Source organism: Ranitomeya imitator, chromosome 3, assembly GCF_032444005.1.
Source record: "Ranitomeya imitator isolate aRanImi1 chromosome 3, aRanImi1.pri, whole genome shotgun sequence".
Lineage (NCBI taxonomy): Eukaryota > Metazoa > Chordata > Amphibia > Anura > Dendrobatidae > Ranitomeya > Ranitomeya imitator.
In genome coordinates, this window is record NC_091284.1 from 550,059,214 (window position 1) to 550,586,515 (window position 527,302).

At 44.6% G+C, this 527,302-nt stretch overlaps 1 protein-coding gene across 6 annotated transcripts; it reads right to left on the minus strand.

Moving 5' to 3' along the window:
• Window positions 1–10,398: 10,398 nt before the first annotated feature.
• ATP11A (ATPase phospholipid transporting 11A) lies at window positions 10,399–301,233 on the minus strand. 6 transcript variants are annotated; one of them, XR_011319339.1, is made up of 31 exons: window positions 300,856–301,233; window positions 149,508–149,630; window positions 109,156–109,245; window positions 102,609–102,689; window positions 100,596–100,703; window positions 96,034–96,162; window positions 93,077–93,180; window positions 88,574–88,624; window positions 88,350–88,414; window positions 87,404–87,485; window positions 84,687–84,837; window positions 80,214–80,411; window positions 75,858–76,031; window positions 74,460–74,623; window positions 71,991–72,062; window positions 70,817–70,890; window positions 64,071–64,174; window positions 62,660–62,841; window positions 59,988–60,239; window positions 50,094–50,268; window positions 48,501–48,603; window positions 47,469–47,614; window positions 47,321–47,380; window positions 47,085–47,212; window positions 45,461–45,596; window positions 37,132–37,197; window positions 31,120–31,223; window positions 20,251–20,416; window positions 18,703–18,791; window positions 12,270–13,008; window positions 10,399–10,693 (listed from the first exon to the last, which is right to left on the minus strand). XR_011319339.1 is itself a non-coding variant. In XM_069757899.1 (30 exons), the coding sequence occupies exons 1-30, from the start codon at window positions 300,892–300,894 to the stop codon at window positions 10,597–10,599; spliced, it is 3,531 nt and encodes a 1,176-aa protein (XP_069614000.1). In that variant the 5' UTR covers window positions 300,895–301,233; the 3' UTR covers window positions 10,461–10,596. The 6 variants fall into 6 exon arrangements, 5 of the variants coding, with proteins under 5 accessions (XP_069614000.1, XP_069614002.1, XP_069614001.1 ...); XM_069757899.1 differs by lacking the exon at window positions 18,703–18,791 and having other exon boundaries at window positions 10,461–10,693; window positions 12,902–13,008; XM_069757901.1 differs by lacking the exons at window positions 10,399–10,693; window positions 18,703–18,791 and adding an exon at window positions 13,948–14,038 and having other exon boundaries at window positions 11,749–13,008.
• Window positions 301,234–527,302: the final 226,069 nt, after the last annotated feature.

Genomic DNA, 527,302 nt, shown 5'->3' on the forward strand with positions numbered 1-527,302 from the left:
AAAACAGTGCTCCTTCCCTTCCGAGCTCTCCCGTGTGCCCAAACAGGGGTTTACCCCAACATATGGGGCATCAGCGTACTCAGGACAAATAGGACAACAACTTTTGGGGTCCATTTTCTCTTGTTACCCTTGGTAAAATAAAACAAATTGGAGCTGAAGTAAATTTTTTGTGAAAAAAAGTTAAATGTTCATTTTTATTTAAACATTCCAAAAATTCCTGTGAAGCACCAGAAGGGTTAATAAACTTCTTGAATATGGTTTTGAGCACCTTGAGGGGTGCAGTTTTTAGAATGGTGTCACACTTGTGTATTTTCTATCATATAGACCCCTCAAAATGACTTCAAATGTGATGTGCTCCCTAAAAAAAAATGGTGTTGTAAAAATGAGAAATTGCTGGTCAACTTTTAACCCTTCTAACTCCCTAACAAAAAAAAATGTTGGTTCCAAAATTGTGCTGATGTAAAGTAGACATGTGGGAAATGTTACTTATTAAGTATTTTGTGTGATATATCTCTGTGATTTAATTGCATAAAAATTCAAAGTTGGAAAATTGCGAAATTTTCAAATTTTTTGCCAAATTTCCATTTTTTTTCACAAATAAACGCAGGTAATATCAAAGAAATTTTACCACTACCACTAGTACAATATGTCACGAGAAAACAGTGTCAGAATCACCGGGATCCATTGAAGCGTTCCAGAGTTATAACCTCATAAACAGTGGTCAGAATTGTAAAAATTGGCCCAGTCATTAACGTGCAAACCACCCTTGGGGGTAAAGGGGTTAATATAGATTGTTTTTTTATCTGTGACAAAAAAAAATACAATGTGCTCTACCGCAGGCAACACAAATCCAGTAATGACATTTAATTCAGCAGGACCAATACAACAGGAGAGATTTAATGCAGCGGCAGGAATGTACACTATAAAAAGATCGCACTACTTGTCATAGAAAATGAATTATTTACTCTATTAAATAAATGTACTTGTCAATATTATATATTGGTCACATAAAACATGAATTTTACATAAGAAAGAAAATGTATATAATAGTAAGAGGAAATTTACAGGACATCTAATCATTATAAACATGTTCATAATGGTAATTTAAAAGGTAGTTTTTTCTGGGATATTAAATGTGGCAAAAAACATTGGAGAGGAGGAAACCATGTACAGAAAATGTCTAGAACAGAAAATCATTGGAACTTTGAACCGAATACCCTAAAGCCAACAGGTTTAACTAGTGAAATAGAACGATTTGCTTTTGTAAATTAGCGTAATATGTTAATTGGACTAATCACTCCCATATTGACAAATGATTGGTCCGGAAATGTCCTCACCTGTGGATAAAAGACATTGTAATCTGTATGAGTTGTAATTCTCTGGGGAATGAAGACTTTACCTCCGTAACACATAAGATACTTTTCTCTTTTTTTGGGCATTTTGAATAACCAGTAAGGGACTGGCATCACTCGCGGCAAAGCACAAGTTTTTTCATTTTGTGTCTTAAGGAGCGCCTCCAGCTGGGACGTTACAGAGTACGGATATTCGCGTCCACACTGAAGACAGTAGACCCGATAAGACTATCTTCAGACATTGTGGGACATCTTATGCTGCCATCACACTAGCAGTATTTGGTCAGTATTTTACATCAGTATTTGTAAGCCAAAACCAGGAGTGGGTGATAAATACAGAAGTGGTGCATATGTTTCTATTATACTTTTCCTCTATTTGTTCCACTCCTGGTTTTGGCTTACAAATACTGATGTAAAATACTGACTAAACACTGCTAGTGTGATGGCAGCCATACTGAGGATAATACGGGAACGTATCTTCTGATCAGGTACCCAGAACTTCAGACAGGACTAGAGTGTATATATTGGAGGAATTATGGTGAAACCTATTTGATAAAGGAGCCTACTATTTTGGATTATTCACTATCCCTGCTTTATCCTCCCATGAGCGGTCTCACACGGTCTATATTTATTCACAAATATTTATTTTCATGCTATCCATAGTTTTTTTTTTTCCTGTTTTTAAAATAGGTGTGGATTTTAAGCTATAAGGTGAATTAGCCTAGTGCAAAATTATCGCGATATCACATAATTTGATTTACAATAAAAAAAATGTAAAAATCAAAATGCATTATGTTTTATAATTCACTCAAAAGTTTAGTAGAAAAAAAAAATCATTCAGCAAAGTTTTTAGTTGAAAAAATGCCCACAAAAACACCATGTAATAATGTATGTTTAGCTGTCACTTTCCACATTGAAAACAACTGATGGCCTCAAGTCTCCCTCTAAAATCCCTGCCTATCAGCTGATCATTAGCTTAGCTCCTTCACTACCTGGGGATTTTCTGTTTTTCATCTTTGTTTTTTCGTCCCCTTCTTTCAGGAGCCATAATGTTTTTATTTTTCTGGACATATGTGGGATTGTTTTTTTGCGGAACAAGTTGTCCTTTTGAATGACAACATTCATTTTATCATATAGTGTGCTGGAGAAGGGGAAACAAATTCCAAGTATGTTGAAGCTGCACATAAAAAACAATTGCGGAAATTGCATTTTAAGTATTTGATTTACCATGTTCACTATATCGTAACACTGACATGATAAAATGATTTCCCAGGTCAGTTCGCTCCACCCGCGGCTGTTAGAGGCAATTGATGGCTGATTAAATCAGCCATGAAGTGTGAGGAAAGATGTGGGCTCGGCCTGAGATTCCCCATCAAAGGCAGGGAAACTACTTTTAGTGTACAAGTACTTCAAAGCTAGTGGAGGGGTTAAAGAAATTGTCCTAGACTTTAACATGGATGGACTATCCTCAGGTCATCAATGTCTGATTAGTGTGGGCGCGACACATGGCACCCCACCGATCAGTTGCTTACGGTATCGGCAGTGGCCAGAACTCCTCAGTTATGGAGCTGAAAAGCTTAGTCAATGGAAAAGTGGCTGTGACCGAGTACTGCACATCGACCTTTATTGTTTTGATTAGGGGGCATATATCCACTATACCGTTTATGGAACTGCGCTGAGCCGTTCAGGCCATAGTCTACACGGGAACAGGTGATCGGCGGGAGGTTGGGGGTGCTGGGTGTTACTCCCTATGAATCGGACATTTATGACTTATCCTTAATATAGGCCATCAATGTTAAAGTCCTGGACAACATCTTTAATTTTATAAAGAAGTTATCATATTGATACAAAACTCCACTGAGACAACGTCTGTGATTTTATTATTCATAAAAATATTGCACAATTCACCGCATCTATAAAACATACCAACGTAATGGCCTTTTGGACAGACAATATTGTTTTGGTAATTTCTATCCAGTGCCATCATATTTTGCATTAGGATTAACCACTCACTAACTACTTACATACATAACTATTGGTAATGAAATTGATTTCTTTACATATATCTTAATTGCTATTGTTAGAAAAAGTCACTTCAGGTCATTTTCTGTTCTTTGTCAAAAACATTGTGTGCTATTATTTGTAGACAGAATGTCAATTGGCCTCAAGATGGCTTACAAATTGTACAATAAAAGTAATGGTAATCTATCTATGCCAATATTACCAGTGTGCAGCTCAGAAATGCCAGGCACTAAGGGTACGTGCCCACGATCAGGAATAGCATTGATTTGGACACAGCTCTTCTGTGCTGCGTCCAAAACGCTGCGTTCTACAATACAAGCACAGTGGATGGGATTTACAGAAATCCCATGCCCACTGTGCTTATACAGTATTAACCGCTGCGTAAACTCACCCACAGCACATTGTAACAACCCTGCATCATTGCATGGCTTTCCATCTCCCATCAGGCAGATACACCATCTTACTTACCCCTCCAGGCCATGCTGTGAGTTCTGCTCTCTGCCTGCTCCATGTTGTGAACCTCATGTCTCCTGCCTGCTCTTTGCATCCTTCCTGGCTGTGTGCTTAGGGCGGAGGCACTTCCTGGTTCTTATAGAGACAATGTGCACCTTCCTAAGGTGTCCCCAGCCAATTGCCAAGAGGCCTTAGGTACCTAAGGCATCCCCACCCTTAGGGGGATGCCTGAGCCATCAGTCTCTGTCAGTTCCTTGCTGCTGAGTTACCTGGTCCTGTCTTGCTGTATCTCTCATTACTGCCTCCCAGGAGGCTGCATACCCTGGTCCGTACCTGTATCCTGTGTCTCTCGTTTCTGCCTCCCAAGGGGCTGCATACCCTGGTCTGAATCTTTGTTCCTGTACCTTATCCCATACTTGACCCTGTCTGAACTAGGTCCTATTTCTGTGTCCGTTTGTATCTCTGTCTGTAGCATTCCCTATCCCGCTGTGTTTCCTTGTGTTCACTCCTTCTGCTCTTTTGCTCCACATCCTGCAGTTCTGCGCTTTTGCTATGCAACTTGTGGCTCTGCTCTTTGCATCCTATGGCTCTACTCTGCTGCACACCTTGCGGTTCTGCTCTGCTGCGCGCCTTGCAGTTCTGCTCTGCATCCTGCGGTTCTGCTCTGCTCCGCATTCTGCGGTTCTGCTCTACTCCCACTCCCTGCAGTTCCTGTCCCTTTAGTCTGTACTAGGTCCTCCCGGTTCCTGTTCCTCCAGTCTGAACTGGTTCCAACCTGCTCCTTTTTCCCACTCGTACCTGCCTATGTTCCTGTCCTACCTGAACCAGTTCTAGTCCCGCTAGCTGCGCTCGCCTGCCTGCCAGGAGTGCCAGCCATGCCCATCTGCCTGCCAGCTGTGCCCGCCTACCTGCCAAGAGTGCCAGCCATGCTCGCCTGCCAAGATTGTCAGCCAGAGGTGTATCTAGGGTTTCTGACACCTGGGGCAAAAGTTCAGTTTGGCGCCCCCCCCCCCCCCCCAGGACATATGTGATTTGCACATTCAGTCATGTACCGACGAGCTCCTCTCCCAAATGCTCTCAATATTCAGTGAAAAAGTGAGAGAAGCAGAAGAGATGCTCGTTGTCACATGACAATAAGTATGAAAATCGCATATGAGTGAAATGTCTATGTGATGACTACTGGTACCTGCAGAGCTGAATCCTGACATCGCAGCTTCTGAATTCTCACAACTAATGCACTGCACACTCTTAGGATTCTCCCTTGCTGGTGGACAGTCATGTCATCACAAGCATGTGATTTGTATACCTCTGACCACATTCCAACCAGACGTGCCCGGCCTCACTCAGTTCATTTTCATTGAGTGAGGCCACACATGTCTAGTCAGAACGTGACCGCACGTATGTAAAATCGCCGGCACGAGAGAATCCCAACAGAGTGCAGTGCACAGACTGCAGACTCATTACAAACCTGGACATCCCCTTTAATGCTCCTAAATAAAAAAAAAAAGCATGAGAATTAGTTAGTATTACAAATAACATTTACATCCAGGTACCTGATTGATGACGTCGTCTCTGGAGCCGTTCTTCTTTTCTTCATCTTGTCCAGACCCCATGATGAGTTTTCTCATCCACATCCGTCTCTGCAGACTTCCATCTTCTCCGCTCTTTTGCAGAAAATCTCCACATGATGCCCTTAAAGATAGAAGTGTCATTATAATGCTCCTGAATAAAAAATTGCTCCTCACTATATTGTCTGCACAAAATATGACCCCCACACTATCCCTCTTATGGTACATGCTCTTTACACTGACCTCTCCTTTCCATACCGGCCCCCTCTTCACACTGTCCTCTCAAGCTGTGTCCCCCCTATAGGGCCCAGTATTTATACTGTACTCTCTCATCACACTCCCCCTTCCTGGTATACTGTCCCCTCCTGGCTGTGCCCTTACACTGTCCCTCCATGCTACGCCCCCACTACCCAGTTTCTATTCTGTGCCCACTCACTTTTCTTCCCCCATACTGTCTCCTCACACTATTCCCCTCCCTCCTCATACTGTCTCCTCTCACATCCCTCCTGTTCACCATACTGTCTTCTCATATATTTACCCCCTCACTTTCTATACTGCCTGCTCACCTGACTCCCCATACTGTGTCTGCACACATCCCATCACCCTCATACATGTTTCCTCATATATACCCCCCATCTCCCCCTTTGCTCTTCGTTTTGTGTCCTCAAATCTCCCCCACACATTAAATTCCACATCTCCACTCCAAATCTCCCCACACACATTAAATCCCCCATCCCCACTCCAATTCTCCCCACACAATAAATCCCCCCATTCCCCAAACAGGCCCTAATCACCCCCATCTCCTCATCCCCCACAGCCCCTCATCAACCCCATCTCCCCCTCATCACCCCCACACAGCCCCTCATCATCCCCCCATTCCCCACACAGCCCCTCATCACTCCCCCATTCCCCAAACAGGCCCCCATCATCCCCCCATACAGCCCCCCCCATTCCCCACAGCCCCTCATCATCCCCCCCATTCCCCACAAAGGCCCTCATCACCCCACTTCTACACAGAGCCCCTCATCATCCCCATTCCCCACACAGGCCCTCATCCCCCCATAGCCCCCCATCACCCCATACAGCCCCTCATCACCCCTTCTCCTACACAGCCCCTCATCATCCCCCCTCCTCCCCACACATCCCCCCACAGCCCCTCATCATCCCCCATTCCCCACACAGCCCCTCATCATCCCCCCCATAGCCTATCATCCACTACACAGCCCCTCTTCATCATCCCCCCATTCCCCACACAGCCTCTTATCATCCACTACACAGCCCCTCATCATTCCCCCATTCCCCACACAGCCTCTTATCATCCACTACACAGTCCCTCATCATCCCGCCATTCCCCACACAGCACCTCTTTATCCCTCCATTCCCCACACAGCCTCTCATCCACTACACAGCCCCTCATCATCACCCCCCCATTCCCCACACACCTCGGTCCTCTCCTCACACGGCTCCATGCTGCAGACCCTCAGTCCTCTAGCAGCCTCAGCAGCTTCCTGCTATGGTGTCTTCGCTGGACTGAAGGAGGCCCCGCCCCTTCCGGTGACATCATTACCTCCTGAAATCACCTCCAATCTAGTAACTGCAGTCAGATCTTCAGTTGTATTCGTGTCTGTAAGATACGAGTACAATTGAATACTGGGAGCCGGCTGTCAGCTTGACAGTAGGCACAGAGAACAGCTGACTCCCAGTCCAGGGGGGTGGCAGAATGCAGCTGCCAGGGGAGACACTGTGGACCACCGCATTAGGCGGCCCAACTGCGCCCCCCTGCCAGCTGCGCCCGGGGCACAGGCCCCGGCTGCCCCCTAGGTACGCCACTGTTGTCAGCCGTGCCCGCCAGAGTACCAGTCGTGCCTGTCTGTACGTATCCACACCTATTGTGTGTTCATTCCCTCGGTGGGATCAGCTGCCAGAGCCAGACACTGCCCTGGAGTGTTACCTGGCAGCTACCTGTGGTACAAGTCTGACCTCACCTCAGAGGCTCCAGTGAACACCAAGGAAGTTGCTTAGTCATGCCCCTTCCAGGGTAGTCTGGTTTGTGGCACACTGGGGCCACAATCCCTTGCTCACACCACCCAGTCAGGGCGCGAGCGTTACATGTTTACAAGCCGCAGCATGTTAACTAGCATCTCTGCAACAGACATAACCACAATAGAATGTATTAAATGCGGTAAATCACCATTGTTCAATGAACACATGCGGATTCACCTGTGTGATTGAAAGCAGCGTTTTAGACTAAACAAAAATACTGTACACTGCGTCCAAAGCGCTGCTATTTCCTGATCGTGGGCACGTTTTTACAAACCTGCAAAGAATGATGGACAGACTGACATGTGCCATAAGCCTACCTACCTGTACGTTTACAGTAGTGCAGAAGTTTCTCAGGCTGATCTATGCTCGTATTCAGAGTTGTAAACCAGAATTATTTTCCATTAAATGACATATTATTGACATATTAGTAATATTTTGTTGTATTTTATAGCATTGGGCAAGAAATAGCAGCTTTTTATTACACACTGACTTGGTTATATGTATGATCATTTCCAATATTTTATATAGTTTCCAAATTTGTCAGCAATTCATGGATGTCCCTTTCTCTCATATGAAGCTCCAAATCCCCTGCTCTATCTGCACGGTGTATTCAAATGTCGCCAAATTGTTACTGCGACTACAAATCAGTTTCATTCATTTGAATGGGTGTTGTTTGGGGAGCGATGGATATTTCTGCAACACGTCTGGCGTCTTTGAATTCACACCCTTAATGACTTAGCTCTTATAGCCCCCAGGAGCAACAATACAGACCCAACAGATTTCATTAAGTTTTGTTGAAGAAATGACCATGTAAATACTTTTTATTCAGATGCTGTAAAAAGTGATTTTCAGCAGCACAGAAATTATACAATTTTCATTTGTTGATCTTTGTAGCTGGATTTATATTGGGGTCACATTCAGAAGGCTGTAATCCACTTCTTTATGGGAGAAGAATACATAATGGGAACCTGTCACGTAATTTGTCTGGTTGCCAGTGCGCAAGCGCGGGATTTACTCAGAGATTGCTGTGACATCAGGGCAGTACAGAACATCAATCATAGTGTGAGGTCGTGAATATTATGAAGAGGACTGTGACTGGAAAGATCAGCACCTCGCATGTGACTTAAAGATGAAAAGTGTTTTATTGACATGAATACTTGGACATTTTGCTTGAAAACACCATGTTAGGGCCCTTTCACACATCCTGATATTTCCGGTACTGGAAAAATAGTTCTGGAGATATCCGTGTGCGCGTGTTTCATACGTGTGGCAACCATGTGCGCTGGGTGCTGAAGACAGTTCACATTATTGTCCCCTGCTCTGCCTGCGATCAGGGGACAATTTGATGAGTTGTATACAAGTGTAAAAATTAAGAATAAAAAAAAAAAAATCACATGATACTCCCCTTAACACCTAATCCCATGAAACCATTGTCCCCTGGGAACAAACAAAAATAAAAAAATAACAATATCCCTCATCTGTCTGAAGTTGAAAGAATCCATAGTGTCGCACACTGTAATCCATCTGTGCGACATTTGCTCATCAGCGTGAGCCATGGCCTGATGTGACTGCTCATGCTGAAGAGCTGGGGAGAATGACTCGCTGCAGCCAGACCGGGCCTCACGTGAGAAACAGTCTCAAGGTGCAGTGCAGAGCTCAGTGAGTTCACCACAGTTCACCGTGAGACATTTCCTGACGGTGCTAGCAGTGATCTCACTGAGAACTAGCTGGAAATGCAGCCTCAGTGACCTCCAGTAACCTCGACAAGGTCACCGACACTGCGCTCGTAGCAGCTCATTTTCCAGTGGTTTTCAGCCTTGATGGTCGAATCGTCCAGGCGGAGAACTATTTAGCAAGGATATGGACTACAGCATGGGACAGAAAATCGGACAGGTGAGGGATATTTGTTTTTATTTTTTACAGGAGACGATGTCTTCAATGGAATTAGCATTAGGTGAGTATCACTGTGTTTGCTATTTTTAAATAAAAATTAAAAGTGTGTTTTTTTTATTTCAAATAAAGGACTTTATACTGGCTATGTGTTTATTCACAATATAACATACAATTAGCATTAGTAATGGATACGCATCTAATAGACGCCTCTTCATTACTAATCCGTGGGCCTGATGTCACCGGACAATACAAAGGTGACATCAGCCCAACAAATATCAACTCCACTTCTCACCGCCACAGGGCAAGTGGGAAGAGCAGAACAAAGCACCTAATAGATGGGGCAGCTGCGGGCTGCTATTTTAAGGCAGGAGGGTCTGATATCCATGGCCCCTTACCAGCCAGAGAATACCAGCCCCCATCTGTCTGCTTTAGCTTGGCTGGTTGTCAAAAATGGAGGAGACCCCGTGCCTTTTTTTAATTATTTGTTTTTTACCAGGCAGATCAGGGGACAATGATGTGAGCTGTCTTCAGTACACGGTCCGTGGAAACACACTGACATGCGCACTTGAATGGGTCTTCATGTATAAGTGTCTCCAGAACGTGTGGAAACTGTCACCACAGGTGCCGAAGACACTGATGTGTGACAGAGACCTTAGTGATAAGCATTGCGGCACCTGGGAAAAAATGAACTTTGCTTCTCCTGGGAGCTGCCAGCTTTCAGTCATGCAGGTATACCCAAAGCTGCTACAGTCATCACTCACAGAACTGAAAGCAGCAGCTGAAAGCATGCACCAGGACAGAGTCAGCTGTCAGGCAGTGTTGGGGCATACTTGCAGCCACTGCCTCTTAGTCCTGTGAGCCGTGACTGTATTTAACCCAGGCATACCTGCATGACTGAAAGCCGGTAGCTCACTGGAGAAATAAAGTTAGTTTTGAGTACTGTGGCCAGGCACGTTCCCTTTAAACAGGAAAGCTGATGGGTTCTTGTTAAAGAGGTTTTAAAGATTCAAAATACATGGCTTCTTTTTTCCAAAAATTGCACCAAACTGATCCACCGATTTTTTTTTAACATTTTTTTATTGCATTTCAATTCGGACCGATTCACTGCAAAAGAGTCCAGATATACAGACAATAGCAGACATAACTCATGGACAGGATTGGTGCCGTCTCTGAAAGAAAGCAGCTAGATTTCTCCAAATCTTGGACAACACTCCTTATGCCAAGAACAGGACTGAATCCCAAACTCTTCCATAGACAAATGTTTTTTACTTGGGAGTCTGATCAGGTATCGGGTAACCTGCTCCTATATCCAATGCTCTTTTCAGCAGAGAGTCTGTGAGGAAGGCTTCACAGGCGGAAAACCTGTAGGAAGAGAACCCATTATACGTCTATATAGGTGAGTGCCACAAAATCTTGTCCCCAACACATTTATTAAAATAATAACAACCCCTTTATGAAAGGAAACAATTGCTAAAAATTTGCTATGTTATATATACAGTAATTTAGCCCACAAGATTATATCTAGGGGGACACAGCTGCAGGCGTGGGTGCTGGTCTACACATATATTTAATGATATGTCTGCAGATTTTTGCTAAGTAATCTGAGGACAGCATGATGTAGAGGTTAAATCACTGAATTCAGTGGTGTGTCACTTTTTAGGTCATGTGCTGTTGTTTCCACACAATGAAAGTTTTATCACTAGGACATTATCACTGCCTGGACAGTCCAGGAGACTGCTAGACCAACCACGCCCCCTCCTCTGATAAGCAGCTCACTGTCAATAGACAATGTACACAGAAAGCTGTGGTGTAATCAGGGATAGCTTTATGAGCTCTGCTACATCTAAGAACACTGTGTCACGACTGGTACATCACTGGAATGATACATCACTGGAATCTGGGTCTTTTTGCCTACATCATGCTGCTCTGGGAAGAGGTATCAAAAACCATCTGACGGATTCCCTTTAAAAGGAACCTGTCACATCAGAAAACGTTATTTACCTGTAAGTATGGGGTTAATCTGTAGGTAAATTGCCTGGCCACCTGAAAGTGTAGCTACTGGGCGCTGCCGGCTTTCAGTCATGGGGGTGTGCATGGAAAAGCTACAGTTAATGCTCACAGCACCACTCTCTAAACTGTGAGTGATGACTGGAGTTGCTCCGTGCACACCCCCCATGACTGAAAGCTGGCAGCTCTCGAGAGGAAAGAAGTTCATTTTCTTCAAGTAGCTGCACGGGAGTGCAGTGGCCAGGAAAATTGTAAGGCTATTTATCAGCAGATAAACCCCATATCTACAGTTTTCCAAGACAGATTCCCCTTAATGCATACTTATGCACTACACATCCATAGACACATACAATACCACGTTGTTACATATAGTGTAAATACATGAACTACTCACGCCAAGAAACTGACAGTCACAGAGAACATTTTGTTTTATTGTGCATTATTTTGCAGGTATTGTAACCTCTCCACAAATTTGGTCTTTTATTGTAACATTTAAGCGTAGCTGGCGTTATAGCAACATGTGACAGATTAACTAAACACGGTATTATAATGTAAGAGAGGGTATGCCCAAAAAACTATAGCTGCAGCCGACCTGAAATTGTCATTTAATCCTGGGCACACCATCTCTGACAAATTCAGCTCTACTACATCCAATGACATATCTCTTCAACGCAGATATTTTTACAGATGGAAAATGTATATTGCACTATTTCATTTTTTTACCTTTCTAAAAATTATTTGCATTTTTTATAGCTTAAATTCAATGATATGGTTTTTTTTTTTTTGCAATGTCGCAAAGTAACAGTACTTCCAAATATGCACGACTAATAAGAAACAGTGTATGTCACAGGACACAGCACACATCTAGGAGGTCCTGGGGAACGCTACTGGGGGGACACGGGTATTACATGAACAGGTTTTGGCAACTTACAATGACATGAGCATTAGACAGAGTTTCTGGACAAGAAATGAGCACAAGAGAAACACCAGCATGTTCTTTTGGTACCAGCAGAGGAGAGAAATAGAGAGGAGGGTCTTCAGTACATGACATATTGTGCTCCATCAAACATCAACTCGTTGACTAGAACATAGTAGAAATCATCCACACACACAGTTCAGTAGTATAAAACAATGAAAGCAGCCAGGACTAATAAACCAGGATTATCTCCGGACAGGGACTTGTACAGTGTTGTATCAGTCACACAGTACCAGACTGTGAAAATTGTTCATTGCTGCAGTGTTTAAAAAAATAACCACCGGCACCATAGGCTACGAGAGGAGGCATTATTCCTATGGTCAGGGGGCGTAGGCGTCCGCGAGGCTACGGTTCTACTAGACAATCATTTTGCTGCTTCTCCCAAATTATAAGATAAAAAAATAAAGAGTTTCTAAAGGCTTGCAGTGGTGATGTGTCACACGGATGTTTCCAAGCCTGACCTGCTGAGGTATGAGCCCGTGCTGGAGCTAAAGCGGGTGTTGGAGTAGCCAAAGAGGGATGGGAGTCTGAAATAATCATGGTTTTGCCAGTGAGTGAGCATCACTTTTTTAGAATTATAATTAGACCTGCTGGCAGCTGTGCTGTCAAATTCGTTGCTTTGGTAGTTTGGGCTCTGCATGGAGGCTAGAGGTGTGAACTCAGAAAGGTGGTCCTGAGACAGGCTGGAAGCATTCTGTAGAGAAATAGAAAAACATTCAACTCAGGAATCATACAGCACAATGGAAGAAACAAAGACTAATGGAACAATTAATGGGCATCAGTTTTGGAGGCACTAGATTTTTTTTGTCCAGAGATCTTCGCCCTTTCATATACATTCACTTTGAGCAAAATAGGAAGCAAATGCTACAGTTGCTGTTGACTTTCTGGTAATCACCTAGGACAGATCAGATCATTAAACCATTAATATAGAATGTTCATTAACCCATGATTATTGAAATAATTTGATCACAATTTATTAAGCTATAGTCTATAGATAGAAGAGGGAATCTCTTATTAATATTCTGACTAAGGGAACCCAACTGATCCCGAGAATGTGGTTATTAAGAGTACGACACTTGCTGTCTCCAGCAGTCCCATAGCAATAGAATGTAGTAGAAGGTCACATGTTCAACCTAGACTGGACTGTTCGTGGGAAAAATGGAGGTGCCTATATAATTTATAAATACTTAAATGTCGCATTGGACTTACATGCTGGAATTAATTCTACTATATAGGTATTAAGGCATAATAGAAGATTTCACAATCACAGTCCATACACAGCAAGGCAACATTTTGCAGAACTAGAAGTCATTATTATGAACATTGGATATGTCAACAGTCATTAATAGTTTCCAGTTCTTCAGTTTCCAAAAATTGAAATACTAATAGTAAAGTATTTGTTTTAGAATAACTCAATGGTTTACAGGAGAAAGGAATAGGGGGCAAGAGACCTATTAGTATGTGGTCACTGGTTAGAGTGCAACACTAAAGGTTTATTCTGAAATAGCAGAAAATGCTGGAGAATATAGATGTCACGCACAGCAAAACGTTTGGAGGAGAAATGTCCAGAGTTTTACCACACCAGAAGGAAAATACAAAATGCACTATGGTCACATTTACGTATTATTGTTACCTATTCAGAGCACTTGTTGAACTTATCTGTCAACAGCACTGGAATCGTCCAGAAGTCTCCTTTCAATGTCCACATTTTGTTTCAATATCTTCTGTAAGGATGAGGAAAAACACTAATATCTGAACATGCATGAGTGTAAGATGTGGATTTGTATGGCTCATCATAGCTGTATGTACAAAACTATTGAGAACTTGCACCAAGCTAATGATAACACCTGAAATTACCTTTTGCATTGCTCGTCTCCTGAACTCCACCTGATGGTGTTTAAATCTAGCTAATCTGGCACGTACCAAAATGCCAAATTACCAAGATTTACTCAACAAGTCAACACTCAAGTTTCTTGTTGGTTCTGTGGTGGTAAGAGTCCACATTTGCTAAATAGAAACGGTCTTCAGATTCATGCTGCCCGCAGTTTGGACAGCATGAATATAATAACCAGTTCCATTTATGTTCTATGGTGTTTCAGCATGGATAAATGTTGTGAATTCTATTGTTAAGCTCCCTCCTGTGGTCATGAATGGTACTTCGGCTGGTTCTGTCCATGGGCTCCCTCTGGTGGTTGTGAGTGGGGCTGCGGCTTCTGAGGTTCCTTCCACAGGTGACGAGGTTAATTCGTTAGCTGGCTGCTCTATTTAACTCCACCTAGATCATTGCTCCATGCCACCTGTCAATGTTCCAGTATTGGTCTAGTTCTCTCCTGGATCATTCTTGTGACCTGTCTTCCCAGCAGAAGCTAAGTTCCTGCTTGTTTTTCTCTGGTTTGCTATTTTTCTGTCCAGCTTGCTATTTTGATTTTTGTCTTGCTTGCTGGAAGCTCTGGGACGCAGAGGGAGCGCCTCCGCACCGTGAGTCGGTGCGGAGGGTCTTTTTGCGCCCTCTGCGTGGTCTTTTTGTAGTTTTTTGTGCTGACCGCAAAGTTACCTTTCCTATCCTCTGTCTGTTCAGTAAGTCGGGCCTTACTTTGCTAAATCTATTTCATCTCTGTGTTTGTAATTTTCATCTTTACTCACAATCATATGTGGGGGGCTGCCTTTTCCTTTGGGGAATTTCTCTGAGGCAAGGTAGGCTTTATTTTTCTATCTCTAGGGCTAGCTAGTTTCTTAGGCTGTGTCGAGTTGCATAGGGAGCGTTAGGAGCAATCCACGGCTATTTCTAGTGTGTGTGATAGGATTAGGGATTGCGGTCAGCAGAGTTCCCACGTCTCAGAGCTCGTTCTATATTATTAGTAACTACCTGGTCCATTATTGTCCTTACCACCAGGTCGTAACAGTACAGGTGGACCCCACATATAATGACTGAGTAAAGATGAAAATTACAAACACAGAGATTAAATAGATTTAGCAAAGTGAGGCCCGACTTACTGAACAGACAGAGGATAGGAAAGGTTACTTTGCGGTCAGCACAAAAAACTACAAAAAGACCATGCAGAGGGCGCAAAAAGACCCTCCGCACCGACTCACGGTGCGGAGGCGCTCCCTCTGCGTCCCAGAGCTTCCAGCAAATAAGACAAAAATCAAAATAGCAAGCTGGACAGAAAAATAGCAAACCAGAGAAAAACAAGCAGGAACTTAGCTTCTGCTGGGAAGACAGGTCACAAGAACGATCCAGGAGAGAACTAGACCAATACTGGAACATTGACAGGTGGCCTGGAGCAATGATCTAGGTGGAGTTAAATAGAGCAGCCAGCTAACGAATTAACCTCGTCACCTGTGGAAGGAACCTCAGAAGCCTCAGCCCCACTCACAACCACCAGAGGGAGCCCATGGACAGAACCAGCCGAAGTACCATTCATGACCACAGGAGGGAGCTTAACAACAGAATTCATAACAGATAAAGCACAGTTGAAGATAATGCACGTTAATATCAGTATTATGAAAGATGTTGGGTGGGCTGCCACATGTCTAACTGGGCAAATCTGCATCTCATGTAGATTCTGTTGTAATTATATGTACCTGGTAAATAGGACTTCTGTCTATCCAAGCCTGGAGCACATTTGGAGATGAGGTTGCTCCTGTGTCTTGCTAAATGTAGTACATATGTTTCCATATTTTACATGGTTCCTTAGGTCTTGTGTACAATAGAACACGAATACAGTGATGTCAACACACAAATCAGTTTCCATGAAAACTGGAATGTAAGCTGCAAATTCTACACAACCAAGATGTCCGCTTAATATCGGCGAGCTGCAGCATTGAGTTAGTTTATTTTTCAAGCAAGCATGAAGAGCAATCATTTCAGAACATTTCTTTTTTCCAGGAAAGAATTGAAGTCTTAAATAATAGAAGCAGACACAAGTAAAAGTAATCTCAAAGGCATATAAATCCTCCAAAGATTTTGCTGTTGTTTTCAGCCAAGCCTTCTATTCCCAATGGCGATGATCACAATCTGATGTATTACACTGGCAGGTAGCCATTAAACACTTATAGACGCACACCCAACTAATGTTCAAACATCAACATGTGCTGCAAATAATGACCAACTTGGCTCTTTCCAAATACATTTATTCTAAAAACTATAGGACTTTTGCAATAATGAACTGAATGCTTATTATCAGCCTTTAAAGACATTTCTGAAATAACTACAGAATAAACCATCAATGTTCAACACTTGGGAGACAAGTCTATCTCTATAAAGGGATCTGCCTTGCATCACATAGCCTTAGCCAGTGTTTCCCAAACTCCAGTCCTCACAGCCACCAACAGATCGGGTTCTTCGGATTCTCTTAGTATTGAACTGGTGAGAGAACCTGTTGGAATTATTAAGGCATAATAAATTGTATCACATGTGCAATACTAAGGAAATCGTTGAAACATGACGTGTTGGGGTCGTGAGGACTGGTTTTTGGGAAACATCAGTAAACTTATAGCTTACAATCCGGCCACTGCTGTATGCATATGAATAGTATCTGTAAATAAGGTTATATAGTCACACTTCTGGTAGATTTTCTATTTTTCTCATTTGTTTGAGTACCAGAAAATGGAAATAAAAGTTACATGACCCATTGATTTGAATATCTTTTTTTTTTCGTAAATGCTGTTTGTCGCCATTCCATCAGCTATCAGATTTTTGGGTGGATAAAAATTGTAGTCTGTACAACTTTTCTTCTGTCTAAAAAAATGGATAACGCAGGAAATGAACACTTGGCATCTTTTACTTTACATGGATGGTCATCTGTTATGCTTTCTGTTTAACACATGCATTTTTTTTAGCAATGCTAAAAATGTCTACAAATAGATAACAAATGAAAACTAATGTTTCCATCTCTGCATCAGATGTGTAAAACGGACCCGTTTATACTGTAAATGTTGCTTTACATCCGGTGTCCTTTTGTATTTGCTTTTGTCCTTTCTATTTTTATGTACAACTGGATCAGTTACAAACGGATACCGAAAATAAGTGTGAATCTGTGCCACACAGTATGAATATAAGGGGAGAGCAATAAATGTGGAGGATATTGAACAAAAAAACATTTTTGAGGATTACCAATACCCAACGATTTGTATAGAAATTGACTGTTGTACAACTCGTACAACAGGATGAGATTGGTTCCACTTTCTGCAATGTATGAAAAGTAACTTTCCTGTGTCCTCACAGCTATCAGAACTTTGCTTCTAAGGGCTCATGCAAACTATCGTATTTTCGGTCCGAGTGCATGCCAACAAATCATCAGATCGCACTCGGCCAATGTTAGTCTATGCTGTTGTGCACATGTCCAGTTTTTTTCCTTGGACCAAGTCTGTCCGAGGAAAAAAATTGCAGCGTGAATTGAATCTGCAAATCGGATCGCACTCAGCCATTCAATGGGAACATTAAAAAAATTGGACTGCATTAGAAAGAAATCCGAGTGCGATCCAATGTTCACGGACTGACAGAATGGAGTCTTGTTTTTTTCCTATCTTCTCCACATCCCTCAAAATTGGATCACACTCTGATCAGAGTGTAATCAGCATAATCGGCTCGATTTTCTCTGATGAGAGAAAACATGGTCGTTTAGTTGTTATTATGTAGTCTGACAAGAGCTGGAATGCGTGACTGCATAATAATGACTACATTTCTCATTCTTAGTCCTTAATTGTTGGAATTTTGAATATAATTTAAAGGGATTGTCCACTACATGAGCAACCCCTTCTTAATCCCTAGGTTTCTTCCCAGTAAAATAATAACATTTATACTCCAATCCAGTGCCGGCGCCATTCCAAAGATGTCAGAACAGGCTCACAATGTCATGGGATCCCTCCGGCCAATTAGTGCTTATTCTACTCTCCCCACCTTCAGGCAATTCACATACATCCGGAGGAAGTAAGAGCTGCTGCTGTCTCATTTTCACTGGATGTATGTGATTTGTTCAAAAGCGGGAGAGTGAAGTGGCCACTGATTGACCACAGGGATCACATGACATTGTCATGCGAGCCCCAGGAGAGCTAGTGCCGACACCGCTGGAATGGCGCCAGCACCAGAGGTGAGAACAAGAGTTATTTTACTGGTAGGAAACAGGAATTCAGAAAGTTGTCAGAGTCATGGACAATCCCTTTGAAAGAAAAAAACCTAAGAAGTGCAGTATAAAATCTCGCTCTATGTCTTCTATTAATACTGTGGCATGATATACCACATTTATAATATAATAAGTAAATATTACAGGACACTTCTGGGCTATACAGGTAAATGGATTCCTATTTCAAACATGGGTACCTTTAGAAACAAAAACAGAAAAAAATAAAGTCTGGAAACCAAGAAAAAGTCAGAAAAAAATATCACCTTTAGGTCCATTAGAAAGTTATATTGGTCGCGGTCTGAGAGAGCATAAAGATGGTGGACTGCTCAACAGAAAGGCACGGTTGTTTAGTCTGTGAGTTCCCCAGAAGGTGGCAGCAGGTGCCCACGTGCAATGTGTAAGCAAGGGTGCAGTTATTAATGCAAAGCAGGTAGGAGACAGGATAGGAATGAAGCAGAAGGAGAAAGAAACACAAGGGAGGTTTCATTAAACACTAAAGCAATGCTAGTGCAAATTAGTCTAATATGAGACAAAAGCTCAATAACATGTGTGATGGGGATGTTCTCATTCATCTTAGGCTGCGTTCACATGACTGAATTTTGTGAAGAATTTTGTCTGAGTGCTGACATCACACTAGGACCAATTCTAACCATGTGGACCATTCTTTTTTGCATTCACCGATTGTCCACGTGAAAAAAATTGCAACATGGACTACTCTTCTGTAATTCGGATAAAATTCACATTTTCAAGTCTATGGGTATGCAAAAAAAAAAAAATCAGATCCCATTTAGATCAACTGTTTGTGATCCGTTTTTTAAGACTATATCGCAATTGTTATCACGTCGTTGATACATTGCAATTGTAAACTGTATTGTACAGGGCCCTGCCCTATTCTGCCCTTATTCACACTGATGTTGTTTGACGCATGGTATATTACAGTACAAATTAGGACCATCCTGATGGGTACACCTTGTTGTGGTGGGATGGCTTTTAAGCTTTTTGGATCAAAATAGCGTTAACTAAGTACAGCTTTGTTATTTGCATGTCCTATTACTATTCACTTACGGTATTTACTATAGGGCATATGGTTATTTAGGTTTTTTTTTCTAGGCTTTTGTCTGTAAATGGCCACAGTGTGAACGTGCTGTTAAACTTTGCACATATACCAGTTTATAGTCGGGCTCATTTATTTGGATTTACTGCTGATGTATAAGAATGAATGGCATACGGATAACAATACAGATGAAAAACAGCCCTTTTTTTCTGGATGAAAACCAGATACTTTTCATATATTCTTGTGAACATAGCTTTAAAATGTAATTTAGTTCTTTACATTTAAGCAAAGACACCCATAGTCCACTGGACCGTGTTTTTAGGGGAATCCTAGTGACTTGTTAGATATTGGTTAAGACAAATAATATGCTGTGTGAATGTACTAGATATTGAGCTTTTCTTTCAATATACAGACATTGGTCACAAATCACATAATCTTTATACTTAGATGCTAGAAGCAAATATCAGTATCGCAGAATCACCTTACTAGAGTGAAACATCTCATACATAACTGGATAACGTGACTGTAAGCTTACATACCGCAAGTGCGGGCCAAGATACAGTGAGCGAAGGTCACAGAGCAAGTGGTGGTGTGTCTGTATAATATCAGTGATGTGCTAACAGGATGTCCTACACTTGATGCCGGTAATATAAGCCTGACACGTTACTAATTACTGCACGGAGTGTCATGTGAATAGTAATGTCTGAAGCAAATATTTAACAATTAGACTATTATTACATTGGGGAGGGTAAATTACCTGGATCCTTTCTGTTGCTGTAGGCCACAACTGTCTGCATATGACCTTCTTGAGAACATCAGGCAGGAGACTGACGGTAATTAGGAGTAAAATGCCCAGCCATGCAGGACCACTGGCCAACATTTGCATGAACACATAATACATCCTCTGATAATTGAGAAAAGGCCTAAAATAGGAAGAAAACACATTAACAAATCACTAGTTTTTCTTAACAATAATTTTATGACAAAATTAATTTTTGTTTAGACTTAGAGCCCAATTCATCAAAGCTTTAACGCCAGTTTTCTGGCATAAAAAAGCACTGAAAATTCACATAATTTTGGCGTTGCTGGAGGATGTACTGAAATATGTAAATTTTGGTGTTCTCACGCCAGTTTTGCCCAGTTTCCACAAAGCAGGCGGAGCTGGAGCAGGAAAAGAGCATAGCGACCGCTTCTTGTCAAATTCATGATAATAGGCAGCGATCACTACGCCACAAATCTTACTCAAGCGTAGAATGGAGTAGGATTTGTAGCGAGTCTCACGAAGAGGTGTACGCCACTTGTCCAGGGCTCCCGATTCATGAAGAGGACTATGCTCTTAGAGCGTCTATCAGTAACCCATCTCATCAAAATGACTCATTTAAAGAGTTTTTCTTAAAATCGCAAGGGATCCTTTATCCAAAAGATGTGTTTAATAACATTTGCAGCTTATATTACAAAATCTGTTGACAGATTTCTTAAAAAGAACCTGCTGCCTAAAGGATATAAGTTACCATGTTTCATGTACTCTCAAAAAATATATTTTCTTTATTGGAGATGCTTTGGGTTGTTAAACTGTTGTGGTTGAGGCTGGTCAGAAAGGGCTGGGCTCAGACGGTCTCCATGGGGAGTTTTTTAAGGTTACATGAAGAGTTATTGCTTCCATACATGCTTACAGTTTTTCAGGAAGCCCTTGCTATAAGACACTTACCAAGATCTATGAAAGAGGCTATCTTACTGTGGTTATTAAAGCCAAGGAAAGACCAGGAGAGATGATGACTAAGATCTTGGCTAATAGATTGGCAAAAGTAATAAATGAGGTTATTCGTGAGGACCAAACTGGTTTCATGTCCAATAAATTTACAGCAATTAATCTCCATCAATAGTTTTAACATTTACAGCAGAGTTCTGCCGATACTGGGCAGTGCTCTCACTAGACGCTGCCAAAGCTTTTGATAGTGTTGAGTGGAGCTACCTGTGGGAAGTTCTGGAGGGGATGAGGTTTGAGTCTAATTTTATATCATATACAGGGTGGAGCGCGGTAATTTGCTGATTTGGGAATGAAATAAAAAAATTATGATCATTAGAAAAATTTATTTTATATTTTAATTATACTGAACAGTAATGGAATTTTTAAATTACATGGTTTTAAATAGTGTATCTGGCAAATGTCGACCTTCGCTATCCACACACTGCTGCATACGTTTTCTGAAGTTTTCATGAACTCTAACAAGCATGTCCACTGGTATTCTGCCAATTTCAGCTTCAATATTGTTCCTTAGGTCTTCCAAGGTGTTGGGACGGTTGATATACACCTTAGACTTCAGGTAACCCCAAAGGAAAAAATCGCATGGGGCTAAATCTGGTGAGCGTGCTGGCCAGTTCACATCTCCCCTCAAAGAGATAAGCCGTCCAGGAAACATTTGCCTCAAACAATTCATGGTAACCCTCGCTGTGTGTGCAGTGGCACCATCCTGTTGGAACCATGTATCCTCTAGTTCCATTGCCTCAAGAGCCGGCTGAAAATAATCCTGTATCATAGACAAGTACCGTTCGGAGTTCACAGTTATGGCACGACCATTATCCTGAAAAAAGTAAGGACCAATGATGCCTACTCGTGATATGGCGCACCACACAGTGACGCGGTCCGAATGCAGAGGTCTCAGAGATTGCAGTACTGCTGCTCTAACTCTCTCGATGTTTTGTGGTGTTGTAATCCTTCTCTCAGGTCCCCTTCGTACACATGACACATTCCCTGCTGTTCTGAATGCATTCACCCAATTTACAATTGATTGCCGTCCAGGAACACGTCCGCGTGGAGGAACAGCGAATTGTAAACGAAAAGCACGCTGCACTGCAATGATCGAGTGGGCATTTGAAAAATACGCTTCAACACAAAATGACCTCTCCTCACGTGTCCACTGCATGATGGCAACTGAAAGGCAGAGGAATACAAATCTCCCATCAGCCACTGTAAGCCACACCCACTCTCCCCTCTCTTCGACCGACAGTGCCGCCACAGCATGCAGTGCAAAAAAGCAAATTACCGCGCTCCACCCTGTATTAAATTATGATACCAATCTCCGTCTGCCAGATTGCAAATGAATGGGTACCTCTCTGAGCCATTTAAACTGGGTAAGGGTACCCGGCAGGGTTGCCCCCTGTCACACCTCCTATTTGTTCTTGCAGTTGAGCCTTAGGAGTGCAATAATAGACTTTCTAAAGAAATAGTGGGTTTCCAGTGTGGGTTGATTGAGGAGCAAATATCTCTTTACGCCAGGGATGCACAACTCCATTCCTCAAGGGCTACCAACAGTGCATGTTTTCAAGATTTCCTTAGTATTGCACAGTATGTTGGAATCATCACCTGTGCAGGTGATTAAATTATCACTTGCGCAATACTAAGGACTGGAGTTGTGCACTCATGCTTTACGCAGACAACAAGCTATTTTATTTGGGAGATGTTGACCCAGGTGATGTCATTAATTACTGAATTCGGTATTTGGTCTGGTTTGGTAATTAACTGGGGAAAATCGGTTCAAGTGCTATTTGACCCAATCCCTTCTTCTCTTTTACTAAATCAAACACAAATACAGGTAATGCAACAATTTCAACATTTGGAAATTATAATTATTGCTAGAAATCAAGATTATAACACTAAACTAGAACCCTTAATTGGGAAATGGTTGGACGGGAAATCTAGTTAACCCCTTCACGACCTTGGAGGTATCGGTATGTCCAAGGTCATGTCCCTACCTTTGATGTGAAATCCGGCGCTGAGCCACATCTGTCCCTGCACATTACAGCTGATCTGATCAGCTGTTATGTGCCTCTAACAGCCGTGGGTGGATCCGAGATATATATTACACAATATTCCTGTGTGGCTTCCGCCGATTATTTTCCACAGTCTACACAGCTTATTTAGAGATTTGATTTGGTGTAAATGACAAACCAGAATTAAATTGGAATTTTTAAAAAGGGACAAGGGTATAGGGGGATTGGCGATTCCCAATCCATGGGTATACTTTCTGGCTTCTCAGCTACAACATCTTCATGGTTGAGAACAGTCAGATGGTATGGGGATAAATTGACTTAAAGTTTTACAAAATACAAAGTGACCCCTCTAATGTGTATATTAGAGGCAGGGAAAACCTATACAAAAAAAGAGGAAGAAACAATGCCCACTCTTGCTTTAACCCCTTCATGACCTTGGGATTTTTCGTTTTTCCGTGTTCGTTTTTCGCTCCCCTCCTTCCCAGAGCCATAACTTTTTTATTTTTCCGTCAATTTGGCCATGTGAGGGATTATTTTTTGCGGGACGAGTTGTACTTTTGAACGACATCATTGGTTTTAGCATGTCGTGTACTAGAAAACAGGAAAAAAATTCCAAGTGCGGTGAAATTGCAAAAAAGTGCAATCCCACACTTGTTTTTTGTTTGGCTTTTTTGCTAGGTTCACTAAATGCTAAAACTGACCTGACATTATGATTCTCCAGGTCATTACGAGTTCATAGACACCAAACATCACTACGTTATTTTTTACCTAAGTGGTGAAAAAAAATTCCAAACTTTGCTAAAAAAAACAAAAACAAAAAAAAAAGCGCCATATTCCGATACTTGTAGCGTCTCCATTTTTCATGATCTGGGGTCGGTTGAGGGCTTATTTTTTGCGTGCCGAGATGACGTTTTTAATGATAGCATTTCGGTGCAGATATGTTCTTTTGATCGCCCGTTATTGCATTTTAATGCAATGTCGCGGCGACCAAAAAAACGTAATTCTGGCGTTTTGAATTTTTTTCCCGGTGCGCTGTTTAGCGATCAGGTTAATGCTTTTTTTTAGTTGATAGATCGGGCTATTCTGAGCGCGGCGATACCAAATATGCGTAGATATTTTTTTTATTGATTTATTTTGATTGGGGCGAAAGGGGGTGATTTAAACTTTTATATTTTTTTTATTTTTTTAACATTTTTTTCAACTTTTTTTTTTTACTTTTGCCATGCTTCAATAGCCTCCATGGGAGGCTAGAAGCAGGCACAACTCGATCGCCTCTGCTACATAGCAGCGATCTGCTGATCGCTGCCATGTAGCAGAAATGGAGGTGTGCTGTGAGCGCCGTCCACAGGGTGGCGCTCACAGCCACCGGCGATCAGTAACCATAGAGGTCTCAAGGACCTCTATGGTTACAATGGAGATGCATCGCCGACCCCCGATCATGTGACGGGGGTCGGCGATGACATCATTTCCGGCCGCCCGGCCGGAAGCGGTAGTTAAATGCCGCTGTCTACGTTTGACAGCGGCATTTAACTAGTTAATAGGTGCGGGCAGATCGCGATTCTGCCCGCGCCTATTACGGGCACATGTCAGCTGTTCAAAACAGCTGACATGTCCCGGCTTTGGTGCGGGCTCACCGCGGAGCCCTGCATCAAAGCAGGGGAGCTGACCTCAGACGTACTATCCCATCCGAGGTCAGAAAGAGGTTAATATATAAGGTTTGGGACAAGGGGAAAGAACTACTAGGTATTAAAAACTGTGGCATAATCCACTCCAACGGGAACTGAATAAACTTACTGAGTTTTCTTATTGGGAGAATAAGGGCATATATTTAATAAGACATATATTCCATCAGGAGGTATTTCAGAGTTTTGAACCCTGCATTTGGAATTTCACAGCTTTGCCATAATAACTTATCTTGAAGATAGGTAATAATCTTATTATAGATATAATTACATCTGCTAACGTTACAAGAGGATTAGTATCCATCACATAAAATCATTCACTGCTATCCTATCTATCTACTTTTCTGCACAAAATGAGAATTAGGCCCAATGCACTGCGTCCGAGGTGCGGTAAGGATTAAGCCCATTTAATCCACATGTTATGGGAATGCACAAGTATTGGAAAAAGATGGTATTTGTGATAGAACGGGTCTATCATATAAACGTCTATTAGATCCAAGAGTGTATATTTTGGGTATACTAAAAGAGGAAATGGACCCAGAGTCCCCGGTAAAGTTAGGTATGCTTCGTATTTTATTCCCAGCTCATGATGTACAATAACAAATTGTATTGTAGTACCGTGTTTGCCAGAAAAATCATGTGAATATTTTTCTGCCCAATGATGACAGAAGTATTCTAGGAGTGATACCTTTATTGGCTAACCAGAAAATAATATGTTTGCAAGCTTTCAGAGCACAGTGGCTCCTTCTTCAGACAAGATTACCTAAAGAAGGAGCCACTGTGCTCTGAAAGCTTGCAAACATATTATTTTCTGGTTAGCCAATAAAGGTATCACTCCTAGAATACTTCTGTCAGAAAAATATTCACATCGATTCCCAGCTCACAAATTACTTGCCTAATGCTGGGTAAATTCCAGCCCCCCCTACTCCTGCAGAATAAATAAAATAAATAATATAATAAGACTTGACAAAGTAATGCATCAAAAAAGAAATTCACTGCACAAATTCCACAAAAAAAAAAAAGAAAATGGTTGGATACTCCAAGGTTGTCTTTTAGTCTGAAAGAACGGATAAGGCTACTTTCACACTTCCGTCGGTACGGGGCTGTCGCCATGCGTCGGCCCGACGGACGTTGTGAAGTAAATGAACAACGGGGGCAGCGGATGCAGTTTTTCAACGCATCCACTGCCCCATTGTAATGTCCGGGGAGGAAGGGACAGAGTTCCGGCTGCGCATGCGCGGTCGGAAATGGCGGACACGTCGCACAAAAAAAGTTACATGGAACGCTTTTTTTTGTGCAGACGGTCCGCCAAAACACGACGCATCTGTCGCACAACGGATGCGATGTGTGGCCATAAGTCGCAATGCGTCGCTAATGCAAGTCTATGGAGAAAAAACGCATCCTGCGGGCAACTTTGCAGGATGCATTTTTTCTCCAAAACGATGCATTGCGACGGACGTCACACGACGCAAGTGTGAAAGTAGCCTAATACAGATGTTTTATGATGTATCCAAACGAAGTTGCATTTGGCTTTTGAACAGAAACACATACTAATAGGAGGTCTAGGGGGGATTGTCAATTTTGCTTTTCATAAAAATAGTTATTACTGTTATTTAGTATTTCAGGTTTGACAATAGGCTTGCCTATCAGTGTATACATAAGAAATATGCAACTTTCAAATTGTGTTATATGGATAGGGCCTTAAGTAGTATTGTATTTCTTTTGAGTGTTCGCCTTTTGTTACATTTTGGAACATGATAACTGTAATGCAGTGCTTTTCTCAATAAAAAAAATCTGATGTAAAAAAAATACAAGTCAGAATGGCTGAATAACCTTTTCTTTTTTTTTTTTAAAGGCTTTATTTTTCATATTTTAAAGATAATGAAATTATGAAAATATTAATTAAGAACAACTAAAGAGTGATATACTGTACATACACTTAGTACATACAACCTCAAACAACACGGTCCTGATGCCCATCCTCCCTCTCAAGAAATGTCATTAATTAACACCTTCTGCAGACACATGGTAGAACTAAATATATAAGCTCTGCTTGTACTCCTATCCGGCAGTGTCTGCTATTGCTAGGCCCCTTCCCCATACCTTATCAAACGTATAAGCACGTCTCCTGTTTGTATAGAGGACTTTATATAATGGAATATATTTACTGACTAATTGCAGCTATGACTGACAGAATCTGGGCTCATTTTTGTTAAAGGTTTGTAGAGGAGCAAGAGAATCTTTGAGGAGAATGTGGTTAGGAAGAACCTGTCAGGAACCCCATGCCCTCCAACAGGCTTCAGCGATGCACTGCACATGACCAGAAGTTCAAAAGATGGCTTCCGGTCATACATACTGCGCCTTTGAAGCTGGGAAGCATTCATTCGGCTCCAGAGAAGCACTGATGCTAAGGCTGGGTTCACATTTGCGTCTGTGTGCGCAGCATACGATCCGCATGTGTCATGCGTACATATCTTTAACATTGTACGCAGGGACATGTTTTTGCATGTGTTCGCTTGCGGATGCGAATGAATGCGTCATTTTCAGGTGTGCGGCGGGGTCCGGAAAACGCATCATGTTGCATTTTTTGAGGTGTCAAATATTGCGCAATCATGCGCATGCGGACGATTGCGTCAAAAACGCATTACTGTCTATGGCACGCATTGGTACGCAATGACATGAATGCGTACTTTAGACTGCGCATGTCCAGAAAATGATGTCACCACCCCTCCATGCGCATAAAAAACGCAAACGCATGACAAAACGCATTTAAACGCATGCACAAGCAGCGTTTTTGTTTGCGTCATGCGCAAGATGATGCACAGGCATAAGCATGTTTTTGCATGCGTTTTGGCATGCATTTGCGCATCAGATGATACGATGCACACAAACGCTAATGTGAACTTAGCCTAAATGAGTGGCGCGCATGCACTAGATGTGAATGAGTTGGAGATAAGGCTGGCTTGTGCAAATTATATTATCACACCTACAGGGGCCTGATAACATGGAAAGAGGGCTAAATAGTCTGGGGCCTCCATCGACTAGTCAAAGCCCTCAATAGGCATAGGAAACGGGGACATCATAAATGCTTTTTTAAGGCATTTATTTAACTGAACTACATTATATAGGGTAGGACAGACCTCTGTCTGAGATGAATTGGTGAATCCTGCATTGAGCAAGAAGTTGAACCAGATGACCCAGGAGGTCCCTTCCAACTCTACTTCTCTACTATTCTATGATATAAAAATAATTTCCACAATTGGACGTCTAAAAAAAATGTTCCTGTGCTGAGATAATCGGCTATGATCCCGTGCTGTCCTGTCTATATACTCTCTTGCTTCCTCCCCTGCCCAGGAGCTGTGGTATGACCAGACCATGTCCCTGTACGGTCACACACAGCCATTACACAGTACAAACAGGGGCACAATTATAAGATTCTCTCAGCACAGGAGCATTTTTATCTAAACACATCCAATTGTGGAACTAATTATTATTCAAAGTTCTATTGATTAAAGTGTTGATTAAAATTAAGTTTGTTCATGGGAAAACCCCTTTAATACTTATACAGCTCTGGCAAAAATTAAGAGACCACAGCAAGATTTTCAGTTTGACTAAGTTTTCTTATTATAGGTATATTTTTGAGTAAAACAAATTCTTTTATTCTATAAACTACTGACATGTCTCCGAAGTTCCAAGCAATACATTTTGTATTTATTTTCTGATAATGAGAAATGGTCAAAATAGCAAAAAAATGCATTCCTTGCAGACCTCAAATAATGCAAAAAAATACAAGTTCATAATCATTTAGAAACAATACTAATGTTTTAACTGAGGAAGAGTTCAGAAATCAATATTTTGTGGAATAACTATGATTTTTAATCACAGCTTTCATGCGTCTTGGCATGCTTTCTACCAGTGCATGCTTTCTACCAGTCTTTCACGCTGCTTTTGGGTTACCTTATGCCACTCCTGGTACAAAAATGTAAGCAGTTCTTCTATGTTTGATGGCTTGTGACTGTCCATCTTCCTCTGGATTACATTCCAGAGGTTTTCAATGGGGTTCAGGTCTGGAGATTGGGCTGGTCATGACAGGGATTTGATGTGGTGGTCCTTCATCCACACATTGATTGACCTAGCTGTGTGGCATGGCGCATTGTCCTGCTGGAAAATCCAGTCCTCAGAGTTGGGGAACATTGCCTGAGCAGAAGGAATCAACTGTTTTTCCAGGATAACCTTGTATGCGACTTGATTCATACGTCCTTCACAAAGATTAACCTGCCCAGTTCCAGCCTTGCTGAAGCATCCCCACATCATCACCGATCCTCCACTAAATTTCACAGTGGGTGCAAGACATTGTGGCTTGTACGTCTCTCCAGGTCTTTGTCTAACTATTAGGTGACCAGGTATTGGGCAAAGCTGAAAATTAGACTCATCAGAGAAGATTACCTTACTCCAGTCCTCTATGGTCCAATCCTTATGGTCTTTGGCAAACTTCAGCCTGGCTCTCCTTTGCTTCTCATTGATGATAGGCTTTTTTCCAGCTTTACATGTCTTGAGCCCTGCCTCTAGGAGCCTGTTTATGAACTGTTCTTGCTGTGCACTTCTCCCCAGCTGCCATTTGCCATTACTTTTGTAGGTCACTTGATGTCAACCTGCGGTTGCTGAGTGACATTCGAATAAGATGACGGTCATCCCGGTCAGTGGAGAGTCGCTTTCACCCTCTGCCGGTCTGTAGCTTTGTTGTCCCCAATGTCTGCTGCTTGACCTTGTTGTAATGGACTAACGTCTTAGAAATTTTAAGGATGGAGGCTACATGATGCTCACAGTGTTCCTCTGCTAGTAAAGCCAGAATTGAGCCCTTCTTTTCCTCACTCAAGACTTTTCTTTTCAACTCCTTTGGCATGGTTAAAAGTTATTTTTTCATTCCTATTACATTTGGGATATTACTAGCACTTGTTTTGCCATCCAGCTTGTGCTATTGCAAGAGGATTGTGAACACCACAGCAGTGTTTTTTTTACACTTTCCTAGCACATTAAGTAGAATGAGGTGTACTCTGGTTGGAATTCAACTGATACTGGAATGGAAGGGCTGTCAGACATGTAGAGATGGTTATTTTTATACAACTGTGCAGTGGTCTCTTAATTTTTGCCAGAGCTGTATATAGGCTGTGTTACTGTTAGACAACAGCAGGTGGCAGTGTTGCACAAGAATCCAAGCAATCTAGAGCAGAGAAGATTGCCTCTGAGAACATCCACAATTCACAGAGCTCAGCAACCAAGGGCAGGGGCAGGGTAGGGAGCACAAAAACACTCATCAGTAAGAACCCCTCCAAATCTGCTGCAGGTTATACCTGAAGAGAAGATCAACTGATTCCTCAGATCCAGTGAGAGATTACAGTCAGGCTGGAGGGCCAGAGAGGTCAGGAGAGCAGAGAGATACTTCATTTTTGTTAATAGGCAATACATTAAGCCATAATTTACACCAATTTCTGGCATAAAATATAGTAACTATGCCCTGCACACGTATTAAAAAAAAGTGACAGTTGCACAAAAAGTTCAACTTTTTTGGGCCTCAATATTGACTGAGATAAATTTGTATGCGAAATTCCCAAGCCGTTTTCAGACACGGAGAATACATGCACCACCTGTAACACAAAGCTGGTGTGAAGCAATAGCATGCCAGCTAAAGTACCTTGAGTGTTGAGTGACTAACTGTACAGTAACTTTAGTGCCATGGTTAACGTGCAACTGTAAAAAAAACTACAAATCTGAAGTCGGAATAGTCTATTATGAAAATGTACACTGTGGAGCCGAAATTTCTTTACGGGTGTCTAAGCCCAAACTGACATAGTAAACTAACTGGGAATGTAGCCCCTAACGAACTGCGCAAGTGACACTGTCGCGGTGCCTTACGGGATTCGGGGACAGCGGCCAGTAGTCCCAACTGGCGATTACATAAATAGATACCGATTTAGACTGCATAATACTATTTGAAGTTAAAGGCGGACTGATGGATATGTGCCTTGAACTAATATTCTGTATTAGTTCAAGGCACATATGACTGGTGAACAATATTACATATTAGAATGTTCCATATGTAGATAAAAAAAACAAAACATGCTTTGGTGTATTTTATTTTTTTAGAAAGGATAGTACAGAAGATATGGACTTACCAGACGATTCCTCCCCAAAGCAAAGAAAAAACAATATAGAAAACAAGTGACCCCCAAATGACAAAGTGGTTTATCCACGTCCAATATTGTGTATCCAGTGCCAGCTGAAAGAAGCAAGAAACTAAAGTTATCTGGATGCTAGGTAAAATAGATTTAATGCATTTATATTCAGTACTGTCCAAAAGTTTTAGGCAGGTGTGGAAAAAATGCTGCAAAGTAGGAAAGGTTTTAAAAATACAAGTGTTAAAAGATTGTTTTTTTTTATCAACTAACAAAATTCAAAGTGAATCAAAGTATGAGAAGTGACAATTTTGGTGTGACCACCCTTTGCTTTCAAAACAGCATTAATTCATCTTGGAGAACTTATAGATCTTCTGTGGATGTAGGGTTGCACAAATCTTTGTTACTTTATGTAATCCAAGACAAATTGGATGATGTTGAGATCAAGTCTCTGTAGGGACCGTATCATCAATTCCATGACTTCTTTTTCTTTATGCTGAAGATAGATCTTAAGGAAGACCATAAATGCAGTGGTCAGCCAAGGAAACTTAGTGCATGAGATGAAAGACAAGTCATACTTACTTCCTGTTGATATCAGAAGATGTTCAACAGTGCCATCAGCTCAGAACTGCCAGTAACTAGTAAGACCCAGCTACACCCATCTACTGGGTACAATAATACAATAATGAGTTTCTGCACACAACAAAGAAGCCTGGTGGAGGTTCCTTGCAAGTTTGGGGCTGTATTTCAGCAAATGGAGTTGGATATCTGGACAGGATTAATAGTGTCCTGAGAAAAACAGGCATATACTTATCCATCATGCAAAACAACCATCATCGAGGTGTCCCATTGTGTAACGGGGCTACCGCAACTAAAAGGCTTCAGAGAACCGCAGCGCTCTGCGCCTCGTTCACACACAGTGAACAGAAGCTCTTCTCCTGAATTCTGACCTGGCTGTCTTGTGCCAGCAGTGCAGGAGTTAACCTTATTGCTGAGTTGCTGAGAGCTGGGTCTCTCAGCTGAATTTGATTTTGTAATATATAAATATATATATATATATATATATATATATATATATATTTAATTATATAAAATGCTCTATATAGACCTAGCTTTGACTACAACTGTTGTCAATGATCAGTTCAGCTGCCTGGCTAGGAGTGTGAAGGAGCGTGGTCTTAGGAGCTTGGAGGTTTATCTACTTAGATTGTTGTCTGCTTATTTGGTTGCATGTTAAACCTGTTTTCTCTCCTTTGTTGTTGCTACCCTTTTTCCTACACAGTATTTCATCTGTGGTTGTGTGAGCTTTTGGGGTGTTTGCTATTTAAGTTACCTTGTCTGTATTCCCTGGCTATTTGTTGTTTTGTTATTTTTGTACAGTCCTCCTTCCTGGGGGGAGAGGGGGCCACTGATCGGGTTTACACAGGAGACAGGGATTTGCTGGCGGCTCAGGCCTCCAAACCATTCTAGGTACCCCTGAGATAAGGGCAAGTCAGGGCCCCTTTATAGAGTCAGGGACAGGTGCGGGTCCCAGTACGCCGTCCTGCCCCTTTTATCGCCGTTTACGGCGTGACAGATTGCCTCCAATTCTATTCTGCAGCACATACAGCCAATTTCATTAAGAACCATCTTCATCTTAAAGAAGGATGGATTAGTCGTGGAAGTGAGGACATGGCCCGACAGAGTCATGATCTCATCATAGAGTCTGTCTGGGATTACAAGAAAAGACAAAAGGATTTCACATGCTTACATCCACATTTCAGAGAATTTACTGTGCGAAGTTCTCAGAGATTTTTGGAACAACCTTCCTGCTGAATTCCTTCAAAACCTGTGCACGTTTACCTAGAAGAACTGATGCTGTTGTGAAGATAAAGGGAAGTCCCACCAAATTTTGATTTGATTTAGATTTCTCTTTTGTCCATTTACTTAAAATTTTGTTATATATCAAAACATACGACTTCATGAATATTACTAAAATCCATTGGAAAAATATTCTTCATACAATCTAAGCCCTGTCTAATTTGTTCTTTTTGCATCGTAAAACGTTTTGTGGCTTTCTAAACATTTCAAGGCTTTACTGTATGTCCTTTTTGGTAATGCTCAGCTTAGAGGAATTGTCTATGTAATATAGATAATAATATATCCGCGCTAGGAGCAATACCCTTTCATTAAACAATGGACCAATGAATAGCCTGTCAAGTCTTAATTACCTATCAGCCCCACTTTTATCTATGGTTGTACCTTTCAAGCACCATATAGACCTTCAGTCTTTTTTCATTCAATTTTACCCACTGGGTGTTTTTTAATGTAAATTGCCGTCCCAATATGGATACTATAATATAAAGAATATTTCAATATTATAAGGGCGCACTTGCTAAACAAATCCTACCAAGAGGATATATGAAATCTATATAAAAGAAAAACGCAAGGAACTGTATATGGAACAATAAAGTTACACCGAAGAAACTAACCTGAACAACGTTACCTCCTGTGATCCGGTTACTTTCTCTCTATTGCGTTGCTTAATGAAGTCCTCCTCCTATGGTCGGACCTTCAAGTGAGTTCGGGAGCTTCGGCGGGCGGTGAACGCTGCTCCGGCCGGAAGCAGCGCTCTAACACGGCCGCTATTTGTGTTTAGGCAGCGTGAAATAGCTGCGCGCTGTGAAAGTTAGCCGCTAGGTATCCCGACAGTGCAGGACCTAGCGTGACGTCACAGTCACGTGAGCACACACGTGACCGGCTACGGATAGCACAATAGACCAAAAGCCTTTTGGTCTATTACCCAGTGGGTAAAATTGAATGAAAAAAGACTGAAGGTCTATATGGTGCTTGAAAGGTACAACCATAGATAAAAGTGGGGCTGATAGGTAATTAAGACTTGACAGGCTATTCATTGGTCCATTGTTTAATGAAAGGGTATTGCTCCTAGCGCGGATATATTATTATCTATATTACCTTTAGTACACGACGCAGTAAAGTGGTACTGTGACAATATCTGCTGCAAGGAAATAGTGTAGCAAGCGCCACCAATTTTCTTTATACTGAATTGTCTATGTAGACTAACAGCGTAATCGATAATATGGAGAGTACAACAAATGTCTAACGTAAACAATTCTTCACCCTATAAAGATTGCGGTACCATTATTAATGCCATTAAAAAGGAAACTATCAGACCCTTTCCCAGACAAAATAACAAATACACGTGGTGGCACACACAGATAAATCAGGTACTGTGTGCCATGTAGGAAACCAGGACTAAGAGAAGATCATGGTGGTGGGGAGACCAATGTTGGATGAGTTATCTATCTGATTTCTTTTCTTTTAAAAATGGCTAGTGTGCTGTAAAATAATAAAAAGCTCATGGCTACCCAATTCCCTGACGCTCCTTGGTACTGGTGCAAAATACCCGCCAGTCACGTTGTCTTTTCAAATGTGGACAGTGTATCCATCATTGCTGCACTTAATGAGCGGCCATGATGGTGACATGTTACTTATCACTGTAGCCACTGATAGCCAGCAGCAGTGACTATTTATTCTCAGCTGTGGCAATTAAGTGGCTGTAGGGGTGACTGAGTGGCTGAGGTTGTCATGTGCCATCCACGCTGGAAAGCAAGAAGAAACGACTGGAGTGGGACTCGCTACATTAGTAGGTGCTTTTTATTATTGTTAAAGGGAATCTGTCACCAGGTTTTTTCTACCCCCATCTGAGAGCTGCATGATGTTTGGACAGAGATCCTGATTTCAGCAATGTACGGTATCAGTTATTGTTCTGCTAGCTGCGGTTTTAATAAAATCACTTTTGTAACTGCTGCAGATCTAGCAGTTCTCGGAATGCTGAGAGCTGGCATATTTCTGTGCACCCTGTGTATGGGCAGAATGCTGCCAGTCAGTGGGGGGATTACCTGGCAGCAAGTTTAATAGTCCTCTAGTGGTAATCTCAGAGTCTCTGTCTCTATATGATGCTGCCCTCAGATTAGGTGGCAATTACTTGGTGATGGATTCCCTTTAAAGAACAGTCAAGCCCTTTGTAATATAAAAATGGGGTGAACAACCCTTTAATTTAAGATGACCTGCAATTAGAGCCATTGATGTCTAGACTGGAATGTGACCAGACTGTCCATCAGCTTGTTCCTACTGAAAAACACTCCACAATGGAAAGCTGCTTTTTCAATTGGAGGGTGCTGATAGATAAGTCAGGTCGCATGTCCTGTGGCCACCAGCCATTTTGAGAATGGGAGATCTGTTCAGTCTGTGTGGAAGATTAGGCTAAATTCCCATGATGAGCTTTTAGTGAGTTTTTGATGTTGCCGATTTTTTGCACCCATTAAGTAAAATAGGTTACTTGCATTTTTTAAAAATATGCAGCGTGAAAAACTCACCAAAACTCATATCGGGAACGTAGCCTAATAATGCACTGTGGTTAAAACACAAGGACAACAATACCCTCCCCTGCTTGCACAATCATGCAAACTTTCTCCTCTCCAATCCATCTTAAATGCGGCAGCCAGGGTCATATTTCTGTCCAGCCGCTTCACTGATGCCTCCATCTTGTGCCAGTCATTACACTGGCTACCCATTCGCTGCAGGGTCCAGTATAAACTCATCTCTCTCACCCACAAAGCTCTCCACAGTTCTGCACCGCCTTATATCTCCTCTCTCATCTCAGTCTATCGCCCTACACGTGCCCTCCGTTCTACAAATGACCTAAGACTAACATCCCCCATTATCCGAACCTCGCACCTCCGTCTTCAAGACTTCTCTCGTGCTGCGCCAGCTCTCTGGAATGCACTTCCCCAGACGATCAGACTGATACCTAGCCCCGACCTATTCAAGCGCGCTTTAAAAACCCATCTCTTCAAACAAGCCTACCAAATCAACTACTCTGTAAACTAACTTTGTCTTGTTCCCTCCTTCCAAATATTATCTGCATGTGAATCTGCACCCTACTATTCATCTGTCTCCACACCCTCCATGCACATGATAACTGCACTTGATGCTTGACTATTGCACTTAAACACACGGGCTGATGACCGGATCATGCAGCTTTATATGAAAATCCCTATTTATTATAATTGCCAGACCTGAAATAACAAGCACTTTTCACCTATTGTGTCCCCCCATTTCCTTGTAGATTGTAAGCTTGCGAGCAGGGACCTCACCCCTAATGTCACTGTTTAAATTGTCTTAACTTGTACTGAATTTGTCTGTACATGCCCCCGCTTAATTGTAAAGTGCTGCGGAATTTGTTGGCGCTATATAAATAAAAAATTATTATTATTATTATTATTATTGTAAATCCTTAAAGGGGTTATCCGGGACCTTTGTATCTTTCTTACGGGGTTAAGAGAATACAGGCAGGTAGTTAAGTACCTACCTGTTCTGCCCAGTGCCATGTTCTGTGGCTTAGGTTGAGGTAATGTTGACAGAGCAGCTTCTCCTTTTCCGTTCTGTTGATGGAGTGTCTCTGCCAAAGTCATGCTGATTAACAGCCGACTCCCCAGTGCCTAACTGCAGGGAGCTGTCAATCAGCATGACGTCTGTAGTGATGCCCTGTCAGCAAAGTAGACTGGAAGAAGAAGAGCTGACCTGTTGGTGTGAGGTCAAATGAAGCAGCAGAATCGCGGTGACCGTTCTAAGCCGCCTCCGGCCAGAAGAGGCAGTTAGTTAACAATTACCTGCCGGGACATTCTTAGCCCCATAAGAAAAAATATGAAAAATCCTGGATAACCCTTTTAAGTATTTAACCCTCATTTTTTATTGCATAATTATGTTTTCTGTGTGCCACAGTTTGTGAGGAAGGCTGCACTAATAAGTGCAAGAGGAGAACCTGTAATAAATATATTAGTGAACGCAACAAAATCATGTCAAATCAAAATGAAAAATAACAATGTCCACCATAATCAAGACACCAAAATGTGAACTAGAGTTAATGCAAAATAAGCCTCAATAAGACCATTTGTATTATATTACATTTGACTGGTATTCAGTAAAAGAACCAATGTGATATATTACCTTAAGTGTTACTGTAAATACCAAGACAGTAAAGACCAGTGTTCCAAAGGTCCAGTTTCCCAGCATCTAGTTAATGAAACCCAAAAGAAATGTTACTAAATGTCACTCTCTTCCAAGAAGACCATGACCCCTATTCAGAAAAGTCATAAAAAGTATCTAGAAGACATCAAAAATATGTTGGAAGTCAACAGTTTATTGAGTAAAGTCAGATTGTAAGCTTGCGAGCAGGGCCCTCACTCCTTTTGTTGATCTGTTGATTTATGTGATTATTGTTATTCTCTAATTATTATTATTATTATTTATTATTATAGCGCCATTTATTCCATGGCGCTTTACATGTGAGGAGGGGTATACATAATAAAAACAAGTACAATAATCTTGAAAAATACAATTCACAACTGGTACTGGAGTGTCTTTTATTGTCTGTATAAGACAAATTGTAAAGCGCTGCAGAATATGTTAGCGCTATAGAAATAACATTATTATTATTATTAAGACTGACAAAATTTAGCTTTATAAATACGTCCTTATGACTTTTGCTGATAACAGCAACAATTATACAGATTAAACCAAAGATGACAATTTATATCAAGATATCAGACGTTTGTAATAGAGGAGCATTAAACATAAAACACGAGAGAATTATAAAGTGAACAGATCTAACTGTACCACAGCCATAGAAAAAACATGGCGCAAGGAAACTGTTGGCCGCTGGGTTCCTAACTGACTATGGAATCAATGGTAGCACAAGAATATGTTCATGGGGTGTTTCATGGATTGGGTTTCCATGTCTCAGCGGCAGCAGACAAGCCTTAGCCAACTGTGCAGAATGATAAGATACTTGTGTAAACATAGGAGAAACTGAAAGAACATATAAATCAATTAATACATACTGCTCTACGGTCAGTCCTTCAAACACATATGGATTTTCTTGGCAGACTAAAGTATTGGAGATGGCTCAGTGGTTAAAACTATCTTTTTACAGTGGTGGGTTGCCGAGGTCAAATCTCACCAAGGACAAGATCTGCAAAGATTTTGTATGTTCTCCCCATGTTTGCTTGGGTTTCCTCTGCGTACTCTGGTTTTCCCCAACACTTAAAGTGAACCTGTCAGCAGTTTTGGCCGGTATAAGATAGGGCCACTGCCTTTCAGGGCTTACCTACAGCATTCTATAATGCTGTAGATAAGCCCCCTGTCTGATCTGAAAGATAAGAAAAATAGGCTTTATTATACTCACCCGGGGAGGCGGTTTGGTGCGGTCCAGTCCGATGGGTGTTGCAGGTCCGGGTCTGGTGCCTCCCATCTTTTTGCGATGTCGCCCTCCTGTTGCTTCATTGCTCCCCAGCATCGCACTTCTGCGCAGGTGTACTTATCTGCCCTGGTGGGGGCAGAGCAAAGTACTGCAGTGCGCAGGCGCTGGGCCTCTCTGACCTTTCCCGGCACCTGCGCAATTAAGTATGCCTGCGCAGGTGCGCGATGCCGGGGAGCAATGAAGCAACTGGAGGGCGGCATCACAAGAAGATGGGAGGCGCCGGACCCAGATCTGCGACACCCACCAGCCGGGATCGCACCGGACCGCCCCCCGGGTGAGTATAATAAAACTTATTTTTCTTATCTTTCAGATCGGACCAGGGGCTTATCTACAGCATTATAGAATGCTGTAGATAAGCCCTGAAAGGCAGTAGCCATATCTTATATCAGTCAAAACTGCTGACAGGTTCCCTTTAAAGACATATTGATAGGGGACCTAGATTGTAAGCCCCAATAGTGACAGTTCCCGATAATGTCTGTAAGGCGCTGTGTAATTAATGACGCTATATAAGTGAGTAAAACTGATAAAATATAAATAGAAAATTTGCAGAAGGCTTCCGCCCATTTTGTCAGTTTGGTCGTCAGGACTTATGCTAAGCTCTTAAGGTTCAGTATAGGAAATGTTATTGCTACAAAATATAATATTATATATAAATTAAAAATAACATTCTAGTGAGTTTTTCGAGGAACAGTCTGCCATTCTATTTGTAGAAGAGTATAGATGATATCCCTAAATATCTTGTCTCAATCCCATTGACAAAGTTTGGAAAGCCAACAAAAAGCCAGCCTGTACTACTAAAATCTCTAAGGGCCCATTTAGGAAAGCCATTAAAAAATACTTTGGCTATATAAATCTCGATCCTCATCGCAGTTTAGCCAAAAAGAATTCTATGTGCACAGTGTGATCGTTAACACAATCGTGTGCGTCTGGAAGACCATCGTTATCGGCAGACATCTACTGCTTACAAGTTCTTACATTGCTGATAACATTGATTTTTTTGCTGGCATGAAGATCCAACAATCGTTTTGCCCTTTTGTCGGGCGATTGCCAGCATATCTATACAAGCCAATAATCAGCAAACTAGTGTTGTAAAGAACCCAAACATCAGCTTGTTTAAGTGAGCCTTAACTTAAAGGGAACCTGTCACCCCCAAAATCGATGGTGAGGTAAGCTCACCGACATCAGGGGCTTATCTACAGCATTCTGTAATGCTGTAGATAAGCCCCCGAAGTAACCTGAAAGAGGAGAAAAAGAGGTTAGATTATACCCACCCAGGGGTGGTCCCGCTGCGGCGCCGGGCCTCTCTGACCTTTCCGGCGCCTGCGCACTGCTGTACTTTGCTCTGCCCTCAACAGGGCAGACAAAGTACGCCTGCACTGGAGCCGCGGTGTGAAGACCAGAAGAGAACGTCATGGAATGAAGATGGGAGGCGCTGTTCCGGACCTGAGACACTCATCGGAACAGGACCGCCCCTGGGTGAGTATAATATAACCTCTTTTTCTCCTCTTTCAGGTAACATCGGCGGCTTATCTACAGCATTACAGAATGCTGTAGATAAGCCCCTGATGACAGTGAGCTTACCTCACCATCGATTTTGGGGGTGACAGGTTCCCTTTAAAATGTGAGGGCTTGTAGGGTAGTAGTAGGGTACCTAATATGCTGCCCAACAATCATACCTGGATGAGTTCTTTACATGTCACGTACTTTGGTTACATAGACTACCACCTCACACATACCGGACTCACTATCAAAGAACTCCAATGACGATCAGTCTGTTGTAAGACTGAGATGGCTCACAGGGAAAAAAAATAATTTGCAGTCACGTGCATTCATTCATGTAAGGGAATGTTTTTTTTTATTAATTGCTTATGGTAATCACTGATATCAGTCACTAGTAGAAGATGAATGTGTGGGCACGTGAATTCTGGCAAGAAATGGATCTCGCGTGTCAAAGGTCTTCAGCACAATGTACTATTATGTGACAAAATGAAATGTTCAAGAAAATTTCCACTGTAAAAGGTGTTTTTTCGTCAATGAGAGCATACGGACATCATTGTCCTCTGCTCACGACGTCTCTAGCTAGAATAGAGACCTAAAGACCGTCCTGTCCTAGTACACTCATGAGAATCTGCTTGGCTGTTCATAGCTTCCACTAACAAAATCTGTCCATAGCTTTTGCTGATTTTTAGGGGTGGAAAGAGCAGCTGCATTCTCAAACAGTTTTTCTAACTAATCTCTTTAAAATTATATTAAAATTAAAGCACATTTCATAGGACAAATATGCTATTATATTATACTGCAAAATGAGAGCATGGTTCAAGTACCGAAGTCCAAGTTCATGCACAGGAAAGCTAGAAAATTAAGATTTTGTATTTGTCTTCAAATATAATATACTTTATTTCCCTGATGTTCTAGTGCATCATTTATGTCTATAGGAGATTCAATTACTGTCTGGATGCACATACAGTGTAGGTGCCAACAGCTAACACTAGTTCTCACATCCAGCCAAATTACTACTTAGCAAGTGTAAGAAAACAATATACACAACAAAGTATCACCCACGTGACATCATCACTACACATAATCATAACACACAGCAAACCAAATCAATAGTTCTCTGACTAAGGCATTATAGTACATCAATACCTTCACTGCAGCACCATACAGGATATACGCATTAAAAAACAGGAATATTAACTAGATCAACATTCCAGGAAGAGACATTCCGTCATTTACTACAAATATAATGTAGTCGGACTATTAAGAATGTATATCACTCAAGGTGTGATCACAAACAAATGACTTGACCTCACCATGGTACAATGTAAAATCACATTTATTGAAAAAATTATTAAAAACAACATATGTAGAAAACAAACAAGGGTACTGGAACCACAAAAACGAGGGACTTTTCTACCATAGGTTACCCGCAAATATACTGTGAACTATCACATGCATAAAAATAGTATCTCACAGCGATGACATGCTTGAAAGTGCTCTGAGGTACACATGTCCACCTGGCTATAGTGATATATGGATCTAGATAGCTAAACGCTTATATTCTAGGTGTCCCAGATGAATTATGCTCCCCCAAGTAAAAGGCATAGACACGCAATGAATAGAGAAGTATACCTGATAGTTGACCACATAAGGGGCAGAGGGACGCCGAGGTTCACCCCCCCTTATGTGGTCAACTATCAGGTATACTTCTCTATTCATTGCGTGTCTATGCCTTTTACTTGGGGGAGCATAATTCATCTGGGACACCTAGAATATAAGCGTTTAGCTATCTAGATCCATATATCACTATAGCCAGGTGGACATGTGTACCTCAGAGCACTTTCAGGCATGTCATCGCTGTGAGATACTATTTTTATGCATGTGATAGGTCACAGTATATTTGCGGGTAACCTATGGTAGAAAAGTCCCTCGTTTTTGTGGTTCCAGTACCCTTGTTTGTTTTCTACATATGTTGTTTTTAATAATTTTTTCAATAAATGTGATTTTACATTGTACCATGGTGAGGTCAAGTCATTTGTTTGTGATCACACCTTGAGTGATATAGCGTAATATGTATGGTACAGGGTCCCCTGTTTTGAGGGACATTTAGTAATACTATTGAGCAAATCCTGTGAATATATATTAAGAATGTATGTATGTATGTATGTAGTGTTCCCGTTTTACACTTGACACAATGGCTATTGAGGACTAAAAGTGCTTTCACATTGCGTTTAGTACACACTCTGTGGCTCTGTCAAGGCATACATCCGAACACCTGCCCCTGCAAAACGCGATTCGGATGTATGCGCCAACGGGGCAATAGATTATAATGGTACCGGCAGAGTGCAGTCTACTACGTCTGGGTGTCCTCCTCCCATAGCCGTAGATGCTCGAAAATGATGCTCCATTATAATCTATAGCCCCATCATCCCATTTTGTGGGGGTACACAGATATAAACCTTGATGGGGCCACCAAGCATGTACTAAACGCAATGTGAAAGCTAGAGAATCAATGGTCATGATCCAAATATACGGTCTAGGTATTTAGCATACAAATTCCCTAAGACTGTTCTGATGTGACATACAGTGCCTTATACTCTTCAAACACGGCATACACATACACACCCATGTAGCACTACATTCCTAGTAACATGTACACAGCTACAAGCACCAAATAAAATAATCGAAGAAAGGCACAGCACATCAAAATGGCAGGTTCTTACCAAGTACGTGTTGGTTGTCAAGATCTGATGAAAGCAACAGTGGCAAAAGCAAAAGAAACAGAAACATAAAAATGCACAGCACAACAGAAACAACAAAATAAACCAGAACATGTAAAAACTGGAAGTCTACATATCAATGCAAAATAGGATCAATGACTCGTGGTCTGTGAGTAAGGCATCATGCACTACATAGTCAGCCCATTAGTAAGTCATCCTGGGATCCTTTCCCTTATTGTTTCATACAGAGCAGCGATGACCACATCTGTCCTTTATTTATTGGTGGTGTAATGTCTACGACAGAGCCAGTTTGTGGGTATTTCAACTTTGAAGCAAAGTCCCTTTATGGTCTGATTAAAATCAAACTTTTAGTTTCAGTTCCCACAATGAGTTTTAGTTAAATTTTAGATGCCGCATATCTTCACTGTGCACAAAATGCAGCATTTTACAGTTCCAGTTCATGGAATTTATAAAAATTTCAGGTCCACTGAGCTTTTATTTTAAAAGCATAAATTTACCTGCGGTACGTTTTTGAAATCCACAAATCGTCAATTTCTCTTGCAGGTACGCTGAGTTTTATTTGCAGATTTTCCCATAGAATTGCATTAGATGCATAAAGTCCATAGGCAGAAAGCACATGCGTTTTTCAAGCATTTTCGCTGCAGAAATGCACTAAAATTGCATGTAATCCCGCACATGACTGTATCAATAAAGCAACATCATGTAGCTAATACGCCAGAAATGCTGAGAAAATCTGCAATAACAAAAACTCACCAAATACTCATTGTGTGCCTTATTTTGCACCTTACTGGGCTCATTATTTTTCTAACTGTTCTAGCTGATCTATAGAGGTATTGTCACTAGATGTGACATATATACTTACTGCTGGCTCAGTGTATCATTCTTCACCTATTGGAGTTTGGGAGTTGGGATTTCGGGTTGGTTGCATGCCGTTAGATTCTACCTCTTAGGGTATGTTTCCATGTTCAGGAAACGCTGCGTGTTTGACGCTGCATAGAGACGCAGCGTCAAACACGCAGCGTCCAGATGTTACAGCATAGTGGAGGGGATTTAATGAAAGTGAGTTTGCCGCTCCGTCCAAACCGCCAGCCATCCTGAACGTGGACACGTACCCTTAGCCTTTTCATACTAGAGCAGTGTCCTCTAATTAGTAGCCAGGGAGTCACATGTGGCTGTATGTCCTAAGGCTACAGGACATGAGCACTGGGGTGAAAGTCATTGCACTGGCAGCCAACAACATGGTAAAAGACTTAAGGCCCTGTCACACTTAGCGACGCTACAGCGATCCCGACAACGATACGACCTGTCAGGGATCGTTGCTGCATCGCTATGTGGTCGCTGGTGAGATGTCAAACTGTGAGATCTCCCCAACGACGCAGCAGCGATGCGGCGACCTGTAGCGACCTGTACAACGATGTCACATGGCAGCTATTTCATGACGATTAACAGACCTCAATGAGGGAAGTCCTGTCATGAGGTCGTTGGTAAGGTGTCAAACACAGCGATGTGTGCTACCCAGCGGGACCTCAAGGATCAAAAAAATGTCGGTGTGTCAGTGATACCCAGGCGTGGCGGAAGGGCCAAACGATAGACCACAGGATTAACCTGTTCGAGGACTTTGAAGGGGCCTAAGTAGCGAGGAGCAAATTTAGTGGACTCAACTCGCAGCCTGATGTTACGGGCGGAGAGCCACACCAAGTTGCCAGGAGCGAAGGTCAGGCAAGATTGGAGGCTGGGTCCAGTGCAGCAACTTATAACTGCAGGCTTGTGACATCACTAAAGGGGCTTGAGTTGCCCTCCCCTCTCCTCAGATGTACAGTTTGTACCAACAATACTTGTAATTCTCATATCTTAGCTTGAGAACATGTCAGAATCACAGCACACCCATCATTCCTCTTATTTTAAAATTGGCTTTCTAATGATACCAAATTTGTCCTATGTGTTCCACATGGTTCCGGAGAAATCAGCACTTTGTACTCGTTGTGTTTAGCTGCTCGCGCTTACAGTGTTTGACAGATCTACCAATGGAAGTTAGCAATATATACTCATTTTTCTAGCCCAAATTGGTGGCCCAATATCTTATTATAATAGAACAAAGAACCTCATGTCTTTTGAGAGAGACTAGACTAGTTTTATCTGGTACTGGAGGGAGATTTGTGCGGCTACAGGCGCAATAAAAATTCTTGTAGTGGGGGCCATGAGGGATTTGGTATCCACACACACACACACATCTCATCAAGCAGAAACACAGAGAGAAGGAAGGGGGGGGTCAGAGCCCACAGTACGTGGGCTAACAGGGAAAACTAAAAATCATATTATACATTATCATCACAGTGGCTACTTTGAAGAACCTAGAATATATGACAATTTCAGTTGTTTCACACTTTTTTGTTAAGTATATAATTCCACATGTTTTAATTCATAGTTCTGATGCCTTCAGTGTGAATGTACAATTTTCATAATCATGAAAATACAGAAAAATCTTTAAATGAGAAGGTGTGTCCATACTTTTGGTCTGTACTGTATATTTTCTTAATTAGTATAAAGTTCTTTAAAACGGGTATAATATTGTGTACTAAAGAATAATAAGAAAATAATTTCCAATTAAAAAAATAAAATGATTGCTAAAGACACAAATGTAGCACAAACATAACACCCAAGACTCGTTGTGGTATAAAATATGCCAGGAAATGTTCCACAACTTTTCGCTGTGTTTGATAATTTGTGTTTTTTTTTCCTAATATGAATTCACCTCCATGATTTTCGCGGGCCTTACCTGTCCATTGCTAGTCACAGTGGCATTGTCAAACAAGAAATACGCCCCAAAGAAAAATACAACAGCATCAAACAATCCCAGGAAGGTCCAATAAATAAACAGACGCCAACGCAGTAGTGCATTCTTTGCAATGTCCCTGTTTCAGAATGAAAAAAAAAAATAGCTTGTTAAAGGCTGGCCAAAGCATTTTTTCTGCTTGATGCAGACACTTGCTGATCTTGTTGACTTCATTAGGAAATTACTTTCTCATTGTGAATTAATCACCCTGTCAACATACAATATACCGTGTGAAGACAGGAACGGCAATGTGACATAATGACATATGAAGCCACTGATTCCGCTGATGCAGCATCTTACATGTATCAAAAGACCTTTAACCCCCAACTCATTTTCTATTTTGACACTGCATCCTGGCAGCGGTCACCTTTTTATTTGTTCGCTGGTAGAGTATTATCTGGTTTTTATATTAGTTATTTTCCTGTGATTATTGATTTGTATAGATGCCATTTTGAAAAAAAAAAACATACTGTACATTACCTTTTAATTTAGATAAACCTATGCAGTGAAAAGATGAAAAAAGCAATTCTCCCATTGTTTTATTTACTTACTTTATGCTGTTCACCCTTAAAAAAGTTTTTTTTGCAGCCATGGAGATGGCAAACATGTATATGTTATTTTTGTTATTTTGACACCCTCAGGCCCCAAACGGTATAAAAAAAAAACCATTGATGGAATCAAAAATGAGAGACTACTGAACTGTAAAAACAGGAAGCTGCCTTAATTTGGTAAAGCTGTGGCTGTCAATTTCTGTAATAAAAATCTTAGCTACAGGCTGAAGCCCGTCCTTATTAAAAGTGTTGTCCAGTTTTTAAATGTCAGTAAAAAGGTTCTCTTTTCCGACTACCCATCTCTTGGCGAGCTGGAGAGTAGCTAAAGAGAGTAGATCTGGAGGACTTGTTCTGGCCTGGACTTCATACCCAATCCACTACTGTGATCAGACATAACGCAATGCTCAGTTTCCCCTGCGGAAACGGACCACTTACTGACAGGTTTTCCTGCAGTCTACAGTTGTGTTCTGTGGACCAAACATGGGAGCATGTTGTGCTTTCCTTATTGTCAAGGGACCCTTCTAGCAAGTAAGAATTGTACAAATCGTAAAAGTCCCTTAGCCATAGCAGAAGCTGGATATTAATCAGCCCCTAAAAGCAGCTGAGATCTTTATAGGTATGGTGAGGGGGCACGTTTACCCAAACATGCTATTCAGTCATGGACATTACAGTGTATAATAAACAATAAACAAAAAAATATGAAGACATCAACAGCATCAAGGTTTTTGAAAACTTGAAAAGTGTGGATTTATTAAAACCACATAGATTGGGACATTACAGCTCATGAATGAGCCTTTCTTAAGCCTTTGCTAAGCGTAACATTGCACACTATTTGGTGGCAAAAAATCCACAGGTTTTACATTATCACAGACCTTGGTGGTGATGTCTTTTGCATTTTTTTGGGTTATTTACAAGCAGTTTTTTCACCCTTATGGCAATGTGCCCAGGGCATTCTGGTTGATGAAGGGGAGTATGGTCTCCATTATAAGATTGCACTGACGTGATAAAATCTATACCTGTATAGTGTTGGGTCTCTTTTCAGCATTTCCATACTGACATGTTGCTCAATTAGACTATACAATAGGATAGGCAGTGAAGTGAAGCTGATATTGTACAGTGTCAGATACGCGGTGTCATATAAAGGCTGTAAGAAAAAAAGAAGTGCAGGATTATGAAGACTTTGTTGGACACGGAGGGAAGAATAATGTAAAATAACAAAACTATCTGCAGGAAATAACATTGTATCACAGACCTGTTGTGAAAATCCACAGAAGAACTGGTATAAAAACTGAGGGAAAATAAAGCAGACATTCTGAAAGACAAGCACAGAGGGTTATGGTGTGAGGAACCTGCTCCAAGCTGTGCTGCACACTTTATAGTCTGCGATGGATTGTCCTCACCTTATAAAAAAAGTATTGGACAAGCTCAGCTATTCTAACATAATAAAAATGCCCATGAACAAGCAGCATCTTTTTTAAATGCTTGAATTTAGGGATTGCATAGTCACTGTTTCTGGCGGCCTGTCGTCCTTCCTTCCCGATGACACCTGAAATGTAGAAAGGTAAAGTCAGGAAATCAAAAGCCTTCTTTTATCATTCCTTCTAGATCTTCATCCATGTCGTGACATTTTTGATTTAGTAATGAGCAAATCAAAATAAACCACTTATGCACATCGGGGCACTAACCTTTAAAGGTGGCTATACACCATATATATTTACAAACTTATCTGTTGGTTCCTCATGGGAGGAGGAACATGAGCTGCTGACACATGCCTCTGGTTGTGGTTTATCTCCTGTACGAAGACATGATTGGGCATTTTAAAATGCCCGATTTTTTTTTGCCCTGATATATGCCACTGAGGGAGAGTAGGACCACCACCATACACATTAGATGGTTGGCTGTTCCCGCTGAAATTGTGAGTCTTGGCCAAAATGAATCTAATGTGCAAGGCCAAAGAATAAAATTGATATAAATACTTCCAAACACAATAATGGCTAGTCTGTAGAATGGTGGAAGAATGGATTTCGCCAAAAGTTTAATCTTTATTTAATTTTTACAACATCGGTATGATGAGCAAAAGTAATGGACCCTACTGAAAATAGCGGAGTTGAAATGGATCTACAGATCCTTCTAGATTTTTTTTAACTGAGCAAAATAGTAAAAAAATAAATAGTGTAAAACATTACCGGACACTTGCATGATAACTTTTTAGATTATTAAAAAAAAAAATAATTCTTACAGTATGTAAGGGCAGAAAAAGTTAATATAATTTCTTTTAGGTGCATTTCTCACAGCTTGACATGAGGTTTTCACAATTCTTGAAGAAAACACAAACCAATGAATAGAATGAATATCCTCCTAGTCAAGAAATGAAGCCATAGACCTAAGACCCAATGAAGCCATAGACCCAATAGATAACGCCATAACTATACCAATTCCAACATGTGCTTCGAGGATCATGCTGACATCATTGGCACCATCTCCTATTGCAAGAGTAATCGGGCGTTCTCTTGATGCCTTTATTAATTTGACAATCTGCAACAGAGAAAACATCCTCATAAAGAACAGATTGATTTACCGTAGATTATGTTTAATAAAGGTAACATGGTAAAGGGTAACAAATAATCTGACTACAGTTAGACAGCTTGCTTTTACATACACGTTTTGTTTTGGTAGCATTGACCAGAATGATCTGCACTGCGCATGTGAAGATGATGATCCTACATCGCTAGGATATGCCATCATTATATGACGCCCCCTGACCCTGAAAAGGCTGGAGCTTCAGCGCTACCTTACCCACATAGTTTTTTCCAGAACAGTCATCTTCATACTTCCGCTGTGCATGTAACTGTAGAGCCGCCTTATTTAAATGAATGTGGTTGGCTGCAGTTCCCTGTACCGCAAAAAGGACTGAAGCAGGGCTGCAGTCCTTTCATCCTAAGGATCAGTGGAGATCCCTGAGGTCGGACCTTCATTGAGCATAAAATCATATAATACAAGTGATAAGCTACACGGGGGGTGAAATGAAGCTCGTGGGCCCCAAAGAAATCTGCAACAAGGTCCCCAACTCTCACGAGTCTTTTATAATATTTATATTCTCACATAGGCCATGAGAACATTTTGGCCCCCTAGACTTTAAGGCCTGGGTGTGACTGCATCCGGATCTCCCAGGGCTCGCATGACACTTATGCCACAGAGTACTACAGCCAATTAATCATAGCCAATAGGTTGCATTGCTCACATTTTCTTCAGATGAACCTTGAAAGTCCAAAGAAGTGTAAGCAAAGCAGCCCATTACTGGCCACTGATAGACTGCAATGCTTATGTGAGCATCAGGAGACCAGGCTCCAACATCGCTGGCATACTGCTGTTGAGGGAGGTGAGTATGGTATCTGTCATTTTTATTTTACACTGAGGAATAAAGAAATTAAAAAGGAGTTATACGAGTAACCATATAATCACTATCTCTTGACAAGCCTGGTGATTTATCCATGCTTGAAGTCGACATGGGGGCATTACAGCAAGTTCTGAGGGCTGGCTCCTTCCAGGACCTGATTTTATTTAAATCACCATTGTTGTACATTGAAGGCCAATTTCACTATTATGGATCAATGATATTTATAATGCTTGCCAACAGCTTTATACATATTCCATCATCAGGAAATAAATGTGAAAGAAACAGATAAAATATAAAAAAAAAAAAAAAAAAAAAAAAGATTACAGACTATATACTGTACATGTGTAATCAATTACTGGTTTTACTAATAAAATGTAATATGCTCATACATCTACATGTACAGATATATCAGCAATCAATTGATAGGCTTATTAAAATTAAATTTTATTAATCTGTAGTAATATTACTGCAGCTTTTATGTGATAATTATGCAAAAGATTAAATAGAGTAAACATGTAAATGGTATTTTGTACTTGCAGATTATAGTGATCTGATCAAGGCTTTGCACAATAACATGCTGGCTTCATATATATTTAAATATGTACATGGCATTGAGACCAATATATACCTGTGCTTTCTGTAGTGGGGCCATCCGGCAGCACAATACTGCACTACAGTTCCTGCAGATCTCAAGGAAAACCTCTCTGTAATTTGTAGAGCTCCCATCTTCTCTGGGTTTCATTATTAATGACAGCGTGGCACCATCAATAATTAATCCGTAATCTTGGAAATCTGTTGAAAACCTACACCGTTTAGGAGAAAAACAAGTGGTATAAATTGGATGTAGCCGTCATCTATTACAGTCATTTGCCTAATGAAATTTAGACAGTGACAATGAAAATGGTTTAGTTGGGTAATTCTACAAAAGCAGAACAAGCAGAGAGGTACCCTTACACATAATGACACTAAAGGTACCTTCACACTAAACGATATCGCTAGCGATCCGTGACGTTGCAGCGTCCTGGCTAGCGATATCGTTTAGTTTGACATGCAGCAGCGATCAGAATCCTGCTGTGATGTCGTTGGTCGGGGCTAGAAGGCCAGCACTTTATTTGGTCGCTGGCTCTCCCGCTGACATCGCTGAATCGGCGTGTGTGACGCCGATTCAGCGATGTCTTCGCTGGTAACCAGGGTAAACATCGGGTTACTAAGCGCAGGGCCACACTTAGTAACCCGATGTTTACCCTGGTTACCATCCTAAAAGTAAAAAAACCAAACGCTTCATACTTACCTTCCGCTGTCTGTCCTCCGGCGCTGTGCTTTCCTGCACTCACTGTGAGCGCAGCGGCCGGAAAGCAGAGCGGTGACGTCACCGCTCTGCTTTCCGGCCGCTGTGCTCACAGCCAGTACAGAGAAGCACAGCGCCGGGGACAGACAGCGGAAGGTAAGTATGAAGCGTTTGGTTTTTTTACTTTTAGGATGGTAACCAGGGTAAACATCGGGTTACTAAGCGCGGCCCTGCGCTTAGTAACCTGATGTTTACCCTGGTTACCGGCATCGTTGGTCGCTGGAGAGCTGTCTGTGTGACAGCTCTCCAGCGACCAAACAGCGATGCTGCAGCGATCCGGATCGTTGTCTGGATCGCTGCAGCGTCGTTTAGTGTGAAGGTACCTTTACTGTTTCTCTAGTAGCAAATAGCGGTACAATAACTTACTATGAAAAGTGATACAATCATGAATCTAAGTTTAGCGAAGGTAAAAATCAGAAGCTGTGATAAGGTATCCTGACAGATCTCATTCCCTTCGCAACGAGGCCAGTTTTCGTTTTTACATTTTCATTTTTTCCTCCCCTTCTTCCATGACAAGTTTTTTTTATTTTTCTTTCCACATAGACATATGAGGGCTTGTTTTTTGCTGGACGAGTTGTACTTTTGAATAACCACATTTATTTTACTGCATAGTGTACTGGAAAAAAATTTGAAGTGTGGTGAACTTGCAAAAAAACTTTGCAGTTCTGACATTGCATGATTATGGTGATACCAGACTTGTTCAGTTTTTTTAATTATTTTAAGGTTGGAGTCACAAGAGCGTTTGTTCTCTCCAGCGAGAGAGTCGGGCTGATTATGCTAAACAAACTCTTTCAGAGTTTGAGCTGAGTGTTATCCGATTCTCTAGGTTTTCTTTGAACTGGACATTCATCTAGTTCTCCATGGCTACATGTCCACTAGCCGGGTCTCAGTCCTTTTCAACCCTTATCCATATGCCCGTCACTTGGCAGATGGTAAGATTTTAACCCTAGGTCACATACAACTGATCTGACAGGCGCTTCTCTTTTACTTTCATTTCTCCTTCCTCACCAGATTGTGAGGAAACCCCCTCCCTCCAGGTAGTCTCCTGTCTCTTGAAGGTCTGTGAAACCTGATATCACAGTTGGATTTCAGAGCTTCAGGGGAGAGGATATAGCTGCACAGATCTCTCAGGCTCATTGTATGTGAATACGTCACATTCAGTAAGGTTGGTATTTTATGTTTTTATTCATCACAATAGTTTATTTAGCTTGTTTTATGAATGTATAGCACAAAATGTGAGGATATTTCATAGAAATAAGGGAGATTTTATAAAAGAAAGTGTGCTGCTCAGGCATATACAGTAGTTCCCTAACATATTCCTTCTCTTGCTTCAGATTATCTGCTGAAATGGAGAGGAAAATGTACAATTTATCCAAACAACTTGATGTTGAGGAAGTAACAAACATGCTGTTAGATGATAGAGACCTCACACTGAATGAGGATTTAGGAGAGGAAAGTGAGATTGATTCTCATGATGAGGTGGAAGAATGTGTCCTGGATTCTGAAACAGAGCAAGATGGTGACAGTGGTGAGGATGAAGAAGTTGGATCATATTATATTGGAAAAGATAAAAATACTAAATGGAACAAGAAGCCATTCCAGAAAAAAAGTAGGGAACCTTTAAACATTATTACTCACCTTCCTGCAGTAATAGGAACTGCACGTAATGCAAAAACTGCAGTTGAATGCTGGAACAGTATATTTACAGATGACATTCTGGACTCTATTGTCACATATACCAACCAATATATAGACATTATAAAGGACAAGTACATCTGCAACAGAACCATCAAGCCCACAGATGAAATAGAACTGCGTGCTTTTTTTGGATTACTGTACCTTGCAGGAGCTTATAGGGCAAATAGACAAAGTTTGGAGGAACTTTGGGGTAAAGATGGGGATGGAGTTGAAAAATTTAGCCTTGTTATGTCCATAAACAGATTCAAGATTCTAATTCGTTGCCTTCGGTTTGACGACAGAACTACCCGAACCGAACGCAAAACACATGACCGACTTGCTCCAATTCGTGATATATTTCAAAGATTTGTTGTAAACTGTAAACAAAGTTATTACCCTGGAGAGAATCTCACTATTGACGAAATGCTCCCTGGTTTTCGTGGTAGATGTGCCTTTCGTCAATATATTCCATCAAAGCCAAACAAATATGGAATAAAAATTTATGCCCTTGTTGATGCCAGTAAGACCTACACTTACAACCTGGAAGTTTATGCAGGAAAACAACCAGAAGGTCCTTACTGTGTGAGCAACAAACCCATTGATGTTGTAAAAAGACTGGCTGAACCCTTATTTGGATCGGGTCGCAATATTACAGCTGACAATTGGTTTACAAGTTGTGATCTGATTGATTATCTGAAAATTCAGAAGCTGTCATATGTGGGAACTGTAAGAAAAAACAAAAGGGAATTGCCGCCACAGTTTGTAAGTGTGAAAGAGAGACAACAGTACAGCAGTATGTTTGCATTCCATAATGGAAAGGCTTTAGTTTCCTATGTACCACATGCCAAAAAAATCGTACTTCTTCTATCAACACTTCATGATGATGCTGCCATCGATCCTGGGACTGGGGCAGAAAAAAACCCGGAGATAATTACATTTTACAATGCCACCAAAGGGGGTGTGGATACAGCAGATCAGATGTGCTCCACTTTCAACGTCAGCAGAAACATCAAACGCTGGCCAATGGTCATATTTTTTGCTATGTTGAATTTGGGTGGTATAAATTCACAAGTAATTTATCTTGAAAACAAGCTTGAACCACTCCGTAGACGATTGTATCTGAAAAAATTGGCCCATGAACTAGTACTTGGAGAGCTACGCAGGAGAAGCGTGAAAACAATCGGTATCCCCTCTCGCCTTCAAGTTCAGCTCAAAAGGTTCCGCCCAGAAGATGATGGTGAAAAGTCACCATCTGCACCACCTCACAAAAGAAGGAGATGCACCACCTGCCAAACGGAAAGCGGAACCAGAAGGCTTTCAAATTATGAATGTCTCAAATGTCATAAAGCAATTTGCCTGACACATGCAAAAATGGTGTGTAATTCTTGCTATTTGCTCTGCAAGTGTGACTTTTCTGGGGAAACCTCAGCATCTACTTCTGATTGAATATGTTTTTAATAGTACTTAAGGTACCTTAAAATGAAGTTTGTGTTCAAAAATTTTCTTTGTACATTTTTTTGAGAGTCGAACTGGGGACTATTTGGCGGGAGTTTTGAAAAGTTTGTATTTCATAGTTATTAGTTTTATGTTAAGTAAATGTTTTTTTTTGCAACTGATTATGTGTAGTCTCTTTTATCACATCCCTATGAAGGTCACTGATCACTTTTAGAGCACTGAAATTGCAAACATTAGATATTATAGGTATTTTTCCAGCAGGCGCCTGACAGGCACATTGTATGTGAACTCGTTAGTCCGAATATTGTATGTGACGGAGGGTTAATATTAGAGGTTACAACTCGAATAGGGACACTGGGACGTGGTGGGATGGTTTTTACATTTTTTTTAAAATCAAAATTACCGTATATACTCGAGTATAAGCCGACCCGAGTATAAGCCGACCCCCCTAATTTTGCCACAAAAAACTGGGAAAACTTATTGACTCGAGTAGAAGCCTAGGGTGGAAAATGCAGCAGCTACCGGTTAATGTCAAAAATAAAAACAGATACCAATAAAAGTAAAATTAATTGAGACATCAGTAGGTTAAGGGTTTTTGAATATCCATATTGAATCAGGAGCCCCATATAATGCTCCATACAGTTCATTATTGCCCCATAGATGCTCCACATAAAGCTGTGCCCCATATACAATGCTCTGCACCGTTCATTATTGCCCCATAGCTGTGCCACATAGTGCTCTGCACCGTTCATTATTGCCCCATAGCTGTGCCATATAGTGCTCTGCACCGTTCATTATTGCCCCATAGCTGTGCCATATAGTGCTCTGCACCGTTCATTATTGCCCCATAGCTGTGCCATATAGTGCTCTGCACCGTTCATTATTGCCCCATAGCTGTGCCATATAGTGCTCTGCACCGTTCATTATTGCCCCATAGCTGTGCTGCCATATAGTGCTCTGCACCGTTCATTATTGCCCCATAGCTGTGCCATATAGTGCTCTGCACCGTTCATTATTGCCCCATAGCTGTGCTGCCATATAGTGCTCTGCACCATTCATTATTGCCCCATAGCTGTGCCATATAGTGCTCTGCACCGTTCATTATTGCCCCATAGCTGTGCTGCCATATAGTGCTCTGCACCGTTCATTATTGCCCCATAGCTGTGCTGCCATATAGTGCTCTGCACCATTCATTATTGCCCCATTGATGTACCATAGAAAGCTCTGCACCGTTCATTATTGCCCCATAGCTGTGCCATATAGTGCTCTGCACCGTTCATTATTGCCCCATAGCTGTGCTGCCATATAGTGCTCTGCACCGTTCATTATTGCCCCATAGCTGTGCTGCCATATAGTGCTCTGCACCGTTCATTATTGCCCCATTGATGTACCATAGAAAGCTGTGCCATTGCTGCTGCTGCTGCAATAAAAAAAAAAAATGCCATACTCACCTCTCTTGCTTGCAGCTCCCAGCGTCCGGTCCCGGCGTCTCTCCGCACTGACTGACCAGGCAGAGGGCGGCGCGCACACTATATGCGTCATCGTGCCCTCTGACCTGCACAGTCAGAGCGCAGAGACGCCGGTGAGATGGAGCGGCGCCGGGAAGATGGAGCGACACCCGGCGTGTGGAACGGGGATAGGTAAATATGACATACTTACCTGCTCCCGGCGTCCCGCTCCTTCTCCCGGACAGCTGTCTTTGGTGCCGCAGCCTCTTCCTCTATCAGCGGTCACCGTTACCGCTGATTAGAGAAATGAATATGCGGCTCCACCCCTATGGGAGTGGAGTCCATATTCATTTTTCTAATGAGCGGCCCCACGTGACCGCTGAAGAGGGGAAGAGCTGCAGCACCCGAAGACCGTGGGGCGGCAGGGGGAGCACCAGGATCGCCGGGACTAGGTAAGTATGCCTCAGCGCCCTCTCCCCCTCACCCGCCGACCCTGCCACCCACCGTGACTCGAGTATAAGCCAAGAGGGGCACTTTCAGCCCAAAAATTTGGGCTGAAAATCTCGGCTTATACTCAAGTATATACGGTATGTTAACAAAGCACCCTATATTATCCATGCATTATTGCTGTTTATTTACTGTTTGATTATTTTTACACCTATAAACCGCACCTAAATCATTATTACGCCAGGCAAGTAGTCGTAAATACACCAAAGAAAAAGCACTATGCGAAAAAGTAATAAAATATATAAATTTTATTATAACACCAATAAAATCAGTCAAGTAAATACCATACATAACCAAGGGGAACCAAAAAATACAGAAAAACCACAAGGTATGGCTGGAAAAAGTGGTAACAGTCAATATGGAGTAACCTTCACAATATCAGCATCATCATAATGACAGCAAAGTAATCACATCTTCAAAGGACTTATATATAAAACATTAATAATACACCTGATACCACAGCCGTCAATGACAATGAACCCAAAGCCAGTGCATATATATGATAAAATAATAGTTTATATAAAGATAAGGCGCAAAGTACCAGCTAGGAATAAATATAAGTATCAACAAATAGTAACGTTTTTAAGGGTTCAGGATCATTGTAAGCCGAAGCATCAGAGGATATAATAACAGCATTAGAAAAAAGCAAGTAAAGGGAACATATTTACCCAGTATAAACCACCAGCCAGGGACCCACGACATCCGACGCACGTTTCGCTCAGGAAAGCTTCGTCCAGGGGTGGTGGGTAACTGGAAAGGAGGCCCTTTTATGGTTGTCATTGGCCAATGACAGAGAGGCACATTGACTCTCTGATACTATACCCCCCAAAAAAGACCTTTATGAGATATGCAAACCACAGATGCATTGTCCAAAACATCTAATATATACATAAACAGATAAATGATAAATTAAACATCTTAATAAAACACTAATGTCGCTAATCAGGCAATCACTTCCGGGGTATCTCCATTTGTTTCCTGCTCCTGTAAGTCCGTGTACTGCTGTAGTCATAGTGATGGAGCTCCAGTCACGTGAGCGGGAAAGACCCGCCTCCGAACACATTGCCATGGAGATGAGTCACTCCACGTCACGGAAAGGGGGAAGGACGTCCTTATCCATCATATAGATCCAGAATGTTAGCACAAGCTCCAGACTGAGTAGCACACGGGATACAGGCGACACACATCCTCCATGGAATCCCAGAAACATGCAAGTTCGAGTCCAACATATATATGCACTGGCTTTGGGTTCATTGTCATTGACGGCTGTGGTATCAGGTGTATTATTAATGTTTTATATATGAGTCCTTTGAACATGTGATTACTTTGCTGTCATTATGATGATGCGGATATTGTGAAGGTTACTCAATATTGACTGTTACCACTTTTTCCAGCCATACCTTGTGGTTTTTCTGTATTTTTTGGTTCCCCTTGGTTATGTATGGTATTTACTTGATTGATTTTATTGGTGTTATAATAAAATTTATATATTTTATTACTTTTTTGCTTAGTGCTTTTTCTTTGCTGTTTGATTATTATGTTTCTATCTTGGGTCTTGTCTGTTAGTGGCCAGTGTGAACATGTGCTTACACGCTGCATGCACACTCACTTATATTCCTCCTAATCCAGCTAAAGCCATCTAGTCACTTATACCCCCACAAGAAACGACGTAGAAAATATAAACTTGCTGTTGATTTGTTCATTCTGCCTCCCAAAGATAGCAGTAAGGCTCGGCTCACATCTATCATGTGCTGTACACTGAGCTTTTACACTGGGGTTTCAGCGCAAGTCTATGAAATACGTGATTCAGATTAAACCCCCGATGGAAGATTCCCTATAATAGTGTAATTTTTTTTCTTCACCCCCCCAAATGGTATAAGGTTCTGTGACACACCTATTATGTCAATCTGATCATTGCACCCTTAGATGAATTCTTTGAGGAGTGTAGTTTGCAAATTGGGGTCACTCTTGGAGGGTTCTGCAGTTCTTGTATCTCAGGGGCTCTGCCAATGGGACAGGGTCCCTGCAAACCATAGCAGCAAAACCTGCACTAAACATGGTGGCTCCTTCCCTTCTGAGCTTTGTACTGTGTCTTAAAAGTAGTACTGTGCTACATATGGGGTATTGGCATACACAGGAGAAATTGAGCAATAAGTTGTACCATTCGTGTTCTCCTGTTTACCCTTGTGAAGAAAAATTTGGGGCTAAAGGAACATTTTCATGGGAAAAATGTCCTTTTAATGTTCACAGCTTAATGTTATAAAATTCTGTGAAGCACCTACGGATGTAGTTTCCAAATTGGGGTCATTTGTCAAGGATTTCCACTGTTTACGCACATCAGGGGCTCTTCAAATGCAACATGGCGCCAACAGACCACTCCATCAAATTCTACCCTTAAAAAGTCGCTCCTTCTTTTCTGAACTTAGCAGTGTGCCCAAACAGTAGTTTCCTATCACACATGGGGTATCGGCATACTCAGGAGAAAATAGACCCCAAAGTTTGCTGGGCAATTTCTGATGCTACTCTTGTGAAAAATTAAAAATTTGGGGTTAAAGCAATATTTGTTGTGGGAAAAATGTCATTGTCAAATTCTGTGAAACACCTGTGGGTTCAAGGTGCTCACCACATCTCTAGATAAATTCCACGAGGTGTGTAGTTTCCAAAATGAAGTCACTTGTGGAGGATTTTCATTGCTTAGGAACATCAGGGGCTCTACAAACGCAACATGGTTCGATATCTATTCATGCCAATTTTCCACTCCCAAAAGTCAAATGGTGCTCTTTCATTCTGAGCCCTGCTCTGTACCCAAGCAGTAGTTTTCCAACACATATGAGGTATTGCTGTACTCAGGAGAAATTGCACAACAAATTTTGATGTCCATTTTCTCCTTTTACTCTTGTGAAAATGAAAAATGTAGGGCTAAAGCAACATTTTTATGGGAAAATTTATATTTTCATTTTTTCCTTCCACATGCTTCAATTCCTGAGAAGCAATTGTGTTAATTTTGGCTATTTTCTGTCACATAGGCCCCTTAAAGTCACTTTATACAGATGTGGTCTCTAAAATAATGGTTTTGTAAATTTTGTTGGAAAAATGAGAAATTGCTGAAAAACTTTTAACACTTCAATATCCTAAAAAAAATAAATATTATGTTTCAAAAATGATGATTATGTAAAGTAGACATGTGGCAAATGTTATTTATTAACTATTTTGTGTGATGTAACTCTCTGGTTTAAGGGCATAAAACCTACAAGTTTGAAAATTGCAACATTTTCGCGAAATTTTTGACATTTTTACAAATAAATGCAAAAAATATTGACCTCAAATTTCCACTACCATAAGGTACAATGTGTCACAAAAAACAAACTCATAATCCCTGGGATACACTGAAGTGTTCCAGAGTTATTACCTCATAAATTGACACTGGTCAGAATTGGAAATTTTGGCCCGGTCAAGAAGATGAAAATAGACTTCGGAGCGAAGGGGTTACAGGGAATATGTCATTTGGAACAACTTTACTAAGCCATCTAGATTGTCATGTGGGTCAAAGGAATAAATGATACCTTGATAACTGCAATCCAATGTCTTATTCCCGAGAAATAAATATTTTTCTTAATATGTGAATAAGCTGTTAAGGTCTCTGGGCCGGACATAGATCTCCCTGCAGAGTTTATGCTAAATGAAATGGGGGTTTTAGAAGTGTGATACATGTAGATCAGGAGAGCAGACTGTCAGTCATTATATGTCTCACACTGGAAACACCCCGTTCGTATACGAAAAGCTCTGGAGGCAGATTCTGGAGTTTATATTTCAGTTGCATTGTACAGATTATTGGAGACATTAATGATGTAACAAGTCTTGAAGTAATTCTTCTAGGTATGATTTTTTTACATGACAAAAACCCGGTATTTTACCAGGGGTGTGTACAATTTTTACATCTACTGTATTACTTTAAAAACATTGATTTGCAGCTTCAAAACATCTATAAGGGCACAGCTACCCAATAAATATTGCATTTAGAAATAAGTTATTCATCTTCGCTGGCATAGATGTATGCTTCTTCACTTGTACTTTATGCCCCACTTACCCTGAGAAATTGTCCCTGGTTAAGCTTTCGCTGAACCTCAGGACAGTCTTGCTTAACTCAAAGAGCACATCATGTAAACTTTGCTCCTCTATTTTCTTTGTTGTCAGTTCCAGGAGCTGTGTGTTTCTTCTGAACAGTTTGCAGGCATAACAAGTAGCAGCGGCAGTCTCCATTTTGTCCCCGGTGAGAACCCAAACTTTAATGCCAGCTTTCTGTAAAGCTTCAATTGTATCAGCCGCTTTTTCCTGGAGCCTGTAGACAAATGGTATATAAAAAAACCTTAGAATCGAATTCTAGTTGACACAGTTATGTCCTTGTAATGCAGTCTATGCCTGACTATTTCTGTCATTATTACTTTCACTTACGGTATATGTAATATATAACAGACTCCTCTATCACACAAGATGACACAGCTGATATAATAGCCCTTTAAAATGTTCTATTAATTTCAGGTACAAAATATAAGTATTTTTCAACAAAAATCACCAGTAAACATTTCGGCCTCAATTTATCAAGTCCAGCGTTTTTCGCTCTGATCTTGATGAGGGGGCAGAATGAATTGCGAGGAACCTGATTCAAGAATAAGTGAATGCCTCTTAATGAATCAAATGAGGTGCAAAGTGGCTTGCACCCCTGTGAGCATCTCGCCAAAAATCTGACTCTAGTTATGGATTGAAACAAAAACTGTGGGGTAAGGTACACCACTGTTCATCATGAATTTGACAAGAGGGTAGCCACACCCCTGCCCTGTCCTACCTCTGCCCACTTTGTGGAGCTGGGTGAAAATGGTTTGAAAACATCAACAGTCACTAAGTTTTTGCAACTTTTTAAAACGTTTTAAAGGGACTCTGTCACCCCCTCCAGCCGTTATAAACTAAAAGAGCCACCTTGTGCAGCAGTAATGCTGCATTCTAACAAGGTGGCTCTTTAAGTTTTTGGTGCAGTTATTGCCAAAATAAAGCGTTTTATCATTTCGCCAAAATACCTTTCTTTAGACAGGGAGGCAGGTCTTAACCCCCCTGCTGGAAACGCCACACTGCCGTCACTCAAATCTTCTGGGGCGCCGGGTGCCGCCCCCTCTGCGCTGTTTTCCCATGAAATCCGGTGCTTGCGCTGTTTAGTACTGGCTGGTGCAATGAGCTCTGGCCATCTGACCTCACATGCAGTCTTGCAGACTCCGCCTGTGCGGCCAGTATTAAACAGCGCAGGCGCCGGATTTCATGGGAAAACAGCGCAGAGGGGGCAGCGCCCGGCGCCCCAGAAGATTTGAGTGACGGCAGTGTGGCGTTTCCAGCAGGGGGGGTTAAGACCCGCCTCCCTGTCTAAAGAAAGGTATTTTGGCGAAATTATAAAATGCTTTATTTTGGCAATAACTGCACCAAAAACTAAAAGAGCCACCTTGTTAGAATGCAGCATTACTGCTGCACAAGGTGGCTCTTTTAATTTATAACGGCTGGAGGGGGTGACAGAGTCCCTTTAAGATAGTTTTCTAAAGCTTTGATGAATAAGGGCCATTATGTCATTTGTCTTTTTCTGGCAATCTGTTGAAAATTTGATTCAGCTGGTAAGTTATCTGATCTTCATGTTCTCCCCATGTTTGCATGGTTTCCTCTCACACACTGAAGACATAATGATAGGGAATTTAGATTGTGAGCTCCAATGGGGAAAGTGATGATAATATCTGTAAAGGATTATATAAGCGAATAAATAAAAAAAATATATATATAGCACCCAGATGGGCTATCAACAGCTGTCCACATGGGTCAATTGCCTAGTAACATAGCGATAATCTTTATATTCTCTTTGCTTCCAGAAAAATTGCCATTTAGGAGTTAAACCCAGATAGAAGCTGCAATGGCGCCCGTATTTGTGGTCACCGGGATTTCACAGAAACAGACATAGCTAAAAGTGTCTGAAATGTGAGGAAAACAAAAAAGATGTATGGGATAATCTAGAATTAGAAACGATCCATAGAAAAGACAGTATTTGCCCTATCTGGTTGACAGTAAAATGAACGGCAGCAATAAAAGCCGCACCACAATTACATCTTATTGAATGGCAGTCAGGGGACGGAGAGTAGTGATATATCAGGACTGCTGCACAAAGGAGAACACATGCTGCTTAGCCTGGCTCGGACACTTACAGCAGAAAACAGAGTCCTTTTGTCATTCGTATGGTTGCTATGTATCTGAATCCTACCGTCCTAAATGTATTCAGAACAGTAGTTGACTGTGATTTTTAATTAAACTATATATGGTATATAAAAATAAATTATATTTTGTGTGGAACACTGTGTGCCATGAACCTTAAAGGGTTGATCCAGTACCTTTCGTATGGTCATCTGATTCCATAAATAGGACAGGCGCACAATACTTGCTGTCTGCGCACAAGACCATGAGGTATCTCTCAGTTACTCATGCAACAGTGAGAGATGATGGATGAACTGCTGTCATACGCATACCCATGTGAAGAAGATCATTTAAAGACTTAAATATGTTGATTTTTTTTTCCAACATATATTTTGGCTGACTACATTATGTGTATGCGGGTCAGCTATCTTTCCACCAGTGCTAGAAGATAGTGAAACGAGGGTAGGATATGTTGGCATAAACAATGGCCTAATGAACTTCTAATTGGCCCATATTTGTATAGAACATTAATGTCTCATGAACCTGTCTTCTACTGCTGTGGCCCCCAGTAAGATGAGGTTCTGTTCGACTTGTTCGTAGGCCTCCGCTAGTTTCTTCTCCCGATCTTGCAGGGCTAGCTGTGCACTCCTGAGCAACTTCTCAACAGCTTCATAATCTTCTTGTGAAAACCTTTTATATGCGACACATAGTGTCCTCAGACCTTCCTATGGAGATGGAAAGGACAAGAAAAACATTGGTCTACCGCTAGGAAAACAGTATGTGGGCTTACTTTAGTAAGCGTCTAAGATTGTAAGCATGATTTCCTGCTACAGTCTGACCTGCGGCCAGATATAATGGTTCAGACATATAGAACTTATAATCCACCCTCAACAGTCTTCCTTCTCAGAGCTTCATTGTACCATTGTCTCAGATGTCAAAAATGTCTTGAGAAAAAAGCCTGTGTTATCCACAAGAAGCCATTGACTTTCACATAGTAATCCATACTAGGAAAGTAACACATGGATTCATGGAAGTTGCCAAGCATGTGTTCACATCCAACGCATCCATTGGGACCCATTAACACTATCTGTAACAAAAAAGTATTCTTTTGGCACAAGATCGGGAGGATTATTGTTAGCGCTATTCATGCCTTTACAAGCGGCATGAGTCATTGGTATTCCTAATAGTCTCCGATGCTTCCCTTGCCAACAGCTAGTGTAAATGTTGTGACTATGCCCAATTATAATAGGATCATCTTACATGTAGCAGCTATAAAACTACCAGGCACATCCCGACAAGAACTGCTTTACAATCTATCTGTATCAAATTGTACTCCTATCACTTTCTCATGCTCTCGTCTTTCAGTCATATGTTTTCTCCATTTACATCCCGTGTTGAAACACAAAATTCATCATGTACAAACATTAATACAAATCTTCAAATATATTTTCACATAAGCAAACAATATGTATATATACAGTACTGTGCAAAAGTTTAGGCAGGTGTGCAAAAATACAACAAAGTAAGAATGATTTCAAAAGTAGAAGTGCTTAAAAGTTTTTTTTTATCACCTAACATTAACATTTGGACCTCCCTAAAAATTTGGCACTGTTTTGCTTTTACAGGTTCTTTGTGTCCCTGTACAATCAATTTTAATATGGTCTGGAGACAAATCAGCAGAGAAGTGCCCAGCAAGGGATATAGTTATTTGTCAGGACATCATAGTGGGCTGGATTCTCACTGAAATCGATCTGCAGTGGGCAAAAAACAGAGGCAAAAATGTTAATAAAACCCCAAATTATTTTTTAGCCCTAATGAGATGCATTTAAGTAAGAAAAACCCCTTTAATTGATAGATGAAAGATAAATAATATTTACTGTGTCTGTGCTATTCAATGCATTTCTGGACATAAATGACAAGCCACAAATAGACTTGGGCATAAAACATAATTTACCACCGCATTGCGTTCAACTCTGGCTCGGACTTGATCGACTTTGCCTTCTCTGACTCTGGGAAATATGGAAGAATCTGCTCCTTTGCAAAATAAGTAAACGTCACCTGTAAGCAGAGAAGGAAAATGAGTAATTCCCTAGCTGAAACCACACTATGTGAGTAATGCTTAGTGGCATGTATAAAATGTATATAAAAAAAGCATTCTGCTTTCACACCTCAATGCCTATCCCTTGAGAGTTCAGGACGATTTGCTCCAAGGTCAGGACTCATTATGTGAGTGTAACGACACACCCATCCTTTATACAAAGAATGACACAATGTCGACAAGCCAATTTTTTTTTCAGATTCAGGAAAAACAAATCATAAACAGCAATGTATCAGTGAAAATCAACAAAAAAGCCAGTTATGTAAGTGTAGTAGAATATGTATTATATATGTATAAAATATTTAAAGAGGCAGTACAGTAAAATAAGAAATTAACCAACATTCCCTCTTGTAAACCACAATGCCTAAAGAGGTATAACATGTTATCTAAGCATCACCCGAGTTGAGTGATTGCCAATTAGATGCTTAAGGTACCGTCACATTTAACGACGCTGCAGCGATATAGACAACGATGCCGATCGCTGCAGCGTCGCTGTTTAGTCATTGTGTGGTCGCTGGAGAGCTGTCACACAGGCAGCTGTCCAGCGACCAACGATGCCGAAGTCCCCGGGTAACCAGGGTAAACATCGGGTTACTAAGCGCAGGGCCACTTCGTGACGTCACCGCTGTGCTCTGCTTTATGGCCGGCTGGCGCTGACACAGTGCAGGGAAGCGGATGCCGGGGGACAGACACCGGAATGTAAGTATGTACTGTTTGTTTTTTTTAACTTTTACAATGGTAACCAGGGTAAACATCGGGTTACTAAGCGCGGACCTGCGCTTAGTAACCCGATGTTTACCCTGGTTACCAGTGAAGACATCGCTGGACCGGCGTCACACACGCTGATTCAGCAATGTCAGCGGGTGATCAGCGACCAAAAAAAAGGTCCTGATCATTCCCAGCGACCAATGATCTCCCAGCAGGGGCCTGATCGTTGGTCGCTGTCACGCATAACGATTTCGTTAACGATATTGTTGCTACGTCACAAAAAGCAACGATATCGTTAACGAAATCGTTATGTGTGAATGTACCTTTAGACCCTCTCCTAGTGTTTCATCACTCATCCCCTGCAGACTGTGAGCCTTCGCGGGCAGGGTCCTCCCTCCTTATGTACCCGTGTGCCTTGTTATCTGCTCATGTTTAATGTATTTGTCTATATTTGCCTCGTATTCACATGTAAAGCGCCATGGAATAAATGGCGCTATAAAAATGTATAATAATAATAATAATAATAATAAGGGCAGCACGGTGGCGCAGTGGTTAGCACTGCAGCCTTGCAGCGCTGCTGTCCTGGGTTCTAATCCACCCAGGACAACATCTGCAAAGAGTTTGTATGTTCTCTCCGTGTTTGCGTGGGTTTCCTCCGGGCACTCCGGTTTCCTCCCACATTCCAAAGACATACTGATAGGGATTCTAGATTGTGAGCCCCATCGGGGACAGTGATGATAATGTGTGCAAAACTGTAAAGCGCTGCGGAATATGTTAGCGCTATATAAAAATAAAGATTATTATTTATTTAATAATAGACGGCATATGATCACCGCAGATCACTGGATCCATCACTCATGAGCTGACATGCCATGTGATCAGCTGGCTGGAAGTCTATTGAGACTCCCAAAATTCAAAGGGACAGCTTTAAGTCAATATTGCCTTTTGTAAAAGACAAAAAATATATATATTATACAAGCCATATAAAGCATGAACGCTGTTTCAGGCCCCTTTCACACATCAGTGTCTTCAAATCAATGGGTCTGCGAACATGTCAGTGTGTTTACACGGACCATGTGTCTATGGATAAAACACGCTGACATGTCTGTTTTTTTTTACCAGCAGCACATACCACAAAACATCCACCACATGTGCACACTGATGATACATGGATCATAATCATGTGTCATCAGTGTGACACGTACCGGTGCCCGGGAAAAAGCAGTACAGTTTGCACTGTTCCCAGGCGCTGGGTGGTGAATCCTACTACCATCATTGCTGCCTGGTCTCCTTGCGATCAGCATGACCAGGTGAGTCTGATGACCACTGTAGTCTGCAGCCACCGTCTTTGTCTAGCACGTATGAAATAAATAATTCAACCAAAAATATATTGTGTGGTTCGCTTTCATTTTCCTAACTAGCTGAGGGAAAGCTGACGGCTTGGGGCTGATGCTAATATTCTGGAAAGGGACCAATTAATAATAGGATTATTAACGATTTGCCAAAGGCAATTAATCCCTAACTAAAGACTATAATAAAATTTAACTTTTAATCAAACTACCGTATTAAAGAACAACTTAAAATTTAGTTAAAATAATTTTTATTTCAATTAAAGAACTTTATACTGTCTATATCTTTATTAAATTTGACTACGGGGATAGTAATGGGGGGTGTCCTATAGACGCCCGTCCATTACTAACCCCTGGGCTTCATGTCAGCAAACATAAAACAGCTGACATCAACCCCACAACTATTACCCCATGTGGCACCACACCCGGGAAAGTGAGTAGAGCAGAGGCCTAGCACCAAAATTGGAGCTCTAATGGGTGCGCCATTTCTGGGGAAGCTAAGGGCTGATGTTCTTAGTCAAGGAGGGAGCCAATATCCATGGCCCCTTCCTAGGTTATTAATATAAGCCTGCAGCTGTTTAGACTCGGTAAATATAGGGGGGACCCCACATTATTTTTTGGGAGGCAGTCTCCCTATAATAATCAGCAAAAGCTACGCAGACAGCTGTGAGTTGATATTAATAACCTGGGAACCTTTAGGGCTATTGGCCTCTTCCCAGAATATTAACATCAGCCCCCAGCCGTTGACTTTCCCTCAGTGGCTAAGAAAATGAAGGGGGACCCCACACCATTTTTTTTTATTTAATACACACAACACAGAGGGTACTGACTCCATCAGTGTCACTTGGTCTAGATCAGAGGTCCCCAACGTTTTGGATCTTGAGAGCCACATTCAGCTCTGAGAGAGGGTCTTGAGGTACATCCAGCCTTGAGGGAGGGTCACGAGCCACATGCAGCTCTCGCCCCTCACAATAGTGACAACCAAAGCCCCCATTACAGGGGTACCAAAGCTTTTCCACAAAAAGCAATCACCCCAAAGCAGTGTACAAAGATCCAGGGGTTCCAACAATACCCCCCGTTCGGTATTCTCCTATAAAGCACTTCCAAGACACTATCACATCCAGCTTCAAACACCTCCTCTGACAGGTGGTATCATCTTTTCTCCAGCGTACCATACTTAAATAATCTCAAAACCCCTAAGACCAGTATATGTGCTTCCAGATCTGCTCTTCTGTGTGGGGCTGCTCACAAATTTCACCATTTTCAGATGTGCTCTTCATACTTGTTTGATAGAACTGGAGCTAATTCACCAAGCTGACAGACAGCCTCGAGCCACAATTAATGGGACTGCGAGCCACATGTGGCTCCCGAGCTACAGGTTGGGGACCGCTGGTCTAGATGATCACAGGGAGACCAAGCAACAATGATGACATTAGGATTCAGCACACGGCGCCTGGGAACAGCACTAAATGTACTGCTTTTTCCCAGGCGCCGGTACATGTCACACTGAAGTGGCACACGGATGCAACACTGATGTTGGACATGGACACGGATAGTTCTGGTACCATTTTTTTCCTGTACCAGAAATATAAGCACGTGTTAAAGAGGCCTGATAATATACAGTGGGGCAAAAAAGTATTTAGTCAGTCAGCAATAGTGCAAGTTCCACCACTTAAAAAGATGAGAGGCGTCTGTAATTTACATCATAGGTAGACCTCAACTATGGGAGACAAACTGAGAAAAAAAAATCCAGAAAATCACATTGTCTGTTTTTTTATCATTTTTTTTGCATATTATGGTGGAAAATAAGTATTTGGTCAGAAACAAACAATCAAGATTTCTGGCTCTCACAGACCTGTAACTTCTTCTTTAAGAGTCTCCTCTTTCCTCCACTCATTACCTGTAGTAATGGCACCTGTTTAATCTTGTTATCAGTATAAAAAGACACCTGTGCACACCCTCAAACAGTCTGACTCCAAACTCCACTATGGTGAAGACCAAAGAGCTGTCAAAGGACACCAGAAACAAAATTGTAGCCCTGCACAAGGCTGGGAAGACTGAATCTGCAATAGCCAACCAGCTTGGAGTGAAGAAATCAACAGTGGGAGCAATAATTAGAAAATGGAAGACATACAAGACCACTGATAATCTCCCTCGATCTGGGGCTCCACGCAAAATCCCACCCCGTGGGGTCAGAATGATCACAAGAACGGTGAGCAAAAATCCCAGAACCACGCGGGGGGACCTAGTGAATGAACTGCAGAGAGCTGGGACCAATGTAACAAGGCCTACCATAAGTAACACACTACGCCACCATGGACTCAGATCCTGCAGTGCCAGACGTGTCCCACTGCTTAAGCCAGTACATGTCCAGGCCCGTCTGAAGTTTGCTAGAGAGCATTTGGATGATCCAGAGGAGTTTTGGGAGAATGTCCTATGGTCTGATGAAACCAAACTGGAACTGTTTGGTAGAAACACAACTTGTCGTGTTTGGAGGAAAAAGAATACTGAGTTGCATCCATCAAACACCATACCTACTGTGAAGCATAGTGGTGGAAACATCATGCTTTGGGGCTGTTTCTCTGCAAAGGGGCCAGGACGACTGATCCGGGTACATGAAAGAATGAATGGGGCCATTTATCGTGAGATTTTGAGTGCAAACCTCCTTCCATCAGCAAGGGCATTGAAGATGAAACGTGGCTGGGTCTTTCAACATGACAATGATCCAAAGCACACCGCCAGGGCAACGAAGGAGTGGCTTCGTAAGAAGCATTTCAAGGTCCTGGAGTGGCCTAGCCAGTCTCCAGATCTCAACCCTATAGAAAACCTTTGGAGGGAGTTGAAAGTCCGTGTTGCCAAGCGAAAAGCCAAAAACATCACTGCTCTAGGGGAGATCTGCATGGAGGAATGGGCCAACATACCAACAACAGTGTGTGGCAACCTTGTGAAGACTTACAGAAAACATTTGACCTCTGTCATTGCCAACAAAGGATATTTTACAAAGTATTGAGATGAAATTTTGTTTCTGACCAAATACTTATTTTCCACCATAATATGCAAATAAATTGTTAAAAAAACAGACAATGTGATTTTCTGGATTTTTTTTTCTCAGTTTGTCTCCCATAGTTGAGGTCTACCTATGATGTAAATTACAGACGCCTCTCATCTTTTTAAGTGGTGGAACTTGCACTATTGCTGACTGACTAAATACTTTTTTGCCCCACTGTATATGTATTAGATATACTGAACATGTGTATTGTATACATAGAATAATGTTCACTCTATTATAGGGAACAATGTGACATTGTGACTTTCAGTGTTATATTTTGGGAATACACTAGCAATGACCTGTGGAAAAGAAAGTTTTGCACATGCAAAAGATTTTCAGAGCTGATAATGACAGACTCTTGCAAATTATGTCATCACTAGAAATAGGCCCAATGCTATTGCATCGGGAGTGCGGTGAAATGAACATCCCCCTGGCGCTCAGCCAATGAGCGGCGGGGGATTCAAATCCCGCGTGGCACCGCTCATTGGCTCAGCCGGCGGGGGATTTGAATCCCGCGCCACTCATTATCTGAGCACCAGGCGCCGCGCGGCTTGGCAGGGTATCTGAATCCCGGCAGTCATATCGGAATACCCATAACTAGGGTGTCCCAATATGGCAGTCGGCGTAGTTTCGATGCGAGCAGCCCGGGGATGAGTGGCTGGCGCAGCTCATCTCCCGGCTGCGTCGCCGCTGATCTCCCGACGGAATAGCTGTTTTTTGTCACTGCTTCTGGCAGCGGTGGATTGTGAGATAGCGACACAATCGCTGGAAGCTGTGACAGAGCCGATTGGCAATTATATATTAGATGCCCACTGGGGCGTGATAAAATGTTGAGTGGGACAACTAGTCTGGGGAAAGAAACGCCCCATCGACTAGTCAAAAAGTTAATTTGCATGTTAAAAATGAAAAAAAAAGTTATTTTTACAGTTAACGATCTGTTAATATGTGAAATACTATAGAGGGCTTGTTAGGTTGGATGTTTATAAAGGAATAGAGACATGCTGGTGGTTTTGAAGGGCATTAGGGATATGTCAGGCTCTCTTTTAAGATGAGAGTGGACCCACATACACATAGTAAGTCAGCTGACTCCTGCTACCACGTCTTCATTGTTATAATGGAAAAAAAAAAACTATATATAGCTATGACTGTGCATATTAAAGTCTAAACTCTCGATAATCTGCATTTTAGACTAGAAGATTGGATCTATCTTAGGGATAGAGATATGGTTAACCACAACTACCAATTTACACGAATAAGAAGACCTAATGGATATGCCGGCCAGTATAGTCCATTAGTTGTTATGCTGCAGTAGGAAGAAATGACTAATTTATCCTATGGGCCTCCATTCTACAATGATGTCTCCCGACACACCATTCATCCTAAAGGGACAGGCGTTCTCAGTGATGGACGCCTCTGTACATTGTTAGAAATAGAGCAATAGGGTTAAGCATGTAAACAATGCCTGAAGTGGTAACTATGAAAGATTGTAATTCTACCTGAAACTGATTTCACTATGACACTCATGCGTCTCCTTACAGAATCAAATGTCAAAACCTGTAGTAATTCAAACCTGTGGAAAAAAAAGAAAGCAAAAAAAAAGCTATTTAAAATTCTTACCATCTACAAGCAACATATAGTATTTCCTGAGAAATATTTCTTTATATGAAGCAAATCTACAAACATGGAAATCTGAGTGTTTTATCCCTGCATAATGCAGTGAAGTAGCCGGAGTAAGACAAGAATTTGGTGCTCCCCCTAAGCAAGTCTTGAGTTCCTTCTACTGATCCTGTATCTTATCACTTAAGCATATACGGTACATTATATTTCAAGAAAATACTGCTATAGTTTGTCTTTGACAAGTTTTTTCATTTTTTATGATTTTTTTTTTTCAAATTAAGTTGCACATTGTTAGAATACACAGTAAAAATTATCTTTGTATCTTGTTAACCAGTAGATATAACATTTTGAAAAGGTTTTAAAATTTTAATGTTTATTTTTACATAAACTATTTTTTTCTGTAACTATTTTATTGCATGTGCCCTAACCCTAATCCTAGGCCTAGGGCAAGGGCTAGGCCTGACCTCTTTTTTGAAAAGGTAAGAGGCCACATCTATGCCTCTGATATGATGATCTGTGGAATAAAAATATGAAGACTACTGTACCTTTAACTCTTAAGTGTGTGGTAAGGATTCCTTGACAGGTCAAGGGTCAAATGTCCATTTTGGAAATATATTATTCGTCTCCATTTCAGATCATTCTGCAGATTAATTCACTCCTATAACTTTTTAATGCTTTCTATTATAAAGTATTTATGTATTTCCATCCGCACCAAAAGCCTGGCTAGCACAGATCAGTGAACATCCGGCATGAGAAAGTATTAATATCTCTATAGTAAATGCCTCAGCAGATTAACCTAGATTCATGATTTCTATTTCTGAATGACTTTCTGGCACTTGCTGTATTATTCATGGATCTTGCTGGACATGAACTATAAAGTCCACATGGATCAGTGCTAAAGAGCTAGGGAACTGTAAAATTGGATGTCCAGCTGCAGCCATTTTATATTTATCTTCACTAGATTCCATTATTTCTTACATGACTAAAGGTAATAATTTACTTGCAATGTCACAACATAAGTGACCAGAGTATCTGCTGACTCAAGTACCATACCTTTCAATGTCATTTTCTCTATTACAGATCTCCATGTAATTGTCCTTTAGTCTCAGAAATGTATAGCCAAGTCTAAAAGAAGAAAGATAGGTCACATGATTACCAGCCTCTTACTTCAGAATGTTATGATTTCAGTCCAGTAGACTTGATAAGAACCAAAAATATGCAAAACAGCCAGGTTGTAATGAAATAATCTTCAACCTCAGGGTAATGCTCTTCCATGGTCTTGATATACCCCATAAGGTTCAATGTTGTTTTATCATGTCCATGGATGAGGTGTCACGGTTCCACCCTTCAGTGTGTCTGGAATGCAGTTACTGATGGCTTAACCATCCAATCTGGTACAGGAGCATGCTGAAGCTGTCAGTACTTTGATTGACAGCTCAGTCGTTTAGTCTGGTGCAGGGGCATGCTGAGTTGTCAGTTTGTTGACTGACAGCTCGGCTGTTCAATCGGAGACTGGAAGGTGCTGGCTGCCTCCAGGTGTTCATTATCCCAGGTGATTGCAAGGCTACTTAACTGGTCTGTTACCTCTGCCAGACATACATTCAGCTACGGTGTTGTTTGTGTCTCTGTGCCTTGTGTTCTTTTGTTGTGTTGGTAGATCTTTCGTTGCCTGACCTTGGACCTCGTTCTGAACATCAGTCTGTTTAACCCATTCTGCTCTGATCCGCTATCTTCCTGGTATTCTGACCTCGGAACGTTACCTGACTACGCTTTTCTTTCCTCTTCCTTCTGTTTATGATGTACCTTCCTAGCTTTCGATCTTGGACCTCTTGACCACCTGGCTCATGGCTAGTACCTGAGTAGTGACTCTAGCGTCACATAGGGTCTATGTGCATATGTGTGATGGCACTGCAACATTGTCATTAACATCAGCATATAAGTTGGAAAATTACTATAACACATGTCTTGTCCACTTTGAATAGTGAATAATACCAGTACTCATGTTGTACATCGAAGCAGAGCAAAAGTGGAAAAGCCGATATGTAAATTTTACCATAGTACGAGTGAACCATGAACATTGTTGGTCAACGTCCAAGATAATAGGTTAAATGCAAATGTATACAGTATGTACAATCTATTTTAATCATCAAATAGATTTTATATAGTAGAAAACAAATGAACAGGGTTTTAGATGTGAAAATGCATTCATTTAAGGTGACTCTTTATGCCCCCGTTTAAAGGCTCATTTGCATCAGTATATGTGCAGAAGTTACTTGATAATTATCTTTTTCTCTCTAGTGGTTTGGTATTATTTTATAGTCATTCTGGCCTTAATCTAATAAAAATCAGCACTACATGCACCATCTTCCAGGGATGCCTGTATTAGAACTCTGATTTTATACAGCAGCCAATCTAAGGAGGCAGAGCAGCAGGGAGAAGGAGAAGGAAGCAGCCTGGACCAATGATGAGACAGGAGGCATGTCTTAGACTGTCTCAGATTTCCGTAGGCACGATAGCTAGACTGCAGTCACAGAACACAACTCTGCTGCTAACAGGAAACCAAGATGTAGCAAAAGATGAATGATAAGAGAAAAATAAATATGAGGTAAGTTGGTAATAGACCTAAAGTTTTTGAGTGCACTTAAACATTTCGTATGGTAAAAAAAAACCTATAAAGTACTTATAGATTAATAGTATTGGTCGTAAGCACAGATGTGGCCTAGTTTACCTGAGTGCAGAACAAAATGTGTCATTCAACATCTAACTTGATATCAGTCAGTGGTTTTTGGAATGTTAAGTTGTCTTAATTAGAGAAAAGAGGGAGACACAAAAGTGCAAATAGAGTCTTATCAAACGTTACACAGAGTTGCCCACCAAGAGAACTACTCACCTGATGAGATTGAAGGAAGGACATATATTAATGGCGGCTGCTGCAGATCCACAGGTCAGTGCAAGACCTGATTGAAACATACACTTAGGTAGGAAAACAGGATCATCCCCACGCTGCCGCAAGAAGAATTCCAAAAATTGTAGAGGTTTCAACGTGGTTTATTATACGCGTTTCAGGGTTCAGGTGACCCCTTCATCGGGACATACCACAAATATTGTACGAGAGTCATAAGGATACAGGGTTTAGGTACACCTCAGCATTTGGAAGCGACCAAATGCTGACGTGCACCTAAACCCTGTATCCCGCGGCAACACGGGGATGATCCTGTTTTCCTACGTAAGTGTAAGTTGTCTTAAATGAGTCAACCTTGGATCACAAGTAGCCAACATGGTGACTTATTTGTCACGTTAAACCTGGCTACATCTGAGTATATTTCTCCACAGTAACAGTATTACATTTGCAGAAGTGTTATTTTAGACTATAATGTATCATTTAAATATATTAAAGAGGTTACAGGACTTCATCCCCTAGGAGAGAATTACTTACTAAACTACACATGTACAGTTCCTAGTAAAGTTTGCTTTTAGGAACACTTGAAAGAAGATTAGTTTTCAGGAAAAAACAATTCTTACCTTTGAATACCTTCAACAAGCGCTACTTCATCAGGAGAGGATGAAATGTAGACACTAGATTTGCCAGATTGACTGGATTTTCTTTCTCCGTCAGCATGGTCCTCATCCTTGACTTGCACAGTGTGACACAGGCAGAGCGCACGAAAGAAGAGCTCTTCTCTCTCCTGGGATGTAAAGAATGAGATCACCATTTTATGACTGCTCTCTTGTAGTCTCGGTGTCATCATGATGCCACCAGAGCTAAGCACCATTTCCCTATGTTGTCAGGTATTTGGTGAGAATTCTGTGCTTAAGATAAAGTTACATCTATGCTTTTCATATCTGTAACGTATGGAATAGATCTTCGTGCCTTATTTATTATTCAGTTTGATGTAATTGTTACTATCTGACATATGAGAACAATCTGGTTTGTACAAATATCCCTTGTGCAACGTACAACACAATTACACATGAGCATCTAAACAGGTATAATAACATATGCATACCTAACAACTGCATCAGGATTCTGTGTCAATAAGCCTGGGTTCACAACTGTTTTTGTTTTTTTGTTTTTTGAATACAGTAAAATATGTTGCTGCTTTGTAATAATATAACCAAAAGTACAGAATAAAAAACATGGCTCTAGGAAAAATATTGAAGTAAGCAGACAACCATCAATTTACACTTCTAGCACTCAACTACATGACTGTATTACGATGTTACGTTGTACAAAGCCATAGTTGGGTACCTACAGAGGTGCATTGGGGCAAATTGCAAATCCAACTTGATATGGAGACATGAAGAGCACAGATCTGCACCCATATGATTACATAGACTCTTAAATTGGCCATACACATTAGATGGCTGAACGATGCCAACAACTATCTAGGCTGACGCTCCCATACACAGGAGCGCTTGTTTGGCCGAGTGCTCCCGTGTTATCTATGAGAAATCTGCTGGCTGACAAGTCAGACTGTGGTTTATCTCCAGGAGAACAATCTGATTGCCTGTCCAAAATCGGACTGTTGGCCATACCCTTCGATATTGATGGGTTCACTTAAGATTAGTCTAATATGCAGTATATGTGCACCTTTAGTGTCTCACCAGATTTATGGAGAGGTACGTGGAGGCTTATCCCAGAGATTATGGCTGAACTCAGAGGCAACATACTGGGGAACCAGTAATACCCATGGAACTCTTACAAGTGTGCATTAAATTTGGAACCCATAAAAAGCAAAGACAAGATCTACACCGCCCGAACAATTAGCTTGACTGATAATTCTCCACTGCAGGACAATATCTTTATTACTGCGGTTTTGCAGCAAAATGGTCTTGAAAACATAGGAGTCACTAACATATTATACTTTATAGACAAACAGACGAATGTAGATGTATAATAAGTACAAAACGTGGCATTACTTTTCCTCCGGATCCTGGTGATGAATCAATCATGTCGATGCCCATGCAGTCAGGAAGGATCTGGCCATTGCAGATGACATGTGGTATGTACACGTGGCCTTCAATGCAGCATTCAATAAACTCCATGTTGTTCTCGGTCAGCGTTCCAGTCTTGTCTGTAAATATATATTCAACCTATACTTCCGCACATGCAGAAAAATAAAGATTAGCAAGTTAATCCTGAAAAATGATCAATTGGCAATCGATTAAACATCAAGTCCAGTTAAATGACAGCGTAGAAGCTACCATTATTGCATGTAATAAGTATCCCTGACACATATTGTCATACAAATAAATGTAAGATATAATTGCTCTCTTAAAATCGGTTCAGACACAATTGTTCAGAAACAAATTGCCGCCTGCGACTGTATTGTCTGTATATATAGAGACCTACTATTAAGAACAGCTAAAAAGATTAGCACGAGTGAGTTTATTAGAAGGATTCTACAAAGAAGGAGCTAATTACACCCACACAGTCTCTTCCTCAATAGCAACATCCCTGTGTATGTACAAACAGGGGAAACACAGTCAGACGTAAATACCAGCTGCTTCCAACCATGTGCCGATGGAAAGCAGATGGAAACTCACTAGTAGCAAAATAGTCAGTGTCTGACTCACCTGCAGGAAAGAACTATAGGGCACTATAGCCATGCCGTATTGATTTTAATAAGGCTCTACTGCAAGTGCAGCGTATGGATTTACAGAAAGTGGTGCAGTAGGACTGGTACATGACATATTCCCTCCACAAACCTTACAAACGACCAGGAGACATTCATTATGTGCGGAGGAAAGATGATGCCAAAGAGGAAAGGATTCTTTACAGTTAGAGCAGTCGGACTGGAATGTCCTACCACAAGGGGTTGTACTGGCTGATACCAAAACAGCATTTAGAAAAAATAAAGATTATTAAAAAATGATGTTCTCCTCACAGCAAATGGCATTATGGTTTATATATTGTAGAGAAAGTGAATGTATAACTGGTGTAGAAACGTTGAACTTGATGGACTTGTGTCTTTTTTCAACATATAACTATGAGAGATGTCACTATTACACAGCAAAATCAATTAACATGAAATTTCTCATTAAAGGAAAACGGTCACCAGATAATGAGATGTGTCACTTAACGGGCTGCTTGCTGTAGTTTCGAAAAAAAAAATCACTGATTTATCAGCCATAAAAATCACTAGAGGACACTTTCTGCCTATGCGCCGTGCACACAGAAAGCTATCAGTGGTATGGATGGGGTTAAGCAGAGTTCAGCATATAGAAAAACAGAGATTTTATTAAAACTGCAGCAAGCATCCTAGCAAGTGACACATTTCTGGAATAAGGTTCTGTGCCCCTACATTATGCTGATAGAAAAAAACTAGGAAGAAAAAAGACAGCGCAATACGGTTTTATCCAAGGGAGATAAAGCGGTTTAAATACGATTTTACTAACCTGATTTAGTTGTGTATACACAACATTTCAATTATTTACACATCCAGCTGCTGCAGGTCCAAGGGGTCTCCAGACCGGGAAAACACAGATAAGGAGGGTATGTGGATGGTCTGCACTGCTGGTGTCCCATATAATAAATCCAAATTAAGACAGAAACTACATGCGGTTATTCTTTATTGAGTATACGCACTTCGAAGTACTATAGACTTCTTCACCAGGACAAGAAAAGCAGAGAGCTCACACCACAATGCTGTAACATTCACAGTGACAAAAGTTCAAATCTTGGAGCCAACTGGGCACATGATGGATACCTGATGTGTCAAAATTCATCAGGGGGAAAAAAGTTTACAGTTTGGTAGTATAGACTTATACTTTCGTTTGTATTTATTTCTAGCTGAAGAAGATACAAAGAAGAAAAAAAATGTTTATATGTATTTAAAAGGTAAAAATATGTATTTATAAGTAGATAAAATGGATTTGAATTTAGGACATGAAAATGTTCTAATCTTTTGCTTTTCTTGTCCTGATGACGAAGTCTGTAGTACTTCAAAACGCACAGACTAAATAAAGAATAACTGCGTGTACTTTCTGTCTGTATTTGGATTTATTATATGGGATACCAGCTGCACAGATTATCCACAAACCCTCCTTATCTGTATATTATGCTTTCGCTTTCCTCTCCCCTCCTTCCCAGAGCCATAACTTGTTTTATTTTTCTGTCAATTTGGCCATGTGAGGGCTTATTTTTTGTGGGACGAGTTGTACTTTTGAACGACACCATTGGTTTTAGCATGTCGTGTACTAGAAAACAGGTAAAAATTCCAAGTGCGGAGAAATTGCAAAACAAAGTGCAATCCCACAGTTGTTTTTGTTTGGCTTTTTTTGCTAGGTTCACTAAATGCTAAAACTAACCTGCCATTATGATTCTCCAGGTCATTATGAGTTCATAGACCCCAAATATGTCTAGGTTATTTTTATCTAAACGGTTAAAAAAATTCCAAACTTTGACAAAAAAGAAAAAAATGCGCAATTTTCCGATACCCGTAGCGTCTCTATTTTTCTTAATCTGGGGTTGGGTGATGCGTTTTTAGTGATACCATTTTGGTGCAGATACGTTCTTTTGATCGCCGGTTATTGCATTTTAATGCAATGTCGCCTTGACCAAGAAAACGTAATTCTGGCATTTTTTAATTTTTTTCTCGCTGTGCCGTTTAGCGATCAAGTTAATTTTTTTTATTGATCGGGCGATTCTGAAAGCGGCGATAGCAAGTATGTGCATGTTTGATTTTTTTTATTGTTTTATTTTCAATGGGGCGAAAGGGGGGCGATTTGAACTTTTACATTTTTTTCATGTTTTTTAAAACATTTTTTTTTTTAAACTTTTGCCATACTTCAATAGCCTCTGAGAGAGGCTAGAAGCTGGCATAGCCCGATCGGCTCTGCTACATAGAGGCGATGCTCAGATTGATCCTATGAAGCTGAATTGCAGCACTGCTGTGAGCGCCAACCACAGGGTGGCGCTCACAGCAATCTGGCATCAACAACCATAGAGGTCTTCAGGAGACCTCTGGTTGTCATGCTGACGCATCGCTCACCGCTGGAGCCCACCTCAAAGCGGGGGATACTGCCAGCTGACGTACTATTCTGTCCGATGGCAGAAAGGGGTTAAACCTCAACCATGTAAATATCTTTCCACACTATGTTTATGTCCAGACACATGAAAAAAAGTATACTCTACCGTACGCTAAAAAGTATGTACTAGTACGGCTTTAAAGTGCATACATTTGCCATTGTCAGTCACTGAAATAAATGTATCATAGTGTATTTGCTTGATTCGCCACCAGACGCAATGCAGTGGTTGGAGAATACCTCCTACATACAGAGTCTAATGAAACATGCCAGTTCTTTTAGGTCACGTGTGCAGATAGTAACTGAAACTCGTCTGTATGAAATCAGAGTCTTAAAGGAAACCTGCCATCAGTATTTTGCTAAGTAAAGTACAAACATGGCCATGTTTGCTCTGTGAAACTGATTAAAATGACATCTGCAGTGACGAAATCCGTTTGGTGGATATTGTGTAATCAGGGTTTGAAGTTTTCTTATAATATCAGCTTTGCGTATCGGGGCAGGACTGTGGGTAGGGTCTTCTGCTCTGCCACCGTGCCTCCACTGGCCTTTTAGTCCTTATCGTCCTCCTGGTTGAAATTTTGTGCCGGTGGTGACCTAGCAGCGGGCGGCGCTTTGGCACACTGAATTCCTGGCAGGTTTCAGGAAAATGGTACCGGTGGTGGCGCATGTGCTGATTTAAACCTTGGCTCAATGAGAAGCCAAGATCTCAATCTGCGTATGCACGACCACTGGCGCCATTTTATCAAAGACCACCGGGAGCGCAATCTGGGAATTTGCAGCCACCGGCAACATTTTCATGAAGACTGCCAAGAGATCAATGTGCACAAGGTCCACTCGCGGATAAGCTGTTGCCGGCACGAAGTGTAAACCAAAAGGAAGATAAAGACAACAGGAGCAGTGGAGGGGCCAATACAGAGCCGAAGACCCTACCCACAGTAGCGCCCCGATGCACAAAGCTTTCATTATAAGAATACTTCAATTCCTGATTACACAAAATCTACAAAGCGGATTTCTTCACCAAAGGTATCATTTTAATCAGTAACACAGTGCCAAAATGGCCAAGTGTGTACTCTACTTAGCAATATCCTGCTGACAGGTTCCCCTTAAGCACATAACAGCAGAGGGCTCATGGACCGCTATGGCAGACCTGCCACTTTACAGTAAAGAACACTGAGTAACATTCCACAGAGCTATCACTTATTCCATGTCAATAAATGTATTTTGCCACTGGCGATCCAGTTACTTCACCTGCCCAAGTTCTTCATTCAGATCTGACGTGTTCACAAGTGGTCCTTCTCCTGTAGTCTCATCAAACATCTCCTCATCCCAGGTGAGGAAATAAGAACCAAAAAACTTCTGCATTTCCACAGTGACATACATAGAGACAGGGATGATGTAGTTGAAAAGGACCATGAAAGCCAGAAAATCTGTGAGACCTCTAATAAACTGAAACGGCACAAAACAAACATTTCTTACAAGTCAACAAGTGGATATTAGGGGAAAAAACAAGCATTGGGGAGAAGCCATAAAAAATCTTCTTTAAATTATACATAGGCTTTAAACTATAAGGTGAAAGGGGAATGGGAACGTTGGAAGAAGAGTTCTGCAGTCAACAATGTAATGATGAGAAGCTACCTTTTGGCATACAGTCTTTCATATATGTATGTTACTTCAATGGAGAGGGAGGAATGAACTTCTGATGTTACATTTTTCTTATAGGGCAGTAAACATCTAAAATCAGCTGTCTAAGGTGAATGTTCCCCAGAACAGATACACTGTGTTACGCCAAGTGTAGGTCTGACAAAGTTGTGTATGTCACAGGTTCTCTGCTGATTTTTACAGTGTTTCTTTAAAACAGTACATTAGCTATATGTCTGGTATATTTGGGCAAACTCATTGGTACAAATTGCTCTGCTTCTCATTAATCTCCTACGTTGTGATTTAGAAACAATGGCAGAAAAGTGCATCAATTAATATTCAAAATGAGTCAGATATGGAACTAAAGGAACAAATAACACAAAATATCAAATACACAGTATTGAAAGGAAAGCTGCTCAGGAGGAGAGCTAGAAGGCTCGCCAAGCACAGAGCGGAGGTAAGCGAGCATACACAGCCTGGCAGAGGAAAAGTAGGGCAGTCAGGGATAATTGTGCAGAGTGGCAGCCAGAAGACAAATAGAGTGCTGAAGAAAGCAGGGAGCGAGAGATGAAGGTTTCATCTGTTAACCATAGATACAATAAAATATAGGACTTATTATAAAACTAGGATTTGCATAATATTTATCTGTGGCATGAAAATATCCTTGCATCTTTGAGCTGATATACGTTCAGCTTAACCATTATAAGCACTGACCAACAAATACCGCAATGTAACCACAGACAAACATTTGCTCACTATATAGAAGTATACCTTAATTTAGGAATATTCAAAACATTATCAATACAAAGATTGCAAAAAAGAAGAATGCCTATGACGTGCAATATGCTTTGCTCTGTTCTTTTCTCCTCTAAGTGGTAATTGTCACAAGCTTCGAACCAAATATAATTGATGGCACTCTTCACAAATATTCCACTCGCACATCACCTTCACAAATATTCCACTTGCACATCACCTTCTCATCAGCAAGTATGTTACCTCAGTCAGACTTTCAACTCCGTTCTGTCCTTCAAACCTCAAGTTGCAGAACTTACCATTTCATGAGGCCTCCAGTCCCCAAACATTACTTTAATCATCCCTTTGATAACCGAGTCAACAAAAATGCTATTGAATGCCCTAATCATCTCCCGCCTTGACAATTGCAACATACTTCTCTATTTGCCTCTCATCTTGAACGCCTTCAATCTATCCTCCACTCTGCAGACCACTTCATGTGCTTCTCACCTCTTCCCTCTGCCAATCTCTTCACTGAGTTTCTATTACCCACAGAATTCAGTCTAAAGCATTAACAGTGATATATAAGGCTGCCCCAAAATCTGTCCCCTACATAGAACTCTGGCCTAATGTCTGGCTTCCTCTCTACCCGTCACCTCAGGTCCCTACAATATATCTTTCTTTGCTCTCATATTATCTGTCATCACACAATTGATTTTATTCAATGTGTAAACTTGTAACACGGGTGGGTGTGGACTGGCTTACCTGGAGAGGGGTAACTAAGTGACTACAGGGTATTCACTAGAACCTCTGATGGTAAGGATAGGCTTTGCACCCAATAGGCACCAGGGCAGTCCCTGGGCCTGCAGCAGCTGACCGGATGGTCAGAGGCAAAGGTACGAGGTACAAGAGAGTGAGGCAGAGATGTAGTCAGTCAGTCAGTCCGAGGTCAGTGCAGGTCAGGAGTAGAGAGGTCAAACAGGATGGGTAAAGAAGCCGGATTGTTAATGGGAAACAGAATGTGGTGCTATGCATGAACAGGTGCCAGCAGATTAGGAACCAGCATTTGGGTGAGTAATAAGGGGGGAATAGTCTGATAAATCACCAGCTAGCAGGTGATAAGCTGAGGAAGCAAAGCTCTGCGGTACAAGGTGGATACAAATTCCTGTAAAAGCTTAGACACCCTGCCTATTAGTCACACAATTATTACTGCACACGGCAACACAGGGCGATAGTCAGGTACTGAATGGAGTAGACAAAAACACACGGAGTGTAGTGCATCGCATAAAAGTTCCTTTAATAATTTTGTTGCCACCTCAGAAAGGCCTGAGCCATTTTCAACCAGCTGACCTTTCTCCTCCCCCACACCTCCTCCTACAATCTGCTCCCCATACCGCCTTCTTACTGGTTCTTTCCTCATACCTCATTCTACTAGTCTCCTCTCCATACTTCCTCCTACTGTCTCCTCCCCATACATCCTTCTACTATATGTACTCATATGTCCGTCTACTACAGGCTCCTCTACATACCTTCTCCTATTGGGGGATACATCCTCATACTTTTCCAGCTCTCATAACTCGCTCTACTACAGTCTCCTTTACATACCTCACCATCCTACTGTCTACTCCCGTATACCTCCTCCTACTGTTTCCTCCATAAAACCTCCTCCTCCTAATGTATCCTGCCTCATACCTTATAGATTGTAAGCTGAATGCAGTGACCTCTCTCCCTCTGTACCAGTCTGTGACTGTTCCTTTGTGTTTATTGTATTTGATTTATACCTCATGTATATAACCCTTCTTAATATCTACAGCACCCTGAAATTAAAGGTGCCTTAAAAAAATAACAACAATAATGATAATAATAATAGTATTCAATAGTCTAATTGTCTCTTTCTTTTATACTTATTTTATACAGATTATTGCTCTCAGATAAAGTGTATTTTCTAAAATTCAGAGCAGCAATTTTTGATAGTTTGGCAAAATTGTGTGTAGATATCCTTTAAGGTGACACACAGTCACTTCAGCTCATTTGGCTCTATAGAATGTTACAATAAGGGACTGTACCATAGAAGTATTCTTCCCTAGAAGCAGATCTCCATTAATATTTTGAAGTCAATAACAATATAATAATGTCACAGGTATGTCAGAAGCTGTAGACAGTTGCACTGCATCTAGCTGCAGAAGGTCTCTGCGTTTGGCTTTGCAGACACCTTCTTAACCCTTCTGACTCTCTGACCCAATGGCAACCTTTCTCCAGCTCTAATGCACACACCTGGACCTGGGTGTTTATAGACTCCCAGCCTGCTGCTGGGAATTGCCGGTGATACTTCCATTTCTCCCAGTTAGAGCTATAGCAGTCTACTCAAGATAAGTGTTCCCCTTGGTTGTGTATCCCAGCTGTCTTTAGTTGTAGTGCAGGGCTTAGGTTCCTGCTCGGAGATAGGTGCAGAACCTATTTAGGGACGTTTAGGGCAGACAGGGTGACTTTAGATCTGCCTAGAGGTCTCCACTCCCACCTTCCCTATTGTTGGGCTCCCTTCCCCTCATCCCTTCGTGTTGCACTTAGTCTTTCCTACACTGTGCATGACAAACAGAAAGTTCCTACTAGTGAGGACTGCAAGCAGTAAGAAATCCAATTGCTATAATATATTGTGAAATTAATTAGCACATAGTACTAAATCTAAACTTTAAATTTTTGGTTCTGAGTTTTTCATTTTTATGTCATGTACACTTTATTTTTATAGAAATCAATGTACATGACACCGTTTAGTAAGGCTTCCAGCCACCAGATCAATGGGCACTTAACTGCAGAAAATGCAGCTGATCAGTTGTTATAGATATCGGCAAATCATGAGTACCAGCATAATACTTCGAGCCCCAAAATGTATCCCGAAATAATGCAGATCAATAACACTTAGATGTGGCACTTATAGTTACAGTAAATACTGTGCTATATGTCATCTAAAACCATAGCACACAAGTCAAAGGAACGATCAATCCTCCTACAATGTAATAGAAGATCTACAAGATTGAGCTGTTCTTATAGGCTAATAAGCATAAAATATTAATTACACAGTTTCAATCTCTTTTTTACCATAAAGTGCATGAGGAACCTCACATATCATTGAGTGCATTCTGCTGAATAGGAGAAACCTATAATGGACATGCAGAATGTCCATACTACTGTATGTAGTCTAGAAAGCCACCTGTGTCCCTGCTGCAAAATGCAACGGAGAAGATTTTTCTGCTTACCCCTATCATTGCAGGAAGAAAGTAGTTGTAGGAAGCAGTCAGTCTAAGATTTCTACTTTGATTAAATCTAAAACGTGGAAAAGGAATCAATCATTACCAGATTCCTCTGTCTTTCAGAGTCAGTTTTTTGGTTGTACCAGGGCTCATCCCGGGAAGCCTCGCTCTGCCACACATACTTTAACACAGTGTTTATTAAGGCTTTGCTGATCAGAATACACAGGTACACAATGAGGAAAGCATTCATTGACCTAGAAGGAATATGGAGTCTTGTTATTTGTGGCATTACATTGACATTTACACAGAGATAGATATCAGTCATTTACTATGGTCAGCAATGTAACATTCATGTTTTAAGTGTACAGCAGCCGATATATCTAAACATTAATATTACAGCAACAAATATCTTCATCATAATCAGAATTTCTATGAGAAGAAACGATTACAAAAATTTAATTTCATGGCTGTCAGCAGTCCTGTTTGTTTTCTCTAAGAGTATGAGCACACAACATCTTCTTTAGGCAGGTCGGCCCCGAAACCCACCTGAATGAGTGCTTAGAAAGGACGCAAAAGAATGAACATGTGCATTTCTATGTAAAAATGATTTGCTGTTCACATCTTCAGGCTTTTTAACGTCTTTTAACTACTTCAGGTTTCAAAAGATGCCAAGCGGCTAAAAGAAGCGACATGACCATTCTGCTCAGAAAATACTCTATATTTTACAATTCAAAGTAAAGGGAAGGCTCAATAGACGCTCGGAAGACACCTGGGAGTATTTTTGAGCATTTTTAGCGGATTTTTGCTTCAGAAACCATTAGCAGTTTCTTCATTGTTGAATGGAGGAAACAAAAATGACAAATGTTCAATAATAAAAACAACCCCAAAAACGATGGAAAAATTGAAAAAACACAGCAGCCGGTCAAAACAATGAAGCAAGTTCTCAGTAAGTGACCAAAAAGATGCAAAAAAAAAAAAGCTCCAGCAAAGGAAACGATGATGTGTCCTAAAAGGATCTTCTTGGAAAACTCGTCAGGTTCGCCAGAGTTTAAAAGACGCCATATGCGCATACTCTTAATGAGCCAGAACAGAAAGCTGCTCTGTCAGACTCGAGCCGTGCCAGACAAGACAATTAGTTGTTTGTTGGGAATTAGACCAAAGGTGGACAGTCGATTGCCGGAGACTGATTTCATACTAAACACGTGTGTCGCCTTATGCATGGGATAGTAAGCAGAACAATCTACTATTATTGGTGGTCCAGTAACTGGGACCAATCCCATAAGCAAGAGTTCCAAAGTCACCTGTATGAATTAAAGGGACACTGTCACCTGAATTTGGAGGGAACAATCTTCAGCCATGGAGGCAGGGTTTTGGGGTTTTTGATTCACCCTTTCCTTACCCGCTGGCTGCATGCTGGCTGCAAAATTGGATTGAAGTTCATTCTCTGTCCTCCATAGTACACGCCTGCGCTGTGCAAGATTGCCTTGCGCAGGCGTGTACTACGGAGGACAGAGAATGAACTTCAATCCAATTTTGCAGCCAGCATGCAGCCAGCGGGTAAGGAAAGGGTGAATCAAAAACCCCAAAACCCCGCCTCCATGGCTGAAGATTGTTCCCTCCAAATTCAGGTGACAGTGTCCCTTTAAGTGAATATCGTCAGGAATGTATTTAGAGGAAAATCGCCTTTAATAAAAATAAAAAAGCTAAGAGGGGTTCTCCTACATCATCATGGCTGCAATAATCATGTGCAGTGGTCATGTGTCAAACACATGTAAACAATGTCTGGCAGCACCACTGAAGACTCAGAGCTTATTGCATTGGCAGCTGTTTTTAAAACCTTTTGATATACTGGATAACCCCTTAAGGCTATGTGCACACATTGCAGAATCTAAGCTGAATTTTCCTCATCAGAACCGGACTCCCTTCCCAGGAAATCAGCTCGCGTTTTTCTAGCGTTTTTTTTTTTCGCGTCTTTCATGCGTCCCAATACAATTCTATAGCGGCGATTTTGCTGCGATTCCGCAAAATGAATGAACATGCTGCGTTTTTTTTCTGTGATGCATTTCCACTGTGGAAAAAAACGCAGCATGAGCACAACAATTGCGGGATGCCATTAAAAATAATGGGATGCGTTTTGTCAGCGTTTTTTTAAGCGTTTCCGCAGCGGAAAAACGTGGCAGAAATGCTTAAAAAAAACACAACGTGGGCAGATAACCTTAATGTAACATTAATTTAAAGGGGCATTCCCATCTCCAAGATCATATCCCAAAATGTAGTTGATGTAATAATAATATTAGAAAATACCTCTAAGTAGAAGTGTACTATAGTTTTCTGATCCGCCACATCTCTTTTCTCATGTGCAGGCATTGCAGGACCTTCGGTATCTATGGTTTTGACCATTAGCAGCTAGCTAACTAACCGTTACTATATCAGTGGTCGTAACCATGGACGCCTAGGGTCCTGCAATGCCTGCACATGAGGAAAGGGACATAGCGAATCAGAAAAACTGTACTACATTTCCAATTAGAGGTACAGTATTTGCTAATATAATAATTATTACACCTACTACATATTGGGATAGGATCTTGGGGATGGGAGTACCCCTTTAAGTTATAGGTTCCCAAATGTGCTAGCTGTGAATACTGGCTTATGTTTAATAAGTTACTAATGAAATGTCTTTTACTTAATGGAATAACGAGAGAAGTAATTCAAGAAAAGGCACAACAACTGAAAACTGTGTGGGTGAGATTGGGAGGTTGTCCTCCTGCAATACATTGTCACTCCTGGCTGCCCTGTATGTAATGAATAAGAACATTTTACTTTTCAACTGCAGATCGTTTCTGCGATTTTGATTGGTAATTCAATGCCATCTTGGTTTCCATCCCTGTATATATAGCAACACCTAGAATTAGAAAAAAAAAGGGAAAAATGAGATTGATACTTGAGAGTAGTAAAGACTAAGATCTACTCATTAACACAGCAGAGAATCGGCATCCGATAACTAAGTATTCATTGTTGTTTATCCGCCTACACTAAGCACTGATCAGTTTATTGCACATGTATCATTAGGTCCTCGTCCACATTTAATCATATGTCAGTCACGCAGCAGATTGGTTTTATTGGCCTCTTGCCAAAATGCAAAGAACAGCAACAACTTCCTATGCAACTGTAAATCACAGCACTCTATCAATAGTCATTTGCTTTAGATTATATAACGAATGTCCAGCATTAATATTATTTCATTTTTGCCTCAAACTTTGGACATTTTGCAGATATAAATCCTCAAAATCCCATGCAGACACAAGAAATAAAAACTAACATTCTATCCAGCAGGGGGAGCTCAAGAGCTTATTGCATACTGCTTATACATAGGGCTCAATGATAACAATGTATGCAGTAAGCTACTAACGTATTTACTGATAGTCGCTTTTGTACTTTTTGCAAGTGTTTTTCCGTTTTAATGCTGTAAATGAGTTTGTATTATAGGGACGTCTTGTCTGCAATCAATGAGTGGAAGGAGGGAGTTGTGTATCTGAGGTGTATGGGGTGCAGATTGAGTCAGTTACACTAGAATAACTTCTTGCAGTTTTACTCACGTCTAGTGCTAAGGAAGCATGACTGTGGACATACATTTTAAGTCACCAAGAGAAGAATCCATTTATTTCTCATTAATGTCCCTTATCATCATCACTACCGGTTTAATGGACCAGGCACACAAGTAAAAGGAATTCCTCGGTCAAGGAATACATTTTAGGTTTTTGCTTACCAAATATTCGTTCTGTGTTCTTTAGTGTAGCACCACGGAGTAACAGATTTTCGGACCCCAGAGGTCTAATAAAAGACAAATATAAAGCAATTTTAATATACAAATGAATGTACAGTATGGATGATAGAAAAATAATTTGGAAGTAATATTTAAAGAGTAATGAAGAAAAAGTTATCTATATAGAAGGTGAAGAAACTGGCATGATGGCAAACATATGAACTAACCTTGCATTGGGGTCCTCTGTTTTGCTATAAATATTGATCCGACCAACAAACCTAAACAATGTATACACCAAGAAAAACAAGTCAGCAAAGCAATGTAACTAAGAATTCTACATATTAGCTAATACTAATAATCGTCTAATGCAGCACTGCCAATGTCTGCAATTTTGTGACACAAAGAACTATCCCAGATTTTCCTATCGGACTTGTGCTGGTACTGTTAGGGATTAGTGATGAAGTTCCGTTGTTAGCCGAATGTCTTCGGCGTGCTTGAATTAAATGTTTGAGTCCCCGTGGCGGCATGTCTCACAACAGCCATGAGACATGCAGCCACGGGGCTCGAACATATTATTCGAGCATGCCCAAGACACTCAGCTAACACCTGAGCATGATCGGATGGCAAAGGGCACAGCTTTGGGGAGAAATGTAGCTGCTGATGTATATATATTTTTACCAGTGCCATAACTTGAACTTTGTAGGCCCCAATACAAAATCTCTAATAGAGCCCCTTAACTATCACAGGTCTTTAAATGGTTGTCCACTACTTGGCCAACCCTGTCTCAATCAGCATGCTTGCTCCAGTAAAACACCACTTATTCTCAGGTCTAGTGTCGGCGTCATGTGCAGACATACCGCATGTGCAGCCTGTGCGGCTGCACTGGGGCCCTGAGGTGAAGTGGGGCACCTGCAGGGTGGCCAATAGTGATGAGCAAGTGTACTCGTTGCTCGGGTTTCCCCGAGCATACTCGGGTGACCTCTGAATTTTTGTTAGTGTTCGGAGATTAAGTTTTCATCACAGCAGCTGAATGATTAACAGCTAATAGACAGTTTCATTACATGTGGGGATTCCTGTTGTGAATTCTGTTGTCAAGCTCCCTCCTGTGGTCATGAATGGTACTTCGGCTGGTTCTGTCCATGGGCTTCCTCTGGTGGTTGTGAGTGGAGCTGCGGCTTCTGAGTTTCCTTCCACAGGTGACGAGGTTAATTCGTTAGCTGGCTGCTCTATTTAACTCCACTTAGATCATTGCTCCATGCCACCTGTCAATGTTCCAGTATTGGTCTTGTTCTCTCCTGGATCGTTCTTGTGACCTGTCTTCCCAGCAGAAGCTAAGTTCCTGCTTGTTTTTCTCTGGTTTGCTATTTTTCTGTCCAGCTTGCTATTTTGATTTTTTGTCTTGCTTGCTGGAAGCTCTGGGACGCAGATGGAGCGCCTCCGCACCGTGAGTCGGTGCGGAGGGTCTTTTTGCGCCCTCTGCGTGGTCTTTTTGTAGTTTTTTGTGCTGACCGCAAAGTTACCTTTCCTATCCTCTGTCTGTTCAGTAAGTCGGGCCTCACTTTGCTTAATCTATTTAATCTCTGTGTTTGTAATTTTCATCTTTACTCACAGTCATTATATGTGGGGGGCTGCCTTTTCCTTTGGGGAATTTCTCTGAGGCAAGGTAGGCTTTATTTTTCTATCTCTAGGGCTAGCTAGTTTCTTAGGCTGTGTCGAGTTGCATAGGGAGCGTTAGGAGCAATCCACGGCTATTTCTAGTGTGTGTGATAGGATTAGGGATTGCAGTCAGCAAAGTTCCCACGTCTCAGAGCTCGTCCTATATTATTAGTAACTATCAGGTCATTCCGTGTGCTCTTAACCACCAGGTCCATTATTGTCCTTACCACCAGGTCATAACAGATTCCCTAGCAACCAGGCAACCCCCACATGTACTCAGCCTGGCTAATAGCTGTAAATCATTCAGCTGAGGCGATGAAAACTTAATCTCCGAACACTGACAAATACTTGGATGTCACCTGAGCATGCTCGGGAAAACCCGAGCAACTAGTACACTACTAGTACACACTAGTGACTAATAATGAAGGCAATCTGGACTGTTTATCTGGCCCTAAGGCTCCATGGGGCCCCTGGCCAGATTGCCCTCATGTGCAAAGGGCAGGGAGTGATCACTGCAGCTCCACTGCCTACAAGAGAAAATAGCAGTGGAATGCAGCTGCAGGGATCTGTCCTGCTTCCTGCCCGCGCTTCCTGTCTCTGACACAGCCCGGCTGGATGGCGTCATCATTTAGCGCAGCAGTGCCAGAGAGAGGAAGCTACTGGCGACTGTGAGGCTTCAGCTGCGGGAGAGCGTGCGGAGAGGTGAGAGGTGCTGTGTGTGTTTTGTTGTATGTGTGTGTGTTGTGTGTAGAGATGAGTGGCGGTGTGTGCGCAATGTGCAGAGAGTTGAATGGTGCTGTGTCTGTCCTTGTGTGTGTAGGTGGAGAGAGGGCAATGATGGGATGATGGAGAGGTCATTAATGGGGATGATGGGGGAGGAGGACTTGGTGGAATGGGCAATGATGGTGGTGGGGGAGAAAGCAATGATGGAGTTGGTGGAAAGGGCAATAATGGGGGTGGAGGAGGGAGGAAATGATGGAGGTGGTGGAATGGGCAAGGATGGTGATGGTGGAAAGGGCAATGATGGGCATGGTTGGGGAGGATGAAATGATGGAGGTGGTGAAAAGGGCAATGATGGGGATGGTGGGGGAGGAGTAAATGATGGAGGTGGTGGAAAGGGCAATGATGGGAGTGGTGGGGAAGAAGGCAATGATGGAGGTGGTGGAAAGGGCAATGATGGAGGTGGGGAAGAAGGCAATGATGTTGGTAGTGGAAAAGATAATGATGGGAGTGGTGGGGAAGAAGGCAATGATAGAGGTGGTGGAGGAGAAGGCAATGATGGAGGTGGTGGAAAGGGCAATGATGGAGTGGTGGCGGAAAGAGCAACGATGGAGGTGGTGGAAAGAACAATGATGGGGTGGTGGGGGAGAATGCAATGATGGTGGTGGTGGAAAGGGCAACAATGGGGGTGGTGGGGGAGGAGGAAATGATGGAGGTGGTGCAATGGGCAATGATGGGGTGGGGGAGAGGACAATAATGAGATGCGGGGAGAGGAGGACAATGAGGGGTGTGGGGGATTGGGGTGGGAGGAAAGAGGACTTATAATGGACTTAGGAACAGGGGGAGGTTGAGGAAGATATTATTATTGCTTATTATGTCTAACACAGTCCCTTAGTATATAGTATACTCACTTATTATGAATAACACAGCCCCTTTGTATATAGTGTACTCACTTATTATGTCTAACACAGTCCCTTAGTATATAGTGTATGTACTTATTGTGTATAACAGTCCCTTAGTATATAGTGTACTCACTTATTATGTATAACACAGTCCCTTAGTATAGAGTGTACATACTTATGTATAGCACAGTCCCTTTGTATATAGTGTACTCACTTATTATATATAACACCATCCTTAGATACATAAGTTTCCTCTTTTATTATGTATAACTTCGTCCCTTATTACGGACCATCCTCTCTAGTAATATATGGTGCCATCCCTTATTATATAGCTTCCTCTGCTATTATGTACAGAGCTGTCTCTTGCATAGTGTATTCTTGTTAATTTTGTTATTCACAGCGCCCTCTTTTATTACATAGTCCCCTCTCTTTTTAGATATAAAATGACTGCTGATGGAGAAGCCGGTCACCAGACCATCAGCCATCATTGCTTTATACAGCTAACAAGACAGGACAGTATGTAATAAAAAAACAGGGCTCTATATAATCCAATATGCAAGGGACGGTACTGTACATAACAAGAGAGCGCACTGAATATTAAGGAACGGCAATATACATAATAAAGGGGACTATGTAATATATATGTGTGTGTGGCTATATAGCTTTGTCACCATAAAATGAGGGGTGCCCAGACACATTTCTTGCACAGGGGCCCCAAGCTGTCAGTGTCCCCCCCCCCCCTGGTTGGTGTCATTCTAGTGGTGTCAGCACTCGCTCTCCCGGAGCTTTTGTGAGATTATTATGTCACGTGATCCCAGCAGACAGTCAGTGTTGGCTTCACTCTCCCCTCATTCAGATGAATCAGACATCTAGAGGAAGTCTGAGCTGTGACTGGCCACTTAGTTCCTCTTGATGTCTAGAAAGTTCTAAGGTGGGGAGAGTGAAGCCAACACTGACTGGCTGCAGGGATCTCGTGATATAATAATCTCACACGAGTGCCGGGAGAGGGAGTGCCGACATCGCTGTAATGGCACCAGCACCGTGTTGTTATTTTACTGGTGCAAGCTTGCTGGTTGAAATGGGGTTGTACAAGTAAGTAGTGGACAACCCGTTTAATAGAACTAGATTTTTCATAAAAGCCAATTGGACCTTTTGTCTCCCTAGACTCGAATACCCTGGTGCAATTGCAACCCCTGCACCCATTAAAGTTACGCCCGTGAGCTTTACCATTTTCCTACTTCTGGGAGCCGGAAAGTACTGTATGAGTATATTAATCACAAGAGCTATTTTATTGTGACCCCAATGATACCTTGCAAAAGATTCTATATCAAGCCACACATTATTCGCTTTTCTTTTTCTTCCTCCTGCCCCAAATATTGTTTTCAGTTATTGCTCACATTTTTGGTCTACAATACCAGTCATTTAGTGTTGGTCGTTGGCACTCATCCTTACTTGTAAAGATCTGGCTGAGGTTGTTCACATTCTATGGTAGCGTGCAACGTGTCCATTTCTTGTTCATTGTGAAATGCTTTTGTGTCTTGAACAGAAAAATAGGTCTAGTTTGGGGAACACAAATATATACAGTATATGTGTATGCAAAAAAGTGCGTCTCCGACCGTTAGCAACAGTTACATCACATACAATACCGAAGAAGAAATCAGAATAACACTTCATCTCTCAGATAATGCACAGCTTGTTACCCTCTGGGACTGGATCTGGTGTAATGAGCTACATGTCAGCATAGTTTATACCGCATGACAGTTGTCTATTGCTGCACCTGTTTTCAGGATTAATGTGAGACCAGCACAGCACAAGTATTTACAATGGAAAATTTCTAGACTAAAGTTGTCTGGGAAGCACTCCGTCTTTTCTTGCCCCAAATACATCTTAAAGGGAACCTGTCACCCCGTTTTTTGAGATTGAGATATAAATACTGTTAAATAGGGCCTGCGCTGTGCGTTACTATAGTGTATGTAGTGTACCCTGATTCCCCATGTATGCCGAGAAATACATTACCAAAGTCGGCGTTTTCGCCTGTCAATCAGGCTGGTCTGGTCAGGTGGGCGTGTTCACAGCGTTCTTTTCTTCCCCAGGTTTCCGTTGGTGGCGTAGTGGTGTGCGCATGTCCAAGGTCCGGATTCCCTGTGCCCACGTGAAGACACAGCGCGCGATCTGCGCTGTCATTCCTTTCATCGGTGCGGGCGGCCATCTTCCTGGGGCCGCGCGTGCGCAGATGTAGTGCTCTGCTGCACGGGGCTTCAGGAAAATGGCCGCGGGATGCCGCGCGTGCGCAGAAGAGATCGCGGCGGCCATTTTCCCAAAGCCGAGTTTGCAACCGCGATCTCTTCTGCGCACGCGCGGCATCCCGCGGCCATTTTCCTGAAGCCCCGTGCAGCAGAGCACTACATCTGCGCACGCGCGGCCCCAGGAAGATGGCCGCCCGCACCGATGAAAGGAATGACAGCGCAGATCGCGCGCTGTGTCTTCACGTGGGCACAGGGAATCCGGACCTTGGACATGCGCACACCACTACGCCACCAACGGAAACCTGGGGAAGAAAAGAACGCTGTGAACACGCCCACCTGACCAGACCAGCCTGATTGACAGGCGAAAACGCCGACTTTGGTAATGTATTTCTCGGCATACATGGGGAATCAGGGTACACTACATACACCATAGTAACGCACAGCACAGGCCCTATTTAACAGTATTTATATCTCAATCTCAAAAAACGGGGTGACAGGTTCCCTTTAAGAAATGAAGTTGTCCATAGGTGATAATCATTGTGGTAAGTAACAGCATGACTAATAATTATGGAATTGTTTTCTTCTCTGTAAATATATTTCAAAATTTTACGATATTTGTTATTGTAATTTTTAATTTTATGGAAACTGTGTGACAACCAATGTGGACTATATGTCACCCAAATATCCTGAACTGAATCGCTGGCTAACCACAGACACATCGTTAATAGTGATGAGTGAATGTGCTCGGATAAGGTGTCATCAGAGCATGCTCAGGTGCTATCCGAGTGACATTGGCGTGCTTGAATAATATGTTCGATTCCCAGCGGCTACATGTCTCCTGTTAGGCAATCCTTGCATGTGTTGTGGCTGTCGAACAGCCGGGAGACATGCAGCCACGGGGACTTGAACATATTATTTGAGAATGCTTGGATGAAACCGTATCCCAGCACGTTCGTTCATCACTAATAGTTAAGATATGTATATCTATTTGTATCGAAAAGCAAATGGGAACGTCATATAATTTAAAGTGGTTGTCCAAAACTAAACAATTGATGACCTGTTCGCAGGATAGGTCTTTAATATGAGATCGGTCTGTCACCCTACACTCCCATCAATCAGCTTAAGTCCACTCTACAGTTGCCTGTACATTGTATAGATGCCACTGCCTGGTAAAGCACCTAATCTTCTGATCAGATGAAAAGGAGATCAGGCGGCCCAGTAGCAGATACTAAACAATGTACAGGGCTGCCATGTTCTGCCTCCTCCCTCCTCGCACCATGCTTATATCAGACAACCAGCAGAGCAGTTATCAGCTGACCATGGGGCTCCTACAGATAGCTTATCACTTGCTCAGCCCTGGGCAACCACTTTAAAGGGAACCTGACAGTGTATGCTTTCGATCTATGGGCAACCTGTACCAGACCATGGCTGCATGACTTCAGCCATATATGTTTAATGCTGAAATTCTGTGGTACTGGAGAACAGTTTAAAAGCCACCAAACTGCACAGAAAACTAGTCAGACAGGTGGCTTCTCCCGGCCTGCTGCCAGTGACTGACTGTTCTGTCTCTGCGTTGGCTTGTAGGTCAAGACCTGTCATTCCAGGGCAGTGAACAGGGAGAAGCCACCAGAGACCCGAATTTCCGACTAGTCTCCCATGCCGCTCAGTCCTCGGCAGCTATTAAACTATGTTTTCCTTTGAAACGCTGAAGCATTCCAAAGTTGCACATATACAGCTGAAATTATTCAGCCATCATCTGATACATGCTGCCCGTGGATCAGGCAGCGTGTATCAGCTGTCAGTTTCCCTTTAAGGTGACAATCATACTGGTCGCATAGGACCAATAAATAGCAGCAATGTCAAAAACCAATGTAAAACGTATTTAAGGTGTCAACAAAAAGGACATCCTGTATTTTGAATATTGTGAGGAGTAAGTTTTTAGTGAACGTCAACATTATTTATCGCTTTATCTACAGTACGGGATAATACTGCACAACAGCATAATACACTATATGTATAGAAACCATAGTAAGCATGAAGTGAGACATCACTTTCTCAACTACGTGCAATTCAGTCACAAACACACCATTCCGAACATTTTAGCCCAATAGTGTAGTACTGCCGATATCATCTCCTGGTACCGTAAGAGACATCTGTGCTTACTTTGTGACTGGATTCTCCATCCAAACTCGCTGTTGTAACAAAACATGTGCCATCCTCCCTACTCGTAGAAAGCAATATCATGTCACATGGAAAAACTTCGTCTTCTTTAACCAGAACAATGTCTCCAACCTAGAGATAAAAAAAAAGTGCAACACTGATCTATGGAAGTGTGTGCAATTTATATATTTTTTTTATCTTGACGGGCTAAAAACAAAGCAGACTATGCCATTGATACCTGAATTTATCACAAGTATGCAAAATAATATACTAATGGAATATATTTTCCCTATATAAAATGCACAGAGTACAGGCATCAATTCTACAATTAATGCAATGAGATATTTAACCACTGCACCCATTGTTGTTATATTACAGAGTTTTTTTCATTTTTTTCTCCTTTTTGAGCAAGGAGGTATATATTTGCTAAGAAAAACAAAACTATTTGAAGGATGTACATTATGTGAAAGTGGCAAGTTGGTCGTCCCTTATGACTTCATGGGTATGTCTGGGTAAGCCTCCATTGAGTTGGCGTGTAATGGCGGGCAATGGTCACGGTAGTGTCACCGGCTGACGGGCCATCCGCAGCAGAATAAAAAGGGGAATGTTGTGGAAGGGATGCAGGCTCAACTGGTCTCAATAAGCAAAGCCCAGACCTCAGGAGTAACAGAAAAAAACAACTCGCTTTTAGTCTACGTTCAGACTAGCGTTGCGCGCCGCTGCGTCGGCGACGCAACGCACGACGCACACAAAAACGCGGCAAAACGCACGCAAAAACGCTGCGTTTTGCGACGCGTGCGTCGTTTTTTGCCGAAAATCGGACGCAAGAAAAATGCAACTTGTTGCGTTTTCTTGGTCCGACGCTAGCGGCAAAAAAGACGCAAGTGTTGCAAAACGCAACACACAAAAACGCATGCGTCCCCCATGTTAAACATAGGGGCGCATGACGCGTGCGTCGCCGCTGCGTCGCCCGACGCTAAGGCGACGCACACTAGCAGAACGCTAGTGTGAACGTAGCCTTACTGGAACAGCTGATGATGATTACAGCTCTCCACAGTTATTCAGTACGCTGGGCCGACAACCCCTCATGGTCGGATGAACTGTAGGGGATGTAACAGGGTAATGCTGGTTCCCCTTAACCTCTGGATATATTACACTGATGTTCTTCATGTTTTGCATACTTTTCATACACGGTGGTACTGATACAAATAAAGCGTATTACCACTGTGTATATGAGTACTGCTACACCTAAGTATATGTACATGTTTTGCATATTTACTGTTTAATAGGGAAAAGAAGTACCCTGGGGACAGTCATTTGGTATAGTGTTAAGGGAGCAGTACCCCAAGTTGGCCACTAGATGTGGGCATTATAGATATAGGTATTCAGTATATTTTAGCATAGCAAATAGTTAACTGTAGGAGGGGCATGGTGGGATAAGTCAGAGAGGTCTTCCCGGTTTAGTTCAGTTGAGGCCGGGGCACCTGTGTGTAACACAGGGCTGGTTAGCCCAGGGCAACACCGTGCCCCGCAACGTTTGTCAGAAGAGTGGGCTCAGCAGTTAGGCTAGGTTCAGATTGCGTTAGAGCAATCCGTTTAGCGCTAAGCGCTAGCGGGTTGCGCTAACGCAATGTGATTTTCGGGGTCGCGTTGAACGTCCCCGCTAGCGCAGATCCCTGATCTGCGAGAGCGGGGAACGGACCTCGGGCGCGCCGCGGACGCTGCAAGCAGCGTCTGCGGCGCGCTACAAAACACCGGCACATCGCTAGCGCGTGCCGAAAATGGCACGCGCCAGCGATGCGCGTTCCCATTGCCTTGAATGGGCACGCTAACGGACGCGTTGCACGGCGTTAATTTCGCCGTGCAACGCTGTCCGTTAAACGCGATCCCATAACGCAATGGGAACCCAGCCTTAGTATCCAGGGGGCCAAAGGACAGAACAAAGCACAGCAACATCAGAGATAGCTGTGCAGTATAAGTGGGACTGCAGTGCTACGGAAAGAAGGATAAGCAGAAAGGGAGCAAGGTATCCAAGATGTGGCAGATTTTTGCATAGGCCACTATTCTAAGGACTGGGGCGAAATGGCAGAGAATACCCCCATGAGAAGCAGGAATTCTGGGTATTGAGGACACTGAGGGGACAGGCTTAGCGGCAGAGAAAAGAGGCAAGGGAAAGAGTTGCCAATTGTAAGGAATGATTGTGTCCTGGATAATGCTGTGATAAGTAAAGAAGTTGAAGTTAATGTGAAGCTGGATTGTGACTCCTTAATTGCGGGGCCGTCTGTAGAACATACACTCTCGTACCAGGAGATCCCAGATGACGCAGAGAAGCAGCACCGAGGTACTCAGAGAAGAAAACATGATCTTGTGCTGGGAGGAGGGGGTGATACAAGGGTTGGTATCGGCCATGACTATGGCCCTGGCCCCTGCTCCCTACAGAACCCAACTCTTCTCCGGCAATGTGTAGTAGCTCTCCTCACTCCCTCACTTAATGTTACCAACAATCTGTACAAATCATTTGAGGAATAAAACTGAAATCATTTTGAGAGAAACAATAACAAAAGTAAAATATTGTGGTTGCATACATGTGAGCACTGTCTAATAAATGGGGATGTGGTTGTGTTCAGAATTAGCCAATCACAACAGTGCACAGTAGTCAGTGCACAGCTGTCATAATTTTCAGTGATTGTGATCTACCCCATATAAAGTTTAGCTATTCCAGTAGGAATTTCCTGACATTTTTCTATTTCCATTTTACAGCTGAGGCCATGGTCCATAAACAGCAAAGGTATCTCATTGTTGAAGGTCATCAGTCAGGAAAAGGGTACAAAAAAATGTCAAAGTCATTAGATATACCATGGAACAATGTGAAAACGGGCAACAAGTTGCTTAAATTTGGCACAAGTAAAATAGACTAAATAGAGCGGGAGGCCCCTCAAATATTGATGAAAATACAAGGAGAAAATTGGTCTTGGAGGCTGCCAAGAGGTCTACAGCAACATAAAAGGAGCTGCAGAATTTCTGGAAAGCCTGGTTGTGCACTGTATGCTACAACAATCTCCTATATTTGTCATATGTATGACCTGTGGGCTTGGTGGCAAGACAGGAGCTTTTACATATAAAGGAAAATATCCAAGCTTAGCTATGTTTTGACAAAACCTACATCAAGTCTGCAAAAGCATGTGGGAGAGCTTGTTATGGTCTGATGAGACTAAGTTTAAACGTTTTGCCAACACTGCGCAACGCCAAAAGAACACCTTTTAGCATAGTGGAGGAAGTATTATTCTTTATGGCTGCTTTTCGGGTGGTTTTAGTCAAGGTGGAATGAAATATGAACAGCTCAAAATATCAGTAAATTTTGCAAAATAAAACGTTAGGCCTCTGCTAAAAAAGCAGAAGATGAAGAATTTCACCTTTCCGCAAAACTTTGGTCATGGCCCATCCAGAGGCCTGACCTGAATTCAACTGAAAATTTCTGGATTGACTTGAAGAGGGCGCTGTACACAGGAGATGCCCTCACAATCTAACAGATTTGGATCACTACTGCAAGGAAGAGTGGGCAAATATTGCCAATTGTAGATGTGCCATGTTGATTAACCCCTACCCAAAAAAAACTGAACGCTGTCATAAATTCAAGAGGACTTTAACAAAGTATTAGTTTTAGAGTGTGCATATGTATGCAACCAAATTATAATAGTTCTTTATTTTTCTTTTTTCACTTGAAAAGATTTCAGTTTATGTTTTTTTTTTATTTAATTGTTCAAATTATAGGACATTGAGGGTATGTGCACTTGTTGATGGAACCTCTGCTCTCCGCACCTGTTTTTGAAAATCCGCAGGCAAACCGCACTGCGGATTACCTGCAGATTTACTGCGGAATTACCGCGGATGTATCGCATTTTTTGTGCGGATTCCACCTGTGGTTTTACACCTGCGGATTCCTATTGTGGAGCAGGTGTAAACCACAGCTGAATCCGCACAAAGAATTGACATGCTGCAGAATAAACAACGCAGTGTTTCCGCGCTGTTTTTTCCGCAGCATGTGCACTGCGGATTCTGTTTTCCATAGGTTTACATTGTACTGTACAACGCATGGAAAGCTGCTGCGAATCTGCAGTGGCCAATCCGCTGCGGATCCGCAGCATGTGCACATACCCTAAAAGGTGGAAAAAGTTCTGAGATGATTCTTCTTGGTATGATTTTATTACATTACAAAACCTGGCATTTTAACAGGGATGGGTAGTTATAAAAAATATTACCATTTTTAATTTCATGTAATCATTACATTTATAAGCAAACTTTGTAAGAATATTTATGATAGTCCAGCTGTGATTCTGATATAAACGGAAGTCCAAATTGACATATACATAGTAGTACAAACATACATAGAATGATAAATCCACATTCTTCTTGTTTTTCATCACATCATACTTTAATTTAACAATACTGGATTGTTATAAAAGAGCTGGTCTACAGCATGTTCATGCGTTCCTACATGTTTTTGTATAGGGGCAATCTATATCATCACTATTGCATAGAAAGGAGACTAAGAAATTGACTCTTACCCTAAGTTTTCGACTTTGCTTTCGGACCAATTTGCCATGCTGGATAACATGGACAGAATACTGGTTCATGGCATTATCAGCTTTGTGCCTAAGCCAGTCTTCATAGCCCTGTACGGGTAATAACGATAAGAAGGTTAAGAGGATGTGAACTTTATATTGAAAAATATTGGTTGTTAAGGCCACCATACACAATAAAGTAAGTTGTTGGTTGAATGACCGCTTAAAGAATGAAGAGAATGCGGACAGCAGCCATACACATACACCATTTGGTCAATAATGGCCATCTACTGTATGTTCTGCTACACCAAGAGACAAATGATCGTTTTGGGAATATTCTTACAATAAAAGATTGTTCATGGTCGATTCTTTGAATTAACACTTTAATGCCCCATGAAGTATACATATGTCATGGTGTGGGTGGGAAGTGTGGAGCAGGCTCAGGAGCTACACCCACTGCAAATGGTGGCTAAAATAAATAGCGGGCATGTGTGTAACAGCCGAGGCTAGAACTGGGGTCTTGACAGTGGCAATCTTGACTAGCGGCCTTTAAATGGCTGCCATTTCTAGCGTGCTTTGGGTTCCATCGCCCAAACCCGACGAGGTCACAAGGAGCGGGATGGGTTGCAAAGGCAGTCGGGACCTGCTAAACGCTCACATCACTGACAAGTTGGTACTTTTGTGAAGATTATCATGAGCTTCATAGGAGACTGGGATTTTCACTACATTGTGGAATAGTATAGTATTGCTGTATATAGTGTAAGCAATCAGACGATGGCAGGTTCAAATCTCCTAAGGAGACTAAAAAATATGAGGAAAAAAAAGATTTTCGAAATAAATATAAAACAAATTACAAATATTTGAAACACCGCTCTTTTTCCCCATAAAAAAATAAAGAAATGTAAAAAATAAATGTATCGAGCATTACTGCATCCGTAAAAGTCCAGGCTATCAAATTTTTTACATTATTAAACTGTACAGTAAATACTATAAGGAAAAAAATCAAAACACCACAATTACGTTTTTTTGACACCACACAACAAAACACAATAAGAAGCAATCAATATGTCATATCTATCCACAATGGTATCATCAGCTCTTCAATAGCAAGACAAGCCATCACACAGCTCCATCGGTGAAAAAATAAAAACATTTTCAGTCTCGGGAAATGACAGAAATTATTATTATTATTTATTTATTTTTTTTTTTTTTTTACAAACGTCTTAATTTTTTTCACTACTTAAATAGAAAAAAATCTATGCAAGTTTAGTATCACCGTAATCGTAATGAGTGGGAAACGTTTCCAGGTAATTTTTACCAAACGATGTATAGTGTAACCAAAAAACTCAAAAACCTACGTCAGGAAATTGATTTTTTTTCTTCATTTCATCACACTTGGAATTTACCATTCTTTTCAGTACATAGTATATAAAAATAAAGAGCATAATTCAAAATGACAACTCGTTACACAAAAAAAAACCTCATATTGGCCATGTCAACAGGAAAAAAAAAAAAGGTATGCCTCTTGGAAGAAGGGGATGTAAAAACAAAAGATCAAAAAATAAAAATTGCCTTGGCATTAAAGAGATTCAATCACCAGGTTTTTGCTACCCCTTCCAAGATCAGCATTCTGTAAGGGCAAAAACCCCGATTCCCCTAATGTATCACATACTGCAGTTTTGATAACATTCCAATTTTATCTGCTGCAGATCTACCAGTTCTCTGAATGCGGAGCTCTGTATAACCCCGCCCACACCACGGATTGGCAGCTTTCTGTGTACACTGTGCATAGGCAGAAAGCTGCCAATCAGTGATGGGGGCATGGTTATACAGAGCTCATGAATATGGAGGACGAAATAACAAATCAAGCACAGCTGTTAGTTCAAACAATGATCGGTCAATTATTCATTTTTGATTACTTACTCAATGATTCATTACTTTAGTTTAAATTATTTATTTTCAACAACTAAAATCTAATGTCTATGGGTGCCATTAGGTATTAAAAGAATTAGTTACCTGTTTAATTGCAGTCACAGTGATGACAAAGAATAGTGGCAAGCCACTGGTTATCGGACTGGTCGGAGTATCGATGATAAGCTGAAAAACACCACAAAATATAAAATATTGACTCCACCTATTAATTTGTACAGCCTGTGAAATAAAGGCATTATCAAACACCAGAAATCAAAGAAAATTTATTGTGGTCAAAATAAGCCATTTACACGCCAGTAGATACCCCATGACATTACAGTACTGCCTTCTTCATGTACCTCGCCATGACTACCTGAAAAGGGTTGTTCTACCCGGGACAGTTATGGCACTTCTGTGACCTGCATCTATTATGAGAGCGGGTCTAAATGCATTCAGTTTACAATAAAAAAAATGGGCGCAGCTCTCTCCATCCATTTTTATGGGAACATAGAAAAAAATTGGAATAACAATGAGTTACAAGAAGGATGAATCAGCCTTCATCTCCTCCATCTTTACATGTCAGCTGTCTATTCTGTTGTTCCAAGGAACAAAGCGGAGGGGGTCTCTCAGGAATTCCGGACCACATTAATAGAAACATAGTATTTGACGCTGAGGGAAAAATCTATTCTGGCTGGTTTCCTGTCTACTCCTTAATATAGTCTACTGTTGGGAGAGGTAACATAGTAACATACATAGTAACATAGTTAGTAAGGCCGAAAAAAGACATTTGTCCATCCAGTTCAGCCTATATTCCATCATAATAAATCCCCAGATCTACGTCCTTCTACAGAACCTAATAATTGTATGATACAATATTGTTCTGCTCCAGGAAAACATCCAGGCCTCTCTTGAACCCCTCGACTGAGTTCGCCATCACCACCTCCTCAGGCAAGCAATTCCAGATTCTCACTGCCCTAACAGTAAAGAATCCTCTTCTATGTTGGTGGAAAAACCTTCTCTCCTCCAGACGCAAAGAATGCCCCCTTGTGCCCGTCACCTTCCTTGGTATAAACAGATCCTCAGCGAGATATTTGTATTGTCCCCTTATATACTTATACATGGTTATTAGATTAGGTCTTTTTTGATATTATTGTAAAAGACATTTTCTATTTCAAAGACACTTGAAGATCATGTCTTGAACTAATGTCCGCGCTGGTGAAATAATAATAATCTTCATTTTTACATAGCGCTAACATATTCCGCAGCGCTTTACAGTTTGCACACATTATCTCTGAAGAAATCCCTCAGAGCCCCCTTGCTAAGTATGACTTGATAATTTATACTACTATATCAGACATATACACTATAGCCCAGTTATTTCTATGGTATAATAGTTTCTTCCTGCAAAAGTAAAAATATGCATTCTGTAATGTTAGAAGAAGATAAGTGAATGTTACTTGTCAGGTTGTTAGGTGTCATGTATACAGTACATAAAAAATATCATATTGTGCATGTTCAAACCTTTTATACATCAGAGAATCTGTCAAAATAAAGAATTTCATGGCCACCACCCTATGTTCATTTACGTAATGTTTACAGGTTTACTGTACATGTAAAGCAGAGGTGGGCATGATGCACATGTGATTGTACCCCCTACTGTACATGGGAGAAGATATTCCTAATGCCCAGTGACTAAACAGAACAGATGTTACTCTAATTACCTTGGTACAAGAAGGTAGTCAACAAGGTACTTTCAGTTCTCATCAGACTTATGTTATCTAGTACATTTTAGCCTTTGGGGTAAAACAGCCAGAGCTAGCCATCAAGAAACTGAAGCTCTAAAGGCAGAGCCCATGTTCATGATTTAATCCTAAAATTTCAAATCAAATTTCATGCACATATGAAAACTGTGTCACATTTACCTGTAAGGGGTTGTCATTGTTGCAGTAGCAGAGTGGACAACATTGGAAAAGGAGCAGCAGAGCAGCATGGATTTGTGAGTTGTTTTATAAACTTACTTTCAGCATTTTAATATAGATTATATATAGATTACACATATATATATATATATATATATATATATATATATATATATATATATATATATATATATATATATATATATATATATATATATATATATATATATATATATATATATACACAGGGTGGAGCGCGGTAATTTGCTGATTTGGGAATGAAATAAAAAAATTATGATCATTAGAAAAATTTATTTTATATTTTAATTATACTGAACAGTAATGGAATTTTTAAATTACATGGTTTTAAATAGTGTATCTGGCAAATGTCGACCTTCGCTATCCACACACTGCTGCATACGTTTTCTGAAGTTTTCATGAACTCTAACAAGCATGTCCACTGGTATTCTGCCAATTTCAGCTTCAATATTGTTCCTTAGGTCTTCCAAGGTGTTGGGACGGTCGTGTCAAATAGTCCCATGCTGACAAATGTTGGACCACGCACATTTTATACGGGTGAAAATTCAGTTCATCATGAAGAATCCGGTGGAGAGAACGTCTTGAAATGCCAAGAGCAAATGATTGCTTCCGAGCAGAGCGTTTCGGAGATTGCAGTACTGCTGCTCTAACTCTCTCGATGTTTTGTGGTGTTGTAATCCTTCTCTCAGGTCCCCTTCGTACACATGACACATTCCCTGCTGTTCTGAATGCATTCACCCAATTTACAATTGATTGCCGTCCAGGAACACGTCCACGTGGAGGAACAGCGAATTGTAAACGAAAAGCACGCTGCACTGCAATGATCGAGTGGGCATTTGAAAAATACGCTTCAACACAAAATGACCTCTCCTCACGTGTCCACTGCATGATGGCAACTGAAAGGCAGAGGAATACAAATCTCCCATCAGCCACTGTAAGCCACACCCACTCTCCCCTCTCTTCGACCGACAGTGCCGCCACAGCATGCAGTGCAAAAAAGCAAATTACCGCGCTCCACCCTGTATATATATATATATATATATATATATATATATATGTATATATATATATATATATATATATATATATATATATATATATATATACATATACACACACATACACACACACATATATATACTATATATATGTACTATATACATACATAGTGTAAGGGGGCTGCGTGGCATATAGTGGATGGGAGATATGTATCACAGAGGTGCATGTCCTTTGTGATATAAACCTGGACTACTTCTCTAGTACACATAGTACTAAGAGGGGTTAATCGGCCATGATAGGTTGATTGGGAGGAGCTGAAGAGTTGGGAGAGAGGGCTGCTCACCACATCTCCACCCCAGTGTGGGGTTCAAATTGTAAATTGGGACCTCTTTATCTGACAGATGGTTCTGTGTGTGGAGGTGTGTAGAGCTCCTGGATTGTGGCTTTGCTAAAGGACTAAGCAGAGCCCATGATCATGATTTAATCCTAACATTCATATCCCAATCTTATGCACATATGAAAACTGTGTCACATTTACCTGTAAGGGGTTATCATTGTTGCAGTAGAAGAAAGGATAACATTGGTAAAGGAGCTGCATGGATTTGTGATTTTTTTTTATAAACTTACTTTCAGAATTTTAATATAGAATATATAACTGAAAGGTGGCTGCCGGACACACAGTGGATGGCAGATATGTATCACAGAGGAGCATGTCCTCTGTGATATAAATCTAGAGTAACGCTTTAGTACACATAGTACTAAGAGGGGTTAATCGGCCATGACAGGTTGATTGGAAGCAGTTGAAGAATTGGGAGAGACGGCTGGGCACCATATCTCCAGCCACTAGCCTCACAATCCTCTAATTGTTTAATTGTTGAACCCTTGCTGTATTTAGAAGCCGCCGCCAAGTGAAAGCTGTAGCTAGGTCACGGGGTATCTTAAAAGGTCATGCAATCTATAGCTCTTCATAAATATCCATAGCATACTATCAGTCTCCCCTTTACTAGATGGTGCACTATGTTGCTTCCCAAAAATGAAAATCTTTCATGGAAAGCAGGTCTAAAAATATAAAATCTGTAGTCCACCATTTTTAGTGACAACTTTCAGTTCTCCCAAAAATATTACAGGCAAATTAGATTTTATCATCAAATTTCCATATGAAACATAAATGTAGACATTGATGAAATGGGAACTTATTGTAATATGAAAACTAAGTGTCCAGAATGATAAGAGACATCTACTATATAATTGTCTAAGGGTCACTTCCGTCTGTCTGTCACGGTTATTCATTCGCTGATTGGTCTCGCCAGCTGCCTGTCATGGCTGCCGCGACCAATCAGCGACGGGCAGAGTCCGGAAGAAAAAGGCCGCTCCTTACTCCCCGCAGTCAGTGGCCGGCGCCCGCTCCATACTCCCTGCTCCCCGCAGTGTCCCCGGCACTCCGCTCCATACCCCCCGCAGTGTCCCCGGCGCTCCGCTCCATACTCCCCGCAGTGTCCCCGGCACTCCGCTCCATACTCCACGCAGTGTCCCCGGCACTCCGCTCCATACTCCACGCAACTCCGCTCCATACTCCCCGCAGTGTCCCCGGCGCTCCGCTCCATACTCCCCGCAGTGTCCCCGGCGCTCCACTCCATACTCCCCGCAGTCAGTGTTCCCGGCGCCAGCTCCATACTCCCCTCCGGTCACCGCTAACACAGGGTTAATGCCGGCGGTAACAGACCGCGTTATGCCGTGGCTAACACACTCCGTTACCGCCGCTATTAACCCTGTGTGTCCCCAACCTTTTACTATTGATGCTGCCTATGCGGCATCAATAGTAAAAAAAAGTAATGTTAAAAATAATTTAAAAAAACCAAAAAACCTGCTATACTCACCCTCCGTTGTCCGCTGAGCCGCTCGCGCCTGCCGCCATCTTCCTTTCCCAGCGATGCATTGCAAAATTACCCAGAAGACCTAGTTTTCTCGCGAGACCGCTAAGTCATCTGGGTAATTTCGCAATGCATCCTGGGAATGCAAGATGGTGGCAGCCGCGCGCCCATCGGCACAGCGCCGTTGGATCCCAGGAGGCGGAGAGACGGGACGCTGAGGAGCAGCGACGAAAATGGTGAGTATGTTACAACTACAAGGGGCCCTCGGATCGTTAGGTGAGTATGTTTATTTTTTATTTTTTAACCTGTGACATACGTGGCTGGGCAATATACTACATCACTGGGCAGTATACTACGTGACTGGGCAATATACCTCATGACTGGCCAATATACTACATGGCTCTGTGCTGTATACTATGTCGCTGTGCAATATACTACGTGGCTCTGTGCTGTGTACTACGTCACTGGGCAATATACTACGTCACTGGGCAATATACTACGTCACCGGGCAATATACTACGTGGCTCCGTGCTGTATACTACGTCACTGTGCTGTATACTATGTCACTGGGCAATATACTACGTAACTGGGCAATATACTATGTGGCTGGGCAATATACTACGTGGCTGGGCAATATACTACGTGGCTGGGCAATATACTACGTGGCCGGGCAATATACTACGTGGCCGGGCAATATACTACGTGGCTGGGCAATATACTACGTGGCTGGGCAATATACTACGTGGCCGGGCAATATACTACGTGGCCGGGCAATATACTACGTGGCTGGGCAATATACTACGTGGCTGGGCAATATACTACGTGGCTGGGCTATGTACTACTTAGCTCTGTGCTGTATACTACGTGGCTGGGCAATATACTACATGGCTGGGCAATATACTACGTGTCTGGGCAATATACTACGTGGCTCGGCAATATACTACGTGGACATGCATATTCTAGAATACCCGATGCGTTAGAATCGGGCAACCATCTAGTACTTTCAATAATTGCCATGCAATTTATAGTATTGATTTTCCTCTATATACCTTTCACAGATACTTTTGAACTTCACTAACTAACATGGATTTTTCCTCTTGTAAATTAAAAAGGTCACTGTAATGATAGGAAAGAAATTTAGAATTCCATTTGTAGGTTGTGAAATTGAAAAGCCAGAAATCACTTCATGCAAGTTACTCCCAAGTGAACTGGGTGATATTCAGCCGTATAAAAATGCACAGATCTATAGTCACAATAAAGTTTATAAAATCTACAAGTTAAAAGAGTATAGTGAAGGCAAATAATTCATTGATTGCCCTCTTCTGAGGTGTGATGGTGCATTATTCACTTTTTAGACAGAGTTAAACTATTCTAGTCTGAACTAGAATTGAAAAAAGTTACACTGACTCCAGGCAAGGTAAGTATAATTTATTAACTGAACGGTTGGTTATTTGCAGTCATAAGGTTATAATAAAATCATAGGATAAGGTATAACAGGTGTACAGGTAAAGGTGATATTTTCCAAAAGCCTACAGGCTATAAGAGTGCAAAAAGGGTCCAACAGGCTTATTTTGCTAGTCAAATACAGAGCATCAAAGATGCTTAGAAGCGGCTTATGAGATTTAGAAAATGTAAATGTTGGCTAACTAGAATATGACAAAATTCTGGAGTATTGAAGATAATGAAATATTTTAATTTCAGTAAAATATATAATGCCCTGTGTGTGGATATGCTAGGCATTTGAAAAGTATACACTACAAAAAGATAACACAAATAAATAAAACTTAGAACAATAAATTAAGTGTTAGAATTTCAAAAACGTACCTGTACAAGGAAAATAATTAAAAAATAAAAATTTGCTATTCTTCTAAACTGTTCAAATAGATTCTTCGGTATAAAATTCCAAAATGTGTACTGAAAGAAAATAACAAAATAACACATTTGAGTTAATTAGTAATAAATTACAATTAAACATTTATTCACAGAATTCAAAATCAGTGCTCAATGGTTCAACCATGTAATTATTAGAATGTGAATGTTTGGTTTTCACCAAAATTTGTTGCTTCAGTGTTTTTAGATATTTTAATCAGATGTTTCTACGGTTACTGTAGTAGTATAAGTTTTTACACTTTTATTGACAAATACATCAAGTTTATGCAAAGATTCAATATTTAGCATTGACCCTTATTGTTCAAGACTTCTGCAATCCGTCTTACCATGCTGGATTTCAGCTTCTGGGTCAAATCCTGATTTATGACAACCCATTTTCGCCTAACCAGTGCTTGGAGTTTATAAAAAGTTCTGAGTCTTTGTTTGTCCACCTGCTTTTTAAGGATGGAAGTCACTTAGTTACCGTATTACTTTTGCTTTGTGACATGGTGCTCCATCATGTTGGAAAAAGAATTGTTCATCACCAAATTGCTTTTGATTATTGGGAGAAGTTGCTCATGGAGGATGTTTTGATACCATTCTTTATTCTTGGCAGTGTTCTGGCACAATTGTGAGTTGAGTCCACTCCTTTGGATGAAAAGCAACCTCACACTTGAATGGTCTCATGATACTTTACTGTTGGCATGACAGAGAACTCATGGTAGTGCTCAGCTTTTCTTCTCTGGACAACCATTCTTCCAAAATAAAGAAATTCGACACTCACATGTGTATGGCCACGGGGTTTAGAGTAAAGGAGAAGAGATGTGCTGAGAGAAATGAGACCACCGTCGCTAGTAGGGACAGCGCTAAGGACTGTGGCCATAAATATATGAGCGTTAGAGTTCTTTATTACGGTATTTTGTTCTGATAGCTTGGGATCATATCCGAGCACCTTTACCTTCAACAGAGTGCCGTATTCGACTGCCTTTGATCGATCATTCTTCCAGCTCTCTGCAGTCCAATCCTTGTGTTTTCAACAGACTGACATTATGCACAAGAAGTACAGGGGCCGGACAGTAGAGGACTGGGGTAAAGTTATTTGGGAGCAGTTTGGGATAACTAGAAGATTGTCCAGGGAAGAGAAAGTGAAACGCTACCATGAGTCCTGTGTCATACAAATAGTAAATCATCCTGGGACCTTTCATGTGTGGGGTTGCATTTTATGCAAAGGAGTGGGACATCTCACAATTTTGTGTAAGAACATTGTTCTGGATAAAGAATGGTATTGAAACATCCTCCAAGAGTAACTTCTCCCAACATTCCAGGAACAATTTGGTCATGAACAATGCTTTTACAGCATGATGGAGCACCATGTCCCTAGGTAAAAGTGATAACTAAGTGGCTCAATGAACAAATCATTGAAATTTTGGGTCCCTGGCCAGGAAAGACCCCAGGTATCAATCATATTAAAAACCTGTAATCAATCCCCAAAAAGCAGGAGGACACACAAAAGTACAGAAATTATGATAAGTTCAATGCACTGATTAGGCAAGAATAGATTGTCGCAAACTCAGATTTAACCCAGAAACGTAGGGTGAATTACTGAAGTCTTGAAAAATAAGGGTCAACATTGTAAATATTGAGTCTTTGCATAAACTTGATGTATTTGTCAATACACGTTTAAAAATGTATGAAATACGGTACTTATAATTGTACTTCAGTAATCAGAGACATCTGACTAAAATATATAAAAACATTTAAGCAGCAAACTTTGTGAAAACCAAAATTTGTGTCAATTTTAAAACTTTTGCCCATGAATATACCGTATGTGGACCCTTGGGTGACAGAGACTGAGCATGGCCTACTCCACAGTTGGTAAAAATATCAACATAATGTTTAAGTATAAGTCTTGAGCATTTTTCTGAGGTTTCTGTGAACAGCCTATTAAAAAGTATGTCTCCACAATAAAAATATGACTGCAATAAACATTTACACATAGCCATCTAATTATGTCATATAGTCTGGGTTAACATCGCTTCCCAATATTGCATTCTATAGCAGACACCATGCAATGCCACAACTTCTGAATCCACGCAAGTCACAAAATCAGGGGGCTAAATTTTCATGCAGTTGACATTTCAAGGTCGGGGCAGCATGGTGGCTCAGTGGTTAGCATTGCAGCACTGGGGTCCTGGGTTCAAATCCCTCCAAGGACAAAATCTACAAGGAGTTGTATGTTCTTCCCATGTTTGCGAGGGTTTCCTCCCACACTCCAAAGACTCAGTAATAAGGTAATTAAATTGTGAGACCCAATGGGGACAGTGGTGATAATGTCTGAAAAGCACTGCAGAATATGATAGCACTATAAAATCAAAGCATAATAAATAAATAAGGCTATTTTATTATAGCCATGGTTAGACAAAAAAACAAAAAACAAACTTACAAGTCTCTTTTAGAACTTGCAAACAGTCTTAGCTAATTAGATTTCATAGAGAGACTTCATAGAGAAGGCCAAAGTGGTGCCCAAACCAAAGACCGAGACAAAATGAACATATAATCTGCTGTAAGTAAATGAATAAGTAAAAGAAAAAGTGCACTTAAATAACAAAAGTTATTTGAATGCACTTTTCCATTTTCTTATTTACTTACTGCAGGTATATGTTCATTTTGTCTCTGTCTTAGGTTTTGTCTGTTTAATGGCCAGTGTGAATATGCTCCTATTTGCATGTATACCAACTCAGCTTACACTCCAGTTCTTTTTTTATTCAGTGTGGTGCCCAGTTAGAGCACATCAGGCACAAGTTTAACTACTAAAAAAAAAAGAAATAAAAAAATACATACCGTATATACTCGAGTATAAGCCGAGATTTTCAGCCCAAATTTTTGGGCTGAAAGTGCCCCTCTCGGCTTATACTCGAGTCAAGTTGGGTGGCAGGGTCGGCGGGTGAGGGGCTGAGGTATACTTACCTAGTCCCAGCGATCCTGGCGCTGTCCCTGCTGTCCCACGGTCTTCTGTGCTGCAGCTTCTTCCCCTCTTCAGCGGTCACGTGGGACCGCTCATTGGAGAAATGAATAAGCGGCTCCACCTCCCATAGGGGTGGAGCCGCCTATTCATTTCTCTAATCAGCGGTAACGGTGACCGCTGATAGAGGAAGAAGCTGCGGCACCGAAGACAGCTGTCCGGGAGAAGGAGCCGGACGCCAGGACCAGGTAAGTATGTAATATTCACCTGTCCGCGTTCCAGCCGCCGGGCGCCGCTCCATCTTCCCGGCGCCGCTCCATCTTCCCAGCGTCTCTGCTCTGACTGTGCAGGTCAGAGGGCGCGATGACGCATATAGTGTGCGCGGCGCCCTCTGCCTGATTAGTCAGAGCAGAGAGACGCTGGGACCGGACGCCGGAACGAGACGCCGGGAGCTGCAATCAAGAGAGGTGAGTATGTGTGTTTTTTTTTTATTGCAGCAGCAGCGGCACAGATTTATGTGGAGCATCTATGGGGCTATATGAACGGTGCAGAGCACTGTATGGGGCAATATGAACGGTGCAGAGCACTGTATGGGGCAATATGAACGGTGCAGAGCACTGTATGGGGCAATATGAACGGTGCAGAGCACTGTATGGGGCAATATGAACGGTGCAGAGCACTGTATGGGGCAATATGAACGGTGCAGAGCACTGTATGGGGCAATATGAACGGTGCAGAGCACTATATGGCACAGCTATGGGGCAATAATGAACGGTGCAGAGCACTATATTTCACCGGTAAATGCTGCATTTCCACCCTAGGCTTATACTCGAGTCAATAAGTTTTCCCATTTTTTTGTGGCAAAATTAGGGGGGTCGGCTTATACTCGAGTATATAAGGTATCCTTAAATATTTGCAACTTTCTTTCTTTTACCGAGTTTAACATAAGAAAAAAAGAAAGAAAGGAGTTACAAAAATGGGTATATAGGCAATACAAATATCATTTATTAGTAAGGTCCATATTATGAACACAAACTATTATAATGGAGAGATCTCTGGATTTGGAGCAAAAGAGGCTACACATGCCTGTACCTTATGCAAGTATTTAAAGAAGCACAACCACCCAAACTTTTATCCTCGTAATATATTACAGTGATCATATTATACAGCACTTACAATTGATAATTTTGCCTTTCTACCCAGCTAATTCTTCTCTTTTCCAATAGGTCTATGATATCACGTTATTAACCCCTTTCTGCCATTAGACGTACTATTCCGTCCATGTGGGGTGGTGTTATGTAGGCAATCCAGTGACACAGTGTGTCAGCAATCAGAGCACATACAGTGATCTGACAATAACCCAAAAACAATAGAACGAGCTCTGAGACGTGGAATCTCTGTAGACCGCAATACCTGAACCTATCCTAAACACAACTAAAGGCAGCTGTGGATTGCGCCTGACAATACCTATGCAACTCGGCACAGCCTGAGGAGCTGACTAGCCTGAGGATAGAAAAACAAGCCTGACTTGCCTCAGAGAAATACCCCAAAGGAAAAGGCAGCCCCCCACATATAATGACTGTTAGCAAGATGAAAAGACAAACGTAGGGATGAAATAGATTCAGCAAAGTGAGGCCCGATATTCTAGATAGAGCGAGGATAGCAAAGAGAACTTTGCAGTCTACAAAAAACCCTAAAGCAAAAAACCACGCAAAGGGGCAAAAAGACCCACCGTGCCGAACTAACGGCACGGCGGTACACCCTTTGCGTCTCAGAGCTTCCAGCAAAACGAATAGACAAGCTGGACAGAAAAAGTAGCAACAAAAGCAAAGAAGCACTTATCTAAGCAGAGCAGCAGGCCACAGGAAAGATCCAGAAGCTCAGATCCAACACTGGAACATTGACAAGGAGCAAGGAAGACAGAATCAGGCGGAGTTAAATAACAAAGCAGCCAACGAGCTCACCAGAACACCTGAGGGAGGAAGCTCAGAAGCTGCAGTACCACTTGTGACCACAGGAGTGAATTCAGCCACAGAATTCACAACAGTACCCCCCCCCCTTGAGGAGGGGTCACCGAACCCTCACCAGAGCCCCCAGGCCGACCAGGATGAGCCACATGAAAGGCACGAACAAGATCTGGAGCATGGACATCAGAGGCAAAAACCCAGGAATTATCTTCCTGAGCATAACCCTTCCATTTAACCAGATACTGGAGTTTCCGTCTAGAAACACGAGAATCCAAAATTTTCTCGACAATATACTCCAATTCCCCCTCCACCAAAACCGGGGCAGGAGGCTCAACAGATGGAACCATAGGTGCCACGTATCTCCGCAACAACGACCTATGGAATACATTATGTATGGAAAAGGAGTCTGGGAGGGTCAGACGAAAAGACACAGGATTGAGAATCTCAGAAATCCTATACGGACCAATAAAACGAGGTTTAAATTTAGGAGAGGAAACCTTCATAGGAATATGACGAGAAGATAACCAAACCAGATCCCCAACACGAAGTCAGGGACCCACACGGCGTCTGCGATTAGCGAAAAGTTGAGCCTTCTCCTGGGACAAGGTCAAATTGTCCACTACCTGAGTCCAGATCTGCTGCAACCTGTCCACCACATTATCCACACCAGGACAGTCCGAAGACTCAACCTGTCCTGAAGAGAAACGAGGATGGAACCCAGAATTGCAGAAAAATGGAGAGACCAAGGTAGCCGAGCTGGCCCGATTATTAAGGGCGAACTCAGCCAACGGCAAAAAGGACACCCAATCATCCTGGTCTGCAGAAACAAAACATCTCAGATATGTTTCCAAGGTCTGATTGGTTCGTTCGGTCTGGCCATTAGTCTGAGGATGGAAAGCCGAGGAAAAAGATAGGTCAATGCCCATCCTACCACAAAAGGCTCGCCAAAACCTTGAAACAAACTGGGAACCTCTGTCAGAAACAATATTCTCAGGAATGCCATGCAAACGAACCACATGCTGGAAGAACAAAGGCACCAAATCAGAGGAGGAAGGCAATTTAACCAAGGGCACCAGATGGACCATTTTAGAAAAGCGATCACAGACCACCCAAATGACTGACATCTCTTGAGAAACGGGAAGGTCAGAAATGAAATCCATCGAAATATGTGTCCAAGGCCTCTTTGGGACCGGCAAGGGCAAAAGCAACCCACTGGCATGTGAACAGCAGGGCTTAGCCCTAGCACAAATCCCACAGGACTGCACAAAAGTACGTACATCCCGTGACAGAGATGGCCACCAGAAGGATCTAGCCACTAACTCTCTGGTACCAAAGATTCCAGGATGACCAGCCAACACCGAACAATGAAGTTCAGAGATAACTTTACTAGTCCATCTATCAGGGACGAACAGTTTCTCCGCCGAACAACGATCAGGTTTATTCGCCTGAAATTTTTGTAACACTCGCCGCAAATCAGGGGAGATGGCAGACACAATGACTCCTTCCTTGAGGATACTCGCCGGCTCAGATGAACCCGGAGAGTCGGGCACAAAACTCCTAGACAGAGCATCCGCCTTCACATTTTTTGAGCCCGGAAGGTACGAAATCACAAAATCGAAGCGGGCAAAAAATAACGACCAACGGGCCTGTCTAGGATTCAAGCGCTTGGCAGACTCGAGATAAGTAAGGTTCTTATGATCAGTCAATACCACCACGCGATGCTTAGCTCCTTCAAGCCAATGACGCCATTCCTCGAATGCCCACTTCATGGCCAGCAACTCGCGGTTGCCCATATCATAATTACGCTCAGCAGCCGAAAAATTCCTGGAAAAGAAAGCACATGGTTTCAACACTGAGCAACCAGAACCTCTCTGTGACAAAACCGCCCCTGCTCCAATCTCAGAAGCATCAACCTCGACCTGGAACGGAAGAGAAACATCTGGTTGACACAACACAGGGGCAGAACAAAAACGATGCTTCAACTCCTGAAAAGCTTCCACAGCAGCAGAAGACCAATTAACCAAATCAGCACCCTTCTTGGTCAAATCGGTCAATGGTTTGGCAATGCTAGAAAAATTACAGATGAAGCGACGATAAAAATTAGCAAAGCCCAGGAATTTTTGCAGACTTTTCAGAGATGTCGGCTGAGTCCAATCCTGGTTGGCTTGGACCTTAACCGGATCCATCTCGATAGTAGAAGGGGAAAAGATGAACCCCAAAAATGAAACTTTCTGCACACCGAAGAGACACTATGATCCCTTCACAAACAAGGAATTAGCACGCAGGACCTGGAAAACCATTCTGACCTGCTTCACATGAGAGACCCAATCATCTGAGAAGATCAAAATGTCATCCAAGTAAACAATCAGGAATTTATCCAGATACTCACGGAAGATGTCATGCATAAAAGACTGAAACACAGATGGAGCATTGGCAAGTCCGAACGGCATCACTAGATACTCAAAATGACCCTCGGGCGTATTAAATGCAGTTTTCCATTCATCTCCTTGCCTGATTCTCACCAGATTATACGCACCACGAAGATCTATCTTAGTGAACCAACTAGCCCCCTTAATCCGAGCAAACAAGTCGGATAACAATGGCAAGGGATACTGAAATTTAACAGTGATCTTATTAAGAAGGCGGTAATCAATACACGGTCTCAGCGAACCATCCTTCTTGGCTACAAAAAAGAACCCTGCTCCCAGTGGTGATGACGATGGGCGAATATGTCCCTTCTCCAGGGATTCCTTCACATAACTGCGCATAGCGGCGTGTTCAGGCACGGATAAATTAAATAATCGACCTTTAGGGAATTTACTACCAGGAATCAAATTGATAGCACAATCACAATCCCTATGCGGAGGTAGGGCATCGGACTTGGACTCTTCAAATACATCCTGATAATCAGACAAGAACTCTGGGACCTCAGAAGGAGTGGATGACGAAATAGACAAAAATGGAACATCACCATGTACCCCCTGACAACCCCAGCTGGATACCGACAGAGTTCCAATCCAATACTGGATTATGGGTTTGCAGCCATGGCAACCCCAACACGACCACATCATGCAGATTATGTAGCACCAGAAAGCGAATAACTTCCTGATGTGCAGGAGCCATGCACATGGTCAGCTGGGTCCAGTACTGAGGTTTATTCTTGGCCAAAGGTGTAGCATCAATTCCTCTCAACGGAATAGGACACCGCAAAGGCTCCAAGAAAAACCCACAACGTTTAGCATAATCCAAATCCATCAGATTCAGGGCAGCGCCTGAATCCACAAACGCCATGACAGAATACGATGACAAAGAGCATATCAAGGTAATGGACAGAAGGAATTTGGATTGTACAGTACCAATGACGGCAGACCTATCGAACCGCTTAGTGCGCTTAGGACAATCAGAAATAGCATGAGTGGAATCACCACAGTAGAAACACAGACCATTCAGACGTCTGTGTTCTTGCCGTTCAACTCTGGTCATAGTCCTATCGCACTGCATAGGCTCAGGTTTAATCTTAGACAATACCGCCAAATGGTGCACAGATTTACGCTCGCGCAAGCGTCGACCGATCTGAATGGCCAAAGACATAGACTCATTCAAACCAGCAGGCATAGGAAAACCCACCATGACATCCTTAAGAGCCTCAGAGAGACCCTTTCTGAACAAAGCTGCCAGCGCAGATTCATTCCACAGAGTGAGTACTGACCACTTCCTAAATTTCTGACAATATACTTCTATATCATCCTGACCCTGGCACAAAGCCAGCAAATTTTTCTCAGCCTGATCCACTGAATTAGGCTCATCGTAAAGTAATCCGAGCGCCAGGAAAAACGCATTGACATTACTCAATGCAGGGTCTCCTGGCGCAAGAGAAAATGCCCAGTCCTGAGGGTCGCCGCGCAAAAAAGAAATAATAATCAAAACCTGTTGAATAGGATTACCAGAAGAATGAGGTTTCAAGGCCAGAAATAGCTTACAATTATTTTTGAAATTAAGAAACTTAGTTCTATCACCAAAAAACAAATCAGGAATAGGAATTCTTGGTTCTAACATAGATTTCTATCAATAGTATCTTGAATCCTTTGTACATTTGTAACGAGATTATCCATTGAAGAGCACAGACCCTGAATATCCATGTCCACACCTGTGTCCTGAAACACCCAAATGTCTAGGGGAAAAAAAAGACTGAACACAGAGCTGAGAAAAAAAAATGATGTCAGAACTTCTTTTTTCCCTCCATTGAGAATCATTAGGTTTGGCTCCTTGTACTGTTATGTAGGCAATCCAGTGACACAGTGTGCCAGCAATCAGAGCACATACAGTGATCTGACAATAACCCAAAAACAATAGAACGAGCTCTGAGACGTGGAATCTCTGTAGACCGCAATACCTGAACCTATCCTAAACACAACTAAAGGCAGCTGTGGATTGCGCCTGACAATACCTATGCAACTCGGCACAGCCTGAGGAGCTGACTAGCCTGAAGATAGAAAAACAAGCCTGACTTGCCTCAGAGAAATACCCCAAAGGAAAAGGCAGCCCCCCACATATAATGACTGTTAGCAAGATGAAAAGACAAACGTAGGGATGAAATAGATTCAGCAAAGTGAGGCCCGATATTCTAGATAGAGCGAGGATAGCAAAGAGAACTTTGCAGTCTACAAAAAACCCTAAAGCAAAAAACCACGCAAAGGGGCAAAAAGACCCACCGTGCCGAACTAACGGCACGGCGGTACACCCTTTGCGTCTCAGAGCTTCCAGCAAAACGAATAGACAAGCTGGACAGAAAAAGTAGCAACAAAAGCAAAGAAGCACTTATCTAAGCAGAGCAGCAGGCCACAGGAAAGATCCAGAAGCTCAGATCCAACACTGGAACATTGACAAGGAGCAAGGAAGACAGAATCAGGCGGAGTTAAATAACAAAGCAGCCAACGAGCTCACCAGAACACCTGAGGGAGGAAGCTCAGAAGCTGCAGTACCACTTGTGACCACAGGAGTGAATTCAGCCACAGAATTCACAACAGGGTGGGCTTTACTTCCCAAGGACGGAATAGTACGTCATAGCCGATCGGCCGCGCTCACGGGGGGAGCGCGGCCGATCGCCAGCTGCTTATCGCAGCTGACATCCGGCACTATGTGCCAGGAGCGGTAATGGACCGCCCCCGACACATTAACCCCCGGCACACCGCGATCAAACATGATCCATTTTCCCATTAGGGCTAGGGCTAGGGTTAGGGTTAGGGCTAGGGCTAGGGTTAGGGTTAGGGTTAGGGCTAGGGTTAGGGCTAGGGTTAGGGCTAGGGCTATGGTTAGGGCTAGGGTTAAGGCTACAGTTAGGGTTAAGGCTACAGTTAGGGTTAAGGCTACAGTTAGGGTTAAGGCTACAGTTAGGGTTAGGGTTTGGATTACATTTGCGGTTGGGAATAGGGTTGGGATTAGGGTTAGGGGTGTGTCAGGGTTAGAGGTGTGGTTAGGGTTACCGTTGGAATTAGAGTTAGGGGTGTATTTGGATTAGGGTTTCAGTTATAATTGGGGGGTTTCCACTGTTTAGACACATCAGGGGCTCTCCAAACGCAACATGGCGTCCGATCTCAATTCCAGCCAATTCTGCGTTGAAAAAGTAAAACAGTGCTCCTTCCCTTCCGAGCTCTCCCGTGTGCCCAAACAGGAGTTTACCCCAATATATGGGGTATCAGCGTACTCAGGACAAATAGGACAACAACTTTTAGGGTCCAAGTTTTCCTGTTACCCTTGGAAAAATACAAAACTGGGGGCTAAAAGATAAGTTTTGTGGGAAAAAAAAGATTTTTTTAATTTTCACGGCTCTGCGTTATAAACTGTAGTGAAATACGTGTGGGCTCAAAGTTCTCACAACACATCTAGATAAGTTCATGGGGGGGTCTAGTTTCCAATATGGGGTCACTTGTTGGGGGTTTCTACTGTTTAGGTACATCAGGGGCTCTGCAAACGCAATGTGACGCCTGCAGACTATTCCATCTAAGTCTGCATTCCAAATGGCGCTCCTTCCCTTCCGAGCCCTCCCATGCGCCCAAACGGTGGTTCCCCTCCACATATGGGGCATCAGCGCACTCAGGACAAATTGGACAACAAATTTTGGGGTCCAATTTCTCCTGTTACCCTCGAGAAAATACAAAACTGGGGGCTAAAAAATAATTTTGGGGGGAATTTTTCTTTTTATTTTCATGGCTCTGCGTTAGAAACTGTAGTGAAACACTTGGGGACTCAAAGTTCTCAACACATCTAGATAAGTTCCTTGGGGTGTCTAGTTTCCAATATGGGGTCACTTGTGGGGGGTTTCTATTGTTTAGGTACATTAGGGGCCCTGCAAACGCAATGTGACGCCTGCAGACCATTCCATCTAAGTCTGTATTTCAAATGGCGCTCCTTCCCTTCCGAGCCTTCCCATGCGCCCAAACGGTGGTTCCCCCCCACATATGGGGTATCAGCGCACTCAGGACAAATTGCACAACAAATTTTGGGGTCCAATTTCTCCTGTTCCCCTCGGGGAAAATACAAAACTGGGGGCTAAAAAATAATATTTGTGGGAAAAAAAATTTGTTTTATTTTTACGGCTCTGCATTATAAACTTCTGTGAAGCTCTTGGTGGGTCAAAGTGCTCACAACACATCTAGATAAGTTCCTTAGGGGGTCTACTTTCCAAAATGGTGTCACTTGTGGGGGGTTTCAATGTTTAGGCACATCAGTGGCTCTCCAAACGCAACATGGCGTCTCATCTCAATTCCTGTGAATTTTGCATTGAAAAGTCAAATGGCGCTCCTTCCCTTCCGAGCTCTCCCATGCGCCCAAACAGTGGTTTACCCCCACATATGGGGTATCAGCGTACTGAGGACAAATTGTACAACTTTTTGGTTCCAATTTCTTCTCTTACCATTGGGAAAATAAAAAATTGGGGGCGAAAAGATCATTTTTTTTACAAAAAATATTTTTTATTTTTACGGTTCTGCATTATAAACTTCTGTGAAGCACTTGGTGGGTCAAAGTGCTCACCACACCTCTAGATAAGTTCCTTAGGGGGTCTACTTTCCAAAATGGTGTCACTTGTGGGGGGTTTCAATGTTTAGGCACATCAGTGGCTCTCCAAACGCAACATGGCGTCCCATCTCAATTCCAGTCAATTTTGCATTAAAAAGTCAAATGGCGCTCCTTCGCTTCCAAGCTCTGTCATGCGCCCAAACAGTGGTTTACCTCCACTTATGTGGTATCAGCGTACTCAGGACAAATTGTACAACAAGGTTTGGGGTCCATTTTCTCCTGTAACTCTTGGCAAAATAAAACAAATTGGAGCTGAAGTAAATTTTTTGTGAAAAAAAGTAAAATGTTAATTTTTATTTAAACATTCCAAAAATTCCTGTGAAACACCTGAAGGGTTAATAAACTTCTTGAATGTGGTTTTGAGAACCTTGAGGGGTGCAGTTTTTAGAATGGTGTCACACTTGGGTATTTTCTATCATATAGACCCCTCAAAATGACTTCAAATGAGATGTGGCCCCTAAAATAAAATGGTGTTGTAAAAATGAGAAATTGCTGGTCAACTTTTAACCCTTATAACTCCCTAACAAAAAAAAATTTTGGTTCCAAAATTGTGCTGATGTAAAGTAGACATGTGGGAAATGTTACTTATTAAGTATTTTGTGTGACATATCTCTGATTTAATTGCATAAAAATTCAAAGTTGGAAAATTGCGAAATTTTCAAAATTTTCGCCATATTTCCGTTTTTTTCACAAATAATCGCAAGTAATATCAAAGAAATTTTACCACTATCATGAAGTACAATATGTCACGAGAAAACAATGTCAGAATCACCGGGATCCGTTGAAGCGTTCCAGAGTTATAACCTCATAAAGGGACAGTGGTCAGAATTGTAAAAATTGGCCCGGTCCATAACGTGCAAACCACCCTTGGGGGTAAAGGGGTTAAAAACTGACTAGCCGAATCCTTCGAATCTCTATGTAGAAACAGGAGGTCAACATTTACTGCAAAGTCTCTGGCAGCGTGGAGGAGCATAGCCGCTGGGTCAGAAGTTGAAGAGGGGGATGACTCATGCAGGGAAAAGAGACTTCCTGTTTCTACATAGATTAGGAAAAAGAGAATTAACTGGGTAGAAAGGCAAAATGAGCAATTGTAAGTACACAGTGCTATAAAATATGATGACTGTAATATATTTACAAGATTAAAACTTTGATGGGACTGCTTCTTTCATATAATCAAGTATAGAGCAGTCCAAAATTAGCTCTAGATATCAATATGCCCATCAAATAATTACTCTGATATTTCCAAATTCTTCCAAGTAGAGTGTAAGAACTAAGGATAAAGGAAAAACAAAATATGAAGGGAGAAAGTGGGGTATGCGTGAAAAGGGAAGGCACAGAACAAAGGAGTGTCAACATGATATGACTTCTGTTTAAAAAAATGAAGTGTCTATAGCAAATTAGGTTTTTATGCTGCAAAATAGAAATATTGAGTCAATCAGGAGAAGCGGTGATAAAATGTGAGTGAAGTCCATGAAAACCATGCAAGAAAGACATTCTTGGAATTGTTTATACTCTCAGCCACCAGGGTTTTCTTAGGTATCATGTCATTAATTTCAGTCACCCATTCTCTAGTAGAAGGAACTTACAGTGCCTTGCGAAAGTATTCGGCCTCCTGGAACTTCTCAATCGCAGCAAAAGGTGGCGCAACAAAGTATTCTACTTTTCAGCTTCTGAATTTCCACAATAATTTAAACTAACCAATAAATTTCATTCAATTTCACAATTGTGTTCCACTTGTTGCTGATTCTTCACCAAAAATTTACATTTGATATCTTTATGTTTGAAGCATGATATGTGGGAAAAGGTTGATAAGTTAGAGAGGGCCGAATACTTTCGCAAGGCACTGTACCTTGATTTCAAATAAGGTGAGATTACTCACGAGCATGTCCTAAAATATTTCTAAAAATCCCCCTTGTTATTAATAGAACTGTGCTAGAAATCTATGTTTAGCGTTAGGACTGGCAAAATGTAAAGACCCTTGACGTGGGTTGCCAGCTTACGTATTGATGCCCCAATATAAACGAATACCTTACATACATTGATAAGTGTTTTTTTTTTTTTGCACTTTATCTTGCAGGGTGCAGTCGGACCAAGATGGCTCTGTAAACTGTTGGCCTTTGTTCATATAGCATGCATTTTGCAGCACTGGGCGGCCCGCCTGTACGTGCGTTAGCAATAGGCGGTAAACCAGATGCTCTGCATTGCCTGTGTGAACAATGCCACATACAGAATATTATCTTTTTGTGCACTAATACCAAACAGTAAAACACTGGATTGAAAGTGGTTGTTTCATCGGTATTTTTTGCACCTGTGTGTTTATCATCATTAATTGGGTCCACTGCACCCTGCTAGTGCATTTGGTTGGAGGCTTCAGCAGGTAAACATCTCTGCTTTTTTCTCTGTGACTTTTTTTAAATCATGGATAAAAAAGCAATTTGAGGAGTGGGCTGCTCCTATATGAGAATTACCGTATGTTCTTTTTATATAGACACATCTTTTATCTACTACCTTATGACTTCTCCCTTTTTCAGAAAGAACATATTGAAGATATATTTATGATTTCTTACTAGTTTAATCTCTTGAAAACTGATTTGTTTATTTTCAGATAACTTCCCAGTTCAATAAAGGACACTGTCCTGGAAGCAGATGACACAATCGCACACAATAGAAATGGAAGTACATAGCAACATTGAGTGCTACTACAATGTACCCTACAGTTTTGGAGAGTAAACACTTCCATATCTGAATTCTTTACTAAGTATTTACTTGTACAGGGTCCAGCAAAGACTACAGAAGGGACACTTTTATTGTTTCTACATATCTTAAGTGGTGCAATCTAGGTGAATGTACTTAAAGTCACACGCCATACTTACTCAGATTTACTGCACGCTCTCATATTACAGAGCTTTGGCATGTCACTCAGTTATGAATCTAGAATATTACTTACATCATGAAGGATTAGGGCCTAGGAGCAGTGTCTGAACGTCAGCAGAGCAGGCGGCCTGTGAAACAAACTATACCGCCTGTGTATCTCAATTTTAACTGCATCTAATCCAGTTATTAGTTTTGGGCCTAGGAACAGTGTTTGCACGTCAGCAGAGTAGCCCGCCTGTGAAACAAACTACACCGCCTGTGTATCTCAATTTTAACTGCATCTAATCCAGTTATTAGTTTTGGGCCTAGGAACAGTGTCTGCACGTCAGCAGAGTAGCCCGCCTGTGAAACAAACTATACCGCCTGTGTATCTCAATTTTCACTGCATCTAATCCAGTTAATAGTTTTGGGCCTAGTACCACTGTTTGGCCACTCAGTTCTGCTCGGTTTTCATCTTTCGGTTGTTGTGCCAACAACTACAGATACAGAGCTGCCAATTAGTTAAGCACTAAAATGAGTGGCAAAAGGCCTGCTGCTGGTGGAAAGGGGAATAGGCGTGTTGGAAAAAGAAAAAAAGGTTGTGTCCGTGGGGTAGGTGGTAATGCAACAGTAACATCTACAGAAGAAAAACCATCTTCCAGCCAAAGTAAGATGTCTACTTCTTTTTGTGGACAATCTGATATGATCCCTTCCTTACGACCATCGCTACATGCATCGCCAAAGATTCCAGATGAGGCACAAAAACAGCAGGTGCTTGAACGGATATCAAGTGCTCGTTCAAGTGGGCTCTCCTCCATGTCAACTTCAACATCACAACTACTCCAGTCCTCAGAGTTGTCACCCCAATCGCACTTGCTTCCTCACAGCTCCCAAGTCTCCAGCTGCCCGTCTGAGCATGGGGTAACACACATGGTTAAGTCTGTAGAGCTGTTTATGCATACTATAGCCTGGGAATCAGAGGTCTGCTCCAGAGCTTCTGTGAATCCAGACGAGGAAATGATCTGCACTGATGCCCAGAATCCTTGTGAGTCGGATCCAGGCCCAGATGAAGAAGGTTCTGAGCATAATGTAGACCCTCGTTCCCAAACTGTAACTCCTGTTGGTGGAGACAATGAGGAAGATGATGATGAGACTGAGATACCTGATTGGAACGGAAACTTGACTTTTCGGTCGGGGCAGGAAGAGGTTGGATCTGAGGATGACGTGTGTGAGAACACACAGGATGATGATGACGAGGTTGTAGACCCCACTTACTGTCAACCTCTAGTCCGCCAGTCTATGAGGTCAGCAGAGGAGGTGGAGGAGGATGCTAGTGACGAGTCTGACGACGAGGTAACGGTGCGCCTTCCTTGACAGAGACGGAGTACTGGAAGAACGTCAACAACTGCATCCTCAACCCCAACTGTGCCTCAGACCAGAAGTTGTGGTGGCTCTTCAGGTCGCACGGGCACTAAGCCTTGCGTAGCCTGGCCATTTTTTGACATCGCAAAGGATGACCCAACTCATGTTGTCTGTAAGATTTGTCAACAAAATCTCAGTAGAGGCCAAAAAAATCACAAGCTTGAGTACTTCATGCATGAACCGTCACATGGATATGAGGCATAAGTTGCAGTGGGAAGCTCACTGTGCTACAATGCGGCCTAGTGGGCTGGGTCAACCACTGTCTGCCCCATCAAGTGCATCTGCATCCTCTTCATCCTCTGTGACTGTGGGGACAGCAGCCGCACATGGTTTTGGATGCAGACCTTCCACCTCTTTACCCGCAATAGCCAGTGTGATTGACAGGTCGTCAGGACATTTGCTAGTGGAAACACCTGCATCGACACCACATCGACACCACATTTTGATCAAGGCAACAAAACATCTCCGCCTGCACCTTCCTCACAGACCAGCAGTTTGCCGAGGACACCCTACTCAACTCCATCTAAGCACGGCAGCCAGCCCTCAGACCCTCAGATGTGGACAAGTAAAAGACCATTTCCTCCTAGCCATGACAAAGCTAAGAGGTTGAATTTCTCCATCTGCAAGCTGTTGGCTACAGAAATGCTGCCTTTCCGCCTGGTGGACACAGAGGATTTTCGAGACCTTATGTCAGTCGCAGTGCCCCAGTACCAGATGCCCAATTGCCACTACTTCTCAAAGAAAGCTGTGCCTGCGCTACACCGGCATGTCGCACACAACATCATCGCTTCCTTGAGAAATTCTGTGTGTGACAGGGTGCATTTCACCACAAACACTTGGACGAGTAGACATGGACAGGGTCATGTCGGTGACTGGGCCCTGGGTAACTACGGCGACATCAGGAGAAGGGGCTGCTGTCCGAGTCTTGCCGTCCCCACGAGTTGCTCGTCGATCCTCTGTATCTAGAAGTTCCTCCACTGCTTCTGCCTCCTCAACCCCCTCTCGGTCCTCCACCTGCACCCAAAGCCTGTCTGGTAATGCCACCCGCGTTGTAACTGCGCAGAAGGAATCCTGCACACCTCCTCACTATACTGTCACCAGGGCTCAATGGCATCAGGCAGTGTTTACATTGAAATGTCTGGGAAATGTGAGTCACACAGCTGAGGAGTTGTGGTCAGCTTTGGAGACCGAGTTCCATCAATGGTTGGTCTCCACTCAGCCTGCAGCCAGGGAAGGCTGTGTGCGACAATGATGAAAACCTGGGTGCAGCCCTTCGCCGGGGCAATGTCACACACGTATTGTATGGCTCACGTTTTGAACCTGGTTGTCCAGCAATTTTTATCCCACTATCCTGGACTAGATGGGCTTCTGCAGAGGGCACGGTCGCTGTGTGATCACTTCCGCCATTCGCATTGGGTTGTCTGCAGAGTTGTTTACTCATACTATGGCCTGGGATTCAGAGATCTGCTCCAAAGCTTCAGTGTCTGCTAGTCAGCAGAGTAGCCCAGTCACCCACCGCCTGTTTACCTAAGTACTATTTTTCAATGGCATCTAGCCCAGGAAATCCTTTTGGGCCTAGTAGCAATTTCTGCTACTCAGCAGAGTACCCCACCCATGAAGCAAGCTACACCGCCTTCTTTCTTTCTTAATCTAACCCCTCGGCTCTGGGGTGTCCACTCTCCCTCCAGCGCTCTCCTTCTCACAGGTGGACTACCGCGTGTTTTCACACTTTGGCGAATCTTTTGGGCCCAGGCATAAGAAGTCGTTGAGGTAATGGATAATATGTGCCGCCTTACAAACGTCCATGACAACACATTCGAGGAAGCAACTAAACGCCTCAAATAGTGAGCAGGATATGGAGCACCCCATGGGCAAACAGCGATCTATGTAGTATGCTCCTTCACAGAAGCAGCCCAATGGGAGGACACTATTCGGAGGCACAGCTAGTAACCGGAACGTTCCCTCAATTTCTGTTTTGGCCATCAGGGTGCCCCTTACCAACTTCTTGACCCGCCTGATTGCCTCGTCAAAGGAGGTAAAGTACATAGTACTGTACTTGGTTCCGCGTCGATGTTGTCGTTTACTGACCTTCCCCCTTGGATATGACAAATTGTGGATTAGTCTGAATGTATTGGGTTCATTTTTTGGCACAACTCTCAACGGGGGTACCACTACGTCTTCTAAGGAAAGTGTTCTGAATGGACCCGCCGCCATTCTACCTAAAGATATTTATTTTTTATTTTTTTTGTCAAGAGGTCTGGGTGTTGGTAGAGTGAGTTTAGATTTTTACTCCAGCCTTTCTTGATATTAGAAGGGTATGACATGCCTATATCTGTGTCTCCTCCTCCATTTACTCCTCCACCTCTTATCTTTTCGCATGACTATATGTAGTTGTGACTTTTCCATGTGTTTGTTGCGTCTTCTGAGCAGTTTGTCAGCTTTTGGACACCTTTTAACCCCTTTACCCCCAAGGGTGGTTTGCACGTCAATGACCAGGCCAATTTTTACAATTCTGACCACTGTCCCTTTATGAGGTTATAACTCCGAAACGCTTCAACGGATCCTGGTGATTCTGACATTGTTTTCTCGTGACATATTGTACTTCATGATAGTGGTAAAACTTCTTTGATAGTACCTGCGTTTATTTGTGAAAAAAACGGAAATTTGGCGAAAATTTTGAAAATTTCGCAATTTTTAAACTTTGAATTTTTATGCAATTAAATCACAGAGATATGTCACACAAAATACTTAATAAGTAACATTTCCCACATGTCTCCTTTACATCAGCATAATTTTGGAACCAATTTTTTTTTTTGTTAGGGAGTTATAAGGGTTAAAAGTTGACCAGCAATTTCTCATTTTTACAACACCATTTTTTTTTAGGGACCACGTCTCATTTGAAGTCATTTTGAGGGGTCTATATTATAGAAAATGCCCAAGTGTGACACCATTCTAAAAACTGCACCCCTCAAGGTGCTCAAAACCACATTCAAGAAGTTTATTAACCCTTCAGGTGTTTAATAGGAATTTTTGGAATGTTTAAATAAAAATGAACATTTAACTTTTTTTACACAAAAAATTTACTTCAGCTCCAATTTGTTTTATTTTACCAAGGGCAACAGGAGAAATTCGACCCAAAAAGTTGTTGTCCAATTTGTCCTGAGTACGCTGATACCCCATATGTGGGGGGGAACCACAGTTTGGGCGCATGGGAGGGCTCGGAAGGGAAGGAGCGCCATTTGGAATGCAGACTTAGATGGAATGGTCTGCAGGCGTCACATTGCGTTTGCAGAGCCCCTAATGTACCTAAACAGTAGAAACCCCCCACAAGTGACACCATTTTGGAAAGTAGACCCCCTAAGGAACTCATCTTGATGTGTTGTGAGAGCTTTGAACCCCCATGTATTTCACTACAGTTTATAACGCAGAGCCATGCAAATAAAAAATATTTTTTTTTCCACAAAAATTATATTTTAGCCCCCAGTTTTGTATTTTTCCAAGGTTAGCAGGAGAAATTGGACCCTAAATGTTGTTGTCCAATTTGTCCTGAGTACGCTGATACCCGATATGTGGGGGGGAACCACCGTTTGGGCGCATGGGAGGGTTCGGAAGGGAAGGAGCATCATTTGGAATGCAGACTTAGATGGATTGGTCTGCAGGCGTCACATTGCGTTTGCAGAGCCCCTAATGTACCTAAACAGTAGAAACCCCCCACAAGTGACCCCATATTGGAAACTAGACCCCTCAATGAACTTATCTAGATGTGTTGTGAGAACTTTGAACCCCCAAGTGTTTCACTACAGTTTATAACGCAGAGCCGTGAAAATAAAAAATCTTTTTGTTTTCCCACAAAAATTATTTTTTAGCCCCCAGTTTTGTATTTTCCCAAGGGTAACAGGAGAAATTGGTCCACAAAAGTTGTTGTCCAATTTGTCCTGAGTACGCTGATACCCCATATGTTGGGGTAAACCCCTGTTTGGGCACACAGGAGAGCTCGGAAGGGAAGGAGCACTGTTTTACTATTTCAACGCAGAATTGGCTGGAATTGAGATCGGACGCCATGTCGTGTTTGGAGAGCCCCTGATGTGCCTAAACAGTGGAAACCCCCCAATTATAACTGAAACCCTAATCTAAACACACCCCTAACCCTAATTCCAACGGTAACCCTAACCACACCTCTAACCCTGACACATCCCTAACCCTAATCCCAACCCTATTCCCAACTGTAAATGTAATCTAAACCCTAACCCTAACTTTAGCCCCAACCCTAACTGTAGCCCCAACCCTAACCCTAACCATAGCCCTAACCCTAGCCCTAGCCCTAACCCTAGCCCTAACCCTAGCCCTAACCCTAACCCTAGCCCTAACCCTAGCCCTAACCCTAACCCTAGCCCTAACCCTAGCCCTAGCCCTAGCCCTAACCCTAGCCCTAACCCTAGCCCTAATGGGAAAATGGAAATAAATACATTTTTTTTTATTTTTCCCTAACTAAGGGGGTGATGAAGGGGGGTTTGATTTACTTTTATAGCGAGTTTTTTAGCGGATTTTTATGATTGGCAGCCGTCACACACTGAAAGACCCTTTTTATTGCAAAAAATATTTTTTGCAATACCACATTTTGAGAGCTATAATTTTTCCATATTTTGGTCCACAGAGTCATGTGAGGTCTTGTTTTTTGCGGGACGAGTTGACGTTTTTATTGAAAACATTTTTGGACACGTGACATTTTTTGATCGCTTTTTATTCCGATTTTTGTGAGGAAGAATGACCAAAAGCCAGCTATTCATGAATTTCTATTGGGGGAGGCGTTTATACCGTTCCGCGTTTGGTAAAATTGATAAATCAGTTTTATTCTTCGGGTCAGTACGATTACAGCGATACCTCATTTATATCATTTTTTTATGGTTTGGCGCTTTTATACGATAAAAACTATTTTACAGAAAAAATAATTATTTTTGCATCGCTTTATTCTCAGGACTATAACTTTTTTATTTTTTTGCTGATGATGCTGTATGGCGGCTCTTTTTTTGCGGGACAATATGACGCTTTCAGCGGTACCATGGTTATTTATATCTGTCCTTTTGATCGCGTGTTATTCCACTTTTTGTTCGGCGGTATGATAATAAAGCGTTGTTTTTTGCCTCGTTTTTTTTTTTTTTTCTTACGGTGTTTACTGAAGGGGTTAACTAGTGGGACAGTTTTATAGGTCAGGTCGTTACGGACGCGGCGATACTAAATATGTGTACTTTTATTGGTTTTTTTTTTTTATTTAGATGAAGAAATGTATTTATGGGAATAATATTTTTTTTTTTTTTTTCATTATTTTGGAATATTTTTTTTAATTTTTTTTACACATTTGGAAAAATTTTTTTTTTACTTTTTTACTTTGTCCCAGGGGGGGACATCACAGATCAGTGATCTGACAGTTTGCACAGCACTCTGTCAGATCACTGATCTGATATGCAGCGCTGCAGGCTTCACAGTGCCTGCTCTGAGCAGGCTCTGTTAAGCCACCTCCCTCCCTGCAGGACCCGGATCCGCGGCCATCTTGGATCCAGGGCTGGAGGGAGCAGGGAGGGAGGCGAGACCCTCGCAGCAACGCGATCACATCGCGTTGCTCCGGGGGTCTCAGGGAAGCCCGCAGGGAGCCCCCTCCCTGCGCGGTGCTTCCCTGCACCGCCGGCACATCGCGATCATCTTTGATCGCGGTGTGCCAGGGGTTAATGTGCCGGGGGCGGTCCGTGACCGCTCCTGGCACATAGTGCCGGATGTCAGCTGCGATAAGCAGCTGACACCCGGCCGCGATCGGCCGCGCTCCCCCCGTGAGCGCGGCCGATCGGCTATGACGTACTATCCCGTCCAGGGTCAGATAAGCCCAGGGCACCTCGACGGGATAGTACGTCTAAGGTCACAGAGGGGTTAAGGTGTTTTCTATGTGTTTTCCATGTGTTTGTATGTGTTTGTGTTTGCCTGCCATTGGTTTCAATGAGGTTCGACGGTGTTCGTCGAACATTTCGTCGAACACGTCCCTGTTCGATGAACCGAACCCAAACACTAGCGAGGTGGCTCAACACTAATCTCGAGTAATGAGTATATTCGCTCATCACTAGTGCGGACGCCTGGGTCTCGTTCCTCACTATGCTACTGAGTAGTATTAATCTGTTAAGTATATGAGAACACAAACAAGACAGACAGGACAAAACAGAAGCACAGTCACACAGAACTTTCACAGTTAAAAACAGTAAGCAACAAAAGTGTAAAGCCCAAGGCAACAAAGACAACAAGGAAAGGCTTCACCAAACACTGCTCAATATTTGTAAAACCTCCTTGTGACACCCAGGCGGTTGTGCTGTTAACTAATAATAGCAATTGCAGCCGTTGCAATGTCCCTAAGAGTTTGCTTATTTTAATGCCAATATCTTATAACGATAAGATATTGGGCCTCATAAAATAAAACTGTCAAAAATAAAAAAAAAATGGTCTTTGAGGCTCATGACACCAATCACGGCAATGCTTTCATTTGTCAAGAGAACTATAAGAAATTAAAGCTCTAGTGCAATTGGTTGTTGTGCGCAACAAGTAGTTTTTCTTTTAGACAGTTGTGATAAGTCTGCCACGTGGTGTTTTACTTTTTTAGCTACACAACATTGTAAATTGACATGCTATTCAGGATCTGTTAATGGATAACTGCTATAAAAACTTTCTCCATGCAGTTTGTCTCCTCAAAAATGTTAACATTGACATTTTTCAGGAAGACAAAGAACAGTTACAAGTAAAAAAAAGGTAAATTACTGTATATACAACAAGTAAATGTTCCTAAAGAACCATAAACACCTCATTGCTTTAGATATGTTAAAATTAGATAAAACCTTATCATTTAGCCGTGAATCACGCCCAACATTGTTTATTTGGCACACATTGTCGTTGATGGTGCACCACGGCAAGTTCTTTACAACATAATGATTCGTTTATAAGCACAGTACTTACACACGTGACATAATATTACACATGCTTGTTATACATATACAATACGTTGGATATGCAGTTACCATTCCAGAAGGTACAAGAACAGAGTACAGAAAATAATGTTTTAGCGGAAAGCTTAGAAGTGGTGTGTACTTAATTTTAATGAAGGTCAATCTGTAAGACAAGTTGCAATATATAGAAGTGTTTCTAACCATTGTGGGTAAGTCCATCAATTGATTTCAGAGACCTGGCACTCATGAAGAGTGCAAAGTCAGGAAGGCCAAAGATTCTCAGAACTCAAAAAGTGCAATATGTTCTGTGAAACTATGAACCCAAAATCAACTAAATTCCAAATATTTAAAGGGAATCTGTCAGTAGGATCAACCCTCCTAAGCTGTATATATGGGTATGTAGGTCATAGGAAGCTGAATAAAATGATACCTTGATATCGGAGATGCAAAGTCTTATTTCAGAGGAATCCACATTTTTGTTATACGTAAATGAGCTGTTCAGGAAAATAGGCATGACACAGATCTGTTTTCATAGCTTATTCTAAATTAAAAGGGTTGTTACTAGTGATGAGCGAATGTACTCGTTGCTCGGATTTTCCCGAGCACGCTTGGGTGGTCTCCGGGTATTTGTAACTGCTCAGAGATTTAGTTTTCATCCCCGCTGCTGAATGATCTACTAGCCAGCCTGAGTACATGTGGGGGTTGGCTGGTTGCTAGGGAATCCCAACATGTATTCAAGCTGTCTATCAGCCGTAAATCATGCAGCTGAAGCAAGGAAAACTAAATCTGAGTAGTTACAAATACTCGGGAGACCACCCGAGCGTGCTCGGTAACCCCCCAGCAACGAGTATACTCGCTCATCACTAGTTGTTACCAGTGTGAGACATGTAGATCAGGAGAGGAGACTGTTAGGGTACCGTCACACAGTGGCATTTTGATCGCTACGACGGCACGATTTGTGACGTTCCAGCGATATATCCGTGACGTTCCAGCGATCTCGCTGTGTCTGACAAGCTCTTGCGATCAGGGACCCCGCTGAGAATCGTACTTCGTAGCAGATCGTTTGAAACTTTCTTTCGTCGTCTAGTGTCCCGCTGTGGCGGCATAATCGCATGGTGTAACAAAGGTGTGCACGATATTGTATACGATGTGCGCATAGTAACCAATGGCTTCTACATCGCACATACGTCATGAAATTATCGCTCCAGCGTCGTACATTGCAAAGTGTGACAGCAGTCTACGACGCTGGAGCGATATTGTTACGATGCTGGAGCGTCACGGATCGTGCCGTCGTAGCGATCAAAATGCCACTGTGTGACGGTACCCTTAGTCATTACATGTCTCACACTGGTAATGCCCCTTTCATTTAAAATATGCTCTGGAGGCAGATTATCAGATAAATCAGTGTTTGGGATAGAGATCTTAACAGCTCATTTGCATATTTAGGAATTTCTGGATTTCTCTGGAATAAGACATTGGATTACAGTTAATCATGGTATTATTTATGTAACTTCCTATGACCTGCATGCCCATCTAGATGGCTTAGGAGGGTTGATCCTACGGAAAAAAAACTCACTTTAAGATATTTCAAGATAGTGAAGGGGGGCTAAGGGCCAGTACTGTGGGTTGATTCTGACTTCTCTTCACCATGAAACCCCACTTGTAAACAGATATTTTTCCCATGTGTGCTGTGCTGCTGTGCTCACTCTGCACTTACTTTTGGGCTGGAAGCCTCTGCTACATCTCTGTTTTTGTCATGGGGATTAGTAACACACACACCATGAGTTCTCGGGACGGCTTCAATAGGATTGGTTTTACTGTACATTTCAGATACATCCAGCTGCAGCATACTGTATGGGGCAGAGCCCCCTCCAGTTGATGTTCCCATAAAACAGTACACCTCAAGGTCTTGCCTTCCGGCCTATCCAACCTGTTACCACTTCAACAGCTCCTAATGGGACTAGGGAACAGGGACTCCCCATCAAGCAACCCGGCTTTGCTGAGACCCGCTACGGTTTCCTCTTTCTCTTCCCAACTGGTTTCTTTCTCTTAGGAGACAATAAGACATGGACTACAATGCCAGGATTCTATGCTACACTCTCGGTGCACCTGCCTGCTGTTTAGAAGCTTGGTACTGTTAGGGCCCATCACAGCTTGTACTTGAAACTTTCACCAACACTGTTTGAGACTCCCTGTACAGGCAGTGCCTCCCCTTTATTGTTAGCTATAACCCCTCCAAGTGTGGGCTATTCCCAAACAATTTAACTGTATCTTACCCAGTGTGAACAAACTATATCCCTAGAATACTCCAATGGTTCTCCCATTGGACAGCCCTCCCAATCCCTGAGGACGGCATTGAGGTTACATCTCCAGGAAACCGAACACAAACCGGCCAGAAGGATAAAATACATTTTTATATATAAATAACATATGCAAAATGACAAAGCACTTTCATCAAATTTAACCCACTGGCCACACACCCTCTTACAATACATTTGTAATCATTAACATGATCATCTAAAGTCCTCCCATACACATTGGATTAAAACTGTATGAACCTTTGATCAGTTGACCATACACTTGTATGGATAAATTGAGCTGCCAGCTTAATGTGGGGACAAAACACCAACTGGACATCTGTAGGTGGAGAGCCAATAATGGTCCAATAATTTCCAAAATTGTCAGATATTTTAATAGCAGGCGAAAATATATCACACATGGTGTCAGCATGACGTATACAGTATGCAGAGACTTTGATGTGTGTTGACAATATATTTCAAATGGTTTACTTTCTACCAGTTTGATTCCTAATTTACAACTAGCTAGATAGTACTTAATTATTCTGCACTAAAATTACATAAATATATCTAAAAGCTAAATAAAAGTTTCTAGTGATATAGGGAAATGAGTGGCTGGAAAGGTGTGTTTGATCTTCTATAAATGAAGCTACACAGATGCCAAGCTCTGGGACATATTCAAAGACTGTTAGACAATCAGAGCTTCATGTATTTTGCTTTCATATTCCTTTCATTGTTTTCTCTGCTGTTGTAATATTCAAAATGTTACAGAGTCTGAGATAGTACATGATTGTATTAGCATGATCTAGAAGAGTGCATGGACTGCAGCCTGCCATCAGCTGCACGATGCTGCTCATAATGACATTTACACAAGGCATTGGATGTCTAATACAAGGCGCCATGTCCAAAACATTCTCTGCCTCCATGTTTAAAGGGAACCTGTCACCAGAAAAAAATGATATTAACCTACAGATACTGGGTTAATCTGCAGGTTAACGGTGTTATTATGCTCCTCGAACGCCTGGTCCACTCCCGTCTTACCCGCTATCTCTCAGATAACTCTCTTCTAGACCCTCTTCAATCTGGCTTCCGCTCTTTACACTCTACTGAAACTGCCCTCACTAAAGTCTCTAATGACCTACTAACAGCTAAATCTAATGGTCACTACTCCATGCTTATTCTCTTGGATCTCTCTGCAGCATTCGATACTGTGGATCATCAGCTCCTCCTCACTATGCTCCGCTCCATCGGCCTCAAGGACACCGTTCTCTCCTGGTTCTCCTCCTATCACTCTGACCGATCCTTCACTGTATGTTTTGCTGGTTCCTCCTCCTCTCACCTTCCCCTTACTGTTGGGGTTCCTCAAGGATCAGTCCTAGGCCCCCTTCTCTTCTCGTTGTATACTGCCCCTATTGGACAAACAATCAGTAGATTTGGTTTCCAGTACCATCTCTATGCTGATGACACCCAATTATACACTTCTGCTCCTGATATCTCGCCTGCCTTATTAGAAAACACCAGTGATTGTCTTACCGCTGTCTCTAACATCATGTCCTCCCTCTATCTGAAACTAAACCTGTCAAAAACTGAACTCCTCGTGTTCTCTCCTTCTACTAACCTACCTTTGCCTGACATTGCCATCTCCGTGTGCGGTTCCACCATTACTCCAAAGCAACATGCCCGCTGCCTTGGGGTCATCCTTGATTCTGACCTTTCATTCACCCCCCACATCCGATCACTGGCTCGCTCTTCTTACCTGCATCTCAAAAACATTTCTAGATTTCGCCCTTTTCTTACTTTCAACTCTGCAAAAACTCTTACTGTTTCACTTATTCATTCTCGTCTGGACTACTGTAACTCTCTACTAATCGGCCTCCCTCTTACCAAACTCTCCCCGCTCCAATCTGTCCTGAATGCTGCTGCCAGGATCATATTCCTCACCAACCGTTACACCGATGCCTCTACCTTGTGCCAGTCATTACACTGGTTACCCATCCACTCCAGAATCCAGTACAAAACTACTACCCTCATCCACAAAGCACTCCATGGCTCAGCACCACCCTATATCTCCTCTCTGGTCTCGGTCTACCACCCTACCCGTGCCCTCCGCTCCGCTAATGACCTCAGGTTAGCATCCTCAATAATCAGAACCTCCCACTCCCGTCTCCAAGACTTTACACGTGCTGCGCCGATTCTTTGGAATGCACTACCTAGGTTAATGCGATTAATCCCCAATCCCCACAGTTTTAAGGGTGCCCTAAAAACTCATTTGTTCAGACTGGCCTACCGCCTCAATGCATTAATGTAAGGATCCCTGTGTGGCCTATTTAAAAAAAAAAAAAAATGTTCTCATTCACTTTATGCAGTTAATAGCCCTCTGTGTCTGTACTGCTACATACTTAGGCAGTTAACTGGTTCATGCAGCTTTACATGAACACCCGAGCCTTACACTATGGCTGTTCCGAATAACTATAGCATTTGTTACCATCCACCTCTCGTGTCTCCCCTTTTCCTCATAGTTTGTAAGCTTGCGAGCAGGGCCCTCATTCCTCCTGGTATCTGTTTTGAACTGTATTCCTGTTATGCTGTAATGTCTATTGTCTGTGCAAGTCCCCTCTATAATTTGTAAAGCGCTGCGGAATATGTTGGCGCTATATAAATAAAAATTATTATTATTATTATTATGCTGGCCAGCGGCTGCACGTAGCCTAACGGTGCGAGTTGAAAACAAACTTTATTCTCCCCAGCAGCATTCCTGTTTCAGTCAGGGGTGCGGCACTGGTTCAGTCACCACTGTGAGAATACAAAGCAGCGGCTGTAACCGCGCCCCTAGTTCTGACTGACTGAGCCCCAATGAAGAGTGCCAGTCTGCACTGGGGGTGTGGTTACAGCAGCCACCTCTCTGTATGCTTAAGAGTGGTGACAGAACCCATGCCGGCGCCACCCATGCGACTGAAACCGCGTCTCCATCAGTTACTAACAGCCGAGTCCCCAGCATCGGGGCCAGGGCACCGTTTCAGTTGCTGCTCTGTATACTCCTAGCAGTGAGTGAACCAGCGCCACCCCCTTGACTTAAATGGGAATGCTGCTGGGGAGAATAAAGATTGTTTTCTCCCTGCAGCGCTATGCTATGTGCGGGCGCCAGCCAGCATTATAATACTATTAAGCCACTTATCATAGGTGAGCCTAGTTTTGGATTTGTTTACAACAATAGCATCCATCTAGTGTAGTAACTAACCCCTTAGCGACCGCCGATACGCCTTTTAACGGCGGCCGCTAAGGGTACTTAAACCACAGCGCCGTTAATTAACGGCGCTGTGGAAAAAGTCCATAGCGCCCCCCAGAGGCCGATTTCCTCCGGGGTCTCGGCTGCCGAGGGTAGCCGAGACCCCAGAGAACATGATTCGGGGGTTTTTTAACCCACCCCGCATTTGCGATCGCCGGTAATTAACCGCTTACCGGCGATCGCAAAAAAAAAAAGCGATCTCTTTTTAATTTCTCTGTCCTCCGATGTGATCGCACATCGGAGGACAGAGAAAAGGGGTCCCAGGTGGCCCCCCAATACTCACCTAGCTCCCCCGATGCTCCTCGTGTCTCCCGGTGGGCGCCGCCATCTTCAAAATGGCGGGCGCATGCGCAGTGCGCCCGCCGGCCGGCACCGGGAGAATCTTTGGGGTCTCGGCTGCCGGGGGTAGCCGAGACCCCAAAGAGCACGATCGGGGTCGGTATTACCGACCCCTGTTTTGCGATCGCCGGTAATTAACTGTTTACCGGCGACCGCAAAAAAAAAAAAAAAGTAAAGTGTAATTCTCTGTCCTCTGATGTGATCGCACATCAGAGGACAGAGAAATAGGGGGATTCGGGGACCCTAGCATACTCACCTAGGTCCCTGGATCCTCTTGCTGCTCCTCCTGGCCGCCGGCAGCAGAACATGGCGGACGCATGCCCAGTGCGCCCGCCATCTGTCTCCATCTGCCGGCCGGCAGGAGAACAGCAGTTGGGGCTAAAATTAGGGGTAGGGTTAGGGTTAGGGTTAGGGGTAGGGTTAGGGGTAGGGTTAGGGGTAGGGTTAGGTTAGGGTTAGGGGTAGGGTTAGGTTAGGGTTAGGGTTAGGGGTAGGGTTAGGGGTAGGGTTAGGGTTAGGGGTAGGGGCTAAATTTAGGGTTAAGGTTGGGGCTAAATTTAGGGTTAGGGTTGGGGCTAAACTTAGGGTTAGGCTTCTTTCACACTTACGTCGGTACGGGGCCGTCGCAATGCGTCGGCCTGACATACCGACGCACGTTGTGAAAATTGTGCACAACGTGGGCAGCAGCTGTAGTTTTTCAAGACATCCGCTGCCCAATCTATGTCCTGGGGAGGAGGGGGCGGAGTTACGGCCACGCATGCGCGGTCAGAAATGGCGGATGCGACGTACAAAAAAACGTTTCATTGAACTTTTTTTGTGCCGACGCTCCGCCAAAACACAACTGATCCAGTGCACGACGGACGCGACGTGTGGCCATCCGTCACGATCCGTCGGCAATACAAGTCTATGGGCAAAAAACGCATCCTGCGGGCACATTTGCAGGATCCGTTTCTTGTCCAAAACGGCGGATTGCGACGGAATGCCAAACGACGCAAGTGTGAAAGTAGCCCTAGGGCTAGGGTTAGGGTTGGGGCTAAAGTTAGGGTTAGAGCTGGGATTAGGGTTAGGGTTTGGATTAGGGTTCGTATTAGGGTTAGGGTTGGCATTAGGGTTACGCTTGGGATTAGGGTTAGGTTTGGGATTAGGGTTAAGGTTAGGGTTGTGATTAGGGGTGTATTGGGATTAGGGTTAGGTTTGAGGTTAGGGTTGAGATTAGGATTAGGGGTGTGTTGGATTTAGGGTTTTGATTAGGGTTATGGTTAGGGTTGACATTAGGGTTGTTTTGGGGTAAGGGTTGTGATTATGGTTAGGGTTAGTGATTAGGATTATGGATGAGGTTGGGATTAGGGTTAGGGGTGTGTTGGGGTTAGGGTTGGAGCTAGAATTGGGGGGTTTCCACTGTTTAGGTACATCAGGGGGTCTCCAAACACGACAGCCAATTTTGCGCTCAAAAAGTCAAATGGTGCTCCCTCCCTTCTGAGCTCTGCCGTGCGCCCAAACAGTGGGTTACCCCCACATATGGGGCATCAGCGTACTCGGGATAAATTGGACAACAACTTCTGGGGTCCAATTTCTCTTGTTACCCTTGTGAAAATAAAAACTTGGGGGCTACAAAATCTTTTTTGTGAAAAAAAAAATATTTTTTATTTTCACGACTCTGCATTCTAAACTTCTGTGAAGCACTTGGGCATTCAAAGTTCTCAACACACATCTAGATAAGTTCCTTGGGGGGTCTAGTTTCCAAAATGGGGTCACTTGTGGGGGGTTACTACAGTTTAGGTACATCAGGGGCTCTGCAATCGCAACATAATGCCCACAGACCATTCTATCAAAGTCTGCATTCCAAAAAGGCGCTCCTTCCCTTCCGAGCTCTGCCGTGCGCCCAAACAGTGGTTTACCCCCACATATTGGGTATCGACGTACTCAGGAGAAATTGCACAACAACTTTTGTGGTCTAATTTCTCCTGTTACACTTGTGAAAATAAAAATTTGTGGGCAAAAAGATAATTTTTGTAGAAAAAATGCAATTTTTTTTTTTCACGGCTCTACGTTATAAACTTCTGTGAAGCACATGGGGGTTCAAAGTGCTCGCCACACATCTAGATAAGTTCCTTAAGGGGTCTAGTTTCCAAAATGGTGTCACTTGTGGGGGGTTTCCACTGTTTAGGCACATCAGGGGCTCTCCAAACGCGACATGGCATCCAATCTCAATTCCAGCCAATTCTACATTGAAAAAGTAAAACGGCACTCCTTCTCTTCCAAGCTCTGCGGTGCGCCCTAACAGTTGTTTACCCCCACATATTGGGCATCAGCGTACTCAGGAGAAATTGCACAACAACTTTTGTGGTCTAATTTCTCCTGTTACCCTTGTGAAAATAAGAATTTGTGGGCAAAAAGATCATTTTTGTGTAAACAAAAGCGATTTTTTATTTTCACGGCTCTACGTTATAAACTTCTGTGAAGCACTTGGGGGTTCAAAGTGCTCACCACACATCTAGATAAGTTCCTTAAGGGGTCTAGTTTCCAAAATGGTGTCACTTGTGGGGAGTTTCCACTGTTTAGGCACATCAGGGGCTCTCTAAATGTGACATGGTGTCCGATCTCAATTCCAGCCAATTCTGCATTGAAAAAGTCAAACGGCGCTCCTTCACTTCTAAGTTCTGCGGTGCGCCCTAACAGTGGTTTACCCCCACATATGGGGTATTGGCGTATTCAGGAGAAATTGCATAACAAAATTTATGGTTACATTTCTGTTTTTACACTTGTGAAAATAAAAAAAATGGTTCTGAATTAAGATGTTTGCAAAAAAAAAGTTAAATGTTCATTTTTTCCTTCCACATTGTTTCAGTTCCTGTGAAGCACGTAAAGGGTTAATAAACTTCTTGAATGTGGTTTTGAGAACCTTGAGGGGTGTAGTTTTTAGAATGGTGTCACACTTCATTATTTTCTATCATATAGACCCCTCAAAATGACTTCAAATGTGATGTGGTCCCTAAAAAAAAATGGTGTTGTAAAAATGAGAAATTGCTGGTCAACTTTTAACCCTTATAACTCCCTAACAAAAAAAAATTTTGTTTCCAAAATTGTGCTGATGTAAAGTAGACATGTGGGAAATGTTATTTATTAACTATTTTTTATGACATATCTCTCTGATTTAAGGGCATAAAAATACAAAGTTTGAAAATTGCAAAATTTTAAAAATTTTCGCCATATTTCCGTTTTTTTCATAAATAATCGCAAGTAATATCGAAGAAATGTTACCACTAACATGAAGTACAATATGTCATGAAAAAACAATCTCAGAATCAGCGGGATCCGTTGAAGCGTTCCAGAGTTATAACCTCATAAAGTGACAGTGGTCAGAATTGCAAAAATTGGCCTGGTCATTAAGTACCAAATTGGCTCTGTCACTAAGGGGCTAAGGCAGGATACCCATCACGTTTTATCTTCGGTTCAGCAGCTGGAAGGTGTCCAATCTTCTGCAAAAACAGAATTTGGGATTATGCGCTGACAGGGCTATTGACAGTAATGATGTAGACAGAGTCACAGCGTGCTCTTTCATACCTAATTTTCGGCCATATATGCCTGGTTTGATGTGGATAGCAAGATGTAGTCTACTGCTTCTTGGACCCTTCTCCAATATGCTTATACAGCCGAAAATTATGTACGACAGAGCACACTGACTCCTTCTGTAGCATTACAGTTAATGGCCCCGTGCCTTAAAGAGGTTGTCCACTACTGATCGGTTGGGGTCCAACACCCGGCACCCTCACTGATCAGCTGCTATCGGTATTGGAGAAAGTGGCCATTGGCCGGAGGTACGCGCTTGCAGATCCAGCTGTCTTCTGACTTTGGGCGGCGCAGGGTACTAAACATCTACCTCCAATTGATCTGAATAGGAGACGGATGTGCAGTACCCTGCCTGCTAGCAGACGGCCAGCTCCGTGAGTACTTCCAATCAGACATTGATGGCCTATCCTAAGGATGGGTCATCAAAGCTAAAGTAGTGGACAACCTCTTTAAACTAAAAGTCATACTCACCTTATCAATCTGCATTTTGGAGCAGCTAAGAATCTGTAAACTTCATTTTTATTTACTAACATTCAAAATTTGTTTTCAGATTTTTCCTATGGTTCGACAACAACTTTTCCAGGTTTGCAGCATATGCTCCTAGCGCTATATAAACAATTCAGAAGCGTAGAAAACAGCCAGGAAAGGCGTTACTGCATTTTGTATGAAATCTACTGGACAAATAAATCGCTCTGATCTGAGAATATATAGTATTTATGAAATGATCGATAGTCCCATCTTAATAGCAATAGTCTTAGTACATAAAGATCCGTCCCAGGGTCATAAAGTCTCAGTCAATATTGATTTTTCTGTCGAGTAAGCAGAAGACTAGCATTCTTGCAGATCTCCTTGGGCTTCTATCAGAAAATACTAGAATAAAAGAAAAAGAAGAATTTTCTTTTTCTTGTGATTTTTACTCTAGTCTATTGTTGATTGTTGTTGTTGATTTTTCACTGTTCTGTGATAGCATGTGGCATGACTAGACAGAAATGAACACTTAAAGGGGTTGTCCCCTACGGACAAAACACCATATCAACATGTATAACCCACAGGAGACAGAGTATAAAGTCCAAGTATATAAAAAAAATATAACAACTTTTATTACAGAAATATAAACAATAACTCTCATTTTAAAAGAAAGGAGATGGAAAAGTGGCGCACAGCGCTGTTCTCCGTTGCACTACCACATACAGGTTATAATGGGCGAGATGCTTTTTTTGGTTACCTATGCCTGCCATGGTCTGATTCCATTTTACAAACATCTTTGGGTTTGTCTCTTTTCTCACTATATGTCATGGTGTAACTTTGCGATTATGTAGATATTCCCTTTTTTCTGTACAAATCAAGTTTGCTCTCCTAACCCCCGGCAGTTGATTAATGTTTACAGCCATTTTTATATGCCATTCTATCATAAAGAGTGTATGTTATTTACACGTCTTTTATTCCATGCCTAATACGTTTACTTGTGGACTTGTGTAATGGAATTTTTTGACACTGTGTGCCACTTTTCCATCACCTTTCTTTTAAAGGGAATCTATCACCAGTTTTTTGGGCTATCAGGTAAAAATACCATTCAATTCAGTGCCCCCCATGCATTACACAAGTACTTCTGATACTCCCTGACTCCCCATGTGTGATCCATAAATACCTTTTTTATTCCTCCCACCCTGTATGTTAATATGGTCGGTCCGGTCCGATGGGTGGGGCTTAGTGTCCGTCTCTCCTCCCCTCCTTGCTTGCTTCTACGCATGCCTTGCAGTGAATTTCAGCAATTGCGTAGTTTTCACGCGTGCGCATTCCAAAGGCATCTCACGTGTGCACAGTATGCTTTGCCCAACAGTGGGCAAAGCAGAAAAGCTGTATTGCGCATGCGCCGGCATACGTGATTGCTTTCTATGGCCCTGAACACAGAAATGGCAGCGAAATACTTCCGACACATAGAAAGCAATCGTGTATGCGCAATACAGCTTTTCTGCTTTGCCCTTTGGAATGCGCATGCACAAAAACTACGCAGGGCAGATGCCAGCTGTAATACATAGCCAGCATTTACTACAACAGTGGTGATCAGTGCTGGCAACGATCACTTTTGTTTATTTCAATACCTCTGTCAATCTTTAATATCGAAGCATCAGTTACACAATTGCAGGTTAAAATCCACTAGGGAAGCTAAAAATTATTTTAAAAAAATTAGAAAACAAATATTAAGAAAATTATATTATCAAAATATAAAATTATTTAAAACATTCGTTTAATGTCAAGAACAAAAAATAAAAAGCAAAACGCCTGATTTGCGTTTTTCAGTCACCGCAGTACCCCAAGCAATGCAATAAAAAGTGGTCAATATACATGTGCCCCAAAATAGTATCAATAAAATAATCATCTTGGAATGCAAAAAATAAGCTTACACACAGCTCCATCGACAAAAAATAAATAATTAAAGGTACGGGTTTAGAAAATGGAGACACAGACAAATACATTTTTTTTTTATTTCTACAAATTACAGAAATTTTTTTTCACTACTAAAATATTAAAAAGTTTGATATTGCAATAATCATATTGACCTATTACTTGGTCATTTTTACTGTACAATGAACGCCATAAAAATGAAACCGAAAAATTATTTTTTTTTTCTTCACAATTTCTCTCGACTTGCATTTTTTTGCCATTTTTCAGAACATGATATGCTAAAATGAATGGTGTCATTCAGAGCTACAACTTGGCCTGGTAAAAAGTTAGAAATCATATGGCTATATCGACAGATATAAAAAAAGTAAGACTCTTTGAAGGAGGAAAAAAATTGAAAGTGGAAAAATTAAAAATCGGACATTTTTGAAGGGGTTAGACAATATGTCATTTTCTGATGACATTCCCTTGAAGGACTTAGATTTACTTGTTATGATACAATTGATATTATTCATGAATATTTTCTAGTTTCAAAAATGCTAAATGAAACATTTTTCATGAAGTGAGCTATTTTTTAGTCAAGTGAACAGAAGTGTCAGGTCAAAAGAAAAAGCAGAAGAAACCTCATACAGAAATTTCTCAAACTTCAATCTACTTCCTAAAATGACATCATGACATCTGAAGGCCGTGTTCATTTTCAATTATTTTTGCCAGCGCTAGTATTATTTCATTAACTAATCATGACCGCTAATGCTAGATAATGCTAATATACACGATGCAATGTGAACCATATGGCCATAATGCTTACAGACAAGGAGCGTGTGCCAGATCAGAATGTTAGCGGATGCCTGGATGAAAGTTCTCGGTAATAAATTCATTATTGTGCAAATTATTTTTTTTTGTTCAAACCAAATGTAATTATCTAATCCAATAAACATTTCTATGCAACAAAGATGAAATAAAATAAATCGGCTAAAGACGGTGATTTTCTGATTACGGTACCTATGCACGGTTAGCGGGCTTAATAGTAGAGTAGCAATCAGCTGAGATAGCAGCTGTGCCTGTTTTCATTAGTTTCAATAAGAACGTATCTCATTAACAAAACACTGGACGACTTATTCTACTTAATCAATAATTGCTGTAATTATAAAGCTTACAAATAACATCAGGACCAAACATAAAGAGATGAGCAGAAAATAACACTTTGGATACCGTGGTTGCTTTAATTTCTGTTACCAACCTCAAACCACAAGTTCTCTTTCTGTAAACTATCCCAACAGGAACATCGCTCACAAACACAATTGTAGAAAGTCAGAAGCTGTAGATGAAGCCAATAAGCCTCTTTCATCAAGGCAACGTTACCTGAGTTCTTGTGTAAATTGCTTGAAAAAGTTGCAATTTTTTTAGAGCATCTTGGAGTTGCGCACAAATGTTGTGATTATTGCTGTTGTCACGCCAGTTTCTCCAAAATTTGTTGGAACTGGGGCAGATTGAGGACCTGACATCACATCCCCTCTAATTCATGGTGAGCGGTGGTGTTCTCACAATGAATCTAGAGCGACAGTCTCCAACATGCGCCCTCATCAAGACTAAGGAGAAAGTCACCAGTGTTGAGGAGTTGGGGCCGTTATCTTTACCTATTTCTACTGGTGCATTTTTTTTTAAAGATGAGAGTATGGACTACAATTACTGAAGCGGTCTCCTGATCCAAACTCAACTGCCTCGGAACATGAGTGCCGGACTGTGACATCTGAAACCGATCTAATGCGAATTGTAAAGTTTACTACATTATCATGATGGCACATATTCTATTGCATCATACTTTCTTTTATTGTCAAATCACTTGTTTGTTAATTCCTAACTACAATGAAATGTGACAGCAGGAGACCTGGAAGCTGAGTTATCTTGGGATGGTTGGCAGACGTCTCATACTGTGAACCTGTTTTAGCCTGTGATACGGCACACACAACATTGTAATTAGTGGTTCTCTTCCCAAGTCTATGCAGTGGCGTAGGAAGGGGGGGGGCACATTGAGGCAATGCTGGAGACCCTGGGGCAGACTTCTGGACACACTGGGCAATGCTGGACACTGGGGCAGATTGCTGGACACACTGGGGGTAATATGCTGGACACACTGGGGCAATGCTGGACACTGGGGGTAATATGCTGGACACACTGGGGCAGACTGCTGGACACACTGGGGAAAGGCTGGACACTGGGGCAGATTGCTGGACACACTGGGGGCAGTGCTGGACATACTGGGGCAGATTGCAGGACACACTGGGGGTAATATGCTGGACACACTGGGGCAGATTGCTGGACAACATGGGGGTAATATGCTGGACACACTGGGGCAGATTGCTGGACAACATGGGGGTAATATGCTGGACACACTGGGGGCATGATTGGAGACACGGGGCATGATTGGAGACACGGGGCAGGATTGGATCATGGGGCAGGACGGATACGATGGAGGCTGGTGGGGCAGGATGGGGAGATCATATGGGGTAGAATGGATACTCATGAGGGCAGGATGCGAGAACATATGGCTGAAGCCAGGAATGAGATAAACGGGGCCAGGGTGGGGAATAGTGTTACCATAGGGGCTAATTAAGGGATATTATTACTGCAGTGATGTATTTATTTTATTTTTTGAGTATACTGTTTTAAATGGGGGGGCGGTCCTGTTACTGTGCAGAGTGACACTATATCACCTTTTTTTCTTCATGTGATGTAATGTAGAAGTTGTGAAAAATTAAGTAATGTGTTCTGCAAGCGGAGCTCGAGATAACTGTGTTATTTCCTGCAGAAACGAGTCCTGGCTGGAAGGAATGATGGCGGTCTGTGCTGGATGAAAGATGAAGGACTTCACCTAGAGACGTCACTGTCTATGTTCACATTTTGAACCCGATCATTTGCAAATATTTAGCACAAAAGAATCGTATGTTCTGCCAAAATGTAACAAAATGTGCACCAAAATCTCAGGCATTGATAAAATCACTGGAGGGACTGGAGTGCATTTACTACAAATGTTGACACTTTTTGAAAAGTCCTAAATGACAAACCAGGCAAAACTATCCGGGAACCTTAAACTACATTCACCTTAGGCCGGTTTCACACGTCAGTGGCTCCGGTACGTGAGGTGACAGTTTCCTCATGTACCAGAGACACTGACTCACGTAGACACATTAAAATCAATGTGTCTCTGCACATGTCAGCGTGTTTCCACGGACCATGTGTCCGTTTGGAAAACACGGAGACATGTCAGTGTTCGTGGGAGCGCACGTATTACACGGACCCATTAAAGTGAATGGGTCCGTGTAAAACACGTACCGCACACGGATGTTGTCCGTGTGCAGTGCAGGAGACAGCGCTACTGTAAGCGCTGTCCCCCCCGCGTGTGGTGCTGAAGCCCCATTCATTTCTTCTCTCCAGCAGCGTTTGCTGGAAAGAAGGAATGAATAATCTTTTTTATTTATTTTTGTTTTTCAAAATAAAGTTGCTGGTAATCTGCCCCCTCCCACCCCCTGTGCGCCCCCTCCCCCCCGGCATTAAAATACTTACCCAGCTCCCTCGGTGCTTACATCCTCTCAGCGTCGCTGCTTATCCTGTATGAGCAGTCACGTGGTGCCGCCCATTACAGTGATGAATATGCGGCTCCACCTCCCATAGGGGTGGAGCCGCATATTCATTACTGTAATAATAAAAATATTAAAAATAAATGAAAAAAAAAAAAAAAAAGATTCATTCCTTTTTTCCAGCGAACGCTGCTGGGAAGAAGGGATGAATACCGGCTTCAGCACCGCATGCAGGGGACAGCGCTTAACTCTAGCGCTGTCTCCTGCACGGTCCGTGTGGTCCTCAGTCGGCACACAGCTGCCGCAGGTGTGCCATACTGATGTTCAACGTAAGCACACAGACACGGATAATTCCGGTACCGATTTTTCCGGTACCGGAATTATCTGGACGTGTGAGACTAGCCTTATTGTTATCCTTCCTTTCAGTGTCTCAGAGAGATGTGCATTTGCTATTTGCTATTTCTGTAAAAATAAAAGTCTGTTGCTTGGAATGATTGTGTTGTGTTGTGTTGGTGCATTCCTAACAGACTGAAACAAAAAAACAACTCCCCCCGTAAAACAAAAACAAATCACAATTATATATATTTCCCTCTTGAACATATTTCACCATTCTTAAATCTATTTCAAAAATTTCCATAGCAAAGGTATCTTTATAAAATAACTTAATAAATGTTACTAATTAGGCCGGGGTCACACTTGCGAGTGCAATGCGAGACACTCGAGCGAGTCTCTCCCTTCGGTACCCGACACTGCCGCCGGCACTCGGGACCGGAGCGTTCAGCTGCATAGAAATACATGCAGCTGCACACTCCAGTCCCAAGTGCCGGTGGCAGTGCTGGGTATTGAGGCGAGAGCCTCGTGCGAGTTTCTCGCAATGCACTTGCAAGTGTTGCCTCGGCCTTACTCCGAACCCCTGATGATCCAGTGCCGATGCCCACTGGACTGATCTCTGAGGCCACTGAATGGCTGCAGGGTCAGGTGACTGATGGATGGGAAGTCACAACGTCCGGTGGGATGATGTCTTGTAAATCAGCCTTACAACCAATCAATGACCCCAGTGGTCAAGTCTATAAATAACAGGATATTATCACTCCTGATTGGACCACTGCGCGAAATCTGTGACGCTGGTGTGGAGGGAGACTGCTGTAGTATCAGTTATTTCTTAATTTATTGCTTTAAAAATATTTTTTTAAGGAAGTCCACGAAAAACCCTTTTAAACTTAAGATCCTTTTATTTTGTACGTTCATTTCTGACAAACTAGAGACACAGTATATATGGAAGCAAATGCAAATGCTGTGAAGTCTTGTCGAAAATATTTCTTTGTATTTACATAAAATAATCCAAACATGCCAGAATCTGGGGATTAGTGTAGTCTGCCATCACCACTTGTCACATTCGAATTTTCCTCAAAGCGTAAAATACAGATGAAAATGACATGAGGAATTTGAGTAGCACAAGTGAGTCAGCGGCTGAGCCACACCGGGCTCCGAGCATAAACAGTAAGCAGCTGCCGCGATGCAAGGCTCGGGCCAGGTAACTACACAGGTGACTTGTCTAGAGGATAAACAAGCTTACCTTGGAGGAGACGATCCTGTTATCTGGATACCTCTGAGGAATGTAAGCATCAGTGCCCGGAGGAGGCTCCTTGTGACCAACATAAATAGTGCGATTGTCTACCCAATTTTCTTCCCCAGTGCACTAGAAAACAACAAGGGTTATAGCATAGTATTATTATTATTAATAAGATGCTGCATATTATTCTATAAGAAATACACAAGACACACTGTGAGAAAAGCTAGTTAGAGAATATCATAAAAAAGGGAGTAGAGGCTTCTGCGGTTTCTAACACTTAGGTCATATGCACACGTTGCTTTTTTTTTTTTTTTTCTGCGCAATTTTGTCACAAAACCTGATGGATTTCCTAGTCCCAGCAAAGTGAATGAGAATCCTTAAGTCTTGTGCACACATTGCATATTTTTGACTCGCAGATATCAATCTGCAGCATGTCAAGTCTTTCAGCGTTTTTGCTGCAGATTTCATCCAAACTAATTAGCAAGGAAAAATCTGCACCAAAACTGCAAGTAAAAAAAATCATGACAATAGCATATGTATTTTACGCTGCATTTTTCCTGCCAGGAGATGCAGAAATTTCTGCACCAAATAGGATTGCTAAATGTATACATATTCAGCACTTACTGCCTAATTTTGCCAATTTTCGTGTTGGTAGTGTTGAGAGACTTTACACAGCAATATTCAACTCATCTTTTCTAACCATTCAGACCAGCCACCACTGAGTGGCTCCACATCCCGGTAATAATTGTTCTTTACAGGGTATATAAGGTCACGTAGCCGTGATTAGCAAAAAAGGCGGCAATATTGGCAGTACCCATCAATTCCATTTATCTATATAAATGTCCCTTAAGCATTTAGCAATTGATTCATTTTGTGTGCTCGGCTGGTATACAGGTCAGTGGCCTGATCCCGAGAGCTTTTTCTTCAGGCTTAATACCAACTGTGATTTCTGTACGTCTACTGTATGGAGGGCTGCCATCAGAGCATTACTGCCCTTACTGGTGTAAGGGGCCCAGGAGCAGAAGCAAAGATGAGGGGCCCAGACTGGGTGAGACACGCTGCCCCCTTTTTTGCTTCTGCTCACCGAGCAGTTTTAAAAAAAACTCTATTGTGAACGGAGGTGGAATTCAGATGCTTCTGCAGAACCAGTTGCAGAACCGGGTGATCCACAGGTGCACATGCACGCATAGGCGACATGGTATTTTAGAAATCTCATCCACTATTCTGTAACAGCTGGCCGCTGCAGTTTTGACTGCATAAGTACGCAACGACGAAACCGTAGCAATTCCTGAACGTGGGCACATACCTTTAGAGGCCAGCAGCTCACGTCACCAGCATGTAGGGTCACTGTCATGGGCCAATGCCTCAAATGGCTGAGGAAGAGTCCGCCGCTGGGTCGTGGCCAGGTAAGGAGAATTTTTTTTTCACTAAAATCCGCAATATGGAGAGACATATGGGGGGGCTGGGTGAGAGGACATACATGTGGGCAGGATGGAGATATATGGGGGACATGATGGGACATATGTGGGGGAAGGATGGAGACATGTGGGGGACAGGATGAGGGGACATATATGGGGGCAGGATGAGACATGGGGGGCAGGATGAGGGGACATATATGGGGACAGGATGAAGACATATGGGGGACAGGATGGGAGGACATATGGGAGCAGGATGGAGACACATGGGGGCCAGGATGGGGGTCATTATTACAGGAAGGTGCTAGGTTATGGGACATTATTACTGTTGGGGCTAATTAAGGGATATAATTACTGCAATGGTATATTTTATTTTTGAGAATACTATTTTCAATGGGGCGGTCCTGGTATTGTTCAGGGCGACACTGTCGCTTTTTTCTTCATCTGGCATAGTGTAGAAGTTGGGGAAACATTGGGGAATGCGTTTTGGAAGTGGTGCTCTGGATAACTGTGTTATTTTCTGCAGAGACGAGTCCTGGCTGGAAGAAGTGATGGCGGTCTGTGCTGGATGAAGATGAAAAGCGAAGACGAATATCTTCAACTAAAGATGACACTGGTTAGTCAATGTGTAAACTCTACACTTGCGCTATACATTGACACTATATACAGAGCTCCTGTGTATAATGTCACTGGTGATCACTGTATTACCTGTACACTGACACTACATACAGAGCTACTGTGTATAATGTCACCAGTGATCACTGTATTACCTGTACACTATACACAGAGCTCCTGTGTATAATGTCACTGAACACTGTATTACCTGTACACTGACACTATATACAGAGCTCCTGTGTATAATGTCTCTGGTGATCAATGTATTATCTGTACAATATGTAGAGAAGACCTGTGTATAATGTAATATTAGTGTTTTTTTTATTTATGATCAGTATTGTAGTATTCAGTCGCTATGTGGTCTGGCCATAGTGTGGTGGTATTTGTCCCTTGTATGTGGTATTATTCGGTCACTTGTGATGGTAATATGTGGTCTGGTCATGGTGTGGCAGTATTTGTCCCTTGTATGTGGTATTATTCGGTCACTTGCGATGGTAATATGTGGTCTGGTCGTGGTGTGGTGGTATTTGTCATTTGTCCCTTTTATGTGGTATTATTTGATCACTATGTGATGGTAATATGTGATTCAGCCATGGTGCTAAAAAATGTATGTGATACATTCCCTTAAAGAAAAATAAATAAAAATATATTTAAAAAGAGTATTGAATATTTCAAGAAATGTTTCATAGGTTATAGTAGAGTAGGGCCAGGCCATAAGAGTCTACCTTGTCATGGTGGCGGCTTAAAAAAATCTTTTGGCCAAAACAAAAGCTGCTGGCTATGCATATGATCTGATGTTAGTGGTGCAGAAGTGAAGTTTTTCCAAGAGTGGGTAGTGGGACTGTGGAAGGTTCGAGGTGTGGAGGCAGAGCTGGGGTGGAGCCTGGGCGGAGTCTCAAGGGGACCCAAAAATTTTGAATTTATGGGGCCCTGAAATTCCTGGTGACAGCCCTGACTGTATGTGTAGAAATGCTAATCAGAAGAAAAGCAGTGGCATAAGGCTATGTTCACATGTTGCATTTTTCCAGCTTTTTTTAATGCAAATTTTGACCTATGTTTCACAGTACCAGTAAAGTCAATGAGATTTCAGAAATCTCATGCACATGGCTTGTTTTTTTTCCCCGTTTTGTCTTTTTTCCCAATTTTGTCGTAAGAGCTTGGTTTTTGCTAAATGCAGCATGTTACTTCTTTCAGTGTTTTTCACCCATTGAACGCATTGTGTGAACATAGCCTAAAGCTTTATTCTCAAAGTGCAGTATACTGTAACACATTCTCGCAAATTCTGTACAACATTCATATCAGACACAAATGGAAAACCTTGTCACGGCCTCCTGAGGAAGCCCACGCGAAACGCGAGTCGGGGCTGTTTGCACCTGACCCCGTGTGGAGACTATGGGTAAGAACCCTTAATTGTGAGGATGTGGCAGAGTGTACTGTTCAATGGTGAATGCCCCACAGTTGTATACTGGATTTTCCAGCATACATGTTACTATTTGTTAGTCTATGACTGAGTAGCTAGTATATACCTATATGCCTATGGTTTATTAAACACTCCTCTATGGGGGCATTGAATGAACGACTAGATTAAGATAAGCACTAGTACTTTACTTATAATGCTGCTAACGTCATGGGTCCACCCATCTACTATAAACATAATATGTAAAAGGGTAAATAGGTTATATTATCACCAGTGTTCCACATCATCCAGCTTTTCTCATTGATTGTTGCGAGACCGCTACGTCATCACAGGTAATTGCCGCGATGCATTACTGGGACCGGGAGCATCACGAGCATCGCGAAGAGCGGGAAGGCTGCGGGGACGCCGGAAGGTGAGAATAACACAATTTTTTATTTTTGTTTATTATTTTTTTTACATTATATCTTTATCCCGGATCCGGCAGTTTTTACACTAATTGCGCCGGATCCAGCAATCCGTTCTGCCACCGGATTATGCGTGAAAGGAGCCTAACTTCACCTTTGTCAGATGGCTGAGAGAAATAAAAGCAAATGTATCATAATCAAAGTAGTAAACCTGCACCGCTGTTTTCTAAGGAAAATGTTGAAAGAAAAAAAAAAAGAGCATTAAAAAAAATCATATAATAAAGTACAAATAACAAGAATATACAGTAGATTGGTGCGGTTTATCCTTTTCTACATCCTTATATAAGAGATATCATACCCATCCAGGGTATAAAATGAATTCTATGAATAATTTAAATGTACCTTTGTAAAAATGCATTATGTTAATGTACAGTCTACAATGGAAAGACGGACAAAAAGGGCAAAGTTACCTGCTCTGTTAACAAGCGGTGTAAGCAGTGCACGCCGTTTCCCATTACCGTATAACATCTTGTCAGTGTACCATAACAATTGGAAGGAAATCAGACAATGCTCGAATTACCGCGCTCCGACTATCAGAACAGACATGCTGGGTGACCTGACCGTCCTGCACTCGTAAACAAGAAATTAATGTTTGCAATAAAATGCTTGCTGGCAGCGAGGCAGAGAGAAAAAGTGCGTATCAGTTATCACCATAACACTCTCCCACATGAGGGCTGATAGGGGAGCTCTACACTACGGCTATTCTATCATTCTATTTTAAAACAAAGAAATATATTTAAAAGCCATTACAATAATTCCCAAAAGTCACAAATCCCATTTATTAGAGAAATGTTATCTGATGAGCGGCTGTCTGACACTGACGAGGCTTCACTTACTGGAATGGCTGGGGATATAATATATTATCATAAACCATCTCCTTATGAAACTAGTGTTTTGCTGAAAAAAATGGAAAGTGCGGTTATAATGCAATCTGTCTGGGGCATAAAACGATTGATTGTGCCTTTAAGTCAAAGCCATTGATTGCTGTCTGTTGTCTGTAAACTGGTTAGGGCTGAATTCAGACGTCCATGTTTAACGGTCCATATGTGACTAATTCCCAGACCGATCGCGGGTGTCCTGACCTGAACTACCATCCTCGCAGGGACATATGCGGCCATTAGTTTGGGTTAGGAGACCTGTGGTCAGTCTGGGCATTGTGATCCAAGAAACGTGAACACCTGAATTCAGCTTAAGGACATGTCCACACACTGCGTTTTTTCAACGCGGAATTCTACTGTAGTGGCAAAGTAAAGGAGATTTCTGAAATCTCATGCACATGTCGCTTATATTATCCTTGCAGATGTGAAGCAGTCTCATATCTGCAGAATGCAGTGGGTTTTTTAGTGTTTTTAACCCTTTTAAACAAATGGGAAAAAAGCATAAACAATGTTCATATTCTAAGCAGCGTTTTTCCTGCCAGCACTCCATTATTTGCAGAGATTGTTCCTGCTGCAAATACTGAACATGAAGTATATACTCCTAATTGGATGTCACTTATTGGCTATTTGTGACATTAAATAATTTCAGATATAGAAGTAAAATGTAATATTACATATAGGGAACTTTACTAACCATAGGTCTGAATTACTACTTAATGTATTTATATGGAAATAGTCACACATCGATGACACATACAGTCCACATACAATTATACAAAGCTTCCCATGAAATTCCATTGGTGGGATCTGGGGTCTGAGATCTTCACATTCTGTCTGATGACATTATTTCATAGGTTTGTAAACACATTCTGTATAACTCGTGTAGTTTTCTTCTATGCTTAGGAGTCCAGTGGGTGGTCCTAGTTAGCGATCGATAGGTATTGCTGTATAGAAACTCATACAGTAAGAACCGCTCACTATGAGGGTATGTACACATGTTTCGGATTCACAGCAGTTTTCCCTGAGTTTACAGTACCATGTAAACCTATGGAAAACAAAATCCGCAGTGCACATGCTGCGGAAAAAAATGTGCGGAAATGTAGCGTTGTTTATTCAGCAGCATGTCAATTCTTTGTGCGGATTCCGCAGCGGTTTACACCTGCTCAATTATAGGAATCCGCAGGTGTAAAACCGCAGGTGGAATCCGCAAAAAAAAAGTGGTAAATCCGTGGTAATTCTGCAGGAAATCCGCAGTACAGATTACCTGTGAATTTACCAAAATCAGTCCGGAAAAATCCGCAGAGCAATCCGCAGCGTGTGCACATACCCTTACAACTGACCAGAGGACTCCTGAGCATAGAAAGAGCAAGGATTTTCAAGAACAGAACATTTAAGCAGAATTACACAGCTACAGGTGCATCTCTCAAAATTAGAATATAATCAAAAAGATAATTTATTTCAGTTCTTCAATACAAAAATTGAAACTCATATTATATAGAGTCATTACAAACAGAGTGATCTATTTCAAGTGTTTATTTCTGTTAATGTTGATGATTATGGCTTACAGCAAATGAAAACCCAAAAGTCATTATCTCAGTCAATTACAATTGTCACGGAGTGACTGACCCAGTGTGACGCGACCAAAAGGTTAGTCGGTCACCAAACAACACAACAACAAGGGGAACACCAGGGACACAATAACAATGGTGGGCCCTGACAATAAGGAACTGGGAAATGGACACCTCCTGCACTCACCTGAGGCTGTACCCTAACGTCCCTATATGGGTTCTTTCACCCTGTTGCCGAGTAGGATACCTAGTCCCTCACTTGCCCTGCTCTTATCACTAAGTAGGGAACTGGCAGGTGAGAGCACTGGTCCCACCCCTGCACTATTCCGACAAAAGGTAAGGACAGACAGACACCAAAAGGGACAGGGTAAACAAAACATGCAACACTTAGCTCCTTCTGCTACAAAGTACCGAAGAGCAGAGAAAAGGCACCAGGAAAGCAAACTCAGCAAAAGCACAACTGCACCCAGCGAGCTCCTTTCTCCAACTTGGTCAGTTGTAAAATGATCTCTAACATCGACAGTCAACTGATGCGTCAGGTGACCTCTTGAAGGATGGTGGGAGTGGTCACCACCCACATCAGCTGACCCAGCAGCAATGCAATTACACCAGCTGGCCACCGGGGAAAAACTGCATTAACCCCTGATAGCCTGAAAGGAAAAAAGTTTTAATCTGAGAGACCAGATCTGCCACAGATCCAAAAATGGATTGTGACAAGAATACTTTATAACACCAGCTTGAAAAATTATTTTAAAATCCAAAATGTTGGCCTACTGAAATGTGTGTTCAGTAAATGCACTCAATACTTATCGGGGCTCCTTTTGCATCAGTTACTGCATCAATGCAGCATAGAATGGGGGCGATCAACCTGTAGCACTGCTGAGATCTTATACAACCTCAGGTTGCTTTGATAGCAGCATTCAGCTCGTCTTCATTGTTGGGTCTGGTGTCTCTCATCTTCCTCTTGACAATACCTCATAGATTCTCTATTGGGTTAAGGTCAGTCGAGTTTGGTTGCCAATCAAGCACAGTGATACTGTGGTTTTTAAACCAGGTATTGGTATTTTTGGCAGTGTGGACAGGTGCCAGGTCCTGCCGGAGAAAGAAATTTCCATTTCCAAAAAGCCTGTCGGCACAGGGAAGCATGAAGTGCTCTAAAATTTCCTAGTAGACGACTGCGCTAACTTTGGTCTTGATAAAACACAATGGACCTACACCAGCAGATGACATGGCTCCCCAAATCATCGCTGATTGTGGAAACTTCACACTAGACCTTGGAAATCAAGGTCCCAGAGTCTGGAGTAAAGGTACCGTCACACTAAACGATATCGCTAACGATCCGTGACGTTGCAGCGTCCTGGCTAGCGATATCGTTCAGTTTGACACACAGCAGCGATCAGAATCCTGCTGTGAGATCGCTGGTCGCTGCAGAAAGTCCAGCACTTTATTTCGTCGCTGGACTTCCTGCTGACATCGCTGAATCGGCGTGTGTGACACCGATTCAGCGATGTCTTCGCTGGTAACCAGGGTAAACATCGGGTTACTAAGCGCAGGGCCGCGCTTAGTAACCCGATGTTTACCTTGGTTACCAGCGTAAAAGTAAAAAAAAAAAAAAAAAAAACTACATACTTACCTTCCGCTGTCTGTCCCTCTGCGCTCTGCTTCTCTGCCCTGTGTAAGCACAGCGGCCGGAAAGCAGAGCGGTGACGTCACCGCTCTGCTTTCCGGCCGCTGTGCTCACAGTCAGAGCAGGAAAGCACAGCGCCGGGGACAGACAGCAGAAGGTAAGTATGTAGTGTTTTTTTTACTTTTACGCTGGTAACCAGGGTAAACATCGGGTTACTAAGCACGGCCCTGCGCTTAGTAACCCGATGTTTACCCTGGTTACCGGGGACCTCTGGATTGTTGGTCGCTGGAAAGCTGTCTGTGTGACAGCTCTCCAGCGACCAAACAGCGACACTGCAGCGATCCGGATCGTTGTCGGTATCGCTGCAGCTTCGCTAAAGGTACCGTCACACTAGACGATATCGCTAGCGATCCGTGACGTTGCAGCGTCCTGGCTAGCGATATCGTCCAGTGTGACAGGCAGCAGCGATCAGGCCCCTGCTGTGCTGTCGCTGGTCGGGGAAGAAAGTCTAGAACTTTGTTTCGTCGCTGGACTCCCCGCAGACATCGCTGAATCGGCGTGTGTGACACCGATTCAGCGATGTCTTCGCTGGTAACCAGGGTAAACATCGGGTTACTAAGCGCAGGGCTGCGCTTAGTAACCCGATGTTTACCCTGGTTACCATCGTAAAAGTAAAAAAAAAAACACTACATACTTACCTACCGCTGTCTGTCCTCGGTGCTCTGCTTCTCTGGTCTGGCTGTGAGCGCCGGGCAGCCGGAAAGCAGAGCGGTGACGTCACCGCTCTGCTTTCCGGCCGCTGTGCTCACAGCCAGTACAGGAGGAGTGCAGAGCACAGCGCCGGGGACAGACAGCGGTAGGTAAGCATGTAGTGTTTGTTTTTTTTTACTTTTACGCTGGTAACCAGGGTAAACATCGGGTTACTAAGCGCGGCCCTGCGCTTAGTAACCCGATGTTTACCCTGGTTACCCGGGGACTTCGGGATCATTGGTCGCTGGAGAGCTGTCTGTGTGACAGCTCTCCAGCGACCAAACAGCGACGCTGCAGCGATCAGGATCGTTGTCGGTATCGCTGCAGCGTCGCTTAATGTGAAGGGGCCTTTAGTTTTTGCTTGCCCTTTTCTGTCCATAGATTGTGGACTTATCCATTCTTTGCTTTCTATGTTTGTCCAGCTTATCAGTGTGAATTAATTCTGTCTTGCTGGAAGCTCTGGGAGGCAGATTTGCCCTCCACACCTTTAGTCAGGTGTGGAGATTTTTTGTAAACTCTGCGTGGAATTTTGTAGTGTTTTATACTGACCGCACAGTATTCCATCCTGTCCTATCTATTTAGTTAGACTGGCCTCCTGTGCTCATCCTGGTTTCACTCTGTGTATGTCTTTTCCCTCTCCACTCACAGTCATTATTTGTGGGGGGCTAATCTATCCTTGGGGGATTTTCTAAGAGGCAAGATAGCTTTCCTGCTTCTATCTTTAGGGGTAGTTAGCTCTTAGGCTGTGACGAGATGCCTAGGGAGAGTTAGGAGCATTCCACGGCTACTTCTAGTGTTGTGTTGAGCTTAGGGACTGCGGTCAGTAGTTACCACTTCCTTCAGAGCTCGTTCCATGTTGCTCCTAGACCACCGTATCATAACAGTGATCTAACCAACTAAGCAAATGTATCTGATATGTCTGAATTAGAGATGAGCAAAAAGATTAGTGGGACCCTGGTCAGTCATCCACTTTGGTACTCCACAAGGGCTGGACCAAGTTTGGCACTTGAATGGCGGGACCAGAGGAGCATCTAGCAATTACCAAGCCCCCGTGGTGTCACAACCAGGGTAGTGCAAATCCTTTTGCTCATCTCTAGTCTCAATGTTTTCTCTAACCACGGGTGTGATTGTTGGACCGCTGTTCACTGCAGCCACACACTTCCTATAAATTGATGTGAATCTTACACAGAATGTTAGCCCGCTCGTCTCTGCCCTGAGACACAGCAGGTTTTCATACATGAACTGCTCATTTCAGTTCCACTACACTTCAGCTTATAGACAGATGCCATTCGCCTTAAGACTCATTAGGCAGCCAACACTGACAGAACGGATCTGAGACGTCTCAGGACAGTTGGGCTGTCTGTACCTTTCTGGAATTAGCAGACAAATCTCATATGAATAGCCAGCGAGCTTAACAGTGCTTTCCTACATGCAAATAAATCCAGTCTCTTTCTTAGGGTACGCTCACATTGGCATATGTTCTCCCCTGCGAGAGAATCGGGCTGACTATGCTAATGACACTTGGCTCAAACGCTGTCAGAGCTTGAACTGAGTGTGATCTGATTCTCTCGCATCACAGGTGTGGAGAGGATGAAGAATGAAATTTCTCAATCTTCTCCATTGTCTGTGTGCACGTACATCGGAGGACTGCACTTTGATGACATCCGAGTGCAGTCTGATATTTTGCACACACCCATAGACTTGAATGGGTGTGTATGATCTGAATATCGGAGCTGCTCACAGAATGCTGCAATTGTTTACTCATACCGAATTGGCATGCGACAAAAATAGCAGATCAGCATTGCCCCATAGTATAACACTGGGACGAGTGCTATCCGAAAACAACATAAGGCTATGTGCACACGTAGGAAATGTCATGCAGAATTTTCTACACAAAATCCGCATCTCCTGGCAGAATCCGCAGCTGCGGATTTGCCGCGGTTTTTATGCAAATTTCGTGCGGTTTTTATGCGGAATTGATGCAGATTTTGTGCGGATTTTCTGCAGTTTTTGCCACTGTGGATTTTTAACATGGAAGGGTGCAGAAATGCTGCAGATCCGCACAAAAGAAGTGACATGCACTTATTTTAAATCCGCAGCAATTCTGCACTGATTTTTCCGCAACCATCAGCACAACTTTTTTTTTTACCTATTGATTAACATTGTACTGTACATCACAGTGTGGATCTGCAGCGTTTCTGCGTGGAAAAATCCGCTGCACATCCGCAGCAAATCCGCATCGTGTGCACACAGCCTAAGAGAGCACCCAACTGTGTTATACGCCAGTGTGAGTGAGCCCTTATCGTGGAATCATGGACAATGAAATAAACTTGGTTAGAAAGTGCTAGATATTGCGATTGGAGTTGATTCTGTTCATTTGGAAAAGTTTTGGGAGGTCATTCACTACCAGAAAAATGTACCTGTCATTTTATCAGAACTGGTATTTTATATGGCAGGGAAAAAAAAAAAAATAAAGAGTACATAGCACCAATTTTAATACAGAGAATCTGTCACCAGTTTGTTTCTACCTGAGAGCAACATGATGTACGGGCAGATACCCTGATTACAGTCATATGTCACTTATTGGAGTGCTTGCTGTACTTTTGATAAAATCACTGCTTTATCACTAGGAGATTGTCACTAGAGGACTAGTAAACCTGCACCATGTAGTTCTCCACATTCATGAGCTCTGTATAATCATGTCAGCATCATAGATTGGCAGCTTTCTGCCTATGCACAGTGTACACAGAAAGCTGCCAATCGGTTCTGAGAACTGGTAGATCTACAGCAGATAAAAGCAGGATGCAGCGCGATGTTGAGAAGTAAAGTCCATGTCACAAGTCCTTATATGACGGTCAGTTTGTTATATTTTCTTCCACTTTCCGAAATAAGAAAACCGCAATACCTGAGATTAGAGGGGTTTTATTTTTGCCATCATAGCCTCCTGACTGCTCGATTTCTCCAAGTACCAGATGGACGGGCCACTTAGCCCAATTTTTTACTTTTCCATATTCGACAGATGACAGGTGCTGGATGTGCAGTTGGCTCTATCAGCAGTGCCAGCACTAGCTCTGATTATTGCTATTTCACTACTTAGAGTATCAGTCATTGACAATGGCATAAAAGTGATTCAATTCCCAGATTAGAGCTAAACATGCTTCATGTGTGGAAGGGAGCATGGGATACAAACACAGCGGGCCAACCACTGCCTGCGATGCATAATATCTGGTATTGGCACGTCTGAGAAAGTCTGATCTTTAAAAAATATATATATTACTTACCCCATACGTTAAATGTTTTTTTTAAAAATGTAAATTAAATGTTGAAATTTTTTTTTTTTTTAAACTTTTGTAAATATTCTGTGGTAGCGATAACAAATTCAGGCCACCATGCAAAAAACAAGACTTCGTACAGGTCTATTTTCTGAAAAATAAATGTCGTACGGACTTGGAGAGTTATATCAGGTCAGTTTTACCTCAATGAACAACGTAAAAACTAAACCCAAGAAATAATGGTGGAGTTATTTTTTTTTTTCATTGTTTCACCACATGTGGAATTATTTTTCAGTACTTTCTAGAGCAACGTGAATGATGTCAATCAAAACTACAAATGGTCCTGCAAAACGCAAGCCCTCATATGGCTACGGCAACAAAATAAATGCTTAACTATTGGAAAACGGGAAATAAAAACGTGCAAAAAATGAAAAGTTGGCCTTGTTTAGCTTAGAAAAAGCCTCAGGGATCTCATTTATATGTATAAATATATGTGAGTCCAGTGCAAAACATTGGCACATAACTTATTCCTTCCAAGGACTGTACTGAGGACTAGGGGGCACTCATTAGGCCGGGATCACACATGCGAGAAACACGTCCGTGTGTCGCATGTAAAATCCAAGCTCTGGCGCCGGCACTCCAGAGCGGAGCGTGCGGCTGAATAGCAATACATGGAGCCGCACGCTCCGCTCCCAAGTACCAGCGCCAGTGTTTGGTTTTCACATGCGAGACACGGACGTGTTTCTCGCATGTGTGATCCCGGCCTTACGGGTGGAAGAAAGGCGATTCTGGCAGCTAAATAGGAAAGGATTCTTTACAGTTAGAGCAGTCAGACTGTGGAATGCCCTTCCACAGGAGGTAATAATGGCACATACTATTACAGCTTTTAAAGAAGGGCTGGACGATTTCCTTGATACACATAACATTGCGGGCTATAGTCAAATTAGTGACGAAATGTACAGTTTGTGGGGAAAGGTTGAACTTGATGGACCTAGGTCTTTTTTCAACCTATGTAATCATGTAACTACCATATTTTTCGGACTATAATATGCACTTTTTTCCCCAAAAAATGTTTTGGGGAACATGGGGGTGAGTCTTATAGTTGTAATATACCTACAAGTAGTGTGGCAGCAGTAGGAGTTGGGCGATTCTGCGGCGGTCCAGTGCTGCAGGGCGATGATCACACTCCCTTCCCAGGTTGGTGCGGCAGTATTCGGTGGTGCTCTCTGGTGCAGTGGCTCTGCCGACATTTCATGAAAGCCCAGAGCCCCCGCACTTCCATTGCTGCAATGTGTGGCCTCCAGGAAAATGGCTGCCGGAAGCAGCCCTTGCGCAGATTGAGATCTCGGCAATGAGATCACGTCTCAAGATTTCGGGAGACAAGATCTCGGTGACAAGATTTTAATCTGCGCATGCGCTGCCCCCAACCGCCATTTTCACGGAGGCCACCACATCACTGGATTTTCACAAAATGTCAGCAGAGCCCGCACACCATCGACGACCCTGCCGAACCAGCCAGGGATGGGATTTCTCGGAAGCCACCAAATCACAGCAATGGTTGTGCAGGAGTTCTGCGCTTTCAGAAACCTGCCGCACCAGTCTGTTATGACTCCCATCCCATCGCCGGACCACCGAACACACCCGTGACCAGTGAAGCAATGACAGCAGCAGTCCAAGAAGCAGTGACAGCAGCAGTCCAAGAAGCAGTGACAACAGCAGTGCAAGAAGCAGTGCCATAAGCAGTGCCAGGGGTAGTGAGAGCAGCAGCTACCGCTAGAGTCACAGCAGGACAGTACCGCAGGTCGCTCCGAAACTGTGGCAGCTTGCTACCTGGGCTGATGCAGACATGTGAATAGCATCATAGATTATAATGCGTAAGTGTTGCATCTGTGAAAAAGAAACAGAACATGTATGTGCAACACATGATGCCTAATCCAGCTAATCTAAGTGTAAAATTCACCTTCTGTTCAATTACAGTACCCTGCTTGACAGATTTTACTTTCTGCCATCTACATCAGTATACCTGAAGTATGGTTTTACTGTCACGAGTGTGTCACGCCAACCTGGGAGATCTGGGGGTAGAAGATCACTGTGTATTGAACCGCAGATACTCCATTTAGGCTGGGGTCACACTTGCGTGTGTAATGCGAGAAACTCGCGCATCAATACCCGACACTGCCGCTATTGTATTTCTATATTGTATTTCTATGCAACTGAACGTTCCGTTCCCGAGTGCCAGCGGCAGTGCCGGGTATTGATGCGAGTTTCTTGCATTGCACACGCAACTGTGACCCCGGCCTTAGCCTGTATATTTGGATTCCATATTAAATGAATTTGGTTTTCTTTGGTGCTGAAGAGGTTATCGACCCTTTCTATGCTGGTCAGAAACATGCAGCTCCATATCTGCAGCTTCTGTTCTGGAGTTAACTCTTCTAATAATACCTGACCAGACCCTCTTTGTCCTGCCAGTAAGAGCTCTGCTTCCTTGCTCTTTGGAGGTGCTGTGCTGTGTGCTAAATCTAAGTAGTTGATGTTTGGAGTTGAAGTTGTGGTGTTCTGTAGGTTGCTGTAGTACAGGTGTGTGTTTATCTCCTGGACCCTTTTCCCATTTAGTTTATTCCTCCCTGTCCCTATCCTCCTCCCTACTGTTTTTTAGTGAATTGTATCAGAGATTTGCTGCTATCCCCGTTTTGTCTTTATGTCTGGTTTACCTTTCATTTCTGTTCTGTGTCTCATAGGGTGTGGGAGGGGACAGGTTAGGGCTTTTACAGGAGCACAGTAAGGTCAGAGACTCAGGCCTTTCTACCTTTAAGAGTACCCCAGGGACTGGGATAGTTAGGATCCCAGCTCCAGGGACAGTTTAAGGCCCCTTTTCCTTACTGAAGACTGCCACAGGGTGACATTTACATCATTGGCTACTTTTATCAGAGCTCAACTCATGTGCACATCTCCATAACAGCACTGCAAACTTGTGCTGTTGCTTGCTATATAGAAGTCAGCAATGTCAAATGGCAAACACTGCTCTACTGATGCATATGACAGAAGATAATCATCTGTAATATGCATCAACAGTGCAGCATTTTTCAATTTAACCTATTAATCTCTAAGTCAACAAACTCAGCTCAACTAATTTCAGCCCCTGAACACAAAGCCTCATACAAAAGTATCTTTCTTATCTCAGCCCATCTGTATACAGACCATCCTGCAGTAGATCACTCCTTTCTGTCCACTCTATATAGAGCGCATCCTTTAGTATATATCTCCTTCCTGTCCAAGTGCATATTCCCATCCACCAAAATATTATACCTTTTAGTTACCTGTATGCAAACACACTGCTGCATCCTGATATGAGCTCTGCAGTGTAATGAAGGAGGCTGTGCCCCTTTCTGTTGACATCATCCTTCATAGAAAAATGTTCCATTCTGGATACAGCAGAGCGAGAGAATGCACAGTGGAGGATGGACCAGGGCCCCTGTAACTACAGAATGCTTCCAATGGCAACTGAAGGATAAATAGAGCTTGGAAGGGCATCCTTAGGGGCGGTGATATGTTCAAACATGGCACATTTAAAAATGAGTAATACTGGCATAAATGAATAAATATAACATTCAATATAAATGAGTACACCCCCTTTGAAAATTAAGATTTTAATCAATATCTCACTTAACAAAAGAACAATGTTTTTTTTTTTTATACCATTACATGAAAGTGAGGTTAATAATAGCTTTCATTACTAAATCTTCAATTTTACTCAAATTAGTTGAGAACTTGATTAAAATCTTACTTCAAAATAGGGTGTACATTTTTATGCTGAGCATTGTACATGTATACGTTATTGTAAGACCACATTGTAATTTTGGAAATACTTATTTTCATAAACCACAGGAAAGCACGGGTAATTGCACTAACAACTAAAGCAAATGTATGTATCTGATGTTTGCCAATATAAATTATCTGAAAACCAAAGGTTTACTTTGATAATTTATAACAAATATGGTAAGTATTCTATCATATTTGCCTCTCTGATACTAAAATATAATGTCATTCATGTCTGCCAGCTGATCTATGCATAATCTTTAAAAATAAAAAGTTTGTGTAGCCAAATTCAAGGAAAGTCATCATCGCAGTATAGGAGGAAATCAATATTATGTGTTTTAAAAGATTAAATCACAAATGGCTGTCATTTCTTATGCTGATCTGGCAGGGGACGGGTTTGTAACTATTGTCTATTCCATTTTAAATGACAGAAGATAATATACAGAACAAATGCTGCATGCGACATTTATTCCACAGATTGTAAGCTTGCGAGTACAGACCTAACCCCTCTTGGTATCTGTTGTTTTATGCGATTATTGTTATGCTGTAATGTCTATTGTATGTACAAGTCCCCTCTAAAATGTAAAGTGCTGCGAAATATGTTGTCGCTATAGAAATAAAATTATTATTTCTGCATCCATTTATGGTCTTGGAATCTCTGGTCTCCCGAATTTCATGTGCCTCTATACATGTATTTAGGTTTCTGATGTATGAATTAATAAATAAAACAACTCCCTCTATGAATAGATGAGACACTGGCAGTTAACCTACTACAAGACTTAAGATACTTTATTAGCTTCTTGAGAAAAGGCTTATATATCTTAGGCCAGGTTTACACAAGACCGGCGTGCTGACCATTCTCTGCTTTCGGGGTCTTCAGATTGCAGTCAGTTACACAAATCGCACAATGACTGGAAACAAATAGATTAGGCAAGCAATGTTCTATACTCAATGTAATAAAACCAATTTGATTTTAATGTTATTCCTCTTATCTTCAAAGATTCTACACACAATTTATGTATTTGAGGTTTACTGATGTGTATTCGATTAAAGACACTACAAAATGAATTAAGGGGTACAGTCAAAAGTACCTTCCAAATGCTAGCACATTACATAAGTCCACATTTAAAGGGGTTGCCAGGACTTTGATATTGATAGTCTCGTCCTATGAGAGGTCATCAATGGTCCAGAACTGAGATGTTCTGTACACCATTGGCATTCGTCTGCCCCCGGAGATAACATGTTGATTGGTGGGGGTGAGGGTGCTGGACTATCTCTGCTCTGATATTGTTGATGTATTCTAATAATGTATTAATCAATATCAAACCTCTTTAAGATCAGCAAGTCCCCTCTCACCTTTTTTAGAGCTCTGGAATGATGACAAAATGAGTTGATGGAAATGGTTACCAATCTTGAGCAGGGACCAGGAATGTTTGGTGGCCTTTTCTTCATCTTACAACATACAGGAAAACAAGGTTTGAGTTCTGCTTTGTTACTTCATGTTTAAAAAGGAAAAGAAAACAGACATTTCTCTGTGATATTTTTATGGACACATGATCTGCAAAAATACACAGACATGTGAACAGCGCCATAGGCCTAAATCGGTACATGTGTCCAAGAAAATCACGAATCGAACATGTATGTTACTCGCAGACATCTGAATGAGGCATTATACTGTTAAAAATCGGTTGTGATGCTCATGCCTTGTGATTCACTTTGTAATTACTTGTGTTGTCTTGTCCAACATGATAATAGGTAGAATTTGGCCCCAAGCGCTATGATATGAGGGGAGTGTTCAGTAAGTTTCTCAACCAGTGTGAGGGAGTGAGGATCACCCACCTGCAATAAACAGACTGCCATAAAGCAATTTTGGTGTAATGTTGGATGGGAGTTACTATCACAGAACTGGAAGAATGGACGGGAGTTACCACCGTGAACTGGAAGAATGGATGTCAGTTACCACCAGTGAACTGGAAGAATGAACGAAAGTTACCACCACTGAACTGGAAGAATGGATGGAAGTTACCCCCCCCCCCCCGTGAACTGGAAGAATGGATGGGAGTTACCCTCCGTGAACTGGAAGAATGGATGGGAGTTACCACCAGTGAACTGTAAGAATGGACGGGAGTTACCACCAGTGAACTGTAAGGATGGACGGGAGTTACCACCAGTGAACTGTAAGGATGGACGGGAGTTACCACCAGTGAACTGTAAGGATGGACGGGAGTTACCACCAGTGAACTGGAACATTGGACGGGAGTTACCACCACTGACCTGGAAGAATGGACGGGAGTTACCACCAGTGAACTGGAACATTGGACGGGAGTTACCACCACTGACCTGGAAGAATGGATGGGAGTTACCACCAGTGAACTGGAACATTGGACGGGAGTTACCACCACTGACCTGGAAGAATGGATGGGAGTTACCACCAGTGAACTGTAAGAATGGACGCGAGTTACCACCAGTGAACTGTAAGAATGGATGGGAGTTACCACCACTGACCTGGAAGAATGGATGGGAGTTACCACCACTGAACTGGAAGAATGGACGGGAGTTACCACCAGTGAACTGGAACAATTGACGGGAGTTACCACCACTGACCTGGAAGAATGGCTGGGAGTTACCACCACTGAACTGGAAGAATGGATGGGAGTTACCACCAGTGAACTGGAAGAATGGATGGGAGTTACCACCACTGAACTGGAAGAATGGATGGGAGTTACCACCACTGAACTGGAAGAATGGATGGGAGTTACCACCAGTGAACTAGAACAATGGACGGGAGTTACCACCACTGAACTGGAAGAATGGATGGGAGTTATCCCCCCAGTGAACCTTATGGACTGATGGATAAGAAAGAATATATTGAGTACTATTTTTGATGGGAATGACGGGAACTGGTTACAGCTACTAATCCTTCTTTTCCAGGTTCCCAGGCTTTAGTGCTCCATGTCTGTGATAAATCTTACGAGTAAAGAGAAGGACAGGACTTTTATGTAAAAAACTTCCGATTGTTACTACTAAATGTATTAAAACATTTCTTAACTGGGTCTGGTTGTTATTTGGTTAATAATAGAAAACTACTGCAGTGCCAAAGTATTTAAATAGTATTCTTATTGGAAAACCTACATCTACAAATGAAAATTCATACGCATCAAAGTGTCAGATTGCTTTATAATTAAAAGTATTGTATATATCTACAGTGATTTCTAGCCTTACATTGATTTACCATTACACTGCGATACCGCATGGGAATTTTTCACTGTCAATAGTGTTAGTGATCTTCTAGACATTTAAAGGCATTTTCCCAATAATTTTTCCTTCAACCAACAAAATAAAAACCAGGTAAAAAAAAAAAAATCAGTTTTGACTCTTAGGGTGCATTCAGACCGCTGTATAAATTGGAGCGAGATTGGACAGCAATGCTCGTACTGGCCGGTAGCTCTCGTTGCCCGAGTGTGGCGGATTCATATATTTCTATGCAGCTGTCACACTTGGGTCAGGAAAGCCGCCAGCCAGTCCGAGCATTGCTGTCCAATGTCTTAAATCTAATGAAGGCGCCACCAAGGTCTACGTAAGTGAAGCTGCTTCAAGAAAAAGACAGTTGTCTTTTTCCTGAAGAGGCTTTGCTGGTGGTTTTGCCATAGTTCTTGGGTTATCTTTACCATTGGTGTATTTTCCCTGTACTTTCTACTATAATCTGCAGCCTGCAAAATGAACATGGTACTTTTAAGGACCGCTGCCAAGCACTTTCTCATATGGGCATTTCACAAACAGCAGATTTGTCTGCATAAAGGTTACTTGCATATTTTACTGCACATTTGCAAACATGGAAAAAATACATAAAATAACAAATGCTGTGTGTGAAAATCTCTCATCACATTTGTGCAGCACGTAAAAGGGATTTTTGAAAAGCTGTACATTGTAATAAACTGTGTTGCAGAACTAGTACTCATGTGTGAACATAACCTTCCTCCTCCTCTGTGACATGACACCAGGGATTGGAGAAGTGAGAATAACAGCAGATACACAGACATTTGCGGGTTCTATGTGGAGTTGGGCTGCGCGCCTACACACGGAGAAATATTTGGTGCTTTTATCTGCGGAGGAAGTATCCAACAGATTAGAATTAGTCTCTGTGTATTATGTTACTTTGTGTAGACTTCACCTTCAGGATTGTCACTATAAGCTGCACTCAATTGTGTTTTGTTTGTTTTTAAATTCACTTTCCTATTGTTTTTATTTTTGTACAGGTGGATTTTCACCAAATTCATCAAAATGGGCACACATTACATAAAAACCTAAAACATGCCAGCAAATGATGTACAAAAAGGTGTAAAAAAAAAAGACGCTTTAGGAAAACCAACCTGTGCAGCTGCACAGGAGCCCAAGAGGCAAAGAGGTCCCATTCTACCTCCAAAACAGGTGGAATTGTGCATTATGATGAGCTATTTCCTAATAATTGTATTCCTCCATTATACAGATTATAATAAACGCTAATATTCATCTATATATATAATTGCCTAAGGGGTACGTCTGTCTGTCTGCAACTTCCGTAACGGAAATCCCGCGTCGCTGATTGGTCTCGCCAGCTGCCTGTCATGGCTGCCCCGACCAATCAGCGACGGGCACAGTCCGATTAGTCCCTCCCTACTCCCCTGCAGTCACTGCTCACACAGGGTTAATGCCAGCGGTAACGAGCCGTGGGTACCTCACTCTGTTAATAATCAACCTTGTGTGTCCCCAACTTTTTACTATTGATGCTGCCTATGCAGCATCAATAGTAAAAAGATGTAATGTTAAAAATAATTTAAAAAAAACAATAACAAAAAAAACTAAAAACCTGCTATGCTCACCTTCCGTAGTCCGACGAAGAGCTCGCGGCTGCCGCCAGCTTCTGTTCTCAGAGATGCATTGCGGAATTACCCAGAAGACTTAGCGCTCGCATCGCCAGAGCTTCGCTGGATCCTGGCAGCTGCGTATATAACTATTTTTTATTTTAATTATCTTTTTTTAACACGGATATGTGCACACACTGCTATAAACTAAGTGGGCAGTGTTATATAGCGCGTGGGCTGCGTTATATACAGTGTGGCTGCTATATATTACGTGGCCAGTGTTATATACCGCGTGGGCTGCGTTATATACCGCGTGGGCTGCGTTATATACCGCGTGGGCTGCGTTATATACCGCGTGGGCTGCGTTATATACCGCGTGGGCTGCGTTATATACCGCGTGGGCTGCGTTATATACCGCGTGGGCTGCGTTATATACCGCGTGGGCTGCGTTATATACCGCGTTGCTGCTATATACTACGTGGCCAGTGTTATATACTACGTGGGCAGTGTTCTATACCGCGTGGGCTGCGTTATATACCGTGTGGCTGCTATATACTACGTGGCCAGTGTTAGATACTACGTGGCCAGTGTTATATACTATGTGGGCTGCGTTATATACCGCATGGGCTGCGTTATATACCGCGTGGGCTGCTATATACTACATGGCCAGTGTTAGATACTATGTGGGCTGTGTTATGTACTGCGTGGCCTGTGCTATATATTACGTGGCCAGTGTTATATACTACATCGCCTGTGTTATATACTGCGTGGCTGCTATATACTACATGGGCTGTGTTATATACTGCGTGGCCACTGTTATATATTGCGTGGCCTGTATTAACGCATCGGGTATTCTACAATATGTATGTATATAGCAGCCACATTGTATATAGCACAGGCCACGTAGTATTTGTCTGCAATATACTACATGGCTCCTATATACTACCTGGCCTGTGCTATATACTATGTGGCTGCTATATACATACATACATACATATTCTAGAATACCCGATGTGTTAGAATCGGGCCACCATCTAGTTGTATATAAAAACTGTAATACTTGTATTGGTAAAACATTCTCCAAATTTGAAAATTGCTTTTTAAGTGGAGAGTAGACCCTGTTATCTTCATAATGGACAATTCTGGACTCTGCTTGCATTAATGTATATATTTCTTGGGGACAGTACATCCTGTATTAGGCAACGTACAATATGTCATTGTCTAGAATGGCTCATGGTTAATAACTGCATATTCAGATTTGGGTCTGGTCAGTGATTAGTGCTTGCTCATATCCTGATATTTGTTTTTGTTCTCAATTTATTTTAGTCTTTCGGCTCTTGCATTAGTAATCCTGTTAAATTTTAAATGACAACGAAAGTTGATAGTTCCATTATGTATTCCTGTCTTTGTCTTTTATTGACTTACTTCATCAAAAAAAAAGAAGAAAATAAAAATGTTAGATATATTCACTCAGAAGTCTCACATTTATCTTTATTAAGTTAAAAATCCCAAAGATCAAAACACAACATAATCCTGGAAATGGATGATCTGCTTGATAAATGTAAAATTATTGTAGGAAAAACCAATATCCAGCAATTGTATATGCCCCACTCAGTGGTCCGGGAATCTTATATGGGTTTTTTTCACTACCCTCACTGTGAAGTCTAGCTGTATATTTGCATGCTGCTGTATGTGACATGTAATTAACAAGGTGAGATTTTCATTTCTTGATTGACTGCATGGTTGCGATTCATGCAAATGGAGGGCTCATATATATTGGTCAATCTATGTACCTTCTTTTTTTACTGTATTCATAGCAATTTTGTAGTTGAATATCTCATATATAGAATATATTGCGTTTTTTTCTTCCCATTTTCTATGGCAGTAATGCAGTTTCAATGTTCTAGAGCATGGCCATTTAAGGCAGGCCCTCGATGACCTTTTATCAGGCCCCCGAGCAGATTCCCAGGGTCCACATTCTTGGGCAGGGAGCTGTATTTTGATTACAACCAGCTCATTAATTCTTCTTGCTCTGTTAGCACACACACAATGTTCACTACCGAACATTGAAGGGCATGCAATGAAAGATTACATCCTGAAACCAGTGCCAGAGTCAGGATGTACTTTGGGGGCGGAGTTTGTACGGCCCCGAAGGATTGTATAAATATACAAAGGGCCCTTGGCAGAAAAAAGATTCCCCACCCCTGTTCTAGAGTAATCATTCTTAGTAATTCATGGAGCAACCTTATAGTTTTTCGACTCATGCAAATGGCCATACCATGGGTAAGTGCATATGAGACATTTATATAGTGCCAGGACAGTATTCAGTATTTTCAGGAGATCAGGAAGTCCTTTCCAAAAGACTTTCTAATCTTCCAGGACAAATGTGATCTCTCTTATTCTATTTAGTCAAATCAATATCCAGTTAGGGACAGAAATATTTGGACAGTGACACAAGTTTTGTCATTTTAGCCATTTACCAAAACATATTGAATATACAGTTATTTAGTTGATATGGGCTTAGGTTGTATGCACACGTTTCACCTTTTTTTGCTATAAAAACGCAATAAAACCATGAAAAAAGCATACATTAAGCATCCTATTATTAGAATGCAATCCGCAATTTTTGTGCACATGTTGCGTTTTTTCCCGCAGCGGAATCGCATTTTGGAAAAAACCGCAGCATGTTCATTCTTTGTGCGGAATCGCGGGGATTCCGCACACATAACAATGAATTGATCCGCTTACTTTCCGCATGTGACTATGCCCACCATGCGGGAAGTAAGCAGATCATGTGCGCATGGTACCCAGGGTGGAGGAGAGGAGACTCTCCTCCAGGTCCTGGGAACCATATAATTGTTAAAAAAAAAAAAAAAGAATTAAAATAATAAATTGTGATTTTCTCACCTTCCGGTGTCCCTCGCAGCGTTCCTGCTCCTTGCGATGGTTCCGTTCCCAGTGATGCTTTGCGGCAATGACCTGTGATGATGTAGCGGGAGACCGCTACGTCATCTGGGGTAATTGCCGCAAGGCATTATTGGAAACGGAAGCATCGCGAGGAGCGGGAACGCTGCGAGGGATGCCGGAAGGTGAGAATATCACGATTTTTTTTTTTTTTTATTATGTTTAACATTAGATCTTTTTACTATTGATTCTGCATAGGCAGCATCAAAGGTTAACTCCTTCACCCCCGTAGCTTTTTACGTTTTTTCATTTTCGTTTTTCGCTCCCCTCCTTCCCAGAGCCATAAGTTTTTTTATTTTTCCGTCAATATGGCCATGTGAGGGCTTATTTTTTGCAGGACGAGATGTACTTTTGAACGATACCATTGATTTTACCATGCCATGTAACAGAAAATGGTAAAAAAATTCCAAGTGTGATGAAATTGCAAAAAAAGTGCAATCTCACACTTGTTTTTTGTTTGGCTTTTTTGCTAGGTTCACCAAATGCTAAAACTAACCTGCCATTATGATTCTCCAGGTCATTACGAGTTCATAGACACCTAACATATCTAGGTTATTTTTTATCTAAGTGGTGAAAAAAAAAATTCCAAAGTTTGCTAAAAAAAAAAAAAAAAATGCGCGATTTTCCGATACCCGTAGCGTCTCCAATTTTTGTGATCTGGGGTCAGGTGAGGGCTTATTTTTTGCGCGGCGAGCTTGCGTTTTTAATTATACTATTTTGGTGTAGATACGTTCTTTTGATCGCCCGTTATTGCATTTTAATGCAATGTCGCGGCGACCAAAAAAACGTAATTTTGGCGTTTTGATTTTTTTTCTTGCTACGCCATTTAGCGGTCAGGTTAATCCTTTGTTTTTATTGATAGATCGGGTGATTCTGAACGCGGCGATACGAAATATGTGTATGTTTGATTTTTTTTTAATTGTTTTATTTTGATTGGGGCGAAAGGGGGGTGATTTAAACTTTTATATATTTTTTATTTTTTTATATTTTTAAACACTTTTTTTTTAAATTTTAGCATGCGTCAATAGCCTCCATAGGAGGCTAGAAGCATGCACTACACGATCGCCTCTGCTACATAGAGGTGAAGTACAGATCACCTCTATGTAGCAGAAATGCAGGTGTACTTTGAACGCCGACAACAGGGTGGCGCTCAAAGCAATCGGCCATCAACAACCATAGAGGTCTCAAGGAGACCTCTGGTTGTTATGGCAATGCACTGCTGACCCCCGATCATGTGATGGGGTCAGCGGTGCGAGCACTTCCGGCCACGTGGTCAGGAGCGCTAGTTAAATGCCGCTGTCAGCGCTTGACGGCGGCATTTAACTAGTTAATGGGCGCGGGCAGATCGCGATTGCGCTCGCGCTCATTGCGCGCACAAGTCAGCTGTACAAAACAGCTGACATGTCGTGGCTTTGAGGTGGGCTCACCACCGGAGCCCACCTAAAGCAGGGGATCTGCCAGCTGACGTACTATTCCGTCAGCTGGCATAAAGGGGTTAAAAGTTGGTAACATTTGTCAAACACCATGCTTGACAAGTGAGACCAACCTGTCAGTTTTCCTAGCATTCTGCAAGCTAATTATGCTTGTAAAATGCAAGTGTTTAGCGGGAAAACGCATGCCAATTCCGCATGCATTTTACCCGCGGCACAGTTGCGCATAGAAATTTCCGTGGCAATTCCGTATGTGTGCACATAGCATTAAAGAGCAGACTCTCGGCTTTAATTTGAGGGTATTGACATCCTAGTTGGGGTAAGGATTTAGGAATTCCAGCTCTTTAATATGTAGCTGCCTCTTTTAAAAGTATTTGGACAATTATCTAAAAAGTTTTGTATTCCCTCGTTAATCATCATCAATTAAGCAAGTAAAAAGTCTGGAGCTGATTACAGGTGTGGCATTTGCATTTGGAAGCTTTTGCTGTGTAACCACAACATGCACACAAAAGAGCTCTCAATGGAAAAGAAACAGATGATTATTTGGCTGAAAAAAAGAAGAAACCCATCAGTGAGATAGCAGAAATTTTAGGAATGGAAAAATCAACAGATTGTTGCATTCTGGGGAAAAAAGAGCGCACTAGTGATTTTGTGAAGTCAAACACACAGAAGACAACAGTGGTGGATGATTGCATAATCCTTTCAATGGTGAAGAAAAACCCCTTCACAACATCCACCCAAGTGAACAATACTCTCCAGGAAGCAGGTGCTTCAGCATCTAGTCTACCAAAAAGAAGACTTCATGAGAGAAAATAAAGAGGGTTCACCATGAGGAGCAAACCATTAATCAGTCTTAAAAATAAAGAGAACATATCACTGTGGTATTGCCAAGTTCATCACAGACTGGACGTTCTTCATCTGATTTATCCAAGTATTTTTGGACATTCATCAAGGCAATGTCCTCTTTGACAGGTATTGGCACTGAACGTGTGAACAAGCTCAAGAGACTGGGTGATTGGGCTAAGCTATTACATGCACGCGAAGCATATTGGATTCTTAAATTAAATGCCCATACTCCCTTGGGATTATTTATTTGTATTAGTTTTTTCCAATTCTTAAGTATGTACAGTATTATGTCTATTAGGTATATTCAAGGTGATTTAAATGTATTTAGTAATATTAAGGGTTAACCATGTGGATTGCAATTAACCCCTTTCTGACATGGGACGTACTATCCCGTCGAGGTGGGGTGGGCCCCCATGACCACGGACGGGATAGTACGTCCAGCGCGATCGGCGGCGCTCACGGGGGGAGCGCCGCCGATCGCGGCCGGGTGTCAGCTGTTTATCGCAGCTGACATCCGGCACTATGTGCCAGGAGCGGTCACGGACCGCCCCCGGCACATTAACCCCTGGCACACCGCGATCAAAGATGATCGCGATGTGCTGGCGGTATAGGGAAGCTTCCCGCAGGGAGGGGGCTCCCTGCGGGCTTCCCTGAGCCCCCCGCAGCAACGCGATGTGATCGCGTTGCTGCGAGGGTCTCACCTTCCTCCCTGCTTCCTCCAGCCCCGGATCCAAGATGGCCGCGGATCCGGGTCCTGCAGGGAGGGAGGTGGCTTCACAGAGCCTGCTCAGAGCAGGCACTGTGAAGGCTGCAGCGCTGCATGTCAGATCAGTGATCTGACAGAGTGCTGTGCACACTGTCAGATCACCGATCTGTGATGTCCCCACCTGGGACAATGTAAAAAAGTAAAAAAAAATTTTTCAAAATGTGTAAAAAAAAAAAAAAAAAAAATTCCTAAATAATGAAAAAAAAAAAAAATATTATTCCCCTAAATACATTTCTTTATCTAAATAAAAAAAAAAAAAACAATAAAAGTACACATATTTAGTATCGCCGCGTCCGTAACGGCCCGACCTATAAAACTGGCCCACTAGTTAACCCCTTCAGTAAACACCGTAAGAAGAAAAAAAAAAACACGAGGCAAAAAACAACGCTTTATTATCATACCGCCGAACAAAAAGTGGAATAACACGCGATCAAAAAGACAGATATAAATAACCATGATACCGCTGAAAGTGTCATCTTGTCCCGCAAAAAACGAGCCGCCATACAGCATCATCAGCAAAAAAAAAAAAAAGTTATAGTCCTGAGAATAAAGCGATGCAAAAATAATAATTTTTTCTCTAAAATAGTTTTTATCGTATAAAAGCGCCAAAACATAAAAAAAATGATATAAATGAGGTATCGCTGTAATCGTACTGACCCGAAGAATAAAACTGCTTTATCAATTTTACCAAACGCGGAACGGTATAAACGCCTCCCCCAAAAGAAATTCATGAATAGCTGGTTTTTGGTCATTCTGCCTCGCAAAAATTGGAATAAAAAGCGATCAAAAAATGTAACGTGCCCGAAAATGTTACGAATAAAAACGTCAACTCGTCCCGCAAAAAACAAGACCTCACATGACTCTGTGGACTCAAATATAGAAAAATTATAGCTCTCAAAATGAGGTAACGCAAAAAATATTTTTTGCAATAAAAAGCGTCTTTCAGTGTGTGACGGCTGCCAATCATAAAAACCCGCTAAAAAACCCGCTATAAAAGTAAATCAAACCCCCCTTCATCACCCCCTTAGTTAGGGAAAAATTAAAAAAATGTATTTATTTCCATTTTTCCATTAGGGCTAGGGCTAGGGCTAGGGCTAGGGTTAGGGCTAGGGCTAGGGTTAGGGCTAGGGTTAGGGCTAGGAATAGGGCTAGGGTTAGGGCTAGGGTTAGGGCTAGGGTTAAGGCTACAGTTAGGGTTGGGGCTAAAGTTAGGGTTAGGGCTATGGTTAGGGCTAGGGTTAGGGCTACAGTTTGGGTTGGGGCTAAAGTTAGGGTTGGGGCTAGGGTTAAGGCTACAGTTAGGGTAGGGGCTAAAGTTACGGTTAGGGTTTAGATTACATTTACAGTTGGGAATAGGGTTGGGATTAGAGTTAGGTGTGTGTCAGGGTTAGAGGTGTGGTTAGGGTTACTGTTGGGATTAGGGTTAGGGGTGTGTTTGGATTAGGGTTTCAGTTATAATTGGGGGGTTTCCACTGTTTAGGCACATCAGGGGCTCTCCAAACGCGACATGGCGTCCGATCTCAATTCCAGCCAATTCTGCGTTGAAAAAGTAAAACAGTGCTCCTTCCCTTCCGAGCTCTCCCGTGTGCCCAAACAGGGGTTTACCCCAACATATGGGGTACCAGCGTACTCAGGACAAATAGGACAACAACTTTTGGGGTCCAATTTCTCCTGTTACCCTTGGTAAAATACAAAACTGGGGGCTAAAAAATAATTTTTGTGGGAAAAAAAAAGATTTTTTATTTTCACGGCTCTGCGTTATAAACTGTAGTGAAACACTTGGGGGTTCAAAGTTCTCACAACACATCTAGATAAGTTCCATGGGGGTCTAGTTTCCAATATGGGGTCACTTGTGGGGGATTTCTACTGTTTAGGTACATTAGGGGTTCTGCAAACGCAATGTGACGCCTGCAGACCATTCCATCTAAGTCTGCATTCCAAATGGCACTCCTTCCCTTCCGAGCCCTCCCATGCGCCCAAACGGTGGTTCCCCCCAACATATGGGGTATCAGCGTACTCAGGACAAATTGGACAACAACTTTTGGGGTCAAATTTCTCCTCTTACCCTCGGGAAAATACAAAACTGGGGGCTAAAAAATAATTTTGGGGGGAAAGATTTTTTTTTTCAATTTTCACAGCTCTGCGTTACAAACTGTAGTGAAACACTTGGGGGTTCAAAGCTCTCACAACACATCTAGATGAGTTCCTTAGGGGGTCTAGTTTCCAAAATGGTGTCACTTGTGGGGGGTTTCTACTGTTTCGGTACATTATGGGCTCTGCAAATGCAATGTGACACCTGCAGACCATTCCATCTAAGCCTGCTTTCCAAATGGAGCTCCTTCCCTTCCGAGCCCTCCCATGCGCCCAAACAGTGGTTTCCCCCCACATATGGGGTATCAGCGCACTCAGAACAAATTGGACAACAAATTTTGGGGTCCACTTTCTCCTGTTACCCTCGGGAAAATACAAAACTGGGGGCTAAAAAAATAATTTTTGTGGGAAAAAATGTTTGTTTTATTTTTACGGCTCTGCATTATAAACTTCTGTGAAGCACTTGGTGGGTCAAAGTGCTCACCACACATCTAGATAAGTTCCTTAGGGGGTCTACTTTCCAAAATGGTGTCACTTGTGGGGGGTTTCAATGTTTAGGCACATCAGTGGCTCTCCAAACGCAACATGGCGTCCCATCTCAATTCCTGTCAATTTTGCATTGAAAAGTCAAACGGTGCTCCTTCCCTTCCGAGCTCTCCCATCCGCCCAAACAGTGGTTTACCCCCACATATGGGGTATCAGCGTACTCAGGACAAATTGTATAACAACTTTTGGGGTCCAATTTCTTCTCTTACCCTTGGGAAAATAAAAAATTGGGGGCGGAAAGTTAATTTTTGTGAAAAAATATGATTTTTTATTTTTACGGTTCTACATTATAAACTTCTGTGAAGCACTTGGTGGGTCAAAGTGCTCACCACACATCTAGATAAGTTCCTTAAGGGGTCTACTTTCCAAAATGGTGTCACTTGTGGGGGTTTCAATGTTTAGGCACATCAGGGGCTCTCCAAACGAAACATGGCGTCCCATCTCAATTCCAGTCAATTTTGCATTGAAAAGTCAAATGGCGCTCCTTCGCTTCCGAGCTCTGCCATGCGCCCAGACAGTGGTTTACCCCCACATGTGGGGTATTGTCGTGCTCAGGACAAATTGTACAACAATGTTTGGGGTCTATTTTCTCCTGTTACCCTTGGTAAAATTAAACAAATTGGAGCTGAATTAAATTTTTTGTGAAAAAAGTTAAATGTTCATTTTTATTTAAAAATTCAAAAAATTCCTGTGAAGTACCAGAAGGGTTAATAAACTTCTTGAATATGGTTTTGAGCACCTTTAGGGGTGTAGTTTTTAGAATGGTGTCACACTTGGGTATTTTCTATCATATAGACCCCTCAAAATGACTTCAAATGAGATGTGGTCCCTAAAATAAAATGGTGTTGTAGAAATGAGAAATTGCTGGTCAACTTTTAACCCTTATAACTCCCTAACAAAAAAAAATTTTGGTTCCAAAATTGTGCTGATGTAAAGTAGACATGTGGGAAATGTTACTTATTAAGTATTTTGTGTGACATATCTCTGTGATTTAATTGCATAAAAATTCAAAGTTGGAAAATTGCGAAATTTTCAAAATTTTCGCCATATTTCCGTTTTTTTCACAAATAAACGCAGGTAATATCAAAGAAATTTTACCATTGTCATGAAGTACTATATGTCACGAGAAAACAATGTCAGAATCATTGGGATCCGTTGAAGCGTTCCAGAGTTATAACCTCACAAAGGGACAGTGGTCAGAATTGTAAAAATTGGCCCGGTCATTAACGTGCAAACCACCCTTGGGGGTAAAGGGGTTAACAGGTTTAGCCTAATTAATTAGTCAGGTGAACTTTGCCTTCCGGATCTATATATAACATGTTGATACTGTTTGAAATTATATGGATTTAATGTCTATGACTAAGAACTACAAACAGTCCTAAAAGCACAAAACTGTATATATTTGTTCCATGCATTGGATATTTTATTGATTTCACGAAGACATTTAACTATTCAAAATTGTATTTTTACTTATTGGTTTCATAGAATCACAGAATGTTAGAGTTGGAAGGGACCTCCAGGGTCATTGTGTCCAACCCCCTCCTTAATGCAGGATTCACTAAATCATTTCAGACAGATGTCGTCTAGCCTCTGTTCGAAGACTTCCATTGAAGGAGAACTCACCACCTCTCGTGGCAGCCACTCAGTGATCACCCTCAATAAGGGTTCTGGATTACGTTGTTTCTTCCATTTTGCATTGCTGCTTGAGGATACCAGCCTGTGCATCGCTTATATGTGCAATCTTGGACAATCAGTGTATTAGTGGTGAGCTGAATACTTTTTTTTTCCTTTTGTTAGCTATTAATAGAGTATTACAAACAGACATAGCACGAGCCACTTCATTTACCGGATCCCAGGGGTTGCCCGGGCCTTCAACCTTTAACCGCTGTACAGGGATCTAAACTTACACAAGGGTCCCTGGGCTTGGGCCACAGAGTCAGCGGCTGACCAAGATAGCAAGCTGAATTTAAGAAGGTTCACCAACTAGGCTTAATGCCAAAAGGTCAGGTAAGAGACAAAATCAGAAAGCAAGCAGATCAGATTGTGAATATACCAGCTGAAGTCATAAAATTTGAGAAATCAGGAAGACAACACAATAGCAAGGACTAGAGCTGCAAACCAGGTAAGCAGGAATTATTGACTGACAGTGGAACTCAAAGACCCAGGGGTTTAAATAGCAGACAGCCCCACTAAGGACTATATTTTTTTTCTAAATCATAACCAAACAATTAACCCTACAGCTCCTTAATCTAGCAACACAAAAAGTCCCAGGAATAAAACAGGACTGTATCAGTTATGACAACCGCAACAAAGGTCCTGCACCGCCTTGCAGTTGAAGCACAAACACAGAGGTCAGGAAACTATTCAGATGTTACAAATTTCTTTTTTCCTCCTCTGCAGACCTCCATGTATGCTCTTCAACCTATCTTTATTCAGCATAGCTTGTGTTTGTCTGCCCTTCCTTGAACTTGGATGTGTCCCTTACAATTTACAATCTGACCTGACAGGTAAAGTCTCCTCCATGAAGCTTTGTTTAAAGGGAACCTGTCACCTGAATTTGGCGGGACTGGTTTTGGGTCATATGGGCGGAGTTTTCGGGTGTTTGATTCACCCTTTCCTTACCTGCTGGCTGCATGCTGGCCGAAATATTGGATTGAAGTTCATTCTCTGTCCTCCGTAGTACACGCCTGCGCAAAGTAATCTTACCTTGTGCAGGCGTGTACTATGGAAGACAGAGAATGAACTTCAATCCAATATTTCGGCCAGCATGCAGCCAGCAGGTAAGGAAAGGGTGAATCAAACACCCGAAAACTCCGCCCATATGACCCAAAACCAGTCCCGCCAAATTCAGGTGACAGGTTCCCTTTAAGGCTAGGGGCACACACCTTTTTTCTCTCACCTGATAAAATGGGGCCGTTTATGCTAATCACACTCTAATCAGACTATGATCAGAGTTTGATCACAGGGTGATCAGAATAGGATTCCATTTTCTCTGAGGTAGAGAAAAAATAACCCACCACTTTCTCCATTCAGTCTGTGAAGATCGAACTGCACTTGGAATCAGAGCGTGGTTCAATGTTTTCCACGCATCCTTAGATTTAAATGGTCGAGTGCGATCCGATTACACTGGTATACAGTGATTTTGGTACCAGCGATGCCTGAACGATTTTATATTAAGTTTATGGTACAGATTAAGAATATAACTTTGGTTTTGTCAAATTGGCTCAAGTTTCTGAGATATTTAATAATTAATTACAGTAGAATTCTGGCTTCAAAGGGTGGTTTGTATATCATTGTAAGATTACAAATTAAAACACAAAATAATTATATGGGATATATAATTACCCAAGACACTGTTAAAAGTCAAAAGACAGACCAAAAGCTATTGCATTCGTTATCACACACAAGTCGCATTGGGGAATGCATTATTTTCAAGGATAAATTACAGGTGCTTCTCACTAAATTAGAATATCATCAAAAAGTTAATTTATTTCAGGTCTTCAAATCAAAACGTTAAACTCGTTATATAAAGTCATTATAAACAGAGTGATCTATTTCAAGTGTTTATTTCTGTTAATGTTGATGATTATGTCTTACAGCCAATGAAACCCAAAAGTCATTATCTCAGTAAATTAGAATACTTTATAACACCAGCTTGAAGAATTATTTCAAAATCCAAAATGTTGGCTTACAGAAATGTATATTCAGTAAATGCACTCAATACTTGGTCGGGGCTCCTTTTGCAACAATTACTGCATCAATGCAGCGTGGCATGGAGGCAATCAGCCTGTGGCACTGCTGAGGTGTTATGGAAGACCAGGTTGCAATGATAGCAGCCTTCAGCTCGTGTGCATTGTTGGGTCTGGCGTCAAACCCGCAGCGACCAGTTGTGACAGCATAGCGGATGCGATTTCAAGAAATCCCATGTCCAATATGCATCCAAAGACGTCTGTGGATCACCTGCGCAGACATGTGGCGCGTCTTTCCAGACCACGGCTTCTCTTCCTCAGTCTGGAGTTCTAGAGCAAGATCTCGTCTCATGTGGTAAGGATGATTCAGTAAAAGGTAAGGAATCAGCCTAGAACTACACGGGAGGGCCTGATCAATGACCTGAAGAGAGATGGGGGCCACAGTAGATTCAAATATTACCAATAGTAATACTAATATATATAAGCATTCATATGTGCTCATTTCAAAATAAGGGCATTGCCATCAAACACTACCATTGGGCCAGCTTTTTAGATTTTGTCTAATCTTTATGTGCAGACTTTTATCCATGGTTTCAAAAAGCTGTCATTTCTGTAATTTCTTCTCATTTCTTCTCCTAACAGTCCTAGTTTTTGAGTGCTACCTGATTCTGCTGAGCAGTTACAACTGGATACTGTACACTAATCCATAATATATGAAGGTGTGAATTATAAAATCACTTAAATAAACAGATCAGCTTACACATAGGAAGTGTGATTGTTACATGATGTCATGAAAGATTCCCTGCTCAGTAAACATGACGCATATTAGGCTGTTATCATTTACTCTATATATTTTTTCTAGTTTTAGAAATAATTGGTGCAATCTGGCAAAAATAATTAACACATATATTGAAGAAAAAACAAGTGGATAGAAGAAATGTGAAAGCTGTGAGATAGCACTCACTGAGTGTGTTGGGGGACACTCGCTTGGCAACGGTTCACTTAAACAGTCTATCCGGTTTATTTTATGCAGCATAAACCATGTCATGCACAGTTCATTATATACATTTTATACGGCTTCAACTCACAGTTACTAAACACGCCGGACTTCTCACTTTGTCCAGTTACCATGGGTGACCGTACGCCGAACAGTTCATCAATGTCCATGGAACACAACAAACCTCAACAGTCTGTTCCACAGGCAGATACTTCTCTGCCGTTATGATAGCCCCTTCCCAGGTGTTACCTTTCTGGAGCTTCTGCTCCACACACTGACCTCCTGTCAGTCCTCTCTCCTCCAGGGAAACTGTTGAACTGGGATCACGGTCCCGGACAACGACTTGCTCACCAGGCCACCTGACAGTCCAGATCCACAGACGAGCTGTAGCTCCCCAATGCAGTGCCGTTGCAGACTCTGCATACATTCAGCCTGTGCGCTCTTCAGGATGTCTGTCCCCACCTGGGACCGTCCAACACTAAGGCCACTGTGTGCTGTTCATGACGTCCGTCCCCACTTGGGACCATCCAACACAAAGGCCTTTCTGTGCACTATTCAGGGTTCCAATCCTATTCCAAGGATCTCCCAACACACAAGTCTTCAGATTCAAGGCCTCAGTGCGCTATTCAAGGACCCGGCCTGTTATGAATAGGTGATTCAGAACCACAATGGACCTAGTGGTTAAGAGCACACAAAGTGACCTGATAGTTACTAACATAGGACGAGCTCTGAGATGTGGGAACTCTGCTGACCGCAATCCCTAATCCTATCATACCACACTAGAGGTAGCCGTGGATTGCGCCTAACGCTCCCTATGCAACTCGGCACAGCCTGAGAAACTAACTAGCCCTGAAGATAGAAAAATAAGCCTACCTTGCCTCAGAGAAATTCCCCAAAGGAAAAGGCAGCCCCCCACATATAATGACTGTGAGTAAGATGAAAATACAAACGCAGAGATGAAATAGATTTAGCAAAGTGAGGCCCGACTTACTGAATAGACCGATGATAGAAAAGATAGCTTTGCGGTCAGCACAAAAACCTACAAACAACCACGCAGAGGGGCAAAAAGACCCTCCGCACCGACTAACGGTACGGCGGTGCTCCCTCTGCGTCTCAGAGCTTCCAGCAAGCAAGAAAAACCAATATAGCAAGCTGGACAGAAAATATAGCAAACAAAAGTAACACAAGCAGAACTTAGCTTATGCAGGGCAGACAGGCCACAAGAACGATCCAGGAGAGAGCCAGACCAATACTGGAACATTGACTGGAGGCCAGGAACAAAGAACTAGGTGGAGTTAAATAGAGCAGCACCTAACGACTTAACCTCGTCACCTGAGGAAGGAAACTCAGAAGCCGCAGCCCCACTCACATCCACCAGCGGAAGCTCATAGACAGAACCAGCCGAAGTACCACTCATGACCACAGGAGGGAGCTTGACCACAGAATTCACAACAGTACCCCCCCCTTGAGGAGGGGTCACCGAACCCTCACCAGAACCCCCAGGCCGACCAGGATGGGCCAAATGAAAGGCACGAACCAGATCGGCAGCATGAACATCAGAGGCAAAGACCCAGGATTTATCTTCCTGACCATAACCCTTCCACTTAACCAGGTACTGAAGTTTCCGTCTCGAAATACGAGAATCCAAAATCTTCTCCACTATATACTCCTACTCCCCCTCAACCAAAACTGGGGCAGGAGGATCAACGGATGGAACCACAGGTGCCACGTATCTCCGCAACAATGACCTATGGAATACGTTATGGATGGAAAAAGAAGCTGGAAGGGTCAAACGAAAAGACACAGGATTAAGAACCTCAGAAATCCTATACGGACCAATGAAACGAGGCTTAAACTTAGGAGAGGAAACTTTCATAGGAATATAACGAGATGACAACCAAACCAAATCCCCAACACGAAGTCGGGGACCCACACAGACAAGACAATGTCAAATTGTCCACCACATGAGTCCAAATCTGCTGCAACCTATCCACCACAGTATCCACACCAGGACAGTCAGAAGACTCAACCTGCCCTGAAGAGAAACGAGGATGGAACCCAGAACTGCAGAAAAACGGCGAAACCAAAGTAGCCGAGCTGGCCCGATTATTAAGGGCGAACTCAGCCACAGGCAAAAAAGACACCCAATCATCCTGATCGGCAGAAACAAAACATCTCAGATATGTTTCCAAGGTCTGATTGGTTCGTTCAGTCTGGCCATTTGTCTGAGGATGGAAAGCCGAGGAAAAAGACAAATCAATGCCCATCCTAGCACAAAAGGCTCGCCAAAACCTCGAAACAAACTGGGAACCTCTGTCAGAAACGATGTTCTCTGGAATGCCATGTAAACGAACCACATGCTGGAAGAACAATGGTACCAAATCAGAGGAGGAAGGCAATTTAGACAAGGGTACCAAATGGACCATCTTCGAGAAGCGATCACAAACAACCCAAATGACCGACATTTTTTGAGAGACGGGGAGATCCGAAATAAAATCCATAGAGATATGTGTCCAGGGCCTCTTCGGGACTGGCAAGGGCAAAAGCAACCCACTGGCACGAGAACAGCAGGGCTTAGCCCGAGCACAAATCCCACAGGACTGCACAAATGAACGCACATCCCGCGACAGAGACGGCCACCAAAAGGATCTAGCCACCAAATCTCTGGTACCAAAGATTCCAGGATGACCAGCCAACACCGAACCATGAACCTCAGAGATAACTCTACTCGTCCATTTATCAGGGACAAACAGCTTCTCCGCTGGGCAACGGTCAGGTCTATTAGCCTGAAATTTTTGCAGCACCCGCCGCAAATCAGGGGAGATGGCAGACACAATTACTCCCTCCTTGAGAACACCCGCCGGCTCAGACAACACCCGGAGAGTCGGGCACAAAACTCCTAGACAGGGCATCCGCCTTCACATTTTTAGAGCCCGGAAGGTACGAAACCACAAAGTCAAAACGGGAGAAAAACAGCGACCAACGAGCCTGTCTAGGATTCAACCGTTTGGCAGACTCGAGATAAGTCAAGTTCTTATGATCAGTCAAGACCACCACGCGATGCTTAGCTCCTTCAAGCCAATGACGCCACTCCTCGAATGCCCACTTCATGGCCAGCAACTCTCGATTGCCAACATCATAATTACGCTCAGCAGGCGAAAACTTCCTGGAAAAGAAGGCGCATGGTTTCATCACCGAGCCATCAGAACTTCTTTGCGACAAAACAGCCCCTGCTCCAATCTCAGAAGCATCAACCTCGACCTGGAATGGGAGCGAAACATCTGGTTGACACAACACAGGGGCAGAAGAAAAACGACGCTTCAACTCTTGAAAAGCTTCCACAGCAGCAGAAGACCAATTGACCACATCAGCACCCTTCTTGGTTAAATCAGTCAATGGTTTAGCAATACTAGAAAAATTATTGATGAAGCGACAATAAAAATTAGCAAAGCCCAGGAACTTTTGCAGACTCTTCAGAGATGTCGGCTGAGTCCAATCATAAATGGCCTGAACTTTAACAGGGTCCATCTCGATAGTAGAAGGGGAAAAAATGAAACCCAAAAATGAAACCTTCTGAACACCAAAGAGACACTTTGACCCCTTCACAAAGAAAGAATTCGCACGCAGGACCTGGAACACCATTCTGACCTGCCTCACGTGAAACTCCCAATCATCCGAGAAGACCAAAATATCATCCAAGTATACAATCAGGAATTTATCCAGGTACTCTCGGAAGATGTCATGCATAAAGGACTGAAACACTGATGGAGCATTAGAAAGCCCGAATGGCATAACCAGGTACTCAAAATGGCCCTCGGGCGTATTAAATGCTGTTTTCCATTCATCGCCCTGTTTAATGCGCACAAGATTATACGCACCACGAAGATCTATCTTGGTGAACCAACTAGCCCCCTTAATCCGAGCAAACAAATCAGACAGCAGCGGCAAGGGGTACTGAAATTTGACCGTGATTTTATTTAGAAGGCGGTAATCCATACAAGGTCTCAGCGAACCATCCTTCTTGGCCACAAAAAAGAACCCTGCTCCCAATGGTGACGACGACGAGCGAATATGACCCTTCTCCAAGGATTCCTTTACGTAACTCCGCATAGCGGCGTGCTCAGGCACAGACAAATTAAACAGTCGACCTTTAGGAAACTTACTACCAGGAATCAAATCGATAGCGCAATCACAATCCCTATGCGGAGGTAGGGCACTGGACTTGGGCTCATGAAATACATCCCGGTAATCCGACAAGAACTCTGGGACCTCAGAAGGGGTGGATGATGAAATAGACAGAAATGGAACATCACCATGTACCCCCTGACAACCCCAGCTGGACACAGACATTGATTTCCAATCCAATACTGGGTTATGGACTTGTAGCCATGGCAACCCCAACACGACCACATCATGCAGATTATGCAACACCAAAAAGCGAATATCCTCCTGATGAGCAGGAGCCATGCACATGGTCAGCTGGGTCCAGTACTGAGGCTTATTCTTGGCCAAAGGTGTAGCATCAATTCCTCTCAATGGAATAGGATACTGCAAGGGCTCCAAGAAAAACCCACAGCGCCTAGCAAACTCCAAGTCCATCAAATTCAGGGCAGCGCCTGAATCCACAAATGCCATGACAGAATAGGATGACAAAGAGCAGATCAAAGTAACGTACAAAAGAAATTTCGACTGTACCGTACTAATGGTGGCAGACCTAGCGAACCGCTTAGTGCGCTTAGGACAATCGGAGATAGCATGAGTGGAATCACCACAGTAAAAACACAGCCCATTCCGTCGTCTGTGTTCTTGCCGTTCAGCTCTGGTCAAAGTCCTATTGCATTGCATAGGCTCAGGTTTATGCTCAGATAATACCGCCAAATGGTGCACAGTTTTACGCTCACGTAAGCGTCGATCGATCTGAATGGCCAAAGACATAGACCCATTCAGACCAGCAGGCATAGGAAATCCAACCATGACATCCTTAAGGGCTTCAGAGAGACCCTTTCTGAAAATTGCTGCCAGAGCACATTCATTCCATTGAGTGAGCACAGACCACTTCCTAAATTTCTGACAATATATCTCTACCTCATCCTGACCCTGACACAGAGCCAGCAAGATTTTCTCTGCCTGATCCACTGAATTAGGTTCATCATAAAGCAACCCGAGCGCCAGAAAAAACGCATCAATATCACATAATGCAGGATCTCCTGGCGCAAGGGAAAATGCCCAGTCTTGAGGGTCGCCACATAATAAAGAAATAATGATCTTTACATGTTGAACTGGGTCACCAGAGGAGAGGGGTTTCAAAGCCAGAAATAGTTTACAATTATTTTTGAAATTCAGAAACTTAGCTCTATCTCCAGAAAATAACTCAGGAATAGGAATTTTAGGTTCTAACATAGGATTCTGAACCACTAAATCTTGAATGTTCTGAACACTTATAGCGAGATTATCCATCAAAGAGGACAGACCTTGAATGTCCATGTCTACACCTGTGTTCTGAACCACCCTGATGTAAAACGGAAAAGAAAGACAAAACACAGTGCAAAGAAAAAAAAATGGTCTCAGAACTTCTCTTTTCCCTCTATTGAGAAGCATTAGTACTTTGGGCCTCCAGTACTGTTATGAATAGGTGATTCAGAACCACAATGGACCTAGTGGTTAAGAGCACACAAAGTGACCTGATAGTTACTAACATAGGACGAGCTCTGAGACGTGGGAACTCTGCTGACCGCAATCCCTAATCCTATCATACCACACTAGAGGTAGCCATGGATTGCGCCTAACGCTCTCTATGCAACTCGGCACAGCCTGAGAAACTAACTAGCCCTGAAGATAGAAAAATAAGCCTACCTTGCCTCAGAGAAATTCCCCAAAGGAAAAGGCAGCCCCCCACATATAATGACTGTGAGTTAAGATGAAAATACAAACACAGAGATGAAATAGATTTAGCAAAGTGAGGCCCGACTTACTGAATAGACCGAGGATAGGAAAGATAGCTTTGCGGTCAGCACAAAAACCTACAAACAACCACGCAGAGGGGCAAAAAGACCCTCCGCACCGACTAACGGTACGGAGGTGCTCCCTCTGCGTCTCAGAGCTTCCAGCAAGCAAGAAAAACCAATATAGCAAGCTGGACAGAAAATATAGCAAACAAAAGTAACACAAGCAGAACTTAGCTTATGCAGGGCAGACAGGCCACAAGAACGATCCAGGAGAGAGCCAGACCAATATTGGAACATTGACTGGAGGCCGGGAACAAAGAACTAGGTGGAGTTAAATAGAGCAGCACCTAACGACTTAACCTCGTCACCTGAGGAAGGAAACTCAGAAGCCGCAGCCCCACTCACATCCACCAGCGGAAGCTCATAGACAGAACCAGCCGAAGTACCACTCATGACCACAGGAGGGAGCTTGACCACAGAATTCACAACACCGGCCCACACAAGGGACCTTTCAACACACAAGCCGTCCAGGATCTACACACTCTCCATTACAGAGACCATGTGACCAAACCCTGGTCACATTATGTACTTGTAACCACTCCCATAGATGGGTGGTGTGTGTGGTTAGCCAGACCCGCCCAGCTCTCAAGCTAACCCTGCAAGCCTCCCTTTACACTTATACAAATACTTGTGGGACTACAGGTCTCAGAACAACAACATTACTCCAGGCTTACAGCGCAGACTCCCTCTGCGACACATATCAGCCAATCCTACCGGTCACTGTTTCACCATCATAATCACAGATGCGCATCCATGCGCATCTTGAGAGCACATACAGCGCCCCCTAACTGCAGCAGGAGTCACTGCATCACAAAGCTTACATATCCACTAAATTAGAAGGTCATCTAAGTGCCATACTCTTCCAGTAATTATACAATTACAGCTCATGTGACAAGTTGCTAACATGTATTACATTCTGAAAGAAGTTATTGAGCGGCTGCATAGCTGTGGTGAGGGCGTTTCACAATGTCTCCGCACGCTCCACATGTTGCCAGGTTTCTACATTCTCAATTGTTTGGCTAATCTCTTACAAAACAACTTCTTTTTAGTCAATAAAACTTCCACATATTACTCAGAGGAGCAAATATTTAATCTTTTTCCTTTTCATGCTACTTATACAGCACTGTAGAGGTTGATATCATCAGTCTCACAATCTAAATATTAAAAACGCATACAACACAAAAATATCTGTGACATCACTCAGAAATTGCCTGGATCTGAGAAAAACCTGGGTTTCTATAGTGACCCCAAAAGGAATTACACCATTAAGCGCCATCCACCACGCCCCTCCAAAAAATAGGGGACCCTCAACTCTACTCTGATGGCATACTCATTCAATGGTCCTTTGCTCCTGAGTAGGGTTGAGCGAAACGGGTCGTTCATTTTCAAACCCGATCCGACCCCTGTGCGGGGTCGGCCATGCGGTACGCGACTTTCGCGCCAAAGTCGCGTTTCAATGACGCGAAAAGCGCCATTTCTCAGCCAATGAAGGTAAACGCAGAGTGTGGGCAGCGTGATGACATAGGTCCTGGTCCCCACCATCTTAGAGAAGGGCATTGCAGTGATTGGCTTGCTGTCTGCGGCGTCACAGGGGCTATAAAGGGGAGTTCCCGCCGACCGCCATGTTACTGCTGCTGATCTGAGCTTAGGGAGAGGTTGCTGCCGCTTCGTCAGAAGCAGGGATAGCGTTAGGCAGGGTCCATTAACCACCAAACCGCTTGTGCTGTAGCGATTTCCACTGCCCAACACCACCTTCGGTGTGTAGGGACAGTGGAAGCTACATTTTTTTTTTTTCCCCCTCAGCGCTGTAGCTCATTGGGCTGCCCTAGAAGGCTCCCTGATAGCTGCATTGCTGTGTGTACGCCGCTGTGCAAACCAACTGCTTTTTTCAAAGCACAAATCCTCTTGTTCCTTCCTTTCTGCACAGCTATCTTTTTGGTTTGTACACACTTTTTATTTAATTTGTGCATCAGTCCACTCCTTATTGCTGCCTGCCATACCTGGCTGAGATTACTGCAGGGAGATAGTAATTGAAGGACACTCCCTGTTTTTTTTTTTTTTTTTTGTGGGAGATTAAGATTGACATTTCTGCTAGAGTGCCATCCCTGTCTGTGTCATCTCTCACTCAGTGGGCCATAGAAAGCCTATTTATTTTTTTGCTTGATTTGGGTTATAAAATCTACCTGAAAAAATCACTACATCAATCAGTGGGAGAAAAATATTGGCCTCAGGGCTTGTGTGCCACTCTTGACTCCTGTGTGCATCATCACTCACTCAGTGGGCCATAGAAAGCCTATTTATTTTTTTGCTTGATTTTGGTTCTAAAATCTACCTAAAAAAATCACTACATCAATCAGTGGGAGAAAAATATTGGCCTCAGGGCTTGTGTGCCACTCCTGACTCCTGTGTGCATCATCACTCACTCAGTGGGCCATAGAAAGGCCTTTTTTTTTTTTTTTTGCTTTATTTGGGTTCTAAATTCTACCTGAAAAAAATCAATAAATCAATCAGTGGGAGATTAATATTGGCCTTTGGGCTTGTGTGCCAGTCCTAAGCGTGCCATCTCTCTCTCTCAGATAGTGGGCCATAGAAAGCCTATTTATTTATTTTTTTTTATTGGGTTTATAAATTTTCCCTGGAAAAAAAAAAAAAGTGGGAGATTAATATTGGCCTCTGGGCTTGTGTGCCAGTCCTGAGCGTGCCATCTCTCTCACAAATAGTGGGCCATAGAAAGCCTATTTATTTATTTTTTTTTGGTTTTATAAATTCTCCCTTAAAAAAAAAAGGGAGATTAATATTGGCCTTTGGGCTTGTGTGCCAGTCCTAAGCGTGCCATCTCTCTCAGATAGTGGGCCATAGAAAGCCTATTTATTATTTTTTTTATTGGGTTTATAAATTTTCCCTGGAACAAAAAAAAAAGTGGGAGATAAATATTGGCCTCTGGGCTTGTGTGCCACTCCTGACTCCTGTGTGCGTCATCTCTCACTCAGTGGGCCATAGAAAGCCTTTTTTTGTTTTATTTGTTTTCTAAATTCTCCCTGAAAAAATCATTTTATTTTATTTGGTTTCTAAATTCTTCCTGAAAAAATCATTTTATTCTATTTTTTTTTTCCTAAAGTCTCCCTGAAAAAAAAACAAAAAAACAAATCAGTGGGAGATTAATATTGCCCTTTCTGCTTGTGTGCCAGTCTTGACTCCTGGGTGTGCCATCTCTCTCTCTCTCTCCAATTGTGGGCCATAGAAAGCCTATTATTTTTTTTAGCTTGATTTGGGTTCCAAAATCTACCTGAAAAAATCACTACATCAATCAGTGGGAGATAAATATTGGCCTGTGGGCTTGTGTGCCACTCCTGACTCCTGTGTGCGTCATCTCTCACTCAGTGGGCCATAGAAAGCCTTTTTTTGTTTTATTTGTTTTCTAAATTCTCCCTGAAAAAATCATTTTATTTTATTTGGTTTCTAAATTCTTCCTGAAAAAATCATTTTATTCTATTTTTTTTTTCCTAAAGTCTCCCTGAAAAAAAAAAAAAAAAAAAACAAATCAGTGGGAGATTAATATTGCCCTTTCTGCTTGTGTGCCAGTCTTGACTCCTGGGTGTGCCATCTCTCTCTCTCTCTCTCCAATTGTGGGCCATAGAAAGCCTATTATTTTTTTAGCTTGATTTGGGTTCCAAAATCTACCTGAAAAAATCACTACATCAATCAGTGGGAGATAAATATTGGCCTCTGGGCTTGTGTGCCACTCCTGACTCCTGTGTGCGTCATCTCTCACTCAGTGGGCCATAGAAAGCCTTTTTTTGTTTTATTTGTTTCCTAAATTCTCCCTGAAAAAATCATTTTATTTTATTTGGTTTCTAAATTCTTCCTGAAAAAATCATTTTATTCTATTTTTTTTTTCCTAAAGTCTCCCTGAAAAAAACAAAACAAAAAACAATACTCAGAAGGGAGGTAAGAACATTTCTAAAACAATCCACAGTGAGGAGATTGGAACAAAACAAAATCCTCTAAACTGCATGCTCGCAAACGCCAGAAGCCTGACAAACAAGATGGAAGAACTAGAAGCAGAAATATCTACAGGTAACTTTGACATAGTGGGAATAACCGAGACATGGTTAGATGAAAGCTATGACTGGGCAGTTAACTTACAGGGTTACAGTCTGTTTAGAAAGGATCGTAAAAATCGGAGAGGAGGAGGGGTTTGTCTCTATGTAAAGTCTTGTCTAAAGTCCACTTTAAGGGAGGATATTAGCGAAGGGAATGAGGATGTCGAGTCCATATGGGTTGAAATTCATGGAGGGAAAAATGGTAACAAAATTCTCATTGGGGTCTGTTACAAACCCCCAAATATAACAGAAAGCATGGAAAGTCTACTTCTAAAGCAGATAGATGAAGCTGCAACCCATAATGAGGTCCTGGTTATGGGGGACTTTAACTACCCGGATATTAACTGGGAAACAGAAACCTGTGAAACCCATAAAGGCAACAGGTTTCTGCTAATAACCAAGAAAAATTATCTTTCACAATTGGTGCAGAATCCAACCAGAGGAGCAGCACTTTTAGACCTAATACTATCTAATAGACCTGACAGAATAACAAATCTGCAGGTGGTTGGGCATTTAGGAAATAGCGACCACAATATTGTGCAGTTTCACCTGTCTTTCACTAGGGGGACTTGTCAGGGAGTCACAAAAACATTGAACTTTAGGAAGGCAAAGTTTGAACAGCTTAGAGATGCCCTTAATCTGGTAGACTGGGACAATATCCTCAGAAATGAGAATACAGATAATAAATGGGAAATGTTTAAGAACATCCTAAATAGGCAGTGTAAGCGGTTTATACCTTGTGGGAATAAAAGGACTAGAAATAGGAAAAACCCAATGTGGCTAAACAAAGAAGTAAGACAGGCAATTAACAGTAAAAAGAAAGCATTTGCACTACTAAAGCAGGATGGCACCATTGAAGCTCTAAAAAACTATAGGGAGAAAAATACTTTATCTAAAAAACTAATTAAAGCTGCCAAAAAGGAAACAGAGAAGCACATTGCTAAGGAGAGTAAAACTAATCCCAAACTGTTCTTCAACTATATCAATAGTAAAAGAATAAAAACTGAAAATGTAGGCCCCTTAAAAAATAGTGAGGAAAGAATGGTTGTAGATGACGAGGAAAAAGCTAACATATTAAACACCTTCTTCTCCACGGTATTCACGGTGGAAAATGAAATGCTAGGTGAAATCCCAAGAAACAATGAAAACCCTATATTAAGGGTCACCAATCTAACCCAAGAAGAGGTGCGAAACTGGCTAAATAAGATTAAAATAGATAAATCTCCGGGTCCGGATGGCATACACCCACGAGTACTAAGAGAACTAAGTAATGTAATAGATAAACCATTATTTCTTATTTTTAGTGACTCTATAGCGACAGGGTCTGTTCCGCAGGACTGGCGCATAGCAAATGTGGTGCCAATATTCAAAAAGGGCTCTAAAAGTGAACCTGGAAATTATAGGCCAGTAAGTCTAACCTCTATTGTTGGTAAAATATTTGAAGGGTTTCTGAGGGATGTTATTCTGGATTATCTCAATGAGAATAACTGTTTAACTCCATATCAGCATGGGTTTATGAGAAATCGCTCCTGTCAAACCAATCTAATCAGTTTTTATGAAGAGGTAAGCTATAGACTGGACCACGGTGAGTCATTGGACGTGGTATATCTCGATTTTTCCAAAGCGTTTGATACCGTGCCGCACAAGAGGTTGGTACACAAAATGAGAATGCTTGGTCTGGGGGAAAATGTGTGTAAATGGGTTAGTAACTGGCTTAGTGATAGAAAGCAGAGGGTGGTTATAAATGGTATAGTCTCTAACTGGGTCGCTGTGACCAGTGGGGTACCGCAGGGGTCAGTATTGGGACCTGTTCTCTTCAACATATTCATTAATGATCTGGTAGAAGGTTTACACAGTAAAATATCGATATTTGCAGATGATACAAAACTATGTAAAGCAGTTAATACAAGAGAAGATAGTATTCTGCTACAGATGGATCTGGATAAGTTGGAAACTTGGGCTGAAAGGTGGCAGATGAGGTTTAACAATGATAAATGTAAGGTTATACACATGGGAAGAGGGAATCAATATCACCATTACACACTGAACGGGAAACCACTGGGTAAATCTGACAGGGAGAAGGACTTGGGGATCCTAGTTAATGATAAACTTACCTGGAGCAGCCAGTGCCAGGCAGCAGCTGCCAAGGCAAACAGGATCATGGGGTGCATTAAAAGAGGTCTGGATACACATGATGAGAGCATTATACTGCCTCTGTACAAATCCCTAGTTAGACCGCACATGGAGTACTGTGTCCAGTTTTGGGCACCGGTGCTCAGGAAGGATATAATGGAACTAGAGAGAGTACAAAGGAGGGCAACAAAATTAATAAAGGGGATGGGAGAACTACAATACCCAGATAGATTAGCGAAATTAGGATTATTTAGTCTAGAAAAAAGACGACTGAGGGGCGATCTAATAACCATGTATAAGTATATAAGGGGACAATACAAATATCTCGCTGAGGATCTGTTTATACCAAGGAAGGTGACGGGCACAAGGGGGCATTCTTTGCGTCTGGAGGAGAGAAGGTTTTTCCACCAACATAGAAGAGGATTCTTTACTGTTAGGGCAGTGAGAATCTGGAATTGCTTGCCTGAGGAGGTGGTGATGGCGAACTCAGTCGAGGGGTTCAAGAGAGGCCTGGATGTCTTCCTGGAGCAGAACAATATTGTATCATACAATTATTAGGTTCTGTAGAAGGACGTAGATCTGGGGATTTATTATGATGGAATATAGGCTGAACTGGATGGACAAATGTCTTTTTTCGGCCTTACTAACTATGTTACTATGTTACTATGTTACAATTCAGTGGGAGATTAATATTGCCCTTTCTGCTTGTGTGCCAGTCTTGACTCCTGGGTGTGCCATCTGTCTCTCTCTCTCTCTCCCATTGTGGGCCATAGAAAGCCTATTATTTTTTTTAGCTTGATTTGGGTTCCAAAATCTACCTGAAAAAATCACTACATCAATCAGTGGGAGATAAATATTGGCCTCTGGGCTTGTGTGCCACTCCTGACTCCTGTGTGCGTCATCTCTCACTCAGTGGCCCATAGAAAGCCTTTTTTTGTTTTATTTGTTTTCTAAATTCTCCCTGAAAAAATCATTTTATTTTCTTTGGTTTCTAAATTCTTCCTGAAAAAATCATTTTATTCTATTTTTTTTTTTCTAAAGTCTCCCTGAAAAAAAAAAAAAATCAAATCAGTGGGAGATTAATATTTACATTTGTGCTTCAGTGACAGTCCTGCGTGTGTGGCATCTCTCTCATTTGTTGCCACCAACAACAGAGTGTGTAACATTGTGCCTGATTTTCGTTGTGGTCTCACTCACCTGTAAAGGGGTAGCTAAATCATACTGAAGTTATAGCTCACCGTGTAATTTGTGTGACAGCAACAAATACCGTTAGTTTGTTTACGTTTTTAAAACAATGAGGAAGTATGGTGGAAGAGGTCGTGGCCGGGGGCGTTCATTGTCAGCTGGTAATGAGGGTAGTGGTAGTGGTGGAGCATCAGCTGGTCGTGGGAAAAAAAATATTGCACCTAAGTCTGGAGCTGTGGAGCCAGGTTCGTCGTCTGGCTACACAAGGCCTCGAACGCTCCCTTTTCTGGGAGTAGGAAAACCGCTTTTAAAGCCGGAGCAGCAAGAGCAAGTTTTGGCTTATCTTGCTGACTCAGCCTCTAGCTCTTTTGCCTCCTCTCGTGAAACTGGTAAATGTCAAAGCAGCGCGTCGTTAGTGGATGTTCACGGTCAGGGACAAGTCGCTTCCTTGTCCTCTTCAGCAAAAACAACAACAGAGAAGAATGCAGCAGGCGACACAACGGGTTACTCCATGGAGCTCTTTACACATACCGTCCCTGGCTTAGAAAGTGAAGCAGTTAACAGTCCATGCCCATTACAAGTTGAATCTGACATGGAGTGCACTGATGCACAGCCACAGCCAGACTACTATGCTGGTCCTTTGACTCAGACCACAACATTGCCCTCGCAGGGTGCTGATCAAGAATCAGACCCTGATGAGACTATGTTGCCCCATCACGAACGCTATACCACCGACCGACACGGTGACACAGACGAAGTTGCACACGAGCTACAAGAAGAGGTAATAGATGACCCAGTTCTTGACCCCGATTGGCAGCCATTGGGGGAACAGGGTGCAGGCGGCAGCAGTTCTGAAGCGGAGGAGGAGGGGCCGCAGCAGGCATCAACATCGCAACAGGTTCCATCTGCCGGGCCCATATCTTGCCCAAAACGCGTGGCAAAGCTAAAACCTGTTGGAGGACAGCGTGGCCATCCGGTTAAAGCTCAGTCTGCAATGCCTGAAAAGGTATCCGATGCTAGAAAGAGTGCAGTCTGGCATTTTTTTAAACAACATCCAATTGATCAGCGCAAAGTCATCTGTCAAAAATGTTCAACTACCTTAAGCAGAGGACAGAATCTGAAAAGTCTCAATACAAGTTGCATGCATAGACATTTAACCACCATGCATTTGCAAGCCTGGACTAACTACCAAACGTCCCTTAAGGTTGTAGCACCCTCGGCCAATGAAGCTAGTCAGCAACGCAACATCCCTTCCGGCAGTGTAGGGCCACCATTTTCCGCACCACCTGCAGTATCTGTGCAGGTTTCTTTGCCAGGCCAAAGCCGTCAGGGTCAGGGAATCACCAGTTTCGTAGTAGGAAACACTGCATCTAGGGCACCGGTGGCAACAATACCATCTCCCACCGTCTCTCAGTCTGCCATGTCCACCGGCACCCCCGCTAGTTCCACGATCTCCAGCTCTCCAGTCCAGCTCACCCTACATGAGACTATGGTTAGAAAAAGGAAGTACTTAGCCTCGCATCCGCGTACACAGGGTTTGAACGCACACATAGCTAGACTAATCTCGTTAGAGATGATGCCCTACCGGTTAGTTGAAAGCGAAGCTTTCAAAGCCCTGATGGACTACGCTGTACCACGCTACGAGCTACCCAGTCGACACTTTTTTTTCCAGAAAAGCCATCCCAGCCCTCCACCAGCATGTTAAAGAGCGCATCGTCCATGCACTCAGGCAATCTGTGAGCACAAAGGTGCACCTGACAACAGATGCATGGACCAGTAGGCATGGCCAGGGACGTTACGTGTCCATCACGGCACACTGGGTAAATGTGGTGGATGCAGGGTCCACAGGGGACAGCAAGTTTGGGACAGTTCTGCCTAGCCCACGGTCTAGGAAACAATTGGCTGTAGCCGTTCGCACCCCCTCCTCCTCCTCTTCGTCCTCCTGCAGAAGTGAGAGCTCGTCCACAGACCGCAGTCGCACAACCACTCCATCCGCAGCTGCCACTGTTGCACACCAGGTCTCCCATTATGGGGCAGCTACTGGCAAACGTCAGCAGGCTGTATTGGCTATGAAGTGTTTGGGCGACAACAGACACACCGCGGAAGTTCTGTCCGAGTTCTTGCAGAAAGAAACGCAGTCGTGGCTGGGCACTGTAGATCTTGAGGCAGGCAAGGTAGTGAGTGATAACGGAAGGAATTTCATGGCTGCCATCTCCCTTTCCCAACTGAAACACATTCCTTGCCTGGCTCACACCTTAAACCTGGTGGTGCAGTGCTTCCTGAAAAGTTATCCGGGGTTATCCGACCTGCTCCTCAAAGTGCGTGGACTTTGCTCACATATCCGCCGTTCGCCCGTACACTCCAGCCGTATGCAGACCTATCAGCGTTCTTTGAACCTTCCCCAGCATCGCCTAATCATAGACGTTGCAACAAGGTGGAACTCAACACTGCACATGCTTCAGAGACTGTGTGAACAGAGGCGGGCTGTTATGTTTTTGTGGGAGGATACACATACACGGGCAGGCAGTAGGATGGCAGACATGGAGTTGTCAGGTGTGCAGTGGTCGAAGATTCAAGACATGTGTCAAGTCCTTCAGTGTTTTGAGGAATGCACACGGCTGGTTAGTGCAGACAACGCCATAATAAGCATGAGCATCCCCCTAATGCGTCTGCTGATGCAAAGTTTGACGCACATAAAGGATCAGGCGTCTGCAGCTGAGGAAGAGGAAAGCCTTGATGACAGTCAGCCATTGTCTGGCCAGGGCAGTGTACAGGACGAGGTAGCGGGCGAAGAGGAGGAGGAGGACGAGGAGGATGATGGGGATGATTATATTTTTAATGAGGAAGCTTTTCCGGGGCCACTGGAAATTGGTGGCGCGGCAAGGCCGGGTTCTGGTTTTTTGAGGGACACAAGTGACGTGGATTTGCCTGAAACTGCCCCTCAACCAAGCACAACCGCAGATTTGAGAACTGGAACTTTGGCCCACATGGCGGATTATGCCTTACGTATCCTCAAAAGGGACACACGCATAACTAAAATGATGAATGATGACGATTACTGGTTGGCCTGCCTCCTTGATCCTCGCTATAAAGGCAAATTGCAAAATATAATGCCACATGAGAACTTGGAACTAATATTAGCAACCAAACAATCAACTCTTGTTGACCGTTTGCTTCTGGCATTCCCTGCACACAGCGCCCGTGATAGTTCTCACACGAGCTGCAGGGGCCAGCAGACCAGAGGAGTTAGAGGGGCAGAAATCAGAAGTGGCGTTGGCCAGAGGGGTTTTCTGACCAGGTTGTGGAGTGATTTTGCTATGACCGCAGACAGGACAGGTACTGCAGCATCAATTCAAAGTGACAGGAGACAACATTTGTCCAGTATGGTTACAAACTATTTTTCATCCCTTATCGACGTTCTCCCTCAACCGTCATTCCCATTTGATTACTGGGCATCAAAATTAGACACCTGGCCAAAATTGGCAGAATATGCATTGCAGGAGCTTGCTTGCCCGGCAACTAGTGTCCTATCAGAAAGAGTATTCAGTGCTGCAGGTTCAATACTAACAGAAAAAAGGACTCGTCTGGCTACCCAAAATGTAGATGATCTAACCTTCATTAAAATGAACCACAACTGGATTTCGAAATCTTTTGCCCCACCTTGCCCGGCTGACACCTAGCTTTCCTATGAAAAGGTCTTGCCTGTGGACTATTCTGAATGCCTTTTCCAATCTCGCAATTTTCTGCACCTGATTGTCCAGCATACGACATGTTTACACCTCACTAAATGGCCAAACTCCCCACACGGGGCCGTGGTATCGACACTTGGCGACAGCACCCGTGAGAGTGCAGTTTGTCTGAAGAGGTGGGTGAGCCCGCTTTTGGTCGACGGCACTGCCACTGGGTCCCTCCTAGTACAATAAAGTGTCTCTGGCGGTGGTGGTGCGCACCCAACGTCAGACACACCGTTGTAATATGAGGGGCCCTGGGCCTGTACCGCCGGCCACAAGACAGTTTCCCCCCACCCCAGCTCAAACAGTGCTCTACCACTTGCAAAATTATCTCACAGCTCCACCAATGTTTAGTCTATGCGCTGACATCCTTCAATGCCTGCCACTGACAATACCATTGTATTGACATTTTTGTTATGTTAGGCCTTCGATGCCTGTCTGTGGTCACTCCTTCCACTAGGCCTCCACTGACCACACCACTGCTGCCCGTGTACCCCTGTAACCAATTTAAAATTGCCTACAGCCATGTGTTATTATTTTAGGCCTTCGATGCCTGTCTGCGGTCACTCCTTCCACTAGGCATCCACTGACCACACCACTGCTGCCCGTGTACCCCTGTAACCAATTTAAAATTGCCTACAGCCATGTGTTATTATTTTAGGCCTTCGATGCCTGTCTGCGGTGACTCCTTCCACTAGGCCTCCACTGACCACACCACTGCTGCCCGTGTACCCCTGGAACCAATTTAAAATTGCCTACAGCCATGTGTTATTATTTTAGGCCTTCGATGCCTGTCTGCGGTGACTCCTTCCACTAGGCCTCCACTGACCACACCACTGCTGCCCGTGTACCCCTGTAACCAATTTAAAATTGCCTACAGCCATGTGTTATTATTTTAGGCCTTCGATGCCTGTCTGCGGTCACTCCTTCCACTAGGCCTCCACTGACCACACCACTGCTGCCCGTGTACCCCTGGAACCAATTTAAAATTGCCTACAGCCATGTGTTATTATTTTAGGCCTTCGATGCCTGTCTGCGGTCACTCCTTCCACTAGGCATCCACTGACCACACCACTGCTGCCCGTGTACCCCTGTAACCAATTTAAAATTGCCTACAGCCATGTGTTATTATTTTAGGCCTTCGATGCCTGTCTGCGGTCACTCCTTCCACTAGGCCTCCACTGACCACACCACTGCTGCCCGTGTACCCCTGGAACCAATTTAAAATTGCCTACAGCCATGTGTTATTATTTTAGGCCTTCGATGCCTGTCTGCGGTCACTCCTTCCACTAGGCCTCCACTGACCACACCACTGCTGCCCGTGTACCCCTGTAACCAATTTAAAATTGCCTACAGCCATGTGTTATTATTTTAGGCCTTCGATGCCTGTCTGCGGTTACTCCTTCCACTAGGCCTCCACTGACCACACCACTGCTGCCCGTGTACCCCTGTAACCAATTTAAAATTGCCTACAGCCATGTGTTATTATTTTAGGCCTTCGATGCCTGTCTGCGGTGACTCCTTCCACTAGGCCTCCACTGACCACACCACTGCTGCCCGTGTACCCCTGGAACCAATTTAAAATTGCCTACAGCCATGTGTTATTATTTTAGGCCTTCGATGCCTGTCTGCGGTTACTCCTTCCACTAGGCCTCCACTGACCACACCACTGCTGCCCGTGTACCCCTGTAACCAATTTAAAATTGCCTACAGCCATGTGTTATTATTTTAGGCCTTCGATGCCTGTCTGCGGTGACTCCTTCCACTAGGCCTCCACTGACCACACCACTGCTGCCCGTGTACCCCTGGAACCAATTTAAAATTGCCTACAGCCATGTGTTATTATTTTAGGCCTTCGATGCCTGTCTGCGGTCACTCCTTCCACTAGGCCTCCACTGACCACACCACTGCTGCCCGTGTACCCCTGGAACCAATTTAAAATTGCCTACAGCCATGTGTTATTATTTTAGGCCTTCGATGCCTGTCTGCGGTCACTCCTTCCACTAGGCCTCCACTGACCACACCACTGCTGCCCGTGTACCCCTGTAACCAATTTAAAATTGCCTACAGCCATGTGTTATTATTTTAGGCCTTCGATGCCTGTCTGTGGTCACTCCTTCCACTAGGCCTCCACTGACCACACCACTGCTGCCCGTGTACCCCTGGAACCAATTTAAAATTGCCTACAGCCATGTGTTATTATTTTAGGCCTTCGATGCCTGTCTGCGGTCACTCCTTCCACTAGGCCTCCACTGACCACACCACTGCTGCCCGTGTACCCCTGGAACCAACATCAGAAAATATAAAAATAAGTATTTTGCTTATAAAAAAGAAAATACTGGAGAGATATCAAATGCAGACATTTTAACATTAAAAACAAACACATACAACAAAAATCTGGTACAGTACTAAAAATGGCCACCAGCTACAATAACTTTCTCCTGCAAGTAGTTAACTGAAAGGTTTTTTCAATTTTAAACACAGATATGGCATCCACCGAGTGTTGTCCTGTCGCGTCTTCTTTATATTATTGCCAAGAAGATGCAAAACAATGAAAATAATAAAATCATTATTTACCAAAAAAATAGAGTAAGTCAAAACCACATTGCAAATAAACATTCATTACAAATAAAGAAGCAGGGCGCGTCCGAGGGTGAGTATATACCTAATAAGAATATAATCACCCTCGGACGCGCCCTGCTTCTTTCCGACAGCCTTCCTTCCTAAGAATCAGCCCTTCCGTGGTGTAGAGAGAGGGTTTGTTACACTCCAAGGTGTTCCCCAGGTTGCCTTTCCTGAGCTTCGATCTTCCGGCTCTCGTTTAGTAGTTGTTGGAAACTACGCTGCATTGGGCCTACAAATTGGGTATGGGGTGTAGAGAGATGGTGTGTTCCACTCCAAGGTGTTCCCCAGGTTGCCTTTCCTGAGCTTCGATCTTCCGGCTCTCGTTTAGTAGTTGTTGGAAACTACGCTGCATTAGGCCTACAAATTGGGTATGGGGTGTAGAGAGATGGTGTGTTCCACTGTAGAGAGATGGTGTGTTCCACTCCAAGGTGTTCCCCAGGTTTCCTCTCCATTGCTTCGATCTTCCGGCTCTCGTTTAGTAGTTGTTGGAAACTACGCTGCATTAGGCCTACAAATTGGGTATGGGGTGTAGAGAGATGGTGTGTTCCACTCCAAGGTGTTCTCCAGGTTGCCTTTCCTGAACTTCTATCTTCAGGCTCTCATTAAATTGTGGTTAAACGGAACAACTGCATTTGGCGTACTAGTTGGTTTGGGGCCTACTATCGGTGTCTGCCGCTCCTTGCTGTTCTCCTGGTTTCCTGTCCTGAAATTCCGTTTTCAGGCGCTCGTTAAGTAGTTGTTAATGTTAGACTGCATTTGGCCTACTAGTTGGGTTGGGGCCTACTATCGGTGTCTGCCACTCCTTGCTGTTCTCCTCCACTGAACAAAGCTGTGCCGCCTGTTTACTACTGTTGCCAATTTTGAACTGCATTTCGACTACTTACTGATTTGGGCCTACTCTCTGTGTCAGCCTCTCATTCCAGTTGTCCTCCACTGCAATGCCCCCTGATTAGTCCTGTGTTACCAATTTTGAACTGCATTTAGCCCACTTTATTCTTTGGGCCTATATCTGTGTTTCCTCCTCATCCTGCCCATTGCCCAGCCAGTGATAGATGAGTCTGCTGGTACATTGACCCATAACGCAACATTTCCCGTGCACGCTACACTGCAAGATTGTGACCCTGCTGAAAGTCAGGTCCCCCTTCCCGCATACCATACCACCTTACACGGGGACAAACAGGAAGGTGCAGATGAAAGTGCAGGTTCCTTCATCAGGTGGGGGGAGGAATACTAGTTGGCGACGTCACTGGCACAGGGCCTCTCATGGTACGCAAAAGTGTTGCTGCCGGTGGGAGGCGCCCCCGCCGTGCAAACACACCGCTGTACTTTGAGGGGCCCTGTGCCAGTGCCAATGCCAACGAGTGGGCCCCCCCTGCTTGCTCAGGTTCACAGCACTTGCAAAGTTGAAATACTTACCTCTCCCTGCTCCACTGCCGTGACGTGGTCCAGATTTCCTGGGCCCACTAATTACTTGAACCAGCCCTACCCACCACAACTTTAGCCAAATGACCCCCAATTTCAAATGCCTTCCAATTATTATAAGGTAAATTACGCTTGACAAGCTTCATTAAGAAGAATGGATGGTTTTGACATTAAAATGGGCACTCTAGGTGTTTTCCTGGCCCCCACTCACTGCCGACTATGCTGCCCCATTGACTTGCATTGGGTTTCGTGTTTCGGTCGATCCCGATTTTACGTCATAATCGGGCGATTTCACTCGACCCGACTTTTGAGATAGTCGGGTTTCGCGAAACCCGGCTCGACTCTAAAAAGGTCAAGGTCGCTCAACTCTACTCCTGAGGCATCTTTGCTCCTGAGGTCATTAAATGATCTCTGAACTGTGTGCTGTATCAATAGTCGTTTACTGTCCTGCTTGCACAGGTCGACAAAACACTGATGGGCACAGAATGGTCATTTATACGATCAATCTGTCCCCATATGGTATCATGTTACTGGCAGTACAATTCTTGTTTACACGGGACAAAGTGCTGCAAAAAATTGTACCCAGACACATTTTTACATGTACAGTATAGGTTAATAATTGATAATTTTCTTGCAATAATAAAATCTTTATAACTTTTGTATAATAATGGTTCAGGCTCTCCTTTTTAAAAATGTATTGAGAGTCTATAACTAGTTGGGTACAGTGTTATTTTGGAACTGGTATTTTTTCTATGTGCTGCAAAAATCGTTGCTCCCTACAAAACACGCTTTTTGCTTGTTCGTCGGGTTTAATGTTGGCCTGTTTAGAAGGGCTGATTATTGGGATCTAGCATTGCTGCAAACGCTTTTTAACTTATATTAACTCGTCCACATGGGCCATTATTCCCCTTTCCTTATTGGATTATATATGCACATTACGGGGCCAAGTTATCAAGGTATTTCTTATACCTTGAAGAAAAATCAGCTGGAGTAAATGTGTCACATAAGGCTCTGTTCACACGTATTTTTTCCTAAGCCAAAACCTACTCTCTTGGCACTTAGAAACTTGCCTCAAGAAAACACATTTTGCTTGGTTTTTCTTACATTTTTTGTGGGGTTTTTTGCTGTATTTTTGTTGTCAGAGTTCATTTGACTCTTGTAAAAAAAAAAAAAAAAAAAATCTGATTCTACAAATTTCTACTTTATCAGGTTTTGGCACACACACACAAAAAAAAAAAACCAGCAAAAACTAATACCTGCATTTTTTCAGCATTTTTTGCACCACCCATTGCTTTCAATGGGTGAAAAATCATGAAAAAATGTTTAAAGAAGTGACATGCTGCATTCTGAAAAAACAAGGTTTTGCACAAAATAGTGAAGACAAACAAATCAAGCTGTGTGCATAAGATTTCTGAAATCTCATACACTTTGCTGGCACTGTAAAATGTAGCTGAAAATTTGCATAAAAAACGCCTAAAAAAAAATGATTAAAAATGTGGACATAGCCTTAGTAAAGAGTCATAGGCATCTTTTGCGCTGCACTTGTACCTGGATCTGAAATTACTCTGGCTACTCTAGCTATGAGCTGAGATAGCATTCTTCTATAATTTAAGAAACCTTGTGGCGTAAATGATAGTGCCACGTAGTGACAAGGGACTGTGGGAATCTAAGATTGAGACAGAGAGACTCATTGCCACAGAGAGTAAAAATAATCCCAAAATATTCTTTAACTACGTAAATAGTAAGAAACTAAAAAATGATAGTGTTGGCCCCCTTAAAAATAGTCTGGGTGAAATTGTGGATGAGGATGAGGAAAAAGCCAATATGCTAAATAACTTTTTTTCATCAGTATTTACACAAGAATATTCCATGGCAGACAAAATGATCAGTGATAACAAAAATTCCCCATTAAATGTCACCTGCTTAACCCAGCAGGGAGTACGGCGGCGTCTAAAAATCACTAAAATTGACAAATCTCTGGGCCCAGATGGGATACACCCCTGAGTACTGCAGGAATTAAGTACAGTCATTGATAGACCATTATTTTTATCTAGATGGTGGCCCGATTCTAACGCATCGGGTATTATTGAATATGTATGTATGTATGTAGGTATATAGCAGCCACATAGTATATAGCAGAGGCCACGTAGTATGTAGCAAATATTTCGTGGCCTGTGCTATATACTATGTGGCTGCTATATAAATACATACATAGTGTATTATACCCGATGCGTTAATACAGGCCGCGCAGTATATAACAGTGGCCACGCAGTATATAACACAGCCCAAACAGTATATAACACAGCTCACATACTATATAACGCAACCCACGCAGTATAAAGCAGCCAGGCAGTATATAACACAGGCGACGTAGTATATAACAAAGGCCACGTAGTATATAACACAGGGCACGTAGTATATAGCACATCCCACGCAGTATATCACACAGCCCACGGAGTATATAACACAGCCCACGTACTATACTGTATAACAGCCACGTACTATATAACACAGCCCACGCAGTATATAGCAGCCACGCAGTATATAACACAGGGCACGTAGTATATAGCACAGCCCACGGAGTATATCACACAGCCCATGTAGTATATAGCAGCCACGCGGTATATAACACTGCCCACGCAGTACTTAGCAGTGTAGGCACCATATCCCTGTTTAAAAAAATAATTATTTACTCACCCCCTGGGATCCAGCGAAACTCTGGCGATGCGCACGCGGCTGCCGCCATCTTCCATTCCCAGGATGCATTGCGATATTACCCAGATAACTTAGCGGTCTCGCAAGACCGCTAAGTCTTCTGGGTAATTTCGCAATGCATCTCTGGGAACGGAAGATGGCGGCCCGGTGTGAGCGCATCGTCGGACAACGGAAGGTGAGAATAGCAGGTTTTTTGTTTTTTTTAATTATTTTTAACATTACATCTTTTTACTATTGATGCTGCATAGGCAGCATTAATAGTAAAAAAGTTAGGGACACACAGGGTTAATAGCAGCAGTAACGGAGTGCGGTACCCCGGGCCCGTTACCGCTGGCATTAACCCTGTGTGAGTGATGACTGGAAGGGATTACGGAGTGGGCGCTGGGCACTGACTGCAGGGGAGTAGGGGAGGGACTAATCGGACTGTGCCCGTCGCTGATTGGTCGCGGCAGCCATGACAGGCAGCTGGCGAGACCAATCAGCAATGCGGGATTTCCAATACGGAAGTTGCCGACAGAAAGACGGAAGTACCCCTTAGCAAATTATATATATAGATCTTTAAAGAGTCCATAATAACAGGGTCTGTACCACAGGACTGGCGTATAGCAAATGTGGTGCCAATATTCAAAAAGGGGACAAAAACTGAACTCGGAAATTATAGGCCAGTAAGCTTACTGTGGGTAAAACCCTGGAGGGCATTCTAAGGGATGCTGTACTGGAGTATCTTAAGAGGAATAACCTCATAACCCAATGCCAACATTGGTTTACTAGGAACCATTCCTGTCAGACTAATCTGATCAATTTCTATGAAGAAGTAAGTTCCGGACTGGACCAAGGGAACCCAGTGGACGTAGTGTATATGGACTTTTCAAAAGCTTTTGATACGGTGCCACACAAAAGGTTGAAACATAAAATGAGAATAATGGGGATAGGGGAAAATATGTGTAAGTGGGTTAAGAGCTGGCTCAGGGATAGGAAAAAAAGGGTGGTTATTAATGGAGCACACTCGGACTGGGTCGCGGTTAGCAGTGGGGTACCACAGAGGTCAGTATTGGGCTCTCTTCTTTTTAACATATTTATTAACCCCTTAATCCCATAAGATGTACTATCACGTTAAGGTGACCTGGGACTTAATTCCCAGTGACGGGACTGTACGTCATACGCGATCGGCCGTGCTCACGGGGGGAGCGCGGCCGACCGCGGTCGGGTGTCAGCTGACTATCGCAGCTGACATCCGGCACTATGTGCCAGGAGCGGTCACGGACCGCCCCCGGCACATTAACTCCCGACACACCGCAATCAAACATGATCGAAGTGTGCCGGCAGTACAGGGAAGCATCGCGCAGGGAGGGGGCTCCCTGCGTGCTTCCCTGAGACGATCGGTACAAGGCGATGTGCTCACCTTGTACCGAGCGTCTCCTCCTTGAAGTCTCCGGATCCAAAATGGCTGCGGGGCTACTTCCGGGTCCTGCAGGGAGTACTTCCGGGTCCAGAGCAAGCGCCTGTGTTGTGAATTCTGTGGCTGAGTTCACTTCTGTGGTCACAAGTGGTATTGCAGTCTCTGGGCTTCCTCCCTCAGGTGTTTTGGTGAGCTCGTTGGCTGCCTTGCTATTTAGCTCCACCTGAGTCTGTCTTCCTTGCTCCTTGTCTATGTTCCAGTGTTGGATCTGAGCTACTGCATCTTTCCTTGGGCCTGCTGCTCTGCTAGATAAGTGCTTCTAGTTTGTTTTCTGTTTTTTTCTGTCCAGCTTGCTATTAACTTTTGCTGGAAGCTCTGAGAAGCAAAGGGGTGCACCGCCGTGCTGTTAGTTCGGCACGGTGGGTCTTTTTGCCCCTTTGCGTGGTTTTCGTTTTAGGGTTTTTTGTAGACTGCATAGTTCTCTTTGCTATCCTCGCTCTGTCTAGAATATCGGGCCTCACTTTGCTGAATCTATTTCATTCCTACGTTTGTCTTTTCATCTTGCTAACAGTTATTATATGTGGGGGGCTGCCTATTCCTTTGGGGTATTTCTCTGAGGTAAGTCAGGCTTGTATTTCTATCTTCAGGCTAGTCAGCTCCTCAGGCAGTGCCGAGTTGCATAGGTAGTGATAGGCGCAATCCACTGCTGCTTATAGTTGTGTGAGGATAGATCAGGTACTGCAGTCTACAGAGATTCCACGTCTCAGAGCTCGTCCTATTGTTTTTGGTTATTGCTAGATCTCTGTATGTGCGCTGATTACTGCACGCTGTGTTGCCTGATTGCCAGCCATAACAGTACAAGGAGCCACACCAATGATTCCCAATAGAGGGAAAAAAGAAATCCTGACATCATTTTTTTTTCTTAGCTCTGTCTTCAGTCTTTTTTTTCCCCTAGACATTAGAGTGCTTCAGGACACAGGTGTGGACATGGATATTCAGGCTCTGTGCTCCTCAATGGACAATCTCGTTGTAAATGTACAAAAGATTCAAGATACTATTGATCAGAAATCGATGCTAGAACCAAGAATTCCGATTCCTGATTTGTTTTTTGGTGACAGAACTAAGTTCCTGAGCTTCAGAAATAATTGTAAGCTATTTTTGGCCTTGAAACCTCATTCTTCTGGTAATCCTATTCAACAGGTTTTGATTATTATTTCTTTTTTGCGCGGCGACCCTCAGGACTGGGCGTTTTCTCTTGCACCAGGAGATTCTGCATTGAGTAATGTTGATGCATTTTTCCAGGCGCTGGGATTGCTTTACGATGAGCCTAATTCAGTGGATCAGGCTGAGAAAAATCTGCTGGCTTTATGCCAGGGTCAGGATGATGTAGAAGTATATTGTCAGAAATTTAGGAAGTGGTCAGTACTCACTCTGTGGAATGAATCTGCACTAGCGGCTTTGTTCAGAAAGGGTCTCTCTGAAGCTCTTAAGGATGTAATGGTGGGATTTCCTATGCCTGCTGGTTTGAATGAGTCTATGTCCTTGGCCATTCAGATCGGTCGTCGCTTGCGCGAGCGTAAATCTGTGCACCATCTGGCGGTATTGTCTGAGAGTAAACCTGAGCCTATGCAGTGCGACAGGACTATGACTAAAGTAGAACGGCAAGAACACAGACGTCTGAACAGACTGTGTTTCTATTGTGGTGATTCTACTCATGCTATTTCTAATTGTCCTAAACGCACTAGGCGGTTCGATAGCTCTGCCGTTATTGGTACTGTACAGTCCAAATTCCTTTTGTCCATTACCTTAATGTGCTCTTTGTCATCGTATTCTGTCATGGCGTTTGTGGATTCAGGCGCTGCCCTGAATCTGATGGATTTGGATTATGCTAAACGTTGTGGATTTTTCTTGGAGCCTTTGCGGTGTCCTATTCCGTTGAGAGGAATTGATGCTACACCTTTGGCCAAGAATAAGCCTCAGTACTGGGCCCAGCTGACCATGTGCATGGCTCCTGCACATCAGGAAGTTATTCGCTTTCTGGTACTGCATAATTTGCATGATGTGGTCGTGTTGGGGTTGCCATGGCTACAAACCCATAATCCAGTATTGGATTGGAACTCTATGTCGGTAACCAGCTGGGGTTGTCAGGGAGTACATGGTGATGTTCCATTTTTGTCTATTTCGTCATCCATTCCTTCTGACATCCCAGAGTTCTTGTCGGACTTTCAGGATGTATTTGAAGAGTCCAAGTCTGATGCCCTACCTCCGCATAGGAATTGTGATTGTGCTATCGATTTGATTCCTGGTAGTAAATTCCCTAAGGGTCGTTTATTTAATTTGTCCGTACCTGAACACACCGCTATGCGCAGTTATGTGAAGGAGTCCCTGGAGAAGGGACATATTCGCCCATCGTCGTCACCATTGGGAGCAGGGTTCTTTTTTGTAGCCAAGAAGGATGGTTCGCTAAGACCGTGTATTGATTACCGCCTTCTTAATAAGATCACTGTTAAGTTTCAGTATCCCTTGCCATTGATTTCTGACTTGTTTGCTCGGATTAAGGGGGCTAGTTGGTTTACTAAGATTGATCTTCGTGGTGCGTATAATCTGGTGAGAATCAGGCAGGGAGATGAATGGAAAACGGCATTTAATACGCCCGAGGGTCATTTTGAGTATCTGGTGATGCCGTTCGGACTTGCCAATGCTCCATCTGTTTCTCAGTCTTTTATGCATGACATTTTCCGTGAGTATCTGGATAAATTCTTGATTGTTTACTTGGATGACATTTTGATCTTCTCAGATGATTGGGAGTCTCATGTGAAGCAAGTCAGAATGGTTTTCCAGGTACTGCGTGCTAATTCCTTGTTCGTGAAGGGATCAAAGTGTCTCTTCGGTGTGCAGAAAGTTTCATTTTTGGGGTTCATCTTTTCCCCTTCTACTATCGAGATGGATCCGGTTAAGGTTCAGGCCATCCAGGATTGGACTCAGCCGACATCTCTAAAAAGTCTGCAGAAATTCCTGGGCTTTGCTAATTTTTATCGTCGCTTCATCTGTAATTTTTCTAGCATTGCCAGACCATTGACCGATTTGACCAAGAAGGGTGCTGATTTGGTTAATTGGTCTTCTGCTGCCGTGGAAGCTTTTCAGGAGTTGAAGCGTCGTTTTTGCTGTGCCCCTGTGTTGTGTCAACCTGATGTTTCTCTTCCGTTCCAGGTCGAGGTTGATGCTTCTGAGATTGGTGCAGGGGCGGTTTTGTCACAGAGAGGTTCTGGTTGCTCAGTGTTCAAACCATGTGCTTTCTTTTCCAGGAAATTTTCTGCTGCTGAGCGTAATTATGATGTGGGCAACCGAGAGTTGCTGGCCATGAAGTGGGCATTCGAGGAGTGGCGTCATTGGCTTGAGGGTGCTAAGCATCGCGTGGTGGTATTGACTGATCATAAGAACCTTACTTATCTCGAGTCTGCCAAGCGCTTGAATCCTAGACAGGCCCGTTGGTCGTTATTTTTTGCTCGTTTTGATTTTGTGATTTCATACCTTCCGGGCTCTAAAAATGTGAAGGCGGATGCTCTGTCTAGGAGTTTTGTGCCCGACTCTCCGGGGTTATCTGAGCCGGCGAGTATCCTCAAGGAAGGAGTCATTGTGTCTGCCATCTCCCCTGATTTGCGGAGAGTGTTGCAGAAATTTCAGGCTAATAAACCTGATCGTTGTCCGGCCGAGAAACTGTTCGTCCCTGATAGGTGGACTAGTAAAGTTATCTCTGAACTTCATTGTTCGGTGCTGGCCGGTCATCCAGGAATCTTTGGTACCAGGGAGTTGGTTGCTAGATCCTTCTGGTGGCCATCTCTGTCACGGGATGTGCGTGCTTTTGTGCAGTCCTGTGGAATTTGTGCTAGGGCTAAGCCCTGCTGTTCACGTGCCAGTGGGTTGCTTTTGCCCTTGCCGGTCCCGAAGAGGCCTTGGACACATATTTCGATGGATTTCATTTCTGACCTTCCCGTTTCTCAAAAAATGTCGGTCATTTGGGTGGTCTGTGATCGCTTTTCTAAAATGGTCCATCTGGTGCCCTTGGTTAAATTGCCTTCCTCCTCTGATTTGGTGCCTTTGTTCTTCCAGCATGTGGTTCGTTTACATGGCATTCCTGAGAATATTGTTTCTGACAGAGGTTCCCAGTTTGTCTCGAGGTTCTGGCGAGCCTTTTGTGGTAGGATGGGCATTGACCTATCTTTCTCCTCGGCCTTCCATCCTCAGACTAATGGCCAGACCGAACGAACCAATCAGACCTTGGAAACATATCTGAGATGTTTTGTTTCCGCTGACCAGGATGATTGGGTGTCATTTTTGCCGTTGGCTGAGTTCGCCCTTAATAATCGGGCCAGCTCGGCTACCTTGGTCTCTCCATTTTTCTGCAATTCTGGGTTCCATCCTCGTTTCTCTTCAGGACAGGTTGAGTCTTCGGACTGTCCTGGTGTGGATTCTGTGGTGGACAGGTTGCAGCAGATCTGGACTCAGGTAGTGGACAATTTGACCTTGTCCCAGGAGAAGGCTCAGCTTTTCGCTAATCGCAGACGCCGTGTGGGACCCCGACTTCGTGTTGGGGATCTGGTTTGGTTATCTTCTCGTCATATTCCTATGAAGGTTTCCTCTCCTAAATTTAAACCTCGTTTTATTGGTCCGTATAGGATTTCTGAGATTCTCAATCCGGTGTCTTTTCGTCTGACCCTCCCAGACTCCTTTTCCATACATAATGTATTCCATAGGTCGTTGTTGAGGAGATACGTGGCACCTATGGTTCCATCTGTGGAGCCTCCTGCCCCTGTTTTGGTGGAGGGGGAATTGGAGTATATTGTGGAGAAGATTTTGGATTCTCGTGTCTCTAGACGGAAACTCCAGTATCTGGTCAAATGGAAGGGTTATGCTCAGGAAGATAATTCCTGGGTTTTTGCCTCTGATGTCCATGCCCCAGATCTTGTTCGTGCCTTTCATGTGGCTCATCCTGGTCGGCCTGGGGGTTCTGGTGAGGGTTCGGTGACCCCTCCTCAAGGGGGGGGTACTGTTGTGAATTCTGTGGCTGAGTTCACTTCTGTGGTCACAAGTGGTATTGCAGTCTCTGGGCTTCCTCCCTCAGGTGTTTTGGTGAGCTCGTTGGCTGCCTTGCTATTTAGCTCCACCTGAGTCTGTCTTCCTTGCTCCTTGTCTATGTTCCAGTGTTGGATCTGAGCTACTGCATCTTTCCTTGGGCCTGCTGCTCTGCTAGATAAGTGCTTCTAGTTTGTTTTCTGTTTTTTCTGTCCAGCTTGCTATTAACTTTTGCTGGAAGCTCTGAGAAGCAAAGGGGTGCACCGCCGTGCTGTTAGTTCGGCACGGTGGGTCTTTTTGCCCCTTTGCGTGGTTTTCGTTTTAGGGTTTTTTGTAGACTGCATAGTTCTCTTTGCTATCCTCGCTCTGTCTAGAATATCGGGCCTCACTTTGCTGAATCTATTTCATTCCTACGTTTGTCTTTTCATCTTGCTAACAGTCATTATATGTGGGGGGCTGCCTATTCCTTTGGGGTATTTCTCTGAGGTAAGTCAGGCTTGTATTTCTATCTTCAGGCTAGTCAGCTCCTCAGGCAGTGCCGAGTTGCATAGGTAGTGATAGGCGCAATCCACTGCTGCTTATAGTTGTGTGAGGATAGATCAGGTACTGCAGTCTACAGAGATTCCACGTCTCAGAGCTCGTCCTATTGTTTTTGGTTATTGCTAGATCTCTGTATGTGCGCTGATTACTGCACGCTGTGTTGCCTGATTGCCAGCCATAACAGCCTGTAAGCCTGCAGCAGGGCACGTCAGATCGCTGATCTGACACAGTGCTCTGAAAAGCGTCAGATCAGCGATCTGTCACTATACAGTGATGTCCCCCTGGGACAAAGTAAAAAAAAATTTTTTTAGATGTGTAAAAAAAAAAAAAAAAAATCCTAAATAAAGAAAAAAAAATCTCTAAATTGTTCCCATACATTTCTTTATCTAAATAAAAAAAAACAATAAAAGTACACATATTTAGTATCACCGCGTCCGTAACGACCCGACCTATAAAACTGTCCCACTAGTTAACCCCTTCAGTGAACAACGTAAAAAAAAAAAAAAAAAAACACGAGGCAAAAAACAACGCTTTATTATCATACCACCGAACAAAAAGTGGAATAACACGTGATCAAAAGGACGAATATAAATAACCATGGTACCGCTGAAAACGTCATCCCCCCACCCCCCACCCCCCAAAAGAAATTCATGAATAGCTGGTTTTTGGTCATTATGCCTCACAAAAATTGGAATAAAAAGCAATCAAAAAATGTCATGTGCCCGATAATGTTACCAATAAAACGTCAACTCATCCCTCAAAAAACAAGACCTCACATGACTCTGTGGACCAAAATATGGAAAAATTATAGGTCTCAAAATGTGGTAACGCAAAAAATATTTTTTGCAATAAAAAGCGTCTTTTAGTGTGTGACGGCTGCCAATCATAAAAATCCGCTAAAAAACCCGCTATAAAAGTAAATCAAACCCCCCCTTCATCACCCCCTTAGTTAGGGAAACATAAAGAAAAATTAAAAAATGTATTTATTTCCATTTTCCCATTAGGGTTAGGGCCAGGGTTAGGGTTAGGGCTAGCGCTAGGGTTGGGGATAGGTTTAGGGTTGGGGCTAAAGTTAGAGTTAGGGTTGGGGCTAAAGTTAGGGTTGGGGCTAAAGCTAGAGTTAGGGTTACATTTACGGTTGGGATTGGGTTAGGGGTGTGGTTGGGGTTATGGTTGGGATTAGGGTTAGGGGTGTTTTGAGGTTAGAGTTTTAGTTAGAATTGGGGGTTTCCACTGTTTAGGCACATCAGGGCTCTCCAAACGCGACATGGCGTCCGATCTCAATTCTAGCCAATTCTGCGTTGAAAAAGTAAAACAGTGCTCCTTCCCTTCCGAGCTCTCCCGTGTGCTCAAACAGGGGTTTACCCCAACATAATGGGTATCAGCATACTCAGGACAAATTGGACAACAACTATTGGGGTCCAATTTCTCTTGTTACCCTTGGGAAAATAAAAATTTGGGGGTCTAAAAAAACATTTTTGTGGGAAAAAAATTAATTTTTATTTTCACGACTCTGCGTTATAAACTGTAGTGAAACACTTGGGGGTTCAAAGCTGTCAAAACACAGCTAGATTAGTTCCTTTGTGGGTCTACTTTCCAAAATGGTGTCACTTCTGGGGGGTATCTACTGTTTAGGTGCCTCAGGGGCTTTGCAAATGCAACGTGACGCCTGCAGACCAATCCATCTAAGTCTGCATTCCAAATGGCGCTCCATCATTTCCGAGCTATGCCATGTGCACAAACGGTGGTTCCCCCCACATATGGGGTATCAGCGTACTCAGGACAAATTGGATAATAACTTTTGGGGTCGAATTTCTCCTGTTACCTTTGGGAAAATACAAACCTGGGGGCTAAAATATAATTTTTGTGAAAAAAAAATAATTTTTATTTTCACGGCTCTGCATTATAAACTGTAGTGAAACACTTGAGGGTTCAAAGCTGTCAAAACACAGCTAGATAAGTTCCTTAGGGGGTCTACTTTCCAAAATGGTGTCACTTGTGGGGCGTTTCAATGTTTAGGCACATCAGGGGCTCTCCAAACGCAACATGGCGTCCCATCTCAATTCCAGTCAATTTTGCATTGAAAAGTCAAATGGCGCTCCTTCCTTTCCGAGCTCTGCCGTGGGCCCAAACAGTGGTTTACCCCCACATGTGGGGTATCGGCATACTCAGAACAAATGGCACAACTTTTGAGATCCAATTTCTTCTTACCCTTGGGAAAATAAAAAATTGGGACGAAAAGATAATATTTGTGAAAAAATATGATTTTTTATTTTTACGGCTCTGCATTATAAACTTCTGTGAAGCACTTGGTGGGTTAAAGTGCTCACCACACATCTAGATAAGTTCCTTAGGGGGTCTACTTTCCAAAATGGTGTTACTTGTGGGGGTTTCAATGTTTAGGCACATCAGGGTCTCTCCAAACGCAACATGGCGTCCCATCTCAATTCCAGTCAATTTTGCATTGAAAAGTCAAACGGCGCTCCTTCCCTTCCGAGCTCTGCCATGCGCCCAAACAGTGGTTTATCTCCACATGTGGGGTATCGGCGTACTCAGAACAAATGGCAACAACTTTTGGGGTCCAATTTCTTCTCTTACCCTTGGGAAAATAAAACAAATTGGAGCTGAATAAATTTTTTGTGAAAAAAGTTAAATGTTAAATTTTTTTAAAACATTCCAAAAATTCCTGTAAAACACCTGAAGGGTTAATAAACTTCTTGAGTGTGGTTTTGAGCACCTTGAGGGGTGCAGTATTTAGAATGGTGTCACACTTGGCTATTTTCTATAATATAGACCCCTCAAAATGACTTCAAATGTGATGTGGTCCCTAAAAAATATTGGTGTTGTAAAAATGAGAAATTGCTGGTCAACTTTTAACCCTTACAACTCCCTAACAAAAAAAAATTTTGGTTCCAAAATAGTGCTGATGTAAAGTAGACATGTGGGAAATGTTACTTATTAATTTTTTTTACATGACATATCTCTGTGATTTAAGGGCATAAAAATTCAAAGTTGGAAAATTGCGAAATTTTCAAAATTTTCGCCAAATTTCTGTTTTTTTTTTCACAAATAAACACACATTATATCGAAGAAATTTTACCACTATCCTGAAGTACAATATGTCACGAGAAAACAATGTCAGAATCGCCAAGATCCGTTTAAGCGTTCCAGAGTTATAACCTCATAAAGGGACAGTGGTCAGAATTGTAAAAATTGGCCCGCTCATTAAAGTGCAAACCACCCTTGGGGCTTAAGGGATTAATGATCTTGTAGGGGGCATACAGAGTGGAATTTCAATATCTGCAGATGACACTAAACTCTGCAGGGTAATCAATACAGAGGAGGACAATTTTATATTACAAGATGATTTATGTTAACTAGAAGCTTGGGCTGATAAATGGCAAATGAGCTTTAATGGGGATAAATGTAAGGTCATGCACTTGGGTAGAAGTAATAAGATGTATAACTATGTGCTTAATTCTAAAACTCTGGGCAAAACCGTCAATGAAAAAGACCTGGGTGTATGGGTGGATGACAAACTCACATTTAGTGGCCACTGTCAGGCAGCTACTACAAAGGCAAATAAAATAATGGGATGCATTAAAAGAGGCATAGATGCTCATGAGGAGAGCGTAATTTTACCTCTATACAAGTCACTAGTTCGACCACACTTAGAATACTGTGCACAGTTCTGGTCTCAGGTGTATAAGAAAGACATAGCTGAACTGGAGCGGGTGAAGAGAAGAGCGACCAAGGTTATTAGAGGACTGGGGGGTCTGCAATACCAAGATAGGTTATTACACTTGGGGCTATTTAGTTGGGAAAAACGAAGGATAAGGATGATCTTGTGTTAATGTATAAATATATGAGGGGACAGTACAAAGACCTTTCTGATGATCGTTTTAATCACAGACCTGAGACAGGGACAAGGGGGCATCCTCTATATCTGGAGGAAAGAAGGTTTAAGCATAATAACAGATGTGGATTCTTTACTGTAAGAGCAATGAGACTATGGAACTCTCTGCCGTATGATGTTGTAATGAGTGATTAATTACTTAAATTCAAGAGGGGACTGGATGCCTTTCTTGAAAAGTATAATGTTACAGGGTATATATACTAGATTCCTTGTTAGGGTGTTGATCCAGGGAACTAGTCTGATTGCCGTATGTGGAGTCACGAAGGAATTTTTTCCCCAGTGTGGAGCTTACTCTTTGCCACATGGGTTTTTTTTTGCCTTCCTCTGTATCAACATGTTAGGGCATGTTAGGTTAGGCTACGGGTTGAACTAGATGAACTTAAAGTCTTCCTTCAACCTTAATAACTATGTATGTTACTATGTATGTTACCCAATTCTTTGAACTAGGTGCGCCTTAGTCTATCCCTGTCCCTCGGATTATTCCTGAAGGTGGAGACGCCAGTTTCTCGTGCCTATCTATGCTCCTAAAGGTACCGTCACACTTAGCGACGCTGCAGCGATACCGACAACAATCCGGATCGCTGCAGCGTCGCTGTTTGGTCGCTGGAGAGCTGTCACACAGACCGCTCTCCAGCGACCAACGATGCCGGTAACCAGGGTAAACATCGGGTAACTAAGCGCAGGGCCGCGCTTAGTAACCCGATGTTTACCCTGGTTACCATCCTAAAAGTAAAAAAAACAAACAGTACATACTTACCTACAGCCGTCTGTCCTCCAGCGCTGTGCTCTGCTCTCCTCCTGTACTGGCTGTGTGAGCACAGCAGCCGGAAAGCAGAGCGGTGACGTCACCGCTCTGCTTTCCGGCTGACCGACGCTCACAGCCAGTACAGGAGGAGTGCAGAGCACAGCGCTGGAGGACAGACGGCTGTAGGTAAGTATGTACTGTTTGTTTTTTTTACTTTTAGGATGGTAGCCAGGGTAAACATCGGGTTACTAAGCGCGGCCCTGCGCTTAGTTACCCGATGTTTACCCTGGTTACCAGTGAAGACATCGCTGAATCGGTGTCACACACGCCGATTCAGCGATGTCTGCGGGGAGTCCAGCGACCAAATAAAGTTCTGGACTTTCTTCCCCGACCAGCGACAGCACAGCAGGGGCCTGATCGCTGATGCCTGTCACACTGGACGATATCGCTAGCGAGGACGCTGCAACATCACGGATCGCTAGCGATATCGTCTAGTGTGACGGTACCTTAACTTAACCCTTATCTGATTACTCTTCCACCCAGGGAGGTTAGGGCTCAAGTGTATTGAAAACACTAACCAGACAGACAAGGTTAACAGACAGGGAAAAAAATAAAACTACAATCATGCAAATACACTGCTCAAAAAATAAAGGGAACACTTAAACAACACAATGTAACTCCAAGTCAATCACACTTCTGTGAAGTCAACCTGTCCAGTTATGAAGCAAAACTGAATGTGAATCAATTTATCCTGCTGTTGTGCAAATAGAACAGAAAACAGGTAGAAATGATAGGCAATTAGCAAGACAACCCCTATAAAGGAGTGGTTCTGCAGGGGGTGACCACAGACCATTTCTCTGTTCTCATCTTTTTTGGCTTTTGTTTTAGTCACTTTTGCCTTTTATCATTGTTTTCACACCTAGAGGTAGTATACAGTAGCATGAGGCGGTGTCTACAACCCACAGGAGTAGCTCAAGTAGTGCAGCTCCCCTAGAATTGCACATCAATGAAAGATGTGGCAAGAAAGGTAGTTGTGTCTGTCAGCAGTGTCCAAAGCATGGAACAGATACCAGGAGACAGGCCAGTAAAACAGGAGACATGGAGGAGGCTGTAGGAGGGCAACAACCCAGCAGGACCGTTATCTCCTCCTTTGTGCAAGGATGAATGAAGGAGCAGAGCAAGTGCCTGGCAAAATTACCTTCAGCAGGCCACTAACATCCATGCATCTGCTCAAACTGTCAGAAACAGACTCCATGAGGGTGGTATGATGGCCCAATGTCCACAAATGGGTGTTGTGCTTACCACCCAACACCGTGCAGGGCGATTGGCATTTGCTAGAGAACAACAGGACTGGCAGATTCAACATTGGAGTCCTGTACTCTTGACGGATGAGAGCAGGTTCACACTGAGCACATGTGACAGACGTGACAGAGTCTGGAGACGCCATGGAGAATGCTCTGCTGCCTGCAACTTCCTCCAGCATGACTGATTTGGCATTGAGTCAGTTTCTGCATGATGAAGGTATTGATGGGATGGACTGGCATGTCCATTCCCCAGACTTGAATCCAATCTAGCACATCTGGGACATCATGTCTTGTTCCATCCACCAATACCACGATGCACAACAGACTGTCCAGGACTTGATTGATGCTTTAATCCAGGTCTGGAAGGAGGTCCCTCAGGTGAACATCCACCCCCTGTTGTAGGGAGGTTATACAGGCATATGGAGGCCACACACATTACCGAGCATCATTTCCTTGTCTTGAAGCATTTCCACTCTAGTTGGATGAGCCTGTAATTTAATTTTCCACTTTGATTTTGAGTGTCATTCCAAATCCAAACCTTCATGGGATACTAATTTTGATTAACATTGATCATTTTTATGTTTTATTGTTCTCAACGCATTCCACTATGTAATATAGTGGGGAAACAGAGGAGGTATAGGAAGGGGAAACCAAATATAAGAGGATAAGGAAAAACATGCAAACCAACTCCAAGCAGCAATCTTAATAAAAACTCTCCAACCACCAACTCAAAACACTGAACTTTCTCCTTCACTGACAAACCAGAAAGTAGAGCTATCACTGGCAACTCCCAAGAGCCAGTGCCGTGCATATATACCAGTATATAGTTATAGGTGGGAGAACTTGCAAAAGCAGCAGCGTATCAAAAACTTTTATTCCCCACTGTTTGAGGAATGAAGGTGCTGCCAATATACCGTATATACTCAAGTATAAGCCGAGATTTTCAGCCCAAATTTTTGGGCTGAAAGTGCCCCTCTCGGCTTATACTCGAGTCACGGTAGCGGTGGGGTCGGCGGGTGAGGGTGAGAGGGCGCTGAGGCATACTTACCTAGTCCCAGCAATCCTGGCGCTCCCCCTGCCGTCCCACGGTCTTTGGCACTGCAGCTCTTCCCCTCTTCAGCGGTCACGTGGGACCGCTCATTAGAGAAATGAATAGGCGGCTCCACCTCCCATAGGGGTGGAGCCGCCTATTCATTTCTCTAATCAGCGGTGCCGGTGACCGCTGATAGAGGAAGAGGCTGCAGCACAGAAGACTGTGGGACGGCAGGGGGAGCGCCAGGATCGCTGGGACTAGGTAAGTATGTCATATTCACCTGTCCCCGTTCCAGCCGCCGGGCGCCGCTCCATCTTCCCGGCGCCGCTCCATCTTCCTGGCGTCTCTCCGCTCTGACTGTTCAGGTCAGAGGGCGCGATGACGCATATAGTGTGCGCGGCGCCCTCTGCCTGATCAGTCAGAGCAGAGAGACGCCGGGACCGGACGCTGGGAGCTGCAATCAAGAGAGGTGAGTATGGCTTTTTTTTTTATTATTGCAGCAGCAGCAGCGGCACAGATTTATGTGGAGCATCTATGGGGCAATATGAACGGTGCAGAGCACTATATGGCACAGCTATGGGGCAGTATGAACGGTGCAGAGCACTATATGGGGCACAGCTATGGGACAAAAATGAACGGTGCAGAGCATATATGGGGCACAGATATGGGGCAATATGAACGGTGCAGAGCACTATATGGGGCACAGATATGGGGAAATATGAACGGTGCAGAGCACTATATGGGGCACAGCTATGGGGCAATATGAATGGTGCAGAGCACTATATGGGGCACAGATATGGGGCAATATGAACGGTGCAGAGCATATATGGGGCACAGATATGGGGCAATATGAACGGTGCAGAGCACTATATGGCACAGCTATGGGGAAATATGAACGGTGCAGAGCACTATATGGCACAGATATGGGGCAATATGAACGGTGCAGAGCACTATATGGGGCACAGCTATGGGGCAATATGAACAGTGCAGAGCACTATATGGCACAGCTATGGGGAAATAATGAACGGTGCAGAGCACTATATGGCACAGATATGGGGAAACAATGAACGGTGCAGAGCACTATATGGCACAGCTATGGGGAAATATGAACGGTGCAGAGCACTATATGGCACAGATATGGGGAAATAATGAATGGTGCAGAGCACTATATGGCACAGCTATGGGGAAATAATGATCTATTTTTATTTTTGAAATTCACCGGTAAATGCTGCATTTCCACCCTAGGCTTATACTCGAGTTAATAAGTTTTCCCAGTTTTTTGTGGCAAAATTAGGGGGGGGTCGGCTTATACTCGAGTATATACGGTAATAGTACATGTAGAAACAAAGGATTTTTCCGGCACAGAAGTCCTTTTCTTAAAAAATAATTTTCTTTATTCAGACATCTTCATCAGTAAAAACAGTACATACGGAGGGACTCCCAATGCCTGACGTGTTTCGGACCCGTTTCTCAAAGGCTAATATAATAGTAGGCAGACAGCCAAAATGTACCATACGACATTATTCCTTAGTTTAAATTTGTTCAACCGAAACCTAAAAAACACCTAGAGAAAATTTATAATTAAATTTACCCAGTTTTTTTAGGGGAATAACAGTTACACCTTTTTGTGTAATTTGTGGAATTTTTGCTTTTTTATGCCAGCCCTGCCACTTTCCTAAAAGAAAAAAAGCCAGGTAAAGCTTAGTGAAAACAGATGTGTAGCTCAAAATATTCACTATCTGTCAGAATCTTTAAAAAAAATACAAAAAATCACATTGTATGATTTTTACATAATTAATTTGCATTTTATTGCATGAAATAAGTATTTGATACAATAGAAAAACAGAATGCAATATCTGGTGCAGAAACAAAACTTTTGCTTCAGACGAAACATCAGACATTTTCTGTAGTTTTTGACCAAGTTTGCACACACGGCAGCAGGGATTTTGTCTCACTCCTCCATAAATATCTTCTCCAGATTTTTCAGGTTTCAGAGCTCTCACTGAGCAACACTGAGTTTTGGGTCATTGGCATGCTGGAAGACCCATCCAAGACCCATCTTCAATGCTCTTACTGAGGAAATGAGATTGTTGGCCAAAATCTCACAATACATGACCTTAGCCATCCTCCCTTCAATACGGTGCAGTCGTCCTGTCCCCTTTGCATAAAAGTATCCCCAAAGTATGATGTTTCCACCACCATACTTCACGGTTGGGACGGTGTTCTTGGGGTTGCATTCACCCTTCTTCCTCCAAACTTGGTGATTGGAGTTGATACCACAAAGTTCTATTTTGGTCTCATCTGACCACATAACCTGCTCCCATGCCTCATCTGGATGATCCAGATGGTCATTGGCGAACATCAAACGGGCCTGTACATGAAGATTGACAGTCATCTTGTGTTTCTTCCATTTTCTACTAATTGCACAAACAGTTGTTGCTTTCTCCTAAGCTACTTGCCTATTGACCTGTAGCCCATACCAGAATAGTGTGGGTCTACAATTATGTCCCTGGTGTCCTTAGACAGCTCTTTGGTCTTGGCCATGGTGGAGAAGTTGGAATGTGATTGAGTGTGTGAACAGGTGTCTTTCATACAGGTAACAAGTTCAAACAGGTGCAATTAATACAGGTAATGAGTGCAGAGTAAGGGGGATTCTTAAAGAAAAACTAACAGATCTGTAGCAGCCAGAATTCTTGCTGGTTGGTAGCAGATCAAATACTTATTTAACGCAGTAAAATGCAAATTAATATTGTAAAAATTATACAATGTGATTTTCTAGATTTTTTTTAGATTCTGACTCTCACGCTTGAAGTGTACCTACGCTAAAAATTATACACCTCTCCATTCCTTGTAGGTGGGAAAACGTGTAGACGGAATTGTATCAAATACTTCACCTTCTGTATGCATGTGTGTGTGTGTATATATATATATATATATATATATATATATATATATATATATATATATATATATATATATATATATATATATATATATATATATATATATATATATATATATATATACACACACATATATGCATACACACTGTATATACACACATTTTCCCCACTGTATGCAGAAAATCATAATTCAATATTTAATTTCCCAAATCGAAATAGTATATATATATATATATATATATACACAGGTCCTTCTCAAAAAATTAGCATATAGTGTTAAATTTCATTATTTACCATAATGTAATGATTACAATTAAACTTTCATATATTATAGATTCATTATCCACCAACTGAAATTTGTCAGGTCTTTTATAGTTTTAATACTGATGATTTTGGCATACAACTCCTGATAACCCAAAAAATCTGTCTCAATAAATTAGCATATCAAGAAAAGGTTCTCTAAACGACCTATTACCCTAATCTTCTGAATCAACTAATTAACTCTAAACACATGCAAAAGATACCTGAGGCTTTTATAAACTCCCTGCCTGGTTCATTACTCAAAACCCCCATCATGGGTAAGACTAGCGACCTGACAGATGTCAAGAAGGCCATCATTGACACCCTCAAGCAAGAGGGTAAGACCCAGAAAGAAATTTCGCAACAAATAGGCTGTTCCCAGAGTGCTGTATCAAGGCACCTCAATGGTAAGTCTGTTGGAAGGAAACAATGTGGCAGAAAACGCTGTACAACGAGAAGAGACCGGACCCTGAGGAAGATTGTGGAGAAGGACCGATTCCAGACCTTGGGGAACCTGAGGAAGCAGTGGACTGAGTCTGGTGTGGAAACATCCAGAGCCACCGTGCACAGGCGTGTGCAGGAAATGGGCTACAGGTGCCGCATTCCCCAGGTAAAGCCACTTTTGAACCATAAGCAGCGGCAGAGGCGCCTGACCTGGGCTACAGAGAAGCAGCACTGGATTGTTGCTAAGTGGTCCCAAGTACTTTTTTCTGATGAAAGCAAATTTTGCATGTCATTCGGAAATCAAGGTGCCAGAGTCTGGAGGAAGACTGGGGAGAAGGAAATGCAAAATGCCTGAAGTCCAGTGTCAAGTACCCACAGTCAGTGATGGTGTGGGGTGCAATGTCAGCTGCTGGTGTTGGTCCACTGTGTTTCATCAAGGGCAGGGTCAATGCAGCTAGCTATCAGGAGATTTTGGAGCACTTCATGCTTCCATCGGCTGAAATGCTTTATGGAGATGAAGATTTCATTTTTCAGCACGACCTGGCACCTGCTCACAGTGCCAAAACCACTGGTAAATGGTTTACTGACCATGGTATTACTGTGCTCAATTGGCCTGCCAACTCTCCTGACCTGAACCCCATAGAGAATCTGTGGGATATTGTGAAGAGAAAGTTGAGAGACGCAAGACCCAACACTCTGGATGAGCTTAAGGCCGTTATTGAAGCATCCTGGGCCTCCATAACATCTCAGCAGTGTCACAGGCTGATTGCCTCCATGCCACGCCGCATTGAAGCAGTCATTTCTGCCAAAGGATTCCCGACCAAGTATTGAGTGCATAACTGAACATTATTATTTGATGGTTTTTTTGTTTGTTATTAAAAAACACTTTTATTTGATTGGATGGGTGAAATATGCTAATTTATTGAGACAGGTTTTTTGGGTTATCAGGAGTTGTATGCCAAAATCATCAGTATTAAAACAATAAAAGACCTGACAAATTTCAGTTAGTGGATAATGAATCTATAATATATGAAAGTTTAATTGTAATCATTACATTATGGTAAATAATGAAATTTAACACTATATGCTAATTTTTTGAGAAGGACCTGTATATATATATATATATATATATATATATATATATATATATATATATATATATATATATATATATATATATATATATATACAGTGGGGCAAAAAAGTATTTAGTCAGTCAGCAATAGTGCAAGTTCCACCACTTAAAAAGATGAGAGGCGTCTGTAATTTACATCATAGGTAGACCTCAACTATGGGAGACAAACTGAGAAAAAAAAAATCCAGAAAATCACATTGTCTGTTTTTTTAACATTTTATTTGCATATTATGGTGGAAAATAAGTATTTGGTCAGAAACAAACAATCAAGATTTCTGGCTCTCACAGACCTGTAACTTCTTCTTTAAGAGTCTCCTCTTTCCTACACTCATTACCTGTAGTAATGGCACCTGTTTAAACTTGTTATCAGTATAAAAAGACACCTGTGCACACCCTCAAACAGTCTGACTCCAAACTCCACTATGGTGAAGACCAAAGAGCTGTCAAAGGACACCAGAAACAAAATTGTAGCCCTGCACCAGGCTGGGAAGACTGAATTTGCAATAGCCAACCAGCTTGGAGTGAAGAAATCAACAGTGGGAGCAATAATTAGAAAATGGAAGACATACAAGACCACTGATAATCTCCCTCGATCTGGGGCTCCACGCAAAATCCCACCCCGTGGGGTCAGAATGATCACAAGAACGGTGAGCAAAAATCCCAGAACCACGCGGGGGGACCTAGTGAATGAACTGCAGAGAGCTGGGACCAATGTAACAAGGCCTACCATAAGTAACACACTACGCCACCATGGACTCAGATCCTGCAGTGCCAGACGTGTCCCACTGCTTAAGCCAGTACATGTCCGGGCCCATCTGAAGTTTGCTAGAGAGCATTTGGATGATCCAGAGGAGTTTTGGGAGAATGTCCTATGGTCTGATGAAACCAAACTGGAACTGTTTGGTAGAAACACAACTTGTCGTGTTTGGAGGAAAAAGAATACTGAGTTGCATCCATCAAACACCATACCTACTGTAAAGCATGGTGGTGGAAACATCATGCTTTGGGGCTGTTTCTCTGCAAAGGGGCCAGGACGACTGATCCGGGTACATGAAAGAATGAATGGGGCCATGTATTGTGAGATTTTGAGTGCAAACCTCCTTTTATCAGCAAGGGCATTGAAGATGAAACGTGGCTGGGTCTTTCAACATGACAATGATCCAAAGCACACCGCCAGGGCAACGAAGGAGTGGCTTCGTAAGAAGCATTTCAAGGTCCTGGAGTGGCCTAGCCAGTCTCCAGATCTCAACCCTATAGAAAACCTTTGGAGGGAGTTGAAAGTCCGTGTTGCCAAGCGAGAAGCCAAAAACATCACTGCTCTAGAGGAGATCTGCATGGAGGAATGGGCCAACATACCAACAACAGTGTGTGGCAACCTTGTGAAGACTTACAGAAAACGTTTGACCTCTGTCATTGCCAACAAAGGATATATTACAAAGTATTGAGATGAAATTTTGTTTCTGACCAAATACTTATTTTCCACCATAATATGCAAATAAAATGTTAAAAAAACAGACAATGTGATTTTCTGGATTTTTTTGTCTCAGTTTGTCTCCCATAGTTGAGGTCTACCTATGATGTAAATTACAGACGCCTCTCATCTTTTTAAGTGGTGGAACTTGCACTATTGCTGACTGACTAAATACTTTTTTGCCCCACTGTATATATATATATATATATATATATATATATATATATATATATATATATATATATATACCCAATGTTTTTTTACATGAATTACTACTATTTCTATGTATTTACTTACTGCAGGGGATTTATGCATAGTTTTGTTATCCTAGGTTATATTTGTCTGTTAATGACCACAATGTGAATGTCCACCTACATACTACATTGAAACCGACTCTAAATCCAATTGAAGACCCTTGTCACCTGAAACAAAGTTAAAATAAAAAATCAACAATATCCCATACCTTCTGTCGTTCAGTCTTGTCCCACGCTGTAAATCCCTCTGAAGGGGTTAAATAATTTTACAAGCAAGAGCCTGCTAATGCAGCTGTGCTCTGACTGTAAAATCTGTGGAATGAATGGAAAGCAGGGGAACATAGCATCGTAGACTTGCGGTGCTGCGCCCCCTGGTGGCATAACCTCAGATGAACTCGAGTGTGGGAATTTTTCTGAATATTTTCTCACGCTCGAGTTCATCTGAGTTTATGCCAGCAGGGGGCGCAGCACCGCAAGTCTAGGTAGCTACGTTCCCCTGCTTCCCATTCATTCCCCAGATTTTACAGTCAGGAGCACAGCTGCATTAGCAGGCCTGCTTGTAAAATGATTTAACTCCTTCAGATGGATTTACAGCGTGGGACAAGACTGAACGGAAGGTACTGGATATTGTTGATTTTTTATTTTAACTTTGTTTCAGGTGACAAGGGTCTTCAATTGGATTGAGAGTATAATAAACTATTAAAACACCATGTGGCTTTAATTCAATAAAATACTTTTTTCATAATGTGTGTGTGTTTTATTAACCATTTACTACTATTGGATTAATAATGGATAGGTGTCTTATTGACGCCTCTCCATTATTATCCTGGCCTAATGTCACCTTACAATAGCAAGGTGACATTAACACTTTATTACCCCATATCCCACAGCTACAGGGGAGGGGGAAGAAAGAGGCCAAGTGCCAGAATAGGTGAATCTTACAGATGTGCCTTTTCTGGGGTGGCTGGGGGCAGATGTTTTTAGCCAGGGGGGGTCCTATAACCATGGTCCCTCTCTAGGCTATTAATATCTGCCCTCAGTCACTGGCTTTCCTACTCTGGCGGAGAAAATTGCGCGGGAGCCCACGCCAGTTTTTCCTGCGATTTAACCCTTTATTTTAACAGCTAGAGCCCCCAAATTTTGCACACAGATACTTGGAACATTAGTAGTGAGGAATATGCTAAAAAATAAGGGATATGAAATGGCTTACTGTATGTAATGCAATTCAATGCAATTGAATTACCGGCTTTTCTGCTATCTAGTGCTGTATGAAAATATATATATATATATATATATATATATATATATATATATATATATATATATATATATATATATATATATATATATATATATATATATATATATATATATAAAGGGAACAGCACAGCTTTTAAACTTATCTGCGGGTGCAAAGCCTTTAGGGAGCCCGTCCACCGGCTATCCTCAGTCCATAGATTCAAACAGAAAATAGGCAGCACTCCATAGTCTTGGATGTCTTGTGCAGTTTATTCAGACCCACATGTCTTAATTGCAACGTTTCGGCTCAGACTGAGCCTTTCTCAAGCCTTGAGAAAGGCTCAGTCTGAGCCGAAACGTTGCAATTAATACATGTGGGTCTGAATAAACTGCACAAGACATCCAAGACTATGGAGTGCTGCCTATTTTCTGTTTGAATATATCTATCTATCTATCTATCTATCTATATATATATATCTATATATAGATATATATCTATATATATCTATATATCTATATATATCTATCTATCTATCTATCTGATAGATATAGAGAGAGAGAGATTCAAAGAAGCTTTATTGGCAGGACCAAATACACATCAGTTTTGCCAAAGCAAGTGTATAAAGGCAATAGGGATACGGACTGTGGGGATGTTGGGTAGGAGCTATAGGGAAGGTGGATGGGGCAAATCCAGGGTGGGGGCTATAGTCCATGGCATAGGGGAGGTAGATGGGGGCAGATCCATTGTGGGGGCTATAGTCCATGGCATGGGGAGGTCGATTGGGGCAGATACATTGTGGGGGCTATAGTCCATGGCATAGGGGAGGTGGATGGGGGCAGATCCAGGGTGGGGGCTATAGTCCATGGCATAGGGGAGGTGGAAGGGGCAGATCCAAGGTGGGGGCTATAGTCCATGGCATCATAGTTCTCTTTCTCACAGTCTATGACATTCGCTCACATACTGCGCTGCTATCTCCACTGCACTCTCTTCTTCTCCCAGCAGGATATATGTTTTCTCTTCCTCCTTCATGGTGATGAAGTCCGGGAAGAGATGTGAGAGTCTCCTGAAGTGAGTGTCCCTCACTGCTGAGTATTTGGAGCAGTGTAGCAGGAAGTGGGTTTCGTCCTCTATGGCCTCCTGATCACAGTGTTGGCACAGTCTTTCCTCCCTGGGCTTGTAGTTCTGCCTGTGTCGGCCACATTCGATGGCCAGACTGTGGGCACTGAGTCTATACCGGCTCAGGATCTTGCGATCTCTGGGGTCCGGGAGTTTCTCCAGATATGGGGCCAGTCTGTAGTCTCTCTGTAGGCTCCGGTGCATGATCACTTTCTGTGAGCTGTTGATATCATTCTTCCAGTCACTGACATTCCTCTCCTGGCCTTCGTCTGCCATCTTCCTGATTCCGGCTTTTGTCAGGTTGTTGTGATTGGTGTTCTGGTCCGGTTGGGTTTGGCTGGGTTGTTCCGAGGGTTCTGGTTTTTCTGTTTCACCTACATGTATCAGGGCTTTATGGTGATGGGAGCTTGGATTGCTCCTATGCAGTTGAGCCCGGAATGACAGAGCCCTCTTTAGAACTGTTAGGTGTAGAGGGAATCTGCCCAGCTTGGCCCGAGCACTGTTGGAGGTGCTCCGATGGACCTGGAGAAGGTGCTTGCAGAATTCCAGGTGGAATATTTCTGTTGGACTGGAATCCCACGTTGACCAGTCTGGGTAGGTGTGAGGACCCCAGACTTCGCTGCCATACAGGAGGATTGGGGCGATGATGGAGTCGAAGATTTTTAGCCAGACCCTCACTGGTGGCTTCAGATAGTAGAGCTTCCTTCGGATGGCATAGAAGGTTTTGCAGGCCTTGTTTTTCAGGGTCTCTATGGCTTGTTTGAAGCTCCCTCACCGGTGAATCTCTAGGCCCAGGTAGGTATATTTTTCTGTTCCTGTGAGGTCACAGTTGTTGAGGACAAATGATGGGTGCTGGTCGAATCTTCCCTTTCTCCTCTGGAACACCATGGTGTTGGTTTTCTTTAGGTTGACCGGTAGAGCCCAGGTGGAGCTGAATTTCTCTAGGATTTTCAGGTTGTCCTGGAGGCCTTTCTCGGTTGGTGACAGCAGCAGCAGGTCATCTGAATACAGCAGGAATTTCACCTGAGCGTCGTGGAGGGTGAGACCTGGTGCTGAGGAGGATTCCAGGGCGGTAGCCAGCTCGTTGATGTAGATGTTGAAGAGCGTTGGACTTAGGCTGCAGCCTTGTCTGACTCCGCTGTTCTGCTGGAAATAAGCCGTTCTTCTGCCGTTCACACTCACGCTGCAGCGGTTCTCGGTGTAGGAGCTTTTGATGACATCGTAGGTCTTTCCTCCTATTCCACTCTCCAGCAGTTTCAGGACTAAGCCCGGGTGCCACACTGAATCAAAGGCCTTTTTAATATCTCTCTCTCTCTCTCTCTCTATATATATAAAATATATATAGACTGTATATATGTTTTCACAAATATTTGAGCCCATGGATCCATTGTACGTCCGTTTTGCAAGCCGGCGAGAAAATCTCGCTGTACGGATGCCATACGGATTACATATGGAGGATGACATGCGCAAAATACGCTGCCACACCCTGCCTACGGATGACATACGGATCACTATTTTGGGAACATTTCTGCATATTACGGCTGTAAAAACGGACCTTATTTTCATACACCTAGTGTGATGCCGGCCTAACAGTTGTTGTAGAGATGTGTCTGCTGCTAGAAGTCTGTGTGGCATTGACCTGGTCTCTAATCTGAGCTGCTGTTAACCTGCGATTTCTGAGGCTGGTGACTCAGATAAACTTATCCTCAGAAGCAGAGGTGACTCTTGGTCTTCCGTTTCTGGGGCGGTCCTCATGTGAGCCAGTTTCTTTGTAGCGCTTGATGGTTTTTGCCACTGCACTTGGGGACACTGTCAAAGTTTTCCCAATTTTTCGGACTAACTCACCTTCATTTCTTAAAGTAATGATGGCCACTCGTTTTTCTTTACTTAGAGTTTGTATTATGGCAAGAAAAAAGCAGCTAACAGTCTATTCAGTAGGACTATTGGCTGTGTATCCACCAGACTTCTGCACAACACAACTGATGGTCCCAAGCCCATTTATAAGGCAAGACATCCCACTTATTAAACTTGACAGGGCACACCTGTGAAGTGAAAACAATTCCCGGTGACTAACTCTTGAGGTTCATCAAAAGAATGCCAAGAGTGTGCAAAGCAGTTATCAAAGCAAAAGGTGACTACTTTGAAGAACCTAGAATATAAGACATAATTTCAGTTGTTTCACACGTTTTTGTTAAGTATATAATTCCATATGTGTTAATTTATAGTTTTGATGCCTTCAGTGTGAATGTACAATTTTCTTAGTCATGAAAATACAGAAAAATCTTTAAATGAGAAGGTGTGTCCAAACTTTTGGTCTGTACTGTATGTATAAATATATATTTATGAATATTATATCTGATCTTCCAAAGTGACACATCGCCATCACAATTACATATACTGTACAAAAGTTGAAAGCTATAAGTCAATAATAACCCCTCTAATAGTCAGGTAGTGTATTAGCAAGTTATGTTTTGGGCATCTTAAGGCCATGTTCACACGATCCTTTTTTTCATGCGGAATTGCCGCGATTTTCCCGCTGCGGGTCCGCAGCTGTTTTCCATGCAGGGTACATTACATTGTACCCTATGGAAAACAGGAACTGCTGTGCCCACAATGCGGAATATAAAAAAAAAAGCCGCGCTGAATAGCTGCGGGAAAAAAGAAGTACCATGTCACTTCTTATTTCGGAGCCGCAGCGGTTCTGCACCCATTGACCTCCATTGTGAAGTCAAACCCGCAGTAAAACCCGCAGATGAAAAAAATATCTGCGGGTTTTACTGCGGTTTGTGGTGCAGAACCGCTGCAGCAGGAAGTGCGGGGAAGCGGGCGGAAGTGCGTGGGCGGAGTGTGGCTGTCCCCCCGTGCTCCGATCCCGCCCCCCCCGTGCTCCAATCCCACCGCCCCGTGCTCCGATGCCCCCCCCCCAGTGCTCCGATGCCCCCCCCGTGCCCTAATCTCCACCCCTTATATTTACCCGGCGTCCCGGTGTCCGTCCGGCCGTCTTCTCCCTGGGCGCCGCCATCTTGCAAAATGGCGGGCGCATGCGCAGTGCGCCCGCCGAATCTGCCGGCCGGCCAAAGTGCATTTTGATCACTGAGATATAACCTATCTCAGTGATCAAAATAAAAAAATAGTAAATGACACCCCCCCCCCTTTGTCACCCCCATAGGTAGGGACAATAAAAAAATTAAGAATTTTTTTTTTTCCCCACTAAGGTTAGAATAGGGTTAGGGTTAGGGGTAGGGTTAGGGGTAGGGGTTGGGTTAGGGGTAGGGTTAGGGTTAGGGTTAGGGGTAGGGTTAGGAGGAGGGTTAGGAGGAGGGTTAGGGTATTTTCAGCCATTTTAACCCTAAAAAACTTCCTAGAAAACACACAGACTCTGCATAGAAAACTGCATAAAAAAAAGGATCAAAAAAAGGATCAAAAAAACGCATCAAAAAAGGACAAAAAAAGGACCAAAAAAAGGACCTGCGTTTTCTGCCAAGAGCTGCAGTTTTTTAAAAAACAGTCCTGAAAAAAAAAGGATGGAAATCAGGAACGTGTGAACATACCCTTAAGCAAAAAATGTCCAGAAATATCTAGCATAAAGGTTGTGCAATTATAATGTAGAATGCATTTGCATATTTGGGACAGTACCTTCTACAATGACTTTGAGACATGTAAGAATATATATATATATATATATATATATATATATATATATATATATATATATATATATATATATATATATAGTCCAGAAAAATATATATATGTTCTTACATGTCTCAAAGTCATTGTAGAAGGTACTGTCCCAAATATGCAAATGCATTCTACATTATAATTGCACAACCTTTATGCTAGATATTTCTGGACATTTTGTCCTTTATGACATCGTCGCTGTGCCCGTTGCTCGACCAATCAGAGAGCCGGGATTTCCAGGACAGACAGACAGACAGACAGACGGAAAAACCCTTAGACAATTATATATATAGATATATATATATATATATACTAGATTGTGGCCCGATTCTAACGCATCGGGTATTCTAGAATATGCATGTCCCCGTAGTATATGGACAATGATGATTCCAGAATCCGCGGCAGACTGTGCCCGTCGCTGATTGGTCGAGGCAACCTTTATGACATCATCGTCACCATGGCAACCATTATGACATCATCGTCGCTGTGCCTGTTGCTGATTGGTCGAAGCCTGGCGGCCTCGACCAATCAGAGAGCCGGGATTTCCAGGACAGACAGACAGACGGAAAAACCCTTAGACAATTATATATATACTAGATTGTGGCCCGATTCTAACGCATCGGGTATTCTAGAATATGCATGTCCCCGTAGTATATGGACAATGATGATTCCAGAATTCGCGGCACACTGTGCCCGTCGCTGATTGGTCGAGGCAACCTTTATGACATCGTCGCCATGGCAACCATTATGACATTTACGTTGATACTGTGCCCGTCGCTGAATCAGAAACGTGAGATTTCTACGTGCTTTATGACATCATCGTCGCTGTGCCCGTTGCTGATTGGTCGAGGCCTGGCGGCCTCGACCAATCAGACGCGGGATTTCTACGTCGATGCTGTGCCAGTCTCTGATCGGCCTCGACCAATCAGAGACGCGGGATTTCCAGGACAGACAGACAGACAGACGGAAAAACCCTTAGACAATTATATATATACTAGATTGTGGCCCGATTCTAACGCATCGGGTATTCTAGAATATGCATGTCCCCGTAGTATATGGACAATGATGATTCCAGAATTCGCGGCAGACTGTGCCCATCGCTGATTGTTCGAGGCAACCTATGACATCATCGTCGCCATGGCAACCATTATGACATCTACGTCGATACTGTGCCCGTCGCTGAATCAGAAACGTGAGATGTCTACGTCCTTTATGACATCATCGTCGCTGTGCCCGTTGCTGATTGGTTGAGGCCTGGCGGCCTCGACCAATCAGACGCTGGATTTCTACGTCCTTTATGACATCATCATCGCTGTGCCCGTTGCTGATTGGTTGAGGCCTGGCGGCCTCGACCAATCAGACGCTGGATTTCTACGTCCTTTATGACATCATCATCGCTGTGCCCGTTGCTGATTGGTTGAGGCCTGGCGGCCTCGACCAATCAGAGACGCGGGATTTCTACGTTGATGCTGTGCCGGTCTCTGATTGGTCGAGGCCTAGCGGCCTCGACCAATCAGAGAGCCGGGATTTCCAGGACAGACAGACAGACAGACAGACGGAAAAACCCTTAGGCAATTATATATATAGATAGATAGATATATATATAGTAAATGAGATGAATGGCGTTCTCTAGTACTGATCTCTTTCCCTAGATGGAACGTAAGTAGGTAGGAGGGTGCACATGGTGTGAACGGTCATCTTGTTCTGACCGACTCCTTTAAAAAATTCTTTAGCAGTCACATTAACATGACTTTAATGCTTACCAACATCAAAAATTTCCCACAAAAGACATTTACAAGGGGAAAGCATCAATACTAATGATACAATATGTTTCATCTCTTCACTTATTGACCTAGAGCTAAAATCCAAGCTATTAAAAGGCGAACAGGCAGCTCATCGATTATCTGAAATGGCAGATTGATTTGAAGGCCGCCATTAAAGGACTGTGATTGGTAAATGCAGCGAATGGATTAAAGCTTTATTTCATCTGATTAAATAAATGCAGAGCAGCACGAGGCCACAATACATCACAGCTATCAACCTGAGGTTTACAAGCTGCCTTTCAAAAGACAAGAGCAGGGCAGGGACGGCACAATTCCAGAAATCAGAAAGCCTCCGTGTGACATACATGATTTCTCAGTCATTGGGGACAGACAAAGCCTCACACATGGAGCCTCAGGTAGAACTATGTACTAGCAATGCTTGGTGACCCTCCACTAATATAATAAGTAACACAGGGGTAGCCCATACTTGCTGACTGCTCACATAGCTCGACGTTGGTGTAGACGTTAGTCATGGACGACACAGTAACTTACATTGTCATGGGGGCACTGTATAAAGGTGAAATTATGGTCAGCTGTGAATGGCACTATTGTGGGATACATGGCTATAACAGATATAGACATTACTTTAATGTCTGATATTATCTGTACATGTCCACCCTTAATTGTAAAGCACTACAGAATATGTTGGCACTATATAAATAAAATTAGTAGTGTTAGCAGTTACCGCCGAGGCTACATGATGCATAAAATGTTGCATTCAATGAGTTTACAATTGCACCACCTATTACTCCATACAGGAGAAAAGCCTGTAACTGGCATGTTGCATTCACTTCATATGTGTTATTTTCTTAGCTGATACTAGTAAAATTGAGAAACAGCTTTAACCTCTTAAAGAGGACTTGTCACTTGAGTGTAAAAAATCACAAGCTCCTCTGATTCTGCCTCTCTTTCCAGTTCTGCGCTGCATCGCTCCATTGCAGAGATATTCACATTTGTTTCTTCTGGAGAACATTATGTGAAATCTCCAACTGTAGGATAACTGGCCGTTTCCTCAGAGTCTTTTCTGGGCGTGTGCACTTCCACTCCTCCCGTGCTGTAATGTCCGTAAGCTCTTTTGTGTCTTCCCCCTGCTCAGTAGCTGTGGTATGATCAGACCATGTCCCTGTACGGTCAGACATGGCCATTACACAGTACAGGGGGAAGGTTTATAAGATTATCTCAGCACAGGAACATTTTTTTAACAAATCCAATTGTGGATCTTATTTTTATTCCAAGATCTACTGATTAAATCCACTTAGCTCACTTAGGGGACATCATCCCCTTTTTAAGTGTTAAGCCAGTTTTCCTTCTTTCATGTCCATTTTTCTTTCTATTACTTCCAAGAGTCATACGTTTTTTATTTCTCCATCAAAACAGGGCTTGCTTTTTGGAGAAGGAGGTTGTTACGACCTGGTGGTCAGGACAATAATGGACTTGGTGGTTAAGAGCACACAGAGTGACCTGATAGTTACTGATAAATAAGGAAGAGCTCTGGGACGTGGGAACTTTGTTGACCACAATCCCTAATCCTATCACGCACACTAGAAATAGCCGTGGATTGCTCCTAACGCTCCCTATGCAACTCGGCACAGCCTAAGGAGCAAGCTAGCCCTGAAGATAGAAAAATAAAGCCTACCTTGCCTCAGAGAAATTCCCCAAAGGAAAAGGCAGCCCCCCACATATAATGACTGTGAGAAAAGATGAAAATACAAACACAGAGATGAAATAGATTAAGCAAAGTGAGGCCCGACTTACTGAACAGACTGAGGATAGGAAAGGTTGCTTTGCGGTCAGCACAAAACCCTACAAAAAGACCACGCAGAGGGCGCAAAAAGACCCTCCACACCGACTCACGGTGCGGAGGCGCTCCCTCTGCGTCCCAGAGCTTCCAGCAAGCAAGACAATAAAAATAGCAAGCTGGACAGAAAAATAGCAAACCAAAGAAAATACAAGCAGGAACTTAGCTTCTGCTGGGAAGACAGGTCACAAGAACGATCCAGGAGAGAACTAGACCAATACTGGAACATTGACAGGTGTCATGGAGCAAAGATCTAAGTGGAGTTAAATAGAGCAGCAGCTAACGAATTAACCTCGTCACCTGTGAAACTCAGAAACACCCACCAGAGGAAGTCCATGGACAGAACCAGCCGAAGTACCATTCATGACCACAGGAGGGAGCCCGACAACAGAATTCACAACAGGAGGTGTAGTTTTGAATAACACCATTAATTTTAAGGGAGAAAAAAATCAGAGTGGGATGAAAACGTGGAAAAAATATATGCAATTTCACCATGGTTTTTTGGGGCTTCGTTTTTACAGTATTCATTCTGTGGCAAAAATTATTTGTAAACATAATTCTCCAGGTCATTTAGATTACGGCGATATCAAACTTTCATAGATTTTTTCATAGATTTTTCCTTCTTCCTAAATTTTGAAAAAAAAATAAAATTCAGAAGTTTGTAAAAAAAAAAAAAAACACTTCAATTTTGTTTGTGTTACCATATTCCGAGACATTTTTATTTTTCTATCGAGTGAGTTATGTAAAGGGGCTTATCTTTTGTGCAGTGAACTCATGCTTTTAGCAATACCTACGATTTTTGGGGACTACACAATATTTTGATTGCTTTCTATTGAAGTGGCCAAAAAACAACAACACAATTTTGGCTTTTTTTATATTACGGGTTTTACTGCACGGCTTAATTAATGTAATATTTTAATAGACTGAACTTTTACAGACATTTTGTTACCAAACAGGTTTATTTTTCATTACATTAATTTTTAATGGGGGAAAAGAAGGATGATTGAAAATGTTATTTTCGTTAATATGTTTTAGAACTTTTTTTATTTTATTTTTTTAGTCCTCTTAGGATTTTTAAACCTGTAATTATACAATCACTTATCTATAATATAACGCTGGGAGCGTCACTCTGTCTGAAGCCTTTATAGACTGCGCAAGCGACGGCGCAGTCTGGCCCCCACAGAGTGACGCTCCCAGGAGATCGTGGTATGCGTAAACACTGGACGCACACCGCGATCTCCACCGGAGAGTCAGGGACCGCCAGGAGGGTAAGTACATTCACCTGTCCCCCGTTCCAGCGCTGCGTGCGGCTCCATCTCCCGGGTCCTCTGCTGTGACGTTCAGGTGAGTATAGCAAGTGCTGGGGGCCTGAGCTAGCGGTGATACCGGCACCTGACCCCCACAGCGCGCCGGTGTCCCTGCCTGCTCAGGCCCCCAGCACTCGGCGCCCAGCGACCATAGGTGAGTATGGCATTTTTTTTTTTTAATATATATGGCAGCAGCATATGGGGCATACACTATGGAGCATCTTATGGGGGGCATATAATACAATGGAGCATCTTATGGGGGGCATATAATACAATGGAGCATCTTATGGGGGGCATATAATACAATGGAGCATCTTATGGGGGGCATATAATACAATGGAGCATCTTATGGGGGGCATATAATACAATGGAGCATCTTATGGGGGGCATATAATACAATGGAGCATCTTATGGGACCATCAACCATAATGGAGCAGTGTACGGGGGCATATATTATGGAGCATCTTATGGGTGCCATAAACCTTTATGGAGCAGTGTACGGGGGCATACACACTGGAGCGTCTTATGGGGGCCATAAACCTTTATGGAGCAGTGTACGGAGGCATACACTATGGAGCATCTTATGGGGGCCATCAACCTTTATGGAGCAGTGTACGGGGGGCATACACTATGGAGCATCTTATGGGGGCCATAAACCTTTATGGAGCAGTGTACGGGGGGCATACACTATGGAGCATCTTATGGGGGCCATAAACCATAATGGAGCAGTGTACGGGGCATATACTATGGAGCATCTCATGGGGGCCATCAACCATAATGGAGCAGCTTATGGGGCACATGGATGGGAGAAGCAAATTAAAGAATGGTGGCGCAGGATGGGAGCAGCACATGACAGAAGGGGGGCGCAGGATGGGAGCAGCACATGACAGAATAGGGCAGCACATGACAGAACGGGGGTGCAGGATGGAAGCAGCACATGACAGAACGGGCGCAGGATGGGAGCAGCACATGACAGAACAGGGGCACAGGATGGGAGCAGCACATGACAGAACAGGGGCACAGGATGGGTGCAGAACATGTCAGAATGGAGGCGGGGGATGGGTGCAGCACATGTCAGAATGGGGGCGCAGGATGGGAGCAGCACATGTCACAATGGGGGCGCAGGATGGGAGCAGCACATGACAGAATGGGGGCGCAGGATGGGTGCAACACATGACAGAATGGGGGCGCAAGATGGGTGCAACACATGGCAGGATGGGGGCGCAGGATGGGAGCAGCAAATGACAGAATGGAGGCGCAGGATGGGTGCAGCACATGTCAGAATGGATGCCGGGATGGGTGCAGCACATGTCAGAATGGGGGCGCAGGATGGGAGCAGCACATGTCACAATGGGGGCGCAGGATGGGTGCAACACATGACAGAATGGGGGAGCAAGATGGGTGCAACACACGGCAGGATGGGGGCCAGGATGGGTGCAGCACATGACAGGATGGGGATGCAGGATGGATCAGCACATGTCAGAATGGGGGTGCAGGATTGGAGCAGCATATGTCAGAATGGGGGTGCAGGATGGGTGCAGCACATGACAGGATGGGGATGCAGGATGGAGCAGCACATGACAGGACGGGGACGCAGGATGGAGCAGCACATACCAGGATGGAGACCATATACCAATATAGATGCTCGCCACCCGGGCGTAGAACGGGTTCAATAGCTAGTACTATATATTGTAATACGGCAGTATTGTAGTATATAGTGACATTTGAGTCTGTGCCTGAGGTTCACAGGAGTACCAATAGAGTGGCTGCTGTAGTAATGGAAACACAGTAGCTATCACGATTATAGGGACACAGAGGCTGTCGTTAATCAGGGCAGTGCAGGTTGGAGTCGTGGAGTCTGGTGTCGTGGACCGACTCCTAAAATATATGATAAATTGGGCTCAGTAGTACAATGCAGGATGTGCCCTAAATGTTTTCATAAGAATTTGGGAAAGTTATGAAATGTCCTATAAGTGTCTGTTCTGTTCCTGATCTAAGGATCTCGGCTTTTAGTTGAGATCAGTCTGTGCTGCACTTTACGTACACGCTCAGTAGTGAGCCAGGGCTTGTAGATTCGGAGTCATGGAGTTGGGAGGCAGGGAAATTGAGGAGTCGGGAGTCAGAAGCTTGGCTTACCGACTCCACAGGCAGGGCCGCCATCAGGGCATTACTGCTGTATGGGGCCCGGTCAGCAGCAGTACACAGAGGGGCCCGCAGATCCGGGGCCCCACTGTTGTGCTTCTACTGATCGGGCCCCATCATGTAGTAAAATACTGTGCACTGCGGCGCTGGGGCCCGGGAGCCTTCTTGGAGCTGTGCACAGCCGTCTCACCTAGTCGGCTGCACAGCTCCTGCTCGGCTGTGGCTAGAATGTATGGGCTCCCTGCAGGTCCTGACTACAGCCCATACATTCTAGCCGTCTCAGTAGTGAAATGTGCTAGAATGTAGGGGCTCCTGTCAGGTCCTCTCAGCAGCCCATACATTCTAGCTGCTGCTTCACTGCTGGAAACACTAGACGCCCCGGGAACGACTGAGGTAAGTATAAAAAACATTTTTGTTTTTTTAATAGGTGAGGTGAGGTGGGGGGGAGTGAGACTGCAGATGATGGGGTGTGTTTTAGGGAGTACTGTACATGATGAAATAATAGGGGGCTGCAAATGATAAAGTGTATTTGAGGGGGTACTACACATGAAATGATTGGGGCTGCAAATGAAGTGAGGGGGTACTACACATGAAATGATTGGGGCTGCAAATGAAGTAAGGGGGACTGCAGATGAAGTGAAGGGGGGATAGGGGACTGCAAATGATGATGTGGGGGTGATGGGGACTGCAAATGATGTGGGGATGATGGGGACTGCAAATGATGATGTGGGGGTGATGGGGACTGCAAATGATGATGTGGGGGTGATGGGGACTGCAAATGATGATGTGGGGGTGATGGGGACTGCAAATGATGTGGGGGTGATGGGGACTGCAAATGATGTTGGGGGACTGCAAATGATGTGGGGGTGATGGGGACTTTAAATGATGTGGGGGTTATGGGGACTGCAAATGATGATGTGTGGGGGATGGGGACTGCAAATGATGTTGGGGGACTGCAAATGATGATGTGGGGTGATGGGGACTGCAAATGATGTGGGGGTGATGGGAACTGCAAATGATGTGGGGGTGATGGGAACTGCAAATGATGTGGGGGTGATGGAGACTGCAAATGATGTGGGGGTGATGGAGACTGCAAATGATGATGTGGGGGTGATGGGGACTGCAAATGATGTTGGGGGACTGCAAATGATGATGTGGGGGTGATGGGGACTGCAAATGATGTTGGGGGACTGCAAATGATGATGTGGGGGTGATGGGGACTGCAAATGATGTGGGGGTGATGGGGACTGCAAATGATGTGGGGGTGATGGAGACTGCAAATGATGATGTGGGGGTGATGGGGACTGCAAATGATGTTGGGGGACTGCAAATGATGATGTGGGGGTGAGGGGGACTGCAAATGATGTGGGGGTGATGGGGACTGCAAATGATGTGGGGGTGATGGGAACTGCAAATGATGTGGGGGTGATGGAGACTGCAAATGATGTGGGGTGATGGAGACTGCAAATGATGATGTGGGAGTGATGGGGACTGCAAATGATGTTGGGGGACTGCAAATGATGATGTGGGGGTGATGGGGACTGCAAATGATGTTGGGGGACTGCAAATGATGATGTGGGGGTGATGGGGACTGCAAATGATGTGGGGGTGATGGGGACTGCAAATGATGTGGGGGTGATGGAGACTGCAAATGATGATGTGGGGGTGATGGGGACTGCAAATGATGTTGGGGGACTGCAAATGATGATGTGGGGGTGATGGGGACTGCAAATGATGTTGGGGGACTGCAAATGATGATGTGGGGGTGATGGGGACTGCAAATGATGATGTGGGGGTGATGGCAACTGCAAATGATGTGGGGGGACTGCAAATGATGATGTGGGGGTGATGGGGACTGCAAATGATGTGGGGGTGATGGGAACTGCAAATGATGTGGGGGTGATGGAGACTGCAAATGATGTGGGGGTGATGGAGACTGCAAATGATGATGTGGGGGTGATGGGGACTGCAAATGATGTTGGGGGACTGCAAATGATGATGTGGGGGTGATGGGGACTGCAAATGATGTGGGGGTGATGGGGACTGCAAATGATGTGGGGGTGATGGGAACTGCAAATGATGTGGGGGTGATGGAGACTGCAAATGATGATGTGGGGGTGATGGGGACTGCACATGAAGTGAGTGTGAGGGACGTGGACAGCAATTGAATTGAACTTGGGGGTGGGAAGAGCAAATGATGTATTGAAGGTGGGGAGAGCAAATAATGAATTTTGAGGGTGGGGAAGATCAATTGATAATGAATAGAGGGTGGGAGAGAGAGAAGACGTGGCAATGAATTGAGGCAGAAGGGGCATGTAACTATAATGAATTGGGGTAAGGGTTAGAGCGGGAGGTACATAGTGGGTTCGTTGAGGATAAAGTAACTGGTAATAAATTGGAAGAATACAGGTGCTAATTAATTTATATATTAAATGAGGAAAGTGGCTATATACAGATAGTGGGGGCACAGTGGCGGATTATAATTTATATTTGGAATGGTGGGTTGCATAATAACCAATTATATATTAATGGTGGGTGAACGTCTGTAGTCAGATGTGTAGTGTAGAAGAAAGGGAAAAAATGGGGAATGTGCTCTGGAAGCGGTGCTCTAGATAACTGTGTTATTTTATGCAGATGAGACGAGTCCTGGCAGAAAGAAGTGATAGCGGTCTGCGCTGGATTAAAAAGAAACGCAAAGATGAAGGACTTTAGCTAGAGACGTCACTGGTGAGTATGTTACCTGTACACTGACACCATACACTGTATACTGTATACAGTGCTCCTGTGTATAATGTCACTGGTGATCACTATACTATCTGTACACTATACACTATATACAGAGCTCCTTTGTATAATGTCACTAGTGATTGCTGTATTACATGTACACTGTACCCTATATACAGAGCTCCTGTGTATAATGTCACTAGTGATCACTATATTATCTGTACACTATACACTATATACAGAGCTCCTGTGTATAATGTCACTAGTGATCGCTGTATTACATGTACACTATACACTATATACAGAGCTCCTGTGTATAATGTCACTAGTGATCGCTGTATTACATGTACACTGACACTATATGAAGAGCTCCTGTGTATAATGGCATTGGCGACCACTGTATTACCTGTACACACACTGCATACTAAGTACAGATCTCCTGTGTTTAATGGCACTTATGGTGATAGTATTTTTTTTTTTATTAATGATCAGTATTGTACTATTCAGTCACAATGTGGTGGTAATATGTTGTCCGGCCATGGTGTAGCGGTATTTGTTCCTTGTATGTGCTATTATTCGGTCACTGTGTGGTGGTAATATGTGGTCTGTTCATGTTGTGTTGGTATTTGTTCCTTGTATGTAGTTGGTCACCATGTGATGGTAATATGTGGTCTGGACATGCTGCGGTGGTATTTGTCCCTTGTATGTGATATTGTTCAGTCACTGTGGTGGTAATATGTGGTCTGCACATGGTGTGGCGGTATTTGTTCCTTGTAGATAGTATTATAGGTCACTATGTGGTGATAATATGGTGTCTGGTCATGGTGTTGTGGTATTTGTCCCTTGTATGTGGTATTATTGGTCAATTGAAAAATAAATAAAAATACACCTAAATTGTATTGCATATTTTAACAAATGTTTAATAGATTAGAGTAGAGTAGGGCTCGGCCAAAAGAGTCTACCTTGTTGTCGTCTCAAATTTAAAAAAACCTTTTGGCCAAAACAAAAGCTGCTGGCTATGTGTTTGATCTGGTAATGGGAACTGTTAATGTGTGATTTGTGAGAAGTGGAGTTTTGGCAAGAGACAGCGGTGGGGCTGTTGACAGTTCGAGGGGTGGAGGCGGGGCTGGGGTGGAGCCTGGGCGGAGTCTTAAGGGGCCCTGAAAATTTTGCCAGTATGGGGCCCTGAAATTCCTAGTGGCAGCCCTGTCCACAGGCCTGGTTGTTATTTAGACACACTGCCGGTCCCTTCTTACGGGGAGACAGAGGCTACTGCGGTTATGGGGACATAGTGGCTATCATATTTATGAGGGCATAGTGTTTTTTTTTGTTAAGTAACATAATGACTGTCTTAGATATGGAGACACAGTGGCTATCATGCTTATTGGGACATATTGGCTGCTGTAGTTATGAGGACAAAGCGGCTGTCATGATTATGGGGACACAGCGGCTGTCATGCTAATGGGGGCACAATGGTGGTCAGACTTATGATGACACAGGGATAGTCATTGCTAAGGAGACATAGAGCCCTTCATTATGAGGAAACTATTGTTTCAATAGAGACACTGTTTCTCATGAGTGGGGGACACGGTAGTCGTTGTGGTTATAGGACCACAGTGGCTGTCATCGTTATGGGAACACAGAGGCTGTCACGGTTATGGGAACACAGTGTTTTCCGTTGTTATGGGGACACAATGTCTCTCATTCTTATGTGAACACAGTTGATGTTATAGTAGTGCGGACACACTGATTTTCATTGCTGTGGGGACACAGTAGATGTCATGGTGATAGTGGCATGTCATGGTAATGGGGATACAGTATATTTTGGTGTATATGAACACAGTAGCTGTCGGGGCTATGGCAGCACAATGGCTGTCATGGTAATGAGGACACAGGGACTGTCATAGTTATAGGGATACAGTGCCTGTTACCCTAATGGCAGCACAGTGGCTGTTATGGTAATAGAGACACAGTGGCTGTAGTGGTTATGGGGACTCAGCATCTGACAAAGTGCCTGTCACTCTTATGAGGTCAGTGGCTGTCAGAATTATGGGGACTTAGTGGTTTTCATGATGGTTATGGGGACAGTGGTTTTCATGGTTATGGGGACACAGCATCTGACAAAGTGCCTGTCACTCTTATGAGGTCAGTGGCTGTCAGTTATAAAGACACAGTGGCTGTCATGGTTATGGGGACACAGTGGCTTTTGGGTTTATGGGGCAGAGTAGCTATCAGTTATAGAAACACAGAGGCTGTCAAGGTTATGGTGACCAATTGGTTTATAGGGATATAGTGACTATCATGGCTATAGGGACACAGTTGCATCCAACTCTAATTTCCTGATCCAGAATGTTCTACTAATAATGCACAGACAGTCCAACATTGTGAGATATTAGAATTTGTACAGCTATTAATCTGCGTACAGTTTTTTGAATGCATCATGTTCCCTTTATAAAATATTGTTTGTTCCCATTATTTTAATAAGAAAACAAATTAGATTAAAACAGCTATATATTACAGAGCTGTTTCTATCATGCATACAAGTGAAGAAATGGGTGAGATGGGAGTGAGATAAGTAATGTCTTAGAGCGGATACAGAGGACCTGTGTCAAAAACATTCTCATCACATAGTCAAAAAGCTAACACTGATATGCACATCTTATTAAACCAATATCTACCACAACTCTGCCCTTAGGGTCGACTTGTTCCAGACTTAATCCTGTCAAGGCATGTTTACAAAGACTCCGATCACAAAACTGTATATAAATCCCGGACACTTTACTTAAATTCCAGAAAAATAAAACTGTTAAATCTGTTGTCAAAGCTCCAATTACAAGTTTAAAAAGGAGAAATATGGTCATGCATTAATTTCTGAGCAACTCTAATAGATCAGAGTAAATTCAGGGAAAGCTCAAAAAACAATTATTGATCAATACTGATCTTGATCTATCATGCCATCTTTAAAATCAGTGTTATCTGCAGCACGTTTTTACGATTACGCACCAGAGATGTGCAATCTCTAAGTTATAATTCATTGGGTACTGGCTTAGCTGAAGTGCAGAGTCTGAGGAACCTCCTAGTCTTCACCCTCAGCACTAGTAGAACTTATAGACCATGTCTATAGACCAGTGTTCCCCAACTCCGGTCCTCGAGAGCCACCAACAGGTCATGGTTTCAGGATCTCCTTTGTATTGCACAGGTGATAATTGCATCACCTGGCCAGGCAAGCATTCAATCACCTGTGCAATACTAAGGAAATCCTGAAAACATGACCTGTTGGTGGCTCTCGAGGACCGGAGTTGGGGAACACTGCTATAGACCATGATTTATAGAACCAATCCCCAGTCCTTAAAATCATCATTAATTGGAGGTTTTGGTTCATAAGCTGTAATTATGCAGTCTACAACATAGCCAAATGTATCGTCAAGGGTGCACCAGGCCAACAAATGAGATGACATTGTCGGAAACATTGCCAAAGATCAAAGGCCGGAAGATCACAAGACAACAACAGGAATCAGGCACTTCAGAGGAGAAGGAGTACATCTTGAAAAAAGTCAGAGTCAGAATCAAATACAAGTCAATAGTAGGTGATAGGATTGGACCTCAATGAACAGGTAATGCATGCCAGAATAATTCCAGATAGGCTGCCAGGTCTGATGTCATCTTCAGACACCAGTTGCCTTAAAGATATAAACCTACAAAATATCCACTCAGCTGAGTGGAGCATACACCTAAGCATAAGTATAAGACAGACCAAAATAATGATCTCTAAGTAACCAGATGCAAGAAGTGATAGATAGTAAATACCATATTGTTTAAAAAAAATCAAAATCCAACACAAGGGGTTGAGCAAAAAATATTAAATTTTATTAAATATAAATTACAAATAATGACAAGTAATAAGGTGAGGGAAAAAGCAGCTTAACGATTGCTGTGAAAAAGATGGTACATTATGTATGACATCCATGAGAAACACAGGTGTCCCGGCCTCAGCAAAAGCCTGCACACAAATATGGAAGTATTATGCTGGTAATATCAGTGAATTTAATCTTTTAAATCAGATAGCAGTATAAATAAAAGGGCAGGAAACTGGAAATATAGCTGCCATGTGAAGGACTCCTATTGGAGACAGCATCTAAAATAGGTGCTATGTCAAAGCATGACTGCTGAAGGCTTGAGGCTCCAGCGTGTCCCACCTGCACTCCTGCACCTTATCAACAGACTCTCTCAAGGTAATATTATCCCACATTGTTGGATTTCTATGTAAAACTAGCCTTTGCCCTGAGACACTTGTGCTGTGATTCAGATATTCAGCCTTCAGCAGTCATGCTTTGATATAGCACCTATTTTAGATGCCGTCTCCAATAGGAATCCTTCACATGGCAGCTACATTTCCAGTTTCCTACCTTTTTATTAACCCCTTCATGACCCAGCCTATTTTGACCTTAATGACCTGGCCGTTTTTTGCAATTCTGACCAGTGTCCCTTTATGAGGTAATAACTCAGGAACGCTTCAACGGATCCTAGCGGTTCTGAGATTGTTTTTTCGTGACATATTGGGCTTCATGTTAGTGGTAAATTTAGGTCAATAAATTCTGCGTTTATTTGTGATAAAAACGGAAATTTGGCGAAAATTTTGAAAATTTCGCAATTTTCACATTTTGAATTTTTATTCTGTTAAACCAGAGAGTTATGTGACACAAAATAGTTAATAAATAACATTTCCCACATGTCTACTTTACACCAGCACAATTTTGGAAACAACATTTTTTTTTGCTAGGAAGTTATAAGAGTTAAAATTTGACCAGCGATTTCTCATTTTTACAACGAAATTTACAAAACCATTTTTTTTAGGGACCACCTCACATTTGAAGTCAGTTTGAGGGGTCTATATGGATGAAAATACCCAAAAGTGACACCATTCTAAAAAATGCACCCCTCAAGGTGCTCAAAACCACATTCAAGAAGTTTTTTAACCCTTCAGGTGCTTCACAGCAGCAGAAGCAACATGGAAGGAAAAAATGAACATTTAACTTTTTAGTCACAAAAATTATCTTTTAGCAACATTTTTTTTATTTTCCCAATGGTACAAGGAGAAACTGAACCACGAAAGTTGTTGTCCAATTTGTCCTGAGTACGCTGATACCTCATATGTGGGGGTAAACCACTGTTTGGGCGCACGGCAGGGCTTGGAAGGGAAGGAGCGCCATTTGACTTTTTGAATGAAAAATTGGCTCCACTCTTTAGCGGACACCATGTCACGTTTGGAGAGCCCCCGTGTGCCTAAAAATTGGAGCTCCCCCACACGTGACCCCATTTTGGAAACTAGACGCCCCAAGGAACTTATCTAGATGCATAGTGAGAACTTTGAACCCCCGGGGGCTTCACAAATTGATCCGTAAAAATGAAAAAGTACTTTTTTTTCACAAAAAAATTCTTTTAGCCTCAATTTTTTTCATTTTCACATGGGCAACAGGATAAAATGGATCCTAAAATTTGTTGGGCAATTTCTCATGAGTACACCGATACCTCACATGTGGAGGTAAACCACTGTTTGGGCACATGGTAAGGTTCGGAAGGGAAGGAGCGCCATTTGACTCTTTGAATGAAAAATTATCTCCATCGTTAGCGGACACCATGTCGTGTTTGGAGAGCCCCCGTGTGCCTAAACATTGGAGCTCCCCCACAAATGACCCCATTTTGGAAACTAGACCCCCCAAGGAACTTATCTAGATGCATATTGAGCACTTTAAACCCTCAGGTGCTTCACAAATTGATCTGTAAAAATGAAAAAGTACTTTTTTTTTCACAAAAAAATTCTTTTCGCCTCAGTTTTTCATTTTCACATGGGCAATAGGATAAAATGAATCCTAAAATTTGTTGGGCAATTTCTCCCGAGTACGCCGATACCTCATATGTGGGGGTAAACCACTGTTTGGGCACACGGCAGGGCTCGGAAGGGAAGGCGCGCCATTTGACTTTTTGAATGGAAAATTAGCTCCAATTGTTAGCGGACACCATGTCGCGTTTAGAGAGCCCCTGTGTGCCTATGCATTGGAGCTCCCCCACAAGTGACCCCATTTTGGAAACTAGACCCCCCAAGGAACTTATCTAGATGCATATTGAGCACTTTAAACCCCCAGGTGCTTCACAGAAGTTTATAATGCAGAGCCATGAAAATAAAAAATAATTTTTCTTTCCTCAAAAATGATTTTTAGCCTGGAATTTCCTATTTTGCCAAGGGTAATAGGAGAAATTGGACCGCAAATGTTGTTGTCCAGTTTGTCCTGAGTACGCTGATACCCCATATGTGGGGGTAAACCACTGTTTGGGCGCACGGCAGGGCTCGGAAGGGAAGGCACGCCAATTGGCTTTTTAAATGGAAAATTAGCTCCAATCATTAGCGGACACCATGTCACGTTTGGAGAGCCCCTGTGTGCCTAAACATTGGAGATCCCCCACATATGACCCCATTTTGGAAACTAGACCCCCAAAGGAACTAATCTAGATGTGTGGTGAGGACTTTGAACTTCCAAGTGCTTCACAGAAGTTTATAACGCAGAGCCATGAAAATAAAATAAAAATTTTATTTTCTCTAAAATGATTTTTTAGCCTGCAATTTATTATTTTCCCAAGGGTAACAGGAGAAATTTGACCCCAAAAGTTGTTGTACAGTTTCTCCTGAGTACGCTGATACCCCATATGTGGGGGTAAACCACAGTTTGGGCACATGTCGGGGCTCGGAAGTCAAGTAGTGACATTTTGAAATGCAGACTTTGATGGAATGCTCTGCGGGCGTTACGTTGCGTTTGCAGAGCCCCTGATGTGGCTAAACAGTAGAAACCCCCCACAAGTGACCCCATTTTAGAAACTAGACCCCGAAAGGAACTTATCTAGATGTGAGGTGAGCACTTTGAACCCCCAAGTGCTTCACAGAAGTTTATAACACAGAGCAGTGAAAATAATAAATACGTTTTCTTTCCTCAAAAATAATTTTTTAGCCCAGAATTTTTTATTTTCCCAAGGGTTACAGGAGAAATTGGACCCCAAAAGTTGTTGTCCAGTTTCTCCTGAGTACGCTGATACCCCATATGTGGGGGTAAACCACTGTTTGGGCACACGTCGGGGCTCAGAAGGGAAGTAGTGACTTTTGAAATGCAGACTTTGATGGAATGGTCTGCGGGCGTCACGTTGCGTTTGCAGAGCCCCTGGTGTGCCTAAACAGTAGAAACCCCCCACAAGTGACCCCATTTTGGAAACTAGACCCCCCAAGGAACTTATCTAGATATGTGGTGAGCACTTTGAACCCCCAAGTGCTTCACAGACGTTTACAACGCAGAGCCGTGAAAATAAAAAATCATTTTTCTTTCCTCAAAAATGATGTTTTAGCAAGCAATTTTTTATTTTCTCAAGGGTAACAGGAGAAATTGGACCCCAGTAATTGTTGCCCAGTTTGTCCTGAGTACGCTGATACCCCATATGTGGGGGTAAACCACTGTTTGGGCACATGTCGGGGCTCGGAAGTCAAGTAGTGACGTTTTGAAATGCAGACTTTGATGGAATGGTCTGCGGGCGTCACGTTGCGTTTGCAGAGCCCCTGGTGTGCCTAAACAAGTAGAAACCCCCCACAAGTGACCCCATTTTGGAAACTAGACCCCCCAAGGAACTTATCTAGATATGTGGTGAGCACTTTGAACCCCCAAGTGCTTCACAGACGTTTACAACGCAGAGCCGTGAAAATAAAAAATCATTTTACTTTCCTCAAAAATGATGTTTTAGCAAGCAATTTTTTATTTTCTCAAGGGTAACAGGAGAAATTGGACCCCAGTAATTGTTGCCCAGTTTGTCCTGAGTACACTGATACCCCATATGTGGGGGTAAACCACTGTTTGGGCACACGTCGGGGCTCGGAAGGGAAGGAGCACCATTTGACTTTTTGAATAAAAGATTGGCTGGAATCAATGGTGGCGCCATGTTGCGTTTGGAGACCCCCTGATGTGCCTAAACAGTGGAAACCCCTCAATTCTTACGCCAACACACCCCTAACCCTTATCCCAACTGTAGCTGTAACCCTAACCACAACCCTAACCGCAACACACCCCTAACCACAACCCTAACCCCAACACACCCCTAACCCTAACCACAACCCTAATTCCAACCCAACCCTAACCCTAAGGCTATGTACCCACGTTGCGGATTCGTGTGAGATTTTTCCGCACCATTTTTGAAAAATCCGCGGGTAAAAGGCACTGCGTTTTACCTGCGGATTTCACCTGCGGATTCCACCTGCGGATTCCTATTGAGGAATAGGTGTAAAACGCTGCGGAATCCGCACAAAGAATTGACATGCTGCGGAAAATACAACGCAGCGTTTCCGTGCGGTATTTTCCGCACCATGGGCACAGCGGATTTGGTTTTCCATAGGTTTACATGGTACTGTAAACCTGATGGAACACTGCTGCGGATCCGCAGCGGCCAATCCGCTGCGGATCCGCAGCCAAATCCGCACCGTGTGCACATAGCCTAATTCTAAAGGTATGTGCACACGCTTTGGAAAACGCTGCGGATCCGCAGCAGTTTCCCATGAGTTTACATTTCAATGTAAACCTATGGGAAACAAAAATCGCTGTACACATGCTGCGGAAAAACTGCACGGAAACGCAGCGGTTTATATTCCGCAGCATGTCACTTCTTTCTGCGGATTCCACAGCGGTTTTACAACTGCTCCAATAGAAAATCGCAGTTGTAAAACCGCAGTGAAATGCGCAGAAAAACCGCGGTAAATCTGCCATAAATCCGCAGCGGTTTAGCACTGCGGATTTATCAAATCCGCTGCAGAAAAATCCGCAGAGGACCAGAATACGTGTGCACATACCGAAACCCTAATCCTAACCCTAACCCTACCCCTAACCCTACCCCTACCCCTAACCCTACCCCTAACCCTAACCCTACCCCTAACCCTACCCCTACCCCTACCCCTAACCCTACCCCTAACCCTAACCCTAACCCTAGTTCTAACTCCAACCTTAGTGAAAAAAAAAAAAAATTCTTTATTTTATTATTGTCCCTATCTATGGGGGACAAATGGGGGGGGTCATTTACTGTTTTTTTATTTTGACCACTGTGATAGATTATATCACAGTGATCAAAATTCACATTGGAACGAATCTGCCGGCCGGCAGATTCGGCGGGCGCACTGCGCATGCGCCCGCCATTTTGGAACATGGCGGCGCTCGGGGAAGAAGACTGACGGACCCCGCCAGGATCGGTAAGTATAAGGGGGGGAGATCAGGGCACAGGGGGGGGAGATCAGGGCACGGGGGGGCGTCGGAGCACGGGGGGGAGGGATCGGAGCATGGGGGAGAGTGATCGGTGTGCGGGCGGGTGGATCGGTGTGCAGGGGGGGGATCGGTGTGCAGGGGGGGTGGTTCGGAGCACGGGGGGGGATCGGAGTGCGGGGGGGTTTGATTGGAGCACGGGGGGGGTGTGATTGGAGCACGGGGGAGCGGACAGGAGGACGGGGGAGCGGAGCACAGGACGGAGGGGAGCGGGCCACAGATCGGGGGGCTGGGGGGGCGATCGGAGGGGTGGGGTGGGGGCACATTAGTATTTCCAGCCATGGCCGATGATATTGCAGCATCGGCCATGGCTGGATTGTAATATTTCACCATTTTTTTTAGGTGAAATATTACAAATCGCTCTGATTGGCAGTTTCACTTTCAACAGCCAATCAGAGCGATCGTAGCCACGAGGGGGTGAAGCCACCCCCCCTGGGCTAAACTACCACTCCCCCTGTCCCTGCAGATCGGGTGAAATGGGAGTTAACCCTTTCACCCGATCTGCAGGGACGCGATCTTTCTGTGACACAGCATATGCGTCACAGGTCGGATTGGCACCGACTTTCATGACGCATACGCTGTGTCACAGGTCGGGAAGGGGTTAATATTGCTATCTGATTTAACAGATATGTTGGATATTGATTTTTTTTTTTTTGGTATTTACCATCTATCACCTCTTGGATCTGGTTACTTAGAGATCTTTATTTTGAAGGTCACCAAGGACAGATCCCACCAAGGATACCTGCAAGGAGTTTGTATGTTGTCCACATGTTTGCGTGGGTTTCCTCCCACACTCCAAAAACTGGAGTAGTCGATACTGGTAGGGAATTTAGATTGTGACACCTGATGGGGAGAGCGATGACAATATATGTAAAGCGCTCTGGAATATGATGACACTAACTAAAAAAGCGTAATAAATAAATATCATCTGTACACGCTGCATACAGAACATACCGTAATCAGCAAAGCAGAATGTTCATTACAAAGATATGTATTATACTGTTCCCATACAACATGGAAGCATGCCTACTTGATCAAGCATAATGTTCTTCATTCACTGAATTCTTGGTAACTAAACATACAAAATAAAAGACGTTTGACCGGAAAACAGCGGAAATTCAATGACCCAAGATGTCATCACAATGATGGCGGTTGTTGAGCTATGTTTTAATATAACCTGCATTACTTATGTGAGGCAGGAATATTACTTCCCTTATGTAACATCATTTGGAAATGTTTTACTTGAGTTTTGTCTGCTTTCTTCCGGATCAATAATCTTATTTATGGATTAAGTATCTCAGTGGATTAAATGGAAGGTTGGTTGAATGCAGTGGAAATAGTTTATTGTTTCTACTTAACCTGTCTTACCACATTTCTTACATAAGCAAGGTGTGGATAAAAGGACAACTATATAAATACATGTAACAAAATACTACAGCAGGATACTGACAGTGAACGCGTTCCACAGGTTGGCGCAAGAAGCAACTTATCAGAGGCAACTAAAATCATCCTACACTTTACTTAACTGCTCCACTTCACATTATAATTAGTGATGAGCGAGTATACTCGTTACTTGGGTATCCCTGAGCATGCTCGGTGATCTCCGACTATTTTGGCATGTTCGGAGATTTAGTTTCCATCACCACAGCTGCATGATTTGTGGCTGCTAGACAGCATGAATACATGTGAGGGTTGCCTGTTTGTTAGGGAATCCCCACATGTATTCAGACTGTCTAGCAGCCACAAATCATGTAGCTGTGGTGATGAAAACTAAATCTCCGAGCACGCCAAAATAGTCGGGAGACCACCCGAGCGTGTTCTGGAAAACCCGAGCAACGAGTATACTCGCTCATCACTACTTATAATGGCTGGTTTGTCCCTACGAAATAACACAAATTTCATATGGAAACATGAGGGACATTTCTCTGCCAAGGATCTTCTTCATAACTTATCCACATTTTATACACTGTGTAGCATAGCATAAAAAAAAGACAGCGGAAAAAGTGGTGTGACAGCTTTATTTATGTATATAACGCTGGAGATCCATAAATGAATATGCAGGAGTCATCATTCTGTATTATCATCACTCATTTGCATTGGTATTTTTCATCCAAAACCAAGAGCAAATCCATAAAAACATAAAAAGGTAAAAATGTTTTTATTGTACAGTGATTCCTGGTCATGGCTTATAAATAATTGTACATAACATTGTCATATAAATAAGGCCGAATGTAGGAAACGCGTGAAGATTGTATGGGCAGCAGGGTGGCTCAGTGGTTAGCACTGTTCCTTTGCAGCACTGAGGTCCTGGGTTCAAATCTTGCAGAGGACATCTGCAAGGAGTTTGTATGTTTTCCCCATGTTTGCCTAGGGTTCCTCTGGGTTCCTCCCACACTTCAAAGACATACTGATGGGGAATTTAGATTGTGAGCCTCAATGGGGACAGCGATGATAAGGTCAGTAACATTCCATTAGCAATGCATAATAGTTTATATAAAACTATTCATAGGGGATCTAGGAAAGAAAATATCAGATACATAGGAATAGGAAAAATCTACTTTTCTTGAAAGTATTGTCTTGATTTTATAACAATACATTTAACCAGTTTGATGACTTGTGGATCAAAGGCCTATTAACCCCTTCCCGACCTGTGACACAGCGTATGCGTCATGAAAGTCGGTGCCAATCCGACCTGTGACGCATATGCTGTGTCACAGAAGGATTGTGTTCCTGCGGGCCGGGTGACCGGGGTTAATGAAAGTTCACCCGACCCGCAGGTGCAGGGGGACCTATACTTGACCCCAGGGGGGGTGGCTTTGCCCCCCCGGGTCTACGATCACCGCTGCTGACCTTTTTTTCACCCCCCTCTGATCTGATTGGAGCTAGCGTCCATGTGACGCTAGCCCTCCAATTAGATGTGGAGGGGCGGAGAAAAACAATGTCTGCCTCGCTCCTCAGCTTCATCCCATCCGTGGAAGCTGAGGAGCGAAGTGCCTGACTGCCCACCTGTGCCCCCAGACACCGCGATCGCCGCCGCAGCCGCCGCACACCTCTTCACAGTGTCGGCGCCGCCGCTGCCACCGCCTCCCCCACTGCCACTGCCAGTACCGCAGCTGCTGCTGCGGACAGGTAACTCCCCTCTCCTGTCCTCCACTCCCCCCAACCTCGGCTCCCTCCCCCCTGCACACTTGATCGCCCCCCTGCTCCGGTGATCACCCCCCTGCCCCCCTTTGTCACCTGCAGCTGCAGTGATTTTCTGCTCTTCTACCGCCCCCTGTGCCGGTCTGCCCCTCCTCCCCTGGTGATCACTCTCTGCAGTGATCACCACTAATCACCCCCCGCCCCCCCCTGATCACCCCCTGCCCCACCTAATCACCCTCTGCCCCCCCTGAACACCTGATCACCCCCCTGCACCCCTTTATCACCTGCTGCTGCCTGCTCTGTTTTCTCCTCTCCTACCCCCCACGCCTGTCAGCCCCTCCTCCCCTAGTGATCACCCTCTTTAGTGATCACCCCCTGATCACCCCCAACCCCCCCCCCCACCCCCCTGATCACCCCCTGCCCCCCACTGATCACCCCCTGCCCCCCCTTTATCACCTGCAGCTTCTGTGCTTTTTTCTGCTCTCCTACTGCCCCCTGCGCCTGTCAGCCCATCCTCCCCTGGTGATCACTCTCTTCAGTGATCACCGCTAATCACCCCCTGCCCCCCCTGATCACCCCCTGCCCAACCTAATCACCGCCTGCCCCCCCCCCCTGTCCACCTGATCACCCCCCTGCCCCCCTTTATCACCTGCTGCTGCCTGCTCCGTTTTCTCCTCTCCTACCCCCCACGCCTGTCAGCCCCTCCTCCCCTAGTGATCACCCTCTTTAGTGATCACCCCCTGATCAACCCCAACCCCCCCGCGCCCCCCCCCCACCCCCCTGATCACCCCTTGCCCCCCACTGATCACCCCCTGCCCCCCTTTATCACCTGCAGCTTCTGTGCTTTTTTCTGCTCTCCTACCGCCCCCTGCGCCTGTCAGCCCATTCTCCCCTGGTGATCACTCTCTTCAGTGATCACCGCTAATCACCCCCTGATCACCCCCTGCCCCCCTGATCACCCCCTGCCCCCCACTGATCACCCCCTGCACTCATTTATCACCTGCAGCTGCTGCACTAATTTCTCCTCTTACCGCCCCCTGCGCCTGTCAGCCCCTCCTCACCTAGTGATCACCCTCTTCAGTGATCACCACTAATCACCCCCTGCCCCGCTGATCACCCCCTGCCCCCCTGATCACCCCCTGCCCACCTGATCACCCCCCTTTATCACTTGCTGCTGCCAGCTCCATCTGACGCTGCATCTCCTCAGCCCCTTCCTGCCCCCCCCGCGCCTGACAGCCCCCCGCGCCTGACAGCTCCCCCGCGCCTGACAGCCCCCCGCGCCTGACAGCCCCCCCGCGCCTGACAGCCCCCCCAGCGCCTGACAGCCTCCTCCTGCAGAATAGTTTCACCAAACACTCGCACATACACACGCACACGCAACACCATAATAAAGTTTAGTTTTTTTTTTTTACACACGCACACACCCCACACACAATGTCCCGTTCATCCCAGTCATCAAGGCTGTACTCGGCTGAGGAGGCATATTCCTTTCTTGCCTCCGAAGCTGATAGTGAGGGAGAGGACCCCACTTTTCTGTACTCCTCCCACTCTTCCTCCTCTAGTGACACGGACTCGCCACCCCCAAGATGTCGCAGGACGAGAAATCGTCCGCAGTCCAGGGGAGGAGAGCCCGAGCCCAGGGGAGAAGACACACAGCCAAGAGTAAGTAACCCCAACCTAGTGCTAGTCACGCCCAACCTAGCACTGGTGCCCCCGTCTGGACCCCCGTCCCTGAAAATTTTGCTCCACGGATTCCTGATTTCATTCCCCAATCAGGAATCCAATTTGAGACTGCCAACCTCCGGGAAATAGACTTTTTCAAAGTCTTTTTCTCGGAGTCAATCGTCAGTCTCATGGTGGAGCAAACAAATTTGTACGCCCTGCAATTTTTTTCCCAAAACCCAGTTTCATCATTTTCTCCTTGGAGTCCCGTTGACTCTGCAGAAACGATGAAATATTGGGGACTGGTCCTTCACATGGGGATTGTGAAGAAACCAGAAATTCGCCAATACTGGAGTACTGATATTTTATATCAAACTCCAATATATGGCATGGTTATGAATCGCAAACGTTTTGAGGCGATTCATAAATTTCTCCACTTTAGGGACAATACGGACATCCTTCCTCGCGATGATCCGAATTTTGATAGGCTGTTCAAAATTCGGCCAGTTATCGAACACTTCAGCAACAAGTTTGCTGAAGTGTACCTTCCCCAAAGGGAAATTTGTGTGGATGAATCCCTCATCCACTTCAAAGGGAGGCTTCAGTTCCGTCAGTACCTGCCAAGCAAAAGGGCGAGGTACGTGATAAAACTCTACAAGATCTGTGAGAGTACCTCAGGGTACACTCTCAGCTTTAGAGTTTATCAAGGAAAGGACACAAGGATCCAGCCCCCAGAATGTCCACCTGGTCTGGGAGTGAGTGGGAAAATAGTGTGGGATTTGGTCCACCCACTGCTTGATAAAGGTTACCATCTGTACGTTGATAACTTTTATACAAGCATCCCACTCTTTCAATCCCTCTCTGCCAGAGCTACCGTCGCTTGCGGTACCGTGCGCAGAAACCAGAGGGGTCTCCCTTTGTCACTAATTGAGCAGGCTCTCCCAAAGAGTGAGAGCCGGGCCCAGTGTAGTGGCAACATGCTTGTGGTCAAGTTCAAAGACAAAAGGGACGTCTTTTTCTTGACAACAATCCATGGTCCCGGCACCACGGCCACCACCGTTCGAGGTACCCCAGTACAGGTCCAAAAACCGGACTGTGCCCTGGGGTACAACAAACACATGGGGGGAGTTGATCTTTCTGATCAAGTCCTCCAGCCCTATAGTGCCATGCGGAAAACGAAGGTGTGGTATAAAAAACTGGCTGTGCACATCGTACAAATGGCACTGTATAATGCATACGTGCTATCACGATGTGCAGGCCAGACCAACAACACCTTCCTTCAGTTCCAGGAGGCAGTGATAAAGGCCCTGATGTTTGGAGGCGAGGAAGGAGCGGGCCCCAGCACCTCTGGAACTCAAGTTCCCCGTATGGTACCGGGGCAACATTTTCCCAGAGAGGGGATAAGAAAAAGGTGCCGAGTGTGCTATAAAAGGGGGACAAGAAAAACAACTCGTTTCCAATGTGAAACGTGTCCTGACAAACCTGGACTGTGTTTGAATGAATGCTTCAAAATTCATCACACGTCCATTGACTAAACACATCCTGACATGGACTCACCCACACCAGGCTGACATACACAACACCCGCACACCAACCTGACGTACACTATACCACACCACACACCAACGTGACGTACACTACGCCACATACACCAACCTGACACACTACGTCAGGTTGGTGTGTGTGGTGTAGTGTATGTCAGGTTGGTGTGTGTGGTGTAGTATACACCACACACACACCAACCTGACGTACACTACACCACACACACCAACCTGACGTACACTACACCACACACACCAGCCTGACATAGCGTGTCAGGTTGGTGTGTGTGGCGTTGTGTACGTCAGGATGGTGTGTGGGGTGTATACTACACCACACATGACGTGCACTACACCACACAACAACCTGACGTACACTACACCACACACACACACCAACCTGACATAGCGTGTCAGGTTGGTGTGTGTGGCGTTGTGTACGTCAGGTTGGTGTGTGTGTGTATACTACACCACAAACACCAACCTGACGTACACTACACCACACCAACCTCACGTACACTATACCACACACAAACCTGACGTACACTACACCACACACACCAGCCTGACATAGCGTGTCAGGTTGGTGTGTGTGGCGTTGTGTACGTCAGGATGGTGTGTGGGGTGTATACTACACCACACATGACGTACACTACACCACACAACAACCTGACGTACACTACACCACACACACACCAACCTGACATAGCGTGTCAGGTTGGTGTGTGTGGCGTTGTGTACGTCAGGTTGGTGTGTATAGTGTATGTCAGGTTGGTGTGTGTGTGTACTACATACACACCAACCTGACGTACACTACACCAACCTAACGTACACTATACCACACACCAACCTGACGTACACTACACCACACACACCAACCTGATGTAGTGTGTCAGGTTGGTGTGTGTGGCGTTGTGTACGTCAGGTTGGTGTGTGTGTGTGTGTATACTACACCACAAACACCAACCTGACGTACACTACACCACACCAACCTCACGTACACTATACCACACACAAACCTGATGTACAGTACACCACACACACCAACCTGACATAGCGTGTCAGGTTGGTCTGTGTGGCGCTGTGTACGTCAGGTTGGTGTGTGGTATAGTGTACGTCAGGTTGGTGCGTGTGGTGTATACTACACCAAATACACCAACCTGATGTACACTACACCACACCACACACACCAACCTGACGTAGTGTCAGGTTGGTGTGTGGTGTGGTATAGTGTATGTCAGGTTGTTGTGTGGGTGTGGTGTATACTACACAACACACACCATCCTGACGTACACTAAACCACATACTAACCTGACATATACTACATACTTTCATTACGCAACGTGTCCGCTAATGATTGGAGCTAATTTTTCATTCAAAAAGTCAAATGGCGCTCCTTCCCTTCCGAGCCTTGCCGTGCGCCCAAACAGTGGTTCACCCCCACATGTGAGGTATCGGTGTACTCAGGAGAAATTGACCAACAAATTTTAGGATCTATTTTATCCTGTTACCCTTGTACAAATTAAAAAAATTGAGGCTAAAATAAATTTTTTGTGGAAAAAAAAAGTACTTTTTCATAATTACGGATCAATTTGTGAAGCACCGGGGGGTTCAAAGTGCTCACTATGCATCTAGATAAGTTCCTTAGGGGGTCTAGTTTCCAAAATGGGGTCACTTGTGGGGGAGCTCCAATGTTTAGGCCCACAGGGGCTCTCTAAGCGTGGCATGGTGTCCGCTAACAATTGGAGCTAATTTTTCACTCAAAAAGTCAAATGGCGCTGCTTCCCTTCCGAGCCATGCCGCGCGCCCAAACAGTCGTTCACCCCCACATGTGAGGTATCGCTATACTCAGGAGAAATTGCCCAACAAATTTTAGGATCCATTTTATCTTGCTGCCCATGTAAAAATTAAAAAAATTGAAGCCAAAATAACTTTTTTGTGGAAAAAAAGTACTTTTTCATTTTTACGGATCAATTTGTGAAGCACCTGGGGGTTCAAAGTGCTCACTATGCATCTAGATAAGCTCCTTGGGGGGTCTAGTTTCCAAAATGGGGTCACTTGTAGGGGAGCTCCAATTTTTAGGCACACGGGGGCTCTCCAAATGTGACATGGTGTCCGCTAAAGAGTGCAGCCAATTTTTCATTCAAAAAGTCAAATGGCGCTCCTTCCCTTCCAAGCCCTGCCGTGGGCCCAAACAGTGGTTTACCCCCACATATGAGGTATCAGCGTACTCAGGACAAATTGGACAACAACTTTCGTGGTTCAGTTTCTCCTTTTACCATTGGGAAAATAAAGAAATTGTTGCTGAAAGATCATTTTTGTGACTAAAAAGTTAAATGTTCATTTTTTCCTTCCATGTTGCTTCTGCTGCTGTGAAGCACCCGAAGGGTTAATAAACTTCTTGAATCTGGTTTTGTGCACCTTGAGGGGTGCAGTTTTTAGAATGGTGTCACTTTTGGGCATTTTCAGCCATATAGACCCCTCAAACTGACTTCAAATGTGAGGTGGTCCCTAAAAAAAATGGTTTTGTAAATTTCGTTGTAAAAATGAGAAATCTCTGGTCAAATTTTAACCCTTATAACTTCCTAGCAAAAAAAAAATTTTGTTTCCAAAATTGTGCTGATGTAAAGTATACATGTGGGAAATGTTATTTATTAACTATTTTGTGTCACATAACTCTCTGGTTTAACAGAATAAAAATTCAAAATGTGAAAATTGCGAAATTTTCAAAATTTTCGCCAAATTTCCATTTTTATCACAAATAAACGCAGAATTTATTGACCTAAATTTACCACTAACATGAAGCCCAAGATGTCACGAAAAAACAATCTTAGAACCGCTAGGATCCGTTGAAGCGTTCCTGAGTTATTACCTCATATAGGGACACTGGTCAGAATTGCAAAAAACGGCAAGGTCTTTAAGGTCAAAATAGGCTGGGTCATGAAGGGGTTAAATACAGGTTTATGAGGCATGATAAATAGGAAAGGGAAACTTAAAGGGGTCAATGTGACTGCAAACTTGTGAATCCTCACGTCTCGCACACTGCGCTCTGAGGAGCTGTAGTCATGTGACTTCAAGTATGCAATATACAGTACATACTCCCGGTCACATTCCGACTAGACTGTCTCCGTTCTCACTCAATACACTTGCACTGAGTGAGGCCGCACCCTTCTAGTTGTAGTGTGACCAGAAGTATAGATACTGCATACTTGTGGTCACATGACTGCCGATGGCACCAGAGAATCCACACAGCGCAATGTGCACGATGTGAGGACTCACAAGTCTGTTGTCACATAGTGTGCCTGCAGACTTACAGTTTAAGATCGGCTAATTCCCTTAAGTTATTAAATTAATGAGATTACATACATAGGGCATCCAGTAAGAGAAATATATTAGATAAACTTATGATTATTTGAAACCATTAGCTAAAAAAAGTTGAAAACACATATTCCATTTTATAACACAGGTCTAATATGTTTGCATAAATTTGTGGCTATAGCAGTATGATCACGTATGGGACATGGTTATATACAGTAACTGCATTGCATTATAAAATACTGCAGTGATCATCTCACTGTACAGTAGCAATTGTATGGTAATATGGGTGCACATAATTAGTAGAGGTTAGAAATTCTTGCAGTGTTCCTCATCCGTCTTCGCCATACTCTGGAATGTTGGCCTTACTTGACAGAAGTGACACCCATGTGCACCTTGGCTAAAGTGACCATGAAGGTCCTTGAGAACACTCGTGAAAATTACATTATATTCAATTAAATGATACTCATCAACATTTGTGCCATAGAGAAAGCTTGTGGATATAATTGAGCCCATGTCTGGAGACTGATAAAAATGCAAATCAGTAATGGCCGGGTGGTAGGTGATCTAACGAGCTAAATTTTCCGATTTCAATAGATATTGGGCAAAAAGTCCTACTAAGTTATGTGACTGTCAAAGGTGCCGCCTATTAATGAAAAGCAATTAAAGGGGTTTTCCTTCTTTAACATTTTACCACCCACAGGCTAGCATAGAGTTAACACAATAAACTGAGATGGTACACAAATCCCTGCTCTAGCGGTGGTATGCTCCAATCTCTGTTTACAGAATACAGCAGTGATGTAACGACTACAGTGCACGTAACCACTGCAGCCAATCACTTAACTCAGCGGTTCAACCAATTTAGTTGGCACAAGCCGCTAAGTTTAGTGATAGGCTGCAGGGTTAATGTGCAATGTAGTTGTGACGTCATCGCAGCCTACTCTGATAAATTGTTAAAACTGGAAAACCCCTTTGAGACTAGGTTCTGTTTTGACATTTCATTTGTCTTTTTGGCTTTTAGTAACAGGAAAATGGAATAATGTCCAAAATGGATTTGTTGTGTAACTGAACCCCATTGATTTTTATAGGGTCCATTTGGTTGATGTTCCATTTCAGTTTTCGGAACAAAAGAAAAAGTTTCTGCAGAAAGATTCCAAAAATGGATACAAACCAGTAACCAAACCCAGAAGGGCCACATAATAATTACCAGGGCATCTTTGGTTTTAATTTGAATCAATTATGCAATGGATCTAATTCAACGATATTCCATTTGTCTGTTCCTAAAAATGGAACAGACAGATGGAATGTCATTGTCAAAACAGAAGTGTGAACTTGGCTTTTCATTCATGAGAGGCTGCACCTGTGACAGTAACATAACTTAACAGGACCCTATGGCCACATTCACACTAGCAGTATTTGGTCAGTATTTTACATCAGTATTTGTAAGCCAAAATGAGGATTGGGACAATCAGAGAAAAAGTATAATAAATACAGAAGCGGTGACGTGTTTCTATCACCCACTCCTGTTTTTGGCTGACAGATACCGAGGTAAAATACTGACCAAATACTGAATTTGAGAAAGTGGCCTACAAAAAAAAAATTCAATAGCTAAGGTTTTTTAAAACTTTCTTTAGCTCTCTGAATATTTCATATAAAAATAAACAGTATCTCTGACTTTTCCATTTAGGCAGTATTACTTGGTTGGTCATGTATCACCAATTTATAGAACGATGGGGCCGATAATGGGCTCCACACGACCATGGAGTTCCAACAAGGAACCGTTCCCACAACTACTTGTAGGGAAACCAGCGGTTATTGTACTGCATGTTAGATGACTGTCTAAGTCATAATTAGGAAAATGTATGTTTAGCCTAGTATATATGATAAATAAAAACATCCATCCCAAAATATGCATGAAAGACAAAGCATATAAAGGTTTTGCATACCACCTTACATGGTAAATATCAACAGCCTGCAATGTACTGAACAGGAAACTCATCTCTATATTCCACCATTGCTGGCGGCAGAGAAATGAGATGTCATCAAGCTTTACCAAAGAGCAATCTACTATATAATTGTCTAACGGTCACTTCCGTCTGTCTGTCTGTCCTTCTGTCACGGTTATTCGTTCGCTGATTGGTCTCGGCAGCCGCGACCAATCAGCGACGGCCACAGTCCGATTAGTCCCTCCCCTACTCCCCTGCACTCACTGCCCGGCGCCCGCTCCATAATCCCCTCCACTCACCGCTCACACAGGGTTAATGGCAGCGGTAACGGCCCGCGGTGTAACACACTCCGTTACCGCTGCTATTAACCCTGTGTGTCCCCAACTATTTACTATTGATGCGGCCTATGCAGCATCAATAGTAAAAATAGGTCATGTTAAAAATAATAATTAAAAAAAAAAAAAACCTGCTATACTCACCATCCGCCGCCTTTCCCGCTCCTCTCCACGCTCCCGGGACCGCTCCATTGCAAGCGGCAGCTTCCGGTCCCGTCCCAGGGCTGGTGTGCGACAAGGACCTGCCGTGATGTCACGGTCATGTGACCGCGACGTCATCATAGGTCCTGCTCATACCAGCCCTGGGACCAGAAGCTGCCGCTTGCAATGGAGCGGTCCCGGGAGCGTGGAGAGGAGCGGGAAAGGCGGCGGATGGTAAGTATAGCACGACTTCAACGGGCCTTTGGAAGATGAGTATATGTTTATTTATTTTTTTTAAGTCTCTATACTACGTGGCTCTGTGCTGGGCAATATACTACGTGACTGGGCAATATACTACGTGGCTCTGCTATATACTACGTGACTGGGCAATATGCTACATGGCTCTGCTATATACTATGTGGCTGGACAATATACCGGACTACGCGGCTCTGCTATATACTATGTGGCTGGGCAATATACTATGTGACTGGGCAACATACTACATGACTGGGCAATATACTACGTGGCTGGGCATTATACTACGTGGCTGGGCATTATACTACGTGGCTGGGCATTATACTACGTGGCTGGGCAATATACTACGTGGCTGGGCAATATACTACGTCGCTGGGCAATATACCACGTGGCTTGGCAATATACTACGTGACTGGGCAATATACTACGTGGCTGGGCAATATACTACGTGACTGGGCAATATACCACGTGGCTTGGCAATATACTACATGGCTAGGCAATATACTACGTGACTGGGCAATATACTACGTAACTGGGCAATATACCACGTGGCTTGGCAATATACTACATGGCTGGGCAACATACTACGTAACTGGGCAATATACCACGTGGCTTGGCAATATACTACGTGACTGGGCAATATACTACGTGGCTGGGCAATATACTACGTGACTGGGCAATATACCACGTGGCTTGGCAATATACTACGTGGCTGGGCAATATACTACGTAACTGGGCAATATACCACGTGGCTTGGCAATATACCACGTGGCTTGGCAATATACTACGTGGCTGGGCAATATACTACGTAACTGGGCAATATACCACGTGGCTTGGCAATATACTACATGGCTGGGCAATATACTACGTGACTGGGCAATATACCACGTGGCTGGGCAATATACCACGTGGCTGGGCAATATACCACGTGGCTGGGCAATATACTATGTGGCTGGGCAATATACTACGTCGCTGGGCAATATACTACGTCGCTGGGCAATATACTACGTGGACATGCATATTCTAGAATACCCGATGCGTTAGAATCGGGCCACCATCTAGTAGGTAATATTTGCTGATTAGCAGAAGTATTTCAGGCTCCATTTCAGGCCGGCTTTTGCTAGTTTCCCCATGTAATGTAATTGTGAGATGCACTCATCTATAGCTACAGTGAAATACAGAGAAATGACGTTATCTGGTGGCTTGTCCTCATGACAGACTCTTGGCTCTGCTGATATCTTTTAAACAATGTAATGGTTTTAGATTCAGATTTCAGTGACAAGCACGAGCATATAGGCTATGTGCACACATTGCGGATTAGGCTTAGGAATTTCTGGTGCGGATTCTGTCTCTCCTGGCAGAAAACGCACCTGCGGATTTGTCACATTTTTTGTGCGTTTTTGCTGCGGTTTTCTTGCGGATTTGCTGCGTTTCTTAGCCCTGCGGTTTTCTATAATGGAATGGGTACAAAAACGCTGCAGATTCACAAAAAAGAAGTGACATGCTACTTCTTTTAAATCGCAGCGTTTCCGCAGCGTATTTTCCGCAAAGTGTGCACAGCATTTTTTTTCTCATTGATTTATATTTTACTGTAAATCAATTGCGGATCTGCAGCGTTTCTGCACATCAAATAACGCTGCAGATCCGCAGAGAATGCGCAACGTGTGCACATACCCTAAATGTCTGGATCCCACATGTAAAGGGTATTTAATAGGTCTCGCTAAAAATTGGAGAACAATAGAGGAAAGGCTTAATTCACAATGGCCTCATCACTGTTTTATTTCATGATACCCCAAAGATCTGAATTCAGGGATGCTGGATATAGTTATGCACCCCAACGAAAGCCCAGTGTCACATATATACTCAGGCCACATCCTACAGACCACATATTTCATTAAAATCTGTCACAGTATAGTATAGAGTTGCTAATAACAGATGTGCCGCTATATATCTTCCAATATAGTGCCGTCCACATGACCCCATGGCAGTAGCAGCATTACTGCCCCATTGCAGTAACTGCTTAAATAAGAGCAACTGCCAAAATAACCTGATTAAACAGACAGAAAACAAGGAATGACCATCATTTTAATATATTTATAACCTTAATATGGTTAAAATTATGTGCCGATTTATTTCCTTATAGAAATTCTGTCACTGGGTGTGTGTTACTCCATCCAACATGATGTAGGGGCAGAGACCCTGATTCCACCGATGTATCACTTATTGGGCTGCTTGCTGTAGTTTTGATAAAAAGGTGTTTTATAAGCAGGAGATTATAACTGAGAGAATGAGCAAATCTACAGTAATATAGTCCTTTATAGTCATGAGTTATGATTATCCACACCCCCAAAACCCTGATTAGCAGCTTTTTGCCTATTTCCTTTGCAGACAGAAAGTTGTCATTGTGGGTTATACAGAGCTCATCAAATAAAACAGTAATAATATCAAAATTACAGCAAGCAGCCTGGTAAGTGACCCTGCACTGGAATCAGAGTCTCTGACCCTACTTTATGCTGCTCTCAGAGGAGGATGCTAAAATCTGATTTTAATACTATGTTATAGAAACCTAAAAATGAGACGTATGTTACCACAGAAAGCTGGACAAAAAAAGCCAACACAGTGAAATAAGAGTTTGAGATTGTACTGAAAAGTAGATACTTGTCTGTCTAGTATACAAGTTATATAGCATATACTTCTAGGTTGTTTATCAGGTTCTCTAGATCTGCCTGAACATGCGGAGTTGTCTTATTGACACCTCCGGTCGGTATGAAAAGGGTTAGGGAAGGGTCACTATAATGTCCTCACAGCTAATCAAAGACATAAGACTGAAACATATGGATCCACCTGATAATCTCTGCCTAACATGGTATTAATGTTCTTGGATAAATTATATTCAAATGACATTGGACTACTGGGTGTCATGTATCTTTAGTCAACTTTAGTAAATCCCTTCTGTGACTAAAGGTACCTTCACACATAACGATATCGTTAACGATATTGTTGCATTTTGTGACGTAGCAACGATATCGTTAAGGAAATCGTTATGTGTGACAGCGACCAACGATCAGGCCCCTGCTGGGAGATCGTTGGTCGCTGAACAAAGTCCAGAACTTTATTTAGTCGCTGGATCTCCCGTGGACATCGCTGGATCGGCGTGTGTGACACCGATCCAGCGATGTCTTCACTGGTAACCAGGGTAAACATCGGGTAACTAAGCGCAGGGCCGCGCTTAGTAACCCGATGTTTACCCTGGTTACCAGCGTAAAAGTAAAAAAAAAAACAAAAACACTACATACTTACCTACCGCTGCGCTCTGCACTCCTCCTGTACTGGCTGTGAGCGTCGGTCAGCCGGAAAGCAGAGCGGTGACGTCACCGCTCTGCTTTCCGGCCGCTGTGCTCACAGCCAGTGCAGGAGGAGTGCAGAGAAGCAGAGCGCCGGGGACAGACAGCGGTAGGTAAGTATGTAGTGTTTGTTTATTTTTACTTTTACGCTGGTAACCAGGGTAAACATCGGGTTACTAAGCGCGGCCCTGCGCTTAATAACCCGATGTTTACCCTGGTTACCCGGGGACTTCGGGATCGTTGGTCGCTGGAGAGCTGTCTGTGTGACAGCTCTCCAGCGACCAAACAGCGACGCTGCAGCGATCTGGATCGTTGTCGGTATCGCTGCAGCGTCGCCTAATGTGAAGGGGCCTTAAGATTTGTAGATTGGAGAAGAAAAGAAGCAGGAAATCTAACACCTTTAGAAGTAACTATTGTCCACTTCACTGGAAATGGGACATCTACAACTAGACAGTTGGGCACTGGTGGAAAGTTATGAATATTGGGGTTTGTATAGATCCGATATTGAAGGGACATACATCTTCAACTTCAGGACTAATCAGGGAAGAATATTTTTTCATAACTGTGACACCTGCCTATAAGCCCCAAATCAATAATGGCCGGATAGTTGATAATATCCATGCATGTTTACTATCTATGGAAAGGTAAGATCCTGATAAAAAAAATATGGTGGCGATCTCAAACTTCTGCGATCGTCAGGAGTGAAGATATTGTTAATGTTGGGAATATCAATTTTCTAAAACTGAAGCCACATCCCAAGCCCTGTTGCGAGTCATCAATGGGACGTGTGTGAGTATAACTTAAGGCCCCGTCACACTAGACGATATCGCTAGCGATCCGTGACGTTGCAGCGTCCTGGTTAGCGATATCGTCCAGTGTGACAGGCAGAAGCGATCAGGATCCTGCTGTGATGTCGCTGGTCGGGGAAGAAAGTCCAGAACTTTGTTTGGTCGCTGGATCTCCCGCTGACATCGCTGAATCGGCGTGTGTGACGCCGATTCAGCGATGTCTTCGCTGGTAACCAGGGTAAACATCGGGTTACTAAGCGCAGGGCCGCGCTTAGTAACCCAATGTTTACCCTGGTTACCATCGTTAAAGTAAAAAAAACAACCACTACATACTTACCTACCGCTGTCTGTCCCCGGCGCTCTGCTTCTCTGCACTCCTCCTGTACTGGCTGTAAGCACAGCGGCCGGAAAGCAGAGCAGTGACGTCACCACTCTGCTTTCCGGCTGCCCGGCGCTCACAGCCAGAGCAGAGAAGCAGAGCGCCGGGGACAGACAGTGGTAGGTAAGTATGTAGTGGTTGTTTTTTTTACTTTAACGATGGTAACCAGGGTAAACATCGGGTTACTAAGCGCGGCCCTGCGCTTAGTAACCCGATGTTTACCCTGGTTACCGGCATCGTTGGTCGCTGGAGAGCTGTCTGTGTGACAGCTCTCCAGCGACCAAACAGCGACGCTACAGCGATCCGGATCGTTGTCGGTATCGCTGCAGCGTCGCTTAGTGTGACGGTACCCTTAGGTGCTGATAAAAGGTCAAAGTTAATTATGATTTGTGTTCCATGCAGAGAGATACAAATCAGTGTATGCATGATCCCATTCGCTGGACATTTCTAATCGAAGAGCTGCCAGGACTCTGAACTTTTTTTATTACCTTTTGTGCATTACGGCCATTTTCCAAGATGGCGTCGTTGGTCTCATGTGCACTGTGTCTTCCTGCTATAAAACTCCACCCCAGCCTTCAGTCTGTGCTAGAGTATTCTGCCTTGCATCCAGCTCCTGACCCTGGTGACTTCCTGGCTATATACCTGTTCCTGTGAACCTGTGTGGTGATCCTGCTACCCTGCTCTGAGTTCCTGCTGCATACACCAGTTTCCAGTAATGCTCTTTCATCTGCTGCTTGTGCTTTCTTCCATCTGCATTTGTTGGACATGTAAGCTGTTGTTACTCTGCAAAAACCTGAGACTATTACCCATGCCTCCCTGGTTGAGCTAAGATATTATTTGAACTGCCTTATAAGCATAGCTATCTGTGTTTGGACTAAACAAGGACTTTTTCGTATCAACTATGCTCAAGAATAATTGTGCTTCATAGACTTTCTGCGTGATTGCATTTTCCTCTGAAGTTCCCTATAGACTGTTAAGCTGCGTTTAATATTTACACCAAGTGTTGTGGACTTGAGTTTCTCTCTGCACCTGTTTGAATCACCGTGTGATAATATAGACTTTACCACTTATAAAACTGTGTCCTGTAGTTGTCTTGTTCCACGCAAAGAGTCTGCTGAGTTATCCCCTATAATTATTACAAGAGCTTTTCTTCACTAAGCAGAGCCATCTCTGTGACCAGCGTAGTAAGCTTTTGTTAATCTTGTTTATTTTATGTAATTGTATATGCTGTATTATTTTGTCGATATTGTAAAATCTTTTGGATATTTTTTATAAACACTGCCTAAAATATAAAATTTGAATAGTTCTGTTCCTATTGTTCTGTAAACCACATCCTGACAACAATACACTACCACAAATCAGTCGTCCAGTCAGCCAGTAAAAATGACTGGTGGTGACAGCGAGTAGTTCTTGCATTATAGTGGAGTTAGCAGTGACCGTACCAGGGTATATATATATATTCCATGAGTTGCAATCATAGGTGTATGTACTGTACGCTCACTGTTCTCCAATAACTGGCCTATTATTGGTAACAGCTGCAGCATCATCCGTTAATCATCGGCCAATCATATAATTGTCCTGACAATAAGGGGTACCAGAGGACTGCTTGTAGTAAAAAGATAACAGTAGGGTGGTTCAGCATGACTTCCCTGTCTGTGATCTTTGACAATGTAATTTTTCATTTTTCTCTCCACTTTGCTTTAATTCCTGTGAAACACCTGAAGGATAACTTCCTGAATGTGGCTTTTAACACCTTAAGGCTATGTGCACACATTGCGGATTTTGCTGCGGATCTGCAGCTGCGGGTCCGCACCAGCTTTCCATGCGTTTACAGTACAATGTAAACCTATGAAAACGCAATCCGCAATGCCCATGCTGCAGAAAAAAACGCGTGGAAGCGCTGCGGTTTAGATGCAGCAGCATGTCAATTCTTTGTGCGGATTCTGCAGCGGTTTACACCTGCTCCATAATAGGAATCCGCAGGTGTAATCCGCACAAAATCCGCATAAAATCTGCAGTAAATCTGCAGGTAAACGCAGCGCCTTTTACCTGCGGATTTATGAAATCCGCTGCGGAAAAATCCGCAGAGCTAAAAAATACGTGTGCACATACCCTAAAAGTAGCAGTTTTAAAAGGGAACGTGCCACAAGAAATAATGCTATTAACCTGTAGATATGGGGTTAATTTGCAGGTTAACAGTGTTATACTGCTGTACGTCGCCCACCCTTAACCTAATGCTGCTGATGAAAAAATAAACTTTATTCTCCCTGTGAGCGTCCCACCCATGAGGGTGGCCCGGTTCAGTCACTGCTCTGAGTATGCAGAGCAGCCGCTGTAACCGCTTTCTATTCTCGGAGTAGTGACTGATCCAATGCAAGCGCCGCCCCCATGAGTGAAACTGCACCCCAGGTCCTGACTAACACTTGCTCTGCAATGGGGTCGGCTGTCAGTCAGGCCCGGGGGCACGATCTCAGTCACGGGGACGGAGTGGGTTTTGTCACAGCTCTGAGAATACAGAGCAGTGACTGTAGCTGCTCCCCGTGCCTGGACTGCCACAGGCTCTGCATTGGGGCCGGCTGTCAGTCAGTGCCGGAGGAGCGGTTGCAGCTGCCGCTCTGTACTAAAGCCTGAATGCGGGAGAATAAAGTTAATTTTCTCTATGCAGTGTTTTGGCTACGTGCAGGCGCTGGCCAGCATGATAACGTTATTAACCTGCAGATTAACAGTTACAGTATATATGTAGGTTAATAGCGTTTTTCTGGTGATAGATTCCCTTTAAATTTGGTCACTTTTGGACTTTTCCTTATATCTAAGCCCCTTAAAGTTGCTTCAATGTAAAGTGGTTCCTAAAAAAAAAATACAATTTATAAATTTTGTTGAAAAAAAACAAAACTGCTGCTAAACTTTAACCCTTCTGCTGATGTAACTTAGGTGAGAAATGTTATGAATTTATTTTGTGTGTAATGACTATTTATTTTAAGTGAATACAAATTTGAAAATTGAAAATGTTTCAAAATTTTCATCAAATTTCTAATATTTTCCAAAATAAACACAAATCAACTTAAATTTACTGCTGTCATGATGTACAATGTATCACAAAAAATTGTCCTAGAATCACTGGGATATATTGAAGTGTCCCAGAGTAATAATGTTATGAATTGACACTGGTCAGGTTGCAAAAATTTGGCCTGGTCAGGAAGGTGAAAACTGGCTTTGGCAGGAAAGGGGTTAATAGATTCACACTCTTCAGAACACTGCAAGTTCATTTCACCTTTCCATCACTTAGCTTTAAATAGAATTTACCGCTCAATTAGGTTTGTGCAGCCAAAAAGGAAACTTAAATCAATACGTTCGCAAACTTGTAAAGGTGTAAAAAGGCATAACACAAAGTACAGCAAGGTGATGCAAGGCTCTGTTATTAATCTGTTCTAGAATTAAATTATTGGGTTTAGCCTTCATTGTTGCGTTTAGCCTTCATTGTGCTATTCTGTGCCATGTGATGTCACTTTTCTTCTGAAACTACTGTATAGTTTATAGCGCTCTTGCAAGGGAGTACCGTGGGATTTGTATGTATGACGAGTTTGTGTTGATCAGCTAGTGAACTCTTCTATAGTAAGAGCTGTAGTAAGGTGTTGAACGCTTTAGTACTTGATTTTTACAAAAATACGAAGAAAATCTATTCTTAAAAATGAATCTTTTTAGTATCTACAGTATATTTATGAAGTCATTTCCTTCATGTTGATGTTACTCTTCCTCTAATGGGGTTTTATTTTTTTATTTTTTTTTTAAGTCCACCTGAGGAACTCGAACTCAAAATCGTTTGATTACCGTACTTGTAATACATACTGCAGTACTTCAGTATTTCACAATATAATGAATGTAATGATCTCCTATTAAGCCAAGTCACGTTAAGAACCACTCCACATTGGTTTTATTTTCAGTGCTGGAGTGGCGCTTGCCTTAGTCTTATACTTGGCCTCTGGCATGTTCACAGTTTTTGGCGCTGGTTCGGTCCTGTGACGCCATCTTGTGAGCACAGTTTCTGAGTGGCCAGAAGTCAGCAGCTACATCACAAGCTCTCAATGCAAGTCTGAGAGCCAGAACGAGGCCAGAAAAAGGCTCTCATAGACTTGTACTGAAAAGTACCGGTAACCTACGAAGCACTGGCAAGAGACACACCGATGTGGCGGCGAAAACAGATATAAACACTGGAAGGTGAGTATCAGACGGGGCAGAAAAATTGGATTTTAACCCCTTAATGACAGCCAATACGTCTTTTAACTAACCACAGATGTAAGAGAATAGCCTCCCCATACAGGTGACAATCCCACAGCTGTCGGCTGTACACTATAGCTGACAACTTGCTGCATCAGCCATGATCAACGATCGCACCGTCCAAATCTGTTTAACCCCTTAGATGCTGCTGTCAATAGTGACTACATCATTATAAATGGTTAACAGAGTGTGGTGGCTTCCTCTTTATCCCAATTGGTGCCCTCAGATCATGATCATGTGGTCCTGATGTTTGCCATGGCAGTTCACGACCAAATAGCAACCTTAGAGTCTGACAGCTGTAGTAATCTGTTCAGAAGTTAGAGATATTCAGGTGGTAAAAATATACATTTTCATTTCTGTCATACCACTTTGCATCAATTCCTGTAAAGCACCTGAAGGGTTAATAAACTACCTGACAGCAGTTTTTAATATGTCAGAGGGTGCTTTTTTTAAAATGGTATCACGTTTGGGGGTTTCCCAATATGTGAGACCCCTAAAGTCACTTCAAACATGGATAAATCCCTAAAAAATAAATTTTGTAAATTGCTGATACATTTTTAAACCTCCTAAAATGCTAATAAAATAACGTTTTACAAATGGTGCTGCTGTAAAGCCGACATGAGGGAAATGTTATTTATTAATGGTTTGCTGTGGTATGACCATCTGGATTATAGGGATAATCATTCAAATTTTGAAAATTGCTAATTTTTTAAAATTGTTCTCAAATTTTTTATATTTTTAACAAATAAACACAAAACATATTGACCTAAATTTACCATTATCATAAAGTATAATGTGTCATGAATAAACAATCTCAAAATCACTGGGATTTGTTGAAGCGTTGCAGAGTTACTACCACATAAGGTGACACTAGTTAGATTTCAAAAATTTGGCTCCGTCACTAAGCACCACGACAGCGGTAAAATAGAAAAAAATGCTGGCGTGGTACTTTACATGGGAGATAAACACCAGTATTCAGCAGCGGCCACTAAACGTTGCACAGAGGCGACTTATTCCTTCATGCTGAAGCAGATGTCAGGGTATCAGATCCCACCACCGATTTCATATTAATGTGGTTTCAGATAACCCCTCATCCTGGCCATCTTGGCCGTTCATAACTGCCATAACCTCATGCATTTCAGTTTAAAAAGTAAGCAAAAGAGAAAAATGTAATTCCATTTAAGAATATATAATCAATACTGTACAAATGGAGGCTTCACATCTATGTGGTACAACTAGGAAAAAAAATGGCCATATATAACTGACTGCCTATACATCAGATGATGGGCAGGGCCTGGGCATGGACTGGGCAGCACTCCGATAATACAGTGCATGAACAGATGTGCAACTCGGGGGATTGTACATCACATCAGAGAGATCTAGAGAGGAACCTAATTGTCCTTAATCCTGTGTAAAATAGGTTGCAGCAAATCCTCTTTCCATATCAGCAGGGGGATTATTCAGCAGGGCCAGTACATAAAACCATCACTTAAGCAGAGGGTAGATAGATAGGGACCTAGAAAAGCAGGACCCAAATAGTTAATTGAATTAAGAGACCCATTTCTGCTAACTATCTTGCTATTGAAATTCTGAGAAAATGTATCTACTGTAATTATCAAGAGCTGCTGCTGACGATACATATTAAGACTTTGTAACTGCAATATTCGGTCACGGACGGTCAATTTTTATTTTAATTGGTCTTTGTGAGAAATCCTTTCTATTGCTTGACATACAGCAAACACTACAAGAATTTGGCATCTGAACATGTTGCCACATTGTTGTCCGGTCACTACTGTATATCTCAGTGCTTGCCAACTGTACAATCCTTGGGCCCACTCGTTGGCACCAGTAAACACACGGGTTTATCAGAACTTGTGCTTGACAATAGATGAAATACTGGATAACAATTGGAAGCTTTATGAAAACTGAGATGGTAAAACTGTATACTTATTAAGATCCCGAGTATTGCAGAATTTATTGTTTAGTAAGGCAATACACCACTGCTCCCTTTGTGACCCAATCCCTAAGGAATTAAGTGAGTTCACATTTTTTTTTTCAAGTGGCAGGGATCATTTTGATTGAATAAAATGAAGTCTAGTGACCAGCTGTAGCCCTCCAGAACCCAGTGCAGGCTGCTCTGATGCTCTTTGCCGGGACCTGTTCTTTAGGTCACCTAATCAACAAAGCTTGTGATTGGAAGCACGATCAGGAAGTTGGAATGGGTCGCCATGAAATGACATCTTGTTCCAGTCACCTTACTCCTCAAGCCAATCACAGGCCTCAGTGGTAAGGCCACCGAAGAATAGGAAATGACCCCTTCCTCCCATGGCAAAAGTACCAAAGCGGCCTTACATGGTTGAGATTACAGCTGGAGAGATTTTAAAAGGACATAAAACTCATTATTTATGGTGATTTTTTTTTAATAAACTATCAAGTGTGTGTTTTGGAATAATAACAGTATTTCTGATAATCCTGTATTGTGTATTTTCCATCAGATTTCCCCTCTATAGGCTATTTGCTGAAAAAACCCTTTAAGATAAATATCGGAAATTGAAAATTTTAAGCACCTCTTAATTACAAAATTACATGGTTAATACAGTTAAAAAAAGACTTGGCCATCATTTTTGACAGAGGAATGGAAAATGGTAAAAGGAAGGGTAAAATGTTCAACCACAATGCCTGATCCGGTCTACTTCCAGAAGAGCTAAACTTTCCGTCTTGATCCCTGCGAGACGGACTTGGATGCACTGCACCCTCCCTTTGCTCTTTGCTATGCCCCCCTAAAAAGTATAGGGGTGCAGAGAAACTGCTAGGCACCTGCCTTGGATTAGTTATCTGTGCGCTGTGAAGATTCTGCCAAGGGCAGCAGTCATGTGACAGTAAGCGTGCGATATGTGATATCCCGGCACATTCCGACTAGACTGCAGACTTGTAGATTAGGATCGGACAACCCATGTAAAGTCTGTGTTCTCTGAAACACCACTGCATTTCACAGCAAATGATACACATCTGCGAAAAAGCAGCCAGACTCTGATTCACACTGCCCGAGGTTCAGACAGTTCAGATGACAGGTTCCCTGAAGGTTCCCACCTTCACTACATTTGTCAATATGGATCAGTTATATCTACAAACAAACAATCTTGTGACAGTACACTTTTATATAATACAAACTAGATCACACTAATAATTCTTCCACATATAATTTACAAAAATTGAGCATTATTGGGAGAAGGATCTGAGCAGCGCACTTGGATCACCATGTTCTAGACCAGGGGTGGGGAATGTTTTTTCTGCCAAGTGCCACTTGGATATTTATACCATCCTTCGGGGGCCATACAAATTGCACACCAATTCCACCCACTGACGCTGGCACTGGTGTCAGGACGTAATCTTTCATTGCACGTGCCTCAGCGGTCAGTAGTGAACACTATGTGCGTGTGATGAGCAATAAGATATTACGGTAATAGGCCGGCGGACGGAAAAATACAGCTGCTGGGCCAAACTTAGGTCCCAGAGAATCTGCCCGGGGCCGGATAAAGGATCATCGAGGATCGTACATGGCCCGCGGGCCTCAGGTTCCCCACAAATGTAACATACAGCACCCAGCTAAATGCAGTCTCTCATGTTATCAAGTTAGTAAGTCCGCTAGATAGAATATTTAAATAGACTTCCTGAACAAATGTAGAACCATATTAATTATTAATTGCTCTCCAGGGTATAAGAATGGCCCCTTTCCTTTCCCCAAACGCTATACTACCTGCCACCGTTGCTATGGCAACTACTGCTCATTCACAGTGACTACTTTCCTGTATGTCTGTGACTGGATCTTAGGTTACTTTCACTCTAATTATATTTTCTTGAATTTCAAAATACCTTCAATGGAGTTGTATTATAGATTCATCAGGAACATGAATACAAGATACATATGGCCTAGATTCTTCACCTTGCAGATCTACAGTGCAGCAGGCAGAATGGAGAAATGGAATACGGGTCAGGGAGATCATTGATTTTTTTCATTGTGTGAATAAAACTTTTGATTTGTTCTGGTTGCAAATGTAAGACAATGGGTCAGTGTGATCAAAAAACACTCACAAAGTGGGCCTGTCCTAACAGGTGGGCAAGGCCAGGTTCAGACAGCCGTATTTCACAGTTGTTATATGGACTGCTATGCCCAGAATGACCGCAGGTCTCCGAACCCGAACTTACAGCCTCATAGGCATAAATGAGGCTGTCCGAGAAAGTCAGGAGACCAGCGATCAGTATGTGCATTGCAGTGAGCATAAATAGACAAGATTCCAGATGGCAAAGCTTTGGATTTGGATCCACTGTGCTTCCGTGTCTTTGCCCACTATAGAACCATTACCTTATATAGTAGTTTATACCCAAGAAAAGTCTTGTAGACATCATGGGTCTAAACTTTAAAGAAATTTTATGGGTTGAATAGGTTAAAACAATGGATCTATGGAGTACCTTTCATGACCACCTAGGAGTTTCCTTTTACAGAGCCAGAGTTCTTTCACGTAGTTCAACAGAGGCTAAAATGTAGATTTGTAGTACCTCCATTGTCTCACATTAGCCCATCTGTCTGTGAAGGGTGATTAGATTTATACCCATCTTGAGTAAAGGCAATCAAGAAGCATGTAAAAAAATGGACGCCATATGGATGCTTTACGGGTGGTACACGGATCACAATACAGATGGAAAATAGTCTTTATGATATACTAGATGATGGCCCGATTCTAACGCATCGGGTAGTCTAGATTATGTATGTATTTATATAGCAGCCACATAGTATATAGCACAGGCCACGTACCAAACAGTATATAACACAGCCCACGCAGTATATAACATTGCCCACATCTACTATATAATTGTCTAAGGGTCACTTCCATCTTTCTGTCTGTCCTTCTGTCTGTCACGGATATTCATTGGTCGTGGCCTCTGTCTGTCATGGAATCCAAGTCGCTGATTGGTCTCGCCAGCTGCCTGTCATGGCTGCCGCGACCAATCAGCGACGGCCACGGTCCGATTAGTCCCTCCCCTGCAGTCAGCGCCGGCGCCCGCTTCATACTCCCCGCAGTCACCGCTCACACAGGGTTAATGCTAGCGGTAACGGACCGCGTTATGCCACGGGTAACTCACTCCGCTACCGCCGCTATTAACCCTGTGTGTCCCCAACTTTTTACTATTGATGCTGCCTATGCAGCGTCAATAGTAAAAACATCTAATGTTAAAAATAATTTTAAAAAATTAAAAATCATTACATACTCACCTTTCGCGACGCTCCGGTGACCGCTCCATGCAAGCGGCAGGTTCCAGTACCAAGGATAGTATGGGAGAAGGACCTGCCATGACGTCACGGTCATGTGACCACGACGTCATCACAGGCCCTGCGTGCCTGCGCGAGAAGGACCTGCCATGACGTCACGGTCATGTGACCGAACTACAAGGGGCCCTCGGAAGGTGAGTATATGTTTATTTTTTAACCTGTGACATACGTGGCTTGGCAATCTACTACGTAGCTGGGCAATATACTACGTGACTGGCCAATATACTACGTGGCTGGGCAATATACTACATGGCTCTGTACTGTATACTACGTCGCTGTGCAGTATACTACGTGGCTCTGTGCTGTATACTACGTGACTGGGCAATATACTACGTGACTGAGCAATATACTACGTGACTGGGCAATATACTACGTGACTGGGCAATATACTACGTGGCTCTGTGCTGTATACTACGTGACTGGGCAATATACTACATGACTTGACAATATACTACGTGGCTGGGCAATATACTACGTGGTTGGGCAATATACTACGTGGTTGGGCAATATACTACGTGGCTGGGCAATAAACTACGTGGCTGGGCAATATACTATGTGGGATGTGCAATATACTACGTGGACATGCATATTCTAGAATACTTGATGCGTTAGAATCGGGCCACCATCTAGTAGTATATAACACTGCCCACGTAGTATATAGCAGCCACGTAGTATATAACACTGCCCACGTAGTATATAGCACAGCCCACGCAGTATATATCACAGGCAACGCAGTATATAACACAGGCCACGCAGTATATAACACTGCCCACGTAATATATAGCACAGCCCACACAGTATATAACACAGGCCACGCAGTCTATAACATTGCCCACGTAGTATATAGCATAGCCCATACAGTATATAACACAGGCCACGCAGTATATAACACAGCCCACGCAGTATATAACACAGTCCACGCAGTATATAACACAACCCACGCAGTATATAACACAGCCCACACAGTATATAACACAGCCCACGCAGTATATAACACAGCCCATGCAGTATATAACACTGGCCACATAGTATATAGCAGCCACGCAGACTATAACACTGCCTACGTAGTATATAGCAGTGTGGGCACCATATCCCTGTTAAAAAAAAATAATTAAAATAAAAAAACCTGCTATTCTCACCTTCTGTCGTCCGCCGAGGCGCGCACGGCTGCCACCACCTTCCATTCCCAGAGATGCATTGCGAAATTACCCAGAGGACTTAGCGGTCTCGCGAGACCGCTAAGTCTTCTGGGTAATATCGCAATGCATCTCTGGGAATGGAAGGTGGTGGCAGCCGTGCGCGCCTCGGCGGATGACAGAAGGTGAGAATAGCAGGGTTTTTTTAAAATTATTTTTAACATTAGACCTTTTTACTAATCGATGCTGCATAGGCAGCATCAACAGTAAAAAGTTGGTCACACTGGGTTAATAGCAGCGTTAACGGACTGCGTTACCCAAGGCATAATGCGGTCCATTAAACGCTGTCATTAACCTTGCGTGAGCGCTGACTGGAGGGGATTATGGAGCGGGCGCCGGGCACTGACTGGACGATAGTAGGGAGGGACTAATTCTCGGCCGGACTGTGGCCGTCGCTGATTGGCCGCGGCAGCTAGGACAGGCAGCTGGCGAGACCAATCAGCGATGCGGGATTTCCGTGATGGAAGTTGCAGACAGACAAACGGAAGTACCCCTTAGACAATTATATATATAGATGAGAATCAGACTATTTTGTGTATGCTCATGTCAACTCAGCCTTGAACAGCTTCAGATAAGGGACTCAGGTTTGAGAAACCTGAACTTGTTGCTGGGATCCCTTGATAACACAAAGAGCCCCACCTCTACTGGGACCCCCAACAATCAGCTGTTATCTGCATGGAACCCCGCAGTAAGCGTTCAATTTCCTTGCAGCACTAGCACAGGAAGATCACATTTCAGGAGTCACGTCATTCTCATCATATGCAGCACAATGTAGCCCTGTTGTCCATGCAATGCGGAACAGGACAGGTCCCCCCCAGCAATCAATGCTCTTTGTAGCAGCTTTCATAAGATGACGAAAATAGGAGCTCCCCTCTATTAATTATGAGATCCCTAACATAGCCCAAGTATAGCATGTCATACCAGGCTTTCTAAAGTTCTTATTGATGCCTCACAATATGAACTCTGATATGGACAAGTTTTTGAAGGAGTTTTGGAAGAAAGCAGGCATATGTTGGCAATTATGGAGTCCTTATAGCTCATAACAGAACAAGCAGCCATCACTTATACAGCGGTATCCATTTACGCCATGCAGACAATACTGAATCGGGAACTGCCCACCATCAGGACAGGAACCTGCAGATTTAAAAGGGGGGCGGTCCTCCTCACCTCCTCAGTTGCGTTTCAGAGTACGAGAGGAACCATCAGATTAACATACAATATTCTTAGTTATACTACAAAATACTATCACCTCTATAGAGTGAAAACTTTTTATAACACTTCCATAGAATGCAGGAAAAACCAAAGTGAATAATTACGGGAGGGGAACGTGCGGGTGCTGTCGTGGACTCCGTAAAATCCTATTACCGGTACGTAATGACCGGTTTTCCTTTCGCCACGGCAGTACCCACCGAGAGACTTACAGAGACTATCACCTGGGGGGGACCACAGCACTAAGTATTGATCTCCCGAAATCTAAAACTGGAGGTGGATGACAGATCAAGACGGTAGTGTCTATAGAAGGTGGAAGGTGATGACCACGTTGCCGCCTTACAAATCAAGTCAATGGAGACCTCCTCCATTTCTGCCCATGAAGACACCATGGCTCGTGCAGAGTGCGCCCTCACTTCGTCTGGTGGGGATTCTCATTTCAATGAATATGCCAAGCAGATCGCATCTTTTATCCACCGTGCGATGGCGTTCTTTGTGACACCGAACCCCTTTCTTCAACTCTGAAAGGAGACAAACTGCACTCTACTCTGTCTCCAAGCCTGAGTCCTTTCTAAATACCCCAATACTGCTCTCTTCACATCTACAGTATGGAATTTTTTCTCCTCTACCATAGCGGGATTATCATAGAAGGACCGTAGATAAATTTCTTGGCTCCTATGAAATTTAGAATCAACTTTAGGTAAATAGGCTGGGTCAGGCTTTAAAACTATCTTATCTTGATAGACCCTAATAAAGGAGCATCCACTAATAACCTTTTCTCTTCGGTTCCGCCAGCTCCCAGACAGTCTCTATACCTCTTCCGGAATGACAACCCCTTCCTAAAAGTGTTCCTAAAGGTAGGTGTAAACATTTTAGTAAACCCCTTTTTTCTGTCCGATGCTTTGTGAGGATTTAATCAAGCATGGGGCCAAACAGGTACTCACCCCGACACGGTATGGCACATAATTTTGCCTCTGCATGAGCATCCCCCTTCCTTTTAGCCAGAGTGCTCGTGAGGCAGCACTTGATAGGCCAGCAGATCTGGCGGCTAACCGTAAAGAATCAACTGACGCATCTGCTAGGTAAGCCATTCCTCCACGGATCTGTGAGAAGGATTCCAGTAACCTCTGTCTGGGTACACCCGCTCGTATTTGATCTTACAGCTGGTCCAACCAGACTAACATGGATCTGGCCGTGCAGTTGCTTGCAATCGCTGGCTAAAATGCTCCAGCTGATAACTCTCACACTCGCTTTAGGAGCATGTCTGCCTTCCTATCAGACGGATACTTCAAATGACCTCCGTCCTCTAGGGGCAATGCTGACATCTTAGATGAGGAAGCTACGGCTGCATCCACTTTGGGGGATCTTCACCTACTCTGTCAGCACGTCGTCTTCAAACGGTTATCTCCGTTTCGATGAAGAGGGCAGGAATCCACCGTTATCCTGCCTATCCCACTCCCTCTTTACCAGGTCCTTCACTGACTCATTTACTGGAAAGGCCTTACGACGCTTTTGACATAAACCTGCAAACATCAGATCTTGAGCAGATCTGGGTTCTTTACTGTCCGCAATCCCCATGGCGGCTCGAACTGATCTCACCAAGGCATCTATATTTTCCACTGGAAGGCAAGGCCTTCCTTCTTCATCTGAATATGAGGACAAAGAGGGAATTCTGAGGATCCAGACTGCTGTTTCCTCATAGACAGACTAGACTCAATAATATTAGACTTCTTTTTACGGGTCTTCCCCTTAAGGGAGCTCTTAACTTGCTCTCTGATAAATGATCTTAGCTTCGCTGCATGCACAGGGGCCTCCTCCTCCAGGGTCTGGCATACGCACACTTGACATAGCCTCTTAATACAACCCCTGGAAAAAATTATGGAATCAACGGCCTTGGAGGATGTTCATTCAGTTGTTTAATTTTGTAGAGAAAAAGCAGATCACAGACATGGCACAAAACTAAAGTCATTTCAAATGGCAGCTTTTTGGCTTTAAGAAACACTAAAGGAAATCAAGAACAAAAAATGTGGTAGTCAGTAATGGTTACTTTTTTTAACCAAGCATAGGTAAAAATTATGGAGTCACTCAATTCTGAGGAAAAAATTATGGAATCATGAAAAACAAACAAACAAAATCACTCCAAAACATCATCTTATTGAAGATGTAATGACAGCCATCTCCCCAGTGCCCTTACCTGACATGCAGCCTCATATAATCAATGACTGTGAAAATTTGCATGTTCTCTTCAGGCAGTCATCTTTATAAATCTCATTGGAACGACACCAAACAAAATGATGGCTTTCGTTTAGCTTTTCTGTATGTAAATGCCATTTCCTTTAGGCAGTCTCATACAGTTCGGTCACAGACGTTGACTCCAGTTTCCACCCATTCGTTCCTCATTTGTTTTGTTGTGCATTTCCTGTTTTGGAGACATATTGCTTTACGTTTCCGTCTTGATGCTTTGATGTCTTCCTTGGTCTACCAGTATGTTTGCCTTTAACCCCTTCCCGACCTGTGATACAGCGTATGTGTCATGAAAGTCAGTGCCAATCCGACCTGTGACGCATATGCTGTGTCACAGAATGATCGCGTCCCTGCAGATCGGGTGAAAGGGTTAACTCCCATTTCACCTGATCTGCAGGGACAGGGGGAGTGGTAGTACAGCCCAGGGGGGGTGGCTTCACCCCCCCCCCCGTGGCTACGATCGCTCTGATTGGCTGTTGAAAGTGAAATTGCCAATCAGAGCGATTTGTAATATTTCACCTATTAAAACTGGTGAAATATTACATTCCAGCCATGGCCGATGCCGCAATATCATCGGCCATGGCTGGAAACACTGGTCTGCACCCCCCCCCCACCGCCACTGATCCCCCCCAGTCCTCCGATCAGTCCGGTACACAGCTCCGCTCCCCTCCGTCCTCCTGTCCGCTCCCCCCGTGCTCTTGTCCGCTCACCCCCGTGCTCCTGTCCACTCACCCCCGTGCTCCTGTCCCACCCCCGTGCTCCAACCACCCCACCTGCACTCCGATCCACCCCCCCTGCACTCCGATCCACCCCCCAGTGCTCCAATCCACCCTCCCCCGTGCTCCGATCCACCCCCCGTGCTCCGATCCACCCCCCTATGCTCCGATCCACCCCCCCGTGCTCCCCCCACCCCATCATACTTACCGAGCCTCCCGTGGTCTGTCCGTCTTCTTTCCTGGGCGCCGCCATCTTCCCAAATGGCGGGCGCATGCGCAGTGCACCCGCCGAATCTGCCGGCCGGCAGATTCGTTTCAAGTGCATTTTGATCACTGTGACCTATCACGGTGATCAAAATAAAAAAAATACTAAATGACCCCCCCCCTTTGTCACCCCCATAGGTAGGGACAATAATAAAATAAAGACATTTTTTTTTTCTTCCACTAAGGTTGGGGTAAGAACTAGGGTTAGGGTTAGGGTTATGGTTTCGGTATGTGCACACGTATTCTGGTCCTCTGCGGATTTTTCCGCAGCGGATTTGATAAATCCGCAGTGCTAAACCGCTGCGGATTTATCACGGTTTTTCTGCGCATTTCGCTGCGGTTTTAAAACTGCAGTTTACTATTGGAGCAGTTGTAAAACCGCTGCGGAATCCGCAGAAAGAAGTGACATGCTGCGGAATGTAAACCCCTGCGTTTCCGTGCAGTTTTTCCGCAACATGTGTACAGCGATTTATGTTTCCCATAGGTTTACATTGAACTGTAAACTCATGGGAAACTGCTGCGGATCCGCAGCGTTTTCCGCAGTGTGTGCACATACCTTTAGAATTAGGCTATGTGCACACGGTGCGGATTTGGCTGCGGATCCGCAGCGGATTCGCAGCAGTGTTCCATCAGGTTTACAGTACCAAGTAAACTTATGGAAAACCAAATCCGCTGTGCCCATGGTGCGGAAAATACCGCGCGGAAACGCTGCATTGTATTTTCCGCAGCATGTCAATTCTTTGTGCGGATTCCGCAGCGTTTTACACCTGTTCCTCAATAGGAATCCGCAGGTGAAATCCGCACAAAAAACACTGGAAATCCGCGGTAAATCCACAGGTAAAACGCAGTGCTGAAAAATCTCACACGAATCCGCAACGTGGGTACATAGCCTTAGGGTTAGTGTTGGAATTAGGGTTGTGGTTAGGGTTGTGATTAGGGTTATGGCTACAGTTGGGATTAGGGTTAGGGGTGTGTTGGGGTTAGTGTTGGAGGTAGAATTGAGGGGTTTCCACTGTTTAGGCACATCAGGGGTCTCCAAACGCAACATGGCGCCACCATTGATTCCAGCCAAACTTGTATTCAAAAAGTCAAATGGTGCTCCCTCACTTCCGAGCCCCGATGTGCGCCCAAACAGTGGTTTACCCCCACATATGGGGTACCAGCATACTCAGGACAAACTGCACAACAATTATTGGGGTCCAATTTCTCCTGTTACCCTTGTGAAAATAAAAAATTGCTTGCTAAAACATCATTTTTGAGGAAAGAAAAATGATTTTTTATTTTCACGGCTCTGCGTTGTAAACGTCTGTGAAGCACTTGGGGGTTCAAAGTGCTCACCACATATCTAGATAAGTTCCTTGGGGGGTCTAGTTTCCAAAATGGGGTCACTTGTGGGGGGTTTCTACTGTTTAGGCACACCAGGGGCTCTGCAAACGCAACGTGACGCCCGCAGACCATTCCATCAAAGTCTGCATTTCAAAAGTCACTACTTCCCTTCTGAGCCCCGACGTGTGCCCAAACAGTGGTTTACCCCCACACATGGGGTATCGGCATACTCAGGAGAAACTGGACAACAACTTTTGGGGTCCAATTTCTCCTGTAACCCTTGGGAAAATAAAAAATTCTGGGCTAAAAAAATATTTTTGAGGAAAGAAAACGTATTTATTATTTTCACGGCTCTGCGTTATAAACTTCTGTGAAGCACTTGGGGGTTCAAAGTGCTCACCAGACATCTAGATTAGTTCCTTTGGGGGTCTAGTTTCCAAAATGGGGTCATTTGTGGGGGATCTGCAATGTTTAGGCACACAGGGGCTCTCCAAACGCGACATGGTGTCCGCTAATGATTGGAGCTAATTTTCCATTTAAAAAGCCAAATGGCGTGCCTTCCCTTCCGAGCCCTGTCGTGCGCCCAAACAGTGGTTTACCCCCACATATCGGGTATCAGCGTTCTCAGGACAAACTGGACAACAAAATTTGGGGTCCAATTTCTACTATTACCCTTGGCAAAATAGGAAATTCCAGGCTAAAAAATAATTTTTGATGAAAGAAAAATTATTTTTTATTTTCATGGCTCTGCGTTATAAACTTCAGTGAAGCACCTGGGGGTTTAAGTGCTCAATATGCATCTAGATAAGTTCCTTGGGGGGTCTAGTTTCCAAAATGTGGTCACTTGTGGGGGTGCTCCAATGTTTAGGCACACAGGGGCTCTCCAAACGCAACATGGTGTCCGCTAAAAATTTAGAGCTACTTTTCCATTCAAAAAGTCAAATGGCGCGCCTTCCCTTCCGAGCCCTGCTGTGTGCCCAAACAGTGGTTTACCCCCACATATGAGGTATCGGCGTACTCGGAAGAAATTGCCGAACACATTTTAGGATCCATTTTATCCTACTGCCCATGTGAAAATGAAAAAATTGAGGCGAAAATAAATTTTCTACGGATCAATTTGTGAAGCACCTGAGGGTTTAAAGTGCTCACTAGGCATCTAGATAAGTTCCTTGGGGTCCAGTTTCCAAAATGGGGTCACTTGTGGGGGAGCTCCAATTTTTAGGCACACGGGGGCTCTCCAAATGTGACATGGTGTCCGCTAAAGAGTGGAGCCAATTTTTCATTCAAAAAGTCAAATGGCGCTCCTTCCCTTCCAAGCCCTGCCGTGCGCCCAAACAGTGGTTTACCCTCACATATGAGGGATCAGCGTACTCAGGACAAATTGGACAACAACTTTCGTGGTTCAGTTTCTCCTTTTACCATTGGGAAAATAAAAAAATTGTTGCTAAAAGATAATTTTTTTGTGACTAAAAAGTTAAATGTTCATTTTTTCCTTCCATGTTGCTTCTGCTGATGTGAAGCACCTGAAGGGTTAATAAACTTCTTGAATGTGGTTTTGTGCACCTTCTGGGGTGCAGTTTTTAGAATGGTGTCACTTTTGGGTATTTTCAGCCATATAGACCCCTCAAACTGACTTCAAATGTGAGGTGGTCCCTAAAAAAAAATGGTTTTGTAAATTTTGTTGTAAAAATGAGAAATCGCTGGTCAAATTTTAACCGTTATAACTTCCTAGCAAAAAAAAAATGTTTTTTCCAAAATTGTGCTGATGTAAAGTAGACATGTGGGAAATGTTATTTATTAACTATTTTGTGTCACATAACTCTCTGGTTTAACAGAATAAAAATTCAAAATGTGAAAATTGCGAAATTTTAAAAATTTTCGCCAAATTTCCGTTTTTATCACAAATAAACGCAGAATTTATTGACCTAAATTTACCACTAACATGAAGCCCAATATGTCACGAAAAAACAGTCTCAGAACCGCTAGGATCCGTTGAAGCGTTCCTGAGTTATTACCTCATAAAGGGACACTGGTCAGAATTGCAAAAAACGGCCAGGTCATTAAGGTCAAAATAGGCTGGGTCATGAAGGGGTTAACAACCTTCCCATGTTGTTTGTATTTGGTCCAGATTTTAGACACAGCTGACTGTGAACAACCAACATTTTTTGCAACATTGCGTGATGATTTACCCTCTTATAAGAGTTTGATAATCCTCTCCTTTGTTTCAATTGACAACTCTTGTGTTGCAGCCATGATCCATGTCAGTCCACTTGGTGCAACACCTCTCCAAGGTGTGATCACTCCTTTTTAGATGCAGACTAACGAGCAGATCTAATTTGATGCAGGTGTTAGTTTTGGTTATGAAAATTTACAGGGTGATTCCATAATTTGTTTCCTCAGAATTGAGTGACTCCATAATTTTTCCCCTATGCTTGGTTAGATAAAGTAACCATTACTGACTACCATATTTTTTGTTCTTAATTTCTTTTAGTGTTTCTTAAAGCCAGAAAGTTGCCATTTGAAATTACTTTGGTTTTGTGCCATATCTGTGATCTGCTTTTTTTTCTACAAAATTAAACAACTAAATGAACATCCTCCAAGGCAGGTGATTCCATAATTTTTGCCAGGGGTTGTATAACGTCAGGCATTGGTGCAGCGCACAAAGCACACTGCTTGTGCTTAGTCTTTGCCAACTTCTTAACCTGGGGAACATAGAGCACAGAAGGGGGGATTCAGCTATCAGGTGGTCTCGCTCTCTCTGGAGAGTCCGCTGCCTTTAACCTTCTTACGCTCTGGAAATACCACCACAGGCGGTGAGTGCTCTCCTGTGTCCACAGTAGACATTCTCACAGCACGCATCCTGCTGCTCCGTGCCGATATAAGAAGGCCCAGCCACGCCCCCGTGCGTGCCTCCCCGGTCCCACCCGGAAGTTCACTCCACTACTTCCAGGTTACAGGTGCTTTCACACACTGCCGCCGAGATCTGCATGCGGCGCTGGCCGACATCTTCTGGATGGACGCAGGAAACCTCACTCCCACCCACGCGACCCAGGGCGGCCTCACCCGGACCCTGGGTTCATAACATCCACACCACCGAAGGAAACAGTCTAGGGAAACCTTATATACAATTTCTAGCTCAGAAAAGGGAGGCTTTTATGCTATTTTTGATCAAAAACAGTATTACTAAAAATTCTCTGTTATTTAAATGCACTTTTTGTTTTTTATTAACTCAGTTACAGCAGGGTTTTCGCTCATTTTTTCTCTTGTAGGTTATATATCCCTCTGAAGTTGCTTTCATCCGTGCCGGTAGAAGTGTGGCAGGAAACCACAAATGTCTCTGAATCGAACAGTTCTAGCAAATGTTCTAAAAATGTTCTTCAGAAGTAATCTGCTGAGCACTTTTGTCTTTAAAGAAGCATTTTAATTTTAACATTTATGTCTAAGTTAACAAGAAATATAGTTGCCCTGGATGTCTGAAATGTATATTCACACTTTTTTTGCAGAGATTTTAGAAAATTCATGTATTTGCTACTCCTGTAAAATACTGCTTTTTTCAGCAATAAAAAGGTGGAAAACTGCTGCAAAAATACTGTATATGACCAAGCGCTAGGGCTCATACTCACTTGCGCGAAACTCGGCTGAGTCTCGCACGTCAATACCGGCACTGCACCTGGCACAGAGGAGCGGAGCGTGCAGCTGCATGTATTCCTATGCGGCCGCACGCTCCGATCTCAGTGCCGGCAGCAGCGCCGGGTATTAACATGCGAGACACATCCGAGTTTCTCGCAAGTGAGTATGAGCCCTTAGTCTGTAGAACTTTCTTCACGATCCTGAATTGGTAGAAATATTACAAGGAACATAAGGATTATTCTCCCGATCAATTCTATCTTGGCTGGTGGCTGCCTGAAACCATGCCTCCTAGGCAAAGGAGTAGGGATTAACCCCTTAATCCCATTGGACGTACTATCCCATCAAGGTGACCTGGGACTTAATTCCCAGTGACGCTATAGTACGTCCAGCGCGATGAGCTGCGCTCAAGGGGGGAGCGCGGCCGAGTGTCAGCTGACTATCGCAGCTGACATCCGGCACTTTGTGCCAGGAGCGGTTACTTATTAAGTATTTTGTGTGACATATCTCTGTGATTTAAGGGCATAAAAATTCAAAGTTGGAAAATTGCAAAATTTTTCGCCAAATTTCCATTTTTTTCACAAATAAACGCAGGTAATATCAAATAAATTTTACCACTATCATGAAGAACAATATGTCTTGAGAAAACAATGTCAGAATCACCGGGATACGTTGAAGCGTTCCAGAGTTATAACCTCATAAAGGGACAGTGGTCAGAATTGTAAAAATTGGTTCGGTCATTAACGTGCAAACCACCCTCGGGGCTTAAGGGGTTAACAAAATGTTGTCCTACTGCAGAAAGCATAACAGCTTGTGCAGCAGTCAGTAGCCTAGGGCTATGTGCACACGTTGCGGATTTTGCTGCGGATCTGCAGCGCTTCCGCAGCAGTTTCTCATGAGTTTACAGTACAATGTAAACTTATGGGAAACCAAAAACGCTGTGCCCATGCTGCGGAAAAAGCCGCGCAGGAATGCAGCGGATTATTTTCCGCAGCATGTCAATTCTTTGTTCGGAATCCGCAGCGGTTTTCCATCTGCTCCAATAGAAAAATGCAGATGGAAAACTGCAGCAGAATCCGCATTAACCCCTTTACCCCCAAGGGTGGTTTGCACGTTATGGACCGGGCCAATTTTTACAATTCTGACCACTGTCCCTTTATGAGGTTATAACTCTAGAACGCATCAACAGATCCCGGTGATTCTGACACTGTTTTCTCGAGACATATTGTACTTCATGATAGTGGTAAAAATTTCTTTGATATTAACTGCGTTTATTTGTGAAAAAAACGGAAATTTGGCGAAAATTTTGAAAATTTCGCAATTTTCCAACTTTGAATTTTTATGCAATTAAATCACAGAGATATGTCACACAAAATACTTAATAAGTAACATTTCCCACATGTCTACTTTACATCAGCACAATTTTGGAACCCAAATTTTTTGTTAGGGAGTTATAAGGGTTAAAAGTTGACCAGCAATTTCTCATTTTTACAACACCATTTTTTTAGGGATCACATCTCATTTGAAGTCATTTTGAGGAGTCTATATGATAGAAAATACCCAAGTGTGACACCATTTTAAAAACTGCACCCCTCAAGGTGCTCAAAACCACATTCAAGAAGTTTATTAACCCTTCAGGTGTTTCACAGGAATTTTTGGAATGCTTAAATAAAAATGAACATTTAACTTTTTTTCACAAAAAATTTACTTCAGCTCCAATTTGTTTTATTTTACCAAGGGTAACAGGAGAAAATGGACCCCAAACGTTGTTGTACAATTTGTCCTGAGTACGCCGATACCCGACATGTAGGGGTAAACCACTGTTTGGGCGCATGACAGAGCTCGGAAGCGAAGGAGCGCCATTTGACTTTTCAATGCAAAATTGACTGGAATTGAGATGGGACGCCATGTTGCGTTTGGAGAGCCACTGATGTGCCTAAACATTGAAACCCCCCACAAGTGACACCATTTTGGAAAGTAGACCCCCTAAGGAACTTATCTAGAGGTGTGGTGAGCACTTTGACCCATTAAGTGCTTCACAGAAGTTTATAATGCAGAACCGTAATAATAAAAAATCGTTTTTTTCACAAAAATTATCTTTTTGCCCCCAATTTTTTATTTTCCCAAGGGTAAGAGAAAAAATTGGACCCCAAAAGTTGTTGTACAATTTGTTCTGAGTACGTTGATACCCCATATGTGGTAGTAAACCACTGTTTGGGCGCATAGGAGAGCTCGGAAGGGAAGGAGCGCCGTTTGACTTTTCAATGCAAAATTGACAGGATTTGAGATGGGACACCATGTTGCGTTTGGAGAGCCACTGATGTGCCTAAACATTGAAACCCCCCACAAGTGACACCATTTTGAAAAGTAGACCCCCTAAGGAACTTATCTAGAGGTGTAGTGAGCACTTTGACCCACCAAGTGCTTCACAGAAGTTTATAATGCAGAGCCGTAAAAATAAAACAAATAATTTTTCCCACAAAAATGATTTTTAGCCCCCAGTTTTGTATTTTCCCGAGGGTAACAGGATAAATTAGACCCCAAAAGTTGTTGTCCAATTTGTCCTGAGTGCGCTGATACCCCATATGTGGGGGGGAACCACCGTTTGGGCACATGGGAGGGATCGGAAGGGAAGGAGCGCCATTTGGAATGCAGACTTAGATGGAATGGTCTGCAGGCGCCACATTGCGTTTGCAGAGCCCCTAATGTACCTAAACAGTAGAAACCCCCTACAAGTGACACCATTTTGGAAAGTAGACCCCCTAAGGAACTCATCCAGATATGATGTGAGAGCTTTGAACCCCCAAGTGTTTCACTACAGTTTATATCGCAGAGCCACGCAAATAAAAAAATATTTTTTTTCCACAAAAATTATTTTTTAGCCCCCAGTTTTGTATTTTTCCAAGGGTAACAGGAGAAAGTGGACCCTAAATATTGTTGTCCAATTTGTCCTGAGTACGCTGGTACCCGATATGTGGGGGGAACCACCGTTTGAGCGCATGGCAGAGCTCAGAAGGGAAGGAGCATCATTTGGAATGCAGACTTAGACGGATTGGTCTGCAGGCGTCACATTGCATTTGCAGAGCACCATATGTACCTAAACAGTAGAAACCCCCCACAAGTGACCCCATATTGGAAACTAGACCCCTCAAGGAACTTATCTAGAAGTGTTGGGAGAACTTTGAACCCCCAAGTGTTTCACTACACTTTTTCACACAAAAATTATTTTTTAGCCACCAGTTTTGTATTTTCCCAAGGGTAACAGGAGAAATTGGACCCCAAAAGTTGTTGTCCAATTTGCCCTGAGTACGCCGATACCCCATATGTTGGGGTAAACCCCTGTTTGGGCACACCGGAGAGCTCGGAAGGGAAGGAGCACTGTTTTACTTTTTCAACGCAGAATTGGCTGGAATTGAGATCAGACGCCATGTCGCGTTTGGAGAGCCCCTGATGTGCCTAAACAGTGGAAACCCCCCAATTATAACTGAAACCCTAATCCAAACATACCTGCAACCCTAATCCCAACAGTAACCCTAACCACACCTCTAACCCAGACACACCCCTAACCCTAATCCCAACCCTATTCCCAACCGTAAATGTAATCCAAACCCTAACCCTAACTTTAGCCCCAACCCTAACTGTAGCCTTAACCCTAGCCCCAACCCTAGCCCTAACCCTAGCCCCAACCCTAATCCTAGCCCCAACTCTAACCCTAACCCTAGCCCTAACCCTAGCCCCAACCCTAACCCCAGCCCTAACCCTAACCCTAGCCCTAACCCTAGCCCTAACCCTAGCCCCAAACCTAATGGGAGAATGGAAATAAATACATTTTTTACATTTTTTAATTTTTCCCTAACTAAGGGGGTGATGAAGGGGGTTTTGATTTACTTTTATAGCGGGGTTTTTTAGCGGATTTTTATGATTGGCAGCCGTCACACACTAAAAGACGCTTTTTATTGCAAAAAAATATTTTTTGCGTTACCACATTTTGAGAGCTATAATTTTTCCATATTTTGGTCCACAGAGTCATGTGAGGTCTTGTTATTTGCGGGACGAGTTGAAGTTTTTATTGGTAATATTTTCAGGCACGTGACATTTTTTGATCGCTTTTTATTCCGATTTTTGTGAGGCAGAATGACCAAAAACCAGCTATTCATGAATTTCTTTTGGGGGAGGCGTTTATACCGTTACGCGTTTGGTAAAATGGATAAAGCAGTTTTATTCTTTGGGTCAGTACGATTACAGCGATACCTCATTTATATCATTTTTTTATGTTTTGGTGCTTTTATACGATAAAAACTATTTTATAGAAAAAATAATTAATTGTGCATGGTTTTATTCTGAGGACTATAACTTTTTTATTTTTTTGCTGATTATGCTGTATGGCGGCTCTTTTTTTGCGTGACAGGATGACGCTTTCAGCGGTACCATGGTTATTTATATCTGTCTTTTTTATCGCGCGTTATTCCACTTTTTGTTCGGTGGTATGATAATAAAGCGTTGTTTTTTGCCTCTTTTTTTTTTCTTACGGTGTTTACTAAAGGGGTTAACTAGTGATATAGTTTTATAGGTGGGGTCGTTACGGACGCGGCGATACTAAATATGTGTACTTTTATTGTTTGTTTCTTTTTATTTAGATAAAGAAATGAATTTATGGGAATAATATTTTTTTTTTTTCATTATTTAGGATTTTTTTAATTTTTTTACTTTGTCCCAGGGGGGGACATCACAGATCGGTGATCTGACAGTTTGCACAGCACTCTGTCAGATCACCGATCTGACTTACAGCACTGCAGGCTTCACAGTGCCTGCTCTGAGCAGGCTCTGTGAAGCCACCTCCCTCCCTGCAGGACCCGGATGCCGCAGCCATCTTGGATCTGGGCCTGGAGTAGGGAGGGAGGTGAGCAGACCCTCGCAGCAACGCGATCACATCGCGTTGCTGCGGGGGGCTCAGGGAAGCCCCGCCGGCACCTCGCGATCATGTTTGATCGCGGTGTGCCGAGGGTTAATGTGCCGGGGGCGGTCCGTGACCGCTCCTGGCACATAGTGCCGGATGTCAGCTGCGATAGGCTGCTGACACCCGGCCGCGATCGGCCACGCTCCCTCCGTGAGCGCGGCCGATCGCGCTGGACGTACTATTCCGTCTTTGCGAAGTAGGGCCCACCCCACATGGACGGAATAGTACGTCCATTGGCAGAAAGGGGTTAAGAACCGCGATAAATCCGCAGTAAAAACTGCAGCGGTTTTGCACTGCGGATTTATCAAATCCGCTGCAGAAAAATCCGCAGCGGATTTTTCTACGTGTGCACATAGCCTTACTGCCAGACACTGAGCAGTGGAGGAGGAGGGGGAATATGGCTGAGCTACTAAGAAACAGAAGATCTGGACACCACATTTAAAAAAAAAAGTACTGTAATTGAAAAACTGAAGCAAATTCAGAGAAGAGATACCAGATGGTGAGCGGACTGCAATGTATGTCCTATGAGGAATAATTAAAGGATCTGGAAATGTTTAGCTTGCAAAAAAAGAAGACTAGGAGGAGACTTAATACCTGTCTACAAATATCTGAAGGGATGTCACAGTGTAGAGGGATCATCACTATTCTCATTTGCTCTTGGAAACACAAGAAACAATGGGATGAAACTGAATGGGAGAAGATACAGATTAGATATTAGAAAATACTTTTTGACAGTAATGAGTGGAACAGGCTGCCATGAGAGGTGATGGTGAGTTCTTCAATGGAAGTCTTCAAACAGAGGCTGGACAGACATCTGTCTGAGATCATTTAGTGAATCCTGGATAGAGCAGGGGGTTCGACATGATGACCCTGGAGGTCCCTTCCAACTCTATCATTCTATGATATTTTTATGCATTTATAAGTGCTAATTATAATTGAAGAAAAAATAAAGAAAAGGAGACAAATTTGCTGGGATATTTTTTGCATCCTTTGCGCTTTTTTTTCTGTCCCTTTAAAAATATGTTGACTGTTTTTACTTCTGGGGTGCATTTTTTGGGATAAAGTAAACATCCAGTGTAAACAGGCTAACCATCACCTGACATACGAGCAGAACACTTATTCATGAAATGATTTTTTAGCTTGTTTAAAAAGCATTGTTCTCAGCAGCTCCTCATTCTGTTTAAACAGGACTTGTGCTGCCGAGAACAGTGACACTCTCTATGCACAGAATGGTCGTATTAACCATTGTTCTGTGTGATTGATAGACAGGCTGACTGTGCTAAGCAAACTACCGCTGACCACCTTGCCGATTGGCGGGTGTCTAACGTGTATGGGTATAAAGGCACGGATGATTGACCTCGTGGAGATCAAAACATCCAACACCGCGGTAACACCATCACGTGTTTCTCAACGCAGTGATCCAGAACACTGCCCCCAAATATGCAAATGCATGAAGAGGAGCTGCGGAGACACCATCACGTGTTTCTCAACGCAGGCAGTGAATAGCCAGGCCTTTCCCCGGAACAACCAAGGGAAGGGCAGCATCCAATAAAGGAAAACATCCAATAAAGGAAAACCACCTATGCCAAGCGTGGTATCCATCCACATAACGTGTGTGGGTAGGCGTCCTTGTGCCAAAGCTTTATCCACTGATGTCAGTTGGGAAAACCGGCAACAATTATTCAACATAAGATAATGGATAGGCCATGCAGTTTTTGTGCCCTTTATCTAAGGCTTTCATTACAACTGTGCTCCATGTCCTGTGCCTATAATCATACCTCCGCTGTCACAGCAAGGCACGGGAGCGCTGCTATAGAACCAGACAACACCAGATACCAAAAAACCACTGGGCTACCACCCACCTATAATACACGAGCAGTGCTACAGCAATAGCCGTTTCAGGGCGCTGCAGGATATCTATTCCATACTCTGCATTCTAATTTTGACTTTGAATAAGCAAAGAAATGATTAAAGCTCTGGTAGAGCCGAAACGTCTTGTTTATATCGCTTCTACTTTATATTTCTGTTTTGCTCCTCAATATATTCTTTATTAATAAATACTTATAATCAATCAACACGGTATGATTAGAGAGTGCGGTGAAGTTATATTTACTATAATCATACCTCTGCGTCAATCTATTTTTAATACTAGAGTATTATTGATTCAAAATTACTTTGCAGGGTTTCCTAAAATAACCACTCTTCGTATCGTACAACCATTGCTCTAGAATTCAGTGCATACTAAATCCATTCCCGATTCCACCCTCAAAGGATACAGGATGGTTAACTTATAATGCACCACCGTTTTTCAATATTTTAGGCTTTTCTGACTTTTAGTTGTGTTGTGTCATGCCTGTAATCTGGTAGATTAAATGATCAGAAGAAACCCTTACCAGACAGTATAGTAGGCTCTAACCCATTGCAACATTTGTATAGTTTGATATCCAATGGTCGAAAAATTCTAGCACTGTTTCCCTGCAGGTAACCAGTTATGAGACAATTCTGGTTTAAATATCAAGTTACAAGTTATAGTAACCAATTTTATGCCTTGAACCAAATAATCATAAAAGATCCTGACGTTCCGTACCCATCAGCCAATACTGAAATGTTTAATGGCATATACAAAATGCAATTCTATTTATAGGGGTTTTTGTATGAATTTTTCAATATGAGCATTACTTACCCCCTCCTGTTGCAGCACTGCCCCCAATTTTTGCTGACATGGCTTCAGTAGTGGCGTCACATCTACAGTTTGTGACTTCAGCACTTAATTACTCGAGTCATGGCCATGTGCTTTGGTTGTGATGTTACCACCGCAGCCATGTCAATAAAGACCAGAGTCAGCAGGAGACAGGCAGCACTGGAGTAAGTACTTAACAAATAGGGCAAGCCTATGGAATAAAGAAAAATATCTGGAAAACTATTTTAATGTCATGGACAATGCCACATCTCTACGAAATTTTAGAAAACTGTCTGCTGTCAATTACAGGATATGTGCTAAAGTAGCTGCCCCGATGACCAGTACGTGACAGGGCAGCCTCTCCAGCGACTACTTATCCTAGATGCAGTTCCCTGACTGACCTGAGGGTAAGGGGGCGCCAGAGAGCTGTGACTGTGTAAGTTCTGTCACAGATTGGTGACCGTGTAGGGATATCCATATCCCCTGGCTCTCCTCTCATTTGTTTTCCTTACAGTAACCTAGACACATTTGGATATCTCCTCAACAGATGTCCTAGACAAAAAAATCCCTAATGGATAAGGATACCTGTAAGCTCTAGTTTTCTATATTTTCTTTAAATTCATTTTGCTGCCTATACAATTGACTCATTATAGACACTGATGGTATATCATTGGGATATGTGATTATTAGTGGGGGTCTGACCACCATCACACCAACCGATAAAACAAAGCGCAGTGGTGCTAGGAAAGCGCTGTCCCACATGATCTACTTCCAGCTCCACCTGACTTTTTTCACAAGGGGCATGGACGGCCATTGCAGCCGCTGGAAGAAATTGGAGTGCAGCAGTGAGACATGGTACTTCGCTTAATGTCACTTTATTCTAGTGACTGGCCGGGTTCACAGTGGTTGAACCCATATTATTCAGACATCAGCATTAGTGGGTTTGGTACTCAAATAATTTTTTTTTGTAATATTACTACTACAATTACTTATTATTAAAACACTTCTACCCTTTAATCAAATGGTGCCAAAAATCAGGATTAGCACCAGGGGGAAACTTTCTAATACACATGAACTTTGTATGGGATTCACCCCCTGAGCAGAGGCATCTACCTTATAACACACAACATAGACGCTGTTACATAAGGCTTGGACACTAAATAGACGAGACACCCACCATGTGTTTATATACAAGTCCACCATAACAACCCAAGAGTCAGAGCAGATAGGCACAACTTACATTAGACCTATAGAAGGCAGTCAGCTCTGACCCAGATTCCTGTCTCGGATAGGGTAAACCTTATTACCACAAAATCACTATTCAAAAATACCTATACATGTACCATGCTTGTTCCAAGGAATGGACAAAGCAAGGCGCCGACAGTAATACAAGTCATGAGACTTTGAAGATCTTGTGAGCATTCACATCTTATTAGAACTGCTCACGGCGGACACACAAGTTTCAGACACAAGGAAGCATTGTTTGGAAAGAACGGGAAGTTTTCTAAGTTTCTGATTAAATCTCATTGCACAATGTTAGATTCATGTTATGCCTCATTGATTTGCTTGAAATTCATCAAAACTTTCATGTTTTACTTCCAGAATAACCTGGGCCTTTAACAAGCTAATCTGTCTGATTATTTACAAATATAATATTGCAATATTACCGGTGTAAACGTCTCCAGAAATAAACAGTGTGAAGGTAGTCATAATGTATCCGTCATGTAGCAAGTGACGGCTGTCACATGGCATGAGCTTAAAACTGGCATTTTCATAAACAAAGGTGATGGCAACAAACAAGTTATTACAGATTTCGTTTTTTACTATCACATGCCGCCCACCCCGATATATTCAGACATATATTCTGCATAAAGTATATAAAACTGAAGTTTAGCATAGTTACATACAGTAGTATACATAATGCATGACATCTGCAGTCAGACAGCGCTCAGCATGGCTTGGTGTCAGCGGTGAGCATATTTGTGCATGTTTCCACCTGTCCAGGTCTTATGTACATGCGTAACATATGCATAAGGGTCACACAAACCAGTATCTATAGGTATAGTGTCTAGCTACATAGTCATCTATATCTAGAAAAAATATAACGGAGCAGCACCGAAATACTTAAGGCTACGTTCACATTTGCGTTGTGCGGGGCTGCGTCGGCGACGCACCGCACAACGCAAACAAAAACGCAACAAAACGCACGCTAAAACGCTGCGTTTTGCAACGCATGCGTCCTTTTTTGCCGAAAAATGGACGCAAAAAAAATGCAACTTGCTGCGTCCTCTGCGCCCTACGCTTGCGGCCATAAAAACACATGCGTCGCAAAATGCAGCACAACGCATGTCCATGCGCCCCCATGTTAAATATAGGGGCGCATGACGCATGCGTCGCCGCGGGTGCGCCCGACGCAATTGCGCAAAACGCTAATGTGAACGTAGCCTAAGACCCTGTTCAGTATTTGGTCAGTATTTTCCTCTCGTTGGTCAGAACCAGGAGAGGAACAATTAGAGGAAAAGTGTAATAGAAACACATGCACCACTTCTGCATTTATCACCCTCTTCTGGTTCTGGCTTACAAATACTGAGGTAAAAAACTCACCAAATACTGATAGTGTGACCGTGGCCTAAACGAGTAAAAGGAATATTAGACATATACCCACATTAGTCCAGAATACTACAGAAACAATGAAAAGCTGTGCAGAAAGGTGGCCCAGCGAACCCAGAGGCTACTGGCAGTGCCCTTCTCTGCACAGCTTGGCGGACACCTGCTTAACCCTATGAAGCTGATGACTGCTCATCCCCCAGTGGTTGGTGGCCCCGAGCTGCCTGCCATGGGAATACCTGCTCACAGGAGTCATGCCCTAGAGAGTTAAAAGGCAAACTGGGTTCTTCTCCATGCCGCGGTGTATCTCCCTGCAGCCATCATGGAGCACACAGCTCTAGTGCACAGAAAGTTTAGGGAGACCCCTGTGCCCCCTGTGCAGGTCCATGCACCTGGTACCTTATGTAATGCTGGAGCTGAGGTAACAACAAGTGAGGAGGACATCGTCATCATCATCATCATCATCATGCCTGGACTTACGTATCTGGTGATGAGGCGCCTCAGCAGGCTGCAATCCATGACTAGTGGCAGCTGCCTGACACCTCTGTGCCTCCTTCCCGCTCGCCCAGGGTCACCATCCAGTCGCCAGTCACAGAGGATCAGGATGCCCAAGTGCCAATGGCAGGGGAGAAGCTGCGGGCAGTGCCAATGGCTGGGGAAGCTTCACATGGGCTGCTAACAAGTGTGGAGGCGCTCCATGCTGCCCCCAGGTGCTGCGCCTAGGTGTAGGCTGGCAGCTCTCCGCATGCCCCCTCCTGCGCAGCCTGTCCTCTATGCTGCTCCCGTGCTCTCTCTGGTCTCACCCCCTCCACCTCCCAGGCAGCTCGGGGCTAGTGCCGCCTCTCCAGGCTCCTGGCCCCTCCCCCCTGTCATGTTTTCTCACTACACCCCACCCCCAACCTTTACTAAGCGCCCCCTCCTCTTCATCAATCTGCTCTAGTCCTGGCATCCGGAGCTATATTTATCTCATCGGGCGACCTACACAGGAGTGATGGGGGCTGCAGAGATGCCGTCCTGTGGAGAGCAGGCAGAGTGCCGGCAGAGCTGGGTGCACTGGCACCACAGAGGGTGACGCGCTCAGCCTGTAGCCTCACTGCCAGGGGCCATCACATCATGTCTGACAGGCTGGGGCTGATGATTCAGGCGTCTGATAGTCGCCTCTTGGCTGCCTGAGAATAATGTCTGCTGCTGCCTGGAGCTTGTTTGGTCAAGGTGGCTTCCTACCTTCTCATGCCACAAGCATGTCCTACTCATCTTCTAGTCTGTTCTAACTTCTGTTTAGGCCACGTTCACACTAGCAGTAGTTTACCTCAGTATTTTACCTCAGTATTTACCTCAGTATTTTACCTCAGTATTTTACCTCAGTATTTACCTCAGTATTTTACCTCAGTATTTTACATCAGTATTTACCTCAGTATTTTACCTCAGTATTTACCTCAGTATTTTACCTCAGTATTTACCTCAGTATCTGTAATCCAGAACCAGGAGTGGATGATAAATACGGAAGTGGTGACTAGTGATGAGTGAATATACTTGATACTCGAGATTTCTGGAGCACGCTCGCGTGTCCTCCCGAGTATTTTTTAGTTCTCGGAGATTTAGGGTATGTGCACACGTTCAGGATTTCTTGCAGCAGTTTCCTGACAAAAAAAACGGACATTTCTGCCAGAAATCCGCATGCGTTTTTTTTTTGCGTTTTTACGCTTTTTTTGCGCGCTTTTTTTGCGTTTTTTACCCAGAGCTTTCCCAGTGCATTAAAATAGCGGGAAAACTGCAGAAAAATCCGCAAAATTAATGAGCATGCTGCTTTTTTTACCGCGATGCGTTTTTTTGGCAGAAAAAAATGCATCATGTGCACAAAAATTACAGAATGCATTCTAAATGATATGATGCATATGTATGCATTTTTTATGCGTTTTTATCACGACAAAACGCAACAAAAGCGAAAAATCCTGAACGTGTGCACATACCCTTAGTGTTCTTCGCTGCAGCTGAATGATTTACATCTGTTAGCCAGTATAAGTACATGTGGGGGTTGCCTGGTTGCTAGGGAATCCCCACATGTACTTATGCTGGCTAACAGATGGAAATCATTCAGCTGCAGCGAAGAACACTAAATCTCCGAGCACTAAAAAATACTCGTCGGACACCCGAGCATGCTCGAGAAATCTCGAGTATCAAGTATATTCACTCATTACTAGTGGTGACTAGTGTTGAGCATTCCGATACCGCAAGTATCGGGTATCGGCCGATACTTGCGGTATCGGAATTCCGATACCGAGATCCGATATTTTTGTGATATCGGGTATCGGTATCGAAAGTGTAAAATAAAGAATTAAAATAAAAAATATTGTTATATTCACCTCTCCGGCGGCCCCTGGACATCAGCGCGAGGAACCGGCGTCCGGCACGGCTTCTTTGTTCAAAATGAGCGCCTTTAGGACCTGCGGAATGACGTCGCGGCTTCTGATTGGTCGCGTGCCGCCCATGTGACCGCCACGCGACCAATCAGAAGCCGCGACGTCATTCCTCAGATAAATTCCTAGAATGATCGCCTTAAGGACCTGAGGAATGACGTCGCGGCTTCTGATTGGTCGCGTGGCGGTCACATGGGCGGCACGCGACCAATCAGAAGCCGCGACGTCATTCCGCAGGTCCTAAAAGCGCTCATTTTGAACAAAGAAGCCGTGCCGGACGCCGGTTCCTCGCGCTGATGTCCAGGGGCCGCCGGAGAGGTGAATATAACAATATTTTTTATTTTAATTCTTTATTTTACACTTTAATATGGATCCCAGGGCCTGAAGGAGAGTTTCCTCTCCTTCAGACCCTGGGAACCATGAGGATACCTTCCGATACTTGGTGTCCCATTGACTTGTATTGGTATCGGTATCGGCGATATCCGATACTTTTCGGGTATCGGCCGATACTATCCGATACCGATACTTTCAAGTATCGGACGGTATCGCTCAACACTAGTGGTGACCTGTTCCTATTATACTTTTCCTCTGACTGTCCCACTCCTGTTTTTTTCTTACAAATAGTGTTGAGCATTCCGATACCGCAAGTATCGGGTATTGGCCGATATTTGCGGTATCGGAATTCCGATACCGAGTTCCGATACTTTCAGTATATCGGATACCGGAATCGGAAGTTCCCATAATTCAAAGAGCCAGAATTCAGCCAATGAGGAATGATTATAAGTGTGGGCACATCCTGTTCTGCATGGTAGGCATGTAACTACTGGCATAGCTGTGATTGGCTGCTGAAATGATGTCATGATGCACTATAAAAGTCGCCGCCGCCATTTTGGGTTCACTCTGCTGTGAATTCAGTTAGGGACAGGACGCTGTGTTCTGACTGAGGGCCAGTTTAGAGATAGCGATTTGCTTCATTGTGCTTTACCCAGGCTAATTTAGCACACTAGGAAGATATGCTGGATCAGGGGACAGTATCACTCTATCATCCCTAAGCTGCATGTAAGGGATGTGTTCCTGTTTCCATAATTGTTCTCTTGTGTCTACAAGACTGGGGAGTTCCACCACTCCTCTTGGGCTATCTGCACAAAAGCTGTTCTACCCTGTATGCACACATGGATTTTTCCTCTCTGAACCCTGTTCACACAGGTTATATACAGATGATCAGGTTTTTAAATACATCAGATAGGGATTGCATACATTAGTTAGGACTGCTCTGATAAGGGTATACCGTGAAGATTGGTAGAGCAGCTTAGTATACATTTTTTGCAAAAAACGTATCAACCAAATACCCTGTTTTTTACATCTTTTACTAGCACTTGCGGATTACTGCAACATTTTTTCAAACTGAGTGTTTTTGGTTTTACTATTCTCTTTTGTGTCTTCAGGTTTCTTGGTGGTGTGTGAACATGATCATACAGACTTGTTCACTGTGCAAGTAGCCCATGTGTTCCTGTTTCCATAATTGTTCTCTTGTGTCTACAAGACTGGGGAGTTCCACCACTCCTCTTGGGCTATCTGCACAAAAGCTGTTCTACCCTGTATGCACACATGGATTTTTCCTCTCTGAACCCTGTTCACACAGGTTATATACAGATGATCAGGTTTTTAAATACATCAGATAGGGATTGCATACATTAGTTAGGACTGCTCTGATAAGGGTATACCGTGAAGATTGGTAGAGCAGCTTAGTATACATTTTTTGCAAAAAACGTATCAACCAAATACCCTGTTTTTTACATCTTTTACTAGCACTTGCGGATTACTGCAACATTTTTTCAAACTGAGTGTTTTTGGTTTTACTATTCTCTTTTGTGTCTTCAGGTTTCTTGGTGGTGTGTGAACATGATCATACAGACTTGTTCACTGTGCAAGTAGCCCATGTGTTCCTGTTTCCATAATTGTTCTCTTGTGTCTACAAGACTGGGGAGTTCCACCACTCCTCTTGGGCTATCTGCACAAAAGCTGTTCTACCCTGTATGCACACATGGATTTTTCCTCTCTGAACCCTGTTCACACAGGTTATATACAGATGATCAGGTTTTTAAATACATCAGATAGGGATTGCATACATTAGTTAGGACTGCTCTGATAAGGGTATACCGTGAAGATTGGTAGAGCAGCTTAGTATACATTTTTTGCAAAAAACGTATCAACCAAATACCCTGTTTTTTACATCTTTTACTAGCACTTGCGGATTACTGCAACATTTTTTCAAACTGAGTGTTTTTGGTTTTACTATTCTCTTTTGTGTCTTCAGGTTTCTTGGTGGTGTGTGAACATGATCATACAGACTTGTTCACTGTGCAAGTAGCCCATGTGTTCCTGTTTCCATAATTGTTCTCTTGTGTCTACAAGACTGGGGAGTTCCACCACTCCTCTTGGGCTATCTGCACAAAAGCTGTTCTACCCTGTATGCACACATGGATTTTTCCTCTCTGAACCCTGTTCACACAGGTTATATACAGATGATCAGGTTTTTAAATACATCAGATAGGGATTGCATACATTAGTTAGGACTGCTCTGATAAGGGTATACCGTGAAGATTGGTAGAGCAGCTTAGTATACATTTTTTGCAAAAAACGTATCAACCAAATACCCTGTTTTTTACATCTTTTACTAGCACTTGCGGATTACTGCAACATTTTTTCAAACTGAGTGTTTTTGGTTTTACTATTCTCTTTTGTGTCTTCAGGTTTCTTGGTGGTGTGTGAACATGATCATACAGACTTGTTCACTGTGCAAGTAGCCCATGTGTTCCTGTTTCCATAATTGTTCTCTTGTGTCTACAAGACTGGGGAGTTCCACCACTCCTCTTGGGCTATCTGCACAAAAGCTGTTCTACCCTGTATGCACACATGGATTTTTCCTCTCTGAACCCTGTTCACACAGGTTATATACAGATGATCAGGTTTTTAAATACATCAGATAGGGATTGCATACATTAGTTAGGACTGCTCTGATAAGGGTATACCGTGAAGATTGGTAGAGCAGCTTAGTATACATTTTTTGCAAAAAACGTATCAACCAAATACCCTGTTTTTTACATCTTTTACTAGCACTTGCGGATTACTGCAACATTTTTTCAAACTGAGTGTTTTTGGTTTTACTATTCTCTTTTGTGTCTTCAGGTTTCTTGGTGGTGTGTGAACATGATCATACAGACTTGTTCACTGTGCAAGTAGCCCATGTGTTCCTGTTTCCATAATTGTTCTCTTGTGTCTACAAGACTGGGGAGTTCCACCACTCCTCTTGGGCTATCTGCACAAAAGCTGTTCTACCCTGTATGCACACATGGATTTTTCCTCTCTGAACCCTGTTCACACAGGTTATATACAGATGATCAGGTTTTTAAATACATCAGATAGGGATTGCATACATTAGTTAGGACTGCTCTGATAAGGGTATACCGTGAAGATTGGTAGAGCAGCTTAGTATACATTTTTTGCAAAAAACGTATCAACCAAATACCCTGTTTTTTACATCTTTTACTAGCACTTGCGGATTACTGCAACATTTTTTCAAACTGAGTGTTTTTGGTTTTACTATTCTCTTTTGTGTCTTCAGGTTTCTTGGTGGTGTGTGAACATGATCATACAGACTTGTTCACTGTGCAAGTAGCCCATGTGTTCCTGTTTCCATAATTGTTCTCTTGTGTCTACAAGACTGGGGAGTTCCACCACTCCTCTTGGGCTATCTGCACAAAAGCTGTTCTACCCTGTATGCACACATGGATTTTTCCTCTCTGAACCCTGTTCACACAGGTTATATACAGATGATCAGGTTTTTAAATACATCAGATAGGGATTGCATACATTAGTTAGGACTGCTCTGATAAGGGTATACCGTGAAGATTGGTAGAGCAGCTTAGTATACATTTTTTGCAAAAAACGTATCAACCAAATACCCTGTTTTTTACATCTTTTACTAGCACTTGCGGATTACTGCAACATTTTTTCAAACTGAGTGTTTTTGGTTTTACTATTCTCTTTTGTGTCTTCAGGTTTCTTGGTGGTGTGTGAACATGATCATACAGACTTGTTCACTGTGCAAGTAGCCCATGTGTTCCTGTTTCCATAATTGTTCTCTTGTGTCTACAAGACTGGGGAGTTCCACCACTCCTCTTGGGCTATCTGCACAAAAGCTGTTCTACCCTGTATGCACACATGGATTTTTCCTCTCTGAACCCTGTTCACACAGGTTATATACAGATGATCAGGTTTTTAAATACATCAGATAGGGATTGCATACATTAGTTAGGACTGCTCTGATAAGGGTATACCGTGAAGATTGGTAGAGCAGCTTAGTATACATTTTTTGCAAAAAACGTATCAACCAAATACCCTGTTTTTTACATCTTTTACTAGCACTTGCGGATTACTGCAACATTTTTTCAAACTGAGTGTTTTTGGTTTTACTATTCTCTTTTGTGTCTTCAGGTTTCTTGGTGGTGTGTGAACATGATCATACAGACTTGTTCACTGTGCAAGTAGCCCATGTGTTCCTGTTTCCATAATTGTTCTCTTGTGTCTACAAGACTGGGGAGTTCCACCACTCCTCTTGGGCTATCTGCACAAAAGCTGTTCTACCCTGTATGCACACATGGATTTTTCCTCTCTGAACCCTGTTCACACAGGTTATATACAGATGATCAGGTTTTTAAATACATCAGATAGGGATTGCATACATTAGTTAGGACTGCTCTGATAAGGGTATACCGTGAAGATTGGTAGAGCAGCTTAGTATACATTTTTTGCAAAAAACGTATCAACCAAATACCCTGTTTTTTACATCTTTTACTAGCACTTGCGGATTACTGCAACATTTTTTCAAACTGAGTGTTTTTGGTTTTACTATTCTCTTTTGTGTCTTCAGGTTTCTTGGTGGTGTGTGAACATGATCATACAGACTTGTTCACTGTGCAAGTAGCCCATGTGTTCCTGTTTCCATAATTGTTCTCTTGTGTCTACAAGACTGGGGAGTTCCACCACTCCTCTTGGGCTATCTGCACAAAAGCTGTTCTACCCTGTATGCACACATGGATTTTTCCTCTCTGAACCCTGTTCACACAGGTTATATACAGATGATCAGGTTTTTAAATACATCAGATAGGGATTGCATACATTAGTTAGGACTGCTCTGATAAGGGTATACCGTGAAGATTGGTAGAGCAGCTTAGTATACATTTTTTGCAAAAAACGTATCAACCAAATACCCTGTTTTTTACATCTTTTACTAGCACTTGCGGATTACTGCAACATTTTTTCAAACTGAGTGTTTTTGGTTTTACTATTCTCTTTTGTGTCTTCAGGTTTCTTGGTGGTGTGTGAACATGATCATACAGACTTGTTCACTGTGCAAGTAGCCCATGTGTTCCTGTTTCCATAATTGTTCTCTTGTGTCTACAAGACTGGGGAGTTCCACCACTCCTCTTGGGCTATCTGCACAAAAGCTGTTCTACCCTGTATGCACACATGGATTTTTCCTCTCTGAACCCTGTTCACACAGGTTATATACAGATGATCAGGTTTTTAAATACATCAGATAGGGATTGCATACATTAGTTAGGACTGCTCTGATAAGGGTATACCGTGAAGATTGGTAGAGCAGCTTAGTATACATTTTTTGCAAAAAACGTATCAACCAAATACCCTGTTTTTTACATCTTTTACTAGCACTTGCGGATTACTGCAACATTTTTTCAAACTGAGTGTTTTTGGTTTTACTATTCTCTTTTGTGTCTTCATGTAAGGGGGAACCCTGGATAATGCCTGGATGTCGCCTATCCTACGCGCCGATGTTAGGGCCACCAGGAAGGCTACTTTAAGAGAGATTTTTTAATAGAGGCTGAAGAAATTGGCTCAAATGGGGCCTCTGTCATGGGTGAGAGGACTAGGTTCAGGTCCCATGGCATGACCCTATTTTTCACCATTGGCCTAGACCGTTTTGTCGCCCTGATGAATCTGCTGACCCAGTGATTCTCAGCAATGTTGCAGCCAAAGAGGGCCCCTAAGGCTGATACCTGCACTTTAAGAGTATTTGGGGATAACCCCATATCTAACCCCTTCTGTAAGAATTCCAAAATCTGGTCTATCGGTATTGACTGACCAGCTATTACCCCCGAGTTCTGAAGAAATCTCTTCCAGATCCTGACATAAATTTTTGTGGTGATTATTTTTCTGCTCTTCAGCAGAGTTTTAATGAGGCCCGGAGAGAACCCCCTATCTTTTAACAGCGCCCGCTCAAAATCCACGCCGTCAGATGAAGGCCAACCGCCCGAGGATGGTAGACTGGGCCCTGGGATAGGAGATCCGGGATGTCTGGCAAGACCCATGGGTCGGATATTTACATAGCCCTTAGGCATGGAAACCACGTCCTTCTGGGCCAGAAGGGGGCAATTACTATCACTGTGGCCTTGTCCTTCCTGATTTTCCTCACCACCAGAGGAAGTAGAGATAGGGGAGGAAAGGCGTAAGCTAGCCTGAAGTTCCAGTCTATGAGTAGGGCGTCTACTGACAGAGGATTTTCTCTGGGGTTTAGAGAGCAGAATTGTGTCACTTTTCTGTTTTCTTTTGTGGCAAAAAGATCTACCTCCGATTGACCCCACCTTTCCACGATGAGGTTGAAGATGGAGCCGTTCAGGGACCACTCTCCCTGCCTCAATGTGTTGCGGCTTAAGAAATCCGCCATAGTGTTTTCTGCTCCTCTTATGTGAAGAGCCGTCAATGAGAGAAGATGTTGCTCTGCTAGCTGGAACAGACGATCTGCTACGTACATTAGGGATTTGGAACGGGTCCCGCCTTAGTGGTTTATATATGCCACGGTGACCCGATTGTCCGAGAATACCCGCACGTGGTGGCCCTGTAGATAGACAAGGAGTGTTTTAACTGCCTGTTCCACTGCCGTTAACTCTTTCAGGTTGGAGGACATTTCCATCTGATGCTGATCCCAAAGCCCCTGGACCAATATATCCCCCATGTGAGCCCCCCACCCAGAGGGGCTAGCGTCTGAGGTGACTATACGAGTTACATTATATTCCCAGGGGACCCCCGTGGACAGGTTCTCTCGCTCTAGCCACCATTCGAGGGATACAATAGCATCTTGGGATAGGGTCAGCAAGCTCTCCAGACATCCCCCCAACCTTTTTTGTTGTAACAGCACCTCGCCCCGAAGTATCCTCGTATGATACTGGGCCCATCGGACCGCTGGAATACAGGACGAGAGAGAGCCTAAGGGTACCGTCACACTATAACATTTCGATCGCTACGACGGTACGATTCGTGACGTTCCAGCGATATCGTTACGATATCGCTGTGTCTGACACGCAGCAGCGATCAGGGATCCTGCTGAGAATCGTACGTCGTAGCAGATCGTTTAAAACTTTCTTTCATCGCTTGATCTCCCGCTGTCATCGCTAGATCGGTGTGTGTGACACCGATCTAGCGATCTAGCGATGCGATCTAGCGATGCGTTCGCTTGTAACCAGGGTAAACATCGGGTAACTAAGCGCAGGACCGCGCTTAGTTACCCGATGTTTACCCTGGTTACAAGCGTTAAACTAAAAAAAAACAAACAGCACATACTTACATTCTGGTGTCCGTCAGGTCCCTTGCAGTCTCTGCTTCCCGCACTGTGACTGCCGGCCGTAAAGTGAAAGCAGAGCACAGCGGCTGTGCTTTCACTTTCACTTTACGGCCGGCAGTCAGTGAGTACGGGAAGCAGAGACTGCAAGGGACCTGACGGACACCAGAATGTAAGTATGTGCTGTTTTTTTTTTTTTTAGTTTAACGCTTGTAACCAGGGTAAACATCGGGTAACTAAGCGCGGTCCTGCGCTTAGTTACCCGATGTTTACCCTGGTTACCCAGGGACCTCGGCATCTTGGTCGCTGGAGAGCGGTCTGTGTGACAGCTCCCCAGCGACCACACTACGATTTACCTACGATCACGGCCAGGTCATATCGCTGGTCGTGATCGTAGGTAAATCGTATAGTGTGACGGTACCCTAACAGAGACATAGCTCTTCTAAGGGACATGGTAGGGTTTTTAGAGGCGTTTAGCACCTGAAGGTGCAGGCGATCAATTTTCTCGTGAGGCAAACGGCATTCCTGAACCTGGGAATCCAGGGTCAGGCCTAAAAATCGCTGCAGCATCATGAGCTGTAACCGTGAGTTTTTAACATTTAGCATCCACCTCAGACGCTCCAGGGCAGACATTACTTTATGTAACTGTTCCAGACAGTGATCTGCCGTTTTACCTACGATAAGGAGATCGTCCAGGTTGGGGATTATTAGAATGTCAGACTCATGTAGGTGTCCCATAACTTCAGCCATTACCTTGGTAAACACCCGAGGGGCGACCGATATACCAAAGGGGAGGGCCCTATACTGGAAGTGTCTGACTACCCCATCCAACCGCCACCCTCAGGAATCGTTGGTGTCCTGCATAAATGGAGATATGGTAATAGGCATCCTTTAAATCCAATACTACCATAAAGCAGTTTTTAAACAGTAGCTTTATTGTGGTGTTAATAGTCTCCATTTTAAATGATTGAACGGTCAGAAAATTATTAAGAGCCCTATGGTTAATAATTGTTCTGAAGGAGCCGTCAGGTTTACGTATCAGGAATAGAGGAGAGTAGAATCCTCTACCCCAGTGGTCCCCAACTCCAGGCCTCGAGCGCCGCCAACAGTGCAGGTTTTCAGGATTTCCTTAGTATTGCACAGGGGTTGGATTCCAACCCCTGTGCAATACTAAGGAAATCCTGAAAACCTGCACTGTTGGCGGCCCTCGAGGCCTGGAGTTGGGGACCACTGCTCTACCCTGTTCTCCTTCCGGAACCTCTGATAGGACATTCTTATTGAGCAGGTTGTGAACTTCCGTTTCCAGGGCCGCCTGTTCTGCTGGAGAGGACCTGAATGGGGTAATTCTGAAGAAATTCTGAGGGATAGAGGAGAACTCTAGCCACAGACCCGTAGCTATTATTCCCAAAATCCAATCGCTACTGGAAATATTGGACCAGGCCGGGTAGAAGGCAGAAAGTCTACCTCCCACTGGGGCGACTAGTCATTGGGGTGGTTTTTGACCTCACGGGGTGGCTCCTGACGTCCCCCACCTCCAAACATAAATCCAGTACCTTTCTTCTTTTTATCGTCCCATCTGCTCTGGTCTCTAGCGGGTCTTCTACGAAAGAACCTTTTCCCTGCGAAGGGACGCCTGTAAGAAGTAGTCGGTAGACTGGGAAATTTCTTCTTCTCATCTCCGGCTTTCTCCAGCAGTTCGTCTAGGACTGGACCGAACAGGTATTCCCCTTCGTATGGGATAGAGCACAGACGGGATCTGGATTGAAGGTCACCCAGCCAACATTTCAGCCATAGGGCCCTGCGTGCCACGTTTGATAATTCTGCAGCTCTAGCCGCCATTCTTGCAGAATATGCAGATGCGTCCGCGAGAAAGGTAGCGGCATTCTGAATTGTTGGTAGGAATTTTAACATAGATTCTCTGGAGACTCCCTCTTCCAGTTTGGACCCTAGTTGATCCAGCCAGACCATCATTGATCTGGCTGCACATGTCGCAGCTACTGCAGGTCTTAGGGCACCCGCCGATATCTCCCATGTCCCTTTAAGAAACGAGTCTGCCTTCTTATCGAGAGGATCCTTTTGGGAAGCCATGTCGTCAAAGGGAATAGATGATTTTTTTAGACGTCTTAGCCACCGCTGCGTCCAATTTTGGTGCCTTATCCCATGTGTTCACCAGGGGGTCCTCAAAGGGATATCTACGTTTAAAGGCTGGTGGAAAGGAGCCTTTTTCTCTGGCTTCTTCCATTCCCTTTTGATAAGGTTCTGAACCTTGTCATTAAGCGGAAATGACCTACGCTTTTTTGGGTCTAGTCCGCCAACCATTAGGTCCTGCGCCGAATGTTCTGGCCTTTCGTCAGCCACCCCCATGGTGGATCTAACTGATTTGATCAGCTTGTCCATCTGGTCCAGGGGGAAACAGAAACAATTAGAATCCTCTTCTGAAGAGGACGCCGAGGAGACAGAGGTTTCTGAATCATTCTCCCTTCTAGGGCCAGCAGACGAATCCGAATCTGAGGCGCTAGGCTCCCTTCTTCTTTTGGAAGGCTCCCCCCAGGACAGGGATTTCAGGGAATCTTTCACTTCCTTCCTGATAATCTCCCTAAGGTTTGACGTAAAATCAGGAGACTCTTCCGCCACCTATGGGAGCGGAGAAAAAGGCTATGTAATTTATCCGGTGCTACCGCTATACAGTGTTCCCATCAATCTATTCCCTACCGTTTGCCGCACACACGACTGACAAAGTCTTTTAGGGTAGGCGTCTGGCAAAGGGCAAGCGCATAGTGCGCACTCCTTGTTTTTTACCTTACCAGCGCATTTTTTCCCCTAAGGAAATAAACATAGGAAAAGACTGCATCAGGGTACGTTCACGAAGATCTCTTACCCAGGCAGTAGCGGTAGGTACCGGATTACTGGGGGGTCGGTCCAGATCCTTCTGTTTAGATCTGCGAGTGGGCTGATCACTGCGTCCGCGAGTCTTCGGCTGGGGGTTCGCATGGCACCTCTCCGAGGCTCTGTCCTGCTCCAGCAGACCAACGGCAGCTTCCGGCTCATCCATAGCTGCAGATGGGCTCACAAGCAGCCCTGCAGCGCTCTGTATGGCTATATATAGCCCTTCCCCCGGATCCGGAACATGTGCAGGTGTGTGGCCAAATCCACCCCCACACGTGCAGATCCCTGCTCTGCCTCCAATCGCTCCCCCCCGCCCCCGCCGCATGCAGGACAGCGGCGTTCTCAGCAAAAAGCCGGCCGGCATTTGGTTTCCGGTCCCGGCCCCGCCCCCTGCGCGTCACTTCCGGTATCGGGCAGTGCGCTCAGGGACGCGCCCGTAAGCCCAGGAGGGTGAACGGACCCCGGGGGGGAGACATACTCACCTCCTGGGCTCTGGGGACGGACCTCCTCTAGACGGCGCTCCACTCTGCACCGCTCACTGTCATGGAGTCCTACCCGGAACCACCATGGCGCTTCCAGGGACCTGCACTGCCCGAGGTAGGAGACCCCCTCGCTACCTGGGTCGGACAGCCGGCCTGGGTATTGATAGGTGAACGAAGTCATATCTGTAGGGAATCCTGTCCTCCAGGAACAGGAAACCAACTGATGTGTGGGAGAGGTGCCGCCCTTATGTATCTGTAGGTTTCCTGTTCCTGAAGGGCGGATCCCCTCTCTCCGTAGTGCTGTCATGGACGACCGATAAACACTATATAGGAGTACATAGAGGAGCTTTTTTTGACCTTGCAGTGCCGTTCACGGCTGTCTGCATGGTCTGTGTGTGAGTGCAGCTCACTCTGTAGTCTGTTCTGCCGCCACAGCCGGTTGTAGTCAGCTCAGGGTGCGCCACTGCCTCATACTGTTCCATTGTCCTTTTTTCAATTAGTGCTGCCTGCTGCACATTTTTTCAAATTCAAATTTAGCCTATTAGTGGGTTTCCATCCGTATCCTGCTAGATTGTAGAAAAACACTATATAGGAGTACATAGAGGAGCTTTTTTTGGCCTTGCAGCGCCGTTCAGGGCTGTCTGCACGGTCTGTGTGTGAGTGCAGCTCACTCTGTAGTCTGTTCTGCGAAAAAAACAAAAAGTTAATAAAGTTCACCAAACACTCCACTTTACATTTGTGTAGGCCACATTAGCTCATATTAAAGTCTAGTCCACACTGTAGATAATTAGTGTCTCTTATGCCTGTTAGGAGCTGTTCAGGAATAAGCACACTAATCCCTTAGACTTTTCTTCCTATCTTTATCAGTCTACCAAGATGAAGAAGGCAGGGAGTAAGGCACGTGGGCGTGGGCGTGGAGCAGGGAGAGAACGTGGGGATTCTGTGCCTGCTGCGAGCACCGGTGACTCATCATCCCCCAGTTTCAGCAGGGAACAGTCCTTCATGCGCAGCTTTGTAGGAGATCGCCGTACCCCGCTTCTGCGGGATGAACAAATTGAAGCCGTTGTCGGATGGATGGCAGCTAATGCATCGACTTCAATTAGTGCCACATCCTCTCAGGCACAGAGCACTGGAGAGCAACCATCTGTCTCTTCACCACCTGCCAAATTGCCCAGGCAGTCAGAGAGCCCAGTAGAGGAGCTATCTCTCCTTCTGTTCTCTGAATCTCTTGGCTTGGAAAGATGGGGCCAGCCAAGCAGCATTCGAGAAATGGAAGAAGAGGCAGTATGCAGTGATGCCCAACAGCTTTGTCTCTCTGAATCTGAAAAGACGGGTGGGCCAGTGCCTCCGGTCAGCACACCTCAGTACGCATCTGATGATGAGACTCAGGTGCCACTTTGTGGTGTGTACTGTGCTGCCGAGACTACCCAGGAGAAGCAGTTGGTGGAAGAGGGTAGTGTAGATGATGAGGTCCTTGACCCATCATGGCGTGAGGTACAGGAAGGTGGTGGGAGCAGCTCTGAGGAAGAGATTCCCCAAACGACCCAAAGAGGGAGGGGGAAGACTGCGCTACCTGTAGCCTCCACTTCGCACCCATTAGGAGCATGCCTCTTCCAAAAGCCAAAACGGGTGCTCCCAAGACTTGCAGTGCCTGGTCCTTTTTTGACACAGTTGCAGATGACATTTGCTTTGTCAAATGCAAGCTGTGTCATCAGAAAGTCAAAAGAGGGAAAAGTGTCAGCAACCTCAATACCACAAATATGTGGAAACATGTGCGGACCAAGCACGTGGTGGAGTTACAAAAACACACTGAAGACCTAGGCGAACCAACAGCGACACCTACCACCTGTTCAGCTCGTGTTGTAGCCTCTTCCTCCAGCTCACACACAGCTGGTTCGGCTTCCTCACAGGATCGCCATGGAAGAACCTCTGGTACTGTTGTCCAGAGACCCAGTGTAATTCCACCCACAGCACCACGTTCCCAGTCATCCTCACACTCCCAGCCCAGTCTACAGCCATCGGTAGCACAGGCATGGGAGAAAAGGCGGCCATTCTCGGCAAAACACCCCCGAGCACAGGCTCTGAATGCTGGCATTGCAAAACTACTGTCCCTTGAAATGCTGTTATTCAGGCTGGTGGAGACTGACCGCTTCCGTAACTTGATGGCATTGGCAGTCCCACAATACAACGTGCCCAGCCGCTTTTATTTCAGCAGGCAAGCCGTCCCTGCCCTGCAAAAGCATGTGGAGGGAAACATTAAACATGCGCTACTAAACGCTGTCAGTAGCAAGGTCCACCTCACCACCGATGCGTGGACCAGTCACCATGGACAGGGACGATACCTTTCCCTCACTGCCCATTGGGTCAATGTTGTGGAGCCGGGTACTGATCTTGCGAGTGGCGCTGTACATGTTCTGCCAACTCCAAGCATTGCAGGAATACAGTCTGTACACATTGCCTCCTCCTCATACTCCAGGTCCTCTGAATCATCGCTGCAGGAGCCGTCACGGTCTACCTCCACCTTGACCCGTGAACGCTTACCTGTTACGACCGATATGAGCACAGCCGTGGCCAAACGTCAACAGGCCGTACTGAAATTAATTTCTTTGGGGAATCGAAGCCACACAGCGCAGGAGCTCTGGAATGCCATCAAGCAGGAGAGCGACGTGTGGTTTGTGCCAGCGAATCTCCAGCCAGGCATGGTAGTGTGTAACAATGGCCTAAATCTGGTGGCAGCTCTGGGCCTAGGCAACCTCACTCACATACCATATGTGGCACATGTGCTCAACTTGGTCGTGCAGAGTTTTTTGAGGGACTATCCGGATCTTGATGCACTGCTGCACAAGGTCCGCCTAGAGTGTGCTCACTTGCGGCGTTCCAGCATGGGAAGATCGTGCCTTGCTGATCTGCAGCACCGATTCCGCCTTCCGGAACATCGCATCATATGTGACCTACCCACCAGGTGGAATTCAACGTTACATATGTTGGAGAGGTTGTGTGAGCATCAGACAGCAGTAATGGAGTACCAGCTGCATCAGGCGCAAAGAAGTCGCACTGCGCGCCGTGCAGACTTTACAACCACTGAGTGGGCCACTATGAAGGACATCTGCCAGGTTTTGCATGCCTTCGATAAATCCTTGCGGATAGCGAGTGCAGATGATGCACTAGTCAGCATGACTGTCCCCCTTATCTGCCTGCTTGAAAGAACACTTCAAGCGCTAAGGGATGAGGTTGTGGAAGAGGTGGAGGATGAGGAGTCCCAAATGCCATCTGCTTCTGGACAGTCTGTGCGACGTGGTTCCTCACAAAGGCCTAGGCAGGGGACACTTTGTGAGGAGGATGAGAAGTCAATGGAGGAGGAAGACATCTTTCCAAAGGAGGGAGTTACACAGTGCTCCAGTAGTCAGCATGTAGAGTGAGGGTGGGGTGATGCAGAGCAGGCAGAGATCACGCCTCAAGCAGGGGACAGCGTTTCTTGGCCAGTTGGCAGTCTGCAGCCCATGGTTGATTTCATGCTGCAGTGCCTGAGAAACGAGTGCCGCATCGCCCACATTCTCAACACAGCTGATTATTGGATGTACACCCTCCTAGATCTGCGCTACCAGGACAACTTACAAAGCCTCATAACACCGTTGAACCGGGAGCGTAAAATGCAGGAGTACCAAGACACACTGGTGCATTCCATCATCTTCTCCAGTCCAACTGAGAGCACTGCTGCTAGTGCTTTACAAAGCAGCTCAGTGAGTCGAGGCAGTGGAGAAAGCTCAGAACAAACAGGGAGCAGAAGCAGTGCCTCAGCACAAGGCAAGACCAGTATGGCCCAACTGTGGCAAACTTTTGTGTGCCCGCCACAAATGTCTACACCATCACAGACGGCTCCAGTCAGCAGGAGGCAACGTTTCCGTCAGATGGTGACAGACTACATGTCTTGCCCTCTCAGTGTACTCCCACACGGCTCTTCCCCCTTCATGTTTTGGGTCTCTAAGCTGGATACATGGCCAGAGCTTAGCCAGTATGCATTGGAGGTGCTGGCTTGCACTGCTGCTAGTGTATTATCGGAATGCGTCTTTAGCGCCGCAGGTGACGTACTAACAGACCGTCGCATGCGACTATCCTCCGATAACGTTGACCGGCTTACTTTTCTGAAAATGAACAAGGCCTGGATCTCGCAGGAATTTGCCATTCCTCTTCCAGATTAAATACTTGGTTGGCAACAGTATCCAGGTCTCCTGTTGTTTTCATGTTTCTACCACCTGAACTGTAATCCCTGGGCTAAAACACCGCCAGTTGCTGCCCGGAAGTGCTGTCTGCACAGTCAACACTTGCTGCCGTGTTATTGGGGTTCAGTAACGTCAGCTGATATCCAGCTGTGTATCCGGCAATAGCTCCTGCTACCTCCACACTCGCACTACTACAGAAATTAGAGGGAACCTGTCCCCCCCAGGCGTTGTAACTGAAAGAGCCACCTTGTGCAGCACTAATGCTGCATTTGGACAAGGTGGCTCTTTTAGTTATTCTCCTTGCACACGCTGAACTAAACACTTAGAAAATGTGTCCCCTCATTCCTTCAAACCGTTCCGGAGGTGGGATTTTCCTTCTTAATGAGACGCAGCACAGCTGTCATTCATACCCCCTTGGCGCCATGCAACGCCTGGGGGGAGACAGGTTCCCTTTAACCCCTTTCTGACATTAGACGTACTATCCTGTCGAGGTGGGGTGGGCCCTTATGACCACCGACGGGATAGTACGTCATACGCGATCGGCCGCGCTCACGGTGGGAGCGCGGCCGATCACGCCCGGGTGTCAGCTGCCTATCGTACGGACCGCTCCCGGCACATTAACCCCCAGCACACCGCGATCAAACATGATCACGATGTGCCGACGGTACAGGGAAGCATCGCGCAGGGAGGGGACTCCCTACGTGCTTCCCTGAGCCCTCCCTCCCTGTAGCAGGCCCGGATCCAAGATGGGCCTGCTACAAGCCTGCACTGTGAAGCCTGCAGTGCTCTGAGACAGATCGGTGATCTGACAGAGTGCTGTGCAAACTGTCAGATCATCGATCTGTGATGTCCCCCCTGGAACGATCCCACCTATAAAACTGGCCCACTAGTTAACCCCTTCAGTAAACACCGTAAGAAAAAAAAAAAAAAACGAGGCAAAAAACAACGCTTTATTATCATACCGCCGAACAAAAAGTGGAATAACACGCGATCAAAAAGACAGATATAAATAACCATGGTACCGCTGAAAACGTGATCTTGTCCCTCAAAAAACGAGCCGCCATACAGCATCATCAGCAAAAAAGTAAAAAAGTTATTGCCCTGAGAACAAAGCGATGCAAAAATAATTATTTTTTCTATAAAATAGTTTTTATCGTGTAAAAGCGCCAAAACATAAAAAAATGATATAAATGAGGTGTCGCTGTAATCGTACTGACCCGAAGAATAAAACTGCTTTATCAATTTTACCAAACGCGAAACAGTATAAACGCCTCCCCCAAAAGAAATTCATGAATAGCTGGTTTTTGGTCATTCTGCCTCACAAAAATCAGAATAAAATGCGATCGAAAAATGTCACGTGCCCGAAAATGTTACCAATAAAAACGTCAACTCGTCCCGCAAAAAACAAGACCTCAAATGACTCTGTGGACCAAAATATGGAAAAATTATAGCTCTCAAAATGTGGTAACGCAAAAAATATTTTTTGCAATAAAAAGCGTCTTTCAGTGTGTGACGGCTGCCAATCATAAAAATTCACTAAAAAACCCGCTATAAAAGTAAATCAAACCCCCCTTCATCACCCCCTTAGTTAGGAAAAAATTAAAAAAATGTATTTATTTCCATTTTCCCATTAGGGTTAGGGCTAGGGTTAGGGCTAGGGTTAGGGTTATGCTTAGGGTTGGGGCTACAGTTAGAGTTGGGGCTAAAGTTAGGGTTAGGGTTGGGGCTAAAGTTACGGTTAGGGTTTAGATTACATTTACAGTTGGGAATAGGGTTGGGATTAGGGTTAGGGGTGTGTCAGGGTTAGAGGTGTGGTTAGGGTTACTGTTGGGATTAGGGTTAGGGGTGTGTTTGGATTAGGGTTTCAGTTATAATTGGGGGTTTTCCACTGTTTAGGTACATCAGGGGCTCTACAAACGCGACATGGCGTCTGATCTCAATTCCAGCCAATTCTGCGTTGAAAAAGTAAAACAGTGCTCCTTCCCTTCCGAGCTCTCCCGTATGCCCAAATAGGGGTTTACCCCAACATATGGGGTATCAGCTTACTCAGGACAAATAGGACAACAACTTTTGGGGTCCAATTTCTCCTGTTACCCTTGGGAAAATACAAAACTGGGGGCTAAAAAATAATTTTTGTGGGAAAAAAAAGATTTTTTATTTTCACGGCTCTGCGTTATAAACTGTAGTGATGTAAAGAAGCTGCGGAGACACCATCACGTGTTTCTCGACGCAAGCAGTGAATAGCCAGGCCTTTCCCCGGGAAGGAACAACCACGGGAAGGGCAGCATCCTATGAAGGAAAGCCACCTATGCCAAGCATTGTATCCATCCACAGACAGCTGTTTCGGGGTTTTTGCCCCTCATCAGTGTGGAGTAGGAATCTGGCTATTAGGAGCAGTGCCTAGTAAAAAGGCTATAAAGGCACAGATGATTGGCCTCGGGGAGACCAAAACATCCAACACCGCGGAGACACCATCACGTGTTTCTCAACGCAGTGATTCCAGAACACTGCCCTCATCCCTTATGGGAAATATGCAGATGCATGTAAAGAAGCTGCGGAGACACCATCACGTGTTTCTCGACGCAAGCAGTGAATAGCCAGGCCTTTGTTTGGCATAGGTGGCTTTCCTTCATAGGATGCTGCCCTTCCCGTGGTTGTTCCTTCCCGGGGAAAGGCCTGGCTATTCACTGCTTGCGTCGAGAAACACGTGATGGTGTCTCCGCAGCTTCTTTACATGCATCTGCATATTTCCCATAAGGGATGGGGGCAGTGTTCTGGAATCACTGCGTTGAGAAACACGTGATGGTGTCTCCGCAGTGTTGGATGTTTTGGTCTCCCCGAGGCCAATCATCTGTGCCTTTATAGCCTTTTTACTAGGCACTGCTCCTAATAGCCAGATTCCTACTCCACACTGATGAGGGGCAAAAACCCCGAAACAGCTGTCTATGGATGGATACCATGCTTGGCATAGGTGGCTTTCCTTCATAGGATGCTGCCCTTCCCGTGGTTGTTCCTTCCCGGGGAAAGGCCTGGCTATTCACTGCTTGCGTCGAGAAACACGTGATGGTGTCTCCGCAGCTTCTTTACATGCATCTGCATATTTCCCATAAGGGATGGGGGCAGTGTTCTGGAATCACTGCGTTGAGAAACACGTGATGGTGTCTCCGCGGTGTTGGATGTTTTGGTCTCCCCGAGGCCAATCATCTGTGCCATTATAAACTGTAGTGAAACATTTGGGGGTTTGTCATGATCTGGTAATTCAGTACCACAATGGACATAGAAGTCAGAGCACATACAGTGACCTGACAATAACCCAAAAACATAGAACGAGCTCTGAGACGTGGGAACTCTGCTGACCGCAATCCCTAATCCTCTCCAACCACACTAGAGGCAGCCGTGGATTGCGCCTAACGCTCCCTATGCAACTCGGCACAGCCTGAGAAACTAGCTAGCCTGAAGATAGAAAATAAGCCTACCTTGCCTCAGAGAAATACCCCAAAGGAAAAGGCAGCCCCCACATATAATGACTGTGAGTTAAGATGAAAAGACAAACGTAGAGATTAAATAGATTTAGCAAGGTGAGGCCCGACTTTCTGAACAGAGCGAGGATAGGAGAGGTAACTTTGCGGTCAACACAAAACCCTACAAACAACCACGCAAAGGGGGCAAAAAGACCCTCCGTACCGAACTAATGGCACGGAGGTACACCCTCTGCGTCCCAGAGCTTCCAGCAAGCAAGAAAAAACAAATAAGCAAGCTGGACAGAAAAAACAGCAAACAAATAGCAAAAGCGGAACTTAGCTATGCAGAGCAGCAGGCCACAGGAACGATCCAGGAGGAAACAGGTCCAATACTAGAACATTGACTGGAGGCTAGGATCAAAGCACTAGGTGGAGTTAAATAGAGCAGCACCTAACGACTTCACCACATCACCTGAGGAAGGAAACTCAGAAGCCGCAGTACCACTCTCCTCCACCAACGGAAGCTCACAGAGAGAATCAGCCGAAGTACCACCTGTGACCCCAGGAGGGAGCTCTGCCACAGAATTCACAACAGTACCCCCCACTTGAGGAGGGGTCACCGAACCCTCACCAGAGTCCCCAGGATGAGCCATATGAAAGGCACGAACAAGATCGGGAGCATGGACATCAGAGGCAAAGACCCAGGAATTATCTTCCTGAGCATAACCCTTCCACTTAACCAGATACTGGAGTTTCCGTCTTGAAACACGAGAATCCAAAATCTTCTCCACAATATACTCCAACTCCCCCTCCACCAAAACCGGGGCAGGAGGATCAACAGATGGAACCATAGGTGCCACGTATCTCCGCAACAATGACCTATGGAATACGTTATGAATGGAAAAAGAATCTGGAAGGGTCAGACGAAAAGACACAGGATTAAGAGCCTCAGAAATCCTATATGGACCAATGAAACGAGGTTTAAACTTAGGAGAGGAAACCTTCATAGGAATATGACGAGAAGATAACCAAACCAAATCCCCAACACGAAGTCGGGGACCCACACAGCGTCTGCGATTAGCGAAACATTGAGCCTTCTCCTGGGACAAGGTCAAATTGTCCACTACATGAGTCCAAATCTGCTGCAACCTGTCCACCACAGTATCCACACCAGGACAGTCCGAAGACTCAACCTGCCCTGAAGAGAAACAAGGATGGAACCCAGAGTTGCAGAAAAACGGCGAAACCAAGGTAGCCGAGCTGGCCCGATTATTAAGGGCAAACTCAGCCAAAGGCAAAAAGGACACCCAGTCATCCTGATCAGCAGAAACAAAGCATCTCAGATATGTTTCCAAGGTCTGATTGGTTCGTTCGGTCTGGCCATTAGTCTGAGGATGGAAAGCCGAGGAAAAAGACAAGTCAATGCCCATCCTAGCACAAAAGGCTCGCCAAAACCTCGACACAAACTGGGAACCTCTGTCAGAAACGATATTCTCTGGAATGCCATGTAAACGAACCACATGCTGGAAGAACAATGGCACCAAATCAGAGGAGGAAGGTAATTTAGACAAGGGTACCAAATGGACCATCTTAGAGAAGCGATCACAAACCACCCAAATGACTGACATTTTTTGAGAGACGGGAAGATCTGAAATAAAATCCATAGAGATATGTGTCCAAGGCCTCTTCGGGACCGGCAAGGGCAAAAGCAACCCACTGGCACGAGAACAGCAGGGCTTAGCCAGAGCACAAATCCCACAGGACTGCACAAAAGAACGCACATCCCGCGACAGAGATGGCCACCAAAAGGATCTAGCCACTAACTCTCTGGTACCAAAGATTCCAGGATGACCAGCCAACACCGAACAATAAACCTCAGAGATAACTTTATTCGTCCACCTATCAGGGACAAACAGTTTCTCCGCTGGGCAACGATCAGGTTTATTAGCCTGAAATTTTTGCAGCACCCGCCGCAAATCAGGGGAGATGGCAGACACAATTACTCCCTCTTTGAGAATACCCGCCGGCTCAGATAAACCCAGAGAGTCGGGCACAAAACTCCTAGACAGAGCATCCACCTTCACATTTTTAACCCCTCTGTGACCTTAGACGTACTATCCCGTCGAGGTGCCCTGGGCTTATCTGACCCTGGACGGGATAGTACGTCATAGCCGATCGGCCGCGCTCACGGGGGGAGCGCGGCCGATCGCGGCCGGGTGTCAGCTGCTTATCGCAGCTGACATCCGGCACTATGTGCCAGGAGCGGTCACGGACCGCCCCCGGCACATTAACCCCTGGCACACCGCGATCAAAGATGATCGCGATGTGCCGGCGGTACAGGGAAGCACCGCGCAGGGAGGGGGCTCCCTGCGGGCTTCCCTGAGCCCCCCGCAGCAACGCGATGTGATCGCGTTGCTGCGAGGGTCTCCTCACCTCCCTCCCTGCTCGAGCCCCGGATCCAAGATGGCCGCGGATCCGGGTCCTGCAGGGAGGGAGGTGGCTTCACAGAGCCTGCTCAGAGCAGGCACTGTGAAGCAGCCTGCACTCCTATCAGATCAGTGATCTGACAGAGTGCTGTGCAAACTGTCAGATCACTGATCTGTGATGTCCCCCCCTGGGACAAAGTAAAAAAGTAAAAAAAAAAATTTCCAAATGTGTAAAAAAAATAAAAAAAAATATTCCAAAATAATGAAAAAAAAAAAAAATATTATTCCCATAAATACATTTCTTCATCTAAATAAAAAAAAAAAACCAATAAAAGTACACATATTTAGTATCGCCGCGTCCGTAACGGCCCGACCTATAAAACTGGCCCACTAGTTAACCCCTTCAGTAAACACCGTAAGAAAAAAAAAAAAAAAACGAGGCAAAAAACAACGCTTTATTATCATACCGCCGAACAAAAAGTGGAATAACACGCGATCAAAAGGACAGATATAAATAACCATGGTACCGCTGAAAGCGTCATATTGTCCCGCAAAAAAAGAGCCGCCATACAGCATCATCAGCAAAAAAATAAAAAAGTTATAGTCCTGAGAATAAAGCGATGCAAAAATAATTATTTTTTCTGTAAAATAGTTTTTATCGTATAAAAGCACCAAACCATAAAAAAATGATATAAATGAGGTATCGCTGTAATCGTACTGACCCGAAGAATAAAACTGATTTATCAATTTTACCAAACGCGGAACGGTATAAACGCCTCCCCCAATAGAAATTCATGAATAGCTGGCTTTTGGTCATTCTTCCTCACAAAAATCGGAATAAAAAGCGATAAAAAAATGTCACGTGCCCAAAAATGTTTTCAATAAAAACGTCAACTCGTCCCGCAAAAAACAAGACCTCACATGACTCTGTGGACCAAAATATGGAAAAATTATAGCTCTCAAAATGTGGTATTGCAAAAAATATTTTTTGCAATAAAAAGGGTCTTTCAGTGTGTGACGGCTGCCAATCATAAAAATCCGCTAAAAAACTCGCTATAAAAGTAAATCAAACCCCCCTTCATCACCCCCTTAGTTAGGGAAAAATAAAAAAAAATGTATTTATTTCCATTTTCCCATTAGGGCTAGGGTTAGGGCTAGGGTTAGGGCTAGGGCTAGGGTTAGGGTTAGGGCTAGGGTTAGGGCTAGGGTTAGGGCTAGGGTTAGGGCTAGGGTTAGGGCTAGGGCTAGGGTTAGGGCTAGGGTTAGGGCTAGGGTTAGGGCTAGGGTTAGGGCTAGGGTTAGGGCTAGGGTTAGGGCTAGGATTAGGGTTAGGGTTAGGGTTGGGGCTACAGTTAGGGTTGGGGCTAAAGTTAGGGTTAGGGTTTAGATTACATTTACAGTTGGGAATAGGGTTGGGATTAGGGTTAGGGGTGTGTCAGGGTTAGAGGTGTGGTTAGGGTTACCGTTGGAATTAGGGTTAGGGGTGTGTTTAGATTAGGGTTTCAGTTATAATTGGGGGGTTTCCACTGTTTCGGCACATCAGGGGCTCTCCAAACACGACATGGCGTCCGATCTCAATTCCAGCCAATTCTGCGTTGAAAAAGTAAAACAGTGCTCCTTCCCTTCCGAGCTCTCCTGTGTGCCCAAACAGGGGTTTACCCCAACATATGGGGTATCAGCGTACTCAGGACAAATTGGACAACAACTTTTGTGGACCAATTTCTCCTGTTACCCTTGGGAAAATACAAAACTGGGGGCTAAAAAATAATTTTTGTGGGAAAACAAAAAGATTTTTTATTTTCACGGCTCTGCGTTATAAACTGTAGTGAAACACTTGGGGGTTCAAAGTTCTCACAACACATCTAGATAAGTTCATTGAGGGGTCTAGTTTCCAATATGGGGTCACTTGTGGGGGGTTTCTACTGTTTAGGTACATTAGGGGCTCTGCAAACGCAATGTGACGCCTGCAGACCAATCCATCTAAGTCTGCATTCCAAATGATGCTCCTTCCCTTCCGAGCCCTCCCATGCGCCCAAACGGTGGTTCCCCCCCACATATCGGGTATCAGCGTACTCAGGACAAATTGGACAACAACTTTTGTGGACCAATTTCTCCTGTTACCCTTGGGAAAATACAAAACTGGGGGCTAAAAAATAATTTTTGTGGGAAAACAAAAAGATTTTTTATTTTCACGGCTCTGCGTTATAAACTGTAGTGAAACACTTGGGGGTTCAAAGTTCTCACAACACATCTAGATAAGTTCATTGAGGGGTCTAGTTTCCAATATGGGGTCACTTGTGGGGGGTTTCTACTGTTTAGGTACATTAGGGGCTCTGCAAACGCAATGTGACGCCTGCAGACCAATCCATCTAAGTCTGCATTCCAAATGATGCTCCTTCCCTTCCGAGCCCTCCCATGCGCCCAAACGGTGGTTCCCCCCCACATATCGGGTATCAGCGTACTCAGGACAAATTGGACAACAACATTTAGGGTCCAATTTCTCCTGCTAACCTTGGAAAAATACAAAACTGGGGGCTAAAATATAATTTTTGTGGAAAAAAAAATATTTTTTATTTGCATGGCTCTGCGTTATAAACTGTAGTGAAATACTTGGGGGTTCAAAGCTCTCACAACACATCAAGATGAGTTCCTTAGGGGGTCTACTTTCCAAAATGGTGTCAATTGTGGGGGGTTTCTACTGTTTAGGTACATTAGGGGCTCTGCAAACGCAATGTGACGCCTGCAGACCATTCCATCTAAGTCTGCATTCCAAATGGCGCTCCTTCCCTTCCGAACCCTCCCATGCGCCCAAACGGTGGTTCCCCCCCACATATGGGGTATCAGCGTACTCAGGACAAATTGGACAACAACTTTTGTGGTCCAATTTCTTCTCTTACCCTAGGGAAAATACAAAACTGGGGGCTAAAAAATAATTTTTGTGGGAAAAAAATTTTGTTTTATTTTTATGGCTCTGCATTATAAACTTCTGTGAAGCCCTTGGTGGGTCAAAGTGCTCACCACACATCCAGATAAGTTCCTTAGGGGGTCTACTTTCCAAAATGGTGTCACTTGTGGGGGCTTTCAATGTTTAGGCACATCAGTGGCTCTCCAAACGCAACATGGCGTCCCATCTCAATTCCTGTCAATTTTGCATTGAAAAGTCAAACTGCGCTCCTTCCCTTCCGAGCTCTCCCATGCGCCCAAACAGTGGTTTACTGCCACATATGGGGTATCAGCGTACTCAGGACAAATTGGACAACAACTTTTTGGGTCCAATTTCTCCTGTTACCCTTGGTAAAATAAAACAAATTGGAGCTGAAGTAAATTTTTTGTGTAAAAAAGTTAAATGTTCATTTTTATTTAAACATTCCAAAAATTCCTATTAAACACCTGAAGGGTTAATAAACTTCTTGAATGTGGTTTTGAGCACCTTGAGGGGTGCAGTTTTTAGAATGGTGTCACACTTGGGCATTTTCTATCATATAGACCCCTCAAAATGACTTCAAATGAGACGTGGTCCCTAAAAAAAAATGGTGTTGTAAAAATGAGAAATTGCTGGTCAACTTTTAACCCTTATAACTCCCTAACAAAAAAAAAAATTGGTTCCAAAATTATGCTGATGTAAAGGAGACATGTGGGAAATGTTACTTATTAAGTATTTTGTGTGACATATCTCTGTGATTTAATTGCATAAAAATTCAAAGTTTGAAAATTGCGAAATTTTCAAAATTTTCGCCAAATTTCCGTTTTTTTCACAAATAAACGCAGGTACTATCAAAGAAATTTTACCACTATCATGAAGTACAATATGTCACGAGAAAACAATGTCAGAATCACCAGGATCCGTTGAAGCGTTTCGGAGTTATAACCTCATAAAGGGACAGTGGTCAGAATTGTAAAAATTGGCCTGGTCATTAACGTGCAAACCACCCTTGGGGGTAAAGGGGTTAAAGCCCGGAAGGTACGAAATCACAAAATCAAAACGGGCAAAAAACAGCGACCAACGAGCCTGTCTAGGATTCAACCGCTTGGCAGACTCGAGATAAGTCAAGTTCTTATGATCAGTCAAGACCACCACGCGATGCTTAGCTCCTTCAAGCCAATGACGCCACTCCTCGAATGCCCACTTCATGGCCAGCAACTCTCGATTGCCAACATCATAATTTCGCTCAGCAGGCGAAAACTTCCTGGAAAAGAAGGCGCATGGTTTCATCACCGAGCAATCAGAACTTCTCTGTGACAAAACAGCCCCTGCTCCAATCTCAGAAGCATCAACCTCGACCTGGAATGGAAGCGAAACATCTGGTTGACACAACACAGGGGCAGAAGAAAAACGACGCTTCAACTCTTGAAAAGCTTCCACAGCAGCAGAAGACCAATTGACCACATCAGCACCCTTCTTGGTCAAATCGGTCAATTGTTTAGCAGTACTAGAAAAATTGCAGATGAAGCGACGATAAAAATTAGCAAAGCCCAGGAACTTTTGCAGACTTTTCAGAGATGTCGGCTGAGTCCAATCATGGATGGCTTGGACCTTAACAGGGTCCATCTCAATAGTAGAAGGGGAAAAGATGAACCCCAAAAATGAAACCTTCTGAACACCAAAGAGACACTTAGATTCCTTCACAAACAAAGAATTAGCACGCAGGACCTGAAAGACCGTTCTGACCTGCTTCACATGAGACTCCCAATCATCCGAGAAGATCAAAATGTCATCCAAGTACACAATCAGGAATTTATCCAGGTACTCTCGGAAGATGTCATGCATAAAGGACTGAAACACTGATGGAGCATTGGCAAGTCCGAATGGCATTACTAGATACTCAAAATGGCCCTCGGGCGTATTAAATGCAGTTTTCCATTCATCGACTCGCTTAATACGCACAAGATTATACACACCACGAAGATCTATCTTGGTGAACCAACTAGCCCCCTTAATCCGAGCAAACAAATCAGATAACAACGGCAAGGGGTACTGAAATTTAACCGTGATCTTATTTAGAAGGCGGTAATCTATACAAGGTCTCAGCGAACCATCCTTCTTGGCCACAAAAAAGAACCCTGCTCCTAATGGCGATGATGACGGGCGAATATGCCCCTTCTCCAAGGACTCCTTCACGTAACTCTGCATAGCGGCGTGCTCAGGCACAGATAAATTAAACAGTCGACCCTTTGGGAATTTACTACCAGGAATCAAATCGATAGCACAATCACAATCCCTATGCGGAGGTAGGGTATCGGACTTGGGCTCATCAAATACATCCCGGTAATCAGACAAGAACTCTGGAACCTCAGAAGGGGTGGATGACGAAATAGACAGAAATGGGACATCACCATGTACCCCCTGACAACCCCAGCTGGACACAGACATGGATTTCCAATCTAATACTGGATTATGGACTTGTAGCCATGGCAACCCCAACACGACCACATCATGCAGATTATGCAACACCAGAAAGCGAATAACCTCCTGATGTGCAGGAGCCATGCACATGGTCAGCTGGGTCCAGTACTGAGGCTTATTCTTGGCCAAAGGCGTAGCATCAATTCCTCTCAATGGAATAGGACACTGCAAGGGCTCCAAGAAAAACCCACAACGCCTAGCATACTCCAAGTCCATCAAATTCAGGGCAGCGCCTGAATCCACAAATGCCATGACAGAATAAGATGACAAAGAGCAGATCAAGGTAACGGACAAAATAAATTTTGACTGTACCGTACCAATGGTGGCAGACCTAGCGAACCGCTTAGTGCGCTTAGGACAATCAGAGATAGCATGAGTGGAATCACCACGGTAGAAACACAGCCCATTCAGACGTCTGTGTTCTTGCCGTTCAACTCTGGTCAAAGTCCTATCGCACTGCATAGGCTCAGGTTTATGCTCAGATAATACCGCCAAATGGTGCTCAGATTTACGCTCACGCAAGCGTCGACCGATCTGAATGGCCAAGGACATAGACTCATTCAGACCAGCAGGCATAGGAAATCCCACCATGACATCTTTAAGGGCTTCAGAGAGACCCTTTCTGAAAATAGCTGCGAGCGCACCTTCATTCCATTGAGTGAGTACGGACCACTTTCTAAATTTCTGACAATATACCTCTATCTCATCCTGACCCTGACACAGAGCCAGCAAATTTTTCTCTGCCTGATCCACTGAATTAGGTTCATCGTACAGCAATCCGAGCGCCAGGAAAAACGCATCGATATTACTTAATGCAGGATCTCCTGACGCAAGAGAAAATGCCCAGTCCTGAGGGTCGCCACGTAAAAAAGAAATAATGATCCTAACTTGTTGAACTGGGTCACCAGAGGAGCGAGGTTTCAAAGCCAGAAATAGTTTACAATTATTTTTGAAACTCAGAAATTTAGTTCTATCTCCAAAAAACAAATCAGGAATAGGAATTCTTGGTTCTAACATAGAATTCTGAACCACAAAGTCTTGAATATTTTGTACTCTTGCCGTGAGCTGATCCACACATGAAGACAGACCTTTAATGTCCATCGCTACACCTGTGTCCTGAACCACCCAAATGTCTAGGGGAAAAAAAAAGGCAAAACACAGTGCAGAGAAAAAAAAATGGTCTCAGAACTTCTTTTTTCCCTCTATTGAGAATCATTAGTACTTTGGGCTGTTATGATCTGGTAATTCAGTACCACAATGGACATAGAAGTCAGAGCACATACAGTGACCTGACAATAACCCAAAAACATAGAACGAGCTCTGAGACGTGGGAACTCTGCTGACCGCAATCCCTAATCCTCTCCAACCACACTAGAGGCAGCCGTGGATTGCGCCTAACGCTCCCTATGCAACTCGGCACAGCCTGAGAAACTAGCTAGCCTGAAGATAGAAAATAAGCCTACCTTGCCTCAGAGAAATACCCCAAAGGAAAAGGCAGCCCCCACATATAATGACTGTGAGTTAAGATGAAAAGACAAACGTAGAGATGAAATAGATTTAGCAAAGTCAGGCCCGACTTTCTGAACAGAGCGAGGATAGGAAAGGTAACTTTGCGGTCAACACAAAACCCTACAAACAACCACGCAAAGGGGGCAAAAAGACCCTCCGTACCGAACTAACGGCACGGAGGTACACCCTCTGCGTCCCAGAGCTTCCAGCAAGCAAGAAAAAACAAATAAGCAAGCTGGACAGAAAAAACAGCAAACAAATAGCAAAAGCGGAACTTAGCTATGCAGAGCAGCAGGCCACAGGAACGATCCAGGAGGAAACAGGTCCAATACTAGAACATTGACTGGAGGCCAGGATCAAAGCACTAGGTGGAGTTAAATAGAGCAGCACCTAACGACTTCACCACATCACCTGAGGAAGGAAACTCAGAAGCCGCAGTACCACTCTCCTCCACCAACGGAAGCTCACAGAGAGAATCAACCGAAGTACCACCTGTGACCCCAGGAGGGAGCTCTGCCACAGAATTCACAACAGGGGTTCAAAGTTCTCACAACACATGTAGATGAGTTTCCCGTGGAAAGGCCTGGCTATTCACTGCTTGCGTCGAGAAACACGTGATGGTGTCTCCGCAGCTTCTTTACATGCATCTGCATATTTCCCATAAGGGATGGGGGCAGTGTTCTGGAATCACTGCGTTGAGAAACACGTGATGGTGTCTCCGCGGTGTTGGATGTTTTGGTCTCCCCGAGGCCAATCATCTGTGCCTTTATAGCCTTTTTACTAGGCACTGCTCCTAATAGCCAGATTCCTACTCCACACTGATGAGGGGCAAAAACCCCGAAACAGCTGTCTGTGGATGGATACCATGCTTGGCATAGGTGGCTTTCCTTCATAGGATGCTGCCCTTCCCGTGGTTGTTCCTTCCCGGGGAAAGGCCTGGCTATTCACTGCTTGCGTAGAGAAACACGTGATGGTGTCTCTGCAGCTTTTTTACATGCATCTGCATATTTCCCATAAGGGATGGGGGCAGTGTTCTGGAATCACTGCGTTGAGAAACACGTGATGGTGTCTCCGCGGTGTTGGATGTTTTGTTCTCCCCGAGGCCAATCATCTGTGCCTTTATAGCCTTTTTACTAGGCACTGCTCCTAATAGCCAGATTCCTACTCCACACTGATGAGGGGCAAAAACCCCGAAACAGCTGTCTGTGGATAGATACCATGCTTGGCATAGGTGGCTTTCCTTCATAGGATGCTGCCCTTCCCGTGGTTGTTCCTTCCCGGGGAAAGGCCTGGCTATTCACTGCTTGCATCGAGAAACACGTGATGGTGTCTCCGCAGCTTCTTTACATGCATCTGCATATTTCCCATAAGGGATGGGGGCAGTGTTCTGGAATCACTGCGTTGAGAAACACGTGATGGTGTCTCCGCGGTGTTGGATGTTTTGGTCTCCCCGAGGCCAATCATCTGTGCCTTTATAAACTGTAGTGAAACATTTGGGGGTTCAAAGTTCTCACAACACATCTAGATGAGTTCCCTGGGGGTCTAGTTTCCAATATGGGGTCACTTGTGGGGGGTTTCTACTGTTTAGGTAAATTAAGGGCTCTGCAAACGCAATGTGACGCCTGCAGACCATTCCTTCTAAGTCTGCATTCCAAATGGCACTCCTTCCCTTCCGAGCCCTCCCATGCGCCCAAACGGTGGTTTCATCACATATGGGGTATCAGCATACTCAGAACAAATTGAACAACAACTTTTGGGGTTGAATTTCTCCTCTTACCCTCGGGAAAATACAAAACTGGGGGCTAAAAAATAATTTTGGGGGGAAAGTTTTTTTTTTTAATTTTCACGGCTCTGCGTTACAAACTGTAGTGAAACACTTGGGGGTTCAAAGCTCTGACAACACATCTAGATGAGTTCATTAGGGGGTCTAGTTTCCAACATGGTGTCCCTTGTGGGGGGTTTCTACTGTTTAGGTACATTAGGGGCTCTGCAAACGCAATGTGACACCTGCAGACCATTCCATCTAAGTCTGCATGCCAAATGGAGCTCCTTCCCTTCCGAGCCCTCCCATGCGCCCAAACAGTGGTTCCCCCCACATATGGGGTATCAGCGCACTCAGGACAAATTGGACAACAAATTTTGGCGTCCAATTTATCCTGTTACCCTTGGGAAAATACAAAACTGGGGGCTAAAATATATTTTGTGTGGGAAAATATTTTTGTTTTATTTTTACAGCTCTGCGTTATAAACTTCTGTGAAGCCATTGGTGGGTCAAAGTGCTCACCACACATCTAGATAAGTTCCTTAGGGTGTCTAATTTACAAAATGGTGTCACTTGTAGGGGGTTTCTACTGTTTAGGTACATTAGGGGCTCTGCAAACGCAATGTGACACCTGCAGACCATTCCATCTAAGTCTGCATTCCAAATGGCGCTCCTTCCCGTCCGAGCCCTCCCATGCGCCCAAACAGTGGTTCCCCCCACATATGGTGTATCATCGCACTCAGGACAAATTGGGCAACAAATTTTGGGGTCCAATTTCTCCTGTCACCCTTGGAAAAATACAAAACTAGGGGCTAAAAAAATAATTTTTGTGGGAAAAAATGTTTGTTTTATTTTTACGGCTCTGCGTTATAAACTTCTGTGAAGCCCTTGGTGGGTCAAAGCGCTCAAAACACATCTAGATAAGTTCCTTAGGCGGTCTACGTTCCAAAATGGTGTCACTTGTGGGGGGTTTCAATGTTTAGGCACATCAGTGGCTCTCCAAACGCAACATGGCATCCCATCTCAATTCCTGTCAATTTTGCATTGAAAAGTCAAACAGCGCTCCTTCCCTTCCGAGCTCTCCCATGCGCCCAAACAGTGGTTTACCCCAACATATGGGGTATCAGCGTACTCAGGACAAATTGTACAACTTTTGGGGTCCAATTTCTTCTCTTACCCTTGAGAAAATAAAAAATTGTGGGCGAAAATATAATTTTTGTGAAAAAATATGATTTTTTATTTTTACGGTTCTGCATTATAAACTTCTGTGAAGCACTTGGTGGGTCAAAGTGCTCACCACACATCTAGATAAGTTCCTTAGGGGGTCTACTTTCCAAAATGGTGTCACTTGTGGGGGGTTTCAATGTTTAGGCACATCAGGGGCTCTCCAAACGCAACATGGTGTCCCATCTCGATTCCAGTCAATTTTGCATTGAAAAGTCAAATTGCGATCCTTCGCTTCTGAGCTCTGTCATGTGCCCAAACAGTGGTTTACCCCCACATATGGGGTATAGGTGTACTCAGGACAAATTGTACAACAACTTTTGGGGTCCATTTTCTCCTGTTACCCTTGGTAAAATACAAGAAATTGGAGCTGAAGAAAATTTTTTGTGAAAAAAAGTTAAATGTTCATTTTTATTTAAACATTCCAAAAATTCCAGTGAAGCACCAGAAGGATTAATAAACTTCTTGAATATGGTTATGAGCACCTTGAGGGGTGCAGTTTTTAGAATGGTTGTCACACTTGGGTGTTTCCTATCATATAGACCCCTCAAAATGACTTCAAATGAGATGTGGTCCCTAAAAAAAAATGGTGTTGTAAAAATGAGAAATTGCTGGTCAACTTTTAACCCTTATAACTCCCTAACAAAAAAAAATTTTGGTTCCAAAATTGTGCTGATGTAAAGTAGACATGTGAGAAATGTTACTTATTAAGTATTTTGTGTGACATATCTCTGTGATTTAATTGCATAAAAATTCAAAGTTGGAAAATTGCGAAATTGTCATAATTTTCGCCAAATTTCTGTTATTTTCACAAATAAACGCAGGTACTATCAAAGAATTTTTACCACTATCATGAAGTACAATATGTCTCGAGAAAACAGTGTCTGAATCACTGGGATCCGTTGAAGCGTTCCAGAGTTATAATCTCATAAAAGGACAGTGGTCAGAATTGTAAAAATTGGCCCGGTCATTAACGTGCAAACCAACCTTGGGGGTAAAGAGGTTAATTTCTGTTGTAGTGTCAGCGTGGAGGTAGCAGGACACATTGCTGGATACACAGCAGGGGATCAGCTGATTTTACTGAACCCCAATAACACGGCAGCAAGTGTTGACTGTGTAAACGGCACTTCCGGGCAGCAACTGGCGGTGTTGGAGCCCAGGGTCAATCAGGGTGTAGGCCAAGGCCTAATTGTAGCAAGTTTCAAATCTCTAGTACTATAAATGTGGAGGGAGCAGGAGAAATTGCCGCACACACAGCTGGGGATCAGCTGACGTTACTGAACCCCAAAACACTGGAGCAGGTGTTGACTGTACGGACAGCACGTCCGGGCAGCAACTGGCGGTGTTGGAGCCCAGCGTCAATGCTAGAAGCAGAGTGTAGGCCGAGGCCTAAGTGGAGCAAATTTAATATCTGGCGGGATCTTGGGCAGCGCGCCCGCACAGGTGCAGTCAGCCTGACAACAAATGATGTCAGAAGACGGGCAGCGCTAACTGCCCATGCCCAAGGTTTAACATAACATTGCAGGCTCCGGGACAGATTCAAACAACGCTGAGGAGGCGGCGCCCGGCGACAAGGGGGGTATGAATGACAGCTGTGCCCCGTCTGATTTGGAAGGAAAGTCCCGCCTCCAGGACTTTCACTGTATGAGGGGACACATTTTATAAGTGTTTAGTTCAGCGTGTGCAAGGAGCATAACTAAAAGAGCCACCTTTTCCTTGTGCAGCATTACTGCTACACAAGGTGGCTCTTTCAGTTACTAATGCCTGGTGGGGTTAAAGGTTCCCTTTCAACTTTCTCCAATTAGGCCTCGACCTACACTCTGTTTCTCCTGTAATCCCTGGGTTCCAACACCGCTTGCTGCTGCTCGGAAGTGCCGTTTGCACAGAGAAAAACACTCACTCCTGTGTTAGTGGGGTTCAGTAACGTCAGCTGCTCCCCTGCTGTGTATCCGGCAATTGCTCCTGCTACCTCAACGCTGACACAACAACAGATATTAAACTGCTTAGAATGCAGGCTTCGGCCTACACTCTGCTTCTCCTGGATTCCCTGGGCTCCAGCACCACCAGTTGCTGCTTGGAAGTGCCGTCTGCACAGTCAACACTTGCTGCCGTGTTATTGGGGTTCAGTAACGTCAGCTGCTCCCCTGCTCTGTATCCGGCAATAGCTCCTGCTATCTCCACACTCACACTACTACAGATTTGAAACTTGCTCCAATTAGGCCTCGGCCTACACTCTGTTTCTTCTGTAATCCCTGGGCTCCAACACCGCCAGTTGGTGTCCGGAAGTGCTGTCTGCACAGAGAAAAACACTCGCTCCTGTCTAAGTGGGGTTCAGTAACGTCATCTGCTCCCCTGCTGTGTATCCGGAAATTGCTCCTGCTATCTCCACACTCACACGACTTCAGATGTTAAACTCTCTCCAATTTGGCCTCGGCCTACACCCTGATTGACCCTGGGCTCCAACACCGCCAATTAGTGCTTGGAAGTGCTGTCTGCACAGAGAAAAATACTCGCTCCTGTGTTAGTGGGGTTCAGTAACGTCAGCTGCTCCCCTGCTGTGTATCCGGCAATTGCTCCTGTTATCTCCACACTCACACGACTTCAGATATTAAACTCGCTCCAATTAGGCCTCGGCCTACACCCTGATTGACCCTGGGCTCCAACACCGCCAGTTGGTGCTCGGAAGTGTTGTCTGCACAGAGAAAAAAACTTGCTCCTGTGTTAGTGGGGTTCAGTAACGTCAGCTGCTCCCCTGCTGTGTATCCGGCAATTGCTCCTGCTATCTCCACACTCACACGACTTCAGATATTAAACTCGCTCCAATTAGGCCTCGGCCTACACCCTGATTGACCCTGGTCTCCAACACCGCCAGTTAGTGCTCGGAAGTGGGCAATATACTACGTGGCTGGGCAATATACTACGTGGCTAGGCAATGTACTACGTGGCTGGGCAAAATACTACGTGGCTGGGCAATATACTACGTGGACATGCATATTCTAGAATACCCGATGCGTTAGAATCGGGCCACCATCTAGTTAAATATATTTGCCTTTAACTTTCATGCGGTCCCTGCCTATCTGTCACACTGCACCAACTCCACTGCAATACAAAGCACATAGCATTATTCCTTGACAGTTGGCCCAATGAAGTCAGGCAGGTAAATGTTTTCCAGTATTTGCAAAACGCAGATTTGTCCATCAGACTGCCAGTTAGAAAAGCGAGATTATTTACTCCATAGACCTGTTTCCACTACTGCAGCCCATGTGGTAATGTGCTTTATACTACTCTTTCCAACATGACTTTTTGATGCAAAGCTTGCATGCAGCTCCTGGGACATAGAAATCAATGTCCAGTGCACATTTTTTGTGCTGATTATACAGCTAGAGTATATTTTGGTGCTCTGCAGTTATTGAGTTAGTAGAGCGATGGCAACTTATATGCAATAAGTGTCTCAGCAATCAAACTCCTCATTGTAACTTTTCATGGTCTGTCACTTCATAGCTGAGGTGTTGTGGTTCCTCTAAATGCTTCCACTTTTCAATATCACTCATGGTTGATTGCGAAATATTAGATGGGAAGAAATGTCATGAACTGACTGGTTACAACAGTGGCATCCTATTACAGTACCATTCTCGAATTCAATGAGTGCTTTAGAACAACCTATTTTTAAACAAATGTTAGTAAGGGCAGGTGGCATGGCTATGTGCTGGAATTTATGCATCTGCCACAATGGTACTGAATGATAAATTAGAAAAATAAATATATCCGCTCATCAAATGTAGAAAAGGCCTTTGATTAGGGTGTGGTGCACGGAGTCTCCAGACGGACTCCTGGACGAATATACAGCAAAACCAAAGGAGGATCCAGCATCCGCAAAAAGAGGTAAGTTAAACATGATTTTATTAACGACCATTAAAAACGTGGGACTAAGGGTTTTTTTGTAGCTTGAAATGCGTAGACCCGTGTTGTCCATCATGTTACCCCTGTGATTTTACTTCCTTTCTCCTCCCTTCCCTTGTTTTTAAAGGTCGTTAATAAAATCATGTTTTAACTTAAGACTTTTGCAAATAAAATATCCACCTTTGGTTTTACCGAATGAGAAACCTTAAATACAATGTTTAAGAGATGTGTCCAAATACCTCTGTCCATATGGTGTATACAACTCATACTGTGATCACACTGTGATCATCCTCAGAGGCGTAGCTACTAGCTAGGGTTTTGGTTCAGAGGGGCAAAGATTCTGAGTGGGCCCCTAACCAGGTAACCTTGATTACAACTGGGTGACACACCTTAATAGTGGAGGAGAACCTCAGCAGATGACCACAATGTTGCTGAAAATAATCTCTATACAAAGAGCAACATTGATATTACTGCCATAGGATCAGTGGTAAATACCAGCCCTACAGAACATATAACAGATCAAAGTACAGTTACAGATAATGACTTAACGCTGATGTTCTTTCTGATGGAGTTGTTCACTTTTCCCGTCTTTTGCATCTGGCCCAGACCTACACAACTTCTTCCACCCAGTACTCGTCTGCAGAGAATACAACAAAGACACATTTCACTTCTTACATTTTCAGCATGTCACCATCAATTCCCAACCTGCATAAACTCCTCATCCTGCCGATACCCCAATACTGAGCCGCCGCTGCCGTATGTGTCCCTATTACGGCACCTACTGTGTGGTTCTCTGTGCCCTCTAAATTCTAAAGCAACACTCTACAATATAGTAATGCTGGGTGCAAGTGCCCTAGAAAACAGTGCCCACATTTTGCTCCCTAGAAAGTAATAGTGCCCTGAGTGCCCCTTTGATAGTCACAGTAACCTGAGTTCCCCTATAACAATAAGTGCCCACTTAACATTGAATAATGTCCCGAGTCTCCCTCCGTACAGCTCCCCTATACACAGCATGATTCTCTCTTATACATAACATGATACCTCCTTACTGTAATGTACCCTCACACAGTATATTGACCCCTTAGTAGCCCCCAAACTGCTTGATGGCCCCAACACTGTGTCATAGCCCCTTCACTGTAATCCCCCTAGACAGCCTCCATATAGTATAATGTGCAAGAGAGTTTGCAATATAGTATAATACATTCCCAATAGGCCTGTAGAGCATAATGCACTCCCCATAGGCCTGTATAGTATAATGCATTCCCCATAGGCCTGTATAGTACAATGCATTCCCCATAGGCCTGTATATTATAATGCATTCCCCATAGACCTGCATAGTTTAATGCACTCCCCATAGGCCTGTATAATATAATACATTCCCCATAAGCCTGTATAGTATAATGCATTCCCCATAGGCCTGTATAGTATAATGCACTCTCCATAGGCCGGTATAGTATAATGCACTCCCCATAGATCTGTATAGTATAATGCACTCCCCATAGGCCTGTATAGTATAATGCACTCCCCATAGGCCTGTATAGTATAATGCACTCCCCACAGGCCTGTATAGTATAAAGCACTCCCTATAGGCCTGTATAGTATAATGCACTCCCTATAGGCCTTTATAATACAGTGCACTCCCCATAGCCCTGTATAGTAAAATGCACTCCCCATAGGCCTGTATATAATATAATGCACTCCCCATAGGCCTGTATAGTATAATGCACTCCCCGTAGGCCTGTACAGTATAATGCACCCCCATAGGCAGCCAGTACAGTATAATGCATGCCCATAGGCAGTCAGTATAGTATAATGCACCCCCATTAGGCAGCCAGTATAGTATAATGCGCCCCCATTAGGCAGCCAGTACAGTATAGTGCACCCCCATAGGCAGCCAGTACAATATAATGCACCCCCATTAGGCAGCTAGTACAGTAAAATGCACCCCCATTAGGCAGCCAGTACAGTATAGTGCACCCCCCTAGGCAGCCAGTACAATATAATGCACCCCCATTAGGCAGCTAGTACAGTAAAATGCAACCCCATTAGGAAGCCAGAACAGTATAATGCAACCCCCATTAGGCAGCAAGAACAGTATAATGCACACCCATAGGCAACCAGTATAGTTTAATGCACCCCCATTAGGCAGCTAGTACAGTATAATGCACCCCCATTAGGCAGCCAGTACAGTATAGTGCACCCCCATAGGCAACCAGCATAATATAATGCACCCACATAGGCAGCCAGTACAGTATAATGCACCCCCATAGGCAGCCAGTACAGTAAAATGCATCCCCATTAGGCAGCCTGCATAGTATATTGCTCCCCCATAGGCAGCCAGTACATTTTAATGCACCCCCATTAGGCAGCCAGAACAGTATAATACACACCCATTAGGCAGCCAGTACAGTATACTGCATCTCCCATTAGGCAGTCTGTATTTTATATTGCACCCCCTATTAGGCAGTCTGTATAGTATAATGCAACCCCATTAGGCAGTCTGTATAGTATAATGCACCCCAATTAGGCAGCCAGTACAGTATAATGCACCCCCATAAGGCAGCCAGTACAGTATAATGCACCCCTATTAGGCAGCCAGTACAGTATAATGCACCCCCTTTAGGCAACCAGTACAGTATAATGCACCCCCATTAGGCAACCAGTACAGTACAATGCACCCCATTAGTCAGCCAGTACAGTATAATGCACCCCTAATAGACAGTCTGCATAGTATAATGCACCTCCCATTAGGCAGTCTGTATAGTATATTGCACCCCCATTAGGCAGTCTGTATAGTATAATGCACTCCCCATAGGCCAGTATAGTATAATGCACCCCCGTTAGGCAGCCAGTATAGTATAATGCACTCCCGTTAGGCAGCCAGTACAGTATAATGCACCCCCATTAGGCAGCCAGTACAGTACCGTGCACCCCCATAGGCAGCCAGTACAATATAATGTACCCCCATAAGCAGCCTGCATAGTATAATGCACCCACATAGGCAGCCAGTACAGTATAATGCACCCCCATAGGAAGCCAGTACAGTATAATGCATCCCCAATAGGCAGCCTGCATAGTATAATGCACGCCATAGGCAGCCAGTACAGTAAAATGCAACTCAATTAGGAAGCCAGAACAGTATAATGCAACCCCCATTAGGCAGCCAGAACAGTATAATGCACGCCCATAGGCAGCCAGTATAGTATAATGCACCCCCATTAGGCAGCCAGTACAGTATAACGCACCCCCATTAGGCAGCCAGTACAGTATAGTGCACCCCCATAGGCAACCAGTACAATATAATGCACCCCCATAGGCAGCCTGCATTGTATAATGCACCCACATAGGCAGCCAGTACAGTATAATGCACCCCCATAGGCAGCCAGTACAGTAAAATGCATCCCCATTAGGCAGCCTGCATAGTATAATGCACCCCCATAGGCAGCCAGTACAGTATAATGCACTCCCATTAGGCAGCCAGTACAGTATCGTGCACCCCCATAGGCAGCCAGTACAATATAATGCACCCCCATAGGCAACCAGTACAATATAATGCACCCCCATAGGCAGCCTGCATAGTATAATGCACCCACATAGGCAGTCAGTACAGTATAATGCACACCCATAGGCAGCCAGTACAGTAAAATGCACCCCCATTAGGCAGCCAGTACAGTATAATGCACCCCCATTAGGCAGCCAGTACAGTATAATGCACCCCAATTAGGCAGCCAGTACAGTATAATGCACCCCCATTAGGCAACCAGTACAGTACAATGCACCCCATTAGGCAGCCAGTACAGTATAATGCACCCCCAATAGGCAGTCTGCATAGTATAATGCACCTTCCATTAGGCAGTCTGTATGGTATATTGCACCCCCATTAGGCAGTTTGCATAGTATAATGCACCCCCATTAGGCAGCCAGTACAATATAATGCACCCCCATTAGGCAGCCAGTGCAGTATAATTCACCCCCATTAGGCAGCCAATACAGTATAATGCACCCCCAATAGGCAGCCTGTATAGTATAATGCACCCCAATTAGGCAGTCTGTATAGTATATTGCACCCCCATTAGTCAGTCTGTATAGTATAATGCACCCCCATTAGGCAGCATGTATAGTATAATGCACCCCCATTAGGCAGCCTGTATAGTATAATGCACCCCCATTAGGCAGCCAGTACAGTATAATGCACCCCCAATAGGCAGCCTGTATAGTATATTGCACCCCCATTAGTCAGTCTGTATAATATATTGCACCCCCATTAGTCAGTCTGTATAGTATAATGCACCCCCATTAGGCAGACAGTACAGTATAATGCACCCCCAATAGGCAGTCTATATAGTATACTGCACCCCCATTAGTCAGTAAGTGCAATATAATGCACCCCCATTAGGCAGTCTGTATAGTATAATGCACCCCCATTAGGCAGCCTGTATAGTATATTGCACTCCCATTACGCAGCCTGTATAGTATGATGCACCCCCATTAGGCAGCCACTACAGTATAATGCACCCGCATTAGGCAGCCAGTACAGTATAATGCACCCCGAATAGGCAGCCTGTGTAGTACAATGCACCTCCATTAGGCAGCCAGTACAGTAAAATGCACCCCCATTAGGCAGCCTGTATAGTATTATGCACCCCATTAGGCAGCCAGTACAATATCATGTACTCCCATTAGGCAGTCTGTATAGTATATTTCACCCCCATTAGGCAGCCTGTATAGTATAATGCACCCCATTAGGCAGCCTGTATAGTATAATGCACCCCAATTAGGCAGTCTGTATAGTATAATGCACTCCCATTAGGCAAGAATTACAGTATAATTCACCCCCATTAGGCAGCCAATACAGTATAATACACCCTCATTAGTCAGCCTGTATAGTAGAATGCACCCAAATTAGGCAGTCTGTATAGTATATTGCACACCCCAGTAGTCAGTCAGTACAGTATAATGCACCCTCATTAGGCAGCCTGTATAGTATAATGCAGGGGTCCCCAACTCCAGTCCTCAAGGCCCACTAACAGGTCATGTTTTCAGGATTTCCTTAGCCTTGTCCAGGTAATAATTGCATCACCTGTGCAATGCTAAGGAAATCTTGAAAACATGACCTGTTGGTGGGCCTTGAGGACTGGAGTTGGGGACCCCTGGTATAATGCACCCCCATTACGCAGCATGTATAGTATAATGCACCCCCATTAGGCAGTCTGTATAGTATAATGCACCCCCATTAGGCAGACTGTATAGTATAATGCACCCCCATTAGGCAGCCTATATAGTATAATGCACCCCCATTCAGGCAGCTTCTATAGTATAATGTACTCCCATTAGGCAGTCAGTACAGTATAATGCACCCCCATTAGGCTGCCAGTATATTATAATGCACCCCCATTATGCAACCAGTACAGTATAATGCACCCCCATTCGGCAGCCAGTACAGTATAATGCACCCCCAAAAGGCAGTCTGTATAGTATAATGCACCTCCCATTAGGCAGTCTGTATAGTATATTGCACCGCCATTAGGCAGTCTGTATAGTATAATGCACCCCCATTAGGCAGCCAGTACAGTATAGTGCACCCACATAGGCAGCCAGTACAGTATAATGAATCCCCATTAGGCAGTCTGCATAGTATAATGCACCCCCATAGGCAGCCAGTACAGTATAATGCACCCCCATTAGGCAGCCAGTACAGTAAAATGCACCCCTATTAGGAAGCCAGAGCAGAATAATGCACACCCATTAGGCAGTCTGTATAGTATAATGCAGCTCCCATTAGGCAGTCTGTATAGTATATTGCACCCCCATTAGGCAGTCTGTATAGTATAATGCACCCCCATTAGGCAGCCAGTACAGTATAATGCACCCCCATTAGGCAGCCAGTACAGTATAATGCACCGCCATTAGGCAACCAGCACAGTATAATTCACCCCCATTAGGCAGCCAACAGTATAATGCAACCTCATTAGGCAACCTGTATAGTATAATGCACCCCAATTAGGCAGTCTGTATAGTATATTGCACACCCCATTAGTCAGTCAGTACAGTATAATGCACCCCCATAGGCAGCCTGCATAGTATAATGCACCCACATAGGCAGCCAGTACAGTATAATGAATCCCCATTAGGCAGTCTGCATAGTATAATGCACCCCCATAGGCAGCCAGTACAGTATAATGCACCCCCATTAGGCAGCCAGTACAGTAAAATGCACCCCCATTAGGAAGCCAGAGCAGAATAATGCACACCCATTAGGCAGTCTGTATAGTATAATGCAGCTCCCATTAGGTAGTCTGTATAGTATATTGCACCCCCATTAGGCAGTCTGTATAGTATAATGCACCCCCATTAGGCAGCCAGTACAGTATAATGCACCCCCATTAGGCAGCCAGTACAGAATAATGCACCGCCATTAGGCAACCAGCACAGTATAATTCACCCCCATTAGGCAGCCAACAGTATAATGCAACCTCATTAGGCAACCTGTATAGTATAATGCACCCCAATTAGGCAGTCTGTATAGTATATTGCACACCCCATTAGTCAGTCAGTACAGTATAATGCACCCCCATTAGGCAGTCTATATAGTATAATGCACCCCCAGTAGGCAGTCTGTATAGTATAATGCACCCCCATTAGGCATCGGTGACGTCAGATGCTGACAGGGGGATGATGGGAGCGTAATGCTCCGTCTCCCATCAATGCGGTCAGCTGTATCGGCATGTAGCCAATACCGCTGACCCTGCGATTATAGGCGGGGGGCCCACTGCTGGCACAGTGCCCCCCACCGCCTCCTCAGGGGCCCCATAGCGGCCGAGCAGCAGAGCAGGGAGATTGATTCTCCCTGCTCCGCCGCAGAATGTAACTGTATCGGTACGCTGTGCACGCCAATACAGTTACATAGCGTAGCTCCGGGTGAGCCCCCTCAGAGCGTGGGGCCCTGGGCGCCTGCTCCCTCTGCCCCCGGTAGCTACGTTACTGATCCTCCTACATTTCTTCTGTGTATCATAATCAAAAGGACTCTCTATAGGGGTAGTTTGCCAGGGTCAGGAGCAGCAGCACATTTGCTGAGCTCTGTGTAAAACGCTGTCTAAAAAGCAACTGTGTTTTAAATGGAGATATGTGGATTATGTATATCCGCGCTGCCATAATAATATAAATCCAGATAAAGTTTCAAAAGATTTAGGTGGTTTATTCTATGCGTTTCAAAGTCTAAGTCTATACGACTTTTTCTTCAGGAAAATATCACAAAGACATACAAAGCTACTGCTGTTACGCTGCTTAAATACATTTAGAATTCAAAAAACGGCGCCAAAAGACCTTCTAACATGTGACATGTAATGTCAAAGTTCATAAAGTAATTTGACTAAAGCTTAATAACATTATTTTTCAACATATATGTATAAAAATTATAAGATGACTTAATCTAATAATGATTTCATTCTTTTTTTCAGATTTCAAAAGAAAAAAGAAATAAACGGCTTCTCATTTATATATTAAAAACAGGAACCTGTCACCTGCTTGAAAAAGTGTGTCAAAATTACTTATCCAGCCTCCTAGCCGCTTGCACCACAGATTCAATCAAGGAATTTTTTCTCCAGAAAATACTCATATACTGTATGTATAAATGGTTTCCACCATTATATCTATAATCTAGATGGTGGCCCGATTCTAACGCATCGGGTATTCTAGAATATGTATGTATGTATGTATGTATGTATGTATGTATGTATGTATATAGCAGCCACATAGTATATAGCAGAGGCCACGTAGTATATAGCAAATACTACGTGGCCTGTGCTATATACTATGTGGCTGCTATATACAGTACATACATACATATTCTAGAATACCCGATGCGTTAATACAGGCCACGCAGTATATAACACAGCCCAAACAGTATATAACACAGCCCACATACTATATAACACAACCCACGCAGTATATAGCAGCCACGCAGTATATAACACAGGCGACGTAGTATATAACCCAGGCCACGCAGTGTATAACACAGGGCACGTAGTATATAGCACAGCCCACGCAGTATATCACACATCCCACCGAGTATATAACACAGCCCACGTACTATATAACACAGCCCACGTACTATATAACACAGCCTACACAGTATATAGCGGCCACACAATATATAACACAGGCGACGCAGTACATAACACAGCCCACGTAACATATAACACAGGGCACGTAGTATATAGCACAGCCCACAGAGTATATCACATAGCCCACAGAGTATACTGTATAACACTGCCCATGTAGTATATAGCAGCCACACGGTATATAACACAGCCCACGCAGTAATTAGCAGTGTGGGCACCATATCCCTGTTAAAAAAAAAAATTAAAATAAAAAATAGTTATATACTCACCCCCTGGGATCCAGCAAAACTCTGGCGATGCGCGCGCGGCTGCTGCCATCTTCCGTTCCCAGGATGCATTGCCAAATTACCCAGATGACTTAGCGGTCTCGCGAGACTGCTAAGTGTTCTGGGTAATTTCGCAATGCATCTCTGGGAACGGAACATGGAGGCCGGCGAGAGCGCATCGTCGGACTATGGAAGGTGAGAATAGCAGGTTTTTTGTTTTTTATTATTTTTAACATTACATCTTTTTACTATTGATGCTGCATAGGCAGCATCAATCGCAAAAAAGTTGGGGACTAACAGGGTTAATAGCAGCAGTAACGGAGTGCGGTACCCGCGGCCCGTTACCGCTGGCATTAACCCTGTGTGAGCAGTGACTGGAGGGGATTACGGAGCGGGCGCCGGGCACTGACTGCAGGGGAGTAGGGGGGGAACTAATCGGACTGTGCCCATCGCTGATTGGTCGCTGCAGCCATGATAGGCAGCTGGCGAGACCAATCAGCGCCGCGGGATTTCCGTTACGGAAGTTGCCGACAGAAAGACGGAAGTACCCCTTAGACAATTATATATATAGATCTTTATTGTTTAAAAAGATGTACATAAAATATTTCATTATAAAATTACGAAAAAAATTATCTCTGTGTTTTCCTTTTTATACAGTATTAGATGGTGGCCCGATTCTAACGCATTGGGTATTCTAGAATATGTATGTATGTATATAGCAGCCACATAGTATATAGCACAGTCCACGTAGTATATAGGAGTACTATGTAGCCTGTGCTATATACTATGTGGCTGCTATATACATACATACATACATATTGTAGAATACCCAATGCGTTAATATAGGCCACGCAGTAAATAACACAGCCCACGTAGTATGTAACACAGTCCGCACAGTATATAGCAGCCACGCAGTATATAGCAGCCACGCAGTATATAACACAGCCCACGTAGTATGTAACACTGGCCACGTAATATATAGCACAGCCCACATAGTATCTAACAGTGGCCACGTAGTATATAGCACGCAGTATAGAACACAGCCATGTTGTAGATAACGCAGCCCATGCAGTATAGAACACAGCCCACATAGTATCTAACACTGGCCAGGTAGTATATAGCAGCCACGCGGTATCTAACACAGCCCACTTAGTATTTAGCAGTGTGGGCACCATATCCCTTTAAAAAAAATAAAATAAAAAAATAGTTACCGTATATACTCACCCGCCGGTGGGATCCAGCATAGATCCAGCGAACCTCTGGCGATGCGCGCGTGGCTGCCCCCATCTTGTGTTCCCAGGATGCATTGCAACATTACCCAGATGACTTAGCGGTCTCGTGACTAAGTCTTCTGGGTAATTTCGCAATGCATCTCTGGGAACGGAAGCTGGTGGCAGGCGCGAGCGCATCGTCGGATACGGACAGTGAGAATTGCAGGTTTTTTGTTTTTTTATTATTTTTAACATTAGATCTTTTTACTATTGATGCTGCATAGGCAGCATCAATAGTAAAAACTTGATCACACAGGGTTAATAGCGGCAGTAACAGAGTTACCCGCAGGATAACACGGTCCGTTACCGCTGGCATTAACCCTGTGTGACCGGTGACTGGAGGGGAGTATGGAGCGGGCACTGACTGCGGGGAGTATGGAGCGGGCGCCGGGCACTGACTGCAGGGGAGTAGGGAGGGACTAATCGGACTGTTTGGTCGCGGCAGCCATGACAGGCAGGTGGCGAGACCAATCAGCGACTTGGATTTCCATGACAGACAGAGGCCGCGACCAATGAATATCCGTGACAGGCAGAAAGACAGAAGGACAGACGGAAGTGACCCTTAGACAATTATATAGTAGATATATATATATATATATATATATATATATATATATATATACATATATATATATATATATATATATATATATAATGGAATACTTCTATGACCGGAGAGCTTCCTCAGCATAGAACATGGATGATTTCCGCGCTTGCTAATCAATGATGAGACGTATATCCCAGATTGTCAAATTGTTAGTGGTTATACTTGTGATCTTTCCTGATAAAGAAGTATTTTGTACTTTGAAATGTGTAGAACAAACCACTATTCATTTGACAATCTGGGAATACGTCATCATTGATCAGAAAGCGCAGATATCATCCACAAACCTCTCCTTTCTTTCCTGGATATCGTTTGATCATTTACTGACCCGTGGAACTGCTGCAGCTGATATACTTTATTACATGCTTTAGAACAGGGGACCCAACCTGCAGCTCGGGGGCCACATGTGGCTCGCGGTCCCATGAATTGTGGCTCGCGGCTGTCTGCCAGCTTGGTGCATTAGCTCCAGGTCTTGCAAACAGGTATGAAGAGCACATCTCAAAATGGTGAATTTTTGAGTTGCCCTGCACAGAAGAGCAGATCTGGATGCACATATACTGGTCTTAGGGGTTTAGAGATGTTTTAGGTATGGAGGATGATATTACCTGTTAGACTGCTTTTACACATCAGTTTTTTGCTGTCAAGTTCAATTTCGGTTGCTCGACAGATTGAAGGATCTGTCGTAAATTGTGAAAAACTGATGCGACGGATCCGTTTTTCCGCCGGATCCGACTAGCCGATCCGGCAAAAAAACAGATCTGTTGCATCAGTTTTTCATCCGTTTTTTTCAGGGTTTTTTTTCATCCGTTTTATGACAGATCCGTTTTTTTTTAAAACACCCATGGGAGGCTCCCAAATCTTATTGGCTACTGAAAACCTATATATACAGTGTTTCTACAGCCCATCTTTGACAGGTTGTAGAGCAAGTGATGAAGATGGAAGGTGTGATGGCAAACATTTTGAAGATTTATGTGGATTTCACTTTTGAGGCAAATCGTTTGAAAGCGATTGCTATGGAGAAGGAGGGAGAAAGACAGTGCATCATGCATCTGCACCGCAGACGTTTTTGGATCCACCAAATCACAGCACAGAGAATGACACGTGGGGTGTATTTGCAGCGCCCCAGAGTCTGGGTCCGTTGCAGTAATGTTATTCTTCCACCAGGGAGAGTGATGTTACGTCTGAAGGCAATGAAGGAGATCTTCTGTCCAGGTATCACAACCATTACATACACTTCACACTCCAGACCACCAGGGGGAGCAAAAGTTCTATCTACTAGGCCACTCCTCACACTTGGGTAAAACTGGTGGGTTGGGGAGAAAGTTAGTCAGAGTTCCTGGCTGGGGACCGACACGGAAAGGTCTCCAGGTCGAGCTGGCTGCAGTGATCTCCAGTCAGATCCAGACTGCGGTCTGAGGAGGACAAGGGTACACGGAGCTGCGCCTGCATCCCATGCGGCAGCATCCTAGGAAAGGACACGAAAGGAAGTGTGTTGCAGTGAGTGAGCAACAAAGTCATAGCAACAGGAGTGAAACATCAGAGGGAGACCAGTGTTGTGAATTCTGCTTTTGGGCTCCCTCCGGTGGTTGTAGGTGGTAATGCAGTTGTCCCTGGGCTGCAGTCTTGGTCAGGTGTATCTGCTGATTGCAATTCTGACTGGGGTATTTAGGTTTGCAGGATTCATTAGTCCTTGCCAGTTGTCAATGGTTATTGGGAGGTGTTGGACCTCTGTCTGGTTTCTCCTGCTTAGCTGCCAATTCAGCAAAGATAAGTGTCTGGTTTTTTTTCTTTGGCACACATGCTGTGTGCTGGATTTTTGATTGTATTTCTGCTCTGTGTGTAGGATTCTCTGGAGTTGCAGATATACGTTCCACGTCTTTAGTTAGATGGAGGAATTTTTTGTATAATCTGCTGTGGATATTTTTGGAAGGGTTTTATACTGACCGCACAGTATTCTGTCCTATCCTTTCCTATTTTAGCTAGAGTGGCCTCTTTTGCTAAATCCTGTTTTCTGCCTGTGTGTTTCTTTCCTCTCCTACTCACAGTCAATATTCGTGGGGGGCTGCCTATCCTTTGGGGTTCTGCTCTGAGGCAAGATAGTATTCCGATTTCCATCTATAGGGGTATTTAGTCCTCCGGCTGTGACGAGGTGTCTAGGGTTTGTTAGGCACACCCCACGGCTACTTCTAGTTGCGGTGTTAGATCAGGATTGTGGTCAGTACAGTTACCACCTACTCCAGTGAAAGTTATTCATGCGGCTCCAACGTCACCGGATCATAACAGTACAACTGGCCCTTAATGAGTTACATGCATCTCAGAAGAAGGGAAGAAAGGTGTTGAGCCATTTTTTTCTGTAGTCTACGTTGCCTTCTCTTCCCTCTTTATCTCTGGGTGGCTGAAGAGTCTTGTGCTAGCATGGATGTTCAGGAATTAGCTTCTCGTGTAGACCAGCTTGCTGCTAGGGTACAGGGTATTTCTGATTATATTGTTCAGACTCCTGTTTTAGAACCGAAGATTCCTACTCCTGATTTGTTTTTTGGTGACAGGTCCAAATTTTTGAGTTTTAAAAACAACTGTAAACTGTTTTTTTGCTCTGAGACCTCGTTCCTCCGGTGATTCCATTCAGCAGGTTAAAATAGTCATCTCCCTGCTGCGTGGCGATCCGCAGGATTGGGCGTTTTCCCTGGAATCTGGGAATCCGGCTTTGCTTAATGTAGACTCCTTTTTTCAGGCTTTAGGATTATTATATGATGAACCTAATTCTGTGGATCAAGCTGAGAAGACCTTGTTGGCCCTGTCTCAGGGTCAAGAGGCGGCAGAATTGTATTGTCAGAAATTCAGAAAATGGTCTGTGTTGACTAAATGGAATAATGATGCTTTGGCGGCAATTTTCAGAAAGGGTCTTTCTGAATCCGTTAAAGATGTTATGGTGGGGTTTCCCACGCCTTCCGGTCTGAGTGATTCTATATCTCTGGCCATTCAGATTGACCGGCGCTTGCGGGAGCGCAGAACGGTGTGCGCTGTGGCGTTGTCCTCAGAGCAGATTCCTGAGCCAAAGCAGTGTGATAGGATTCTGTCTAGAACGGAATGACAAGGATTCAGACGTCAGAATAGGTTGTGTTATTATTGTGGCGACGCTTCTCATGTCATTTCAGTCTGCCCTAAGCGGACAAAGAGGATCACTAGTTCATTTACCATCAGCACTGTACAACCTAAATTTCTGTTATCTGTGTTCTTGATCTGCTCATTGTCATCATTTTCTGTCATGGCGTTTGTGGATTCAGGCGCCGCTTTGAACTTAATGGACTTTGAGTTTGCCAGGCATTGTGGTTTTCCCTTGCAGCCTTTGCAGAACCCTATTCCTTTAAGGGGCATTGATGCTACACCCTTGGCTAAAAATAAGCCCCAGTTTTGGACACAGGTGACCATGCTCATGGCCCAGCCCATCAGGAAGATTGTCGATTTCTGGTGTTGCATAATTTGCATGATGCTATCGTGCTGGGTTTTCAGGTACATAATCAGGTTTTCAGGGTTTGCAGGTACATAATCCTGTGTTGGATTGGAAGTCCATGTCTGTGACTAGTTGGGGTTGTCAGGGGGTTCATAATGCTGTTCCTTTGATGTAAATCTCCTCTTCTGAAATTCCAGAGTTTTTGTCTGATTTTCAGGATGTATTCGATGAGCCCAAGTCCAGCTTCCTTCCACCGCACAGGGACTGCGATTGTGCGATTGATTTGACTCCAGGCTGTACTTACTTACCTAAGGGTCGACTTTTCATCCTATCTGTGCCTAAACATACCGCCATGCAGAGCTATATTAAGGAGTCTTTGGAGAAAGGGCATATTCGTCCATCTTCTTCACCGTTGGGAGCGGGATTCTTTTTTGTTGCTAAAAAAGATGGCTCCTTTAGACCCTGTATTGATTATCGCCTCTTGAATAAGATCACGGTCAAGTTTCAATACCCTTTACCTTTGCTTACCGATTTATTTGCTAGGATTAAGGGAGCTAGTTGGTTTACGAAGATTGACCTTCGAGGGGCATATAATCTTGTTCGAATTAAGCAGGGTGATGAATGGAAAACTGCGTTTAATACGCCCGAAGACCATTTTGAATACCTTGTGATGCCATTCGGGTTCACTAATGCTCCATCTGTTTTTCAGTCCTTCATGCATGATATCTTCCGGACTTATATTGATAAGTTCTTGATTGTATATTTCGACGATATTTTGATTTTTTCTGATGATTGTGAGTCTCATGTGGAACAGGTCAGGATGGTATTTCAGATCCTTCGTGACAATGCTTTGTTTGTGAAGGGGTCTAAGTGTCTCTTTGGGGTGCAGAAGGTTTCTTTTTTGGGCTTCATTTTTTCTCCCTCGTCTATAGAGATGGATCCGGTTAAGGTTCAGGCCATTCATGATTGGATTCAGCCCACATCCGTGAAGAGCCATTAGAAATTTTGGGGTTTTGCAAATTTTTATCGCCGTTTCATTGCTAATTTTTCCAGCGTGGTTAAACCCTTGACCGATTTGACAAAGAAAGGCGCTGATGTGGCGAATTGGTCCTCTGCGGCTGTCTCTGCCTTTCAGGAGCTTAAACGTCGATTTACTTCTGCTCCGGTGTTGCGCCAACCGGATGTTTCTCTTCCGTTTCAGGTTGAGGTTGATGCTTCTGAGATTGGGGCAGGGGCCGTTTTGTCTCAGAGGGATCCTGTTGGTTCCTTAATGAAACCATGTGCCTTCTTTTCCCGTAAGTTTTCGCCTGCTGAACGCAATTATGATGTCGGCAATCGGGAGTTGTTGGCTATGAAGTGGGCATTTGAGGAGTGGCGACATTGGCTTCAGGGAGCTAAGCATCGTATTGTGGTCTTGACCAATCATAAGAATTTGATTTACCTCGAATCTGCCAAATGGCTGAATCCTAGACAGGCTCGATGGTCCTTGTTTTTTTCCCGTTTTGATTTTGTGGTCTCGTACCTTCCGGGTTCTAAGAACATTAAGGCTGATGCCTGTTATGATCTGGTGGTTTAGGAACAACATGAGACAAGCTCTGAAGGAGGTGGTATCTGTACTGACCGCAGACCCTGAACCTAGCAGCGCAACTAGAAATAGCCGTGGGGGGTACCTGACGCTCCCTAGACCCCTCGGCACAGCCTAAGATCTAACTACCCCTAAAGATGGAAACAGGAAACCTATCTTGCCTCAGAGAAAATCCCCAAAGGAAAGATAGCCCCCCACAAATACTGACGGTGAGAGGAGGGGAAAATAACATACGCAGAGATGAAATCAGATTTTAGCATAGGAGGCCAGTCTAGCTTGATAGATAGGACAGGAAAGGATACTGTGCGGTCAGTATAAAAACTACAAAACAATCCACACAGAGTTTACAAAATCTCCACACCTGACTAAAGGTGTGGAGGGTAAATCTGCTTCCCAGAGCTTCCAGCTAACAGAAAAAATCCATAATGACAAGCTGGACAAAAATCGAATGCACAGAACAATAAGTCCACAACATGTGGACTGAAATGAGCAAAGCCAGAACTTATCTTAGCAGAACTGGTCAGGAAACCAGGAGAATCCAAGCAGAGATGTGAATCCAGCCAGAAAACATTGACAAGTGGCATAGGCTGAAGACTAGAGCCAGGTTAAATAGCAGAGCCAGGAGAGACGATTAGTGAAAGCAGCTGCTAAAGCTAAACCCAAGTAGCAGCAGTTCCACTCAAAACCACCAGAGGGAGCCCAAGGGCAGAATTCACAAAAGTGCCACTTAAAACCACCGGAGGGAGCCCAAGAACGGAATTCACAACAGATGCCCTCTCTAGGAGTTTTTTGCCTGATTCTCCTGAGGTCTTGGAACCGGTCGGTATTCTGAAAGAAGGGGTGGTCCTTTCTGCCATTTCCCCTGATTTACGACGGGTTCTTCAGGAATTTCAGGCTGACGGACCTGACCGCTGTCCTGTGGGGAAACTGTTTGTTCCTGACAGATGGACTAGTAGAGTGATTTCTGAGGTTCACTGTTCCGTGTTGGCTGGTCATCCTGGCATTTTTGGTACCAGAGACTTGGTTGGTAGATCCTTTTGGTGGCCTTCTTTGTCGCGTGATGTGCGTTCTTTTGTGCAGTCCTGTGGGAGTTGTGCTCGGGCCAAGCCTTGTTGTTCCCATGCTAGTGGGTTGCTTTTGCCATTGCCGGTCCCTGAGAGGCCCTGGATGCATATTTCTGTGGATTTTATTTCTGATCTTCCTGTTTCCCAGAGGATGTCGGTTATCTGGGTTGTTTGTGACCGGTTCTCTAAGATGGTTAATTTGGTGCCTTTGCCTAAATTGCCTTCCTCTTCGGATTTGGTTCCGTTGTTTTTTCAGCATGTGGTTCGTTTGCATGGTATTGCGGAGAATATTGTATCCGACAGAGGTTCCCAGTTTGTTTCTAGGTTTTGGCGGGCCTTTTGTGCTAGGCTGGGCATTGATTTGTCTTTTTCTTCTGCGTTTCATCCTCAGACAAATGGTCAGACCGAGCGAACTAATCAGACTTTGGAGACTTATTTGAGATGCTTTGTGTCTGCTGATCAGGATGATTGGGTGGCTTTCTTGCCATTGGCCGAGTTTGCCCTTAATAATTGGGCTAGTTCGGCTACTTTGGTTTCGCCTTTCTTTTGTAATTTTGGTTTTCATCCTCGTTTTTCTTCTGGGCAGGTTGAGCCTTCTGACTGTCCTGGTGAGGATTCTGTGGTTGACAGGTTGCAGCAGATTTGGGCTCATGTGGTGGACAATTTGGTGTTGTCTCAGGAGGAGGCTCAACGTTTTGCTAACCGTCGTCGGTGTGTTGGACAATTAGTGAAAGCAGCTGCTAAAGCTAAACCCAAGGAGCAGCAGTTCCACTCAAAACCACCAGAGGGAGCCCAAGGGCAGAATTCACAAAAGTGCCATTTACAACCACCAGAGGGAGCCCAAGAACGGAATTCACAACAGTACCCCCCCCCCTTGAGGAGGGGTCACCGAACCCTCACCAGAGCCCCCAGGCCGATCAGGACGAGCCAAGTGAAAAGCATGAACCAAATCGTTAGCATGGACATCGGAGGCAACAACCCAAGAATTATCCTTCTGGCCATAATCCTTCCACTTGACAAGATACTGGAGCCTCCACCTCGAAAAACGAGAATCCAAAATCTTCTCAACCTCATATTCCAACTCTCCCTCAACCAACACCGGGGCAGGAGGGTCAACCGAGGGAACAACGGGCACCACATATCTCTTCAACAAAGATCTATGGAAAACATTATGAATGGCAAAAGAGGCTGGAAGAGCCAAACGAAAAGAGACCGGATTAATAATTTCAGAAATTTTATAAGGACCAATAAACCGAGGCTTAAACTTAGGAGAAGAAACCTTCATAGGAACATGACGAGAAGACAACCAAACCAAATCCCCCACACGAAGCCGGGGACCAACACGCCGACGGAGGTTAGCAAAACGTTGAGCCCTTTCCTGAGACAACGTCAAATTGTCCACCACATAAGTCCAAATCTGCTGCAGCCTGTCCACCACAGAATCAACACCAGGACAATCAGAAGGCTCAACCTGCCCAGAAGAAAAACGAGGATGAAAACCAAAATTACAAAAGAAAGGCGAAGCCAAAGTAGCCGAACTAGCCCAATTATTAAGGGCAAACTCGGCCAACGGCAAGAAAGACACCCAATCATCCTGATCAGCAGACACAAAGCATCTCAAATAGGTCTCCAAGGTCTGATTAGTTCGCTCAGTTTGGCCATTAGTCTGAGGATGAAACGCCGAAGAAAAAGACAAATCAATGCCCATCCTAGCACAAAAGGCCCGCCAAAATCTAGAGACAAACTGAGAACCTCTGTCAGACACAATATTCTCCGGAATGCCATGCAAACGAACCACATGCTGAAAAAACAATGGAACCAGATCTGAGGAGGAAGGCAACTTAGGCAAAGGTACCAAATGGACCATTTTAGAGAACCGGTCACAAACAACCCAGATAACAGACATCTTCTGGGAAACAGGAAGATCCAAAATAAAATCCATGGAAATATGCGTCCAGGGCCTCTCAGGGACCGGCAAAGGCAAAAGCAACCCACTAGCGCTGGAACAGCAAGGCTTGGCCCGGGCGCAAGTCCCACAGGACAGCACAAAATCACGCACATCGCAAGACAAGGAAGGCCACCAAAAGGACCTAGCAACCAAATCTCTGGTAACAAAAATCCCAGGATGACCAGCCAACACTGAACAATGAACCTCAGAAATTACCTTACTTGTCCATCTATCAGGAACAAACAGCTTCCCCACTGGACAGCGGTCAGGCCTATCAGCCTGAAATTCCTGAAGCACCCGGCGCAAATCAGGGGAGATAGCAGAAAGCATCACCCCCTCCTTAAAAATGCCAACCGGCTCAAGGACTCCAGGAGAATCAGGCGAAAAACTCCTAGAGAGGGCATCAGCCTTAACATTCTTAGATCCCGGAAGATACGAGACCACAAAATCAAAACGGGAGAAAAACAGGGACCATCGAGCCTGTCTAGGATTCAGCCGCTTGGCCGACTCGAGGTAAATCAGATTCTTATGATCGGTCAGGACCACAACACGGTGTTTAGCTCCCTCAAGCCAATGTCGCCACTCCTCAAACGCCCACTTCATAGCCAACAACTCCCGATTGCCGACATCATAATTGCGTTCCGCAGGCGAAATCTTTCTGGAAAAAAAAGCACACGGTTTCATCAAAGAACCATCAGATTCCCTCTGAGACAAGACGGCCCCTGCCCCAATCTCAGAAGCGTTGACCTCAACCTGAAAAGGAAGAGAAACATCCGGTTGACGCAACACAGGGGCAGAAGTAAATCGGCGTTTAAGCTCCTGAAAGGCCTCAACAGCCTCAGAGGACCAATTCGTCACATCAGCGCCTTTCTTCGTCAAATCAGTAAGGGGCTTAACCACACTGGAAAAGTTGGCAATGAAACGGCGATAGAAATTAGCAAAGCCCAAAAATTTTTGAAGACCCTTCACAGATGTGGGTTGGATCCAGTCATGAATAGCTTGGACCTTAACAGGATCCATTTCTATAGACGAGGGAGAAAAAAACAAAACCCAAAAAAGAGACCTTCTGAACTCCGAATAGGCACTTAGACCCCTTCACAAATAAAGCATTATCACGAAGGATCTGGAACACCATCCTGACCTGCTTCACATGAGACTCCCAATCATTGGAAAAAATCAAAATATCATCCAAATATACGACCATGAATTTATCAAGATAATTGCGGAAAATATCATGCATGAAAGACTGGAACACAGATGGAGCATTACAGAGCCCAAATGGCATCACAAGGTATTCAAAATGGCCTTCGGGCGTATTAAATGCAGTTTTCCATTCGTCACCCTGTTTAATACGAACAAGATTATATGCCCCTCGGAGGTCAATCTTAGTAAACCAACTAGCCCCCTTAATCTGAGCAAACAAATCAGTAAGCAAAGGCAAGGGGTATTGGAATTTGACCGTGATCTTATTAAGAAGACGATAATCAATACAGGGTCTCAAGGAGCCATCCTTCTTAGCAACAAAAAAGAAACCCGCTCCCAATGGTGACGAAGAGGGCCGTATATGCCCTTTCTCCAAAGATTCCTTAACATAGCTCCGCATGCCGGCATGCTCTGGCACAGACAGATTGAAAAATCGGCCCTTAGGGAACTTACAACCAGGAATCAAGTTAATAGCACAATCACAGTCCCTATGTGGAGGAAGGGAACTGGACTTGGGCTCATCAAATACATCCTGGAAATCCGACAAAAACTCAGGGACCTCAGAAGAGGGGGAAGAGGAAATTGACATCAAAGGAACGTCACTATGTACCCCTTGACAACCCCAACTAGTCACAGTCATAGTTTTCCAATCCAGCACCGGATTATGTTCCTGTAACCATGGAAATCCCAGCACAACAACATCATGCAGGTTATGCAACACCAGAAAACGGCAATCTTCCTGATGTGCAGGAGCCATGTACATAGTCATCTGTGTCCAGTACTGAGGTTTATCCTTGGCCAAGGTTGTAGCATCAATGCCCCTCAAAGGAATAGGGCTCTGCAAAGGCTGCAAGGAAAAACCACAGCGCCTGGCGAATTCTAAGTCCATTAAGTTCAGGGCAGCGCCTGAATCCACAAATGCCATGACAGAAAAGGACGACAATGAGCAAATCAGGGTCACAGATAAGAGAAATTTAGGCTGTATAGTACTAATGGTAACAGACCTAGCGACTCTCTTAGTACGCTTAGGGCAGTCAGAGATAACATGAGCCGAATCACCACAGTAAAAACACAGCCTATTCTGACGTCTGAATTCCTGCCGTTCTATTCTAGTCAAAATCCTATCACATTGCATAGGTTCAGGACTATGCTCAGAGGATACTGCCATATGGTGCACAGCTTTGCGCTTGCGCAGACGCCAATCAATCTGAATGGCTAGAGACATAGATTCGTTCAAACCGGCAGGCGTAGGAAAGCCCACCATAACATCTTTAAGGGTTTCAGAAAGACCTTTTCTGAAAATAGCAGCCAGAGCCTCTTCATTCCATTTAGTGAGCACAGACCATCTTCTAAATTTCTGGCAGTATAACTCTGCCGCTTTCTGACCTTGACACAGGGCCAACAGTGTTTTCTCAGCATGCTCTACAGAGTTAGGTTCGTCATATAATAATCCGAGCGCTTTAAAAAAATGCGTCTACATTCAATAATGCCGGATCCCCTGTTTCAAGAGAAAAAGCCCAGTCTTGCGGATCACCATGCAGCAAGGATATGATGATTTTCACCTGCTGAATGGGATCACCTGAAGAACGGGGTTTCAAAGCAAAAAACAATTTGCAGTTATTTTTAAAGTTCAATAACTTGGATCTGTCCCCAAAGAACAAATCCCGAGTAGGAATTCTGGGCTCTAAAGCCGAAGTCTGGACAACATAGTCCTGAATACTCTGTACTCTTGCAGCCAGTTGATCCACATGAGAAAACAAACCCTGAGCATCCATGACAGAGCATATATCCTGCACCACCCAGATATCAAGAGGAAAATAGGCAAACCAGAGCACAGAAAAAAAAATGGTTCAGAACTTTCTTTTCCTTCTTTTGAGATACATTTAATTCATTTTTGGCCACTTGTACTGTTATGATCTGGTGGTTTAGGAACAACATGAGACAAGCTCTGAAGGAGGTGGTATCTGTACTGACCGCAGACCCTGAACCTAGCAGCGCAACTAGAAATAGCCGTGGGGGGTACCTGACGCTCCCTAGACCCCTCGGCACAGCCTAAGATCTAACTACCCCTAAAGATGGAAACAGGAAACCTATCTTGCCTCAGAGAAAATCCCCAAAGGAAAGATAGCCCCCCACAAATATTGACGGTGAGAGGAGGGGAAAATGACATACGCAGAGATGAAATCAGATTTTAGCATAGGAGGCCAGTCTAGCTTGATAGATAGGACAGGAAAGGATACTGTGCGGTCAGTATAAAAACTACAAAACAATCCACACAGAGTTTACAAAATCTCCACACCTGACTAAAGGTGTGGAGGGTAAATCTGCTTCCCAGAGCTTCCAGCTAACAGAAAAAATCCATAATGACAAGCTGGACAAAAATCGAATGCACAGAACAATAAGTCCACAACATGTGGACTGAAATGAGCAAAGCCAGAACTTATCTTAGCAGAACTGGTCAGGAAACCAGGAGAATCCAAGCAGAGATGTGAATCCAGCCAGAAAACATTGACAAGTGGCATAGGCTGAAGACTAGAGCCAGGTTAAATAGCAGAGCCAGGAGAGACGATTAGTGAAAGCAGCTGCTAAAGCTAAACCCAAGGAGCAGCAGTTCCACTCAAAACCTCCAGAGGGAGCCCAAGGGCAGAATTCACAAAAGTGCCATTTACAACCACCGGAGGGAGCCCAAGAACGGAATTCACAACAGATGCCCTCTCTAGGAGTTTTTTGCCTGATTCTCCTGAGGTCTTGGAACCGGTCAGTATTCTGAAAGAAGGGGTGGTCCTTTCTGCCATTTCCCCTGATTTATGACGGGTTCTTCAGGAATTTCAGGCTGACAGACCTGACCGCTGTCCTGTGGGGAAACTGTTTGTTCCTGACAGATGGACTAGTAGAGTGATTTCTGAGGTTCACTGTTCCGTGTTGGCTGGTCATCCTGGCATTTTTGGTACCAGAGACTTGGTTGGTAGATCCTTTTGGTGGCCTTCTTTGTCGCGTGATGTGCGTTCTTTTGTGCAGTCCTGTGGGAGTTGTGCGCGGGCCTAGCCTTGTTGTTCCCGTGCTAGTGGGTTGCTTTTGCCATTGCCGGTCCCTGAGAGGCCCTGGACGCATATTTCTGTGGATTTTATTTCTGATCTTCCTGTTTCCCAGAGGATGTCGGTTATCTGGGTTGTTTGTGACCGGTTCTCTAAGATGGTTCATTTGGTGCCTTTGCCTAAATTACCTTCCTCTTCGGATTTGGTTCCGTTGTTTTTTCAGCATGTGGTTCGTTTGCATGGTATTCCGGAGAATATTGTATCCGACAGAGGTTCCCAGTTTGTTTCTAGGTTTTGGCGGGCCTTTTGTGCTAGGCTGGGCATTGATTTGTCTTTTTCTTCTGCGTTTCATCCTCAGACAAATGGTCAGACCGAGCGAACTAATCAAACTTTGGAGACTTATTTGAGATGCTTTGTGTCTGCTGATCAGGATGATTGGGTGGCTTTCTTGCCATTGGCCGAGTTTGCCCTTAATAATTGGGCTAGTTCGGCTACTTTGGTTTCGCCTTTCTTTTGTAATTTTGGTTTTCATCCTCGTTTTTCTTCTGGGCAGGTTGAGCCTTCTGACTGTCCTGGTGAGGATTCTGTGGTTGACAGGTTGCAGCAGATTTGGGCTCATGTGGTGGACAATTTGGTGTTGTCTCAGGAGGAGGCTCAACGTTTTGCTAACCGTCGTCGGTGTGTTGGTTCCCGGCTTCGGGTTGGGGATCTGGTCTGGTTGTCTTCCCGTCATGTTCCTATGAAAGTTTCTCTCCTAAGTTTAAGCCTCGGTTTATTGGTCCTTACAGGATTTCTGAGATTATTAATCCGGTGTCTTTTCGACTGTCGCTTCTGGCCTCTTTTGCGATCCATAATGTCTTCCAAAGACCTTTATTGCGGAAATATGTGGAGCCCGTTGTTCCCTCTGTTGATCCTCCGGCCCCTGTGTTGGTTGATGGGGAGTTGGAATATGTTGTTGAGAAGATTTTGGATTCCCGTTTTTCGAGGCGGAGACTTCAGTACCTTGTCAAATGGAAGGGTTATGGCCAGGAGGATAATTCTTGGGTTTTTGCCTCTGATGTCCATGCCGCTGATTTGGTTCGTGCCTTTCATCTGGCTCATCCTGATCGGCCTGGGGGCTCTGGTGAGGGTTCGGTGACCCCTCCTCAAGGGGGGGTACTGTTGTGAATTCTGCTTTTGGGCTCCCTCCGGTGGTTGTAGTTGGTAATGCAGTTGTCCCTGGGCTGCAGTCTTGGTCAGGTGTATCTGCTGATTGCAATTCTGACTGGGGTATTTAGGTTTGCAGGATTCATTAGTCCTTGCCAGTTGTCAATGGTTATTGGGAGGTGTTGGACCTCTGTCTGGTTTCTCCTGCTTAGCTGCCAATTCAGCAAAGATAAGTGTCTGGTTTTTTTTCTTTGGCACACATGCTGTGTGCTGGATTTTTGATTGTATTTCTGCTCTGTGTGTAGGATTCTCTCGAGTTGCAGATATACGTTCCATGTCTTTAGTTAGATGGAGGAGTTTTTTGTATAATCTGCTGTGGATATTTTTGGAAGGGTTTTATACTGACCGCACAGTATTCTGTCCTATCCTTTCCTATTTTAGCTAGAGTGGCCTCTTTTGCTAAATCCTGTTTTCTGCCTGTGTGTGTCTTTCCTCTCCTACTCACAGTCAATATTCGTGGGGGGCTGCCTATCCTTTGGGGTTCTGCTCTGAGGCAAGATAGTATTCCGATTTCCATCTATAGGTGTATTTAGTCCTCCGGCTGTGACGAGGTGTCTAGAGTTTGTTAGGCACACCCCACGGCTACTTCTAGTTGTGGTGTTAGATCAGGATTGCGGTCAGTACAGTTACCACCTACTCCAGTGAAAGTTAGAAGCAGGCTGCCTCTTTCTGAAGCGCAGGACAGGTAGCCAGAACACCGAGGGAGTAAATAGCTCTATGCCGTTACTTCAGAGACTGGCAGGACAGTTAATTCCACGTTAGCTGCCCGACCATTTACACAGGATGCACGGTTGCAACTTGTGGGGGCCGTGGCATCTCTAGGTTCCCTATAAAAAGCCTCAGGCCACCGGTCATACATGTTTTGTTCTATCCGACCACGGGGAACAGTGAGAGGAGTAACAACAGTGAGGACCTTATTGGAGCTTATGCAAGTAGGGACCTACTGTATTACTGTGCACTAGGGGAAGGCTACTGATTTCCTCCTGGATAAGGGGACTCTGGATTTCCCTTCAGACCGGCCGGACTCTGCCTACCCTGTGGTCCCTACCCTGGACTATGGATGCTGGAGCCTTCGGTAAAGGTGCGACGTTTCGGCTTACACTGAGCCTTCGTAATATCGGGTTACTAAGCACAGGGCCGCGCTTAGTAACCCGATGTTTACCCTGGTTACCATTGTAAAAGTTAAAAAAAACAAACAGTACATACTTACATTCCGGTGTCTGTCACGTCTCCCGGCGTCAGCTTCCCTGCACTGTGTCAGCGCCGGCCGGCCGTAAAGTAGAGCACAGCGGTGACGTCACCGCTGTCCTCTGCTTTATGGCCGGCCGGCGATGACAGTCAGTGCAGGGAAGCTGACGCCGGGGGACGTGACAGACACCGGAATGTGAGTATGTACTGTTTGTTTTTTTTAACTCTTACAATGGTAACCAGGGTAATCATCGGGTTACAAAACGCGGCCCTGCTGTTGTGGATTCTGTTTTTGGGCTCCCTCTGTTGGTTACAGATGGTACTGGGTGACTTGTGTTTTCTGCGGTCTCTGGTGTCCACCTGTTCTATCAGGATATGGGAGTTTCCTATTTAACCTGGCTTTCTTGTCATTTCCTCGCCGGCTATCAATGTAATCAGTGTGTCTTTTTACCTCTGCTTCCCGCTTCTGTAATCTTCAGGACAAGCTAAGTTTTTGATTTTCCTGTTCCACGTTTTGCTTAATTTTTGTCTTAGTCCAGCTTGCAGATATGTGATTCCTTTTTGCTGGTTGCTCTAGTGGGCTGATATTACTCCTCATGTTCCATGAGTTGGCACATGAGTTCAAGTAATTTCAGGATGGTTTTTTGTAGGGTTTTTCGCTGACCGCGCAGTTCACTTTTGTATCCTCTGCTATCTAGCTTTAGCGGGCCTCATTTTGCTGAATCTGTTTTCATAACTACGTATGTGCTTTCCTTGCATTTCACCGTCATTACATGTGGGGGGCTGCTATTTCTGTGGGGTGTTCTCTGGAGGCAAGAGAGGTCTGTGTTTCTTCTAATAGGGGAAGTTAGTCCTTCGGCTGGAGCGAGACGTCTAGGATCATCGTAGGCACGCTCCCCGGCTACAGCTAGTTGTGTGTTTAGGTTCAGGATCGCGGTCAGCTCAGTTTCCATCACCCTAGAGCTTGTTTTGTTTTTTGTGCTTGTCCTTTTGTGATCCCCTGCCATTGGGATCATGACAGTATAGCCGGCCAAAAAGTGGTATCGTATTGGCTGAAGTAGGAGGAAAAGTAGTCTGAGGAAGTTTTTTTTTTTTTTTTTTTCCCCTCAGAGTTTGCTGCCTAGCACTAATTGCAGCCTGGCTGCGTCTTACCTCCTCTTAATCCTTGAATGGCTCTGACCTCAGCTGTTTATCATGGACGTCCAGAGTTTGGCTTCCAGCCTGAATAATCTTGCTGCTAAGGTTCAAAATATACAAGATTTTGTTGTACATGCTCCTGTGTCTGAACCTAGAATTCCTATCCCAGAGTTTTTTTTCTGGAGATAGATCTAGTTTTCAAAATTTTAGGAACAATTGCAAGTTGTTTCTTTCTTTGAAATCTCGCTCCTCTGGAGACCCTGCTCAGCAAGTCAAAATTGTTATATCTTTCCTGCGGGGTGACCCTCAGAATTGGGCATTTGCATTGGCACCAGGGGATCCTGCGTTGCTCAATGTGGATGCGTTTTTTCTGGCATTGGGTTTGCTCTATGAGGAACCTAACCTAGAGATTCAGGCTGAAAAAGCTTTATTGGCTCTCTCTCAGGGGCAAGATGAAGCAGAAATATATTGTCAGAAATGGTCGGTGCTTACTCAGTGGAATGAGTGCGCCCTGGCTGCAAGATTCAGAGATGGCCTTTCTGAGGCCATTAAAGATGTTATGGTGGGATTCCCTGCGCCTACAGGTCTGAATGAGTCTATGACTATGGCTATTCAGATTGATCGGCGTTTACGGGAGCGCAAACCTGTGCACCATTTGGCGGTGTCTTCTGAACAGGCACCTGAGACAATGCAATGTGATAGAATTCAGTCCAGAAGTGAACAGCAAAACTATAGGCGGAAAAATGGGTTGTGTTTTTATTGTGGTGATTCAGCTCATGTTATATCAGCATGCTCTAAACGCACAAAAAAGGTTGATAAGTCTGTTGCCATTAGTACTTTACAGTCTAAGTTCATTCTGTCTGTGACTCTGATTTGTTCATTATCAGCCATTTCCGCCGATGCCTATGTGGATTCAGGCGCTGCCCTGAGTCTTATGGATTGGTCATTTGCCAACCGCTGTGGGTTTAGTCTGGAGCCTCTGGAAGTCCCTATTCCTTTGAAAGGAATTGACTCTACACCTTTGGCTATGAACAAACCTCAGTACTGGACACAAGTGACCATGCGTATGACTCCCGTTCATCAGGAGGTGATTCGCTTCCTGGTACTGTATAATTTACATGATGTCTTAGTGCTTGGTCTGCCATGGTTACAAACTCATAACCCAGTCTTGGACTGGAAAACGATGTCTGTGTTAAGCTGGGGATGTCAGGGGGTTCATGATGATGCACCTCCGATTTCTATCGCTTCATCTACTCCTTCTGAGGTTCCTGTATTTTTTTCTGATTATCGGGATGTTTTTGAGGAGCCTAAGCTCAATTCGCTTCCTCCTCACAGGGATTGCGATTGTGCTATAGATTTAATTCCTGGCAGTAAATTTCCTAAAGGACGTTTGTTCAATCTGTCAGTGCCAGAGCATACTGCTATGCGGGATTATGTTAAGGAGTCCTTGGAAAAGGGACATATCCGTCCATCTTCGTCCCCTTTGGGAGCAGGTTTTTTTTTCGTGGCCAAAAAAGATGGTTCCTTGAGGCCTTGTATAGATGACCGTCTTTTGAATAAGATTACAGTCAAATATCAGTATCCTTTGCCATTGTTGACTGATTTGTTCGCTCGCATTAACCCTGCTGTTCTGTTGGTCAAAAATTACCGACTTTGAACTTCAATATTCTTTAAAATATTCAAGATGCGGCTCTGAAACCCGTGGCCGACCGACCCATCCTCATTTAAGTCAATCAACCACAAGTTTCAGAACCGCATCTTGAACACCCCAAAAAATACCAAAGTTCAAAATAGGTCTCCCCAGACCAAACAGAACAGCAGGGTTAAGGGGGCTAAATGGTTCACTAAGATTGATCTTCGGGGTGCGTATAATCTTGTGCGGATAAAGCAGGGTGATGAGTGGAAAATCGCATTTAATACGCCTGAGGGCCATTTTGAGTATTTGGTGATGCCTTTTGGACTTTCTAATGCTCCTTCTGTCTTCCAGTCCTTTATGCACGATATTTTCCGTGAATATCTGGATAAATTTATGATTGTGTATTTGGATGATGTTTTGGTTTTTTCTGATGACTGGGAGTCCCATGTTCAGCAGGTCAGGAAGGTGTTTCAGGTCCTGCGGGCCAATTCTTTGTTTGTAAAAGGTTCAAAGTGTCTCTTTGGAGTCCAGAAGATTTCTTTTTTGGGGTATATTTTTCCCCTTCTACTATTGAGATGGATCCCGTCAAGGTTCAGGCTATTTGTGACTGGACGCAGCCTACATCTCTTAAGAGTCTACAGAAGTTCTTGGACTTTGCTAATTTTTATCGTCGTTTCATAACTAATTTTTCTAGTGTTGTTAAACCTTTGACGGATTTGACTAAGAAGGGTGCTGATGTTGCTGATTGCTCTCCTGCGGCTATGGAGGCCTTTCAGGAACTTAAGCGCCGGTTTTCTTCTGCTCCTGTGTTGCGTCAGCCAGATGTTTCGCTTCCTTTTCAGGTTGAGGTTGATGCTTCCGAGATTGGAGTGGGGGCGGTTTTGTCGCAGAGAAGCTCCGATTGCTCAGTGATGAAGCCATGTGCGTTCTTTTCTAGAAAGTTTTCGCCCACTGAGCGGAATTATGATGTTGGTAATCGGGAGCTTTTGGCCATGAAGTGGGCATTTGAGGAGTGGCGTCATTGGCTTGAGGGTGCTAGACATCGTGTGGTGGTCTTGACTGATCACAAAAATCTGATTTACCTTGAGTCTGCCAAGCGTCTGAATCCTAGACAGGCTCGTTGGTCACTGTTTTTCTCCCGTTTCGATTTTGTGGTTTCATACCTGCCAGGTTCAAAGAATGTGAAGGCGGATGCTCTTTCTAGGAGTTTTGTGCCTGACTCCCCTGGAAATTCTGAGCCCACTGGTATCCTTAGGGATGGGGTGATTTTGTCGGCTGTCTCCCCAGACTTGCGACGTGCTTTGCAGGAGTTTCAGGCGGATAAACCTGATCGTTGTCCGCCTGAAAGACTGTTTGTTCCGGATAATTGGACCAGTAGAGTCATCTCCGAGGTCCATTCTTCTGCGTTGGCAGGTCATCCTGGAATATTTGGTACTAGAGACTTGGTGGCCAGGTCTTTTTGGTGGCCTTCCTTGTCGAGGGATGTGCGTTCTTTTGTGCAGTCTTGTGAAGTTTGCGCTCGGGCTAAGCCTTGCTGTTCTCGCGCCAGTGGATTGTTGTCACCTTTGCCTATCCCGAAGAGGCCTTGGACGCACATTTCCATGGACTTTATTTCGGATCTCCCTGTCTCTCAAAAAATGTCCGTCATCTGGGTTGTGTGTGACCGCTTTTCTAAGATGGTTCATCTGGTACCCTTGCCTAAGTTGCCTTCCTCCTCTGAGTTGGTCCCTCTGTTTTTTCAGAACGTGGTTCGTTTGCATGGGATTCCGGAGAACATCGTTTCTGACAGGGGATCCCAGTTTGTGTCTAGATTTTGGCGGACGTTCTGTGCTAAGATGGGGATTGATTTGTCCTTTTCGTCTGCATTCCATCCTCAGACGAATGGCCAGACGGAACGAACTAATCAGACCTTGGAAACTTATTTAAGGTGTTTTGTTTCTGCTGATCAAGATGACTGGGTTACCTTTTTGCCGCTTGCCGAATTTGCCCTTAATAATCGGGCTAGTTCTGCTACCTTGGTTTCTCCTTTCTTTTGTAATTCGGGGTTTCATCCTCGTTTTTCCTCTGGTCAGGTGGAGCCTTCTGATTGTCCTGGAGTGGACATGGTGGTGGATAGGTTGCATCAGATTTGGAGTCATGTGGTGGACAATTTGAAGTTGTCCCAGGAGAGGGCTCAGCAGTTTGCTAATCGCCGTCGCCGCATGGGTCCTCGACTTCGTGTTGGGGACTTGGTGTGGTTGTCTTCTCGTTTTGTTCCTATGAAGGTCTCTTCTCCTAAGTTCAAGCCTCGGTTCATCGGTCCCTATAGGATCTTGGAAATTCTTAACCCTGTGTCGTTTCGTTTGGATCTCCCGGCATCGTTTGCTATTCATAATGTGTTCCATCGGTCGTTGTTGCGGAAGTATGAGGTACCTGTTGTTCCTTTGCTTGAACCGCCTGCTCCGGTGCTGGTGGAGGGAGAATTGGAGTATGTTGTGGAGAAGATCTTGGATTCTCGTGTTTCCAGACGGAAACTCCAATATTTGGTCAAGTGGAAGGGTTATGGTCAGGAGGATAATTCTTGGGTGGTTGCCTCTGATGTTCATGCTGCTGATTTGGTCCGTGCATTTCATAGGGCTCATCCTGGTCGCCCTGGTGGTTCTCGTGAGGGTTCGGTGACCCCTCCTCGGGGGGGGGGGTACTGTTGTGGATTCTGTTTTTGGGCTCCCTCTGGTGGTTACAGATGGTACTGGGTGACTTGTGTTTTCTGCGGTCTCTGGTGTCCACCTGTTCTATCAGGATATGGGAGTTTCCTATTTAACCTGGCTTTCTTGTCATTTCCTCGCCGGCTATCAATGTAATCAGTGTGTCTTTTTTACCTCTGCTTCCCGCTTCTGTAATCTTCAGGACAAGCTAAGTTTTTGATTTTCCTGTTCCACGTTTTGCTTAATTTTTGTCTTAGTCCAGCTTGCAGATATGTGATTCCTTTTTGCTGGTTGCTCTAGTGGGCTGATATTACTCCTCATGTTCCATGAGTTGGCACATGAGTTCAAGTAATTTCAGGATGGTTTTTTGTAGGGTTTTTCGCTGACCGCGCAGTTCACTTTTGTATCCTCTGCTATCTAGCTTTAGCGGGCCTCATTTTGCTGAATCTGTTTTCATAACTACGTATGTGCTTTCCTTGCATTTCACCGTCATTACATGTGGGGGGCTGCTATTTCTGTGGGGTGTTCGATGGAGGCAAGAGAGGTCTGTGTTTCTTCTAATAGGGGAAGTTAGTCCTTCGGCTGGAGCGAGACGTCTAGGATCATCGTAGGCACGTTCCCCGGCTACAGCTAGTTGTGTGTTTAGGTTCAGGATCGCGGTCAGCTCAGTTTCCATCACCCTAGAGCTTGTTTTGTTTTTTGTGCTTGTCCTTTTGTGATCCCCTGCCATTGGGATCATGACACCCTGCGCTTAGTAACCCAATATTTACCCTGGTTACCAGTGAACACATCACTGGATCGGCGTCACACACGCCGATCCAGCGATGACAGCGGGTGATCAGCGACCAAAAAATAAGGTCCTGATCATTCCCAGCGACCAACGATCTCCCAGCAGGGGCCTGATCATTGGTCGCTGTCACGCATAGCGATTTCGTTAACGATATCGTTGCTACATCACAAAAAGCAACGATATCGTTAACGAAATCGTTATGTGTGAAGGTACCTTTAGGATAAGAAGCGAAACCAGATATTCAATTTACTCACGTGTTTCGGACTGTTTGCCCCTCATTAGAGCAAAGCAGGAAGTTTGATTTGGCTGGGTGAGAGGCTTTTCACATGGGTCCTAAGGGGTAACATTTCTTCTCATGCAGAGTGCCATGTTGGCATAAGGGTATGTTCACACGTTCCTGATTTCCATCCTTTTTTTTTCAGGACTGAAACCGCAGCTCTTGGCAGAAAACGCAGGTCCTTTTTTTGGTCCTTTTTTTGTGCTTTTTTGGTGCGTTTTTTGATGCGTTTTTTGATCCTTTTTTTTATGCAGTTTTCTATGCAGAGTCTGTGTGTTTTCTAGGAAGTTTTTTAGGGTTAAAATGGCTGAAAATACCCTAACCCTAACCCTACCCCTAACCCTACCCCTAACCCTACCCCTACCCCTAACCCTACCCCTACCCCTAACCCTACCCCTAACCCTACCCCTAACCCTACCCCTAACCCTACCCCTAACCCTAACCCTATTCTAACGTTAGTGGAAAAAAAAAAAAATCTTAATTTTTTTTATTGTCCCTACCTATGGGGGTGACAAAGGGGGGGGGTGTCATTTACTATTTTTTTTTATTTTGATCACTGAGATAGGTTATATCTCAGTGATCAAAATGCACTTTGGAACGAATCTGCCGGCCGGCAGATTCGGCGGGCGCACTGCGCATGCGCCCGCCATTTTGCAAGATGGCGGCGCCCAGAGAGAAGACGGCCGGACGGACACCGGGAGGACGGGTAAGTATAAGGGGGGGAGATTAGGGCACGGGGGGCATCGGAGCACGGGGGGGCAACGGAGCACAGGGGGTGGCATCGGAGCACGGGGGGGCATCGGAGCACGGGGGAGGGCATCGGAGCATGGGGGGGTGGGATCGGGGCAGCCACACTCCGCCCACGCACTTCCGCCCGCTTCCCCGCACTTCCTGCTGCAGCGGTTCGGCACCACAATCCGCAATAAAACCCGCAGATATATTTTTGATCTGCGGGTTTTACTGCGGGTTTGACCTCACAATGGAGGTCTATGGGTGCAGAACCGCTGCGGCTCCGAAAAAAGAAGTGACATGCTCCTTCTTTTTTCCCGCAGCTATTCAGCGCGGCTTTTTTTTTGAAATTCAGGATCATGTGCACAGCGGTTCCTGTTTTCCATAGGGTACATTGTACTGTACCCTGCATGGAAAACAGCTGCGGAACCGCAGCGGCAAAAACGCTGCGGTTCCGCAGTAAAAAACGCACTGTGTGAACATGGCCTAAGAAGACTCCTGATTTATTTACAGCAATCCCCAAAATACAATTGTAATGTTTATACAACAATCGGACCTTCCTCAGACATTCAGTCTGACTTTGAAGTTCAAGTTTTGAAAAGTAGATCGCATTGGGGAAGGACGGAGTACACCACAGGAGTTGATGCTGTGGAGTTAGTTAGTAGTTAGCAATCACCTGCATGTAAGTCCTTAGGCTAATAAGAAAAAAATTAAATACTCCCAGATAACCGCTTCAAGCCCTAAACGACAGCTGATATGCATTAAAACAGTGGCCGCTACGGGTACTTATTCCCTCATCGCTGTTTTAAAATGGCGATCAGGAATAAGGCTGGAGCGTCCCCTGGAGTCGAAAAATCTCCGGGGTCTCGGCTACTGAGGGTAGCCGAGACCCCGGAGGACATGATGAGGGCCAGATTTTCTGGTTCCCAATCACGTGATCACCGTTATTCAGTGAATAATGGTGATCACCCACTGTTACAATGATTTCTCTCACTTCTGATGATATATATGTCAGAGGAGAGAGAAATTATGTCCCCCGAGACCTCCTGGTACCGCCATCATCCCTAGATCCTCCGTAATCTTCCTGAAAAAAAAAGACGGGGCCATGAGCAGTGCCTACCGTAATCTGCCGGCCTGTACCCGGCAACAATAGGAGCATTTTTCTATTGGCTCCTTTTGATCACTGTGATAGACCCTATCACAGTGATCAAAAAAAAAAAAAAATAGTAAATCAAATCCCCCTTTGTCACCCCCTTAGTTAGATAAAAATTCTAAAATAATTTATTTGTTACTTTTTCCACTCTTTGCAGATGGGGTTAGAGTTGCGATTAGGGTTGTGTTAGGTTTGGGGTTAGAATTGTTTTTTTTCACAAGTACAACAAAATGACGATATGATGGCTAGTGTTGAGCGTAAGCACTGGCTACTCGAGTTTGCAACGGTTGCTCGTGTATGCATGGAGTATCGTGGATCCCCGCATGTTTTTTTTGGGTGCCTAGCAGCTGCGAAACATGCAGGGCAGGGACTCAAGCATGTCATTCAAGCGCCAGAATCAGGGTTATTACCTTATAAAGTGACACTGGTCAGAATTGTAAAATTTGGCTTGGTCATTAAGGGGTTAATGTGCTCTTCTGAAAAACAGCTCAACTTCATATAAAAAAAGGCAGCGATATAGTTTAATTTAATGTATTTATGATAATGTACAGTTACACTTTAAGGCCAATGCACAAGTAGTTATTATTGTAAACTGCTGCCGAACATTCATTGGCTTGAAACACATTGTAACAAATATTGCTACATATAATCATGGGCTATAGCTTTAGTTTATGTATTAATTCTCAATGTCCTCTATGGTTCTAATCTGATGCCTTTGTTTATTGCATCATACTGCTCTCTTGTGTTGGAGAAGATGAACAATACATTTCATGACTTTGTTAATCACAGGTAAGACTTCCTGCAATTGTATATCGGAGGGTTAGTGAAGATTTTGGGATCATTTTTTAACTGAATTTAGTTCTTATAGTTTCAATTTAAGTTGCATTTTGTATTGAAATATATAGAAAATGAACAGTTTTTTTTAAAAATCAATTCAAAAGTATTTAAAGACAAAAAAAAAGAGATGGGGGGGATCAATGATTTATGATTCACTTTTAATATAGATTTAATGTGTTGTGCAGGCATACTTTTCCACCTGGTCAGGCGTTGGGCACTACAATGCTCTGGGTGGTACAGTTGCTGAAGCTGCCATCTGACACCCAATAAATAGTGTGCACTGGTGCTATCCTGATTTTGATCACTGCACTATATGTAGAATTCTGCGTGCCTTTCTGCAGAGCATCCTGTGTTGTCATCTGGCTCTGCTGGATGGAGTAAGGGGATGCATGCTACAATTTTTTTCCACATGACAAGAGGTTCAATTGAAAAATCATTCCTGTGAATCGTGCCATTGACTGATGAGGGTTTGTGTGCAGCCAGTTTTGGACTAGGACGGCACAAGATCCGGAAGTACAGTGTTCTGAATAAGGCCTAAGGAGTTATGTAACTGTGAATAAATCGCCTCCTTTATGACAATAAACATGTGACAGTCATTACATTTTTCCATGGTAATAATAATAATAATAATAATAATTTTTATTTATATAGCGCCAACATATTCCGCAGCGCTTTACAAATTATAGAGGGGACTTGTACATACAATAGACATTACAGCATAACAGAAATACAGTTCAAAACAGATACCAAGAGGAGTGAGGGCCCTGCTCGTAAGCTTACAAACTATGAGGAAAAGGGGAGACACGAGAGGTGGATGGTAACAATTGCTATAGTATCGCTTGTGTGCTGCATTATACTACTAATCAGATAAGATGGAGGCAAGACTTTTGTGTTAGTATTTAATTATTCAGTTACTTTATTGCTGCATTTACAGTGTAATTCTGGATCAAATACAATAGAATTATCTTTGTTGTGTTCTACACTAAAAAACGGGAACAATTGAAAGTAAATATGTCTGTCTGATCTTGGACTTTTTATTTTTTTTGACATGTCATGTGATGCTATTGGGCCCATTTTTTTTTTTTTTTAATGTGGGACTTATTTAAGAACTGTCAAAGATGTGCCTATGTATATACTTTTGTGGTTTCCTGATGAAGGAGTCATAGTACTTCGAAACGCATTGAATAAAGCCACTTTCATCTGAATATCCATTTTGACTTCTATCTTTCAAGCATCGCGGAGTTAATCGACCTTTTTATTTTTTTTTTTTTTACTCTGGCTGGTCACGAGGAAACCAGTGGATCTGCAGCAGCTAATATTTCTATGAGCCTGTGTTTGAGCTCTATCTGGTAAGTAAAATCTGATTAGAGGCATCTCTAAATACCCAGATAAGACCCCATTGCGCTTTTACTTTCCTTCCAGCTTTTTATTGAAAAAATCTGACATGTCAGGCTAAAGGATATCCAAAATAAGGAATATACCATAATATGAATATAGGATAAAAATATGTGCTCTGTATGTATTTGCAAAGTGTTGTGATACAAAATAAAGTTCTGAATGTTTGCTACCTTGTTCTGTCTTGTTTTAGTCTTGTACAATATGATGACTCCAAAAATTAGTGCAACTCTATTACAAATACTGTAAGTGTTAATTTATAATATGTAAAATGTTAATACCTCTTGAAGTCGCAAGACCAAAGTTATCATGGATATATAGTATTAATATATGGTACTCAGACAAAGTTAGGGATATTTGGCTTTCGGGTGAAATTTCAGAATGATCCTAAATATGCACTTTAAACTTTTGAGGCAAATTTAATGTGACCGTCTCTAAATTTTTAAATACACATGTCCAACTGTTCAATGTTTCAGCACTTTTTGCCCAACTTGCTGTTTTCTACAGGGCTGCCACTGGGAATTTCGGGGCCTCATACTGGCAAAATTCCCCCTTGAGACTCTGTCCAGGCTCCACCCCAGCCCCGCCCCCACCCCTCGAACTGTCCACAGTCCCACCACTCTCTCTTGGAAAAACTCCACTTCTCACCAATCACACATTAAAGGGAACAATCTTGCCTTGCGCAGGCGTGTACTACGGAGGACAGAGAATTAACTTCAATCCAATATTGCGGCCAGCATGCAGCCAGCGGGAAAGGAAAGGCTGAATCAAACACCTGAAAACGCCGCCCATATAACCGAAAACCGGTCCCGTCAAATTCAGGTGACAGGTTCCCTTTTACAGTTCCCATCACCAGATCACACATAGCCAGCAGCTCTTGTTTTGGCCAAAAGATTTTTTAATCTGCCACCACGACAAGGTAGACTCTTTTGGCCGAGCTCTACTCTAACCTATTAAGCATTTGTTAAAATATCCAATAAAATTTAGGTATATTTTTAATTTATTTTTCAATTTTTAAAATTACCAATAATATCAATTCCAAAAGGACAAATATCACCGCACCATGACAATATTACCACCGCATAGTGATCTATAATACCACATACAAGGAATAAATACAGCCACACCATGTCCAGACCATGTATTACCACCACAGTGACCAAATAATAGCACATACAAGGGACAAATACCACCACACCAAGACATGACCACATATTACTGCCACATGGTGACTGAGTACTACAATACTGATCATTAATAAAAAAACACAATACTATCACCATAAGTGCTATTATACACAGGAGATCTGTACTTAGTAGGCAGTGTCAGAGTACAGGTAATACAGTGATCACTGGTAACATTGTACACAGGACCTCCTCTGTATATAGTGTATAGTGTCAGTGTACAGGTAACACACTGACTCACCAGTGACGTCTCTAGGTGAAGTACTTCATCTTCGCTTTTCATCTTCATCCAGCACAGACCACTATCGCTTCTTCCAGCCAGGGCTCATCTATGCAAGAAATAACACAGTTATCTAGAGCTCCACTTGCAGAACACATTACTTAATTTTTTCCCAACTTCTACACTACCCCAAATGAAGAAAAAAAGCAACATAGTATCGCTCTGCACAGTAACAAGACCGCCCCCCATTTAAAACACTATCCTCAAAAACATAAAATAAATACATCACTGCAGTAATAATATCCCTTAATTAGCCCCTATGGGAATAATATTCCCCCATCCTGGCTCTGTGTATCTCGTTCCTGGCTCCAGCCATATGTTCTCCCATCCTGCCCTCATGAGTATAAATTCTGCCTCATGTGATCTCCCCATCCTGCCCCATCTGTTCCATGATCCTGCCCCATCTGTCCCATGATCCTGACCCATCTGTCTCCATCGTATCCATCATGCACCACGATCCTGCCCCATCTGTCTCCATCCTGCCCCATATTTCTGCCCATTTGTCTCAATCCTGCCTCCGTGTCTCCATCCTGCCCTCATGTCTCCCATCCTGCCCCCTGTGTCTCCATCCTGCCCCCTGTATCTCCATCCTGCCCCCTGTGTCTCCATCCTGCCCCCTGTGTCTCCATCCTGCACCATGTGTCTCCATCCTGCACCATGTGTCTCCATCCTGCACCATGTGTCTCCATCCTGCCCCGTGTCTCCCATACTGCCCCCGTTCTCCCATCCTGCCCCATGTCTCCCATCCTGCCCCATGTCTCCCATCCTGCCCCATGTGATTCCATTCTGCCCCATGTGTTTACATCCTGCCCCCGTGCCTCCCATTCTCCTCCGTGTCTCCCATCCTTGCTCCTTGTCTCCCTACCAAAACGCAGCCATGGTGAGCCAGCTGAAGCCTCTTCTCACCAGAGAGACTCACCCTGCTCATCCAGTCCACCTGCCACATCAGCCTGCTCGTCTGGTCCACCCGCCGTCTCCGCCTGCTGATCCACCATCCCCCCGCAGTGCGTGTGACGTCAGGACCATGATGCACCTGGGCCACCTGCACATTAAAGGTACAGTGCCCATTTCCATTCACTGGATGCATTAACAACACTGTAGATGTATCTTTAAATCACCACAGTGTTGTTATGCATCAGGCGTTCGGCAGCTTGCCTTGAACAAAATGTCCAGGGGGCCCAATCATGAGCAGAAGACAAGAAAGGGGGGCCCGAGCAGGCCGGGCTGCCAGCATGTTTGGGCCCCCCCTTTTGCAGCTGATCCCCGGGTCCCATACAGTAGTAAGGGCAGTAATGCCCTAATGGCGGTCCTGGTTCTCTAACAATAAGCTTAATGGCAAAATTCACATTAGGTGTTTGATCCATGAATCGACCAATACATTTCTGGGTTTAATTGGAATTGGTATTGGATTGAAATATCATGAAGGATATAAGTGTATCAAACCATCTGATCACTCACATTAGGAACATAATTTACATCGATCAAGAAGCAACAGTCCGAACGGAACATGTCAACATGGCAAGGTTCACAGTAGAGCAAAGCGTCAAACAAGGTGGCATCCTGTCACCATTTCTCTTCAATTTTTATGCAGAAGCTATTTTCAGGAAGGCCGGCCTTACTGAAAAAGAAGATGGAATCAAAATTGCTCGAACAATTATCAACAGTTGTAAATACGCAGATGATACAACATTGATATCAACAAGCTTAGATTGAATGAAGGACTTATTATCGAGTGTCAAGGTGGAAAGTTTAAGTATGGGACTCCTAATCAATACAAGGAAGATAAAGATATTGACTAATGCCAGGTATGACTGGGACACATTTGAGATAGACGGCAATGAACTGGAAGTTGTAAAGGACTTCAACCTACTCGGATCGATCAATGATCACTCAAGATGAAGCGATGACACAAGAAGTCAATAGAATAGCTATGGGCAAATCAACAATGAAGTCACTGGACAAGGTCTTTAAATCGAGAAACATTTCACTTGTGACAAAGACATAGCTCGTACGTAGTCTGCATTTTTCTGTAGTAACATATGGATGCAAAACTTAGATGATAAAGAGACAAGACAGAAAAAGAATCAATGCCTTCAAAATGTAGTGCTGGAGAAGAATGCTCTCAATACCATGGCGGACAAGAAGAACAAACAAATTAATTTTGGAACAAATCAAGCTAGCTTTGTCATTCGAAGCAAGGATCACCACTTTGGACACATCAAACGAAGATACGAAGAGAGCAGTCACTGGAGAAGGACATATGTTATGACCTGGTGGTTAAGAGGCCACACTGAAATGACCTGGTGGCTAAAACGCAACATGGAACGAGCTCTGAGAAGGTGGTATCTCTACTGACCGCAGTCCCTAATCCTAACAACACAACTAGAAATAGCCGTGGGATGTTCCTGACACTCCCTAGACACCTCGTCACAGCCTCAGATATAACTACCCCTAAAGAAGGAAATAGAAAGCTATCTTGCCTCAGAGAAACCCCCAAAAGGAAAGACAGCCCCCCCACAGATATTGACTGTGAAAGGAGAGGGAAATGACGAACACAGAAATGAAATTAGATTTCAGCAAAGGGGGGCCAAAACTAAACTTGATAGACAGAGAGCAAAGGATACTGTGCGGTCAGTATTAAAAACTACAAAATCCACGCAGAGTTTACAAAAATGAACTCCACACCGACTCACGGTGTGGAGGGGCAAATCTGCTTTTCCAGAGCTTCCAGCTAGCCTGAATAAGACATAGTGACAAGCTGGACAAAAGAGACAAAATGCAAAGCAATAGAGTCCAAGCAAATGGACAAACAAAACTAGCAAAACTTATCTTTTGCAGACAAGGACTGGCCATATGAGAAATCCAAGGGAAGAATCAAATCCAACCAAGAACATTGACAGCAGGCATGGACTAAAGCCCAGAGCAGGTTTAAATAACAAACCCAGGCAAGGCGATTAGTGAAGGCAGCTGCCACAGCTACCTAACGGAGCAGCAGTTCCACTCGAAACCACCAGAGGGAGCCCAAGGGCAGAACTCGCAAAAATACCATCAGCAACCACAGGAGGGAGCTCCAGAACGGAACTCACAACAGACATCATGGTGGGAAGAATAGGAAGAACAAGGCGAAGAGGAAGACCAGAAACTTGATATAATCAAGATAACAGCGGAGAGGACCCTGGGGTACCCATTTAGGCGTGCACAAGATCGATCTTCCTAGAGAGCGTTCATCCATCAAGTCGCCATGGCTTGACATCAACGTGAAGGTCAACAATAATAATAATACTTAACAATTGATCAACAGTACCTTTTAATTTCGGGGCTTCATGCAGGAAGTTCTAAGACAGAAGTGTCCACTGAGCTAGTGTATCTCAGAGTGTTATCATCAGGTTGCAACAGAGATATAGAGAGAGGCAGGGAGAGTCACAGAAAGGGATAGAAGTGGACGTCCTTATGGCACACTGATGACCGGTTCATTGTGAACAATGCCCTTTGGAACCGGATGATGAATGGTACACAACTCCAGGCACATTTAAGGGAGATGAAAGGCACCCAAGTGCCATGACAGACCATTAAAAAACATTTACATCAGTGTGGTCTGCATGCTAGTCGAGCTGCAAGGGTACCTGACCATACCACTAAGCACAGGTGTCATAGTCTTACATGGCCCAGGGAGCATCTCTTCTGGAGAAGGTACCAGTGGGCCTCAATGCTGTTCACTGAAGAAAGTCTATTCAAGAAGAGAATAAATGATGGCCGCCAACGATGTTGGAGAGTTCTATGCATCAGCCACTCTATTTACCAGATGGGTCTTAGGTGGCGGCAGTGTTACAGTGTGGGCATGTGTCAATACAGAACTGCCGTACACTTTGTGACTGGTACAGTGACAAGCCCCTACTACTTGAATAACATAATTAAGCAAATTATTGTGCATCTGCATGAACAATACAGTTCTAGTTTTATTTTCATGGATGACAATGCTTCAGCTCATCAAAGTTGCATCATTGGGGAACAGCTGCTGGAGACTGGGGTACCTCAAATGGAGTGGCCTTCACTTTTTCCAGACCTGAATCCCATAGAAAACCTATGGGATAAGCTGATTTGCCATGTACCCCAGAAACTCAAGGTTGAGGTCCGCCCTTCAAGAAGAGTGGGATGCCATGCATCAGCAATCACGTGACTTTGTGAAAAGCATGATAAATCATTTTCAAGCTGTAATTTATGCTCAAGGCCACCTGACAAATTATTGAGACGTTAACATTTTTCGAGAGATACTGTAAACCCAGCATTGTTCTTAGCTTTTGTTTTATTACATTGTTTGAGATGAGGAAATCACCATTGCACGCTTCTACTTAAATGCCCTACTTTCATGATAAAATATTACCGTAGCTTGAACTTTTTACGTTTTCCATAAATTTCATCTGAAAGCCAAATATTTAGAATTGAGAGTCCTCAGTGGTTGATACCTTTTAATGGCTGAATAACCGAAAAGATGGTAACAAATTGCAAGCTTTCGAGACTTCTCAGGTCTCTTCATGAGGCATAAACTAATAGAAATTCTGAAGAATCACATATTAATTCACCACACAGCACAGAAAAATGCCATAGATAAGACAGGTGACGTTAAGAAGAATTACCATTATGTGAGTGATAAACAGTTATGTCCGTAATTATTGGAACAGTTCATAGATAACGAGTGTGAATGTTTTATTGTCCTCTGATCGGGGTCTGGTTCTACGTTACGGTGACCCCACATGGTCTGAGTAAAAAAGGTACTTAACGCATACATTGGTCAATATATATGAGTCCTACAGCCATCGTCAAGGTGTACCTAATTGTTGGGTCCCTAACCTAATACGTCACCTTTCCTGGGCTGAAAAGCATTCAATTTATAGGGCAAGAAAGAATCAGCTGAATAAATTCATCTTAGGTGTCACAGGGTTTCTGCAACAGAGAGGAGCTAGAAGATTGCTGTTGTGAATTCTGTTGTCGAACTCCCTCCTGTGGTCGTGAATGGTACTTCGGCGAGTTCTGTCTATGGGCTCCCTCTGGTGGCTATGAGTGAAGCTGCTGCTTCTGAGGTTCCTTACACAGGTGACGTGGTTTATCCTTTGGTTGGCTGCTCTATTTAATTCCACTCAGATCGTTACTCCATGCCAGCTGTCAATGTTTTAGCATTGGTTCAGTTCGCTCCTGGATCTGCCTGGTGACCTGTCTTCTCCTGCAGAAGCTAAGTTCCTTATTGTTATTTTTGCTCATTGTTTCTTTGTCCAGCTGGTTTTCCTGATTTATCTTGCTAGCTGGAAGCTCTGGGATGCAGAGTGGCACCCCCGCACCGTGAGTCGGTGCGGAGGACCCTTTTGCACACTCTGCGTGGTCTTTTGTAGGTTTTTGTGCTGACCGCAAAGATTCCTTTCCTATCCTCTGTCTATTTAGTAAGTCTGGCCTCCCTTTGTTGAAACCTATTTCATTTCTGCGTTTGTGACTTTCATCTTTACTCACAGTCATTATATGTGGGGGGCTGCCTATTCCTTTGGGGAATTTCTCTGAGGCAAGGTAGGCTTTATTTTCTATCTCTAAGGCTAGATAGTTCTTAGGCTGTGACGAGGCGCCTAGGGAGCGTCAGGAGCGCTCCACGGCTATTATTAGTGTGTGCGATAGGATTAGGGCTTGCGGTCAGCAGAGCTCCCACATCCCAGAGCTCGTCTTGTATGAGTTTAACTATCAGGTCGGGTGCTCCTAACCACCAGGTCATAATAGTACAGCTGGCCCAAAGTATTAATGCATCTCAATAGAGGGATAAGAGGACTTCTGAGACCATTTTTTTTTCTTTGCACTGTGTTTTGTCTTTCTTTTCCCCTAGACCTTTGGGTGGTTCAGGACACAGGTGTAGATATGGACATTCAAGGTCTGTCCTCTTGTGTGGATCATCTCACTGCAAGGGTACAAAACATTCAAGATTTTGTGGTTCAGAATCCTATGTTAGAGCCTAGAATTTATATTCCTGATTTATTTTCTGGGGATAGATCTAGATTCTTGAATTTCAAAAATAATTGTAAACTGTTTCTAGCTTTGAAACCCCGCTCCTCTGGTGACCCCGTTCAACAAGTAAAAATCATAATTTCTTTGTTGCGTTGTGACCCTCAAGACTGGGCATTTTCCCTTGCGCAAGGAGATCCTGCATTGCGAGATGTTGATGCGTTTTTTTCTGGCGCTTGGATTGCTTTATGATGAACCAAATTCAGTGGATCAGGCAGAGAAAATCTTGCTGGCTTTGTGTCAGGGTCAGGATGAAGCGGAGGTGTACTGTCAGAAGTTTAGAAAGTGGTCTGTGCTTACTCAGTGGAATGAATGTGCCCTGGCGGCAATTTTCAGAAAGGGTCTTTCTGAAGCCCTTAAGGATGTCATGGTGGGATTTCCCACGCATGCTGGTCTGAATGAGTCTATGTCCTTGGGCATTCAGATCGATCGGCGCATGCGTGAGCGCAAAGCTGTGCACCATCTGGCGGTATTCTCTGAGCATAGGCCTGAGCCTATGCAATGTGATAGGACTTTGACCAGAGCTGAACGGCAAGAACACAGACGTCGGAATGGGCTGTGTTTTTACTGTGGTGAATCCACTCATGCTATCTCTGATTGTCCTAAGCGCACTAAGCGGTTTGCTAGGTCTGCCACCATTGGTACGGTACAGTCTAAATTTCTTTTGTCCGTTACTCTGATTTGCTCTCTGTCGTCCTATTCTGTAATGGCATTTGTGGATTCAGGCGCTGCCCTGAATTTGATGGACTTGGAGTTTGCCAGGCGCTGTGGTTTTTTCTTGGAGCCCTTGCAGTATCCTATTCCATTGAGAGGAATTGATGCTACGCCTTTGGCCAAGAATAAGCCTCAGTACTGGACTCAATTGACCATGTGCATGGCTCCTGCACATCAGGAGGATATTCGCTTTTTGGTGTTGCATAATCTGCATGATGTGGTCGTTTTGGGGTTGCCATGGCTACAGGTCCATAATCCAGTGTTGGATTGGAAATCTATGTCTGTGTCCAGCTGGGGTTGTCAGGGGGTACATGGTGATGTTCCATTGCTGTCAATTTCGCCTTCCACTCCTTCTGAAGTCCCTGAGTTTTTATCAGATTACCGGGATGTATTTGAAGAGCCCAAATCTGGTGCCCTACCTCCTCATAGGGATTGCGACTGTGCTATTAATTTGATTCCTGGTAGTAAGTTTCCTAAGGGCCGTCTGTTTAATTTATCTGTGCCAGAGCACGCCGCTATGCGGAGTTATATAAAGGAATCCTTAGAGAAGGGTCATATTCGTCCGTCGTCGTCACCATTGGGAGCAGGGTTCTTTTTTGTGGCCAAGAAGGATGGTTCTTTGAGACCTTGTATTGATTACCGCCTTCTTAATAAGATCACAGTCAAATTTCAGTATCCTTTGTCGCTGCTGTCTGATTTATTTGCTCGGATTAAGGGGGCTAGTTGGTTCACCAAGATAGATCTTCGAGGGGCGTATAATCTTGTGCGAATTAAACAGGGTGATGAATGGAAAACAACATTTAATACGCCCGATGGCCATTTTGAGTACCTGGTTCTGCCATTCGGGCTTTCTAATGCTCCATCTGTGTTTCAGTCCTTTATGCATGACATCTTCCGAGAGTACCTGGATAGATTCATGATTGTATATTTTGATGACATTTTGGTCTTTTCGGATGATTGGGAGTCTCATGTGAAGCAGGTCAGAATGGTGTTCCAGGTCCTTCGTGCGAATTCCTTGTTTGTGAAGGGGTCAAAGTGTCTCTTTGGAGTTCAGAAGGTTTCATTTTTGGGTTTCATTTTTTCCCCTTCTACTATCGAGATGGACCCTGTTAAAGTTCAGGCCATTTACGATTGGACTCAGCCGACATCTGTGAAGAGCTTGCAGAAGTTCCTGGGCTTTGCTAATTTTTATCGTCGCTTCATCGCTAACTTTTCCAGTATTGCTAAACCGTTGACTGATTTGACCAAGAAAGGTGCTGATGTGGTCAATTGGTCCTCTGCGGCTGTAGAGGCTTTTCAGGAGTTGAAGCGTCATTTTGCTTCTGCCCCTGTGTTGTGCCAGCCAGATGTTTCGCTCCCTTTTCAGGTGGAGGTTGATGCTTCTGAAATTGGAGCAGGGGCTGTTTTGTCGCAAAGAAGTTCTGATGGCTCGGTGATGAAACCCTGCGCCTTCTTTTCTAGAAAATTCTCGCCTGCTGAGCGCAATTATGATGTGGGCAATCGGGAGTTGTTGGCCATGAAGTGGGCATTCGAGGAGTGGCGACATTGGCTTGAAGCAGCTAAACATCGCGTGGTGGTCTTGACGGATCACAAGAATTTGACTTATCTCGAGTCTGCCAAACGGTTGAATCCTAGACAGGCTCGATGGTCGCTCTTTTTCTCCCGTTTTGATTTTGTGGTTTCATACCTTCCGGGATCTAAGAATGTGAAGGCTGATGCCCTGTCAAGGAGTTTTGTGCCTGACTCTCCGGGTGTTCCGGAGCCAGTGGATATTCTTAAGGAGGGGGTAATTTTGTCTGCCATTTCCCCTGATTTGCGGCGTGTGCTGCAAAAGTTTCAGGCTGATAGACCTGACCGTTGTCCTACGGAGAAACTGTTAGTCCCTGATAGATGGACTAGTAGAGTTATCTCGGAGATTCATTGTTCAGTATTGGCTGGTCATCCTGGAATCTTTGGTACCAGAGATTTGGTGGCTAGATCCTTTTGGTGGCCTTCTTTGTCACGGGATGTACGTTCTTTTGTGCAGTCCTGTGGGATTTGTGCTCGGGCTAAGCCCTGCTGTTCTCGTGCCAGTGGGTTGCTTTTGCCCTTGCCGATCCCGAAGAGGCCCTGGACGCATATTTCCATGGATTTTATTTCTGATCTCCCTGTTTCTCAAAAGATGTCGGTCATTTGGGTGGTTTGTGATCGCTTCTCTAAGATGGTCCATTTGGTACCCTTATCTAAACTGCCTTCCTCCTCTGATTTGGTGCCATTGTTTTTCCAGCATGTGGTTCGTTTGCATGGCATTCCGGAGAACATCGTCTCGGACAGAGGTTCCCAGTTTGTTTCGAGGTTTTGGCGGTCCTTTTGCGCTAAGATGGGCATTGATTTGTCTTTTTCTTCGGCTTTCCATCCTCAGACTAATGGCCAAACCGAACGAACTAATCAGACTTTGGAGACATATCTGAGATGCTTTGTTTCTGCTGATCAGGATGATTGGGTGTCCTTCTTGCCTTTGGCTGAGTTCGCCCTTAATAATCGGGCCAGCTCAGCTAGTTTAGTTTCTCCTTTTTTCTGCAATTCTGGGTTCCATCCTCGTTTCTCTTCAGGGCAGGTTGAGCCTTCGGACTGTCCTGGTGTGGATGCGGTGGTGGACAGGTTGCAGCAGATTTGGACTCATGTGGTGGACAATTTGACATTGTCCCAGGAGAAGGCTCAACGTTTCACTAACCGCCGGCATTGTGTTGGTCTTCGACTTCGTGTTGGGGATTTGGTTTGGTTGTCATCTCGTCACGTTCCTATGAAGGTTTCCTCTCCTAAGTTTAAGCCTCGTTTCATTGGACCATATAAGATTTCTGAAGTTCTTAATCCTGTGTCATTTCGTTTGGACCTTCCAGCTTCTTTTGCCATCCATAATGTGTTCCATAGGTCGTTGTTGCGGAGATACGTGGCGCCTATGGTTCCCTCCGTTGATCCTCCTGCCCCGGTGTTGGTCGAGGGGGAGTTGGAGTATGTGGTGAAGATTTTGGATTCTCGTGTTTCGAGACGGAAACTCCAGTACCTGGTCAAGTGGAAGGGTTATGGTCAAGAAGATATTCCTGGGTTTTTGCCTCTGATGTTCATGCTGCCGATCTTGTTCGTGCCTTTCATTTGGCTCATCCTGATCGGCCTGGGGGCTCTGGTGAGGGTTCTGTGACCCCTCCTCAAGGCGGGGGGGTACTGTTGTGAATTCTGTTGTCGAACTCCCTCCTGTGGTCGTGAATGGTACTTCGGCGAGTTCTGTCTATGGGCTCCCTCTGGTGGCTATGAGTGAAGCTGCTGCTTCTGAGGTTCCTTACACAGGTGACGTGGTTTATCCTTTGGTTGGCTGCTCTATTTAATTCCACTCAGATCGTTACTCCATGCCAGCTGTCAATGTTTTAGCATTGGTTCAGTTTGCTCCTGGATCTGCCTGGTGACCTGTCTTCTCCTGCAGAAGCTAAGTTCCTTATTGTTATTTTTGCTCATTGTTTCTTTGTCCAGCTGGTTTTCCTGATTTGTCTTGCTAGCTGGAAGCTCTGGGATGCAGAGTGGCACCCCCGCACCGTGAGTCGGTGCGGAGGACCCTTTTGCACACTCTGCATGGTCTTTTGTAGGTTTTTGTGCTGACCGCAAAGATTTTTTTCCTATCCTCTGTCTATTTAGTAAGTCTGGCCTCCCTTTGCTGAAACCTATTTCATTTCTGCGTTTGTGACTTTCATCTTTACTCACAGTCATTATATGTGGGGGGCTGCCTATTCCTTTGGGGAATTTCTCTGAGGCAAGGTAGGCTTTATTTTCTATCTCTAAGGCTAGATAGTTCTTAGGCTGTGACGAGGCGCCTAGGGAGCGTCAGGAGCGCTCCATGGCTATTTTTAGTGTGTGCGATAGGATTAGGGCTTGCGGTCAGCAGAGCTCCCACATCCCAGAGCTCATCTTGTATGAGTTTAACTATCAGGTCGGGTGCTCCTAACCACCAGGTCATAACAGATCACGGCGTCTGATTGCTCCAACTCATGTGCTGAGAAGAAGCACTTCTTAATTTTAATGGTGTTTATTTCTTCTAGCAGAACCAGGGTTAATCAGCTATGTTGGAGAGCTCTGAGTTCCCAGCTGAGCTCAGTTGTTCCCTTTGTAATCTTGCTGAATTACTTCAGGTGGGAGAGGTGTTCATATGAGGAGTTTTGGAGGAGTTATGTGTGACAGTTGCATGGTTTGTAAGTGTGGTAATTCCCTTCCTATCTCTATTTTTGTTTTTTCCCCTACCTCCACTTCCCAATGCATACCTCTGTTATATGTGAGTGAATATTTTTCATGCCTGGAGTTTTCTGTGAACCCTTGTTTGTTTAGCCTTGTTTGTCGGGTTGGTTTACTGTGGTGCATAATAGCACCCTCTTCCCTGGGTGGGGGAAGAGAACAGACAGGCAAACGTGGAAACCCCGGCATCTTCATTTTCTGAAGTATCCCGGGGAATAGGGCGAGCTAGGGTGCCCCCTAGAGATAGGGAAGGAGCCCCTGATCCCGGATCACCCGACAGCTGTGTCATGACATTAGGCTAATGGAAGTAGGAGTGCACATGTCATAGGAGGTTGCTACAAACAGAAAAACTGACCAGCACATCCAAGCTAGTGTATACAGATACAAGCTAAGACTATACTAATAAGAGAAAATATAGCTGCACTCTGAAATACTAAGAATAATACATTTAGAAAATTGGAACTGCATTACTGCCATAGAAAGTAGGTAAGCGCTACATTATATACACATGGATTATTGGAAAATGGAACTGTAAAACTGCTATAGAAAAATTATGGCAAAAAGAAGGTAATTAGCGCATACATTGGTCAATATATATGCGCGCAACAGCCATCGTCAATGCGTATCTAGTTGTTGGGTCCCTAACCTGATAAGTCACCTCTCCAGGACTGAAAAGCCTACAATTTATTGACCAGGAAGGAACCAGCAGTAAAACAGCAGCATTGGCTCGCTAGTGGACCTGGGAAAGGTGAGTATAGCCCAGTTTATTTTTTTTTTAAAGAAAATCTAGTGGCGTCAAGTTATATTAGAAAGGGTAAAATCCTTTTAAGCATTTACATCAAGAGATATAATTTGCGGTACATTTCTTAGACATCATGCAGCAATAAGAGGCACAAATAGCCAGACGCAGTTAGCTGAAATATTGGAAAGAGTAGTTCTTTATACTTAGTTCACACCACCGCCCAAAACTAAGGCACATGATTGCCATCTGACCTCTTCCTGTGGTGTGGTATTTGTTCTACAAAGATCCTCAAAAATGTACAATATAAATTGTAACAGAAGTATGTCAGCCAAATCAAAGAAGAGCCTTATCATTGCTGAACCTAAAGGTTAACTATACTTCCAAGTAACTTTCCAGAATAATCTATACTTTAGTACAAATATTTCTGGTCATTGCATGACTTGTATACTGCCTTCTAATCAGTTTTCCCCTCTGCAGACACAATCTCTTAATTTACAATTGACCCCGAGATGTTTGGAAGAGACTAGCTGCTATGATATCTCCTATACACAGCAAACACAGGTATATAGATTCCTGATCTTAATTTCTTAATTAGCACAGAAAGAGAAGAAACAGTATAGCGGAAATTAATACAGGAGCACTGAGCTGCGTAAATGTGAATCCAGCTCAGCGGTAAAAGATGTCCAGTAATACAATTTGAAGAGTCGGTAATTTCTTTTCAAGCTGGAAAACTTGCACATTTTATTATAACTGTAATTATCATTTTACATTTCATAGTAAATGCAGCTATGTCATGGGTGTGTCAGATGCAACAGACTGTCACTCTGCGTCTGGCTGCTGAAGATCTCTGCATTTGGCATTACAATTACATACACCTCCCCTTAGTGACAGAACCAATTTTGCACTTACACTGTGTGCAGAATTATTAGGCAAGTTGTATTTTGATCACATGATACTTTTTATACATGTTGTCCCACTCCAAGCTGTTCAGGCTTGAGAGCCAACTACCAATTAAGTAAATCAAGTGATGTGCATCTCTGTAATGAGGAGGGGTGTTGTCTAATGACATCAAAACCCTATATAAGGTGCTTAATTATTAGGCATCTTCTTTTCCTTTGGCAAAATGGGTCAGAAGAGAGATTTGACGCGCTCTGAAAAGTCCAAAATTGTGAGATGTCTTGCAGAAGGATGCAGCAGTCTTGAAATTGCCAAACTTTTGAAGCGTAATCACCGAACAATCAAGCTTTTCATGGCAAATAGCCAACAGGGTCGCAAGAAGTGTGTTGGGCAAAAAAGGCGCAAAATAACTGCCCATGAATTGATGAAAATCAAGCGTGAAGCTGCCAAGATGCCATTTGCCACCAGTTTTGCCATATTTCAGAGTGGCAACATTACTGGAATATCAAAAAGCTCAAGGTGTGCCATACTGAGGGACATGGCCTAGGTAAGGAAAGACGACCACCTTTGAACAAGAAACATAAGATAAAATGTCAAGACTGGGCCAAGAAATATCTTAAGACTGACTTTTCAAAGGTTTTATGGACTGATGAAATGATTGTGACTCTTGATGGGCCAGAGGCTGGATCAGTAAAGGGCAGAGAGCTCCACTCCAACTCAGACGCCAGCAAGGTGCTGGTGGGGTACTGCTATGGGCTGGTATCATCAAAGATGAACTTGTGGGACCTTTTCGGGTTGAGGATGGAGTGAAGCTCAACTCCCAGACCTACTGCCAGTTTCTGGAAGACAACTTCTTCAAGCAGTGGTACAGGAAGAAGTCGGCATCATTCAAGAAAACCATGATTTTCATGCAGGACAATGCTCCATCACATGCCTCCAACTACTCCACAGCGTAGCTGGCCAGTAAAGGTCTCAAAGAAGAAAAAATAATGACATGGCACCCTTGTTCACCTGATCTGAACCCCACAGAGAACCTGTGGTCCCTCATAAAATGTGAGATCTACAGGGAGGGAAAACAGTACACCTCTCAGAACAGTGCCTGGTAGGCTGTGGTGGCTGCTGCACGCAATGTTGATCGTAAACAGATCAAGCAACTGACAGAATCTATGGATGGAAGGCTGTTGAGTCATCATAAAGAAAGGTTGCTATATTGGTCACTAATTTTGGGGGGTTTTGTTTTTGCATGTCAGAAATGTTTATTTCTAAATTTTGTGCAGTTATATTGGTTTACCTGGTGAAAATAAACAAGTGAGATGGGAATATATTTGGTTTTTATTAAGTTAGATCATACTGATCACGGAATTATTAAACTCCATCAGATCATGAAGCGTTAAACAGATCAAATAACTTTATTAACACATAAAACCACAAACAATTAAAAAATGCCTCACAGTTACAAATAATAAACAATACAGAGATCAGCCAGAAAAGCAGGTATAAATCTATCCAGATATCATCACTATTGATGTTGTAAAGTGCAGAACATATGCTTTCAACTTAAGTAATAAGACCCAGAAATAAATTATGTACAGGTGACGATGTAAGCTGGGTATAGATAGAACTATCTAACGGCGCCACTGTATGCTGAAAAAAGCCTATCTCCTACTGCTAATACCAGTACGGATCATAGACAAGGGGCTAAAGATTCCATGCAAGCGGGGAAAAAAATTGCCCGGCAAAGGATGTAAATACGCCTATCTTATATGGACAAGCCTGTAGGTCTATACACCTTGTAGCAGACTGCCAAATACCAAGGAAAAGAACCCCACAGCTTGGCGCCTATGATAAAGAGGGTAAAAAACCCTCACCCCGAAATGTAAACAAATCCAGCCCAGCAGACAAATCCATCTACCTATGAATCACAGTTCCCATACTGCCGAAGACAAGTGAAGCTCCACACAAGCAAAATACATGTAAAGCAAAACAATGGAAACAGATCCTATACATATTACCTAAGAATGATTCCTGCGATAACAGCCTCATGGCACGCTGAGACCCTGTTAACCCGGGGTCTAAGTATGATCTAAGTTGTGTTTGGAGTGTTGCCCTGCCTTGGTACTAAGGAAATGGGCTTGTGCTTTGTGCTTATTGGTTTTTATTAAGTTGCCTAATAATTCTGCACAGTAATAGTGACCTGCACAAACAGATATCCTCCTAAGATAGCCAAATCTAAAAAAAAACCACTCCAATTTCCAAAAATATTAAGCTTTGATATTTATGAGTCTTTTGGGTTGAGAACATAGTTGTTGATCAATAATAAAAACAATCCTCTAAAAACTTTAAATTTTTGTTCCCTTACATCAGAGAGTCATATTGCACAAAATAGTTAATAAATAACATTTCCCACATGTCTACTTTACATCAGCACAATTTTGGAAACATATTTTTTTTTCGTTAGGACATTATAAGGGTTAAAAGTTGACCAGCGATTTCTCATTTTTCCAGCAAAATTTACAAAACCATTTTCTCAGGGACCACCTCAAATTTGAAGTGAGTTTGTGGGGTCAATATGACAGAAAATACCCAAAGTGACACCATTCTAAAAATTGCATCCCTCAAGGTGCGCAAAACCACATTCAAGAAGTTTATTACCCCTTCAGGTGCTACCACGAGAACTAAAGCAATGTGGAAGGAAAAAAATGAACATTTTACTTTCTCAAAATGTACTTTGACCCATTTTCTTTTTTTTCACAAGGGTTTCAAGAAAAAATTTGTTGTGCAATTTCTCCCGAGTACATTGATACCCAGTGGCGTAACTACCGCGGTCGCAGCGGTCGCCAGTGTGACCGGGCCCAGCTGGTCAGGGGCCCGGCAGGTCAGAGGCACCCAACACCATGTTGCAGTGCAGGAGATTCCTCCTGCACGGCAACAGTCCGAGGCGTATCTAGGGGGAGGGGGCAGCCGGGGCACGTGAGAGACAGGAAGCAGCTCCAGTCATCATGGTGTGACAGCTTCTCAGTCTGTATTTTTCCCCCCTCATACATCTCATGTACGTCTGAATGAAATCGTATTTAAGAGAAAGCCAAAATAACCCCGGGACAGAAGGCGATAGCAGAGGGGAGGTGCCGGACAGAGTCGCTTAATCAGGAGAAGCTGAGGAGCTGCAGCCAATTTACATTAGCCACCCCTGGGGCAGAGGGGGCCATCACCCCAGGCCCAGTGTCATGAAGGGGCCCACCCACTCCCATGGCCGCTTCTGTTATCAGGCAGCACTGAGGGAGAGCACGGCAATTGCCTGCTCCCCTATCTTCCTGAGACGCTGCCCGCTGGCTGGCACAGTGGCAGAGTCCTCAGTGCAGTGTACTGTGTGTAGCCGGAGTTCACCTGATAAGTTTCTGACAGGCTCTGCAGTCAGCTCCTCTCCTGTGTGCCCGTTCATGCATGCTGGAGCTCCACTGGGTCCTAGTGCTCTCCCTTGATTTACCTCAGACACTGCCTGGCCATGTCTGAATGTCATCTCTTGCTCTTCACCTGCAGCACTTGGATCAGAAATTGCATGTGCCCTCCATGAACTAGCTGCAGTGCCTGCAAACATCATCTGAGGGGGCCAGAATGTATTAGGCCAATTAAATTCAGGTAAAGGTCACTGTGGGTGAATGTGAGAGCATGGTGGCAGGGTGGGGACTGAATGGGTGGTGGAGGGAGTACAGTGCGGGGGCCCTTATTATACATATTACTTATTATTACAGTGTCTGCTCTGCACTGCATCACATTTAACAAGTGCTGTTTGGGGGGTTGATGAGGAGATTGGGGGCTTATTATTCTTACAGACGGGGTCTTATTATAATCCCAGCCTGATAGGGTACGTGTCCACCTTCAGGATGGCCGGCGGTTTTGACGGAGCGGCGAACTCGCTCTGCCCAAAGCTCTGCTCCCTTTGTAGACGCAATGATGTTGGATGTGTTCATTGCACACATCCGGAATCATCGCACCCCACACATAGGGCCCTGTGTTATACCTCGCGGCGGCGCAGCGTCGCCGCAAGGTATACGGACATGCTGCCATCTAAAAAGACGCGCCGCATGACCGGAATCGCAGGGCCGCCCGGTGCGTGTTACCACGCATAGTGGAGATGGGATTTCATGAAATCCCCTCCACTATGCTGTAACATCTGGACACTGCGTGTTTGACGCTGCGACTCAACGCAGCGTCAAACACGCAGCGTTTCCTTAACGTGGAAACATACCCTTAGTATAACAAGCCCCCATACAGTAACCATGACCTGAGCTGTGTTATATGTAATACTGTTATGGTAAGTGACTTATTGTTGTTTTGTTATTAATAAAGTTCTCCTGACCGGTGATACAGGCCGCTCATGATTTGTACAGCGTCTATCAGCATCGGCTGTAGTGTACCAGACGGACATGTTTGTCTCTGTGAGGGTAGGTTCACACGGTCAGTACATGCTGCGGGTTGAACTCTGTGTACTTGTGCCTTTAATTGAAAAACATGCTAATAGCTGCTGCCTAGTGAGCGGCGCAGTGCACTAGTCCTACAGACAGGTCCCAGTAACATTGACTTTGGGGAGCCCACTTTTTCACATGCATTTCAATATTACACTTCCCTCGTTCACAAATTTACATATGCTTCTATATAATAGTAAACTGGGTAGTTTGATTAATGAGTGATATGCTGTTTTTTCTGTACACAGTAAATCAAGTGAATTATGCCAAGTACTGCCCATAGAGTTGGTTTGGGGGCCTGTATCTGCACAGAGGCCCACCGGGGGATTCCCCGGTTCCCCTATGGGCCAGTCCGAGCCTGACTGTACTGTAATCTCCTATCTGTTCTGCAGTAGCGGTATCTAGCACCATATGGTGGTAATAACAGTGCTGTTTTTTATAGAGATTTATTTTCACTAATACCATGATCATCAGCAAAGGTTCCCCTATGCTGACAATTAGTTGTAATCAGGGTTACCTGGCTAGGGGCCCACTAAGATGTTTCGCCCCCCCCTAACCTAAACCCCTTGCTACGCCTCTGCCTGTACCAGAGAGGAGATTGTGAGTTGTGTATATGAGCTGGTATCTGGTGTGTCTGATATCTGTAGTGTGTGTGATATCTGTAGTATGTGTGTGTGTGATATCGTAGTGTGTGTGATATCTGTAGTATGTGTTTGTGTGATATCTGTGGTATATGTGTGTGTGTGATATCGTAGTGTGTGTGTGATATCTGTAGTATGTGTGTGTGATATCTCTAGTGTGTGTCTGTGTGATATCTGTAGTGTGTGTCTGTGTGTGAGGCAGGGGCGTAACTACCACGGTCGCTGCGGACGCTGCTGCAAGCGGCTCTGGCAGGTCAGGGGCCTGTGTGTCCCCTTGAGCCTGTCTCCCTTGTCCCCTTATGCTTGTGTCCCTTGTCCCCGTGTGCCAGTCTCCCTTGCCCATTAGTCCCTGTGTGTCCCCACGTGCCTGTCTCCCTTGTCCCCTTATGCTTGTGTCCCTTGTCCCCGTGTGCCAGTCTCCCTTGCCCATTAGTCCCTGTGTGTCCCCATGTGCCTGTCTCCCTTGTCCCCTTATGCTTGTTTCCCTTGTCCCCGTGTGCCAGTCTCCCTTGCCCATTAGTCCCTGTGTGTCCCCATGTGCCTGTCTCCCTTGTCCCCTTATGCTTGTGTCCTTTGTCCCCGTGTGCCAGTCTCCCTTGCCCATTAGTCCCTGTGTGTCCCCATGTGCCTGTCTTCTTTGTCCCCTTGTGCTTGTGTCAGTCTCTCATGCCCACTAGTTCTTGTGTGTCAGTCTCCCTTTCCCACGTGTCCCTATGTGTCCCCTTGTGCCTGTCTCCCTTGTCCCTGTCTCCCTTGTCCCATTATGCTTGTCACTTGGCCCCGTGTGTCCCCTTTGTGTCAGTCTCCATTGCCCACTAGTCCCCTTGTATCAGTCTCCCTTGCCCACTAGTCCCCGTATGTCCCATTGTGTCAGTCTCCCTTGCCCACTAGTCCCTGTGTCCCCCTTGTGCCAGTCTCCCTTGTCCACTAGTCCCCTTGTCCCCCTTGTGTCAGGCTCCCTTGCCCACTAGTCCCCTTGTGTCAGTCTCCCTTGCCCACTAGTCCCCTTGTAACCTTCTCCCCTGCCCCCTAGCCCCCATGTGTCCCCTTGTGCCTGTCTTCCTTGCTCCCTAGCCCCCCTATGTTACCCTTGTACCTGTCTCCCCTAGCCCCCTTGTGCCCTCTCCCCTGCCCCCTCGTCACCATTTGCTTGTGTCTTTCTCACTGCCCCTGTATGGAGGGGCTGCATTATACTATGAGGGGGGCTGCATTGTATTCTATCGGGGTTACATTGAATTGTATGGCAGGGCTGCAGGGGGGGGCCCATTTGGAAGTTCGCACCGGGGCCCATAACTTTGTAGTTACGCCACTGTTGATACCCAGTATGTGGGGAAAACCACTGTTTGGGCGCATGGCAGGGCTCAGATGGGAGGGAGCACTGTTTGAATTTTTGAACGCAAAATTGGCTGGAATCAATGGTGGGCGCCATGTCGCGTTTGGACACCCCCTGATGTGCCTAAACAGTGGAACCCTCCAATTCTAACTCAACCCTAGCACATCCCTACCCCCAACACATCCCTAATCCTAATCCCAACCCTAACCACAAACATAACCCTAGCCACAACCATAACCCCAACACACCCCTAACCCTTATCCCAATCCTAACCGTAATCCCAACCATAACCACAACCATAACCACCACCCTAACCTGAACACCATCCTAACCCCAACCCTAACCGTAATCCCAACCATAACCCTAACCACCACCCTACATAGAAATGACAGAAAAAAAGACTCGCACATCCAAACTAGTGTGAATAGGTGCATACCAGGAGCAGCTACCTCCATACATAAATATACAAAAAAGGTTGCACTCTATCGTGCAAAAGCATGTCTAATATGAAATATATGAAATATGAATAGCAAAATGGCTTTTGAACATTAGGAAAATATTTAAGAGACGCTTTGCACAGAATTTGATATAATCAAATAGTGTGAGCCCATCAACCAATCGTCAAGGTGGTCTCATAAAACTGATGGGTCCCTGATCTCCCTGTCCAAATGTGAACACTTACCGAAGGCCAATGTCTGTATGCCTGGGTGAATGTGGACACCTCTGTTCAGCAAAGCCTACATATGGGTTGACCGGGACCAAGTGTGATGAGATGCATCTGACTGGTGTATGGAGCTCGATAAACAGAGGGGGCTCGCATCGGGCCCCCTTGCTTTCGCTCATCGGGTCCCAGCGACAGGCTTCTGCCGGTGCAGTAATTGAACCTGCATCTGAGGTTCAGTTAAACTCTATTGCCGTGTGGGCCCACACAGCAATAGCTAAAAGCTGCCAGCCAATTGGAGGCTGGCCGCTGACATCAGCACACACTTCTCTTGCGTATGATGTCAGTGTTATTTGCCGGCGAGTACACGCTTGCAATGCCTGGGGTGGACGTCGGTGCTGGAGCGCAACAAGGTAAGGAGAAAGTTTTTTTATTTTTCTTGAAAGCGGCTGGGGCAGAATGGAAACACAGGGGGCAGGAATAGAAACACGGGGGGCAGGAATGAAAACACAGGGGGCAGGAGTAGAAACACGGGGCAGGATGGAGACACAGGGGGCAGGATGGAGACACAGGGGGCAGGATGGAGACACAGGGGGCAGGATGGAGACACCAGTGGCAGGATGGAAACACGGGCAGGAATATGGGGCAGAATCGAGATACATGGTGCAGGTTCATGTGGCAGTATGGAGACATGGGGAAAGATGGAGACACATGGTGCAGAATCATGGGGCAGGATGGATACAATGGAGACAGATGGGGCAGGATCATGGGGTAGGATCATGGGACAGATGGGGCAAAATGGGACATCACATGGGGGCAGAATGGATAGTCATGAGGGCAAGATGGGAGAACATATGGCTGGAGCCAGGAATGAGACACATGGGGGCCAGGATGGGGATATTATCATAGGTGCTAATTAAAGGATATTATTATTGCAGTGATGTATTTATTTCATTTTTTGAAGATACTGTTTTAAATGGGGGGGCGGTCCTGTTACTGTGCAGAGCGACACTGTTGTCTTTTTTTTCTTCATCTGGTGTAGTGCAGAAGTTAGGAGAAAATTAAATAATGTGTTCTGCAAGTGGTGCTCTAGATAACTGTGTTATTTTCTGCAGAGACGAGCCCTGGCTGGAAGAAGTGATGGCAGTCTGTGCTGGATGAAGATGAAAAGTGAAGATGAAGGACTTCACCTAGAGATGTCACTGGTGAGTCAGTGTGTTACCTGTACACTGACACTATAGACTATACACGTAGGTCCTGTGTACAATGTCACCAGTGATCACTGTATTACCTTTAGGGCTCATACCCATTCCATAAAAAAATCGAATTGCATTCGAAAGCTGAAATTGGACCTAGAAAAAAATCGTAGCATGCTGCGATTTGCTGCTTATCTCGGATGAGACTCACCAATGCAAGTCAATGGATGCAAGAAAAAACCGAACAGCACTTGCACCATGTGAGTGCTGTCTGTTTTTAAAGCACCGATGTCCTTTGAAAAGCTGGTAATTCACATGCCGTTACTGTAAAAATCACACAGACAGGTTATAGTAGAAAAGATAGAATAAATATATATACATACTAGATGGTAGCCCGATTCTAACGCATCGGGTATTCTAGAATATGTATGGAGTTTATTTATGAAGATTTTAGAATAATACATTGAATACACAGGATTCGGCCGGCTGCGACCAATTAGCCGGACTGCGCCTGTCGCTGATTGTTCGGCGGCCGGCCACGTAGTATATAGCACAGCCATGTAGTATATAACAGCCCACGTAGTAAATAGCACAGCCCACGGAGTATATTGCACAGCCCACGGAGTATATTGCACAGCCCGCGCAGTACATTGCACAGCCCGCGGAGTACATTGCACAGCCCGCGGAGTACATTGCACAGCCCGCGCAGTACATTGCACAGCCCGCGCAGTACATTGCAGATCTACTATATAATTGTCTAAGGGTCACTTCAGTCTGTCTGTCTGTCACAGATATTCATTGGTCGTGGGCCTCTATCATGGAAATCCAAGTCGCTGATTGGTCGCGGCAAAACAGCCACGACCAATCAGTGACGGGCACAGTCCGGCGGCAACATGGCCGCTCCTTCCTCCCCGCAGTCAGTGCCCCCTCCATACTCCCCTCCGGTCACCGCTCATGCAGGGTTAATGGCAGCGTTAACCGACCGCGCTATGCCGCAGTGCAACGCACTCGGTTAACGCTGCTATTAACCCTGTGTGACCAATGTTTTACTATTGATGCTGCCTATGCGGCATCAATAGTAAAAAGAGCTAAAGTTAAAAATAATTAAAAAAATAAAAAATCGTTATATACTCACCGTCCGTCGGCCCCTCGGATCCACCACAGGCCTTTCCTGCCTGCAACGCTCCGGTAACCGGTCCATGCTGCAATCACGCGAGATGATGACATAGCGGTCTCATGAAACCGCTACGTCATCATCTCGCGAGACCGCAATGCACTCTTCAGACCGGAGTGCGTGAGGACTCAGCGTTGGTAACCGCTTCGCTTGGATCCCGGGGCTCTGGAAGGTGAGTATATAACTGTTATTTATTTTAATTCTTTTTTTTAACAGGGATATGATGCCCACATTGCTATATACTACGTAGGCTGGGCAATTTACTACATGGGCTGTACAATATAATACATGGGTGTGCTTTATACTACGTGGGCTGTGCAATATACTATGTGACTGGGCAATATACTACGTGGCTGGGCAATATACTACGTGGCTGGGCAATATACTATGTGACTGGGCAATATACTAAGTTACTGGGCAATATACTACGTGGCTGGCAATATACTACGTGGCTGGGCAATATACTACGTCACTGGGCAATATACTAGGTTACTGGGCAATATACTACGTGGCTGGGCAATATACTACGTAGCTGGGCAATATAGTACGTAACTGGGCAATATACTACGTGGCTGGGCAATATACTACGTGACTGGGCAATATACTACATGGCTGGGCAATATACTACGTGGCTAGGCAATATACTACATATTACGTGACTGGGAAATATACTACGTGGCTGGGCAATATACTACCTCACTGGGCAATATACTACATAGCTGGCCAATGTACTACGTAGCTGGGCACTATACTACGTCACTGGGCAATATACTACGTGGCTGGGCAATATAGTGCGTGACTGGGCAATATACTACGTGACTGGGCAATATACTACATGGCTGGGCAATATACTACGTGGCTAGGATGGGATCCCACACGTATCGCCGCAAACCAGGCAGCTTCCTCAGGGAGAAATAGCATATTATGCTGGATTCCCAGCAGGTATATATACGTATTCACAGTGATTTTTAGAGGGCCAGCACCTGTTCAAAAGGCTGATATCAATCAGGTGCACAGAGAGATGTAGGGACGCAGCCATCTTGACCCTGCTCCAGACTGAGACAAAGCAACAGAAATGTGCTGGAACACACGCATGTGCAGAAGGTGCGAACCACATGACGCATGCGTGAAGAAGACAGATTGCACACATGCGCACAGGAGCAATGGGGCCGGAGATAATGCAGCAAGAGCACAGCGCATGCGTACGCATTAAAAAGCCCAATTGGTGGAGGGGGCGCGCTAAAGATGAAAGTAAACGCGCTGGTAAAAGAATGGTGCGCGTACACACAGTCAAAGCACAGGTACCGGTACCTCCCATTCACATCATACAGCATACACACCAAACCAAAAAATGCAGCTGCATAGATGGTGCATATAGAGCATGGTGGCTAGACTTAGAAACCTTAAGGAATAGCGATAATAAGCAAAGGAGAGACAGAGCTATTGTGTTACATTCTTATTCATTATCTATTATAATGTGAAAAAAGTATAATGTATAAAAAATACAAAAGAAGAAAGCAATATAATACTGTGTTTGAAGAGCTATGAAAAAAAAAAAGGAAAAAAGTCCCAGCCTGTCTCCCATGCTGATCCTTGTCTAGCCTTAAGCTGCTTAGCAATTGCAACCGAACGAGAACGAGCACATTAGACTTAAATGGCCATTGAATACAGTATCAAAGCGTAACCCAATGCCTTTCTGACTGAATATTCTGAAAATATATTGGGCTAAATAACCCACAAATATTTTTTAAAAAATTGATGCAATGGTTAGTTTATTATCCTTGTTGTATGAAATTCCCCAAATATGGGGGGAATGACAAACACATACAACGGCCCGAATGTGAAGTGGTCCAGAGCAAAGATCCAGTAGAAAGCTGTAATTTGAAACAGCCAGTTGGTCAATCACAAAACCTGAGGTAAGAGATGCAGTATATAACACAGCCCATGCAGTATATAGCACAGGCCACATATTATACGACGCGGGATTTCCGTGACATACAGACAGGCAGACAAACAGACTGAAGTGCCCCTTAGACGATTATATATATAGATGTCAGTGACACACACACATATATATGTATTTATATTACGTAGCTAGAGAGATAGATAGAAGAAAAGCCAGTAATTCATTTGCCGGCTTTTGTAAAATCACTGCACGAGCCAACAGGATAGGAGACATGGTTTACATACAGTAAATCCATGCAGAATAGTTAGATACATAGATGTGTGTGATCAATACAATTAGGACAGTGTGTGTGAAAATTTCTAGACATGTATTTAATTAATAAACAATTATTTATTTGAAAAAAAAATGGCATGGGCTCCTGCGCAATTTTCAAAACCAGCAGAGGGAAATCCAGCAACTGGGGGCGGATGTTTATAGCCTGGGAAGGGGGTAATACCCATAGAACTTCCCAGGCTATTAATATCAGCTCACAGCTGGATAATTAGCCTTTATTGGCTATTAAAATGGGGGACCCCACCCAAAAAATGATGTGGGGTTCCCCATAATTAATAAGCAGCAAAGGTTATGCAGACAGCCATGGGCTGATATTAATAGCCTAGGAAGGGACCACGGATAGTGGCCCCCCTGACTAAAACATCAGCACTCAGCCACCCCAGAAAATGCGCCAATTCCGGCACTTATCCTCTCTTTTCACACTTGTCCTGTAACGGTGGCAAGTGGGGTAACAGTTGTGGGGTTTAATGAGCCTTGTCACATGACTTAGGATAAAATCCAAACCAGAATCTCAATTTGCAGACACTGTGTTTCGGGGGGTGCTGCCCCTCGTCAGTGCAAAGTTAGGCTCGTTAAAAGTTCGACATTGACTGTTAGGATTGCTACTTCCAATAGGTGGCACTAGAGTTCTAGTCCTCTTCTTCTCTGAAGAGACAATTTGCAGATCTATACGGCTGTAATAGAAGGCACATTGTACTCGAAGGGCTGGAGAGTTGTACATATAAAAGTATAAGTGTCTGCAGGTAACAGTTAAAGGGACACTGTCACCTAAATTTGGAGGGAACAATCTTCAGCCATAGGGGCGGGGTTTTCGGGTGTTTGATTCACCCTTTCCTTACCCGCTGGCTGCATGCTGGCTGCAATATTGGATTGAAGTTCATTCTCTGTCCTCCATAGTACACGCCTGCGCAAGGCAAGATTGCCTTGTGCAGGCATGTACTACGGAGGACAGAGAATGAACTTCAATCCAATATTGCAGCCAGCATGCAGCCAAGCGGGTAAGGAAAGGGTGAATCAAACACCCAAAAACCCCGCCTCCATGGCTGAAGATTGTTCCCTCCAAATTCAGGTGACAGTGTCCCTTTAAGCATGGTGCAAGTTCCTTACACGTTTGGGGCCGGATTTCAGCAAATGGAGTTGGGTATTTGGTCTGAATTAATGGTGCCCCCAATGCTGAGAAATGCATACAGATAACATCCATAAGGCATTTTCAGCCTAAAGAAGAACAAGTAGTCCAGCAAATGATAATATGGCCACACAGAGCCCTGATCTCAGCATAATCGTGTTTGACTTGGAGTACATGAAAATACAGAAGTCACCCCCTGACAAAGGAATCTTTATTCCAAAACGTGTGTCGTGGTGCGCAGTATCTGGACCTGGCAACATTTAAAGGTATATTCCTCCTCTTTTAATCATTTCTAAGCATCATGCACATGGCACTTTATAATGCATACCATATACTGTAGCACCTTGCTTATTTGAAATGACTATGCACTTGATTTTTTTTAGCTCTTTTTAGTTTATAAGTGCCCGTAGTTGCACATCTTTTACTATCACGTTGATCACTTTTATTTTTATATATGAGTATGTTATACACATCTACACATATAATAATAATTATTGGTTTATAGATTGAAATTTTTTTTATGTGGATTTCTTTTTAGATAATAATCTAATTCCAATACTGTTGTTTTAGTTCACGGGTGCCATCCACTTTTCTGTTTACATATTGGAGGTATAATACGATTGCACTGTTATTTTATATAGTTATGATGCTTATAATTCTTAGGGGTAATATAATATAAATTATATACATAAATAAATGCACATTTACTGTATGCTTTTCTATTGTCTTCATTTAATACATGATAAAATAAAAAAATATATTTTTTTATTATATACTCTGCTGCTTTGATGGTTCTTGGTTGTATCTAATTTGGAGCACGGATTAGTTTTTATCTTCTGAGTGGGTTCCACTTATACGTCTGCACATCACGGTGGCTCTATGGTATTTAATCCCTTTTTATATATATAATTTTGAGTGAATTGAAAATTTCTATATAATACCATAGGCTGTCACTGTTGTGTTTGTTTAGCACCTATAGACTTGAATGGGTGAGTGGCATCCAATTGCAGAGTGAAATCGGAGCACCAATTGTGCATCAGTGCTGCTACATTGAATAACAAAATAAAAAATCAGATAGCACTCGTTATCCGATGTATACGCTGGTGTGAGCGAGCCCCAAGCTGTAAATACAGGTCATTTGGAAACAGTGGGTGACTCGTACTGCTGGTGTGTATCTAATAAAGGAGTCAGAATCAGGCAAAAGTATTGGTAGTGCGGTTTATTCTCTTTGTGTTTCGAAGTATTCCAACTTCTTCCTTGGGAAAGAATAAACAGCGTGGAGAACAAACAGCACTACCAATACTTTTGCCTGATTCGGACTTCTTTATCGGATACACACCAGCTGCGCAGGTCACCCACTATTTCTAAACTATCCTCACTTCCAAACAGACTTCCTGGAAAAAAATTCAGCAGGTATTACTCTATGGCATACATCAGTTACAGACTGGGGATGAAATTCAGTCCTGGCATTTGAAATCACACAGGCCCATGGTGTCCCCGTCTCCAATAACCAGATGCGATATATTACTAATATTACCCTGGATGGAGGAAAGGAAGATTTACTACAAGACCAGTATTTCTAATTATACCCACGGCATGCTGAGGTAAGTGACGGAGTGCCCGGCTTTGTGCTCCATCACAACTCTTAGCAGTATGCGTGTCTTGAGAATATTGATTCTGTTAAAAACGTAGCAAACAAGGCAGCCCACAACCAGACTGGCCCTTCTGGCATTTGCCAGAATTGCCAAATGGCCAGTCCGGCCCTGACATACATATATCATCCGTATGGCACTCGTTTTTAACATATTCATTGAAAAGATTAAATAGGAAACTGCAGGTGGGCTTTTATTTTCATTTATTGTGGATGCCAAAAATGGATGTCATTTGGATGTAAAAACATCCATTTTTCTGGAATACAAATGGATAATTTTTTATATACACTGGATTCCGCATAAGGCCACATTCATGCTATCAGTAATTGGTCAGTATTTTACATCACTTATGTGTAAGCCAAAATCAGGAGTGGGACAATCAGAGGAAAAGTTTAAAAGAAACACGTCACCACTTCTGTATTATTCACCCACTCCTGGTTTTAGCTTACACATACTAATGTAAAATACTGACCAAATACTGAATGTGTGAATATGGAATAACAATGAGTATATTACACACTTAGGCCGGCGTCACACTCAGCGTATAAAAATACGGTCCGTAATTTACGGCCGTAATACGCAGAAAAGTCCCCAAAATAGTGGTCCGTATCTCCTCCGTAGGCAGGGTGTGTCTGCGTATTTTGCGCATGGCATCCTCCGTATGTAATCCGTATGGCATCCGTACTGCAAGATTTTCTCGCAGGCTTTCAAAATGCGACATACAGACATACAATGGATCCATGTTCTCAAAAAATCGTAACATAATATATACTGTCTATATATATATATATATGTCAGTGAGACACACACATATATATACAGTGGGGCAAAAAAGTATTTAGTCAGTCACAAATAGTGCAAGTTCCACCACTTAAAAAGATGAGAGGCGTCTGTAATTTACATCATAGGTAGGCCTCAACTATGGGAGACAAACTGAGAAAAAAAAATCCAGAAAATCATATTGTCTGTTTTTTTAACAATTTATTTGCATATTATGGTGGAAAATAAGTATTTGGTCAGAAACAAAATTTCATCTCAATACTTTGTAATATATCCTTTGTTGGCAATGACAGAGGTCAAACGTTTTCTGTAAGTCTTCACAAGGTTGCCACACACTGTTGTTGGTATGTTGGCCCATTCCTCCATGCAGATCTCCTCTAGAGCAGTGATGTTTTTGGGTTTTCGCTTGGCAACACGGACTTTCAACTCCCTCCAAAGGTTTTCTATAGGGTTGAGATCTGGAGACTGGCTAGGCCACTCCAGGACCTTGAAATGCTTCTTACAAAGCCACTCCTTCGTTGCCCTGGCGGTGTGCTTTGGATCATTGTCATGTTGAAAGACCCAGCCACGTTTCATCTTCAATGCCCTTGCTGATGGAAGGAGGTTTGCACTCAAAATCTCACAATACATGGCCCCATTCATTCTTTCATGTACCCGGATCAGTCGTCCTGGCCCCCTTGCAGAGAAACAGCCCCAAAGCATGATGTTTCCACCACCATGCTTTACAGTAGGTATGGTGTTTGATGGATGCAACTCAGTATTCATTTTCCTCCAAACACAACAAGTTGTGTTTCTACCAAACAGTTCCAGTTTGGTTTGATCAGACCATAGGACATTCTCCCAAAACTCCTCTGGATCATCCAAATGCTCTCTAGCAAACTTCAGACGGGTCCGGACATGTACTGGCTTAAGCAGTGGGACACGTCTGGCACTGCAGGATCTGAGTCCATGGTGGCGTAGTGTGTTACTTATGGTAGGCCTTGTTACATTGGTCCCAGCTCTCTGCAGTTCATTCACTAGGCCCCCCCGCGTGGTTCTGGGATTTTTGCTCACCGTTCTTGTGATCATTCTGACCCCACGGGGTGGGATTTTGAGTGGAGGCCCAGATCGAGGGAGATTATCAGTGGTCTTGTATGTCTTCCATTTTCTAATTATTGCTCCCACTGTTGATTTCTTCACTCCAAGCTGGTTGGCTATTGCAGATTCAGTCTTCCCAGCCTGGTGCAGGGCTACAATTTTGTTTCTGGTGTCCTTTGACAGCTCTTTGGTCTTCACCATAGTGGAGTTTGGAGTCAGACTGTTTGAGGGTGTGCACAGGTGTCTTTTTATACTGATAACAAGTTTAAACAGGTGCCATTACTACAGGTAATGAGTTGAGGAAAGAGGAGACTCTTAAAGAAGAAGTTACAGGTCTGTCAGAGCCAGAAATCTTGATTGTTTGTTTCTGACCAAATACTTATTTTCCACCATAATATGCAAATAAATTGTTAAAAAAACAGACAATGTGATTTTCTGGATTTTTTTTTCTCAGTTTGTCTCCCATAGTTGAGGTCTATCTATGATGTAAAAGACAGATGCCTCTCATCTTTTTAAGTGGTGGAACTTGCACTATTGCTGACTGACTAAATACTTTTTTGCCCCACTGTATATATATATTAATATTTCATCCAGCGCGAGACAACTTTAAAGCCGGTAATTATATTGCCGGCTTTTGCTTTCTCCTTTCTAAACCCAACATGATATGAGACATGGTTTACATACAGTAAACCATGTCATATCCCTATTTTTTTTGCATATTCCACACTACTAATGTTAGTAGTGTGTATGTGCAAAATTTGGGCGCTCTAGCTATTAAATTAAAGGGTTAAATGGCGGAAAAAATTGGCGTGGGCTCCCGCGCAATTTTCTCCGCCAGAGTAGTAAAGCCAGTGTATGTAAACCATGTCTCATATCATGTCGGGTTTAGGAAGGAGAAAGCAAAAGCCGGCAATTGAATTACCGGCTTTAAAGCTATCTAGCGCTGTATGAAATATTAATATATATACATATACAGTACAGACCAAAAGTTTGGACACACCTTCTCATTTAAAGATTTTTCTGTATTTTCATGACTATGAAAATTGTAAATTAACACTGAAGGCATCAAAACTATGAATTAACACATGTGGAATTATATACTTAACAAAAAAGTGTGAAACAACTGAAATTATGTCTTATATTATAGGTTCTTCAAAGTAGCCACCTTTTGCTTTGATGACTGCTTTGCACACTCTTGGCATTCTCTTGATGAGCTTCAAGAGGTAGTCACTGGGAATGGTTTTCACTTCACAGGTGTGCCCTGTGAGGTTTAATAAGTGGGATTTCTTGCCTTATAAATGGGGTTGGGACCATCAGTTGTGTTGAGCAGAAATCTGGTGGATACACAGCTGATAGTCCTACTGAATAGACTGTTAGAATTTGTATTATGGCAAGAAAAAAGCAGCTAAGTAAAGAAAAACGAGTGGCCTTCATTACTTTAAGAAATGAAGGTCGGTCAGTCAGTCCGAAAAATTGGGAAAACCTTGAATGTGTCCCCAAATGCAGTTGCAAAAACCATCAAGCGCTACAAAGAAACTGGCTTACATGAGGACCGCCCCAGGAAAGGAAGACCAAGAGTCACCTCTGCTTCTGAGGATAAGTTTATCCGAGTCACCAGCCTCAGAATTCGCAGGTTAACAGCAGCACAGATTAGAGACCAGGTCAATGCCACACAGAGTTCTAGCAGCAGACACATCTCTACAACAACTGTTAAGAGGAGACTTTGTGCAGGAGGCCTTCATGGTAAAATAGCTGCTAGGAAACCACTGCTAAGGACAGGCAACAAGCAGAAGAGACTTGTTTGGGCTAAAGAACACAAGCAGTGGACATTAGACCAGTGGAAATCTGTGCTTTGGTCTGATGAGTCCAAATTTGAGATCTTTGGTTCCAACCACTGTGTGTTTGTGTGACGCAGAAAAGGTGAACGGATGGACTCTACATGCCTGGTTCCCACCGTGAAGCATGGAGGAGGAGGTGTGATGGTGTGGGGGTGCTTTGCTGGTGACACTGTTGGGGATTTATTCAAAATTGAAGGCATACTGAACCAGCATGGCTACCACAGCATCTTGCAGCGGCATGCTATTCCATCCGTTTTGCGTTTAGTTGGACCATCATTTATTTTTCAACAGGACAATGACCCCAAACACACCTCCAGGCTTTGTAAGGGCTATTTGACCAAGAAGGAGAGTGATGGGGTGCTACGCCAGATCTGAACCCAATTGAGATGGTTTGGGGTGAGCTGGACCACGGAGTGAAGGCAAAAAAGCCAACAAGTGCTAAGCATCTCTGGGAACTCCTTCAAAATTGTTGGAAGACCATTCCCGGTGAATACCTCTTGAAGCTCATCAAGAGAATGCCAAGGGTGTGCAAAGCAGTCATCAAAACAAAAGGTGGCTACTTTGAAGAACCTAGAATATAAGACATATTTTCAGTTGTTTCACACTTTTTTGTTAAGTATATAATTCCACATGTGTTAATTTATAGTTTTGATGCCTTCAGTGTGAATGTACAATTTTCATAGTCATGAAAATACAGAAAAATCTTTAAATGAGAAGGTGTGTTCAAACTTTTGGTCTGTACTGTATGTGTCTCAATGATATATATATATGTATATATAATATTAAGATTATTATTATATAAATCACAGTCCAACAAGATTCAATCACAGTTCCAAGGCACACATGACCCAATTCTTCAGGCTTAAGTACGATCCTGTCCGTGACGCCAAGTTTAGTCGCCCCCAGACACAGGGCCACGCGTTTCGGTACCGGGCCTCTCTGGTTCGGTTCTGAAGCTGTCACGGTGGCTAGGCCTGGTCCATGACCCTGCTAAGGGGCGTTCAATGAAAGAAGTGGAACAGTCTATCAGGGGTTCGTGACGCCACCTGTGGTGTTCAGTCAGGGTGACCGACGCTGCTGTGGGGTCCGCTGGGGTGATTGAGTGGCAGCTGGATGGTATAACTTCCCACAGGTGAAGTATGTCCCCAGGGCTTCCCAGTAAGGTTGATGGTGATGGTGTGAGGTGCAGGCAATAACGAGGACACAAGGTTGCAGTCTCTTTACCTCTTTACTGAAGACTTCAGGATCCTCAATCCAGAGCATGTTTAATAGGGCTATCAGAGACCGTCCGGTCCGATGGGCACATCCAGAGTTTCTTTCGCAGATGGAAATCGTTGCCTACCACTAACGCCTGTGTGTTGTAGTCCTACCCTGCTGAGCATTCGGAATAGTTCTCACAACTGCTGTTCTCGTTCGTTCGTTCTCTACAGCTCTCTCTCTTTAGTTCCAGATGTTACTAGTTTCTCGTCCCCCAGGTATATTTTGGTTAGAACGCACCTGTATGACGGGAAGGCTTGGAGGTCTTCCAGGACCCTAGAGACGCCCCTCTCCCAATGTTGCCCCCTATGTCTTCTTAGGAAATTTAAGGTAGACAGCCAACTTATAATTAACTGTCCAGCGGAGTTTGAAGTAAGGCCTGAAGTCAGTTACTCCTACGGTGTTCCGGCCACCGACTACGCGCCTCAGTAAGATGTTGCCTCTCTCTCTCTCGGCACGACTCTTACTGGCTCTCCTTTGTGCTTGATCTCGTTTACACTGTTCCACAATATCCTTCCCTTCGTGTCTCTTTCTTAGGATACCGCCGCAGGGTGTGCAGGCGCGGTTCCGTTACGTTCTGTTCGCTAGGCACCTGCCAGGTTCCCACGCCTGACAGGGACCCCCCTGTGCCTTCTCCCTGCAACACCCCCTGCCACGGGATGTTGCCTGAATCCAACCCAGTCAGCTTCTGACTAACTTCCTCCCCAGCCCCTAGTTTTACCAGTGTGAGGAGTGGCCCAATAAATAAAGCCTTTTTCTTCCCCTAGTGGCCAGAGTGTGAAGTGTAATGTGTTCTGGTGATACCTGGTCAAGAGAACTCCTTAGTGCCATCAGATGTACCGCCACTCCCCTTAGCGGCAGATTGCCATACTGCAACGACCAGGTCTCTGGGTAGCTGCACTCCCCCCCGGTTAAATCCAGTACTCCTGGACTGGGAAGAAGAACAACAATATAATACAGTAAATGACATACAAAATTTTTGAAATGCTTAGAACAAGTAAATAGAAAAGGTGCTTCCCTTTATGGGAGGTAAGGACACTTGAACGTTACAAACAAAACAAATAAAAGTTAAATATTTTTAAACAACACTTTGACTATAAATAACTCTCAGTACCCAGACGGGTATTCTACTAAGTGCAAACTCTGAACAATAAGTTAACTTTTCCTTTAAGGGCGTATACGCTGAACCCACTAAAGGCCTACTATAAAATACTATAACAACATTTCAACTTTCTTTCCGTTCCAACTTCACCAATGCAGGACCGCCTAGCTCCTTGGCTGGGCCTACTGTCATTGTGCCGACCATCTTTCTACATCTCTCAGGAGAACTCTCTCTCTATCCCCTACGGGTTCACTTCAAGCTTTCCCGTCCTCAGTCTCTGTCTACATTATCAAACTTTCTACGTTTTTAACATTATTAACGTTTCAACTTTTATTAAGGCAATCATGTAAACATTCCCTTTAAAAGGGACCCAAGTCTCTAGTAAGTAGTGCAGATTCTCTCTCTGTCTGCAAGTCCACTGAAAGCAAGACCTTCTGCGTCATGTCCAGAAGCATTATCTTCGCAAAGTCTTCTTTCACTTGTAAAACCAGTAGGGAGCACCTTTAAGAAGGTGCAAACTATATACAAAAAAACACTTTTGAATCATTCACCGTCCATGATCCGGCAGTCTTTGAAACAGTGATAAACTTTGTGCAAACGTAGAAAAGAAATAGAAAACATTAGGGATCCTGGGTAAACAAAGGGATCCCTAGGAGTTAACCCTGGTTGGGTTTAAAGTAGCAGCAACAGCAGGAAACAGTTAACTATATACAATTTTCAGGTCTCCGAGGTTTATTTCCTCGGCGTTAGTGGTCGTGACAACTCCACCGGCAGCAGTGGGCGGGGCCACCCCGCCGGGTACTCGCGGGCACTCGGTGTGGTCACAGGAGATCCCGGGCTCCAGTCAGGGGTCTGTGTGGCGATTGTCCTGGACCTCGCAACAACCAAGGGGCCAACCACTCCCGAGGTCGAGCTCTCCGCCACCACCGTAGTAACAGTATCCACAGTACAAGTGGTGGTTTTCACAACAGTGCATGTAGGGGTCACCACCGTGGTCTTGGTGACGGTCGTGGTGCGGTCACAAGGGGGCACCCTCGCTATGGGGGACGGCTTCTCCATCGCTTTGATCGATGATGTCATGGGGACTGGCCGCTTGCGCACATTCAGGGCGAACCAACCCCTCTCCCCGAAGTGCCGGGTGTAGGTGACTTTGTCCTCCTTGTATAGATCCCGGTCCGGGTGGCCTTCTTTGAGAAGGGACGCCACATCCCTCCGGTTTACAAAAACCTCAGAATATAGGTCCGGTTCCTTGATGAAGCCCCATCCTCCACGTAGCCGGAACTCAACAACGGTGCCCTGCCTGCGCGGGGCCTGGTGGGTGGTACGGTCCTTGTGGGCCCGATCCTTCACTTCAAGGTCTCGCCGGTAATGGGCTTCTCGCTGGGCCTGGTGCTGTCTCTCCATCTCCTCCCACCGCTGATCCAGCTGGGCCTGGTACTGCTCCCAGCTAAGGGCCTCCACCATCTCTCCCTCCTGTGTCTGCACCCCGGGGAACCCCATGATGTTCGACCCCGGGTTCACCCAGCAGCACACCGTGCGCTCCGCGTAGACCTCGCCTGCCATGGTAAGCGGCGAGATCGGGGCCTTCAGGAAGTGCTCCATGCCCGTAGGTTGGTCCCATTGTGGAAGGCGCTGGAGTTTATGGGTCCCAGGGAGAGGGGGCGCCGTGACCGGGCCTATCAGCAGGTCCTCCGCGGCCGGGGTGGGATCGGCGGACTCACCGGTCAATGCGGCTTCCTCCGGAGCGACCGACTCCAACGGTGGTGAAAGTTCCAGAGTCGGGAGTTCCTCTGCGGGTACCTCTTTGCACAAGGCCTCGGTCTCAAGCTGCCACTGGAGAAGCTGCTCCACAAGATCCTCCATCTCACCCTGTAGGAGACCGGTCCCAGATGTGAGGCCCTGGCTGTGATGCTCATCCGGGTAGCTGGGGGAGCCCTCTGCTTCGACCCCGCAGTCTGGGTCTGAGCGGTCAGCCATGGCGTCCTCCACCTGGGTCGCTTCCTGGTCTCTTTACCGCTCTCTCCTTCGTGGGCGGTTTCGTTTCTTGTTCCTCCGCCCCCCATTGAGGATCAGGAGGCGGATCTCTGCTGCTGACGGACACGTCCTCAAGGTGCAGAAATATTTAGACTGGGCGGCCATTATCTTTCACGCTCTCCAGCTCACTTACGCCCACTTCCACGCCCTTCTTCTTCTCCTGCGCTCCTCGTGGCGCGGCAATGGCGGCGGTTTTGGCGGGAATCTTGTGGCAGATAGCAATACACAGTCCTTGCAATAAATCACAGTCCAACACGATTCAATCACAGTTCCAAGGCACACATGACTCAATTCTTCAGGCTTAAGTACGATCCTGTTCGTGACGCCAAGTTGAGTCGCCCCCAGACACAGGGCCACGCGTTTCGGTACCGGGCCTCTCTGGTTCGGTTCTGAAGCTGTCACGGTGGCTAGGCCCAGTCCGTGACCCTGCTAAGGGGCGTCCAATGAAAGTAGTGGAACAGTCTGTCAGGGGTTCGTGACGCCACTTGTGGTGTTCGGTCAGGGTGACCGACGCTGCTGTGGGGTCCGCTGGGGTGATGGAGTGGCAGCTGGATGGTATAACTTCCCACAGGTGAAGTATGTCCCCAGGGCTTCCCAGTAAGGTTGATGGTGATGGTGTGAGGTGCAGGCAATAACGAGGACACAAGGTTGCAGTCTCTTTACCTCTTTACTGAAGGCTTCAGGATCCTCAATCCAGAGTACGTTTAACAGGGCTATCAGAGACCGGCCGGTCCGATGGGCACATCCAGAGTTTCCTTCGCAGATGGAAATCGTTGCCTACCACTAGCGCCTGTGTGTTGTAGTCCTACCCTGCTGAACATTTGGAATAGTCCTCACAACTGCTGTTCTCGTTCGTTCGTTCTCTACAGCTCTCTCTCTCTCTTTAGTTCCAGATGTTACTAGTTTCTCGTCCCCCAGGTATATTTTGGCTAGGACACACCCGTACACGGGAAGGCTTGGAGGTCTTCCAGGACCCTAGAGACGCCCCTCTCCCAATGTTGCCCCTATGTCTTCTTAGGAAATTTAAGGTAGACAGCCAACCTATAATTAACTGTCCAGCGGAGTTTGAAGTAAGGCCTGAAGTCAGTTACTCCTACGGTGTTCCGGCCACCGACTACGCGCCTCAGTAAGATGTTGCCTCTCTCTCTCTCTCGGCACGACTCTTACTGGCTTTCCTTTGTGCTTGATCTCGTTTACACTGTTCCACAATATCCTTCCCTTCGTGTCTCTTTCTTAGGATACCGCCGCAGGGTGTGCAGGCGCGGTTCCATTACGTTCTGTTCGCTAGGCACCTGCCAGGTTCCCACGCCTGACAGGGACTCCCCCTGTGCCTTCTCCCTGCAACACCCCCTGCCACGGGATGTTGCCTGAATCCAACCCAGTCAGCTTCTGACTAAGGCTACTTTCACACTAGCGTCAGAATCTCCCCGTTGCAATGCGTCGGGGAGAGATTCCGACGCTAGCGTTTAACACATTGCACAACGGAGGCAACGGATGCATTTCTCCGGCGCATCCGCTGCCCCATTGTAAGGTGCGGGGAGTTCCGGCCGCGCATGCGTGGTCGGAAAAAGCGGTCCGTCATGAGCAAAAAACGTTACATGTAGCGTTTTTTGCTCCCGACGGTCCGCAGAAGCACGACGCATCCGTCGCACGATGGATGCGACGTGTGGCAATCCGTCGCAATGCGTCGTCAATACAAGTCTATGGGGAAAAAACGCATCCTGCAAGCACTTTTGCAGGATGCGTTTTTTCTGCAAAACGGCGCATTGTGGCGGATTGCAGTTAACGCTAGTGTGAAAGTAGCCTAACTTCCTCCCCAGCCCCTAGTTTTACCAGTGTGAGGAGTGGCCCAATAAATAAAGCCTTTTTCTACCCCTAGTGGCCGGAGTGTGACGTGTAATGTGTTCTGGTGATACCTGGTCAGGAGAACTCCTTAGTGCCATCAGACGTACCGCCACTCCCCTTAGCGGCAGAGTGCCATACTGCAACGACCAGGTCTCTGGGGCGCTGCATATATATATATATACCTATTCTATGTGTACACATTTATTCTGCCTATTCTATTGTAAGCTGTCAGTGTGATTTTACTGTACACCGCACTGAATTGCCGGCTTTTCTCTCTAACACCGCTGCGTATTTCTCGCAAGTCACACTGCTGGTCCATGTGTAATGCGTATTTTTCTGTCCCCCATAGACTTTCATTGGCGTATTTTTTGCGCAATACGGTGACAAACGCAGCATGCTGCGATTTTCTACGGCCGTAGAAGACCGTATAATACGGATCAGTAAAATACGGCTGATAGGAGCTTGGCCATAGAGAAGCATTGTACCGTATGCAATCCGTATTTTCAGCACCTCTCTTACGTCCGTAAAACACGCTAGTGTGAGGTCGGCCTTAGGATTAGCGTGCTTATTAAATTCTATAAACGTCCTGGACAACCCTTTTAGGGGTTTGTTCATACTGCATCTTAATTTGGAGGGCAAAATTTTATATTTTAAGCAGAAAACGTTTCAGGGATCACTCTCTTTCTGTGTCGTCTTCGTGCAAAAGTCCAGAAATTTGGAAGTTACACATTTTAAATGTTTGGCTTTTTTGAAAGTCTGAAGAGTTTAAAAGATGTTCAAATGCCTGGACATATCAGCAGCAAGTCGTTATCCCATACAAATTAACAGGACTATTCTTTTGTTAGTACTTTTTCTGCAATTTTTCTGAGAGGAGTTGCTGAAAACCTGATGAGAAAAAAATGCAGTGCGAATAATACCCTAAGGTAATATTCCCAGACAGCCCCTTAAACTGCACTGTCTCCTACCAATTTTTTTTTCTATGACCGTACCAAGAAAATAACTGCCTGCAAAATATTGCAATAGAAGAGAAAATGTCAGTTCTGAGAAGCAGTTGAGCGTGTGCTTGTTGGTTACAAAGTCGCTTTCTCCACCTGTGAGTGTTGGATGGGTCCCATGTGTGACAGGTCAAGGGAAGCTAAGTGTACTGCTGAAAAATGGCTGCGTCAGAAACCAAACAGCTGCCAGACTACAACATATGCTAGGCCACAGACCAGGTCTGCAGAGTACAGGGCCCCAAGATGTGATGCATCAGTCTGATTTGAAACAGCAGTGCCTGAATACTGTCGAGTGTAACTGATGGGCATGGGAACAAAGATACTAGAATGCCAGTTATGGTTGCGGTGAGTTACTGACTGCAGAAGAGACGTTGTACAAGTGGAAGAGGAAGGCAGTCCGATGATCAGAAGGTGTAATACTGGAATGCCACATATTGATGGCAGGAGGGAGAGGCATTCTCCCAACTGGTACCCCAATGACTGCCTGGTGAAGAGGGCACGCTGGTGACTCGAAGAATGAACGTGAAGTGACCGAGGGCAAGGTCGCCCATGTATATCCATGATCTGGCCCAGCAAAACTTCCACACTCAGACTCCATTTTAACAACCGTATCTTTACTGTTATACATTTTCCTTAACACAGCGGAACACAATAATAGACAGTACAAAATATGCCTATTCACGGAAATAACGTGTAATAACAAACTGTCCCTCACTTTCCCTACCCACACGTTACCAGTTCTTTTGCTCCAGGAGGTTATCTTCCCACGTCGCAGGCCTGTCTGTCACTGTAGGGGGACGCTCCAGCCGAAGAGAAAACAACAGGGATCAAACAAAACTCCGTCTCTCAGGTCCAGACTGTAGTCCTTGGGATTCAACAAGTAAGGGTGGAATGTTCGGCCTCTCAACAGAGGACCCGCTTACAGTTCATGGGCTCCAGGATCTGTGAAGATGTCACCGTTGGGTGCTCCGCAGTGTGGGAGCTGGGAATAATCTGGATGTCGGCTTCCAAGAGATAGCGGTCATCCAGGCAATCTTCTATATCGCATCTACAGGAGGACGCCAGCACACACAGACCTCTCTCTGCACATACCAGTTTCCCGGGCTCTCTTATTCCCTCCCCTTCCTGTTCACATGACATCACAGGGGGAAGTTCTGCCAATACAGTTTGTTTCTCTGTAGTCACATTCAGCATAGGTATAACTTCTGGCCACACGGGGGCAGTGTCTGTCACAGATTCTATGTCAATGATAATAGAACAGTCACAGCCGGCCAGCTCACTACACGCCCCCCCCGCTTAAAGGTTGTCAGTCCCTGTCAACGACTGTCTCCAGGGCGGCGATGGCTGTGGAGGTTGTAGGACCCGGCTGCGAAAAAGGCCACACATATTGGTCTCTGTAGGACTGTCCCGGGGCCACCCCTGCGGTGGTCCTCGTTGTCCGCCTAACAGGTGCTAGCCTTTTCCCCCGATCAGTCACCCCAGTCGGTAAGTCAGTCGAGGAGGTAAGGGGTTCAGACGTGTCAGTCAGGCGAGCAGGGGTAGGGATGTCTTCCACCTCTACACCCCCGGTATCAGTGTCTCCCACAGCATTAGTGATATCCATCTCTCTAGGTATTACAGGAGGGGGGTCAGGCTGAGAACGACAGGGGCGCAACATGTTGCGGTGCAGGGTGCGGAGGCTGCCGCTGTCTTCACCTTGTACTTGGTAGACGGGGCCACCAGGGTACGGGTGTCCAATTACTCGATAGACTTCGGTCTCCCACTTGGGCCGGAGTTTTCCTTGCGGTTTCTTTATACGAACTAGGACCAGTTGACCCACACTCAGTAGGTCTTCTTGTACTGGAAGTGGATCAGCGTGGACCTGGTCCTGGATCTGCTGCTCCTCCAGCCAGTAGACAGTTTCCATCCTTTGACGGTGTGCTTGTAGCCAGGAAGGATAGGTACCACAGGTGTCTTCATCAGAGTTATACAGGTGTAGCTCATGGATGCCTTTGCCTGGGCGGCCAAAAAGGAGGGTGTAAGGCGTGTATCCGGTGACAGAATGGACTTGATTGTTATAGGTCCACAGCAGTTCTGGGAGGAATCGAGGCCAGTCGAGATTTTTGTCTTCTGCTAAGGTTCGGATCAGTTGTAAGAGGGTCCGGTTGAAACGTTCACACGCGCCATTCCCCTGTGGATGATATGGGGTGGTCCTGGACTTCTTGATTCCATACATCTGCTGAAGTTCTTCAATGACTCGCCCTTCGAAACACGCCCCCTGATCAGAGTGCAGCCGCTCTGGACACCCGTAGACCCGAACGAAGTGCTGACAGATGGCCTGTGCAGCTGATTCGGCAGTCTGATCTTTGGTAGCAACAGCGAATTTCGTGAAGTGGTCCACCATCACCAGACAGTACTGGTAGCCACTATTCGCCGTTCCAATCAACAGATAGTCCACCATCAACAATTCGAGGGGCCTGGATGTGCGAATAGTCTGAACGGGTGCACGCTGCTCAGTAGACTTGTGGAGTTCACATGTGCGACATCTTAGGCAGACGTCTTCAACCAGCTTACGGAGTCCTGGGCAAAAAATGAATTGCTGGGTCCACCGGAGGGTCTTGTCTATGCCGAAGTGGCCGTTCCTGCTGTGAGCTTCAGCCACCATCTCATGGGCCAGCTGCACCGGGACGACAATCTGCAAACATTCTTCCAGCATATGGGATAAAAGGGCCCTGCGATACAAGACTCCATCCTTCACGATCAGTCGATCCCATTGGGCAAGTAGGGCAGAGGTCCTGGTTGATAGTCGGGCTCTTACTTCGGAGGGTGGTTTCTCTTGTGTCTTCACGTACTGTTTCAGTAAGACGTGTTCAGGGTCTCGATCTTGAAGCTTGGCCCATTCTTGTTGGGACAGGGGGGACCCCACTACGGCTTTGATCCCGCTTACAGCATACTGGTGGCTATCTTCTGTTTGTTTAGCTAGCCGGGCAAAGTCGGGCAGTTCATCTTCCTCCAACTCTTCATCCCGGTCCCCCACTGGCGGGGATGATGTCACTCTGGAAAGGCTGTCAGCATTCTGATTCTCCGTCCCCGATCTGTATTTAATTTTGTACTGGAATCTAGAGAGCCTTGCCATCCAGCGCTGTTCCATTGCCCCTAGTTTGGCATTTTCTAGGTGGGCAAGAGGATTGTTGTCTGTCACGACCAGCACCTCCGCCCCTGTCAGGTAGCCAGCAAATTTCTCTGTCATAGCCCAAGTCAGGGCCAGGAGTTCCAGGCGGAAAGAGCTGTAGTTGACGGGGTTCTTTTCGGTGTCACGGAGGGATCTACTGGCATAGGCTATTACGCGTTCCTTGTTATCTTGGACTTGGGAGAGGACCGCCCCGAGACCTTGAAGGCTGGCGTCGGTGTATAACTGGAACGGCAAGGTGTAATCTGCAAATGCCAGAATAGGGGGTGATGTCAAAGCAGCTTGAAGCGCCCGGAAGGATTTTTCTTGGTCGGGCCCCCAGCTGATGTGTCGTCCTCTGGGACTGTTCACGGTCCCTCGGAGAGTCTCATGCAGTGGTTCCGCAAGCCGGGCAAAGTCCTTGACAAATCGGCAGTAATAGCCCGCTAGCCCCAGGAAAGTCTGGACTTCTTTGATGGTAGTTGGTTGTGGCCACTCTCGGACAGCTGCTATCTTCTCCGGAGAGGGTTGGACACCTTCGGCCGAGATCCGGTGTCCCAGGTAATCGATCTCCTGCTGGAATAGACGGCACTTGCTGGGCTTCAACTTCAAGCCGTGTCTCTTCAAGTGCTGGAACACTTTGCCAAGCTTGTGAAGATGATCCTCAAAGGTGGCGGAGTATACCACGATATCATCAAGGTATATCAGCGTGAATTTGAAGTTGAAATCTCCCAGACAGCGTTCCATCAGTCTCTGAAAGGTCCCTGGTGCGTTACTCAAGCCGAATGGCATCCGGTCAAACTCGTACAGGCCCATGGGAAGGATGAAGGCGGTCTTTTCTCTGTCCTTCTCACTCATGGGGACCTGCCAATATCCACTGGCCAAGTCTAGAGACGAAAAATATTTGGCCTTTTTAAGGGCGGTCAGTGACTCTTTGATCCGGGGGAGTGGATAGGAGTCCCGGGCCATGCAAGCGTTCAGCCGACGGTAGTCTACGCAAAATCTCAGGGATCCATCTTTCTTTTTGACTATCACCACGGGTGCAGCCCATGGGCTCTGGCTCTCCCGCACCACTCCGGCGTGTAGCATAGATTCTAAGAGGCTTTTCACCTCCTGGTATTGTTGAGGTGGTATTTGTCGGTACCTCTCGCGAATAGGGGCAGTATCGCCCGTGGGAATCTCGTGTTGGATACTGGTGGTGTACCCGAAGTCGGTGTCATGCTTTGCAAAGGAGTCTTGGTGTTCTCGCAGTAGTCTCTCCACTTGAGACACTTCCTGTTTGGTGTACTGGGACGGGTCCAGTTGCACTTTTTCCAGTAGTTTTCGCCCAATGTCTTCATCATCCGCTTGAGCATTTATGACCGAGACAGTTACCGTCCAGCCATCTTCTGTAGACGGGGTGAATTGTAAGGGCCCCATGGGGTTCACTTCTGTGGGTAGAGCATATACTCTGGCAAGTTGCGTGCCAGCTTCAAGGGCTACACCTACGTCTGCGGTGTTGTTCAGCCGGACAGGGACTCTTCCGTTCCTCACGACAGCTAGGGTGCGGGCGACTAGTGGGTTTAGCTTACCCCCACTTGGAGCCCTCGGCTCGATTAACACTTCAACTCCTTCAAGCTGTCGGTTGGTGTTAAGAGGCAGGGAAATGACTGTCTCTTTTTCAGCGGGCAAAGTAATCCGGGTACAGCGGGGCACCTTAATGGCTGCTAGGGGTAGTTGTTCCTTTGCCATCTGTTGAAGTCCAACGGTCCGGATTACGCGCTGGAACGCCAGACGAGTCGGTTTATGTTTCGTAACTTTCTGCCAGTACTTGGGCCCTTTTCTTGTCAACAGCATAAGATCCAGGTCTTTCAAGATATTCATTCCGATTATTACTGGGGTCTCTGAGCCGAAGCCTTCCTTGATAACGACGATTCCTCGTTTCCCTAGGTCTTGTCCGCAGGCCTTCGTATCCATCCAGGCGACTCTGGTTACTGGAATGGGTAGGTTATTAGCCGCAATTATCTTAATGGTGGTATCTGGATCACAAGCAGTTCTTGGTTTGAGGTACTTTTCATAAAACTGTTCAGAGATCGTGGTCACTTGCGACCCAGTGTCCATCAATCCTTGTACTGCAACTCCCTCCAGAATAACTTCAAGTGTAGGACTACTCGAGGCAAGAGTATTCCGTTGCTGGTTCTGTTTTTCTACACCCCATTCTCTATCCCCCCCGCTGCTCGAACCTCAGCTGCAGGGGTGTCTAGTTTAACGGCGGCCATTGTGGTGAGACCTGGCGTGGCGGCTCTGCTCGTGGATGTAGCTGATATTCCGTTCGTCGTGGTAACTGATGGTTTGTTCGTTGAGGACAACGATTCGCCCTATGACGAGGATCACCACATGACCAACACGGTCCTGCGGGACGGCTAGGTTGCACTGTGACACCTGTTGCTGTAAATCTGCTACCATCTGTTTCAGCTCCTCGGTGTCACTGTTGGGCTGTTTAATGTCTAATATGGATCTGCACGCAGCGCTTTGAGTCCCCACATCCATGACGGGTCCCCTAGAACGTTCTATGGCTTCCTGTTTGACTTCAGCGAAGGTGAGAGTCGGCGTCATCCGAATCAAGTCCTGTAGCGTACGGTTAAGATACTGGTCTCTCAGCCCTATAACGAATTGGTCTCTCAGTACCAGGTCACGAGGAGCTATAGTAGCCAGTTGTTCCCCTTTTGCACAGACTTGTTCAAGGAGTACCTGAAGGGCATTTGCATATTGGGGAATGTCCTCCCATTCAAGCTGTGTCCGTCTAAAGAACAGGTATTGCAGTGTTCCCTGGTACGTAGTAGGTCCATAGGTCTTTTCCAGCACCCGCACCAAATCCTCCAACGTACGCTGCCCCCTGACCGTCTCCAGTCTGACTGTCGTCCATGCCTCCCCCTCTAGCGTCAGTACCGCCATTTCTGCCAAGGTCTTAGGGTCAATATTATACATTTCTCCCAGTATCCGCACTTGTTCCGCCCATTCTGGTACGGGGTAGTTTCGCCCGCCAAACTTCCTGACCTGGTTTACAATGGACACCGGCGGCGGTTTCTGACTGTACACTGGGCCTGGGTGGGAATCCTGCTGGGCACAGATCCTGCCGACTACGCCAGATGAAGTGACCGAGGGCAAGGTCGCCCATGTATATCCATGATCTGACCCAGCAAAACTTCCACACTCAGACTCCATTTTAACAACCGTATCTTTACTGTTATACATTTTCCTTAACACAGCGGAACACAATAATAGACAGTACAAAATATGCCTATTCACGGAAATAACGTGTAATAACAAACTGTCCCTCACTTTTCCTATCCACACGTTACCAGTTCTTTTGCTCCAGGAGGTTATCTTCCCAGGTTGCAGGCCTGTCTGTCACTGTAGGGGGACGCTCCAGCCGAAGAGAAAACAACAGGGATCAAACAAAACTCCGTCTCTCAGGTCCAGACTGTAGTCCTTGGGATTCAACAGGTAAGGGTGGAATGTTCGGCCTCTCAACAGAGGACCCGCTTACAGTTCATGGGCTCCAGGATCTGTGAAGATGTCACCGTTGGGTGCTCCGCAGTGTGGGAGCTGGGAATAATCTGGATGTCGGCTTCCAAGAGATAGCGGTCATCCAGGCAATCTTCTATATCGCATCTACAGGAGGACACCAGCACACACAGACCTCTCTCTGCACACACCAGTTTCCCGGGCTCTCTTATTCCCTCCCCTTCCTGTTCACATAACATCACTGGGGGAAGTTCTGCCAATACAGTTTGTTTCTCTGTAATCACATTCGGCATAGGTATAACTTCTGGCCACACGGGGGCAGTGTCTGTCACAGATTCTATATCAATGATAATAGAACAGTCACAGCCGGCCAGCTCACTACAAACGTTTTCTCTGTCTTGTGCCTCTTCCCCTAGGAAATGAGACAGAGATAGTCAGCAGGGTCTGGAGACAGAAGAAGCATTTGGAAAAAGGACAGCAGTGTCGTGCTGCTGATATAATTATGATAAAAGTGCAGATCATCTCAGTGTGATGATGTGATATAGAGTCGGACCAGGAGGAGCTTTAAGGAAGAGACAGATATATTAGTGAAAGCCATAAGCAGGTTCCAGAGGATGTCTGAGTGTTGCCAAACCGTATGTAACCACAGACTGCTGTCATAAGTAATCATCACTGGTTAAGTGCCTCTCCAGTGTGAACTGTTCCTGCTAATCCTGGGGTGGAAAGATTGATTATCCCCTTAACAACCAGCAGTGTCTTTTTACTGACATGAGATATAAGAGAACAGCATCCCTTGATGTGTGGAAATGCAGCAGCTGCACGCTATAGCTGACACCCTACTGCACCAGCCACAATCGGTGTTGGAACATACAATGGCTATTCGACCCCTTATATACTGCTGCCAATAGTAACAATGACATCTAGATGGTTAACAGAGCATGGGGGCTCCCTCTTAACCCCATCGGCACCCTGACATTGTATAGTCCTAGTGGTTGCAATGGCAATCTATGGCAAAGTATTGACCTTAAAGTCTGCCGGTTATAGTGTTCAATTCAGATGTTAGCAACATTTTAGTGGTAAAAACAAAATTTTTCATTCCAAAGTGGCAAGTCTTGAATTACAAGGGTTAATGAACTACCTGTTTAGTAAATGGCAGCAGTTTTGAATATGTTGCTTTTAAAATGGTTTTTCCAATCTATAGGTCCCCCAAAGTCACTTCAAAACTGTATAGAGCCCTAGAAAAATAAGTTTTGTACATTTCCTTAAAAAAAGTAAAAATTGCTGCTACATTTTTAACCAAGTGCCGGGGTCATGGCGAGACGGGGGGACCCACTCAAGCTGTCTGGGATACAGGCAACTCACCCCCCCAGTGCCGATTCACCCCCCGCCAAGGCCGACTCACCCCTCCGCCAGCGCCGACTCACTTCCCCGCCAGCGCCGCCGCATTCAACTATACCGGCGTCTATGACGCCGGTAAAGTTGAATCCAATGACATATCATCACGTACCTGCTGTGTGCCGGGCAGACTGCAACCACTGAGACTGGAGCCGAGCCTGGAGCACCGGGAGCAGCGCGGGCATGAGGAGAGGTGCGGATTGTTTTTTGTTGTTTTTTTAAAAAATCTATCGATGAGTGATTACTGGATTGTGGGGCCATTCTGGGGGGGGGAGGGGGGGACGACTAAATTATATTCTATGAGGGGTTGTATTATGTTCTATGGGGTGCTGTGCTGTATTATATATTCTATGGGGGGCTGTATTATATTCTCAGGGGGCTACATTATATTCTATGGGGATGTACTATATTCTATGAGGGAGGATTGCATCATACTCTTTTATGGGGCTACATTATATTCTATTGGGAGGTAGGCTGTATTATACTCTATGTATTAAATGTATTCTATGTATTAAATTTATTATATTCTATGAGGGGTGATTGCATGATACTCTATGAGGGGGCTACATTATATTCTATGGGGGCTGCATTATACTTTATGAGGAGGGCTGCATTGTATTCTATTGAGGGGCTACATTATATTCTATGGGGGGCTGCATTATACTCTATGAGGGGGCTAACATATATTATATTTGCAGGGGCTGCATTATACTATATGAGAGGGCTGCATTATATTCTCTGGGGGGGTTACATTATATTCAGGGGGCTACAATATATTCTGTGGGATGGCAGCATTATACTATATGTGGGCTGCATTATACTGTGTTGAGGACTATGGGGAATATATTATACTATATGAAGAACTATGGGGTGCATTATACTATGGGAAGTGAATTGTACTACATGGATGACTATGGCGGTGCATTAAAGGGACTCTGTCACCTGAATTTGGCGGGACTGGTTTTGGGTCATATGGGCGGAGTTTTTGGGTGTTTGATTCACCCTTTCCTTACCCGCTGGCTGCATGCTGGCTGCAATATTGGATTGAAGTTCATTCTCTGTCCTCCATAGTACACGCCTGCGCAAAGCAATCTTGCCTTGTGCAGGTGTGTACTATGGAGGACAGAGAATGAACTTCAATCTAATATTGCGGCCAGCATGCAGCCAGCGGGTAAGGAAAGGGTGAATCAAACAACTGAAAACTCCGCCCATATGACCCAAAACCAGTCCTGCCAAATTCAGGTGACAGGTTCCCTTTAAGCTCTATGGAGCACTATGAGAAGTGTATTATACTTTATGGAGTACTAGCAGTGTATTTTAATATATAGAGGACTATGAGGAGTGTATTATTCTATATGGAGGACTGAGGAGTGTATTATACCATACACTCCCTGACAGAAGTTATGTCGCTTATCCATGTTATGTAAATAAAAGCTTATAACCTGATGTTAAATTCATTCATTGGTTGTATAAATTATTATTTTGAAAGCTGAAACCCTCCGAAATGTGGTTTTGGTTAAGAAAATAAATTGGCATCAATGCTGAAATATTGATCAGTAAATGGACACAGAATGGTCAGATTTTGGCAAGATAAAAGTTTTGTCGCTTGGTCATATAATGCACCCAATCCTAGTTTACATCCTCACCTGTGCTGAGTAATTGATCGGTTAATTAGTGTGTGTGTATAAAAAGAAACCCAGCACCCCAAACCTTCACTTGAACTTCAACTTGAGCTCTGACAACATGCCAAAAATCCACCCAGCGACCAAAGCCTGGATTATCAAGAGGCTGAAGACCAGATCCACTGCAGAGGTGGCTGTCACCTTTAATGTGTCTCAGCATCAAGTACAAAGAATTAAAAAAAGATTTGAAGAGACTGGAGATGTGTTTGACAAGCCCAGGCAGACCCCGCAAGACAACTGCTCAGGAGGAACGTTTGTTGGTTAGAAAATCCAAAACAAGCCTCTCTTCCACTGCAGCAGAGCTCCAACAGACCTGGTCACCTCAAGTCCCTGTGTCACCTAGAACAGTTTGTAGGATTCTGTCTCAAAATGGCCTCCAAGGTTGAATCAGTGCCCAGAAGCCAGCACAAAACAAAAGGCAAATAAAAAACTGTGTGGCATTTGCAAAGTCCCACAGCCTGCTAAAGAGATGGAGGCTTTAAAAGTGGCAGAAGGTGGATTTCTTTGATGAATCTTCAGTAGAATTACACCACAGCCGCCACAAATACTGCAGGAGACCAACTGGAGCCCATATGGATCCAAAATATACCCAGAAAACTGTTAAATTTGGTGGTTGAAAGACCATGGTCTTGGGTTACATTCAGTATGGGGGTGTGCGAAACATTTGCAAGGTGGAAGGCAGTATCAAGCCTCAAATATCAAGAAATACTGTATTTTGCGGCGTATAAGATGACTGGGCGTGTAAGATGACCCCCAACTTTTCCAGTTAAAATATAAAATCTTCTTAAAAGTCGGGGGTCTTCTTATACGCCATGTGTCATCTTATAGGGCAGGTGCGGACCAATCTGCATATGGTGGGGGAAAATGGTACCGATGACAAAGGGAGGGGGCGTCTCACAGGGAAGGTGTAAGAGGAGTATCCTGTTATGATACGGTTGTCTAGGAGCAACATGGAACGAGCTCTGAAGGAAGTGGTAACTGTACTGACCGCAGTCCCTAAGCTCAACACAACACTAGAAGTAGCCGTGGGATGCTCCTAACTCTCCCTAGGCACCTCGTCACAGCCTAAGAGCTAACTACCCCTAAAGATAGAAGCAGGAAAGCTATCTTGACTCAGAGAAAATCCCCAAAGGATAGATTAGCCCCCCACAAATAATGACTGTGAGTGGAGAGGGAAAAGACATACACAGAATGAAACCAGGATGAGCACAGGAGGCCAGTCTAGCTAAATAGATAGGACAGGATGGAATACTGTGCAGTCAGTATAAAACACAACAAAAAATCCATGCAGAGTATACAAAAAATCTCCACACCTGACTAAAAGTGTGGAGGGTAAATCTGCTTCCCAGAGCTTCCAGCAAGACAGAATTAATTCATACTGATAAGATGGACAAACATAGAAAGCACAGAATGGATAAGTCCACAATCTATGGACAGAAAAGAGCAAGCAAAAACTTAGCTTTGCTGAATTGGTCAGGATAACAGAGAAATCCAAAGAGATGTGAATCCAACCAGAAACCATTTACAAGTGGCACAGGCTGAAGGAAAGAGCCAGGCATAAATAGCCGAGCAGAAAAGACGATGAGTGGAAGCAGCTGAAGACAGCTAAATCCAAGGAGCAGCCATACCACTAGAAACCACAAGAGGGAGCCCAAGAGCAGAACTCACAAAAGTGCCACTTACAACCACTGGAGGGAGCCCAAGAGCGGAATTCACAACAGTACCCCCCCCTTGAGGAGGGGTCACCGAACCCTCACCAGAGCCCCCAGGCCGATCAGGACGAGGCAAGTGAAAAGCACGAACCAAATCGGTGGCATAGACATCGGAGGCAACAACCCAAGAATTATCTTCCTGGCCATAACCCTTCCACTTGACAAGATACTGAAGCCTCCGCCTCGAAAAACGAGAATCCAAAATCTTCTCAACCTCATATTCCAACTCTCCCTCAACCAACGCCGGGTCAGGAGGGTCAACCGAGGGAACAACGGGCACCACATATCTCCGCAACAAAGATCTATGGAAAACATTATGAATGGCAAAAGAGGCTGGAAGAGCCAAACGAAAAGACACCGGATTAATAATTTCAGAAATTTTATAAGGACCAATAAGCCGAGGCTTAAACTTAGGGGAAGAAACCTTCATAGGAACATGACGAGAAGACAACCAAACCAAATCCCCCACACGAAGCCGGGGACCAACACACCGACGGCGGTTAGCAAAACGTTGAGCCCTTTCCTGAGACAACGTCAAATTGTCCACCACATGAATCCAAATCTGCTGCAGCCTGTCCACCACAGAATCAACACCAGGACAATCAGAAGGCTTAACCTGCCCAGAAGAAAAACGAGGATGAAAACCAAAATTACAAAAGAAAGGTGAAACCAAAGTAGCCGAACCAGCCCGATTATTAAGGGCAAACTCGGCCAACGGCAAGAAAGACACCCAATCATCCTGATCAGCAGACACAAAGCATCTCAAATAGGTCTCCAAGGTCTGATTAGTTCACTCAGTTTGGCCATTAGTCTGAGGATGAAACGTCGAAGAAAAAGACAAATCAATGCCCATCCTAGCACAAAAGGCCCGCCAAAATCTAGAGACAAACTGAGAACCTCTGTCAGACACAATATTCTCCGGAATGCCATGCAAACGAACCACATGCTGAAAAAACAATGGAACCAGATCTGAGGAGGAAGGCAAGTTAGGCAAAGGTACCAGATGGACCATTTTAGAGAACTGGTCACAAACAACCCAGATAACAGACATCTTCTGGGAAACAGGAAGATCTGAAATAAAATCCATGGAAATATGCATCCAGGGCCTCTCATGGACCGGCAAAGGCAAAAGCAACCCACTAGCGCGGGAACAGCAAGGCTTGGCCCGGGCGCAAGTCCCACAGGACTGCACAAAAGCATGCACATCGCGCGACAAGGAAGGCCACCAAAAGGACCTAGCAACCAAATCTCTGGTACCAAAAATCCCAGGATGACCAGCCAACACTGAACAATGAACCTCAGAAATTACCTTACTTGTCCATCTATCAAGAACAAACAGCTTCCCCACTGGACAGCGGTCAGGTCTATCAGCCTGAAATTCCTGAAGCACCCACCGCAAATCAGGGGAGATAACAGAAAGAATCACCCCCTACTTAAGAATGCCAATCGGCTCAAGGACTCCAGGAGAATCAGGCGAAAAACTCCTAGAGAGGGCATCAGCCTTAACTGTTGTGAATTCTGTGGTCGAGCTCCCTCCTGTGGTCACAAGTGGTACTTCGGCTGATTCTGTCTATGGGCTTCCGTTGGTGGATGTGAGTGGTACTGCGGCTTCTCAGTTTCCTTCCTCAGGTGATGAGGTTAAGTCGTTAGGTGCTGCTCTATTTAACTCCACCTAGTGCTTTGATCCTGGCCTCCAGTCAATGTTCTAGTATTGGTCTTGCTTCCTCCTGGATCGTTCCTGTGGCCTGTTTGCCCAGCATAAGCTAAGTTCTGCTTGTGTTACTTTTGTTTGCTATATTTTCTGTCCAGCTTGCTATATTTGTTTTTCTTGCTTGCTGGAAGCTCTGAGACGCAGAGGGAGCACCTCCGTACCGTTAGTCGGTGCGGAGGGTCATTTTGCCCCTCTGCGTGGTTGTTTGTAGGTTTTTGTGTTGACCGCAAAGCTATCTTTCCTATCCTCGGTCTATTCAGTTAGTCGGGCCTCACTTTGCTAAATCTATTTCATCTCTGTGTTTGTATTTTCATCTTAACTCACAGTCATTATATGTGGGGGGCTGCCTTTTCCTTTGGGGAATTTCTCTGAGGCAAGGTAGGCTTATTTTTCTATCTTCAGGGCTAGCTAGTTTCTCAGGCTATGCCGAGTTGCATAGGGAGCGTTAGGCGCAATCCACGGCTACCTCTAGTGTGGTGTGATAGGTTTAGGGATTGCGGTCAGCAGAGTTCCCACGTCTCAGAGCTCGTCCTATGTTTTTTGGTTATTGTCAGGTCACTTTGTGTGCTCTGAACTTCAAGGTCCATTGTGGTTCTGAATTACCCATTCATAACAGTACTGGAGGCCCAAAGTACTATGCTTCTCAATAGAGGGAAAAAAGAAGTTCTGAGACCATTTTTTTTTTCTTTGCACTGTGTTTTGCCTTTTTTTCCCCCTAGACATTTGGGTGGTTCAGGACACAGGTGTAGTGATGGACATTAAAGGTCTGTCTTCATGTGTGGATCATCTCACTGCAAGAGTACAAAATATTCAAGACTTTGTGGCTCAGAATTCTATGTTAGAACCAAGAATTCCTATTCCTGATTTGTTTTCTGGAGATAGAGCTAAATTTCTGAGTTTCAAAAATAATTGCAAACTGTTTCTGCCGTTGAAACCTCGCTCCTCTGGTGACCCAGTTCAACAAGTTAAGATCATTATTTCTTTATTACGTGGCGACCCTCAAGACTGGGCATTTTCCCTTGCGCCAGGAGATCCTGCATTATGTAATATTGATGCGTTTTTTCTGGCGCTCGGATTACTGTACGATGAACCTAATTCAGTGGATCAGGCAGAGAAAAATTTGCTGGCTCTGTGTCAGGGTCAGGATGAGATAGAGATTTATTGTCAGAAGTTTAGAAAGTGGTCCGTGCTCACTCAATGGAATGAATGTGCGCTGGCAGCTATTTTCAGAAAGGGTCTCTCTGAAGCCCTTAAGTGTTGTGAGTTCTGTTTTTGGGCTCCCTCTGGTGGTTACTGATGGTACTGGGTGACTTGTCTTTCCTGGGTTTCTGGGTTCCACCTGTTCCATCAGCATATGGGAGTTTCCTATTTAACCTGGCTTTGCTGGCATTTCCTCACCGGTTATCAATGTATCCAGTGTGTCTTGTTACCTCTGCTCCCTGCTCTTAGAACCTTCTGGACAAGCTAAGTTTGGATTTTCCTGTTTTGTGTTTTGCTTAATTTGGTTTTTAGTCCAGCCTGCAGATATGTGATTCTCTGCTGCTGGTTGCTCTAGTGGGCTGAAATTGCTTTTCATGTACCATGAGTTGGCACATGAGTTCAAGTAATTTCAGGATGGTTTTTTGAAGGGTTTTTCGCTGACCGCGCAGTTCACTTTTGTATCCTCTGCTATCTAGCTTTAGCGGGCCTCATTTTGCTGAAACTGTTTTCATACTACGTATGTGCTTTCCTCTCATTTCACCGTCATTATATGTGGGGGGCTGCTATTTGCTGTGGGGTATTTCTCTGGAGGCAAGAGAGGTCTGTGTTTCTTCTGATAGGGGAAGTTAGATCTTCGGCTGGAGCGAGACGTCTAGGATCATCGTAGGCACGTTCCCCGGCTACTTTTATTTGTGTGTTAGGTTCAGGGTCGCGGTCAGCTCAGGTTCCATCGCCCTAGAGCTTGTTTGTATCTGTGCTTGTCCTTTTTGTGATCCCCTGCCATTGGGATCATGACAGTATAACCGGCCCACAAAGTCTTAATTGTATTGGCTGAAGTAGGAGGATAAGTAGTCTGAGGAAGTTTTTTTTTTTTTTTTTTTTTCCCCCTCAGAGTTTGCTGCCTAGCCTTATTGCAGCCTGGCTACTTCCTCCTCCTCTTAATCTTTGAATGGCTCTGATCTCAGCTGTTTATCATGGACGTCCAGAGTTTGGCTTCCAGCCTGAATAATCTTGCCACTAAGGTTCAAAATATACAGGATTTTGTTGTACATGCTCCTATGTCTGAACCTAGAATTCCTGTCCCAGAGTTTTTTTCTGGAGATAGATCTCGTTTTCTGAATTTTAGGAACAATTGCAAGTTGTTTCTTTCTTTGAAATCTCGCTCCTCTGGAGACCCTGCTCAGCAAGTCAAGATAATTATATCTTTCCTGCGGGGTGACCCTCAGGATTGGGCATTTGCATTGGCACCAGGGGACCCTGCGTTGCTTAATGCAGATGCGTTTTTTCTGGCATTGGGTTTGCTCTATGAGGAACCTAACCAAGAGATTCAGGCTGAAAAAGCTTTGTTGGCCCTCTCTCAGGGGCAAGATGAAGCAGAAATTTATTGTCAAAAATTTCGGAAGTGGTCGGTACTTACTCAGTGGAATGAGTGCGCTCTGGCTGCAAAGTTTAGAGATGGCCTTTCTGAGGCCATTAAAGATGTTATGGTGGGGTTCCCTGCGCCTGCTGGTCTGAATGAGTCTATGACTATGGCTGTTCAGATTGATCGGCGTTTACGGGAGCGCAAACCTGTGCATCATTTGGCGGTGTCGTCTGAACCGTCACCTGAGATAATGCAATGTTATAGAATTCAGTCCAGAAGTGAACGGCAAAAGTATAGGCGGAAAAAAGGGTTGTGCTTTTATTGTGGTGATTCAGCTCATGTTATATCAGCATGCTCTAAACGCACAAAAAAGGTTGATAAGTCTGTTGCCATTAGTACTTTACAGTCTAAGTTCATTCTGTCTGTGACTCTGATTTGTTCATTATCATCCATTTCCGTTGATGCCTATGTGGATTCAGGCGCTGCCCTGAGTCTTATGGATTGGTCATTTGCCAATCGCTGTGGGTTTAGTCTGGAGCCTCTGGAAGTCCCTATTCCTTTGAAGGGAATTGACTCTACACCTTTGGCTATGAATAAACCTCAGTACTGGACACAAGTGACCATGCGTATGACTCCCGTTCATCAGGAGGTGATTCGCTTCCTGGTACTGTATAATTTGCATGATGTTCTAGTACTTGGTCTGCCATGGTTACAAACTCATAATCCAGTCCTTGACTGGAAATCAGTGTCTGTGTTAAGCTGGGGTTGTCAGGGGGTTCATGATGATGCACCTCCGATTTCTATCGCTTCATCTACTCCTTCTGAGATTCCTGTGTTTTTGTCTGACTATCGGGATGTTTTTGAGGAGCCTAAGCTCAGTTCGCTTCCTCCTCACAGGGATTGCGATTGTGCTATAAATTTAATTCCGGGCAGTAAATTTCCTAAAGGTCGTTTGTTCAATCTGTCAGTGCCAGAGCATACTGCTATGCGGGATTATGTTAAGGAGTCCTTGGAAAAGGGACATATCCGTCCATCTTTGTCCCCTTTGGGAGCAGGTTTTTTTTTCGTGGCCAAGAAAGATGGTTCCTTGAGGCCTTGTATAGATTATCGTCTTTTGAATAAGATTACCGTAAAATATCAGTATCCTTTGCCATTGTTGACTGATTTGTTTGCTCGCATTAAGGGGGCTAAATGGTTCACTAAGATTGATCTTCGGGGTGCGTATAATCTTATACGAATAAAGCAAGGTGATGAGTGGAAAACCGCATTTAATACGCCTGAGGGCCATTTTGAGTATTTGGTAATGCCTTTTGGACTTTCTAATGCTCCTTCAGTCTTCCAGTCCTTTATGCACGATATTTTCCGTGAATATCTGGATAAATTTATGATTGTGTATTTGGATGATATTTTGTTTTTTTCTGATGACTGGGAGTCTCATGTTCAGCAGGTCAGGAAGGTGTTTCAGGTCCTGCGGGCCAATTCCTTGTTTGTAAAAGGCTCAAAGTGTCTCTTTGGAGTCCAGAAGATTTCTTTCTTGGGGTATATTTTTTCCCCTTCTACTATTGAGATGGATCCCGTCAAGGTTCAGGCTATTTGTGACTGGACGCAGCCTACATCTCTTAAGAGTCTACAGAAGTTCTTGGGCTTTGCTAATTTCTATCGTCGTTTTATAACTAATTTTTCTAGTGTTGTTAAGCCTTTGACGGATTTGACTAAGAAGGGTGCTGATGTTGCTAATTGGTCTCCTGCGGCTGTGGAGGCCTTTCAGGAACTTAAGCGCCGGTTTTCTTCTGCTCCTGTGTTGCGTCAGCCAGATGTTTCGCTCCCTTTTCAGGTTGAGGTTGATGCTTCCGAGATTGGAGCGGGGGCGGTTTTGTCACAGAGAAGCTCCGATGGCTCAGTGATGAAGCCAATGCGCGTTTTTTTCTAGAAAGTTTTCGCCGGCTGAGCGGAATTATGATGTTGGTAATCGGGAACTTTTGGCCATGAAGTGGGCATTTGAGGAGTGGCGTCATTGGCTAGAGGGTGCTAGACATCGTGTGGTGGTCTTGACTGATCACAAAAATTTGATTTACCTTGAGTCTGCCAGGCGTCTGAATCCTAGACAGGCTCGTTGGTCACTGTTTTTCTCTCGTTTCAATTTTGTGGTTTCATACCTGCCAGGTTCAAAGAATGTGAAGGCGGATGCTCTTTCTAGGAGTTTTGTGCCTGACTCCCTTGGAAATTCTGAGCCCTCTGGTATCCTTAGGGATGGGGTGATTTTGTCTGCTGTCTCCCCAGACTTGCGACGTGCTTTGCAGGAGTTTCAGGTGGCTAAACCTGATCGTTGTCCGCCTGAGAGACTGTTTGTTCCGGATAATTGGACCAGTAGAGTCATCTCCGAGGTCCATTCTTCTGCGTTGGCAGGTCATCCTGGAATATTTGGTACTAGAGACTTGGTGGCCAGGTCTTTTTGGTGGCCTTCCTTGTCGAGGGATGTGCGTTCTTTTGTGCAGTCTTGTGAGGTTTGTGCTCGGGCTAAGCCTTGCTGTTCTCGGGCCAGTGGATTGTTGTCGCCTTTGCCTATCCCGAAGAGGCCTTGGACGCACATTTCCATGGACTTTATTTCGGGTCTCCCTGTCTCTCAAAAAATGTCCGTCATCTGGGTTGTGTGTGATCGCTTTTCTAAAATGGTTCATCTGGTACCCTTGCCTAAGTTGCCTTCCTCCTCTGAGTTGGTCCCTCTGTTTTTTCAGAATGTGGTTCGTTTGCATGGGATTCCTGAGAACATCGTTTCTGACAGGGGATCCCAGTTTGTGTCTAGATTTTGGCGGACTTTCTGTGCTAAGATGGGCATTGATTTGTCCTTTTCGTCTGCATTCCATCCTCAGACGAATGGCCAGACTGAACGAACTAATCAGACCTTGGAAACTTATTTAAGGTGTTTTGTTTCTGCTGATCAGGATGACTGGGTTACCTTTTTGCCGCTGGCCGAGTTTGCGCTTAATAATCGGGCTAGTTCTGCTACCTTGGTTTCTCCTTTCTTTTGTAATTCGGGGTTTCATCCTCATTTTTCCTCTGGTCAGGTGGAACCTTCTGATTGTCCTGGAGTGGACATGGTGGTGGATAGGTTGCATCGGATTTGGAGTCATGTGGTGGACAATTTGAAGTTGTCCCAGGAGAAGGCTCAGCAGTTTGCTAATCGCAGTCGCCGCGTGGGTCCTCGACTTCTTGTTGGTGACTTGGTGTGGTTGTCTTCTCGTTTTGTTCCTATGAAGGTCTCTTCTCCTAAGTTCAAGCCTCGGTTCATCGGTCCTTATAGGATCTTGGAAATTCTTAACCCTGTGTCGTTTCGTTTGGATCTCCCGGCATCGTTTGCTATTCATAATGTGTTTCATCGGTCGTTGTTGCGGAAGTATGAGGTACCTGTTGTTCCTTCTCTTGAGCCTCCTGCTCCAGTGCTGGTGGAGGGAGAATTGGAGTATGTTGTGGAGAAGATCTTGGATTCTCGTGTTTCCAGACGGAAACTCCAGTATTTGGTCAAGTGGAAGGGTTATGGTCAGGAGGATAATTCTTGGGTGGTTGCCTCGGATGTTCATGCTGATGATTTGGTTCGCGCTTTTCATAGGGCTCATCCTGGTCGCCCTGGTGGTTCTCGTGAGGGTTCGGTGACCCCTCCTCAAGGGGGGGGTACTGTTGTGAGTTCTGTTTTTGGGCTCCCTCTGGTGGTTACTGATGGTACTGGGTGACTTGTCTTTCCTGGGTTTCTGGGTTCCACCTGTTCCATCAGCATATGGGAGTTTCCTATTTAACCTGGCTTTGCTGGCATTTCCTCGCCGGTTATCAATGTATCCAGTGTGTCTTGTTACCTCTGCTCCCTGCTCCTAGAACCTTCTGGACAAGCTAAGTTTGGATTTTCCTGTTTTGTGTTTTGCTTAATTTGGTTTTTAGTCCAGCCTGCAGATATGTGATTCTCTGCTGCTGGTTGCTCTAGTGGGCTGAAATTGCTTTTCATGTACCATGAGTTGGCACATGAGTTCAAGTAATTTCAGGATGGTTTTTTGAAGGGTTTTTCGCTGACCGCGCAGTTCACTTTTGTATCCTCTGCTATCTAGCTTTAGCGGGCCTCATTTTGCTGAAACTGTTTTCATACTACGTATGTGCTTTCCTCTCATTTCACCGTCATTATATGTGGGGGGCTGCTATTTGCTGTGGGGTATTTCTCTGGAGGCAAGAGAGGTCTGTGTTTCTTCTGATAGGGGAAGTTAGATCTTCGGCTGGAGCGAGACGTCTAGGATCATCGTAGGCACGTTCCCCGGCTACTTTTATTTGTGTGTTAGGTTCAGGGTCGCGGTCAGCTCAGGTTCCATCGCCCTAGAGCTTGTTTGTATCTGTGCTTGTCCTTTTTGTGATCCCCTGCCATTGGGATCATGACACTTAAGGATGTCATGGTGGGATTTCCTATGCCTGCTGGTCTGAATGAGTCTATGTCTTTGGCCATTCAGATCGGTCGACGCTTGCGTGAGCGTAAATCTGTACACCATTTATCTGAGCATAAACCTGAGCCTTTGCAGTGCGATAGGACTTTGACCAGAGCTGAAAGGCAAGAACACAGACGTCAGAATGGGCTGTGTTTCTACTGTGGTGATTCCACTCATGCTATCTCCGATTGTCCTAAGCGCACTAAGCGGTTCGCTAAGTCTGCCACCATTGGTACGGTACAGTCGAAATTTCTTTTGTCCGTTACTTTGATCTGCTCTTTGTCTTCCTATTCTGTCATGGCATTTGTGGATTCAGGCGCTGCCCTGAATTTGATGGACTTGGAGTTTGCTAGGCGCTGTGGGTTTGTCTTGGAGCCCTTGCAGTGTCTTATTCCATTGAGAGGAATTGATGCTACGCCTTTGGCCAAGAATAAGCCTCAGTATTGGACCCAGCTGACCATGTGCATGGCTCCTGCGCACCGGGAGGATATTCGCTTTCTGGTGTTGCAAAATCTGCATGATGTGGTCGTGTTGGGGTTGCCATGGCTACAAGTCCATAACCCAGTATTAGATTGGAAATCAATGTCTGTGTCCAGCTGGGGTTGTCAGGGGGTACATGGTGATGTTCCATTTCTGTCTATCTCATCATCCACCCCTTCTGAGGTCCCAGAGTTCTTGTCTGATTACCGGGATGTATTCGATGAGCCCAAGTCCAATGCCCTACCTCCGCATAGGGATTGTGATTGTGCTATCGAGTTGATTCCTGGTAGTAATTTTCCTAAGGGTCGACTGTTTAATTTATCTGTACCTGAGCACGCCGCTATGCGGAGTTACGTAAAAGAATCCTTGGAGAAGGGTCATATTCGCCCGTCGTCATCGCCATTGGGAGCAGGGTTCTTTTTTGTGGCCAAGAAGGATGGTTCGCTGAGACCTTGTATTGATTACCGCCTTCTAAATAAAATCACGGTCAAATTTCAGTACCCCTTGCCGCTGCTGTCTGATTTGTTTGCTTGGATTAAGGGGGCTAGTTGGTTCACCAAGATAGATCTTCGTGGTGCATATAATCTTGTGCGTATTAAACGGGGCGATGAATGGAAAACTGCATTTAATACGCCCGAGGGCCATTTTGAGTACCTAGTTATGCCATTCGGACTTGCCAATGCTCCATCAGTATTTAAGTCCTTTATGCATGATATCTTCCGAGAGTACCTGGATAAATTCCTGATTGTATACTTGGATGATATTTTGGTCTTCTCGTATGATTGGGAGTCTCATGTGAAGCAGGTCAGAATGGTGTTCCAGGTCCTGCGTGGTAATTCTTTGTTTGTGAAGGGATCAAAGTGTCTCTTTGGTGTTCAGAAGGTTTCATTTTTGGGATTCATTTCTTCCCCTTCTACTATCGAGATGGACCCTGTTAAGGTCCAGGCCATTTATGATTGGACTCAGCCGACATCTCTGAAGAGTCTGCAAAAGTTCCTTGGCTTTGCTAATTTTTATCGTCGCTTCATCTGTAATTTTTCTAGTATTGCTAAACCATTGACCGATTTGACCAAGAAGGGTGCTGATGTGGTCAATTGGTCTTCTGCTGCTGTGGAAGCTTTTCAAGAGTTAAAGCGTCGTTTTTCTTCTGCCCCTGTGTTGTGTCAACCAGATGTTTCGCTTCCGTTCCAGGTCGAGGTTGATGCTTCTGAAATTGGAGCGGGGGCTGTTTTGTCGCAAAGAGGTTCTCATTGCTCGGTGATGAAGCCATGCGCCTACTTTTCCAGGAAGTTTTCGCCTGCTGAGCGAAATTATGATGTTGGCAATCGAGAGTTGCTGGCCATGAAGTGGGCATTCGAGGAGTGGCGTCATTGGCTTGAAGGAGCTAAGCATCGCGTGGTGGTCTTGACTGATCACAAGAACTTGACTTATCTCGAGTCTGCCAAATGGTTGAATCCTAGACAGGCTCGTTGGTCGCTGTTTTTCTCCCGTTTTTACTTTGTGGTTTCGTACCTTCCGGGCTCTAAAAATGTGAAGGCGGATGCCCTGTCTAGGAGTTTTGTGCCCGACTCTCCGGGTTTGCCTGAGCCGGCGGGTATTCTCAAAGAGGGAGTAATTGTGTCTGCCATCTCCCCTGATTTGCGGCGGGTGCTGCAAAAATTTCAGGCTAATAAACCTGATCGTTGCCCAGCGGAAAAACTGTTTGTCCCTGATAGGTGGACGAATAAAGTTATCTCTGAGGTTCATTGTTCGGTGTTGGCTGGTCATCCTGGAATCTTTGGTACCAGAGATTTAGTGGCTAGATCCTTTTGGTGGCCGTCTCTGTCGCGGGATGTGCGTTCTTTTGTACAGTCCTGTGGGATTTGTGCTCGGGCTAAGCCCTGCTGTTCTCGTGCCAGTGGGTTGCTTTTGCCCTTGCCGGTCCCGAAGAGGCCTTGGACACATATCTCTATGGATTTTATTTCGGATCTCCCCGTCTCTCAAAAAATGTCGGTCATTTGGGTAGTTTGTGATCGCTTCTCTAAGATGATCCATTTGGTACCCTTGTCTAAATTACCTTCCTCCTCTGATTTGGTGCCATTGTTCTTCCAGCATGTGGTTCGTTTACATGGCATTCCAGAGAACATCGTTTCTGACAGAGGTTCCCAGTTTGTTTCGAGGTTTTGGCAAGCCTTTTGTGCTAGGATGGGCATTGATTTGTCTTTTTCCTCGGCTTTCCATCCTCAGACAAATGGCCAGACTGAACGAACCAATCAGACCTTGGAAACATATCTGAGATGTTTTGTTTCTGCTGATCAGGATGATTGGGTGTCCTTTTTGCCGTTGGCTGAGTTCGCCCTTAATAATCGGGCCAGCTCGGCTACTTTGGTTTCGCCGTTTTTCTGCAATTCTGGGTTCCATCCTCGTTTCTCTTCAGGGCAGGTTGAGTCTTCGGATTGTCCTGGTGTGGATACTGTGGTGGACAGGTTGCAGCGGATTTGGACTCATGTAGTGGACAATTTGACCTTGTCCCAGGAGAAGGCTCAATGTTTCGCTAATCGCAGACGCTGTGTGGGTCCCCGACTTCGTGTTGGGGATTTGGTTTGGTTGTCATCTCGTTATATTCCTATGAAGGTTTCCTCTCCTAAGTTTAAGCCTCGTTTCATTGGTCCGTATAGGATTTCTGAGGTTCTTAATCCTGTGTCTTTTCGTCTGACCCTTCCAGATTCTTTTTCCATTCATAACGTATTCCATAGGTCATTGTTGCGGAGATACGTGGCACCTATGGTTCCATCTGTTGATCCTCCTGCCCCGGTTTTGGTGGAGGGGGAGTTGGAGTATATAGTGGAGAAGATTTTGGATTCTCGTGTTTCGAGACGGAAACTCCAGTATCTGGTTAAGTGGAAGGGTTATGGTCAGGAAGATAATTCCTGGGTCTTTGCCTCTGATGTCCATGCTGCCGATCTTGTTCGTGCCTTTCATATGGCTCATCCTGGTCGGCCTGGGGGCTCTGGTGAGCGTTCGGTGACCCCTCCTCAAGGGGGTGGTACTGTTGTGAATTCTGTGGTCGAGCTCCCTCCTGTGGTCACAAGTGGTACTTCGGCTGATTCTGTCTATGGGCTTCCGTTGGTGGATGTGAGTGGTACTGCGGCTTCTCAGTTTCCTTCCTCAGGTGATGAGGTTAAGTCGTTAGGTGCTGCTCTATTTAACTCCACCTAGTGCTTTGATCCTGGCCTCCAGTCAATGTTCTAGTATTGGTCTTGCTTCCTCCTGGATCGTTCCTGTGGCCTGTTTGCCCAGCATAAGCTAAGTTCTGCTTGTGTTACTTTTGTTTGCTATATTTTCTGTCCAGCTTGCTATATTTGTTTTTCTTGCTTGCTGGAAGCTCTGAGACGCAGAGGGAGCACCTCCGTACCGTTAGTCGGTGCGGAGGGTCTTTTTGCCCCTCTGCATGGTTGTTTGTAGGTTTTTGTGATGACCGCAAAGCTGTCTTTCCTATCCTCGGTCTATTCAGTTAGTCGGGCCTCACTTTGCTAAATCTATTTCATCTCTGTGTTTGTATTTTCATCTTAACTCACAGTCATTATATGTGGGGGGCTGCCTTTTCCTTTGGGGAATTTCTTTGAGGCAAGGTAGGCTTATTTTTCTATCTTCAGGGCTAGCTAGTTTCTCAGGCTGTGCCGAGTTGCATAGGGAGTGTTAGGCGCAATCCACGGCTACCTCTAGTGTGGTGTGATAGGTTTAGGGATTGCGGTCAGCAGAGTTCCCACGTCTCAGAGCTCGTCCTATGTTTTTTGGTTATTGTCAGGTCACTTTGTGTGCTCTGAACTTCAAGGTCCATTGTGGTTCTGAATTACCTATTCATAACACTTAACATTCTTAGATCCCGGAAGATACGAGACCACAAAATCAAAATGGGAGAAAAACAGGGACCATCGAGCCTGTCTAGGATTCAGCCGCTTGGCCGACTCGAGGTAAATCAGATTCTTATGATCGGTCAGGACCACAACGCGGTGCTTAGCTCCCTCAAGCCAATGTCGCCACTCCTCAAACGCCCACTTCATAGCCAACAACTCCCGATTGCTGACATCATAATTGCGTTCCGCAGGCGAAAACTTTCTGGAAAAAAAAAGCACACGGTTTCATCAAAGAACCATCAGACTCCCTCTGAGACAAAACGGCCCCTGCCCCAATCTCAGAAGAGTCGACCTCAACCTGAAAAGGATGAGAAACATCCGGCTGACGCAACACAGGGGCAGAAGTAAATCGGCGTTTAAGCTCCTGAAAGGCCTCAACAGCCTCAGAGGACCAATTCATCACATCAGCGCCTTTCTTCGTCAAATCAGTAAGGGGCTTAACCACACTGGAAAAGTTGGCAATGAAACGGCGATAGAAATTAGCAAAGCCCATAAAGTTTTGAAGGCCCTTCACAGATGTGGGTTGGATCCAATCATGAATAGCTTGGACCTTAACAGGATCCATTTCTATAGACGAAGAAGAAAAAATAAAACCCAAAAAAGAGACCTTCTGAACTCCGAATAGGCACTTAGACCCCTTCACAAACAAAGCATTATCACGAAGGACCTGGAACACCATCCTGACCTGCTTCACATGAGACTCCCAATCATCGGAAAAAATCAAAATATCATCCAAATATACGACCATGAATTTATCAAGATAATTGCGGAAAATATCATGCATGAAAGACTGGAACACAGATGGAGCATTAGAGAGCCCAAATGGCATCACAAGGTATTCAAAATGGCCTTCGGGCGTATTAAATGCAGTTTTCCATTCGTCACCCTGTTTAATACGATCAAGATTATATGCCCCTCGGAAGTCAATCTTAGTAAACCAACTAGCCCCCTTAATCTGAGCAAACAAATCAGTAAGCAAAGGCAAGGGGTATTGGAATTTGACCGTGATCTTATTAAGAAGACGATAATCAATACAGGGTCTCAAGGAGCCATCCTTCTTAGCAACAAAAAAGAAACCCGCTCCCAATGGTGACGAAGAGGGCCGAATATGCCCCTTCTCCAAAGACTCCTTAACATAACTCCGCATGGCGGCATGCTCTGGCACAGACAGATTGAAAAGTCGGCCCTTAGGGAATTTGCAACCAGGAATCAAGTTAATAGCACAATCACAGTCCCTGTGCGGTGGAAGGGAACTGGACTTGGGCTCATCAAATACATCCTGGAAATCCGACAAAAACTCAGGGACCTCAGAAGAGGGGGAAGAGGAAATTGACATCAAAGGAACATCACTATGTACCCCTTGACAACCCCAACTAGTCACCGACATAGTTTTCCAATCCAGCACCGGATTATGTTCCTGTAACCATGGAAAACCCAGTACAACAACATCATGCAGGTTATGCAACACCAGAAAACGGCAATCTTCTTGATGTGCTGGAGCCATGTACATAGTCATCTGTGTCCAGTACTGAGGTTTATCCTTGGCCAAGGGTGTAGCATCAATACCCCTCAAAGGAATAGGGCTCTGCAAAGGCTGCAAGGAAAAACCACAGCGCCTGGCGAATTCTAAGTCCATTAAGTTCAGGGCAGCGCCTGAATCCCCAAATGCCATGACAGAAAAGGACGACAATGAGCAAATCAGGGTGACAGATAAGAGAAATTTAGGCTGTATAGTACTAATGGTAACGGACCTAGCGACTCTCTTAGTACGCTTAGGACAATCAGAGATAACATGAGCAGAATCACCACAGTAAAAACACAGCCTATTCTGACGTCTGAATTCCTGCCGTTCTGTTCTAGTCAAAATTCTATCACATTGCATAGGTTCAGGACTCTGCTCAGAGGACACTGCCATATGGTGCACAGCTTTGCGCTCGCGCAGACGCCGATCAGTCTGAATGGCTAGAGACATAGATTCGCTCAAACCGGCAGGCGTAGGAAAGCCCACTATAACATCTTTAAGGGCTTCAGAAAGACCTTTTCTGAAAATAGCAGCCAGAGCCTCCTCATTCCATTTAGTGAGCACAGACTATTTTCTAAATTTCTGGCAGTATAACTCTGCCGCTTCCTGACCTTGACACAAGGCCAACAGGGTTTTTTCTGCATGATCCACAGAATTAGGTTCGTCATACAATAATCCGAGTGCTTGAAAAAATGCATCTACATTCAATAATGCCGGATCCCCTGTTTCAAGAGAAAAAGCCCAGTCTTGAGGGTCACCACGCAGCAAGGATATGATGATTTTTACTTCCTGAATGGGATCACCAGAAGAACGTAGTTTCAAAGCAAAAAACAATTTGCAGTTATTTTTAAAGTTCAAAAACTTGGATCTGTCCCCAAAAAACAAACCAGGAGTAGGAATTCTAGGCTCTAAAGCCGGAGACTGGACAACATAGTCCTGGATACTCTGTACTCTTGCAGCAAGTTGATCCACACGAGAAAACAAACCCTGAACATCCATGCCAAAGCATATATCCTGAACCCAGATATCAAGAGGAAAAAAAAGACAAACCAGAGCACAGAAAAAAAAATGGTTCAGAGCTTTCTTTTCCTTCTTTTGAGATGCATTTAATTCATTTTTGGCCACTTGTACTGTTATGATACGGTGGTCTAGGAGCAACATGGAACGAGCTCTGAAGGAAGTGGTAACTGTACTGACCGCAGTCCCTAAGCTCAACACAACACTAGAAGTAGCCGTGGGATGCTCCTAACTCTCCCTAGGCACCTCATCACAGCCTAAGAGCTAACTACCCCTAAAGATAGAAGCAGGAAAGCTATCTTGCCTCAGAGAAAATCCCCAAATGATAGATTAGCCCCCCACAAATAATGACTGTGAGTGGAGAGGGAAAAGACATACACAGAATGAAACCAGGATGAGCACAGGAGGCCAGTTTAGCTAAATAGATAGGACAGGATGGAATACTGTGCGGTCAGTATAAAACACTACAAAAAATCCACGCAGAGTATACCAAAAATCTCCACATCTGACTAAAAGTGTGGAGGGTAAATCTGCTTCCCAGAGCTTCCAGCAAGACAGAATTAATTCATACTGATAAGCTGGACAAACATAGAAAGCACAGAATGGATAAGTCCACAATCTATGGACAGAAAAGAGCAAGCAAAAACTTAGCTTTGCTGAACTAGTCAGGATAACAGGGAAATCCAAAGAGATGTGAATCCAACCAGAAACCATTTACAAGTGGCACTGGCTGAAGGAAAGAGCCAGGCATAAATAGCCGAGCAGAAAAGACGATGAGTGGAAGCAGCTGAAGACAGCTAAATCCAAGGAGCAGCCATACCACTAGAAACCACAAGAGGGAGCCCAAGAGCAGAACTCACAAAAGTGCCACTTACAACCACCGGAGGGAGCCCAAGAGCGGAATTCACAACAGTATCCCCTATTACCTCATTGTGGCAGCGATGCTCTCTGCGGGTCTCTGTGCGGCAGCTCCTCTTTCGGCAGTGTGGGGGCTCTGTGCTGGGGGGCGGCGGTGGCTCTTTGTGCAGTGTAGGGGCTCCGCCGGCATTTCCTTGAAGCCAGGAGGTCCCAGCAGCTCCATTTTTGCAATGCGGTGGCCTCCGGTAAATTGGCCACTGGGGGCGGCGCATGCTCAGTTTCAGATCTTGTGTCCTGAGATCTCGGGATGAGATCTGAATCTGAGCATGCGCCGCCCTAGAGGCCATTTTCCCGGAGGCCACCGCATCACAGCAATGGAGCTGCCAGGAACATTTAACTTTTTTTCACAAAAAATTTACTTCAGAACCAATTATTTTGATAAGGGTAACAGGAAAAAAAGGGACCCCAAAATGTGTTGTGTAATTTCAACTGAGCATGCAGATACCCCATATGAGGGAGAAAACCACTGTTTGTGTGCGCGACAGAGCTTGGAAGGGAAGGAGTTCCATTTGACTTTTTGAATGCAAAATTTGCTGGAACAATTGGCAGATGCAATGTTGCATTTGGAGAGCACCTGATGTGCCAAAACAGTGAAAATCCTCCACAAGTGACACCATTCTTGAAACTATAACCTTCAGGGAACTGATCTAGATATGTGGTGAGCACATTGAACCCTCAGGTGCTTCACAGAAGTTTATAACGTTGAGCCGTGAAAATAAAAAAAACACATTTTCCCCACAAATATGTTTTTAGCCCCAAATGTTGCATTTTTGTAAGGGTAAGAGGAGAAATTGATCCATACAATTTGTAGGGCAATTTCTCCTGAGTACACCGATAGCCCAATTGAGGTAAAAAAAAACTGTGAAGGAACAAATTAAGAAAGATTCTCCATTTTGTGCTTTTGACTCCATTTTCTTGTTGCTTAAAGATAAATTCTGTTATTTAATTAGGTAAAAGGTTATAGATGCTATGAAGTAACTTCATGTTGTTGTTCACAAGTCTGTTATTCAACTAGGCTATGGTTCATAATTGGTATAAAGACCTTGAGTGTTCTAACTCGAACCAGATAAGAGACTCGGGGGTGTATCGCTATACAAGACTCTGAGGCACCTGTTGGTATTCTTTTTCTATGCCAAGAAGACATGACCATATATGTAGTTTCTGGTTTTTCTGTATCCTCATGGGTTAAGTTTTTCCTGCATTCTTGTAGGTTAAGAACTGTGAGTGTGTTCTTATGCTGATTGGTTGAAGTATAATTTCTATGATTATTAAAAGTGATACACAATAAACATGGGGCCAGAGATCTGCTCAATCCCCCATACAGAGACACACGTCTCCGTCTGGTCATTTTCAGTTGCCGGCAATGCCCTGTAGATTAATTTGGAAATCACTGAGTCAACCGTGAAGGATCAATTTAGATCCTCCCTCAACAGTTGACGCCCAAACGTGTGGCCCCAAACAGGAACGCCTCTGCCCCCCGGAGGACAACAGGAAAAAGGACCTTCGGACCGGTCACAGGCACTGGAAAATTGGGACTGATCATCCCCCACAACAACCACGGTAAGTTGGCAGTTATACTGTCCAGACTGACCATTTGGTGTGATTTTCCTGTGTTGTTGCAAAGAGGATCTGAGGTTTGTCCCCGATGGTGGGGTGATTCTTGTGTGGAATCAAATAGAGGTGTAGTTCCGTTGGGAGCCCAGTGCTCAAACCGTACCTCATAAGGGACGGACACCCCGGATCGACCAGTGATGTAATTCTCTTTATAGTTAAAATATCCTGAATTCCTGATCACTGTTAGAATCAGGCGTGGTGAGGTGATAGAAGATGGGTAGGATGCGTAACTCAGAAATATATAGATATATATGTATATTCCAGGGGTATCCGGAGGGAACGTCTGAGACGCTCTCCTCCTTTCACTGAGTACTGTGTTTTTGGGTTGTCCCAGCGGGTGACAGAGAGACCCAGAGGAACAAACCGTATGGCCGCTCGGTATTGTGCACAACTTAAGTAAGGATATTTAGCTCTAAAGGAGAATCAGTTTCCGTGGCAGAAAAAGAAGATTTTGAATTTGTGTGATGAATCTGATATTGTTAGCCCAAAGACGGGGAAAGAAATCTGTCAGGAATGCAGGAAAGATATTCTCAATCATGGGTTTTTCTAAGGTGGTCTGACACATGAATTGTGTTATGAAGGCTTTGTGGAAATTTTCTAAGTCTGAGAACTGCTGTATTCTGTTTCTGTGTGAAGTTTCTAAAGTACCTGATGGGAGGGGGGAGTGAGTCAAACAGCTGTGCAATTGCATTCTCCTTTCTGTGTTGAGGAATGCTGTGAATTCTTATCTCTGCTGTGTCTCTGGTATGGAGGGGGCACGTGGCTGCGTTCTAAGTTTCTCTGTATTTTCTGTCTTTGTCTTTGGTGTAGTACGCCCTTTGAGATCTGTGTTTTGTGTAAAACAACAATATTGTTTTGCAGTAGAAAGAAATATTGTAAGTTGAAGTTGGAAGTTGAAAGTGAAATATGGTGCCTAATTTTAGAAGGAAACTTGTAAGGGATTGGTTATCAGTGTGATTGATGAAAGATTGATAAAAGATTCACCTGCTTCAAGTTGAATGCTTGATATATAGCAAATTGAGGATCAACAGAGGAAGTGAATTCTGATTTGTTTTTGTTATGTTGAAAAAGGAAAGTTGTCTATTACTATGACAAGAAAACTGGATGTTTTGTGGTGCAAGAAGGAACTGAGAAAGTGACTGAGATTAATGTGTCGGGAAAGCAAACAATTAAAAATTTGGGACAGGGGGTCTCCCTGCTAGACAATGTGGTCCCTCCGCAGGAAATTAAGCCTCTACTCCCGACTGTAAGCCCTATGCCCCTTAACCCCAAGGCACCAATATATCCTGGACTGCCGAGAAGTTCTATGGGCGTCTTATGGTAGTATTTAAAGATCTGGGATTCTCATTGTAAAGTAAAGCCCATACACACCTTTTTGTAGTAGCTTTAATGTCCGGCCTTAACCTGAATTGAAAGAGGCAATAATGTCAGTTAGATCCGATATTGAGACTTCCACTCCGGATGATGCATTAAAAGAAGTACAAAGTTTTTAGAACTTAGCTCGCTCTGCATCAACAGGGAAATTAAAGGTTAAATCAACAGTTATTCCTGTTCCAACCTTAGCCCCCACCACAGCTACAAGGACGTAGCTGGTTCCTTATCAGTGGTCTACGTAACAGACTTCAGCTCCTGCCCTCCCCACCGTACACAAATCCAGTCCCATACTCCAATATCCCTTTTAACCCTATGTCTGGGAATCTCCCTCCCAAGCCCTGCCATGTCAATTGGCAGACCCAATAAATATATTCTTACAAAACCCATCCATGTGGGACCTTTCCCTGAGGTTACTGCTCAGTTCCTAATCTCTCCCACATGTCCGGTAAATTTACTGGGGGCAGATTTATTATCACAGTTCCGCTCCAGAATATAATTCCAAGTTGATGGCCAGATGGTCCTTACGTTATACAGTATAACCTCTATGCAGATGAATGAGGAGATCTGTATACTACATGCCCTTTCCACGGTTATGATGGCCCTGATAGGCCCAGATCCACCCCCAATAATGCCTGTAGAACCAGTAAAATTGTTTCTTAAACCTGGTGCCCCTTTTCCCAAAGTCCATCAATACCCTTTGAAACATGATCAGGAGCGGGGCCTCAAGGAGCAAATACAAATGTTACTCGATAATGGTGCCCTGGTACCTTGTGTTTCCCCATGTAACATGCCCTTGTTTCCCCTTAAGAAAAAGACCCCATCCGGCCAACCCCCTGTGTACTGGCTGGTACAAGATCTACGGGCAGTTAATGCAGCTACTTTTCTAGAAACTCCGGTGGTGCCTAATCCACATACTCTTTTGTCGCAGATACCTCAGAATGCTGCTTGGTTCACAGTCATCGACCTTGCCAATGCCTTCTTCAGCATTCCATTACACCCAGATTGTCAGTTTCTGTTTACATTCACTTATCAGAGACGACAATTGACGTGGACAGTTATGCCACAAGGGGCCCAAAATAGTCCCAATCAATTAAAAAAAAAAAAAATGGGCGAGTGTCTTTTACCCTAGCAGTTAGAACACCCCTATGTCACACTGCTTCAGTATGTGGATGATTTTTTTGTTGTGTGCACGAACAGAGCAGGAAGCCATTGTTGCCACTGTTAGCCTCCTCAAGTATCTGGCAGATCTGAACTGTCAGGTTTCAGCCTCGAAACTTCGGTTCTGCCTTGGTCAAGTAATATTTTTGGGTCACTGTCTCCTTCAGGGTGTCAGACACCTCGCAAAAGAAAGAAAAATAGCGGTCAGCTCCCTTCCTTTTCTGAAAGATGAGACTAAACTCCAGCATTTTCTTGGACTATTTGCCTATTTTCGTCAGTGGATACCAGACGCATCCCGCATAATGCAACCTCTCTACAATGCCCTGAAAGACGGTTCAAGATATGCTGATGATTTTGGCAGATTCCACACCGGATACGCTGTTACTACGGAAGACACTGTAGTGCACGGAGCTGCACTCCTTCCCTCACTGTCAGCACAAGAAGCAGAACTATAGGCTCTGTCTACTGCATGTGTTCTGGCCAAAGACAGGTGGGCTAATATATACACAAACTCACAGTATGCATTTGGTATTGCTCATGATTTCGGAGCCCTATGGGCCAATCGAGGGTTTGTTACTACCGCCGGGACGCCAGTGGAGAATGTTGAAGCTGTTAAAACCCTCATGGACTCAATCAAATTACCTACCCAGGTGGCCATTATCAAAGTTAGGGCGCACGGTCCTAGGATCAGTCCACAGACTGTTGGTAACGCCTTTGCGGATATGCAAGCAAAAGCTGCTCCTCTCCTACCCGTTGAACTGACCATACCAGCTATGGTGACCACACGCTCTCAGCGTAAACAGTTACAAGAAACACTGAGTCTACAGGAACCTGATGATCCACGACAGACTGAGGTTTTCTGCCGGACCCCACGAGACCGCTTAATGACGATGCAGAGAATGTCCCCAAAGGAAGAGGTGAAGTAGTGGAAGGCTGATGGAGCATGTATGGACAATGGTCTCTGAAAAAAGGACCAGTTTGTGTGTCTCCCTAACCGGATGTACCCTGCTATTGCCACGTGGGCACATGGGCCCACACATCGAGGAAAAAATGTACAAAAATTCTACTGGGCTCCAGGTATTTCTACAGTCATGACAGCATTCCATCGTGCATGTAATATCTGTCAGACCTGCAATCCCGGTCAACTTCAATGTATACCCCCAAAGCATCTTGCTAAGCCCGACTATCCTTTCCAAAGGCTCCAGGTGGACCACATCATGTTGCCAAAGTCTGCGAGGTATGAATATTGTCTGGTGGTTGTCGACTTGTTCTCCAGTTGCCCGGAAGCATTCCCCGTTACCAACATGACTGCAAAGACCACAGCAAAGAAACTGGTGATCGAAGTTGTCACGATTCCCCTGACCGCTGTCACCAATGGGTCAGGATTCACACCGTGACCGTCACCCCTACGTCACGGATTGAGGTGACTTTAGGCCAACAGACGGCTATCGCATGTGCAGGGGGGCTTATCTTAGTTATCCCTCCACTCCACGATGTGATGAAAAACCACACACAAGGCTATTGGCCTCTTAGCTTACAGCAGGGGCTTATTCTAGGTATCCCACTGCTTTCAATATACCACAAACTGCAGGGATTTATGTATATCCCGCTTACAGTTCCACTTAACACTTGCAGCTCTCTGGCGCCCCCTTACTCTCAGGTCAGATTAGGTACTGCACCCTGGGTATTTAGTCGCCAGAAAGGCTGCCTGCTATGTACTGGCTATTGGGCACGCTGCAACGACGCGATAACTACTCCCACTCAGGCAGGAACAATAATTATTAACGCCGCAGCCGCTACAACATAACCCAAAAGTCTGCACACTTCTCGCTGCCACCAGCTTCGATTAAACGGGTCCGAAGCTAACCCAACACAACAGTAACAGTAGCGTATTACCCTTCAGAAGACTTAGGGTACGGTTTAGAACAGGAGAACGATCTAATATGAAATCTTATATTCCATAAAAAATTAGGCAGTGCTTTATCAAAAAAATATTTTATAAAGATGTTATAAATGAGACAATTGCAAATATGTACAAGGGTAATTATAACATAAAGGGAATAAATGAGAAAAAGCAACACTTACATGTTCAAAGCATGACAGGCAACCAGGCTAGTGGAGTTTTCCATATGTCCCAGCTCATTAGGACGTGCTGCTGGCTTCAGGAGAAGACAAGAAGTCCAGAAGAAGAAATCAAGCAGAGAGACTGAGCTGGGGATGTGTGCAGACAGTTATAACTTCAAGGCTGTGACATCACAGAAAGGCTGGCTTATCCAGACCCTCCTCTCTCTACCTTCTGAGTAAACATGAAACTATTTTCTCTGATTTCTATAACTTCACTACAAAACTCATAATTCATCTCGGATTAACGTGAGCATTCTAATGAGATCAAATATGTCCTATCTGGGATACATATTTACAGAGAAAACCCTACTTCTTTACCAGACAGAGTTAGAAGCCCGAGTTTCAAGGGATGGGTACATACACCGAGTGGGAATACGAATATATATTTTCGTGTTCTTACCGTAAACATGGTGCATAATATCGTACCGAAACCAAACAAAGAATCTTTCCTGAATCTTGGAGCCACTTTTCCAGTTTGAACTAGTGCAGGTGGGAGGGGTGAGGGACTTTCGTCCGAGCCTGGAATTTATGACCCCAGGGCAATAAAACCCCCTTCTAGCATACAGTCCGTAGCCCAGAGAGAAACAAGGAGAGTCAGCTAGTGAAGGGGGGGTTTAGCCCACCTCATGAGCTGAAGAGCAACTAAACTTATATGATATTTCATACCATATCGTGACACCTCCCCCTTTTGGTGTGCGCTAGGGAGGCAGTACCCCACGGTATGCCTTCATGGGCACCTCAGTAGGTTCACCCTGGCGGGAGAGTCCATCTGCATTCCCATGCTCTTTGCCCGTTTTGTGTTCAATGGTGAAGTCAAACTGCTGAAGGGCAAGGCTCCAGCGTAGCAACCTGCCGTTGGTTCCACACATGGTGTTTAGCCAGCGCAGAGGGTCGTGGTCGGTCACCACAGTGAAGGTGCGACCATACAAGTAGGGCTGTAAGCGCTGCAGGGCCCAGACTATGGCCAGGCACTCCTTCTCGATTGTGGAGTAGGCCACTTCCCTCGGCAAAAGCTTCCGGCTCAGGTATAACACGGGGTGCTCTTGGTCCTCCGAGTCAACCTGGCTGAGCACAGCACCAAGGCCAAACTCGCTGGCATCGGTCTGCACCAAGTACGGTTGACTGCTGTCGACTGCTTTCAACACAGGGGCGTTGCACAGTGCGGTTTTCAACGCCTTGAAGGCCCCCTCACAGCCATCTGTCCAGTTGACAATGTGGGGTAGCTTCTTCCTGGTGAGGTCCGTCAAAGGTTTTGCCAGGCTGCTATAGTGCTGTACGAAGCGCCTATAGTACCCTGCAGTGCCCAAGAAGGACATCACCTGTTTCTTGGTCACGGGAGTGGGCCAGTTCACGATCACTCCCACTTTGTCAGGCTCTGGCTTCAGGGTGTTCCCGCCTACCCGGTGCCCCAGGTAGTGAACCTCCCTCATGCCCATCTGGCACTTTCCGGGCTTGATAGTCAGTCCTGCTTGGTGAATTCGCCTGTGCACCTCCTCGAGATGCTGCAGGTGTTCCTCCCAGGAGAGACTGAAGATGGCAATGTCATCCAAGTACGCCACGGCGTACTTCTCCAGTCCCTGAAGCAGGAGGTTGACCATCCGCTGGAAAGTGGCAGGGGCATTCTTCATGCCGAAGGGCATGACCGTGGACTCGTACAGTCCAAAGGGTGTTATATAGGGGAATCTGCCAGTATCCTCGACTCAGATCCATTATTGTTAGGTAATTTGCGCCAGCTAACTTCTCAAGCAGCTCCTCGATGCGCGGCATTGGGGGCGCATCCGAGGCTGTGATGGCGTTGAGCCCCCTGTAGTCCACGCAGAAATGGGTGGTCCGGTCCTTCTTTGGAACGAGAACTACAGGTGATGCCCACACGCTCTTTGACCTTCGAATCACCCCCAGCTGTAACATCTCATCGATCTCTTGGCGCATTATCTGCTGCACCTGGTCAGAGATTCGATAGGGTGTTCGCCGTAGTGGGGCGTGATTCCCGGTGTCCACCTCGTGGACGGCTAACTCAGTCCTCCCAGGTCGGTTGGAGAACACGACCCGGAAGGGTTCCAGTGTATTTTGCAACTGCACCCGCTGGGGTTCAGTTAACGAGGCGCTTACCTCCACGTCCTCGATGGACCCATTGGCCTTGGCTTGGGCCAGCATGTCCAGGAGGGTGTCTTCCTCCTCGTCTTCGGGCAAGCTGCAGACCGGTAGGACGAAAGGTTCACGTTCGTGATGAGCCTTCATCATGTTGACGTGAAAGGCCTTTCGCCTACCCCGAGCGTGGTCAAGCGTGACCACGTACGTGACCGGGTTGAGCTGTTGGTGGACGACGTACGGGCCCTCCCAGGCGGCCTGAAGCTTATCCGTTGGTACGGTGACCAGCACCCACACCTTTTGACCCACATGGTAGGTCTGCTCCCGGGCGTTCTGGTCGTACCAGTGCTTCTGATCAGCCTGAGCCTGCGTCATGTTGTCATGCACCAATTGCGTCAAGGTCTGCATCTTGTCACGGAAGCGCATGACATACTCCATTATGGACACTTCAGAAGGGTTCGGCTCCTCTTCCCAGGATTCTCTTACCAACCCCAGGGGTCCCCGGAGTCGCCTGCCGTACAGGAGCTCGAAGGGGGAGAACCCCGTCGAGGCCTGCGGAACCTCTCGGTAAGCGAACAGCAGGTGTGGGAGGTACCGCTCCCAGTCGCGCCCTTGAGTCTCAACCAGCATGCGTAGCATCTGTTTGAGGGTACCATTGAAGCGTTCACACAAGCCATTGGTCTGTGGGTGATACGCACTCGATACCAGGTGCTTCACCTGCATTCTCTTACAGAGAGCCTCCATTGGGCGAGACATAAATTGGGTCCCTTGATCAGTAAGCATTTCCCTGGGAAACCCTACACGTGAAAAGATGGCCAACAGGGTATCCGCCACCTTATCTGCCCTAGTTGACGACAGAGCTACTGCCTCTGGGTACCGGGTAGCGTAGTCTACCACAGTAAGGATGTATTGCTTTCCAGAGCTGTTGGGGACGGCCAGCGGGCCTACAATGTCCACCGCGATCCTCTGGAAAGGCTCCTCTATCACTGGCAAAGGGATCAGGGGAGCCTTAAGAGCAGGCCCCGCCTTCCCCACTCTTTGACAAGTGACACAGGAGCGGCAGTAGTTTGACACATCTGTCCCCATCTTAGGCCAATAGAAGTGTTGAGACAGCCGGGCCTTAGTTTTGCTGATCCCCAAGTGTCCAGCTAGCGGGATCTCATGGGCAATCCGCAACAACTCACCCCGGAATTGCTGCGGGACGACCAGCTGTCTTTCCCTCAACCACTCCTTTTGTGATTCTCCGGGTACTGTCTCCCGGTACAACCTTCCTCGTTCCCAGAACACCTTCTCCTTATCAGTCTCGGAGAAGAGCGTCCCGGCAAGTTGTCTCAAACTCTCTAGGCTCGCATCTGTGTGCAGAGCAGCCTGAAACTCCTGGCTAGGGGAAGCCAGAAGCGACGTCAGGGTCCCTTCCCCATGGGAACCCTCTTGGACCTGCTCTGGGTCCACCTCTGGTTCAGTCACAGTAATGACTGAGGAGGGTCCGGAAGGCTGACAGTTATCTGCGTTCCGGGCACTCTGACTGCGGGTGACAGCACCTACGTAGGCTGTCTCCCCGGGGGTTTCTACAGACCCATCAGCCGGCGCTGCTATGGGCTCTACCTCCCCATCCACCCCCAACACTCCAGGGGCAGTGCTACTTATGGGCCAGTTACCTTCCTCGGTGGCACTGGTCACTTTCATGGCGTCACCTTCCTCACGGTTCCCATGCATCTCCCCATTTCCTGTAGCACCGACACTTGCCCCTGTTAGGGGTTCCTCAGCCGTCTCACTCCGCAGAGCGACGTGGCTGGGCACGCCTGTACCTATGGACACATTAACCTTCACAGAAAAATCATTATCAGGTTCAGCTGGCACAGGTACAACATTTTCACCATCAATCCTAGGAAAAAAATGGTTAATAGATGCATCATTACAAGATAAAGCATGGTCAGGTAACACATGCGATCTCCCATCATCATCATCATCAGGGTTAACGTTACCCTTATTAGTAGATTGGGGAGGGGTATCAGTGACGTAGTGGGCAACCAACCTCCCCAAATCAGTCCCCAACAAAACATCAGTGGGCAAATTATCAGACAGCCCCACTTCCTTCACCCCGCTCCCGGCACCCCAATCAATAAAAACCCGGGCCATCGGTAAGGGACAGCTGATGCCCCCAATCCCAGTGACAGTAAGGGTTTTCCCCGGAATGATTTCTTCAGGGGCCGCCAGTTCGGGTCGGATGAGGGTTCGTTCAGCCCCGGTGTCCTTGAGGCCTGTAGCAACATGGCCCCCCACAGTGACGGGCTGTACGTTGTCACACACCCTCCCAACCACACCACCCACCAAAAGAACCGCTGCATTAGGCCCTGGGGCCTTGGCTGCGGGGTTCTTCGGCCTGTCTGGACAGAAGGTACTGATATGCCCAGGCCGCTTGCAGTAGTAACACTGGCAAGGTTCGGTGGTAGGTCTGGTGTTGTTGGCCACAGGGCCAGGACCTCTGGTGTGTTGGTTGGCAGGCAAGGGTACTGGCGTTGGATGCAAGCTTACCCCCTCTCCAACTGGTGGTGACTGGCTTCTGCACTTCCGATCTCATAGGCATCGGCAATCTGCGCTGCTTTCGTCACGTCTTTGGGTTCTCTGTCCATCACGAACTGTCGCACCTCAGCTGGGCAAAGATGAAAGAACTGGTCTTTGATCATCAGGTCTTGCAGCTGTGCAAAGGTGGTCACTGACAGTCCTTGGGTCCACTGGTCAAAGTGGGTCCCAAGTCCATGCACCACATCACTGTAACTGTCGTGTGGGCCACGTTGGAGGGTCCGGAACTTTCTACGGTACACTATTGGGCACGCTGCAACGACGCGATAACTACTCCCACTCAGGCAGGAACAATAATTATTAACGCCGCAGCCGCTACAACATAACCCAAAAGTCTGCACACTTCTCGCTGCCACCAGCTTCGATTAAACGGGTCCGAAGCTAACCCAACACAACAGTAACAGTAGCGTATTACCCTTCAGGTAGGGTACGATTTAGAACAGGAGAAAGAACTAATATGAAATATTATATTCCATAAAAAATTAGGCAGTGCTTTATCAAAAAAATATTTTATAAAGATGTTATAAATGAGACAATAGCAAATATGTACAAGGGTAATTATAACATAAAGGGAATAAATGAGAAAAAGCAACACTTACATGTTCAAAGCATGACAGGCAACCAGGCTAGTGGAGTTTTCCATATGTCCCAGCTCATTAGGACGTGCTGCTGGCTTCAGGAGAAGACAAGAAGTCCAGAAGAAGAAATCAAGCAGAGAGACTGAGCTGGGGATGTGTGCAGACAGTTATAACTTCAAGGCTGTGACATCACAGAAAGGCTGGCTTATCCAGACCCTCCTGTCTCTACCTTCTGAGTAAACATGAAACTATTTTCTCTGATTTCTATAACTTCACTACAAAACATGTCAGAGTCCTAACAAACTCATAATTCATCTCGGATTAACGTGAGCATTCTAATGAGATCAAATATGTCCTATCTGGGATACATATTTACAGAGAAAACCCTACTTCTTTACCAGATGGAGTTAGAAGCCCGAGTTTCAAGGGATGGGTACATACACCGAGTGGGAATACGAATATATATTTTCGTGTTCTTACCGTAAACATGGTGCATAATATCGTACCAAAACCAAACAAAGAATCTTTCCTGAATCTTGGAGCCACTTTTCCAGTTTGAACTAGTGCAGGTGGGAGGGGTGAGGGACTTTCGTCCGAGCCTGGAATTTATGACCCCAGGGCAATAAAACCCCCTTCTAGCATACAGTCCATAGCCCAGAGAGAAACAAGGAGAGTCAGCTAGTGAAGGGGGGGTTTAGCCCACCTCATGAGCTGAAGAGCAACTAAACTTATATGATATTTCATACCATATCGTGACAGAAGTTATATGCAGATATGGTGTTCCGGAAGTCGTTGAAAGTGACCAAGGCCCAGCCTTTTCTTCTCATGTGTATCAGGAGGTTCTGACAATGCTTGGATCCACTGTAGCCCTCCATACTCCGTACCATCCACAATCTAGTGGGAAAGTTGAGAGGCTGAACGACACACTGAAGGAACAATTGACCAAAATGATGCAGAAGACTACGGCTCCATCGCCAGAGCTCCTACCCATTGTACTGTACCACATTCGTACTACCCCTATTGCAAAACATGGCCTGTCCCCTTATGAGATATTGTTTGGTGCTAGGTTCTCAGTTGCAAATTTCCAGTCTTAATAGTTATCAGAAGAAACTGACCGTACTGTTCAATATGTTATTCAGCTTAGTAAAAATTTTGCTAACACCCATGTTTTAGTTTTTTCTTCCCTTCCAGATTGAGCAGAAACCGACACTTGTCACAATTTGAAGTCTGGTGGTTCTATGGTCGTGAAAAGCTATGTGAGAAAACACGGACTAGAACCCTTGTATGACGGTCCCTACCACGTCCTCCTCATTACTCCTATGTCAGTAAAGCTGGAAGGGAGACCGACGTGGATCAACGTATCGCAGTGCAAGCTGGTCAAACAGACTAGTAGCAAATAAGGGGACATAATGTTTTGGTTTTTCGTATTTCATATAATAATATTGGTAACCACATGGGACAGCCTAAATTCCTCAACATCCTTGAATAATAAGTTTGTACAATATCATGAAAGATTAGTAGTACAGATGGGTATAGCCAATAAAATTGTCAGTTCTATTTTCATTTACCCTCTGATTACACAAATGTGGGATAAATTGCTTAGGGCCACAGACTATCTAGATGTTCAAATTTGGGATATATTGGATATACTTAATACTACTGTTGCTGTCCAAAACCAACTTATCATAGTCACTAATCAACACACTGTAGTACTGGACTACTTAACAGCAGCACAGGGTGGTATGTGTCAGGTTATTGGACTCGCTTGCTGTCATTATATAGATCCCAATAGTGCTATGAAGTTAAAGTTAAAGTTAGAGGACATTCAAAGACTCAGAGATCAATATGATAAAGACAATGACCGTAATAAGGACAGTTGGTGGGCACACACCTTCTCCTTTCTTAATCTAGCCAATTGGTTTGAGGGACTTGGGGGCTGGATAGCTGGAATCTTGCAAAGTTTGTTACACATCGCTGCCTTTATACTTGTCATGTATGTAATACTAAAACTTGTTCTTTGGTGTATTTCTGTATGTATTAGGAAATTCTGCATTAAGACAACTAATGATGATACCAACAGCGTTACCACCCCTGCTCTTCTCTACACCGATTTCACAAAGTTACCTGATGAAGATGTTGAAGCCAAGCGCATGGCTATCTTCAAAAGATCCCCACCACTGTTATCAATAATTGTTATTCGTAAATTCTAGTATACAGGGGGGACGGGTACGCCGGCACAACCATGGCTGGTAACATGGCACCAGTCATGTGAAGACCAGTACCCTTTGAGCTTATAGCTTCGGATAGTACCTCCGATGCTGGACATTAATTAACAAAATTTATCTAGGGGGAATGTGAAAGAACAAATTAAAAAAGATTCTCCATTTTGTGCTTTTGACTCCATTTTCTTGTTGCTTAAAGATAAATTCTGAAACGGCTGGGGCAGCTGATAAGTCAGGGCAGACTTAAAACATTTGAGGAGTTGCAGGAAGAATTTCAGTTGCCACGGTCTGAATTGTTCCAGTATAATCGTATCTCTCATGCTTATCAGGCACAGAATAAAAGGGGAGCCATAGTGGTACAGATTGATCTCATGCTCGACTATATCCTTAAGAATAGCTGCACGAAGGGGGCGATTTCAGAAATATATGGGTTTCTACTTTTTTCTTTCCTGGAAAAATATCCCATCCGAGCCAAAGGGAAATGGGAAGCTGAATTGGGAATAATTGACAATGATAGATGGGAGTCGGTCCTAGAATATGTGCCCAAGATATCAATGAGTGAACCAGGCAGGCTATCACAGTTATTCGTAATCCATAGGGCCTATAGAACCCCTGACAGGTTGTTCAAGGCTGGGCTTAGGCAGAACTCGGAATGCCCTCGGTGCTCACAATCCCAGGCGGGGATATTGCATATGATGTGGCAGTGCCCTAGACTGTCCTCCTTCTGGATAGTTGTTTTAAATCGTATTGAACTGGTGTATGGATGTTCTGTCCCTAGGGTTCCACTGACTTGCATATTGGGATATGTGGAGGAAATTGTTACGGACAACATGTTTAAAATAGCTATTGCACGATTGTTATTCATTGCTAGGAAATTGATCGCCAAATTTTGGATTAGAGAGGAACCTCCAACAAGAAAAGACTTTCTTAAGCAAGCGGAGCATATACTTGCTTTGGAGAAAAGTATCTACACCAAAAGGAATAAGCTGGACATCTTCCACAAGCTGTGGCAACCGTGGATGGACTTGAATTAGGATGATAAATGAGAATTTAGGGAACCTAGTATTCAATGGAAATATAACGGATGTTTATTCAAATGTTTGTATGATGATGGGAAGTGGGGTGGCTCTGGCTGAGGTCTCTGGGGTTGGGCGGGGTGGGGGGGCTCTGAGTCGGGGGGAAAAAGTTATCTGTAAATGTTTAATGAAACATTGCCATGAGAATTATTCTGATTGTTTATTCTTTGCGGATAATAAAAATCTATCTGATAAAAAAAAAAGATAAATTCTGTTTTTTAATTAGGTAAAAGGTTATAGATGCTATGAAGTAACTTTATCTTGTTGTTCACAAGTCTGTTATTCAACTAGGCTATGGTTCATAATTGGTATAAAGACCTTGAGTGTTCTAACTCGAACCAAATAAGAGACTCGGGGGTGTATCGCTATACAAGACTCTGAGGCACCTGTTGGTATGCTTTTTCTATGCCAAGAAGACATGACCATATATGTAGTTTCTGGTTTTTCTGTATCCTCATGGGTTAAGTTTTTCCTGCATTCTTATAGGTTAAGAACCGTGAGCGTGTTCTTATGCTGATTGGTTGAAGTATAATTTCTATGATTATTAAAAGTGATACACAATAAACGGGGGGCCAGAGATCTGCTCGATCCCCCAGAGACACACGTCTCCGTCTGGTCATTTTCAGTTGCCGGCAATGCCCTGTAGATTAATTTGGAAATCACTGAGTCAACCGTGAAGGATCAACTTAGATCCTCCCTCAACAAAACTACTGTTTGGGCGCACGGCAGGGTTTGCAAGGGAAGGAGCGTCATTTGACTTTTTGAATGTAAAATTTCCTGGAATTATTAGAGAACTTCATTTCCAAATTGGAAATCCCCTGATATGCCTAAACAGTGTAAATCCCCCACAAGTGACCCCACTTTGGAAGCTTACACCAATCAAGAGTTGTAGTTATATGTGTGGTGAGCATCTTGAATCCAGAGGTGCTTCACAGAAGTTTATAACGTTGAGCCTTGAAAATAATAAAATCACATTTGCAACACAAAAATGTTATTTTAGCCCCAAATTTTGCATTTTCATTAGGGTAACAGGAGAAATTGGACCATACAATTTGTAGTGCAATTTATCCTGAGTACACCGATAACCCATATGAGGTAGAAAACTACTATTTGGGCGCATGGCAGGGTTCGGAACGGAAGGAAAATTGCAAACTGCCGTTGTAGTGACCAGTACGCTGTAGAGACCAGTAAATTGCAGTAACAAGTGCATTAAGCCCAGCCTGTGCTTCTGGAGACATGCACTCATAAGTTAGGCGGGCTCTCATTGCTTCAAAAATGTGGATGCTTTATTTGGTTTAGGTACACTGTGGGGCTCAGAAGGGAGGAGGCATTTGGATTTGAGAGCTGAGAATTTACTGAATTTCTTTTGGCGGGCGAGAAGCCATTTTGCTTTTCCAAAGCTTTTGTACTACCCGTGATGTGGAAGCCCTCTATATTTCCATTAACAGATGACAGACCTGAGTGGGGACTTGCTTTTTTTGTGGATTGAGTTGAAGCTTTGAGTTGAAGCTCAAACCTACTTCAACACCCTCATCACCTCCCTGTCCAATAACGCTAAACGTCTCTTTGACACGTTCCAGTCCCTACTCAACCCAAGAGAGCAGGCCCCAACCACGGATCTCCGTGCTGACGATCTGGCCAATTACTTCAAAGAAAAAATTGACCACATTCGACAGGAAATCATCTCCCAATCTCTTCATACCATGCACTGTCCTCCCTCCCCCACTGCATCTAGTTCACTCTCTGACTTTGAAGCAGTTACAGAAGAAGAAGTAAGCAGGCTCCTTGCATCTTCTCGCCCGACCACTTGCACCAGTGACCCCATTCCGTCACATCTCCTCCAGTCCCTTTCCCCGGCTGTCACCTCTCACCTAACAAAAATATTCAAACTTTCCCTCACTTCCGGTCAGGGCCGGTGTCAGCACCCGGCATCCCGGGCAAATGCCGGGGCCCTGGGGAGAGAGGGGGGCCCACTGATGCTGTCATAGATAGAGCTGGGAGAGCAGAGCAGGAGATAACATGCTCTCTCCCCCCACAAAGTCACTGCTGGCTGCGTTCTCTTAACCCCTATGTGCCAGCTCTGACACAAGCATCTTCTCACTCAGTCAGTGCAGCCAGGCAGGCACACATAGGGGTTAACAGAAGGCAGCCAGTGTGACATTGTGGGCGGAGAGAGCACCTTCTCTGCTCTCCCCCCTGGCTGGCTGCAGACAGTGCTGAAGTTTATCAGGCAGATTCCGTGGAGCTCCGTCCTACCAGTGCCTGAGTGCAAAGGTATCCAGCAGTGGTTGCAGTTGTGGCTCAGTCTGCTTCTGTCTGTCTCCGCTGCCTAAAAATGTGGGTGATGTCTGGAGGAGCAGCTGGTGGGGTGCAGCCTGCAGCCACCCAGCTCACCCAGAATACATGCATGCTGCACCAAACCTGCACCAGTGGGGTAGGAAGAAGCTTAACCCCTTCCCATCTATATGAAGGTTATTGCTGAACCTTAAAGATAACAATCCGACCCGCATAAATGGGGTTAACCAGATGTCAGGAGGAAGGGGAGCTGCTGCCATGGATAAAACTGAGCTGTGGGCTGTACGTTGGGGCCCCGTGGCCCCAGGCTGGTGACTGGAGGGACTCTGCCCAATGCTGGCATGTGAGTGATTTCTGCTCCGGAGTCTCAGCTTCTCTCCTCCAGGTCACACTGTGCAGTCACAGCAACATTGGTTGTGTCTGTCCAGGTCCCAGCAGCTGCCACTGCTCCCACCACGGACATGGCATCACTTAACCCTTCCCCTGCAGCCACCGGCAACAAATCCACATTATTCCTTGATTAAATCAGGTTCCAACCCAATAGAGGAGCAGACATTTCCTGCTGCCATTAGGGTCCGGGAGGGGGTGACATTGGCTGCCCTGCTACTCTGTAGTGGGGGGTGACAAGTGTAACATGGGGTAACGATGACAGAGAAATGCACAGGATGATAGTGAGCGCGACAGAGGGCAGTGTATGGTATGGAGCAGTCAGGGGGTGGGCTGCAGGATCCCCCCATACTGTACATGACTGCCCGGGACAGGGAGGCGTTTAATGAGCTTCTAATGACAGGGCACTAATTCGGTCATTAGGGTTTGTGGAAAGGATTCAGCATCAGGTCCCTCATTAATGCCCGAGCCGCCTGTTACTTTGTAGCACAGATCTGTTGGGGCCGCAAAACCAAACAACGTTGTTTATGTAGAAAAGTCTTTGTTTCATAGAAAAACTCAAAACAGAAAAGCACCTCTCCTGTACATATACACTGCACAGCACCTTTCATCCTGTATATATACACTGCAGAATCTACAATAGCTGTCACTCATGTAAGAAGTGAAATCTGGCATTGTACTATACATTTCTCTGCCGTATCTGTGCATCATAAATCGGGGTATGTGTTAAAGGGGGGGGGGCCCACTGAGACTCTTTCGCCCGGGGCCCTCGAAAACCTGGAGCCGGCCCTGCTTCCAGTATTTTTCCCTCCTCATTTAAGCATGCCATCATACATCCATTACTTAAAAAACCATCCCTCGATCAAAACTGTGCCGCTAATTATAGACCTGTCTCTAATCTTCCCTTCATCTCTAAACTCCTCGAACGCCTGGTCCACTCCCGTCTTACCCGCTATCTCTCAGATAACTCTCTTCTCGACCCTCTTCAATCTGGCTTCCGCTCTTTACACTCTACTGAAACTGCCCTCACTAAAGTCTCTAATGACCTACTAACAGCTAAATCTAATGGTCACTACTCCATGCTAATTCTCTTGGATCTCTCCGCAGCTTTCGATACTGTGGATCATCAGCTCCTCCTCACTATGCTCCGCTCCATCGGCCTCAAGGACACCGTTCTCTCCTGGTTCTCCTCCTATCTCTCTGACCGATCCTTCACTGTATGTTTTGCTGGTTCCTCCTCCTCTCACCTTCCCCTTACTGTTGGGGTTCCTCAAGGATCAGTCCTAGGCCCCCTCCTCTTCTCGTTGTATACTGCCCCTATTGGACAAACAATCAGTAGATTTGGTTTCCAGTACCATCTCTATGCTGACGACACCCAATTATACACTTCTGCTCCTGATATCACACCGACCTTTTTAGAAAACACCAGTGATTGTCTTACCGCTGTCTCTAACATCATGTCCTCTGTTGTGAATTCTGTGGCTGAATTCACTCCTGTGGTCACAAGTGGTACTGCAGCTTCTGAGCTTCCTCCCTCAGGTGTTCTGGTGAGCTCGTTGGCTGCTTTGTTATTTAACTCCACCTGATTCTGTCTTCCTTGCTCCTTGTCAATGTTCCAGTGTTGGACCTGACCTTCTGGATCTTTCCTGTGGCCTGCTGCTCTGCTTAGATAAGTGCTTCTTTGTTTTTTTGCTACTTTTTCTGTCCAGCTTGTCTATTCGTTTTTGCTGGAAGCTCTGAGATGCAAAGGGTGCACCGCCGTGCCGTTAGTTCGGCACGGTGGGTCTTTTTGCCCCCTTTGCGTGGTTTTTTTGCTTTAGGGTTTTTTGTAGACTGCAAAGTTCTCTTTGCTATCCTCGCTCTATCTAGAATATCGGGCCTCACTTTGCTGAATCTATTTCATCCCTACGTTTGTCTTTTCATCTTGCTAACAGTCATTATATGTGGGGGGCTGCCTTTTCCTTTGGGGTATTTCTCTGAGGCAAGTCAGGCTTGTTTTTCTATCTTCAGGCTAGTCAGCTCCTCAGGCTGTGCCGAGTTGCATAGGTAGTGACAGGCGCAATCCACAGCTGCCTTTAGTTGTGTTTAGGATAGGTTCAGGTATTGCGGTCTACAGAGATTCCACGTCTCAGAGCTCGTTCTATTGTTTTTGGGTTATTGTCAGATCACTGTATGTGCTCTGATTGCTGGCACACTGTGTCACTGGATTGCCTTCATAACAGTACAAGGAGCCAACCTAATGATTCTCAATAGAGGGAAAAAAGAAGTTCTGACATCATTTTTTTTCTCAGCTCTGTGTTCAGTCTTTTTTTTCCCCTAGACATTTGGGTGTTTCAGGACACAGGTGTGGACATGGATATTCAGGGTCTGTGCTCTTCAATGGACAATCTCGTTACAAATGTACAAAGGATTCAAGATACTATTGATCAGAAATCTATGTTAGAACCAAGAATTCCTATTCCTGATTTGTTTTTTGGTGATAGAACTAAGTTTCTTAATTTCAAAAATAATTGTAAGCTATTTCTGGCCTTGAAACCTCATTCTTCTGGTAATCCTATTCAACAGGTGTTAGGGGTCGAGTTCCCGCTTCTGCACAGGGGGAATCTCGAGCCGCCTCCGCTGCGGTCTCCCATTCTTGTCCAGCCGCAGTGGAGTCTGCTCAGCAAAGACGTCGGTCCCAGCGTCTTGCTCATCCTCACTCTGTTCTGAGAGTTACTGCTGCTTCTCCAGTCTCTGCCATTAAAGTCAATGCTGGTCAGCAGCGAGCGGACTTCCCTGGGACTAAGTCCTTGTCTGCACGTACTGAGCATGCCCAGCATAAGGTCTCCCGTTGGAGATCGAGGGTCATGTGCTCAGGCTCTGCAGCACATTCCATTGGTCCTCTTTGCAGGCCCTGGAAGGGCAAAGGTGCTGTGGCCTCTTCCTGTGCTGCTGCTATATAAACTGCGCATGACCGCACGGCCATGCGCTAGTATTATCTGACAATTGCTTATGTGTGTATGTTGTGAGTGCAAGTCGTCCTTGGAAACCCCTACCCTATTGAATGTCTGTTCGCGGAAGGTGTATGGCTGCTATCTAGCGCCCGACTTAGCCTACAGCACTAAACACACATCTCAGCGTCCTGTAGCTGTGCCTGCCAGTACGGCGCCGTGCGCCTGCCTTGCGCTTTCCATACCCGAGTATGGGTGGTTAGTGGCGTCCGTTAGTGCGGCATCGCTTGCACTCTTGTGCACTTATATTTCTTAAGGTTCTCTACACACCCAGTTGCGGTGTTACGCCAGCAAGGGTCTAATCGGGCTTTAATCCCTTCTGGGGTTAAGTCCGCTGACCACTTGCTCGCGCACTAGTGCGGTACTGCGGTCCTGTGAATTAACAGGATCGCTTTCTTCACGCTGGGTGAGGTTTAACCCACGCGTGTATACTTTAGTGTACCGCCATATTGTCTGCAAATTGCTAGCAGCAGGTTCTCACCTGCACGGTGGACCCCGGACTGCGAACGCACCTTTATCATCTGTCTAGGTGCGTTCCGCCAGTCCTAACAGAATACTAGCGCCAGGGTCTGGCTAGTAAAAATGGCGGACGACCAGCGTTTACAGCGGTACATCCAGCAGCTGGAGGGAAGGTTGGCGGCTCTTGAGCGTACAACCTCAGCTGTGGATGTCACTGCTGTAGCTGTGCAGGCTGCAAGTGTAGCTGCAGCCAGTTTGTCCACTGCCACCCCTGCTCCGACTTTATCCCGTCTCCCACTACCTGACAAGTTTGCTGGCGACAGCAAACATTGTCGTGGATTCGTGAGTCAGTGCTCTATACATCTTGAGCTCCTGGCGTCACGTTTTCCTACGGAGCGGGCGAGAGTGGGATTTATCCTATCTCTCTTGTCGGGCAGGGCGTTGGAGTGGGCAACGCCACTCTGGGAGCGAGATGATCGTGTGGTACAGAGTGCTCCTCTCTTCTTGGACACTCTGAAGCAGGTCTTTTTAGGGCCTTGGGTTACCCACGACACCGCACTCCAATTGTTGTCCATTACACAGGGTACCTCCGTGGTCAGCCAGTTTGCCATTCAGTTCCGGACTCTAGCTTCAGAGTTAGAGTGGCCAGACAAAGTTCTTATTCCGGTGTTCTGGAGGGGACTGGCAGACCACGTGAAAGACGCCTTGGCCACTAGGGAGATTCCGGCCACACTGGAGGAACTTATTTCCGTGTCTACCCGCATCGACCTCCGTTTTCACGAGCGGAGGTTGGAGCGGACCCAGTGTAGGCAGAGGTTTCGGCTGGCTCCAACTTTCGCCAGACCTCTGGAATCTCCTGTCTTGGCGTCAGATTCTCATGAGGCCATGGAGGTTTCTCGAGCGGGACCTAAATCTCTAGCCGCTCGAGTACCCGTAGTTTGTAATAACTGTCGACAACATGGACATTACGCCAATAAATGTCCGCGGCGGTCGGGAAACGATCGCGTCTAGTGGCCATTGGGGGAGGTTCACTAGACACAGCAGCATTCTCCTCCAAACTGTCCTTTAAAGGGACAATCCTGTTAGGCTCCTCCACTCTTACAGTCGACCTTTGTGTGGATTCAGGAGCAGAGGGAAGTTTCATGTCCTCTGCTTTTGCTACACGTCATGCTATACCACTGGTCATGCTCGCCAAACCAATAACGGTTAGAGTTGTTAATGGGGCAACACTCCCACTGCAAATCACGCACCAGACAGTCCCGTTATCGCTGTCCATGTCTCCTTCCCACCAGGAGATTATTTCCCTTCTTGTCCTTCCTGAGGGAATGGATGAGATTTTGCTGGGAATACCCTGGCTCCGTTTCCACTCGCCACATATTGAGTGGTCCTCAGGGAAAATATTGGGCTGGAGTAAGTCATGTTTGGGCAGATGTGTGAGTGAGTGTGTACAGGTCTCTACTACCCAGGTACCCGCAGATCTCTCGTCGCTTCCCAGGTATTATTGGTGTTATGCAGACGTGTTCTCTAAAAAGGCTGCTGAGACTCTACCGCCCCATCGCCCTTACGACTGTCCTATCGACCTCTTGCCGGGAGCTGAACCTCCTAGGGGAAGGGTATATCCCCTCTCTCTCCCTGAGACGGAGGCTATGTCTCAATACATTCAGGAGAATTTAGCAAGAGGATTTATAAGGAAGTCAGTGTCTCCGGCAGGGGCGGGATTCTTCTTCGTGCAGAAGAAGAACGGAGAGTTACGTCCTTGCATCGATTACAGGGGTCTCAATGCTATCACCATTAAGAATAAATACCCGTTGCCCCTGATATCGGAGCTCTTTGACAGGTTAAGGGGAGCTAAAATATTCACCAAGTTAGATCTGCGGGGTGCCTACAATCTGATTCGTATCCGTGAGGGGGACGAGTGGAAGACGGCTTTCAATACCAGGGATGGGCACTATGAGTACCTGGTGATGCCTTTCGGGCTCTGTAATGCCCCAGCCGTTTTTCAGGACTTCGTCAACGATATCTTCCGGGATATGCTTTCTACCTCGGTCGTAGTCTATCTGGATGATATTCTCATCTTTTCTCCAGATATTGACTCCCACCGGAGAGATGTTGGCAGAGTCTTCGAACTCTTACGGGCAAATTCCTTGTATGCAAAGTTGGAGAAGTGTGTGTTTGAACAGGAGTCCTTGCCTTTCCTGGGCTATATTGTCTCGGCCCAGGGATTGGCTATGGATCCTGCCAAACTACAAGCAGTGATGGACTGGCAGGAACCCCATTCTCTTAAAGCGGTGCAGCGCTTTATGGGGTTCATAAATTACTATTGCCAGTTCATTCCCCACTTTTCAACTTTGGTAGCTCCCTTGGTATCCCTCACCAAGAAGGGAGCGAATCCCAAATTGTGGTCCGAAGGGGTCTCCAAGGCCTTCTCTTCTATAAAGACCCATTTTGCCAGCGCTCCTATCTTACATCGTCCCGATGTGGGTAAGCCATTCCTTTTGGAAGTGGATGCCTCATCCGTTGGTGCTGGAGCAGTCCTCTATCAAAAGGATGCTCAGGGTCGGAAGCATCCATGCTTCTTTTTCTCTAAGACCTTCACACCAGCGGAGAGAAATTACTCCATCGGGAATAGAGAGTTGTTGGCAATGAAGTTGGCCTTTTCTGAGTGGAGACATCTCTTGGAGGGTGCCCGATTCCCATTCCAGGTTTTCACGGATCACAAGAATTTGGTCTATTTACAAACAGCCCAGCGGCTGAATTCTCGTCAGGCCAGATGGTCCTTGTTTTTCTCCCGGTTCCACTTTACCCTACATTATCTCGCCGGGGAGAAGAACATTCGTGCCGACGCTCTCTCTCGCTCCTTCGTGTCAGCTGAGGAGGAGGAGGACGAGCCTCGGCTCATTGTCCCTTCGGAGAGTCTGAGAACTGTAGCTCCGGTTTCGCTGGAGTCTGTGCCCCCGGGCAAGACTTTTGTTCCCATCAATTTGCGTCCGGAGGTTCTCTCTTGGGCTCATTCGTCCAGAGTGGGTGGACACTTTGGGGCTAAAAGGACCTCTGAGCTACTGGCGAGGACGTACTGGTGGCCACATATGGTTCGTGACGTCGGAGACTACGTTCGGGCATGTGTCTCTTGTGCCAAGAATAAGTCTTCCCGACAACGGCCAGCTGGTTTGTTATACCCTCTGCCGGTGGCAGACAGGCCCTGGGAAATGGTCGGGATGGATTTTGTTGTGGGTTTGCCCAAGTCTCGTGGCTGTACCATTATTTGGGTAATCACCGACCATTTTTCTAAAATGGTGCATTTGGTGCCACTTCCCCGGTTACCTTCTGCACGGGCCTTGGCAGCGTTGTTTGTCAAACACATCTTTCGTCTTCACGGTATGCCAGACAAAATTGTCAGTGACCGAGGTCCCCAGTTTGCGTCTCGGTTCTGGAGAGAGCTTTGTCGTCTTCTCAGTATCGAGTTGAATCTCTCTTCGGCTTATCATCCCGAGACGAATGGGTTGGTAGAGAGAGCCAACCAGACCTTGGTCACATATCTGCGACATTTTGTTTCTGCTAAGCAGGATGACTGGGCATCTTTGCTACCGTGGGCGGAGTTTGCTCTTAACAATGCTGTCGCTGATTCCACTGGACAGACTCCATTCCTCCTTAACTATGGTCAGCATCCGAGGGTACCTGTGCCCATGCCCGTGTCTTCCGCCGATTCCAGGGTGGCAGACTGGGCTGTGGAGGCACGGGACATTTGGGATCGCACTCAGGATGCTATTCAGGCTTCCAAGGAGAGAATGAGGTCCTCCGCCGATGCACATCGGCGCCCCGCTCCAACCTTTGCTCCTGGCGACTTAGTGTGGCTCTCCGCCCGTAACATCAGGCTGCGAGTTGAGTCCACCAAGTTTGCACCTCGCTACTTAGGTCCTTTTAAGGTCCTCGAACAGGTTAATCCTGTGGTTTACCGTCTGGCCCTTCCTCCACGCCTGGGTATCACCGACACCTTTCACGTGTCCCTCCTTAAGCCCGTCTACATGTCCCGGTTTTCTGAGTCATCTACTGAGACGTCGGGTTCGTCTACGGACGATTACGAGGTGAACGCGATCTTGGGGTACAAGGTGGTTCGTGGCAAAAAATTTTATTTAGTGGACTGGAGGGGTTACGGCCCTGAGGATAGATCCTGGGAGCCTGCTGAGCACATTCGGGCTCCGCAGCTCATTGCTGCCTTCGAACGTAGCGAGGCCCAAGGAGGGGGGGGCCCTAAGAGGGGGGGTAATGTTAGGGGTCGAGTTCCCGCTTCTGCACAGGGGGAATCTCGAGCCGCCTCCGCTGCGGTCTCCCATTCTTGTCCAGCCGCAGTGGAGTCTGCTCAGCAAAGACGTCGGTCCCAGCGTCTTGCTCATCCTCACTCTGTTCTGAGAGTTACTGCTGCTTCTCCAGTCTCTGCCATTAAAGTCAATGCTGGTCAGCAGCGAGCGGACTTCCCTGGGACTAAGTCCTTGTCTGCACGTACTGAGCATGCCCAGCATAAGGTCTCCCGTTGGAGATCGAGGGTCATGTGCTCAGGCTCTGCAGCACATTCCATTGGTCCTCTTTGCAGGCCCTGGAAGGGCAAAGGTGCTGTGGCCTCTTCCTGTGCTGCTGCTATATAAACTGCGCATGACCGCATGGCCATGCGCTAGTATTATCTGACAATTGCTTATGTGTGTATGTTGTGAGTGCAAGTCGTCCTTGGAAACCCCTACCCTATTGAATGTCTGTTCGCGGAAGGTGTATGGCTGCTATCTAGCGCCCGACTTAGCCTACAGCACTAAACACACATCTCAGCGTCCTGTAGCTGTGCCTGCCAGTACGGCGCCGTGCGCCTGCCTTGCGCTTTCCATACCCGAGTCTGGGTGGTTAGTGGCGTCCGTTAGTGCGGCATCGCTTGCACTCTTGTGCACTTATATTTCTTAAGGTTCTCTACACACCCAGTTGCGGTATTACGCCAGCAAGGGTCTAATCGGGCTTTAATCCCTTCTGGGGTTAAGTCCGCTGACCACTTGCTCGCGCACTAGTGCGGTACTGCGGTCCTGTGAATTAACAGGATCGCTTTCTTCACGCTGGGTGAGGTTTAACCCACGCGTGTATACTTTAGTGTACCGCCATATTGTCTGCAAATTGCTAGCAGCAGGTTCTCACCTGCACGGTGGACCCCGGACTGCGAACGCACCTTTATCATCTGTCTAGGTGCGTTCCGCCAGTCCTAACAACAGGTTTTGATTATTATTTCTTTTTTGCGCGGCGACCCTCAGGACTGGGCATTTTCTCTTGCGCCAGGAGACCCTGCATTGAGTAATGTCAATGCGTTTTTCCTGGCGCTCGGATTGCTTTACGATGAGCCTAATTCAGTGGATCAGGCTGAGAAAAATTTGCTGGCTTTGTGCCAGGGTCAGGATGATATAGAAGTATATTGTCAGAAATTTAGGAAGTGGTCAGTACTCACTCTGTGGAATGAATCTGCGCTGGCAGCTTTGTTCAGAAAGGGCCTCTCTGAGGCTCTTAAGGATGTCATGGTGGGTTTTCCTATGCCTGCTGGTTTGAATGAGTCTATGTCTTTGGCCATTCAGATCGGTCGACGCTTGCGCGAGCGTAAATCTGTGCACCATTTGGCGGTATTGTCTAAGATTAAACCTGAGCCTATGCAGTGCGATAGGACTATGACCAGAGTTGAACGGCAAGAACACAGACGTCTGAATGGTCTGTGTTTCTACTGTGGTGATTCCACTCATGCTATTTCTGATTGTCCTAAGCGCACTAAGCGGTTCCATAGGTCTGCCGTCATTGGTACTGTACAATCCAAATTCCTTCTGTCCATTACCTTGATATGCTCTTTGTCATCGTATTCTGTCATGGCGTTTGTGGATTCAGGCGCTGCCCTGAATCTGATGGATTTGGATTATGCTAAACGTTGTGGGTTTTTCTTGGAGCCTTTGCGGTGTCCTATTCCGTTGAGAGGAATTGATGCTACACCTTTGGCCAAGAATAAACCTCAGTACTGGACCCAGCTGACCATGTGCATGGCTCCTGCACATCAGGAAGTTATTCGCTTTCTGGTGCTACATAATCTGCATGATGTGGTCGTGTTGGGGTTGCCATAGCTGCAAACCCATAATCCAGTATTGGATTGGAACTCTATGTCGGTATCCAGCTGGGGTTGTCAGGGGGTACATGGTGATGTTCCATTTTTGTCTATTTCGTCATCCACTCCTTCTGAGGTCCCAGAGTTCTTGTCTGATTATCAGGATGTATTTGAAGAGCCCAAGTCCGATGCTCTACCTCCGCATAGGGATTGTGATTGTGCTATCAATTTGATTCCTGGTAGTAAATTCCCTAAAGGTCGATTATTTAATTTATCCGTGTCCGAACACGCCGCTATGCGCAGTTATGTGAAGGAATCCCTGGAGAAGGGACATATTCGCCCATCGTCATCACCACTGGGAGCAGGGTTCTTTTTTGTAGCCAAGAAGGATGGTTCGCTGAGACCATGTATTGATTACCGCCTTCTTAATAAGATCACTGTTAAATTTCAGTATCCCTTGCCATTGTTATCCGACTTGTTTGCTCGGATTAAGGGGGCTAGTTGGTTCACTAAGATAGATCTTCGTGGTGCGTATAATCTGGTGAGAATCAGGCAAGGAGATGAATGGAAAACTGCATTTAATACGCCCGAGGGTCATTTTGAGTATCTAGTGATGCCGTTCGGACTTGCCAATGCTCCATCTGTGTTTCAGTCTTTTATGCATGACATCTTCCGTGAGTATCTGGATAAATTCCTGATTGTTTACTTGGATGACATTTTGATCTTCTCAGATGATTGGGACTCTCATGTGAAGCAGGTCAGAATGGTTTTCCAGGTCCTGCGTGCTAATTCTTTGTTTGTGAAGGGATCAAAGTGTCTCTTCGGTGTGCAGAAAGTTTCATTTTTGGGGTTCATCTTTTCCCCTTCTACTATCGAGATGGATCCGGTTAAGGTCCAAGCCATCCAGGATTGGACTCAGCCGACATCTCTGAAAAGTCTGCAAAAATTCCTGGGCTTTGCTAATTTTTATCGTCGCTTCATCTGTAATTTTTCTAGCATTGCCAAACCATTGACCGATTTGACCAAGAAGGGTGCTGATTTGGTTAATTGGTCTTCTGCTGCTGTGGAAGCTTTTCAGGAGTTGAAGCATCGTTTTTGTTCTGCCCCTGTGTTGTGTCAACCAGATGTTTCTCTTCCGTTCCAGGTCGAGGTTGATGCTTCTGAGATTGGAGCAGGGGCGGTTTTGTCACAGAGAGGTTCTGGTTGCTCAGTGTTGAAACCATGTGCTTTCTTTTCCAGGAAGTTTTCGGCTGCTGAGCGTAATTATGATGTGGGCAACCGAGAGTTGCTGGCCATGAAGTGGGCATTCGAGGAATGGCGTCATTGGCTTGAAGGAGCTAAGCATCGCGTGGTGGTATTGACTGACTATAAGAACCTTACTTATCTCGAGTCTGCCAAGCGCTTGAATCCTAGACAGGCCCGTTGGTCGTTATTTTTTGCCCGCTTCGATTTTGTGATTTCGTACCTTCCGGGCTCTAAAAATGTGAAGGCGGATGCTCTGTCTAGGAGTTTTGTGCCCAACTCTCCGGGTTTGTCTGAGCCGGCGAGTATCCTCAAGGAAGGAGTCATTGTGTCTGCCATCTCCCCTGATTTGCGGCGAGTGTTGCAAAAATTTCAGGCGAATAAACCTGATCGTTGTCCGGCGGAGAAACTGTTCGTCCCTGATAGGTGGACTACTAAAGTTATCTCTGAACTTCATTGTTCGGTGTTGGCTGGTCATCCTGGAATATTTGGTACCAGAGAGTTAGTGGCTAGATCCTTCTGGTGGCCATCTCTGTCACGGGATGTACGTACTTTTGTGCAGTCCTGTGGGATTTGTGCTAGGGCTAAGCCCTGCTGTTCACGTGCCAGTGGGTTGCTTTTGCCCTTGCCGGTCCCAAAGAGGCCTTGGACACATATTTCGATGGATTTCATTTCTGACCTTCCCGTTTCTCAAAAGATGTCAGTCATTTGGGTGGTCTGTGATCGCTTTTCTAAAATGGTCCATCTGGTGCCCTTGGTTAAATTGCCTTCCTCCTCTGATTTGGTGCCTTTGTTCTTCCAGCATGTGGTTCGTTTGCATGGCATTCCTGAGAATATTGTTTCTGACAGAGGTTCCCAGTTTGTTTCGAGGTTTTGGCGAGCCTTTTGTGGTAGGATGGGCATTGACCTGTCTTTTTCCTCGGCTTTCCATCCTCAGACTAATGGCCAGACCGAACGAACCAATCAGACCTTGGAGACATATCTGAGATGTTTTGTTTCTGCAGACCAGGATGATTGGGTGTCCTTTTTGCCGTTGGCTGAGTTCGCCCTTAATAATCGGGCCAGCTCGGCTACCTTGGTCTCTCCATTTTTCTGCAATTCTGGGTTCCATCCTCGTTTCTCTTCAGGACAGGTTGAGTCTTCGGACTGTCCTGGTGTGGATTCTGTGGTGGACAGGTTGCAGCAGATCTGGACTCAGGTAGTGGACAATTTGACCTTGTCCCAGGAGAAGGCTCAACTTTTCGCTAATCGCAGACGCCGTGTGGGTCCCCGACTTCGTGTTGGGGATCTGGTTTGGTTATCTTCTCGTCATATTCCTATGAAGGTTTCCTCTCCTAAATTTAAACCTCGTTTTATTGGTCCGTATAGGATTTCTGAGATTCTCAATCCTGTGTCTTTTCGTCTGACCCTCCCAGACTCCTTTTCCATACATAATGTATTCCATAGGTCGTTGTTGCGGAGATACGTGGCACCTATGGTTCCATCTGTTGAGCCTCCTGCCCCGGTTTTGGTGGAGGGGGAATTGGAGTGTATTGTGGAGAAAATTTTGGATTCTCGTGTTTCTAGACGGAAACTCCAGTATCTGGTTAAATGGAAGGGTTATGCTCAGGAAGATAATTCCTGGGTTTTTGCCTCTGATGTCCATGCTCCAGATCTTCTTCGTGCCTTTCATGTGGCTCATCCTGATCGGCCTGGGGGCTCTGGTGAGGGTTCGGTGACCCCTCCTCAAGGGGGGGGTACTGTTGTGAATTCTGTGGCTGAATTCACTCCTGTGGTCACAAGTGGTACTGCAGCTTCTGAGCTTCCTCCCTCAGGTGTTCTGGTGAGCTCATTGGCTGCTTTGTTATTTAACTCCACCTGATTCTGTCTTCCTTGCTCCTTGTCAATGTTCCAGTGTTGGACCTGACCTTCTGGATCTTTCCTGTGGCCTGCTGCTCTGCTTAGATAAGTGCTTCTTTGTTTTTTTGCTACTTTTTCTGTCCAGCTTGTCTATTCGTTTTTGCTGGAAGCTCTGAGACGCAAAGGGTGCACCGCCGTGCCGTTAGTTCGGCACGGTGGGTCTTTTTGCCCCCTTTGCGTGGTTTTTTTGCTTTAGGGTTTTTTGTAGACTGCAAAGTTCTCTTTGCTATCCTCGCTCTATCTAGAATATCGGGCCTCACTTTGCTGAATCTATTTCATCCCTACGTTTGTCTTTTCATCTTGCTAACAGTCATTATATGTGGGGGGCTGCCTTTTCCTTTGGGGTATTTCTCTGAGGCAAGTCAGGCTTGTTTTTCTATCTTCAGGCTAGTCAGCTCCTCAGGCTGTGCCGAGTTGCATAGGTAGTGACAGGCGCAATCCACAGCTGCCTTTAGTTGTGTTTAGGATAGGTTCAGGTATTGCGGTCTACAGAGATTCCACGTCTCAGAGCTCGTTCTATTGTTTTTGGGTTATTGTCAGATCACTGTATGTGCTCTGATTGCTGGCACACTGTGTCACTGGATTGCCTTCATAACAGTCCTCCCTCTATCTGAAACTTAACCTGTCAAAAACTGAACTCCTCGTGTTCTCTCCCTCTACTAACCTACCTTTGCCTGACATTGCCATCTCCGTGTGCGGTTCCACCATTACTCCAAAGCAACATGCCCGCTGCCTTGGGGTCATCCTTGATTCTGACCTTTCATTCACCCCCCACATCCGATCACTGGCTCGCTCTTCTTACCTGCATCTCAAAAACATTTCTAGAATTCGCCCTTTTCTTACTTTCGACTCTGCAAAAACTCTTACTGTTTCACTTATTCATTCTCGTCTGGACTATTGTAACTCTCTACTAATCGGCCTCCCTCTTACCAAACTTTCCCCGCTCCAATCTGTCCTGAATGCTGCTGCCAGGATCATATTCCTCACCAACCGTTACACCGATGCCTCTACCTTGTGCCAGTCATTACACTGGCTACCCATCCACTCCAGAATCCAGTACAAAACTACTACCCTCATCCACAAAGCACTCCATGGCTCAGCACCACCCTACATCTCCTCCCTGGTATCAGTCTACCACCCTACCCGTGCCCTCCGCTCCGCTAATGACCTCAGGTTAGCATCCTCAATAATCAGAACCTCCCACTCCCGTCTCCAAGACTTTACACGTGCTGCGCCGATTCTTTGGAATGCACTACCTAGGTTAATACGATTAATCCCCAATCCCCACAGTTTTAAGCGTACCCTAAAAACTCATTTGTTCAAACTGGCCTACCGCCTCAATGCATTAACCTAACTATCCCTGTGTAGTCTATTTATAAAAAAAAACAAAAACAAAAAACAATCAGGTTCCTCGCATCATGTTCTCATTCACTTTATGCAGTTAATAGCCCACTGTGTCTGTACTGCTACATACTTAGGCAGTTAACTGGTTCATGCAGCTTTACATGAACACCCGAGCCTTACACTATGGCCGGTCCGAATAACTAAAGCAATTGTTACCATCCACCTCTCATGTCTCCCCTTTTCCTCATAGTTTGTAAGCTTGCGAGCAGGGCCCTCATTCCTCCTGGTATCAGTTTTGAACTGTATTTCTGTTATGCTGTAATGTCTATTGTCTGTACAAGTCCCCTCTATAATTTGTAAAGCGCTGCGGAATATGTTGGCGCTATATAAATAAAAATTATTATTATATAAGCTTTTATTGGGAACATTTTACATAACATTTGGGATCACATTTATCCTGGGCTCTACGCTAAGCACTTACTTTGGGGTTTCCATCTAAATCTCTGAGTGACGTGATTCAGATGAAAGCCACGAGAGATCCATTCACTTTAATTAGGCAGCAGAGTTACTCTGGACTGTTCAGCGGTATCCTTTATAGAAGTGCACAAAACTGTGGTAAACGGCACATTTACGCAATCCTAAAAAGACGGACACAGGTCAGATGGCATCCACAGTGCCTCCATCTGCCTCATAATAGGGAATCTTCTGCCAGAGGTTCGGTCTGTATCACATTTTTCAGAGATTTACACGGAAAACCTGGTGTAAGTGCTCAGTGCAGAATAAATGTGTGCCGAGCCTTACTGCACTCTTTGGGAGGCAGAATGAAAAAATCAACAGCAGGTGAAGAATTGATTTTATTATTTTTTTTCCAGCGTCCCTCATGTGGTATAAGTGATTAGTCAACTTTATTCTTCGGGTTGTTGCAATTACAGCAATACCAGATTTATATCAGGTTTTTATGTTTGGCAGCTGTCACACACTAAAAGACACTTTTTATTGCAAAAACTAGTTTTTGCATCACCACATTTTGAAAGCTATAATTTTGCATATTTTTGTGGAACAAGATGATGTTTTCAGCGGTACCATGTTTATTCATATCCTTTCATACCAAATATGTGTACTTTTATTGTTTATATTTTTTTTTATACAAATAATTATTTACGGATATAATCTTTTGATTTCGTTAAATCATTTTTTTTATACTTTTACAATTATTTAAAAACATTTTTTTAACTTTTTTTTTAACTTTGTCCCACTATGGGACTATCATTTTTTGCAGGCTGATCGCAGGCTGTATAACATGGGGAACAGCAGCATCCCTATGCTATACAAACTGTGAGCTCTGCACTGATAGAGAAAGTTGCTGATCATGCACTGCGCATGATCAAGCAACCTTCCCAGCTTTGGTGACCTGGATGTCATCATACCGACATCAGGCCGCCATGGCAACGATCGGGACATGCCACGGGGTAGCCGATCCAAGGGCAGAGGAGCTGTCATCCCTCTGCCTGCTCCTGTAATGCTGTGATCGAGTTTGATTGCAGCATTTAGGGGGCTAAAATGTCGGGAGTGGTGCGGGACCACTCCTGGCACTTAGTGCCGGGTGTCAAAGTCAGCCAGAGACACCCGGCAGCGATCACGCTCGCACATCGTGTATGCGTCCACGATCACTATGCAGCAATAATATGTCCCTGGTCAATAAGGCCCAGGGCAATGGACGTACTAGTACTGCAAATGTCAGAAAGGGGTTAAGTCTTCTAACATCCTAACAAAATAAATGGACATTTGATAAATAGTGTTGATGTAAGGTAGTCATATGGGAAATGATATTAACTTTTTTGTGTGGTTCGATTGTGTATTAAGGCTACATTCCCATGAAGAGCTTTTGGGCTCATACCCATCACTGTAATAAAAAATGGTCCGATATCAGTCCAGAAAAGTAGGACGAGTGTAATGCGATTTTCATGCGAGTGCAATGCAATTTTTATCACCTAGCACCCGAATGACATCTGACAGACATATAAATGCGATCCAATTGCAATACGATTTTAACATGAACTTTTATAAAGAGTATCTATCTTCACTATTAAATATTCTTGTCTATACACAGTGAGTACGGAAAGTATTCAGACCCGTTTACATTTTTCACTCTGTTTCATTGCAGCCATTTGGTAAGCCAATTCAAAGTTCTTTTTTTTCTCACTAATGTACGCTCTGCACCCCATCTTGAACTAAAAAACCCCCCAGAAATGTAGAATTTTTTGCAAATTTATTAAAAAAGAAAAACTGAAATATCACATGGTCATAAGTATTCAGATCCATTGCTCAGTAATGAGTAGAAACACCCTCTTGAGCTAGTACATCTATGAGTCTTCTTGGGAATGATGCAACAAGTTTTTCACATCTGGATTTGTGAATTCTCTACCAATCTTCCTTGAAGATCCTGTCCAGTTCCGTCAGGTTAGATGGTGAACGTCAATGGACAGCCATTTTCAGGTCTCTCCAGAGATGCTCAATTGGGTTTAGGTCAGGGCTCTGGCTGGGCCAATCAAGAATGGTCACAGAGTTGTTCTGAAGCCACTCCTTTGTTATTTTAGCTGTGCGCTTAGGGACATAGTCTTGTTGGAAGGTGAACCTTCTGCCAAGTCTGAGGTCCAGAGCACTCTGGGAGAGGTTTTAATTCAGGATATCTCTGCACTTGGCCGTATTCATGTTTACCTTCAATGGCAAACAGACCTGTCCCTGCAGCTGAAATACACCCCCAGAGCATGATGCTTCTACCACCGTGTTTCACTGTTGGGATTGTATTGGGCAGGTGATGAGCAGTGCCTTTCTTTCTCCACACATACAGCTTAGAATCATCACCAAAAAAGTCTATGTTCGTCTCATCAGACCAGAGAATCTTATTTCTCATATGTTGGAAGTCCTTCATGTTTTATTTAGCAAACTCTATGCAGGCTTTTGGAGCGCCCCCAGACACAGGGCCACTAGTTCTCGATACCAGGCCCCTCAGTCTCTGAATTGGGGTCATCACGGTGGCTAGACCCGGTCCGTGACCCTGCTAAGGGGCGCCCAATGAAAGGTGATGGTGTGATGCGTGGTGCGAGGCGCGATGAATAACAAGGACACAGGGTTGCAGTCTCTTTACCTCTTTACTGAAGGCTTTGGCATCCGCAATCCAGAGCACTGCTAGCAGGGCTGGCTGAGACCGGCCGGTCCGAAGGCACATCCAGAGTTTCCTTAGCAGGTGGAAAACAGTGCCTACCCACTAGCGCCTGTGTGTTGTAGTCCTTCCCTGCTGAGCACCACGGGATAGTCCTCACAACTGTTGTGTCTGTGTTCGTTGTTCTTTCTCTCTCTCCGTCCCCCAGATGATATGGTTAGGATGCACCCGTATGACGGGTAGACCTGGAGTTATTCTGTGACCCCAGAGACGCCCCTCTCCCACAGTTGCCTCCAGGGCTGCCACTAGGGATTTCAGGGCCCCATACTGTCAAAATTTCGGGGCCCCCCCTCAAACTCCGCCCAGGCTCCACCCCCAGTTCCACCTCCACCCTAGCTCCGCCTCCACCCATCGAACCTTCCACAGTCCCACCGCCCACTCTTGGAAAAACTCCACTTCTGCACCCCGTCCTCACCAATCACACATTAACACCATATCACATACATAGCTATCAGCTTTTGTTTTAACCAAAAGATTTTTTTAAGCCGCCACCACGACAAGGTAGACTCTTGATCTAACTAGAGGAATCTGACTAGTGGAACCGTTGGTGAATATCGGTCTGCACTTGGGACGGGCCGCGGGTCTCCTAACCTGAACTCAGCAGCCTCACAGCATGTATGAGGATGCTGGTCAGGAGATCGGCGCCCGATCCATGCACTGCTGTGTGAGCGCACCGATTTTCCCCTTTCGAACATTACGCTGCCATAATAATAAAGATGCTTCCCAATCATATAGACTCACTTGCATCAATAATTCTCCACCCACTTCCCAACCTCAACCAAAACAGTTACTGGATGATCCTGAGCTGCTGCCTGATGTTGTATCTGGGCATTAGGTTTTGCAGCAGCTCAGGCTCATCCAGTAACAAATATACATTGCTGTTGGGGAGTGGGAGGGGAAAGGAATGATTGTATCATACAATCACATACTGAAATGGTGGACAAACGAATACATGGACTTGTTATTTACTCACACAGCCGATGTTGCCACAGCGCGCACCACCCAGTCAAGAAGAATCTAATGGTCGCCTCAGCCTGCCCACCGCTGCCGCCTCAGCCTGCCCACCAAATAAATGGAAACAGTGTATATTATTATAGTGCTTTTGTAAAAAGCACTATATTGTTATTCCCCCGTAGACAACTTATTCTTCTTATTATTATTCAGTCCGCAATTAATGCGGCCCGAACCGCTGCACGCACAGACTCCAGTGAGGTGTCATTTCGAAGCCAGCGTTCCTGGGAGGTGTGCTAAGTATTTTTCGTGTCGATCGGATTTGTAGTTTTGGCGCAATTTGCGTTTGAAAATGTTGTCTCAATGCATTTCAATAGGGAAATCTTGCCATAAGCTTATAATGGCAGTTATTTGGAAATTGCCTCAGAAATCAGCCCAACTGCCACCTGGCTGATTAGCTCATTGATATGCGAAGTCAGACCCAGTTACTATGCCAACGCCTACGAACTCTACATGACCCCACCAGGACACAGTTTTGCCAGATAATATCAGCTCTTAAAGTGACCCGCACACCAAATCCGACCCAGAGTGACCCCGGCCACCAAATCGGACCCAGAGTGACCCCGCCCTCCAAATGTGACCCAGAGAGACCCCGCCCATCAAATGTGACCCAGAGTGACCCCGCCCACCAAATGTGACCCAGAGTGACCCCACCCACCAAATGTGACCCAGAGTGACCCCACCCACCAAATGTGACCCAGAGTGACCCCGCCCACCAAATGTGACCCAGAGTGACCCCGCCCACCAAATGTGACCCAGAGTGACCCCGCCCACCAAATCGGACCCAGAGTGACCCCGCCCACCAAATCGGACCCAGAGTGACCCCGCCCACCAAATGTGACCCAGAGTGACCCCGCCCACCAAATGTGACCCAGAGTGACCCCGCCCACCAAATCGGACCCAGAGTGACCACGCCCACCAAATGTGACCCAGAGTGACTCCGCCCACCAAATCGGACCCAGAGTGACCCCGCCCACCAAATGTGACTCAGTGACCCCGCCCACCAAATGTGACCCAGAGTGACCCCGCCCACCAAATGTGACCCAGAGTGACCCCGCCCACCAAATGTGACCCAGAGTGACCCCGCCCACCAAATGTGACCCAGAGTGACCCCGCCCATCAAATCGGACCCAGAGTGACCCCGCCCACCAAATCGGACCCAGAGTGACCACGCCCACCAAATGTGACCCAGAGTGACCCCGCCCACCAAATGTGACCCAGAGTGACCCCGCCCACCAAATGTGACCCAGAGTGACCCCGCCCACCAAATGTGACCCAGAGTGACCCCGCCCACCAAATGTGACCCAGAGTGACCCCGCCCACCAAATGTGACCCAGAGTGACCCCGCCCACCAAATGTGACCCAGAGTGACCCCGCCCACCAAATGTGACCCAGAGTGACCCCGCCCACCAAATGTGACCCAGAGTGACCCCGCCCACCAAATGTGACCCAGAGTGACCCCGCCCATCAAATCGGACCCAGAGTGACCCCGCCCACCAAATCGGACCCAGAGTGACCCCGCCCACCAAATGTGACCCAGAGTGACCCCGCCCACCAAATGTGACCCAGAGTGACCCCGCCCACCAAATGTGACCCAGAGTGACCCTGCCCACCAAATGTGACCCAGAGTGACCCCGCCCACCAAATGTGACCCAGAGTGACCCCACCCACCAAATGTGACCCAGAGTGACCCCGCCCACCAAATGTGACCCAGAGTGACCCCGCCCACCAAATGTGACCCAGAGTGACCCCGCCCACCAAATCGGACCCAGAGTGACCCCGCCCACCAAATCGGACCCAGAGTGACTCCGCCAACCAAATGTGACCCAGAGTGACCCCGCCCACCAAATGTGACCCAAAGTGACCCCGCCCACCAAATGTGACCCAGAGTGACCCCGCCCAACAAATGTGACCCAGAGGTGCCCCGCCCACCAAATCTGACCCAGAGGTGCCCCGCCCACCAAATCTGACCCAGAGGTGCCCCACCCACCAAATCTGACCGAGGTGCCCTGCCCACCAAATCTGACCCAGAGGTGCTCTGCCCACCAAATCTGACCCAGAGTGGCCCCGCCCACCAAATCTGACCCAGAGTGGCCCCTCCCACCAAATCGGACCCAGAGTGGTCCCGTCTACCAAATCGGACACAGAGTGGCCCCGCCCACCAAATCATCCCCTGAGGGGCCCCGCCCACCAAACCAGCGCCTGAGGGGCACCCAAGTGTGAAAGTCTTGCAGGGGCAGCCCGGCCACCATTACAAAGCACTATCTGTAGTTCCTTCAGGAAATACCCATCTAGTTGCATATATAATCACCTATTATGCAAAACTAAAAAATATCTTTATTGGTATTTATTAAAAATCTATAAATTGTAGAACATAAGTACACCTCAAAACTTAACTCAAAGTGATCGTATAAAAAATAAAAAGTAGTCAACAGTAAAGGGGAGATCAACCCATTTATTTACTACCCAGGTTAATACGATTAATCCCCAATCCCCACAGTTTTAAGCGTGCCCTAAAAACTCATTTGTTCAGACTGGCCTACCGCCTCAATGCATTAACCTAATGATCCCGGTGTGGCCCTTTCAAAAAATGTAAACCATAATCAGGTTCCTCGCATCATGTTCTCATACACTTTATGCAGTTAATAGCCCTCTGTGTCTGTACTGCTACATACTTAGGCAGTTAACTGGTTCATGCAGCTTTACATGAACACCCGAGCCTTACACTATGGCTGGTCCGAATAACTAAAGCAATTGTTAAGGTACCGTCACACTGAAACGACGCTGCAGCGATACGACAACGATGTCGATCGCTGCAGTGTCGCTGTTTGGTCGCTGGAGAGCTGTCACACAGACCGCTCTCCAGCGACCAACGATGCCGAAGTCCCCTGGTAACCAGGGTAAACATCGGGTTACTAAGCGCAGGGCCGCGCTTAGTAACCCGATGTTTACCCTGGTTACCAGCGTAAACGTAAAAAAAACAAACACTACATACTTACATTCAGCTGTCTGTCCTCCGGCGCTGTGCTTTCCTCTGCACTGTCAGCTCCAGTCAGCCGTAAAGCAGAGCGGTGACGTCACTGCTCTGCTTTCCGGCTGGCCGGCGCTCACAGCTAGTGCAGAGAAGCAGAGCGCCGGAGGACAGACACGGAAGGTAAGTATGTAGTGTTTGTTTGTTTTTTACGTTTACACTGGTAACCAGGGTAAACATCGGGTTACTAAGCGCGGCCCTGCGCTTAGTAACCCGATGTTTACCATGGTTACCAGTGAAGACATCGCTGAATCGGCGTCACACACGCTGATTCAGCGATGTCTGTGGGAGATCCAGCGATGAAAGAAAGTTTCAAACGATCTGCTACGACGTACGATTCTCAGCGGGGTCCCTGATCGCAGTAGCGTGTCAGACACAGCGAGATCGTAAGGATATCGCTGGAACGTCACGGATCGTGCCGTCCTAGCAATCAAAGTGCCACTGTGTGACGGTACCCTTACCATCCACCTCTCGTGTCTCCTCTTTTCCTATAGATTGTAGCTTGCGAGCAGGACCCTCATTCCTCTTGGTATCTGTTTTGACTTGTGTTTATTGTTATGTTGTAATGTCTATTGTCTGTACAAGTCCCCTTTATAATGTAAAGCGCTGTGGAATATGTTGGCGCTATAGAAATAAGAATTATTATTATTTATTTTACTTACTTTTATAGCACCATTAATTCCACAACTCTTTACAATTGTCAACTATTCTTGTTTGCTACCGGTACAGGGGGAAGGCTAGTGGAACTGGGGGCTGCAGGGCCCCGAGGAGAGGCTGGTGGGACTGGGGGCTGCAAGGTCCAGGGGGAGGCTAGTGGGACTGGGGGCTGCAGGGCCCCGAGGAGAGGCTGGTGGGACTGGGGGCTGCAAGGTCCAGGGGGAGGCTAGTGGGACTGGGGGCTGCAGGGCCCCGAGGAGAGGCTGGTGGGACTGGGGGCTGCAAGGTCCAGGGGGAGGCTAGTGGGACTGGGGGCTGCAGGGCCCCGAGGAGAGGCTGGTGGGACTGGGGGCTGCAAGGTCCAGGGGGAGGCCAGTGGGACTGGGGGCTGCAGGGCCCCGAGGAGAGGCTGGTGGGACTGGGGGCTGCAAGGTCCAGGGGGAGGCTAGTGGGGACTGGGGGCTTCAGGGCCCAGGGGGAGGCTAGAGGGGACTGGGGGCTTCAGGGCCCAGGGGGAGGCTAGAGGGCTGCATGGTCCAGGGGGAGGCTAGTGGGACTGGGGGCTGCAGGGGGAGGCTAGTGGGACTGGGGGCTGCAGGGCCCAGAGGGGAGGCTGGTGGGACTGGGGGCTGCAGGGCCCAGGGGGAGGCTAGTGGGGACTGGGGGGCTGTAGGGTCCAGGGGGAGGCAGCGGCTAGTGGGGGCTGCAGGGCCCAGGGGGGAGGCTAGTGGGACTGGGGGCTGCAGGGTCCAGGGGGAGGCAGTGGCTAGTGGGGGCTGCAGGGCCCAGGGGGGAGGCTAGTGGGGACTGGGGGGGCTGCAGGGTCCAGGGGGAGGCTAGTGGGGACTGGGGGGCTGCAGGGTCCAGGGGGAGGCAGCAGCTAGTGGGGGCTGCAGGGTCCAGGGGGGAGGCTAGTGGGGGCTGCATGGTCCAGGGGGAGACTAGTGGGACTGGGGGCTGCAGGGGGAGGCTAGAGGGCTGCATGGTCCAGGGGGAGGCTAGTGGGACTGGGGGCTGCAGGGCCCAGGGGGAGGTTAGTGGGGGCTGGCAGTCCCACTATCCTCCCACTGAACCATGTTGGATGCAGCCCCCACTCGCCTTCCCTCATCAGCCACACGCTGCCAGGCGCAGCCACCTGAAGCCTCATCTGCTCATGAGACTCTGGACGCAGTGCACTCTCCTTACACTCTGCCTGCCTGACAGCCCGCTGCCTCCCCCTCCCCCTCAGCCTACTTTATCCTCCGACACCTGGCACACCACACAGCACGCTGCTCTGCTCAGACTGAATGAGGAAATGCGAGCAGGAGCAGCGTGACGTCAGGACCATGATGCACCGCCGGTCTCAACTTCAAGGTACAGCGCCCATTTTCGTCCGCCCGATGCATTAACAACACTGTAGGTGTATCTTTAAATCACCACAGTGTTGTTATGCATCGGGCGTTCGGCAGAAGCAGGACACAGATCAAAATGTCCAGGGGCCCGATGAAAAACAGAAACAAAGAGAAGGGGGCCCGAGCGGATTGACCTGCCAGCGTGTTCAGGCCCCCCTTTTTGCCTCTGAGCACCGGGCCCCATACTGCAGTAATGGCTGTCATGCCCTGATGGCGGCCCTGGTTGCCTCCCTTGTCTGCTTAGGTGATTTAGGTGAGACAGCCAACCTATAATTAACTGTCCTGCCATGTTGAAGTAATGCGTAAAGTCTCTTACTTTCTCGGTGCTCCGGACGCCGCTATGCGCCTCAGAAGGATGTTGCCTCGGTCTCACGGCACGACTCCTACTGGCTCTATCTCCTTCCACTGTGATCCCGCTTTTCACTTCTCCACAATCAACTTCGCTTCGTGTCCTTTCTTAGAATACCGCCGCAAGGTAGTGCAGGCGCGGCTCCGTAACGATCTGTTCTCTTTCTAGACCGCTGTCAGGATCCCATCCCTGACAGGTCCTCTCCCGAACTCTCCCGGGCTCTTTCTGTCTAACTTCCTGTCCAACCCCCAGTTTTACCAGAGTGTGAAGAGTGGCCTACTAGATAGAACCACTCCCCCTGGTGGCTGGAGTGTGAAGTGTCATGTGTGTTTGTGATACCTGGTCAGAACTCCTTTAGTGCCATCAGACGTACCATCACTCCCCTTAGCGGCAGAGTGTCATACTGCAATGACCAGATCTCTGGGGCGCTGCACTTTCATATGTCTTGCACTGAGGAGAGGCTTCCATAGGGCCACTCTGCCATAAAGGCCCGACTGGTGGAGGGCTGAAGTGACAGTTGACTTTATAGAACTTTCTCCCATCTCCTTACTGCATCTCTGGAGCTCAGCCACAGTGATCTTGGGGTTCTTCTTTACCTCTCTGACCAAAGCTCTTCTCCCACGATTGCTCAGATTGCTCAGTTTGGCTAGATGGCCAGGTCTAGGAAGACTTCTGGTGGTCCCAAACTTCTTTCATTTAAGGATAGTGGAGGCCACTGTGCTCTTAGGAACCTTGAGGACTGCAGAAATTCTGTTGTAACTTTGGCCAGATCTGTGCCTTGCCACAATTTTGTCTCTGAGCTCCTTGGCCAGTTCCTCTCATGATTCTCATTTGGTCTGACATGCACTATGTGGTCTTATATAGACAGGTGTGTGCCTTTCCAAATCAAGTCCTATCAGTTTAATTAAACACAGCTGGACTCCAATGAAGGAGTAGAACCATATCAAGGAGGATCACAAGGAAATGGACAGCATGTGACTAAAGCCCTTTCTGACATATGACGTACTATCCCGTCGAGGTGGGGTGGGCCCGTATGACCACCGACGGGATAGTACGTCATACGCAATCGGCCGCGCTCACGGGGGGAGCGCGGCCGATCGCGGCCGGGTGTCAGCTGCCTATCGCAGCTGACATCTGGCACTATGTGCCAGGAGCGGTCACGGACCGCACCCGGCACATTAACCCCCGGTACAAACATGATCGCGGTGTGCCGGCGGTATAGGGAAGCATCGCGCAGGGAGGGGGCTCCCTGCGGGCTTCCCTGAGACCCCCGCAGCAACGCGATGTGATCGCGTTGCTGCGAGGGTCTCCTACCTCCTTCCTCGCTGCAGGCCCGGATCCAAAATGGCCACGGCATCCGGGTCCTGCAGGGAGGGAGGTGGCTTACCAAGTGCCTGCTCAGAGCAGGCGCTTGGTAAGCCTGCAGCGCTGTAAGTCAGATCGCTGATCTGACAGAGTGCTGTGCAAACTGTCAGATCAGCGATCTGTGATGTCCCCCCCGGGACAAAGTAAAAAAGTTAAAAAAAGTTATAGTCCTTAGAATAAAGCGATGCCAAAATAATTATTTTTTCTATAAAATAGTTTTTATCGTATAAAAGCGCCAAAACATAAAAAAATGATATAAATGAGGTGTCACTGTAATCGTACTGACCCTAAGAATAAAACTGCTTTATCAATTTTATTAAACGCGGAACAGTATAAACGCCTCCCCCAAAAGAAATTCATGAATAGCTGGTTTTTGATCATTCTGCCTCACAAAAATCGGAATAGAAAGCGATCAAAAAATGTCACGTGCCCGAAAATGTTACCAATAAAAATGTCAACTCATCCTGCAAAAAACAAGACCTCACGTGACTCACATTATAGCTCTCAAAATGTGGTAACGCAAAAAATATTTTTTGCAGTAAAAAGCGTCTTTCAGTGTGTGACGGCTGCCAATCATAAAAATCCGCTAAATAACCGGCTATAAAAGTAAATCAAACCCCCGTTCATCACCCCCTTAGTTAGGGAAAAATTAAAAAATGTATTTATTTCCATTTTCCCATTAGGGTTAGGGCTAGGGTTAGGGCTAGGGCTAGGGTTAGGGTTAGGGCTAGGATTAGGGCTAGAGTTAGGGTTGGGGCTAGGGTCAAGGCTACAGTTAGGGTTGGGGCTAAAGTTAGGGTTAGTTTTTGGATTACATTTATGGTTGGGATTAGGGTTAGAGGTGTGTCTGGGTTAGAGGTGTGGTTAGGGTTACCGTTGGGATTAGGGTTAGGGGTGTGTCTGGGTTAGAGGTGTGATTAGGGTTACCGTTGGGATTAGGGTTAGGGGTGTGTTTGGATTAGGGTTTCAGTTATAATTGGGGGGTTTCCACTGTTTAGGCACATCAGGGGTTATCCAAACGCGACATGGCGTCCGATCTCAATTCCAGCCAATTCTGCGTTGAAAAAGTAAAACAGTGCTCCTTCCCTTCCGAGCTCTCCCGTGTGCCCAAACGGGAGTTTACCCCCACATATGGGGTATCAGCGTACTCAGGACAAATTGGACAACAACTTTTGGGGTCCAATTTATCCTGTTACCCTTGGGAAAATACAAAACTGGGGGCTAAAATATAATTTTTGTGGAAAAAAAAGATTTTTTATTTTCACGGCTCTGCGTTATAAACTGTAGTGAAACACTTGGGGGTTCAAAGTTCTCACAACACATCTAGATAAGTTTCGTGGGGGTCTAGTTTCCAATATGGGGTCACTTGTGGGGGGTTTCTACTGTTTAGGTACATCAGGGGCTCTGCAAATGCAACGTGACGCCTGCAGACCAATCCATCTAAGTCTGCATTCCAAACGGCACTCCTTCCCTTCCGAGCTCTGCCATGTGCCCAAACGGTGCCCCCCCCTCACATTTGGGTTATCAGCATACTCAGGACAAATTGGACAACAACTTTTGGGGTCCAATTTCTCCTGTTACCCTTGGGAAAATACAAAACTGCAGGCTAAAAAATAATTTTTTGGGGAAAAAAATATTTTTTATTTGCACGGCTCTGCGTTATAAACTGTAGTGAAACATTTGGGGGTTCAAAGCTCTCACAACACATCTAGATGAGTTCCTTAGGGGGTCTACTTTCCAAAATGGTGTTACTTGTGGGGGGTTTCTACTGTTTAGGTACATTAGGGGCTCTGCAAATGCAATGTGGCGCCTGCAGACCATTCCATCTAAAGGTACCGTCACACATAACGATATCGTTAACGATATCGTTGCTTTTTGTGACGTAGCAACGATATCGTTAAGGAAATCGTTATGTGTGACAGCGACCAATGATCAGGCCCCTGCTGGGAGATCGTTGGTCGCTGAGGAAAGTCCAGAACTTTATTTTGTCGCTGGATCTCCCGCTGACATCGCTGGATCGGCGTGTGTGACACCGATCCAGCGATGTCTTCACTGGTAACCAGGGTAAATATCGGGTTACTAAGCGCAGGGCCGCGCTCAGTAACCCGATGTTTACCCTGGTTACCAGCGTAAACGTTAAAAAAACAAACACGACATACTTACCTTCAGCTGTCTGTCCCCGGCGCTGTGCTTTGTGCTTCTCTGCACTCCTCCTGCATCCTGTGTCAGCGCCGGCCAGCCGGAAAGCAGAGCGGTGACGTCACCGCTCTGCTTTCCGGCTGACCGGCACTGACAGTGCAGAGGAAATCAGAGCGCCGGAGGACAGACACCGGAATGTAAGTATGTAGTGTTTGTTTTTTTAATGTTTACGCTGGTAACCAGGGTAAACATCGGGTTACTAAGCGCGGCCCTGCGCTTAGTAACCCGATGTTTACCCTGGTTACCGGGGACCTCGGGATCGTTGGTCGCTGGAGAGCTGTCTGTGTGACAGCTCTCCAGTGACCAAACAGCTACGCTGCAGCGATCGACATCGTTGTCGGTATCGCTGCAGCGTCGCTCAGTGTGAAGGTACCTTAAGTCTGCATTCCAAATGGTGCTCCATCCCTTCCGTGCCCTCCCATGCACCCAAACGGTGGTCCCCTCCCATATATGGGGTATCAGCGTACTCAGGACAAATTGGACAACAACTTTTGGGGTCCAATTTCTCCTGATACCCTCGGGAAAATACAAAACTGGGGGCTAAAAAATAATTTTTGTGGGAAAAATTTTTGTTTTATTTTTACGGCTCTGCATTATAAACTTCTGTGAAGCACTTGGTGGGTCAAAGTGCTCACCACACCTCTAGATAAGTTCCTTAGGGGGTCTACTTTCCAAAATGGTGTCACTTGTGGGGGGTTTCAATGTTTAGGCACATCAGGGGCTTTCCAAACGCGACATGGCGTCCCATCTCAATTCCTGACAATTTTGCATTGAAAAGTCAAACGGCGCTCCTTCCCTTCCGAGCTCTCCCATGCGCCCAAACAGTGGTTTACCCCCACATATGGGATATTAGCGTACTCAGGACAAATTGTACAACAACTTTTGGGGTTCAATTTCTTCTCTTACCCTTGAGAAAATAAAAAATTGGGGGCGAAAAAATAATTTTTGTGAAAAAATATGATTTTTTATTTTTACGGTTCTGCATTATAAACTTCTGTGAAGCACTTGGTGGGTCAAAGAGCTCACCACACCTCTAGACAAGTTCCTTAGGGGGTTTACTTTCCAAAATGGTGTCACTTGTGGGGGGTTTTAATGTTTAGGCACATCAGTGGCTCTCCAAACGCAACATGGCGTCCCATCTCAATTCCTGTCAATTTTGCATTAAAAAGTCAAATGGCGCTCCTTCGCTTCCGAGCGCTGTCATGCGCCCAAACAGTGGCTTACCCCCACATATGGGGTATCGGCGTACTCAGGACAAATTGTACAACAACTTTTGGGTTCCATTTTCTTCTGTTACCCTTGGTAAAATAAAACAAATTGGAGGTGAAGTAAATTTTTTGTGAAAAAAAGTTAAATGTTCATTTTTATTTAATATGCAAATTGCCTCTTCTGAGAAAAAGAGGACTTAAACTCTATAGCGCCACCTGTTGGAAGTAGCGATCCTACAAGTCACAATCAACCCTTTAATGAGTCGTACAATATGACTTAGGATAAATGCCAAATCAGTATCTCAATTCGCAGACACGGTGTTTCGGGCTGTTGGCCCTCATCAGTGCGAAGCATGAAAACTGATTTGGCTAGGTGAGAGGCTCTGGACTGGGGTGTAAGGGGTAACGTTTCTCCTTATAGAGAGTGACATACCATCTCTGGCTTGTCAAGGTAAGGAGGCTTATTCGCCGTGCATTGCTCCTCTGGGAAATTAAATATGCAAATTGCCTCTTCTGAGAAAAAGAGGACTTAAACTATATAGCGCCACCTGTTGGAAGTAGCGATCCTACAGGTCACAATCAACCCTTTAACGAGTTGTGCAATATGACTTAGGACAAATGCCAAATCAGTATCTCAATTCGCAGACACGGTGTTTCGGGCTGTTGGCCCTCATCAGTGCGAAGCATGAAAACTGATTTGGCTAGGTGAGAGGCTCTGGACTGGGGTGTAAGGGGTAACGTTTCTCCTTATAGAGAGTGACATACCATCTCTGGCTTGTCAAGGTAAGGAGGCTTATTCGCCGTGCATTGCTCCTCTGGGAAATTAAATATGCAAATTGCCTCTTCTGAGAAAAAGAGGACTTAAACTATATAGCGCCACCTGTTGGAAGTAGCGATCCTACAGGTCACAATCAACCCTTTAACGAGTTGTGCAATATGACTTAGGACAAATGCCAAATCAGTATCTCAATTCACAGACACGGTGTTTCGGGCTGTTGGCCCTCGTCAGTGCGAAGCATGAGAACTGATTTGGCTAGGTGAGAGCATTTTTATTTAAACATTCCAAAAATTCCTTTGAAACACCTGAAGGGTTAATAAACTTCTTGAATGTAAATCTGACAGGGAGAAGGACTTGGGGATCAGGGACAGGGTAAATCTGACAGGGAGAAGGACTTGGGGATCCTAGTTAATGATAAACTTACCTGGAGCAGCCAGTGCCAGGCAGCAGCTGCCAAGGCAAACAGGATCATGGGGTGCATTAAAAGAGGTCTGGATACACATGATGAGAGCATTATACTGCCTCTGTACAAATCCCTAGTTAGACCGCACATGGAGTACTGTGTCCAGTTTTGGGCACCGGTGCTCAGGAAGGATATAATGGAACTAGAGAGAGTACAAAGGAGGGCAACAAAATTAATAAAGGGGATGGGAGAACTACAATACCCAGATAGATTAGCGAAATTAGGATTATTTAGTCTAGAAAAAAGACGACTGAGGGGCGATCTAATAACCATGTATAAGTATATAAGGGGACAATACAAATATCTCGCTGAGGATCTGTTTATACCAAGGAAGGTGACGGGCACAAGGGGGCATTCTTTGCGTCTGGAGGAGAGAAGGTTTTTCCACCAACATAGAAGAGGATTCTTTACTGTTAGGGCAGTGAGAATCTGGAATTGCTTGCCTGAGGAGGTGGTGATGGCGAACTCAGTCGAGGGGTTCAAGAGAGGCCTGGATGTCTTCCTGGAGCAGAACAATATTGTATCATACAATTAGGTTCTGTAGAAGGACGTAGATCTGGGGATTTATTATGATGGAATATAGGCTGAACTGGATGGACAAATGTCTTTTTTCGGCCTTACTAACTATGTTACTATGTTACTAATGTGGTTTTGAGCACCTTGAGGGGTGCAGTTTTTAGAATGGTGTCACACTTGGGTATTTTCTATCATATAGACCCCTCAAAATGACTTCAAATGAGATGTGGTCCCTAAAAAAAATGGTGTTGTAAAAATGAGAAATTGCTGGTCAACTTTTAACCCTTATAACTCCCTAAAAAAAAAAAAATTTTGGTTCCAAAATTGTGCTGATGTAAAGTAGATATGTGGGAAATGTTACTTATTAAGTATTTTGTGTGACATATCTCTGTGATTTAATTGCATAAAAATTCAAAGTTGGAAAATTGCGAAATTTTCTAAATTTTCTCCAAATTTCCGTTTTTTCACAAATAAATGCAGGTAATATCAAAGAAATTTTAACACTATCATGAAGTACAATATGTCACGAGAAATCAGTGTCAGAATCACCAGGATCCGTTGAAGCGTTCCAGAGTTATAACCTCATAAAGGGACAGTGGTCAGAATTGTAAAAATTGGCCTGGTCATTAACGTGCAAACCACCCTTGGGGGTAAAGGGGTTAAATATAAGTGTCTGTGCAAAGGATTTGAATACTTATCACCATGTGATATTTCAGTTTTTCTTTTTTAATAAGTATGCAAAGAATTTTACACTTTTTTTTCAGTCAAGATGGGGTGTAAATTAATGAGAAAAAAAATGAACTTTTTTGAATTTCCCAAATGGCTGCAATGAAACAAAGAATGAAAAATTTAAAGGGGTATGAATACTTTTCGTACCCACTACATATATTTCGAGACAGAAAGATATAAATGTACGACTGAGATATATAATCATTGTCTTGAGTGTGTAGCTTAATGTCCATGTATATTACTAATAAATAATTTTCTGAAAAAAATGGCGTGGGGCCCACCAAAAATGTATTAACCAGTAGAGGGAAAGTGGACAGCTTGGGAAGATGTTTAGAGCAAGGGAGCTTCCCCAGCTATTAATATTAGCTCACAGCTGTTTACTTAGCCTTTAGTGGTTATTAAAATGGAGGACCTGGGGGGACCCCCACCTCCCCACAAAAAATGACAGGGAAAATGACATAATGACTATCTACTATATAATTGTTTAAGGGTCACTTCCGTCTGTCTGTCTTTCTGTCTGTCTGTCACGGATATTCATTGGCCACGGCCTCTGTCTGTCATGGAAATCCAAGTCGCTGATTGGTCGCGGCAAAACAGCCACGACCAATCAGCGACAGGCACAGTCCGGAAGAAAATGGCCGCTCCTTCCTCCCCGCAGTCAGTGCCCGGCGCCCGCATACTCCCCTCCGGTCAGCGCTCACACAGGGTTAATGGCAGCGTTGACCGCGGTGTAACGCACTCGGTTAATGCTGCTATTAACCCTGTGTGACCAACTTTTTTCTATTCATGCTGCCTATGCAGCATGAATAGTAAAAAGATCTAATGTTAAAAATAATAATTAAAAAAAAAAAAAAAATAGTTATATACTCACCCTCCGGTGGCCCCCCGGATCAGGAACCAGCCATTCCCGCTCCTCGCGACGCCCTAGTGACCGCTCCATGCATTGCGGACTCGCGAGATGATGACGTGGGCTGGGCGATGTACTACGTGGGCTGCGCGATGTACTACGTGGGCTGCGCAATGTACTACGTGGGCTGGAAAATGTACTATGTGGGCTGCACAATGTACTACGTGGGCTGAGCAATGTACTGCGTGGGCTGTGTAATGTACTGCGTGGTGTTGTGAATTCTGCTTTTGGGCTCCCTCCGGTGGTTGTAGAGGGTAATGCAGTTGTGCCTGGACTGCAGGATTGGACAGGTGTATCTGCTAATTGCAAAGCTGACTGGGGTATTTAGCTTTGCAGGACTCATTAGTCTCTGCCAGTTGTCAATATTCCTTTGGAAGTGTTGGTCCTCTGCCTGGCCTCTCCTGCTTGCTGCTAATTCAGCAAAGTTAAGTGTTTTGCTTCATTTTGTTTTAGACACACTGCTGTGTGTTTATTTTCTGTGCTATCTTGTTTCTATTTTGTTCCTGCTAGACTGTTGTGAATTCTGTGGCAGAGCTCCCTCCTGTGGTCACAAGTGGTACTTCGACTGATTCTCTCTGTGAGCTTCCGTTGGTGGAGGAGAGTGGTACTGCGGCTTCTGAGTTTCCTTCCTCAGGTGATGTGGTGAAGTCGTTAGGTGCTGCTCTATTTAACTCCACCTAGTGCTTTGATCTTGGCCTCCAGTCAATGTTCTAGTATTGGACCTGTTTCCTCCTGGATCGTTCCTGTGGCCTGCTGCTCTGCATAGCTAAGTTCCGCTTTTGCTATTTGTTTGCTGTTTTTTTCTGTCCAGCTTGCTTATTTGTTTTTTCTTGCTTGCTGGAAGCTCTGGGACGCAGAGGGTGTACCTCCGTGCCGTTAGTTCGGTACGGAGGGTCTTTTTGCCCCCTTTGTGTGGTTGTTTGTAGGGTTTTGTGTTGACCGCAAAGTTACCTTTCCTATCCTCGCTCTGTTCAGAAAGTCGGGCCTCACTTTGCTAAATCTATTTCATCTCTACGTTTGTCTTTTCATCTTACTCACAGTCATTATATGTGGGGGCTGCCTTTTCCTTTGGGGTATTTCTCTGAGGCAAGGTAGGCTTATGTTCTATCTTCAGGCTAGCTAGTTTCTCAGGCTGTGCAGAGTTGCATAGGGAGCGTTAGGCGCAATCCACGGCTGCCTCTAGTGTGGTTGGAGAGGATTAGGGATTGCGGTCAGCAGAGTTCCCACGTCTCAGAGCTCGTTCTATGTTTTTGGGTTATTGTCAGGTCACTGTATGTGCTCTGACTTCTATGTCCATTGTGGTACTGAATTACCAGATCATAACACTAGACTGTGCCTGATGTTTTTCTCAGTCTAGTTGGATTCGCTGGAGTCGCAGATATACTCTCCACATCTTTAGTTAGGTGGTGGAGTTTTTGTATTTTTCTGCTGTGGATATTTTGTAGTGTTTTATGCTGACCGCATAGTATCCTGTACTTTCCTTTCCTATCTAGGTAGAAGTGGCCTCCTTTGCTTATCCCTGTTTTCAGTGTTCGTGTGTCTTTTCCTCTCCTACTCACAGTCATTATTTGTTGGGGGCTGTCTATCCTTTGGGGGTCTACTCTGAGGCAAGAGAGTTTTCCTATTTCCATCTTTAGGGATATTTAGTTCTCCGGCTATGTCGAGGTGTCTAGGTCTGGTTAGGCACGGCTACTTCTAGTTGCGGTGATAGGATCAGGGTTTGCGGTCAGTATAGTTACCACTGCTCCAGCGAAGGTCATTTCATGCTGCTCCAAGGCCACCTGATCATAACAGCGTGGGCTGCGCAATGTACTGCGTGGGCTGTGCTATACACTACGCATACATATTCTAGAATACCCGATGCGTTAGAATCGGGCTACCATCTAGTAATTAGTAACGAGCAGAGGCTAGGCAGGCAGCTGTGGGTTGATATTAATAGCCTAGGAAGGGGACATGGATATTGGCCCCCTCCCGAACTAAAAACATCAGCTCTCAGTCGCCCCAGAACTGGTGCATTCAAAGATGCGCAAATATGTCACTTAGCCTCATTCTTACCACTTGCCCTGGTGCGGTGGCAAGTGGGGTGATAGTATTGAGGTTGATGTCATCTTTGTATTGTCAGCTGACATCAAGCACAGGAGTTAGTAAGAGAAAGATGTCTATAAGATGTCCCATTACTAACCCCATGGTTCAAGAGGTATCGTTTCTCCTTGCGGAGAGTGACATGATAAGCATGTCAAGGTGAGGAGACTTAAAGCTGCAATGCTCCTCCGGGAAATATGCAAATGGTCTCTTCAGAGAGGAAGGGGACTAGAACTCTAGTGCCACCTATTGGAAGTAGCAATCCTAACAGTCAATGTCGACCCTTTAACGAGCCTTGTCACATGACTTAGTATAATAGCCAAACCAGAATCTCAATTTGCAGACACTGTGTTTCGGGGTACTGCCCCTCGTCAGTGCAAAGTGGAGATCTGGTTTGGCTGATTGAGAGGCGTCTTGCTGACAACAGCTGAGTGCTGTTCAGAGTACCTGGAGCCAAGGCCACCATCAGGGCATTACAGCCCTGACTGGTGTATGGGGCCCGGTGGGCAGAGGGGGGTTCAGTTCCTCTATTGCCATGCAAGGCAGAAAAGCTGCCAGCCAATCGGAGGTTGGCAGCTGATGTCAGCACACACGTCACCAGCGCATGACGTCATTGTCATTCGCCGGTGAGTCCGCACTGAAATGCTTGGGATATATGTCGGCGCTGGAGCGCAGCAAGGTAATGAGGAAGGTGTTTTTTTATTTTGACTGAATGCGGCTTGATGGAGATATAGGGGGTAGGAATGGAACCACAGGGGGCAGGAATGAAAGCACAGGGGACAGGAATGGAAACACAGGAGGCAGGAATGGAAAAAAACACAGGGGACAGGAATGGAAACAACGCAGGGGGCAGTATGTGAGACACAGGTGGCAGAATGTGAGACACGGGGGGCAGAATGTGAGACACGGGGGCAGAATGTGAGACATGGGGGGCAGAATGTGAGACATGGGGGGCAGAATGTAAGACATGGGGGGCAGAATGTGAGACACGGGGGGCAGGATGTGAGACACAGGGGGCAGGATGTGAGATGGGGCAGGATGTGAGACACGGGGTAAAATGTGAGACACAGGGGGCAAAATGTGAGACACAGGGGGCAGAATGTAAAACACGGGGCAGAATGTGAGACACAGGGCAGAATGTGAGACACGGGGCAGAATGTGAGACACAAGGGGCAGGATGTAAGACACGGGGGCAGGATGTGAGACGAGGTAGAACAGGGGTCCCCAACTCCAGGCCTCGAGGGCCGCCAACAGTGAAGGTTTTCAGGATTTCTTTAGTATTGCATCGGTGGTAATGTGATCATCTGCATAGGTGATGATCCCAACCCCTGTGCAATACTAAGGAAATCCTGAAAACCTGCACTGTTGGCGGCCCTCGAGGCCTGGAGTTGGGGACCACTGAGGTAGAATGTGAGACATGAGGGCAGGATGGGAGACACGGGGCAGGATCATGGTGCAGGATGGATACGATGGAGACAGATGGGGCAGTAAGCTCATGGGACAGATGGGTTAGGATCATGAGACAGATGGGTCAGGATCATCGGACAGATGGGTCAGGATCATGGGGGCAGATGGGGCAGGATCATGGGGACAGATGGGGCAGGATCATGGTGACAGATGGGGAAATTATATGGGGGCAGAATGGATACTCATGAGGGTAGAATGGGAGAACATATGGCTGGAGCCAGGAATGAGATACACTGGGCAGGATGGGGGATATTATTACCATAGGGGCTACTTAAAGGGAACCTATCACCCCCAAAATCGAAGATGAGCTAAGTCCACCAGCATCAGGGGCTTATCTACAACATTCTGGAATGCTGCAGATAAGCCCCTGATGTATCCTGAAAGATGAGAAAAATAGGTTAGATTATACTCACCTAGGGGCGGACCCGCTGCGGTCTGATGGGCGTCGCGGTCCGGGGCCTCCCATCTTCTTACTATGACGTCCTTTTCTTGTATTCACGCTATCGCTCCGGCGCACTGTCTGTTCTGTTGAGGGCAGAGCAAAGTACTGCAGTGTGCAGGCGCCTGGAAAGGTCAGAGAGGCCCGGCACATGTGCACTGCAGTACTTTGCTCTGCCCTCAACAGGGCAGACAAAGTACACCTGCGCCGCAAAGTGAAGACAAGAAGAGGACGTCATCCTATGAAGATAGGAGGCCCCGGACCGGACTGCCCACCCAGTTGAGTATAATCTAACCTCTTTTTCTCATATTTCTGGATACATTGGGGGCTTAAGTACAGCATTCCAGAATGCTGTAGATAAGTGTTGTGAGTTCTGTTTTTGGGCTCCCTCTGGTGGTTACTGATGGTACTGGGTGACTTGTGTTCTCTGCGGTCTCGGGTGTCCACCTGTTCCATCAGGTTATGGGAGTTTCCTATTTAACCTGGCTTTTTTGTCATTTCCTCGCCGGCTATCAATGTAATCAGCGTGTCTTTTTACCTCTGCTCCCTGCGTCTGTTATCTTCAGGACAAGCTAAGTTTTGATTTTCCTGTTCCACGTTTTGCTTTATTTTTGTCTTAGTCCAGCTTGCAGATATGTGATTCCTTGCTGCTGGTTGCTCTAGTGGGCTGAAATTACTCCTCATGTTCCATGAGTTGGCACATGAGTTCAAGTAATTTCAGGATGGTTTTTTGAAGGGTTTTTCGCTGACCGCGCAGTTCACTTTTGTATCCTCTGCTATCTAGCTTTAGCGGGCCTCATTTTTGCTGATTCTATTTTCATAACTACGTATGTGCTTTCCTCTCATTTCACCGTTATTACATGTGGGGGGCTGCTATTTCTGTGGGGTGTTTCTCTGGAGGCAAGAGAGGTCTGTGTTTCTTCTGATAGGGAAAGTTAATCCTTCGGCTGGCGCGAGACGTCTAGGAATCATCGTAGGCACGTTCCCCGGCTACTGCTAGTTGTGTGTTTAGGTTCAGGATCGCGGTCAGCTCAGGTTCCATCACCCTAGAGCTTGTTTTGTTTTTGTGCTTGTTCTTTTGTGATCCCCTGCCACTGGGATCATGACAGTATAGCCGGCCAGAAAAAATTGGTCATCGTTTTGGCTGAAGTAGGAGGAAAAGTAGTCTGAGGAAGTTTTTTTTTTTTTTTTTTTCCCTCCTCAGTGTTTGCTGCCTAGCCTTAATTGCAGCTTGGCTGCTTCTTTCCTCCTCTTAATCCTTGAATGGCTCTGACCTCAGCTGTTTATCATGGACGTCCAGAGTTTGGCTTCCAGCCTGAATAATCTTGCTGCTAAGGTTCAAAGATTATATAAAGATTTTGTTGTACATACGCCTATGTCTGAACCTAGAATTCCTATCCCAGAGTTTTTTTCTGGAGATAGATCTAGTTTTCTGAATTTTAGGAACAATTGCAAGTTGTTTCTTTCATTGAAATCTCGCTCAGCAGGTCAAGATTGTTATATCTTTCCTGCGGGGTGACCCTCAGAATTGGGCATTTGCATTGGCACCAGGGGATCCTGCGTTGCTCAATGTGGATGCGTTTTTTCTGGCATTGGGTTTGCTCTATGAGGAACCTAACCTAGAGATTCAGGCTGAAAAAGCTTTATTGGCTCTCTCTCAGGGGCAAGATGAAGCAGAAATATATTGTCAGAAATTTCGGAAATGGTCGGTGCTTACTCAGTGGAATGAGTGCGCTCTGGCAGCAAAATTCAGAGATGGCCTTTCTGAGGCCATTAAAGATGTTATGGTGGGGTTCCCGGCGCCTACAGGTCTGAATGAGTCCATGACTATGGCTATTCAGATTGATCGGCGTTTACGGGAGCGCAAACCTGTGCACCATTTGGCGGTGTCTTCTGAACAGGCACCTGAGATAATGCAATGTGATAGAATTCAGTCCAGAAGTGAACGGCAAAATTATAGGCGGAAAAATGGATTGTGTTTTTATTGTGGTGATTCAGCTCATGTTATATCAGCATGCTCTAAACGCACAAAAAAGGTTGATAAGTCTGTTGCCATTGGTACTTTACAGTCTAAGTTCATTCTGTCTGTGACTCTGATTTGTTCATTATCATCCATTTCCGTCGATGCCTATGTGGATTCAGGCGCTGCCCTGAGTCTTATGGATTGGTCATTTGCCAATCGCTGTGGATTTAGTCTGGAACCTCTGGAAGTTCCTATTCCTTTGAAAGGAATTGACTCTACACCTTTGGCTATGAATAAACCTCAGTACTGGACACAAGTGACCATGCGTATGACTCCCGTTCATCAGGAGGTGATTCGCTTCCTGGTAATGTATAATTTACATGATGTCTTAGTGCTTGGTCTGCCATGGTTACAAACTCATAACCCAGTCCTGGACTGGAAAACAATGTCTGTGTTAAGCTGGGGATGTCAGGGGGTTCATGATGATGCATCTCCGATTTCTATCGCTTCATCTACTCCTTCTGAGGTTCCGGTATTTTTGTCTGATTATCGGGAGGTTTTTGAGGAGCCTAAGCTCAGTTCGCTTCCTCCTCACAGGGATTGCGATTGTGCTATAGATTTGATTCCTGGCAGTAAATTCCCTAAAGGTCGTTTGTTCAATCTGTCAGTGCCAGAGCATACTGCTATGCGGAATTATGTTAAGGAGTCGTTGGAAAAGGGACATATCCGTCCATCTTCGTCCCCTTTGGGAGCAGGTTTTTTTTTCGTGGCCAAAAAAGATGGTTCCTTGAGGCCTTGCATAGATTATCGTCTTTTGAATAAGATTACAGTCAAATATCAGTATCCTTTGCCATTGTTGACTGATTTGTTCGCTCGCATTAAGGGGGCTAAATGGTTCACTAAGATTGATCTTCGGGGTGCGTATAATCTTGTGCGGATAAGGCAGGGTGATGAGTGGAAAACCGCATTTAATACGCCTGAGGGTCATTTCGAGTATTTGGTGATGCCTTTTGGACTTTCTAATGCTCCTTCTGTCTTCCAGTCTTTTATGCACGATATTTTCCGTGAATATCTGGTGTAGGGGTTCCACTCACTCAGCTGTGACGGCTGACACTCAGGAGACGTGTTCCTTTAAAGTTCACTGGGTTTATTGCTTCATAAACCATGTGGCAAAACAACAGAAAACAAAATAGCCTTTGGTTCAGGCAAAGAAAAACAAGTGTCCAGTTCTTCCGGCTCAGTCCTGAAGCCGTAACACACTCAGGAGGGTTTCACCTCCACACATATCTGCTGTGTAAAGCATTAGCCAGTCTTAAATAGAGCTAACCACACCCAGTAACCCATCACATGATTAGCCATGTGGTCTGACATTACCACAGGTCCTGAAACACATATATTTACATGGTTATGTGCAAGACAGAAATACCCCTGGGCTACCATACAGTAACAAGGCACTTATGTGGCACATACCTCCCATCGACTACACACCCTTTAGCCATGCTACATACCTCCCCCCTCTGCCTAAAGCCGTGGGGCTTGGCACTTTCCCCCACTAAACAAGAGATTCTTGATAGGGCATCCGCATTACCATGCAGCTTTCCGGCCCTATGTTCCACATGGAAACTGAAGTCCTGCAGGGTTAAGAACCAACGGGTGACTCTGGCATTTCTCCCTTTCGTTTCCCTCATCCACCTAAGTGGGGCATGGTCAGATACCAGTCTAAATTTACGTCCCAGCAGATAGTACCGTAATGTGTCCACTGCCCATTTTATGGCCAAGCACTGCTTCTCAACGACTGAGTAGTTCTTTTCAGATGAGGACAGCTTCCTACTCAGATAGAGAACAGGATGCTCCTCCCCATGTAGTTCTTGGGAAAGGACTGCTCCCACCCCAACATCTGAGGCATCTGTCTGAAGAATAAACTCTTTCTTGAAGTTTGGGGCCATCAGAACGGGTTGCTTACACAAAGCGTTTTTCATTTCTTGGAAGGCTGACTCTGTTTCTTCGGACCACTTAACCATTACTGGTTTTGTCCCTTTTAGCAGGTCAGTCAGAGGCGCAGCCATCGTGGCGAAGTTTGGGATGAACCTCCTGTAATATCCCACGATTCCCAGGAAGGCTTTAACTTGCTTCTTGGAAACTGGTTTTGGCCATGTTTGAATTGCCTCCACTTTACTGATTTGGGGTTTTATTTCTCCATGACCCACTATGTATCCAAGGTACTTAGCTTCTTCTTTACCCAAGGCACACTTCTTCGGGTTTATAGTAAATCCGGCCTCTCTTATAGCATCAAATACCGCTTGGACTTTCTCCAGATGACTCTCCCAGTCCGGGCTAAAGATGACGATATCATCTAGGTACGCAGCAGCGTAGGCCTTATGGGGTGCAAGGACTCTATCCATAGCCGTCTGGAAGGTCGCCGGAGCTCCCTGTAGGCCAAACGGCATCCGGGCATACTGGAAGCATCCATCAGGTGTCGAAAAGGCTGTCTTCTCCTTGGCTTCCTGTGCCATGGGGATCTGCCAATACCCCTTTGTCAAATCCAAGGTGGATATATATCTGGCGTGCCCAAGCCTTTCGATGAGCTCATCAATACGGGGCATGGGATAAGCGTCGAACTTGGAGACCTCATTCAACTTTCAACAGTCGTTGCAAAACCTCCACTCTCCATCAGGTTTTGGGACCAGGACAATTGGGCTCGACCAACCGCTCTTGGATTCCTCAATGACTCCAAGCCTCAACATACGCTCCACTTCCTTGGAGATAACTTCTCGACGAGCCTCAGGAATACGATAAGGTTTCACATTCACCCGCACATGTGGCTCTGTTAGGACCTCGTGCTCTATGACCTTCGTGTATCCTGGCAATTCTGAAAACAGGTCCCTGTTTTTCTGGAGTAACTCCCGGCACTGCTGTTTCTGGGTCTTTGATAGCGTCTCTGCTATAGTAACCGCTCCAACCTCACCTTCTGGGTTGCTTAACAATGACGGAGTTACTGTCGGCTCTCTATCTTGCCATGGCTTGATGAGGTTGACATGGTAAACTTGGAATGGTTTCCGTCTTCCTGGTTGGTGAATTTTATAATTTACCTCACCAAGTTTCTCGACAACCTCATATGGCCCTTGCCATTTGGCCAAGAACTTGCTTTCCACTGTTGGAACTAACACAAGAACTCGGTCTCCCGGATTGAACTGCCTCACTCTTGCAGACCGGTTGTAGACCCTGGCTTGAGCTTCTTGTGCTTGGAGAAGGTGTTCTTTCACGATAGGCATCACCTTTGCAATCCTCTGCGGCATCAGGGCCACATGCTCAATGACGCTTCTGTGGGGCGTGACTTCGGCCTCCCAGGTTTCCTTGGCTATATCCAGGAGTCCTCGTGGATGTCGGCCATATAGAAGCTCAAACGGTGAGAACCCTGTGGAGGCCTGTGGAACTTCACGAATGGAAAACATCAGATAGGGTAAGAGACAATCCCAGTCTCTACCGTCTTTCTCTATAGCTTTTCTCAGCATGCTCTTTAGTGTCTTGTTAAACCTCTCAACAAGGCCATCTGACTGGGGATGGTACACCGAGGTCCTCAACTGGGAGATCTTCAGGGCTTTGCACAACTCCCTCATCACCTTGCTCATGAAAGGTGTACCCTGGTCAGTCAGGATCTCCTTTGGCAGACCTGTCCGGGAAAAGACATGGACCAACTCGCGGGCTATGCTTTTTGAGGAAGAATTTCTCAAGGGAATTGCCTCAGGATAGCGTGTGGCATAGTCCAGGATGACTAATATATACTGATGGCCCCGAGCTGATTTAACTAAGGGACCGACCAAGTCCATGGCAATTCTCTCGAACGGTACCTCAATAATGGGCAGTGGCACAAGGGGGTTCCGGAAATGAGGAGTGGGAGCAGTTAGCTGACATGTAGGGCAGGACCTGCAATAGTTCACTATTTCCCGGTGACACCCAGGCCAATAGAACCTCTGCACAACCCGTTCCTGCGTTTTTTCCACCCCCAGGTGTCCACCCAAGATGTGTGAATGGGCCATGTCCAACACTTTCCGTCTATACGGACCCGGCACTATCAACTGCTCTACCAACTCCTCCCTTATTTTCGTGACCCGGTACAACAACTCCCCCCTCAACAGAAAATGGGGAAATCTTGTGTCTGCCCCCGGCTCCTGTACCACCCCGTCAATAACTGTGACATTTTTAAAGGCTTCCCTCAGAGTGGGGTCCCTATGTTGGGCAGTCCCAAAATTTTCACCGGTAACTTCTAACTCCAAAATGTCAGATGTAGGGGATACTTCCTCCTCATCCCCAACCAGAACACAAAAAGGAAAGCTGTCTGCCTCTGGGTGTGGCGATACCCTTCCAGGGTTCACTGGTTCCCTGCCAGGGAGCTCAGAACCTTTTCCCCACAAATCCCAAAACAAACAGAAATCCCGGCCAATAATTATAGGGTGCAACAAGTCCTGAACTACGCCGACTATGTGGGACTCAGTGCCACATGCCGTTTCAATGTCCACCCTGGCCATAGGGTAGTCCTTTGCATCACCATGTATGCACCGCACTCCGACCTTCTTTCCTGGGAGCAGGTGGAGAGGAAAAGTAGCCGTCACCAGGGTCACTAGGCTCCCCGAGTCTAACAGTGCCGTTACTGCTCGACCGTTCACCTTTACGGGACACGCTTGAGGTCCCTCGTTAGATGGAGAGTTCACACTACAGGCTGGATACGCATAGTATGAACAACGGCGTCCCATGCTGCAGTCCATCTGCTCAGTGGTTTGGGAACAACGGGCAGCTATATGTCCTGGCTTGTGGCACCTCCAACAAATAATATCACCCGTGGGGACCTTGGGCACCACCTCCCCCGCCCTTTGTGACCTTGGACGCACCACCCCTTTTTGGGACTCAGCTGCCTTCTGGGACCCCCAGTACGGCATGGGCTGCCTCCCGAAGGAGCCTTCCAACCCTTGGTATCTCTCAACCAGTCCGATCAGCTCGTCGGCATTCTGGGGATCACCCTGGGCAACCCAAGACTGTATAGGCCTCGGGAGGGAATGGACAAACCGATCCATCATCACCCGTTCTACCATCTGTGCAGGCGCAGAGGATTCTGGCTGCAGCCATTTCTGGACCAGGTGCAACAGATCAAACATTTGGGAACGAGGTGGTTTGTCCCGGTGATAGCCCCAGGAGTGAACTCGCTGTGCCCTGACAGTCAGTGTCACCCCCAAACGTGCGAGAATCTCGGCTTTCAATTTGTGATACTCTTTGGCATCCTGCAAGGTCAAATCATAGTACGCCTTCTGGGGTTCTCCTGTCAGGTATGGCGCAAGTACCTCTGCCCACTGCTCTGGCGGAAGTTTTTCCCTCTCAGCGACCCTCTCAAACACCGTCAGGAAGGCCTCAACATCATCCCCGGGAGTCATTTTCTGCAATGCGCGTCTTACCGTCTTCCGGACGTGGGTGTCATCAGCCAAACCTGGGGTTGGGGCGCTCGCCTTGCCCTGGATGGCGGTTGCCAGAAGCTGCATCTGCTGCTGATGCTCCTGCTGGCTCTGCTGCCGTTGCTCCTGCTGGTTTTGCTGCATCTGCTGCCGTTGCTCCTGCTGGCTCTGTTGTATCTGCTGCTGGCTCTGTTGTATCTGCTGCATCAACAGCCTGTTGGTCTCTTGCTGCCTTTGCTCCTGCTGGACCAAGTGTTTCAGCAAGTCCTCCATTTTCTCCGGCAATGCTTGCTGGCTTGCAACAGCCTTGACCCAGGACATTCAAAAATAAACTCACGTCTCCGATGGGAACGCTGCTCGCATGTCTACCACCAATTGTAGGGGTTCCACTCACTCAGCTGTGACGGCTGACACTCAGGAGACGTGTTCCTTTAAAGTTCACTGGGTTTATTGCTTCATAAACCATGTGGCAAAACAACAGAAAACAAAATAGCCTTTGGTTCAGGCAAAGAAAAACAAGTGTCCAGTTCTTCCGGCTCAGTCCTGAAGCCGTAACACACTCAGGAGGGTTTCACCTCCACACATATCTGCTGTGTAAAGCATTAGCCAGTCTTAAATAGAGCTAACCACACCCAGTAACCCATCACATGATTAGCCATGTGGTCTGACATTACCACAGGTCCTGAAACACATATATTTACATGGTTATGTGCAAGACAGAAACACCCCTGGGCTACCATACAGTAACAAGGCACTTATGTGGCACATACCTCCCATCGACTACACACCCTTTAGCCATGCTACACTGGATAAATTTATTATCGTGTATTTGGATGATGTTTTGGTTTTTTCTGATGACTGGGAGTCTCATGTTCAGCAGGTCAGGAAGGTGTTTCAGGTCCTGCGGGCCAATTCTTTGTTTGTAAAGGGTTCTAAATGTCTCTTTGGAGTCCAGAAGATTTCTTTTTTGGGGTATATTTTTTCCCCTTCTACTATTGAGATGGATCCCGTCAAGGTTCAGGCTATTTGTGACTGGACGCAGCCTACATCTCTTAAGAGTCTACAGAAGTTATTGGGCTTTGCTAATTTTTATCGTCGCTTCATAACTAATTTTTCTAGTGTTGTTAAGCCTTTGACGGATTTGACTAAGAAGGGTGCTGATGTTACTGATTGGTCTCCGGTGGCTGTGGAGGCCTTTCAGGAACTTAAGCGCCGGTTTTCTTCTGCTCCTGTGTTGCGTCAGCCAGATACGTCGCTTCCTTTTCAGTTGAAGTTGATGCTTCCGAGATCGGAGCGGGGGCGGTTTTGTCACAGAGAAGCTCCGATGGCTCAGTGATGAAGCCATGTGCGTTCTTTTCTAGAAAATTTTCGCCCGCTGAACGGAATTATGATGTTGGTAATCGGGAGCTTTTGGCCATGAAGTGGGCATTTGAGGAGTGGCGTCATTGGCTTGAGGGTGCTAGACATCGTGTGGTGGTCTTGACTGATCACAAAAAATCTGATGTACCTTGAGTCTGCCAAGCGTCTGAATCCTAGACAGGCTCGTTGGTCACTGTTTTTCTCCCGTTTCAATTTTGTGGTTTCATACCTGCCAGGTTCAAAGAATGTGAAGGCGGATGCTCTTTCTAGGAGTTTTGTGCCTGACTCCCCTGGAAATTCTGAGCCCATTGGTATCCTTAGGGATGGGGTGATTTTGTCGGCTGTCTCCCCAGACTTGCGACGTGCTTTGCAGGAGTTTCAGGCGGATAAACCTGATCGTTGTCCGCCGGAAAGACTGTTTGTTCCGGATAATTGGACCAGTAGAGTCATCTCCGAGGTCCATTCTTCTGTGTTGGCAGGTCATCCTGGAATATTTGGTACTAGAGACTTGGTGGCCAGGTCTTTTTGGTGGCCTTCCTTGTCGAGGGATGTGCGTTCTTTCGTGCAGTCTTGTGGAGTTTGCGCTCGGGCTAAGCCTTGCTGTTCTCGGGCCAGTGGATTGTTGTCACCTTTGCCTATCCCGAAGAGGCCTTGGACGCACATTTCCATGGACTTTATTTCGGATCTCCCCGTCTCTCAAAAAATGTCCGTCATATGGGTTGTGTGTGACCGCTTTTCTAAGATGGTTCATCTGGTACCCTTGCCTAAGTTACCTTCCTCCTCTGAGTTGGTCCCTCTGTTTTTTCAAAACGTGGTCCGTTTGCATGGCATTCCGGAGAACATCGTTTCTGACAGGGGATCCCAGTTTGTGTCTAGATTTTGGCGGACGTTTTGTGCTAAGATGGGCATTGATTTGTCCTTTTCGTCTGCATTCCATCCCCAGACGAATGGCCAGACGGAACGAACTAATCAGACTTTAGAAACTTATTTAAGGTGTTTTGTTTCTGCTGATCAAGATGACTGGGTTTCCTTTTTGCCGCTTGCCGAGTTTGCCCTTAATAATCGGGCTAGTTCTGCTACCTTGGTTTCTCCTTTCTTTTGTAATTCGGGGTTTCATCCTCGTTTTTCCTCTGGTCAGGTGGAGCCTTCTGATTGTCCTGGAGTGGACATGGTGATGGACAGGTTGCATCAGATTTGGAGTCATGTGGTGGACAATTTGAAGTTGTCCCAGGAGAGGGCTCAGCAGTTTGCTAATCGCCGTCGCCGCGTGGGTCTTCGACTTCTTGTTGGGGACTTGGTGTGGTTGTCTTCTCGTTTTGTTCCTATGAAGGTCTCTTCTCCTAAGTTTAAGCCTCGGTTCATCGGTCCCTATAGGATCTTGGAAATTCTTAACCCTGTGTCGTTTCGTTTGGATCTCCCGGCATCGTTTGCTATTCATAATGTGTTCCATCGGTCGTTGTTGCGGAAGTATGAGGTACCTGTTGTTCCTTCGCTTGAGCCTCCTGCTCCGGTGCTGGTGGAGGGTGAATTGGAGTATGTTGTGGAGAAGATCTTGGATTCTCGTGTTTCCAGACGGAAACTTCAGTATTTGGTCAAGTGGAAGGGTTATGGTCAGGAGGATAATTCTTGGGTGATTGCCTCTGATGTTCATGCTGCCGATTTGGTCCGTGCTTTTCATAGGGCTCATCCTGGTTGCCCTGGTGGTTCTCGTGAGGGTTCGGTGACCCCTCCTCAAGGGGGGGGTACTGTTGTGAGTTCTGTTTTTGGGCTCCCTCTGGTGGTTACTGATGGTACTGGGTGACTTGTGTTCTCTGCGGTCTCTGGTGTCCACCTGTTCCATCAGGTTATGGGAGTTTCCTATTTAACCTGGCTTTTTTGTCATTTCCTCGCCGGCTATCAATGTAATCAGCGTGTCTTTTTACCTCTGCTCCCTGCGTCTGTTATCTTCAGGACAAGCTAAGTTTTGATTTTCCTGTTCCACGTTTTGCTTTATTTTTGTCTTAGTCCAGCTTGCAGATATGTGATTCCTTGCTGCTGGTTGCTCTAGTGGGCTGAAATTACTCCTCATGTTCCATGAGTTGGCACATGAGTTCAAGTAATTTCAGGATGGTTTTTTGAAGGGTTTTTCGCTGACCGCGCAGTTCACTTTTGTATCCTCTGCTATCTAGCTTTAGCGGGCCTCATTTTTGCTGATTCTATTTTCATAACTACGTATGTGCTTTCCTCTCATTTCACCGTTATTACATGTGGGGGGCTGCTATTTCTGTGGGGTGTTTCTCTGGAGGCAAGTGAGGTCTGTGTTTCTTCTAATAGGGGAAGTTAATCCTTCGGCTGGCGCGAGACGTCTAGGAATCATCGTAGGCACGTTCCCCGGCTACTGCTAGTTGTGTGTTTAGGTTCAGGATCGCGGTCAGCTCAGGTTCAATCACCCTAGAGCTTGTTTTGTTTTTGTGCTTGTTCTTTTGTGATCCCCTGCCATTGGGATCATGACAGATAAGCCCCTGATGCCAGTGGGATTAGCTCATCTTCGATTTTGGGGGTGATAGGTTCCCTTTAAGGGATATTATTACTGCAGTGATGTATTTATTTTGGAAGACGTGATGGCGGTCTGTGCTCGATGAAGATGAAAAGCGAAGCTGAAGCACTTCACCTAGAGACGTCACTAGTGAGTCAGTGTGTTACTTATACACTATATACAGAGTTCCTGTGTACAATGTCACCAGTGATCACTGTATTACCTTTAGGCTGCCGTCACACTAGCAGTATTTGGTCAGTATTTTACATCAGTATTTGTAAGCCAAAACCAGGAGTGGAACAAATAGAGGAAAAGTTTAATAGAAACAAATGCACCGCTTCTGCATTTATCACCCACTCCTGGTTTTGGCTTACAAATACTGATGTAAAATACTGACCAAATACTGCTAGTGTGACGGCAGCCTTACACTGACAATTTATACAGAGTTCCTGTGTATATTGTCACTGGCGATCACTGTATTACCTGTACACAGACACTGCATGCTAAGAACAGATCTCCTGTGTACAATGGCACTTTTGGTGATAGTATTTTTTTAAATTAATGATCAGTATTGTAGTATTCAGTCACTATGTGGTGGTAATATGTTGTCCGGCCATGGTGTGGCGGTATTTGTCCCTTGTATGTGCTATTATTCAGTCACTGTGGTTGCAATATGTGGTCTGGTCATGGTGTGGCAGTATTTGTTCCCTGTATGTGGTATTAATCGTCACCATGGGGTGGTAATATGTGGTCTGGTCATAGTGTGGCGGTATTTGTTCCCTGTATGTGGTATTATTGGTCACCATGTGTTGGTAATATATGATCTTGACATGGTACAGTGGTATGTGCCCCTTGTATGTGCTAAACCCGACAGGATATGAGACATGGTTTACTTACAGTAAACCATTTCATATCCCTTATTTTATTACATATTCCTGACTACTAATGTAAGAAATGCCTTTGTATAAAATTTGGGGGCTCTAGCTGGTAAAATAAAGGGTTAAATCACGGAAAGAACTGGCGTGGGCTCCCACGCAATTTTCTCTGCCAGAGTGGTACAGCCAGTGACTGAGGGCAGATATTAATAGCCTAGAGAGGGACCATGGTTATTGGCCCCACCCCCTCGGCTAAAAACATCTGCCCTCAGCCACCCCAGAAAAGGCACATCTGTAAAGATGCGGCTATTCTGGCACTTGGCCACTCTTTTCCCACTCCCCTGTAGCGGATATGGGGTAATAATGGGTTAATGCCACCTTGCTATTGTAAGGTGACATTAAGCCGGGTTAATAATGGAGAGATGTCAATAAGACACCTATCCATTATTAATCCAATACTAGTAAATGGTTAATAAAACACACACACATTAGGAAAAAAGTATTTTAATGAAATAAAGACACAGGGTGTTGTAATAGTTTATTATACGCTCAATCCAATTGAAGACCCTTGTCACCTGAAACAAAGTTAAAATAAAAAAATAATATCCCATACCTTCCGTTCAGGGCCGTATTTGCCACTAGGCACTTGAGGGCACGTGCCTAGGGCGGCAGGATGCGGTGGGGGGCGCACTTGAGCAAGGTTTTTTTTTTACATAAAGTCCGGGGTGAAGCGCGCGACCCCCCCTCCCTCCCTTTCACCCCCTCCCTGAAGACTTCATACTCACCCTCCTCCAGTGGTGCCTGCTGCAACTCCATCTCAGCGCCGGCAGCTCGTCCTGTCCTCAGCGGTCACGTGGTACCGCTCATTAAGGTGATGAATATGGATGCATATTCATCACCTTAATGAGCAGTACAACGTGACCACTCATACAGGAAGGAAGACGCTGCTGGGACAGAGATGCCAGGAAGTTCAGCGCCGCACGGTGAGAGAAAGGTGAGTATGACGGGAGGATAGAGGATGATGGAGGAGTCGTGCACACAGGGTGGGAGGACGGGGGAGCCGTGCACACAGGGTGGGAGGACGGGGGAGCCGTGCACACAGGGTGGGAGGACGGGGGAGCCGTGCACACAGGGTGGGAGGACGGGGGAGCCGTGCACACAGGGTGGGAGGACGGGGGAGCCGTGCACACAGGGTGGGAGGACGGAGGAGCCGTGCACACAGGGTGGGAGGACGGGGGAGCCGTGCACACAGGGTGGGAGGACAGGGGAGCCGTGCACACAGGGTGGGAGGACGGAGGAGCCGTGCACACAGGGTGGGAGGACGGGGGAGCCGTGCACACAGGGTGGGAGAACGGGGGAGCCGTGCACACAGGGTGGGAGAACGGGGGAGCCGTGCACACAGGGTGGGAGGATGGGGGAGCCGTACACACAGGGTGGGAGGATGGGGGAGCTGAGCCATGCATACAGGGTGGGGGAGCCATGCACACAGGGTGGGAGGATGGGGGAGCCATGCATACTGGATGGAAGGATGGAGGAGCCATGCATACAGGGTGGGAAGATGGGGGAACCATGCATACAGGATGGGAGAATGGGGGAGCCATGCATACAGGGTGGGAGGATGGGGGAGCCGAGCCATGCATACAGGGTGGGAGGATGGGGGAGCCATGCACACAGGGTGGGAGGATGGGGGAGCCGTGCACATAGGGTGGGAGGATGGAGGAGCCATGCATACAGGGTGGGAGGATGGGGGAGCCGAGCCATGCATACAGGGTGGAAGGATGGGGGTGCCGTGCACACAGGGTGGGAGGATGGGGGTGCCGTGCACACAGGGTGGGAGGATGGGGGTGTCGTGCACACAGGGTGGGAGGATGGGGGAGCTGTGCACACAGGGTGGGAGGATGGGGGAGCCATGCACACAGGGTGGGAGGATGGGGGAGCCATGCATACAGGGTGGGAGGATGGAGGGGCCATGCACACAGGGTGGGAGGATGGGGGAGCCGAGCCATGCATACAGGGTGGGAGGATGGAGGAGCCATAAACACAGGGTGGGAGGATGGTGGAGCTGTGCACACAGGGTGGAAGGATGGGGGAGCCATGCACACAGGGTGGGAGGATGGGGGAGCCATGCATACAGGGTGGGAGGATGGGGGAGCCATGTACACAGGGTGGGAGGATGAGGGGAGCCGAGCCATGCATACAGGATGGGAGGATGGGGGAGCCGAGCCATGCATACAGGATGGGAGGATGGAGGAGCCATGCATACAGGATGAGAGGATGGAGGAGCCATGCATACAGGATGAGAGGATGGAGGAGCCATGCATACAGGATGGGAGAGCCATGCATACAGGATTGGAGAATGGGGGAGCCATGCATACAGGGTGGGAGGATGGGGGAGCCATGAATACAGGGTGGGAGGATGGGGGAGCCAAGCCATGCATACAGGATGGGAGGATGGAGGAGCCGAGCCATGCATACAGGATGGGAGGATGGAGGAGCCAAGCCATGCATACAGGATGGGAGGATGGAGGAGCCGAGCCATGCATACAAGATGGTAGGATGGGGGAGCCATGCATGCAGGGTGGGAGGATGGGGGAGCCATGCATACAGGATGGGGGAGCCATGCATACAGGATTGGGGAGCCATGCATACAGGGTGGGGGAACCATGCATACAGGGTGGGGGAACCATGCATACAGGGTGGGGGGATGGGGGAGTCGAGCCATGCATACAGGCTGGGAGGATGGGGGAGCCAAGCCATGCATATAAGATGGGAGGATGGGGGAGCCGAGACATGCATACAAGATGGGAGTATGGGGGAGCTGAGCCTTGCATACAAGATGGGAGATTGGGGGAGCCGAGCCATGCATAGAAGATGGGAGGATGGGGGAGCCTAGCCATGCATACAAGATGGGGGAGCCGAGCCATGCATACAGGATGGGGGACATGTATGAGGAAACATTACTGGGGGGGGCATGTATGAGGATACAATATGGGGGGACGGGTGCGGACATTATGGGGAGTGAACGAGGGAATGTGTGTGGACACAGTATGAGTAGCGATGTGAAAAATGGATGTGGACAGAGTACGGGGAGTGAGGGTGATGGGATGTGTGCAGACAAAGTATGGGGAGTCAGGTGAGCAGGCAGTATAGAAAGTGAAGGAGTAAATATGAAGACAGAAAGTTCGGTAATCCAGCTCCAGGAAAAAGGAAAATTCTATTGCATTAAAATCCAATAAACTTTATTGAAACAAATCCATAAAATTGTCGATCCCAATAAGTGGCTTGGCAAAGGATCACATATCAGCCCTCACTGAACGCGAATTACCTGAACCTGAATTACCGAACTTTTTGTGCTTCTATCACGTCGTTGGCTGGACGTTTACTCCCTGCTCGGATGTTTGTATCGTTTGTGGATTCCTGTTGGGTGAGATGAAAATTTTTTCTTTTTTCATTGAGTAAATATGAGGAGACAGGATGGTGAACAGGGGGGATGTAAGAGGAGACAATATGAGGAAGGAGGGGAATAGTGTGAGGAGACAGTATGGGGGCAGAAAAGTGAGTGGGCACAGAATAGAAACTGAGTAGTGGGGGCGTAGCATGGAGGGACAGTGTAAGGGCACATCTCTCCATTATTAACCAGGTTTAATGTCACCTTACAATAGCAAGGTGGCATTAACCCATTATTACCCCATATCCCACCGCTACAGGGGAGTAGGAAGAAAGAGGCTAAGTGCCAGAATTGGCACATCTTACTGATGTGCCTTTTCTTGACTGGCTGGGGGCAGATGTTTTTAGCTTTGGGGGCAATAACCATGGTCCCTCGCTAGGCTATTAATATCTGCCCTCAGTCACTGGCTTTACCACTCTGGCGGAGAAAATTGCGCGGGAGCCCACGCCAATTTTTTCAAAAGATTTAACCCTTTATTTTAACAGCTAGAGCCCCCAAATTTTACACAAAGACACGTCTTGCATTAGTAGTCAGGAATATGTAATAAAATAAGGGATATGAAATGGTTTACTGTAAGTAAACCATGTCTCATATCCTGTCGGGTTTGTGAAGGAGATAGCAAAAGCCGGCAATTGAATTACTGGCTTTTCTGCTATCTCTGTATTAAATATAAAAATATACCGTATTTTCCGGCGTATAAGACGACTGGGCATATAAGACGACCCCCAACTTTTCCAGTTAAAATATAAAATCTTCTCAAAAGTCGGGGGTTGTCTTATATGCCGGGTGCCGTCTTATAGGGTGGGTGCGGAGCAATCTGCGGTCGAAGTATATAGTGAGGGGGAGTGGTCCCGATGACGAGGTGAGGGAGCGCCTCACCAGGAAGGTGTAAGTGAAGCAAACTGTCAGCGTCTGGGATGCCAGGGTTATGCAAAAAAGAGAGAGCGATGCTGTGCCTAGAAAAACACTCCTCTTTCACTAATCTGGCTCACCCTTGTATCCTATTATCTCCTTCTCTGCCTCTGCTTCACTTACACCTTCCCGGTGAGGTGCCCCCTCTCCTTGTCATTGGGATCGCTCCCCCCACAATATGCGGCGACCGCAGATTACTCCGCACCTGCCCTGTAAGACGACACCTGGCGTATAAGACGATACCCGACTTTTGAGAAGATTTTCAAGGGTTAAAAAGTAGTCTTATACGCCAGAAAATACTATATATATATATATATATATATATATATATATATACACACACACTAGCTGAAGAGCCCGGCGTTGCCTGGGCATAGTAAATATCTGTGGTTAGTTATAGCACGTCACTTCTCTTATTTTCCCATTACGCCTCTCATTTTCCCAATCACATCTTTAATTTTCCTCCTCACATCTCTCATTTTCTCCCACACACCTCTCATTTTCTCCCTCACTCCTCTCATTCCCGCCTAACACTTGTCATTTCGACCTCACATCTGTCATTTTCCGATCACTACACTATTTTCCCTCACTCCTCTCATTTTGCACTCACACCTTTTCATTTTCACCTCACACCTCTCATTTTCACCTCAGTATATACATGTTTGTCATCTCCCTTATATATAGTATACACCTGTATGTCATCTCCTGTATATAGTATATACCTGTATGTCATCTCCCCTGTATATAGTATATACCTGCTGTGTGTCATCTCCCCTGTATATAGTATATACCTGTATGTCATCTCCTCCTATATATAGTATATACCTGTATGTCATCTCCTCCTATATAGTATATACCTGTATGTCATCTCCTCCTATATATAGTATATATATGTATGTCATCTCCTTCTATATATAGTATATACCTGTAGGTCATCTCCTCCTGTATATAGTATATACCTGTGTGTCATCTCCCCTGTATATAGTATATACCTGTGTGATCTCCTGTATTAGACCTCGTTAACACGTTATTTGCTCAGTATTTTTACCTCAGTATTTGTAAGATAAATTGGCAGCCTGATAAATCCCTAGCCAACAGGAAGCCCTCCCCCTGGCAGTATATATTAGCTCACACATACACATAATAGACAGGTTATGTGACTGACAGCTGCCGTATTTCCTATATGGTACATTTGTTGCTCTTGTAGTTTGTCTGCTTATTAATCAGAATTTTATTTTTGAAGGCTAATACCAGACTTGTGTGTGTTTTAGGGCGAGTTTTGTTTGTCAAGTTGTGTGTGTTGAGTTGTGTGTGGCGACATGCATGTAGCGACTTTTGTGAGATGAGTTTTGTGTGGCAACATGCGTGTAGCAACTTTTTGTGTGTCGAGTTGCATGTGACAGGTTAGTGTAGCAAGTTGTGTGCAGCAAGTTTTGCGCATGGCGAGTTTTGCGCGTGGTGAGTTTTATGTCTGGTGCCTTTTGAGTATGTGCAAGTTTTGTGTGAGGCAACTTTTGCATGTGTTGAAAATTTTGTGCATATGGCAATTTTTCCGCATGTGCAAGTTTTGCGTGTGGCGAGTTTTCCATGAGGTGAGTTTTGCACTTGTGGCGAGTTTTGCGTGAGCCTAGTTTTTGCATGTGGCGAGTTTTGCGCGTGGTGAGTTTTGAGCGGCGACTTTTGTGTTTCGACTTTTATGTGGCGAGGTTGGCGTATGTGTGGTGAAATGTGTGCTGAGGGTGGTATATGTGTTCAAGCACGTGGTAGTGTGTGGCGCATTTTGTGTGTGTGTTCATATCCCGTGTGGTGAGTATCCCATGTCGGGGTCCTACCTTAGCAACTGTACGGTATATACTCTTTCGCGCCATCGCTCTCACTCTTTAAGTCCCACTTGTTCACATCTGGCAGCTGTCAATTTGCCTCCAACACTTTTCCTTTCACTTTTCCCCATTATGTAGATAGGGGAAAAATAGTTTGGTGAATTGGAAAGCGCGGGGTTAAAATTTCCCCTCACAACGTAGCCTATGACGCTCTCAGGGTCCAGACGTGTGACTGTGCAAAATTTTGTTTCTGTAGCTGCGACGCCTCCAACACTTTTCCTTTCACTTTTTTCCCCATTATGTAGATAGGGGCAAAATTGTTTGGTGAATTGGAAAGCGCGGGGTTAAAATTTCCCCTCACAACGTAGCCTATGACGCTCTCAGGGTCCAGACGTGTGACTGTGCAAAATTTTGTGGCTGTAGCTGCGACGGTGCAGATGCCAATCCCGGACATACACACACACATTCAGCTTTATATAGTAGACTAGCTGAAGAGCCCGGCGTTGCCTGGGCATAGTAAATATCTGTGGTTAGTTATAGCACGTCACTTCTCTTATTTTCCCATCACGCCTCTCATTTTCCCAATCACATCTTTCATTTTCCCCCTCACATCTCTCATTTTCTCCCTCACTCCTCTCATTCCCGCCTAACACTTGTCATTTCGACCTCACATCTGTCATTTTCCGATCACTACACTATTTTCCCTCACTCCTCTCATTTTGCACTCATACCTTTTCATTTTCACCTCACACCTCTCATTTTCACCTCAGTATATACATGTTTGTCATCTCCCTTTTATATAGTATACACCTGTATGTCATCTCCTGTATATAGTATATACCTGTATGTCATCTCCCCTGTATATAGTATATACCTGCTGTGTCATCTCCCCTGTATATAGTATATACCTGTATGTCATCTCCTCCTATATATAGTATATACCTGTATGTCATCTCCTCCTATATATAGTATATACCTGTATGTCATCTCCTCCTATATATAGTATATACCTGTATGTCATCTCCTCCTATATATAGTATATACCTGTATGTCATCTCCTTCTATATATAGTATATACCTGTAGGTCATCTCCTCCTGTATATAGTATGTACCTGTGTGTCATCTCCCCTGTATATAGTATATATCTGTATATCTGTGTGTCATCTCCTCCTGTATATAGTATATACCTGTATGTCATCTTCTATATATAGCATATACCTGTGTGTCATCTCCTCCTGTATATAGTATATACCTGTAGGTAATCTGCTCCTGTATTTAGTATATACCTGTGTCATCTCCTCCTGTATATAGTATATACCTGTATGTCATCTCCTCCTGTACATAGTATGTACCTGTATGTCATCTCCTCCTTTATATAGTATATACCTGTGTGTCATCTCTCCTGTATATAGTATATATCTGTGTGTCATCTCCCCTGTATATAGTATATACCTGTGTGATCTCCTGTATTAGACCTCGTTAACACGTTATTTGCTCAGTATTTTTACCTCAGTATTTGTAAGATAAATTGGCAGCCTGATAAATCCCCAGCCAACAGGAAGCCCTCCCCCTGGCAGTATATATTAGCTCACACATAAACATAATAGACAGGTCATGTGACTGACAGCTGCCGTATTTCCTATATGGTACATTTGTTGCTCTTGTAGTTTGTCTGCTTATTAATCAGATTTTTATTTTTGAAGGATAATACCAGACTTGTGTGTGTTTTAGGGCGAGTTTTGTTTGTCAAGTTGTGTGTGTTGAGTTATGTGTGGCGACATGCATGTAGCGACTTTTGTGAGATGAGTTTTGTGTGGCAACATGCGTGTAGCAACTTTTTGTGTGTCGAGTTGCATGTGACAGGTTAGTGTAGCAAGTTGTGTGGAGCAAGTTTTGCGCATGGCGAGTTTTGCGCGTGGTGAGTTTTATGTCTGGTGCCTTTTGAGTATGTGCAAGTTTTGTGTGAGGCAACTTTTGCATGTGTTGCAAATTTTGTGCATGTGGCAATTTTTCCGCATGTGCAAGTTTTGCGTGTGGCGAGTTTTCCATGAGGTGAGTTTTGCGTGAGCCTATTTTTTGCATGTGGCGAGTTTTGCGCGTGGTGAGTTTTGAGCGGCGACTTTTGTGTTTGGACTTTTATGTGGCGAGGTTGGTGTATGTGTGGTGAAATGTGTGCTGAGGGAGGTATATGTGTTCAAGCACGTGGTAGTGTGTGGCGCATTTTGTGTGTGTGTTCATATCCCCATGTGTGGTGAGTATCCCATGTCGGGGTCCCACCTTAGCAACTGTACGGTATATACTCTTTGGCGCCATCGCTCTCATTCTTTAAGTCCCCCTTGTTCACATCTGGCAGCTGTCAATTTGCCTCCAACACTTTTCCTTTCACTTTTCCCCATTATGTAGATAGGGGAAAAATAGTTTGGTGAATTGGAAAGCGCGGAGTTAAAATTTCACCTCACAACATGGCCTATGACGCTCTCAGGGTCCAGACGTGTGACTGTGCAAAATTTTGTGGCTGTAGCTGCGACGCCTCCAACACTTTTCATTTCACTTTTTCCCCATTATGTAGATAGGGGCAAAATTGTTTGGTGAATTGGAAAGCGCGGGGTTAAAATTTCACCTCACAACGTAGCCTATGACGCTCTCAGGGTCCAGACGTGTGAATGTGCAAAATTTTGTTTCTGTAGCTGCGACGCCTCCAACACTTTTCCTTTCACTTTTTTCCCCATTATGTAGATAGGGGCAAAATTGTTTGGTGAATTGGAAAGCGCGGGGTTAAAATTTCACCTCACAACGTAGCCTATGACGCTCTCAGGGTCCAGACGTGTGACTGTGCAAAATTTTGTTGCTGTAGCTGCGACGCTTCCAACACTTTTCCTTTCACTTTTTTCCCCATTATGTAGATAGGGGCAAAATTGTTTGGTGAATTGGAACGCGCGGGGTTAAAATTTCGCCTCACAATATAGCCTATGACGCTCTCGGGGTCCAGACGTGTGACTGTGCAAAATTTTGTGGCTGTAGCTGCGACGGTGCAGATGCCAATCCCGGACATACACACACACATTCAGCTTTATATAGTAGGGGTGTGTGTGTGTGTGTGTGTGTGTGTGTGTGTGTGTGTGTGTGTGTGTGTGTGTGTGTGTGTGTGTGTGTGTGTGTGTGTGTGTGTGTGTCTCAGTGACATATATATATGTATATATACCTATTCTATCTTTTCTATTCTAATCTGTCATTGTGATTTTACAGTACACGGCACTGATTTGCCAGCTTTTCAAAGGACACAGATGCGTAAAAATCGGACAGCAATACGGATGTCATACGGATGATGCGCAAAAAAAAAAAAAATTGCATGACAAACGCATGATTTTCCTCCGTTTTTTCAGTCCGTAAATCGGACCGTGGAAAAGAGCCCTTAATGTGTGATTGGTAAGAAGTGGAGTTTTTCCAAGAGAGAACGATGAGACTGTGGACAGTTTGAGGGGTGGAGGTGGGGCTGGAGCCTGGGCAGAGTCTCAAGGGGGCCCCGAAAATGTTGCTAGTATGGGGCCTCGAAATTCCTAGTGGCAGCCCTGCCCGGCGCCTGTGAAAAGTGGTCACTTTACTGCTATGCACAGATGCTAGAGCAATATTTGAGGAAGGTGGACTACAACACAGCTTCATGGGAACATTTTGAGTAATAAATTGGTGAACCATGGAGAGTCTATTGTTTATATTTGTCTTATGTTCTTCAGGTATCCTTTCCTGGACTACTTTGAATTTGTTGGGCCTGCATGGGATTTTTTTTTTCAATAAATTGGTGAACAAGGGTTATTGAGTGGGAGTACGGTATTTATTCAAATAAAGTGTCTTTATCTGTGTTTTTATTTTGTATTAGGCTACCTTCACACATCAGTTTTTTGCCTTCAGGCATAATCCGTTTATTTTTGAAAAAAATCGGATCCGGTGCAAATTGTGAAAAACGGATGGGCCGGATCCGTTTTTTTTTGCTGGATCCATTTTGGTGCATCGGGGCATACAATTCTGACTTCCTGTTCCGAGGGAGGGAGAGGGAGTGAGAGACTCCAGAATTTAAAATGCAGTAACGGGGCATGCCCAGTGCGAAAAAAACCAGAATCGGTAACCGGATCAAGTGAATACCCCACGTTTCATCTGTTTATCGCTGGATCCATTGTTGGGTGTTTTTTCACCGGACAGAAAAAAACGTTCATATGGATGTTTTCTCCGTCCGCCGGAAAAGAAATTTTGGACGGATCCAGCAAAAAACAGATGAAACATGTGGCCATCAGGCACAATCCGGCGCTAATACAACTCTATGAGAAAAAACTGGATCCGTTTTTTTCAAAACTCGCCGAATTATGCCTGACGGCAAAAACCTGATGTGCGAAAGTAGCCTTACCTGGTTAGTAATGGGGGTGTCTGATATATCTCTCCATTAATAATGTGATGGCCCAATTCTAGGGTGGCTGAGGGCTAGTATTCTTAGGCTGGGAAGGGCCCAATAACCGTGGACCTTCCCAGGCTGAAAATATCAACCTGCAAATGTCTGCTTTAACTTGAATGGTTATCAAAAATAAGAGGGATCTCACATCATTTTTTAAAATTATTTATTTATTAGGTTAAACCAGGCTAAAAACATCTGAGTAAACGCACTGACAACGCACTTGCTTTTTTGTAAACTGCAGACTTACCGCATCTAATACAAGTCTATTGGGAAATTCTGCACAGGAGACAGAGTTCCTGCAAGATATAGTGACACACTGCAGCTCGAAAACCCGCACAGCAAGTGATTTTACGCAGGTTAAAAAAAAAATAAAAAGCACTGTGGGCATGGGATTTCTATTAATTCCATACACTGTGCTTGTATTGTGCAACGCAGCGTTATGAACGTAGTGAAAATATCCTGCATCCTGAACACTATTATTACTGATCGTGGGCACGCAGCCTTAGGCCGGCGTCACACACAGCGTATGAAAATACAGTCCGTATATTACGGCCGTAATACGCTGAAAAGTCCCGAAAATAGTGGTCTGTAGCTCCTCCGTAGGCAGGGTGTTTCAGCGTTTTTTGCGCATGGCATCCTCCGTATGTAATCCGTATGTCATCCGTACTGCGTGTTTTTATCGCAGGCTTGCAAAACCGACACACGAATATACAAGGGATCCATGTGTACAAAAACCCAAAAAACATATATACTGTCTCCCTCTCTCTCTATATATATGTCAGTAGACACATATATATATATATATATATTAATATTTCAGCCAGCGCGATATAGCAGAAAGCCGGTAATTCAATTACCGGCTTTTGCTTTCTCCTTCCTAAACCCGACATGATATGAGACATGGTTTACATACAGTAAACCATCTCATATCACCATTTTTTTTGCATATTCCACACTACTAATGTTAGTAGTGTGTCTATGCAACATTTGGCCGTTCTAGCTAGTAAATTAAAGGGCTAAATGGCGGAAAAAATTGGCGTGGGCTCCCGCACAATTTTCTCTGCCAGAGTAGTAAAGCCAGTGACTGAGGGCAGATATTAATAGCCTGGAGAGGGTCCATGGTTATTGGCCCCCCCTGGCTAAAAACACCTGCCCCCAGCCACCCCAGAAAAGGCACATCTGGAAGATGCGCCTATTCTGGCACTTGGCCACTCTCTTCCCATTCCCGTGTAGCGGTGGGATATGGGGTAATGAAGGGTGTTGTGAATTCTGTGGCTGAATTCACTCCTGTGGTCACAAGTGGTACTGCAGCTTCTGGGCTTCCTCCCTCAGGTGTTCTGGTGAGCTCGTTGGCTGCTTTGTTATTTAACTCCACCTGATTCTGTCTTCCTTGCTCCTTGTCAATGTTCCAGTGTTGGATCTGAGCTTTGGATCTTTCCTGTGGCCTGCTGCTCTGCTAGATAAGTGCTTCTTTGCTTTTGTTGCTATTTTTTCTGTCCAGCTTGTCTATTCGTTTTGCTGGAAGCTCTGAGACGCAAAGGGTGTACCGCCGTGCCGTTAGTTCGGCACGGTGGGTCTTTTTGCCCCCTTTGCGTGGTTTTTTGCTTTAGGGTTTTTTGTAGACTGCAAAGTTCTCTTTGCTATCCTCGCTCTATCTAGAATATCGGGCCTCACTTTGCTTAATCTATTTCATCCCTACGTTTTGTCTTTTCCTCTTGCTAACAGTCATTATATGTGGGGGGCTGCCTTTTCCTTTGGGGTATTTCTCTGACGCAAGCCAGGCTTGTATTTCTATCTTCAGGCTAGTCAGTTCCTCAGGCTGTGCCGAGTTGCATAGGTAGTGTCAGGCGCAATCCACAGCTGCCTTTAGTTGTGTTTAGGATAGGTTCAGGTATTGCGGTCTACAGAGATTCCACGTCTCAGAGCTCGTTCTATTATTTTTGGGTTATTGTCAGATCACTGTATGTGCTCTGATTGCTGGCACACTGTGTCACTGGATTGCCTTCATAACAGTACAAGGAGCCAACCTAATGATTCTCAATAGAGGGAAAAAAGAAGTTCTGACATCATTTTTTTTTCTCAGCTCTGTGTTCAGTCTTTTTTTTCCCCTAGACATTTGGGTGCTTCAGGACACAGCTGTGGACATGGATATTCAGGGTCTGTGCTCTTCAATGGATAATCTCGTTATAAATGTACAAAAGATTCAAGATACTATTGATCAGAAATCTATGTTAGAACCAAGAATTCCTATTCCTGATTTGTTTTTTGGTGATAGAACTAAGTTTCTGAGCTTCAAAAATAATTGTAAGCTATTTCTGGCCTTGAAACCTCATTCTTCTGGTAATTCAGTTCAACAGGTTTTGATTATTATTTCTTTTTTGCGCGGCGACCCTCAGGACTGGGCTTTTTCTCTTGCGCCAGGAGACCCTGCATTGAGTAGTGTCGATGCGTTTTTCCTGGCGCTCGGATTACTGTACGATGAGCCTAATTCAGTGGATCAGGCTGAGAAAAATTTGCTGGCTTTGTGCCAGGGTCAGGATGATATAGAAGTATATTGTCAGAAATTTAGGAAGTGGTCAGTACTCACTCTGTGGAATGAATCTGCGCTGGCAGCTTTGTTCAGAAAGGGTCTCTCTGAGGCTCTTAAGGATGTCATGGTGGGTTTTCCTATGCCTGCTGGTTTGAATGAGTCTATGTCTTTGGCCATTCAGATCGGTCGTCGCTTGCGCGAGCGTAAATCTGTGCACCATCTGGCGGTATTGTCTGAGATTAAACCTGAGCCTATGCAGTGCGATAGGATTATGACCAGAGTTGAAAGGCAAGAACACAGACGTCAGAATGGGCTGTGTTTCTACTGTGGTGATTCCACTCATGCTATTTCTGATTGTCCTAAGCGCACTAAGCGGTTCGATAGGTCTGCCGTCATTGGTACTGTACAGTCCAAATTCCTTCTGTCCATTACCTTGATATGCTCTTTATCATCGTATTCTGTCATGGCGTTTGTGGATTCAGGCGCTGCCCTGAATCTGATGGATTTGGATTATGCTAAACGTTGTGGGTTTTTCTTGGAGCCTTTGCGGTGTCCTATTCCGTTGAGAGGAATTGATGCTACACCTTTGGCCAAGAATAAACCTCAGTACTGGGCCCAGCTGACCATGTGCATGGCTCCTGCACATCAGGAAGTTATTCGCTTTCTGGTGCTACATAATCTGCATGATGTGGTCGTGTTGGGGTTGCCATGGCTACAAACCCATAATCCAGTATTGGATTGGAACTCTATGTCGGTATCCAGCTGGGGTTGTCAGGGGGTACATGGTGATGTTCCATTTTTGTCTATTTCGTCATCCACTCCTTCTGAGGTCCCAGAGTTCTTGTCTGATTATCAGGATGTATTTGAAGAGTCCAAGTCCGATGCCCTACCTCCGCATAGGGATTGTGATTGTGCTATCAATTTGATTCCTGGTAGTAAATTCCCTAAAGGTCGTTTATTTAATTTATCCGTGCCTGAACATGCCGCTATGCGCAGTTATGTGAAGGAATCCCTGGAGAAGGGACATATTCGCCCATCGTCATCACCACTGGGAGCAGGGTTCTTTTTTGTAGCCAAGAAGGATGGTTCGCTGAGACAGTGTATTGATTACCGCCTTCTTAATAAGATCACTGTTAAATTTCAGTATCCCTTGCCATTGTTATCTGACTTGTTTGCTCGGATTAAGGGGGCTAGTTGGTTCACTAAGATAGATCTTCGTGGTGCGTATAATCTGGTGAGAATCAGGCAAGGAGATGAATGGAAAACTGCATTTAATACGCCCGAGGGTCATTTTGAGTATCTAGTGATGCCATTCGGACTTGCCAATGCTCCATCTGTGTTTCAGTCTTTTATGCATGACATCTTCCGTGAGTATCTGGATAAATTCCTGATTGTTTACTTGGATGACATTTTGATCTTCTCAGATGATTGGGAGTCTCATGTGAAGCAGGTCAGAATGGTTTTCCAGGTCCTGCGTGCTAATTCTTTGTTCGTGAAGGGATCAAAGTGTCTCTTCGGTGTGCAGAAAGTTTCATTTTTGGGGTTCATCTTTTCCCCGGTTAAGGTCCAAGCCATCCAGGATTGGACTCAGCCGACATCTCTGAAAAGTTTGCAAAAGTTCCTGGGCTTTGCTAATTTTTATCGTCGCTTCATCTGTAATTTTTCTAGCGTTGCCAAACCATTGACCGATTTGACCAAGAAGGGTGCTGATTTGGTTAATTGGTCTTCTGCTGCCGTGGAAGCTTTTCAGGAGTTGAAGCGTCGTTTTTGTTCTGCCCCTGTGTTGTGTCAACCAGATGTTTCTATTCCGTTCCAGGTCGAGGTTGATGCTTCTGAGATTGGAGCAGGGGCGGTTTTGTCACAGAGAGGTTCTGGTTGCTCAGTGTTGAAACCATGTGCTTTCTTTTCCAGGAAGTTTTCGGCTGCTGAGCGTAATTATAATGTGGGCAACCGAGAGTTGCTGGCCATGAAGTGGGCATTCGAGGAGTGGCGTCATTGGCTTGAAGGAGCTAAGCATCGCGTGGTGGTATTGACTGATCATAAGAACCTTACTTATCTCGAGTCTGCCAAGCGCTTGAATCCTAGACAGGCCCGTTGGTCGTTATTTTTTGTTCGCTTCGATTTTGTGATTTCGTACCTTCCGGGCTCTAAAAATGTGAAGGCGGATGCTCTGTCTAGGAGTTTTGTGCCCGACTCTCCGGGTTTATCTGAGCCGGCGAGTATCCTCAAGGAAGGAGTCATTGTGTCTGCCATCTCCCCTGATTTGCGGCGAGTGTTGCAAAAATTTCAGGCTAATAAACCTGATCGTTGTCCGGCGGAGAAACTGTTCGTCCCTGATAGGTGGACTACTAAAGTTATCTCTGAACTTCATTGTTCGGTGTTGGCTGGTCATCCTGGAATCTTTGGTACCAGAGAGTTAGTGGCTAGATCCTTCTGGTGGCCATCTCTGTCACGGGATGTACGTACTTTTGTGCAGTCCTGTGGGATTTGTGCTAGGGCTAAGCCCTGCTGTTCACGTGCCAGTGGGTTGCTTTTGCCCTTGCCGGTCCCGAGGAGGCCTTGGACACATATTTCGATGGATTTCATTTCTGACCTTCCCGTTTCTCAAAAGATGTCAGTCATTTGGGTGGTCTGTGATCGCTTTTCTAAAATGGTCCATCTGGTGCCCTTGGTTAAATTGCCTTCCTCCTCTGATTTGGTGCCTTTGTTCTTCCAGCATGTGGTTCGTTTGCATGGCATTCCTGAGAATATTGTTTCTGACAGAGGTTCCCAGTTTGTTTCAAGGTTCTGGCGAGCTTTTTGTGGTAGGATGGGCATTGACCTATCTTTTTCCTCGGCTTTCCATCCTCAGACTAATGGCCAGACCGAACGAACCAATCAGACCTTGGAAACATATCTGAGATGTTTTGTTTCTGCAGACCAGGATGATTGGGTGTCCTTTTTGCCGTTGGCTGAGTTTGCCCTTAATAATCGGGCCAGCTCGGCTACCTTGGTCTCTCCATTTTTCTGCAATTCTGGGTTCCATCCTCGTTTCTCTTCTGGACAGGTTGAGTCTTCGGACTGTCCTGGTGTGGATTCTGTGGTGGACAGGTTGCAGCAGATCTGGACTCAGGTAGTGGACAATTTGACCTTGTCCCAGGAGAAGGCCCAACTTTTCGCTAATCGCAGACGCCGTGTGGGTCCCCGACTTCGTGTTGGGGATCTGGTTTGGTTATCTTCTCGTCATATTCCTATGAAGGTTTCCTCTCCTAAATTTAAACCTCGTTTTATTGGTCCGTATAGGATTTCTGAGATTCTCAATCCTGTGTCCTTTCGTCTGACCCTCCCGGACTCCTTTTCCATACATAATGTATTCCATAGGTCGTTGTTGCGGAGATACGTGGCACCTCTGGCTCCATCTGTTGAGCCTCCTGCCCCGGTTTTGGTGGAGGGGGAATTGGAGTATATTGTGGAGAAAATTTTGGATTCTCGCGTCTCTAGACGGAAACTTCAGTATCTGGTTAAATGGAAGGGTTATGCTCAGGAAGATAATTCCTGGGTTTTTGCCTCTGATGTCCATGCTCCAGATCTTGTTCGTGCCTTTCATGTGGCTCATCCTGGTCGGCCTGGGGGCTCTGGTGAGGGTTCGGTGACCCCTCCTCAAGGGGGGGGTACTGTTGTGAATTCTGTGGCTGAATTCACTCCTGTGGTCACAAGTGGTACTGCAGCTTCTGGGCTTCCTCCCTCAGGTGTTCTGTGAGCTCGTTGGCTGCTTTGTTATTTAACTCCACCTGATTCTGTCTTCCTTGCTCCTTGTCAATGTTCCAGTGTTGGATCTGAGCTTTGGATCTTTCCTGTGGCCTGCTGCTCTGCTAGATAAGTGCTTCTTTGCTTTTGTTGCTATTTTTTCTGTCCAGCTTGTCTATTCGTTTTGCTGGAAGCTCTGAGACGCAAAGGGTGTACCGCCGTGCCGTTAGTTCGGCACGGTGGGTCTTTTTGCCCCCTTTGCGTGGTTTTTTGCTTTAGGGTTTTTTGTAGACTGCAAAGTTCTCTTTGCTATCCTCGCTCTATCTAGAATATCGGGCCTCACTTTGCTTAATCTATTTCATCCCTACGTTTTGTCTTTTCCTCTTGCTGACAGTCATTATATGTGGGGGGCTGCCTTTTCCTTTGGGGTATTTCTCTGAGGCAAGCCAGGCTTGTATTTCTATCTTCAGGCTAGTCAGTTCCTCAGGCTGTGCCGAGTTGCATAGGTAGTGTCAGGCGCAATCCACAGCTGCCTTTAATTGTGTTTAGGATAGGTTCAGGTATTGCGGTCTACAGAGATTCCACGTCTCAGAGCTCGTTCTATTATTTTTGGGTTATTGTCAGATCACTGTATGTGCTCTGATTGCTGGCACACTGTGTCACTGGATTGCCTTCATAACAGAAGGGTTAATGCCACCTTGCTATTGTAAGGTGACATTAAGCCAAATTAATAATGGAGAGGCGTCAATTATGACACCTATCCATTATTAATCCAATACTAGTAAAGGGTTAAAAAAAAACCACACACATTATTAAAAATTAATTTAATTAAAAAATCACAAAGGTTGTTGTATTAATTTATTCTACTCTTAATCCACTCACTGAAGACCCTCGATCTGTAAATAAAAATAAATAAATAAACCAACAATATCCTTACCTTCCGAGGATCTGTCACGTCCAACGATGTAAATCCATCTGAAGGGGTTAAAATATTTTGCAGCCAGGAGTTCTGCTAATGGAGCGCTACTCCTGTCTGCAAAACCCCAGAAAATGTAGGTAAAGTAGGTCATTGACCTATATTTACCTGCATTTGCGGTGAGGCGCCCTCTGCTGGCTGTTCCTTGATCGTGGGAACTTTCCTAGAAAGCTCCCTGGCTCGAGTTCATATGAGGACAACCAGCAGAGGGCGCCCTCTTATGATCTCGAGCCAGGGAGCTTTCTAGGAAAGTTCCCACGATCTAGGAACAGCCAGCAGAGGGCGCCTCACCGCAAATGCAGGTAAATATAGGTCAATGACCTACTTTACCTACATTCTCCGGGGTTTTGCAGACAGGAGTAGCGCTGCATTAGCAGAACTCCTGGCTGCAAAATATTTTAACCCCTTCAGATGGATTTACATCGTTGGACGTGACAGATCCTCGGAAGGTAAGGATATTGTTGGTTTATTATTTTTTTTTATTTACAGATCGAGGGTCTTCAGTGAGTGGATTGAGAGTAGAATAAATTAATACAACCTTTGTGATTTTTTTATTAAATTAATTTTTAATAATGTGTGTTTTTTTAACCCTTTACTAGTATTGGATTAATAATGGATAGGTGTCATAATTGACGCCTCTCCATTATTAATTTGGCTTAATGTCACCTTACAATAGTAAGGTGGCATTAACCCTTCATTACCCCATATCCCACCGCTACACGGGAATGGGAAGAGAGTGGCCAAGTGCCAGAATAGGCGCATCTTCCAGAGGTGCCTTTTCTGGGGTGGCTGGGGGCAGGTGTTTTTAGCCAGGGGGGGGGCAATAACCATGGACCCTCTCCAGGCTATTAATATCTGCCCTCAGTCACTGGCTTTACTACTCTGGCGGAGAAAATTGTGTGGGAGCCCACGCCAATTTTTTCCGCCATTTAACCCTTTAATTTACTAGCTAGAACGGCCAAATTTTGCATAGACACACTACTAACATTAGTAGTGTGGAATATGCAAAAAAAAAAAAGGGGATATGAGATGGTTTACTGTATGTAAACCAGGTCTCATCATGTCGGGTTTAGGAAGGAGAAAGCAAAAGCCGGTAATTGAATTACCGGCTTTCTGCTATATCGCGCTGGATGAAATAATAATATACATACATATATGTGTCTCAATGACATATATATATATATATATATATATATATATATATATACCTATTCTATGTGTACACATTTATTCTACTGTAAGCTGTCAGTGTGATTTTACTGTACACCGCACTGAATTGCCGGCTTTTCTCTCTAACAGCGCTGCGTATTCCTCGCAAGTCACACTGCTGGTCCGTGTGTAATCCGTATTTTTGGGGCTTCCATAGACTTTCATTGAAGTTTTATTTGCGCGGTACGGTGACAAACGCAGCATGCTGCGATTTTCTACGGCCGTACAAAGCCGTATAATACTGATCAGTTTAATACGGCAGATAGGAGCAGGGGTATAGAGAATAATTGTGCCGTATGTTTTGCGAGTTTTACGGATGTAGTTTCTGCGCTCTTACATCCGTAAAACTCGCAAGTGTGACGCCGGCCTTACTGGAATTAAAAGTTGTGGCAAGTGTCATGCTAAAATTTAATGTGATTTTGAGATGGCAAACTTTAAAGAGCAATGCGTCAACCTCAAATTCTGTTTCCTGTTAAAGAAAACGTAGGCAGAAACAGGTTCAATGCTTCAGGAAGCTTATAGGAAGGAAGCTCTAATCCAGTCAAGAATTTATGAGTGGTCTGCTTGGCTCAAAAGTGGCCAAATGTCGCTTAAAGATGAACCCTGTTCAGGTCGCTCCTCAAAGACCAGAACAAACGTGATATCATAGTGTTTGATCGTCACAAAACAATCAACAAATTGGAAGAAATAAGTATAATTTCCTGGATCCACCCGCGGCTGCTAACATGTTAAATGCCGCTGTCAATCTCTGAGCTTTACAAACCCCATCCATCGGTGCCCGTGTCACATGACCGCAGGTCGCCGATGGGTTGGCATGACAACCCAGGGTCTGTAGGAGACCGCTGTGGTTGTCATTTCTGAACTGCTGTGAGCTGTAGTCTTGCAGATAATCGCACATTCTGGTCTCCCATGGAGACTATTGAAGCCAGTAAAAAAGTTTTTTAAAAATATTAAAAACATAAAAGTTTAAATAATCCACCATTCAAAATAAAACAATTAAAATTAATAAATACACATATTTGGCATTGCTGTGCTCAGAAACGTCTGATTTATCAATAAATAAAAAACTATTAATCTGATCGGTAAATAGCGTCAGGCTATGTGCACACATTCAGGATTTCTCGCAGAAAATTCCTGAGAAAAACCTGAAATTTTCTGCAAGAAATCTGCATGTCTTTTTGATGCTTTTTTTTCCCGGACATTTCCCAATGCATTTTGTAGTGGGAAATCCGCAAAAAAGCCGCAAAATTAATGGAACATGCTGCGTTTTTTACTGCGATGCGTTTTTTCACGGAAAAAAACGCATCATGTGCACAAAACATGCGGAATTCATTCTAAATCATGGGATGCTTATTCTATGCTTTTTTTTTGCGGTTTTATAGCGTTTTTATCAGGAAAAACCGCGAAAAAACAGCAAAGTGTGCACACAGCCTCACGAAAACAAAAAAACCTGCAAAATTAGTTTTTTGGTCACCACAACATTGCATTAAAATCATAATGCAGTAACAGGTGGTCAAAAGATCGTATCTGCACCAAAATGGTATCAATAAAACATCAGCTCGGGGCGCAAAAATAAGAATAATGGAGTTTTTTTTTTTCTTTTTACAAACTTTGGATTTTTTTTCACCACTTAAGTAAAAAAGAACCCATACCTTTGGTATCTACGAACTCGTAATGACCTGGGGAATCATAATCACAGGTCAGTTTTAGCATTCAGTCAACATGGTAAAAACACAAAAAAACACTTGTAGAATTGCACTTGTTTTTTTGCAATTTCACCGCACTTTGATTTTTCTGGTACACGATATAGTAAAACCAATGGTGTCGTTCAAAAGCACAACTCGTCCCGCAAAGAACAAGCCCTCACATGGCCATAACGACAGAAAAATAACAGTGGTATGGCTCTGGGAAG

Coding starts and splice junctions, on each gene's coding strand:
- ATP11A (XM_069757898.1), bottom strand. CDS start 300,894: ATGGATTGCAGCCTGCTGAGGCGCCTCATCACCAGATAC. Junction 88,415..88,573: donor ACAGAGGACCCCAATGCAAG/GTTAGTTCATAT, acceptor GTCTTTTATTAG/ACCTCTGGGGTCCGAAAATC. Junction 80,412..84,686: donor CTGAAAGACAGAGGAATCTG/GTAATGATTGAT, acceptor GTGCCGTTTCAG/TTTATTAGAGGTCTCACAGA.